Genomic DNA, 576,716 nt, shown 5'->3' with positions numbered 1-576,716 from the left:
CAATCAGAAAAGCCCCGGGACATACGTGCGCCACTGAGCTTTTTGAAAATAGGCCCGGTGGGCATAACCCCCCCTACGCGTGTAAATCCTCCCAGATTTACACACGTAGGTCTTTGAAAATCTGCCCCAATGGGTTTATTATGCAGATCTCAGATGGTAATATGTATTTATTCTAAATGGTTAGAATGAAAGTGCAGTGATAATCCCACACAAGTCGTTTTATTTACTGGAGACTGTTAATAACAAGAATACAAAATGCAGGCAGTATGTAGTGAATGTCAACACAGCTATTCATAAGAGAAGGAAGCAGTATACATACATTATTCTAGTAGTTTGTGTTTACAACTGTCAATGAATGTTTTTGAGATAACACAGAAGTCGGGTTGAAGTTCCTTCCATCATAAGTTGATCTATACGCAAGCTTCTGAACCCTATATCAGTGCAGCATAGAAATTACTCACAGTCTTTCACAGTCACCAGAGATGGTTCCAAGGAAAGGAGAAATATTCCCTAATATGTTCTGTGTGACCTTCTTAGAGGCCAGCTGCAAATCCCAGTCTAGGAGCTGCTGGATTGTGAGCTAAACTTCTTCATAACTTTGGGAGCTCACCAAGTGTTACTCCTTCAATATCCTACAGATTGTTACTGAACACAAAAACAGAGACCTCTAAAGGTCTTACGGGAACAAGGGGCCTACCACACTGTTTCACAAGGGTTTAAAGAAATGCATACCTGGTTAATAGGCATGAATGAATGTATGAATGCATGTAGATATTTTGTGCCACAGGGTTATGTCAGGACAGGTTGATCCAATCTTAGTTTTTCCTCATTGTATTTATGATTTTCTTACGATTTCCTGAGAAAAGCAAAACTATAAGTTTATGCTTGGAATGTGGTAAATCTAAGGCTGCATCATTCTGACCCAGGAAAATTGGAGCTAGTTGGCCACCCCAGCAAGTACACAAAAGTCACAGACAAGATCCTCTTTCTTTGAAGTTCCGGTCAGCTATACCAGCCCTCAGACTCTTTGGTATTATTTTTTGGGATGGCCTCATAAGAGGCTTCTCATCATTTGAAACCTTGAAGGATTAATCCAAGGCCCTTTTTGCCCCTTATGTCAATTGTTCATGCTTCCATTGGCTCCAGCATGACATAGAAAGTTGTAGAGAGAGGGATTTTGTGGTTCAAGACAGCAATGTATTTCAGCAGAGTGTGGGCTAAATTAACCATGGTAAAGTGAATTCTGTCCAGCAAAACAAATAGTGTGGTCAGTTCATAGCACCAAGGCAGTTCGCCAGTTTTATATACATTTGTCTAAGTGCTGGATGTCTTGCTGATATAGACAAAGCTCCTTGCAGAGGACCAGTAAACCTCCATAGACAATTTGTCGTGGCCCAAGATGACTGGATGCTAAGACGATGGGATGCAGCTTTGGGTAAGCTTGATTGGAACAGTGGAAGCAGACCTGGATCTGGGCTGGAGGGTTCCTCTTGAGAGTCTCTGACCTTCATTGCTTCAGCCATCTTGTGCTGCTCCATTGCTGGATGCTCTGATTGAATCACCTTCTCCACCTCAGCCTTGCTAAAGTCCAGTTCCTCCAGCAATCTAGACATATATTGTCTCTTGCTTTTCTGCTGAGATAACTGCAGGTGAAACAGCCTTCTGAAAAATGCTTGGATTTGTACAACTAAGAGTAGGAAGAGGTAAATGGATGGACAAATTGCCTTCATACATAGCAAGTTCAATATATTGTTTCTGCTAATAGCAGCATAGTAAGGTTGTTTCCACCTTTCTCTGACACACATCCATTATATCACAATAAGCACTGCTTTCCTTCCCCATTCCCATCTCAAGCCCTATGTATAAGTCCTCTGGTCTCCTTTAATTTCATGGCAGCAGAGAGAGCCACAAAATCTGCCCCTTCCCATGGAATTTGTTGATCCCTGCAGAATCAGCATGGAAAACCAGGCAGACATATCCAGCCAGGTTGAACTTAGAAGCTGAAGGGCATCTGTTGTGCAGCAGTACATTTCAACTCCTTCCACACAATCTCCTTCCTGATTTCCTCCTTCCACTGATCTTTGAAGAAAGCAGCAGTATATTAGCTCATGTCCTTCCCCCTTGCTGCCTTTTCCCAAATGTTGCTTTCAGTTAAGGGGCTGAACAGTTGCTCGTGATGTTGAAAACAGGAATCAGGCCTGAGTGGCAGGGGAGGAGGAGGATATGGCTAAATGTGCTGTCACTCTCCCCCTCCTCCTCCTCCTCCTCCTCATGTTGTGGTGAGTAGTGTCAGCAGCAGGAACCAGGAAGGAGTTTGGGGAGGAGGGCAATGTGAAAGAGGGGCTGGGAGTTGAGGGAGGTGATTGGAGGGTGAGTTTTTTTTTGAAACTGGGGATGATGGCTTGTGATAGAGAGGTTTTGGGGACAGAGAGATGGGGTGTGTAATGACGGGGCAGGGGGAATTATGTGAATTGAGGGGGTGGAGAGATATGGTGTGTGTGAGTGTGGAAAGAGGGCTTAGAAATCAGGGTGTGTGAGAAAACAGGGTTGGGGGAGGGGTGGATAGGTATGTCTTTGTATAGGACACCCAGAATAGACTAACAAAAACTGAGGTTGGAGACAGAAAAGTAGATGAGTGGGCCTGGAAGAGAGGGTAGAGACACTTCCCTCCCCTATCTCTGGATCCCCCTATCAAGATACCAGAGCCGCCATGCCCCCTCTGTATGCCACCAAGATCCCAGAACCTCCCTCTCTTTCTCTTCTCCTTCTGTCCCTATTCCTGATTTTCCTTCTCTTCCCCATCTCTCTTTCATCCTTCTGTTTTACGATTCCTGATCTCCTCCGCCCATCTCCAATCCTCTCTCTTTTTTCCTTCTCTTCCTCAATCCTGATCTTCTCACCTTCTCTTTCACCCCATCCAAAATCCTCCCTTTCTTCCCCCTCCCCCTCCCTGATGTTCCCCATCCCTGTTTCTCCCCATTCCTCATCCTTCCTCCCCCCCCCTCTTTCCCTCTACACTGCCTCTCCTCCTCCACATCAGTACCTGAAATTCCCCACCCATTAAACTCCCAAAAGAATTAAATAAAATATGCAGGCACAAAACAAGGCTGGAAGCAGACTGTATTTTTATTATTCAAAATAGGTTTACATTTTATAACATACAAAATACGTCAAATGTACACAAATGTGCAGCAGCAGCGATACAGAAATTCAGAAACGTTGCCATTGAATTTTCAGACTGTTGCTATTTAATCTACCCTGGTTTGTCGCAGGAAACCTGGGGTTCTGCCTATGTTGCAAGAAAGAAAAGAGTCCTTTCTGTGAAAAGGAAGAATTCCTTTGGAAAGAGGAGACACTGGAAAAAAATGTAATTTAGCTGTACCTCCACGGGCACATCAGTAATGGTGTCCAGTTCCCTGGTGGAGCCCTTCCTCTTTGCCCTCTGGTTAAATGAAGGCCATAACATGTTCTTTAAGTTCCATGAGAGATATGGGATGGGTCTGCCCCTGCAGTCTTCTGCTGTGCTCTTATCCATGATACCATGGAGCCAAAGCTTATGCCTTACTTCCCTAAAGCAATGTTTTACATATTCTACTAAATGTCAAAGAATGCCCAAACTGGTGATCTCTGCAATTTTACCCCATTGGAGATTCATGTGGTCTGCTTGCCGTACAGAGCATTGCAGTTTTTGTCCACCGGCTGCAATAGCATGCACTTTTCCTCATTTGATTAGTATTATTTGCACTTTGGCAGCTGTGAGGCAGCAAGAGTTTGGTGACCTATAGTCTGGTTCAGCTAGACGTTACTATCTAATATACAGTACAGTAATATCAGAGCCTTGGTCTACAAAAGAGAAAAAAAATAGAGCTATTGTGATATACATTTCAATTAGAAATAATTATTCAGTGGCTGTTTGAAGACAGGTCTTTGTAAAAATATACCATTGATCAGGTTAATCTTCTTTAACACCACTTGTGAACTAATTTTTTTTTTCAAGCATTCACTTTCTCCACAGAAAAGACAGCACATGACTAATTAAACACAACAAAAAAAATCACTGAACTATGACGACTGAGAATCAACTTTAAATCAAGGAGAGAAGGCAAGCAATGCTAAAATTTAATCTGTCCTTTGAGGCTGCAGGCAGCTTGCAGGTTATAGACAAATAGCAAATGTAGCTAAATGGCACTTGCACAAGATCACATGATTGGAGCCTAACAACTAATTAATCTCTATAAAACTGTAAGTGGAGTAGGTAAAATGTCTTGAAATCTGATTACATTATTGCATTTAAGGCATGAAAATGCAGCAGGTATTTTTCATGTTGATTTTAACCACCTGAGCCCCTAATGGTGTTTGCACCTAGCAAGAAAGTGTACAGTTCATGTTTTCCAAAATCAGAAAATAGGCTACTATTTCAGTCAAAAAGTAGTTGCAATGAATCTCATTCTCAGTTTGTAAGCTTTTACCAGTTAGAAAAAATTCCTTGATAAGGACATTCATTATAAGAAAAAGGCTCTAATCCAAGGTAACTACAAAGGAACTGAATGAGCACTGAAATGTTTTATTAGTTTATCATAGAAGAATGACTATGGGATACACTGGAATTTTTAATTATTAAGGATCTCTGTCTCTGTACTTACATTTTGAACTACTTACACAAAATACATTTGACAGAGAGAAGGAAAATAGCTAGAGATGATCACTATTTCTTAAATTTCAACGGTCATAAAAATATTCAGCATGAAAAACAAATTTTTGCCAAGGTCATAAAAAAATAATGTGCTACATAAAAGGAGGGGCTACAATAGACACCTGAATAATGTCCTCAGCTCCACCCACAGACCTGATCAGGCAAAGTATCCAATGCTTAAAACTGCCACCATATCCCACAGTTGCAATAACTTTGTATGATATTTTTACTTAATTCATTTTTTCTTTGAATTTTCAGGATAGTTTCCACTTGCACTCTTCAGACCTTTTCTTTTACTTTATCAACAGTGGTGATCTTTGACACATTGATGTACTTCCTACAATTAAAGGCATTTAATTAGAATAAGTTTGAAATTTGTGAATAGTAGGACTAAATAAGAGCATATATATAAGAGCAGAAGAACATAAGATATGCCATACTGGGTGAGACCAAGGGTCCATCAAGCACAGTGGCCAATCTAAGGGGGTCATTTATCAAAATGCGGTAAGGCGTTTTCGCATGCGATCGCACCATATTGTATGGTGCGATGCAAATTCCAAAAATAGGAGGAGTTAGGGGTGGGCTGGGTTAGCCTGCCTGTGAAGAGCTATTGCACAGCCATAATGCTGATTTTAACACCTCTTTCAGATGTGTTAGTGGCTGTGACCATGTGGTGAGATTTCATTGCTATTTGTGATGTGTCCTGTAAGGCTTATGTCAGACAATTTGGGGGGGAGGGAGAGAGAGAGAGCACCTGGCCATAATAGCATGGCCCATAGGCAGGTATTTGTATCCCTAGGGTAGGCCCACCTAGTAACTCGAGGTGGGGATTAGGTAAGTGTGTAGGGGGTTAGGGGCCACTTTGACATGCTATGTGACACCTACGAACAGAACAGTGGTCTCTTGTGAAGATTTGATGGCCTTCGGAGTGAGGAAACTCACTCCAAGATGAGATTTGGGCAAGGTTCTCTCAACCTAGCTTGATCCATCAAGCTAGGTTGAGAGATCCATCAAGCTAGGTTGAGAGAACCTTGCCCAAATCTCATCTTGCCCAAATCTCATCTTGGAGTGAGTTTCCTCACTCCGAAGGCCATCAAATCTTCACAAGAGACCACTGTTCTGTTCGTAGGTGTCACATAGCATGTCAAAGTGGCCCCTAACCCCTTACACACTTACCTAATCCCCACCTCGAGTTACTAGGTGGGCCTACCCTAGGGATACAAATACCTGCCTATGGGCCATGCTTTTATGGCCAGGTTCTCTCTCTCTCTCTCTCTCTCTCCCAGGACCATTAACAATGGTCCCCTGGTGGTTGATTGACAGAAATACAACAGGTCTGGCACTTATCACAGAATCTGAAATGGTATCACAATTTGCACTAACTTAGCTCTTCACACAGGTAATTAGCACAAATTGCAATAAATCCTATATTAGCATAAAACACACCCCTTTTGCTATCGCATGCAGTACTTACCGCATTTTGATAAATCCAGGCCTAAGTCACAAGTACCCATACATTAAATAGATCCCATGCTACTAATAGCAGCAACAAGCAGTGGCTATTCCCTATTAATTAATAGTAGTTTATGAATTTCTCCTCCAGGAACTTATCCAAACCTTTTTTTAAACCCAGCTGTACTAGCTACTTTAACCACATCCTCTGGCAATGAATTACAGAGCATAAATGTGCATTGAGTGGAAAAGAATTTACACCGATTTGTTTTAAATGTGCTACTTGCTAAACTCAAGGAGTGCCCCCTAGTCTTTGTATTATCTGAAAGAGTAAATAACCTTTCACATTTACCTGTTTAAGTCCTTTCAAGATTTTGTAGACCTCTATCTTATGCCCATCAGCCATCTCTTCTCCAAGCTGAACTGCTCTAACCTTTTTAGCCTTTTCTCATAAGGGAACCATTCCAAGACCTTTATCATTTTGGTTGCCCTTTTCCCTACTTTCTCCATTGCAACTATATCTTTTCTGAGATGCAGTGACAAGAACTGAACACAATATTCAAGGTGCGGTCTAATCATTGAGTGATTCAGAGGCATTATGACATCCTCCATTTTTTTTGTCATTCACTTTCTAATATTTCATAACATTCTGTGTGCTTTTTTGACCACCACAGCACACTTAGGGTAGGTTTTTAAAGGTCTGTGATTGCATCCATGTGTGTATGCTATCCAGTGCTTGCACATGAACATGCCGATTTTATAACCTTACCCTACTACCTCACGTTCCCTACCCTTCCCCTCTCCTCCCCACCCCCTAAATCCAAGTGTTTGTTTTTTTTTTACCTTCAGCAACTTACTTCAGCTTCCAAGCTGAAGTAAGTTGAGCGCTCTGGGACAGCGAAAAAATGGCACTGTCTAGGCCCCTCCCCTCCCAGAATACACCCCTCGGCCTGCCCCTTCCAAGAGGCCCGGCATTTGAGCACGTACCAGCCTTTACGCTGATTTTATATTGGCACACACGTGTGTCTCACTTACGCAAGGGAGGGTGATATTCTAAAGAAACATGTGGCAACATTGATCAGGCCATTCCCAGGCCATGATTAAGCCATTCCAATTAAGGAGCGGACTGGGAGGGAACTTTCCTATCCCCCTACCTACGCTTCTTCCCTTTTCCCCTCTTCTCCCTGATACCTAATCTCCCCCTAACTAACCTATTTTTTTTTGTTTTTGTTTTTGAACTTACTCTCCTGAGCCGTAGTAAGCTCTGCCTGCTGTCCAGCTGCCACTCGTGCTTTCACAGGACAGGACCTCAAGGCTGCTGTCCCAACCAGCCCCTGCCCCACCCCCATCCCACTTCTATAACAAACCCTGGCACGTCCGCATGTACCGGGAGATATGCACATGGCCGGGCCATTTAAAAAATGCACTCGGCACACGCTTGGCCTGGCCACACATATATCTACCAGTATTTGTGTACTCCATGCTGAGGAGGTGGGCCCTTGGTCCGAGGTGAAGTTGGCGCTACCTGTGAGGAAACCCCCTCGGGTCTCCATCGTCGGGAGGCAGGGCCGACTGGAGTTTCGCCAATACCAGCCCTCGATCCCCGCAGATTGAACCCATGGGTACCGGGGCCGGCTGGTATGAGGCGGGCCTCCGCGTAGTTGATCCTGGAAAGAGTGTCCAAGGCAGGGCGCCAGGAAGCAGTGGGGACACAGAGTCCGAAGGAGCAAGGTTGAAGACAAGGCCAGGTTTCAGAAGCCCGGACAGGCAGAAGCAGGCGAGCAGTTAGGAAAAAGTTACATCTGGGCTTGAGAGTAGGCAGGTGCCTAAGAAAGGCCAAGCCCAAGGCAGTCATCTGGAGACAAGGTCAGGTTCAAGCTGAAGTCAGGGCAGGCGGCTGGAGACAAGGTCAGGTTCAAGCTGAAGTCAGGACAGGTGGCTGGACACAAGGTCATGTCCAAGCAAGGGTCAAAAGCCAAGGAATCCATCCAGAGCGTGGTCAGGAACAAGCGAGAGTCAAAGCCAAGGAATCCATCCAAAGGGTAGTCAGGAAATAGGAAGCTGGAACTAGAACACAAGGACTGGAACAGGAACACGAACAATGGAACAGGAACAGGTACTGGAACAAGAACACAAAAACTGGAACAGGATCAGATACTGGAACAAGAACACAAATGAGCAGCAACTAAGCACATGACAGGAAGCGTGGAGACCAATTGCCAAGGCGAAGACTGAATGGCGGAGCCTGCCTTAAATAGTAAGGCTGAGAGATGTCATCATCTGGGGCCGCAGGAACGTTTCCCACTGCGACTCGTTTAGTGAGCGAAGGTATGCACACGCGCGCCTAAGACGTGCAGGCTAGAACTAGGAGATGGCGGCATATCCCCTCAATGCACATGGGGAGACCCGACCAGACTGGAGGAGGCCACAGAGCTGCCAGAAAAGCCTGGGAGCATAGCAGGAGCGAGAGAGCATAGGCGACTGCCTACCTCTGCCAAGGAGGAAGGGCCAGGTCTGGAACCTGGGTGTCGGGGGTAGTGGATCTGGTCGTGGGCCTGCCACAGCTTGGAAACACAACACTCCGGGCTTTAAAAATGTACCTGTTAGTCTTTCCATGATGGCCTTTTCTTCCCTAAGTGCCCCTTTAACCCCTCAATCATCTAATGGTCTGACTGACTCCCTTGCAGGTTTTCCTGCTTCACATACATTTAAAAATGTTTTTATCATGATTATTTGCCTCATCAGATCTCCAGATGCAGAAGTTCAACCGATGATGATGTCAGTTAGATCGTAGGAGATTCATTGGCTAGAGCAGTGAGATGGTAGAAAATTAACTGATGCAAAGCCCCCAGAGGTGCTATATTATGAGCTGTGATAATTTTAGACAATTCAGAAAGAGATTTGACCTATGCTAGGATAGAGATATTTCTGTAGAGAACAATGAAGAATACCTGGCGAAGCTAAAAAATAGGGAGGTTTGAAAGGGATGGCTAGTGTAATTAAACTATGAATACTTATAAGAGGTACCCAAATGGGCAGTGGCTGAGATCTTGAGAACTGGCTTTAAGTTTCACCAGAATCTAAGAAATGCCATGCCTGGTCAGACCATCTAGCCCAGCATTCTGAATATGAGAGCAGCCAGTCATGGTTGCAAGTACCCAGAAGATTCCAAAAGTAGATCACTCCCAGAGATAACAATAGTTTTCTTTAGTTTACCTGACTAATACTATTTTATGGAGTTTTCCTCCAGGAACTTGTCCAAACCTCTTTTAAACCTTGCTAAGCTAGTCACCTTGATTGTGTGCTGAGTGAAAACATTTTTTTCAATGACTTGTTTTAAATCTGCTGATTGTTAGTTTCAAGGAATGCCTCCTTATTTTAGTATTATTTGTATAGGTAAATAAGCATACTTTACCCATTCCAACCAATCGATTATTTATAAACTTCACTTGTGTATCCTCTCACCCTTCTCTTTTCCAAACTCTAACCTGCATATCACCTCATCATAGGGGAACTTCAATCCGCTTTCTCATTTTTGTGTCCCTCCTCTACATCTTTTTAGATCCACTATATCGTTTTTGTGATGGGGCAAGAAGAACTGTTCAGAATTCTCAAGATGCAGTTGCACGATGAATCAATACAGAGGCAATATGATATTTTCAATGTTTATTCTTCATTCCTTTTGGATCATTCCTAACATTCTATTTGACCTGTTGACTGACACCTCACTCTGAAGTGAGGATTTCAACATATTGTCCACAAGGACTCTAATGTCCTTGTCCTAGCTGGTGGAATCTAATAGGGGTGTGCATTAGGTCCCTACGTATTGGAAATCCGCAACGGATGTGCCAATATTCGTTGTATTCGTGGGGAAGCGAAACGTATCGCGATTCCTCACGAATACAATTAATTTTCCCCGAATTATTCGGCCGCCAATTTAAACAACCCTCCAACCCTCCTGATCCCCCCAAGACTTACCAAAACGCCCTGGTGGTCCAGCGGGGGGGTCCGGGATCCATCCCCTGCACTCACACCCTCGGTACATCTTGGGGGGGCCTCCTGACCCCCACAAGCCTTGCCAAAAGTCCAGCAGGGGTCCGGGAGCTACCTCCTGCACTCGGGCCGTATTGCTAGTATTCAAAATGGCGCCGGCTCTACCTTCACCCTCACTATGTCACAGGGGCCGACGGTCGGCCTCTGTGACATAGTGAGGGCGAAGGCTAGCGCTGGCGCCATTTTGAGTATTGGCAGCTGCTAGCCTTTGCCCTCACTATGTCACAGGGGCCGACTGACATAGTGAGGGCAAAGGTAGCGCCGGCGCCATTTTGAATACTGGCAATACGGCCCGAGAGCAGGAGGTCATTCCAGACCCCTGCTGGACTTTTGGCAAGTCTTGTGGGGGTCAGGAAGCCCCCCCCCCAAGCTGGCCAAAAGTCCCTGGGGGTCCAGCGGGGGTCCGGGAGCGATCTCCTGTACTCGTGCAGTCGGGTGCCAGGAATCAAAATGGAGCCGATAGTCTTGCCCTTACTATGTCATAGGGGCTACCGGTGCCATTGGTCAGCCCCTGTCACATGGTAGGAGCACAAGATGGTGCCAATGGCCATGTGACAGCCGCTGACCAATAGCACCGGTAGCCCCTGTGACATGGTAGGTCAAAGGCTATCGGCGCCATTTTGAAACTGGTTCGAGTGTGTGAGAGTGCAGGGAATGGATCCTGGGCCCCCCACTGGACCACCAGGGAGTTTTGGTAAGTCTTGGGAGGGTTCAGGAGGGTGGGGGGATGTAGTAAATTTAATTTTAGTCGGGTACCGAATAGGATTAGACGTAAAACCGTATCGGGGCGCCATACGGACGTATGCAACGTATTTGCCCCCCCGACGAATACATATCCCGAATGCAACGTATGGCGTCCCTCTGCACATCCCTAGAACCTAATACATATCCCGATATTATTTGCTTGTAGTTCGGATTATTATTACCAGGGCTGGTGACTTTTAAACAGGCATGCGGGCACACATACATGCATGTTCATCAGCCCATGCCCAGGGACACAGTTATTTTATAACATACATGATTATAAGCACATACATGTGCACTCAATTTTAAATGGACATGTGCGTGTGCGCGCAAATCTTGTATCTACGGCATAAGTGGGGAAATTTTATAAGGAACGCGCACCAATGCCAGTCACCATTTTCCCAGTTTGTTCCCAGTTCACCCAGTTAAGGGGTAGAACTTCAACACCCTTCTATTTTAATAGCCTCCCTTTCCCCCTGCTAGCCCCAACACTTAAAGTCCTGGTGAATTGCATACATTTTTTTATTTTTAAAACTTACAAGTCATCCATAGCAGAAGTAAAGTTACGTGGCAGGGAGCCCTGGTGCACACCAGTGCGCAAAAGTATTTACATGCTCGTCTCCTGGCCAGGCCCCAACATGCCCACGCCCTGTTCCTTTTTGTAAGCTTTTTATTTTTGTGCGCAGCCGGAGATAAGTGCGTACACACGTGGCTTATAAAATCTGCTCGGCATGCACCGGCCCGACTTGTACGTGAATCTCCCAGTTTCGGCATGCGCTGGGCTTTGAAAATTCACCTCTGTGTGCATTATGTTGCACTTTTCCGCATTAAATTTGTCTGCAGTTCAGATACCCAGTCTTCTAGTCTCGCAAGGTCTTTCTGCAGTTCCTCACAAATGGCTGTGTTTTTAATAACTTTGAATAATGTTGAGTCATTTGTAAATTTGATCACCTCACTTGTCATTCGCTTTTCCAGATCATTTATGAATATGTTAAACAGCACAGGTACCAGTTCTAATCCATGTGGTATGCCACTAATGTCTGCTCCATTTGAAAAAAAAATGATCATTTTGGCCTAGCCTCTGTTTTCTTTCTTTTAACCAGTTCCTAATCCACAGTAAAACAGTGCCTCCTACCTCATGACCTTTTATTATCCTGAGGAGACTTTCAAGGGAGACTTTCTCAAATTCCTCCTGAAAATCCAAATTCATGTATACCCTGGTCTATTTTGTCCCAGATAGTGGTTTCAGAAGCCACATCTCAAATCTCAGTGTGGAATAGGGATGTGAATCGTTTTCCATATCGTCTTAACGATAGAAATCGTGTGGCAGGGCAAGAAAATCGTCTTAGGCACAATTTTTTAGTTAAAAAATCGTTAAAAATCGTTTTTTCCGATTAGTGCGCACGAACTCGAGTTAGTGCGCACTAACAGGAGTTAGTGCGCACTAACTGGGAGTTAGTGCGCACTAACTGAAAATGATACAATTTGACACTTTTCAGGTCAGTTAAGGTCAGTTTAGGAATGAATATGTATTCCTATTGGCTGCCCTCTTATTTATTCATGTTACCAAGTTTCCTACTGACAGTATATGGGGGATGGGAAATGGAAACAGTTGGTAGCTTGACAAAACAAGTAATGTGATCAGTCAATGTGACTAGAACTTGTGCCCTAACCCTGATACCAGGGGTATTGTGATCTTCCTGCACACAGTGCCCTATCCCTATTAATACCAGGAGTGTTGTGATCTTCCTGCACACAGTGCCCTATCCCTAATACCAGGGGTGTTGTGATCTTCCTGCACACAGTGCCCTATTCCTGATACTGGGGGTGTTGTGACCTTCCTGCACACAGTGCCCTATTCCTGATACCGGGGGTGTTGTGATCTTCTTGCACACATCCCGATATCAGGGATAGGGCACTGCATGCAGGAAGATCACAACACTCCTGGTATTAATAGGGATAGGGCACTGCATGCAGGAAGATCACAACACCCCTGGTATCAGGGATAGGGCACTGTGTGCAGGAAGATCACAATACCCCGGAGGAGTGAGGGTCAGGCAGCTCCCCCCTGTCTGTGAAGCCAGCCTCTCACTAGTAATGCAGGGAGGGAGCTGTCTCAGACTTCACCATCCTCCCCCCCCCCCCCTTACCCACACACCATTCACTAGCTGGGACATGGGGGAAGTCAGGAGTGAGGGTCAGGCAGCTCCCCCCTGTCTGTGAAGCCAGCCTCTCACTAGTAATGCAGGGAGGGAGCTGTCTCAGACTTCACCATCCACCCCCCCCCCCTCACCCACACACCATTCACTAGCTGGGACATGGGGGAAGTCAGGAGTGAGGGACAGGCAGCTCCCCCCTGTCTGTGAAGCCAGCCTCTCACTAGTAATGCAGGGAGGGAGCTGTCTCAGACTTCACCATCCAACCCCCCCCCCTCACCCACACACCATTCACTAGCTGGGACATGGGGGAAGTCAGGAGTGAGGGTCAGGCAGCTCCCCCCTGTCTGTGAAGCCAGCCTCTCACTAGTAATGCAGGGAGGGAGCTGTCTCAGACTTCACCATCCTCCCCCCCCCCCCCTCACCCACACACCATTCACTAGCTGGGACATGGGGGAAGTCAGGAGTGAGGGTCAGGCAGCTCCCCCCTGGCTGCGAAGCCAGCCTCTCACTAGTAATGCAGGGAGGGAGCTGTCTCAGACTTCACCATCCTCCCCCCCCCCCCCTCACCCACACACCATTCACTAGCTGGGACATGGGGGAAGTCAGGAGTGAGGGTCAGGCAGTTCCCCCCTGTCTGTGAAGCCAGCCTCTCACTAGTAATGCAGGGAGGGAGCTGTCTCAGACTTCACCATCCACCCCCCCCCCTCTCATCCACACACCATTCACTAGCTGGGACATGGGGGAAGTCAGGAGTGAGGGACAGGCAGCTCCCCCCTGTCTGTGAAGCCAGCCTCTCATTAGTAATGCAGGGAGGGAGCTGTCTCAGACTTCACCATCCTCCCCCCCCCCCTCACCCACACACCATTCACTAGCTGGGACATGGGGGAAGTCAGGAGTGAGGGTCAGGCAGCTCCCCCCTGTCTGTGAAGCCAGCCTCTCACTAGTAATGCAGGGAGGGAGCTGTCTCAGACTTCACCATCCTCCCCCCCCCCTCACCCACACACCATTCACTAGCTGGGACATGGGGGAAGTCAGGAGTGAGGGTCAGGCAGCTCCCCCCTGTCTGCGAAGCCAGCCTCTCACTAGTAATGCAGGGAGGGAGCTGTCTCAGACTTCACCATCCTCCCCCCCCCCCCTCACCCACACACCATTCACTAGCTGGGACATGGGGGAAGTCAGGAGTGAGGGTCAGGCAGCTCCCCCCTGTCTGTGAAGCCAGCCTCTCACTAGTAATGCAGGGAGGGAGCTGTCTCAGATTTCACCATCCTCCCCCCCCCCTCACCCACACACCATTCACTAGCTGGGACATGGGGGAAGTCAGGAGTGACGGTCAGGCAGCTCCCCCCTGTCTGTGAAGCCAGCCTCTCACTAGTAATGCAGGGAGGGAGCTGTCTCAGACTTCACCATCCTCCCCCCCCCCTCACCCACACACCATTCACTAGCTGGGACATGGGGGAAGTCAGGAGTGAGGGTCAGGCAGCTCCCCCCTGTCTGTGAAGCCAGCCTCTCACTAGTAATGCAGGGAGGGAGCTGTCTCAGACTTCACCATCCTCCCCCCCCCCTCACCCACACACCATTCACTAGCTGGGACATGGGGGAAGTCAGGAGTGAGGGTCAGGCAGCTCCCCCCTGTCTGTGAAGCCAGCCTCTCACTAGTAATGCAGGGAGGGAGCTGTCTCAGACTTCACCATCCTCCCCCCCCCCTCACCCACACACCATTCACTAGCTGGGACATGGGGGAAGTCAGGAGTGAGGGTCAGGCAGCTCCCCCCTGTCTGTGAAGCCAGCCTCTCACTAGTAATGCAGGGAGGGAGCTGTCTCAGACTTCACCATCCTCCCCCCCCCCCCCTCACCCACACACCATTCACTAGCTGGGACATGGGGGAAGTCAGGAGTGAGGGTCAGGCAGCTCCCCCCTGTCTGCGAAGCCAGCCTCTCACTAGTAATGCAGGGAGGGAGCTGTCTCAGACTTCACCATCCTCCCCCCCCCCTCACCCACACACCATTCACTAGCTGGGACATGGGGGAAGTCAGGAGTGAGGGTCAGGCAGCTCCCCCCTGTCTGTGAAGCCAGCCTCTCACTAGTAATGCAGGGAGGGAGCTGTCTCAGACTTCACCATCCTCCCCCCCCCCTCACCCACACACCATTCACTAGCTGGGACATGGGGGAAGTCAGGAGTGAGGGTCAGGCAGCTCTCCCCTGTCTGTGAAGCCAGCCTCTCACTAGTAATGCAGGGAGGGAGCTGTCTCAGACTGGTATCAGGGTTAGGGCACTGTGTGCAGGAAGATCACAACACTCCTGGTATTAATAGGGATAGGGCACTGTAAGAGATGACTGTAGTAGATTGAATAAAGATCTGATGTTTCTGCTCTCCTCACACCAAACAAAAACAACACACAAGCAGAGAAGCCCTTCTTACAAAGCTGAGCTAGTGAGTTAAGTAGGAGGAAAAGTAAACATACTGGTGCCAGTGTGGCTACTTAAAAAATACACTTACCAACAATCAATTACATATATTTGAACTGTGTACAGTTCCAGCCAGGACCACCTTTCTAAAATGCACAGTGATTGGCAAATTCAACATGCACTAGCATTTCAGGTGCCTGCTAACAAAAATAATAAACAAACAAGTTCTAGTCACGTGAGTGCTGATCATTACATTACTTTTTTTGTCAAGCTTCCAACTGTTTCCATTTCACATCCCCCCAACCATATTGGTAACATCAATAGATAAGAGCACAGCCAGCCAATAGGAATATATACATACATATTCATTCCTAAGTGACCTTTACTGACCTGGGAAGTGTGAACACTTTGTTTCATTTTCTGTTGGTGTTCGTTAGTTTCCAGTTCCATTTCCCATCCCCCCAACCATCACCTCAGTGGTAACCTTGGTAATATCAATAGATAAGAGGGCAGCCAGCCAATAGGAACACATATTCATTCCTAACTGACCTTCAGTGACCTGGAAAGTGTTTATTTGTATCATTTTCAGTTAGTGCGCACTAAATCGAGTTAGTGCGCACTAACGGGGAGTTAGTGCGCACTAACTCGAGTTAGTGCGCACTAACACGATTTAACGATTTTTAACGATAAATCGTTAGAATTTCTATTGTATCGTGTTCTATAACGATTTAAGACGATATAAACATTATCGGACGATAATTTTAATCGTTGAAAAACGATTCACATCCCTAGTGTGGAACACTGCCCTTGAATTAAATTGCTTTAATCTCCAGGATTTCCTGAGTGGGGAGGAAGGTAACTATCAAGGCCCTTAGCATTGCAAAAACTTAAGTCCCAGTTCAAGGTTCTAGAATCAGTACTGTACATTGCTTTGAAAGATTTTATTGTAAAATCGGGGAAGCAATTAATAAGTTTTATAAATAAATACATCAAAGAAAATTTGAAGATAACAGCACTGATGAGTGTTAAAGTCACTAATCAGCAAGAAGCTTACTGGAAGCTAATTTGGTTTCCAACATTACTTTTATTGAGCTGTGATAAAATAGTGAATTGTCTTTTCAGCAGTTTAATTCACTTATTGATGTTACAAGTGCTTCCAAATAAATTTATGACCTTTTAAGTCTTATAAAATATATATGATGGTGAAGCCAATTAATTCAGTCTTTAGTCTGATGTTTCTCCCTATCCACTGGCATAAGGTAATTGTAATGCTTCTCTCTCAATGTAGGTGAAATATTAAATATGAAATCCAGTTTTATATGTTTCTTCAAAAAACACAATCATTTATCTCCTACCTCTTGATGCAGTTTTTCTTACACTCTTTGGTGTCTTCAAAGTATCTAGATGACATCAGTTATTCATCGCTTCTCCCTTTTATTATCAGAGATATGCTGCTGTTACTCCTCTTCTCCCCAAATATTCAATAGATACCCGGATGGGGTTCATGAAGACTGGTTTCTTCACACCTCTTTCCATCTCTCCTAAGGATGGCAAGACGTCATCCATCTCCAAAGATCCCAATGATCTCACATCCCTCTTTGGAATAGGGAACCTCTCCCATGGTAGTTAAAGTAGAGAAAAGAAAGTAACTGAGTTACTAGGTGCTCAGAATTTAAATAAATCAGCATAAAAATATAAAAATGGATAGGGAGGGTAGAAAGAAATTCCCTTCCTAGAAGACCCAAAGTCTTAATCAACAGAAAATTCAGGGGACAGCCATGGTATGCTGCCCCTGTAAAGGGAAACAGAAAATCCACACAGCAAATTGATGAGCTGGCTTTTTATACCAGAGGATCCCACCATATACTTTCTCTGACTAGGAGAAACCAAACTACCCACAATTATAGCTGTTACTATATGCCTTCCCACACAAATGGGCAAGGTTCCTGGTAGAGACTTAACAGGATCTCTACATACACTATATTAACTATCTCACTTTATCTACATTTTATTTACACCTTCAAAAATATCTAAAAGATTAGTAAGACAAGACTTTCCTTTGCTAAAATTTTGTTGATTCTTCCCTATTAAGCCATATCTATCTATATGGTCAGTGATTTTGTTTAAAGACTAGCTTCTATCATTTCTCCTGGTATTGTTTCCCAGATAACCCATGAAGCTGTTTATAAAAATCAGCATCACAGTTTTCACATTGGTCACCTTCACCTTCCATATAGTGATATGTCTGCCTGGTTAAATTCTAAGATAAAACTACATATCCCTCAGCGTAATCTAAGGTCTGCCAATAAAGCCCTTCTGACAGTTCCAATAGTAAGGTCTGCACATTTAAGAGAAGTAAGGGCCCGTGCAATTTCTATTGCTGGGCTGTCCTTCCTGAACAAACTGCCTCAAGAGCTACGGATACAAGATAATTTGAAGAGATTTAGGAAAGATCTCAAAACATGGCTTTTTAAACAAACTTTTGAAATGGTCACTGAAGCTTAATCCAGGTTTTTATATGATTTATTCTTCATCTTTTAGTCTGTTCTTATCTATTTTAATATTAATTTTAATTCTATTTTAGATAGTTTTTGATTGAATTTTATTTCTTTGGATATTTTTAAGATATATTGTTATTCTTTTTTCCTTTTTATCATGTTCTTAAAATGTGATTATTGTAAACCATAGAGATAGAACTTGTTTCTGTGCAATGGTATATAAAAATTGTATAAATAAATAAATACATACATACATACATACATATTGTGACAGTTTTAAATTACAGGTTATATATTATTAGCAGGATGTTTTCAATTTTATATTTGAGAGATATTTTTGGGACTCTGGGGAGGATGCCATCTGGTTCTAGTGATTTGCTATTTTTTAGTAGGTCAAGTTGATCTATTACATCCTCCAATATCATAGTGTTAGGAATCTCCATGTGAAGTTAGCAACCTGTTAGGAATCTCCGTGCGGTGTTAGCAATCTGTTATGTTCTGCTATCTGATGGGAGGAGCAATCAGATAGGAGTTAGCAATCTGATGTAAATCTGCTGTTAGACTGTGGAGTAGCAATCTGTTATGAATGGCTCCTAAAGAAGGAGGAGTCAGCAATTTTGTAGTGTCTCAGATATCGTCTTGCTAAGGAGTAGCAATCTGTAATGAATCTGATATAGTTGTGGGTAGATCCCTGGGCCGTTGGCAGATGACCACGCTCCCGGGAGGATATCCCAAGAGGGACCACCGGCTAGGCTTGAGTATGGCGACAGACACACATTAGTTAATTTATTAAACACGTTTTTGAAACCACCAGAGGTGGCAGTAGTGAGCTGTTATGCCCGGCAGGGCTGTAGTCCCTCAGGTACTGGAACAGCAATCCAGAATGGCTGAGCTGGAGAAACTATAGAAAGTGAATAGGCAGAGTAGGCAGAGTTCATGAACAGAACTAGATGACAAAACTCACATAAGGTCTCAAGGAAGCTCAGGAGCTGGAAAGGTTTAGGCCCTCGAGGAGCAAGTACCTGGTTCCAGGGAAAGCTCTGAGAGAGCGATGGTAACTCACAATTGTTTGTAGCAGCGATAGCTTCCAAGCAGTAGAGAATCTTCAGAGTGTCCAGGAACATGGGCCTTCGAGGAGCGAGTACCAGTTCCTATCTGTAATCTGAAAGTAAGAAAAAGAGCGAGGCCCCCGAGGAGCGGGTACCTTTGGTAAGTCCGAGGAGGCAGAGTAGCTTGGACAGCCGAAGCGAGTCCTTGCTAACTCAGGGCCTCATTTTCTAAAGTATTGCAGGCCTGTGATACTTTAGGGAGTGAGGGGCGGGGGGGCCGAAACGGGGGGGCGGGCCTCCGCTAGCCGGCAGTGATCGCACCGTGACGGTGCGATCACTGCTGGTTTTACACCCAATAGCTCCACCATAGGAGGTGTAGCTATTGGGCGTGAACTCGGATGCGAAAAGGGCCTTACCTTTTCGTCATCCGCAGCGTCTTCGCGGAAATGGCCCCGGTGACGCCCTGACTCATCCTCTTCTGGGGCCGACTCCACCCCCATTTTGGTATCGCATGCGATCCAGGTGGAAAATGAGGCCCTCAGTTTGTTAGCAATAACAGAGACCTTTAAATATTGGAAGGTCTTCAGGCAACATGGCAGATCTGCAACATCGAGCCAGTCCGGGGACACTGGAGGGGGACGGCATGGAGACGCCGCGGCTGCCAGCCGTCCATCAGACCCGGAGGGAGTCGCCAAAGAGGTAAAGAGGGAGGAATGAGGACGTCGAGCAGCGACAGTCACAACTCATAGATATTTGTTTTTCTTATTCAGAATCATCACTGTTTCTGGTGTATGTTCCCAACATCCTCAAAAAAGACTAAGGCAAAGAATTCATTCATTTTTATTTTTTACTGTTTCTTTGTCTTCCATGACCTCCCCTTTTATCCCTCAGTCATTTAGCAGCCTATGCAGCCTCACAAGCTTTTTACTTCAAATGTACTTTGAAAAGTTCAATTATTAGTTTTTCCCACTCTGTTAAACTTCTTTTAAATTCTCTCTTGACCTGTGTTACTGTTGTTTCATATCTAACGTACCAGTGCTTATGCTGTTGCCTATTTTCAAATCTGCTAATTCAACTCTTTTGTGTGTTTGCTACCATGTAGTCAACATTTACACTGATGTTTTATCACATATTTCTAAATTTTGAAATCAGTCAGCATTTAAATAGAATATGTTAATATTCCAGTTTTAGAGTTTTCTCTAAATTAAACAATTCATGGAATTGCTCCTAAAATAAAGAATTGTATAATTTCTAGATTCCAATGGATTACAAAATCTGAGGCAGAATGCATTTGACAGTTAGATTTTGTCAAATGAACCTAATAATTTATTTGATTGACCAAAGATCTGAATCAGAAGAGGGTGCTAGATAAGTAGATATACAGTACATGAATTTCATAAAGGCTTCCGAAGGCAACTTATAAATAAACTGAGTGCCTTTGTCATTGGGCCTAAAATGACTAACATGGTACTTTATTATTTATTTATTTTAAAATGCTGATATTCTGCCCATAGCAGAACCTTTCTGTGTTTTGGCAGAATACTGGTTAAATACTAGTTGAGTGGGAGGTGACAAAGGGTAGTGGTAAATACAGTTCATGCTGAGTAGAGGATCAATACTTGTGGTGTTCTGCAAGGATCAGTCCTTGACTGGTTCTTTTCAACATTTCCATAAGCAATATTGTGGAAGGACTATTGGGAAACATTTGTCTTTTGGAGGATGATACCAAAATCCACAACAAGGTAGATACCCCGGAATGTGTGTGTAAATCACGAAGAATGATACAGTGCAACATAAGAAATGTCTAGAGTCTGGCAGCTAAGATTTAATATAATAAAATACAATCATGCATTGGGGCTGTAAAAACCTAAGGGAATGGTACAATATGGGGAGTGAATTTATTTTAAGCAGAAAAGTGGGATTTGGGGATGATCATATCTGATGATCTTAAGGTGGCCAAACAATTGAATAAGGTGACAGCATAAACCAGAAAGATGCTTATGTGCATACAGAGAGGTATGGCCCCTCTACAAGTCCCTGGTGATATCTCATTTGGAATACTATGTGCAATTCTCGAGACTGCACCTTCAAAAGAATATAAACCAGATGGCATTGGTTCATAGGGTAGGTATTAAAATGATCAGTGTGGTCTTCATTCTAAACAAATGGGGACAGACTTAAATATCTAAACATGTACAGTATACCTGGGAGGAAAGATGGGATAGGGTAAATTTGACAGAGATTTTTAAATACCTCTGAGGTATCAATGCACAGGAGGTGGGCCTATTTCAAAAGAAATAAGGCCCTGGAATGAGGGGTCATGCAATGAGGTTGAAAAGGAGTAGACATAGGAGATATTTAGGAAATATTTATTTACTGAGAAGGTTGTAGAGGCATTGGAACAGTGAAGGTTGTACAGACAAGGGCAACATCCAAGTTAAAAAAAGCATGGAATAAATACAGAGAATCTGTGGAGTGGTAGGGATTGTAATGCTACATAATTGGTATGGCTTGGCAGACTAGATAGGCCATACAATCTATTTCTGCCATTACATTTCTGTTTCCATACTTCTATATTAAAAAGCACTGTCCTCCTCCCAAAGCCCTCTGTTATGTGTTGTAACCTTGCAGTATTTTGTCTTCACCTATCCCCAACTCCTTCTTTCTTTCTTTTACAATACAAGTCCCTGTGTTTCAGTCATACTTAAACCCTGACATCAAAAACTAGTCACATCTAGTTGCTAGGCCAGGGGTGGCCAACTCCGATCCTCGAGAGGCACAAACTGGCCAGGTTTTCCGTTATTCACAATGGGGTAGATTTTATAAATGTACGCACGGGCATACTTTTATTCGTGCACCAGGCGCGAACAAAAGTATGCTGGATTTTATAAGATACGCGCGTAGCCGCACGTATCTTATAAACTCCGGGGTCGGCGCGCACAAGGGGGTGCACATTTGTGCAACCTGCGCGCGCCGAGCCCAGCGCGCGCTGCCTGTTCCCTCCGAGGCCGCTCCGAAGTCGGAGCGGCCTTGGAAGGAACTTTCCTTCCGCCTCCCCTCACATTCCCCTACCTAACCCACTCCCTGTTCCCTCTGAGGCCTCTCCGAAATCGGAGCAGCCTTGGAAGGAACTTTCCTTCCGCCTCCCCTCACCTTCCCCTACCTAACCCACCCCCCCGGCCCTATCTAAACTCCCCCCCTACCTTTGGGGGTAATTTTCAAAGGAGTTACACGCATAAATGTAGCTACTATTGTAGCAATTTTCAAAAGCCATTTACTCACGTAAAGTGCACTTATGCGAATAAATCCTATGGACGATTCAATGGCATATATTGTAGCAATTTTCAAAAGCCCACTTACTCGAGTAAAGTGCATTTACATGCGTAAAACCCAGTTTTACGCATGTAAATGCTTTTTAAAATCAGACCCTTTGTTGGCAGATTTACGCCTGCGGAAAGCAGGTGTAAATCTGCGCGCGCCAGCGGGATGCTGGCGCGCCATCACCCGACCCGGGGGCTGGTTCGGAGGCCTTGACCATGCCCCCGGGCTGGTGCCATGCCCCCAGGCCCTTCCCCAAAACGCCACATCACTCGCAGCCCGCCCCCAAAACACCACGTCACTCGCGGCACGCCCCCCCGACACGACCCTCCAAGCAAGCCCCGGGACTTACGCGCGTCCCGGGGCTTGCGCGCGCCGCCGAGCCTATGCAAAATAGGCTCGGCGCGCGCAGGGGGGGTTTGGGGTAGGTTTTCGGGGGGTACGAGTGTATCGTACACACGTACCCCTTTGAAAATCTACCCCAATGAATATACATGACACAGATTTGGTATACAATGGAGACAGTGCATGCAAAACTATGTCCTGCAAACTCGTTGTGGATATCTTGAAAATATGGCCACCCCTGTGCTAGGGTTTCCCCATGGAAATGACTCTCTTGGGGTTTGCTCTGATCTCTTAATGATGCATATAGGAGGACCATATTCAGAAGCATTTGGCTGGATAATTCAGCTAAAATATGGCCAGATACATCAGGGCATTCTGGGGGCTTAACTTGATCACAGTTAACTTAGATTTTGATCAATTCAGCAAGACTAAAAACATAAGTAAAAAGTTAAATTTTTGTAGAAGCAAACATTTTAAATTGCAACAAAATAACTCAAAAAAATGTGTCTGGTTTATCCACAAATTAATGAATGTCTGGGTGGCCCGAGCATTGTAGGGCATACTGTCTAGCTTGCTGATGTGGCACTTATAGATTATTATTTATGCAAGACAAGATTATCCATAATTTATTTGATGTTGAGAGTTTACCATCATTGTTTTATTTTGAATATTGGCCCTTTGAAGTCCATAGTTAGCCACTGTGCAGCTCGGATATTTAGTCAGAGAAACTTATCCAGCTAACTTAGTGAGTCATTTTCAAAAGCAATCGCACGCGAAAATTGACTTTTCGTGTGTGATCACTAAATGGGGGCGGAGTCGGGGCGGAGTTGGCTCCAGAAGATGAGGAATCGGGGCAACACCGGGACCAACTCTATGGAGACATCGCTGGTGGTGAAAGATAAGGACCCTTATTGCTGCCAGTTTTGCACCGAATAACTACACCTGCGAAAGCCGCCAGCCATTGCACCACTGCGGTGTGCTGGCTGCCGGCTTTCGCAAGCCCGCCCCCTGCTTCGCCCGCCCCCCCCCCCCCCATTACCGCCGGATTTTCTAAGGTCTGTGCCCTTAGAAAATCCAAGCCTTAGTCTATATATTCTGTAATGTGGCCACACCATTGAATATATGTTAACTAGCTAACTTAAAGTTAGTTGATAAGTTCATCCAGCTAACTTTAGGACAGGTCTACAGGATGAACAGAATTAGCCACATAAATTATCCTGCTATCTCTGAATACCATAATTAGCTGGATAACTTATCTGGCTAATTCAGCTCTCTCAGTTAAGCCCCCAGAATGCCCTGATGTAGCTGGCCAAATTTTAGCTAAGTTATCCAGCTAAATGTTTCTGAATATGGACCTCCTTTATGTGTCATTAAAAGATTAGAACAATCCCAACAGAGTAATTTCTATGGAGAAGCCCTAAACCGTGATTTTAAAACTGAATCAGCTATATTCTAGCCAGATAACAAGTTATGAGGCTAGAATATATTTGGTTAAGTCAGGGGCATTCCAGGGGTGGGCAATAGGCATTCCCAACTTGAACGGAGTTAGCCGGTTAGGTTAACTGGATAACTCCGATATTCAGAGTTATCTGGTTAACCTTAATTAGCTAACCCTGGCCATGCTATAGGGTTGGTCTAAAATTAGCTAGAGATACATGTCAGGCTACCTTTAACATAGTCATGTATATTCAGAGGCACTGCGACCCCACTGAATATCCCAGTTAAGTTAGCCGGATATGTGTATTGGGCTAACTTTTCTATCAGCTCAGCTGCTAAATATTGGCCCCCATATTTTTACCTACTTGTACTGCGTATTTTCCATTGTTGTGCAAGATTCACAATTTTATACACTAGCAATTATCAATCATGATACACAACAAACAGCATACATTACTTTTCATTACTCATTCACAGAAAACACTCATATTTGTTTTTATAGCATAACACACATTAATATCTTGTCTATACATTTTTGTATTCATAATTTAGAAAGCAACATTCATTCACATTTATACTTTACAAAGATAGCACTATTTTAAATATTTAGGGACCTTTGTTTTTTAGAATTTATTTCTTACCATAATAAACACTGAAAATTTCCCGATAAAAATACAATAAAAACTGCATTCCACTATTTGTAAAAACAAAGTGAAATATATACACTACCTTAACTAAAGAAATCAATATTTTTATTATTGTTATTAATATTTTTAATGAATTTTCTTTTCTTTTTTTTTAGTGATGAAAAAGTGGAATAAGAAGGATACTCAATGCTATCACTTTTTCTCCTCCTGCTGCTACTAGGAATGCTGGGTTGGGTCTTTCCCTGCTCTACCTCCTTCCTCTCAGCAGGAATATGACAAATATGGGCTACAAATAAAATGAAAACTCTAATTAGTCATGACTTCCTTAACCTCACATTAAATTAACATAATAGAAAACAGTATAAACAAATAGTACACTATAGTCTATAGGGGTTTGTGAGCTGCTCCAATACTAATTTTTTAAAAATGTATAGCATAGATGATAAAACTAAGGACAACTACGGTTGTCACATAGAAAATCATCTGTGATCACAAGCAGAAAATGCTAATTTTTAAAAAATGTCTAAAAAAATAGAGCAACATCCAATGTATAGCATAGATGATAAAACTAAGGACAACTACTGTTGTCACATAGAAAATCATCTGTGATCACAAGCAGAAAATGATTACAGAAGCTGTACAATGCAATAAGTATACACGCTATATAGCATATGATGCTGCGCTTGCAGGTAATCATACACAGAGAATCATGCAAGGTTTGACAATATTGTAATTTTTTTTTTAATTTATTTATAAATATTGGGTGTATCCTTGATAAATCTGATTGGTACTTTGCCACTTTTTTATACTGGTGTCCTTCCAGGTGGTGCTGGTAAGGATTGGTACCAAGTTCACTGCCATGAAAAAGAAGCAGGATAGCTTTTTCACTCTTGTCTATCTACAGATATAGGAAGGCATTAATCATTTTCAAAGTTGAAAGAAATGTATCTGAAATGTTTTGGGCGTTGGGTGGAGGGTGCATTATATACATGCTGGCCTGTGGCCTTTTTTTTTTTCCAGTTGTTAATTATGCTTTAATAAATTAGCTATGTTGTCATAATGTTATTATGACACAAGTGGCATATTCTTTAGTGAGAGCAGGGAATAAAACCTAGGTGATTATTGGCCTAGATTCATCATTAATCATTATTTGTATTTATTTACTAGCTGTACCCGGCCACGCGTTGCTGTGGCTCAGTCTGGTTAAATGGAAAAGAAAGAAAAGAGAAAGCGCACATTTCGAATATGGTTAATTTCACAATGCTTGTGGGTATACAATATTTTTTGTTGTTCCATTGTCTGTGCAGATATAGAGATTGTCTGGTTTGCCGACTCTAGAACACGTAATATATAATTGTCCATGTGAGAAGCAATCCGTGTCTGGATGTAAACCGCATAATTCTAGAAATGAAAAAGAATGAAAAAAGAAAAATCATAAACTATACTCACTAAATGAACGGTATGGTAAACGACACAGCTCAAGTCCAACGCAATGTCACACGAAATTATTAAATCAAAATGAAAATAAATCAAAATCTATGAAAATTTAATTTAACAATACAATCGGAAACATTGAAATGGAATCGTAAAATATTTAGTCCAAGCCGTTAAGCCCGTTAAAACAGGCGAGATTTTTGTCCCCTCTCCTCCTGCGTCTTTGCTCTGCTCTGCTCCTCCCCCCCCCCCACCAGCACCACGAAGGGCCAGAGGCGGCGGCGGTGGTAGGAACTGCAGTGGTGGCCGAGGGGGATCTCGTGAGGCATAATGGTCCTGCCATCCCAACTCCCTCCCCCCTTCCCTGGTGGCGGAGGGACAGGCTCAGACCCCTTTCACTCTATCCTTACAGGCCCCAACTCCTTTGTTCTCCCATTCCCCTCTACACTGAACCCCTTCCACTGTAATCTATAAGTGGAGAGCTGGGGGGGGGGGGGTAGAGAATCTCTCTCTCATACAGCCCCCTACATAGGCATCCTCTCTCTCTCTCTCTTGCACATACACTCTCCCTCTGTCCCTCACACACGCACACCCAATCCCTCTCACACACATACACAATCCCTCATGTAGTCTCCTTCTCTGGCACTCACACTCGCCTTCAGTGCACATTACCACACTTCTCTCTCACATAATTAAAATGGGCAGATTTTTGTCCCCTCCCCACCTAAGTGTTTGCTCTGCCCTCGCAAGAGCTTGCAAAGTTCCCACGACAGTTGTGTCTGGAAGAGAGAGGAAAACACTCTGCCCCCCCCCCCCTCGCAAAGGGCAGGCAGCAGGCACTGCAACAGATTTGGGACATGTTGCCTAGCTTACTTTGCTCTTTCTGGCAGACCTGTGCCTTTAAGAAATCCGATCGGGGGCTTGAGAGGGAGGAGAGAGCAGGGCTCTGGCTTTCACTTTCATCATGGTGCTTTGCTGGCAGTGGGGGTGGAGTGATGCCCATGTAAACTCTTCGCATGGGTGGGCTGACAGCACTGCCTCCCCCCCTCCCCCCCCCCACAGTTGTGGGATATTTACTTGGCTTCTCCTTATCCGCGGGACTCAGGGGGTGGGGGAGGAGGGCGAGCTGTTCTCTGTTCAGCTCTTTGCGCTTTGGCTGCTGCAGGCTGCAGCTGCGTTGATCTCTTCACAGCCGGTTTCTACTGCATTTGCTCTGCTCCAGCTGTCCCAACTCCCCCCCACCCCCCCCCCTTCCCCAGCGGTGGACGGACTGGCTCGACGACTCTTCTATCCTTTCCTCCTCCTGTGTGTAACTGTCCGGCAGTCCCTACTCCCTTCCCTAGTGGGGGAGGAATGGGCTGAGCCATTTCTCGGAGTGGCAACTCATCTGCCCTTTCCTCCTCCCCTCTGTGACACCCAGCACGTAGCGCAGAGCTCAATGATCCGTACATGCGCGGTAGAGCTGCTCTCTACTGCGCATTTGCGGGCCGTCGGTCAGAGCCCATTTATATTGTAGATAGCGTGTGTTGCTTGTATGTCCAACAGATGGTGCTGTTTTTCCAAAAAAGCATGTTTTTACCTATCACAGGTGTGACGTCTATATAATATTGGTATACAAAAACATGCGCATATTCAAATGCAACGTTGTGTCAAAATTTCAAAATAATCGGTGAAGAACTTTCAGAGATTTAAGATTTTGAACAAACAAACATTTACATTTTTATTTATAAAGAGATAGATAGATGTATTTATTTTGATTTTTATATTCCGCTTTTTGTCATATAGCAGAATGATGAGCTGCGGTAAAAGAAGGGGCAGAAGGATGAAAGTGTGCAACTGGCCGCATGGCAATGGTGTGGTTTTACCCTCCATAGGTGCGGCCACACTGCCCAATATAGCCCCCATTGCACCACGGCAAAAGGTGGTGCTATTTCCTGTGCTACAGCCTGTGATAATGTCCAAAACATTATTACCCACAGTGGTGCCACCACCGCATTATCCTTAACCTTACCCAAACTCCTCCCTAACTTACCCCTTCCCCTAATTTAAATTTTACCTCCATGTTGCTCCCATGATCACGTGCGTTAGGGCATTACTGTGTGTGTTAACACCCCATCACATTTTAAAGATGAGATTTGTGCAATGTTCTCTCAAACTAGCTTGATGAACTCTCTACCTGATAACATTAGGCTAGGTTGAGAGAACATTGCACAAATCTCAGCTTCATCAAATCTTCACTAGAGAGCACTGTTCTGTTCATACATCTCACTTTGCGCTTTATTAAATTTAACAATTTTATGACAATACATCATCATAAGACCATATGGATATTTGATTAACACAAATTCATTCTTAATAAACATTAAAAATTAGGGATGTGAATCGTTTTACGACGATTAAAATTATCGTCCGATAATTTTAATATCGTCTTAAACCGTTATGGAACACAATACAATACAGATTCTAACGATTTATCGTTATAAATCTTAGAATCGTGAGCCGGCACACTAAAACCCCCTAAAACCCACCCCCGACCCTTTAAATTAAATCCCCCACCCTCCCGAACCCCCCCCCAAATAACTTAAATAACCTGCGGGTCCAGCGGCGGTCCGGAACGGCAGCGGTCCGGAACGGGCTCCTGCTCTGAATCTTGTCGTCTTCAGCCGGCGCCATTTTCCAAAATGGCGCCGAAAAATGGCGGCGGCCATAGACGAAAAAGATTGGACGGCAGGAGGTCCTTCCGGACCCCCGCTGGACTTTTGGCAAGTCTCGTGGGGGTCAGGAGGCCCCCCACAAGCTGGCCAAAAGTTCCTGGAGGTCCAGCGGGGGTCAGGGAGCGATTTCCCGCCGCGAATCGTTTTCGTACGGAAAATGGCGCCGGCAGGAGATCGACTGCAGGAGGTCGTTCAGCGAGGGTTCCGGCGCCTCGCTGAACGACCTCCTGCAGTCGATCTCCTGCCGGCGCCATTTTCCGTACGAAAACGATTCGCGGCGGGAAATCGCTCCCTGACCCCCGCTGGACCTCCAGGAACTTTTGGCCAGCTTGTGGGGGGCCTCCTGACCCCCACGAGACTTGCCAAAAGTCCAGCGGGGGTCCGGAAGGACCTCCTGCCGTCCAATCTTTTTCGTCTATGGCCGCCGCCATTTTTCGGCGCCATTTTGGAAAATGGCGCTGGCTGAAGACTACAAGATTCAGAGCAGGAGCCCGTTCCGGACCGCTGCCGTTCCGGACCGCCGCTGGACCCGCAGGTTATTTAAGTTATTTGGGGGGGGGTTCGGGAGGGTGGGAGATTTAATTTAAAGGGTCGGGGGTGGGTTTTAGGGGGTTTTAATGTGCCGGTTTTTCGATTTTTCGATTTTTCGATTTTTCACAATTTTTAACGATTTTTCACGATATTTTACCCCCCAAACGGCAACAATACGATTCCTTCCCCCTCCCAGCCGAAATCGATCGTTAAGACGATCGAGGACACGATTCACATCCCTATTAAAAATAGGTAATTAGATCAATTATTCTCAAACATCCATTTTTCAAAGAAATAACAAGAATCAGAATACTAATTTGAGCCTTATATAAAGAAACTTAATTATTTCAAACATAGAGGAGTACTTCATACCCAGTTATTCAATATACGAATACCCTTATTTCCTTATTCAGCTGCCATATCCCCAATCGAATTTTTTGCCTCCAGAAATTTCTTTAAATCTGTAGGCTCATAATAGATGTAATTTATATTATTTAACTTTAACATGCATTTACTCGGATAGCGGATAATCATTTGAGCTCCTATTTGATTTACCAAATGTTTCAAGGCTAAAAATTCTTTCCTTCTGTTTTGGGTAACTTTAGTAACATCGGGGTAGATCCAAACTTGTTGATCGTAATATTTAACAGTCCGGTTTCTTAAATATAATTTCAGTACTAAATCTCTATCAGAAGAAAAAATGAACTTAGCCAGAACTGTTCCTCTTCTTTCAACTGCTTCTTCGCCCGATAATTCAAGTAACTCAGTAACATTTAATGGTTCCTGTTGTTCTTCCTCTTTTTCTTTTAACTTTCTCTCATTAAGGAAATATATTTTTGCCAATGGTGGAGTAGATTCTACTGGTATTTTCAACACTTTATTCATATATTGTTTAAATTGTTCTTGAGTTGAAACACATTTAACCAAAGGGAAATTAATCACCCTTAGGTTCAGGTATCTCAACTCATTTTCAATTTTTTCCATCTTTCTCTGTTGTGATATTTCACCTTTTATTAGTCCACCTTGTATTTTCCCTATTTGCTCTACCTTCTGATCTAATTCTTTTATCCGCTCCTTTTGTTTATCAGTCTGTTGTTCCATGTTTAACATTCTATTATTCACATCTGTTACTACAGTTGTCAGAGTAGATATAGATTTTTCTAGTGACATTATCGCTGTCCAAACATTTTCAAGCGTTATTACTGCAGGCTTTTCAATCCTTTTGGGTACAATGGAAGCTAAAGTTGGAACTCCTACACTAATAAGATCTTCACTTGTGTCGGATGCTACTCCCTCTCCTTGTTTACTTGGTCTTATTCCAGACTCTCCTGGCAAGACCTTATCCCCAGATGTTTCAAGGATAATTTCTCCTACTCTAGAAGGGAATGACCCATCTCTATAGGGAGGAGAGGGGGTATTCGGAGCTCCCGGACTCAATGAGATGGCCGTGGCAGGTGATACCTCCTCTGGCTCAACGGTTGGTATCACAGCGCCTTCTACGACGGGAGCATTACTGGGATTCACGTTGAAAAAACTTTCAATTTTTTGCTGGGAAGGGTTTACTGGAGAGGATGTGGTAATTACCTCTCTCAGTTTCCCCTTCCGTTTAGTGTGAGGCATGTTGCTGCCAATCAAACAAAATAAAGAAAAGTTTGAAAGTATTCAACCTCCACTTATTAAACAAAACTGATTCTTGCTAGGAGGCAGAGGAGAGACACCCTAGAAACGTTTACAAGAAATTTTAACTTAATTTACTTACTACAGATGGAGGAGGGCTAGTAGTTCTTCACTTCTCAGTTTTTCCGGGCTAAGCAGCGCGCGCCCCTTGGGCGCGCGCGGCTTAGGCAGCGCGCCGGCGTCTGCTGCGCGCCGCAGGGGGGTTGGCTTTTGTAGGTCTTCCGTCCGGCTCCTCCCTGATGACGTCAAACCCCGGAAGTAGCTGCGAATCCGTCGAGGTGGAGGAGGAAGGACACCGGAGAGGCCCGAGTTGACAATACTAGCGCGGCTAGACCGGGGGCAGTGAAGACAGGCTGCCCCGACGGATTCGCAGCTACTTCCGGGGTTTGACGTCATCAGGGAGGAGCCGGACGGAAGACCTACAAAAGCCGACCCCTTGAGACTGGCCCGGTGAGGTGGAGGAGGAAGGACACCGGAGAGGCCCGAGTTGACAATACTAGCGCGGCTAGACCGGGGGCAGTGAAGACAGGCTGCCCCGACGGATACATCTCACTTTGAATGTCAAAGTGGCCCCTAACAACTACACTAATACATAAACCTCACCTCGAGTTACTAGGTGGGCCTCCCATAGGGATATAAATACCTAATCTAGTGGGAGGAGTGTTTTATGCAGTAGTGTAACACATGTTATAATGCCAGAAATAGCTACAATTTAATCCTATTCTCTGTTTCCTATCTTTTAACCAGTTTGTAATCCATGTAATCCTTCCTCTCCCTCTCCCTCCTCTTCCTTCCCTCCCTCCCTCCATCTCGCTTCCCTGCCCCAAATGGGATTTGTGATCACAAATCCTGTTTCAGGCATATCTCACAGCATAATGCCAGGGAAAAATGTGTAGTTATTTCTGGCATTATAACATGTGTTACACTACTGCATAAACATTAAACTCCCCTCATTTTCATAAACTCCTCCCTTTTGACTACATTTTTAAAATTTGCATATGCATCTCAGGATGAGTTTTTTATCATGGGCGTTAGGGCATTATCGTGGGCATTAGGACCCTATCATCTGTGATAATGCCCTAGCGTGATTTGATGAATGACCCTATATGTCTGTACCTGAGGCAATGGAGGGTGAAGTGACTTGTCTAAGATCACAAGGAGCAGTAGTAGGATAGTGTCAAACAGAACATTTTGTCTGGTCAAACAAAATGGAGCTCAACTGACTCAGTTTGTTTTTAAACAATTTTCTCTGGTAGTTTAGACATCTCAATTTTTCCTCAGAGGTGAGTATCAATTTCAAAGCATTCAAGAAGGATAGATCCAGCCTAGCATGGCCAAGGAAAATGGAGTTCAATCACACCTCTGCCTTTTTAATATATTACCCTTAATTGAATATCATAATCAAATTAATCTATTTAAATGTACCAGCTGAATCACTTATATCTTATCACATAGTGGGCTTTCATTTCACAATGTATACTTTGATTTTCTTATTTTCTAACAAATAATGACAGAAAGAATACCTCATGAAGGGCATAAACAAAAACAGAAGTGGGTCTCCTTCCTTTTTCTGCTAGTAATAAACAGAATACTGAGATCTCTAGGATATTCCCTCCTGGATCCTCCTTTCCATCCTTTTTCCCACTCCTCCACGACCACCAAAGGTCCCTGGGGGTCCAGCGGGGGTCCGGGAGCGATCTCCTGCGCTCGTGACGTTGGGGGACAGGAACCAAAATGGCGCCGGCGCTACCTTTGCCCTGTCATATGACAGGGCAAAGGTAGCGCCAGCGCCATTTCTATTAACACAGCCGTGGCCCGAGAGTGGAAGATCACACCGGGACCCCCCACTGGACCCCAGGTAATTTAAAACATTTTGGGGGGGTTCGGGAGGGTGGGGGATTTATTTTAAAGGGTCGGGGTGGGTTTTAGGGTTGTTTTAGTGTGCCGGTTTTCCCACCCTCCCCCTTCTCCTCCCCCTCCCCCTCCCCCGATTTACGATTTTTGATGATAAATCGGGGGAATTCCTATTGTATCGCGCCTCTAATGGTTTTTTACGATTTAAAATATATCGGACGATATTTTAAATCGTCAAAAAAATGATTCACATCCCTAGTATTTATTTACTAATTAATCTGCTAGTGTCCTACAAAGGGATGATTAAACTCTCAATAAGGGCGATGCAGTTGTATGATTTAGATAAGAGTCTGATTGATTTTTAATGAGAAAGTGTCTCTTGCCTAAAAATCAAGGGTTTTTTGATAGGGGAGGGGTGTGTAATGACAGACACTAGAATTAACTAGAATTAACAGACACACACAAACTAAGTAATATATCCCACTATTTCACCTCTCTCCAAACCTTTTTAAGTCCTAACATTTCCCAAAGCTATACTTACCAGTCCTCTTCAACCACAATTAAATTGATCTTCATTCCAAGGATTGAAAGGTTTGAGATTTGGTACATGCTTCCAGACCTCTTCTATTGCAAAGGGTTTAGGGCCTCTGGAAGCTGGGGCTGTGGAGTTCAAAGCCTGGATCACTTGCTGTGACCTCTGGAGCCCTCTCCAGTGGGATGCTGGGAGCAATATGCAGATGAGAGTTCCAGTCCTCTTCTACTGCAGGATACAATACATTTAACACATGTTGCGGTATCTCAAACAAGCCTTTTTTTATTGCAGCACTATTCATGGAAAATTTATATCAAAATGATGAATCTAGGTCATAGTGAACCCTCTGGAGACAGGAAAATTCTTACAGTATTTGAATGTAATTTGCTTTGAAAGACAGAATATAAATCAAATCAAATCAATAAATAAATAATTCTAAATGTATTAATTTCCAGAATGCAAGCTTTCCTGTTTGGATGTTTATTCTTGACTGGGTGGATAGAGGATGATAAAACCTATGCACCTACCTGCCTTACCTTCTCCCCCAAAGTTATGAAGTCACTTTTGATACAATCTATGTATACCTAGCAGTATCATTTATGCCAAAATGGATGAGCAGCATTAAATAGTAGTCAGTATGCTTCATGAATTTCTGCAATCTGTCTGCAATGTCTGGGATTTTAGGACCCAACAGACAGCACCCCTCCCAGGACAACATGTCTGTGCCCTTCAGAAGTGAGTCAACAACCACTATGGATATACATTCTTTTCACATCACTTTCAAATAGAATGAAAGAAAAATTAACAAGATTTTGAAAAAAAAGGAAAAACCTAATGCCTAGGCCTGATGCTGAGATCCAGCATGAGGCCTTGTCTAGCCAACGAAGCCAAGGCTAGATGCTGAGGCCCAGCCTGAGGCCTGGGCCAGGTGCCAGTCAAGGTCCAATGCCAGGGCTTGGCCCAAAGCCCAAAGGTCGGTCCCACTACCAAGGCTCAGTACTCCTTCCATGGCCTGGGTCTAGACCCATTCCTAATTCTGGTGCTCAAGCAGAGGCTCGGTACTGGTACTGAAGCCTTGCTCTAAGCGCAATACTGGGGTCTAGCTCAAGGCTGGTCCCAGTGCTAAGACCTAGGCCCAGCCCAAAGTCTGATTCTGATCCTGGTGCCAGGGCCTAGACCAGGCCTCCAAATTCTTAATTTTTTTAAAAATAGCTTCAGCACTGGGTCTAGGCCTCAGTGTCAGGCATAGGCTTAGACCCAGGCCCTAGCATCAGACCTAGACCTGAAAGGCAAAATTAGGCTATGGTGGGAGATTGGGAGGTTCCTGGCCCTAGCACTCTGGGATTGGATGGGAGAAAGCTCATGGGACCCTGGGAAGCCCCTGTTTCATTTTCCTTTCTGTTTTAAATTTTTTAATTTTTATTTTTTTCTACAAACTACAGAAATTATATAAACATTAAATAAAATAATACTGGGGGAACCCCCCAAAACATTAAAAAAAACAAAATAAAATGTTGTTCCCTGCACATTTGTACCATCTGTGCAGTAGCTATTGAGCTCACAGCTTTGGGGTTTGCATGTTTCAATTCCTTCTAATCTCGGAATGGTTTCTCCTCCTCTAGTTCCAGGGCTGCATATTGGTTCTTCATCTCAAGGAAAATCAGACTAATGGTGTAGGGACCAGTAGCAGTAGAAATATAGGTCCAGCTGTCATCTTGTGATTCAATTTCAACTTCCCTTCTGCTTGTGTTTTCTATCTTTGATGCCTCAATAAGCATTTCATCAATGTATTGTTCATTGACTCTGGGACCCATGACTTCTCCTTTCTGTCCCTGGGCGCTCTCCCGTCTGCTTTTCTTCTCCTTAAATTAACCACGCAAAACCACATGTTGGGTTTATTTATTGATTTATTTAACAGCTTTTCTATACCGAAATTAAAGTACACATCATATCGGTTCACATAATAGCAAAAGGTTGGAAAGTACAATTAACAGGGGAAGGGGGAAGGGGTTAAATTGGCCGCAGCTTTTTATTGACAATGTTTAACAACAAAACAACGTAACCATATCAATCTCCCCCCCCCCCCACCCGGGCCAATATAGATATATATATTGCCATACTTTCACTTCCGGGACCACGCCCCCATGCGCCGCCTGCCACGCTTCAAGCAAGGTGACCTCCGTTCTCTGGCCCCCCGCCGCATTGAAAGCAAGGGGGCCCTGCCTCCGGGCGTGGTTCCCCCTTCTTCCGGCAATCTGCTTTTGTCAGTCCCGTGGCTGATCTCTTTACCATAAGTCCTATTGGCCCGGGTACCCGCCACCGGCACTGAGCAGTGTTACACTTGCTCGGTGCCCCCCGAAACACCCAGTTGTTTAGATGCGTCCCCTGTGTTTCTCTAGCTGTGCCTCTATTGTTTCCATTATGTCATTAATAAACAGGTCGTATCCGATGTCAGACAGGTGTATGTTCTCGTACCAGTATAGTCCCTCGCACTGATCATCCACCCACTGGTGCCGCATTTGGCAGCCTCCCATGCACCCTAACCATGCCCCCAGCTGTCTGCTTTTTGCGACTCCTCCCCCATAACTTGGTTTCGGCAAATTTTATTTGTGGGATAATGTCTGACCAACATAGTAGTGCCCCCGGGAATCATGTCTGTAGCTCGCACATGTTCCTCCTCACCTGTCGCAACAACTGTCTGCAAGTCCATGTCCCTGAATCATTCCCGCCTAGGTGTACTATTAACATGTCCGGTGCTGCCAATGATTTCCTCCTAACTCGAAGTATTGGCAGGAGTTGCCCCCACCGCATTCCTCACTTTCCCATCCATGTGATGTGCACCCCCCCCGGGGGCCAACCCGAGATGCATGCCGTGCTTGTGCTGTCGTGCCCTCTGCGCTGCCCAATGGATGAATGACTGCCCCACGATCCAATCATTTTTTGGCTTAGCGGACGATTCTGTAATTAAGAATACTTATGGTTAATTATCTTTACCATGGGCGCTAACCCTGTCCAATCTCACGAATGAATTAACCACTAAGGAAAGCCACCTTCCTATTTGCTGGATGGTCTCTGTTCCTAAACCTGCCTTGCGCAAGCCTCCAAAAAACACCAGTGAAAAAGCCAGCTGAAATAACTGCGTCTCGAACTGTGATTCGCACACCTCTCGCAGCGCATACCATAGTTGTGCTAGTAACTCGTGCGTAACGGGGTGTCTGCCATCCTTCCTGGGCCCTAATTTCCTGCCTCAGCCTTTTAACATTTTTTTGAACTAGAAATCCTTTGGTAGGATCGCACCATCCCTGTGCATTTGTGAAGAAAGCCAGACCTGCTAGCTGTTTTACCACCATGCCCCTTGACAGTCCCGTCTCTTTTGCTCCTGCGATGTATGCCACTACAATGTCCTCTGCCATGGGTCTGGTTTTCCAACTGTGCTGGTTTAGGAAAGCTCATGCTCTCCCATATCCCCTGCAGTAAGCATCCCATGTAGCGGGCGCCACAGATCTCTGTAACAAGTCTATGGTGGTTGGAGACCAATTGCCCATAAGTGGTCCAGTACCGGAGTCCCTTCCTCTTTTTTGTTGGATACCTGTTTGAGAAATAGAGACCATTTAGCACGTGCTAATGCACCTGCAATGCCATTGCTGATTCCAGGCACGTGTCGCGCTCTAATCATTGTGTTTATGCGCAAACTACTCAGAACTATTTGCCTTAATAAGTTCACCACTTTCATGCATTTTGCCATCTGCCTGTTCATGACGTAAACGACAGCTCGTGCCATATGGATATGCCATTGTAGTCTCTCAAAAAGGTTTTCCAAATTGCTAGATCATCCTTTATTGATTTTGTTATTCTTATGAAATGATGCTGCTTATGGACTGATGTTGTCGCTGCCGCTAGTCTGCACAAGAAAACCCTACCCATTGGGATAACTCTGCACGCAAAATTAAATGTGCCCAGCAAAGACTGGACTTCCCACAGTGTTAGCTTCTTTGCTCGCATTGCGTTTCCCACTATGTCCCGCAGCTTCTGAAGCTTGTCCTCTGGAAGCCTGGATATCATGCTTTCAGAATCTAGTTCAATGCCCAAAAAGTGCATGTTGGTGTCGGCCCTTCTGTCTTTTTGACTGCTAAAGGTACGCCGAAATCCTTTGCCACTTCCTGGAATGTCGTCAGTAGGTGAGTTGCTGCGCCTGTCCCTTTGGGGCCGACGAAAAGAAAGTCATCCAGGTAGTGTATGATATTATCCAGTCCTGCTCTCTTTGCCGTCACCCAATGTAGAAAAGAACTGAGCACCTCGAAATAGGTGCATGATACTAAGTAGAGATGTGAATCGGAACTGGAATCAGTCCGATTCTGGGTTTGTGAACTATCAGGAAATTTTTTGCATGCGGCCCGGGTCCCCAAGGGCTCCATCCGGGGGAACCGCAGGCTTCCAGTGGTGAAGCTCCTTCTAACTTATGTCTCCTCCTGTGCTCTGCCCCCTGGGGCAGGTGCTCCCTGGGCCTGACCAGGAGCTGTCCTACACTGCTCCAGGACAAGAGTCCACCTCCAAGCACAACACTTGGTAGTAAGACAGCAGAAGTATGGCTACATCAGATTTCCAAGAAGGCTGGGGTAACCTGCACAGAATTACCATAGTTAAAACACAAACATAAAGGAGCATAGTGAGGCCAGATGTTTTGGACAATAGTCTCATTAATTTGGGAGCTGTGTGACCTATTACCAGGGAAGTGCTTTTGTTTGAAACAAAATAGGAACTCTTAACAAAAATTCCTATTCTTTTCATTTTGTTTTGAAAACAAAACAAAAATAAATGAAGTTTTTGTTTTTTATTTTATTTTTTTCAAACCCTCCCCTTCCCCACCAAAAAGGCACCTTAAAATAAAAAATCCCCTGTCCCCTCTTCCAAATTCCCTATACCCAGACTCTCCTCTTCCCCATTTCATATCCCATCCATGGTATAAAAAGGGGGCAGGCATGATCCCCAGTTGCTCCTACCCTTCTGGTATCATATTCTAAAATGGTGCTGGTTGGTCCAGCCTTGGGTCAGCCAGGGGCTATTTGTAATATGGAACAGGCAGTGCAAAGTGACTAGGGCTTTACCTGCCCCTTTTATACATCATGGGTAGGGAAAGAGGTGGATATGAGGTGGAGAAGATTGGGATAGTATCCACAGGTCTTGGATTTGCTTTTAGTGCACACTGCCTGAAGCACACTAAAATATTTTAGCATGCACTGTTGGCATGTGTTTTAGCATGTATTTAAAAACAAAAGTAAAATAAAAAGACCCCTCTACCAACAAACTGAACAAAACAAACAAAAAAAAAATACAACCACCACCCTGCACACTCCTAATTAGTACAGAACGTTTTAAGAAGACATGGAAGGGGACCTGCATAATGGTTTAACTATTGGTCTTATAAGAATATAAAAGGAAGATAAGGTTTGAGGTGGGCTGCAAGCTGAGGTGGAAGAGATCAGCACTGTGGCAGATTTTGGAAATACTTGGGTCAGATGTGGAGGATGGTTGTAGATGGAGGGTTGATAGGTCAGGTAAAAGATATAGGAGGGGGAAGAAATGCTATTGGTATATATATATGGGAAGTTTTAATCTCATTTACCTATGATGATAAAAAAAAAAAAAAAAACAGAAGGAGCTGGCAGATTGGATGGACCAGTTGTTTTTTTTCTGCCTTAATTTGGCGCACGCCAAAATCAGGAGATAAGCATGCATGTAGGACTTACACGATCCCGCCATATTTTAAAAGCTGCCTACTTGGGCGCACATTTCCCACAGTCTGCACATCTCACTTGATGTTTTAAAGGGTGTGGTTTGGGTGTGATATGGGCTGGGTTTAAGTATTACAGGGTGGAGCCAAGAGATTTATGTGCCAGGGTGCACACTCATATCCAGTGCTGCGGAAGTTTACTTCTGCTATGAAGAACATTTAACTTTACCTAAAATAACCTAGCCATTTCTGATGGGTTTAAAGAATCTGGGATAACTGGGGGAATGCAGGCTATTAAACCAGGCGGGGCTTCAAGACTGGGCGAACTGGTGGATGAAGTAGTAAAACTGGTCATGAAGTAGACATGTACCAGTTATAAAATACCCTGACATGCTGTAGAAACACAATTGCGCACACATGTACGTGCAGTCAGGCTATTTTATAACATGCGTGCACATGTGCATGCAAGAAATGAAATGGCCATGTCCCTTGACACGCGCTGATATAGACACTCATAAGTGTGCCTGTGTGCCAGTTTGAAAATTAAAGACCCTGTGAATACATGGGATTTTCAGTTTCTAGTGTTCTCAGTTCAAAACCTTATACAGACAGAAAATATTCTCTAGAAAAAAAACCCTCAACAAATTCCCTACAAATATAACAAAAATAAATGTATATAAGCTGCTATGTTGACTCCATAGCAGTTAACATGATAATGCAGTAGATATGTCTTTAGGCCTCCTGTTGGTAAATAGAGCTTCTGAGGGTCCAGCAGCTTATAGCTGATCATTATACACAGTTGCTGCTAACCAGAATTGACAGTCTCAACAAATACTTCCTTGCCAGCCATCTAGTAGCGGGAAAAAATGATATGTTCTGTATCATTGCTAGCACTAAGCTGACATGCATGGAACAGATATAAATATCACAACTTATTTTAAAAAATTAGATTTAGCTGAAATTCAAATAATAATGTTGTTTACTTAAAATATTTCATAAGTAAAGATTTGGTCCCATACTTCATTACAGATCTGTCCTTCAATGACAGTTACAGTAAATGCTTTAAGTTATTGCATGGTTTTGTTAAAATACTTATTGATTGAACTCTACTCCAGCTCACTTTTCCTAAAGCTGAAAAATGCATTTGTAATATTGCTTAAGAGTATTGGAAAGCTGATCTCTCATAAAAAAAAAAAAAGAAGTTATGTCAAATTTAATTCAACTTTATAGTTGATTTATGTATTTATTTATGTAAAGTTTTAAGTCACCATTCATAAAATAATGCATCAGTTTTCATTTAAATAATTCACAGTAAATACCTGGCTATTAGAATAAATTATGAGTGCCTAAAATTCATCTGCTCACACCTATTTATTGCATAAGTAGAATCCTCCCAGTTTCACAAAGAGCAGCTGCAAAGGCAGCTCTTATCTAGACAGAGTTAATGAAAGAAAGAACATTCCAATTATCAAAACTTTAAAGGAAAATATCTTACAAAAAAGTAGAGTATGGGTGATAATTATGCAGCTCCCTATAGCAAATTGAATTACAATGTTGGTGGTCTTTCCAAATGCCTCCAAGTATTTCAATACTTTTCTCACACATTATTGCTAAATCAATCATAAACTTTAAAAGGTGTATCTTTACACCTCTCCAAGTTGTTCTTGTTTCCTTGAAACATGGAAAATGATCAAAGAAGGCTGTTGAAATCTCACAAAATAGAACAAGAAAAAAGCAGAACAAAAATGCCACTGAGAGCAGAATGACAAAAAAAATCATCAATAAATTAATGGGCCATCATAATACATTAACTTACAACCTAGCATGGTGTGATGGCCCTTTAACTTAAAGGTATTTTCTGCTGTTCTGCAATCAATGATAAATTGGTTATTTGATTTGTTTATATCATTCTCTGTAATTTTTTGTATTGAAAATCTATTATTTGTAAAAAGATTCTATCAGAACCTTTTCCTTGTTTCATTGCCAGTATTTTAAAAATAATACATAGTAACATAGTAATGCCGGCAGAGAAAGACCATATGGTCCATCCAATCTGCCCAGCAAGCTTCCTATGGGGCCAATGCAATACAGTGTGCTCAGCTGAGCGCACTGTATAGTACCCACACTCCGACGTGGGTTAAATAGGCGCTAATTTACTCCTAATATAATAGGAGGATTAGCGCCTATTTAACCTGTGTCGGACACAGAGTGAATATAATAGCACTCATCACATGCAAATGCATATGAATGAACCTACTATTCATTCACTCCGCATGCAAAAAAATAAATGTGCGTCTCAGACGCACATTTATCGCTCAGCTATTAACGCCTGCCTAGAGGAGGCGTTAATAGCTGAGCACAGGTAAAAGAAGTACAGTAAAGCAGAAAAAACTGCTTTTCTGAACTTCTTTTTTAAAGTAAATAAATAAATAACTTGGCAGACTGCCGAATTATGAAGACCGACCATGCGCGCGTTAGGAAAGTGCCTGCTTTCTGTGATATATATTGCATCGGCCCCTATGGCAGTAAATGCCATGGAGGTTACCCCCATAATTCTGTATTGCCACATAAATTGTTTATGTGGCATTATAGCTCCATGAGAAGTTTCCATACTCACTACAGCACTTTGCAGTCTTTTTTCTATCTAGGGATCTTTGGATTTATATTTGTAACCCCCTATCTCCAAACCAAGGTACTACTGAAGTACTAGGGAAGTTTCCTTTGCTGAGCCAGCAGGAGAATCAACAATTTTATCTTGATTCATCATTGACCTCTCTTTAACCTCTCACCCATGCCACCTTATGTGGGAATGTATGAGCACAAAGGAAACCATATAACAAATATTGCATTTCCTTTTCAAAGCCTCAAAAGTGGATATTTTTACTTGTCTATTTCAAAATATTTTTTAAGAATAAATAAATTAAAAGATGCATTCAAAGCCTAACTTTGAGAAGTCTCTCTTGGTATTTGGGCTTTGCCGAAGTCTGTCTGGATACTCCAGTTCATATACCCTCCTCCAGTTCTTATACCTTACCCTTTAAATCTCTTGTCAAATTATTTCTCTCCCTTTCGAACCTCTTGTTAACTATTGCCAATGTATATATTCCATTTTTACTTATATAAGCTGTATATATATTTATTTTCTTCCTGGTCTATATGCTGAACCAAAGTTAGCATCTGACGTTTATTTTGTTTATCACTGTTTATCTCTATTTATCACTGTTTTGTGTTATATGTAAAGGATACGCCCCTTTGGCCTTCGATATAGGTTCATGTAAACCGGTACTATGTGCAAATGGCTATCGGTATATAAAAATGTTAAATAAATAAGTAAGTAAGTAAATAAATAAATAAATACTATATCTAAGTATGGGTCTTTATTTCTTGGGCCCTGCTGCATTTACCCATGTCTAGTCTGGTATGTCTATATTCCCCAACTGTCAAGTTCAGTGGACGCCTTTGTTAGTGTTTCTAAATATGTACTGGTTTCTACATTTTTAATAATCCCAAGTAGAGTAGCCTCATTTTGCAATTTATATTTACTTATTATAGATTGCTGTGCAAGGCAAGTGATTTGAATATGCTGCATATAATTTCTATTTTACTTAATTTATTTCTGTCTGACAGCTGACCTTTAGTCTGCTTGTGAACTTTTGAAGTGCAAGATATACTCTATTTGCAAGACTATAGCACAGTGCTGTACTACTTTCCAAACCATAGTGTATTATAAGGGTCTTGCAAGAAATAATTCAAATGCTAAATGTTTTTATATACTTTTAAAAGGTATTATGTCAACTTAACTCATGAGGAATTATGTTGGTTCCTTATATGGTCAATAGAAAAGGCAAACTTGAAGCCAACAAAAAAGGGAATCTCTCTGTCCCAATTTAAATTCCACGCATAATTCCGCAAGCACTGTAATTAAATCCAGACGTACTAGCATAGCATGTTCCCACACAAATCTTATTTATTTAAAAGATTTATAACCTGCACTTTTTATTGTTTAAGGCGGGAAGCAAATTTAACATATTTAAACCATACAAATTACATGACCGAGGTGCTGTTCTTTAATCAAGAGGGAAATAACTAGCCAACTGTGATCCTGGACAAAAAAATGCCATCAAATACCTTGAGCTAAATAGCCAAAATGAGAGTCTGTAGCTATGAACAAATTGTGCTTATTAATCTGAAAATGCATATTTATGTTACTTAATGATCTTTTAGTAGTAGAAAGCATTAGCTTAGTTTGGGTAGAACTTGCCTTTCTGGTTAGAAAAAGATATAATTAAAACAAAAAAACAACATTCTTTTGATCTTAGGGATTTTAGGCTTCAGATGCAATTCAGAAATGATGAGAAATAGAAAGACATAATCATGACATGATATCTGTCTCAAGTTGTATGATTAGTCAAATCTTTAGCTCATGAGAACATCCCTATGTATTGTAAGAATAAACACCATTACAATGTTGATTGGTTAATGTCTACTTCACAAAAATGATGTATTTCATTAATTAAAAACCCTCCTAACTACAAATAGCATTTTTAACAACCTTGATGAAGAACAACAAATGCAGATGCATGACAGAACTATAAAATAAATCTAATTAAAACAGCATAAGGAAAAATCCCCTGGTCTAAAAGGTACAAGACCAGGACAATCCATCCATAAAATAAACCAAAAATTACAGCTTCACAAACTTTCATGATATAGTTACATTATATCAGGTAGTAAGACCATCAAATTAGAGAGAAACCCAAAATAATAGCTATTGTGAGAGTCATTCTACTGATCTAGACAATGTCATTAATTATATTCTGCCAATAGCCTGCTTAAGCAGAAATCTATTTATTTATTTATTTGTTTAAATTCTTTTAATATACCGATGCTCAAGACAAAGTCTTATCGTACCAGTTTACAGTATAACCAGGGGAAAACAATAACCAGAAGAAAGAAAGTTACAATGAACAGGGATTACAATACAGGACAATTGAAAGAGGAAGAATTAGTTTAACAAAGCTCACCTAAGAGTAAAAGGATATAGAACACCATTGATTAGCATGGATAATTGACTGAGTGGTTCAAGCATAACAGTTCCTTTCGATAGTGGTTGGGGAGAGGATTTGTCAGGGGAAGGCTTGTGAGAACAACCAGGTTTTCAATTTCTTTCTAAAGGAGAGCAGACAATGTTCCTGGTGGAGGTCTGCAGGAAGTGTGTTCCATAGCTGCGGTCCCACGGAGGACAGTGCCCTTTTTTGGAGGGACCTGTGACAAATGGATTTATAAGGGGGCACCTGGAGAGTTCCTTTGTGTGCGGCTCTAATCGGCCTGTTGGAAGTATGGAGTTCGAGTGGGATTGTGAGTTGAAGTGAGGTATTATGATAGATGGTTTTATGGATGATGGTCAGAGTCTTGAACATTATTCTAAAGTGGATGGGAAGCCAGTGTAAGTTTTTTAGTATCGGTGTGATGTGGTCTTTACGTCGAGAATTTGTGAGGATCCTGGCTGCAGCATTTTGCAGCATCTGTAGAGGTTTGGTTGTGGAGGCGGGGAGGCCGAGCAGTAGTGTGTTGCAGTAGTCGATCTTTGAAAATAGTATGGCTTGGAGGACTGAACAGTAATCATGAAAGTGTAGGAGAGGTCTTAGCTGTTTTAGGACATGTAGCTTATAGAAGCATTCCTTTGTTTTGTTGTGAATGTCTTCACTAGCTTTGAAATGTCTTCACTAGCTTTGAAAAAGCCAAATAATCTTCACTAGAAATGTATGTTCACTAGAAATAATCTTCAATAGAAATGTCTTCACTAGCTTTGAAAAAGCCAAATAATCTTCACTAGAAATGTATGTTCACTAGAAATAATCTACACTAGACATGTCTTCACTAGCTTTGAAAAAGCCAAATAATCCTGAGTCTCGAGAATTCCATGTAAGATTTTTCTACAACTCTAGGCCTATGCATCAGAAGGTGCCCTCATCACTAGATTCAGATGCATTTCTTTCAAAGAATGTGTGGTAAATAAACACTTTCAAATGAATGCAGCAGTCAGATAGAATAACCTGGTTACCACCTGGATAACATGTTTGACAGGATGAGGCCACTCCACCAAGATATCCCACCCCTACACCCTGTTTAGATGTAAAGGTCAAACTCTAAACCTTGAGAGATAATTTTATAACAGTCCTAATTTTCAAAGCAGACTTATGCGTGCAAATCAGCAGGACCTCACGGATCTTGGCTTAATATAGGCAGACACGTTTACACCAGCTATAGAGCAGGTGTAAATATCCATGCAAATATATATGTGCATACTTTCAAAAATCAAAAGTACATGCATACATTTTCTTGCTCAAATTCTACCCCGGGAAGGTCTCATTGCAGAATGCATAAAAGTAGAAATGCAAGTGCTTCCATGCAAACTTTTTCATGTAAAACCCACAGGGTACTTTTCAAAAAGACAATTTATCCATGTAGGACTGTTTTAAGTGCCTAAATACTTTTGAAAATTACCTAAAAGCTTAAAGGGTTTCAATGTAATTGTTTTAGGTGACTTGTTTCTCAACATTTCACACCAATAATGACATGTGCCACTGCATGCATTACCAACTGAAGACAATAAATGTGATTTTTTTTGAATGGGAGCTCAATGTATATACTATTACAGTAAACCATTCACATTAAAATAAGCTGGTTCTTTGTCAAATTGGAATGGGCCTGTTGAATTAGGAGCAGAGTCATAAAACACATTTTATAGATGTACAACTTATTATCAATGATCACCCCCAGATTTCTAACCTGTGGGATCATGTATCAAAATACGCTGTGGTGTTAATGCATGCAAAAAGTATAGTATCGCGTGGCTTAAATGCAAATTTTTGAGGTGGGTGGGATTGGGGGAAGAGTTTTGGTGTGTTTTAGTTAAATTAGGGGCCATATCGCACCGTGCGGTAGCATAACTCAGCTATTGCACAGTTTTCATGCCGGAAATAACTACAGCTTTTCCCCTGGCATTAAGCTGTGTGATGTGTCTGAAATGGCCATAATGCAATTTGTGATAAACTTTTGAAATTGCATTTTGGCCATTTCTGGGCTTGGGGAGAAGTAGAGAGGGGAAGAGGAGGGGAGGGGAGTGGAGTGGAGAAAGAGAGAGAGAGAGAAAGTGAGCCTCTGGGGAGGGCATCACTGTGTGCACCTATTTATGTCTCTATAGAAAGGTCATTTGATAGGTCGAGGTGAGGTATTAGTGCTGGTTTAGGGTTTAGGGGCCTGTTTTGCTTGAACAGTGATGTACAAACAGCACAGTACACCTTGGTGAATATTTGATGTCATTTGGAGTGAGGAAAGTCTCACAAAAATGAAAATTTGTACTATGTTATCTCACCCTAGCTTGATGGTACCCTGTTATAGGGTCTATCAAGCAAGGGTGAGTGAACATAGAAATTTGGAGCAGACTGGGAGGGAACTTCCCTACCCTAACCTCCCTTCCACTCTCCTCTCCTCTCCTCTCCTCCCCACCCCTATCCCTTTCCTATCTATCCCCCGATTTTTTGTTTACCTTTTGCTCCTCATCAGGAGCAGTAGCAAATTGCACATGCCGGCAGGGTGCCGGTGCGCACTTCCCCAGCAAAGCGGCAAATGCCCACTGTCCCCGTCGCTTGCAGCCCCGTCCCTCCCTGACCCCCCCCCCCCCCCCGATCACCTCTCCCCACCCCCTAGACCACCCCTTTCCCTGGGCCCAGCATTTGTTTGCGTACCAAGGTTTACGCGCATGGTCGGGCCCATTTGAAAAAACCCTGGGATTTATGCACACCAGGTTTTTAAAATCCACCCGATACTGTATATACACACATATATGTACTCATGTCATAAGGGGTTCTACAGTAGGCAACAGGAACTCTTGATATCAAACCTGACATAGTATAAAGAGATCATACTTTAAAATCAAATGTTCTTGCTGTTTATGACAGTAAGTATTAAATAAGAATCCACAAGATTGCTAACAAGAAAGATGGCAAGGAAAACCTGATTTAATATATAATCCACTTCAACAATTAATCATTATTATAGTTAATTACCAGTGTGGTAGGATATAATTTAATTCTCCAAAATTAGATGAACTGACAGCACACATGTTTTTGAATCTGTCATATAATATCATGAGAATAAAAGGTTTATGTCATATTTGAATACGACTCATATTTACAAGTGAGGTCTACATAATCTGTTAGTTTGCTGTGTAAGTTTTGGTCTTATAAATTCTCTTTGCTTTTTGTGCTGTCTTAAAACAAAAAAAAAAAAAAAAGGCTTATGGTCATAAGGAAAATAGACCCAAAGAAGTCTGTGGCCTGAGACAAGCTCTAACACATTTCTGAGCCACAGGGTGGACTCATGGGATGCCTGCTGAGAAAATGCATGCTCAGTGAGCATGCCCAGACTATTAAAATGAATTGACATGTTAATGCTGACAGGAAAAGAGCACAAGAGAGCTTGCTAAATTACTGCTCAGTCAAGCACTAGGAGTCTGTGAGTGGCTAAGCCTTGATGAAAAAAAAAAAAAGGAAAATAAAGAAAAAAGAAAATAAACTTTATTGTCAAAAGCACCAATATAAACAAACACTAAAGGGCTGACTGTCATGTTAACCAGTGCACCTACCCATAAATCATATGGATTTTAATCATACCTGCCACCTCGGCCTGCTTGTCCCCTGAGAAATTGTTTTTCTTTTGCTCCCTCCTTCACTCACTTTCAATTATCTAGAAGCTGTTTTGTGTGTTTATTTATCTAAAGTTCATGTACAGTATGCATGCACAAATTTTCTCTGGGGGGACTAGGACCAGGCAGATCATATAAGGATGCGGTGGAGCATAGCGGCTAACATCTCAGATGAATGTATTCAGTCTCACAAAACCTTGCTCCGGACCATGATGACAACGAAAGGGGAGGACAGAAAGCAATTAGTGTGTGTACAATGATAGATTATGGCTTAATATTCAGACATTTCACCTTCTGGCTGCCATAGGTAGGCTTGCAGGATAATGAACAGAAAGTCCCCCCTGTTTGCTGATAATCCTTTCTATTTTAATAAAAAAATGATTCCTTTCCTTTGTGTAAATACCATAGGTAATTGATTTTTTTTCAACACTTATGATAAAAAAAAGATCTAAATAAATATAATATACTTAAAAAAAATTACATTAGCCTAAATGTTTGATATATCTGCTGCATGTATTTTGTAAAGACAGATACGGGTTTTCAAGAAATATGACCTGATACAACAGCCACCTTTTCCCTAAAATTTGAAACAACTGTCACAATATTCACTCCCTATGAATTCTACTAATTAGCTTCATGATAAGAAATGGATGCATTTGCATAAGGTATATTATTTTGTGGGGAGAAAAAAGCTAAATAGGAAAAAATAACAGAAAAACAGAAGGAAAATGAAAGGAAGAAACCATTATGAATCAGTATATATTATTCCAGAGTATTTCTGTATACTGCAATACATTGTGAATATCTCTTACTGAACCTGTTACTCATTTATTTATTTATTTAAAAATGTGTATATTCTGCCTAGAGTGATAAATCCTTTATCCTTAGAAATGTAGAAACAGAGGTCACCAAAGTATTATAGGAGATAAGTTTGGAAAGTAGAAACTAGTAATTAAATGTTAGATATTTTTCAATAAATATTTTTAAATGTGTATCAAAATGATACTGAGGTAATTTTCAAGAGGCTTAATGCATATAAAAGCAGCATATATCGTAGCAATCTTCAAAAGCTCAATTATGTGCAGGGATGGTAACTTTAAAACAGGTGTGTGGGTGTACATTTGTCAGCCCATGTCCTGTGACAAGGCCATTTTGTGTCATTTATTTATTATTTTTTATATACTGACATTCAATCTGAGATATCACATCAGTTTACATTCAGGTACTGTAAGTATTTCTCTATCCCCAGAGGGCTTACAATCTAAGGGGGTCATTTATCAAAATGCGATAAGGCATTTTCGCATGCGTTAATGGCTTATCGCATGCGAAAAGGCCCGTTAACGCATGCAAAAAGGTGTTTACCGCATGCGATCGCACTGTTTCGTATGGTGCGATGCAAATTCCAAAAATAGAAGGAGTGGAGAGTGGGCTGGGTTAGCCTGTCTGCAAAGAGCTATTGCACAGCCATAATGCTGTTTAACAACACCTCTTTGGATTGCATTAGGCTGTGTGATCATGCAGTAAGGTTTCATCACCATGTCAGTCTGATTTCAGAGAGAGAGAGAGAGAGAGAGAGAGAGAGAGAGACTGGCCATAATGTCATGGGCCATAATGTCATGGCCCATAGGTAGGTATTTGTATCCCTATGGTAGGCCCACCTAGTAACTCGAGGTAGGGTTTAGGTAACAGTGTAGGGGGTTAGGGACCACTTTCACATTCAATGTGAGATGTACGAACAGAACAGTGGTCTCTTGTGAAGATTTGCTGGTCTTCGGAGTGAGGAAACTCACTCCAAGATGAGATTTGGGCAAGGTTCTCTCAAGCTAGCTTGATAACCAAGCTGTGCATGTGTGCTTGGCCCATGGATTTTATAACACACTCGATCAGGGTTCCATTGCTTGAGTATAGAAGTCGCATTAGCAATAGAGACGAGCGTGCATTTCTGGTCTCTCATTGTATGGTCATTTGTTTGATGATTTATGTAGGACAAATGTGCAAAATACCTGGTCTTAGTCATAATGTAAACTGACATGAAGTGATAAACAAAATGTTTGGTATATAAAAATGTTAAATAAATAAAATAAATAATGTTAACCACGGGGAGGCAATCACAAGTTATGAAAGTTATTGGATTTTTAAATTTATCACAATTTCTCCTTTTGGCATTAATGATAAAATCAATTGGTTCTCATTCTGAAGACATTTTTATTTTTTTGGACTATTTCAGTTTAGTGATTTTCTATATTTGATTTATAGCTGACAAATGCAACAAGTGTGCAAAGCAACAGATCCACTAATAGCCCCAACTTTCACTATTCTTATTAGATTTGCACTATTGTCTGTATAAAAAACCTGCATGAAGACTCCTGCCTCTCCTATCTAGTTGCCTACTTAGCAGCTTCTTTCTTAATGCTGATAGGATATTGCATAGCACATGAAGGCTATCCATCACTTGGGTGTGCAGCACCACCCACCCTCATCCTGATGCTTACTCCCCATTAGAGCTGCTGCCTGGTATAGGTCCAGCTCCTGGCAGGCCCCAAAACTGGTCCATTTCTGAGCAGGCCCCAGCACCGGACAGTTTCTGGGCAGGTATCAGCTGGGCAAGGTGTGGGCAGACCCAGGTGCTGGGCTGGATCCAACTTTTGCCCAGGAGTGGGGAGGGGTCACAGAGGATTGTGGAAGCTCATCCAAGGCCACCCAAAGCTCTGTTTTTCTGTTTTTATTTTGGGTTTCTTCATTTTTAATGCTTTTGTTTTCAGTTTAACAAATGAACACCAATAAAATATTAAACAAACGGAAAACATGAAAAAATGAAAACATGAACCTGAATGAAAAATTTGGGCCACACATTCCTAATAGAAAGTAAAACAATCTTTCCTGAAAAGACTTCAGTTGGTATGGGAGTTTAAAATGATGTGCTATAACTTATCTGCTAAATATGGAGGCAGAGCAGGCATACCTCAAATACATTTATAAACAAGTACTACAATTTTAAATTGTATTCTGAATGAGATAGGTAATCAGTGCAATTTTTCTAAAATTAGAGAAACTGCTCCTTAGCTCTAGTTCAACTTAAGACCCTTGCAGCTGTGTTCTGAATGAATCACAATTTTACCAAATATTTCTGTGGAAGGCTTTCATATACCACATTGCAATAATGAACTTTGAAATGAACAATGTTTGCATCACTGCTGCCAAATCAAAAGTAGTTAAGAAAGGTTCTGCTGTGATAATAAATGCAATTTTTCAAAAGCAGCCCGACACACTGATTTAATTTTGAGGTCAAAGATAATTTTGAGCGAAACTGCACCCCAAAATTTCAAATTCAAGAGCTATCAGGCAATACTGCCTCATCCAAAAGCATCATTTCTGGCTACCAGAAAATACTCTGGTTTGTCACAATTTAATTTTATCTATTTAGCTTCCTATTCCAGCTACTCATTGGTTGATCACATCCATAGATTTTGAAACATAGTTTTTACTTAAAAGAAATTATACCTGGATATCATTGGCATAAATGAAGCAACAGCACTCAAAATTCTAAATGACCTTACAGATCAGTTGCAAATAAATATTAAAAAGAACAGGATAAAGTAAAGACCCTTGAGACATACCACAAGCCAAAAAAATAAGTCTGTCTGTTATTTATCCATCTGGACATAATTGCTTTTTATTATATAGAAAAGATGAAAAACATTTTAAAAGCATGCTACAAATCCCCTTAGGGCCAGATTTTCTAACCTACGCGTGGGCGTAGATTTGTGCGCGCAACCCGGCGCACACAAATCTAGGCCAGATTTTATAACATGCGCGTGCAGCCGCGTGCATGTTATAAAATCCAGGGTCAGCGTGTGCAAGGGGGTGCACACTTGTGCACCTTGCACGCGCCGAGCCCTAGGGGAGCCCCGATGGCTTTCCCCATTCCCTCCGAGGCCGCTCCAAAATTGGAGCAGCCTCGGAGGGAACTTTTCTTTCACCACCCCTCCCCCCCCCCGCACCTTCCCCTCCCTTCCCCTATCTAACCTGCCCCCCAGCCCTACCTAAATCCCCCCTACCTTTATTATTTAAGTTGTGCCTGCCTCTGTGCAGGTGTAGGTTGCCTGCGCCGGCCAAGTGCCGGCCTAGCAGGGCTTCGGAGACCTCTGGCCATGCCCCCGCCCCGCCCTGGACCGCCCACTCCCCGCTCCTTTTTTCAAGCCCCAGGAGATACGCTCATCCTGGGGCTTGCGTGCGTCGCCGAGCCTATGCAAAATAGGTTCGGCGCATGCAGGAGCAGGTTTTCGGGGTTACACGCGTAACCCTTTGAAAATCCGCCCCTTAGATTTCAACACTGTATCAGGATGTCATGATTTATATTGGTATGTAGAACAAACATTTTCGTTTAGTTTTGACTGTCATTTTATTTGGATATTTTTTCATTTTTTTAGTGTTGTTTATTTTTGTTTTTATTTTTTTTCTAATTTTGGAAAATAATGAATGCTATTTGAAAATAGTGTGCACTGGTTAGAAATATATCACACTGTTTGAAAATAGTGGGGTAGATTTTAAAAGCTTGCGCATGGGCGTGCATGTGCATGCGCTACCCGGCGGGCACACATGTACTCCCGATTTTATAACATGCATGCGCAGGCAAGCGCATGTTATAAAATCTGTGGTTGGCGCGCGCAAGGGGGTGCACAATTGTGCACCTTGCGTGCACCGAGCCCGCTCCGAGCTGCACTGCCTTCCCCCTTTCCCTCCCAGGCCTCTCCGGAATCAGAGCGGCCTCAGATGGAACTTCCCTACCCCCCACCCCACCTTCCCTTCTGTTACCTCCCCCGTCCTTTCCCCCCTACCTTTGATGATTTCTTTTTTTTTTTTTAATCACAAAACTTACTTCAGCCCTGGGGCTGAAGTAAGTTGCAGGTGCCGGCCGACTGCCGGCGCGTGATCCCTGGCACAGTGGCAAATATGGCTGCTGTGCAGGGAGCCTGACCCCAGACTGCCCCTTTTTGCAAGCCCTGGGACTTACACATGCTTTTTAAAATAGGCCCGGCGCATGTAGACCCATTTATGTGTGTAACCCTTTTAAAATCAGGCCCAGTTTGTGTCATTTCCCAATATCTAAAACAAAATGTAAAAAATCAAAAATACCTGAGTAAGATCTGGGAGGATTCTCTGATATCCCCTGTTCCACTCTCACCCTCCCCCACTGCCTAGGGGTGTGCATTCGGATTGACCGCATTAGTAAAACGCAACTCATATTTTTTTTTTACTTAAAAAATTGATTCGACATAAACGATCGGATTTCCCACATATCGAACATAGATATGTTCGATATGTGGGAAATCGCGATTGTTGAGCCAAAATAAAAATATAAACCCCCTCACCCTTCTTAATCCCCCCCCCCCCCGACTTACCACAACTCCCTGGTGATGGAGCGAGGAGTGAGGACGCCATTTCTGCAATCCTTGGCGAGAAGCATGTGACGTCGGCGGCACGTCGAGTGACGCCGGCGTCACGTGATTCCCGGCTCGTTCGCGCCGGACGGCTCGTTCGGCCCAAAAAGAACTTTTGGCCAGCTTGGGGGGGCCTCCTGACCCCCTCAAGCTGGCCAAAAGTTCTTTTTGGGCCGAACGAGCCGTCCGGCGCGAACTTGCCGGGAATCACGTGACGCCGCGTCACTCGACGTGCCACCGACGTCACATGCTTCTCGCCAAGGATTGCAGAAATGACGTCCTCACTCCTCGCTCGATCACCAGGGAGTTGTGGTAAGTCTGGGGGGGGGATTAAGGAGGGTGAGGGGGTTTAATTTTTTTTTTTGCACATATGTACATATACCCAACTCATTGGATTTTTTTTATGTCCATATTGGCCGCAAGTGGGACCCCCTTTCGGACATAAAAAATATGAACATAAAATTTTGCTCTGCACATCCCTACCACTGCCCCCAGAAGATAATATTTGGGAAAAATCTCCATTTACATGGCGTGATCCTAACTCCAACCCCTTTATCTTGTTTAAAAAATAGCCCTTCCAACTGTCAGCTCCTCCCATGCCTACCCTAGCCCATTCTCCTGCCCCTCCCTCCCCAAACTTACCAAAATTGGCCTGGTAACCAAGTGGTGTCCCGGATATGACCCCTCCATTCTGGGACCCAGCAGCCACCATGTTCCAAAATGGCACCAGATCTTTGCTCCTATCATATGATAGTGGCTGCCCAATGGCATCAGTAAAAAAATGACATGAAACAACATAGATAATGTTCTTAAAATTGTCTATGTCATTTCAAATAAATGCACATCCCTAATGATTTTTAACAGTGTTTCCCAGCACTCTCCTGGAGGCACAGCTATCCTGTCAAATTGTCAGGAATGACACAATAAATATGCATAAAATAGATTTGTATATATTGGATCTCCAAACTATGCAAATCTATGTGAAACATATTCATTGCAGAAACCTGAAAACCTGACGAGGGAGGAGTGCCTCCAGAAGAGGTTTGAGAAACATTGATTTATAGTAATAAAAGCAGTCAAAACAAAAAGTGACATATCTATTCATAAACCATTATTGAACCAATTTCTAAAATAATCTATAACAGCTACCAAATAGTACTATGATACATTCTAAAAATAGATTGACATCTGTCCAAATACACAAATTCATCTACAATATGTTGAGCTTAAAGAAACTGCTTTTCTTATTAATTTTCCTAAATATGATAAGTTAGAAATAAGATGTTAATTTGTAATCTCTGAGGGTGCTAAATATCATATTTTTTTAACAATGGTTTAACTATTGTCACTTTTAATAACTCAGGGAACTGAACTTCCTGCAATGAGGTATTTATCACTTAACCAACCAACTTTGTAAAATCCTCCTCATTCTAAAAATAGTTTTTATTTTAATTAAAGTGCTAGAATATATTTTATGAATGCATCTACTAATGTGAAATGTGCTTAAACCTAATAACTATTGTTAAAATAGAATACTTAGCCCAACTGTTGATCACTCAAAAACCAAATTGGAAATTTCAAACTTTCTCCCGATATGGCCCATGTTTCAACTGAAAACAGTCTTCTTCAGGGGAAATCGTTTTCATGAATAAAGGCAAAATATTCTCAGATCCTAAAAACAAAAGTAATTAATAAAATCAAACATACACATTCACTGAGGATCCAACTTCAAATTAATTTCATCCACTGAAACATCCTATCTCGAAACTAATTTCATGTATCTCCACAGTAACATTATATCATTATTGTACCTTAACTCCTTAAAGTATCAATTACTCATTCCACAGTTTAATGCACCACCCAGAACAAGAACAGAAACTCACCCGGACAATATTAAATGCCTCTCAAAAGATCTCAACATGGCATCTCAGTGTCAAAGTTGTCTACACAAACTCATGTTTAAATCCCCCTCCCGGTATTCGTCATGGGAAGCAGTAGTCTAGCTCATTCCCTATGGACTACACGACCCATCATGCAACACAATTTTAAAGCCTAAATCCACTCACTAACTTACATCTATTCCTCTCTCCAATCTGCCAAAAAACTAACCTGCAAACCGTTCACCACTGTCATTACTTATTATATTCAACACAACCAAGGTGATTGTTTTAAAAAAACTGACCAATCGATCTCCTTGTTCAAACCTTTTGGCAACACTGTATCAAAAAATTAAATCCACTTTTGTTCCCTTTGTAGGAGATAGTTGTCAAAATTCCTGCCTCAATTGCAAGGGCTAGGTTTTTCAATTACCGCAAATGTCAAATCTACAAATGTGTGATTTTTATCCAGACAGTGCTGTTCTAGGGGCGCTTCTAGTCTGCTTCTTACCATAGCACTCCGGTGCTCTATCATTCAGGTCTTAAGACTCTGTTTTGTTTTGTCAATATATAACAATAGGCAAGGGCACCAAAGTCCATACACCACGCCTCTAGATTCACAATTAGTAGACGCTTCCAATCTGAATTTACCATTTGCAAAAAATGGCAGTATATCTCCCTCGAACAATTGTGCACATACAGAACACTTCTTACAGGCATAATGTCCCTTCTTGATCGTATCATTATATGGTTGTCCCAATGTTTCATCAACAAAATCCAAGTGGACAATCATATCTCCTTGTTCCACCCGTAAAAACTACTAATCACAGAACCTTGAGAGACCGAGCCCTTTCAACAGCAGGCCCTCCGCTATGGAACTCTATCCCACCAGATCTCAGAAACGAACCGTGCCTCTTAACGTTTAGGAAAAGACTTAAGACATGGCTCTTCAGGCAAGCCTTCCCGAACTCCACCTAACAAGATCCATCAATAATTCCTATGCTAAGTAGCTGTATATAGTGGACTCCATATTTATTTTGTTCTCTTGTATATATAGAGGACTCCTTATTTACATTGTACACTTGTATATAATTATCCTCCTCTATCTCTTTTATTTCTTACAATCCCAGTTCATTAGCCCTTGTTAATTGTAACTGCTTCTCTTCTCCACGTTTATTTATGTTTTTGGTTATATTTTTGCACCCCTGTTTTCTGTAAACCGACATGATGAGAACGAGTTCTTGAATGCCGGTATAAAAAAAACCTTAAATAAATAAATAAATAAATAAATAAATAAAGTGTCTGAATAGATTCAGTATGACCAAATTCTCAGCTCCTAGCAATGTGAAAGCTGAATGGACACGTAGGATAGGCACAGTAGATTTCAGAATTCATATTGATACAGAGACCAAGAATAGGCATTACACCTCTTTAACTAGGAACAGCTAAGGGGCATGTCATTTTAAAACATTTGCTCCTTAAACATTGTGCTTTATAAACTCTGCTGCTGTAAGAAGTTAAACTTTATTTCTGTGCATTCAAGTGGGCTAATTTTATTTCTGTGCATTCAAGTGGACTAACACGGCAACCACACTATACTGTTAGAATGACACAAGACAGAGGATGCCCCAGTGCAGAGTAATTTACATAGAACAATCAGGAAATTGATCCATTTATGACTGACAGTTTCACTTAGGAAAAGATAAAGGAATGTGCAGTGCACCTAACAGGATCCAGCATAGTAGTTTAATCAGATTGTGACAGTGTGACTCAACTTTTAGGTTATCTGATTTCATCCAAGGATAAACTGAAATAGAGCAGCTTTTTTCCTGAGACTAAACTGGTGGGAAAATGATGACGTGAGAGTTATCCAGCAATAATGTTTACATTGTTTACACTGGGCCTGAATTTTTCCCCCATCAATACAGAATGGCAGAAAAGCCTTAAATGTTAATTTTCAGAGTTGCATGCATAAGAAATAAGCTCAAACAAGTGTAAATAGCATATACTCATGTATATACTATTTTGTAACCCTCAATATACACATTTTAGTTAGGGTAGGTGACTAAATTTGCACATTTAAAAATGGGTGGGCCAGGGACATTAAAAGGTGAGGCCAACATTCACTATTTTATAAACAATTTCCACATGTAAATTTGGCAGTTTATACATGTTTTTCCTGGATTAAGAGATCGTAAATATCTTAACAGTGATCTGAGTGGGGGATCTGAGTGAAAATGGGGGAGTTCAGGCTGAAAAGCCTGGAGGGTCTCAATGGACAGCAGATGGATTGGTAGACTGTTACGATCCTGCTTGTGGAGCCCATCCTGTGAGCAGGCCTCTTCACTTACTGCTGCTGCCCCTCCCCGCAGCCCGGCCACCATTGTTGTCCTCCTGTGCGGCTGGAGAGGTCGCTGCCACTCCAACGCCGTTCCTGGTGCGGCCCGGAGGCCGTCGTCACTTTGGCCTCTTCCCAGCACAGCCTGGAGGCTGCTGTCGATGCTCCGTCTTCACGGTGGGCAGAGCCGCTGCCACCAAGTCTTTCTATGGTGGGGAGCCGCTGCTGGTTTGCTCTCGCTTTTGGCTGGAAGGCGCCGATGTCAGGCCTTTGTTTTGTGGCCTAGTGCCGCCTCTGCCTGCCTCTGTCTTCTTTGCGGCAGGGACGTCGCTGTCCATTGTCCTGCTTCTTCCAGGGCCCTCCTCTAGGCGCCGGCGGGTGCCTCTTCTTTGTAGTTAAAGGGCCAGCAGTGGGAAAAGCCCGTGGCCCCACCGGAAGTCCTCTTCACTCCACTTACTGCTTCAGCCCTATAAAAGGGCTCAGTTCCTGATCTTCGGGGCCTTCAGATCGGAATCCATGGTCATCCATGTTCTTCTGTGCCAGTCCAGGTCCTCCGTGGTCTTCAATTGTCTTGATGGCTCTTTGTTCTGTGTTCCTGGTCTCCTCGTTCTGATGTTCCTGGTCTCTTCCTTCATCGGAGCACCTTCATCGCCTGTCCCATGTCCTGAAGTTCTGTGTCCTGATGTTCCAGATGTTCTGTGTTCCTGTTGTCTTGGTCCTGATGCCTTTGTCTTCACTTCTGCAACAAGTTCCCAGTGTCCTGCATCCACCTTTCCTGGCGTGCCACCGTCATGGTCCGTGACCAGCCCATGGGGAGCTATGTAGGGTGCTTCGTGGTACAAAGCTTTCTTCTCGTCTGCAGCGCAAGTCTCTGGAAGACACTTGTTTTTAATGTTCCGAGTTGCGAGTCTTGAATCCTGAGTCTTGAATCCTTTCCCGATCTTCGGAGTTCCTTGCCTGCTTCCGTCCATGCCCAAGACTCTGCCAGGACCTGCTCTGCTCCAGCGTGGTCCATGACCAACCACAGGCAGCTGTGTAGGGCATGCCCCGGTGCAGGCCTTTACTGAATCTTTGACATGTTCCAGTCTCAAGTTCCACTACTTCGCCTGGAGTCTGCTTCATGCTCAGCGTGGTCTGTGACCAGCCATGGGTGGCTGTGTAGGGCACGCTGCGATGCAGTTCTCACCCAGTACTTTTGCCTGACTCCTGAAACCTTGCCTGAGATCTTCTGAGTAACCTGAGTCCTTGTCCGAGTCTTCTGAGTAACCTGAATCCTTGTCTGAATCCTTCCAAGTCCCAAGTCTTCGTATGAGTCTTCCGAATAAACTAAGTCCTCGTCTGAGTCCTTCCAAGTTCCAAGTCCTCATCTGAATCCTCCCAAGTTCCAAGTCCACGTCTTGTTCCTGCCCTCAGCCTCCGTCTGGCCTCACGCAATCGTCGTTCCCAAGCGGTGGGTCCGAAAGGGCCTTTGAGTGGCCAGAGACCAGCATTGTGTTGCTGGGTCACCTTGGTGCATGTAGATCCAGCAGAGGGCTGATTCTGCTTGGTGCTTGTTCCAAATTCCTTTCTTTAGTTCAAGTCCTGCTTTGTTCCTGCTCCGCCTGTGCTTGCATGCGCTCACCTCCCACGGTGTGGCTCAGGGCTCCTCTCTGAGACGTGCCGTGGTTCAGGGGCTCACACTCTCCCATGATCTAGCGGCTATGCCCGTATTAGGACCCATAGGTCGCAGTCACAACATAGACTGGTAAATTGGTAATTTCATTGCCGCATGCATGTTAGAAAATCTCATGGCTTACATGTGTAAAAGCCGATTTACAGCGATAACTGCTACTTCTCTGGTTAAGATAGACAGCTGTATAGGTCTAAAAATTGCTACTTATTACTACCATCTGATTTAGCTGGATAAGTAGCATTGTTTAGACTTATCTGGCTATCTGGCAGCCAGATAAGTGGTGTTTTAAAATGTATCTGGCCAAATAGCGGCTTTCTTGCTACTTAGCCGGATAAAGCAGAATTTATCAGGATAAATGCCACTACTTACTTGAATATATCAGAATTTATCCGGATACGTGCAATATATATTCAGTTTATTTTTTTTTACATATTCGCACATGTTGCAGGGTGCACTTATGTGCATTTTATCACCTGCATATATTATATACACGCAGGTACTAAAATACAGGAGTAGATTTTCACGCAGCCATATACACATGTATTTATTTGCATGTGCAGTTGTTTGGAAGTTATCCTCCTTGTGAATCGGGCACTTTGTAAAGTAGTGCTAATAAAATAATTATGCTATCCTAATGGACAAAGTTAAATTGTAGCAGTTTCAACATCTAGCATGCCATCCATGTTTGTGTAAGGTAATCTGTTATATATATATGCAGTACAATGCTTTTTTAGATATTGCATGTAAACAATATAATGAAAGAATATTTATATTGAATTTATAACTATTTTATGTTATATTAAATTAGTTCTTCCCAAAATCCCGTGCTCTCATCAACCAAAAATATTCTAAATAAACTATCTTAGTTTATTTAGAATATTTTTGGTTGATGAGAGCACGGGATTTTGGGAAGACATTTATATATTTTTGATTTCTCATCACAAGCGGAGAGGGATATTGAATATTAAATTAGTTAGCATTAGGATTTATACTCAGTGTTTCTTACTGAAATCTGACCATAATATACCCTCCCTCCCTGAAACAAAAATTTGAAGGCACTCAGGCCTTAATTAAAAAACAAAAAAAACCCAAGTCTTATGATGTTGACCCCCTTCCCCCATCCCAACCACAAAACCTTAAAATATCAAAGTCCCTCCCCTGGCCTCTTTCCTGAAGAGCACCAGAGACCCATCATCTGACACCTACCACTCCTGTGATATCTTAAAGATTCCTTGTGGCCTAGTGTGCCCAGGAATGGCCAGTCTCTTGGCCAGCAGGTCACTAAATTAAAACTTCTGCCGACCAGGCCCATAATAGGAATGTTCCTATCACGCGATGGAGTATTGCTAGTATGAACGCCGCCCTAAGCCATTTTGATTTTCGGGGATGCTTCAGGCCCACTAGGCCACCAGGGATTTTTAAGGTACTACAGGAGGTCTCATGGTCATAAAAGTAGCATATATCATAGCAATTTTCAAAAACCCATTTACATGTATAAAAACTTTTTAAAAATTCAGCCCTATAGAGTGAATTTTAAAAGGAGTTACATGACTAAAAGTGGCAATTTTGAAAAGTCCATTTACATGTATAAAGCCCATTTAAACACATAAAACCCAGTTTTACATGAGTAAATCCTTTAGAAAATTGCCTCCATTGGGTTTAGTAATATCAGTTCAAGCATTAAAATTCTTGGAAAAAATATATTCCTATGATATGAAAAGTGAAGAAAATGAATAAATATAGGCCTGGATTCACCATTCTAACACAGAATGGTGAATCCAGCAAAAACAGGGGGCAGGGGGGCGAAGGAGGAGGCAGGCGTGCGAAAGCTGGCAGCCATCGCACCACTGTGATGCGCCGGCTGCCGGCTTTCGCACCGAATAGCGACACCATAAAAGGTGTAGTTATTCGGCATGCTACTGGCGACGATAACGTGTCTTACCTTATCGCCGCCAGCGAAGACATCGCAGAGTCTGCTCCGACGCCACCCCAACTCCTCCCTTCACCACCCCAACTCCGCCCCTAGCAAGCTATCACACGCGAAAAGGGACTTTTCGCTTGCGATAGCCGCTTATAGAAAATGACCCCCATAGTTAGTAATCTATGTGGTTGCAAAAATAAGAATCAACTTGCTCTTCTCTCTAGAATCTTTCTCTGCATGACCTTTACCCTATTGGTAACCACCATATATTTTCCAGTGCTTGCAACAGACAGTGGATATTCTGAGTGCATCTTATGCGAGTCACTGGTTATGAAAAGGAACAAAGGCAATTGAGAAAAGCTCTTTTATTGATTAAGCATATCATATGTCACTATTGTCTATAATCATAGGCATTGTAGCATGGAAAATGAAATCAGCAAAATGCAATCACCTAAAAGGTTTGTATATTTTATCTAAATGTATTTAACCTTCTGAAGTTCTAAATTTGGCAAAATAAGTTTCTCATCTCTTGAATCAACTTACACGAGAGACAATCAGAATGTGTGAAATCATCTGAATGAAACATTTTGCTTATGACTGAGTTTGAGTGGCGCAGTAGGAAGGGCTAGGATTCTAAACATTTAGCACTAGCACCAATATAAATCAAATTTCTTTTAAACAGTTTTGTGAAAATGTATGTTAACCTTTCACTTATAAGTCTAGAAAAAAAATCTTTCCCTCAGTTGTTTGGGGGCTATTGAAATGACACTGAGTGATTTTACAGACAGAATGACAGGGGCAGCTGTCATTGCACCTCTCATTGATTTCCTGTTTTTGTTGCCATAGAAAAAGAACAAAATGGAGGGCATACAAAAAATAACCATATTAGGTGACACTAAGGGCACACAGAAAATAAAAGACCAGCTTATTTCTAAATCAAAGAATAGTGTATCAAGTTTTTGTTTTGTAATACAATATAGCGTTCAAGCATACATTTTGACAACAAAAAATTGTTGCTTCTATAATCATAATTTGATGTATGCAATTAAAATGTATATCTATCTATATCTATATTTATCAGGTCCAAAATAAATTACATAGACATTTTCAATTTAAAATAGTAAATATTTTATGGCAAAACACTAACCTGTCCATTTTTAAATGCAAAGAAATTGTGCAGAAATGATGTGCCAATACATTTCTTGGTCAAACTAGTAACAGATCTAGTATATAGAAAGAAGTAATTGGAGTTCACTGAAGTTGTCCCTTTTGGTAGTTTCAGAAAAAATAATTCTATTGAATAAGAATAAATGGAATTGGTCACTTCTGAATTAGAGTATACTATTACACATTGTCTACATTTTGAGAACATTTTCCAAAGGCATTTACATAGGTAAACATATTTACCCTTGTAAAAATAGCTTTTTGAAACCCCTCTCCCCAGTTAGTGTGAGTAAAAGTACTTATGCTGTTTCCTGAGTTCAACAGGCAGAGAGGTCCATAATACTTGTCCAGTGGCAGCAAATATATTTTCCTGAAATTCAGCTAACTGAATAGATTGCACTGAAGGTGTTATGTGCGCCGGCCATGGCAGACCCGCGGCTCAGCCACCTCACCTCTTTCAAAGTAATCCAGCATCTGGTCCCTCGTCTCTGGCAGCTGTTGGCCGCCGGCTCCATCCTCAGGCCGCCCCTGGTGCCTCCGGCTCTGCTGCAGCTCCTGATGCTCTGCATCAGGCCTCTCCGCATGGCCAGCGGAGAGACGCCATCCCGACCAGCACCGTGCCCCTCCCTAGGTGCACGTGCACGCACAGTTAGTCTTTAAATAGGGCCCGCAGCGGGAACCTGGCCGCGACCCAAGGTGATGACGTCAGCAGAGCTCCGGTATATAAGCCGGGCTCCGCTCTCTCAAATTGCCTTTGCAACAGGTCCCCTCGCTAGTCGAGTACTCATTGCCTCTTCAGTTCCTGGTTCCCGATCCTGATTGTCTTTGTTCCTGTTTCCTTGTTCCTGTGTTCCTGTTCCTTCATCTCTCCTTCGGATTGCTGATCTGGTTTGACCTCTGCATTGCCTGACTACTCCGTTGCCTCTCTCCAGCCCCAGACCTCTGCATTGCCTGACAACTCCATTGCCTCTTTCCAGCCCTGGACCTCTGCATTGCCTGACTACTCCATTGCCTCTCTCCAGCCCCGGACCTCTGCATTGCCTGACTACTCTGTTGCCTCTCTCCAGCCACGGACCTCTGCATTGTCTGACAACACTGTTGCCTCTCTCCAGCCCCAGACCTCTGCATTGCCTGACTACTCTGTTGCCTCTCTCCAGCCCCGGACCTCTGCATCACTTGACTACACCTTTGCTTCTCTCCAGCCCTGAACTTCTGCTTCGTCTGACCATCCTTTTGACTCTCTCCTCATCTAGACCTCAGCCTTGCTTGCCACTGCTTCCAGATTGCCGCCAGCCCTGATCCCAGCTTGCTTAAAGACACCTGCTTTTGTCCTGGACATGGTTCATTCAGGCTTCGGCCTGTTCTTGCTCGGGCACCCTCTGTCAAACTGTGTTCCTATTGGCACCCGGGTTTCCAGGACATCGCCTCGTCCAGTACAGACTGATACCTACACTAGTTGCTGCCTCTGGGCTGACCTCGATCCATCCATCAATCACCACTGACGGAGGCCACCTAAGTCCAGCCGGCCCCGGCACCTAAAGGCTCAACCCACGGGGAATGAGGGCTGGTATTGGTGAAGCACCAGCCGGCCTCTGTCCATCAGCCCTCTCTGCCTACCGATGGTAGGGACCTGTAGGATCCCTCCTACGGGTAGCGTCAATACCACCTCAGCCCAAGGGTCCACCTCCAGTGCAACAGAAGGGACATTGAGGAGACAATGGCTCATTGACCTGAGATGTCTGGAGGGTTTATAGATACTCAGCAAAGAATTGATGCATCGTAGATAGTACTTACTTTATGTTTTGTATATTATGGTCAGAATTTTTCAATGTAATCCTTGACTGGACCGGAGGGATGGGATGTAATTTGTATTTTTTTTAATGAATGAAATGAATCAAACATTCCATGACATGAGATTTGTGGGGGAAAACTTCCTGAAAATGAACCAAAAAACAAACACATGTTTTTATCCCTTAATACCCTTAATACGGAGTTTCCTATCAGGTACTGTCTAGACCCCTTTTGACCAACCCAGTAATAGCTGATGCACCATGTAACTTCCCATTGGAAAACGATGACCATAGCTCTCATAGAAAATGTAAATCTATAAGAGTTTCTAATTATGGCTGCTTTGGAAAAACTTGATTTCCTATATTCTTCAATATACTGCAGCAGAAGCACATAAGATACAAGACCCCCGTTACCAGCCCTCAGAAAGCAGGAAATCCATGACCTTATTCACTCCACTCAAATATCCCACCCAGGTGGATGGAGCAAAGGATGCTTGCAGTAATCTTCATGACTCTGGGAATCAAGCCTCCATAAGAAATCTAGCACAGGACCGCCCCCTGTTTTGGCCCCCCGCCCCTCATTACCTAAAGTATCGCAGGCCTGCGATACTTTAGAAAATGAGGCCCTAAGTCTATTCCAAGCTGCTTATCCCAGGAGTAAGCAGTAGATTTTTTCAAATCTATATTAATAATGGTTTGGTAAATGCATTTTTCCTCCAGGATCTTGTCCGAACATTTTTTAAACTCAGCTACACTAATAGCTTTTACCATATCCACTGCCAATGAATTCTAGAGCTTAATTATGCATTGGGCTGGATTTTTAAACCTACGCGCGTGGGGTGATTTGTGCGCGCTACCCGGCACGCACAAATGTAAGCCCGATTTTATAACATGTGCGAGCAGTCGCTCGCATGTCATAAAATCCTGGGTCGGCGAGCGCAAGGGGGTGCACACTAGGGCACCTTGCGTGTGCCAAGCCCTAGGGGAGCCACAATGGTTTTCCCCGTTCCCTCCAAGGCTGAAATTGGGGCAGCCTTGGAGAGAACTTTCCTTCGGACCCCCACCTTCTCCTCGCTTCCCCTATATAAACCACTCCCCAGCCCTACCTAAATCTCCCCTACCTTTATTTTGTAAGTTACGCCTGCCTCTGGCAGGAATAACTTGCGCGCGCCGGCTGGCTGCCAGCATGCGATCCCCTGGCAAGGCTGCTGTACCGGAGACCTCGATACCACCCACACCCTGCCCCCAGACCACCCCTACCCCGCCCCTTTCACAAAGCCCCGGGACATACGCGCATCCCGGGGCTTGGCTCGCGTCGCCGGGCCTATGTAAAATAGGTTTGGCATGCACAGGAGTGGTTACACACGTAAATCCTGAGGATTTACACGCACAACCCTTTTAAAATCCGCCCCATTGAGTAAAAAAATATTTTCTCTTATTAGTTTTAAATATATTACCTAGTAACTTCATTGTGGGTCCACTGGTCTTTGTATTATTCAAAAAAGTAAACGACTCTTTTACGATTACTCTTTTCATTCCACTCATTATTTTATAGACCTCTATCATATCTCCCCTCAGCTGCCTCATCTCCAAGCTGAATAGTCTTAACCTCTTTACCCTTTCTTCACAGGGGAATTGTTCCATCCCCTTTATCATTTTGGTCATTTTCTCTGTACCTTTTCTAATTCTGCTATATCTTTTTTGAGATGTGTTGACCAGAACTGCACACAATACTCAAGATGAGGTCGTAACATGGAGCAATACTGAGGCAATATGATATTCTCTTTTTAATTCTCCATTACTTTGCTAATAATCCCTAGCATTCTATTTTCTTTCTTGGCTGCTGCTGCACACTCAGCAGAAGATTTCAACATATTTTCAATGCTGACACCTAGATCCTTTTCCTGAGTGTTAACTCCTTATGTGGAACCTTGCATTATGCAGCTATAATTTGGGTTACTCTTCCCTAAGTGCATCATTTTGCACTTGTCCACATTAAATTTCATTGGCTATTTGCATGTCCAATCTCCAAGTTTTGCAATGTCTTCTTAAAATTTCTCACAATCCTCTTGCAATTTAACAACTTTGAATAATTTTGCATCAGCAGCAAATTTGATCACTTCATTTGTTGTTCCCATTTCCATGTTGTTTATAAATATATTAAAAAGTAGTGGTCCCGGGGGCGCTCTCGCGCGACGCACAAGATGGCCGCCTGAGTCTTCGGCTCTGAGAGTCCCCGCTCCGTTTTTCTTCTTTGTTGTGGACCCAAGTTCTTTTTCTGGCTATTTTTAGTTTTTTTTGTATATCTCTACCATGGCTACCTCGAAATCAGGAAAAATCGAAGCGGCGTTCGCGGCCTCTGCTGGCACGAAACGTTCTAAGCCGGATCCCCCCACGCCAGAGAAAATGGGCGCTACGAAAACCATGGCCTCCGCGGAGTTAGTTTTGGCCGAATTGAAACAACTTAAAGACCTGATCCAGGTGAATATTGATACTACTACAGCGATTCGCACGGATTTGCAAATAATGACCACGCGTATGGACGGTTTTCAGAATCGACTTGATGATACTGAATCGCAGGTTGCCGCCCTTCTTATCACAACTGCGCCACTGGCTGGCTTAACGAAAGAGATGGCGCAACTCAAGTCCGATTTTGAAGATCTTTCTAACCGGAATCGACGAAATAACATTCGTATATAAGGGATCCCGGAGGGTGTGGAGGGGACGGACTGCTTACAATTTTTAGGGAAATTTATTCCTACCCTGTTACAAATCTCTTTTGATCATCCGCTGGAGATTGAGAGGGCTCATCGGATTCCGTCCCGGCCCCCCAACTCCTTGAAGTATCCGAGACCTATGATTCTGAAAGTTCTCCGTTATCCTCAAGTTCTTCAGATTTTTGCGGTGGCTCGCAGCAAGGCACCTCTCCATTATCAGGGTAATGTTATACTTTTTGTCCCGGATTTAGCAAAATCTACTGCGCTCAAACGCAAATCTATGTTGGCGCTGCGCCCCCGATTACAAGCTTTGGGGGCTAAATATGGCTTAATGTACCCTGCACAAATGAGAGTAACTTACAACAATCATACTAAGATGTTCCATACTTCTCAAGATTTGGAAGATTTTCTCCTTTCGTCAGAATCAGGGGCCGCCATGGTAACTTGAGTTCCCAGCTGATTTTGTTTGGGTTTCATTATATTTCCCTCCTAGGTTTTTCTCTCGGCTACCTTATGGGAGGTTATTGTTCGCACCGTATCAGCCGGCTTATGATTTCATAAAGTATAGACTTGGTGGCTGAAAATAAGCCTTCTATAATTTTTTCTTTCAGTTTTTGTTACATTGGGTCTACTTTTTGGCACATGTTTCATACTGGAGCGGGAGGCTTGGGGACCAACTCGCTCGCCCCGAGGCTCTTTATTTTCTTGAAGTTAGACGGCTTTGCGCTGTCCTGGCAAGGTTTGCCTCTGTGTTTTGGCTCATTGTTTTTTTTTTTCTCTTCTCCTTTTTTGTTTTTTCGTTCTTTTTCTTTCTCAGTTTCAAAAGCTATTGGATGTCACTACTAACTCAGGTCGAGTTATACATTTTTATTTTTTTTCAACTTTTCTATTCAACTTTGGAGATGATGGAAGGGCATATTAAGTCCCTAAATTTTTGTTCATTTTTCTCATGGCGTCCAAGATTTCTTCTTTTATACTGACATCGCTTAACGTCAATGGCTTCTCCCATCCAATTAAACGGAAAAAAGTGCTCGCTTACCTTAAGACTCTTCACACTGATATCGCATTCCTACAGGAGACTCACCTCTCAGCTGTGGAATCTCTTAAGCTCAAACAGGATTGGGTGGGCCAGGTGTTTTTCAGCCCTGCCGTACATAAGAAGCGAGGTACTGCTATCTTGATTAATAAACATCTTCCTGTGACGCTCCTGCGGCAATTAGCGGATGTTGATGGTCGATGGAACCTTATTCAATTCTCCTTACAGGATGAAACTTTTCTTCTTCTTAATCTCTATGCACCAAACATGGATAATCCGTCTTTTTTTCAGGATACTTTTAAACACCTGCTTCATTCGGATACGACTCAATGCCTTGTGGGAGGTGATTTTAATCAGGTATTAGATCCCGTATTGGATAAGAAATCATCAGCACGGTTTACCATCTCTAATTCTACTAAAACGCTTCGACATCTCACTGATACTTATGGCTTTGCTGATCCTTGGCGTTTACTTCATCCAACAGATAAGGACTACACCTTTTACTCCTCTCCGCATTCTTCTCACTCTCGCATTGATTTTTTTTTGGTCTCTACTTCACTAATGCCTCGAATTGATGCTGCACATATTGCACCTATATTAATCTCGGATCATGCTGCAGTGACCATTTCTTGCTCCCTACGATCCCCTATCATATCTCATCAGCAATGGCGTTTTAATGCGACCTTACTTGAGGAAGCTGAGTTCAAGTTGCTCCTTGAGCAAAAAATTGCTGAGTATTTTTCTTTCAATGATACAGAGGATATTTCATCTTCATCTTTATGGGAAGCGTTTAAGGTTACAATCCGTGGTGAAATCCTCAGTTACACAGCTCGTCGTAATAAAGTACAGAAGGAGGAATTGGCGACTCTTCACCATCGGGTTGAGGTTCTTGAACAAATGCATTGCCATCGCCCAACTTCAGTTTCCCTCACGAACTTACTCAAAGCCAAATACCAATACAATCTACTCCTCAGCTCCCGTGTACATCTTGGAATCTTCTCCTCCAAAGCTAAATATTATGCTGGGAACAATAAGTGTGGTCACCTCTTGGCTTCTTACTTAGCAAAGAAAAAGGATAAACAACGTATTACTACTATTTTGTCATCCACTAAAAAACCCTTAACTGATGCGACAGCTATTTTGCAGGAGTTTTGTTCGTTTTACTCCTCTTTATACCAATCGGAAATTTCCCCTACGCCTGCCTCATTTACTGACTTTTTCTCTTCACTGGATCACCCGGTGCTTTCGCCTGAACAGATGACGCACCTTGATGCACCTTTCACTTTGATGGAAATTGAGCAGGCCATTGCTTCCTTAACACCGAACAAGGCTCCCGGACCTGATGGCTTTAATGTTAATTTTTATTCAGCTTTTCGGCCCTTATTGGCACCTAGATTGCTTGCCTATTTTTCCTCCTTTTCTTCCTCTCAAGATGTATCTCTTTCTTTCTCACAAGCATGTATGGTGGTAATTCCAAAGCCAGGTACCGATAGTACCAACCCTGCTAATTACAGGCCTATTTCTTTATTGAATACAGATTATAAAATTTTTACAAAACTTCTTGCTACCCGACTGTCTCGTATTATACACCTATTGATCAATCCTGATCAGTCAGGTTTCATACGGAATCGCCTTATTAATAATAATACTCGTTTATTTTTTCATATCCATCAAGAGGCTTTTTCTGATCCTGATCCGATGGTGGCGGTGTCTTTAGACGCGGAAAAAGCTTTTGATTGTGTTGAGTGGCCTTTCTTATTTTATGTTCTCCAATGGTTTGGTTTGGGACCCAATTTTATACACTGGATACGTTCCTTATATACAGCTCCCACTGCATTTTTGTATATTAATCAGCAACGTTCTTCCCCCTTTTCTCTCCACCGTGGTACCCGCCAAGGTTGCCCCCTTTCGCCTTTTTTATTTAACCTGGCTTTGGAACCCTTACTCTCTGCTATTCGTCAGTCTGCTCAAATATCAGGTATTTGTATTGGTCATGATATGTTCAAACTTTCTGCATATGCTGATGACGTTCTATTATTTTTACAAAATCCTATGTCTACTCTTCCGCATTTATTTTCTCTCATTTCTCATTATTCTTCTCTTTCTGGATACAAGATTAATTGGCACAAAACTGAGCTTCTTCCCCTGAACTATGCTGCTTCCTCGTTGGATTTTGCTCACTTTTCTATTCATAAAGTTACTACTAGTTTGAAGTACCTTGGGGTACGGTTCTTTGTCGACCCCCTAGATACGATACGACATGGGGAAACCCAAATTTTGCAAACAGTGCAAGACTTAACATTACGTTGGTCTCCTTTATATTTGACTTGGTGGGGACGATTGGATACAATTAAAATGGTTATTGCTCCTAAAATAATTTACACCCTCTCTATGCTTCCTATTTTTTTTTCTGCAGAGTTTTACAAAAAAATTGACAGATTGTTAATGTCCTTTCTGTGGAAAAACAAACCACCTCGTATTGCGCTTGCTAAACTTAAATGTCCCAAGTTACAAGGGGGAGTAAATTTTCCTGATTTTTATATATATCATCAAGCGTTTATTTTACAACAAGGTTTTCATTTTTTTGATGTTGACTCCCCATCTTCAGAACCGCCTAGATGGGTCTCCATTGAACGCCATCGGTTGGCTCCCTACCCTTTGTTTTGTTTTCCTGGTATGGATCTTATTCCTGATGCGGCTCATGACCCTATTTTACGATCTTTACATAGAGCTTTTTCTGAATTTGATTCTTTATTGCCTGATACTTCCCTTCGATGGAATAACTCGGGCTTGGCTCCAATTTGGAAGAATAAAATGTTGCTGGTAGGAGGGAAGCCGCTCAGTTGGCCAATTTGGCAGCAGTGTAATATCTGGCTTTTAACATCTTTGTTGGACTCTGGGAAACTTCTGTCTTTCCATCAACTTCGCACCAGATACCGTATTCCACCGACTCAATTTTTTGCTTGGTTGCAGTTGCGTTCCTTGCTTTCTGACAGCAAGTTACGCCAATTCACCCTGACTAAAACTTCCCCGTTGTTGGAATTTTATTATTTACAAGGTCCTAGAGGTCATTTGGCTTCTGGAATCTATAAACTTATTAAAAAATTTTCTTGTCGCTCTGGTATCCGAGCTTTGTCCCTGTCCTGGTCCTCCGATTTGGGGATCGCGATTACTCCGGCTATGTGGAAACACATTTGGTCCTCTGCTATTCGGATTTCCTTGTCCGCTAGCTTAACTCAGACTTCATTTTTTATTATTCACAGAGCAGTTTGGACTCCGTGGAAGCTACATCGGGCTGGTGTAATTTCTTCCCATGATTGTTGGTCCTGCTCGGCGCCCAAAGCTACGTTTAGTCACATGCTTTTTTATTGTCCCCTGGTACACGCCTTTTGGACTCACGTTTGGCATACGGTATCTGGTATTCTGTTGCTCAATACTCCTCTTTCCTACTCCTTAATAATTCTAAAGGGCGCTGATCCGTCTCTACAGCTTCGGCAAGCTCATTGTAAGTTATTGGATTTTCTCTTAACCATAGCTCAATATAATATTATGTCTAATTGGAAACATAGCGAATTCCTATCAGAACCACTATGGTGGAATACTGTTTGTTTGTTTTCCAAATATGAAAAAGCTATGGCACGCTCCTGTGGTCGTTTAGGCAAATGGTCTCAAGTATGGAAGCCATTGGACGATTACTTGGCTTCATTATAATTTCTTCTGAGTAATGGATGCTTTTCCTTTGTCTCCTTTTAGTTCCTAGTATCTGGTATATTCTTTTTCGTTTAAGCTGCTTTGCTCCTCTGATGTCATAATTGTGGTGGATATTTTGCTATTTTGGTTTCTTTGTTAATATTTTTTCTTTCCTTTTTGTGTTGTGCTGTTTTATTTGATTATTGCTGTATTTGATGTCTTTGTTTGTGATACATCAATAAAAATTATTTCAACAAAAAAAAAAAAAAAAAAAAGTAGTGGTCCCAGAACAGATTCCTGGAGCACTCCACTACTCATCATTTTCCATGGGAAAATTTACCATTTAGCCCTACTCTCTGCTTTCTATCTTTTAACCATTTGGCAATACACAATAGGACATTGACCCCCATTCCATGACTTTTTAATTTCCTAAGAAGTCTCTCGTGAGGGGCTTTGTCAAATGCTTTCTGGAAATCCAGGTACTATATAAACTGGCACACCTTTATCCACAAGTTTATTCCCGCAAAAAAATGTAGTAAATTTGTGAGGCATGATTTCCCTTGACTAAATCCATATTGACTTTATCCCATTAAACAATGCTTATCTATTGTTCAGCAATTTTGTTTTTTATGATACATTTTGCCTGGCACAGACAAACTCAATGGTCTGTAGTTTCCTGGTTCACCCCTTGTTTAATTTTTTTAAAATTGGGGTTACATTGGCAACTCACCAGTCTTCAGGTATCATACATGATTATTAATAGTTTACACATTTCCAATAGCAGGTCTGCAATTTCATTTCTCAGTTCTTTCAAAACTCTGGGATGTATACCATCTGGTCCAGATGATTTGCTATTCTTTACTTTGTCAATTTGCCTTAGTACATCTTCCATGTTTACTAAGATTTGTTTAAGTTCTTCTGAATCATCACCTTTGAATATCATTTTGTTATGCTATCGAGGTATTTGGTGGATTCTCAGGGGCAACAGTGATGGTATCTCCCACAGGGAGAAGCCCCGTAGGGAACTGTAGCACCGGGCTAGACTCAGATGCACAAACACAGAGAATATATCTTTATTATACAGCTTGTATGGTTCACCAGAGGTGGCAGTAGAGTGTGGATTAGATAGCAAAAGTCTGTGATCCTCGGTGTAGGAGACCTGTCCCACAATGGTTGTGTAAGGCCCTAATGCAGATATCCAGTAAGGCACTGTAGGAGAGGCAGACTGGCAGATGTTATAACACACTCCCTTGTTGCTGAGTAGATATTCCCAATGAGCAGTAGAGAGAGGATAGGTATCAACAGTCTGTGATCCTCGGCAGAGGAGATCCGTTCCACAATGGTGGCGTAGGGCCCAATTCAGATGGACAGCGAGGAGCTGTAGATAGACTGTAAGAAGTAGTACTCACTCTCTGTAGCTGATAAGTAGTGTTCCAGCAGGTTGAAGAATTGGTAGCAGGCACCAGGATAGACACACAGGCCATCGAGGAGCGAGTACCTGTATTTAGGATAGGTACCTGGAAATAAGCAAAGGGCCCCCGAGGAGCAGGTACCCAGGTTAGTAGAACCCCAGAGGGTGAAGATAGCTTCCAGCAGCAGTAGAAGCAGCAGAGCAGCTTCAGACCAGAACGAATCCAATCTGTTGTTAACTCGGCGAGAGTCAGCAAATGGGCAACCTTTTGAAGAAGGAAGCAGTAATGTCACTCGAGGGGGACGCCCGTGAGATTCGTGCCAACACTGCTACAAGACATGAGGTGTCTGCGCGCCCTAGGAGGCCTCAGGTCAACATGGCGGGACGCCGCACCACAGCCACTCCAGGGAAGCCAGGGTGTGGCAAGGAGACACTACAGATGCCAGTCTCCTGAGGCTGGTGGAGAAGGCTGACGGAGTGAGAGTCACCCCGTCAAGAGTCGTATACCTCAAGTTCATCAGAGGCTCACACCTAATGGAGTTCATCCAGATTCCCAGCAAGTTGGCAGCTCTACAATGTTTCACACCCCTGAGGAAAGACTTATAGTCTGAAACACTGATCGACTGTGTCGGGACTTTTGTTGGAAATTGGACAGCGCATACCAACACCATAAAGGGAAGTCTGAACTTTACTCCATAATACCTTAAAAGTAGAGCATGTTTAGCTCTTTAAACACAGCACTGTTATGGCTTTATAATTAAGTTTTACATTCACTTCACGGAAGAGTTTACATAGGTGACAAAAACCTTTCAGAGTAAAAAAAATTGCACACAGGAGGAGGGGGTCAGTTAATGATTATACCACCACATAACCGTGGTGCCGAGACACCAATGAGTTTATATGAAACTTTCCCTCCACTCCTTAACATTTTTTTAAATTATCATATAAATTATTTATTCATACCAGTATACACTGAATATAGGGTAGGTGTCATAAAATGTTGTTAAACACTAGTTCCAACAAATAATTTATAAATCGGTATTTAAGTCTTCAATATCTTTATATTCCAGCGATCGAGCAGCTGCTCCAGATTGATTATTTGAAATAGAGGTGAGGCATGTCGGGCGAAGCCGTCTGAGACCGACAGATGCAACACATTTCTGGCGTGGTTATGTGAAGAAATGCAGTGAAGAAATATAGAAGAAACACTGTTGAGAGATAAGCACAAATTGAAGCACACAATGTTTTAACGAGTAGTTGTGGCATGTTATATGGGAAATACGGGTGGTTTTAGGGATTTTAAGGGAGGCATATTTGCACTTTATAAAAACATAACATTAATTGACAAACCTGAAGAGAGTAGGTAAATGACGTGATTAATAGTGGTGAAGTCAAGAGAGGGGCTGTAGCCCTGTAAGGGCAAGAGCTCATGAGACTGCGAATACACTTACACCTTTCTGATACCACTCTCTCAGGTGAGTCTTTTTAATTATATATTAAAAGAAACAGAAAGATATATCTGCTATTTTGCAGCACCTCAAGTTGAAACGTTTTGTTTTTGTTCTGTAGTTATATATTTGAGGTTTTTTGAGCCAGTATACATTAGTGGTTATATCTTTTACATCTTCGTCAGTGAATACCGAAGAATTCATTTAGTCTTTCTGCCATGGCTTTGTTATCTCTAAGTGCCCCTTTTATCCCTTGATCATCTAATAGTTCAACTGACTCCCTCACAGGCTTTTTACCTTGAATGTACCTGAAAAAGCTTTTATTATGAGTTTTTACTTCCATGGCAAGCTTTTTTCAAATTCTCTCTTTGCTTTCCTTATCATTGCTTTGCATCTGACTTGCTAGAACTTATTCTGTTTCCTATTTTCTTCATTTGAATCCCTTTTCCATTTCTTGAAAGATGTTCTTCTATATATTCCAGTTTCTCTCTCTCCTCATCTTTTGACCATGCTGATAGTCATTTGTCCTTCCTTCTACATTTTCTAATATATTGAATACATCTGGTCTGGGCTTCCAAGAGGGTATTTTTAAACAACATCCATGCCTGAGCTAAACTCTTACAAGTATATTTTAAAAGGTGCATGTGCCCATAAACATGCTACATTTTATATTGTGCATGCAAGTACATATGTACCATTTATAATATCTCTATTGCACCTATATGTTGGAGCCTTTATGAAAGTGAGAGTAGAGTAAGAGAGAGAATGAGATTCTTTTAAAAGGCCAATCTTACACTCTCTATATATCCCACTGTAAAAGGGGCATGTTCAACTCAGGGTGGGCTTTTTGGTGGGGACAGTATTACAAGGGTTTACGAATCTTGCACCCTCTACAGACCAATATATCTCCCCCCCCCCCAAAAAAAAAAAAAAAAAGCACATCCTGAGTTGAAAGTGCCCCTCTTACAATTGGAGCTATATAGAGAGTGTCAGATTGATCCTTTAAAAGAGTCTCTCTTTCTCTTTCTTTCTCTCTCTCAAAATCTCTAGACTTGCACCTCATCGAGACCAGTAGTAAAGTTACCTGTGTAACTTGGCACATGCCATGGTCAGCCTCGCAAACTTCAGGGGTTACACACATACATCTTGTGACCCCCATCTTGTGACCAAGAACACTCCTTATTTTTAATGTACATGCATACTTCCCAGCTTCTTAAAATTCGTGTTGCTTGCACGCAGCCCATATACGTGTGTATGGGGCCATTTTGGCACAAACAATACTTTTAAATTCTACCTGCTAACCTTTACACTTGCGCTATTCATTTTTTCCTAATATTTTTCTCATTTTAGTGTAGTCACCTTTTTTAAAGTTAAATGCTGTTGCAGTAGATTTCTTTTTTTGCAATCCCTCTAGTTATTAAGTCTAATTTGTTAATGTTGTGATCACTATTGCAAAGTGGCTCCAACACTGTTACCTCTCGCACCAAATCCTGTGTTCCACTAGGGACTTGGTCTCAAATAGTTTCCCCTCTTGTTGGTTCTTGTACCAACTGTTCCATGAAACAGTAATGCATTTCTTCTAGGAACTTTAGCTCTCTAGAATGTCCTGCTGTAACTGTAGTAATTGAAATCACCCATTATTTCTGTGCTGTTAATTTTGTTAGCTTCCCTAATTTCTTTTAGCATTTCCATCTGTTAGGGTATTCTGGACAGGTGGACAGTAAAACACCCCCACTACTATTGTATTCCATAAAGATTCAACATTGTATTTTGATTCCTGCAGAACTTTTAACCTGTTTGACTCAATGCTCTCTTTAACATATAATGCCACCCTTTCACCAATTTGATCAATCCTATCATTTTGATATATTGTGTATTTATTTATTTATTTCATTTTCTATGCCTGTATTCTGGTACAATCATGCCTTGGGATCACAGTGTCCCATTGTTTATCCTCCTCCCATCAGGTCTCTGAGATGCCAATCATATTTACTTCTTCATCCAGTGCTATAGACTCTTACTCTTCCATCCCATTTTTTAGATATCTAGCATTTGTATTAAGTCATTTCAAAAAACGGTTTAGTTTTTATTAACAACCTACTCATCAGTTGGGTATGTTGGAATCTTTCTGCACTTGGAGACTTGTGATCCATTTTGGCATTCATTGCAACCTCTATACTGGGATGTCCTATTTTCCCTGTTCTCTTAGTATCCTTCAAAGATACATCATTCTGAACCATGCACTTCTGAGTGACTATTGGCATTCTCCCATCATCTATTTTAAAAGCTGCACTATCCCCTTTTTAAAGATTAGTGCCAGCAGCCTGGTTATACTCTGTTTAAGGTGGAGTTCATTCTTTCAGAAAAGCCCCCCCCCCCTTCTCCAAAATGAAGCCCAGTTCCTAACAAACCTATAACCCACTTCCCTGCATCCTTGTCTCATCCACATTTGGAGACTCTGGAGCTCTACTTGCCTCTGGGATCCTGCATGTGGAATAGGGAATAATTCTGAGAATGCTTCCCTGGACCGTCTGGATTTCGGCTTTCTACTTAAAACCCTAAATTTGGCTTCCAGAACCTCCCTCCTGCACTTTTCCTTTGTCATTGGTATCCACATGTTCCAGGACAACTGGCTCCTCCCCAACACTATCTAAAATCCTAACTATGTGATGTGTGAGGACCATTACCTTCACACCAGGCAGGCATGATGCTTCCAGTTATATTCAACTGTCTGCAGTGCAAGACAAACTCATCCAATAAATCAAATACCAACACACATTTGGCCAACTACCTGTTAATGACATCAACAACACACTATGTTATCATTCCAAAATATCACCTTCTTATCTCACAATTGAGAACCCTAGACAAACAAAGCAAACACAATAAGAAATAATTTCAAAAAGATTATATTTTGGGTCATATCTGCATGCACCCACTTCTTAGGCCAGGTGGAAGTACACCAAGAATGCTGAAAATAAATGCCAAAACCTTTCCAGCTGCATCTGAAAATAGTTACAGGTCCCGGCTGGAAATAGATTCACACTGCCACAATGATGCCCCATTAAAGTCAATTAAAAACATTTTCATATGGCAACAACCTCCATGATCCTCTTCATGATGTGAATGTAGTGATTCCGTTTTCTAACTCCTGGCATAGCAGATGACAACCTCCTCAAAAATACTCTTCCCATGTGTATTACCTTGCAAGCAAAGTTCAGATACCTACCAAAGACTGCAATAGCTGCAAAATCAATTTCTTGCTAGGAAAAGCCACATCAACCAATTACCTTATCTTAGCAATTTTCCTTGAATCATTTTCCTTGAATCATGCTCAATATCCAGAAACACCAATTTGGTACACAGGCCCTCAGTCTCGTCCCATGCTGACCATATGCCAAATGTAGAAGCAATTTTGAAAAAAATTAAAAAACATGGTGAAGCTCAGCACAATCCCCAGATATTGTTGGACTAGCAAACAAGAAATCAGGATAATGAAATATGTTTGGCGACCCAGTTACTTGTGCTGTAACCCAATGCATGAAAGCTCTAAACTTTTCAAAGTAAGCATAGCAAACAGAACAAACCACCGGCATGCTCTTATTGAAATAACAACTCTAAAACTGAAAACCCAATAATGGAAAACTGTCAGAATACACTGTCAAGAGGTGGAAAATGGACTGAATATCCATCTTAGCAATAAGAGCATCCCTATCACAGTGACACATAGTACACAACTCCCCTTGTTACAAAGTCATTAACAGAACTTCCCTCTAGGAAAGAAAACATTGACAATCAAAAGGAACTTCCTGGATTCCTTTCTGGGAACCATTTACAATGGAGATAAAATCATCTTTCCAAAAGGATGATCAACAAATGATCCAGTAATCCTTCCCAAGTCTAGCTCTGCTTAAAGCTTCTCCTGAATTACCTTCCCTAGCCTGTGTCTTGAGTTTAGGATCTCTACCTGATTCATCTTCAGAGAAACCATTTATGGGATCTTAAAATCAAAAGAAAAATCATTATACAAAGCAACTGCTACATCCTTTTTTGAATAAATCTGTAGCAACAAATTCACAGCCATCACATTAATTAACAACAGAGTCCTATCAAACAGAATGAGGTTGATATTCAAAAGCTCAGTTCAGGAAGCTTGTGCCAGAAGTGGAACTGTTCGATGCAACAGTTCTAGATTTCTTATGGAGGCTTGATTCCCGGAGTCATGAAGATTACTGCAAGCATCATTTGCTCCATCCACCTGGGTGGGATATTTGAGTGGAGTGAATAAGGTCATGAATTTCCTGCTTTCTGAGGGCTGGTAATGGGAGAAACTTTGATAAAATGAGGAAAATAGTCAGAAAAAAACTGAAAGGTGCAGCTGCAAAGGTTAAAAGTGTTCAACAGGCTTGGACATTGTTTAAAAATACAATCCTAGAGGCACAGTCCATTTGTATTCCACGCATTAAGAAAGGTGGAAGGAAGGCAAAACGATTACCGTCATGGTTAAAAGGTGAGGTGAAAGAGGCTATTTTAGCCAAAAAATCATCCTTCAAAAATTGGAAGAAGGATCCATCTGAAGAAAATAGGATAAAACATAAGCATTGTCAAGTTAAGTGTAAAACATTGATAAAACAGGTGAAGAGAGAATTTGAAATGAAGTTGGCCATAGAGGCAAAAACTCATAATAAAAACTTTTTTAAAATATATCCAAAGCAAGAAAACTGTGAGGGAGTCGGTTGGACCATTAGATGACCGAGGGGTTATAGGGGCTCTTAGGGAAGATACGGCCATTGCAGAAAGACTAAATGAATTCTTTGCTTCTGTGTTAACTAATGAGGATGTTGGGGAGATACCAGTTCTGGAGATGGTTTTCAGGGGTGATGAGTCAGACGAACTGAACGAAATCATTGTCAACCTGGAAGATGTAGTAGGCCAGATTGACAAACTAAAGTGTAGCAAGTCACCTGGACCAGATGGTATGCATCCTAGGGTACTAAAGGAACTAAAAAATGAAATTTCTGACCTATCAGTTAAAATTTGTAACCTATCATTAAAATCATAACTATAGACCAGTGAGCCTAACTTCAGTGCCGGGAAAAATAGTGGAAACTATCCTCAAGATCAAAATTGTAGAGCATATAGAAAGACATGATTTAATGGAACCACAGTCAACATGGATTTACCCAAGGGAAGTCTTGCCTTACAAACCTTCTTCATTTTTTTGAAGGGGTTAATAAACATTTGGATAAAGGTGAACCGGTAGATGTAGTGTATTTGGATTTTCAGAAGGCGTTTGACAAAGTCCCTCATGAGAAGCTTCTATGAAAACTGAAAAGTCATGGGATAGGAAGCGATGTCCTTTCGTGGATTACAAACTGGTTAAAAGACAGGAAACAGAGAGTAGGACTAAATGGTCAACTTTCCCAGTGGAAAAGGGTAAACAGTGGAGTGCCTCAGGGATCTGTACTTGGACCGGTGCTTTTCAATATATATATATAAATGATCTGGAAAGGAATACGACGAGTGACGTTATCAAATTTGCGGATGATACAAAATTATTCAGAGTAGTTAAATCACAAGCAGACTATGATACATTACAGGAGGACCTTGCAAGACTGGAAGATTGGGCATCCAAATGGCAGATGAAATTTAATGTAGACAAGTGCAAGGTGCTGCATATAGGGAAAAATAACCGTTGCTGTAGTTACACGATGTTAGGTTCCATATTAGGAGCTACCACCCAAGAAAGAGATCAAGGCGTCATAGTAGATAACACATTGAAATTGTCGGCTCAGTGTGCTGCAGCAGTCAAAAAAAGCAAATAGAATGTTAGGAATTATTAGGAAGGGAATGGTTAATAAAATGGAAAATGTCATAATGCCTCTGTATCGCTCCATGGTGAGACCGCACCTTGAATACTGTGTACAATTCTGGTCACCACATCTCAAAAAAGATATGGATGGAGAAGGAGAAGGTACAGAAAAGGTACAGAGAAGGGATACCAAAATGATAAGGGGAATGGAACAGCTCCCCTATGAGGAAAGACTAAACAGGTTAGGACTTTTCAGCTTGGAGAAGAGACGGCTGAGGGGGGATATGATAGAGGTGTTTAAAATTATGAGAGGTCTAGAACGGGTAGATGTGAATCAGTTTTTTACTCTTTCGGATAATAGAAAGACTAGGGGGCACTCCATGAAGTTAGCATGTGGCACATTTAAAACTAATCGGAGAAAGTTCTTTTTTACTCAACGCACAATTAAACTCTGGAATTTGTTGCCAGAGGATGTGGTTAGTGCAGATAGTATAGCTGTGTTTAAAAAAGGATTGGATAAGTTCTTGGAGGAGAAGTCCATTACCTGCTATTAATTAAGTTGACTTAGAAAATAGCCCCTGCTATCACTAGCAATGGTAACATGGAATAGACTTAGTTTTTGGGTACTTGCCAGGTTCTTATGGCCTGGATTGGCCACTGTTGGAAACAGGATGCTGGGCTTAATGGACCCTTAGTCTGACCCAGTATGGCATGTTTTTATGTTCTTATGTTCTTACTGCCAACTGGAAAGGTGGATTGGTAGAAGGTCAGGTAAGTGCATAGAGGGAATAAGGACATTGGAGGGGAGAGTATCTAGTTGAGGAAAGTGCATGGGGGAAGACAGAAAGTGCATGGCTTCCCCAACTACTACCACTCCTTAACCCAGAGTACCCCTGCTCTGCTATTTCCCTGCCATCAGAGCCTCACTACTATCCAGCTATCCTTCAAATAGCCATTCCCTTGGCTCTTTGTGATTTTCAGGGAGTGTGAACTACATGGTACTCATATTCCTGTACTGATCTCTTGCAAGAACAGCTTGCTAGTACTGAAACTCCACAGCTCACGCTTACTGTGAGCCATGTAGAGTTAGAGAAGTAGCAATAGTTGGGAAGAGAGCTATACAGCGATGAGACCCCAGTATCTTTTGTTGGGTGAATTTGAGGAACATTTTCCTTGGCCTCAGAAATGGATAGCAAATACAGTCGGTATAAATACTTTCAGTTAAACTATCTTTTCTGTCAGCACTTACTCTATGTCAGGAACATCATTAAATACAAATCTGAACCAAAGGATCTTAAATCTAAGCAAATGTGTCTGTAAATATTGTATGCAAAAAATATTCATTGTTCCAGCATCTGTATAAAATAAACATACTTTGTTAAACTAGATTTTGTTTTCAAAGGGAATACAATATGTATTTTGTTATTGATATTGTATTATTTAATTGCAATAAAGTATCTTATAGTTCTACTGATATCCATAAACTGCATTAATATTATTTTGATTAGGTTGGGAGCATGCACCATGAATGTGGAAATGAGTGCACTGTTGCTTCACAAGCCAGTACCTTTGTACTCTTAATTCTCCTGGGCCTACCTATACTTATCTTTTCGTACATAAGATCACTGCTAGCAGAAGTCTGAAAAAGCATCTCCAGCAATCTTTAATTCATGTGATTAAAAATTCAAAAGAAACCCTTGTAGCAGCTGTTAAACTATGTTAGTAAGCTGTAATTCAGAGTTCAAATCCCAGCAAATTGAAGGTTAGGTTAACAGAATCATTCAGCGGAACTGCATTATATCATAGCAACTAGAACAGTAGGTGGACTGCTTTCTACATGCTGATTTGTGGAAGAAAAACTAAGGAAGATCAAACGCCTATCACTGGTAACACTTTCATTCAATTTGATTTTTTCTTTGCTATGCACAGCAGAATATGAAATATATAAATATAAAAAATCTGAGAAATGACAGGGTACTTCACAGGAAAGAAAGACAGCATGAAGTGTTGTGCTTGAGTAACTGAATTCAGAGTAGTGATTTCTATTCACTGGCCAAATCATTTAAGCACAGTTCTCTTGAAAACACAATATTTTCAATTTGAGCTTAACTCATTTACTGCACTAATCGTACAGGGAGTCTATAGTTGGTACAAAATGCAGGCAGCAATTGCAAATGTTTTGATTTCATGCATTTAGGTGGCATGTGAAATGACATACACATATCAAGTGCTGAAATTCATCAAGAAACATTCTAATTATTTATATCATACTTTTATGTAATTTTTAGTTTGAAACTGTCAGTTTGTAACTATTTTTGTACTATTTTTAGTGGTTTGTGCTTATGTATATAGGAGTAGATTTTAAAAGGTGGGCACGGGTGTACATGTGCACGCACTACCTGGCGCGCACACATGTACGCCCGATTTTATATCATGCGCGCACAGGCATGTGCATGTTATAAAATCGGGGGTCGGCCCGCACAATGGGGTGCACAATTGTACACCTTGTGCGTGCCGAGCCGCGCTACCTTCCCCCGTTCCCTTCCCCCTAGCCTGACCTTCCCACCCCTTCCCCTAACCTTCCCCCCTAGCCCTACTCTAACCCCCTCCGACCTTTGTCTTACCTTTTGCTCCTGCCTCCTGGCAGGCGCAACTTGCACGCGCCAGCAGCCTACCGGCACGCAATCCTCCGACACACTGGCAATGGCCGCTGTATTGGAAGCCTCTGGCCCCGCCCCTGCCTCGCCCCCAGACCGCCCTGCCCCTCGTCCCACCCCCGGAGTATCCCTTTAGTAAAGCCACGGGACTTACACGCGTCCTGGGGCTTTACACGCATCACCGGGCCTTTTTAAAATAGGCCTGGTGTGCATAACCCCCCCTACACGCATAAATCTTCTGGATTTATAAGCTTAGGGCTTTTAAAATCTGGCCCATAATGTTTTACATTATATGTGTGGAATAGTGAAAAGTGCCTGATGTTGCTTGGGTAAGCAGTGGAGCTGTGCCGCTGAATATCCCCAGACATCTTAAAGTTAGCCACATACTTATGCGGCTAAATCTGGCCTGCAGCGAAGGAACATCTCTGACTTATGCACATACATTCTAGGTGCACATCTCAATGTGCGTGTAGAACTTAGGTGCATATGGCGCTGAATATCCTGAGCTAGCCATTTAGATGGATGACTTTTCAATTATCCATCTAAATAACTTTTGAATTTTAACCTCAGGGTTTCCTTATTTAAATGAATCTCTTTTAGGGGTGTGCAGCCAAATTTTTTGTGTAAGTTTATGGGGGAGGGGGTTCTGCTTATTTTTGTTTCATTTTATATTATTTTTTATCTCACAATCTCACACTACATTTTTAGTGCATGTTAAAACCTACTACTGTATGTTAGTAATATAAGCCCGGATTTTGATAGGGCAACACGCATACATTTCAGGGCTTATGCATGTGGCCGGGCCTTGCGAGTGCCGCACGCATTTTACAATGGGCCCGGCCATGCACGTAAACCCTGGTATGCACAGAAGTGCCAAGTGAGTGAAAAAGAGTGAGCTGGGGTGTGGTCTGGGTGGGGAGGGGTGGAGTGGGGGTGGGCCGGGAAAGGGCCATTAGCCGCTATTTCGGGGAATTGCATTCCAGCAGCCGGCCAGTGTGTGGAGTCTACTGCTGCTCCGAAGGAGCAGTAAGGTGAAAACTTTAAAAAAAATCTAATACTTAGGTAGGGGGTAGGGGGTAGGGGTCAGGGAGGAGAGGGGAAAAGGTAGGAAGGTTAGATTGGTGTATAGGGAAGTTCCCTCCCAGTCCGCTCCTTAATTGGAGCGGACTGGGAGGGAACTGGGGAAGCCCTACTCGCGTCGCCACTTGTTGTTTTTTAAAATCTCCCATGCGTGCACGAGCTAAAATCCGGTGCACATGTGCGCATGGATATCGTACTTTATAACATGAGCGTGGCAACGCATGCATGTTATAAAATCGGCACGTCCATGTGCCCGCACCAGGAATCACACGCACATGGCCGTGCACGCGAGGGTCTTAAAATTGACCCCTTAATGCACACTCAATCAATTTTGTGTGCACTAATGTTGATTTTGTGCACATTAATAATTTTAGTGTACACTAAGAATATTAGTGTACACTAAAAAAAATTAGCACATACTAAACAAAATAAAATGCAAAAAGAAAGACACCATATTGTTAATCTTTATAACCCAAAAGATTTAGAGCCAGATATAAAGATCGAAAAAAGCAGGGCAAAAATGTACTAGAATTCTAGGAGAAGTCAGCTTGTTTCCACCATATTGAAATACAATATCTTTTGAATTAAAGCTTTAATTTCTTCCAGATTTTGGAGGAATAAAAATTCCACAAAACAGTAACACCAGTAAAATCTGTTGCACAAGGGGCTAGGACATGGTGTTTTGTTGGTCTAAAGGCCAACACATCACTGACACACCAAGACTCCCACCCAACTCTTCAGCATAAGATATCTGCAACCTGTATGGGTGGCCTTGGACATAACCCTCAGTGCCCCCCTCTCCAGACTTTGAGGGGGAAAGGGAGAATGGATGCATTATTAGATGGTGCTTAGCTAGCAGGCATAATTGCAACTGTGAATTTTTCTGTTTCTGACTGGGACAATGAGGATGAGTCATGGGGGCTGGAATCGTAACCGAGTTGCTGGCTTCCCCCACCATCTTTTCTTTGAAAGGTGAGCTTAAAGACATAATATCAATGGCAGCCAAGAACAGTAGCAAATGCAGCAGAATATGACAACAGCAGGCAGCCACAGCTGCAACATCAGAGCTGTAGAGACCATCCCTCCTTCATGGTCTTCTATCTAATATTTGACACCATATCTGATCTGCCTGGGCAGATAAAGTGCTCTGTGAACAGGCTTTTCATTCCCTCTCCTCCTCTTCTACTCCTTTACAGGTGATCACATCCCCTATTCATTTTCAGCTTTTTCAATTTAAAAAATAAATGAGAGTTCATACATTTTTAATTAGAGCTTTGGTACCTCACCATGGATCCCAAATAAGTTCCAAAAAATATCTAGCACCCTTTTATTCTTGCCATTCATAGAACTTGGCAAATTTTTCTTAACCTGGGTATACTATCATTTCTTCCCTCTTCACTAATATATCCAAAAAAGAATATCCAAAAAAAGAAAGCAAACACTTACAGTAACTTGAACACACTATATATATATATATATATATATATCAAAATCACTACATACATATTACTCAGAAAATAGTACTGGACACTTTTTTTACTGTTTTACAAAAAATAATATTAAAAAAATTATAATATATCCCTACATTACATTACATTATATCACATGAAAAAAAACACCCATAAAACAGTCCTTAAACAAACCTCTATCACAAAAATATCTATATGAAGGCAATGGTTCAATGACTTGTGGAAACAGTTTCAATATCCTAATTGTATCTTGTTTTCGGGGTAATAATGTTACCATGTTGCATTACTTAACCATGAGGCACAACTCTTCAAACAGTAGGTTGCTCAAACTACGAGATATGGCTCTTCCCAAAAGTACCTCCTTCAATGCCACTAAAGGCTACACTAGTAATGATCATTTCTGCTCTCTGATAATATTTGTCTCCACTCTCTGTCATATATATATATATATATATATATATATATATATATATATATATATATATATATATATATATATATATACTAGCTGTACCCAGCCACACGTTGCAGTGGCTAAGTCTGGTTAAATGGAAAAGAAAGAAAAGAGAAAATGCACGTTTGTAATATGTTTAATTTCACAATGCTTGTGGGTATACAATATTTTTTGTTGTTCCATTGTCTGTGCAGATATAGAGATTGACTGGTTTGCCGACTCTAGCTTTGCTGGGAGTGGGGGTGGAGCGATGCCCATGTAAACTCTTCCCGTGGTAGCTGAGACCCATGGGCGGCTTCACAGCACTGCCTTCCCCCTCCCCCCCCCCCACACACAGTTACAGGATATTTACTTGGCTTCTCCTTATCTGCGGGACTCAGGGGGCAGGGGAGGAGGGCGAGCTGTTCTCTGTTCAGCTCTTTGCGCTTTGGCTGCTGCAGGCTGAAGCTGCTTGTGATCTCTTCACAGCCGCTTTCTACTGCATTTGCTCTGCTCCGGCCATCCCAAATCCCTCCCCCCCCCCCTTCCCCAGCAGTGGACGGACTAGCTCGGTGATTCTTCTACTCTTTTCTCCTCCTGAGTGTAACTGTCCGGCAGTCCCTACTCCCTCCCCCCTTCCCCTGCGGCGGAGGAACGGGCTGAGTGGCTCAGTCAGGTTAAATGGAAAAGAAAGAAAAGAGAGAGTGCACGTTTGCAAAATGTTTAATTTCACAATGCTTGTTGGTATAGAATATTTTTTGTTGTTCCATTGTCTGTGCAGATATAGAGATTGTCTGGTTTGCCGACTCTAGCTTTGCTGGGAGTGGGGGTGGAGCGATGCCCATATAAACTCTTCCCGTGGTGGCTGATACCCACGGGCGGCTTCACAGCACTGCCTTCCCCCTCCCCCCCCCCCCGCAGTTGTGGGATATTTACTTGGCTTCTCCTTATCTGCGGGACTCAGGGGGCGGGGGAGGAGGGCGAGCTGTTCTCTGTTCAGCTCTTTGTGTTTTGGCTGCTGCAAGCTGCAGCGGCTTGTGATCTCTCCACATCAACTTTCTACTGCATTTGCTCTGCTCCGGCCATCCCAACTCCCTCCCCCCCCTTCCCCGGCGGTGGAAGGACTAGCTCGGCGATTCTTCTACCCTTTCCTCCTCCTGTGTGTAACTGTCCGGCAGTCCCTATTCCCTCCCCCATTCCCCAGTGGTGGAGGAACGGCTGAGCCGTTTCTTAGAGCGGCAACTTGTCTGCCCTTTCCTCCTCCCCTCTGTGACACGCAGCACATAGCACAGAGCTCTATGGTCCGCACACAGGCAGTAGAGATGCTCTCTACTGCGCATTTACGGTCCGGCAGTCAGAGGCCATTTATATTGTAGATAGCATGTGTTGCTTTTACATCCAACAGATAGCGCTGTTTTTCCAAAATAGCAAGTTTTTACCTGTTACAGGTGTGACATCTATATAATATAGGTACATAGAAACACATGCGTATTCGAATGCAACGTTGTGTCAAAATTTCAAAGCAATCGGTGAAGAACTTTCGGAGATTTAAGATTTTGAACAAATTAACATTTATATATATATATATATATGTATATTGATGGCTTGTGTCAGTCAGTTGGTTGATCATCATGTCACTCTCAATGTCTGCAAAGCTCTGTCTTTCACTTTCCCACACACAGAAACAGGCAAGCATAGGTGCACAAACACATAGGTATACAAGAGTCACACATAAGCTTGCACAAAAGTGCACAAGCATGTGAAAACTTATGCAAGCATGTATAAGATTGTACATTAGGGATGTGCAGAGGGATGCCATACGTTGCATTTGGGATTCGTATTCGTCGGTGGGGCAGATATGTTGCATTCAGCAAGAGGGTCCCCCGATAAATTCATGTGTTAATTCTTATTCGTTTCCTGGCTAAAATTGAATTAACTACAACCCCCAACCCTCCTGACCCCCCCAAGACTTACCAAAACTCCCTGGTGGTCCAGCGGGGGGTTTGGGAGTCATCTCCTGCACTCATGCCCTCGGCTGCCAGTATTCAAAATGGTGCTGATAGCCTTTGACCTTACTATGTCATAGGGGCTACCGGTGCCATTGGTTGGCCCCTATCAAATGGTAGGAGCAATGGATGGCCGGCGCCATCCATTGCTCACAAAAGTGCTTACAGGCTTGCACATGTCCACACACTGGTTTGCACACCCACACAGGCTCACACATGCATACAATCACACACATGTCCAGGCAGGCAAACACACATATAGACCGGAACAGTCTCCCACACACAAGCATACACATGGGCTCCCCCAAGCAAACATATATAGTCAGGTACAAGCACCCATTCAGACAGGCAGAGGCATCCCCACACTCACACAGGCACAGCCTCCCCCCCCCCCCACCCCCCCACACACAGGCACAGACCATATTCAGACAACAACCAACAAGGACTAAATTGCACAGGCTAAGTAAACAAATATGCGTGGGAGTAGCTTGCTTTTTGCAGCGGTTACTACCCCTAACCAATTAAGCTTGATACTTCACTTTTATTTATTTATTTATTTATTTATTTATTTATTTATTTATATAAGATGTTTTGTATACCGTCATTCAGTTTCACCATCATAACGGTTTACATAAACATGTAACATATTACAACATCATCATCACAGAGACTTAACATGTATGGAAGGTTAATTAATTCTACTAGTTCTTAATTGTATGCTCTTGTGAGCAGCCAGGTTTTTAACTCTTTTTTGAATGTTTTAATGCTTGGTTGATTGCTTATTCCACTTGGTATTGAGTTCCATAGTTTGGGGCTGGCGATGGATATTGTTCTCTCACAGGTTGAGTTTAGTTGAGTGCTCGTAGCGTGGGGGATTTTGAGGAGGCCTTTGTTCCTTGATCTTAAGTTCCGTTTTGGATTGTGTGTTGCAATGTATTTGCTTAGCCAATTGCTTTGTTTTCCTATGATCATTTTGTGCAGTGTTGTCAATACTTTGTATTCAATTTGGTATTTTATCGGGAGCCAGTGCAATGAGATTAGAGTTGGTGTTATGTGCTCCTGTTTTTTTGATCCAGTCAGAATTCTGGCAGCAGCGTTCTGTAATATTTGGAGTGGACGTATGGTTGAGAGAGGTAGTCCGAGGAAAAGGGCGATGCAGTAGTCAAGGCTATTTATTTATTTATTTATTTTCTATACTGATATTCAATTCGAAATATCACACCAGTTTACATACAACAGGATGTCAAAGGGCGAGACTTATGGTGACATGATACAGTATAACAAATTAACCGAGTAAATAGAAAGAAAAACTTGCTTTACATAATAACTTTACTAACAGTAAAAAAAGTTCTGAGTTTAAACTTGCTATGTACAGAGGCAGAGTGGGGGGAGCTGGCTGTGCCAGGGAAGGGGGACAAGGAGCCGGGAGTTAGTTTTCTGTAGGGAATGCTTTTCTAAAGAGCCAAGTTTTGAGACTCTTTCTGAAGGAAGGTGTAGAGGGGTCAGTTCTGAGAGGAGCCAGGAGGTTGTTCCAGGTTAGAGAAAATGAGTAGTTGAAGAACTGTTCTAAAATCTTCTTGCATGAGGAATGGTTTGAGACATCTGAGTGTCAGTAATTTGTGGTATCCTTCTTTAATCTTGTTGGTTATATGAGTTTTTAGTAAAAATTCATTGTCAATGGTAATTCCTAGATTCCGTGTGTGGGCGACAGGTGAGATTACAGTTTTTGGGTTATCTGTTATGAGTGGCTTCATGATGGCGTTGTTGTTCTTTTTGTCTAGGATGATTAATTCAGTTTTATCAATGTTTATTAGGGATGTGAATTGTTTTTTGATGATTTAAAAAAATCGTCAGATATTTTTTAAATCATCAAAAATCGTTAGAGTCGCGATACAATAGAAATTCCCCTGATTTATCGTGAAAAATCGTAAATCGGGGGGGGGAGGGTGGGAAAACTGGCACACCAAAACAACCCCTAAACCCACCCTGACCCTTTAAAACAAATCCCCCACCCTCCCAAACCCCCCCCCAAATGTTTTAAATTACCTGGTGGTCCAGTGGGGGGGTCCTGGTGCGATCTCCCGCTCTCGGGCCATCAGCGCCATTTTGGCTGCCACTAATATAAATGGTGCCGATGGCCCGATAAAAAAAAAAACCACCCGACTCTTTAAAATTACCCCTTTAGCCTCCCCCACTCTCCCGACCCCCCCCCCCCAAACTTTTTACACGCGCCCCCACTGGACCACCAGTTAATTTGAAAATGTTTTGGGGGGGGGGGGGTCGGGAGGGTGAGGGAGGCTAAGGGGTCAGTTTTAAAGGGTCAGGGTGGGTTTTTTGTTTATCGGATCAGGCATAGCCGTTTTCTCCCAGTCTTCTAGTTCTTCCTCCAGCTATGTCCCCATTTTGACAAAGACTGTGTTTTTGAAATTCAAAACTCAAGTCTTCGTGTGACTTCTCTGCATCCTATTTGTGATATCAAACCATACCTTTTGATGATCACTGGTATTCAGATGGGCACCTACCTGGACATTAGAGACATTATCCTCATTAGTGAGCACCAAGTCAAGTATAACACACTCCCTCATGGATTTCATTACCGTTTGTTTGACAAGAGCCCCTTGAAGGGCATACACTATCTCTCTACTTCTCGTAGATTCCACAGAAGGGATTCTCCTAGGGATGTGAATCATTTTTTGACGATTTAAAATATCGTCCGATATATTTTAAATTGTCAAAAATCGTTAGGGCCACGATACAATACCAATTCCCCCGATTTATCGTTAAAAAATCGTAAACCGGGGAAGGGGGAGGGCAGGAAAACCGGCACACTAAAACCCCCTAAAACCCACCCCCGACCCTTTAAATTAAATCCCCCACCCTCCCGAACCCCCCCCTCAATGCTTTAAATAACCTGGGGATCCAGCGGTGGTCCAGAACGGCGGCGGTCCGGAACGGCCCCCTCAATTGAATCCTGTTGTCTTCAGCCGGCGCCATTTTGCAAAATGGCCGCTGCAAAATGGCGGCGGCCATAGACAAAAACGATTCGACGCAGGAGGTCGTTCCGGACCCCCGCTGGACTTTTGGCAAGTCTTGTAGGGGTCAGGAGGCCCCCCCAAGCTGGCCAAAAGTTCCTGGGAGTCCAGCGGGGTTCAGGAAGCGATTTCTTGCCGCAAATCGTTTTCCGTACGGAAAATGGCGCCGGCAGGAGATCGACTGCAGGAGGTCGTTCAGCGGCGGTCCGGAACCCCCGCTGAATGACCTCCTGCAGTCGATCTCCTGCCGGCGCCATTTTCCGTACAGAAAACGATTTGCGGCAAGAAATCGCTTCCTGAACCCCGCTGGACTCCCAGGAACTTTTGGCCAGCTTGGGGGGGCCTCCTGACCCCCACAAGACTTGCCAAAAGTCCAGCGGGGGTCCGGAACGACCTCCTGCGTCGAATCGTTTTTGTCTATGGCCGCTGCCATTTTGCGGTGGCCATTTTGCAAAATGGCACCGGCTGAAGACAACAGGATTCAATTGAGGGGGCCGTTCCGGACCGCCGCCGTTCTGGACCACCGCTGGATCCCCAGGTTATTTAAAGCATTTGAGGGGGGGTTCGGGAGGGTGGAAGATTTAATTTAAAGGGTCGGGGGTGGGTTTTAGGGGGTTTTAGTGTGTCGGCTCATGATTTTAACGATTTTCACGATAGTTTACACACCCAAACGGCAACAATACGATTCCCTCCCCCTCCCAGCCGAAATCGATCGTTAAGACGATCGAGGACACGATTCACATCTCTAGATTCTCCAGTCTACATCTGGCAGATTAAAATCTCCAATGAGTGCCATTTCTCCCTTCTTTCACAACTTTTGGATGTCTTCAACCAGATCTCTGTCCAGTTCTTCCATCAGTTGGAGGCCTATAGACCACACCAATAAAAACGGAGGCACTATCATCTTTTTTTTAGAAAAGACCATAATATTTCTTTTGTGCCCCATGTCCCTTGCAGTTCAGTTGCTTGGATATAGTTTTTGTGGAATTCAAAATTCACCAGTACTTTATAGACCCATCATTATGAAACAAACAAACAAACATATAAGATCATCTTGTTCTTAAAGGATAGCCGCCCTATACTGCAAGCACTGTTTCGGTGTCTTGGAGCAATAGTGTGACTATCTTATTTGTCCTTTAACAAATGTATTTCACTCATGAAGATGTCAGCTAAATCAAACCTGCTTGATCCATTGCTTGTGCACTTCTAGGAGTGATGCAGCTCAGCACAGCACAACCAGCAAGTTGAAAGCTAACTTTCATACCAGCACTGCTGGCAGTGTCGGGCAGCTCTCCTTTAAGAACAAGAGTAGTTTTAAGTTAAGTTCTCATACTTTCTATTCTTCTTAAAAAATTGCATACAGAAAAATTCTTCAAAAAAACACAATTGTGTGACCAATGATTATAAATTAAGATAAGGTCTGGAAAAGACCACTTTTTCTACTAATAGACATTACCGTCTTTTTTATGATGGTCATATATGTTTGTCTGTTTCTTAATTAAGTACTGGTGAATTTTGAATTACACTATTGTTTGATTGATTATTCACCTTTTGGTTTCATTTCCAGTGGATATTGTTTTTGACATAATTTATATGTAGCTTTCCAAAAAACCAACATCATAAAAGGAAACATTTTTATTAATCAGGTAACAGAACAGTCCTTAGTTCACTTTCTGTCCATAGACCTTGTAGCTAATTTTCAAAAGGAAACTAAACAAGTGGTTACACTTTGAAGACTGCACACCAGATTCTTAGGTACAAAGCATCTGTGGACATTGGAGGTGCAATTTTGTACAGACAAAAAAATGACTGATAAAGAGTATGACTATAACCAGGGTCTACTTTTTCAATTTCCTCTATACATATTAGGGATGTGCAGACAAAAAGTTTATGTTCATAAGTCCATAAGTCGAAAGGGGGGGTCAATTTCGGTCAATATGGACATATGTAGAATTCCATAAGTTGAGTCTATGTCCATACGTGCACCGATTCCCTAAATAAAAATTTAAACCCCTCACCCTCCTTAATCCCCCCCCAAGACTTACCAAAACTCCCTGGTGGTCCAGCGGAGAGTCAGGATGCCATTCCTGTATTCCTTTGCGAGGAGCACGTGACGTCGGAGTCACGTCGGAGTGACGCGGACGTCACGTGATTCCCCGCGCGTTCGCTCCGGGACCCTCGTTGGACCCAACCGGAACTTTTGGCCAGCTTGGAGGGGTCAGGAGGCCCCCCCAAGCTGGCCAAAAGTTCCGGTTGGGTCCAACGAGGGTCCCGGAGCGAACGCGCGGGGAATCACGTGACGTCCGCGTCACTCCGACGTGACTCCGACGTCACGTGCTCCTCGCAAAGGAATACAGGAATGGCGTCCTGACTCTCCGCTGGACCACCAGGGAGTTTTGGTAAGTCTTGGGGGGGGATTAAGGAGGGTGAGGGGTTTAAATTTTTATTTAGGATCAGCAATCGCGATTTCCAACGTATTCAACATAGCTATGTTGAATAAGTTGGAAATCCGATCGTTTTCGCCTCATCACTTTTTTAAGTTAAAAAAAAAAAAAGTTGCGTTTTACATATGCGGTCAAAACGAATGCACACCCCTAATACATATATAATGACCACACACAGAGAAAATATACTATTAAATATACAGTAAATACATTCATTTTTATTCATATAAATATACCAATACCTATCTAGACACATAAGGCTGGATTTTCAGGGGTACGCGTGGGTGTACATTTGTGCACACAACCCAGCGCACACAAATGTATGCCCGATTTTATAACATGCGCACGCAGCCGTGCACATGTTATAAAATCCAGGGTCGGCGCACGCAAGGAAGAGCACAATTGTGCAACTTGTACGCGCTGAACCACGCAGCCTTCCTCCGTTCCCTCTGCCCCCCCATATTCCCCTCCCTTCCCCTCCCAAACCCACCCCCCAGCCCTACCTAAATCACCCCACCTACCTTTATTTTATAAGTTGTGCCTGCCTCCGGGCAGGCGTAGGTTGTGCGCGCCGGCTGAGTACTTTCACGCGACCCCCCAGCACGGCCGCTGTGCCGGAGGCCTCGGTCTCGCCCTGCCCCGCCCACTCCCCGCCCCTTTTTTCAAACCCCGGGACATACACATGTCCTGGGGCTTGCACATGTCACCGGAACTATGCAAAATAGGCTCGGCGCTCACAGGAGCGGGTTTAAAAGGGTTATGCACATATATTACACCCGTAACCCTTTTAAAATCCACCCCATAAAATCTATCTATCACACTCATACATTGTCAGCCATCCATATCCATACATTTCTTATTTAAAAACATAAAGTTCTCAATTATTAATGTTAACCATACAATTCAAAATCATCTACTCAATAATCATATAGTTATTATACAACTCAATTTGCCAAATACAATATAACTATTGCAATCAATTTCAATAATAACAATTCTTCTCAGTCTTGTCTTCTCACGTATTATTACAAATACTATGCAGTCCTGTCGCACTGTCCACTGTCCAACAAAGATCTCTGTTTCACTCTCGCTGTCAGGGCTTCTTCAGGGACTAATATTGATTATTAGTATAGAGACAATACTATCCCACTCTCAAATTATGGCATAACACTTATACTTTCCAGCCTATTTCTACAAAAATAATAAAATTCAACCAGATCAATATACCTGATCTACCTACTCAAACTTATAAATCAAATCGCAATTAGTCCATCTTACAATAACTCACCAATCCGACTGTATTTCCTGTCTTCCTTTAGCAACCCATGTCTTCTCATCGACACTCAAAGTACACCAATACCATCCATTTCAACTGGTTTGAGTAGGTGGATCAACGAAATTGCCTAATTCATCCTGGTTCGGGGACCCCGAAACCCAAATGAATTTTTCCTGCTCTAACGTTAAAATGTTAGTGCGCATTAATCCTATTAATGTGCACTAACCTGAAATTCAGGTCCCCCTGAATTTCAAAGGCTTGAAATGTGGGAGTTACGGTATTTCCCGTGGCAGGCCGAAAACGAAGCCTGAACCGAAAGGCTCGGGCTTTGCACATCCCTAATAATTAATTATTCCAAAAATAATATACTTGTTTACATTTTAAATTTCATAGTTGTGGCATTCAAGGAGTTTAGAGGCTGTTTGCCCAGCTTTTCTCTTTCATTTAAGCATGAAGTGCATGAATGATTTACTTTTACTTTTGATAGATTTTTTTTTTTTACTGTTTCATTAAATTTAATCGAATTATGAATGCTTATGAGAGATGTATAAAGGACTGTTCCTAGGTTGAAAGCTTTGATGGCACTATGATTCATAAGTTCCAAATTATGCTAATTAAAACTCTAAGAGGTCCATATTCCAAAGATTTGTCTGACTAATGTAATCCCTGCTTTGGGTACATAAAATGATGGAAGGGTTTTCTTTGTTTGTTAAGAGTCATTCCTTCCAAATGTGTTTACAGGGTTTGGTTACCTCTCTGGAACAATCCAATTATGTTCCCTCCCAATTACCTCAATTCCAGAACACGTCTACCCAGAAATGAGCTTTAAACTGTTGAACTAATTCATATACACCATATCATAATTCACATCCAAAGGGGACACTGCTATTTCTATTCTCAGAACTACTCACAACTCCTTGGTCTATGACTACCCACTTGACTTCTGTACTTCCCCCAGTCCCATAGCAGGTGGGCTTTCTCCATTGTTTCCCATGCTATGAACTACTTGGGGTACTCCTCATCTTGGACTCACCCCAACACCTTCTCTCCTCAGTCTTGTTCCTCAAGGGGAGGAATAGCAGCCACTTCAGGAAAGTTTCTTGTGAGGAGGAAGAAACCTCTCCACTCCATGGCCGCAGGCCACTCCCCTTGAAAGGAAGAGCCCAGTTAGGCCTCAATTCAACTGGGATGGTTCTTGAGCCAACAAGACAGCAGACTGGCTATTCCAGGAGGCTATATCCCTTGAGGTTCCTCTTCACAACCCATCCTGACAAGGGTGGGATCCAAAAAAAAGCAAAACCCACCAAAAAATTCTCACTTTTATACCTCCCACTAAACTTTGTTCACCCAATAAGAAAAAGCACATATTTAAGGGAACAAACACCATTTCTCCTCAAAATACATCATCACATATACAGCAATTGCTCACTCTATAAAATGGCCATTCTATGCTCATTTTGAGGTACTGCAACAGAAAACAAGTTAAATAGTTATTAGCGAACTCAAACATGATAAGTGCAAGTTCTCCCTCATCAAGAACATCCTGTACTCCTAAAGATCAAAAAGAGAGTAAATTTTGTGGTCTCCTTACACTAACTTAAAACTTTCTAAAGGACTTAAAGACCTGACTCTTCTCAATAGCATATCAAGATATCTAACAAACTACTCTCCCTATTTTACATACTTTTCAGAGGTTTTTCCAATCTTAAACCTTTTAATCCTGATATTTATGCTCTTTTAACTTTTAAATTTAATTTGCTCATTATGAATAACAATTGTATTTCTATGTTAAAATCGTATTCTATTTTCCTTTCAAATGCACAATATTTTTAATATTTTACTATCTTTACTAATTATTAAATCTATTTGAATGAATATTGATTGATGCGTTCCTTAGTTAACAGTTATGATGACTATGCCAAGCGACAGTATATAAAAACCAATAAATAAATAAAAAATAAATAAAATAATTTAAGTGTTAGCTGGACAAATCTTCATAGTTAACATTTTCCCCTCACTGAGCCGGTAAATATTATATGGGCAAATCACTTCCCATACATAATTTACCCTCATCAAAATGGTAGCTCTGGAGGCATTTCCAGGATGTGGTTAAACTTGTTTTGTCATTGCTGGCCTGCTAAGGTCACCCAGCTAAGTCTGGACAGATAAGTCACAGTTTAAAAGTTATTTAAGCAGCTTTATTCAGATAATTTTATCTGGATATATTCAGCCATATTTTTACTTGGATAACATACCTGCTTAGAAGAGTTTTGAATATGGACTTTTTTTGTGTACACAATTAGAAAGGAAGTCCTGACTGTTATATGCACAAACATTTGTCATTGACTTTAGTATGTGCTGGACTATGATATAGTAAAATTTTTACTGTTTTCCATCCTTAAGATAATTATATCTTATTTCAATATATCAGTGTAATTCAAAGGCATATCTGAATATGCCAAATTTAATGAAGTCACCACTAAGCATATTAATTCCAAGTGTATAAATGGGTGTGGTTGTAAAAAGCTTTATCACAGGAATGTTATTATCAAAGATATCAGACTCAAACAAAAAATATTTTAAACCCTCTCACACATTAGATTTAACAAAAGCCATCTGTTTACTGTATTAGTGAAGTTATTTGCAATTAAATATTTTCTGAAGTACTAATGCCATGATGGAAATGACACCTTTAATTCAATAACACAAATTATTCACCCATAGAGGCTTCTTGCTCATATTAATGATTCATGTTCTTCATGAGAGTTATTACATTATACAATAATAATGCTTCAGAATCAAGTATAAATGGATAAAACTTAAAACAGGCTTCTAAGATCTTCACCTACATCAGATCTTAGTCAATAAAGTCTTTTAGTATAAGCATAATATGAGAAAAAACATTTTTTAGTAAGGCTAATTGAATAATACTTATACATGTTTTCAACAATTCTAATACTTTACATCATTTAGTATCTGATTCACTAAGGGTTTTTCCCATTGTCACAAAATGGTAGAAAAGCTTTAATAAATCTCGCCCTTAGTACGATGAATTAGTTTCTGTACTCTGAAAAAGTTTGGGCTGCAAAATCACATGCTACATGATGAATCATAGTGTAAAATGATTTTAATTAGCACATTCATTGGATTCCTTACTAGTTATGTGTACCTTGTAGAAAGGACATAGTAGTGAGGTAGGAATAGTGGAAAGATCCATTGGCCAAAACACCAACAAAGCTGATACAATGGATCTTTCTATCAATTAGTAGAATGATCCCCTAGAGTGTTCCAGAATTAATCTGTGAGAAAAAGAGTTCAGTGGTAGGAAGATAATGACCAAGAAAGGAAGTGTCCATTGCTCCTACAATGTGACAGGGGCCGACCAATGGCACCGGTAGCCCTGTGACATGGTAAGGGCAAAGGCTATAGGCGCCATTTTGAATACCGGCAGCCGACGGCGTGAGTGTAGTAGATGGCTCCTGGACCCCCGCTGGACCACTGGGGAGTTTTGGCAAGTCTTGTGTGGGTCAGGAGGGTGGGGGGTTTTGTTTAAATCCGCTCCTTTAGACAGCCAAATAATTTGGTGATTTGTTGTATTCGTGGGAAATCGCAATACGTTTCACGACGCAACAAATACAACGAATATGGCCCTATACGTTGCGGATTGCCAATACGCTGCAAATGAATGCACACTCTTATCCCTTAGTCCTTTTATTATTAGAAAGGGTAAATATCCATTTCTTATTTACCTGCTGTACACTTTCCATGCTTTTATACATTCAATCATATCCCCCTTCTCAGTATCCTATCTAAGATGATGAGTTTTAATCTATTTAATATTTCTTCATAAGGAAGCTTTACTATTCCCTTTATCATTTTTCTTACCCTTTTCAGAACATTTTCTGGTTTTGCTATAACATTTTTGAGATGGGGTGACAAGAACTGCACATAATACTCAAAGCAAGATTGCACCATAAATCTATAAGGAAATATTTATGATATTCTCAATTTTATTCTCCATTCCTTTTCAAGTAATTACATTTCCTTTTTTTGACTGCTACCACCAACTGTGTTGATGATATCAGCATAGTGTCCACTATGACACTAAGATCTTTTTTTCTGGATGGCGATTCCTATTAAGGAATCCAGCATTGTGTACATAAGGTTAGGATTATATTTCTCTAAGTGCTTCACATTCCACTTGTCCACATTACAATTCATCTGCCATTTAGATGCCCATTTTCCCAGACTGGCAAGGTCCTTTTGCAGTTCCTTGCAGTCTCCTTGTTTTTTTAACTTTTTTGAATATTTTTGTGACATCTGCAAATTTGATCACTACACACATTGCTCCCTTTTCCAGATCATTGATGAATAAGCTAAATAACACTAGTCCCAATACAAATCCTTGAGGCATTCCACTGTTTACCTCTTTCCATTGAGCAAACTGACCATTTAATCTTAGTCTTGCACAGTTAGACATTGTCCCCTATACCATGACTTTTTAATTTCCTGATGCATCTGTCATGAGGGACTTTATCAAATGCCTTATGAAACTCCAAATACACAGGGAGGAAAGTTTTCAAAAGTCATTTACCTGGGTAAAAGGGATTTGATTTCTCACCCTGTGAGTAAATGTATGTTGTTGTACCATAATTTATCTACTTTAACCCATATTCTACTGAATGCATTCCTGAGGAAGGGTAAGTTTGGTGGGAAAAAATGAGGTCCATATTCAAAAGCATTTAGCCAGATAACACAGATGTTATTGGCTAAATTAAGATCTGAATATATCAATGCCACATGCCACATGCCACATGCGCAAAATGGCAGCGCAAAATGGCGCCGGCCGTAGACAACACGATTCGACTGCAGGAGGTCGTTCCGGACCCCCGCTGGACTTTTGGCAAGTCTTGTGGGGGTCAGGAGGCCCCCCCAAGCTGGCCAAAAGTCCCTGGGGGTCCAGTGGGGGTCCGGGAGCGATCTCCTGCGGCGAATAATTTTTCCGTACGGAAAAACGATTTGCACGCAGGAAGCGATCTCCTGCCGCGAATCGTTTTTCCGTACGGAAAAACGATGTGCATGCAGGAAGTCGTTCCTGGACCCCCACTGGACTTTTGGCAAGTCTTGTGGGGGTCAGGAGGCCCTCCCAAGCTGGCCAAAAGTTCCTGGGGGTCCAGCGGGGGTCCGGGAGCGATCTCCTATGCTCCTGACCTCGGGGGACAAAAAACAAAATGGCACCAGCGCTTTGACCTGTCATATGACAAGGCAAAGGTAGCGCCGGCGCCATTTCTACAAGCACCGGAGGTCCGAGAGTAAAAGATCACACTGGGACCCTTCCTCTGGACCCCAGGTAATTTAAGGCATTTTGGGGGGGTTCGGGAGGGTGGGGGATTTATTTTAAAGGGTCGGGGTGGGTTTTAGGGATGTTTTAGTGTGCCGGTTTTCCCACCCTCCCCCCCACTGGACCCCAGTTAATTTAAGGCATTTGGGGGGGGGGTTCGGGAGGGTGGGGGATTTATTTTAAAGGGTCGGGGTTGGTTTTAGGGATGTTTTAGTGTTCCGGTTTTCGATTTACACGATTTTCACGATTTTCACGATATTTAAAAAACCCAAACGGCGATGATCCGATTCCCTCCCCCTCCCAGCCGAAATCAATCGTTAAGATGATCGATCACATGATTCACATCTCTAGTAAAAATTATTGAAGTTTTAAAACACAATATTCGCATAGAAAGGCACAAAAAAACGGAGGAGGTTGGCGGTTCTATGATTATAACATGCCAAATGAGGCAGGGTTGCCTACACGATTATATGAGACCCTTCCAACCCCTCTACAATATATTTTGTTCTTATTATAAATTAAGATCTGGGCATTTATCCAGTGGGGGTTAACTGGGAGGAGTAGCGGGGTTAACTGGGAGGAGTAGGAGTAACAGACTTAGTTTCTGGGTATTTGCCAGGTTCTTCTGGCCTGGATTGGAAACTGTTGGAGACAGGATGCTGGGCTTGATGGACCCTTGGTCTGACCCAGAATGGCATATTCTTATGTTCTTATGTTCTTAGGATAAGTTATCTGGTTATCTCTAATATTCAGAGTTATCCAGCTAACTCTGATTGGCCCATAGACCTGCCTTAAAGTTAGCTGGACCTGCCCGTGTTGTTGAATATATTGGCTTAGTTAGCCAGATAAGTTTATCCAGCTAACTTTGCAAGGAACACAGCAGCTTAATATGGACTTCAATGTGCCTACTTTTAGCTGAATTGAGGGAAGGCAATTTTCTGACTGCCAGTTTACTCACAAACAGTCTTCAGTGGGCTATGAGCCTTCATTTGCCACCATCTGGTTATTTTTCCCATATTTTAGTAGACTAATCCTCACACTGGTCATTATACCAACTGTTGCTCTTAATTCTCCCACAGGGGCTCTGAACACGTTCTTTCAGCATCCCGAATCTGACTCAAGAGCAGAAGACCTGACTTTAGAATTAAATCAGGGACCAACCACATGGCAGAACACAACACTGCCAGTGAGCTAATGGGCTGGAGATGGGTGAATATTACTTTGAAAGTTTTTTGTGCATATTTACTCTTGACGCCTTTAATTTTTTCCTGTAACTTACAGAATTAAATTATATTTGTCTATTAGGGTTTACATCAATTTTCTTAAAGAGTGAGATAATTCTTTATAATACTATGCATTATGGGGTAGATTTAAAAGGCCCATGTGCGCGGTTCCCAGTGTGCACACATGGACTCGGCTATTTTATAATATGCACGTCGGCACGCACATGTTATAAAATGCGATTCCCGCTTGTACATACGTGCCTGATTTTAATGTCCATGCGTGCATGAGTGGGCAGGTGGCTTCCTCTTCACTTGGGGAGGAAGGGTTTTAAAGAATTGTGCGGTGACACAATCGGGCCTTTGCCCAGTTCCCTCCCAGTCTGCTCCAATAAAGGAGAGGACTGGGAAGGAACTTCCCTAACCTTAACCCTATCCTTCCTCCCTCTTCCCCTCTCCTCCCCAACCCCTAAACCTACCCTAGATATCCTCCGGAGCAGAAGTAAACTTTGTTCACCAGCCGGGCACTTCCCCAGGACAGTGTCTAATGGTGTTGTCCCCGCCTCTCCTCACTCAGGCACTTCCCTGGCCCACTCTTTTCTTCAGACTCAACACCTCTGCATGTATCAGGAGTTATACGCATGGCTGGGCCCTTTCTAAAATGCACATCATACATGTCTAGTCAATATTACAGAAAAATACTAAATAGACCATATTCTTTATAGAATCCACCTACTCTGTAGCATCAAAAATTAGTTCTTCTGCTGAGAACTACTGAAAAGTCTGGGGCAGTGATGAGGAATACTGTTACTTTTATCCTAAGTGGAAGTGGCAAAGGCATTTTGGGAGGTACAGAGGGGAAGGTGTTGCTAAATCATGTAGAGTAATAATGGAATCAAATAAGAATAAATTCATAAAGGCAACATTTACCACTGTGTCACGAAGTGGAGCCGAGACATTGGTGAGAAACATAAATTTGTTTATTTTCTGACTCAGTTGATTACTAACAAGATTGTAATTCATGACCACTTATGAGAATGCTCACAACACAAAAGTTTGTAATTGCAATAATATTCTCATAAAATGGTAATTACAATAAAATTTCACACCCCAAAGTATTACCCAAAAGCATAAGATAATATTTAACTTTGCTAGAAGCAGTAAAATGTATACAGGATAAGAGAATTACTGATATTTACAGGAGATATTTCCATGATCAGTGTTCCTCCCTTACACGATCAGCATATCTAGAAACTTCTGTCTGGAGGATGGCAGTACTGGAAAACAGTGATCTTTTGAGCAAATTCAGGATTGGTGCTCAAGCTGTGTCAAAGAATATTTCTTCCTCACATGTTTTATATCTTTTTTGCTTCACTGAAGCTTATCTGGTTTCCCAGTCATCTTATCAGTCAGGGAGCAAACAGATCCAAACACATGATTTCTTTCTTTTAAGGTATATATGTCTGTCTTACATTTATAATGGTGATAGCTGCTTTTCTTTAATCAGTTTAGGTCTCCATTTTGTATTTCTCTCTCATATTGGGGCTACCTTCTCTCTAATCCATGCTCCATCGAAATGCCTTCTGCAAATCTCTCCCTGTCCAGTAATACACACTGTTAGTGGGAGTGGTTAAAATGGTTAGAAATACAGTTGCTGTGTAATTTCAATACCATAGCATCTGTTCCAAATTTTCCCTTTACAACAGTATCTAGCTTTAACCACAAGTGGCTAGCTTCCCTTTTGCTGTGATATAAGCCATCATCTCTCCCCATCCCTTTAGTTGATGCCAATCAATGCAAATCACCAATGCCTCTCTCACTTCTGCCCTAATGTGAGCCACCACTAAATCTTTTTTAAACTGATGTGATCTGCCACCGCTCATCCTGCTAGTAGTCATATCAACTTCTCTCTTTTCAGCTGATATCTTGATTCTTTGCAAGCTTCTAATGCACCCTTCTCACTGATGGTGATGTGGCTACTGATGTATTTTCCTTCCATCTAATTTGGTTGCTATACTCCTAGTTGATGGGGATGTGAACCACAGTCTCCATCTCTATAGTAATAATAATATATTTTTTTCATTTATATTACATTTTTTGTGACACTTCAAAGTGGATTGCATTCAGGTACTGTAGTTTTTCCCTGTCCCAGAGGGCTTACAATCTAAGGAGGTCACAGAAATAATGTGCATTATTTTAAATACAGCAAATTATTTACAACCCAAAAACACAGGCAATAAAATAATGTGGCTTGCCTGAAATTGATAGCTGAGTAATTTCCTGGAGAGTTAGGTACAACTCTGGAATTGTAGCTGAATTTCATTGGGAGAATTAGGATTCTAATGTACATCCTGGTGCTCCTGGATCAGTCATATCGGCCCAACTAAGACCCTCCCCTCAGTGTTGGCAAACCCCCCAGGAGGTTCTCAAAACATCCTGTTCCATCCCCGCCACTCCATGAGGGAGTCAAATTAACCAAAATAGGTATCACATAAAATTAAGGCTTAGGTACAGGGGCAAATATAGTACTCAGGGCAGCCAACTTCATCTTGAAAAATGGTGGTGCTAGGCTCAGAAACATAAGAGAGTTCTGCATTGAAATTTTAATTATGTCTTAACGCACAATTTTCCTTTTCTTATTACATGTAAATGTTTTTTGAGAAAATTAATAAAGTATAAATAAAAAAAAAAAAAAAAAAAGAAACATAAGAGAGTTCTCTGGGACCCCACTGGATCACTATGGATGTTTCGGTAAAGACCAGGATGGTCAGAGGTTGGGCTAGGGAGTGAGGGGGGGGGGGTGAGCTTTGGGAGAGGGATTAACATGGGGACAGTTTTGGGGAGGGTCCAGGTCTGCACTTAGGGCCTTGGGGTAGATTTTCAAAAAATATGCGCGTGCGCGCACACATGGATGTGACATTTTATAACATGCATGTGATGGCGCACCCATGTTATAAAATTCCAGGTCAGCGCACGCAAGGGGGTATAATTTAGCAAATTGGAATGGCGCCTTCCCCAGTTCCATTCCAAGTCCACTCCAATTAAGGAGCGGACTGGGAGGGAACTTCCCAACCCCCTACCCTAACCTCCCTTCCCCTATCCTACCCTTCCCTTATCCCTATCCTAGCCCCTCCATTTCTTTATCTCACGTTTTGCTCCTGCAAAGGAGCAGGAGCAAGTTGCGCGTGCCGGCACCCTGCTGGTGCACGATCCCCCGGCACAGCGGCAAATGGCCAATGTACCGGGCGCATCTAGCCATACCCCACCCCACCCTCTGGCCCGCCCCTTTTAAGACCCTGGCATTTACCCGCGACCTGGGGTTTACATGAAAATTGGCCTGGCATGCATAAGGCCCAGCCATGTATGTCAACCCTAGGATTTACGTGCGCCGGGGTTTTAAAATTGGCCTTTAGTTTTGTATGAAACTCTTTTTGTTACTTTGGCCACCTTATGGTATAAAAGGGGGTGGTACAGTGGGTCTAGAGAGATGGCAAATGGTATTTCCACAATACTGGATAGTTGAGCCAATAGTGTCCTTTTGGAAGATGTTGGCCCTGGGCTATGGACCACTATCATGTGGAATTCTGGGGTTCTAGTAATTCATATACCACAGGGAAAATTACCACAGAGTTTACTAACCTGTGGTACTCAGTAGTGCATTTTGGTAAATCTCATGGTGTCTTCCCCACTCCGGGAGAAATAGTACAGCTTCATAAATGACCCCTTGTTTGTAACTGTGGCAGTAAAGGGTGATGAGACAAGGAAGGTCAGAAGGAATGTCAGCGGGATTTAAGCTTGGCTTCCCTTGTTCGCAGTCCACTGCTCTACCATGGCTACTCCTTGTATCCTCCATCAGCTCTCTGATGCTGGTGTGGGCCCTCCCACCTTCTCTAATTGCAACGTCAATGGTTTTCTTCCACTACTTTTATCACATGGCCCACAGAACAGGAGCCATAGAGAACCAGATGGGAGGCAGAAATAGCAAGATGGTGCCGTACTGAGAAAGTTGTGAAATGGTGAAGGAGGCAGGGAAGGAGTAGAAAAAAGAAGAAATGGCACAAATGAGGTAAAGAAGGAATGAGAGACATGGAGTAGGTAAAGGAAAGACTAGGGAGGAAATGGAAAGGAGAAAGAGAAAAGGGAGGGAGGGAGGTCAGATGGAGGGAGATAGGAAAGAAAACAGGGAAGAGAGATTATATATATAAATTTATTCAGCTAAAATAAATTCACAAATAGCAGGTTTAATTATATGTGTATAGTTTTACTGGGATACAGACAGAAGTTTGCTTTGAAAATTAGTGTAACTTAGGTACATAATAGCCTGCAAATTTAATATAAAATTACCCCCTTAATAACCCGTGGGAGTTGTGCATAAAGGCTGGTGTCACCAGAGCACCAAAACTGGTTCCAATTCAGCTGGAAGAAAAAGGAGAACGTAGGAAATACCAGGTCCCATCTTCTCCCCTCCCCCTCCAAAAAAAGGGTCTGCCTAGTGGCTGAATGGCAGTGCTGTGCATTGTCAGTGGGATCATTCAATTGAATTCCCAAACTTTAATTTTACTCCTTGGGTTAGCTGGGTTCAGAGATTATTCCCTCCTGGAAGAGGGAGCCTTAGTCATCACACAGTAGTGACACCTCGTACCACAGTGCAGACGTGCCGGGTTTCAGAGGAAGCTGTGCTCTGTGGCCTTTCCCTGTGATAGCTCTTCTAGAATGAAAGGCTTGAAAAAGAAAGAAAATCCACAATTACTTTCAAATGAAGGCTAAAGGCTGGCTGTGAATGAGCTGGAGCAAATATTGCTGGAACAAAACAAAAAATACTTTGAAAAGAGAAAGATGTTAAAGAATGGTAATAGAATTCTGTAACATTTAAAATAAACTTAGCCCAGTAATTGTTACAATTGCAAAAATAAATTTCTAGCATTAGTTTATATGTCCAAGTTAAGCTCGTTGTTTCATTGACCATCACAATACATTTTGTAGCAGCTGGACTTTTTTCCACCCTCTTGATATGTTTACTGCAGAGCATAACCGTGTCTCAAATGGTTATAGCTGTTACTAGCAATTTAACCGCACCCTCTACATGCATAATCTTAAACTCATTGGTGTATTCTTGTCATTATATATTTTGGAAATAAGTGAAAATGTGGCCATAGGAAAAATGTTTTAAGGGCTACTACAGGTGTTACATTTTTTTTCTCCCCTAAGCGACTTGAAACAGCTCCATTGGATTAAAACAATATATTTAGAAACAATAGTACTGAAATTGCTGAGAAAATATACTGAAGGCTGCAAAAGTCCATAATGCAAGGATTGCACAATAACCCATTAAAATAAACATTTGCAACCAGAGAGAGTTGGAGCAAAATCCCTGCTCTGATACAAATAACATCTGGATAACTTTTGTATGTATCTTCCACCATAAAACACCCCTGAGAAGAAAAAATAGAAGGGACATGCTAAAGACAAAGGACCACTAAAGATTTTATTATGCAAAGGGTGTGGTGCTATAAATCTGAGGAATTTCAGGCAACAGTTGCCAAATATGAATTTGAACAGCATGTTGTTTTTAAAAGTTGTAACATTAGTGATGAACAAGTCAGTATTCTTTACATAATTAATCCAGTGTGAAACAGTGACTGGAAGATATCCAGTGGTTTAAAAATATCGTGCTCATGTATGGGATCCATAATAAATTAGGGTTCAACATTAAGGAGCAGGAAATTGAGGCATCTGGGTACAGAGCATGCAGTTTTAATTCCACCAAAGTGGTAACAAGTCAGCCTCACTGCACAGTAACGATAAAATCCTGCAATGTAAGGCAAGAATGGCCAGCCTGCTGGTGAAGCCAATGATTATTTCTGACATTTAAAAATAACAGATATCACTTATTGGTAACCTGAAAAAAGAAAGTGCTAAATCTTAAAAATGCTATTATCTTAACTGAAGAAATTAGGAAAGTGCAAAGATGAGAAAAGCAAAAAGTACTGGGAATGTTGCAAAAACATATACCACTGTCAGGGTTTGTTTGGGGTGTGTTGCTAGATTTACGGAACATTCATGTAAATAGTAGCGTTTTCTAAGCATTTCAGTATATAGAAGAGTTATTTAGATTTCTACTCTTTTCAGCTATTTTACATTGGCAAAATGAAAACACTTTTCAATCCTAGGCATCACTAGATTCATTGCAGTTATAAAAAGTTACCCACAATAGATCATCATTTGGAAAAATTGTACTAAGTAACTGCTTTCAGTTCAGTTGTTTTTAAAATTTATTTGCATTGTCTGCAGCTATAGCTATCAAATAAAGTAAGAAAGGTAAATTCCTGGCCTTCTTTATTAAGAGTTTCATAAAGAAACAGGCTTATAATTTTAATTTTATGCAGTAAAAGTAAAATGATACAAATTATTGACTTAAAATATTATACCATTATTACTGTAAACCTATTTCCCATCACTTTATGCCGCTAAATGTAAAGGTTATTCTACAATGTGGTTCAGCAAGTGGTTTAGGTCTGGATTTATCAAAATGCACTAAATATCACATGCAATAGGAAAAGGGGTGTGTTTTATGGCAATAGGCAGTTTACTGCAATTTACACTAACACCTATGTGAAGTGCTATCTTAGCACAAATTATGATAACTTTTTCACACTTTGAGGTAAGTGCCAGAATTATAGGAGAGAGAGAGAAACTAACCATAATGCCTGCATACTAGATAGGTATTTATATCTCTATGGGAGGCCCACCTAGTCATTCGAGGTGAGGTTTAGGAATTAGTGTAGGGGTTGGGGCCACTTTGACATTCAAAGTGAAACGTACAAACAGAACAGTGCTCTCTTGTGAAGATTTGATGACCTTCAGAATGAGGAAACTCACCTAAAGATGAGATTTGTGCAATGTTCTCTCAACCTAGCTTGATGTTACCCAGGTAGAGAGTCCATCAAGCTAGGTTGAAAGAACATTGCACAAACCTCATTTTTGGGTGAGTTTCCTCACTCCAAAGGTCATCAAATCTTCACAAGAGAGCACTGTTCTGTTTGTACATCTCACTTTGAATGTCAAAGTGGCCCCTAACCCCCTACACTAATTCCTAAACCTCACCTCGAGTGCTAGGTGGGCCTCCCATAGAGATATAAATACTAGGGATGTTCAGAAGGACAGCATATGTTGCATTCGGTATTCGTATTCGTCGGGGGGCAGATACGTTGCATTCAGCAAGAGGGCCCTTGATAAGTTCATGCATTCATTCTTATTCGTTTCCCAGCTAAAATTGAATTAACTACAACCCCCCACCCTCCTGACCCCCACAAGACTTGCCAAAAGTCCCTGGCGGTCCAGCAGGGGTCCGGGAGCAAACTCCTGCACTCGGGGCGTTGGCTGCCAGTATTCGAAATGGCGCCAATAGCCTTTGCCCTTACTATGTCACAGGGGCTACCGGTGCCATTGGTCGGCCTCTGTGACATAGTGAGGGAAAAGGCTATCAGCGCCATTTTGAATACCAGCAGCCGATGGCGTGAGTGCAGGAGATGGCTCCCGGACCCCCCCCCCCCCACTGGACTACCAGGGAGTTTTGGTAAGTCTTGGGGTGTCAGGAGGGTTGGGGGTTTGTTTAAATTTGCTCCTTTAGATGGCCGAATAATTTGGTGAAGATTTGTTGTATTCATGGGGAATCGCGATACGTTTTGCTTCCCCATGAATACAACGATTAGGACCCTATACGTTGCAGATTACCAGTACGTTGGAAACAAATGCATACCCCTAATAAATACCTATCTAGTGTGAGAGGCATTCTCTCTCTCTCTCTCTCTCTCTCTCCCTCTCCCTCCCCCACACCCAAACAGCATGTGCAAAAAACATCACAACCATGATAAAGCCCTATCACATGGCTTTACACAAATGAAAAAGGTGTAGTGAATAGGGATGTAAATCGGGCTTCGGAAGATTGAAAATATCGGACGATATTTTCAAAATCGTCAGAAATCGGGGGCTCCCCCAAAACGATAGGAAACCCCCACGATATTGATCGTGGGGGTTCTCTTATCGTTTTGGGGAGGGCAGGAAAAACGGCACACAAAAATAACCCCTAAACCCACCCCGACCCTTTAAAACTAATACCTTAGCTTCCCCCACCCTCCCGACCCCCCCAAAAACTTTTTACAGGTACCTGGTGGTCCAGTGGGGGTCCCTGGAGTGATCTCCCGCTCCCGGGCTGTCGGCTGTCACTAATCAAAATGGCGCCAATTGCCCTTTGCCCTTACCATGTGTCAGGGTATCTGTGCCATTGGCCGGACCCTGTCACATGGTAGGAGCACTGGATGGCTGGTGCCATCTTGTGCTCCTACCATGTGACAGTGGCTGACCAATGGCACCGGTAGCCCCTGTGACATAGTAAGGGCAAAGGCTATCGGCCTCATTTTGATTACTGGCAGCTGACGGTCTGAGTGAAGGAGGTCGCTCCCGGACCCCCGCTGGACTTTTGGCATGTCTTGTGGGAGTCAGGAGGGTCCCCCCAAGACTTGCCAAAAGCCCCTTGTGGTCCAGTGGGGGTCCGGGAGCGATCTCCTGCACTCGGGCCATCGGCTGCCAATAATCAAAATGGCGCCGATAGCCTTTGCCCTTACTATGTCACAGGGGCGCCGGCCATCCAGTGCTCGTTCCATGTGACAGGGTCCAGCCAATGGCATGGATACCCTGTCACATTGTAAGGGCAAAGGGCCATCGGCACCATTTTGATTAGTGGCAGCCAATGGCCCGGGAGCCTGAGATCGCTCCAGGGACCCCCACTGGACCACCAGGTACCTGTAAAAAGTTTTTTGGGGGGTTAGGAGGGTGGGGGAAGCTAAGGTATTAGTTTTAAAGGGTCGGGGTGGGTTTTTTGTTTATCGGCTCGGGCACAGCCAATAAACAAAACCGCGATCGGGCCCGCAGAAAAAAAAACCACATGTGAATCGGAACCGGAATCTGAACCGATTCCGGTTCCGATTCACATCTCTAGTAGTTAATGCCATGCAAAACTGTGAGCCCACTTGGCCAAAATTTTCTCATCGCAGCAAACATTATGGTGCTTTTGCATGCGTTAAAGGTGTTTTTTTGCATGCAAAAAACCTTAAAGCATGCGAAAACGCCATATAGCACTTTGATAAATGACCTCCTTAATGACTTCGTTCACATTTAGTAATACCCTACGGTAACACCATGGGAAAGACATTCGATATAAAGAGTTCACATTCATGTACCTCAATAAAGGCAGTATATTGCAAATTACATTTGGACGATCCAAAAGTAAAATCTGATCTAAATGAGTTGATCTATTTTTTGGTTGGGTCATCTATAATAAATGGGCCTAGTCCCCCCCCAAATCTAAATCCTTTTAGGCTAATTCACTGGGTGAGTCATCAAACTGTGTTAGGGCATTATGGCACATTAAATGTGCTCTAATGCACGAAAGACACATGATGTTTATTGCAAGGCACATTAGTATTTAAATGACAATGACTATGCAAAATTTTGTGAATGAAGGACTCTTACCACATTTCGAGATATGATATTGCATATTAATACCAGATTTAATATGGGAAATAACATCATCTTTTTGATTAGTATTAGGGGCAAAAAAATATTTTATCGCGCTATAGCAGCTGTTATCACGGGTTATCATTATTTATCGCACGTGATAAAATGAAGCCTTCTCTCAGACACATCTACATAGCCCTGGTTAGCCAATAAAATACCTTTTCTTACCTGTCTTGTCTTCCTAAAACTACAAGGGGCCTTATTTTCTAAGGCTATCGCAGGCTTGCGCTAAAAGCACAAGCCTGCGATAGCTAGCGAAGGTAGAGCACGCTTGCGCTACCTACATCGGGGCGGAGTCGGCCCCAGAAGAGGAGGAGTCGGGGCATCACCGGGGCCGACTCTGCGAGGATGGCGCAGACAGCGGAAAGGTAAGGGCCTTTTCACTGCCTATTTCGCGCCTAATAACTACACCTTCTATGGTGTGGTTATTGGGAGCGATGCCGGCAGCGATCACACCGCGGAGGTGCGATCGCTGCCGGCTAGTGCAGGACCCCCCCCCCCATTTCGGCCCCCTGTCTTCATTACCACATTTTTCTAAAGTACTGCAGGCCTGCGATACTTTAGATAATGAGGCCCAATGTTAGGTGGAAGTGTACTAGTAGTGGGATACTGTCTGCTTCAGGCTACTCAAGAACATAAGAACATAAGAAAATGCCATACTGGGTCAGACCAAGGGTCCATCAAGCCCAGCATCCTGTTTCCAACAGTGGCCAATCCAGGCCCTAAGAACCTGGCAAGTACCCAAAAACTAAGTCTATTCTATGTTACCATTGCTAATGGCAGTGGCTATTCTCTAAGTGAACTTAATAGCAGGTAATGGACTTCTCCTCTAAGAACTTATCCAATCCTTTTTTAAACACAGCTATACTAACTGCACTAACCACATCCTCTGGCAACAAATTCCACAACCACTACAACAGGGAAGGGAAGTTCTAGCACCTCCTAGGGAAGTACCCACACCAGAGCCAGAGCTGTAATCCCATCAGTTGAGTGGGATGACCCCTGCCACAGTTTGCCATGCAGGAGGTCATGCAGGCGATACAGGGAGGGCATCTTTCATCCCTGTACAATATTGTGGAGATGCCTGAGGAACACATGGTTAAAAGGTATTGCCTGAGCTCTCAGGCTATCATGGAGTTATAACAAGAACTCTGAAGGAACCTGGATCTTGTCACTGAAAGGTCCCATGCTATACCAGGCCTTACCAAACTATTGTGCAACCTGCATTTTATGGCATTTTGCTCATTCCAAACAAGATTTGGGGCTATTAGGAGAATGTCACAAACATCTGGGCCAGGTCATAACAGCTATATGTGGCCGCATGTATTTTTACATCGATTCCCTCATAAAAGGCAGGACTTGCTGGACTTGACGAAACATTTTTATGCCATTAAAAACTTTCCAAGTGTTTTGGGAGCTATTGAATGCACTAACATAGCCATCATCTAGGCTCAGGGACAAAAAGCTCTTCCAATCCATCAATGTGCAAGTAGTCTGTTGTGCTCAACTGCACTTTCTCAATATGGTGGCCAGGAGCTGTGCATGATAGAAATGTGCTTCGGGTTGCTTTATCATGTTGGGCTTTGTTTTGCGCCCCCCCCCCCCCCCAAATGGGAATTTCGTTTGTACTGTTGTTCATGGTTTTTTTATTTGGAGGCCCCGATTTCCGGGTTAGTGTGTGCTAACTCCCCATTAATGCGCACTAACTCTGCCATGTTAGTGCACACTATTGGAAGTTAGCGCACACTAACCAAACACCCCCCCCCCCCCCATCAGGATATGTCTAGTGTGGGAATCGGGCAGGTGTTCCAATCTGCTGATGTTATAACCAGGTATAGAGAGAAGACAGCCAACTCTTTCAAAACCTGGTAATAAAAAGCATCATGCTGCCTATTTGATCCATAAACATTGGCAACTACCACTGTCTGCTCATAAACAGTACTTTCAACAGAAACAAATCTACCCTCTGGATCCCTGTGAACCTTGTTAACTTTAAGTGGAAGAGCTTTGTGTACCAGAATGCATACCCTTCAGCTTTTGGAGTTGTAGGAAGCATAGTAAGACTGACCCATTCACTCTCGCTTAAGCTTTTCATGTTCTCTATCAGTTAAATGTGTTTCCTGCAGCAGGGCAATCTGTGTTGAGCACACCCTCAAAAAATGCACGCCAGCATACACATGTTATAAAATTGGCAGGTCTATGTGTGCGCACCGGATAGAAGTCCACATGGACGCGCGCGTGCTTCTTTAAAAATCTACCCCTAAATATATCGTGCATTGCGGAAATTACTGATGCAGGAACAGGGAAATTATCCTAACCATGCCCCCTTTTTTATCGCAGGCACTATTTCAGCTATATTTATAGCATTTTGATGAATCTAGGCCTAAGTTAGCTGGATACGTTGCTCTTCCCCAGAATGCCCATATCCCACCCACATCTTGTCTGGCTATCTACTTAGTCAATAGCTATTTATCCTGCTATGGCAGCTGCTAAATGGGACTAGATATTCATCCACAACCACTTAGCCAAAGAAGTCTATACTTATCCAGCTAAGTAGCATAAAATATTGGTGGCCGCTGTGCAACTATGCTGTTTATTTACTGACCTAATTAAAAGTATATTGCTTTCAAAATTTAGTCCAGTAGATTTAGTGGTAGATTTTAGAATCCCAGTGTGCTTAAATCCCGGTGTTTACGCGCATGGCTGGGCCTTACGTGTGTCGGGCCAATTTTCAAACAGCCTGGTCATGCACGTAAACCCCAGGATGCATGTAAGTCCCGGGACTTGAAAATGGGGGTGTCCAGGGGTGGGGCGGGGTGGGGCTAGAGGCACCCGGCACAGCAGCCATTTGCCGCTGTGCCGGTGCACGCAACTTGCTCCTGCTCCTAGGCAAGAGCAAAAGGTAAAATATACAATTTAGGGCTAGTTATATGCATTAATTTTTTTTAGCACAGTTATATACAGACTTTCAGACTTTCAGATACTTGAAAGGTTTTAATGATCCAAAGGCAACGACAAACCTTTACCATAAGAAAAAAATCAGCAGAACCAGGGGTCACGATTTGAAGCTCCAGGGAGGAAGATTCAGAACCAATGTCAGGAAGTATTTCTTCACGGAGAGGGTGGTGGATGCCTGGAATGCCCTTCCGGAGGAAGTGGCGAAGACCAGAACTGTGAAGGACTTCAAAGGGGCGTGGGATAAACACTGTGGATCCATAAAGTCAAGAGGCCGCCAATGAAGAGTGGGTGACTCGCCAGAATGATGGCTACTGCCTGGAGACAATACCCTTATTCAATAAACATACACATGGTTACTGTGACTCCAACATCACTCTAAGCTTCAACAGCAAGAGGAAATGTGGAAAAAAGGATTTGCACTCACAAAGACAGGAGTAGCTGGCTTGTTACGGCGGTTACTACCCCAAACCAAATATCCAAATTACTACCTCCACCTTCCTCTATTCCTGATGCCTTTCAACTAGCTTGATCACTCCATTCTTATACTTCACTTCAATGCATATCCAGCATAGTTCTCTGCTTCAACAGCAGGGGAAAAGAAAAACTGTTACTTCACACATCCAGCAGAGCTCTCTGCTTAAACGGCAGGGGAGAAGAAAAAAGGATTCACACTCACAAAGCGGGGAGTAGCTGGCTTGTTACGGCGGTTACTACCCCAAACCAAATGTGCCTGATACTTCATTTTCAATGCATATCCAGCATAGCTCTCTGCTTCAACGGCAGGGGAGAAGAAAAAAACTGATACCTCACGCATATCCAGCATAGCTCCCTGCTTCAACGGCAGGGGAGAAGATAAACAACCAATAAGGGCTGTATAACATAATCTGGGTAAAAACAAATAAGCATGGGTGTAGCTTGCTTATTGCGGCGGTTACTACCCCTACTACCTCTAACTACTCAAGCTAGATATTTCACTTGGATGCAGCTCCTTCACCGCTCTCTACATTAATGGTGGGGGTGGAAGGGAATTAGAACCAAGAGCTAAGAGAAACAGATAAGTATGAGAGAAGAAATGAGGGAAGCTTGCTGGGCAGACTGGATGGGCCATTTGGTCTTCTTCTGCCGTCATTTCTATGTTTCTATGTTTCTATGTTTCTAAATGAATGAGAGTCTTTTATATAATTTACACAATATAAATCTTAATTTATTAACTTAAACAATTCCTCATAAAAAACACATATTCACACCTCATTCATACCTTAAAATCAACCATCCATATAGAAAATTACCTATACAATATGTCTCAACAATAATAATTACATATATGTGGAATAAATTTTACATACATATAAAGCATATATGTTAATTTTTTAACACAATAAATGTTTAATGTGTGTTAAAACTTTTCACATGTATTAAATGATTTTAATATGTACTAAAACATTTTATTTAGTGTTATATTTTAAAACACACTTAAATGACATAAATGGCACAAAATCAATTGAAAAATATGAAACAAAAAAATTAAAATGCATGAAACAAAACAAACAGCATTTTTTTTGTCTGCATAACTCTGTTATATGTGTCAATTCATGAACTGTTTACCAATTTGGTGAGCAACCTAATAACTAAGAAGAGATTAAAAACTAATTCAAGTACTATATCAAATAGAATTATTTAATAACACATTAAATTGTGTACATGTTTTTAAAGAAATAATTTAATATCTTTTATTATAAATCAGATTGCTTCACTTAAGAAAGCAATCTAGTTTTGTACTTCACTGAACCACATTTGTTAGAGTTGCATTCCCCATCGTCAAGTCAGATCTGTGCAGTGGTATCTAGGAAAAAAAATTAGTGATAATTGTTAGAGGTTAACCACAAATTGTAGAGGGTTATCCTGATAAAACAAGTTTCAGAACTTTGATTCTAGCTAATTATTTGAAGGAACTTAGGAATGCTTAGATGTTTTTGAAATAAAATGTATATTTAAAAAAAAAACAAAAAACTTCTTGGATAGAAGGTTTAAAAAAGCTGCCAAGTGTAATTTTTATACTATGGTTTACAGTTCTTGGATTCAATATTGTAAAATACTATTGAATCCAAGAAAATATCCTGAAATAGGTAAAAAGGTATAATTTATTCTGAGAAAAGGACATTCAAAAGAAAATAGCAACCACAGGAATCTAGCGCCACAGAGGCAACCACAGTAGATCAACAGTAGAGTTGCTTCATTATGTACTGGCATATTTTGTTAGAATGCCAGTAGTGATTACTTAAGTATGCTGTAGCTATTTTTACAAAATATAACAATCATGCCATCTATATACTATATTATATTTCAAAAGTGTACACAATGAGTAGTAGTACTGTGTAGCAATTCTAAATTTTAACATGTAATCAGGATCTTAAAAATATCTTTAAGATACTTCATGTTATTTTTTTCTGTAGCTATGATAGTTCTTCTATTAACAGATATAGTTAATTGGTTCATACATGCTGCACTTGTAGTGCTATTTATCACAATGTGACAATATTGATTAGCTGTAGGGGAAATTTTACCACATTCAGAACATAACATAGGTCTCTCCTTTGTATGATTACTGTTATGCCTGTTTTTCTTCCTTCTGACTGAGAGTATAATCAACAGAGTGTGAGAACCTGCCTGGGACTAAAGAGGGTTAGAACGAAATGGAGAAACATAATACAGGTGGAGTGGGAAAAGAAACTTTCATTTTATTTCTTTTTTTCACTTTTTTTTCTGGATCTGCCTCCCTCTCCTGCCATTTTGTATGAAAAAATCCTTGTTCAGTTTAGGTGCAGGACTGCCTTTGTTATTGCTGCTCCTAAAAAGGCTGCTAACCCTTCCTACATTCCCTCATACCTCTTTTCCTGACATGATATAATTTGTTCACGTTAGTGTACTGCCTACTGGGGGTTTAGATATATTAAAGATTTGTATTTATTTATTAGTATTGTAACTGTAACCCCATTCATAATACCATTCTACTGTATATATGGAGAACTATATGTGGACAGTACAGTATATGTGCTGTGCACTAGTGCTGTACACTAGGGATGTGAATCATTTTTCTGACGATTTGAAATATCAGTACGATATTTCAAAATTTGTCAGATATCAGAGCCCCCCTGGAACAGATAGGAAACCCCACGAATGGTTTGTGTGGTTTTCATATCTGTTTGGGGGAAGGGGAGAAAGGAAACATATCCAAACAACCCCCCCAAAACCCACCCCGACCCTTTAGATCTAATTGTTTAGCATCTCCCACCCTCCCAACCCCCCAAAAACTTTTTTAAAGTACCTGGTGGGCTAGTGAGGATCCCGGGAGTGATCTCCCACTCTCGGGCCGTCGGCTTCCAGTAAACAAAATGGCTCCGATGGCCCTTTGCCCTTACCATGTGACAGGGGCTACCTGTGCCATTGGTTGGCCCCTGTCACATGGTAGGAGCTATGGACGGCCGGCACCATCTTTAAACATGGCGCGGGCCATCCATTGCTCCTACCATGTGACAGGGGCTGGCCAATGGCACCGATAGCCCCTGTCACATGGTAAGGGCAAAGGGCCATCGGCGCCATTTTGTTTACTGGCAGCCGGCGACCCAAGAGCGGGAGATCGCTCCCGGTATCCCCGCTAGTCCCCCAGGTACTTTAAAAAAGTTTTTGGGGGGTCGGGAGGGCCGCTGGACCACCAGGTACTTAAAGAAAGTTTTGGGGGGCTTGGGAGGGTGGGGGGATTCCATAGAATCTGATTTTAGGGGTCAGGGTGAGTTTATCGGTTTTGGGATCGGTCGCAGCCAATAAAAAACATGGCTACAATTCCGATCCCAATCCCAATCACACGATTTTGATTGCGGACCCGATTGCGGACCCAGTTCACATCCCTACTGTACACTAGTCCTGACAGACTCCATACACAAAACAATTGTTAAACACCAATCAAAAAGACTGGAAGCATTATTACACTCTTCTCACCAGTATTTGAATATATGCAGTGCTCACCTCACAGGTGTCCAGACAGAGACAAAAAAAAAAAAATTACTGCTACATCTCTCCACAGTATCTCCCACTCTATAGCCCTCCCCCCTCCACAGTGAAGAGAAAAATTTAAATCAGCAGAAAGTGTCACTAGCTGACTTTCTCTGGCACAGTTAGTAAGATCACTACATCATAGAGTAGATTAGAAGTAACCCTCTACTAGTGCCAAACATCCAAAAAGTGTTTTTTATAAAGCTCTGTGAGAGCTTTCTCCTAGCACATCCTTTTCTGACCAAAGCTAGAGAAAAAATATAGACCGCTTCTTGCATGTACTCAAACTTTGTATTGGGATTGGATTAGCTTCACTTGAAACAGATAGCAGTGATAGGCTAAATTAGAAATAATTCTTCAAAGTGATTTGACTTGTGTGTCATTTCCTTGCCAGCATGCCCCGACTCAGGTCTCACAAATCTGTAAGGTCACACAGGGAAGGATTGGTTGCCATAGTTAACAATTGACTTTTTCTCTCAGTAGCATACAGCCGTAGTCATCCATAAGCCATAGGAATGAATGAGAAACATAAACTAATGGGGCAAATAATAATCATTTCATTTGTGGGAACTTTTTATTCATTTTATGACCCATGAATAAAATAAATAGGGTCTCATTTGATATGTTTAACTCATTAGTTTCAAACAAATACACATCCTTACTTCAGACTTCACAAGGATCGTCAACAACACTATTTATGTGCAAAGACTGGGCCTTGGCTAGGTAATATTAGTTGATGTTTGCAATGACAGAGAGCACAAGCCAGATAGGATTTATGCTTTTACTTCCAATGTGCTAGAAAATGGTCATACATATTTTTGTAAACCATGTCATTATCATTTCTTTATTAAAGAAATGCCTGGATACAAAAAATACCAGGTCACACAGCACAGACCTACTTGAAAACTTTCATAACAGAGAACTATGATGAGGATCTTGGAAGAACAGTATTCCAGTACTATAGATGATAATAAACCTGTTCTTTCAATGGAAGACAAACAATTCCTGTAGATAATGAATAAGGAATTCTTCAAAGAGGAGTCAAACAGCTCAGTGGCACCAGTTCCATTTTGCATGCCCAGACCTTGACTTCCCAGTAACAGAGAGCAGGCCTTCTTTTGGCTTGCTTCCTTGCATCAGACTCTGGAAAGAAAACCAGAGACACATGAAAATGTTGTGGTCTTCATGAAAAATATATTTGACAATGGTCATGCAGAGCAAGCACCATCACCAAAGGAAGGTGAAAAGTGTTTGTATCTTCCTACTTTTGGCATATACCATCCTCAGAAAATAGGTCAAAGCAGGATTGTATTTGATTCAAGTACTCAGTTTCAAGGAGTTTCTCTGAATGATATGCTACTTACTGGATCAGACTTAACAGCCTTTTAGGACTCTTGATCTGCTTCAGAAAAGAGTGTGTGGCTATAACTGCTGAGATCCATCAGATGTTCTATTGTTTTATGGTCTGAGAAGACAACAGGGATTTTTTTAAATTCCTATGATACCATAACAATAACATCAGCAGTGACATCATTGAATACCCTATGAGAGTGCATGTCTTTGGCAACAGTACATCACAGCTGTGGTTACCTTTGGACTCAGAAGAACAGCACAAGAAGGAGAAATGGAGTATGGTACAGATGCCAGAGAGTTTGTAGAAAGAGACTTTTATGTGGATGATGGATTTAAATCTATGCCTACAGAGGAAGAGGCTACAGCCCAGCCAGGCATTCCAGCTCACTACTGCCACCTCTGGTGGTTCAGTATACTGTTTAATAAAAGAACTGGTGTGTGTCTGTCTCCTAACTCTGAGCCTGACCGGTGGTCCCCCTTGGGATCTTCCCCCAGGGCGTGGTCATCTGCCACTGGTCCAAGGATCCACCCACAACTCTCCTAAATAACAACAGATTGCTAACTACCTAACAGTACTTTGGCTGAAATACTCATTAGATCATGGGCTGATTGTAAGCTTAGGCCTTAGAGCTCTGAGCCTTTTACAGACATAGGTGGGCCACTTCTCCAGCCTTTTTTTTAGGATATTTGAAGGATATAGTCAATGAGGTTCTACCTGGGGTTCGCTTCGTCTTCCCATGTCTCATGAGCTATGTCCAAGATTTCTCTCAGTCTCCTCCAATATAATAACTCAAATGGAGAAAAGTCCATTGAGCTCATGGATTGTGAACAGCACATAGGATAATATTGTGTCCAAGTTCTTGCCATCTTCATCCACAAATTTTCTCAATATTTATTTCAGCATCTGATTGAAGTTTTCAACCAGGCCATCGGACTGCGGGGATACACCGAGGACCACAGAGTTTTTATTTTGAGCAAGGTGCAGAGTTGTTTCATAACTTTGGAGATGAAAGGAGTACCCTGATCCATTAGGATCTCTTTGAGCAGCCCAAGTCATGAAAAAAACATCCTTTATGGCAGTTGCCACCATTGGGGGTCTTTATATTCCATAGTGGTACTGCCTGTACAAGGAACACTATCTTGTGGCATAGTTCAGTATGAAGAGAATGTACTTATTTTCTTGAGTCAATCCCTCTAGTGGCCCCATAAGATCCATATCCACTCTTTCAAAAGGAGTCTTGATTATAGGCATTGGTATGAGAGGTACCACCTGTATTCCTGCAAGCTTTGTAAGCTGGCAGGTAGGGTAGGACCAGCAATACAATGTAACCTGTTTATGAAGGCTCGGCCAATAGAATTGTGCCAGTATATTTTTCCATGTCTTCTCCTCCCCCAGGTGACCCCTAGAAGATGATTGTGTGTTAACTGCATGACCTGCTAATGATAAGGTTTGGGAACCAGGACTTGTTCTATCACTTCCCCTTCCACTCTTCTCTTTTGTCACTCTGTAAATCCCCTTTTTTCACAAAATAGGGAGGAACCAGGTCTGTAAGCTGCACTCTAGGAACTACCTTTCTGTCCACCCTTTCTATATGCTCCAGGACCCTCTTAAAAGATTAATCCTCCCTTTCAGCCTACTTATAGTTCCCAGATCAATCCTAGATCAACCCCGTGTTCCCACCCCAAGGGCCAGGTAAGACATTCTGGGTGGATAGTTGTTCTCACTCCGACTCCAAACCCTCCTCCCCAGCTGCCTCTAAATCAACAGCATACCGGTAGGTGTATTTATCCTGTTGGCATGTCTCTCCAGACTTAGGATTCTTAGAGTCTTTATGAAAAATATCAGGGTCCTCCAGTGGAAAAACGTCTGGTTCATCCAGCCACAACACTTCATGGTTGTGGCTGGATGAACCTGTTGACAGCTGGTTCCTGAGAGACAGTCACATCCAATGATCAAGGGGTAGAGTAGCCAAGGAAGTATTCCCATTTCAACCATTTCTTGGCTGACCAGTGTTTTTAGTCATACCCGGCTTGTTGTATATTGTCAATGGTTCCCATTAATGCATGCCAAGGTCATTTGGATTCACTTCACCAAGTCCCTCCGAATGAGCATTTTCACACTCTCAGAATCAACTAATTCATATGTTGGAACACAAACTAGCTCGACCAAGAACACAAACATAGAAAATCCCTGACTGGAGAGATTCACAAAGTTATAAAAGTGTGGGGTCACAGCATTAATGTCCATCGCCTCATCTTACCTAGAGATAATACCCTTATTCAATAAACATACACACGGTTAATGCGACTCCAACATTGCTCACACTTAACACACTTATCTTTTGAGTTCTAACTACCTGCAACACTTCATGCAGCTATACATGGGCAATATATATGTTCCTGGAATGTTTGTCATCAAACTACATTGATGTCTGTGGCTGCTTGTTCAATGAGGTATTCTGAGTCCTTTCTCGGCACAGTTTATCTATACCTGGCCACATAAAACACATCTGCAAGAGGCATATATGACACCTACTTTGTCTGAGGTATACTGACTTTGGCCCCTTGAGGGCTTAGCTGGCACTAAATGCGTGTCTGGCAAGAGACCAACACAGAAAGGCCATCAGCCATCATACCAACCAAATCAGAGCTCTGGGAGCAGTAGGCCTATACATTCAGCACTATATCCCGTGTACTATGGAGGCAGTTTGAAGGCTCCTGAAGTCATCAGCTGACAACAGTGAATCTAGCCTTAATGCTGTACACAGAGCAGATCATTGAGTGTGTAGAAGCACATCTGTCCTGCTCACCATTAACTGAAAAAGAGACTTACACCACATGAGGCACAGTGTAGAGGACAGCAGCTCTTCCTGATTCCCCACAAGCTGTGACAGGTTTGTGAATTAGTAAGGGCCTGCAACCATTAAATCATGTAAACATGTGAAGTGACGTTGGGAATGAAACTATCTGTAAGCTATTTGGCATTGGAGTGCTCAGCCTATGTGCTTTAAGGGTAGTCACAGATCACACCAGGACTGTAAGAAATACTACTTATTTGTCAAAGCAAAATACTCTGCATATTTTCTGTGTATATACATACATACAGCTGCACCATATGCCAATCAGTCATAATGGCCAAGGGCCTTGCAGCACACTGACATCTCAATATCTCTGTAAGACTAGCTGTGATGGCTGATTTGAAGGCACCTAACCATTGCCTTCTATGACGTCAGTCTTTGCTCAGTAGAGATGTGTGTGCTCTTAGAGTCATTAGAAACTAGAGATGTGGTTCGTTTATCACGAATTAGGCAGAACCCCAAAACGATTTTCCCCGAACTTCGGGGAAAATCTGTTTTTCGGGTTTGTACGGGGAGAGGGGCACATTTTATTTTTTTAAATTAAAAACCACCCCAAGCATTACAATTAACTATAATACAACCCCCCCCCCCCCCACACACACACACACACACACACACCATCCCTATCCCTCCCCAAGAATTACTAACATCCCTGGTAGTCCAGCGGGGTCCCGCAAGTGATTTGTCCCGACATGCCCGACATGCTTGCCTCTCTCAGAATGGCGCCGATAGCCTCTGAATTACTATGTCACAGGGGCTACCGATGCCATTGGTCAGCCCCTGTCACATGGCCATCGGGGCCATCTTGTGCTCCTACCATGTGACAGGGGCTGACCAATGGCACCGGTAGCCCCTGTGACATAGTATGGGCAAAGGCTATCGGCGCCATTTTGATTACTGGCAAGTCTTGGGGGGTCAGGAGGCCCCCCCCAAGCTGGCCAAAAGTCCCTGGGGGTCCAGCGGGGGTCCTGGAGCAATCTCCTGCCCTCGGGCCATTGGCTGCCAGTAACCAAAATGGCGCCGATAGCCTTTGCCCATTCTATGCCACAGGGGCTATCGTCACCATTGATCGGTTGCTCCTACCATGTGACAGGGGCTGACCAATGGCACTGGTAGTCCCTGTGACATAGTATGGGCAAAGGCTATCGGCACCATTTTGGTTACTGGCAGCCGACGGCCCGAGGGCAGGAGATCGCTCCGGGACCCCCGCTGGACCCCCAGGGCACTCACTCCTAAGCTTCTCATTTTATTCACCAGCCTCCTGTGTGGGACCGTATCAAAAGCCTTGCTGAAATCCAAGTAGATGACATCGAGCGCTCTTCTTTGATCCAATTCCCTAGTCACCCAGTCAAAAGATTTTGGCACACATCCTAGGTGTATGAGAAATGAAAATAAAGACCTAGGGGTCAATATTTAAAACATATCCAGATATCAAAGTTAACTGGATAGACGTATCTGGCTAACTTAGATGAGAAATGCAGTTGCATGGATATGCAACTGAATATCCCCATATTTGGTGCTACTTAGTAGGTATGTGCAGGGGTAAAAAGTTTGTTTTGTTTTTGGGTTCATTTCTAGGAAGTATTTTTGCCATGAATTTAAATTCATTTAATGTTTGATTCATTTCTTTTGTTTAAAAAAAATGAATGAAAGATTAAAAAAAAAGAAATAGAGCTTGTCAAGGCCTCCCAACCTCATCACCCATCCTTCCCACCCAGAAAAATGATGGGGCCAGGATTCCACGCTGGTGATTACTTATTCAGTTCAGTGGGGATCTGCTTGCAAGGCCTAAATCCAGGCCTAAGCCTCAGTTTTATGTAGGCCAGTGCCAATGTAGGTCAGTGTGACCTCATTTTAGGTGCTATACAAGGCTGAGCCTTACAGGCCTGGTTCCTACACCTTGGCCTAGAGCAACACTAGGGCCTAAGCCAGATTCCAAGACTTTCGTCTAGGCTAGAACCTGGGCCTGATGCAGAGGCCTGGTTTGGAGACTGGATCCTGATGTCTAGATAGGTGCCGGGACCAGGATTGATGTCATGGCCTAGCCCAGAGGCCCAGTCTTGACACCAAGGCCCAGTTTAGAGGCCAGGACCCAATACCTAGGCCATGGCCTGGATCTAGGCCCAACGCTAGGGCCTGAATCAGAAGACAGGTCCTGATGCCTGGGCCTCAGCCTAGGCCAGGGTCCAGACCCAGACCTGATGCTGCAGCTAAGCCCAGAGACCAAAGTGCTGATGCCAGGGCCTCGGCCTGGACTCAAGTATTACCCTGGGCTCCAACTCGGAGATTTGGTCTGATGCCTTTGCCTCAGACAAGGATAGGGCCTGGACCCAGGCTTGATGCTGTGGCCCAGCCAGGTTATCAGGATGCCAGGGCCTTGGCTCAAACCTAGGACCAACATCGGGGCCTGACCCAGATACCATGTCCCTATGCCTGGGCCTCAGCCTAGACGAGGGCCCAAACCAAGATCTGATGCCATAGCCTCAGCCTAGGATCAGGCCCAGGCTCAGAGCCCAGGCCTCAAAACTCCGATGGATGAACCTTCTTTCTTTTGTGTTCTTGAATTGATGCCATCCACTGAGGTTACACCAGAGTTAATTAATTCTGGGGCAGCCTGCAGAGCAGACAGTGCCATTTTGATGTACAGCATCAGTTGAAGAACACAGAAGAGGAAAAATTTGTCCAACGGATCTCCAAGTCTTGAGCTCCAGACCTGGGCCTGACCCTGGGCCCGGGCCTAGGCCTCCAGATCGGGTGCTGGCATCAGGTCTGGGTTCAGGCCAAGCCCCAGCATGGGGACACAGACTCTGGGCTGGTCTACAGCATTGAGCCTGGGCTTGGGTCCAGGCATAGGCTGAGGCCCAGAGTCTGGACCTAGTCTCCGACTCAAGCCCTGACATTGGGCTTGGGTCTGGGCCGAGGTTACATGCAAAATTAAACAGTAAGTGGAAGTGTTACAATTTGGACATCAGAATATAAATGTATTTATGTATCCAGATATATATTTATTTACGTCTTTATTTAAAATGCTTACATTCGGCCCATCCAGGCCAGTCATTCAGGGCAGATTACATAACAATATCATTTCTAGACAGTTATCATTTGGATTTGGATTTGTTTTATTCAAAATTCACATTCTAGAAATATTCAATTATAATATCTTAGAAATCAAGCAAGTCAATCTACCACCATATGACTATCCCATGTATTTCTCTAACTAGGACATATAATGAAAGGGGTGGATTTTAAGAGCCCTGCTCGCGTAAATCTGCCCGGATTTACGCGAGCAGGGCCCTGCGCGCCGGTGCGCCTATGTTGAATAGGCCTACCGGCGCGCGCAGAGCCCCGGGACTCGCGTAAGTCCCGGGGTTTTCCGAGGGGGGCGTGTCAGGGGCGTGTCGGGGCGGGGCCGAGTGGCGCGCCATTTTCGGGGTGGGACGCAGCTTTTCGGGGGCGGGCCCGGGGGCATGGCCGCGCCCTCCGGAACCGCCCCCGGGTTGCGTCTAGGCGCGCCAGCGGCCCACTGGCGCGCGGGGATTTACTTCTCCCTCTGGGAGGCGTAAATCCCCCAACAAAGGTAGGGGGGGTTTAGACAGGGCCGGGGGCTGGGTTAGGTAGAGGAAGGGAGGGGAAGGTGAGGTGAGGGAACGGAGGTAGGCTGCGCGGATCGGCGTGCGCCGGCTACACGAAATTGGTAGCCTTGCGCGCGCCGATCCAGGATTTTAGCGGCTACGCGCGTATCTACTAAAATCCCGCGTACTTTTGTTGGCGCCTGGAGCGCCAACAAAAGTACGCCAATGAGCCGTTTTTGAAAATCTACCCCAAAGTTAATAATCAAAATTTGTATCTTGTAAACTTTCTTTTGCAACTCATCCCATTTAGTCTGTTTCTATCTAATCCCAGCTTGAAAATCTAGTAGTTTAAAAAGACTAGTGTCTAGGGCAGGGGTGGGCAAGTCCAGTCCTCGAGGGCTGCAAACCAGTCGGATTTTCAGGATACCCCTAATGAATATGCATGAAATAGATTTGCATACAACTGAGGCAGTGTTAATGCAGGTCTCTCTCATGCATATTCATTAAGGATATCCTGAAAACCCGACTGGTTTGCAGCCCTCGAGGACTGGAATTGCCCACCCCTGGCCTAGGGTATAGGTGCTATGCATGCAACTATAGGTATCATTCCTGTGGCTAACAACATAACTTTTTTATTTTTATGGCTGAGTAAGTGCTGAACATGTAGCACTCTAAATCTTTTCCATTAACTGTAATGAATGCTGAGTCATATCTTAATATCGACTGCAATGTAAATTAGGAAAATGTGAGTTTCACATTATCAGATACCTATGTGCTCGCTGGAGGAAGAAAGAAGTTAGAACATTATCATCAAACAGAAGTGAACAAGTCAGAAAATTTGATGCATTAGCTGAGCCAGAGCCAAGCCAAGTGGATGGACCTTAGTTGAGTTACAGCAGGAGCTGAGTCAAGTCAGTTGAAGCAACACTTAAAAATATACAATCATTGATTGAAACTTCAACCAAAATGAAAACAGTATTTTTTAATTTGTTACTGACTCTAATTATCCTTTTTCCCATATTTCATTTTAGATCTGTCTCAATTTATTTTTTGTCTCTTGTTTACAATAATTTATCATCTAATTATTCTGTTTTTCTTTTCATTATAATTAATGTTAATTCTGATAAAGCTAATACTAATTTGCAAATAAATGCAAGTCTTCAGAAAAGAATTTAAAGCAATTTTAAGTGCACCTACATAAAATTCATGCAGACATACTAAGAGAAGACATCCTTTCCCATTAGCCTATATCTGTGTGTCAATTTCTGAAATGGGAGAAGGGAAAATAGAAATCTTGATATTTTCAATATTGTAACCTAAAAATTATCCCAAAGGGCGACAAATATCAAGCATACAGTTCATTGGCTCAATTAGAATACTAATGTATTTGCTTAAAAAGCTCTGTTGAACGTAAGGCTTATTCAGACATTTTTGTCTTTTTGGAAAAATACACCACTTTTTCCATCACTTTTTTATTTCACAGATTATTCTGTAGATTTTTCCCTCACAGAAATCATGGGAAATTAACTCCTGGAGCATACAATGACAAGTTTAAAAACCTTGCAAACTGGAGTCTTACTAGCATATTGTAGTACATGAACTTTTGTAGACATATAGAGGTCTAAAGTTATCCAGCCTTGGGTGGCCAGATAACCTGCTACTTAACAGGATATCTTCAAAAGATATCCAGTTAAGTAGCAATCCTTTTTAACAAAAGAAAAGCACTACGCATCTCCTTTTTTTGATTCTCAAAACCCCCCACATCACTAATTATTGCCCCCATTGCTGAAGGAACCACCACCCACAAACTCCTCCAACATGTAAAACCTGGAAAGAATGTTGTGGCCTTGCTCCCCACCCCACCCCACCCTGATATAAAACAAAAATGTTTCTCAAGCCTTCACCCAGCATGCTGCTCACTACCTTTCACCCAAGCCCTCCCATTGACCAAGTACCTTGTTCAGCACCTCATTTCACTTGCAGGTCCAAGGTGACGAAACAATGTGCTTCCTGCCTAGCTAAGGGCAGCCATGCTGGAAGCGTAAGTTATCAGCCACTGGACAATTACACTGGGCAGTTATATTGGGCAATTATGCTGATAACTTACATTTCCAGCAAGTAAGGCCAAACCTCTTACCCAGATGGATACTTACAAGGTAGTCACACTGTGTGATCCATGGGTGAAATGGAATATTGCCTTCCTGTCCAATAATCTAATATACTAGAAGATGTTAGCAGCTAGAATGTGAACATGGGACTTCCAGAAGCAAAGAGACAGTGGGATTGCACTATAGAAAAGAGTGGGCATCCCATACATTATTGTCAATATGAACAACAGCCTTTCAGCTACCACTTCTTCCCCTACCATTATCCACCACATCTAGTGGCCATTGCAGAATAGGCTTTCCTGACACAAGCTGAAACTACAAAAGTTGACAGCAGAGATTATCTCCACCTTTCTGAAAATGAGACCCAACACAAAATTCAGTTTCATGTTATCTCTCAGAGCTCATTGTGGACATGATTACTATTCCATTGGCATACTGGGTAATCAAGATCACGATCTGGCCAGCCATGGCCAAAGTAGTCCAATATTTGCTTTCTTTCTCCCAATCAGGTATCTAGAAATTGGATGTTCTTAATGACAAGGTAAATTTTAAGTCCATATCATTTACTCTATGCCTTAGAGTGTTGATGCTATTATGTTTGCTTCCTTATTCTTCACTCTATGCCTCATGATCTTCATACCAATGTGTTTCATAATGCTGCACTCCGTGCCTTGGGGTTTTGATGCCACTCTTCTTACTGCATTTCTTTGCATCTGTAGTGTGAACAGGGCTGTCTCTAGGGCAAATAGCACCCTGGGTAAAAATAGCTTCCTGCCAGCTCGTCATTTTCTTTGGTGTTCCAGACCAGCACAGTAGGAGATGCCAGCAATGCCCAGGGAACCCCTTAGCTCATGACATCCCAGGCAACAGCCCATTGTGCACCACCCAAAGACCAGCAGTGCATGAGAGGTTTTAACACCAGTACTCCTATATTTTGAACTTCTCTTGGTGCTTTGGGGTTTTTATATATGTTCCTGTTGCCTTCAAAGTCCTTTTAAAATTCCTTTATGGTACTTACTCACTATTGGTCTTGCCATGATACGATACCTTACACACTTACTGCACCTCTGGCTCTAATGGTCCTTCAGGATGTTTGTACCACTTTTCCTCTCTTTTGGTACTTGGGATTTTATTTTTTTATTATTTTTTTATTATTGACATTGGATATTATACTTATTACCATGAATAATCTCAAAGAGGATTACAATAAAATTAATGCAGGTTACAACATTATCATATCAACAGAAAATTGTGATTGATCATCAATACATTCAAAGACAGATTCATAGTTTTGATGTCAATCTTCTTTCTGCCTGGACTGGATATACTACCTGGACCTTAGGTATTGTTTTCTAACAAATGTTACTGTCTATTTGTGTGTGTGTCCATACTATTAATGTATTATAATTCTCAAAATCCTTACCTTTAGATTCATCAAAATGCTATAAATTTGCATGGATAATTCCTTTGGTAAGAAAAAGGGGTGTGTTTATGATAAAAGATTGTATTATGGGGTGTGTTAAAGTTTTTGTACCCTGTGATAATTGTATTTTACAGCCTGTGAAGTGCCCAGATAGGCTATTACAGAGAGAGAGAGAGAAAGAAAGAGAGAGAGAGAGAGAGAGAGAGAGTGAGTGTCTAGTGAGGCCGTCACAGAATTCAACTATTTATATTACTATAGGAGAGCCAGCTAATAACTCGAGGTGAGGTTTTGCAGGTGGTTTGGGGTTTTGGGGCCAGTTTGACATGCAGAGTGAGACGTACGAACAACACAGTATATCTCAGTGAAGATTTGACGTAATTTGGATTGAAGAAAGTCTCACAAAGATGAGATTTCTATAGAAATGAAACATAGAAACATAGAAATGACAGCAGAAGAAGACAAAACGGCCCATCCAGTCTGCCCAGCAAGTTTCGCACTTTTATTTTCTCATACTTATCTGTTAATCTTGGCTCTTTGAAACCTTTTGGTTCTATTTCCCTTCCACCCCCACCATTAATGTAGAGAGCAGTGTTAGAACTGCACCTGAGTGAAATATCTAGCTTAATTAGTTAGGGGTAGTAACTGCCGCAATAAGCAAGCTACACCCATGCTTATTTGTTTACCCAGACTATGTAATTCAGTCCTTGTTGGTTGTTGTCTGTATATAGATCCACTTTTCTTCATTCCCCCTGCCATTGAAGCAGAGAGTTATGCTGGATATGCATTGAAAGTATCAGACTTTCTCCCCTGCCGTTTAAGCAGAGAGATATGCTGGATATGTGTGAAGTATCAGTCTTTCTCCCCTGCTGTTGAAGCAGAGAGCAATGCTGGATATGCATTGAAAGTGAAGTTTCAGGCTTATTTGGTTTGGAGAAGTAACCTCCGTAACAAGCAAGCTACTCCCCACTTTTTTGTGAATGCAAATCCTTTTTTCCACATTTCCTCTTGCCATTGAAGCTTAGAGCAATGTTGGAGTCGCATTAACCATGTGTATATTTATTGAATAAGGGTATTACCTCCTAGGGATGTGCAGCCAAAAGGTTTTCGTTGCATTCGTGATTCGGATTTGTCGGGGCGCAAATGCGTTACATTTGGCTGTATGGCGCCCCGATGCGTTAATACGGCGAGTTAAATTCGTGTCCCAGCTAAAATTAAAATTAACTACAACCCCCCACCCTCCTGACCCCCCCAAGACTTACCAACACTCCCTGGTGGTCCAGCGGGGAGTCCAGAAGCCATCCCTGAACTCGTTTGCCGGTTTCATCATGGCGCCAATAGCCTGTGTCACAGGGGCTACCGGTGCCATTGGTCAGCCCCTGTCACAAGGTCACTGGCGCCATCTTGTGCTCCTACCACATAGTGAGGGCAAAGGCGATCGGTGCCATTTTGAGTCCCGGAGCCTCAAAATGGCGCCGATCGCCTTTGCCCTCACGATGTCACACATAGTGAGGGCAAAGGCGATCGGCACCATTTTGAGTATTGGCATCGGACGGCTGGCGTGCAGGAGGTCTCTCCCGGACCCCTGCTGGACTTTTGGCAAGTCTTGTGGGGGTCAGGAGCCCCCCCCCCAAGCTGGCCAAAAGTCCCTGTGGGTCCAATGGGGGTCCTGGAGCGACCTCCTGCATGCCAGCCGTCCGATGCCAGGACTCAAAATGGTGCCGATAGCCTTTGCCCATACTATGTCACAGGGGCTACCGGTGCCATTGGTCAGCCCCTGTCACATGGTAGGAGCACAAGATGGTGCTGGTGACCATTTGACAGGGGCTGACCAATGGCACCGGTTGCCCCTGTGACACAGGCTATCGGCGCCATGATGAAACCGGCAAACGAGTGCAGGGATGGCTTCTGGACTCTCCGCTGGACCACCAGGGAGTTTTGGTAAGTCTTGGGAGGTCAGGAGGGTGGGGGGTTTAAATTTTTATTTAGGAGGCCGAATAAAACAGAAATCTGTTAAATACGTGGGGAGTCGCGATGCGTTTCGCATCCCCACGTATTTAACAGATAGGACAAAATAAGTTGCGGATTACAAATACGTGGAAAACGGATTCACACCCCTATTACCTCCAGGTAGTAGCCGTTATTCCCGCGAGCCACCCACTCTTCATTCACGTCCTCTAGACTTTATGGATCCACAGTGTTTATCCCACGCCCCTTTGAAGTCCTTCACAGTTCTGGTCTTCACCACTTCCTCCGGAAGGGCATTCCAGGCATCCACCACCCTCTCCATGAAGAAATACTTCCTGACATTGGTTCTGAGTCTTCCTCCCTGGAGTTTCAAATCGTGACCCCTGGTTCTGTTGATTTTTTTCTGACAGAAAAGGTTTGTCGTTTTCTTTGGATCATTAAAACCTTTCAAGTATCTGAAAGTCTGTATCATATCACCTCTGCTCCTCCTTTCCTCCAGGGTGTACATATTTAGATTGTTCAATCTCTCCTCATAAGTCATTCGATGAAGACCCTCCACCTTTTTGGTTGCCCTTCTCTGGACCGCCTCCATCTTGTCTCTGTCTCTTTGGAGATATGGTCTCCAGAACTGAACACAGTACTCCAGGTGAGGCCTCACCAAGGACCTGTACAAGGGGATAATCACTTCCCTTTTCTTACTTGATATTCCTCTCTCTATGCAGCCCAGAATTCTTCTGGCTTTAGCTATCACCTTGTCACATTGTTTTGCCGACTTCAGATCATTAGACACTATCACCCCAAGGTCTCTCTCCTGCTCCATGCATATCAACCTTTCTCCCCCCATCGAATACAATTCATTCGGATTTCCACTCCCCATATGCATGCCTCTGCACTTCTTGACATTGAATCTCAGCTGCCATATCTTCGACCACTCTTCCAGTTTCTTTAAATCCCGTCTCATTCTCTCCACTCCTTCCGGCGTGTCCACTCTGTTGCAGATCTTGGTGTCATCCGCAAAAAGACAAACCTTACCTTCTATCCCATCCACAATGTCGCTCACAAAGATATTGAACAGGACCGGTCCCAACACTGATCCTTGCGGTACACCGCTTAAAACCGCTCTCATTTCAGAGAGAATTCCATTTACCATCACACATTGTCTTCTGTCTGTTAACCATGTCTACTATGATCTCTCACTCTATCTTGATGTCTTGGGGTGTGCATACCAATGTTTAGACTGATTTGACCTTAGGTTAGTGTCTTGAGATGTTTGTGCTACTTTGGTGATGTTTTCTCCCTCTCATGGTGCCTTTGGTTGTTCATGCCCCTGTGTATGCTTCTTTGCTTCTCCCACAGAGCCTTGGGGTGTTGATGCCTCTGTTTGAGCTATTTTGTCCAATCATAGTTACTTGGTCTATGGCAGTCTTGGTCTATGGCAGTCTTGGTCCTATTTTACCCTTCTCTTGGTGTCTTGGAGTTTCATTTCATCTGCTGCTGCCTACCTGGAAGTTTCACTCAACTTGGAAAGGAAACACAAAATTTAAAGCTGGAGATGATAACTTTTTAAACAGCCATGTGGGCATATATATATATATGTGTGAATGGACGAGGCCATTTTATAGCATATGTGCATATATGTTCATATGATGTAAAAATGGTTGTATGTGTACATGTGTGCACAATTTTGTAAGGATGTGCACATGTTCGTGTAAATGCCAGCTCTACTGCATAAGTAGAGGGATTTTATTTCATGCATATGTCGATGCAATTACCAGTTTTCTGAGCAAAACTGAGCAAAACAAACAAAATGAATGAATGAAAACAAAAATGTTGTCCATGCATATCCCTATATAAGACTAGAATTGATGTTTAATATTTATAGTTTTCCTTTATCGTGTATTTAAAATATTTGATATTTTATATATCAAACCAGCTATATTAAGTGGATTACAATAAAACATAAACATAATAAAATAAGCAAACTATATTCAATAAAAGACAACCGGCCATCAAAATACTGGGAACATCTTAGAGTTAGGACAGCTAACTCAACATCTAAAATTTCCTGAAGATCATGAGGTAAACTGTTTCACATTGCTAGCTCCACAATAGGCAAGACTGCTTTACAAAGAGTACCACCAACATTGATTTATTGCCAAATGCAAACATCAAGACAATTGGAGGCCCATATTCAGAAGTATTTAGACAGATAACTGAAGTTATCCATCCAGATGAATATTTGGGTATCTAGCCAGCTATATTTTAGCTGGCTAATAAGGTAACTGGCTAAAATTTAGCCGGCTAACTCCTTGATTCACCAAGGCTTTTCTCCCATTCTGTGTCTATGAGAAAATACTGTACCTTGCTGAATCAGGCCCTAAATTAGGAGCATTCCAGGTCCATGACTGAAAGGAGTTGAGTTATCTAGCTTAAGTTATCTAGCTAATTCGCAGGAGGGGGGAGGAGAGAGGGGAGTGGGAGGGAGAGTGAGGAAAGGGAGGATACCTCTCCAGAAATGAAAGTGGCACCCTCTTCTAGCAGGCAGGCAGTAGGACACCCTCATCTCAGGGCTATCAAGTTCAGATTGCAGGATAATGATATGGTCATTGCATGGGACCTGGATTATTATGCCATGCTGTTTAGCAACAAGGAGGCCAAGACCTAAAAGGCAACGAAGGGCCAGATCTGGAGCAACATAGCCCAGAGCATCTCCAGGCACAGAACAGTCCAACAAAGTGGGGAGTAGGTGGCACACATGTATCAGGATATCAAGACACAGTTGAAAGCCAAGGTAGCAGCCAGAAATAAATATATATAGCAGACCGAAGGAGAAGCCCCTTGTTCCATCATCCTCACCCCCATGGAGGAATGCCTCATGCAAAGGTTGGGACCGGATGTTTTTGTGGGCATGGATGAGTGGCTGGACACCACGATTACTGCAGCCTGTAGGTTCACCTCACCTGTAAATGGGCAGGCTGCAACAGGTATACACACCATTTGGCATAAGATGCTCACAATGCTTAAGAAACAAAGTGCACCTCTGATGCAAAATGATCAAAGGATACTTGCTGTCATGTCTTATGTTTTGTTTCCATAGCTCTCACCCACGAAGCTGCTGGTCCCAGCCAGGAAGCCCAAGGGACCAGCCAGCAAGCTCCAGGGACTAGCAGCGCAGCAGCCCTTTTGCATAGGGCCTTCCTGATGAACGACCCAGGTGAGTGAGGAGGAGGATGAGCAGCAGCAGCCACAGGCTCAGGAGGCATTGCTGATGCTGCAACCCCAGGGGTCACTCTGCCCATTCAATGTGTTCCTCAACTTCTCTGGCTTCATGGATGAACCTAGCCATCACTGGGAGCCAACAGATTCCTCACAACTTCGAGCCTGTACACTACAGTGTCAGCCTGAAGAACCACGCCTTTGGCAGGAGCAGTACCGAAGCCCCATCATGCCACATTTGGAGGTCAAAATTGCTGCACTCCATACCACCATCACAGTACCACCACCATCACTACCAGCAGCACTGACACCAGCATCAACAACATCCCCGCCACCAATAGAGAAGTCCATGCACGAGCCAATGGATCAGTTGGAAGGGAGAAATGGGGTATATCTCCAACACATACAGGCAGAGCTAGTGTGCCTCAGGGGGCTGTCATCAGGCAGAACCAGGTTCTGCGAGATCAGACTGCCGTAAACATGCAGAATGCTATGATGCTGGCCACAGCAGTCAATAGCATGACAAACATGATGACGCAGATCCTGCAAAGGACACCCGAGCAGCCAACCAAGTCTTAACCAGCATCACTGGAGTCCACACCCCACAACAGTTCCCAGGCTGACAAATGCCCAAGGTTTAGGTCCCCAAAAGACATGCCCCCGCCCCCCCACAAGGGGCATCATGACATGGCAAGGGGCCATGAAGGACCAAAGGAGGTGGCATTGAATGCCAAATAAGAAGAATTGCATCAACAAACCTGGGTGGGCCCCTCTATAGTTCCTGTGCTAGCTAGATGGTAGAAGCCTGCTGGGCTCATCCTAACTATAGAGTACCTGTATTGGCTAAATGGAAGAAGCCTGCTGGGCCCATTCTCACTACAGAGCACCTGTGCCAGCAGGATGGAAGAAGCCTGCTGGGCCCATCCTCACTACAGAGTTCCTTGCCAGCACGCAGAAGGGAACATCTACTTTCAGCCATATTGGTCCAGGAGCCTAACTCTAAAGCAATCCTTGATGCTCTGCCTGTACTCCATCATCCATGATGTAGGTTCCAGTCACAGTTCAGCTGCTGCCTCTTCTCATCATGTCTCATCTCCTGCTCCAGATGCTGGTGTCTCTTCTCAGCTCATGCTGATGATGCCTCCATCCTGCTGTGTCTTCTCCTGGGCTTCTCCATGCTGTACACTTTGGTCCTGGTCCTTCGGCCTTCTTCCTAAACTCTGCTGCCTTGGTCTTTAGGCTGTCCCCTTGAGTGCACTCTTTCAACATGAACTATCTGGGGCCTTCACTCGAACTCTGCTGCCTTGGCTCTTTGGCTGTCCCTTTGAGTACACTCTTTCAACATGGATTGTCTTGGGCTTTCACTTGAACTCTGCTGCCTTGACCCTTAGGCTATCCCTTTGAGTGCACTCTTTCAACATGGATTGTCTGGGGCCTTAGGATATGCCCTTGAGAGCATTCTTTAAACAATGACTGTCTGGGGCCTTCACTTGAACTCTGCTGCCTTGGCCCTTAGGCTGTCCCCTTGAGTATACTCTTTCAACATGGACTGACTGTCTGGGGCCTTCACTTGAACTCTTCTGATTTGGTCCTTAGGCTGTCCCCTTGAGTGTGCTCTTTCAACGTGCACTGTCTGGGGCCTTCACTTGAATTCTTCTGCCTTCATCCTTAGGCTGTCCCCTTGAGTGTGCCCTTTCAATATGGACTGTCTGGGGCCTTCACTTGAACTCTGCTGCCTTGGCCCTTAGACTGTCCCCTTGAGTGCACTCTTTCAACCTACACTGACTGGGGCCTTTTCCTAGCCATCACATAGTAGTGCTGCTATATTTATTTATTTATTTATTTATGCAACTTTATATACCGACTTTCAAATACATGTCAAGCCGGTTTACAATTATCGAAATTGCAGTAGCAAATTCAAACTAGTAATAATTGTTATAAAAACTTATCTAAGTTTACATTCTTTCAGTAATAAAATAAAATTATATTTAAAATTTAAACAATAAAACACTATTACAAACTAATAAATATAAAATAATTCTAAAATAAATGAGGCTATAGACCTCTGTTACCTACAAAAAAAGTTACCCAAACCTCCCAGATCCCTATTCCTCCAACCAATTTAATGGTAAAAACCTCGCTTCCTCACATAACCTGAATAGGTCAATTAATATGACTAAAAGCCTGCTGAAATAGCCAGGTCTTAATCTGCTTCTTGAAGTTAAGAAAGTTGTCCTCTAGGCGAATATCAACTGGAAGAGTGTTCCATAACTTGGGACCTGCCAGGGAGAGAGACCTCTCTCTGACTGATCCCAAGCGCACCAGTTTGGGAGATGGAATTGTTAATAATGCTTGCCCCAATGATCTCAAATTCCAAGATGGTACATGTAGACGTAAGGAGGGATTCAGCCAATCAGAATTGGAACTGTAGATGGCTTTATGAATAAGTGTAAAACACTTATAATGGATACGGTACTGTACCGGAAGCCAATGTAGCTTCATCAACACGGGTGAGATATGATCGCATCTATTTGAATTAGCTAAAAGACGGGCCGCAGCATTCTGCAATAATTGCAATGGGCGAATGGTAGATAATGGAACTCCAAGGAACAACGCATTGCAATAATCTATTTACGGTAGAATCAAAGCCTGTAATACAATTCTAAAGTCATTATATGTAGCAAAGGCTTCAATTTTCTTAAGACTCTTAATTTGTAAAAGCCATCTTTTATAATAGCTTTTATAGCTGCTTTCATTTTTAATTCAGAATCCAGAATGAGACCCAAATCCCTAACATCGTAGAGAATCTTATAAGTCGATGAAAAAGTGGAAATGTCTACTTTTATTTTTTCAGTAACCTTGTTAGAAATAAACAGAATTTCTGTTTTAGAATTATTTAAAACTAAGGACATATGGGTCAATAGTTGGTTTATTGACTTAAAGTAGATATCCCATAATTTTAACGTGTCTGCTAGAGAATCTTTTACGGGAATCAAAATCTGGATATCATCAGCAAACAAGTAATAAACAAGACCCAATCCTGCTAAGAATCTACATAAGGGGGCCATGTAGACATTAAACAGGGTAGGAGAAAGCGAGGAACCCTGAGGGACTCCTGAGGTGGTGCCACTTCCACTTTCTATATTCTTTGTTGTAATCATGATTGTGCAAAAAAGGATAAGATACTAAGCCTGTATATGTAATGATGCCATTTCAAACAATGTATCTACAGGTCTGCATAGAATGTACTGATCATGTAAAGTACAATGTTTTGTGCTATTTGCTATCTTGTTCTTGCAGAATGTGATTACCTAAGACATTGACTTTATTTCAAACAATGGTTCACATGTCTTTCCTAATAAGGTGTTCACTGGTTTGAAAAATGCTTCCTTTTTGGCTCCTTTCTTTGGCTTAGAGGGTTGCTGCTGCTTGTGCCCAGTGAGTCTTTCACAGACTGGCTGGCACCCCTGTACTGGAAAGACTTGGGGTTCTGTATACTAGCTATAAGTTAAGTACAACCTTACAGGTAGCATCCAGATCCAGAAGGCAGGGATGGCAGTCAGTCTATGGAAGTCTGCCTGTTCCCAAACAGCACCATATCTTTGCCTGTGGACATTTTTGTCAAGACACTGTTCCCTTACTCCTTCTTCCTAGTTGTCACACAGAAGCTGACACTCTGTTCCAACAGTCACCATATACACAGCGGTGTTGAAGGGAAAGGTTGTCTAGTGTACAAGTGAAGCGCCGAATGTGCTAAGTGAAACCTGTCCCCTAGATTCTACAGCAGATATGGGCGCACCACTTCTATGTATGCACAGGAACCCTATTGACTTACATTTGGTAGAAAGAAGGTAGCCATACCCTGCCATCATATACAGAGGACAAAGTGAGTGTCAAATGATGTGGCCTGGGTTGGCCGCCTCTATGTCTACTGTGCATGATATGATCAACAGAGAGGAGACTAAGGAGACCAGTGAATGGAAAAAGAGACTCTCAATTAGGACTTGCGCCAGGCCTTGGGCACCCGCCAACCAAACCAGCCCCTCCACACATACACACAACCCCCTGTACCAAGTATCTCACTACATGCTGCCAGTAAACCCACAACCAAACCATTCATCTGAATTAGCCCAACATCAAAACCATTAAATGGTCCTTGCCACTCCACGTTCCTGCCATCCCAGCATACCCACATTCAGTGGAGAGCTTCTTAACACCCACTTCCTCCCTCCCAATAGTGGCATGCCTCAGGGACAGCTTGAGCTCTGGGTAACCTGCACACCCCCATATAACTGGACTATTAGGCCCACTCCAAGTACTGGGTGGAAATCCTCCATGGCGGGGACTGGAGGGTGTGCATTATAGGCAAATGTCAACTAATACGCATACTTGTAAGACTATATATTTGATGTGCCACACTGTCAAGTTTCACACCTCCACCCCTTTCTCAACACTAGCTATAAACAGTAAGCACACTAGGGAAAAGTTTAGAGTACAAGGCCTGAGGCCATGCATACTGTAGCCCATATGCTCAACTGTCAGAGGTGCCCCTTCTTAAGAGTGGAAGCACTCTATCACTACTGTCCAAAAGCAGTGTGAGCAAAATGAATGCACACACAATGCCCATTCTGGGGTATGGATTGATGTGGTAAGGGAGGGACCTCCAAGTGCAACAGTACCCCCAGACATAGAGATTCACAGAGGCTAACACAGCATGTTGCTCACTGATTCACTGATTACAGGGTAGGAGCACAATATGGTGCCAGCCATCCATTGCTCCTACCATGTGACAGGGGCCGACCAATGGCACCAGAAGCCCCTGTGACATAGTAAGGGCAAAGGCTACCGGCGCCATTTTGAATACTGGAAGACGACAACCCGAGTGCAGGAGATCACTTGCGGGACCCCGCTGGACCACCAGGGACTTTTAGTAAGTCTTGGGGAAGGATCGAGATGGTGGGGGGGTGTAAGAAAGTAAAATTTAAGGGTTGGGGTGGTTTTTTTCCCGATTCGTGGATTTTTTCCCAATTCGTGTTTTTTTTTTATTCGTTTTTCCGGGTTCAGGTTCCAGTTTCGGTTTTGGCAAAAAATGATCCGTGGGAAAACGAGTTTTCCCATGAAGCTCCCGAACCGAAACCCGACCCGAGCCAGAAAAACGAAGCTTATCTTTATTGTCGACTGCCAACTGGTTAAAAGAGAAAACAGAGAGCAGAGCTAAATGGAAAATTTTCCCAATGGAAGAAGATGAATAGTGGCATGCTCCAGGGATCAGTTCTGGGATCACTTCTTTTTCTTTTAATATTTATAAACAACCTAGAAATGGGAACAAGTGAGATGATCAAATTTGCCAAGACACAACTTATTCAAAGTTGTTAAATCACAATAGGATTGTGAGAAATTGCAAGAGGACATTGAAAAAATGGGAGTCTAGGCATGCAGATTACAAATTATGTGGACAAGTGTAAAGTGATGCACCTAGAGAAGAGTAACCCAAACTATGGCTACACAATGCAAGGTTCCACATTAGGAATCACCACTCAGGAAAAAGATCTAGGTGTCATCTTTGAAAATACATTGAAATCTTCTGCTCAGTATACAGCAGCAGCCAGGAAAGCAGATAGAATGCTAAGAATTATTAGGAAAAGAATGGAGAATAAAACAAAAATTATCATAATTGCCTCTATTTCTCTCCATGATGAGACACCATCTTGATTATTGTGCTGAGTTCTGTTCACCACATATCAAGAAAGATATAGAAGAATTGGAACAGGTACAGAGAAGTGTGACCAAAATGATAAAGGGGATGTAACAATCCCCCTATAAAGAAATATTAAATGGGTTAGGATTCTTCAGCTTGGAGAAGAAACGGTTGAGGGGACATATGATAAAGGTCTATAAAATAATGTGTGGAATGGATCAAGTAAATGTTAATCAGCTGTAGGGATGTGCAGAGGGACGCCATACGTTGCATTCGTGATTCTGATTCGTCGGGGAGCAGATACGTTGCATTCGGCCGTATGGCACCCCGATGCGTTAAAACGGCGATTTCTATTCGTGTGCCGGCTAAAATTAAAATTAACTACAACCCCCACCCTACTGACCCCCCGAAGACTTACCAAAATTCCCTGGTGGTCCAGCGGGGGGTCCGGGAGCCATCCCCTGCACTCACACCCTCGGTGCCGGTTTCATCATGGCGCCGATAGCCTTTGTCACAGGTGCTACCGGTGCCATTGGTCAGCCCCTGTCACATGGCCATCAGCGCCATCTTGTGCTCCTACCATGTGACAGGGGCTGACCAATGGCACCGGTAGCCCCTGTGACATAGTATGGGCAAAGGCTATCTGCGCCATTTTGAGTAGTGGCATCGGATGGCCGAAGTGCAGGAGGTCACTCCGAGACCCCCAGGGACTTTTGGCCAGCTTGGCGGGCTTCCTGACCCCAACAAGACTTGCCAAAAGTCCAGCGGGGGTCCGGGAGCAACCTCCTGCACGCCGTCCGTCCGATGCCAGTACTCAAAATGGCCCGATCGCCTTTGCCCTCACTATGTCACAGGTACCGACGGTCGACCTCTGTGACCTAGTGAGGGCAAAAGCGATCTGCTGCCAGTATTCAAAATGGCACCAATCACCTTTGCCCTCACTATGTCACAGGGGCCGACCGTCGGTACCTGTGACATATGAGGGCAAAGGCGATCGGCGCCATTTTGAGTACTGGCATTGGACGGCCGGTGTGCAGGAGGTCGCTCGGACCCCCGCTGGACTTTTGGCAAGTCTTGTGGGGGTCAGGAGGCCCCCCCAAGCTGGCCAAAAGTCCCTGGGGATCCAACGGGGGTCCCGGAGTGACCTCCTGCACTCCGGCCGTCCGATGCCACTACTCAAAATGGCGCCGATAGCCTTTGCCCATACTATGTCACAGGGGCTACTGGTGCCATTGGTCAGCCCTTGTCACATGGTAGGAGCACAAGGTGGCACCGATGGCCATGTGACAGCGGCTGACCAATGACACCGGTAGCCCCTGTGACAAAGGCTATCGACGCCATGATGAAACCGGCACCGAGGGTGTGAGTGCAGGGGATGGTTTCCGGACCCCCCGCTGGACCACCAGGGAGTTTTGGTAAGTCTTGGGGGGGTTCAGGAGGGTGGGGGGTTTGTTTAAATTTTTATTTAGATGGCCGTATAATTCGGGGAAGATTCGTGTATTCGTGGGGAATCGCGATACGTTTCGCTTCCCCTCGAATACTACGAATAGTGCAATATATGTTGCGGATCGCCAATATGGCGAAAACGAATGCACACCCCTAATCAGCTGTTTACTCTCTTGAAAAGTACAAAGACCAGGGGACACATAATGAAGTTACTAAGTAATACATTTAAAACTAATAAGAGAAAATATTTTGTACTCCTTGCTTAATTAAGCTCTGGAATTTGTTGCCATGTGATGTGGTGAAAGTTAGCTGCGTTTTAAAAAGGTTTGGACAAGTTCCTGGAGAAAAAGTCCCATTAACCATGTTTAATGTAGATTTGCAGAAATCCACTGCTTATTCTTGGGATAAGCAGCTTGGAATCTATCTACCCCCTTGGGATCCTGCCAGGTAATAAGGATCTAGATTGACCACTGTCTGATGCAGTATGGCAAGTCTTTTGTTCTTATTTTATTATTACCTTCTCCTAATTAATTACCCTTCCTCTCCTTGTCAAAGCACTTCCTTTAACTTATTGTTTTTCTGTATTTATTCTCATCATGCACTCGCTGTTTAGTTATTAAGTATTAATCTGTAGTTCCTGTTAATCCAAGAATTTATGTATTATGCCTGCTACCATTTGTTAATTTCAGTGTTTTATGTAACGCCCGTTGCTGCATTATGTTTTATTGTAAACCAAGGTGATGTTCCAAACGTGCCTCGGTATATAAAAACCCTTAAATAAATAAATAAATAATAAATAAATAAATAAATAAATAAATAGATGAAACAAAGCTATTGTTATATCTGGGAGCAAGAGATAGGAAATGCCTACTTTTCTTAATCTGCTGGTTACTTATGATCCAGACTGGCCACTGTCAAAGAGAAGATGCTGGGCTTGAAGGATCTTGATCTGACCCAGCATGTCATTTCTTATGTTTTTAACCCCAGCTATAGTATTGTTTTTTAATTTTATTTTTATTGAAGTTTCGCAAATATAACAGAACTATATGTTCATAGAAATACAGATAACAATTCTCTTACATAGAATATTAATACAATTTTAAATAGTAGTAATACGTATCCGATAATTATAAGTAATGTAAGGGTCCAAGATTATACAAGCAGCTTTAAAGGAAATATTGCATATATAATAAAATTAACTGCATAGAGTGTACCCCATGATTATCCCTCTAATACCGAATCCCTGATGTTCCTTTCAGGAATGCGAGTCTAAGTATACTCTTAATTGTGCAGGTTAAAAAAAATGTACCTGGAACCTTTATAAATCACTATACATTTACAGGGAAAACGTAAAAACCCCAGCTATAGTATTTTACACAAATTGTAATCTGCTCAAAGCCATTTTGGGCTATTAAACTTAGATAATATTGCAGTAATCCAGCAATGATATTACTAACATAATAATCCAGCCATGATAAAGTTGGAAGAGAGTGATGGTATAGTCCTCAAGCAAAGAAAAGGAGTGATCTTGAGGTAGAAAAAGAGATTAAAACCTGTAGGAGGAGTAGCAGTCTGACAAATCTGCCATGGCCTCCTAAATACAGCAATTGGGAGAAATTATAACCTCCATAACGGGTCAGTGTTAGAGTTGTTGTGTCTTGTGCTAGAGTGAGGTTGATGCCACCTCACTCCTCACTGCCAACTGGCAGAAGATGATGCAGAGAATTTACAGGAGCTTTACCTATACCAGCCCCTTTCCCCCATGTGTTGATCATTTGGGTTCTGGGGCCCAGCAGATCTTAAGTGAGCATCTCTGTTGAAGGCTAAGAGAGTTTCCATAGTCAGGCTGTAGTTGAGACAGGTGGCAGGCAAGGAAGGTCATGTCAGAGGCTATGGTCAAGGCAGGTGGCAGACAAGGATGGTCAGGTCACAGGCTATGGTCAGTACTGGGGTCAGTCCAAGGGGAACAAGGAAAGGATGGAGATGTGGAAGGCAGGGCAAGGCTGGATGAGGCTGAAGACAAAGAGGTACAGCAAGGCTGAAGATGAAATGGCAAGACACCAACGTAGCAATTCACACTACTGGGATGGTAGTCGGCACTGAAGCAGTAGCTCAACCCATTTTTGAGGCAGTGAGGGAGAGGCAGAGAAACCCCTTTATAGGGCTAGATGTGTGATGTCATCTGAGTGTGACATGGGCCTTTTCCCACCACAGGCCCTTTAAATCTGCCCAATTTCAGCATGCGTGTGCCTAGATACATGTCAGAAGCCAGCAGGAGTGGCGGTGTCTGTTGCGACCATCGGTCTGCGGCTGCTTCGCCCCACCTACCTTACTCTTCTTGCGGCTCCTCCCGCTCACCTCGGACTACTGGTTGCCACGGCGTCTGTCTGACGACCTCTCCGGCGTCCCTGGACCGGCTTTAGTGCTGCTTCCCGCCATGCTCCTCCAAGGTACCATAGGGCGCATGTGTGCACGCCACCCTCATCTTTATTTTTTCATTGGTGCGAACCTCAGGGGCATCCCCCTGAGATGACGTCACGCTGCCTGGATATTTAAGCCTACCACTTTTGCTAGCTAATTGAGTTAACAACCGGAACTCTACGGATGGGATTCGCTCTCCGTACCGAAGCTACTCTGCCACTCCAGCATTTATCTGGAACTTTTATTGCTAACAGGGTACCCGCTCCTCGGGGGCCTCTTCTGCTTCTTTCAGGTGCTATCAGGAAACCGGTGCTTGCTCCTCAAGGGCCCATGTTCCCTGAGTCACTGCCTGCATCTACAACCTTTTCTACTTGGAAGACCTCACTAACAGTTTCCATCTGTGAGTACAACTACTATCTATTCCACAGTACTGCTTCCCTGGAACGAGGTACTCACTCCTCGAGGGCCTGCCCTCTTTTCCAGTGCCAGACCTCTCGTCTAGTGGAATCGCTGTATGAGTATAATACCACTTCGTCTCTCTACTCTAAGGGATCAGGTACTCGCTCCTTGAGGGCCTTCTTTCCCTGTCTCAGAGCTTCTCCTATTCTACCTGGGACTCTGTAAGTTTCTCACTGTGTACTGATAACTCTCAGTCTCTTTCCACTACAGCACAGCCAAGCAGAGGATTCGCTGTTCCAGCGTCCTATGGGATACTCACCCAGCCGGGCTCAACATCTACTACTCACTACTGCCACTTCTGGTGGTTTCCAAAACTGTTTAAATAAAGATTCAATCTGTGTTTGAGTGTCCAGAGTCTAGCCTGATACCGTGGTCCCTCACGGGACTGCCCCCCATGGGCGTGGTCAGCTGCCACAGTGTTCAAGGATCCACCCAAACATCAATAATCATAACAGTGTCTGGCTGTGTGTCAGCGGCAACCTGCCACACTTCAGAGAAACTGGAATGGAGGTGAGTGAGCTGGTTCATGAGGCAGCCCATGAACCAGGAAATATAACATTACCCCTCATTAAGCCCCCTCCTCAGGGTCCGAGGCTTTGGTTTTGAGGGGAATTGTCTATGGATGTCCCTTATCAGACTGAGTTTCTTGAAGGTTGGTGGCAGGTACCCAAGAGTTTTCTTCTGAGTCATAATGCTTCCAGGTGATAAGGTACTCAAGTTTGCCCCTCTGCCTATGGGAGTCCAGAATTTCTTCCACCTCAAACTGTGTGTGTTCTTCCTCAGTTATGACCATGGTAGTGGTAAGGTTTCTGGAAGGCCAGGAGAGGATTACCAGTTTCAACATGGACACATGGCATATATCATGAATTCTGAGTATTTTCAGAAGCTTTATTTGAAAAGTAACAGGGCCTACCTGTTATCAGATGGGGTACTGTCCAATGAAGCATGGCACCAGGCAGAGGGAATTAACTCTGAGACATAGGTGTTGAGTGTTTAGCCTCACCGAATCACTCTCCTGGGGTGCTGGTTGACGTTTGGTATCTGTGTATTTTTTAGCTCATGTGGCAGCCTATATTATTAATTGGGTGATCTGAGTACAGAGGGCATGGAGATCCTGAACAGTGGGAAGGGCTGCCAGGCAATCAACAGTGAGAGGTAGAGTGAGTGATACCCATGGGTGCTTCCTTTATTCGATCTGAAAGGGTGAAGAGCCGGTAGCACTATTGACATGATTACTGTGGGAGAATTCCACCCAAAGTAGTAAGGGGACCTAATCATCCTGTCTTCTGTTGATGTATCATCTGAGAAAAGTTTTGAGGCTCTGATTAGTCTTTTTGGTCTGTCTATTTCCTTGGGGGTGATAGGACATGGTGAAGTCCAAAGAGATGCCGAACTTACAGCATAGGGCCTTTCAATAATGGACAGAAAATTGAACACCTCTGTCAGAGAGGATATGTGATGGCAATTCTTGTAGCTGAAAAACATATTGTACAATGAGGTGGGATATCAAATGACTTATAGGTGAAAGGTAGAAAAGGTGATGCAAATTAAACACTACTCATTCGGGAATCATCAAGCTGAGAAAATGTGATAAGACCTCTCTCAACAGAGGTACACCAGTCCTCTCAATCGTTCTCCCATAGTCATTAGACATTAACACTATTTTTCAAAAACATTTGTTTTCATTGCATTTAAACATTTCTGATCACAGTCATTGAACCATAGTAATATTACAGTTAAATAAACAAAATTATCCCAAAGTCAGCTGACATTTCAAAGAGCCTGTATCGGGCTAACTTATCTTTGTATGTCAGTCGATCTAACTCAGATCTCCCAATCTCTGAAGTATAGAAGGCTGATGCAGGCTCTTCAAAACATCAGTTGATGTTGGGGCAATTTTATTTATTTAATATAACATTACTATGGGCCAGTGACTATGATCGGATCTGTTTTATAAATGCAATGAAAATTTTTTTTAATGAAAAATAGTTAAAGTAAAATGACTTGGTGAATGATCTAGAAGACCAGGATACTTCTGTTGAGAGAGGTATTATCCTTTCCCGGGGTGCTGACACCCAAATGAATAGTGCTTAATTTCATTATCTTTTCTCCCTTTCACCTATAAGTCATTTGATGTCTTTTTATTTGTGTGGAGTATTTGAGTCTAGGACAGCATACGGGTTTCTTAGTTTTAGAGTACAAAGAGGCTGGTCAGTTAAGGAGAAGAGGGAAGCCCAGTGAGAGGCACAAAGTGAGCCATTTTGGAGAACCGGTCTACAATAACCCATATCACCATGAGAGAGGGGAGGATCTACCACAAAGTCAGAGGATATATGGGTCCATGGCTCCCTTGGGGCTAGCAATGGCTGTGACAACCCCCAATGTCAGGCATGATCAGTTTTGTTTTGTGCACAGATCTTAAGTAGTCCTTTATATCCTGCTTGAAACATAGCCACCATTAGTGGTGCTGGAGGAGTTTGAGGGTTCTAGACACTCCTGGGAGCCCTACTACATAAGAGTCATGCATCCATTTCAACACTTTTTCCTAGATTTCTTGGGAACAACAGTCTTTTCTGCTGGAACAGAGGTGGTGGAGGCAACAAGCATCCTTGCTTGGTCAATAATATGTCACTGTGCTTCTGTGGTACCCTCGGTTTGAAGGACTAAGATAATGGATCTGCTCAGAGGTTCTTCTTGGCAGGACAGTAGAGGAACTTGAAGTCAAATTGAGAGATACCAGTGGGGTTGCCGAGGATTGAGGCATTGAGTCTGTGGGAGGTATTTAGGTTTTAATGATCAGTATAGATGATGATTTTTTGTTGAAGGCCCTCCAGGAGATGCCATAATGCTTCCAGAGTGAGTTTTATGACTAGATGTTTTCTGTCTCTGTTTTGAGAGAAGAATGAACAAGAGAGAAGTTTTCCTTCTATGCTGTGTTGATCAGGACAGCCCCAACCCAAGGGAAGAGAGATCCATCTTGAGCAGGAAAGGACAGGAAGTGTCCAAGTGCTGGAGACAGGGTCCTTGAGTGAAGGCTTGTTTAAGCTTCTGGAAGGCTTTGACTGCTTCTGCTGGCCAATTTCTGGTATTTGCATTCTGTGAGGTAATGGCCATAAGTGGAACAGCCAGGGTGTATTATACATGGATTTATTGCGGATTGTAATTGCAAAGCCAAAACATCTTTATAAAGCTAGCAACTTCACACTGCTTTGCAGGGTCCATACTGAGTCCAATACTGGAGATGATGTAATTCAAGAAGGGTTGGCTCTCTTGTTCGAAGAGACATTTTACCAACTTTGGGGTAGATTTTAAAAGAGTGCACGCGCTACCCAGCGCGCACACATGGACACGCAATTTTATAACATGCGCATGCCGGTGCATGCATGTTAGAAAATCGGGGGTTGGTGCGTGCAAGGGGGTGCACATTTGTGCCACCTGCATGTGCTGACACCCGCGGCCTTCCGCAGTTCCCTCCCAGTCCGCTCCAATTTAGGAGCGGACTGGGAGGGAACTTCCCTACCCCCTATACTAACCTTCCTACCCCTTCCCTTAACCTTCCCGCCCCCTAGCCTTATCCTAAACCCCCCCCCCCCCCAAATCTTTATCTTTCCTTTTGCGCCTGCTTCAAGGAGGAGCAAGCTGCACGTGCTGGCACCCTGCCGGCACGCGATCCCCCAGCACAGTAGCAAATGGCCGCTGTGCCAGGCGCCTCTAATCATACCCCGCCACGCCCCCCAGACCACCCCATCCCCTCCCACCCGTTTCCTGAAGCCCCGGGACTTACACACGCCCTGGGGATTTACGCACATGGCCAGGCCTTTGAAAATTGGCCAGGCATGCGTAAGCCCTGGGATTTACATGTGTAAAGTTTTGAAAATCTACCCCTTGGTGTACAGATGGTTTTTGCGTAAGTGTTGGATTACCTGTTTTACCTGGATCCTATGAGCAGAAAGAGAACAGGAAAAGATGAGGATGTCATTGAGATACACCACCATGGAAGAATACAGGAGGTCTCCGAAAATATAATTCACCATTTTTTGGAAGACTGCTGGGGCATTGCACAAACTGAAGGATGTGACTAAATATTCATAGTGCCTATCCCTTGTATTAAAGGTGATTTTCCACTAATTTGAATGCTTGATTTTAAGTGCTCTGGAGATCCAACTTGGTGAAAAATCAAGCTCCCTGTAGTCGAACAAACAGCTCAGAATTTAATGGCAAGGGTAGCGATCCTTTTTGGTGATAGCATTCAGGCCTCAGTAGTCAATAGAGGGTCACAGCATTCCATCATTTTTCATTCCAAAGAAGAACCCAGCACCAGCAGGCGAGAAACATAGGAGAATAAAGCCTATGGCAAAGGTCTCTTGTATATAGTCACTCATAGCCTTGGTCTATGGTCCCAAGAGTGGATACTCCCTGCCTAATAGAGGATACTTGCTCTAGAGAAGCTCAATTTCATAATTGTCGGAGCGATGGATAAGCAATGGCTCAGCCTGTTGTTTGGAGAACATGTCCATGTATTCCGCATATTGGGACAGTAGCTCTGTCTAGACAGCGGCAATAGTGATGGGAGTCAGAGGAACAACAGCTAAGAGGGGAATTAAAACAAGATGGTCCCCAGTGGGCCAGTTTGAGTTTGGACCAACTGATAGAAGGTTATTGCTTTTTCAGGCAAGGGAGACCCAGGACAATTGGGTTGACTTCTCGGAGTAGGCGTGGAGCATAATCGACTCAGAATGAAGTACACAGGTGTGGAGGATGAGTGGAACAGTGCACTATGTGATCCTTCCCGGGAGGAGGGGTCACCATATATGGGAGGAAACAATCAGTGGTTGCCTCAGGGAGTGTAGGTATCTGGTAGTGTTTCAGCAAGACTTGATCTATAATGTTTCCCCCAGCACCAGAGTCCAGAAACACTTGGGAGAGAAAATGGATCTAATCTTGGGTGATTGCTACAGGAACCAGGAGTTGGGGAGCAGAGGAAGTCTAACTTAGAGTTATCTCCTCAGTTAACCCTAGGCATGGGAGTTTCCATGCTTCCCTGGACAGTGAACCACCAAGTGTTCATGACTGGCACAATAGAGACACAGGCCTTGTAATCTACAGTTTTGAGTCTTCAGCTAGCTGTGGCCCAATCTCATGGGTACTTCCTGAGGCATAGTTTTGGGAGGCCGACTCACTGATGGAGAGAGAGGATGCTGAAAATGGGACACCAAAAGAGTGTGATTCAAGCTTTGTACTCCTGTGTCCTCTTCCGGAGTCTATGGTCTGTACAACCACCCAGGGTAATGAGATTTTCCAAAGAAGTGGGGAGTTCACTTGCTGTGAGCTCATCCTTAATGTGGCTGGCAAGGCCTTGTAAAAAGATGGCCATTAACTGTCCTCATTCCAGGCAAGCATCCTGAATTCAATGGAATATTCTGAGAGGGTCGGGAGCCCTGGCAGATCTATAGCATGTTGGAGGCTCTGGTGGTGTCCCTTCCTAGCTCGTTAAAGACACGTTGGAACTCTTGGAGGAAGCTTGTCAAGTATTGCAGTATGGGATCCTCATGTTCCCATAGTGGGGAAGCCCAAGCCAAAGCAGTGCTTCCTAAGAGAGAAAGGATGTCCATTATCTTTGTCAGGTCATCTGGGAACATTGCGTTCTGAAGCTAAAAGTGCATCCAGCACTGGTTTATAAAGCTTTAACATCATTTGAGATTCCCCATATGGGGTGGTGGTAGCTGAGGTAATGGTCTGGTGGTAGCAAACTGCACTTGGAGAGGTGGAGTTGTTGGTCTTGGTGTAGGTTCCTGCTTTAAAGCATCCACAGGGACAGCTAGTTTCTCCAGGGCCATGGTGACCTGATTTGGCACCTGTTGCAGCTCCTGTAGGTACTGTGCCAAGCCTGGTATTGCTTGGAGTGAAGCATAAGCTGCAGTGTCCATGGCATCAGCAAACTGTTGGAATGAGGTTGACACCACCTTCTTGGAAGGCCCAGTAGGTCCTCATTGCCAACTGGCGGAAGACGATTCAGAGTCTTAACTGGAGCTTCACTTATATCAGCCCCTTTCTCTGCCAGTAGCTCCTTTGGGTTTTGGGGGTCAGCAGGTAAAGGTTAATAGAAGTTCCATAGTCAAGCTGTGGTTGAGACAGGTTACAGGCAAGGAAGGTCATGTCACAGGCTATGATCAAGGCAGGTGACAGACAAAGTTGATCAGATCACAGGCTATGTGATCTAAGGAAGGCAAGCGGGGCAAGTCAAAGTTGGAGATGTGGAAGGTAGTGCAAGACCGAATAAGGCTGAAGTTGAACAGGCTGGGCAAAGCTGGACAATGCTGAAGACAATGAGGCTGGGCGAGGCTGAAGACAAAGAGGCAAAGCAAGGCTGGAAAAAGCTGAAGATGGAGATGCAAGGCACTAAAGAAACAGCTCAATCCGTTGCTGAGGCAGTAAGGAAGAGGCAAAGAAAGCCCTTTATAAGGCTAGGCATGTGATGTATTCTGAGTGCAATGCAGGCTTTTCCTACCGCAAGCCCTTTAAATCTGCCCAAGTTGGTCATGCGTGCGTCCCTGGGGGACATCAGAAGTTAGCAGCAGTGGTGGCAGCGTCTGGCAGCATTCTGTCATGTTTCAGAGAAACCAGTGTTGAGATGAGAGAGCCAGCTTGCGGGCAGCCCATGAGCCAGCAAACGTAACAATCAGTAATGAAGCAGATTCCTCAGAGGAAAGTCAAGTATCAATCAAAGCAAGAAGATGGAAGGAATAAGAGTTAAAAAGTTATTGAATGTAGATAAGCTTACTAGAAATAGAGCAGCAATCTGTAGAGAATATGAGAAAGGGAGAAAAAAAGGCAGAAAGAAGATAGGAATATGATTGGCGAGGGCATGGGTTAATGTACCCAGATGAAGTGACATTTGCCTTGGGGGGCCCAGATTGGGATTAAGAGGTACTGACTTTATTGCCTGCTTGTTGATGGAGCATGGGATGGAAGATGCCCAAATCCTCCATGTTAAGGGACTGTAATTGTGTTTTGGTAAATTCAAGAAATAGTAAAACCATTAAGAAAGGAGGTGGGTAGAATCAGGTAAGCAAGTTTATTTAAGGACAGGATGGGTAAGGATTGAGGTGGGAGGGTGGATGGGTAAGGATTAGGGTGGAAGGAACTTGAAGTGGCTTAGTAGAAACCTTGGCCTTTTACACTCAGTGTTTCTCTCTCCCAGAAAGTGCAGTCACCACTGTGCTGCCTGCACACTAAATCTTTCCCCATTTTATAGAAATAGCTTCTCATTTTATGTTGTCAATTTATTGACCATTGTCACACAAAAATAGCTCTATGGTTTAAGCCAAAAAATGTATTTAATTTAAAAGAAGATTTGTGAAAACTATGTAAGATCGTTTGACATCAACGTATTCCGTTGGAAAGAAATCAGTAGAACTAGGAGATACGAAATGAAAGTCCAGGGAGGACGACTCAGAACCAACATCAGGAAATATTTATTCATGGAGATGGTGGTGAATACCTGGAATGTGCTTCTGGAGGAGGTGGTGATGATGAAAATAGTGAAGGAATCCAAAGGGATGTAGGATAAACACTGTGGATCCTAAAATACCAGAGGATGGAAATGAAGAAAAGAGTGCATTGGGGTAACTTGCTGGTGCAGCGGTTACTACCCTTAGGGGTAGATTTTCAAATAGCGCGATTTGGCGTACTTTTGTTGGCGCATCAGGCGCAAACAAAAGTACGCTGGATTTTAGTAGATACGCGCGTAGCCGCTAAAATCCGGGATCGGCGCGCGCAAGACTATCGATTCCGTATAGCCGGCGGGCGCTGAGCCGCGCAGCCTACCTCCGTTCCCTCCGAGGCCGCTCCGAAATCAGAGCGGCCTCGGAGGGAACTTTCTTTTGCCCTCCCCTCACCTTCCCCTCCCTTCCCCTCCCTAACCCACCCGCCCGGCCCTGTCTAAACCCCCCCCCCCTTACCTTTGTCGGGGGATTTACGCCTCCCTCTGGGAGGCGTAAATCCCCCGCGCGCCATCGGGCCGCTAGCGCGCCGGGACGCGACCTGGGGGCGAGTCTGGAGGGCGCGGCCACGCCCCCGGGCCCGCCCCCGAAACGCTCCCGACACGCCCCGAAAACGCCACGCGGATCAGGCCCGCCCTCCGTCATACCCCCGACACGCCCCCCTCTGAAAACCCCAGGACTTACGCGAGTCCCGGGGCTCTGCACGCGCCGGTAGGCCTATGTAAAATAGGCGCACCGGCGCGCAGGGCCCTGCTCGCCTAAATCCGCCCGGATTTAGGCGGATTTAGGCGAGCAGGGCTCTTAAAATCCACCCCTTAACCAATAAGCCTTGATATTTTTAAGCAACTCCATCATTGCTCTCTGCTTCAATGGCGGGGGGGGGGGGGAGTGGAATTGGATTTAGACAGCAGCTAACGAGGGACCAGACTTTTATGCTCTGGGAAACAGAAAAGCATGGGGGTAACCTGCACAGAGCAGCAGTTACTACCTTTAGCAGAAGATATGGGATTGCTATCCTTAACCAGTAAGTCTTGATGCTTTGATGTAACTGCAACATCGCTCTCTGCTTCGACGAAGGGAGGGGGGGGTGGGGGAGGGAAAAAGAGGAATTTGGACTCAGAGACAACCAACATGAACCATGACTTTTTAAAAGTCTGGGATTCTGAATCGCAGATATTAGGAAAAAAACACAGGACTGCTTCTACTGCCAAGTCCATAAACAAAGAACATCAAGCAACACTGACTAATACATGGGGGTAACCTGCACAGCGTGACAAATACTACCATGGGAAGCTTGCTGGGCAGATTGGATGGTCCTTTTCTGCTGTCATTCCTATGTTTCTGTCAATAACTTAGTACACAAGCCTCTGCCAAAGAACTTGGCATAAACCTATTTACAACTTTTTAAATGCATTAAGGGGGGGAAAAAGCATTATTTTTACTTATTTAAAAGTGCATATGTCTATATTGTAAGCATCCAGAATACATAAAGGAAATGTAATATGTAACTGTTTTGTAAATTGGGCCCAGGGGTTTGAAGGTCAACCAAACCATAATACGAGGTCAGATATTCCAGTAATGTGTCAGTTCTGCTTGCTTCTTCTGTGAAATTCAATGCTCTCTTTTTTTAACATAACATACGCCATGATCTTGTGTTATGCAGTCCTTCACTATGAGGATTCATGCTTGACTCTGGTTTTAAAGAAGCAATAATCAGCAAAAGGGAAGCATAGCCTACAAAATTGTTACTTTTGAAAACATTTTTTAATCCTGTTTTTATACATTCCTTATGGCTCACTGCAATCTATTTCTATCAACAACATATGGAATATACTGAGATAATAAATATTTCCTCAATGCATATTCCATAGAAACATAGAAAAATGATGGCAGAAAAAGACCATTACAGCCTATCAAGACTGTCCATCCATACCAACTACATAGCTTTACAATCCCTACCACCCCCTCAGAAATCCTCTGTGTTTATCCCATGCTTTCATGAATACAAAAACTGACTTTGTCTTCACCACCTCTACAGAGAGGCCCGTTCTATGCATCCACTACCCTCTCTGTACAGAAATACTTCCTTAGATTCCTCCTGAGGCTATTCCTTTTCACCTTCATCCCATGACCCCTCATTCTACAGCCTCCTTTCCTTAGAAAAATGGAAATCTTGGAAGTATTTAAATGTCTCTATCATATCTCCCCGTCTTGCCTTTCTTCCAGAGTATACATGTTTACATCTTTAACTGTAACCGTATATGTTTTAGAACAAAGACCACTGATCATTTTAGTAACTGCTCTCTGGGCTGACTCCAACTGTTTTATATCCTTCTGAAAAATGTAGTTTCTAGAACGTTACACAGTATTCCAAATGAGGTCTCACCTCATTTTTTTCCCTTCTAACCATTCATCTCCCTTTGCATTCAGGCCATTGTTCTGGCTTTTGCCATTCCTTATCCGCCTGTTTGGAAACCTTAAGATCATCAGATACAATCACGCCCAGATCCTGTTCTTGTTTCGTGCTTTTACTTTCACCCCTTGTATTATTCCTTTCCCATGGGTTTTTGCTTTCTAAATGAATAACTCTACATTTTTTAGCATTAAATCTTAGATGCCAGACCCTAGACCATTCCTTGAGCTTTGCTAGATTTCTCCTCATGTTTTCCGTGCCTTTCTGTCTACATACCTTGTTACAAATTTTGGTATCATCAGATAAAATACCACCCTTTCCAGATAATCATTCAAAAATGTTGCTCACAAAAATATTGAGAAGACTGAATCCTGCAGCATACCACTAGTAACATACCTCTCCTCATTTATCACTCGACCAGTTTCTAACCCCATCAGTCACTTTAGGGTCCAAGGGCGTTCAATGTATTTATTTATATGTTGCCTATAAAGAACTGTGTCAATGGCTTTGCTGAATTCCAAGTACACTACATCTAGTGCTCTCCCCTGCTCCAACCCTTTGGGTCATCCAAAGAATTTGATCAGATTTGCCATGTAAGCAATTGGATTCCAAAATCTGCACTATCCTGTTTTTTTTTTGTTTGTTTTTTGGTTTTAACAGTGATTTCATTCATTTTCTCATCAGAGAGATCAGACCAATGGGTACCAACCTTTTCCTTACTTCCACAGTTGTGAATAGGAACCACATACATCTTTCTCCAGTCCTCCATAACTACTCCTGACTCTAAACAAGTATTAAAATTGTTCCCTTAAAACCATTCACTGTACCCCATCCAGTCCCACTGTTGTATTTTAAGTTTAATTAGCCACTTATAAATGCACTTTTCTGAAAATTGATTGAGATTTACTTTACTTCCAATCCTATTTGTGTTCATTTTGGGGCGGATTTTAAAACGAGCGCGAATAGCCTACTTTTGTTTGCGCTCCAGGCGCAAACAAAAGTACGCTGGATTTTAGTAGATACGCGCGGAGCCGCGCGTATCCACTAAAATCCTGGATCGGCGCGCGCAAGGCTATCAATTTTGTATAGCTGGCGCGCGCCGAGCCGCGCTGCCTACCCCCGTTCCCTCCAAGGCCGCTCCGAAATCGGAGCGGCCTCGGAGGGAACTTTCTTTTGCCCTCCCCTCACCTTCCCCTCCCTTCCCCTACCTAACCCACCCGCCCGGCCCTGTCTAAACCCCCCCCTTACCTTTGTTGGGGGATTTACGCCTCCCGGAGGGAGACGTAAATCCCCGCGCGCCAGCGGGCCGCTAGCGCGCCGGGACGCGATCTGGGGGCGGGTCCGGAGGGCGCGGCCACGCCCCCGGGCCGCCTCGGGCCGTAGCCACGCCCCCGGGCCCGCCCCTGGAACGCTCCAGACACGCCCCGAAAACGCCGCGTGGTTCGGACCCGCCCCCCGACACGCCCCCCCGACACACCCCCTCCGAAAACCCCGGGACTTACGCGAGTCCCGGGGCTCTGCGCGCGCCGGGAGGCCTATGTAAAATAGGCTTCCCGGCGAGCAGGGCTCTGAAAATCCGCCCCTTTATGTGGTCCCGCTTCTGGCCCTTCACTGTGAACATTGATCAGAAATACTTGTTAAGCAAGTTTGGTTTTTCTATCGGTCTCTACATATTACTTCCTTTCACATCTGAGTCTCACAATGCCCCTTTTGCCCTTCCTCCTATCACTAACATATCTTTAAAAAAGGCTGGCCCCCAGTATTACTATATTTGCTGTTTTTTCTTCCATTTGCATCTTTACATTCCGGATTACTTTCCTGGTTTCTTTTAGCTTTTCCAAATATTGTCACCTGGCTTCCTCTTTCTGCAATTTCTTACAGTTTATGAGCACAAACCTTTTTTTCCATACCTTTTCAGCTACTTCTTTAGAAAACTATCAGGCCAAATTTTAAAAGCATTGCTAACGCTAAAAGACACATATAAGTAGTGTGTGGGCTGCGCCTTAGGGACACGGATTTTAAAAGCCATTAATTATGTGTGTATATATGTAGACCCCATCCCCATCAAAACCCTAAAACTCATCAGAGAGATTATTGTCAAACCAATAACCTACATCATCAACTTATCCCTAGAACAAGGAATCTTCCCAGAAAAACTCAAAAACGCCATCATCAAACCAATCATCAAAAAACCTCAACTCGACAAATCCGACCCAGCAAATTACAGACCAGTCTCCAACCTCCCATTCCTAGCAAAAATCATCGAAAAAACAGTCAACAATCAACTCACAGAACACCTTGAAACCTATAATGTTCTACAGCCCGCACAACATGGTTTCAGAAAATTCTTCAGCACTGAAACCCTCCTCCTCTCTCTCACTGATACCATCCTTAGAGGACGCGACAAAGGCAAATCTTTCCTCCTGATACTTCTTGATATATCCGCCGCCTTTGACACCATCAATCACAGAACTCTCCTCACTAGACTTAAAGAAATTGGTCTCCAAGACACCACAATCAAATGGTTCAACTCCTACCTCTCAAACAGATCCTACATCGTCAAGACAAACTCATCTGAATCCTCTCAAGTGCCCCTCACTCATGGAGTCCCTCAAGGTTCTTCCCTATCCTCAACCCTATTTAAAATTTACCTCATCCCACTATGCAAATACCTTTCAGAGGCAAACCTCACCTACTTCATCTATGCAGACGACATACAAATATTACTCCCCATAAACAAGTCCATTCAACTAACCATGGAAAAATGGAACAAACTCAGCTCAAATCTATCCCACTTGCTATCTCAATTATCTCTATGCCTCAACCAAGCCAAAACAGAAATCATTCACATCCACGATGACCGACCCTCTCTTCCACTCAAGTGCACCCCCTCCGACCACCCAGGAAGCTCAACCAACCCGGGAGTGCCCCAAATCTCACCCACGCCGTACACAAGAAACCTAGGCGTAACAATCGACAGCCATCTCAACTTTAAACGACACATCTCCAATACAATCAAAGATGGATTCTTCAAACTCCAGACTCTAAAAAAACTCAAACCCCTTCTCCAAGAGCACGATTTCCGAACAGTCCTTCAATCAATTATCTTCGCAAAACTTGATTACTGTAACTCCCTCCTCCTTGGCCTACCAGAAATTCACATCAAACCCCTCCAAGTGCTACAGAACGCTGCCGCCAGAATCATCACTAACAACAAAAAATCCTCACACATCACACCCACTCTCAAAGAACTCCACTGGCTACCCATTACCCAAAGAATCCAGTATAAAACCCTCACCCTCATGCACAAAAAAATAAACAACAACAACATGAACTGGCTAAACAACGGAATACAACCTTACCCTACTCAAAGAACTCTCAGATCCACCAACACTGGCCTCCTAGCCGTACCCAATCTCAAATCTGCACACCTCAACGTCACCCGCAAACGAGCCATAACAATTGCGGGCCCCTCCTTATGGAACTCCCTCCCCACCTGTCTCAGAAATGAACCTTCATTGCAAGTCTTCAAAAAACACCTCAAAACATGGCTGTTCCTAAAAGCATTCCCACCTGACACGTAACCTACCCAAATTCAACTGCAACACACCACGCCCCCCTACACAAGCATCTCGCATCACCATCTTCCCTCCCTTGCACCACCTTCCCCCCTCCTATCCCCCCCATTCCCCCCTTCAACCCTCCCTGCCAACCTAACCTTAATATATCCTCATCAACAAGTCATTTATGTACATATGTTATATACTACATCAAATGTTCAACGTAATCCTGTTATTCCTGTTATAATTTGTATAATTTGTTATATTTATTACAATGTTACAATTTATTATTTTTATTACAATGTTATAATGTAAAATAGGGCTGTTACTACCCTATTCTTTGAGTTATCTGGAAACCGATGTGATATCTCGATCGAACGTCGGTATATAAAATAAATAAATAAATAAATAAATAAATAAATAAAAGGGGTGGGGAATGGGAGGGGCAATGGGCATTCTGTGGCGGGGCCAACAGTTATGCAAATAAATCCGTATTTTAAGACCAGAAGCTGAAGCACATGGGAGCTTGTTAGCTGTGTATATTTACTGCTCTTCCTGATGAAGAGTAAGACTGCAGAAATCCTATTTTTGGCCTAACACAATAGGGGGAAAGGTCCAAGTTGACTGAGGGGATTGCAGGATAAAGAACCAGAGGGATCTGGATGATCTTGAGATAGACTGGGCAAACTGGTAGACTACTTGATAAAACTGGGAATGGCCTTTGTGTGAGCATGTTTTTAAATCTGCTTATCTGTGCACATCAAAGCCAACAATGTCTTAAGGAAGATATGCGAAGTAGGTTTGCTTGAATAATGGCTTAAAATAAGGAGCACACTTATGTGTGGTAGGCATATTTTAAATCATACTCATGCAAGTGCACACATGATTTAAAATTTCAGAGTATATCCACTCGCACGCCCATACACGTGTTTGTATGTACTTGTATTAAAGTTACAGTCATAGTGCCCACTTTTTCCTCTTTACTAACTTTCCTAATAAATAGGTTGTTTGTCCTTATAGTTTTGCCTACTATTGTTCTACTTCCCCTAGATTTTGCCTTCCAGCTAATGAATCCTTAAGTTCCACCCTTTTAACAAAGTTAATGGTCCTGATAGGACCCTTGCCTTTGAATAAACCTGCACCATCTGCGATCTAATTCTGAACCATACTGTCTAGTTATCACAGTATTCCAGATGATCATCCACTACAATATAAGTAAGGATGTGCAGGGGGAAATTATTCATTTTTGTTATTCGGTTCATTTTCAGGAGGTTTTTTCTCCCAAATTTCAATTCGTGGATTCATTGATTCATTTCATTCGTGTGAAAACATAAATCAAGCAATAACACAAACCCCCCCATGACCAAAAAATTAAAGTGAAGCTTCCCTTCCTCCCACCCTCCTGGAAAAATGCTGGGACCAGGATGCCCCCTGGCTCCCACTTACTGGTCCAGTGCGGATCTGCTGGCTAGGTCTAGGCCAAGGCCTTGGACCTGAATAGGCTGAGGCTGCAGTAGGTCACCTTAGCCTCGGCCTACTCAAGGCTGATGCCTCGGCCTATACCTGACACCAGAACTAGGCCCAATGGCGTGGCCAGGCCCAAAGGCCAGGTTCCAATGCCAGGGTGTTGGCCTGGACCTAGGCCAATGTCGCAAACCAACCAGAGTTTGGGTCCTGATGCCTGGTCCTCAGACTTGGCCAGAGCCCAAACCCAGGCTCGACACCAAATTCCAGTCAGGAGACTGAGTCTTGACACCAGGATCTTGGCCCAAACCCAAGCCCAATGCTGCGACCTAACCCGGAGGCTGGTACCCAAGCCCAATGCCATGATATGACCTACAGGCTGGGTCCCAGCATTTGGGTCTTGGTCTAGGCTGGAGCCCAAATCCAGGCCCGATGCCATGACCCAATCTAGAGGCAGGTCCTGATGCAGGGGCTTAGGCCTAGACCCAGGCATGATGCTGTGTCTTTGGCCAGGGTCAGGCCCAGGCCTCTGTGCCCAGGCCTGGGAGCTCCTCTTCTTCGGTCCTCTTCATTCTTTGTTGAAAAGTAAAATCATGCTGTCTGCTGGGGTCACGCCAGAGTTAATTAACTTCGGCGTATTCACCTCATCAGATGCTACAAATTTTTATGTATGGCAATGCCGTACACATTTAGTAAAACCACGAGAAGTGCAGACAAATATTTTGCTGATCCAAATAAGTTTCATAAAGATTATTTATTTATTTATACGGCAACTCTACTGTTAATTATAATATTCCAATTCAAGATCAGGGTCCCCCGACACGGACCCCGTGTTTCGCCAAACTGGCTGCGTCGGGAGGGACAACACCGTTAGACCAATTATACTTGTCTTTGCAGAATAGAGTTGCCGTATAAATAAATAAAAAATCTTTATGAAACTTTTTTGGATGAACAAAATATTTGTCTGCACTTCTCGTGATTTTACTAGATGTTTAAAGTGCAGCACTAGCTCGTATACTAATGCCAATCACATTGCCATATATCAAAATGGCACCGCACGCTGGGGTGAATACACTGGAGTTAATTAACTCTGGCACATCCCTAGCGGACGGCATTAGAAGAGAAGAAGAGGACAGAAGGGAACAGCTGCGTGACCTAGGCTCTGGGCCTGGGCCTGGGCCAAAGCCATGGCCCAGGTGTTGGGACTGGTCTCCAGCCCAGGCCCCGGCATCTGACATGGGTCCATGCCGAGGTCCCAGTGTTGGGACCTGGCCTCTGGGATGGTTTGGGACATTGGGCCTGGGTCTGGCCAATGCTCTGATGTCAGGACACGGTCTCCAGGCTGGGTTGAGGTGACAGCCCTAGGTGAGTTCCAAGGCCCCAGCTTGGAACCTAGCCTCCAGATCAGGTTGCAGAATCAGGCCCTGGTCCAGGCCTGGGTCTGAGCTCCAGTCTATGTCAAGTCCCAGGCATCAGGACCCGGCCTCCAGGCCAGGTACCAGAATTGGGCCTGGGTCTGGGCTTTGCCCTAGGCCAAGACCCAGGCATCAGAACCCGGCCTCCACCCAGGTCACATTGTTATGCCTGGTTCATGGCTCCAGCCTAGATAAAGGCTCAGGCATTGGGATCCAGCCTCCGGGTCAGGTCTTGGTGTCAGGCCTGGTTACAGGCCGAAATCCAGCCTTGCCATTGGATACCTGATGAAGCAGTTAAGACTTTTTTTCAGTTCTTAGCCGAGACCCTAGCATCAACTGGGCCTAGGCCGAGACCCCAGCATCGCACTCGAGCTTAAGCCACCATCTGTACTTTGGGCCTCGGCCTATGACCTAGGTGAGGCCCTAGCTCCGGGCCTCAGCTTAGGTCAAGTTGACAGTGTTTCGCTAGGGTGTAGGCTGTGACTCTTGCTTTGGGCCTCATCCTATGCCTTAGGTGAGGCCCGATACATTCTTTTCAAACAAATGTAATGAATCGGGTTTGTTTCATTCGGGGGTGGGGGGGGAGGGGCACCAATTTGTTTTGGGGCCTCAAATGAAGCAAATTGTCCTTATTCATCATATTTTTGAATTTTATTTGAAACAAATGCACATCCCTATTAGTAACCACAAAAAAACAAATAAAGCACACTCCTTTGTAAGGGATATAATTATCATGAATATACAAAACCAGATATCACCTCAAGAACAATTTTCAAGAAATATTTCTAATATTTTGTGATAAAGAGAAAAAAATCTCTACATATTTCAAATGAATCCAATGCAATTTTTTATCCACCATAAAAGTGGAAAGAATTTTTGGGAAAGATGAAGAAGGTTTCATACAACTTCATGTCATTGCATCCAGCAATGTATAATGTTTCTAATCACAAACCAACCTCCTCCAACCTGTGAATAATTTTTATGTATTTTTAGCGTGATTTAATTTAATGAAAAAAATAATTTAAAAATATTTCTTTGGAATTTTGCTTAAAGTCCTTTGCACTCAATCGAGTTTATGCTAAAGAAATCCCAGCACAGTCTTGAATGAACGCCGAAAAAAAGTTTTTAATTTGACTCGGGGAACACCCCGCTATTCCTTTACATCTGAAGATTTTCTTAATCACAACGTGATTTTCAATGAACGGCAATCAAGCGTTCTTACAATTTTACTGGGCACCCAGCTCATCACATTTTTATGTCTGGAGACTTTCATAAAGAATTTATTTCACACTTGAGTTTTGTTGACCTCATATTTTTCAACAAAAGCAAGCAATTCTCGATAAACACCGACACTAGTTTTTTCAATTTTGCAAAGGGAAACTTCCCAGTTACTTATCTGTGCACGATCAAACTTTTGGCTCCATGTCCCTATCCCTAGGGATTTTCAATGAACGGCAATCAAGATTCATGTCCCTATCCCTAGGGATAGGGACATGGAGCCAAAAGTTTGATCGTGCACAGATAAGTAACTGGGAAGTTTCCCTTTGCAAAATTGAAAAAACTAGTGTCGGCGTTTATCGAGAATTGCTTGCTTTTGTTGAAAAATATGAGGTCAACAAAACTCAAGTGTGAAATAAATTCTTTATGAAAGTCTCCAGACATAAAAATGTGATGAGCTGGGTGCCCAGTAAAATTGTAAGAACGCTTGATCGCCGTTCATTGAAAATCACGTTGTGATTAAGAAAATCTTCAGATGTAAAGGAATAGTGGGGTGTTCCCCGAGTCAAATTCAAAAACTTTTTTTCGGCGTTCATTCAAGACTGTGCTGGGATTTCTTGAGCATAAACTCGATTGAGTGCAAAGGACTTTAAGCAAAATTCCAAAGAAATATTTTTAAATTATTTTTTTCATTAAATTAAATCACGCTAAAAATACATAAAAATTATTCACGGGTTGGAGGAGGTTGGTTTGTGATTAGAAACATTATACATTGCTGGATGCAATGACATGGAGTTGTATGAAACCTTCCTCATCTTTCCCAAAAAAGTTTTCCACTTTTATGGTGGATAAAAAATTGCATTGGATTCATTTGAAATATGTAGAGATTTTTTTCTCTTTATCACAAAATATTAGAAATATTTCTTGAGAATTGTTCTTGAGGTGATATCTGGTTTCGTACATCCCTATTAGTAAGCACCAGTTCCAGAATTGCCCCCTAGCTATTTGGGATCCATTACCAGTTGGAAGAGTTTTCCTTGCAAGGAATACACGATGTCTGTGCTTCCAGAAGACACTGCAGTCAAGATGACCCAATCAACATCCAGCAGATTGAAATCCCCTAGCAATAGCACCTCCTCTTTCATACAATTTTGTGAATATATATATACACTTGTATATAGTCCCCAAACAATAGATAAATGATTATTGGACCATCATACTAAGCAGTACGAGTTTTACAACCTTTTCCAATAATCATCGGTCTAAGTTTAGTTCCAATATTTTTGAATTTTTGTCATTTGCAGATAAAATCCTTTTAGTTTACTTTTCTTTTCCATTTGTCATTGTAATTCCATAGTCCATAATCCTGACATGAGTCTTGTTTCAAATTCAAGTCTGCATAAGGAGAATCAATTATTTCTTCCTTATTACTTAATAGAGTATAAGAAACAGAAATTCATTAAAATTTTGTGAGCTCAGCGAATAGCTGTACATACCCATTTCATTTCAGCCTTAAAGTTTAGTGCCAAGTTCAATCTTGGTTCTGGAAGTGCCCACATCTATCATTTAAACAGCAAGAGATTCCTACCAGATTTCAGTGCAACTATGAGGGTTAGTGGATTAGAAAAAAGTCAGAGATCCCTCCCAGATCTCAACAGAAGGAAAAGTAGAAACAAGAGAGAGATCATAGAGAGCTGGAGATCATACTCTGATCTTGAGTAAAGTTGGAGTCTGAGAGAAGAGAAGTAGGAGAGCTAATTGGTGATTCAGCCATAGTCTTCACTGGACAAAAGAAGAGGTTTGGACTTTTGAAGATTTTTTAATACTTGATCTGAAGGGAAGGGTGACCCCCCTGTCTCCCAAAGGATTTAGATTAAATATATATTTTTTTTGCCCATGTGACCAGACAAGCGAGGCTGGAGAGAGATTTCAGGATTTTGGAACAAAAGGACCCAGATTCTCAACTTTGGATAACTGGATTACTGTTCAAGGTTTTGGGAAATTTGGAAACCCTTTTTGATATTTTTGGATTTGGAATATTTTTCCAACAGATTGGATGATGCTAGAAGCCACACTCTAGTTATCTCACCCCTTTGGTGAGGATATTGACTAAAGATGAAGGTGCAAGAGGTAGGAAAGGAGTGAAAAAACTTTAGTATGGACAAGGACACTACCTCTTTTCTCATTCTGACCTTTTGATGTTGTTTTTGAATACTTTTATTTAAGTTACAGTAAACAATTTATGTTGAACACCGCTTCTAGACTCCTTTTGAAATTATCTTGCTGAATACAGTTCAAGGGCTTAATGGATGGCACTGGGTTGAGTCTATCTTCTACCTCTTCTTCTTATTTTATTTCATCACTCCTTTTTTTGGACAATATTGTACCTTAGCAAGATAGAGTATGACCCATGAGTATACCAGAGAGTGATTGCTCCCATGTCTTCCTCCCAATACAGACTCAAACCTTGCCCCATGGAACCCCTAGTTAAGGATAACGCATCAGATGGGAAACCCGCTACAAAAAAATGGTGCTAAGCATGGGACCTTGGGGCACAAATGGCATAAAACCATGTTAGAAGTCACTTTTGTACATCTTGTGACTTTTTCCCAAATTTTCAGAAGTTTGGGAGATTTAGAAATTTTTTCCCATAGACTTGCATTGAGCTAAAATGGCCACAAGCCTTTCCCAATGAGGAGGGGCAGAAGACAAGAACCCTCAGTGAGGTGGTTCTTAGGCCATCAGAAGAAGAAGGAGAGGAGTTGAAGCCTCCTTGTGAAGACTTTGAAGACTTCAGCATGAAAGAGAGAAGGAGGAGTTCATCAAGCTCTCCTGTAATGATGTACTTCATAAAGACTAAGATGGACTGCCTCCTCATGGGCCATATTCCAAGGAATAGAGCTCACCAGCCTCAAGGCTCTCCCCACCCTGGAGGGACTGCAAAGGACAGAGGGGATTGAGTTTGGCTAGTCTGGAGAGGAACTGCAGAGCCTAATGTTGCCTGAAGACACAGCTAGCCAGAGATGGAGCACCACGTCTTCCAGTGTGCTGAGGAAGAGACATCCATCTGGGATGCAAGAGTGGGCCTGGAGACCTGAAGAAATTAAGCAGGAGCCTGAAGATGCACTGAGGAGAATAAAGATCCTGCAAGGCCTAGCAAAAAAGGCCTGATGATAGAAGGATCCCCACCGGAGAAGGTCTCCAGCTACTCAAGCCATTTGCCTGCTCCTTGGTTTCCCCTGTGGTGGCTGAACATATGAAGCCTGTGGGGAGGGAGTCACAATAGCAAAACAGTTCAGGGCCTGATTTGGAAGGAAAGCAGGCCTGCAAAAAAATCAGAGCACCATGGGAACCTGAGCACAGAAGGTGATATCCCTTCCGATCTGGAGCTGTTGTGGCAGAGTGGTCCCTGCACAGGAGATAGCACAGGGCCAACTGGAGTTCAGCTACAGCCTGAACCATGGCTATCTCTAAGGCAGCATGAACACAAGAAGTGGCAGTATACTGTTAGTGAGTGGCAGCAGGAGTGGCCGGTCAGCTGTTCTGTGGCAGTGAGGGAGTAAAAGCGGGCCAAAGAAAGGTACCTTCAGCATGTGTGTTCAATGAGAGAGAAGCCTGTCAGGACCATGGTGTGTCCCCGTGCTGGGAATAATTTTGATACCATGTCAGAAAGAAAGCAGGGGTAGCGGTGGGAAGCTGCCATTAGAGAGGCAGTTGGGTGTCAGGAACTTACCCTGGGACTGGGCAGAGCAGCAACAAGGGAGCAGTGCTGAAACCCTAATGAAGCAAAAGGCCTGCATCAGGGTTTGCTGGCAGACTGCAGCAGCGAAAACTGAGGCTGTCAATGGGATGGGATCCCTTCTTAAATGAGCAGTGTCCCCTTTGACTGCAACTTTTCAGAAAGAGAGCAGAATCGCTCTTGATGTCAACAAGGGATGAAGAACAGTATCCTTGCTGTTTAAGGAGGAATCCCCTGCTACCCATTTGAGTTGGAGTGGCAGGGTAAATCATATCCTAGCACTGACGGAGCTATTTGGGTGACATGGACTGCCTTGATAATGTGAGTTATCTGTAAATGAAAAACAAATTCTGGTTCCAGTGTTTTAAGGAATTGGTAATGTTTCCATGTATAATGTTGGGAAAGTACTACCCCATGTAAGGAGGGTATATGTTCCTCTTTTCCTTTTTTCCAGGGACTAGTGAGGTAGCTCCAACTAACAACAGGCCCCTGGTTGTTCACATGCCAATGAATACCCGGACAAGGGCTACGAAGAGTCCCTTAAAGATTAATGGAGTTGGATTAATTGGTTGAAATGTTTAATTCGATGCTTTATGGGTGGGAATGTGTTGGCATTACACACTATTTTAATTTAAATTGTATAAATGATTGATCACAGAGAATATTTTTCTATAAATAGGAAAAAATCCAGAAAAAAGGAAAACAATTTCTTGATATTCAGTATATTAATTTATACCATTTTTCTAAAACATTTTTCTCTATGTAATATGTGTTTTGTGGATGTTTTTGCTGAAGGGCTTAATGGATGGCACTGGGTTGAGTCTATTTTCTACCTCTTCTTCTTATTTTATTTACTCACTCCATTTTTTTGACAATATTGCACCTTAGCAAGATAGAGTGTGACCCATGAGTATGCTAAACTGGTGTTTGTTAGTGGACTCTTGGGCTGAGGTAGGATTGGCAATACCTGCAGGGAGGAGCCCTGCAGGTTCCCACCATCAGCAGGCAGACCCGGATTAAGTAGAGGCCCTGTTGGAGCTTTGCTTTTACCAGCCCATATTCCCCTTGGTTTGAGCCTTTGGGTGCCAGAGCTGGCAGGTCTTAGGTGGGGGACTCTGCTGTTGACAGTGGTAGTCATTCTTGGATCTCTGGATGGAAGCAGAGAGTGGTCAGATGGTCCAAGGTCTGAGCGCTGTCCAGGGGAGGTGGCGGTCAGGTGTATTCAGTAATAAGCAGTGGTCAGTGGCAGGCTGTGTTCAGAGGTATCAAGATCAAGCCGAAGTCAAACCAGATATCATTCCAAAAGTGAATTTGGGATGGATAGGCAGGGTAGGTAGGCAAGGAACACTGAAGACAAGGCTGAAGTGAAAACAAATGTTGAATTGAAGACAAGGCTGGGCTGAAGACAAGACAGGAACTGAAGACGATGAGGCAACACGCTCTACTGCAAGTAGTGGGGCCTGTTGCTGAGGCAGAGTAATTAAGCCCTTTTACTGTGCTTTGGTGATGAACTCATCATCCAGTGCTGTGGGACCGTTCCCCCCACTGGTTCTTTAAATCATAGGAGGTTGGATGTGCACATGCCTAGAAGTGGGCATGGAAGCTGGAGTTGGTGGTGTCAGGCCATGAGAGGAGTCAGTGGCATCAGGTTGTATGAGGAGCCGGTGACACTAGGCCAGATGAGGTGTCAGTGATGTCAGATTGTGCAAGAACTAAGTGGTGTCGGGCTGGGTGAGGCATCAGCGGCTGCAGTGTAGAGCCACAGCAAAGTGCCAGAAGCAAGCAAGATGGGCCTGACCAAGAGGGTGAGTGCGCAATCTATGGGAGTAGACTGTGGACTGCCAAATATATCAAGTGGGTACCCATGGAAGGATGTAAGTGTATTTAAGCAGAATTAAGTGAGGTTTCTCGTGGAGCCCCCTGCTTCAATGAGCTGATGTGTTGAAAATGTTTGAAATGTTTGAAATATTTATGGTATTCTCTATTTAAAGGTGAATTGATGAATAAGTTACTGAACTTCCCCCAGAAGATCAATAATCAGATAATGTTAAAATGTAATATTGTGTTAAAATGGTATGTGATTGAGCTGTTAAGAAAAATAATTTTCACCATCCTCCTGGCTTAATTATGTTTTACTTGTAGCTTGGTGGGAGTGTGAGGGGGTCTTAGCCCATCACTAATATTGTTTCCCCAAAGTACATTTTCCTAAGCTGGGGTCAATGGGAGGAGTGATGGTTTTGGAATACCTCCCCTTGCTTAAACCTCACCTTATTGGGGGAAAGGCTTCTGAGGGGTTTATAATCCCTGGGAGCATTTCTAGTGAGTCAGAGGATTATGCATAGCTGAAGGAACCACTGGAAAGCTGCTAGAGATTTCTACCTGATCTCAGAGCAAATGAGAGGGTTCATGAATTAGAAAGGAGTCAGAGATCCCTCCTGAATCTCAACAGAGAGGGGAGGAGAAGAGAGAGAGAGAGAGCAAGAAGAGCTGGAGGTCACTCTCTGATCTTGAGCAAAGTTGGAGTCTGAGAGAATCGAAGTAGGAGAGCTAATTGGAGCTTCATCCAGAGTTTTTACTGGAGAAGAAGCGGTTTGGACTTTTCTGAATTTCTGACTTATTAATCTGAAGGGAAGGGTGATCCCCCTGTCTTCCAGAGTTTTGGAATTGTATATTTTTTTTGTCAAAGTGACTAGACAAGCGAGTGGAGAGAGATTTCAGGACTTTGGAACAGAAGAACCCAGAGTCTCAACTTTGGTTAATTGGATTACACTTCAAAATTATGGGAAATTTGGAATCCCTTTTTGATATTTTTGGATTGGGAATATCTTTCCAACAGATGCTTGAAGCTACATGCTAGTTGTCCCACCCTACTGGTGAGAATGACAGAACTGAGAAATGAAATTGTGAACATGCTATTGGAATTTTGTAAACTATTAATAACATCATCTATTGTACCTGAAGACTGGAAGGTTGCCCATGTAACACCAATTAAAAAAAAAAGATCAAGGGGTGATCCAGGAAATTACAGACCAGTGAGTCTGACATCTGTGCCAGCCAATATGATAGAAATTATCATAAACAACAAAATTGTTGAACATATAGATAAGCATAGTTTAATGGGACAAAGCCAACATGGATTTAGCCAAAGGAAGTCTTGCCTCACAAATTTGCTACATTTTTTTGAAGGCGTAAATAAACATGTGGATGAAGATGAGTCAGTTGATTTGGTATATCTGGATTTCCAGAAAGCGTTTGACAAAGTCCCTCATGAGAAATATCTTAGAAAATTAGAAAGTCATAGAATAGATGGCAGTGTCCTATTGTGGATTGTCAACTGGTTAAAAGATAGAAAACAGAGAGTAGAGCTAAATGGTACATTTTTCCAATGGAAAAAGATAAATAGTGGAGTGCCCCAGGGATCTGTTCTGAGACCAATGCTTTTAAATATATTTATAAATGACCTGGAAATGGGAACAACAAGTGAGCTGATCAAATTTGCCGATGACACAAAATTATTCAAAGTTGTCAAATCATAAGACGATTATGAGAAATCGCAAAAGGATATTGCAAAACTGGGAAACTGGGCATGCAAATGGCAAATGAAATTTAATGTAGACAGGGCAAAATGATTCACTTATGGAAAAGTAACCCAAATTGTAGCTACAAAATGCAAGGTTCCACATTAAGATTTACCAGTCAGGAAAAGAATCTAGGTGTCATCTTTGAAAATATGTTGAAATCTCCTGTTCAGTGTGCACCAGCAGCCAAGAAAGAAAATAAAATGCTAGGGATTATTAGGAAAGGAATAGAGAATAAAACAGAAAATATCATGCTGCCTCTGTTTTGCTCCATAGTGCAACCTTATCTTGAGTACGGTGTGCAGTTCTTTCCACCACATCTCAGTAAAGATACAGCAGAATTAGAAAAGCTACAGAGAAGGTGACCAAGAAGATAAAGGGGATGGAACACTTCCTCTAGGACTCTTCAGGTTGGAGAAGAGATGGCTGAGGGGAGATATGATAGAGGTCTATAAAATGAGTAGAATGGAATAAGTAAACATTAATCAGTTGTTTACTCTTTTGAAAAGTACAAAGAGTAATACATTTAAAACTAATACGAGAAAATATTTTTTTAATCAATGCATAATTAAGCTCTGGAATTTGTTGCCAGAGGATGTAGTGAAAGCTATTAGTATAGCTGTGTTTAAAAAAGGTTTGGACAAGTTCCTGGAGGAAAAGTCAATTAACAATTATTAAGAGAGCTGCAGAAATCCACTGCTTATACTTGGGATAAGCAGCTTGGAATCTGCCTGCCCCTTGGGATCCTGCCAGGGATTTGTGACCTGGCTTGGCCACTGTTGGAAACAGGATAATGGGTTTGATGGACCCTTGGTCTGACCCAGTATGGCAAGCCTTATGTTTTTATCCAGTGGAGGGCTGAATGGATGGACACTGGGTTGACTCTATTTTCTACCTCTTCTGCTTCTTTTGTTTTCTTGCTCCTTTTCTGGACAATATTGCAACTTAGCAAGATTTTCTACTTAAAGCATGAGCTGTGAGTATGCCAGAGAGTGACTGTATCCAATCCATGGTCCTGGAAGAGAAGTCTTCCTCCCCATCTGGACTCGAACCCAAACTCATGGCACTCTCTAGTTAAGAATAACACACCAGATGGGGGACCCGCTACATATTACTATAAACTGGAGCACTTGTCAGCGGACCAGTGGCCATATGACAGAGGGCAGAGGCCAGGGTACAAGACAAAGGGCAAACAGAAACTTAGAATATTAAAATCTCATACTATGGGCAAAGCAGACAGTGAGCCATTGGCAGATTAATAACAAAGCACTGCAGCAGTTAGTGTAAAACCACACTGCTTCTATATTGCATACTACAGAGTCTATGTACTATTGCCCTAAATTGCAGGCTTAGTGCCTCCCAAGACTGACACTAATTAAATCACATCAATCACCAATTAATAATAATACAATGATGATTAATTTGAAATCTCAATAAAGTATTAACTACTATCTCTCTCAAAAGAACAAAGAGTTATGCTGTCTCTTCAATTCACCCAAAGCAAAGCAGCAGGCAATCACAGTCCCCCTTAATATATCAGCACTCAAGAGTCAAATTAGCAAACAAATACAACCACATAATTGGCGGAATCAAAGTACACTTTCACCAGTTATTATGTACTATTAAAAAAAATGAAGCAGGACTGGGTGATTTAAAGTATGCATATCTCATAATGCCAAGGCCCTGTTCCCAAAATAAACATGAATTTGCAAATTCAAAATATGCAATTGCATTACATGCTTATGCTGACTAGAACTTGATGTTATTATTACTTGTTTGAAACTAGCCAAGTGGCTAGTTGAGATTGTCTGTTTCATTTACAATTTTCCCATTTGTTCATTAGTATTTTCATTTTCAGGAAATTTTTATTTTCATTTAGGATGTCATAACATGAATCTACTGAATTTATTTATTTAAGGCTTTTTTATACCGGTATTAGTGGCTACATCATACCGGTTTACATCAAACTGAAAGTGGAAAATACATCGAAGAGGGACAGGGGATGGGACATGAATGCATGTCTCTAGCAATTTTATACAGATGACTAGTGGCATTGGCTGAGATTTTTAATGTTATAATACACCCAGTAGTATGGACACATACATACATGCACAGAGTAGTACTTTTGCTGTGAAACAAAACACAGACTGCACTATTGTATGTGATGTGCTTGCACTAAGTGGCATACACAATGCTGAGAAAAGATAGTCCGCAGTGCTTTACTTTCAGTAGGAATAGAAAGAAACACAGAGCTCTCCTTGTATCTGCTGGAGATACTGATTCACTCTGTCTCCCCACAGCCGTCTAAGTCCTATCAATAATATAACCCTAATAGATAGATCAGTATATCTCCTATCACTAGGAGCAATAGTAGCTTAATCCTACTTTGGTCTTTCTTGAATAAATGTTTTAGAAACTTTTTTTTCATTCTCCAAAACACAAAGTTGCAGAAACTAGCTCCTCTCTCACTGAACTCCAAGAGAGAAATGATTCAGAATGGTGAATTTGCTCAAATTTCTTTCCATTTCCATTAAAAATAAATGAGCAAGTGATGTACATCCATACAGCTGCCAACTGGGATAGGCTGTTTGAAAAACTTATTTGACCATGTTGGTCCGCCTCCTTCCCTAACCTTTTCCATCCCAGGTCTTTCCTGTCTGGCTTAACTTCAGTTAGAAAATAAAAGAATGCTGTTTTGCTTTCCCCATAGACGTTTATGAATCAAAAAATGAATGAAAGGAAACATTTTTGTTGTTTTCACAGTCCCCATCCAATTATTACATTCAGAATAAAACAAACCAATAAACATCTTTTTTTAGTTCCATTTACCCATTCAATTCAAACAAGTGCACTTCCCTGTAGTGCATCTTCTGATTTTAAGAATTAAAGTGAGGTATGTCACATGGATGCTTTCTGTAAAGAGCTAACAATCTGTGAGCCCTTAGTTCAGTGACATGGTTGGCGCAGCCTAGCAAGTGAACCTGCTAGGCCCACACCAACAGCTGTGGATGCGCCCTGTGGTGGGACGGACTGGAGCTTCCCCTATACCAGCCACCACCCCTGCAGGTTGAACCCTTGGATTCTGGTGACTAGCAAGACTTAGATGGGTCTGTGGGGTAGTTACAGGGGGGAGTCCAAGGTCAGGGCAGGGAGTAGACAGGAGATACCGGAGAGAGGGCAGAGGTCGGGGCAGGCAGAAGATAGGGTGTAGTCAGATCCAAGGATAAGGTCAGGTCCAAGCAGCAAGCAAGAATGGTCAGGTCTGAATCTGAGATCCAGTCCAGGTGGCAGACAAGCAAGGTCAGGTCCAATCCAAAGCAAGAGTTCAAAACCAGGAGATCAAGCCGAGGAGGAGAAAAGGAAGGTCAAGGCAAAGCTGGACGAGGCAAGGCAGGACAAGGCAAGGATGAGGCAAGGCTGAATGAGACTTGGACATGGCAAGGCTGGAATTCAGGGACGCTGGAGCAAGATGTACTGCAAGAAATGTATATATTGCATTGTTCAATTTTCCCCCTCTTCCAGCTCCAAGTTAATTTTCCCTGTTTTATTGTAACTTTCTCACACACTGTATTGATTCACTGTATTTAAAGTTTCACAGTTTATTGGGAATATTGTTTATTATGTTACGCTATGCTTTACACACATTGTTAATTGTAAACCGGGTTGATGTGATATCTGTCATGAAACTTGGTATAACAAAAATAATAAATAAAATAAATAAAATAAATAAGAGCAGGAAGACCCGTTGCTGAAGTGTCAGCTGGAAGCGTGACTTGGGTTAAATCCCCAGCCGGGACTGACATCTTTCATTTCCTCTATCTTGTTCCTGCCAAAGGATTTTTATGATTGGATACGTGCCATGCACACGCACCTAGGAGGGACCAGCCCAGAGGAAGGCATGGTAGCATTCCAGCCATATGGAAGGCATCACGGATGATGGGGTAAGTGCAACTTTCCTATTCAAAGTTTTCAGATTTGAATGTCCTGAGTTGAAAATGTACCAAATGAAATTTCTGGAGGCAAATAAACTACATCTCAAGAAAATTTGCTAAACATATAGGATTAAATTTTCAAAAGGGTTTCACATGTAAAAATAGTCTATAAATTCATAAGAAGCATATGATCAAGTAAGCGTGCATTCTTTCATTAAGTGCATACATTTTACCAACGGAAAAAAGGGGCAGTCTAAGTTTGTTCCCTGCTATATATATTACTGATCTTATATGTACACTGTTGCACCTGGACTTATCTGCTGTCTGCAATTGGACTTATCTGCTGTTTGCAATTTTTAAGTGTTACGTCTGGGTAAACTGGTGGGGATTCAAAGTGAATTGTTAGAGGGTCTAGATAAATTGGAAATGGATTATGTGAACTGGCAGAGGTATCTGCAAACTGGTGATTTCCAAGTATGCATACAAATATTTTCAAAATGGTGTATGCACATCTATATAAATAAAAATATAAATGTCAGTTTGTTCAAAATCTTAAATCTCCGAAAGTTCTTCACCGATTGCTTTGAAATTTTGACACAACGTTGCATTTGAATACGCGCGTGTTTCTATATATCTATATTATATAGATGTCACACCTGTGACAGGTAAAAACATGCTTTTTTGGAAAAACATCACCATCTGTTGGACATACAAGCAACACATGCTATCTACAATATAAATGGGCTCTGACCCACGGCCCGCAAATGCGCAGTACAGAGCAGCTCTACCACGCATGTGCAGACCATTGAGCTCTGCGCTACGTGCTGGGTGTCACAGAGGGAAGGAGGAAAGGGCAGACGAGTCGCCGCTCCGAGAAACGGCTCAGCCCATTCCTCCCCCGCTGGGGAAGAGGAGAGGGAGTAGGGACTGCTGGACAGTTACAAACAGGAGGAGGAAAGGGTAGAAGAGACACCGAGCCAGTCCGTCCACTACCGGGCAAGGTGGGGAGGGAGTTGGGATGGCCAGAGCAGAGCTAATGCAGTAGAAAGTGGCTGTGAAGAGATCACAAGCAGCTGCAGCCAAAGCAGCCAAAGCACAAAGAGCTGAACAGAGAACAGCTCGCCCTCCTCCCCTGCCCCCTGAGTCCTGCAGATAAGGAGAAGCCAAGTAAATATCCTGCAACTGCGGGGGAGGGGGGGAGGGAGGGGGAAGGCAGTGCTGTCAGCCCGCCCGTGGGTCTCAGCCACCACTGGAAGAGTTTACATGGGCATCGCTCCACCCTAACTCCCAGCAAAGCGCCGTGACAAAAGTGAAAGCCAGAGCCCTGATCCCTCCTCTCTCTCAAGCCCCCAATCAGATTTCTTAAAGGCACAGGTATGCCAGAAAGAGCAAAGTAAGATAGGCAATGTGTCCCAAATCTGTTGCAGTGTCTGCTGCCTGCCCTTTGTGAGGGGGGGGGATGGAGTGTTTTCCTCTCTCTCCCAGACACAACTGGTGTGGGAACTTTGCAAGCTCTTGCGAGTGCAGAGCAAAGGCTTAGGTGGGGAGGGGACAAAAATCCCGCCCGTTTTAACTGTGAGAGAGAAAAGTGTGGTAATGTGCGCTGAAGGTGAGTGTGAGTGCCAGAGAGAGAGGGAGGCTGCATGAGGGATTGTGTATGTGTGTGAGAGAGATTGGGTGTGCGTGTGTGAGGGGCAGAGGGAGAGTGTATGTGCAAGAGAGAGAGAGAGGAAGCCTATGTAGGGGGCTGTATGAGAGAGAGATTCTTACCCCCCCCCCCTTCAGCTCTCCACTTATAGGTTACAGTGGAAGGGGTTCAGTGTAGAGGGGAATAGGAGAGCAAAGGAGTTGGGGCCTGTAAGGATAGAGTGAAAGCCTGTCCCTCCGCCACCAGAGAAGGGGGGGTAGTTGGGATGGCAGGACCATTACGCCTCGCGAGATCCCCCTCAGCCACCGCTGCAGCTCTTACCACCACCGCCGCCTCTGGCCCTTTGTGGTGCTGGGGGGGGGAGTGGAACAGAGCAAAGACGTAGGAGGAGAGGGAACAAAAATCTCGCCCGTTTTAACAGGCTTAACAGCTTGGACTAAATATTTTACGATTCCATTTCAATTTGTCCGATTGCATTATTAAATTGAATTTTCATAGATTTTGATTTATTTTCATTTTGATTTAATTATTTCATGTGACATTGCGTTGGACTTGAGCTGTGTCATTTACCATAACGTTCATTTAGTGAGTATAGTTTATGTTTTTTCTTTTTTCATTCGTTTTCATTTCTAGAATTATGCGGTTTACATCTAGACACGGATTGCTTCTCACATGGACAATTATATGTTGCGTGTTCTAGAGTCGGTAAACCAGACAATCTCTATATCTGCACAGACAATGGAACAACAAAAAATATTGTATACCCACAAGCATTGTGAAATTAACCATATTCGAAACGTGCACTTTCTCTTTTCTTTCTTTTCCATTTAACCAGACTGAGCCACAGCAACGCATGGCCGGGTACAGCTAGTATTTTATAAAAACCCTGCCTCCACATATGTTATAACATATATATATATTACATATTATAGTTGTTTTTGTGACTAAAATATGTAGGGTAGATTTTAAAAGAAGAGCGCATGCACATGTATGCTCGATTTTATAACATGTATGCACAGGTGCACGCATGTTATAAAATCGGGGGTCGGCGCGTGCAAGGGGTGCACAGTTATGCACCTTGCGCACGCCGAGCCGTGCTGCCTTCCCCCGTTCCCTCCCAGCCCACTCTGAAATTGGAGCAGCCTGGAAGGGAACATCCCTTCCCCCTAACCTGACCTTCCCACCCCTTCCCCTAACCTTTCCTCCCCCCTAGCCCTACTCTAACCCCCCCAAATTTTGTATTTACCTTTTGCGTGCGCCGGCCGACTGCCGTTGCGTGATCCCAAGCACAGCGGCAAATGGCCGCTGTGCCTGAAGCCTCTGACCCTGCCCCGCCCCTACCCCGTCCCCGGACCGTCCCACCCACGCCCCGTCCCCGGACTGCCCCTTTAGTAAATCCCCGGGACTTATATGCATCCTGGGAGTTTATGCATGTCTCCAGGCCTTTTGAAAATAGGCCCGGCGCATGTAACCCTTTTAAAATCCTGACCTATATGTGTATGTTTATAAAATAGGTAGAGAAAGTAAGCATTTTCTTGCATTGGAAATATTTGTATAAGTGCGTACTTTCAGAGCAGGACCACATGGTATTTTATAAATTTTGCAGTTCCCACTGCACAGTTTGTAAAATACTAGGACAAATCTCTGCACATCCACTTATATGTGCAAATGCTGTAACGCAAATAGATTCGAAAGCTAGGCTCATAATATTTCTGCCTTGCAACTATCTTGATCACTTTCAACCCTATACTGGAGAGACTTTTTCCTTTTTGAGGGTATCTTATCTATGTTTGTCTTAATAAACCTGATAACTGAATGAATAATTGCACTCTCTGAATAATATCTTGCTATACTAACTACAGGTTTGATTTACCCAGATTCTGTTTAGTCTCTGGTGGATGAACTGAGCCAAAAATCTGAATAGCAGCTATGATGAAAGCAGATATTTGGAAATATTTCTCCTAAAAGAGATATTCATTATGGCCCAAAAGAAGATATTCAACGTGTGCAAGAAGCCCAGAAACACAAACATGTCCAAAAACACTCATTCACCCAAACACATATGATTTTTATTTGCTCTAGGCACTCTCAGATCCAAATACATTTTACTCCAGCTGGATGTAAGTCTGAATTAAAATGTTGTCATACTTGCACAGTTCTAGTTACTTCCTATGGCAATTATTTTGACATTTTAAATAAATTTAATGCTTAAGGAAAATAGAAAAAAAGTTGGAATGGATTTTCTTCTTTCACACTATCAAACAAGACCATTCAAATTTTAACATTTCCAACTATTAGCTGATTTTTCTCATGCAAAAGTGACTTTTAAAGATCCAGTTTTGCTTCACTTGCCAGGAATCATATGACTTGCCTTTTAAAAAGCACTATAGCCTTCCTTCATGCATAAATAAGGATACAAAGCATATATACAAATACTTGCATCTATTCTAAGCCTCTTTACAATCACAACTTTATCCGTTCTCTCTCACACCCAATGATTAAGTGTCACACCTCATACTTATTAGAGATCTGCATTCTTTTGTAATAAAATAAGAAATAACATTTCCTATTTTGTTTCATGATGTTTTCAAAACGAAATAGAAGACAAAATAAATAAATTTCATTGGTTTACTTCAGTTTTGATTTGAAAACAAAAAAGAAAAAGCCCACTGGGGAAGACTAGAGACTTGCCCTCCCCAGGGCCAACATGGGGTCCACCAACCAGGATCCACCAACTGGGCTTGCCTACTCACCCCCCACACAAAAGGTATTGAGGGCTGAGAACCATCCCAGCCCCAACGTACTCCATTCACAAGGATCCAGAGGGGCAGGAGGGCTGTCCACTCACTTCCTGCCCCAATGTCGTCCATATCAAAAAGGATATGAAATTATGTGTGTTTAGAACATTAGAATATCAGACTTCCCATACTGGGACCGGCCAAAGGTCCATCAAGCCCAGTATCCTGATTCCAACCATGGTCAATCCAGGTTAAAAGTACCTGGCAAGATCTCATGGTGTAGATAGAGTCCATGCTACTTATCCCAAGAATAAGCAGTGGATTTTAATAATTGTTTATGGACTTTTTCCTCCAGAAACTTGTCCAACCTTTTTTTAAACACAGATACAATCATAGCTTTAACCATATCCTCTGGTAACAAATTCCAGAGGTTAATTATGCGTTGGGTAAAAAAAATATTTTCTTTTATTAGTTTTAAATGTATTACCTTGTTACTGCATTGTGTGTCCCTTAGATTTTGTACTTTTTGCAAAAGTAAACAGCCAATTAATGTTTATACTTTCCACTCCACTCATTATTTTCTAGACCTCTTTCATAATCTTGCCTCAGTCATCTCTTCTATAAGCTGAACAGCCCTAACCTCTAGCCTTTCCTCATAGAGGAATTGTTCCATCCCCTTTATCACTTTGGTTGCCCTTCTCTGTACCTTTTCTAATTCTGAAATATCTGTTTTGAGATGGGGTGACCAGAATTGCACACAATATTCAAGATGTCACACCATGGAGTGATACAGAGGCATTATTATATTCTCTCTTTTTTTTTCTCAATTTCTTTCCTAATCCTTCCTAGCATTTTATTTGCTTTCTTGGCTGCTTCTACACACTGAGCAGAAGATTTCAATGTATTATCAACAATAATGCTTAATGTGGAACCTTGCATTGTGTAGCTATAATTTGGGTTACTCTTCCCTAAATGAATAACTTTTCACTTGTCCACATTAAATTTCATTTACCATTTGATTGCTCAGTCTCCTAGTAAAGCAAGGTCCTCTTGCAATTCTCACTATCCTCTTGTGATTAAAAAACTTTTAATAATTTTGTGTTATTGGCAAATGTTATCACCTCACTCATTGTCCCCATTTCCAGTTCATTTATAAATATATTAAAAAGTACTGGTCCTAGAACAGATCCTTGTTCCACTATTCATCTTTCTCTATTGGAAAATTGTACCACTTAGCCCTACACTCTGTTATTTTTTTTAACCAGTTGGCAATCCACAAAAGGACACTGCCCCCTATTCCATGTTTTTTTTTAAATTTCCTACAAAGCCTCTCATGAGGGACTGTGTCAAATGCTTTCTGGAAAACCAGATAGACTATATCAAATGGCTCACTTTTATCCACATGTTTTTTTTAAGCCTTCAAAAAATATAGCAGGTTGGTGAGGCAAGATTTCTCTTGGATAAATCCATGTTGCCTTGGCCTATTAAACTATGCCTACCTATATGATCAGCAATTTTGATCTTTTTGCTAGTTCCTACCATTTTGCCTAGCACAAATGGCAGACTCACTGGTCTGTAGATTCATAGATCATCCCTTGATCCCTTTTTAAAAATTGGTGTTACATTTGCAACCCTCCAGTATTTAGGTACCAAAGATGATTTAATAATAGTGTTCAAATTCCTAATAGCAGGTCCACAATTTCATTTTTCAGTTCTTTCAGCAATCTGGGATGTATGCCATCTAGTCCAGGTGATTTTCTAGTCTTTAGTTTGTCAATATGCCCTAGCACATCTTCCAGGTTTACTGAGATTTGTTTCAGTTGTGCAGAATCAGCACTTTTGAGTATCAAAGATAGAAGTGTCTCTGCTATGGCTTTGTCATCATTAAGGGCTGGATTTTAAAAGGGTTTCACACACAGGGCCTATTTTAAAAAGGCCCAATGATGCACGTAAAGCCCCGGGATGCGTATAAGTCCCGGAGCTTTACTAAAGGGGCAGTCTGGGGGCAGGAGGTCCGGGGGTGGGGCGAAGGTGGGGCAAGAGGCCTCCGACAGAGCGGCCATTACCACTGTGTTGGAGGATCATGTGCCGGCAAGCTGCTGGCACACGCAAAAGGTAAGATAATAATTTTTGGGGGGTTAAAGTAGGGCTGGGAGGGAAAGGTTAGGGGAATGGGTGGGAAGGTCAGGATAGGGGGAAGGGAACGGTGGAAGGCAGCGTGGCTCGGCACGAGCAAGGTGCATAATTGTGCACACCCTTGCGTGCGCCGACCCCTGATTTTATAACATGCGCGCGTCTGCAAGTTATAAAATCAGGCATAAATGTGCACATGCCAGGTAGCGCACGCACATGTAGGCCACATACGCTTCTTTTAAAAACTACTCTGAAGTGTCCCTTTTATCCTTTGATCATCTAAAGGTCCTACTGACTCCCTCACAGACTTTTTACTTCAAATGAACCTCACAAATGGGCCATGATATTAAGTCGGAGGGTGCACCGAAAAGCAGTTTTTACTGCTTTTCTGTGCACTTTCCCAGTGCGGCTTGGTGCGGCTTGGCTGCACATTTTGCTTTCTGAATTGTGCAGGAATACCTAATAGGGCCATCAACATGCATTTGCATGTTGCGGGCGCTATTAGGTTCGGGGGTTTGGACGCACGTTTTGGACGCGCTAGCTTTACCCCTTATTCATTAAGGGGTAATATCGCGTCCAAAACGCGCGTCCAACCCCCCCAAATCTAATAGCGCCCGCAACATGCAAATGCATGTTGATGGCCCTATTAGGTATTCCTGCGCGATTCAGAAAGCAAAATGTGCAGCCAAGCCGCACATTTCACTTTCAGAAATTAGCGCTTACCCAAAGGTAGGCGATAATTTCTCCGGGCACCTGGAAAGTGCACAGAAAAGCAGTAAAAACTGCTTTTCTATGCACCCTCTGACTTAATATCATGGCGATATTAAGTCGGAGGTCTCAAAAGTTTAAAAAGGTAAAAACAAAAACAAAAAAATTTAAATGACCCACGGCTGGCGGGTCGAAAACCGGACTCTCAATTTTGCCGGCGTCCGGTTTCCGAACCAATGGCTGTCAGCGGGCTCTAGAACTGACGCTGGCAAAATTGAGCATCGGCTGTCAAACCCGCTGACAGCCGCCGCTTCCGTCTGCTCTTTACTTAAAGGCACTTGGTCCACTTTAGCATTTATTGCAAACCTTTTACAGGGATGCCCTTATTTCTCTGTTTTCATGGTATTCTTCAAAGATACATGATTCTGAGGCATGCACTTCTGAGTGACCTTCGGCTTTTCCTCATCATCTAGTTTGAAAACTAGATGATTAACTAGTTTAGAGATAATAGACTTTGCATATACAATACACAGTGCACATTCAAAACACTGTGCGGAGATAGGCGCAACTTCTAAGTTAAAGGTAAGGGGAGCAGTTTAGATAGGGCTGGGGGTGCAGGTTAAGTAAGGGAAGGGAGGGGAAGGTGGGGGGGCGGAGGGAACGGAGGAAGGCTGCGCGGTTTGGCACGCACAAGTTGCACAATTGTGCACCCCCTTGCGCGCCGACCCTGGATTTTATAACATGCGTGTGGCTCCGCGCGCATGTTATAAAATCGGGCGTAGATTTGTACGCGACGGGTTGCGTGCACAAATCCACACCCACATGTAACTCTTAATATCCGGCCCCTTGTGTTTTGTGAATTTTTAAGGAGCCCTGTTTACACACTGACAACTCAGCCTTTGTCACTTGGAACCAGTTTCTTAACAAGGGCATGTTTGACTTAATGATTCTGATCATTAAGACCAAGAAACAGATGGCACAACTCTATGGGACCTGGTTTTGGTTTACTTGGGCACTCTAAAGAATCATATTCTGATTGAGACTTTTATGTACAACTATCTTACTTAAAAAAGGATTTAGAAAAGTTCAAATCTGATCTTAAAACATCTAAGTTTTTAAAATTTCAACAGGATGAATTGGACTATTCAAAAGGATTTTTTAACCTTGGATGTCATCATCCCTCCTGCCATGAAAACATGTCACCTTTGAAAATATTTATGATGATTCATCTGGAGAAGAGTTATATTCTGCAATTTTGGGCACCACTGCTTCCACTGTATGGATTCTTCATCCTCATCATATTTTTGGGACTTATGTTAACAAGGGTCACCTGTAAAATGAGTGGGCGCTGGCAAGGGCACTTTTCATTACAACCTACCTATTTCCCAGACGTAGTGTCCAGAACTATGTACATACTGTCTGGCCCTGGCCTGGGCTTCACCTCTCTGGGAGCGTAATGATCCAATTCTCAATGATTTGACAGGATTCCTTGCTCTCTTTCATTCTGTATTTGATGACCCCGCTCGCAAGACTGTCGCTGGATCTGCACTCCTGCATCTACAACAAGGTACCAAACCTTTGACTGACTATCTTATTGATTTTAAAACCTTGTCCTCGGAGCTACATTGGGACCTGAGTTGCCTGCGGGCTATTTTCCTGGAAGGTCTTAACTCTCGCATCAAATACGAATTAGCAGCACGTGAACTCCCTGATACTCTAAACTCCCTCATTGACCTTGCGGGACGATTTGATCGTCATCAACGTGAGTGGTCACAAGAGGTAAAGGGTTCTAAAAAGATTCCACCAGGGGTTCCACGCTCTCATCCAGCGCCTGTTACTCAGACTACTCCTGCACCCAGTATCGAGGAGGAAGAACCCATGCAACTATGCCGCAGCCACCTATCAACTAAAGAGAGGCGTCACCGAAAGAGATTAGGCCTCTGCATATACTGCGGACAACCTGGCCAAGCTGTGCCCTCCTGTCCTATCTGTCATGGAAACTTGCAGACCTAGGATCTGCCAGAGGACTCCTCCTAGGTCTAACTTCTCCATCTCCTCCACTGACACTTCCAGTCTCCATTATTTTGGATGCCCTCAAATTCTACACACTATCCCTAGTGGACTCCGGTGCCAGTGGGAACTTCATACTCAGACAACTTGTAGAGTACCTATGAATCCCCACTGTTTGGATACCTACCCTACTGCTATTGTCATCTATACATGGCGAGCCATTACCTGGTGAGGTCTCCTATTCTACTCAACCTATTCATCTCCGCACGGGGTCTCTACACTTGGAGACCATTTCTTTCCTAGTCCTGGATAAGGCAATACATCTGGTGGTACTCGGGCTGCCATGGTTACAAATGCATTTACCCCAATTTGATTGGAGTACCCTAGAACTATCCCAATGGAGAAAAGCTTTCCATGGAAAATGCTTAGAGGTGGTAACTCCCATGCCTTGCCTGATCACTACCACTTCCCTACTGGGCCTACCTCAACAGTACTCTTCTTTACAAGATGTATTCTCTAAGAAAGTGGCAGACACTCTACCACCTCACTGATCCTTTGACTGTGCCATATACTTAGTGCCCAATTCCGAGCCTCCCAGAGTAAGGGTGTACCCACTTTCTCTGTCAGAGACCAAGGCTATTGTCTGCCTATATCCAAGAGAACTTGGCAAAGGGCTTCATTTGGCCTTCTAAGTCTCCTGCCGGAGCCATATTCTTTTTCATGGGTAAGAAGGACGGATCCCTTTGTCCATGTATTGAATGAGATTACCATGAAGGACTGCTATCCACTGCCATTGATCTCTGAACTCTGATAGGCTCCAAGGGGCAAAATATTCACAAAGCTGGACCTCATATGGACATATAATTTGGTCTGAATACGTCAGGGCGATGAATGGAAGACAGCATTTAATACCCGAGATGGCCATTTTGAATATTTAATCATGCCCTTTGGCCTTTGCAATGCCCCGGCTGTATTTCAAAACATGATGAATGAAATCTTCAGGGACATGCTGTGCAGCTATGTAGTAGAATATTTAAACGTACAAGGTACAAAAAAGTAATGACGCAGTGGAATATGCTGGTTTAACCATGGATTTTTGCAGTCATCGTGTGAGGGTTGACGAGATGTGTTGAAGATAAAAGCTATCAACATTAAGAAGATCGTGTTGGGTGAATTTACACATTTTGGATTTGGGATTGAAGGATTAAGAGTATTGGCCTGTGGTTTTCAGTCCCCCTGAGGAAGCAAACGAGTGAAACAAGGGCCGCTTGTAGGGGTTGACCACATCGAGACAAAGCGTCAAATTGGAAAGTGTGAAGACGAGAGGATACACAGGAGAGACTACTTGGCTTCTGAAAGGATTATGTATCATAATAATGGGGTATAGAGTGTAAGTGGAGTTTTCCACAGGGAGATATGTTTACAGAATTATAGCACAATTGGAAATACGGGTAAAGTGGATGTTATGTGTACCCTCATTGTAATGTTTTTAATGAGTATGGATGTGTGTGTTTCTTTTTATGTGGGCACATTTCTTGTTAAAAAATGTTTTGTAAACAATAAATGATTAAATTATAAACTTTCCTCTTATGAATATGTGCAGTAGAATATTTAAACAACATACTGTTTTTTCTCAAAACCTGCAGAGCCATCAATTGGATGTCGCTAATGTTCTACAAAGACTGAGATAACCAACTGTATGGAAAATTAGAGAAATGCTCATTTCATCAGGAATCTGTTCCCTTTTTAGGCTATGTGGTATCCAGCCAGGGGTTCCAGATGGATCCGCAAAAAAACAAGAGTATTCGAGACTGGCTCCAACCTAGTGGTCTTAAAGCTCTGCGAAGATTCCTTGGATTCACTAACTACTACAGATCATTCATTCATCACTATTCTACCTTGACCGCGCCTCTTACAGCCATGATGCAAAAGGGAGCCAACCTCTCTCAGTGGTCTCCAGAAGCCGTGATCGCCTTCCAGGAACTCAAAAAGGCGTTTCTTCAAGAGCCATGTCTACACCACCCAGATCCCCGATTACCTTTCATCATCAAGGTGGATGCTTCGGACGTCAGAGTTGGTGCTGTCCTTAGTCAACATAGTGACACCCACATCTTACATCCCTGTTCCTTTTTCTCTCGGTGCTTCACCCCTGCTAAGCGAAACTACAGGATTGGAGACAAGGAACTACTAGCAATCAAATTGGTGTTTGAGGAATGGCACCCATGGCTTGAGGGAGCACAACATCAGATAACGGTTTACACCGACCACAAAAACCTCGAATACTTACGTCATGTGCAACGCTTGAACCACCGAGAAGCCCACTGGTCCTAATTTTTTAATTGATTTGATTTTATCTTGAAGTATCGCCCAGCAGACAAGAACACCCGTGCGGATGCTCTCTCCCATTCCTTTTCACAGGAGGATGTCCCTGATACTCCATGCCATATAATTGACCCTGCTAGGGTACTTCTCTCAGCTACCCACATGGTTCCAGCCGGGAAGACTGTAGTTCCCCAGACACTCAAGAAGAAAATCCTCAGATGGGCCCATGACTCTCTGCTTGCCGGTCATCCTGGGCAATCTAGAATGCTGACCACCCTGCAAAGATATTACTGGTAGGCCTACATGAAAGAAGATGTATGGGCCTACGTGGAGTCATGTCCTACCTGCGAAAGACAGAAACCACCAGCTGGTCATCCCTTGGGACTTCTTCTGCCTGCTCATAGCAACCGTGGACACACATAACCACGGACTTTATTATCAATTTACCCATGTCCAATGACAATAAACCATATGGGTTACTGTTTACCGCTTTTCTAAAATGACTCATTTTGTGGCATTACCTGGGTTACCATCAGCTTCAGAATTAGAGAAGTTATTCATCCATCATGTCTTCTGTCTGCTTGGCATGCCAAAACACATCCTCTCTGACCGAGGGGTTCAATTTACAGTGAAGTTCTGGAGATCCCTCTGCAAAAAGTTTGACATATCTCTGGATCTTACTTCAGCTTACCATCCACAAGCCAACAGACAGACAGAGAGGACGAATCATATTCTAAAACAGTTTCTCTGGGCTTATGTCAATTCCAGACAAAGTGACTGGTCCCAGTTGCTCCCCTGGGCCAAATTTGCGCTGAATTCCCATCAGTCAGCTTCAACAGGATCGTCGCCTTTTCAACTCATCTAAGGACATCAACCTCTACCTCCTCTACCAATGCCTTTGTCAGTATCGTCTCCTGCAGCCCAGGCCTCGGCACAAGAACTGCATCAGCTTTCGGAACACACTTCTTCAGAAAGCTGGGCAACAGGTTAAGAAGTTCTACGATGCCCATCACAGAGCAGCTCCGCAGTTACAACCCGAAGCAAGGTATGGCTCAGTACCCGCTTCATCCGCCTAAAACTGCCTTCTGCTCAATTTGTGCCCAGGTATATAGAGCCTTTTGCAATACTCAGAAGCCTGGGTCTGGCCACCTACAGCCTGAAGTTACCATCCTCTCTTAGAATCCACAACACCTTCCACATCTCCCTTCTAAAACCACTCAACTTGTCAGAATTCTTGAGGAAGACACCTGAACCCCAACCTCTCACTGCAGAAGAGGACATCACTTATCAAGTGGAAGATATACATGATGTAAGGAAACATGGAAAATGCTGGGAGTACCTCATATCCTGGGAAGGATTTGGACCTGAGGAGAATAGTTGGGAGCCTGCAAGCAATATACTCAACAATGAGTTGATCAGACAATTTCACATGTCACATCCTAGGAAACCAAAATCCCTGGGGCGGGGCCCTAAGAAGGGGGGGTACTGTTACACCCATCGGTCGCAGATGTCTGCGACCTCTCATGCTCACCTATTTATTCCCTGCACCATCAATTCTGGGAAGAATGGCGGCCTCTGCCAACCAATGCCGACCTCCCCGGCATCCCCGGGATGGCATGGGCGCTGCCGACTGCCATCTTGTCTCCGGAATCACCTAAGGTGCACGCGCACGCACAAGGGCCTCCTTTGTACTCGTCATGGTGAGAACCTCGGGGGCGTCCCCTCCTGATGTTGTCAACTCGCTGCTGTACTTAAGCTGACCAGCCCTCTGCTACTACTAGTTAGCAAGGAGTTCCCTCATTGCTGAATCCGCTCCATTCTTGGACTTCCAGTTCCAGATTCCTCTCTTGGCATGTGGACGCTTTGGGTGCCCGCTCCTTGGGGGCCTTTCCGTGTCCCTGGCTATCCACTCCTCGGAGGGCCTTCCTGCCTTGGACTACTACCTGACCCACTTCTTGGAACTACTTTTTGTGAGTACCTTACTACAGACTTCAACGATACTAGCTTTACTGAAGCTTCTCTGCGGTGTACCCCGTGCCTCGAGCCACTACCAATTTTCTTCAGTACGAGTTGTTCCAGTATACCCTGTGCTGCCGGGTATTGCCGTACCAGCTACAAGATCCACTTCCAGGTTCCTATACCTCAGACAATATCATCATTATCATCTTCAGTATAGTCATCCTCGATGTACCCCGCTCTGTGGGCCTCTACCGGATCTGCACTTCTGAGGTAATCTCTACTCATCTGAAGGGACTTCCTGGCATACCCCACTCTGCGGGCCACTACAGGATCTTCACATCATTGGTATCACCCTGGGTATACCCCACTGCTCAGAACTGTGCTTGTTTGCATCTCCCGCTCTGTGGGCTCTGCTTTTCCTTCCTTTATAATACAGTCTCTATCATACAGATTGTGTCCTATGTCGCTGAGGCCACGCCTACCAATGGTGAGGCCCACAGGGCTCCTCACTGTGAGTGGAGACATCTCTCATCTCAGCCCAGGGTTCACATCCTTACAAAAATATAACACTGACCTTGTGGCCTGTGCACAGCCTGTCCTTCATCAACGTCTTTACCTTTAGGCATCCAAGTATTGGTAACTGCTAAAGTACTTTATGCAATTATATACCAATGCCCTTTACTTTATGTAATCAAGACCACCCATTCCTGCATTCACCTATCTAAACATATTGGGTTGACAAATCACATTTGATTTCAGATTTGAGGATTTTTGTGACTGAAGTTGCACAACCCCGCACAAAATGTTAAGAGCTGGGACTAAGCAGGACTGCGACTCAAGGAATCTGGCGGAGGAGCAAATGGTATCTTTTATATGAGGCCCAGAAACTCACAAGCACACAAAGAATTCAAGAGTAAAATAGGTCCTCTGTGCTTGGCTTAAACTGCAGATCTTCAGAATGCCTTTAACATGAAGCAGATTGAAAATGAGCCCTATGCTGAATTTGTGATCTCGCTGGATTCACACAGTCTATACATAGAAACAGTTTCTATGCTCAAGGTCTCCTGCTGGGGTCTGAGGGACTGCTCATTGCTTTAAACTCTCTGCCGAGGCAGCTGCTGAAGAACCACAACTGGCTATACTATTTATTTTTGGGAAAAGCTTTACTACTGCTGCCACCTAGCCCAGTCATAGTGTATTTGGATTTTCAGAAGGCGTTTGACAAAGTCCCTTCTAAGAAAACTAAAAAGTCATGGGATAAGAAGTGATGTCCTTTCGTGGATTATAAACTGGTTAAAAGACAGGAAACCGAGAGTAGGATTAAATAGTCAATTTTCTCAGTGGAAAAGGGTAAACAGTGGAGTGCCTCAGGGATCTGTACTTTGATCGATGCTTTTCAATATATTTATAAATGATCTGGAAAGGAATTCGACGAGCGATGATATCAAATTTGTGGATGATACAAAATTATTTAGAGTAGTTTAAATCACAAGTGGATTGTGATACATTACAGGAGGACCTTGCAAGACTGGAAGATTGAGCATCTAAATGGCAGATGAAACTTAATGTGGACAAGTGCAAGGTGTTGCATATAGGGAAAAATAACCCTTGCTGTAATTACATGATGTTAGGTTCCATATTAGGAGCTACCACCCAGAAAAAAAGATCTACGTATCATAGTGGATAATACTTTGAAATTGTCGGCTCAGTGTGCTGCAGCAGTCAAAAAAGCAAACAGAATGTTAGGCACTATTAGGAAAGGAATGGTTAATAAAATGGAAAATGTCATAATGCCTCTGTATCGCTCAATGATGAGACCGCACCTTGAATAATGTGTACAATTCTAGTCGTCGCATCTCAAGAAAGATAGTTATAGTTGCGATGGAGAAGTTACAGAGAAGGGCAACCAGAATGATAGATGGAACAGCTCCCCTATGAGGAAAGGCTGAACAGGTTAGGACTGTTCAGCTTGGAGAAGAGACGGCTGAGGGGGGATATGATAGAGGTGTTTAAGTTCTTGAGAGATCTTGAACGAGTAGATAATAGAAGGACCAGGGAGTATTCCATGAAGTTAGCAAGTGGCACATTTTAAGACTAATCAGAGAAAATTCTTTTTCACTCAGCATACAATTAAACTCTGGAATTTGTTGCCAGAAGATGTGGTTAGTGTAGCTGGGTTCAGAAAAAGGTTTTGATACGTTTTTGGAGGAGAAGTCCATTAACTGTTATTAATCAAGTTTACTTAGGGAATAGCCACTGCTATTAATTGCATCAGTAGCATGGGATCTTCTTGATGTTTGGGTACTTGCCAGGTTCTTGTGGCCTGGTTTGGCCTCTTTTGGAAACACGATGCTGGGCTTGATGGACCCTTGGTCTGACCCAGCATGGCAATTTCTTATGTTCTTATAGTAAAGCGACAATTTCTCTGAGCATTTAATATGCCAGGAACAAAAATGGTTAGCTATGCCTGCATCATATATATCTCTCGGGCAGCAAGATGTATTAGTGCCAAAATTACTCTTAGCCTGCTATGCAGAGTTTCCTGAAGGCTGTAAAGGATGGGGACCATGACCTTTTCCTCTGTGGGGAAGGTGTTATAACAAAAATATAGTATTTACACCCCAAAAGTTCCTTGATGCCAGCTATCTCTCCACCTTCTCACCTGATTCTTAGGCCCTGCATGAGATAGGAGCTCATAGCTGCTGTGGATGGATTTCTTCTTATAAAAGTGAATAAAAACACTCATAAATACATACATAAATAAATGAATAGAAGGTTGCCATAAAAAAATGAATGTTGTATACTAATTAATAATGCAGTTTTCCTATTTGTGGGAGATAAATGTGACATCCATGCTGAGCAACCATCCTGCATTCATTCTTCTGTTCAAGAGAAGTAGGTAAGATCTGGGCTGTTGTCTGTGGAGCAGGCAACAGGCATGCAAAGAAACAGCCATACTGAGGATCTAGCGTAACGAAATCCAGCAGAAGCGGAGATGGATGAGGAAAAGGATGAACAGCTGATGTCAGGATGAGCCCTTGATGTTCTTTCAGGATCTGCTCCAAGCCGCCGCTGTCGCCACTGCCGCATCAAAGAGGGGAGGCCTGCGCGATCAGCGCCCAGACCCGTTGGTGTAAGGCCTTTCTAATCCCTTCCCCCCGGCGAGCCTAAACGCTGATCACACAGCCTGCGCACCACACCATACCGACGCGCGGCCCTACGACCCACCCACCAGCGCGACCAACCAATCCCTGAGAAGAGAGGGACTTTTAAATGTTCTTAATCCTCCGGCGCCTCTCCAATCTGCTCCAAGCCGCCGCTGTCGCCGCTGCCACTGCTGCTGCCGCATCAAAGAGGGGAGGCCTGCGCGATCGGCGCCCAGACCCGTCGGGGGTAAGGCCTTTCTAATCCCTTCCCCCCGGTGAGCCTAAACGCCGATCACACAGCCTGCGCACCGCACCATACTGACGCGCGGCCCTACGACCCACTGACCAGAGCGACCAACCAATCCCTGAGAAGAGAGGGACTTTTAAATTTTCTTAATCCTCTGGTGCCACGCGCCGGCGACGTGCGCTGAAGGAGAGCGACAAAGGGGCCCGCCCCTTTGTGCGCTCCTTCGTGCAGCCACTGAGGACAGGACAGAACAGAACTGGTTGCTGCTCTCAGCACCATCGACTCCTGGGCTTCTTCTTCTCCTCACAGGAGACTGCAATTCAAGACCAGAGGGAACCAGAATCTAAATAATTGAAATAACATAAAAGGAAAATCTTTGCGGTGAATGCTATTCACTCCCTTAAAGGGCTTCTGGCCTCCTCCTCCTCTGGGCCTATCAGATGGTATCGGGAAACCCTTTAAATCTACTGCAATCTAGATCGCTTCAATCATTCTCTAGCACTTATCTAGTTCTTTATCCACCTCACCATCAGTCTCCAGCTCTAATTCAGATTCAATCAGCCATCAACATTCTTTCAGTTCACTCCAGTCAATCTCCAACACTCATCCAAACACCTTTTAGGTATAGCACCCATCCAGACAGAAGATCCAGTTTCATCTCATCATCTCATCCTTCTCCATCTCTTCGCAAACAGAGTGGATACCTTCACTACTCTTCAGAACTTCAATCAACCTTACTCCTTCAACACATCCTCAACCAGCCTAACCTAACCTTACTACCACAAATCGGCCACTTAATATCCTTCAGATGGGAACTGCCACTATCCCGGTAATTAAGTACCTCCCAAGAACTTCCTACATCAACTCCAGCTCCTCCATTCCTCACTTCATCCGTCACCAAAGACTGATTCCTATAATGATTTCTCCCGTCACTCAGCTGTTGGGGCTATCGCTCTTCACTCCTTCCCTTTTCAACGCCCAATCTCTCTCCAAAAAAACAGATATTTTCAACAACTACGTCTCAGAAGCTGGTCCTGACATCTGCGCAGTTACAGAGACATGGCTGAAACCCACAGACACTGTAATCACCAATCAACTTCTCACCTATCTTTATGACATATTTTCCATACCTAGACTTAAAAAAAGAGGTGTAGGCCTACTTCTAGCTGCAAAAAAAGGCCTAGGACTGTCGCTTCAAACCACAAACACCTACTACAACATAGAAGCCGCTTTCTGCCAATCTATTCACCTTCAAATTTGTCTTATATACGCCCCACCAGGAACCATAGATTCCAATCCCTCTCCCATCATTGAACTTATAACTAAACACATCAACGCAGCTAAACCAGCGATAATCTTAGGTGATTTTAACCTACACGTAGACACCCCCCCACCGATCCCATAACTGCGAAACCTTTCTCTCTTCACTCAACTACCTAGGTTTCACACAAATAGTGAACAGCCCTACTCACAAAGCCGGCCATACCTTAGACCTTATCTTCATCAACAATGGTATCTCTTTCACCTCAAACCCAACAACTACTCCGATCCCTTGGTCGGATCACCGACTCATAAACTCTAACCTAATGGTAAAACAACATCCTCCTCTCTCTTTCCCTAAAACCACTATACAGTTCAAAAAACCATGCTCCTCGGACCTCATTAAATCTCACCTCGAAAAAGTAATACCCCACCTTAACCTATCGGATGTAGACACGGCGATTACATCATGGATCAATATCTCCACAAAGGTCGCAGAACAAACTTGTCCAAGTTCCACTAAAATACTACGCAACCCTCCTCCTAACAGGAAACCTTGGTTCACCCCCGAACTAAAGGTATTAAAACAAAATCTTAGAAAGAAAGAAAAAATCTGGAGAAATACACCATCCTCAGCAACACAAACGGCTTACAAAACCCTCCTTTCTGCTTACAGAACTGCCATCCTCAAAACAAAAAGGGATTACATCACAAAAAAAATTCATCATTTTTTCTTCGATTCAAAAGCCTTATTTTCGTATGTCTCTACTCTTACCAAGCCATCCCCCCCTCATCCCAGATGATGCAGCACTCGACAAAGCAACAGAACTTTCAATCTTTTTAAGAAAAAAATCTCAGACCTAACCGCTACTCTCTCTGATCCTCCTACTGCTCACCCTTCCCTTACCAGCATACCTACTCCACAACTAAATTTTTCACTGGAAACGTTCGAACCTACATCAACAATTGAAATTGAAAACATCATTAAAAAGCTGAAACCAGCAATGCACCCTATTGACCCAATTCCGACTAATCTTCTTTTCAACATCCCAAACTCCATCTCTAAACCTATCTTGGATATCGTTAACCTCTCTTTAGCCCAAGGTCGAGTGCCAGACCAACTAAAGTTTGCTATTCTCAAACCCATATTAAAAAAACTGAATTTGTCCCCCTCAGATCCAGCTAATTTCCGTCCAATAGCCAACATTCCCATGAACGCTAAAATTATGGAAAAAGTGGTTAACAAACAGCTATCGGAGTACCTTGAGGATCATCATATCCTTTTCCCATCACAACATGGATTTAGGAAGTCGTTCAGCACAGAAACTCTACTGCTATCACTCGCAGACAAGATCCTTATCAACCTGGAAAGAGGTCAAAAGCACTTACTAGTACTACTAGATCTATCCTCAGCATTTGACACGTTCAACCATTCAACTCTACTGGAACGACTAGCAGAAATAGGCATCAAGGGATTAGCCTTCAGCTGGTTCAAGTCATTCCTTTCCAATAGGTACTATAAAGTCAAGATTAACAACAAAATATCTCCTGCCGTCAGCTCCAACATGGGTTTTCCCCAGGGATCCTCCCTCTCACCCATACTATTTAACATTTATTTACTCCCACTTTGCCACTTGCTTACGAAGCTAAATCTCTCATATTACCTTTATGCAGATGACGTTCAAATAATTATTCCAATTACAGATTCCTTACAAAATACTATAAATTACTTGAACAACTGTCTGCAAACAATCAATCACCTACTCGCCTCTCTCAACCTTGTGTTGAAGTCTAACAAGACTGAAATCCTCATTATCTCTTAAGATGACCCAACCTCTTCCCAACCAACCTTCACCACGATTAAACCTTCCCCATTTGTCAGAGACCTGGGGGTCATCCTCGACAACCAATTCAACCTTAGGAAGTTCGTGAACACAACCACGAAAGATTGCTTTTTCAAACTTCAAGTACTCAGAAATCTCAAGCCACTTCTGCATTTCAAAGATTTCAGACTAGTACTTCAAGCAATTATCTTGACAAAACTGGACTACTGCAACTCTCTGCTACTAGGTCTTCCAGCCATCATTTTAAAACCACTTCAGATGGTGCAGAACTCTGCAGCTAGGCTCCTCACCAATACCAAAAAGAGAGAACACATCTCCCCCACTCTTCAGAGCCTACACTGGCTTCCAGTCAAATCCAGGATCTTATTCAAGGTACTCTCGATATCCATAAAATTATCCACAACCTCACTGTCCTCAATACCTCCACTCTGCTAAAACTGCATACCTCCTACAGACCTATTAGGAGTGCCTACCAAGACACCCTATTCACTCCCCAAGCTAAAACCTCAATCAGAAAATGCGCCATCTCGACAGCTGGCCCACACCACTGGAACGCGCTACCCCACGACCTTTGACGAGAATCCTGCCCAGCTGTCTTCAAAAAGAGATTAAAAACATGGCTATTTAGCCAAGCCTTTCAGGATATTTAACTCACCTTCCATACAACTTTACTTTCTTCTAACTATATGAGTATTTCAAGTTCTCTTGTTTTGGATGAGCTTAGTATCTGACATGTTTAAATAATCTCCCTTGATCTTATAAGTCTGTGCTTAGACCAAAGTGTTACATTTCCTGTTAAATTTTTTTATTTTCTAATGTAGTTCTTTGTACCGCCTCAAGGCGAAATAGAAGTTAAATGTAAACCGGTATGATTTGTATCTCTACAAGAATATCGGTATAGAAAAAATAAAAATAAATAAAATAAAATAAATCTTTGGACTCCCCAACTGTTTGCAGATATGCAGAAAGAAGCTATCATGCAATGCACTGCTGAAGAACCAATGTAACCTTCTTTAGCCACTGCAGAGATGTTCTTGAACCACTGCTATGAAAAGATGATTAGGCAGAATAATTGAATAGCTGAACTGCTGGAGGCGGGGCTGATTTCACAGAGAGATATTCAACCCTTGCCATTTCTTTTCATGTTACACAAATATTTTAGGCAGCTTAAGGGTTATTCAGCTCTCTTCCATGGAGATGTATTCCCCTATGCAGTTTTTTCCTAGACTAGAGAGGCATGTTAATATTTTACTATAATATCAATAACTCAATCATTATCAAAAACATGTTCTAAGCATTGATGCTATGAATCCATATAATGAACCATTTACAGCTTTTGCATCTACATATAGGAAAAACACAAAATCTTTGATAAGGAAAGACCACAATTTGCAACAAAACCTATCTCAGTGGACAGTACAGGGTTAATGTATCTTAAATATTTACCAGAAAATTGAAAGTCATTTAAATCACTCAGAATATGCATACAATTATTTCATTGGAATATTTATAGTTCATATAGTCTGTTTCTACATAACATAAAGTTAAGATTAAGCTCCAAAGAAAGCACCCATTTGATAATGTTAGAACAGTAGATTTTTTTCCAAACATTAATAGATTTAGCCTTCCCTATTCATAGATATTTAAAAGTGTTATGACTTGAAGGTCAACTTGCCTATTTTACTGAAAGAGAAAGGCAAAGAAAGGAATAAAAATTGGAAAGATGAATTCTTCAAAAAGTTTTTACAAATCAAAACCCTGCAGTTTCATAGTGATAACAAATGGAGAATATTAAACACCAAAGTTTATCAAGACAAATTAGGTTCCAGTTTCAAATTTTCTTTAATCTTTTGCATCTGAACATTTTTTGCCTCTTGCTGTTTTCCCTAGTTAAATGTTAAAATGAATTGCAACCAATACCATTGACTTCCTCTCTTAAAAATATTGAGACACATAATAAAAAATTAATTACTTCTGCTAATTTCCATATGATTCTTTAAAAAGATGTAAAATTCATTCAAAGTAAGTGGTGACTTTGTCTTTGAAGATCACGACAATTAACATGGATCAAAGCTTAGGTTCTGTAATGATGATAGCTTATTAGCATAATGAAATTAACTTAGAGACAAGAATCTTTAATAGGTATAACAAAAACGATTTAATAATACTTGAAGAAAATTATGTATTTGCTAGCAGTACAACAGTTTCAGACTTTCCATCTAATTAATAAGTTGTTAATTAACTCCTTTTCCAAACAATGTGAGTTTAAAATTAACATCTGCCCATTGGATAGCACTTTCCTAGCTTTTTTGCACAAATCCTTAAAGCTGTTTTACTAGAAATATGTTAGACCATGCTGCTGTTTGGGAGTGAGAATTCCTATATTTGTAATTTTCAGTTGGTATTTCTTTCATTTATAGGAAACTTAAACTCATAAATTGGGAGATAACTAATTTTTTAATTCTATAGTTCATATTTATTAAGATATAGCCTATCAGTGTTAACAGGGTTTGAAGCCATGGTCCTGGGAGTTTCAGACTGTGAATCTGCCATAGGGATATAGTGGCTGCTAGCTCCACAAGGAGTCCTAGCATTTTTACCTTCTATACTATGGACTTCTAGATACACCACTGTAGCAGTCCGATTGAACCAGCACTGGGTGTGCTCCAAATTGACACCAACATATAAGGGACTCCCAGAAGGCAAACAGCTGCTGGTCCAACATCCTTCTTGGCATCTACCCGGTGGAACTACTATTTGTCTGGTCTAAGATCCTGAACCTGTTCCTATGTTCCTGTCTTGCTATCCAAGTTCCATTGCTCCTGCTCTATTCCTCTCTCCTGGCTCCCATCCAGCCCCGGTTGGGCTCCACCATTGTGCCTCTAGTCTAACCTCTCCAGGTACATAACTTCCATCTGGGGTGGCCCCTGATAGAAAGCCCTAATAACTTTACAGTTTGGACCAGCCCAAACCAGAGAGAAGGCTAAGACAGAGCCATCCTGAGAACTCAAGAAACTTAGCAAAAAGCTGGTCCTACCCAGTTATTTTTTTTTTTTTTGAGAATCATATATGTCATTTCCAGAAAAGATGAACCATTTGAGAAAGAATTATTATGTATTCCTTTCCATTACTCATGGCTCTAAATGAGAGCATGATCTGTGTGGAACTCAGCAATGAAGTGTCTGCTTGACTAGGCCTCTAGGATATGGTCATTAACTGTGGCGGGATGAGGAACACTTGGTCATGTACAACTCCATGCTGGTGATCAGCTTTACAAAAGGAAGTCTCGGCTCTCAGCATCAGGATTTTGTGACTCTGCTCCAGGCTGTTCCAGCTAGTATGGAGATTCCATTCTAAGCTGCTTAAATATGCCCAAAGTCTGCATTCCAGGCTGCACCAGCAAAGCCACCTACACTCTTAATTTTAAACATCCATCATAGCCATACTTTGAATTTTACATTTGGGGGAGGAGAATTAATACCACACCGTCTGGATCCACTCCCTACATCCAGTTAGCAATTTCTAGCAATTCTGTAAGCCCTTCTCTTATCCTCCTTATAGCTCCTCTATTTCTTTTTCCATTTCTTAGTTCCTCTATCAGAAGTCCTTCCCATCTCTATTGCTGCTCAGAAAGGTTCCTTTATCTCCACTGTACCTTAGGAAGCCTATCTCTCTTATATTCCTGTTGCTTTCAGATCCCTCTGCAGCCCATTGGTCAGACATTCTACAGCCAGCCAATAGAGTGCAGGGGAAGACAGGAGCAGTAACATGGAGACAAAAACATTTCATTATTGCCCTTCCCCACAGCTCCTAAGCTACAAGAGTGCAGTAGACAATATTTTGAGTGCTAAAGTACCCACAGCACCCACAGAACTGACACCTATGGCTGATACGGTGGTAGTTGACTGTACCGGGTTTGAATATCTTGCATTGATTTCGAATCTAGTTTTGCCTTATTTGTTAATTATTGCATGGTCTTGATCTTAGTTATGTAGCAGAGAGACTGATTTGGTAGATTCCAGATCATTATTTAAGGACTGGCAGGATGGGATTCCTAGGGTTCTATCAATTAAGGAATATACTTTGATCAGATCAAGGACCCATGCCTTTTCTTCTGCAGCCACTATTATGTGCAATGCCTTATATAAAATTATCAGTCTTGAGCAGAATTTTTTTAAATTTAGATGTTTGAACATAAGAACATAAGAACATGCCATACTGGGTCAGACCAAGGGTCCATCAAGCCCAGCATCCTGTTTCCAGCAGAACTATTGAAGCAAACTATTTCCGAGTACTATTTCTTAAATTCAATCCTGACTTTTATGTTTATTACTATCACTTTTTGGAAAGGAACTGAAAGAAGGTATTCTGGCTGGGGAAGAAAGAAGTAAAAAGAAGATGTAGTAAGCCAGATTGACAAACTAAAGAGTGGCAAATCACCTGGACCAGATGGTATGCATCCTAGGGTATTGAATTTACCTAGGGTATTGTATTTACTATTTATATTTATTATTTAGCTATTAACATTGTTCTATTACCACATGGTACTATTTCTCTCCTTCACCTCTAACTCTAAGTTCCTACTAAGTTAGCCATGTTATTTATACCCAATTGTTGGATGTAATTGTATATTTGTTTAATTGTTCAATCTGTTTGATGTAATTTTCTGTTCCTTGTTCCGTGTAAACCGAAGTGGTATGCACTAGTGCATGAACTCCGGTATATAAAAGCCTTTAAATAAATAAATAAATAAATAAATAAATTGAATGAACTAAAAAATGAAATTTCTGATCTATTAGTTAAAATTTGTAACCTATCATTAAAATCATCCATTGTACCTGAAGACTGGAGGGTGGCCAATGTAACCCCAATATTTAAAAAAGGCACCAGGGGCGAACCAGATAACTATAGACCAGTGAGCCTGACTTCAGTGCCAGGAAAAATAATGGAAACTATTCTCAATATCAAAATTGTAGAGCATATAGAAAGACATGGTTTAATGGAACACAGTCAACATAGATTTACCCAAGGGAAGTCTTGCCTAACAAATCTGCTTCATTTTTTTGAAGGGGTTAATAAACATGTGGATAAAGGTGAACCGGTAGATGTAGTATATTTGAATTTTCAGAAGGAGTTTGACAAAGTCCCTTAAGAGAGGCTTCTAAGAAAACTAAAAAGTCATGGGATAGGAGGTGATGTCCTTTCGTGGATTACAAACTGGTTAAAAGACAGGAAACAGAGAGTAGGATTAAATGGTCAATTTTCTCAGTGGAAAAGCATAAACAGTGGAGTGCCTCAGGGATCTGTACTTGGACCAGTGCTTTTCAATATATATATAAATGATCTGGAAAGGAATACGACAAGTGAGGTTACCAAATTTACGGATGATACAAAATTATTCAGAGTAGTTAAATCACAAGCGGATTGTGATACATTACAGGAGGACCTTGCAAGACTTGAAGATTGGGCATCCAAATGGCAGATGAAATTTAATGTGGACAAGTGCAAGGTGTTGCATATAGGGAAAAATAACCCTTGCTGTAGTTACACGATGTTAGGTTCCATATTAGGAACTATCACCTAGGAAAAAGATCTAGGCATCATAATGAATAGTACTTTATAATCTTCAGTTCAGTGAGCTACAGCAGTCAAAAAAGCAAGCAGAATGTTAGGAATTATTAGGAAAGGAATGGTTAATAAAACGGAAAATGTCATAATGCCTCTGTATCGTTCCATGGTGAGACCGCACCTTGAATACTGTGTACAATTCTGGTCGCCACATCTCAAAAAAGATATAGTTGCAATGGAGAAGGTACAGAGAAGGGCAACCAAAATGATAAAGGGGATGGACAGCTCCCTTATGAGGAAAGGCTGAAGAGGTTAGGGCTGTTTAACTTGGAGAAGAGATCGCTGAGGGGGGATATGAAAGAGGTCTTTAAGATCATGCGAGTTCTTGAACGAGTAGATGTGAATCAGTTATTTACACTTTCGAATAATAGAAGGACTAGGGGGCATTCCATGAAGTTAACAAGTAGCACATTTAAGACTAATCAGAGAAAATTATTTTTTACCCAATGCACAATAAAGCTCTGGAACTTGTTGCCAGAGGATGTGGTTAGTGCAGTTAGTGTAGCTGGGTTCAAAAAAGGTTTGGATACGTTTTTGGAGGAGAAGTCCATTAACGGCTATTAATCAAGATTACTTAGGGAATAGCCACTGCTATTAATTGCATCAGTAGCTTGAGATCTTCTTAGTGTTTGGGTAATTGCCAGGTTCTTGTGGCCTGGTTTGGCCTATGTTGGAAACAGGATGCTGGGCTTGATGGACCGTTGGTCTGACCCAGCATGCCAATTTCTTATGTTCTTATGTTCTTATTATTTATTTATTAATTAAAATGTTTTAATATTCTGCTTATAATAGAGAAACCATGCTAAACATACTTTTTCTGAGATTAATGTGATAGAGTGGAGGGGAGTATTATTTATTTTGCAGTGTTTAGATGTATTTTTATGAATTTACATTTTTATATTTTTTGTTTGAAGTTTCTTTTTGTTGTTATTTTTCTGTATTGAATTTTAACTATTATATATAGACTGTAGCCTTTGTATAGGGGATTCAGAAATGCAAATAATGAAATAAAAGAGACTATTTTAGCTAAAAGATCTTCCTTCAAAAACTGAAAAAAGGATCCAGCTGAAGAAAATAAGAAAAAACATAAAGATTGGGAAGATAAAAGTAAAACATTAATAAGACAGGCTAAAAGAGAATTTGAAATGAAGTTGGCTGTAGAGGCAATAACTCATAATAAATACCTTTTAAAATATATCTGGAGCAAGAAACCTGCAAGGGAGTCATTTGGATCTTTACATGATCAAGGGTTAAAAGGGCACTTAAGAAAGATAAGGCCATCACAGAAAGACTAAATGATTTGGTGCTTACTCAGGAGGATGTTGGGGAGATACTCATTCCAAAGAGAGTTTTCATGGGTGATAATTCAGAGGAACTGACCCAGTTCATTGTAAACCTGGAAGATGTAGTAGGCAAGATTGACAAACTGAAGAGTAGCAAATTACCGGTACTGGATGGTTTACATACCAATGTTCAGAAAGAAAAAATGAAATTTCATACTTATTACAAGTAATTTGTAACCTATCATTAAAATCATCTGTTGTACCTGAAGACTGGAAGGTGGCAAACGTAACCCTAATATATAAAAAAGGCTCCAGAGGTGATCCAGAAAACTACAGACTGGTAAGGCCGACTTCAGTGCTGGGAAAAATTGTGGAAACTTTTATAAAGAATAAAATCACAAAACATATAGATAAATATGATCTAATAGGATACAGCCAGCATGAATTTACCTAAGGGAAGTCTTGCCTCACAAATGTGCTACTTTTTTGAATGGGTAATTAAGCATATGGATAAAGGTAAACTGATAGATTTGGTGTATTTTAATTTTCTGAAGGTGTTTGACAAAGTCCCTTATGAGAGGCTTTTAAGAAAATTAAAAAGTCATGGGAAAGAAGAAGATGTGCTTTTGTGGTTTGCAAACTGATTAAAAGACAGGAAACAGAGAGTAGGTTTAAATGGTCTGTTTTCACAGTGGAAAAAGTTAAACTGTGGAGTGCTTTACGGGTCTGTTCTTGGAACAATGCTTTTCAATATCTTTATAAATTATATGGAAAGGGGTATGACGAGTGAGGTGATCAGATTTTCAGATGACACAAAATTATTCAGATTAGTTAAATCACAAGCAAAATGTGATAAATTGCAGGAGGACCTTGTGAGAATGGAAGATTGGGCATCCAAATGGCAGATGAAATTTAATGTGAACAAGTGCAAGATGATGCACATATGGAAGAATAACCCTTGCTGTTGTTAAACAATGTTGGGTTCCATATTAGGAGCTAGTACTACACAGGAAAGAGATTTAGGCATCATAGTGGATAATACATTGAAATTGTTAGCTCAGTGTGCTGTGGCAGTCAAAAAGGCAAACAGAATGTTAGGAATTATTAGGGATGGAATGGCGAATAAAACGCTGAATATCATAATGCATCTGAATCATTCCATGGTGAGTAGGGATGTGAATCATTTTAGGACGATTAAAATTATCGTCCGATAATTTTAATATCGTCTTAAACCGTTATGGAACACAATACAATAGAGATTCTAACGATTTATCGTTATAAATCGTTAGAATCGTGAGCCGGCACACTAAAACCCCCTAAAACCCACCCCCGACCCTTTAAATTAAATCCCCCACCCTCCCGAACCCCCCCCCATGACTTAAATAACCTGCGGGTCCAGCGGCGGTCCGGAACGGCAGTGGTCCGGAACGGGCTCCTGCTACTGAATCTTGTTGTCTTCAGCCGGTGCCATTTTCCAAAATGGCGCCGAAAAATGGCGGCGGCCATAGACGAACACGATTGGACGGCAGGAGGTCCTTCCGGACCCCCGCTGGACTTTTGGCAAGTCTTGTGGGGGTCAGGAGGCCCCCCCAAGCTGGCCAAAAGTTCCTGGAGGTCCAGCGGGGGTCAGGGAGCGATTTCCCGCCGCAAATCGTTTTCGTACGGAAAATGGCGCCGGCAGGAGATTGACTGCAGGAGGTCATTCAGCGAGGGTTCCGGCGCCTCGCTGAACGACCTCCTGCAGTCGATCTCCTGCCGGCGCCATTTTCCGTACGAAAACGATTTGCGGCGGGAAATCGCTCCCTGACCCCCGCTGGACCTCCAGGAACTTTTGGCCAGCTTGGGGGGGCCTCCTGACCCCCACAAGACTTGCCAAAAGTCCAGCGGGGGTCCGGAAGGACCTCCTGCCGTCCAATCGTGTTCGTCTATGGCCGCCGCCATTTTTCGGCGCCATTTTGGAAAATGGCGCCGGCTGAAGACAACAAGATTCAGTAGCAGGAGCCCGTTCCGGACCGCTGCCGTTCCGGACCGCCGCTGGACCCGCAGGTTATTTAAGTCATTTGGGGGGGGGGGTTCGGGAGGGTGGGGGATTTAATTTAAAGGGTCGGGGGTGGGTTTTAGGGGGTTTTAATGTGCCGGTTTTGCTATTTTACGTTTTTTTGATTTTTCACGATTTTTCACGATATTTTACCCCCCCAAACGGCAACAATACGATTCCCTCCCCCTCCCAGCCGAAATCGATCGTTAAGACGATCGAGGACACGATTCACATCCCTAATGGTGAGTCTGCACCTTGAATACTGTGTGCAATTCTGGTTGATGCATCTCAATAAAAGATATAGTTGCACTGGGGAAGGTACAGAGAAGGGCAACAAAATGATAAAGGGCATGGAAGGCTCCTCTGTGAAGAAAGGCTAAAGAGGTTAGGGCTGTTCAGCTTGGAGAAGAGATTGACTGAGGGGGAATATGATAGATGTCTACAAAATCATGAAGACTTGAATGGGTAAATGTGAATTGGTTATTTATTCTTTCAGATAATAGAAAGACTAGGGGACACTCCATGAATTTAGCAACTAGCACATTTAAACAAATGAGAGAAAATTATTTTTCATTTAACGTACAATTAAGCTCTGGTATTCATTGCCAGAGGATATGGTTAAGGCATTTGTTGTTGCTGGGTTTAAAAAAGGTTTGGATAAATTCTAGAGATGTGCATTCGTTTTTGCCGAATTGGAAAATTGCAACGAAATTGTCCAATTCGGCATGTTTCAGGGAGCCCGAAAAAAATCAGGATTTTCCCATTTTTTCGCAAAAATTCGTTTTTCCGATTAGTGCGCACTAACAGGAGTCAGTGCGCGCTAACTCCCCGTTAGTGCGCACTAACGGGAGTTAGTGCGCACTAACAAAAACTAACAAAAAGTAACAAAATCTAACGTTTTTTGTTAGTGCGCACTAACGGGAGTTAGTGCACACTAATGGGGAGTTAGCGCGCACTAATGGGGAGTTAGCGCGCACTAACTAAAAATTGATTTTTCGCGAAAAAAAAGACCCGAACTGAAAAAAAACGACATTTTCCATGGCGGCCGAAAAACGAAGAACGACACGAACACAAAAAACGATGCACATCTCTAATAAATTCTGGAGGAAAAGTCTATAAACTACTATTAATCAATAAGGAATGGCCACTGCTTGTTACCAACATTAGTGCCTTGGTATCTATTTTATGTTTGGCTACCTGCCAGGTACTTGTGAGTTGAATTGGCTACTGCTGGAAACAGGATATTGTAGACCCTTGGTCTGACCCAGTATGGCATATCTTATATTCTTATGTTATGTTTTTAAATAAATAGATATCTAGAGTTCTAGAAAATAGATGGGCAATTATTTTCTCACATTTTTGTTTTTCGGTTATCTCTCAACCAGGATTGCAACAGTAAAGTCAATGATTATCATGGAACAAGGTGAAAGACACAAGAAAAGAAGAAATGTTATCCATTTTCTTAATACAAGAAAAATTTGCAATGAGTCTGACTAATATAGGAATAAGGGAACACAACAAGGAGAAGTCTAACATGGTGTTGCGCGTCCAGGCCGTGTTGGCACTGCGGCCAGGCCTGCTCACCTTGCGCTTCCTTCGACCAGCTCCGGGCACACCTCCCTTGCTGCTGCAGCCAGTTCATGGCGTCCTCGGTCTCTCTGCTCACCATTCTCCTCGCAGGCCTCACAGCGGAGCTCCCATTGGGGCTCTGCGTTGTTGGCGTCCTCGGCCATGCCCCTAGGTGCTCGCGCGGCTGACCTGCAGCCCTTTAAAGGGCCCAAGGCAGGAAAACCAGCAGGGGTGCCTCCCGATGATGTCCAGTAGACTTGCTATTTATTTATTTATTTATTTATTTTTAACTTTTATATACCGATATTCCTGTATAGAATACAAATCACACCGGTTTACAATGAACAAAACATCGCCTTGGCAATCGGGTTGACACCGTTGGTGTGCTAGTTTGCCTTTGTGTTCCAAGTGTTCTCCTGTTCCACTGTCTCCTGTTCCAGTGTCTCCTGTTCCAGCATCTCCATGTTCCTGTGTCTTCCATTCCCAGTGGCTCCGTGTGTTCCTGTATCCCTCTCAGGTAATACCTCTTTGGACTGACCTTTGGTACTGACCTCTTCCTGCCTGACCATTCTCTTGTCTGCCGCCTGGAACCAACCCTTGCTTGCCTTGACTACGCCTGGCCTGATTCTGGTATTGACTCCTGCTTAGACTGACTTCTCCTGGACTGATACTCTGGCTATGACCCTTGTGCTTCACTTGGACACTCTCTTCTGGCCTACTGTGACCATTAGATTAACTTGCTTGGAAATCAACTGCAGCTTCCACTTGGCTAGACCCACAGATGCTGCCTGTCTCACCCGGAGAACCTTCCTGAACTGTTGCCTCCCTGAGGTCTCCGGAGCTTCCAGTTCAGGTCCAGTCTATCCACTCTGCATCAGCCGCACACCCTTGCTCATGGTAGGCACACCCCTCCGCTACCTCTCCGGGAGACCACCAGAGGCCCACCTAAGTCCAGGCAGTCCGGGGACCCAAGGGCTCAACCTGCAGAAACCCTGGACTGTTATTGGTGAAGCTCCAGTTAGCCTCTGTCTCCTTGTGTGCTCCGATTCCTGGTGGCAGGCACTCTCTGGGTCCGACCAGAGGGCCGTACCAATCCTGCACCAGGCCAAGGGTCCACCTCCAGTGCAACACATGGACTTGTTTCCAAAACAGAAAAAAATTATAACTATCCAAGACCCTAGACTCGGATAGTTATAATCTAGCAGGTAGAATTCTAATACCAAAGAGAGAGACTATATCTACCAGAAACATCCTTCAATTAAGTATCCTACAACTTAATAGATCACTACTTTTGGTGCCCATGAAGAAGATCTGATAAAAGATCGTGTTTTATCATGTGAAATGTGCCTGAACAATGGTGTCTTGAGAGAAGCCACAAGGTTTACCAATGCTATTACAATCCCAAGAAGACCATGGGAATGAATTTTGATTGTTTTATAGCTGAACATGCATATCTAACAAGAGCAAAAATATATACCCCAGAATAAATGTCAAAAATATCAAAGAGAGAGTGGCAGACAAAGTCACTTCAAGCAGCCTCAGTCTCATTTTCCAAATGTTAAGTCCATGGGTTATCAGACTAGAGTGAAAAATGGAGAATTAGACTTTAATGGAATGTTACTATGATCAGCATTCTCTCTCACATAAATAAATTATTTCCACCAGAATGCAGTCCAAATTTTTCAATTTTTTTTCAAAATGCAAAGGAAACTGAACATACTTGTCATACATAAAGGCACCATACAAAACATTAATCACCACAGAAACTAAATCCATGACTTCAACTGATGTTTTGGCCATTCCTGCTTCAGAGGGGTAGAAGTAATAACCCATGCACTTATCTAGAAATGAGGCTCATACTGGCAGATACTGGTTATAATGTTAGAGAAGTGCATATGAAGTAAGTTTATCTGGCACACCTTCTTTGAAAATTTTGGGCTTTTTAGTCAAACTACAACTATCAGAGAGGTATTCAATCATTCTATTGGTGGTAGGTTCATTAATAAAATGGCCAATTTTGTTACTTCAATAGAACTGTCATAAGCCTCCCAACTACATCAGTGGTGGGAAAATTAATAGAAACACTGCTGAAGGAAAAGATAATGAACTATCTATAATCTGCTGTGTTGCTGGACCCAAGGCAGCATTGATTCACCAGGGGAAGATTCTGTCAGACAAATCTGAATTATTTTTTTGATTTGGTGACTAGAGAATTGGATTGAAAAAGAACACTTGATGTGATCTACTTGGATTTCAGCAAAGCTTTTGATACAGTCCCACATAGGAGACTGTATCTCCTATGTAGATGTTATTTGTGTTACCGTTTAATCTGTTATATGTAAAGCCTGTTGCTAATTTATTGTTTCTCTGTAAACCGAGGTGATGTATAACTATACGTACTGCGGTATAAAAGAATCTATAAATACATAAATAAATAAATAAATAAAATAGGAGGCATGTGAATACAATGAGAAATTTGGGAGTGAAAACCAAGGTGGTGGACCAGTAGGAGACAGCATGTAATGGTAAATGGAACCTATTCTGAAGAGAATGTTGTGTTTAAGCAGAGTGCCTCAGGGATCAGTGTTGGGACTGGTTCTGTTCAATATCTTTGTGATCATCATTGCAGAAGGGATAGAAGATAAAGTTTGTGTATCTGAGGATGCTATTAAGATCTGAAACAGAGTGGACACACCTGAAGGAGTAGAGAGAATGAAAAGTGATTTAAGAAAGCTTGAATAATGGTTGAAGATTTGACAGCTGGGATTCAATGTCAAGAAGTGCAAAGTCATGCATCTGGGATGTGGTAATCCAAAAGAGCTGATGTGATGGGGGGGGGGTGAAAGACTGATGTGCAAGGACCAAGAGAGGGATCTTTGATTGATAGTGTCTGGGGATCTGAAGATGGTGAAGCAATGTATTAGGGATGTGAATCGTTTTCCATATCGTCTTAACGATAGAAATCGTGTGGCAGGGCAAGAAAATCGTCTTAGGCACGATTTTTTAGTTAAAAAATCGTTAAAAATCGTTTTTTCCGATTAGTGCGCACTAACGGGAGTCAGTGCGCACTAACTGGGAGTTAGTGCGCACTAACTGAAAATGATACAATTTGACACTTTTCAGGTCAGTTAAGGTCAGTTTAGGAATGAATATGTATTCCTATTGGCTGCCCTCTTATTCATTCATGTTACCAAGTTTCCTACTGACAGTATATGGGGGATGGGAAATGGAAACAGTTGGTAGCTTGACAAAACAAGTAATGTGATCAGTCAATGTGACTAGAACTTGTGCCCTAACCCTGATACCAGGGGTATTGTGATCTTCCTGCACACAGTGCCCTATCCCTATTAATACCAGGAGTGTTGTGATCTTCCTGCACACAGTGCCCTATCCCTAATACCAGGGGTGTTGTGATCTTCCTGCACACAGTGCCCTATTCCTGATACTGGGGGTGTTGTGATCTTCCTGCACACAGTGCCCTATTCCTGATACCGGGGGTGTTGTGATCTTCTTGCACACATCCCGATATCAGGGATAGGGCACTGCATGCAGGAAGATCACAACACTCCTGGTATTAATAGGGATAGGGCACTGCATGCAGGAAGATCACAACACTCCTGGTATTAATAGGGATAGGGCACTGCATGCAGGAAGATCACAACACCCCTGGTATCAGGGATAGGGCACTGTGTGCAGGAAGATCACAATACCCCGGAGGAGTGAGGGTCAGGCAGCTCCCCCCTGTCTGTGAAGCCAGCCTCTCACTAGTAATGCAGGGAGGGAGCTGTCTCAGACTTCACCATCCTCCCCCCCCCCCCCCTTACCCACACACCATTCACTAGCTGGGACATGGGGGAAGTCAGGAGTGAGGGTCAGGCAGCTCCCCCCTGTCTGTGAAGCCAGCCTCTCACTAGTAATGCAGGGAGGGAGCTGTCTCAGACTTCACCATCCACCCCCCCCCCCTCACCCACACACCATTCACTAGCTGGGACATGGGGGAAGTCAGGAGTGAGGGACAGGCAGCTCCCCCCTGTCTGTGAAGCCAGCCTCTCACTAGTAATGCAGGGAGGGAGCTGTCTCAGACTTCACCATCCTCCCCCCCCCCCCTCACCCACACACCATTCACTAGCTGGGACATGGGGGAAGTCAGGAGTGAGGGTCAGGCAGCTCCCCCCTGTCTGTGAAGCCAGCCTCTCACTAGTAATGCAGGGAGGGAGCTGTCTCAGACTTCACCATCCTCCCCCCCCCCCTCACCCACACACCATTCACTAGCTGGGACATGGGGGAAGTCAGGAGTGAGGGTCAGGCAGCTCCCCCCTGTCTGCGAAGCCAGCCTCTCACTAGTAATGCAGGGAGGGAGCTGTCTCAGACTTCACCATCCTCCCCCCCCCCCCTCACCCACACACCATTCACTAGCTGGGACATGGGGGAAGTCAGGAGTGAGGGTCAGGCAGCTCCCCCCTGTCTGTGAAGCCAGCCTCTCACTAGTAATGCAGGGAGGGAGCTGTCTCAGACTTCACCATCCCCCCCCCCCCCCCCCCTCACCCACACACCATTCACTAGCTGGGACATGGGGGAAGTCAGGAGTGAGGGTCAGGCAGCACCCCCCTGTCTGTGAAGCCAGCCTCTCACTAGTAATGCAGGGAGGGAGCTGTCTCAGACTTCACCATCCTCCCCCCCCCCCCTCACCCACACACCATTCACTAGCTGGGACATGGGGGAAGTCAGGAGTGAGGGTCAGGCAGCTCCCCCCTGTCTGTGAAGCCAGCCTCTCACTAGTAATGCAGGGAGGGAGCTGTCTCAGACTTCACAATCCACCCCCCCCCCCTCACCCACACACCATTCACTAGCTGGGACATGGGGGAAGTCAGGAGTGAGGGTCAGGCAGCTCCCCCCTGTCTGTGAAGCCAGCCTCTCACTAGTAATGCAGGGAGGGAGCTGTCTCAGACTTCACCATCCTCCCCCCCCCCCTCACCCACACACCATTCACTAGCTGGGACATGGGGGAAGTCAGGAGTGAGGGTCAGGCAGCTCCCCCCTGTCTGTGAAGCCAGCCTCTCACTAGTAATGCAGGGAGGGAGCTGTCTCAGACTTCACCATCCTCCCCCCCCCCTCACCCACACACCATTCACTAGCTGGGACATGGGGGAAGTCAGGAGTGAGGGTCAGGCAGCTCCCCCCTGTCTGTGAAGCCAGCCTCTCACTAGTAATGCAGGGAGGGAGCTGTCTCAGACTTCACCATCCTCCCCCCCCCTCACCCACACACCATTCACTAGCTGGGACATGGGGGAAGTCAGGAGTGAGGGTCAGGCAGCTCCCCCCTGTCTGTGAAGCCAGCCTCTCACTAGTAATGCAGGGAGGGAGCTGTCTCAGACTGGTATCAGGGTTAGGGCACTGTGTGCAGGAAGATCACAACACTCCTGGTATTAATAGGGATAGGGCACTGTAAGAGATGACTGTAGTAGATTGAATAAAGATCTGATGTTTCTGCTCTCCTCACACCAAACAAAAACAACACACAAGCAGAGAAGCCCTTCTTACAAAGCTGAGCTAGTGAGTTAAGTAGGAGGAAAAGTAAACATACTGGTGCCAGTGTGGCTACTTAAAAAATACACTTACCAACAATCAATTACATATATTTGAACTGTGTACAGTTCCAGCCAGGACCACCTTTCTAAAATGCACAGTGATTGGCAAATTCAACATGCACTAGCATTTCAGGTGCCTGCTAACAAAAATAATAAACAAACAAGTTCTAGTCACGTGAGTGCTGATCATTACATTACTTTTTTGTCAAGCTTCCAACTGTTTCCATTTCACATCCCCCCAACCATATTGGTAACATCAATAGATAAGAGCACAGCCAGCCAATAGGAATACATACATACATATTCATTCCTAAGTGACCTTTACTGACCTGGGAAGTGTGAACACTTTGTTTCATTTTCTGTTGGTGTTCGTTAGTTTCCAGTTCCATTTCCCATCACCCCAACCATCACCTCAGTGGTAACCTTGGTAACATCAATAGATAAGAGGGCAGCCAGCCAATAGGAACACATATTCATTCCTAACTGACCTTCAGTGACCTGGAAAGTGTTTATTTGTATCATTTTCAGTTAGTGCGCACTAAATCGAGTTAGTGCGCACTAACGGGGAGTTAGTGCGCACTAACTCGAGTTAGTGCGCACTAACACGATTTAACGATTTTTAACGATAAATCGTTAGAATTTCTATTGTATCGTGTTCTATAACGATTTAAGACGATATAAACATTATCGGACGATAATTTTAATCGTTGAAAAACGATTCACATCCCTACAATGTATCAAGATGATAGCTAAAGCAAGAAGAATTCTGGGCTACATAGAGAAAGGAATAACCAGTAAGAAAAAGGAGGTAATAATGCCCTTGTACAGGTCCTGGGTGAGGCCTCACCTGGAGTATCGTATTCAGTTCTGAAGCCCGTATCTCAAAAAGAGTAGAGACAGGATGGAGGCGGTCCAGAGTAGGGCAATTAAAATGGTGTGGGGGTCTGTATCAGAAGAGTTATGAGGAGAGGCTGAAGGATCATTATGTATACCCTGGAAGAGGGGAGGTGCAAGGGAGATTGATACAGACCTTCAGATACCCAAAGGTTTCAATGATGAATGGACTTCAAATCTTTTCCATTGGAAAGAAACCAATAAAACTAAGGGTCACAAAATCAAATTCCAGGGGGAATGACACCAAACCAATGTCAGGAAAAAAATTTTCATGGAGAGGGTGCTGGAGGCCTGGCTTGCCCTTTTGGAGGAGATGGTGAAGAAAAAAACAGTCAAAGAATTAAAAGGAGAATGGGATAAACACTGGATCTCTAAAGGCTAGAGGATGGAAATGAGATAAACATGCAGGGGCGTAACTTGCTGGTATGGCGGTTATTGCTCTTAGCAGAAGGCATGGAAATTATTAACCTTAATCAATATGCTTTGATGCTTTTAATACAACTGCAATATTGTTCCCTGCTTAAATGGTAGGGGGAAAAGAGAAATTGATTCAGATGACAACCGAGGGCCCTGACTTCCATGGTCTCAGATACTGTTATGCAGACTTAAGGGAGAAAGCACACAACTGCTTCTACGGCCAAGTACTAAAGGAAAAAAATTGTGCATGGGGGTAACTTGCTGGTGCAGTAGTTGCTACCCTTAACCAATAAGCCTTGATACTTTTGATGCAACTCCAACATTGCTCTCTGCTTCAATGGTAGGGGAAAAGAGAAATTGGATTTAGACAGCAGCCAACAAGGGCCCCGACGTTTACAGTCTGGGTAACTGATGAACATGGAGGTAATCTGCACAGAGTATTACGAGAGTGGATCCTTGGGCCGGTGGAATAGAGAACCAATGGGGAGGAGCCCCAGATAACCCTTCTGATGGCAGGTGAGGCTGTAGGAGGCCCGAGACCCCACAGGACCTTCACCACTACCAGCCCTCATTTCCCTCAGGTTGAGCCCTTGGGAACCGGGAACTGCTAGACTTACATGGGGTCTCAGGCAGGTGATGACAATCATGTCCGGCAGGCAAGGGTCTAGGCAGACGGTGTATCTGGTGGTCAGGCTGGTAAGGATCTTGGCAGGCAGCGTATCTCGTAGTCAGGCAGGCAAGGGTCTTGGCAGGTGGCGTATCTCATAGTCAGGCAGGTAAGGGTCTTGGCAGGCAGTGTATCCCGTAGTCAAGCAAGCAAGGGTCTTGGCACGGAGAAACAGAAGACAGGAATCAGGAATCAGACGACGGAGAATTCAAACAGGAACTGGAAACAGGAACTGGAACCAGGAGTAGTCAAGGCAAGGCCTGAGAAGCAGGACCTGCCTTAAATAGTTGCAGGCTTGGGAGGAGGAGTCCGGGCCCCTCCCACGATGACCCCTGAAAAGGGGTCAGGTGGCACACGCATACGCCTTGGAAACCGGGGGTCAGGAGGAAGGCCAGGATAGGAGCCGCCGGCATGCCATCCTGCACATGGAGTCGGCGTGGCGGCCCGGGAGGAAGGCCGTGGTGCGGCTCGCCGGCTGCGACCACTGGCTGATGCAAGGTTCCTGGGTCCGAGGAGGTGGAGGCGGCCATGCCAGTAGGTGGAGGAGTCTGGCTGTGGTCCCATTCGGCCAACTTTTGCAACACAGAGCAGTAGTTACTACCCTTAATATAATTCATGGGATTACTACCCTTAACCAATAAGTCTTTATACTTTTGATGCAACTGGAACATCGCTCTCTGCTTCAAAGGAAGGGGTGGAGTGGAAGGAAAGAGGAATTTGGATTCAGAGACAACCAACATGAGCCATGACTTTTTTACAGTCTGGGGTACTGAATCGCAGACATTAAGGAAAAAACACAGGACTGCTTCTGTGGCCATAAGCAAAGCATGTCAAACAAAACTGACTGATACATGGGGGTAACCTGCACAGCATGGCAGATACTACCATGGGAAACTTGTAGGCAGACTAGATGGACCATTGGCCCTTTTCTGCCATCATTTCTATGTTTCTGTGTTAACAACAAGATTATTCCTAGAAGAAGATAATTGGTGGGATTTAGGTATGGGGATATAGTATTGTGTTATGGGGAATACTTATGTGGTTTTAATATAGGGTTGTTGAATGAATGAGTGTATATGAATGATGGGTAAACGTGGGTTATTGATTTACAAAAAGCAATTACGAAAATAGTGATTTTATGATATATGGAGATAATTAATTTATGTATGTGTATGAATACTTTAAGACTATTCTAATTTGTATTAATAAATATAATAAAATGTAATTATTATATGCATGTTTGAATTGATTAATGTATTTATAATTTGGTGTAAAATGTAATGTGTAATATTGCTATTACCCCCATGTAAGGATTTATGAGTTATTATTTATGGTAGGGGTTGTAATATAGACTCTCTGTTGTATGTACCTTAGACGGGAATATGAAGAAGCCAGAGTGAATTCATCCTTTGCTCCAAGAAGGATTAGGATAATCTAGTGATCTCTCATTGGATCAGAGAAGGGTCCTTCTTGATGAACCACCATATTTAAACATGAAGCTAGCAAGGATACAGTGCTTGCACCAGAGATGAATTTAGGATTTTTGTTGCCCCTAGGCATTTTTGATGCTGTCATCCCCCTCTTCCTCTCATTAAAGCATAGATTGTTTTGCTCTGCTTTCTCTCTGCTCCAGGTAAAACTCCACCTGTCCCTGAATGACAGGAGGAAATGGCTGAATTAGGGAGCAGAATGGCTTTTCTTTGCTCCCTGCTGTGTGCCTCACCTCTCTTCTCCTGTTCCCTACACTGAACAAGAGGGGAGGATCTGCAATAGAAAGTAGAGTAGTTTTTGTTTATTCTGGGAGGAGAAAGGCTAGCAAATGGAACAGGAGGGTGTTCTCTGATGTGTGAGATTCAGTACAGCTAGGAGGAGACAACAAATCATTAGCTAGTCTGTTGCCACCCAAATGTTTCCCATCCTAGGCATAGGGCTAGTGTGTCTATGATAAATCCAGGCCTTGCTGGCACAAAAGGACACTGGAACCTCTCATCTAAAGCCATGTTCTTGTGTTCTGTGCTTGCTTCACCTGAACTAAATCCTGGACCATCATCTGGACTTTGCATAGGCCTATTCCTGAACTTGGCCTGAACCATTGCATACACTTAGTCCAGAATTTTGAGTTTCAGGATCTTGCATACCCAAACCTGGCCAAATCAATTGTGAATCACCTCACTGTCAACTGGAAGAACTTCCTGATTTCTAACAAAGTAGGCTGCCTGACAGTCATACATTCCCCCAACTTCTTCCTGATAGTTTTGGTCACTCATACTCCTGATCACACCCTAATACTAATATGCTCAACATTCTATTTTGCAGAAAATATGTAACATACAGGGTCATTCATCAAAATGCGTTATTTATTTATTTAAAAAAATGTATATACCGTCATTCGGAATTACATCACAACAGTTTACAAAAGCATAAAACAAATTCAAAGAAATACAATACCTTAACAAGGTCAAGGAGACTTTAAAATACATACAAAAAACAAATATTAAAGGAGATTTTTAAAAAGATCCATAATAAAAGTAAAGAATGCAGTGGGATTTAAGAAGTTAGTGACCTGTTTGGAGGTTATCTGAATAGGCTTCCTCGAAGAGCCAGGTCTTTAAGCCTTTCTTAAATTTTTTAGACTCTGTCTCCAGTCTTAGAAGTGCCGGCATGGTGTTCCACAAACTTGGGCCTGCGATTGAAATAACTCTGTCTCTAAGGCTAAGTGACCTGTGCTTATTGGAGGAACATGAAGAAGCCCTTTGTTAGCTGATCTCAAAGATTGGTGAGGAGTGTGCAGGCGAAATGAAAAATTTAACCAATCATTTTTTTGTCCGTAAATGGCTTTATGCAGAATACAGCATATTTTATATGCTATTCTCTGGGTTATTGGGAGCCAGTGAAGATTTATCAGAATTGGGGTGATGTGTTCACGTTTATTGCAATTGGTTAAGACTCTTGCCGCAGAGTTCTGCAGTACTTGGAGGACGTAATGATGATTGGGGCAGGCCTAATAATAAAGAATTACAATAGTCAAGTGAAGAAAATATGAGCGCTTGTAACACTGAATGGAAATCGTTGAAATCTAAAAGAGGTTTCAGCTGTCTGAGGACTAACTGTTTGTAGTACCCTTCTCATAATTTTATGGAAATATGTTTCTTAAAGTTTAATTCGCAATCAAAGATTATTCCTAAGTCTTTCACTGAATCGCCCAGATCTATCTTAATATTGTTGGACAGTGGTATTGTATTTTGACTATTGGTTTTTTGTTTCCTGTCTAGAAGTATAAACTCGTTTTTTTCCATGTTAATGACTAGTTTCATATGGCAAAGGAGTTGTTTTATTGCAGCCAGGTAAATGTTGATTAATTTCAAAGTTTGTTCAAGACTATCAGTAATAGGGATGAGTATCTGTATGTCATCGGCATAAATATAGAAGTTCAAATTAAGGCCAGCCAAGAGATGGCACACTGGTAATAAGTAGATGTTAAATAGAGTGGCCGACAAGGCAGAGCCTTGTGGTATGCCGGTGTTAAGTTCAAACTTATCTGAAAATATGTCACCTATCTTGACTTGAAATGATCTCTGGTGAAGGAAGGATGTCAACCATTTAATTGTGATGTTTGTTAATCCAATTTCTTTTAATCTCACTACTAAGATGTCATGGTTCACTGTGTCAAATGCAACGGACAAATCAAGTAACAGTAACGGTATCTGTGAGTGAAATGAGCAATGTTTCAGTGTTCATGTGTTATCTGAAACCAAATTGGTTTGGATAAAGAATATTATTTCATTCAAAACGTTCAACCAGTTGTCTATGGACAACTTTTTCTGTTATTTTAGTCAAGAATGGAAGATGGGTTATTGGCCTATAATTGGATAGAGAATCAGGGTTTAAGTTGGGTTTTTGAGGATTGGTTTGATTATGGCAGTTTTTAATATTTTTGGAATATCACCATCGAGTAGTGACAAATTAATGATCTTAGCTATAGTGGGAGCAATTAAATGTGCTGTCATTTTTACTGCCAAACTCGTAATTGGATCTAAGGGGTGATTGGCAGGATTTAACTTTTTGAATATAGATTCTATTTCAAGAGAGGAAACATCTTCAAAACTAGGCCATTCAGGAATGTCCTTTTTTATCATTCAAATTTCTTGAGTTTGAGAGTTGGGTATCGAATTAATGATGGTCTCAACCTTGTTTTTGAAAAAGAGAGCTACCTCATTACATTTTGATTCATTCAAAGGGTTCATATCTGAATTGGGGTTTTTGTTAGGTTCTTTACAAACGTATATAAGGTTCGAGGGTTATGGTTAAAACTCAATTTTTTGCTTGAAATACTCCTTTTTTGTTTCATTGATCAAGGTTTTGTATTTGTTTAACTAAGATCTATATGACCTTAGTGTTTGACTATTCTTACTTTTTCTCCATTTTTTTTTCAAATTTTCTTAATAGAGTTTTTGTTTTTTTAATTGTACTATTGAACCAAGGCTGGGATTTTTTATAGGTTTTTAAAATTTTTGTTTTGAGGGGATTAATCTGATCAGCTATTAATGCTGTCATATTAAGCCAGGAAGAAGTGGCTTTTTGACAGTCAATTGAATCTAAATTTGGTATCTTTTTTTCAAGTTCTGGGATTAGCTTGTCTATCAGAAATTTGGGACAATAGGTGATATATTGTGGTGGTTGGTTCGTCAAGTTGCTAGTTTGTTTGGCTTGCAGCTTACAGTTAATCAAATAGTGATCCGACCAGGGAACTGGTAATTGTGAGGCTTCGTGGATATCAAATTTGTTAATATTTGTTAGGACTGGATCGCGCGTGTGTCCTGCTTTATGTGTGGGCCCTTCGATAAGTTGACTATATCCTAGACTAGCTAAGGACTCCATGAAAGTGAAACAGGTGGCATCAAATGCCTTTTCATCAATATGAATATTAAAGTCACCTAAAATAATGGAAAGCTTTTCTGGCTTTAATGCAATAGTAAAAAATTATATTAAGGTGATAACGCCATAATGCTGAGATATTAATAGAATCACATTGCGTGAATGCAAATTTTTCATAGGGGTGGGATTGGGGTGGGGTTTGGATGGGATTAATGAAAATGAGGGGCAATGTTGCACTGTGCAATAGCATAATGCTTGTTTTTAATGCTGGAAAGAACTACACCTTTTTTCTTGGTGTTAAGCTGTGAAATATGCCCAAAACAACCATAACATATTTTGTGATAAAGATTGCAAATTGCATTTTGATCATTTGTGGGCTTGGGGAGGGGAGAGGGAGAGAGAGCCTCAAGGGAAACCTTCATAGTTTTCAGCTATTTATATCACTATAGGAAGACCTGCTAATAACTCAAGGTGAGGTTTTGGTGGTGGTTTAGGGTTTTGGGGCCAGTTTGACATGCAGAGAGAGATGTACAAACAGCACAGTACACCTCAGTGAATATCTGACATCATTTGGAGTGAGGAAAGTCTCACAAAGATGAGATTTCTACAATGTTCTCTCACCCTGGCTGGATAGTACCCTGTTATAGAGTCCATCAAGATAAGGCGAGAGAACATTGTAGAAATGTCATGTGAAATTGCAGGAGGATCTTATGAGACCGGAAGATTGGGCTTCCAAATGGCAGATGAAATTTAATGTGGACAAGTGCAAAGTGATCCATATAGGGAAAAATAACCCTTGTTGTAATTACACAATGTTAGATTCTATCTTAGAAGTTACCACCCAAGAAAGAGATCTAGGCATCATAGTGGATAATACATTGAAATCATCGGCTCAGTGTGCTGTGGTGATCAAAAAAGCACCTTGAATATTGTGTAAGGATATAGCTGCACTAGAGAAAATGCATAGAAGGACAACCAAAATGATAAGGGGCATGGAATGGCTGCCCTATGAGGAAAGGCTAAAGAAGTTAGGGCTGTTCAGTTTGGAGAAGAGATGAATGAGGGGAGATATGATAGAAATCTACAAAAGGACTTGAAAAAGTTAATGAATATTGGTTATTTGCTCTCTCAGATAATAGAAGGACCTGGGGGCACTCCATGAAATTAAAAGGTAGCTCATTTAAAACAAATCGAAGATAATTCTTTTTCACTCAGTGCATAGTTGTTGCGGTGGCTAGCTGCGGAGTCTCATGGCAGGCCACACTCATCCCCCAAGCCGGTCCGGGCCTCCCGAGCCACCACTGTCACTTCCCCCCAGCGCGGTGGAGAGCCGACCCTGCCATCATTGTGCTGCTGGCTTCTGCTGTTGCTAGGTGCACATGTGTGGCTCTCAATCATATTTAAAAGGGCCATGGCAGGAGAACTTCTCATGGCCCCAGATGTTGACCTCGACCCTAAAAGCTATTTAAGGCTGCCCCTACTGCCCCATTCTTGCCTCAGCAACAGGTCCCGCTTTTCTCTGAGCTGCTGGTTGCTCTTGCTCCTTTTGTTCCTGATCCAGTCCTGCTCCATGTGTTCCTGATTCAGCTCCGGTTCCATGTGTTCCTGTTCCCACTCCTGTCCCTGTTTTGGTTCCTCGTCCCCTTGGCTTGCTTTCCTGGTTCTTGTCTTGGCCCGTCCCTGGATTCTGCGTTGTCTGCTGCCTGCTCTGACCACTTGCCTGCTCACCGTCTCTTCTGCTAGCCACCTGCCCTGACCTCTGGCCCATTCCTGGATTCTCCTGTTCACTGCTGACCCCGACCACTGGTACATATAACCTTGCTTCTGTCTTCAAGATCATCTTCACCTGGAGACCTGCTCCTAAGATCTGCCGGCCCCGGCACCCAAGGACTCAACCTGTGGGGCACGAAGGCTGGTATAGGTGAAGGTATGGTTGGGTCTCCACCACCTGTGTCCACCTCCCAATGACGAGGACCTATAGGACCCCCTTTCCTATAGGTAGCACCAACCTCATCTTGGCCCAGGGGTCTACCACTCCACATAACAGTTTGCTGAGGCCAGGGACCCGGTAGATCTTTCGGGTCTCCAGGCTATTCCAGGCCTAGCTTTGAAGATTCAGCAGAAGCAGCAATTTTTGGAGATGCTGGCTGCCTCCTTACAATGCTTGAATGCCTGCCTCAATGCCTCCACAGTCACTGATAAGCCTCCAGCTTCAGCGGCACCTGCAGTATCTTCCCTCTGATTACCGTCTCCTCCTCATTATGCTGGTGACCCCAAGCAGTGCCGAGGATTTCTCAACCAGTGTTTCATGTACTTCATGCTACAGACTGCACAGTTCTCCTCGGATGCCGTAAAGACCACCGTTATCCTCTCCCTCCTCGACAGCAAGGCATTGGCCTGGGCATCCCCCCTCCCCCCCCCCATGGGAGTGAAAGAACCCATTCCTCTTGGACCTACAATGTTTTGTCCAGATCTTCAAGCATACTTTTGATGAGCCTGGTTGACTGGCCATCACTTTCTCTGACCTCCTACACCTCCACCAAGGAGCATGGCCATTGTCGGACTACGCTATAGAATTTTACACCATGGCAACTGAACTGAATTGGCTGGAAGACAGCCTGAGTAGTATCTTCATGGAGGGTCTGTCCTCCCACATCAAGGATAAGCTGGCAGCCCGGGACCTCCCGGAATCCCTGGATGCTCTCATCGACCTAGCTGGCAGGATGGATCGCTGTCTTCAGCAAAGCACCTGCGAATTGCAGGTACCCCACAGACCCATCTCTTTGGCACTGTTTTTTTCCAGACCTTTGGTGACACCACTTCCAGCATCCGGAACAACACGACAAAAGGAACCTATGCAGTTGGGGCAAAGCCCTCTGATGCCTGAAGAAAGGCAGCACCACCAAACCATGGGCCTGTGCCTGTACTGTGCAGGGAAGGGGCACTTCCTGGCCCAATCTACTGAGAAGCCTGGAAACCTCCAGGCCTAGAACCAACTGGGGAGGTGGTGCTAGGCTTCATGAATCCTGCTCCCCAACTCATGTTCCCAGTGGTTTTTCTCACGAATCAGCAAGAGTTTTCCACTGTTGCCCTTCTAGACTCGGTGCAGGAGGAAACTTTATTATGAAGAGCCTGATTGACCATCTAAATCTGTTCGCTGCTGGCCCCAACCACTGGTACGTCTGACCTCACTTTCGCCTTCTACCTTCAGAATCATCTTTGCCCGGAGACCCACTCCTAAGTCCTGCTGGCCATGGTCCACAAGGGCTCAACCTGCAGGAAATGAAGGCTGGTATAGGTGAAAGCCCGGTTGGGTCTCCACCATCTGCGTCCGCCTCCCAACAATGAGGACCTATAGGAGCCCCTCACCTATAGATGGCATCAACCTTGTCTCTATTGTTATGCGGGTCCACCACTCCGCATAACAATAGTTAAGCTCTGGGATTCATTACCAGAGGATTAGGTTACAGGTTTGAATAAATTCCTAGAGGATATATCCATAAACTGCTATGACAGTAATTAATAAGCAATAGTAGCTTGTTACCTATCTAATGTTTTGGTATTTGCCAGGTAATTGTGACTTGGATTGGCCAGTGTTGGAAACAGGATACTGGGCTTGATGAATCCTTAGTCTGAACCAGTATGACATATCTTATGTTCTTATGTTCTAAAAAAAACCAAAACACATAAACCAGTTTCAATCAAGGGAGATTAATTGTGCTACTGATTGGCTGGAAAGCACAAGGGTTCCTCGTTTCATGGAAGGAGGAGTTGAAGTAATGGTATCATTCCCTTGGGTTGGCAGTGATTTGATTCGGATTCCCCGTATGTCAGTCTCCTCAGCTGCGACTCAACAGCCCCTAACACAGAGCAAATCAGGAAGGTTAGCTATTCCTGACCAGGCAGTGTCTGTCGGGTTGGAGCTCACGGGTTACTATTCCGTGGCCCCATGCCCATTGGCATATCTAGCCAGCAGGGAGCCAGAAATTGACAGGGTTGAAGTAGGATATCTGAATTAGCTTCATTGTTGAAGTCCATCCAAAACCAATCCTACTGTAGCACCCTATAGAAGCACCAACTCCCAGTGCTTTGGAGCTGTGGCAGAAAAGATGGTGGAGAGGGTGGATGTCAGGTAAGGAGTCCAGCCTCTGAACCCACATTTGAAGGTCTACTTGATTCCATGTATTGCATGGAAGTCACTTCAAGACTTGATGGAGTGGAAGTAGCAGGACTGGAGCCACATGCATCCAGAGAGATGGTCATCAAAGAGCTCTCGATTCAGGTTGGGGGACTAACTTGGTCAGGTGCTAGAGAACAGTGTATCCCTTTATAAAGATATGCCACTGGGTCCTCAGTGGGGTGGGTTGGCACTAATGTTTGATCACCTATGGTTCATCATTCACTTAGCAAGACGTACGAGTGATGCCCCAGATCATTGTCACAAAGTCACTCTAGGTCATGCTCTGTTGGGCCCTTGAGAAATCAGGAGGAAAAGGGTGGTCCCATATCACCCATGGGAGGGTTTGGGGTAACTCAAGGACTGCATACAGTCTCCAGATCTCTGTATATGAGATAAAGGAGGAGCATGAGATCCACAAGATATGATAGGTCTGACCAGAGGTCATTTTTCACCCCACCATCTTCCCCTTCCTTCCATCCCCCCCCCCCCATTGTTACTTTTTTGTAACTATGTATAATTTATCTGTTTTTGTTTGACTTTGTAAACCGTTGTCATGGCTGAACCGAATGACGGTATATAAAAATGAATAAATAAATAAATAACAATTTCACAGATACTACGAGGAGGACTGGGGGTCCTCACATAGATATTACATGAAGGATATGCCCCCTATCAGGTGCTATGCTCACCGTGACACAGAATACTCACTGCGGAGGGAGCATTACTACTCATCTTGTTCTCACTATGTGCAGCGCTATCAATCAATCATTTCAAATAATCAAACAGCTCCTAAACCAGATGGAACTGGTAATAAACATCGACAAAACTGAATTCTTACACCTTGAATGAAAAAACATACACCCTGTACAACTGACAATCACAATAAAAAATAATCAAGCCATGGAGTTAGCAATAAAAGTACGGAATCTAGGGGTAATAATTGACCCTGAGCTAAACATGAAACAGCACGTCTCACAGAAATTAAAAGAAGGATACGTTAAACTAATGACCCTGAGAAGACTGAAACCCCTGCTAACGCTAAACAATTTTCACACAGTTCTACAGGCAATGATATTCGCAAGCACAGACTATTGTAACTAGGGATGTGAATCGTTTTAGGACGATTAAAATTATCGTCCGATAATTTTAATATCGTCTTAAACCGTTATGGAACACAATACAATACAGATTCTAACGATTTATCGTTATAAATCGTTAGAATCGTGAGCCGGCACACTAAAACCCCCTAAAACCCACCCCCGACCCTTTAAATTAAATCCCCCACCCTCCCGAACCCCCCCCAAATAACTTAAATAACCTGCGGGTCCAGCAGCGGTCCGGAACGGCAGCGGTCCGGAACGGGCTCCTGCTCCTGCATCTTGTCGTCTTCGGCCGGCGCCATTTTCCAAATGGCGCCGAAAAATGGCGGCGGCCATAGACGAAAAAGATTGGACGGCAGGAGGTCCTTCCGGACCCCCGCTGGACTTTTGGCAAGTCTCGTGGGGGTCAGGAGGCCCCCCACAAGCTGGCCAAAAGTTCCTGGAGGTCCAGCGGGGGTCAGGGAGCGATTTCCCGCCGCGAATCGTTTTCGTACGGAAAATGGCGCCGGCAGGAGATCGACTGCAGGAGGTCGTTCAGCGAGGGTTCCGGCGCCTCGCTGAACGACCTCCTGCAGTCGATCTCCTGCCGGCGCCATTTTCCGTACGGAAAATGGCGCCGGCCATACGCGTATGGCCGGCGCCATTTTCCGTACGAAAACGATTCGCGGCTTTTTCCATGCTAGCCTCATCTGAAGAACATGGCGTTTCTTCACTTAAGCTAAGTTTTGTCAATGTGACTTTGAAAAGGATAATCAGAAAGTTTTATCACTATTTTTTCACGAAAGGAAAGCATACAAAAAAATCTATACAATTGACCGATGATTATAAACGTTGGCAAATATATCCCATGCTAATTTAGCATTATTAACTATGCCAGTTTATGAGGTCTGGTGAAAAAAATATTTTTTTTTCTCTCACTTGAGGTGTTCGATGAATTTTCTTTAAAATGGTGATGTTACAGCAGTTTTTTGGGAAATTTATGTTTTGCTGTTTTCACTGCAGTTAATACTTTTGAGAGTTTTTTGAGTACATTGCCATAGGGAACATGGTGGTGCTACCTCCAGGCAGGAGCAGTCCATTGGATGAGTAAGACAGTCAGCAACTGGGAACTCTTCAGTGGTGAACGTAACAATTGGTGAATCCATTGACATGAGCAAGCATGCACTAAAAGGGCATAGGGGAAGGGGAAAGCACGTCTCACAGACATTCTTCACATTCTGAATCCAGTACTGCTTCATAGCTCATCCTGGATGTCGAGTGCTTCTCAATCCTCCTCAGTAGCTGCTGTAGCTGAGGGTTCCTCATCACAGGGACCAGCGGAAAGCATGGGAGTTGAACATGAATTGTGGAAGTCCGTCCCTAGGTCAATCCGTCGATGCATTAGGCATCAACACTATATTGACATCTTCAAGTTGTTGGAAGGGCATAGGAAAAGAGGCCAGACATGGAAAGAGAGGAAGCGTGAAGTGGAAGCGAACAGACCCTCACAAAGGGAAATCATTAACTGGATATGAGCCTTTGCTTGAATGGCCTCAGTGGTTACCCATGCAAACCCCTCCATGATACAACCCTTAATGGACTATTTGGACTCCTACAAGGAGTACAGTGGGTTTGCATGGCTTAACTATGATGAGGCATTTTGGGAAAGAATAATGGGCAAACGTTCTGTATTTTGGAGTACACATGACTGTGGTTAACCAAAATGACTCTAAAGCATATAATGCAAGAGCAAATGGGAGATTCTTTCGGAACTTGGGAGGGAGTAGGACTAATGTTAAGCAAGCTAATGTCCCCAGTGACATCTGCTAGAGATACAATAGGGGCGCTTGTACTCAGCAGAATTTTGATACACCTATGGACAGTTAGATTGATAGGGTGAGGGGGCATGTGGTGGCAACAATTATTGCCCTTTCTTTGGTTGCTGACTAAAGCCTGGGCAGGTAATGACCTTGGGAATAGTACCAGCTTGGCCTTGCTGAATGACATCAGGGATGATTTGGGTCATCTCATCAACAGTTGGACTGGCACATTTATGCTGGGTGGAGATTATTCACCGATATTGGCTGAAACCAGCTGATGGGGGTCGGTACCAGCGAAGTTCAATAGGGAAGTGACCAAATCAGTGTGCAAGAGAGGGGGGAGGCATCATATTTGCCATGTGAGCAGATGTCCAATGCAGGGACCTATACCATAAGGATGGTGTGCACTTGTCAAGCTTGGGCAATGACCTATTCTTACAAGCATTGTGGAGGGAGGTATTACAGTTGGAGGATGAGCTGCAGTCTAGTTTGGGGAGATTTTCACCTGAGGCAATTGTCTGATAATGGGACCTGCATCGGGTGAAAAGCTCCTATGATAGGTGACCGAGTCCAAAATGGTAGGTGGAGACAGGTAGCAGGGAGGATGCCTGCCAAATGGTGGTTTGGGCCACGGGCCATGGATCAACAAATAGTGGGGAGGTCCTAGTAGGCTTGCTGAGTGATGGCTTAGGAAGGTCATTTCCGGGACATTAACATCAGCAAGGCTCACGGGGATGCGAGACCTGATAGAAATCCACTAGGGAAGAGTTGAAGACTCATGGCGGTGGGCTCCTATCTTGCAGGGGCATAGATGCGCTAGCTAATCTCGGCATTTGATTAGATCTCATTGTTAGGGCATCTAATAAATGGCTGTTGCCTTTACACCCCATTCCAGAGTTCGATGGTTATTTATGTTATGTGATGTTTGTGTGGGAATGTTGGTGAGAGAAATGGGGAGAGTTTCAGGGTGGTCTCAGCTGCCCTGGTTAAATATAGGAACTTAAAAGCACCTGGGCTATGGGGAAACTAAAAAAAAAAAACCTGCCTACATTAACTAAAGACTGACTACTTCCTCTTCTTTTCTGAAAATGTTTAAGTTTAGATTTATCTTGAAATAAGTGACATCCTTTAAAATAAGAAGCAGCTGTTCACCTTTTGCATTGTCAGCAAGTCTAATTTGTAGGAGTAACATCAGTAAACAAAGTAGTGTCTGACAATGTACCTAATAATGGTATATTTTCATTTACTAGTAAAAAGACTTCAGATGTTGTCTGCAAAGAAGTAATTTTTTGTTATCAATAGATAAAACCCTGAACATCAGCTCCTATAACTAAAGGGATGAGGATGGTTGTTTGACAGTTGCATATTGATAATAGACTTCTTTGATTGTTAGTTGTGCCTTCTCATAAGAACATACACTGGCAGGAAATGCACAGATGGGTCTTTTCAGTCACAGGGCCAATGTCGGATAATGCTGTTTTTCAGGAATTGTTGATTATGTTATGTTTAGCAAGAAATTGAAAGCCTATTATTTCCAATAAGCCTTTTTAACAGGCTGACAGATGTGTATGGAGTAACCAGTGTGTTTTAAAAATGTCCTGTATCTTAAGTTATGTAGGCATGCTGTATTTGTTTTGTTTCTATGCTATGTTTTTGGGATTTATTTGAAAACATTTTATATTACACTTTTCCTAAGATAGTCTCGATTGGAGTTACAGTTATAGTTGCAATTTACTATAATAAAAGGTTAATGACCACACAGAAGGGCACATAAACAGAAATGGAGAGACAAGAAAGATTATGTGTCATTTGGATATAACAGAACATATTTCCATGTTTGTTTTTATACTTTGGTTTTTTTTAAAGCATTAAATGTTTTAACTATGTGACTCACCTAGAATGTCATGTGTCAACATAGGCAGATTATAAAAAGTTTTCAATACATTAAAACATGTATTATTTATTATAATAATAGTTATTATTGTCCAAAGATCATTTTCCTCATAGCTATGATATACTTTATATCAAACAATTATAGTTAGTTTGATATAAATTTCAAAGATCAGAGTTGTGAGGCAAGATCTGGTTTACAGAATAACTACAATGAATATTCAGGAAATCTATTTAAATACATATGAGCTAAGAACAAGATTAATTTGCATAGTTTGGTTACATTGAAAACTAGACCTGTTTGTTGTCCTTGAGGATGAAGAGTTGTGAATGTCTGGTGTAGATAAGCTAAAACAGATTAAGGCCAGATGCTATCATTAAAGTTATCCACCCAAACCAAGGGCCTGATTTATTAAAATTTTTCTCCCATTCTGTCTATGGGAAAAATGCTTAGTAAATGAGGCCCTAAGATTTGCAGTGCTAAATACATTAAATAATAATACTATTTTCATTTGAATTGCTCAGAACTAGTATTGGTTTATCAGATGTCATAACCAACTATTCCTCTAATATAAAGACTATTCCTCTAATATAAAGAGAATTTTATGACCAGTTATTTTCACTCAGCACTGCATCTGGGATCCTGAAGAAAACATACTCAATGTATTATCCTAATTGAAAATTCAGTGTCCTGAATACTCCCTGCAGAAGTCCCTTTAAAAATTATCCTCTTGAAGACTATATAGAGAACCTTGAATTGGATCCTTGCATGTATAGTGAGCCAATGCAGATTACACAAAATTGGAGTTTTATGGTCTGAACATTTTTTGTGATCATATTTTCAAAGTAGGTGTTAAATCTTGTTATTGTTATTTAACTCTTAGATTCCACATATCCAATAAATTATTCTATGTGGATTCTACAAGCATATTCATAAATCTATTAAAAAAAACACACAATAATGCATAGCCATCAATTTTGTTGTTGTTCATTCTTTCAGACTGTAAAGGTCTGTTTCTTTGATCAGAGCATATCTGGCATTGAATATACCCTAGAAATTGACTGAATATTTAGACTTTATAGTCCCGATCCTTATTTCTCATGATGCAGAATAAAAATAAGTATTCAAGTGTTGCTAAGAACTTCTAATTGTGGATTATGATATTCATATTGAAATCATTAATGCATACATATTTATAAAATTTGAATTCCAGTGCAGATAAAAATATACCGCATTGAGTTTCTGTTGACAGCAAAAAGCCTGGCATCCCTGAACTATTTAATTATTGAAATGAACTGTAACAGTACACTGGATTGTTACTGAGGTCACTGAATAGCACTGGAAGTCAAGAGGCAAGCAGCAGCTCAGAGGACCCTCCAACGCCTGAGGCTCTGTCTAAAAACCCACACACTTTTTCTCAAGCATTCAGACTCTGATAGGTAGCCTGATAGCAGAACCAATTTGCTTGTATTACAGAGGTCCAACGGTGCTTGCTTGTTTTAAGAGAAGCCAAAATATGCTCTAGTGACCACTGTGACACTGTGATTCCCATGCCCTATTGCATTCCTCTTTTCAGATCCCAGGCGGGTTTTTTTTTTCCTATGTGCAGTCCAGGATGTAGACAAATGAATTCCAAGTGACCTACGTGGAGGCGGATGTTTTAGAAACAAACAAAAAAACGATATCTCCTGTCCACACTTTTTCATTAGCTTATTCCCTAGAGTCAGTTTATGCATGGCAGTAAAATGTAAAGTTTGACCGTGAAGCTACACAATGCAACATCATTGCCACCCCCAACTTTCTAGAACATGGTATTTCAACATTTTGAAAGTGTACTGAAGAAAATACAAATTACACTTAGCAATCACTGAAGTATATTCTATGAACAAAAGTAAAATAATATGCATTCTAAGCAGGCAATTACAGATATAAAACTCTAAGGCTGAATGATGCCATATACAGTTATTTAAAAATTGATTTCCACTAGGGATAGTCTTGGTTCACATCTCAGCTCATTGTTCCTGCTATTAAGATTACTCATCAATCCTTTAAAATATACCGCACGTACACTTCAGGCTTCAAGGTCTGTAAAACCTTTTTTCTAAATATCATTCATATATTTCTAAAATACTTTTATATATGCTGTTCACAATTTAACTATGGGAATGGCTATTTTGTGTGAGTCAGTTACTTTTAAAATAGCAGACCCACTTGTGACCTCAAAGAACTGGAGTGATTCAACCCTGATACATAGGAATTTCTCAGAATTAAAAAAAAAAAAAAGCCTACAATTCTGCATTGAAACATTGAAATGTGATGGCAGAAATAGACCATAAAGTCAATCTAATCTGCTCATTTGATTTAAGTTATAGTAAGCAAATGAATTAATGTTATCTAAGGGCAGACTAAAGCTACGTTCCTGCATTTATCAGATTTATTTTTAATAAATACATTGATCTTCTTTGCAAACTAAATAAAAGTGCACACTCTGCATAATAACTTGCTCATCAGGGATTTACCAACAGTAGGTTCCTTTTTTAGAGGTAGATATTCTCTCATATATATTCAGCACTTTACAGGAAACATTCTATCAACTTCTTTTTTTTCGGAATGCTGAACTCATGTGAATGAAATAAAGGAGAAACATTGCACAACTTTCAGATTTAAATTCCACAGCAGTTTGAGAAATGCAATGTGTATATGTACTGGAGTTCAGAATGCACAACTCACTAATACCAAAGAACTAGGAGTAACTTTAGTCTTACCAGTCTCTGAACTACATTGGAATTGACTGAGACATTGGGTAAACTCTGCTCATAACTGAATGATCACACTTATCATAAGCATGCACTGGGTTACATGGGATGCCCCTATCATGGCTGATGCAGATGATGAGTATGAGTACCCTTTTCGTGTCTCCCCATGCAAGCTTCCTTTATTCTGGTTTTGTGCTGGTGGGAAGCGTAATGACTGGCCAGTCTTGAATTTTTAGACTGTATGTGATATCATCAGCCACTGGCCACATCATCAGGGTTGAAAAGAGGGTATCAAAGGCTTCAGGGGCCTCTTTTCACTACAACAGCAGCTGCTTTTTTGCTTACCTTTTCAAGAATCACTTACCCTTGACATCACCACTTTACCCTTGAAGACTCATAGTGCAGACTCACAACATTAACCCACTTTTTTATTGTTCGGCAAACACTGACCGTACATCTGCCATTACCGCAGTGATGTACTCAGTGGAGTATTGGTTCATCCAGGTGATGCATTGGAAACTGATATGCAGCGAGTGAATTTTTCTTTTACATCATTGATAGCTTCTTTATGGCCAGAATAGGGATGAATGGCAACATGCAACGCTATTCACATCTATCGAGGTCTGCATAGGTCAGGGCTTGCAGCAGCCATGGACTTGGGTGTTTGCTGATACTAATTCTATCCTTTCCAGTAAGGCATACTCCAAAATATAGATGTGAAGTTGTTGATTCTCATATTTAATAAAAATGAAAGGAACCATCAGAACAGCAGCTTGATGGTTCCTCGAGAAGCAATCCCAGGAGGTGCCCTGCTAATTGTCACCCCAGTCCGAAATCTCTCTCTTACTGTTAAGCAATGAATGCTAGTGGTAGTGGGCTTGAACATCATAACTGGATGCTGATAACCTCTACCTCAAATCGAACATTAAAAAAATAAATTAAATTTCATAAAATGAAAGAATTTTCTTTAATTCACTACTTCAGAAAAAAAAAGTAGTTATTTCAAAATGTCTTTTGTCACTGATTTCATATAACATTCTAGTAAGAAACAGGATATTGCAATCATAAATTGTGCATTAGTATTACCTTAAATATAATGATAACTTCTTTCATTTCCCTACACACTGTATTCTGTTATTTTTTTTTTCTCAGAGGCTTTAACTTGGAGAAGGAATCTGCAGTGGGAGGCCTCTGGATTAAAGGAAATAATGACCTGTGTATGTTTAGTTGTTCAAAAGAAATTAGAGCAGCCTGATTTGTATTATTCTCCACAGTTCCATATTCTCTTGTGCAATAACTTGCACTGTTCTCTAATTTACTTTTACATCATTGGAAATATACTATTCACCCCACATTCTCCTATGACCAATCAGGACTCGCTGCTGCTTAATAAGCTAGCTATCTGAACTATAGATTGCAAGGCTTATTTTTCAACAAATCAGTCAAAGACATAACATATGTGAAGTAATTTTACAGTTTAGAACTGTATTTTATAAGATGTGCAGTACAATGATACTTATCTCATGTGTACAATTTTTGGAATCATGTGGAATTCTGAAATGGAATCCCCAGTACAGCAAGGATTGCACTATTATCTCATGATGTTAAACTGTCCCCTGGAGATGTATGTACAAGTTAGTAGAACTGGTTGAGTCTATCGCCTAAGTTCCATAAATGGAGCTTCCCTTTCTTTTCTCTTCCTCTTCTCAAAAGCTGTGATGAAGGGGGAGGGCAAGTTTTGAAAGCATTTACCTGTGTAAATATGCAGTAACCCAAATAGAATGGCCTAGCTAAAATCTACTCTCCTCAAATGCTTCCCTTTGAAAATCTGCTTAAACAAAAACATGTTGAAACTGCCTGCACAGTTGGCACATTATGCTTTATTGCATAGGCCCCATAGACAGGAAAAAGAAGAGACACAAAGGCTAATGTACTAAAATGCAATAACATGGTGTTGTGTCTGTGTCTGAGGTGTGATTGGCTCTACCTGCAGGAAGGAACCCTGCGGGTTCTCATTGTAAGTAGGAGGACCCAGGCGAAGCAGAGACTGGTCAAGAACTTCACCTTTACCAGCCCATATTCCCCTCAGGTTGAGCCTTTGGGTGCCAGGGTCGTCAAGACTTATGTGAGGGTCTTTGCTGATGCCTGGAGACATTGTCCAAGGCTGAGCTAGGGTCAAAGGCAGGCAGCAATCAGACATATCAAGTATCCAGGCGTTGGTCAAAGACAGGTGGCATTCAGACATATCGAGTGTACAGACAAAGGCCAAAGGCAGGTAGCATTCAGGAATATTGAGTATCCAGGCAAAGATCAAGATCAGGTATCCATCTGAGGAGGAGGAAGATGGATGGATAAGACTGGGGTAGGCTGGAAAGGCAGGAGCAAGTAGAACAATGAAGACTCGAACAGGCTGGGCAACGAGTGGTAGCAACATGCATTACAAAGTAGCTGGATCTATTTCTGAGGCAGAGTATAGTGGGAGGTCTGCCTTTATATAGGGCAGCATGGATGATGTCATCACTAGGGGCCATGAGGGCTTTCCTGCCATTATGCCTTTAAATGGGTTGTGTTCAGGTTTACAGGGAGCTGAGACTGGTGGTGTCCTGCCCTATGGGGCCCACTGCTTGGGAAGAGCGGGTGGCCTGGCCATGCAGGTAAGGGTGGCAGTTTGTGGGATGGACCCACAGACTGCCAAATGCAGAGGTACCCCCTTTCCTAAGGCCGGAGGCTTTGTGTTTTTTGGGGGTACAGTTGATGAAATTGATGAATACAGTTGATGGGTTCCAATATGTTGGAGGATGACTCCCATGAATTTTCCTCTGGTTCATAATTCTTCCAGGAGATCAAATACTAGGGATGTGAATCGTGTGATCGATCATCTTAACGATCGATTTTGGCTGAGGGGGGGAGGGAAATCTGATCATCATGGTTTTTTGTTTTTTAAAAATCGTTAAAAATCGTAAATCGGGGGAGGGTGGGAAAACCGGCACACCAAAACAACCCTAAAACCCACCCCAACCCTTTCAAACAAATCCCCCACCCTCCCGAACCCCCCAAAATGTTTTAAATTACCTGGGGTCCAGGGGGGTCCCGGCGCAATCTCCCGCTTTCGGGCCACGGCTGCGTTAATAGAAATGGCGCCGGTGGCCCTTTCCCCTAACCATATGACAGGGCAAAGGTAGCGCCAGCACCATTTTGGTTCCTCTCACCCGACGTCACGAGTGCAAGAGATCGCTCCCGGACCCCCGCTGGACCCCCAGGGACTTTTGGCCAGCTTGGGGGGGCCTCCTGACCCCCACAAGACTTGCCAAAAGTCCAGCAGGGGTCCGGGAGCGACCTCCTGCATGCGGGCCGTATTGCCAATATTCAAAATGGCGCCGGCGTTACTTTTGCCCTCACTATGTCTCTTCACCTACCTCGGGGCCGGTCCGGGACCATAACACTACCCCTCTTCCTATGCCCTCTTCCCAGAGACTTGGGCTTAGCAGGATGGTCCAAGTGGAACTGGCGGAGCAGCCCCTTGTCCAGGATGTTAGAGCCAGTTCCCATGTATTCTCTTTGGGGCCATAGCCCTCCCAGGGAAGGAGGTACTCCCATCTACGATGGTGGAACCGTACATCCAAGACATCCTTTACTTGGTAGACCATATCCTCCTGGGCAGTGGGAGCGGAGGATGCAGGGATCCTGTTATGAAAGACGGACAAGACCAATGGCTTGAGCAACAAGACATGAAAAGCATTATGAACCCTGAGCGTAGAGGGAAGGCAAAGCCTGTAGGAGACTGCACCCACCCGTTCCGTGACAGGGAATGGGCCAATGTACCTCGGAGCCAAGCGCATCAAAGGAAGCCGCAGGTGAAGGTGTTTGGTACTTAGCCATACCTTGTACCCGGGAAGGAATGTTGGAGCTGGACATCGTAGACGGTCGGCATACCTCTTTGCCGTGACTGCCGTGTGTTGAAGTTTCTCCCGAATAGAGCCCCAGAGGCTGTGTAGCTGTTGGGCGGTGAATTGCACGGCTGGTGATGGGACAGTCAATGGCAAAGGCAAAGGAGGTTGAAGAAGTCTCCCATAGACTACCTGGAAGGGAGGCCTACCGGTGGCTGAATGCTGATGGTGGCTGTAGAAGAATTCTGTCCATGGGAGTAAAGTCACGCAATCATCTTGTAGGTCTCCCACGAAGGCTTGGAGGAAGGCTTTCAAGGTCCGGTTTGTGTGCTCTGCTTGGCCATTGCCTTGGGGATGAAAGGCAGTCGTGAAGTCCAACTGGACCCCAAATGTCTTGCAGAGTGCTCTCCAATATTTAGCCGTGAACTATGAGCCCCGGTTGGAGGCAATATGGAGAGGAAGTCCATGTAGGCGACAGATGTGCTGGGCGAAAAGACTAGCAAGCTCAGGTGCCGTTGGTAACTTAGTGAGGGGGACGAAGTGGGCCATCTTTGAAAACCTGTCTATCGTGACCCATATCACGGTTTTCCCTTTAGAAGGTGGCAAGTCCACAATGAAGTCGGTCGACAAATGAGTCCATGGCTCGGTGGGGATAGGTAATGGTTGAAGGAGCCCCCATGGGTGACCAATCAGTGTCTTCTGTCGAGCACAGGTCGGGAAGGAGCTGAAGTAAAGATGAATATCTCTCCTTACCTGAGGCCACCAGTAATATTTAGTCAGCAAATCCAAAGTCCGAGCGACCTCCGAATACCCTGCGGTCAAGGAGTCATGAGCCCATGATAACACCTTCTTGTGCAGGCGAACGAGTACAACCGTCTTACCCATAGGAACCACCTCTGAAGCTGCAAGAAGCACTTTGGCTGGATCGAGGATATAACGGGGCTGATCCGGGTTATCCTCTGTTTCAGCCGTGCGTGAGAGGGCATTTGCTCTAATGTTCTTGGAGGCTGGCCTGTACCAGAGGAGGGAATTGAACTGGCTAAAAAAGAGCGACCATCGGGCTTGTCAAGAATTAAGGCACTGGGTTCTGCACAAGGATTCCAGGAGAGAATTTTCGGGAATAATAGGAACATGGTAGGGATTTTCCTTTCGTGGTTAACTGGCTCAAGACAGCCCCTACCGCAAAATCAGATGTGTCTACCTCCATGATAAACTGACGCTGCGGATTTGCATGGTGGAGACAGACATTAAGGACAAAGGCTTCCTTCAGCCTCTGGAAAGCATCTATTGCTGTCTGGGACCAATTCTTTGCATCAGCACCCTTCCTGGTAAGGGCCGTAAGTGGTGCCACCATCCAGGAGTAATGGGGTATGAGCTGGTGATAGAAATTGGCGAAGCCCAGGAAACGTTGTTGGGCCTTGACCCCTACAAGCTGTGGCCAATCCCGAATGGCCGCCACTTTATCAGGGTCCATATGGAAGCCCATGGATGAGACTATATATCCGAGGAATGGCAAGGATTCCTGCTCAAACTGGCACTTCTCTAACTTGGCAAAGAGACGATTGTCCTGAAGTTTCTGTAGTACTTGCCGCACTTGTACATGGTGCGTGGACAAATCCTTAGAATATACCAACATGTCGTTGAGGTACACTATAACTAAGGTATGCAACATATCCCTCAAGACCTCATTCATGAGGTTTTGAAAGACCGCTGGGGTGTTGCACAAGCCAAAGAGCATGACCAAATATTCGTAGTGCCCGTCTTTGGTATTGAAGGCGGTCTTCCATTCATCGCTGGGTTGTATCCATACCAAATTATAGGCACCCCGGAGGACCAACTTGGTAAAGACCTTTGCTCCTTGCAGCTGGTCTAGTAACTCTGGAATCAGAGGCAAAGGGTACCTGTCCCGTCGCATGATGGCATTGAGGCTGCGGTATTCAATGCAGGGTCGGAGTGACCCATCGTTCTTCGCCACAAAGAAGAACCTGGCCTCAGCAGGGGAATTAGAGGGCCGAATGAAACCTCTGTCCTAAATTTTCTTGAATATACGAAGACATGGCCCGAGTTTCCAGAAGCGGCAAGGGATAAAACTGCCCCCTGGGAGGCTTAGTGCCAGCAACCAGGTTTATGGCACAGTCAAAGGGCCGGTGTTCCGGGAGAAGTTCAGCTTTCTCCTTAGAGAAGACATCTTCATAGTCTTGGTACTGTGGCGGGAATGCCATGGATGTGGTCAAGAGAGGCAGACTGGGACGAGGAATACTAGTCAGGCAGGAGTCAAAACAAGACTGGCCCCAAGATGCGATCTGATTGGTATCCTAGTTTGTGACTGGGGAGTGTTTCTGCAGCCAGGGTAAGCCCAAGATGATGGGAATGCATGGATTTCTCTAGTATAAGGAAAGAGATCTCTTCCACGTGCAGGAGGCCAGTGTGAAGAAGCAAGGGCTTGGTGCAGGTATTAATGCTCCCTGGAAGGAGAGTACCATGAATAGAAGATACCCGGATAGGAGGGATTCGGGTTGGACCCCAATCTGCAGCTGCTGGATAAGGTCTGTGAGGATGAAATTCCCTCCAGCTCCAGAGTCGACCAAAGCCAGCGTATTAAACGTGCCCCCAGGGTAGACGAGGGTAACTGGTATAGTACATGAGGAGGCGGATCATGTATTACCTAGGGTCAGCTCCCCATTGATCCCTAGGTTCTGGCATTTCCCGGCTGCTCACCACATCAGGTTAGGAAGTGCCCCTTGCCACCGCAATATAGGCTCAGATCCTGAGCACGGCGCCGTCTTCTCTCTTCCTGCAAAATTGGACCTCAACCCAACTGCATAGGCTCAACATCTTGGTTCCCGGGAGAGGCAGAGGAGGAGGGTACCGGTCAGGGAAATGTAGTCCCAGTGTTACTGGTTTTACGACCGGACCTCCCTTCACGGAAACGGCGTTGGATACGGCGGTCCACCCATCCAGCCAGATCAATCAGGCTGTTCAGGTCATCTGGGAGGTCCCTCACTGCCAGCTCGTCTTGGAGTCTTGAAGAGATACCTTCCAAGAATATGCCATGGAGGCTGTCATCCCTCCAGTCTAGCTCGGCTGCCAGGGTACAGAATTCCACATCATACTCGGCAAGGGACCGGTTGCCTTGGCATAGCTGAAGTAACTCAGAGGCAGCAGTGGGCCTGCAATAAGACTCATCGAAGATATGTCAGAAGGCAGAGACAAACTATTCCAGATTCCCTAGAAGGGGAACTTTACGTTCCCATAGTGGAGAAGCCCAGGCCAGGGGCTTCCCCTCCAACAAAGAAATAATACAACTGGTCTTAATCTGATCCATCGAAAACTGGGAAGGCAGCAGATTAAATCAGATGAAACACTAATTGAGGAATCCACAGCCATACTTCGCTTCCCCCGAGTACCGTGAGGGTGCCGGCAGCTGTGTGGGCATTGCTGGTCCAGGATCAGCCACGGCAACTGGCGCAGGAGGTACAAGTGCAGGTGTAAGAAAAGGGAAGTGATTATCACCTTGTACAGGTCCTTGGTGAGGCCTCACCTGGAGTACCATGCTCAGTTCTGGAGACTGTATCTCTGAAGGGACAGAGACAGGATGGAGGCGGTCCAGAGAAGGGCAACCAAAAAGGTGCTTGGTCTTCATCGATTGTCTTATGAGGAGAGATTGAAGAATCTAAATATGTAGACCCTGGAGGAAAGGAGGAGCAGAGGTGATATGATACAGACTTCAGATACTTTAAATGTTTTAATGATCAAAAGACAATGACAAACCTTTTCCATTGGAAAAAAATCAGCAGAACCAGGGATCACGATTTGAAGCTCCAGGGAGGAAGACTCAGAACCAATGTCAGGAAGTATTTCTTCACTGAGAGGGTGGTGGATGCCTGAAATGCCCTTCCAGAGGAAGTGGTGAAGACCAAAACTGTGACGGACTTCAAAGGGTCGTGGGATAAACACTGTGGATCCATAAAGTCTAGAGGATGTGAATGAAGAGAGGGTGGCTTGCGGGAATGACGGCTACTACCTGGAGATAATACCCTTATTCAATAAACATATACATGGTTAATGCAACTCCAACATTGCTCTATGCTTCAACGGCAAGAGGAAATGTGGAACAAAGGATTTGCATTCACAAAAAAGTGGGGGAGTAGCTTGCTTGTTGTGGCGGTTACTACCCCAAACCAAATAAGTCTAATACTTCAGTTTCATTGGATATCCAGCATAGCTCTCTACTTCAACGGCAGGGGAGAAAGAGGAAAAGAAGATTTATATTCAGGCAGCAACCAACAAGGACTGAATTACATAGTCTGGGTAAACAAATAAGTATGGGTGTAGCTTGCTTGTTATAGCGGTTACTACCCCGAATCAATTAAGCCTGATACTTCACTTAGATGCAGCTCCAGCACTGCTCTCTACATCAATGGTGGGGATGGAAGGTAACTAGAACCAAAAAGTTACTAATAAGGGCCAAGAGTAACAGATAAGTATGAGAAAAAAAATAAGTGTGAAAGCTTTCTGGGCAACATGGATGGGCCGTTTGGTCTTCTTCCTCCATCATTTCTATGTTTCTATACAAACTGGTTAAAAGATAGGAAACAGAGTAGGATTAAATGGTCTGTTTACACAGTCTAAAAATATAAACAGTGGAGTGCCTCAAGGATCTGTATTTGGACTGATGCTTTTTTATATATTTAAGAACAATCTGGAAAGGGGTACAAAAAGTGAGGTGATCAAATTTGCAGATGACACAAAATTATGCCGAGTAGTTAAACCTCAAGCGGATATTATGAGACTGGAAGATTGAGCTTCCAAATGGCAGATTAAATTTAATGTGGACAAATGCAAGGTGATGCAAAGAGGGAAAAATAACCCTTTCTGTATTTACATAGTGTTAGGTTCTATCTTAGAATTACCACCCAGGAAAGAGATCTAGGAGTCATAGTGGATAATACATTGAAATTGTCATCTGAGTGTGCTCTGTGCTGTGGAAGTCAAAAAAGCAAACAGAATGTTAGAAGTATTAGGAAAGGAATGGCGAATAAAACGGTGGATGACATAATGCCTCTATATCGCTCTGTGGTGACACCACACCATGAATAATGAGTGCAATTCTGGTCATCACATCTCAAAAAAGATATAGTTGCACTGAAGAAAGTGCAGTGAAGGGTGATCAAATGATAAGGAGCATAGAGTGTCTCCCCTTTGAGGAAAGGCTAAAAAGGTTAGAACTGTTCAGTTTGGAAAAGTGACAACTGAAGAGGGATATGATTGAGGTCAACAAAATCATGAAAGGACTTGAACAGGTTAATGTAAATCACTTGTTTATTCTCTCAGATAATCGAAGGACTCGGGAGCACTCATGAAGTTAGCAAGTAACTCATTTAAAACAAATCAAAGTAATATTATGTTTCACTCAGTGCATAGTTAAGCTCTGGAATCCATTGCCAGAGGATGTGGTTATGGCAATTAGTGTAACTGGGTTTAAAAAAGGTTTGGCTAAGTTCCTATAGGAAAAATCCATAAACTGCTATTAATCAATAAGGAATAGTAGCTTGAGATCTATTTAATGTTTGGTACTTGCCAGGTACTAGTGGCTTGGATTGGCCATTGTTGGAAACAGGATGCTGGGCTTGATGGACCCTTGCTCTGACCCAGTATGGCATACCTTATATTTTTATGTTCTTATAATGTGGTCTACCACTGTGGCCAGAAACTCCAAGGCCCTCTGTTGATCCTGAAGACTGAGCGCTATACCAGGGACGACTTGCAAATAAGTCAAGTCCATCAAATCCATGGACTCTCTAAACTGTTGTATCTGTGGATTCTTGGGCTGAGGTGAGATTGACTCTACCTGCCGGGAGGAGCCCTGCAAGTTCTCACTATCAGCAGGTAGAACCAGGCAAAGCAGAGACCAGTCAGCAACTTCACCTTTAACAACCCATGTTCCCCTTAGGTTGAGTTTTTCGATGCCGGAGCCAGCAGAAATTAGGTGAGGGTCTCTGCTGATAACTGGAGACATGTTCCAAGACTGGGCTAGTATCATAGGCAGGCAGCAATCAGGCATATCAAGTATCCAGGTGATGGTCAAAGGTATGTGGTATTGAGTGACCAGGCAAAGGCCAAAGGCAGGCAGCATTCAGGCATATTGAGTGTCCAGACAAAGGTCAAGATTAGTTATCCATTGAAGGATGATGAAGAGAGATGGATAAGTTTGAGGCAGGGAGGCTAGGCAGAAGCAGGTTGAACAATAGACTAGATCAAGCTGGGCAACGAGTGGTAGCAACATGCACTAGGAAGTAGCTGGACCTGTTGCTGAGGCAGAGTGCAGTGAAAGAGCTGCCCTCATATAGGGTCGTGTGGATGATGTCATCACTAGGGGCTGCTGGGGCTTTCTCGCCATAGTCCCTTTAAATGGGTTGTGTTAAGGCGCGTGCATGACTAAGGGGAGGCACGCAAGGACATGAGGCTGGCGGCATCCTGCCGCATGGTGCCTGCAGGCCTGCTGCTGGGGAAGGAGCCAGTAGTGTCCCACCGCATCAGGAAAATAGCAGCCCGCCTGGCCTCGCTGGTAAGGGCAGCAGTTCATGGGAGGAACCTATGGACCATTGAATGCAACACATGGGCTGTTAATGCATGTTAACTTGCATTAAGAGCCCATCTTCATTGCATGCAAATCATTTAATTTTCTTGCATTAACATTATAACATTAGTACTGAAATTAACATACAGAACAAAACTGAACTACTTCTTCCTGTGGGGAAAGTCTTTCAGTTTTACACCTGTTCCATTAACAATTTATGTGGATGGGAGAGCCTTTGACCTTGACTTGGAAGCAGAAATGCATATTATTATCTACCTGGAATGGGAGAGAGAGAAAATGAGAGACAAAAAATGATTACTTGTGGCAGTAGGACTGTGTCAAGGTCTCAGGGACTGGTGGTAAGGTCAACCAGCATAGAGTGGGAATAAGGTTTTAATGTGCTAATTGGGATATAGGAGGCACAGTACCTAGCAGGGGCAGCAGGACAGCCTGGCTACATTCAGTCACTAATGCCATGAAGGATAACCAGCTACCTTCTGCAAGGAGTAAAGTTTGTGTGGCTGAAGTTGCTAAATCTAATGTAACACAGAAAGCAGAAGTTAGGACAAAAACTAGAGCTGCATAAGTAGATGTAACTGCACAGAGTGAATGGATATATTTTAACATGTTACCATTTTCCTTTATAGCCCATGGCAGAAAGATTTGTGAAGAAAGCAATTTCTGTAAAAGTTTCAGCAAAAAACGAACAGCCTAGTTGTCACCCTTTTTTCTTTTATTGTAAATTTGTGTATGCATCTCTACTTAGATATTGGTTTACTTAGATCTATAATGTTTGCTTTAAAAATACTTTTAAATATTTATAGCTTCTAATAATAAAATAGAAATCACATAAAAGAAAAGGATCATATGTATTTGGTTTATTTTAACTGTCAATAGTATTATCTAAAATAGAGTTCCTTAGTAATATTGCAGTAAATTAGAGGGAATAATATGTAGGAAATGGGGCTCGTATCAAAGTTAAGCATCAGTGGCCACTGTTGCCAATGGTAAATATTTTTAACAATGTACTAACCAGGGCAAAAATGTTTTTGGTTTTTTTGCAGAATTTTGAAGCAATATCACATAGCATTGGATTTTTGAGTTTTCCCTGCATCTTTGTTAAGTATACAGATTAAGGAAAATGGATATTTCAACCACTAATAATTGCCTAATGGCAATATAGGGAAAAGACTAACGGCCAAATTTTTAATCGGTTACACGCATGGCCAGGCCTTGAGCATGCTGCACATTTTCAAAGGGGCCTGGCCACATGCATATCTGCCAATATGCGCAGAAGTGCTGGGCTGAAGGAAAGGGGTGGTCTGGGGGGCAGGGAGGGGCGGAGCTGGAAGAGGCCGGCACAGCGAACATTTGCCCCTGTGCAGGGGAACCGTGTTCCGGCAGTCGGCTAGCGTGCGCACATTGCTTCTGCTCCAACAAAGCAGTAAGCAACTTAACAAAAAAGTGAAAGGTAGGAAAAAGGGTTTAGGGGGTGGGAAGGACAGGGGAAGAGGGAGGGAGTGCGGACAGGGGGGTATGGAAGTTCCCTGCTAGACTTCACCTTAATAGGAGTGGACTGGGAGGGAACTGGGAAAGGCCGAGATACTTTGCCATGCGAAAATTGCATAAGTCCACCCCCCTTGTACGTGCCACCCACACGTGCACGTGCGGATTATAAAATCCGGTGTGCATGTGTGCACGGTCCCCCAGATTTTATAACATGCGTGTGCCAGTGCACACATGTTGTAAAATTCACGGAAGCACGCGCACATGGACACATGTGAGTACATTTAAAAATCTACCCCTAAGCTGGTGGGTCCTCATTTAGTGCTAGAAGTTTAGTGTTATTGAAAATCAAGCCTGCCCAGTCTATAAGAACCACCCGCAACTTGAGAACCTGCAACTTGAAAACATTTTTTTTCAAAGTTTGAAGTTGGCCTCAAAAAACTGTCCACCTGATTACATTTTGGTAGGCTTCCTTTTTTTTCTTTTTGTAAATAAAAATATTAGAGATGTGCATTTGTTTTAAACAAATTAAATAAACAATTTCAATGAAATTGTCAAATTTGTCACAGTTTGGGAGTGCTCAAAAACAAAAGAAATGTTTCCGAAATTTCAGGAAAATTCATATTTCGTGTTAGTGCGCACTAACATGAAATTCAGGAACCACGGAAATAAACCCCCAAACTGCGGAAAAAATGAAATTACTGGTAGGGGACCCAAACTGAACCACGAAACAAAAAAAAAAAAGAAACACATCTCTAAAAAATACTACCTTTTCCATCTAACTCTGACAAAACAGATCAGTTCAAATAGCACCAGTCTCTGGATCAGTTTAGGAGAGTGATTAAGCAGCACACATCCTCATGATTTTAACACAGAGCAATGCATTTATTTATTTGTTTGTTGTTTCTTTGCCTATTTTTATTATTTATTTAGAGCTAGCGCATGCCTTTTCGTTGATAGCTCATCTATTGTCAAAATATGGATCCCAGCACAGTGTGGCACTAAATAGCATTAGTACTAGCCAGAACTATGAAAGGTTAATACATAGGTACATGTGTTTATGGTGAGTGTCAAGACAAGAAATGGGAGACGAGAGTAAAATAGGTATTTGGCAAGACTATATTTTAGTTGTGGGGTAACTTAGACAAAGACATATAGGGAAGAGAAGAGAAGAGAATGGTCACTTCTCTATGAGAACTTAAAATGCTAGGTAAAACCCTAGAAAAACATGAAAATGAAGGACATCTCCAAGTTCACGCCAGATTTTCTGAAAGTAAGAAGTTATTGCAATACAACTGTCAAAATGTCTCTTTTCCCCCCAGTAGCCAACGACCACTACATTTTCCTGGTGTTTAATGTGCCCGATAACTTTTGTAGAACTTGCAATTATTCTAGATTAACCATTGTCTCCTAAGATTAGTAAAATATTTCCTTTTTAATTGATTACAGATTTTTCCCACTTCACTCCCTTTTGCAATATTTTCTACTTTAACCATTTTAATGTCATACATTGATTAATTTGGTCTTGTAGATTACCGTATATGAAAAGAGGCAATCACATTTAAAAATATATAAGATAAAGTAAGTATTAATGCCATAATTTTCATTTATGGTAACATAAATCCATAAACCATTTAATGTGTGGTAACTAAAACATTAGAGTAAATATATTCCTGTAACAGATAACCATCTTCTGAACAGCAGAATTTTTGTAATTTATCAGATTTTCTTTAATTAAAATTGCAAGTATAGTTTATGCACTGTTTGATTCAGTCAACATTTTACATGCTGGCTAAAACAGATTTTCTTGTTAGATTCATTGCATTTCTCAGTCTAGTTGATGACGTTTTCTGGATTCTGTTAATCATTACAATTACATAAGATATTTACTATTTATCTTTTTCACTTTGAACTTATGTTGGCTTCACAAAGATTCCTCTTGGAAATTACAGAAAAAATATTTGTCATGTATTGCCTAGTGAGGAAATTTAATTACGCCTGGTAAAGAGTAGCTCTTTCAGATTATAGATTCAAATACAGCTCATGAACTATCCTGTTGTGTATAAAAATGCTACTCCCATCTTCATGCAACCAGTAACACAATTCACTCCTTTGATAAGTACCAGGTATTACACTTCAGGGATTGAAATGGGGGTAGTTTAGGTTGGAGGGCAGATGTTCTGGCCAGTGGGGTAAACCAAGAACACAGGAAAACATCAAAGCCCCAGTGGATCAACGTCAAGGATAGCCTCCGAAACTTCATCTCTGAGGAGCTAGATTAGTTGAAGAACTAGTCAAAAGGGGTTGGAGAAGGAGGGAAGGAAGGAAGAATCTGAGGCTGGTAAGTGAGGGTCAGAAGAAGTGTCTGGGAGTGGGAAGGGAGAGAGGGAAGGAAGGAAGATTCTGAGGTTGGGAAGGAAGGGAGAAAGGGAGAGAAAGAAGGAAGAGTTCAAGGCTGGGGAGGGGAGGAAAGTCTGAAGCTGAGGGTGGGAAGGAAGGGAGGGTCTGAGGCTGGAGACTGGGGAGACTGATTAGGGAGGAAGGGGGAGAGGATTCAAGACTGAAGACTGGCTGAGGTCTAGCTGGGAAGGGGTAGGCTGGCTGGCTAGATGTAGTAGGGGTGAGCCAAGGCTGGATGTTGGCTAAGGGTTTCTAAGGATTTCTGGCTGGCTTTGGGAGAGGGTCAGAAGAAGCTGTGGGATGCTGTTAAAGTAGAAAATGCATCAAGCAAGGGTGAGAGTACATTGTAGAAATCTCATATTTGTGTATCTTTCCTAATTCCAAATCACATCAAATCTTCACTGATATGTACTGTGCTGTTCATACATCTGACTGTGCATGTAAAACTGCCCCCAAACCCTAGACCACCACCAAAACCTATCCTCGAGTTACTAGATGACCCTCTTTCAGTGGTATAAGTAGATGACTAATATACGAGCATTATAAAGAGTCTCATTCTCCTTCTCTCTCTCTTCTCTCTCTTTTTCTCTCTTCTCTCTCAACAGGAGCAGCCCAAAACAAGGAAATGCCTGTCTGGGCATTTCACAAGCTGCAAAGTAAAAATATTTTGGGTGCAATTAATTCAGCACACATTGCAGTATAACATCTATGTAGCATTCTATTTTAGCGCACGATGAACTAACTAAAAAATTATCCTAACCACACCCCTTTTTTTATCGCTGGTGCTATTCATGCAAAATGTATTGCGAAATTATGAATCTAGGGGTCAGTGAGCTTGGATGTTCTTTTTAATCAGGCAAGAGTTGCCCAAAAAATTAGAACTGTTTTTATATCCTTAAGGCCACATTTTCTTGGTCTCTGATTACATCTCTTGGTACTTAAATGATTTTCTCTCTCTCCATATAGAATAGTTGCTTAGTAAAGACACTTTTATTAGTAATGCTGTTTTTGCCATTTTCTCTACCACTACATTTGGTTTTCTAGCATAAATAATTATGCTCTATGATTTATTGAAGAATGTTTGAAAGAAAGAATGACTAACCCTAAATGTAAAATAAGAAACTGGCAGTGAGAGAGGGGCAGAGCTGAGGGCAGAGCTTGGTTGCCCCCCCCCCACCCCCCGCCCACCAACCAAAAATCTGTCCACTGCTCTTGACCTTGATTTAGAAATTAAAACTACTTCTTCACTCTTGCAAAGGTCTTGCCTGGCCTGCTTTCCTTGTTACACTATAACCTGAAGTAAAAGCCTAAACTTGTACCTTACCTGCTTGTCTGTCCTCAGCATCCCTCAGGCCTAACAAAGAATAACAAGGACCACAGTTAATTAATTCAGCACATTACCTTAACAAATGACATTACAATGAAACAAACCAAAGGAAGGAAGAAAGTTTAGTACGCCATCAGTATAATACTTTCTTTTAACCTAAAGCAACAACTGGTCATATCTGAAATTGTTAAATAAATATTATAGCCCTAAGGGGGTCATTTATCAAAGTGCTATATGCCATTAACACATGTTAAAGCAGCATAATGTTTGGTGCGATGCAAATGAGAGGATATTTTGGCCAAGTGGCCTGGGCTCACAGTTTTGCGAAGCTGTATCGCACGGCTTTAACTACACCTTTTTCATGTGCGATAGGGCTTTATTGCAGGTGCGATGTTTTTCGCGTATGCCGTTTTCAGCTCCTGGAGGGAGGGAGAGAGAGAGAGAGAGAGAGAGAGAGAGAGACCGCCTAGCCATAATGCCCTCACGCTAGATAGGTATTTATTAGAGATGTGAATCGGAACCGGAATCGGTTCGGATTCCGGTTCCGATTCACATGTGGGTTTTTTTTTCATCGGGCCCGATTGCGGTTTTATTTATCGGCTGCGCCCGAGCCGATAAACAAAAAACCCACCCCGACCCTTTAAAACTAATACCTTAGCTTCCCCCACCCTCCCGACCCCCCAAAAAAAACTTTTTACAGGTACCTGGTGGTCCAGTGGGGGTCCCTGGAGCGATCTCCTGCTCCCGGGCCGTCGGCTGCCACTAATCAAAATGGCGCCGATGGCCCTTTGCCCTTACCATGTGACAGGATATCTGTGCCATTGCCCGGATCCTGTCACATGGTAGGAGCACTGGATGGCCCATGCCATCTTGTGCTCCTACCATGTGACAGGGGCTGACCAATGGCACCGGTAGCCCCTGTGACATACTAAGGGCAAAGGCTATCGGCGCCATTTTGATTACTGGCAGCCGATGGCCCGAGTGCAGGAGATCGCTCCCAGACCCCCGCTGGACCACCTGGGGCTTTTGGCAAGTCTTGGGGGACCCTCCTGACCCCCACAAGGCCACCCAGTGCTCCAACCATGTGACAGGGTCCAGCCAATGGCACAGATACCCTGTCATATGGTAAGGGTAAAGGGCCATCGGCGCCATTTTGATTAGTGGCAGCCGATGGCCCGGGTGCGGGAGATACTCCAGGGACCCCCACTGGACCACCAGGTACCTGTAAAAAGTTTTTGGGGGGGTCAGGAGGATGGGGGAAGATAAGATATTAGTTTTAAAGTGTCAGAGTAGGTTTAGGGGTTATTTTTGTGTGCCGTTTTTCCCACCTTCCCCCAAAAGGATAAGAGAATCCCCACGATCAATATCATGGGGTTTTCCTATCTGACGATTTTGAAAATATCGTCCGATATTTTCAATCGTCCGAAGCCCAATTCACATCCCTAGTATTTATATCTCTAAGGGAGACCCACCTAGTCACCCGAGGTGAGATTTAGGTAATAGTGTAGGGGTTAGGGGCCACTTTGACTGTTGCGTTCGTCACTTAGATGGCTTCAACCTCTATGCCTCAACTTTCTTCCTTCTCTCTCCACAATTCTTGGGAAAATGGCTGCTTCCGCGTTATCATACCGCTCTCTCCGGCGTCCCCGGAATGGCTATGGTGACGGTGTTCACCATGTTTTTCTTGAGGGCCTCCTAGGGTGCGCGTGCGCACGCCACCCATGTCTTTATCCATGTCATGGCGGGAACCTCGGGGGCGGCCCCTCCGAGTGACTTCACGCCATCTGGGTATTTAGCCTGCCCTTCATTTGCTAACAAACTGAGGGCCTCATTTTCGAGACGGATCGCATGCGATTCCAAAATGGGGGCGGAGTCGGCCCTGGAAGAGGAGGAGTTGGGGCGTCACCAGGACCAACTCCGCGAAGACGCCATGGATGATGAAAAGGTAAGGTCCTTTTCGCGTCCTAGTTCGCGCTCATTAGCTACACCTTCTATGGTGGCTCTATTGGGTGCGAAACTGGCAGCAATCGCACCACAGCGGTGTGATCGCAGTCGGCTAGCGCAGGACCGCCCCCCGTTTCGTCCCTCCACCCCTCATTACCTAAAGTATCGCAGGCCTGCAATACTTTAGAAAATGAGGCCCTGAGTTAGCAAGGATTGGATTGCCTCCGGGGAGTTCTCTCTGCCCTCTGGGGCCATTCACCTCTAACCTTAGTACCTGCTCCTCGGGGGCCATATGCTTTCTTTCAGGTGCCTATCTGGGATATTGGGTACTCACTCCTCGAGGGTGTGCTTTCCCTGCCTTGGAGCCTGCAAACCAACTACTTCTGCCTGCCAGGATCGTCAACAAATACAGCTATCTATTCAGTAAGTAAACTAACCGTGTCAGCTTGTGTCACCTCCAGTTTCAGCGCTGAGAGTCTATATCCGGGACTCTCTCTTCTACCCAGCGCAACCTACCATCATTGGAGTGTGGGACGGGTCTCCTCTGCCGAGGACCCCTGGACTACTTTACTGGGTTACCTCACTGCTGCTACCCCCTGGGCAGTACCATCAAGCTTTATAATAAACACAAATTTTCTGTGTCTGTGTGTTTAGAGTCTAGCCTAGTAGGGATGTGCAGAGCAAAATTTTATGTTCATATTTTTTATGTCCGAAAGGGGGTCCCACTTGCGGCCAATATGGACATAAAAAAAATCCAATGAGTTGGGTATATGTACATATGTGCAAAAAAAAAAATTAAACCCCCTCACCCTCCTTAATCCCCCCCCCAGACTTACCACAACTCCCTGGTGATCGAGCGAGGAGTGAGGACGTCATTTCTGCAATCCTTGGCGAGAAGCATGTGACGTCGGTGGCACGTCGAGTGACGCGGCGTCACGTGATTCCCGGCTCGTTCGCGCCGGACGGCTCGTTCGGCCCAAAAAGAACTTTTGGCCAGCTTGGGGGGGCCTCCTGACCTGACCTGACCTGACCTGAACCTGAACGAGCCGGGAATCACGTGACGCCGGCGTCACTCGACGTGCCGCCGACGTCACATGCTTCTCGCCAAGGATTGCAGAAATGGCGTCCTCACTCCTCGCTCCATCACCAGGGAGTTGTGGTAAGTCGGGGGGGGGGGGGATTAAGGAGGGTGAGGGGGTTTATATTTTTATTTTGGCTCAACAATCGCGATTTCCCACATATCGAACATATCTATGTTCGATATGTGGGAAATCCGATCGTTTATGTCGAATCAATTTTTTAAGTAAAAAAAAAATATGAGTTGCGTTTTACTAATGCGGTCAATCCGAATGCACACCCCTATAGCCTAGTACTGTGATTTCTCATGGGGCTCCTCCCCGTGGGAGTGGACATCTCCGCAGTACCCAAGAATCCACTCAAACACCTTGAAACCATAACATTGGCATTCAAAGTGAGACATACGAACAGAACAGAGTTTTCTTGTGAAGATTTGATGACCCTCGGAGTGGGGAAACTCACCCAAAGATGAGATTTGTGCAATGTTCTCTCAATCTAGCTTGATCTTACCCAGGTAGAGAGTCCATCAAGCTAGGTTGAGAGAACATTGCATAAATCTCATCTTTGGATGAGTTTCCTCACTCCGAGGGTCATCAAATCTTCATAAGAGAGCACTGTTCTGTTTGTACTTCTCACTTTGAATGTCAAAGTGGCCCCTAACCCCTACACTAATACCTAAACCTCACATCGAGTGACTAGATGGGCCTCCCATAGAGATATAAATACCTATCTAGGGTGAGGGCATTATAGCTAGTTTCTCACTCTCTCTCTCTCTCTCTCTCTTTCTCTCTCCCATCAGTGGTTGTATGTAGGAAATACCACATTCTGGCACTTATCTGAAAGGGCACAAAAGTTATCACAATTTGTGTAACTTAGCTTACACATAGGGTATAATTGCAATAAACTGCCTATTACCATAAACACACCCCTTTTTCTATCACAGGTGACATTTACTGCATTTTGATAAATCCAGGCCTAAGTTTGCAACTTTCATATTGGACATCAGAAAAAGTGTAACAATCAAGAGCTCTGAACTTGTCAGCCACAGAATGTTGAGTAACTTAGTACATTAGGGTGTAGTCAAGTTTGGTCAGGCAGCTTCAGTATGTTTTGAAATGTGACTAAAGAAGTGCAACTGTGGTGAAATAATACTCCATGTTTCAGTCTTTTCTGTGAGCCAAGAGGTCATAGGAGAGGGAAAGAAAAATACAAATTCTAATACATTATTAAGTGTGAAAAAGGAAGTGTATGGAACATTGAAGGAGTTCATATTCTTGTAGGAAACTGAGGTGTAACTATCCTAGAAATATAAAACTGACAAGGGAGCTACAAAACAACAAAAACAAAGAAAAAGTAATTGTATATGTATCTTGTTAAGGAAACAGAATGCAATAATATGAAATGTAAACTATTGCATTTGAACTTTATGTTATTAAACTAATATTCATATTTCTTTGTAATTATTATTATTCCTTCTATAATACCTTGCATGATTAACTTTTTGGTAAAATGTTTTTGAGGATTATATTTAGTGATCACACTTTCCTTGTCAGGGATATATTTCCTATAGGAGTAGGTGGATCCTAATTTTGTGATCTGTGGATTGTAATCCCAAATTCACTAGGATGGTGGATAGATCAGTTCTCAGATCACTATCACTGCAAAAATCATGGTGATTATGATTCAAGGTTCACAACTGTTTGATCCTTCAATGATTTCCCTGGGACAGCATGAGAGAGATGGAAGCAGCAGCAGCCTTCACTTCCCCAGACACTTTTCCTTATATACTACTATGTCTTGAAAAGAGGAATTCCTTGGGCCATTTCACAGAGCTTTTTCCTGGCTAGATGATGAAGGGGTTCTGGGACAAAGGACATTTGAACCAATTGAATCCCTGTTGTTTCTTTTTAACAAATATGGGTGTGTTTGAGTGCGTGTGAGTGCATGTGTGTAATATACATTTTTCTATTTTTCTAAATTAAACCGTTCATGACTAATCTGCCACTTCAAAGTGTATTAAACTGAGGTACTAGAGGTATTTTCCTGTCCCCAGAGGGCTTACAGTGAAGGGGCATATTTATTTAGCTGTGTTAAGTGTTTACTGCATGGTACCCTAGCTTGATGGTACCCTTTTATAGAGTCCATTAAGCTAGGGTGAGAGAACATAGTAGAAATTTAATCTTTGTGTGACTTTTCTCACTCTATATTTAATCTTTATTGATTTTCAGTTTAATAAACAAGAAATTTTCAATGTTCTACATATTCCACCCAGGTTACAAAGAAAATTTTCATCCAAGCAAATAAAAATACAAGAAACAATTTTGAATGTTGCCTGGATTATGTACATTGATTTAGTATAATATAAAAGAAATACTGGGAGATCAAGGGTGATTATAGCAGATATTTAAGGAAAATAAGATTAACAAAGAAATTCACCCAATTATACTGTGAGTTACACCAACTTAATATTCCTATTTCCAACTACTTTAGGATTTTCAAGATTGCATAGGAGTATCTAAATGTTTCCGTAGTTGTTCTGGGTCTGCAAATATAAACTTTGCATCACCACGAGATATTAAACAACGGCAGGGGAAACGCAATAAAAAACGTTCTCCTCTCTCTACTACTTCGTTCCTCATTTCTAAGAATTTTTTTCGCTTAATTTGCGTGATCCTAGCTATGTCTGGGAATATACGTATTGGCTGGCCAAAGAATTTCGCATTCTGAGATCTAAAATACAATTTTAATACATTATCTCGTTCTATCCTAGAGGAAAAATGAACAATTAATGTTGCTCGTAAGGAAATGTCCATCTCAAACGACTTTTCTAAAAAGTTTGTAATGTCCAAAATTTCTTCCTCTGATACTTCACAATTTTCTTTCCGCTTTGATTTTTCCTTCTCTCGAGCTCGCTGCTCTTGATAGTATACAGTTACTATTGCTGGAATGTTCTCCAATGGTAACTTTAATATGTTGACAAAATAACTTCTCAACAAATCCAAAGGTGTTTGTAATTTCGTTTTTGGAAAGTTTAAAAGACGTAAGTTTGCTCTTTTTGATATATTTTCCTGAAATTCCAATTTACTCTGAATCATTTTCTCCGATCTTATAAAATTTCCTTGTATTTTTCTTATCTCTTCCACCTTGTCTTCCAATGTTACCACTCTTTTCTCAACCATACTCATCTTTTCTTCCACTTTGATAGTATTATTCATAGCTTCTTTCACAGTTAGCGTTAAAGCATTTATCAATTTTTGCATCACAATCAAGATGTTTTTTATTTCCTCTAATGAGGGAGCTAATGTAGAAGTAGTATTGAGGAGAGAAATGTTGCCCATTGCAACTCCTACCTCCGAAAGTCCTTCACCGCTAGACTTGAACTCTCCTGGGCCCTGCTGTTGTTGGGCCTCTTTCTCACGCTTCCTGGAGCCCGGTTCCTCCGGGCTCACCGAGGAGAAGTCCCCATCTCCTCTCTGGATAGCGTTCTCCAAGTCAGTTGTTCTCTTTGGTGGGTCTGGAATCGTTGGACATCCTGGGCTCAGAGATGTCTCGAGGGATAAGGGGCTGTGCTGCTGCTCCAACGCGGCCCCAGCGTCCAAAACATCCGGGTCCAAAGATGGCGTTTGTGCAAAAGCAGCTTCAATCCTCATTTGTCTCAAAGAATCAGGAGTAGAGGTAATTTCTCGCACCCGAGCCTTCCTCTTAGTGTGCGGCATTTTCACAAGGAGAAACGCCAAGAAATATATAATCTAAAAGAAATTTCTTAAGAGTTAGCTGGGAGGAAAACGGCAAGGAGAGAGCTACGATCTGCACACCCTCACAGTTTGGCGGCCATCTTGATTCTTTTGATTTCTCACGCTAAATGAAGTCAAATCTTCACTGCGGTGTACTGTGCGGTTTGTATGTTTCACTCTGCTTGATAAACTGGCCCCTAAACCCTAAACCACCACCATTTCTCCTCAAGCTATTAGATGACCCTCCTATAGGCATATAAATAATTGACTACTATGAAGCCTTTATAGATAATCTCTCTCTTACTCTCTCTCTCATGTGAAAATATTTTATGTGCAATAAACTTAACACACATTGCACTAAAATAGCTCATGTCCCTTTTTCGCAATTTTATATCAAAGTGATAAATCTAGGGGAGAGTTATAATCTAAGGGAGAGGTAGCCCTGAAAAATGCTCGCTAAAACAGGAGTAAAAACCTGTTCTAACATTAGTGCCTATTATTACATCAGCCAAAAAAACCCAAAAACTTGCAAACAACCACACCTTAACTGTGTGCACTGTTGAGCACACCTTATTACATCAGCCCCACAGAAATGACTAGGGATGTGAATTGTTTTTGAACGATTAAAATTATCGTCAGATAATTTTAAAATCATCCAAAATCATTAGAGTGCACGATACAATACAAATGCCCCCGATTTATCGTCAGGGGCATTTGTATTGTGTCATTAAATAGGGCGCGAGAAAACCGGCACACCAAAAAAACCCTAAAACCCACCCCGAACCTTTAAAAGAAATCCCCCACCCTCCCGAAACCCCCCAAAATGTTTTAAATTACCTGGGGTCCAGTGGGGGGGGTCCCAACGCGATCTCCCTCTCTCTCTCTGGCCACGGCTGTGTTGAGAAATGGCGCCGGTGGCCCTTTGCCCTTATCATGTGACAGGGCAAAGGTAGCGCCGGCGCCATTTTGTTTCCTGGCTCCCGACGTCACGCCTGCTGGAGATCGCCCCCGGACCCCCGCTGGACCCCCAGGGACTTTTGGCCAGCTTGGGGGGGCCTCCTGACCCCCACAAGACTTGCCAAAACTCCAGCGGGGGTCTGGGAGCGACCTCCTGCACGCGGGCCGTATTGCCAATCTTCAAAATGGCGCCGGCGCTACCTTTGCCCTCACTATATCATATGGGCGACCCCCTACCCCCCCCCCCCCCCCAAGAGCCCTGATAGCTTGGCTGGCTCTCCAGGAGCTAAGAAAATACCAACACTGACTGCTTTTATTCTTGGTCACAGCAAAGGTGTTTGCATTGTCATTCTTGTGGGCAGATTTCATTTTTAAAAGGGCAGAAAATGTCTTCATGGTCCTAAGCTTATACAAATGAGACATTATCATTAGAGATGTGAATCGTGTCCTCGATCGTCTTAACGATCGATTTCGGCTGGGAGGGGGAGGGAATCGTATTGTTGCCGTTTGGGGGGGTAAAATATCGTGAAAAAAATCGTGAAAAATCGTAAAAAATCAAAAAAATGTAAAATCGCAAAACCGGCACATTAAAACCCCCTAAAACCCACCCCCGACCCTTTAAATTAAATCCCCCACCCTCCCGAACCCCCCCCCAAATGACTTAAATAACCTGCGGGTCCAGCGGCGGTCCGGAACGGCAGCGGTCCAGAACGGGCTCCTGCTACTGAATCTTGTTGTCTTCGGCCGGCGCCATTTTCCAAAATGGCGCCGAAAAAATGGCGGCGGCCATAGACGAACACGATTGGACGGCAGGAGGTCCTTCCGGACCCCCGCTGGACTTTTGGCAAGTCTTGTGGGGGTCAGGAGGCCCCCCCCCCCAAGCTGGCCAAAAGTTCCTGGAGGTCCAGCGGGGGTCAGGGAGCGATTTCCCGCCGCGAATTGTTTTCGTACGGAAAATGGCGCCGGCAGGAGATCGACTGCAGGAGGTCGTTCAGCGAGGCGCCGGAACCCTCGCTGAACGACCTCCTGCAGTCGATCTCCTGCCGGCGCCATTTTCCGTACGAAAACGATTCGCGGCGGGAAATCACTCCCTGACCCCCGCTGGACCTCCAGGAACTTTTGGCCAGCTTGGGGGGGGCCTCCTGACCCCCACAAGACTTGCCAAAAGTCCAGCGGGGGTCCGGAAGGACCTCCTGCCGTCCAATCGTGTTTGTCTATGGCCGCCGCCATTTTTCGGCACCATTTTGGAAAATGGCGCCGGCCGAAGACAACAAGATTCAGTAGCAGGAGCCCGTTCCGGACCGCTGCCGTTCCGGACCGCCGCTGGACCCGCAGGTTATTTAAGTCATTTGGGGGGGTTTGGGAGGGTGGGGGATTTAATTTAAAGGGTCGGGGGTGGGTTTTAGGGGGTTTTAGTGTGCCGGCTCACGATTCTAACGATTTATAACGATAAATCGTTAGAATCTCTATTGTATTGTGTTCCATAACGGTTTAAGACGATATTAAAATTATCGGACGATAATTTTAATCGTCCTAAAACGATTCACATTCCTAATTATCATTAATCCTGTTGCAGTTTGCCAAGTCAATAGAAGAAACATAGATGCTGTCATCATTGTAGCTTAAAATAAAGAAGAAAAAGTGGGAAAGAAATGTTTTACTGCAAGTGATGTTCTCGTAGGACATTTCTGGAAATAACCTGAACTGAGAGAAAGATCTGAGGATGCACACTGTGGGAAACTGTGCAGGCTTGGTCAATGACCTTCTCACTGTACCTTAATCAAATAGTACACCAAAGGATACAACTGTAAAAGAGAAGGAATGAGATGGAACTCAAGAATGCCCTTCTATATCCTTCTGCTACATTATAGAATTGCAAGATAAATCTTTACTTCTGTCAGTCTTATTGTAGAATAATATAAATTACACAAGGGCTTTTGCTGTTGAAACAGTATGATAATTCCTTCTGAAAAGAGGGCCCTTTGTTGTCACTTATTTTTGTTCAAAAGAAATAATGCATTGCAAACCACTGCAGGGAAGATAAACATTAGTTGTACGGTGTTTACAAAAGGAAAGAACTTTTATAGGAGTCTTTGTAAAGAAGTACCAGATTATGAAAACTATTTAGTCTTCTTGTTTTTTTTCAGTTAAAGAATGCATTCCCTAAGTCTGTAGATAAGATTTAAGACTTAGACTTAGGGTTCAATGTGCTACAGGGTTTTTCCCTTGGATCCTACATACTAAGCATTTTTTTCCATAGACTCTATGAGGTTCATATTTAGCCATGTGGAGAGCAGGAATTTACTCAAGTAACTTTAGTCAAAAAATTCATTGTGACTTAATTCAACAGGGTTGAATATGCTCACCTAAAGTTCCCAGATAAAGTTCCCTGGATACCTTTCGTCCAATGTTTTTTCCCACTAGACTTACCCACATAAGTTCAGCAACTCAATATTGGCTCAATAGTGGTTAAAAAGTTTAGCCAGTGGAGGGATGGGAGTGGATGGGGAAATGTTCAATTATAGATTTTTGTACAGGTAACTGAAAAGTTACTCAGACAAACCTCTTTGAATGTTGATGTCTAAGGCCATTTAGTGTGCATTCTGGTGGTGAGGGATAAGGTCGACGTCCTCAAAATCTCAAGGGCCCAGGGAAGAAACCCCACGTGCTGAGGCCAGTCTGGAGGGACCTGAACACCTGATTTAATCATTTGGCTTCCTATCCCTAAGGGATAAGTACATTGTAGGAAATAGGAAAGTGGGTGGGAATGTTGGTAGGGGATGTTAGGGGTGGGGTGGTTAAAAAGGTACCCTTGTAAAATTTACAAGTGTAGTGGTTACTGACACCAAGAGTTTTTAAACTATAGAAGTGCACGGCAATGAAATTTTCTGCTGATACAATACTGCTTTAAACCTATCTTGAGGAAAGGGTATAATATCGAATGCTTGTAAATAAATAAATAAATTTAAAAAATACCTCTGGTTTCTCAGATGTTCTACTTGCCAACATTGAAGAATGAGGGTGCATCTATAGATAAGTCTGAACAGTCTCCGATATCTTCAGATAGTTTGAACTTGGTGCCCTTTTTAGAAACCTCAGGAAGAATATAGGCTACTCCAGCAACCACGACTGTTACAGCCATAAATGAAAAAGTGCCATCCTGTACAACATTCAGCAGGAATAGCATTCCAAGTTTGTATACCCAGTGCAGTGCTTGCATGCAGCGGCACTGGCCAAGGTAGAAAGGGAAAGCTTCCATTTCATTAGCAACATCTGGACCAACCAGAACATTACACATGCCTATTTTTCCCTGATGGCAAGGGCAGGCAGCAACTTGGGAGGGAGGAGTCAGAGCAGTAGGGTAAATGTGGGCTGTGCTGCACACCAGATGGATAGACAAGAACCATATCTTAGTGAATATCTTAGCAGCAATAAGGAAGATGATGGAGGTCTGGCAGCTAGAATGGAGAGATAGGACTGTTGTTCCTGATTTTATTGTTACAGACAGTGGTGCAAATATGAAAAAGTTAGTAGAAGATAGGGAGCTAAGAGAGGATCCACTGCTTTGCACAATTACTGCATTTGGAAATAAAAGATGCCCTGGCGGCCAAAGAGAAACACAGCAGCTTAATCCTGAAAGAATTGATTGAGAGGTGGAGGAAAATAGCAGGCCATTTTTACCGGAGTATGAAGAATGGGCTGCAGCTGTGTGAGAATCATACAGCAGTGAAGATTCATGTGATTCAGATTATCCAGGATGTGGGTACCAGTTGGAATTCCACTTATCTAATGCTGCAGAGATTTGTGGAACAACAGAATCCTTCAGGAGTTGGCTCTAGAAGGCAATATAGGTGTAGATCACCCTTTGGGTCATCATGATTAGCAATACATAATGCAGCTGGCATGAGTTGCAAAGCCCTTCAAGGATGTCATGGAGGATCTCAGTTCCTCAAGAGCCATCCTGGTTAAGATGATCCTCTTAGTCAACATTCTGCTTAATAAATTATTGTATTTCTGGCATGACGAGGTGGTGTTGTTTGTGAATTCCTTGCAGCAGCAGGTGCAAGATAGGCTGAAACCCCTGACACAAAATGATACATATATTAGCCATGTGTGACCTACAAGTGAAATGTATATTGCCCTCTGGTCTGACTCTCTAATTCAGTGGAATGAGATGTTATTGTGCAGGGTACAGAAACAAGAGTACCAAAAGAAAAGGGAGAGTGAGATGAAGAAAAGAAAAGTATAGCCACTCCAATGAGTTATGTCAGCCAGAACAGCACCCTGTCAGCTACCACTTTCACCCCATCTTTCTCCCCTTCCATCTCTTCCCCCCCCCCCCCCCCCCCCATGGCCACATTAGAACATTATCTTTAAACAGCCAACAGTTGGCCAACAGTTGGCAGCAGAGAAGTTTATTTAGTTTATATTGTATACTTATTTATTTGTACCATTTATCCTTTTTATTTTCTATTATATCCCTGCTTGGTTAATGTGATTTACAGGTGGTATATAAAATAAAAATAAATATATAAATACATAAATAAATAGTTAAATAATCCTCCTCTACTACAGAAGATACTAGCACAAATATCAGTTGCACTCTACCTGGCAGAGCTCATAGAGGATGAGGACACAAATCAATTGGCACATTGAAAAGACAAGGCCACGATCTGACTAGACTTAGCAAATATGGCACAGCATTTCCTAATCTTCCCACCAATCAGCATGCCTAGTAAATAGATATTCTTAATGGTAGGGACATTGTGAATTCACAACCATCATGGCTGGTGCCAGAGATGGTGGAAAATTTGGTCTTAAAATAAATCCAAGATAAAAAAAAATAACTTTTCAATGGATATGCAATAGACAAATTGAAATAAAAACTTCACTGAAAACATTACACTAATTCAAAATTCAAATTATACATAATTTAGAAGGGAGTACTTCAGAAAAACCACAGGATCTATGGCAGAAAAGCCCAGTCAATTTCTATTATCAGTAAAAAAAACCATTTTCAAATAATATTTTTCAAAAGACTTTATTTTTTTCAAAACCTTTCCAATAGTGTGAAATGTAAACAAAAATCAGCAAATATAAAACCAAAGTGACAGCATTCTTTTGCTTAAGAAAATTTATGTACTTATTTACATATCTCATATCAGAAGATCATAGCTGGTTGATATACTGCGAGACAGGTAGATGTAATGTTGAAGTCTTAATAATTCACATCTTTAGTTCCAATAGAGACTGACATGGGCCATGTTTTTGAAAATAGACCTCTTTCAGTTGAGTTTCCCAGAATTTTCATGCAAATGGCAGGAGGACTGAGTGTACTGCTGCAGAGAACCAGTGCTCATTGCTTTATTGTTGGCAGGTGCCTTTCTGGTAGCTGCTACAAAGGGAACCTGCCTGATCCTCATACCCTGCCTATTTCCTGATTTGCCTCCTTATTATTTCCTTATCCTGCTCTTGGGTCCTGCCTGGTTCTCTCACCCTGCTTTTCTCTTGCTTATACTGGGCTATGTTGACCTCAAAAAAGAAAATATATATATATATTAGAAAATAAAAAAATTGAAAGTTTCTCCTTGCACCCTGCTTCTTTCCTGGTTCTGCACCATGCTGTGTTAGTCTGCCACCATTACTGCCTGGCCTGTGCCTGGTCATCACATGGTGTCATGGAGAATTTCTTCCACTGCAGATACTGTTAGGCGCCTCTTTACATTACCTTGTGTATTCATGCCAATGTTGTTGATACCCTTTGCCCCCTCACAGTGCCTTGGGTTTTGATGTTACTGTGCTGTTTGTCAAGTCTTGCATTCTTTCTCATGTGGATTTGATGCCACTGTAATGTTTTCTATACCACACATGTTAATCTTTTGGGTTTTGAAACCACTCTGCTGTTTGCCATACTTCATATTCTATGGCTTGAGGATGCCACTGTGCATTTTCCCATACCCCATACTCTACCTTTTGGGGATTTTGATGTCACTATACTGTTTTCCATCCCTAGCACTCTAAGCCTTGGGATGCTCATTTCACTGTTGCTGCTGCTTCATTCCTATCACTTTGCCTTGAGGTATTCATGCCATTTTTGCTACTGCAGTGTTGCTTTTTAGGTACCTTGTGGTGCATATGACACTATTGTTGGTGCCCTTTACTCCTCTTTAGGTGCTTGGTTGTCTTCATGCCAGTATTGTTGTTGTCCTTTATTGTTATTTAGGTACTTTGTAATACATATGGTACTGTATTTGGACTCCCTTTGCTCCTCTTTAGGTGTCTTATGGTGCAAATGCCATTATTGTTGGGATCCTTTGCTCCATTTGGGAGCCTTGTTGGATTCATGCCACTATTGTTGATGCTGTTTGGTCCCCTTTAGGAGTCTTGTGGTGTTAATGACAATATTTTGTCCACTGTTGTTCTTTAGATGCCTTATGGTGTACATGCCTCTATTGTGTGTCCCTTTTGCTCTTCATGCCTCTCTTTGGCTAACATCCCCCTCACAGATCCTTGGACCTTTGATGCTACTCTTCTGGCTTCATTGCTCTACACCTATGGTTTGTGGTTATCCAATAATATGAAAATTCCTCCATTAATCAGAGCCATACAAACATTATTATACTATAAATAATTATCATATATTAGATTAGATTTGACCAATGATTATATCACAAGATGCCTAGTGCAGTAAACATATGTTAATACAATGGCATGTATTTATAGTCATTTATAGTTTTATAAAGTTTGCACAGTTCTGATTAGAGAAGGATTTTTCATATTTGATTTTTTTTTCCTACTCTATAGTTATTTTTCATAGTATTATTGTTTTCAATGCTAGTGCTCCTGGTGCTCTGAGCTTCTCTTGGTGTCTTTGGGGGTTCTCCTCTGCTCCAGCTATCTTCAAACTTCTTTTCAAATGTCCTTAGTTACTTAGTAGGGATGTGCAGGCAAAAAGTTTTCGTTGATACGTTGAAGGTGAGGGTCGATTCCGTTCAATATGAAAGTATGGAGAAATCCATAAGTTGTGGATCTGTCCATACGTTTCCCGGTTCCCTAAATAAAAATTTAAACCCCCCACCCTCCTTAATCCCCCCCAAGACTTACCAAAACTCCCTGGTGGTCCAGCGGGGAGTCAGGAAGCCATCCATGCACTCCTTTGCGATTTCCTCACGGCGCCGATAGCCTGTGTCACAGGGGCTGCCCCTGCCATTGGTCAGCCCTTGTCACATGGTCACGGCACCATCTTGTGCTTCTACCACGTGACAGGTAGGTCATGTGGCAGTAGGTCGCTCCGGGACCCCCGCTGGACCGAACCGGAACTTTTAGCCAGCTTGGGGGGGGTCAGAAAAGTTCCGGTTCGGTCCAGCGGGGGTCCCGGAGCGACCTCCTGCCACATGACCTATCTGTCACGTGGTAGAAGCACAAGATGGCACCGTGACATCGGCGTGACGTCAGCGTCACGTGCTCCTCCACGTCTCCGCTCCCGGACCCCCGTTGGACCCAACCGGAACTTTTGGCCAGCTTGGGGGTGTCAGGAGGCCCCCCCAAGCTGGCCAAAAGTTCCGGTTCGGTCCAGCGGGGGTCCCGGAGCGACCTCCTGCCACATGACCTACCTGTCACGTGGTAAAAGCACAAGATGGCACTGTGACCATGTGTCAGGCACTGACCAATGGCACAGGCAGCCCCTGTGACACAGGCTATCGGCGCCGTGAGGAAATCGCAAAGGAATGCAGGGATGGTTTCCTGACTCCCCGCTGGACCACCAGGGAGTTTTGGTAGGTCTTGGGGTGGTCAGGAGGGTGGGGGGTTTAAGTGTTTATTTAGGTTCAACGTATTCAACATAGCTATGTTGAATAAGTTGGAAGTCGCGATGCGTTGCGCATCAAACCTTTTTTTTCTCTTTTACAAAATATAAGTTGCGTTTTACATATGCGTTCAAAACGAATGCACACCCCTATTACTTAGTGACTATTGGTCTTGTCCTGCTAATCTGATGCTTTCCACACTTGCTGAACTAGGCAAACTAGATACACCAAGGTATCGACCCGATTGCTAAGATAAGGTTCTGGGGACAGAGCCTCACCTTATATACTGGGGCTGTGTGATGTAATCGGAATGCGTTCGAGACAGGTTTCCCACGCTTGGCCCTTTAAAGGCAGCGACGTCAGCTGTGCACGCATGCCTAGGGGCGGGACTGAGGAAATGAAAGACGTGGAGCCCCTATGGGAGCTCCTCTGAGAGGCCTGTGGCATGGAAGAGGCCGAGGATGCCTGGGGAGAGCGTCGGGGACATCGGGAGCTGGCAGCTGCAGCAAGGCCAGAACTGGTGGAGGGCAGTGTGAGGTGAGCAGGCCCTACCACGGCCAGGACGTGCAACAGTACCCCCCTTCTAGGCCTCCCTCTGGGTGTTGACGATGAAACTCCTGGAGAAGATTCTTATCAAGAATGTGGTGAGAGGGCTCCCAAGAATTCTCTTCAGGGCCAAAGCCCTCCCATGAAATGAGGTACTCCTAGTGGCTCCTATGGTGACGAACATCCAGGATTTCTTTGACCTGAAGAGTGTCTTCAGATTCCGCAGAGTCTTGTGTCAGTGGTGGAGACCTTCAGGAAGGCCAAGACAAGATCAAGGGTTTGAGTACTGACACGTGGAACGTGTTATGAATTCCCATGGAAGCTGGTAGTTTCAGCTGGTAAGTGACCGCTCCTTCTCATCGTAGGATAGGGAATGGACCCAGAAATTTGGGAGCTAGTCGTTGGGAAGGCAAACATAGCCAGATGTGCTTAGTGCTAAGCCAGACTCTTTGTCCAGGTAGGAACATGGGTGCAGCCCGACGATGAGTATCTGTGACGTGCTTGGCCCGGGCAGCTGCTTGGCAGAGTCACTCCCTTACTTGGTCCCAGAGCCAGCGAATGTTTTGTACTGTGGATTGGGCTACAGGTGATGGTACACTCAGTGGAACTGGTAGTGGTAAGCGAGGTTGACAGCCAAAAACTATGGTGAAAGGAGAAACTTCAGTGGCAGGGGCGATATGGGTGCTATGAGATAGTTATGCCCATGGCAATAGGTCAACCCAGTTATCTTTCTGGTCGTTTACATAAAATCGCAGGAAGGTTTTCAAAGACTGATTAGTCCTCTCGGCCTGGCCGTTTGCTTGTGAATGGTATGCTGACGGTAAGTTTAATGTGATATTGAACTTCTTACAGAATGACCTCCAATGTTTATCAGCAAATTGAGGGCCATGATCGGAGACAATTTCTCGTGGTAGTCCATGCAAACAAAATACATGGGTTAAGAAGAGTCGAGCTAGTTCTGGAGCTGATGGGAGTCTAGGCAAGGGGACAAATTGGGCCATTTTTGAGAAACGGTCTATTATGACCCAGATTACTGTATTCCCTTTTGAAGGAGGCAGATCCATGATGAAGTCTGTGGAAAGACTAGTCCAAAGCTCGGTGGGTGCAGGAAGTCATTGAAGCAGCCCCCACGGATGGCCGGTCATAGGATTTTGCTGTGCACAAACCGGACAGGAGTCCACATAGTCTTGGGAGTCCTTAGTCATACCAGGCCACCAATAATACCTTCCTAGCATCTCGAGAGTTCGGGCTCGAATGGGATGACTGGCCAGTTTGGAGTTGTGAGCCCAATGAAGGACACTTTAACGGAGACGGCAGGGGACCACTGTTTTCCCGGCAGGTACCATGGTGGTAACTGCAATTGATATGCAGGCTGGATTAATAATATGCATGGGGGTCTTGGGTGTGTCTTCTGGCTCAACGGAGCGAGAGAGAGCATCTGCACAAAGATATTTTGCCGCTGGGCAGTAACAGAGCTCAAAGTTGAAGAATGCAAAGAATAGAGCCCAGTGGGCATGTCTTGGTTGAGTAACTGTGCCTCTTTTAGGTGCTCCAGGTTTTTATGGTTGGTATATATCATGAACCTGTGTGGCACCCTTCAAGCCAGAGATGTTATTTCTGGAGGGCAAATTTTACTGCTAGGAATTTGCGGTCCCCTATGGTATAATTTCGTTCTGTGGGAGAGAATTTGTGTGAATAAAAGGAACATAGAACCAGGGTTCGCTAGGAGGAGTATGACTCAAGACCGCTCCTGCTCCAATGGCGGATGCATTGACTTTGACTATGAAGGGACGGTTTGGATACGGTTTGGATCCAGATGCTGATTGGGCCTTGGGAGTCCACACTCGAGGATCACATCCCTTCCTCATCATGGCGGTGAGTGGAGCGGCCAGCATGGAGTAATTGGCGATGAAGTTTCGATAGTAATTTGTAAAGCCAATGGATTTTTGTAGGTCTCGGAGACCCCCTGGTTGAAGCGAATCTCAAATACCCTGGAGTTTGTCGGGGTCCATGGTGAACCCGCAGCTAGAGAAATGAGAGACTGGGTTGTTCAAAAAGGCACTTCTCCAATTTAGCATAGAGATGGTGGTATCTGAGAAGCTGGAGGACTGTTTGAATGTGGGAATGGTGAGACTTCAGATCTTTGGAGAAGATGAGTATATCATCCAGATAGACACAACAAATGAGTACAAGAGATCCCGGAAAATCTCATTCATTAGCTGCTGGAAGACTGCAGGGGCGTTGCATAGCCTGAATGGCATTACCACGTACTCGTAGTGTCAGTCTCTTGTGTTGAAGGCAGTCTTCCAAATGTCTTCCGGTTGAATTCGTACTAGGTTATATGCTAGGGGTGTGCATTCGGATTGACCGCATTAGTAAAACGCAACTCATATTTTTTTTTTACTTAAAAAATTGATTCGACATAAACGATCGGATTTCCCACATATCGAACATAGATATGTTCGATATGTGGGAAATCGCGATTGTTGAGCCAAAATAAAAATATAAACCCCCTCACCCTCCTTAATCCCCCCCCCCTCCCCCGACTTACCACAACTCCCTGGTGATGGAGCGAGGAGTGAGGACGCCATTTCTGCAATCCTTGGCGAGAAGCATGTGACGTCGGCGGCACGTCGAGTGACGCCGGCGTCACGTGATTCCCGGCTCGTTCGCGCCGGACGGCTCGTTCGGCCCAAAAGAACTTTTGGCCAGCTTGGGGGGGGCCTCCTGACCCCCTCAAGCTGGCCAAAAGTTCTTTTTGGGCCGAACGAGCCGTCCGGCGCGAACGAGCCGGGAATCACGTGGCGCCGCGTCACTCAGACGCGACGTCACGTGATTCCCGGCAAGTTCGCGCCGGACGGCTCGTTCGGCGCGAACAAGCCGGGAATCACGTGACGCCGACGTCACGTGATTCCCGGCAAGTTCGCGCCGGACGGCTCGTTCGGCCCAAAAAGAACTTTTGGCCAGCTTGAGGGGGTCAGGAGGCCCCCCCAAGCTGGCCAAAAGTTCTTTTTGGGCCGAACGAGCCGTCCGGCGCGAACTTGCCGGGAATCACGTGACGTCGCGTCTGAGTGACGCGGCGCCACGTGATTCCCGGCTCGTTCGCGCCGGACGGCTCGTTCGGCCCAAAAAGAACTTTTGGCCAGCTTGGGGGGGTCAGGAGGCCCCCCCAAGCTGGCCAAAAGTTCTTTTTGGGCCGAACGAGCCGTCCGGCGCGAACGAGCCGGGAATCACGTGACGCCGCGTCACTCGACGTGCCACCGACGTCACATGCTTCTCGCCAAGGATTGCAGAAATGACGTCCTCACTCCTCGCTCGATCACCAGGGAGTTGTAGTAAGTCTGGGGGGGGGATTAAGGAGGGTGAGGGGGTTTAATTTTTTTTTTTGCACATATGTACATATACCCAACTCATTGGATTTTTTTTATGTCCATATTGGCCGCAAGTGGGACCCCCTTTCGGACATAAAAAATATGAACATAAAATTTTGCTCTGCACATCCCTATTATATGCCCCACGTAGGTCTAGTTTAGCAAAGATTTGCGCACTCTGCAGGCGGTCGAAGAGTTCACTGATAAGTGGCAGTGAGTGTGGGTCCTTACCGGTTACTGCATTCAAACCTCTAAAGTCTATGCATGGTCTTACTGCCATCCTTTTTCTTTACTAAGAATAACCTGGCTTCTGCCGGGGAGGTAGAGGCAAGTTAAATGTAAGACATTGATAAGACAGGCTAAGAGAGAAATTGAAAATAAGTTGGCTGTAGAGGCAAAAACTCACAGTAAAAACTTTTTAAAATATATCCAAAGCAGAAAGCCTGCGAGGGAGTTAGTTGGACCGTTAGATGATAGAGGAGTTAAAGGGGCACTTAGAGAAGATAAGGCCATCGTGGAAAGATTAAATTATTTATTTTCTTCGGTGTTTACTGAAGAGGATGTTGGGGAGGTACCCGTACTGGAGAAGGTGTTCATGGGTAATGATTCAGATGGACTGAACCAAATCACGGTGAACTAGAAGATGTGGTAGACTTGATTGACAAACTGAAGAGTAGTAAATCACCTAGACCAGATGCTATATACCCCAGAGTTCTGAAGGAACTAAAAAATGAAATTTCAGACCTATTAGTAAAAATTTGTAACCTGTCATTAAAATCATCCATTGTACCTGAAGACTGGAGGATAGCTAATATAAACCCCATATTTAAAAGGGCTCCAGGGGTGATCCTGGATACTACAGACCGGTTAGCCTGACTTCAGTGCCAGGAAAAATAGTGGAAAGTATTCTAAACATCAAAATCACAGAACACATAGAAAGACATGGTTTAATGGAACAAAGTCAGCATGGCTTTACCCAAGGCAAGTCTTGCCTTACAAATCTGCTTCACTTTTTTGATGGAGTTAATAAACATGTGGATAAAGGTGAACCTGCAGATGTAGTATACTTGGATTTTCAGAAGGCATTTGACAAAGTTCCTCATCAGTGGCTTCTAGGAAAAATAAAAAGTCATGGGATAGGTGGCGATGTCCTTTGGTGGATTACAAACTGACTAAAAGACAGGAAACAGAGAGTAGGATTGAATGGACAATTTTCTCAGTGGAAGGGTGTGGGCAGTGGAGTGCCTCAGGGATCTGTATTGGGACCCTTACTTTTCAATATATTAATAAATGATCTGGAAAGAAATATGACAAGTGAGGTAATCAAATTTGCAGATGATACAAAATTGTTCAGAGTAGCTAAATCACAAGAAGATTGTGATAAACTGCAGGAAGACTTTGTGAGGCTAGAAAATTGGGCATCAAAATGGCAGATGAAATTTAATGTTGACAAGTGCAAGGTGATGCATATAGGGAAAAATAACCCATGCTAAAGTTAAACATTGTTAGGTTCCATATTAGGTGCTACTACCCAAGAAAGCGATCTAGGCGTTATAGTGGATAACACATTGAAATCGTCGGTTCAGTGTGCTGCGGCAGTCAAAAAAAACAAACAGAATGTTGGGAATTATTAGAAAGGGAATGGTGAATAAAATGGAAAATGTCATAATGCCTCTGTATCGCTCCATGGTGAGACTGCACATTGAATACTGTGTACAATTCTTGTCGCCGCATCTCAAAAAAGATATAATTACGATGGAGAAGGTATAGAGAAGGGTGACCAAAATGATAAGGGGAATGGAACAGCTCCCCTATGAGGAAAGACTAAAGAGGTTAGGACTTTTCAGCTTGGAGAAGAGACGGCTGAGGGGGGATATGATAGAGGTGTTTAAATCATGAGAGGTCTAGAATGGGTAGATGTGAATCAGATTTTTACTCTTTTGGATAATAGAAAGACTAGGGGGCACTCCATGAAGTTAGCATGTGACATATTTAAAACTAATCGGAGAAAGTTCTTTTTCACTCAACGCACAATTAAACTCTGGAATTTGTTGCCAGAAGATGTGGTTCATGTAGTTAGTATAACTGTCTTTAAAAAAGGATGGATAAGTTCTTGGAGGAGAAGTCCATTACCTGCTATTAATTAAGTTGACTTAGATAATAACCACCGCTATTACTAGCAACGGTAACATGGAATAGACTTATTTTTTGGTTACTTGCCAGGTTCTTATGGCCTGGATTCGCCACTGTTGGAAACAGGATGCTGGGCTTGATGGACCCTTGGTTTGACCCAGTATGGCATGTTCTTATGTTCTTATGAACCCTTTGGCTAAATTTTCTTTGATCTAAGCCGACATCACTTGAGTCTCTGGGAAATAAAGAGGGTAGGTTCTGCCCTTGGGAGGCGTGGCACCAGGTAGGAGTTCTATGGGGCAGTTGAATTTCCAAAGCGGAGGCAGGATATTGGCGTTCTGTTTGGAGAATACATCTTTAAATTCCATGTTTGGAGCAGGTAACCCGGGAAGGGTTGAAGAACTTAAGGCTGAGATGGATGGAGACATTTGCAATAAACACTGGATTTGGCATCGAGGACCCGACTGGGTGAGTTGCAGGGATTTCCAGTCAAATTGGGGCGCATGTAACTGGAGCCAAGGAAGTCCAAGGACTACAGGATGTGTTGAGCGTTTCAGGATCAGGATCGTCATGGAGAGTCCTCACGGTGAGGCGGATAGCTAGGGTACAGTGTGTAAAAAAAAGGTGAAAGAATCCATCTGGAACTGAGAGGGGAGGAGCGGTGTGTGATCCTTGAGGGAGACCCGCCCCCTCTGATGTCACTGAGGACTGTGACGGATGTTAAACGGCGCCATAACACCAGGCGTCACGCGCTGAAGGGGCACTCCCCTTTGTGCTTCCCTTCGTGCATCCCGTAGTGTTAGCCATTCCCCATGTTCTTTTATATCCCTTGTTAACAATCCCCATATTTAAATGTTTAATGTATTTGACAAAGGTAACGCATAAGTTCCTGCAAATTTTGTTTAAATGTAAACCGATGTGATATGTAAAATCGAACACCGGTATATAAAAGTAAATACATACATAAATACATAATACAGTCAGGGAGAGGTTCTCCCTGAATTGAGGCAATGCGTAGTGATATTTCCAATAGTTGAACTGGTATCCAAAGGAGTGTGTTTCAATTTCATCTAAAATGACATTTCCACTCGCTCCAGTGTCCACGAGGGTGGTGGTGGCAAACGAACATGACTCCCTGAGGAGGGAGACCGGCAGCAACAGTTGAGGGCCAGAAACTGCCAATAAAGTATATTTATTTATTTATTTGTTTGTTTGTTTGTTTAAAAAGTCTTCTATACTGATATTAGTGAGTACATCATATCGGTTTACAGCGATCTAGCAGAATGGAAATTACATTGAACAAGGAAAGGGGAATAGGATACAATTAACTAGAAACAAGCGAGGAAAAGAGAGAGAACAATCGCAAGTATATATTTTCAGCAGCTTATAAAGATTGTAGACTTGAACAATTTACCAAATCTTTATTTGTGTGTAGAAACTAATACCCCATAACCAAGGGACTAAATTCATCCTGTTCTGCCTATCTGATTTGTATATTATACCTAGGATCTGTTAATAGGTGCCATTTTGATAGTATAAATTGAGAAACATATGCATAATAGGATGCTTTTACACATGGCATCTCATATTTATTTTTCTGTGTGAATGTGAAGAAAAAGCTTTACAAGTCTCTAAAAGTCAAAGCAAATACTTTCAATTAGACATATTTCTGAGCAAACATTACCTTAGGGTTTATTAATAATAGTACCTGAGAAGGAACAGCTGCTGTTTGAATATAGAAAACTGTTAGCTTCTCACTACCCTACTGCAGAGCCCCTTCTGTGACTTTGAAACCTAGAAAATTTTCTCATGCTTTACCTAAACACAGAACTTGGCAGCTGAGACTTGCTTGTAATCCTCAACAAGGGAGCTGGTGGGTGGATTTTTTTTTTTCCTATAAACTCTTGTGTAAACCACACACCATCCTCCTGTTATTTATTTTCTGTAATGTTGGAAATCATGCACAGATCCAACAGGCTGTGTTAAGGAGCACTGCAACTTCCTGAAGCTCTCTCAAACTAATCTTCATTATAAATACTGGTTCAGAAATGTAGCACTTGGGAATATTTTACAACATACAGCTCTACATTTTAATTCTCATTGTACGCATGCAGTTGTGTGCAAGCCATTCTTTGAAGAACAAAAACTTGACATGTTTGGAAAACGATCAGCTTCATGAGATTTAGTTTAGCCCACCTAAGAAAAATATTCTAAAACCTTGCAATTCTTGGGACTCCGTAAATTAGTTGAATCTTTTTTCTGATGGGATAGTTTTGATCAGTGAGATTTCTTTACCCTAGAAAATGTCCCTTTCCTTTCAACCTTAAGCAATTTCCTCTGGCTGAAATGCAGGCATCTCTGTAAGATTGCTGAACCTTTTCCAAAGGACTTCCTGCCCATGTCCTTGTGTAAGGACTCTTAGATTTGACCTTGCTGTAAGAATTTTGAAGAATAATGGAATTATTATTTCTCTTCCAGGTCTTCTGTGTAAATAGAATGTGCATATTCTGCTGACGATGTGACACAGTGGGAGCATTTTAACATGAGCAACCTAAATGGCACTTGTGGAAAGACCATCATTCTAATGCGGGGTGGGCAATTCCAGTCCTCGAGGGCCACAAACCTGTCGAGGTTTTAGGATATCCTAATGAATATGCATGGCATAGATTTGCATACAACTGAGGCAGAGTGCATGCAAATCTCTCTCATGCATATTCATTAGAATATCCTGAAAACCAGACTGGTTTGTGGCCCTCGAGGACCGGAACTGCCCACCCCTGTTCTAATGGCAAGGAATTCCCTTTTACTTGAAATCCTTCAATTGCTCAGCATATTCTGCCTAATTCAAAAAATAATGAAAGGAGTATACCGTAATCAATCCACAGTTAAAGCCAGATAAAAAATAACAGAGTAATTCTTGGCAAGGCTTCCAATTTCTGGTTCTTGAGTACACTATGTCCTTCCAGAAGAATACAAACCCCAAATCAGAGAATGCCAATATTTTTTCTCCAACACAAACTGATGAATCTACATAAGATACTTAAAGGAACATTGTTAATACCTGTCAGGCCCCAAAATGACCACTTGATTAAGCTGTAAGAAAATTGTTGAGGTGGTGCAGTCACCATGCCCAGCAGAAAGTAAAAAACATGAATATTTAAACTGAAAAACTGCCACAGCATAATGAAAACTATTGATACTTCTACAGTAAATTAAAACTTCTGCAGATAGCAAGTATTAAAATGGGTTTTCAACTTGTACCACACAGCTAATAGGGATGTACATTAGGGATGTGAATCGTTTTCCATATCGTCTTAACGATAGAAATCGTGTGGCAGGGCAAGAAAATCGTCTTAGGCACGATTTTTTAGTTAAAAAATCGTTAAAAATCGTTTTTTCCGATTAGTGCGCACTAACTCGAGTTAGTGCGCACTAACGGGAGTTAGTGCGCACTAACTGGGAGTTAGTGCGCACTAACTGAAAATGATACAATTTGACACTTTTCAGGTCAGTTAAGGTCAGTTTAGGAATGAATATGTATTCCTATTGGCTGCCCTCTTATTTATTCATGTTACCAAGTTTCCTACTGACAGTATATGGGGGATGGGAAATGGAAACAGTTGGTAGCTTGACAAAACAAGTAATGTGATCAGTCAATGTGACTAGAACTTGTGCCCTAACCCTGATACCAGGGGTATTGTGATCTTCCTGCACACAGTGCCCTATCCCTATTAATACCAGGAGTGTTGTGATCTTCCTGCACACAGTGCCCTATCCCTAATACCAGGGGTGTTGTGATCTTCCTGCACACAGTGCCCTATTCCTGATACTGGGGGTGTTGTGATCTTCCTGCACACAGTGCCCTATTCCTGATACCGGGGGTGTTGTGATCTTCTTGCACACATCCCGATATCAGGGATAGGGCACTGCATGCAGGAAGATCACAACACTCCTGGTATTAATAGGGATAGGGCACTGCATGCAGGAAGATCACAACACTCCTGGTATTAATAGGGATAGGGCACTGCATGCAGGAAGATCACAACACCCCTGGTATCAGGGATAGGGCACTGTGTGCAGGAAGATCACAATACCCCGGAGGAGTGAGGGTCAGGCAGCTCCCCCCTGTCTGTGAAGCCAGCCTCTCACTAGTAATGCAGGGAGGGAGCTGTCTCAGACTTCACCATCCTCCCCCCCCCTCACCCACACACCATTCACTAGCTGGGACATGGGGGAAGTCAGGAGTGAGGGTCAGGCAGCTCCCCCCTGTCTGTGAAGCCAGCCTCTCACTAGTAATGCAGGGAGGGAGCTGTCTCAGACTTCACCATCCTCCCCCCCCCCTCACCCACACACCATTCACTAGCTGGGACATGGGGGAAGTCAGGAGTGAGGGTCAGGCAGCTCCCCCCTGTCTGTGAAGCCAGCCTCTCACTAGTAATGCAGGGAGGGAGCTGTCTCAGACTTCACCATCCTCCCCCCCCCCCTCACCCACACACCATTCACTAGCTGGGACATGGGGGAAGTCAGGAGTGAGGGTCAGGCAGCTCCCCCCTGTCTGTGAAGCCAGCCTCTCACTAGTAATGCAGGGAGGGAGCTGTCTCAGACTTCACCATCCTCCCCCCCCCCCTCACCCACACACCATTCACTAGCTGGGACATGGGGGAAGTCAGGAGTGAGGGTCAGGCAGCTCCCCCCTGTCTGTGAAGCCAGCCTCTCACCAGTAATGCAGGGAGGGAGCTGTCTCAGACTTCACCATCCTCCCCCCCCCCTCACCCACACACCATTCACTAGCTGGGACATGGGGGAAGTCAGGAGTGAGGGTCAGGCAGCTCCCCCCTGTCTGTGAAGCCAGCCTCTCACTAGTAATGCAGGGAGGGAGCTGTCTCAGACTGGTATCAGGGTTAGGGCACTGTGTGCAGGAAGATCACAACACTCCTGGTATTAATAGGGATAGGGCACTGTAAGAGATGACTGTAGTAGATTGAATAAAGATCTGATGTTTCTGCTCTCCTCACACCAAACAAAAACAACACACAAGCAGAGAAGCCCTTCTTACAAAGCTGAGCTAGTGAGTTAAGTAGGAGGAAAAGTAAACATACTGGTGCCAGTGTGGCTACTTAAAAAAATACACTTACCAACAATCAATTACATATATTTGAACTGTGTACAGTTCCAGCCAGGACCACCTTTCTAAAATGCACAGTGATTGGCAAATTCAACATGCACTAGCATTTCAGGTGCCTGCTAACAAAAATAATAAACAAACAAGTTCTAGTCACGTGAGTGCTGATCATTACATTACTTTTTTTGTCAAGCTTCCAACTGTTTCCATTTCACATCCCCCCAACCATATTGGTAACATCAATAGATAAGAGCACAGCCAGCCAATAGGAATACATACATACATATTCATTCCTAAGTGACCTTTACTGACCTGGGAAGTGTGAACACTTTGTTTCATTTTCTGTTGGTGTTCGTTAGTTTCCAGTTCCATTTCCCATCCCCCCAACCATCACCTCAGTGGTAACCTTGGTAACATCAATAGATAAGAGGGCAGCCAGCCAATAGGAACACATATTCATTCCTAACTGACCTTCAGTGACCTGGAAAGTGTTTATTTGTATCATTTTCAGTTAGTGCGCACTAAATCGAGTTAGTGCGCACTAACGGGGAGTTAGTGCGCACTAACTCGAGTTAGTGCGCACTAACACGATTTAACGATTTTTAACGATAAATCGTTAGAATTTCTATTGTATCGTGTTCTATAACGATTTAAGACGATATAAACATTATCGGACGATAATTTTAATCGTTGAAAAACGATTCACATCCCTAATGTACATTTGTTAGTCGATTTGTTTCATTCAATCCTGCAGCATGCATGTATCTCATGAATAGAGAGTAGACACAGAAATTGATAGTATATACACCCACATGCGTGCATACCACCAGTTTTGTGCGCTTACTCTACATTCACGAGTTAAACACGTACTGCCGAAACAAATGAAAGAAATCAACCAACCAACCAATGCACAAACCTAATAGCCAAATGTTACATGAGGGAGAAGACACCAGCCTGCATTTCACTTTTTTTTCTTTCCCCCAAGTTTTTGCTGTGGTAGTTTCTGCTGACCCCCAAGCTTTCCTCAGACAGCCTGCCCAGGTGCCTCAAGCAAGCCCTTTGACCTCATTTGAGATGTATCTTTAGCCAGTTTGGTGGCCAACAAGGGTTGCTACAGTAGCAGCAAACACTCTCTCTCTCACCAGCCTGAGCACACTATGTAGGCGTGTTACCTAACCCCAGGCCAAAATAACTTTCTGATCCATTCCTGGTTTCTCTCTATGGTATGCATAGACATATAGTTCTGATTTATTTAGGGGAAATGAATTGAAATATATGAACTTCAAATCCATGTACAGGGAGGATAATTTTCAAAGCAATTCCCATAGGTAAAACAGTGCTTTATCTACCGAAATAGGCTTTTTGAAAATTACTCATCCTAGATGCCAGTAAATTTATGCACATAGAACTTCTATGCATGCAAGTTTATCTGCAATGACAAAAGACATTTCTAGGAGTGGGCTTGAGGAACTATGCTGATGAGGAAGGGAAAGACTATAAGATTACCAGTAATAGACAATATATCCAGATCTACTTCAAAATATTTAGTAGTGTTTGGAGAAAATCAGTCACAAAATAAATATAAAATCAGGCTAGAAGGAATACCATTGAAATTCCATTTAAAAACATAAGAACGTAAGAAATTGCTATGCTGGGTCAGACCAAGGGTCCATCAAGGCCAGTGTCCTGTTTCCAACAGAGGCCAAAACCAGGCCACAAGAACCTGGCAATTACCCAAACACTAAGAAGAACCCATGCTACTGATGCAATTAATAGCAGTGGCTATTCCCTAAGTATAATTGATTAATAGCCATTAATGGACTTTTCCTCCAAGAACTTATCCAAACCTTTTTTGAACCCAGCTACACTAACTGCACTAACCACCTCCTTTGGCAACAAATTCCAGAGCTTTATTGTGCGTTGAGTGAAAAAGAATTTTCTCCAATTAGTCTTAAATGTGCTACTTGCTAACTTCATGGAATGCCCCCTAGTCCTTCTATTATTCGAAAGTGTAAATAACCGAGTCACATCTACTCGTTCAAGACCTCTCATGATCTTAAAGACCTCTATCATATCCCCCCTCAGCCGTCTCTTCTCCAAGCTGAACAGCCCTAACCTCTTCAGCCTTTCCTCATAGGGGAGCTGTTCCATCCCCTTTATCATTTTGGTTGCCCTTCTCTGTACCTTCTCCATTGCAACTATATATTTTTTGTATGCATTTATAAAATAGCCTGGAGCTCATACCAGTGCGCACAATTTTAAATGGACATGCGCTTGTGTCGCTTCTACCACGTGAGTGGAGGAATTTTATAAGGGATGCACGCGAATGCCATTCGCCATTTTCCCAGTTTATTGCTAGTTCGCCAAGTTTAAGGATAGAACTTGCAACCCCCACTAATTTAATAGCCACCTTTTCCTCATTATCTCAAACCCTTAAAACCCCGCTGCCTTGCCTATATTCTTTTGTTTTACTACTTACACGCCATCCATAACAGAAGTAAATTTATGCACCAGAGCAGGGGTCCACAACCACCGGTCTGCGGACCAGGACAGGGCCGTTGGGGTTTTTTTGCCGGTCCGCGGTGCCGCCAAGCACCGGCTGGTGTGTCGCGTGCTCCCGGTCTCTCCCGCTGCTCTTCCTTCCCTGCTTCCCTGCTGCTGTTGCCGCCGGGCTATCAGCACGTTCCAGCCCAGTGGGAACCACAGCGGTGTTAGAAGAAGCTGTGGCACCTGCAGCTGGCCTTTTCTCCTTCCCGCGACTGCCCCCCCCCCCCCCCCCCGTCACCCGGAGCAGGAAGTGATACACAGAGCGGTGTGCGGGAAGGAGAAAGGCCATGTGTGTGTGTGAGAGAGAGAGAGAGAGAGAGAAAGAAATAATGTTTGCTGGCACAAGTCCAGAGATGCGACCAGAATTGTACACAGTATTAAAGGTGCAGTCTCACCATGGAGCAATACAGAGGCATTATGACATTTTCCGTTCTATTCACCATTCCCTTCCTAATAATTCCTAACATTCTATTTGCTTTTTTGACTGCTGCAGCACACTGAGCCGACGATTTTAAAGTATTATCCACTATGATGCCTAGATCTTTTTCCTGGGTGGTAGCTCCTAATATGGAACCTAACATCATGTAACTATAGCAAGGGTTATTTTTCCCTATATGCAACACCTTGCACTTGTCCACATTAAAATTCATCTGCCATTTGGATGCCCAATCTTCCAGTCTTGCAAGGTCCGCCTGTAATGTATCACAGTCTGCTTGTGATTTAACTGCTCTGAATAATTTTGTATCATCCGCAAATTTGATAACCTCACTCGTATTCCTTTCCAGATCATTTATATATATATATTGAAAAGCACCGGTCCAAGTACAGATCCCTGAGGCACTCCACTGTTTACCCTTTTCCACTGAGAAAATTGACCATTTAATCCTACTCTCTGTTTCCTGTCCTTTAACCAGTTTCTAATCCACGAAAGGACATCGCCTCCTATCCCATGACTTTTTAGTTTTCGTAGAGGCCTCTCATGAGGGACTTTGTCAAACGCCTTCTGAAAATACAAATACACTACATCTACCGGTTCACCTTTATCCACATTTAAAAATACAATACTAGAAAGAGGAGTCACAACAAAATAAGAGTGAGGCTACTCACATACAAGTACATTTTCAAAGGGCTACACACATAAATATCTAGCTTTACGCTCATGGCCTGTTCTTGAGCATATCGCGCACATTTTACAACAGACCTGGCCACACGTGTAAACCCCAGTACACGCCAAAGTGCTGGGCCTCCCAGAAGGGTAGGGTCGGGCTGCCAGTTGAGACAGCACCATTAGCTACTGTCTTGGGGAAAGCCAGAGCGCAGAGTCTACTACAACAAAAATTATTATAGCTAGGAAAAGGTTAGGGTTCAGGGAAGAGAGGAAAGGAGAGGGGAAAGGGAAGGAAGTTTAGGTGGGGAATAGGGAAGTTTCCTTGCAGTCCGCTCCTTAATTGGAGCCTACTGAGAGGGAACTGGGGAAGCCCTACTCACATCGCCGTGCGTTGTCTTTTAAAATTTCCCCACTCTGGGCATGGAGAACACCACCCGCCCACATATGCACACACGGATGTTAAAATCCACCACACATGTGCACACGGATATCACATTTTATAATGAGGGCATGTTATACAATAGCCGTGTCCATGTGCGTGCACCAGGAAGCAAGCACGCACATGGATGCGCGTCTTTTTAAAAAAAATTTGACCCCATATTTCTTAAAATTTTGCTTTAATGGATTAAGTTGATTTAATTGGGAGATTAAATAGACTTGATACTTAAAAAGCAAGGGAAAGTCAGGAAAAACAGGAACAATATACTGCAGTACAGTAGGAACTGGGCCGCTGTCTTAAAACAAAAGTGATTAGAACAAGCTGATGAAGACTATAGTCATAGACACATGGCAGTACTGGAGTCTTAACTCAGAGGAGAAAGGCATTTGGGAATACAACCATATGCATGCTAAATAGAGATGTGTATTGTACCGGCAATCATTTCCGATTTGGTTTTTGTAGAACCTCTGGAAATTATGTTTCCCGCAGTTCTGACCAGTTTTTTTTTCTGCTGTCCCGATCCGAAAAAAACAAAACACCCTGATCCTTCAGATTTAATTATTTACAATCCACCACCCTCCTGACCCCCCAAAAACTTGCCTAAAGTACATAGTGGTCCAGCGGGGGTCCTGGGAGTGATCTCCCACTCTCAGGCCATCGGCTGCCAGTAAACAAAATGGCGCTGGTGGCCCTTTGCCCTTACCATGTGACAGGGGCTATCGGTGCCATTGGCCGGCCCCTGTCACATGGTAGGAGCAATGGATGACTGGCACCATCTTAAAAAATGGCACAGGCTTCCACTAATTAGAAATTAGTGGAAGCTAGTTTTATAAATGGTAAAGGTAATGGAATGTTAACATGCTGAAGGATTCTCAATAGTTTTAATGAGAGTAGGGTAATTTGGTTTTAATTGAGGGGTGTGGATTGTTTTTAATGGTTTTATGTATTGTACAAGTTTTTTGTATATATTATTATGCTGTGAACTGCTTTGATCTGCTTGAAAAGTATGCTATGAACATTATATAAATAATAAATGAAATAATATATATACACCTACAATACACACACACACACACACACTTATGCAGCAAAATGTTTATTCCTGGCTAAGGACCAAATCATACGGTATTAATCTAAACCACTTTGAAACTGAGGGGTATCAGATTTACACAATCCATGATTGAAACAGCTGGTAAAGATCACTGGAAATGCAAGCTGCAAATTATTCTCCCTCTGTTGGTCTCCCTCTTCGATGACATACCCCGTTCATCCTTCATCCTTCATCCCCCCCCCCCCCCCCCCAACACCTGATCTCTTCATTTGCCCTGTCTAGGCCCACTGCCTTTAGCTCCTTATATTTCTAATCATTGTCATTTTCCTTAGGAAAGAAAAAAATTCAACAATTTTGAAAATATACATGCTGCACTTTTTCTTTCACTTGCTATGAAAAAACAGTGACAGTTTTTTTTAAAGTCTTTGCTTTCCTGTGCTAATCTTTCTTTAAAGTTCAAACCCTTCATTCTGCAAGAATTCATGAGCCGGATAAATGGGAATATTTAGAGGGATAGCTCATTTTATTGTTGATTTTGTATTTTATGTTGATTGTTTTGCAACTGCTTTAGGCTAGTGGTAAATCTGAAATTGAAAAAAAAATAAATATTCAGCAATTTTTCTCCTGCTACCAAAAATGATACTCAGGTATACATGAGGACTAGTCTTGTACAGATTTATTCTAGAGTTTACTGTACATGATCAAAGTTGTCACAACAGAGGCCTGCAGCAAAGGAGTTTAGAGCTACAATATAATGGGGCCTTTGCACTAAAGCCTGCAATATTTATTGTTCAAGCCTCAGAGACTTTAAAAGGCTGTCTGCAGGGAAAAGCTAGCAGCATTTATTTTATAACCTGCAGAAACCATAAAGAGTTAGCAGAAAAAGTTAGCAGCATTTAATCTGCCAAATCTGCAAAGGGAACTTGCAGAGGAAGACCCTATGTCAATCAAGAGAACTGACATAAGGAACATATTGAACTTCAGCAGCTGGGTTAGTATTGCAGGATAACTGAGAAGTGTGATTAATTGTCAGGGTATGGACTAAAGAGGAATGCAATGAGGCAAAATAGACCTGAGGAAGCACCACCATTGGTCCACCAGAGTCAACTGAACATGTTTTTTCTGGTGTATGCCAATGGCCATTGTTGCCATTGCTGTAGTTAATCTGTCTGAAGACCACTTCGGGCATTCTGAAGCTTCAGCATGAACAGCTGTCATCATGTTGCTGTTCCTAAACTACAGGGTTCTCGTAGAAGGAGGAATGGTTTAATGTCAATGTCCTCATGATTTATGCATGGCAGATTTCCCTTCTCAGTGCTAATAGGATTGATTTGACAGGCCTGGTTGAGGTTTCTTTGATGCCAGTCTTTTTCTTCATTGGCATACATCTGAGACATGATCTCTTGTTCTAGTTTTCCCTCTTTTTGTACTTTATCTCCTCCTGAGGTCCAAATATTCTCCCACTTTTGCTCTAAGCACTGTCAACCAGTCTCATGTATCAGGTTTACTTTTAAAAAGGTTTGTAGTGATAGAGCTGAGCAATGAAGAAAAGGGGACTGTGCATGATAAGTTTATTATGTACATGCAAAGATGCTATTAGTACATAGAAGTTATAGTTATACAGGTTAGCATACATGTTGGCTGTTCATTAAATATTGAGGCTATTTTTAGCATGTATGTTCAAAATGTAGTACATCACACATTAAATGATGTTATTGCATGCACATTACATTTTTTAGCACATTCATTTTTAGTGTGTGTTTTGGTACATAGGCCTCAATCTTGGAATGTGTATATGTGAGAAGTAGACTGAATAGGGTGAGGGTTCTTACCAAGCTGCACAAAATAGGCTTTTTCTTATATCAAATACATACAAACAGAGGCGGTTCTATAATGAGGCAGCTGCCTAACATTTTGGAGCGGCAAAAAGTGCCCTCCAAAACACTCCTCGGGTAGCCATTTCACCTTGCTAACAGAGTGACTGGTATGTCGGTCAAATTGGCCATATGACCTCTACATTTGTGGTTCTCCACACGCTGGTGCGCATAGAAGTATGGGTCCAGAGGAGACATTATCAGAGCCCATCCCTCAGGCTGTTGAAGAAGGAGAGGCTGTGGGCTGCCAGTGGTTGAGAAAAGGGAACAGAAACTATAGGCATCTGCCGGAGCACAGACCGGACACGGCCAAGGAAGACATCAAGAAGGGACAACCAAAAAAGGATAAAAAGCACGATTGTGAGAGAGTGAGTCTGTGTGTGTGTGTGTATGTGAGGCAGTTAGCTTGTGTGTGTGTGTGTGAGAAAGAGGCAGCCTACTTGTCTGTGTGTGTGTGTGAGCGAGAAAGAGGCAACCTTGCTTCTTTGTGTGTGTATATGTGTGTATGTGTGAGAAAAGGGGGGGGGGGAGCCTGAATTTGTGTATTAGAGAGGGAGTAAGAAGAAAGTTTGTGCACCCACCCTATCTCCAGGTAATCCACGTAATCTTAGGTTGACTGGAAATCAAACATTCCCTTGTACATAGAGAGCAGGGAATATTTTTCAACCTTACTAGTATAACTATTGGGTGGTATTTGTTGTGTATCCCAAACACCAAAAAATAATTTCAAAAGAGTAAATTTTTAAAAAAATGCATGTTGTTCATTATTGGATATTCTATTCATCTGCTATTTTTATGTATTTGTTCTTTTGTTTAGTATGGTTTTACTATTATGTTTTATATTTCTTGATTTTGTTTGATGTTTTATGAAGAATAATAATATTTCTGTTTTTTATATACAGTGTCTGGCTTGTTGTGATTTCCATTTCTGTTTATCTATATATCTCTATTTATACTTTATGGTCTATTTAATCTATATTTGAAGGTTTATTTGTGTTCTGCCTACTTCAGACTGAGGTGAGGTATTCGCTTATGGTATAGATTATATCTAGGGATATATATAACGTTTGGCTTGTGTTTTCCTAAAGGAAAGTATTGTTGTTTTAGGGCTTGGTATACTATTTGCAGTGTAGCCTTTTATGTACTGTTTGAGTGCTGGCAGTTAGTGCTGTTTGGTATGGGAGGTTTACTATATTGTTATTGTTATTTAGTTTTCTTGTGGCTTTCTGAGGGCCAAGCCCAAAACTGACAAATTTTACAATAGGCCTAATACAAAATGAGTTCCAAACTATTTTTTTACTATTTTGCAGGGTTTATATAACATGTAAATAAAGTATACATGTTATATATTTACTTCAGAAGAATGTACTTTGAATGTCCTTTTTTCATGCAAAATCTAAGTATAAATGTGTAATTGTGTGTTTGGAGTGGGACTGGAGGTTGCAAGACTGTAAGGTTTGCCTAGGATGCCTAATATCCTTGCAACACTGGCTGCACTGGCTCCATGTGGGAAAGCAGAATTCCATCTGGAGCTGTGCCAACATGAGCCAAGCTCTCCCCAGTCTTGATTGCAGCAGTGATGCATACAATCTTGGCCACAGCTTCATTTTCTTTTTCTTATATCCTTGAGAAAGCAGTATGAATCAATTTTGGTCCCCTTTCCCCAGGGGTATGTAGGCAGAGCAGAGCCCAGAGAACCGTAAAAGCAGGAGACTGTAGCACACAGTTAATGAAAATGTGCTGGAATAGGGAAGACCTTGAGAAGTGGATATAAGCTACTATAATAGAAAGAGAGGAGGTAAGCCAGAAGGAAGTACCTGTGCAGTGTTAGTGAGGCTTCTGTCTGAGGTGACTAGGCAAAGCTTTGAGAGGAGCAGCTGGCTGTGGAACCAGTGAGTATTCTGGAGAGTATGTGTGCCAAGAAGGGGAAAGAATGGGAAAGGGAGGGGTTGCTGCAGGCAGAAGAAGAGCTGGCAACAAGTTTTAAATTTTACATAATGATGTGGAAGGATTGAGGGCAAGCGGACACTCACTGAACAAGCACAAGAGAAGCAGCACAGCAGCAATTGTCTTTAAGGTAAATTTAAAAAAACCCTGGCATGCTTGAAAACCAGGAGATACGTGTGAAACTCACCTCCAAAGGGAGATGGAGGTTAAAGAACATGCTACTATTTAAGTGAACTGCAAAAGAGAAAATAAAAGAGGACAATGCAGCTATGTAACATGATTTGCCAGCCCAAGAAACCCAGAATGAGATTGAAAAGGTTTCCAGACCCCTTACTGTGAAGATGCTTAAATGACCATTGAATAGATGAGTCAGAGACTCAGGTAGGGGATTTGCATGTCACAGCCTCCTGGACTACTGTTGGTGACTTGCAATGAAATACAACTTTAAATCAAACGATAGCAGAATCTTAAATTACAGAACTATGACTGAGAAAGTCTACATTGGAGAAGTCTGAATGAGAGAAAATTATCTGAGAGAACTGTACTGAAAAAACAGTCCTAGGAAGCAAACAGATTCTCACCCTGACTAACAAGGGGAGTCAGACATTTGGGTACCCAGCTCTTAGACATCATGAAAAAAAAGGCCAGGCAGGATGGAAGGGTGTTTACACATTCTCTTTCCATGGTCCTGCCTGGGTCTTGGCCTTTTGTCTGAGAGAAGGTGATCCTTCCAGGCTGGGTAACAGAGAATGATTGGCCATGAGCTTAGCAGAGCTAAAATCACTGAAAGTTGAGACTGCAGAAGGCCTGAATCACTGAATGTTAAGTAAGTCATGAGCCTAGTGGAGCTATAAATCCAAGTCAGGAAAAGCCCTCCTACCAAGGGAGAGGAAGTGAAGGATAGTAACAGATCCAGAGGCGGAGCAGTCCCCCAGGAAGGCATGGACCCCAGCAGCATTCCAGAACATATAAGATATTGCCATGCTGGGTCAGATCAAGGGTCCATCAAGCCCAGCATCCTGTTTCCAACAGAGGCCAAACCAGGCCACAAGAACCTGGCAATTACCCAAACACTAAGAAGATCCCATGCTACTGATGCAATTAATAGCAGTGGGTATTCCCTAAGTAAACTTGATTATTAGCCGTTAATGGACTTCTCCTCCAAGAACATATCCAAACCTCTCTTGAACCCAGCTACACTAACTGCACTAACCACATCCTCTGGCAACAAATTCCAGAGCTTTATTGTGCGTTGAGTAAAAAATAATTTTCTCCGATTAGTCTTAAATGTGCTACTTGCTAACTTCATAGTCCATCTATTATTCAAAAGTGTAAATAACTGATTCACATCTACTCGTTCAAGACCTCTCATGATCTTAAAGACCTCTATCATATCCCCCCTCAGCCGTCTCTTCTCCAAGTGGAGAATTCTCCAGGAGGAGAATTTGGCTCCCTCAGGAAAGTGTGGACCCCCACAACAGACTGGGAGTCAGAGTTAGGTCCCCAGGAGTGCATGGACCCCAGTGTTGGCATGGAACTTTCAGTGGAGCAGAAGGAGCACTAAGGAGATGGCAGTGGTTTAGATACAATGGACACCCCAGGCCAACATTGTCCACAACCCAGTTGCATCTTTTCACATGGGTGAGACTTGGAAAAAAAGGGGGGAGGATAATAATGGAACTTGATTAAGCGGGAACTCAAGAGGTCCATTCTATTCTATATGGTGGTATACTGTGGGGGCCAACAACCCCAAATTGTCAAATATTAAATGTCTTGCTACCTTCTAAAAATATATATAGTTGTGTGACCTGAAACTATTAACCATGAGTAGATAAGTGTGCTGTTTGACATCCTAATAGCAATGTTTATAATCATGTAAAAATGTATATACTTCTATAGTCTAATGAACCTGTATATATTTGTACATATTGCCAGCCTTATTCACAGTCCCATTTGTTTTCCTGGGAAGAAGGGAGGGAAATCCCACCCATTAACACCTTCTTCCACAGGTGGAGGCACCAGGCACCAAGAACGTGACAAATGACGGAGTCTGCCCTGGGGGGACTCCCGCTAGGCCAGTCCTGGACCCAGGAACACCCCATGTGGTACGCAGTTAAGAGGACATTACACTCGGACAAGTTGGGCTGGCGTGCGCTGGGCGGATTTTAAAAGCCGGCTGAGCAAGCGTATACTTGCTGCTTTGCATAGAAATGAAAAATTCCTAAAAAGGGGTGGGACATGAGCGTAGACTGGGCAGGGCACGGGCATTCCTGGATTTCACATTGAAATTAGTGCACAAATACTTATGCGCACAGGTGCGCCCTGGGGTCCCCTGCTGCATAAATGTATTTCTGCTATGAATGACGTGTAAGCTGTAAAACAAAAAAATTAAGGTAGATCAGCAGGATTTTAAAGGTCGGGACTAACAGGGAAGAAGGGAGCTAGTAAACTAGGGGAGATTGGAAGTCCTATCCCTTACCTGGGTGAACTGGGAACAAACTTGGAAAACTGGTAATGTAGTTGATGCACGTGTCTATTAAAATCACTCTAATTATACGGTAGAAGCAACATTTGCACACATGGGCACACGAACACTTAAAATTGCATGCATATGTGTACGCGGTCAAGGTATTTCACAATGTGCACACATATTTGTGTATGTTATAAAATGGCCACGTCCCTTGGTGCGGGCTGACGAATGCACCCACATGTGTGTCCAAGCACCTGTTTAGAAGTTACGGTCCATGTGTGTGTGTCTGAACCACTGGCTGTCAGTGCAGTTGTCTCATTAGTTGGCAACTGGTTCAAAAGCTGATTTGTTGGCAAAAAACTAACACTATCCAGGAATTTAGGATACATGAGAGATGTAACCAAACTTGTGTGATCCCAACTGATTTGCCTGGATGGAAGGGGGACTGCAGCTCAGTTTGCTCACCTCCACTGTAGGATGTGCTCTACTTAAGTTTGTTAGGAAAAATGTGAAATTTATGTTGGAGATTTTTTCTTAGTTCTGTCAGGCTCTAGATCACATGGTGTACATTTCAAAGATTAACTCAATGTGCTTTTGGGCACAGTTAAAGTACATGTCACACAGAAACCACACGAGCGAGTCACAGATAACCCTATGGACCAGTTTTGAAAATAATCCATCCAGGCCAATATTTGCCCTCAATCTACCCCTGCCCACTTCTCCAGGGGAAAATGTTGGGGAAAAAAATGGAGGCAGGTCTTAGGGTTCCTGGGAATGTGGCAGGATTGCCAGCTTCCTAGAAACATTATGACTGACTTATCTGCCACTCCTCTGGGAACTCTGACCTCTGCTTTCCCCCCTTATGCTGCATTTGAAATCACCTAAAGGGCCAGACTACAAAGAGACTCACCTTTGCTCCTCTTGATGACTTAGCCTGTTCTGTGCTTTGGGGGTGAGGGTGGGGGAAAGCACCATCTTATCCCTTGCCACAAGAGCAGATTGGCTTGAGCCACCACTGCATGCAAATACATCTGATGAATATTTATTGGGAACATTCTGAAAATGAGCTCTGTTTGGGGCTCTGTGGATAAGAAATGAGAACTCCTGGAATAGGGATCTTCTTCTCTTGCAATGAGAGCAGCCGTATGTGATGTAACCTGCTGGGTGTGGACGGAAGACCTATAGAAATCTGGTCCAGAAAGCAGAGAGTAGTTGGAAGAAGAAAGTGGACCAGCGAAGTTTGATTGCAAGAGACTTGCAGTTATTCATGTTTCTATTCTTATTCCTATTATTTAGAAAAATACTGTATCATTCATTGTTGCTACTGCTGCTATTTCTCCTAAGAAGCATATTTACCATCAAAGATGCTGATATTCAGTGCCACTTAGTCGAATAAGTACCTAATATCTGGTTGAATATCTGGTTCCATTCAGCGTTCGGCACATAGCAGGATAAATAAATACTTAGCTGGATAAACTACTTACTTCATCCAGCTAAGTGGTGGGCACATATTCAGTTAAGTTAACTAGATAGAGCTACTCAAAAGCAGGTCTAAAATTGGAAAGATAAGACGTATATGACTGACTAGAGATTTTTTTTTTTTATCAGAAACATATCTTAGCTGGGGGTCTCAATTTAAATTATCTGTAAGGTTAAAGTTCATGGGTGCCTACCCTGTCAACAACTTCCTAGCCAAGCCTTGCCTCCTCAGTCCAGCCAAGCCTCACCTTGTTTACCCAGCTATAACCCCCATAGAAAATGGGATCCAGAAGGAAGGGGCCTTAAGGGGGATACTGTTACGATTTCAGCTGCTATGCAACCTCCCCATACCCTGACTATGATGCCTCCCAACCAGCAGAAACCTCCAGTGAGCCCTACTCAGAACTGACCTCACCATCTCTTCAATGGTCTCATGACTCAGCCTGTCTTGCAGCCTCCCCTCCACCACAGGACCTCAGCAAGCATACTTTTCCAGCTGGCCAAGCTTCTCTTCTCTGTTCTCGCCCTGCTCTGGTCTCTGCCCTATGTAATCCAGCCCTGCCAGAGCCACCTTGTCAGTTCAACGAGTTACTTTTGTCTCCTTGTCTTGGCCTCTGTCTTTCTTGCTACTTTTCCTTTCTTGCCTTGTGGCCTTCAGGCCTTCAGCTCCAAGTCTTACCTTGCCTTGTGGCCATCCAGCCTTCTCACACCTTGCCCTGCCTTTCCTTGTGGCCCTTCTCACTCCATGCTTTGCCTTGCCTTGCTTTGTGGCCATCTGGCCTTCTTGTTCCTTACCTTACCTTCAGACCTTCTGCTCATTGTCTTGTCTGTCTTGTGGCCTCTCTGGCCAAATTATGTTGTCCAATGGCCTATGGTCCATCTGCTTAGCTGCCTTTGGGCATATTTCTCCTGTGTTCTCTGTTGTGTTGCTCAGTCCTTGTTCTGTCTAGTCTTGTTCCAGTCCTGTCCTGTTTTGGTCCTACCCTGTCTTTGTCTGGTGTTGTTGTGTCCTGTCCTGTCCTGTCCCAGTCCTTGTCCTATGCTTACTCCTAGACCCAGCCTGTCCCCAGTTTTGCTGTATCTAGCCTGTCCACAGACCTGCCTGGTCCAGCCTGTCCACAACCTTGCTGGACCTAGCCTGCTCATATACTTGCCTAGCCCAGCCCAGCCTGTCTACAGCCTTACCTGGTACTGTCTGTCTACAGCTTTGCCGTATCCTGCCTGTCCTTCATGCATCCTGCCTAGCCCAGCTTGTCCACAGCCTTGCCTGGTCCAGCCTGTCTACAGCTTCGCCATATCCAGCCTGCCCTTTGTTGCATCCTGCCTGGTACAGCCTGACTACAGTTTTGCCTAACCTAGGCTATTCATTGCCTTACCTGATTCAGCCTAATCTCAGACTTCCCATGTACTGCCACCATGTTGGACTTCTACTGGTCCCTAGCACCCAAAGGCCCAACCTGCGGGGAAGAGGGCTAACAAGGGAGAAGACTGTCATATGTCCCATCTTGCCATCTTGTGCTACCCCTCGAGCGATGTTCCCTGAACAGGGAGTACATAACAAAAAGAACCAGACTTTCATTACATTTTATATTTGAAAAGTATTTTACTAATAATCATCTGTATACTTATTATTACATTACATTATAGTACCTCTATCTCCTACTGAGGCACCAGTAAAGATGATCATGAATACACAGTTTTAAGTGGCAGGATGTGAATTCTATCACCAGTGTCTCATATATAGGATATAAGAGCAGGTTCTACCAGAAATAATATAAAATATTAGAGAACTAGAACCATATGGTATCTCAGTAGCATCATTGTGTACTGATATGCAGAGAATCTAGGTTCATTTTCTGGGTTGGCTGATTCTAGGGGTACTGAGGAGGCAGCGTTAATAGGCCAAGGGGGAAAAAGTCCCAGTCTTTGTAGAACGGTAAAAACCTAGTATTTGAAATTAGTTCTAATCATTGCAAGGTCACAAAAAGAGCCTTAGTTCATGGCCCCAACTGAGGACTAAGACTGCAATAACTGGGCGATGTGAATTAGGATGAAACATAAAATATAGGGGATAAATATCCAGTTAGTTCTGACTGAAGGTTCATGGCTCCAAAACCCAAGAGAGGCCATTTCTGACTAAAGTGAAAGTTCAAAAGGAGCAATAGTAAAATAATAATAATAATACAAAACTGCCAGGTAGCTCAGTTTTTAAGTGACACTATTTCCAGTGCAGAAAATATACAAGCAAACAAGGAAACTTTTTTTATATTTAACTTCAAAGGAACATTAGGATAGATACATGGTGACATTTTTCTTTAGGTGCACCAGCCAGAAAGGTTTCTGGATCAGATAGATAGATAATAGGGTTATGAAAGGAAAAACATTTAGGGGTAGATTTTAAAAGGGTTACGCGCATAAGGTACGCGTGTAACCCTTTTAAAACGCCCCTGCGCGCGACGAGCCTATTTTGCATAGGCTTGGTGGCGCGCGCAAGCTCTGGGATGCGCGTAAGTCCCGGGGCTTCGCTAGGGGGGCGTGTCGGGGGCATGTCGGGTGGGCAGCGTGACATTCAGGGCGATCCGGGGGGCGTGTTGGGGGGCATGGTGCCGGCCCGGGTCGGGAGATGGCATGTCAGCAGCCCGCTGGCGCGCGCGAGTTACGCCTGCCAGAGGCAGGCGTAACTTTTACAACAATGGTAAGGGGGGGTTAGATAGGGCTGGGAGGGTGGGTTAGGGAGGGGAAGGGAGGGGAAGATGTGGGGGGGTGGAAGGAAAGTTCCCTCCGAGGCCGCTCCGATTTCAGAGAGGCCTCGGAGGGAACAGGGAGCGCTCCCTGTTACGCGTCTTTATACACTTCAAATTGAATATATTTAAAACCTTTTGTGCGTCCCCCCCCCCCCGATGCAGCCCCTGGCGAAACTCGGGTCCGTGTCGGGGGACCCTCTGGTTTAAGAACTTGCCGATATATACAGTGGAGTTGCCGCTATAAATATTAAATTTTTTCTTGGATTTACAAATTGTTTGGAATCTTTGGGACTGTGGAATCTTCACTTAGCTCTCACTCCTGGTGTGGATTTGATATAGAGTGCTTTGCTATGCTTGGTGGCTTGTGTACTTGAAATACCTACCATCAAAACTGCACGATTAGACCTAACACATATACGGTTTTTTACTGTGTCTGGTCCCACTTTGTGGAATGCACTACCTGAATCCATCTGTCTTACTTCTTCCTCCAAAGAATTCAAAAAAGTCCTTAAAATCCATCTATGTTCCACTGCCTTGAATAAGGTAAATAAGCCATAATTCCTGTTTAGCTCTGTCTCTCTGCCTCTTTTAATTACACCCTAATTGAACTTCTGTACCTTATTTCTCCAATTTGTATCTTTTAAACTTTTAAAATCTATTTTATTGTATTTCACTCTCTTTTATTTTAGATGTAGCTGTAAACCGCTTAGTTTACATTTTGTTTGTATAGGCGGTATACAACAATGTTCAAATAAATAAATACATAGTTACAAAAAATAATGAAATTGGACTACCCAGGACCTCCTGCTCCTCATCTCTCTTACCCCTCAAAAACTGACAGGGCCAGGAACCTCCCAGGCCCCCACTTACTTTGTCCATGAGGGGGTTCCTGACAATGTGGCCAGCCCAAGGCCTAGCTCTAGATCTGGCTCTGGGGCTGGTTTGAGGTCTGTACCATTGTTGAAGCCTAGGCCATGGACTAGGTAGCTGCTTATGTTCATCCTGAGGCCTAAGCCCAGGGTCAAAGACAGAAACTAGCCCAGAGGTCACACCTCCTCGCCAGGCCATGGCCAAGACCTTGGTCTAGACTCAGGCCTGATGCTAAGGTTTTGCATGGAGGTTGAGTCCCATCAACAAAGCCTTGGCCTAGCCCAAGCCTGACTCCAGAACCCCAGCTGAAAGTCAGGGTCTTGTCATAGAAGTTGAGGCCTAGATCTAGGTCTGAAGACAGGACCTGGACCAGAGGCTACATCCCATTTCTGAGGCTGAGTTCAAAGCCTAGATTGTAGCGCAGGCACAGGTCTATTGCCAGGGTGCATCCCAGAAGCTGGTTCATATTGCCAAGGCCTCAGATTAGACTAAGGCCTAATGCCAGAACCCAGCTCAGAGGTTGGGTCCCAATACCAGGGCCTCAGCCCAAGCCTGGCGCGATGCTGAGTCCCATCCCAGAGGCTTAGTCCAATCATCAAGATCTTGACATAGGTCTAGGCTTCATGCCGGGGCCCAGCATGGAGGCCAGATCCCATTGCCGAGGACTCAACCTAGGCTTAGGCATAGGCCTGTACATCAAAATGTCATTCTCTGCTCAGGAGGAAGGAGCCAGTGTGAAGTCAATCCAGCACATTTTCCAAGCAGAGGATGTCATTGCAACTGTATCTTGTAAGTGTAGGCCTGGTCTCTGCCCTCAGGCCTGGGGCTAGACTGAAGTGATAAGGCCCTGGACCCTGGCATTGTGCCTGGGCCTGAGCAGAGGCTCAGTTTTGTCAAGAGGACCTGGCCTAAGACTTAGGCCTCAGAGATGGGACCTGGCTTCTGGGCTGGGACCTGGAATTGGGCCTTGGTGATGGGACTCAGATTTGGGTAGAGCCTCAATGCTGGGCACGGCTTATTGAAAACCACAGTTGTCTCACTACTGCCAAATTACAAGCACCGATTATGGCTCATTGTTTAGAAAAGTCCCATAAATTTATGGATCTCAAGTGGATGGTAATTGATAAGATTCTCATGAATAGCAGGGGGGGAGATCCACAACCTCTATTAAATTTAAGGGAACAACAATGGATATTCAAATTGAACACAGTAAATCCTGCTGGTTTAAACCTAGCAATTGAATGGTATTCAATTATTTGAAACACGTGCTGATTGATTGACAGGTAGGCGCTTTAAATGCAGTTGCATAGTCCGACTTCCGGTTAACGTACACGGCATACAGAACTCACAAGCTGAAGAAATGGTTCTGCTGTAGTAAGTTAGCCACTACGTTTAATTACCACTTGCTTTTTCCTGAATGAACATTTAAAAATATTACTGCAGTAAATCACCAATTTGATCAAAAGGATCACAATTTGATATATAAGCATATTTGCAAACAATCTAAAAAATATCAATGACCTATGATTAAACATTGGCATACTTTGGAATGTGTTTCTACACAAAATGGCAATGCCCTGTATGATGGTCATGATCTCTGAATACGTGAGATAAATTTGTGGTGTGTAAGTTGATACGTTTATTGTTTTGAAGGTTCATATAATACCAGAGTCATAACTGCATTAATATTAGAAGCCCATCTAAGATCAACCTCCATTTTGGAGATTTAGAAGGCTGCAGCATAGACTGCAATTCATACATTTCCTTTTCAATATTCTTCATATTGACTCCTAATATGGCAGTATGGTTATTCTGTCCTTCAAAGTATATTCTAGTTTACGTTATAACGTCATCCTTCCTAGGACCAATTCTCATTTCAGGTTGACCTCATCTTAAAAGAAAAGACAAGGTAGATGGGGGGGGGGGGGGGGAGTTGCCCACAAATATATATTTTATCTACCCATTTACTGTCTGGTTGTTGTAACTTTCTCTCTTTTTTTTTTTTTTTTTTAGCACAAACCTAATCTAAGGATTCTCACTTGTGTGGCTGATACATTCTGCTTGTTTATGGCGAAAGCTAAGGGTTTTTTGTTGTTGTTGTTGTTGTTGTTTTTTCCTTAAATAGGTGTTTTCATGGACAGCACTATGATCAGCTACACATTCCCTCCCTCCTCTCCTTTTGGAGTCATCATGAAACTGAAGGGTCCCACAAGGGCAGTGGGCAGGCAGGGAATATCAGATAAATGCTCCCGGGCTTTCCTACACTTTTGGAGAAACATTCCATGCCAGTGCCATCAAAACGATATCTATTCTGAGGTCCATGGATTAGACTCATTATAGATAAGCAACTTAGTTTTTCCTTTCCTCAGAATGCAGAAAAGCAAGTAGCAATTTAATCCTGTTAAAAATCTTCAGTGAGTGAGTGCATTTTGCCATCACAATCCTTTCAGGATTATACCTCGCACTGGAAAACGGGTTCAGGAGGTTTTTTTACTGGCTAGCTGAGGGATGATTAGGGATGTGAATCGTTTTTCGACGATTAAAATTATCGTCCGATAATTTTAATATCGTCTTAAACCGTTATGGAACACAATACAATAGAGATTCTAACGATTTATCGTTATAAATCGTTAGAATCGTGAGCCGGCACACTAAAACCCCCTAAAACCCACCCCCGACCCTTTAAATTAAATCTCCCACCCTCCCGAACTCCCCCCAAATGACTTAAATAACCTGGGTGTCCAGCGGCGGTCCGGAACGGCAGCGGTCCGGAACGGGCTCCTGCTATTGAATCTTGTTGTCTTCAGCCGGCGCCATTTTCCAAAATGGCGCCGAAAAATGGCGGCGGCCATAGAACAACACGATTCCACGGCAGGAGGTCCTTCCGGACCCCCGCTGGACTTTTGGCAAGTCTTGTGGGGGTCAGGAGGCCCCTCCCAAGCTGGCCAAAAGTTCCTGGAGGTCCAGCGGGGGTCAGGGAGCGATTTCCCGCCGCAAATCGTTTTCCGTACGGAAAATGGCGCCGGCAGGAGATCGACTGCAGGAGGTCGTTCAGCGAGGGTTCCGGCGCCTCGCTGAACGACCTCCTGCAGTCGATCTCCTGCCGGCGCCATTTTCCATACGGAAAATGGCGCCGGCCATACGCGTATGGCCGCTGGACCTCCAGGAACTTTTGGCCAGCTTGGGAGGGGCCTCCTGACCCCCACAAGACTTGCCAAAAGTCCAGCGGGGGTCCGGAAGGACCTCCTGCCGTGGAATCGTGTTGTTCTATGGCCGCCGCCATTTTTCGGCGCCATTTTGGAAAATGGCGCCGGCTGAAGACAACAAGATTCAATAGCAGGAGCCCGTTCCGGACCGCTGCCGTTCCGGACCGCCGCTGGACACCCAGGTTATTTAAGTCATTTGGGGGGGGTTCGGGAGGGTGGGAGATTTAATTTAAAGGGTCGGGGGTGGGTTTTAGGGGGTTTTAATGTGCCGGCTCACGATTTTACGATTTTTCACGATATTTTACCCCCCCAAACGGCAACAATACGATTCCCTCCCCCTCCCAGCCGAAATCGATCGTTAAGACGATCGAGGACACGATTCACATCTCTAGGGATGATACAGAAACTGCCCTATAGCCCTGCTTGCTGCAAATATACCATTATGCAGACAGATTCTAACCTCGCTTTTCTGCTTTCAGTACCAGATGCCCTGGAGCAAACTCTGACACAAAGCAAATGCTTCATCACTCCTGACTGGTCCACACTGCTTTCAGTAGCTCTCTAAGATTCCCAGATATCAGGGTGCACCTGTCTGACTGATCAGATTCAGTGTCTGATTGACTGAACTTTAAGGGACCTGTTAGATTTCTATTTCATTCTAGCTCCTAATGCCTGCAGAATTTCTCTTGAAAAAAATGGGACCTCCTTATGGTGTTCTCTGTCACAATGATTTCTGTATAATGGCTGAAACATTTAGACCTCTGCAGTTTCTCTTTCCCCTATACTAACAGAAATTTCTTAATAAGGGGTGTCACAACAGTATAGTGGAACTCTCAATGAACTATATGTTGTTATCTTTAATACTTTTTTACCCTAAATAAAAAGTCTGGGTGTTTTCCTTATGTTTTTCCCTTAAGGGGTTATGTGTAATAGAAAATCAATATTTAATTATGGCCAAAAAGAGTAACTAGAAACACAAAATTGAGGTCACATTCAAATAGATAGCAGGGATCTCTATTATACTGTTGTTATATATATTCCCAAATTTCTCACATCAGGAATTGAGTCTATTGATAAAAAGCTGTGAATCTTCCTTATAATATTCCAGTTAAATGCAATTCAGCATCTCAGAATCAAAAGTTACGCCAGTGTGTTACTGCAGGTAAGGTTACAGTCCTAAAATAAAATACCAGATATTCTGTATCTGCCATCTTGCACATTAATCTCGATGATCCTAACTCTTTAAAGAAATCTTCCACCACTAAAGATTCTTCTTTCCCACAGCATTTATATTTCTATTGTAATAAGTCCTTTGATTGCTATGGTCCATAAAGATAACCTTTTCTCTCTAAATAATAACTATCAGTTTTGAAGGGTAAAAAATGCAATAAACCCATTTATTACAAACTCCCATTTTAGGAGCATATGTCCCAATCCTGTGCTTACAAACATCTGGAAAGAATTGATGCCTACAAAGTGTACCCTGCTATTAAGTACTATAATAGCTGAACAAAGTGCTTCCTTCTTTCCTGTTCTTAGGTTTGGTTGAGGATAGTGTTATCATACTTTTGCAATGATTCTAAGACTTTCTTCTTACACTTTCCCAGTTTTCTTTTACAAATAATATATTATCTTACCTCTTTCTACACAAAACATTACCATTTGTCTCTCACTATAGCATTATGATCTTGAAGAATACCAGGAATGAGAGAACTTTAAAAAGAGTTTTTAGGTGCTGGTGGTATGAGGTATACCTTTACTTCTTAGCTGCTCTGGGCTCGATTGTCTTTATTCTTCAGTTGTAGATTTTCAGGTCATATGGATAAGGTAGCGTGTGTTTGTCACATTAGCCCAATGTACAGAAACAAATATATGTATATGAAATATAATATAATACATATAACGTGATATCTTTTTATTTATTTTCTCTCTACAATTCCCCACTAAGTACAGGGTTACCATTAAAAGGCTAATTTCTGTTTTTCTTCAAACCTGACCATTTGGCAGAATTTGCTAAGTCACAATCTCCCCTAGCATTACCAGAAGATGTGGTAAAAGCTTTTAGTTTAGCTGCATTTAAAAATGGGTTGGACAAGTTCCCGGAGAAAAAGTCCATAAACCACTATTAAGGCGGAGTTTCAGATATCCACTGCTTATTCTTGGGATAAGCAGCTAGGGATCTGTTTACCCCTTGGGATCCTACCAGGTACTTGTGACCTGCATTGGCCACTGTTGGAAACAGGATATTGGTTTTGATGAACCCTTGGTCTGACCCAGTATAGCAAGTCTTATGTTCTTATGTTATATATGTACTTTCCAAGGAACGTTTACCCCCACAAATATCTGTTTTTCAAATAATGTATTTTCACCCTCTTGTATCTATTTCTTGAGGTCATGATCATAGATGTAAAGGCTTGTATAATATCTTGTAAATGTATATTTTCATTATGTAATTTTTTTCAGTACCTGATTCTGGCAATGCTTGTTCTGTAACTTACCTTGTAAAGTTTAATTAGTATAATAAGAGCCATTAGAGATATCACACATTTTAGTATTTCCCTTCTGTCTACCAAATTCTATACACTGTAAAATTCTTATTCAGTAATGATCATCTTGCAGCTGAGAGAATAGGATATTACTCACTTCAAAAGAAAGCTAGGTCAATCCACACTTTGTGATCTGCAGACCATGATTCATAAGCTTCTTTAAATATCTTTCTTTGAAAATCATCCTCCTACATGTAGACAACTTCCAAGATCTCTAACTTGGGCCACCTACTTTATTCTGATACTTTTTATTTTTAGTGCCATTGTTTCGTTCTTTACTATTTTAAGGAATCAAATACCATCCCCAACATAGTTCTGCTCTTCCCTCTAATTTTTTCTTCAATGTCATAATGTGAGTATTCATTTACCCAGTTTGGTATCTCATAGCTGGAAAACTTCAGACTTGCCATATGTTGCTTCTTCCTCCATACCCAGTTTCAAGCTTGTTAATGTAATTGTTTAGCACATGTTCATGCTATTGAAAGAGTATTTTGCACCCTAAGCAAACTTTGCTCATTCATCCTCACCCTCAACTTACCTAGTGGTGGCAGCTTCAACACAGTGCTCCTTCCTACCACCTCTGAGCTACATTCTGGCAGGATTTTTCCACTCCTAAAATTCTGGTGCTCTGGGTGACCACCTAGTTTACCCAGTGGAACATCATCCCTGCACATATTACCATAATTACACCAATGATATTTAATTCTGTCTTCTGTCTTCAACCATCTTCCTTCTTGCCTCTTCACTGTATCCAAAGGACTAGCAAATTATTATCTAAAATGAAATATGACTAAAACCTTTGTGCTCTCCTTTCCTGAATCCTAATCTTTTCATCAATCCTACCACTTTTTTTTCTCTCTTAAACCCTTGATTTTCATATTTAATTCTCCCACTCTACTTACAATGTTGAACTTGTCACCTGTCTTCAACCATCACATTTGATCTATCACTAATGGTTATAACTTTCACTTCATTAACTTGTTTAAATTATGACTGTTATGTTTCATCTTTTCTGCATCTTTATCAATGGATGGGAGAATGAGAGAGATGTGGATCAGCAGTGGATCAATCTAAAAGGAGCAATCACCAAGGCAACTACTCTTTATGTTAGAAATGTAAAGAAAAGCAAAAGGAAAATGAAACCTATCTGGTTCTCAAACGAGGTGGCTGACAAAATTAAAGCTAAAAGAACAGCATTCAAAAAATATAAAAGATCCCAAAGGGAGGAGCACAAAGAAGAATATTTGATTCAACTGAGGGAGATGAAGAAATTAATCAAGTTGGCAAAAAGTCAAGCGGAAGAGAGGATTGCCAAGGAGATAAAAAATGGTGACAAAACATTTTTCAGATACATCAGCGAAAAGAGAAAAGTCCATAGTGGTATAGTGAAATTGAAAGGTGGAAATGATCAATGTGTGGAGAGAGACGAAGAAATGGCAGAAATATTAAATGAATACTTCAGCTCTGTATTCACTAAAGAAGACCCTGGAGAAGGACCATTTCTACACAAGAAGCTGGAGGGTAGTGGAATAGATGAAAATCATTTTACAGTAGAAAATGTATGGGAAGAGCTAAAGAATCTGAAAGTGGACAAAGCCATGGGGCCTGATGGGATTCATCCAAGGATTCTGAGGGAGCTCAGAGATGTGCTGGCGGGTCCGCTGTGTGACCTGTTCAATAGATCCCTAGAAACGGGAGTGGTGCCGAGTGATTGGAGAAGAGCGGTGGTGGTCCCGCTTCACAAGAGTGGGAACAGAGAAGAGGCTGGTAACTACAGACCGGTTAGCCTCACTTCGGTGGTGGGAAAAGTAATGGAGTCACTGTTGAAAGAGAGAATAGTGAAATATCTACAGTCCGGAGAATTGATGGACCAGAGGCAGCATGGATTCACCAGGGGAAGATCCTGTCAGACAAATCTGATTGACTTTTTCGACTGGGTAACCAAGGAATTGGATCAAGGAAGAGCGCTAGATGTCATCTACTTGGATTTCAGCAAAGCTTTTGATACGGTTCCGCACAGGAGACTGGTGAATAAAACAAAAAGCTTGGGAGTGAGTGCCGAAGTGGTGACCTGGATTGCAAACTGGTTGACGGACAGAAGACAATGCGTGATGGTAAATGGAACTTTCTCTGAAGAGAGAGCGGTTTTAAGTGGTGTACCGCAAGGATCGGTGTTGGGACCGGTCCTGTTCAATATCTTTGTGAGCGACATTGCGGACGGGATAGAAGGTAAGGTTTGTCTTTTTGCGGACGACACTAAGATCTGCAACAGAGTGGACACGCCGGAAGGAGTGGAGAGAATGAGACGGGATTTAAGGAAGCTGGAAGAGTGGTCGAAGATATGGCAGCTGAAATTCAATGCCAAGAAGTGCAAAGTCATGCATTTGGGGAGTGGAAATCCGAATGAACTGTATTCGATGGGGGGGGAAAGGCTGATGTGCACGGAGCAGGAGAGAGACCTTGGGGTGATAGTGTCTAATGATATGAAGTCGGCGAAACAATGCGACAAGGCGATTGCAAAAGCCAGAAGAATGCTGGGATGCATAGAGAGAGGAATATCGAGTAAGAAAAGGGAAGTGATAATCCCCTTGTACAGGTCCTTGGTGAGGCCTCACCTGGAGTACTGTGTTCAGTTCTGGAGACCGTATCTACAAAGAGACAAGGACAAGTTGGAGGCGGTACAGAGAAGGGCGACCAGGAAGGTGGAGGGTCTTCATCGGTTGGCATACGAGGAGAGATTGAAGAATCTAAATATGTACACCCTGGAGGAAAGGAGGAGCAGGGGTGATATGATTCAAACTTTCAGATACTTGAAAAACTTTAACGATCCAAAGACAATGACAAACCTTTTCCAACAGAAAAAAATCAGCAGAACCAGAGGTCACGAGCTGAGGCTCCAAGGAGGAAGACTAAGAACCAATGTCAGGAAGAATTTCTTCACGGAGAGAGTGGTGGATGCCTGGAATGCCCTTCCGGAGGAAGTGGTGAAGTCCAAAACTGTGAAGCACTTCAAAGGGGCATGGGATAAATATTGTGGATCCATCAGGTCCAGAGGACGCATATAAAGAGCAGGTAGTAAAATACTGCACGGAGCGGCAGTAGCCACAGAGGCATTCACGGAGCGGGATGCCAGTGGCCAGTGGTAGGTGTCCACCTTCATGGAGCGGAAGGATGTAGAGCTGTCATCTCCCAATTAAATAAAAAACAAAAACAAAAAACAAAACAGGGATGGGATCCATCAGGTCTAGAGGACACATATAAAGAGCAGGTAGTAAAATACTGCACGGAGCGGCAGTAGCCACAGAGGCATTCACGGAGCGGGATGCCAGTGGCCAGTGGTAGGTGTCCATATAAAGAGCAGGTAGTAAAATACTGCACAGAGCGGCAGTAGCCACAGAGGCATTCACGGAGCGGGATGCCAGTGGCCAGTGGTAGGTGTCCACCTTCACGGAGCGGAAGGATGGAGGGCTGTCATCTCCCAATTAAATAAATAATAAAAAAAACCCAGGGATGGGATCCATCAGTTCTAGAGGACGCATATAAAGAGCAGGTAGTAAAACACTGCATGGAGCGGCAGTAGCCACAGAGGCATTAACGGAGCGGGATGCCAGTGGCCGGTGGTAGGTGTCCACCTTCACAGAGTAGAAGGATGAAGGGCATCCATCTCCCAATTAAAAAAAGAAAAGAAAAAAAGAAAAAAAAACAGGGATGGGTTCATGGGCTTATAGGTATTACCAATTATTAGGCTTTTCAATATTTGATGATAGTTAATGTGACTTTCAAGGCATTCTTCACTTTCGGTGCATGTCCGGCATGACTCCTTGCTTCAATGACAGGGGAAAAGAAAAACTGATACTTCACACATTTCCAGCATTGCCCTCTGCTTCATGGCAGAGAGCTATGCTGCCGCTTACCCAACTAATCAAACTTAATATTTCACTTGGAAGCAGCTCCAGCACTGCTCTCTACATTAATGGTGGGGGTGAAAAGGGAATTAGAACATAAGGTTACTAAGAGCCAAGAGAAACAGTTAAGTATGAGAACAAATGTGTGAAGCTTGCTGGGCAGACTGGATGGACCGGTTGGTCTTCTTCTGCCGTCGTTTCTATGTTTCTATGTTTCTATGATTTCAGACTATCATGACCAGATTACAGCAATATACATTTTATAATGTTTACTCACTTATGGATTGATTCTTAAATGCAACACTTTCAATCTCTATTCTAACTTTCCGCAGTTCTAAATTTCAGCTGTGTTCTTCCAGTTAAGAACATAAGCACATAAGACATTGCCATACTGGGTCAGGCCAAGGGTCCATCAAGCCCAGCATCCTGTTTCCAACAGTAGCCCCTTCAGGCTACAAGTATCTGGCAAGTACCCAAAAACTAAGGGGAAGATTTTTAAAGTTAGGCACGTGGGGTACATTTGTGCGTGCTTCACGGCGCTCCGATGGAGCGCACTGTTAGCCGGCATTTGGACGCGCATTTTCGATGCGCTAGCTTTACCCCTTATTCAGTAAGGGGTAATAGCGCGTCGAAAATGCACGTCCAACCCCCCCGAACTTAATAGTGCCCACAACATGCAAATGCATTTTGAGGGCCCTATTAGGTATTCCTGCGTGATTTAGTAAGTAAAATGTGCAGCCAAGCCACACATTTTACTTTCAGAAATTAGCGCCTACCCAAAGGTAGGCATTAATTTCTCCGGGCACCGGGAAAGTGCACAGAAAAGGAGTAAAAACTGCTTTTCTGTGCATCCTCCAACTTAATATCATGGCGATATTAAGTCGGAGGTCCCGAAAGATACAAAAAGTAAAAAAAAAAATGTTGAAATCGGCCCGTGGCTCTCGGGTAGAAAACCGGATGCTCAATTTTTCCGGCGTCCGGTTTCTGAGCCCGTGGCTGTCAGTGGGCTCGAGAACCGACACCAGCAAAATTGAGTGTCGGCTGTCAAACCCGTTGACAGCCGCTGTTCCTGTCTAAAAAGAGGCACTAGGGACGCGCTAGTGTCTAGAGATGTGAATCGGAACCGGAATCGGTTCCGATTCCGATTCACATGTGGGGTTTTTTTCATCGGGCCCGATCACGGTTTTGTTTATCGGCTGCGCCCGAGCCAATAAACAAAAAACCCACCCCGACCCTTTAAAACGAATCCCTTTGCTTCCCCCACCCTCCCAACCCCCCCGAAAAACATTTTACAGGTACCTGGTGGTCCAGTGGGGGTCCCGGGAGCGATCTCCCGCTCTCGGGCCGTCGGCTGCCACTAATAAAAATGGCGCCAATGGCCTTTGCCCTTACCATGTGACAGGGTATCCGTGCCACTTGGCCGGTCCCTGTCACATGGAGGGAGCACTGGATAGCCGGAAGCATCTTTAAAAATGCCCGCTCTCCCGCAACTTTTACTGTATCGGCCCGATAATCATTAGCAAAACATGCTGAACTCACAAGTAATCTATCTCTCATGCAAAGAGGGGTTGGGGTGACTGTGCTATTGAATCCACAGTCTATTTCTTTTGCGCCACGTCTTTGCAATCCCGGCCATTGAAGCCATCTTTCATTGGTGCTGTCGGCACATGTTTTGGCTGGGGCCTCCATTCCGTAAAAGACCGTGGACCCTGACTATCTGCTTGCTGTTCTATTGCTGCCCACAGCCGTTGAAGCGAGGGGTGGAAATTCTGCTGCCCTCACATGACGGGGGCATATCACTAATCAAGTCTAACTCGCATGGTGGACTCTCTTTGTTTTGTCCCCTTTAACCCTAACCCTGCTTGTTCTTTGACTACCTAACTGTACCTACCATATGCTGCAGCGAGGGTGGGTGGGTAAGCTGCCAGTGCATTTGATGAAAAGGGGGTTTTACCTGTAGGGGATGCCTTATATGCTGCCCAAGGCATCCAATGGTAAGAAGTTCCCCCTCCCCCTTCTCCCTTCACATGGCCTTCCCCCCAGCCTTTTCCTTATGTCACCTTTGTAACCCTCCTACCCTTCTTTTTCTTTCCCTTTCCTTCCTTTTGGCCTAGCCTGCAGTCGGTTGTCCTGCACATAATGTGCCGTGCCCCAGAAAACAGTCCGTTCAGCAGGGAACTCAATATGTGCAGATTCAAACCTCCTTTTCACCCCCTTCCCCCCCCCCCCCCCCCCATGCCCTTCTTCCCCGGGCTTCCTTACGCAATCTATATAATGAAGACGTTAGGCTTATTTGTGATATAACAGCCTTCATGTGGGTGTATTGAGGCTGCAGCACAAGCTTAACATGCTAGTAACTTATACAACCAAATATCAAACTTACATAATCGTTATCAAAACATGGTGAACTTCGCATTACATAATTGTTATCAAAACATGGTGAACTCGCAATTAGTCTATCTCTCATGCAAGGAGAGGTTGGGGGTGACCATGATGTTGAATCCGCCACCTATTTCTTTTGCTCCATGTCTTTGCAATCCCGGCTGTTGAAGCCATCATCCATTGGTGCCATCGGCACGTGTTTTGGCCAGGACCCCCATTCTGTAGAAGTCCGGGGACCCTGACTATATGCTTGCTGTTCTGTTGCTGCCCCTGGCCATTGAAGTGAGGGGTGGAAATTCTGATGCTTCCACATGCCTGCGGCTGCGGCATATCACTGCTCAAGTCTAACTTGCATGGTGAACTCTCTTTGTTTTGTCCCCTTTATCCTTTGGTCACCCCACCATGGTCTTCGGTGATGAAGCTTCAGTCACTGGGAAGACCTCCCCCTGCTTTGTGCTGCAGCCATCCCTGTCTGATATAGTTTCAAGCGTGTCTTGTAGACCAGAATTGAAGATGTCTAGGCCTATGTCAGACAGAAGTACTCTGTCCAGTCTAAAAAGGCCTGGGCACTATTCGTCGATCATTTCATGTGATATGGTGAAACCTCCGATGACTGGCATAAAGCGAGTCATCAATTTGTTTATCTTCTGCCGTGTCTTATCAATAGCTATCTGTGAACGCTCCCCTTTCCATATTTGCCTGGGAATGATGCAGGACCATATGATGCTTGTTTCCGGCAATAGTTCAGCAATGGTTATGCAGTCCTTTTGTATCTTTTGCATCAGCTCAACGCTGCAGGTGGATGTAAGGTCGTTTCTATCCAAGTGTAGGATTATTGCATGTGGAGAGGGGTGTGTATTCCTCAACTGCAGGATTGTCGGCCTCAGTTGGTCCCACATCATGCCCAGATGCCCATTCCATATTATTGCCCATTTTAGAACTGCCATACCCAGGTGTAGCCCTAATGGCCGTAATTTTGCCCTTCCCTTAGCTTGGCTGACGAAGGAATGACAGATGATCCAGACGTGTCGCAAGTGATGCACTATGCCTGGAATGTAAAATTGGTATTGGATTAGGGCAGTCAGAAATTAAAATATTCTTCTGGTCTGATATAAGACAGGTATCTCTTCAATTTCCATCTACCAATTATTTTTATGGCATCAACAGACAGACCACAGGCTGATGCTATGGTTGCAGCCCCTATTCTAAATGAGTGGGAGGTATAACCCACAGCTTGGATGCCTGCTGCATTAAGTGCGAGTTTCAGAACCCATGAGAACTGAAAATCCGTGAGGGGGCAACAATTTTCATGAATAAGTAGGGGGCCCTCGACTTTTGGGCGCAATGCTAAGAACCATTTTACATTCGTTACCGGGAAAATGCTGTTACATAACTACCATAATTGAATCTTGGAGCGATGGATGATAATTGTCACTTTATTGCATGTTATCCCCATGTCTTATATCTGTATGCCCGAGCACTCTGCCTCTTTCCAGGACCTGCAACTAGCTCGCTGATCCCTAGGGCAGCAAAAAAGGCGCAGCTAAATAGGTTTGCCTCATAGTGGTTGTGGCAGATGAGGTGTAATGTTTGCATAATTCTTTTCAAATGCTCAAAAGTGATATGCCATCTTGTATCTCATGACCTATTGGCTGCCTTTCCCCAACCTTGCATGATTCTTTGAATTGCAAATTGAGTCATTGGGTTTCCACTGTTTAATGCCTTGGAAAAAAAGACGATGCCAGCTAGGCGGAAAGCTACTGACCGGGCTAGCCTTTCTTTCTTTCATTGGATGATATATTGTGCGAGAATATTGGTGCTGATAGGCCACCTCAGGATCATGTTCTTCTTTCCCAGGAACTTCCGAAAATCTGATATGGCTGTGATGTAGCTCTTCCTCGTGTTGTCGTACAGTGAGTCCAGGATCATTCTCCAAACCTCAGAGGGCCAAGTCTCCATACTTCTGCTGGCTCTGGACTCATGATCCTTTCTGCTTCTGGTGCCAGTGACCTGAAATAAGCCCACTTCTGGCGAGAGAGAGAGTCAGTGATAGAATTTTCTACCCCTGGGATATGCACTGCACGAAAGGTGATGTTGAATTGTAGGCTTGTTAAGACAAGCTTTCGGAGGAGTGCTATCCCCCCTGGGGTTTTGGTAGATAGCCTGTTAATGGCCTCAACCACAGATATGTTGTCACATCTGAATATTATTGCAGCATTGCGCAGTTGGGCACCCCATATCAGTAAGGCAACTGGTATGGGAAACATCTCTAGGAATGTGATGTCTTTTGTGACCCCTTGTTCATGCTACTGTGTTGGTCATTGTTCTATGCACCATGCCCCCTTGAAGAAGATACCAAACCCCACCCCTCCGGATGTGTCTGTAAAGAGTTCTAGGTTGCTATTGAACCTTGGGGGTCTGGCCTAATTGATACCACTTTGTATTTTTTAAAGAATTCCTCCCATACTTTTAAGTCTTGCTCAATCACTTGTGTGACTCTAGTGTGGTGAAATTTTTGTGTAACTTCCGAAGTTGCATGGGCTAGCCTCCTTATGAAGGCCCTACCCATGGGTATGACTCTGCACAGGAAGTTCAAAAGGCCTATTAAGGATTGGAATTGCTGTAGCATGGCCTTTTTAACATGTGTCATGTGTCATAGAGATTCTCTAAGTCTTGCTATTTTGTCAACTGGGAGTCTGGATATTCGTGCTTGGGTATCCAATTCGATCCCTAGGAAGACTATCTTCTGAGATGGGCCCTTGGTTTTGCCTTGTGCCAATGGAATCCCAAATTCCTCAGCAATCTTTTGAAATGCCGAGAGAAGCCATCTGCAATCATGCTCACCCTTACCTATAAGGAGGAACTCATCTAGGAAATGCACTAGTCGCTTGGATACCACCACCTGTTCCACTACCCAATGTACGAAGAAACTAAAATTTTCAAAATAGGCACACAATATTGAACATCCCATGGGAATGCACTTATCGAAGAAGTCTGCCCCCCTGAATTTGAAACCTAATAGGTGGAATGATTTGGGGTGTACTGGGAGCAATCTGACGGTGGATTCGATATCTGCCTTTGCCAGGAAAGCCCGACTCTCCAGGCCTTGCAGAATCTTTATGGCCTGGTCTAGCAAGGCATATTTTACTGCACATATGTGTGAGTCAATCATATCATTTATTGAGCCACATGCTGGGAATGAAAGGTTGTGTATCTACCTGAATTTTCCTGGTTCTTTCTTTGGTATGATGCCAAGTAGGGGAATAAAGAAGATACAAAAAGGTGGGTCCTTAAACAGTCCCCCCACTCTGCCTAGTGCTAGTTCTTGCTTTATTTTTTTCCCATGCTACATCTTCGTGATGTTTTATAGATGAGGCATTGCAGGCTGCGTGATGCGATGGTGGCGGGTCTTCCAAGCAAGGAATTGGATAGCCTATTGTGAATCCTTATGTTATTTTGTTTGCTTGTGCACTGCATGGGTAATGCTCCAACCAAGGGGTCATTGCTTTAATGTTGATTGGGGATGTGGACAGGTCCATCACCATTGCGCTGATAAGGTAGAAGCTGACGTCTGTCTTTTGGTGATCTGCAGTGTGCTGCAGGGTGTGTCCCTCCACAATTGGCACATACGATCCTAAACTTACATCACACCCAGATGCAGTGCCCAGCATTAAACTGCCTGCACATATCATGCCTCCCTGCCTGTGTACTTAGGGACCTGTCTCTGAATGTGGAATGGTAGTAAGAGTGCTCATGACTGCTGTGATTTTGGGATATTATTTCGTCCAGCCACAGGTCGACGACTCTTTGGTGCCAAGATATGGAGCTATCCTCCGTATGACTTTTCTGAATTTGATGTCATAGTTGAGCCATGCCCAACCACCATAGCTTTTGTGTGCCTTCATGATTGGATTGAGATATTGTATGAGGTAAGGTGATTGTTTGGGCTCCCTCTCCACTATCACACTCATGAATATATGGAAAGCTGAAACCCAATTACTAAGCATTTTGGCTACTCTTGTTTTTTTGTCTTTACATAATGTACATAATAAAATGTATAATGTACATAATAAAATGTATATAGAATGTACATAATTCCTGCTTCTTGTAAATAAACCACCTTCATTCCCTCCTCTGTTCCCTGTATACCCATAAAGTTCCAAGTTACTTCCCTGCCCCTTCCCTTCCCTCCCACCCCAGTTATAATATCAGTTACAATGTAAAGCCCTGTTGGCTGAATTTGCTGTTGTCTGGAAACCGATGTGATGTCTCGTTCGAATGTCGGTATAGAAAAATGTTAAATAAATAATAAATAAATAAATACTTTCGGCAGTGTGATATCTTTCCTTGCTATCCTTCTGCTCTTCTTCTTGATCTGGTAAGAGCAGCGTGAAGATGTTGATGAATTCCCTCCTCCATATTCTCTTCTTCATTTTACTTGATACACCCCTCACTTACATGCTAACCCCACAGAGCTCGTCTTTGTGCCTTATTCTGTCTCTTTTTGTCTGAGTTGAGGTATCTACTGGTGAGGATGAGGGTTCTGGCTGCTCATTTGCGGCATACCTCCGTCTCTGACCCCAAGCCTTAGATGGAGATACCTCCTTGCAGGCCACCCTTTTCTTAAGGCTTTTTAATATGCTTTTCATTATTGTGGCCAGTGTTAGCTCTTCGTCACTGTCACTGCAGACTGATACAGAAATGGAAGATAGCAATAGCGAGGGCCTTTGTGTGTTACGACCTGTGTTGTCATTGTCTGTGCTGTGGAAGGGCATGCTGTCCTTGCCCATGTTGCTTCTAGTTCTTGTGCTCTTTTTGTAGGCCAGGCTTGGAGATCTGTCGCTGCCAGCCAACATGCATTGCCTTCACCATTCTGTGCCCCGTTCTTGTGCCTGATTTCTGATTTAAAAAATAATTGTGAACTGCTGTGGTACGATGTGTAGTTCTAAATGTAATAATACAGAAGCATCATATTTCTGAAGCCGATGTAATATAAATATTTGATGCTCATTTGTTAGAAAAACTTGGAAAACCTCATAATATATGACATTAACTCACTTTAAACCAGCCATAAAACACCACTTTTTTTAGCGATACTTTTTCACGCTTATTTTTTCCTTTTTGTGTATGTGTATTTCTGGCTTGGGTTTTTAAGGGTTAACTTGCAACCTGATTATGAAACCTGATTATGAAACTTCAGATTATGAAACACCTGTGTTTCATAATCAGGTTGCAAATCAACGCTTAAAAAACCAAGCCAGAAATACACACACACAAAAAGGAAAAAATAAGCGTAAAAAAGTATCGCTAAAAAAAGTGGTGTTTACAGCTGGTTTAAAGTGAGTTAATGTCATATATTATGAGGTTTTCCAAGTTTTTCTAACAAATGAGCATCAAAGATTAATATTATATCAGCTTCAGAAATATGGTGATTTCTGATTTCCTACATGAGCACTTCCAGTTCTCGTTGTTTTCTTGCATCTGTAGGAGCCCATCAGCGCGGTCTGTTGATGGGAGTTTGCTTGATTGCTCATGCATTTGGGGCTTGATTCTTCCTTGTGTTCCTTTGTTTGCTTTCCGGGGAGCCATCTTGTGGTTTGTACCTGTGGAATACCTTATTGCAAGGGGAAATAGTAAGTATAGTGAGTCATTAGGACTCTTGGAATGAATACTTGCCCAAATTATTTTGTGATTGCCCAACTAATTTTTTTTTTTTTATATTTATCCCAAGTTGGCCACTGCCTTGCTCATTTTTATTTTTTGCCTTCCCTAGGATGGCTGCCTCTATAATCAGACCTCTTGAAAATTGTCACCAAGTGCAACTTCCTTTTTGCCCTCTTTGAAGATGGCTGCCACCCTGCTCTGCTTCCTCTTTTTTTGTTTTTGCCCTCTCCAACATGGCTGCCTCCCTAATCAGCTTCCTCTTTCTTATCCTTATAATATGGCCACCGCATAGCTCCCTGTTTTGCTGTACTTGCCCAGCCTCTGGCTGAGATGTGCCTGTAAAAAGGCAACAGAGCCTTGAGACCACGCTTGTGCTGCACGGGAGGGCCTCTGTTGCACTGGCCCGCAACCCCCACGATGCCACAATTCTACAGCTCCTCACCCCTGATCCCTCCCTCCCCTTCCTTTTCTTTCCCTTTTCTTCCTTTTGGCCTAGCCTGCAGTTGGCTGTCCCACACATATTGTGCCCTGCCCCGGACAACAGTCTGTTTGGCAGGGAACTTTATTATTTTGGTCTTTCTTCTCTGTACCTTCTGTACTGCAGCTATGGGCCCCATTTTCTAAAGTATCGCAGGCCTGAGATACTTTAGAAGATGAGGGGTGGGGGGACGAAACGGGGGGCAGGCCTGCGCTAGCCGGCAATGATCGCACCGTCGCGGTGCGATCGCTGCCGGTTTCACACCCAATAGCGCCACCATAGGAGGTGTAGCTATTGGGAGCGAAATAGTCAGCGAAAAGGCACCTACCTTTTTGCTGTCCGCGGCGTCGGCGCAGAGTCGGCCCTGGTGACGCCCCGACTCCTCCTCTTCCGGGCCGACTGCACCCCAACTCCGCCCCCATCCTAGTAGCGCATTCGATAAGGGACTTTTCGCGTGCAAAAGGTCCCTTATCGCGTGTGAGCGGCTTGGAAAATGAGGCCCTATATCTTTCTTGAGATGCGGCGACCAGAACTGTACCCAGTATTCAAGGTGCGGTCTCACCATGGGGTTATACAAAGGCATTATGACATCCTCCATTTTATTCACCATTCCCTTCCTAATAATTCCTAACATTCTATTTGCTTTTTTGACTGCCACAGTGCACTGAACTGATGATTTCAAAGTGTTATCCACTATGATGCTTAGACCTTTTTCCTGGGTGGTAGCTCTTAATATGGAACCTAACATAATGTAACTACAGCATAGGTTATTGTTCCCTATATGCATCACCTTGCACTTATCCACCTTAAATTTCATCTGCCATTTGGATGTCCAATTTTCCAATCTCACAAGGTCCTCCTGCAATAGCATTATGGAATCAATCTCCTCTTTCAATCTACTCTGTTACTTTTGAACTTAATTTTAAAACTGCCTCTCCAATTATCTCCTTATCCTACCATTCCCTCATTGAAGTTTCCTTTACCCAAATCGTGGTTATCCTTTTTTACAGTCATTGGCCCAGTTTAATGCTGTCTTTTGGTTTGTAGTTTATTAAACATTTTTGGCCTGCTGATTCTGGAATTCAAGACATTTATGAAATTTCTTTCATTTGTTTTCTCTGCTGCACATTGTTACATTCATTGATAATAAACTTTTCTTGAATCAAATAAACTGAAAGTTAGATCTCCAATTATTTTGCAACACTAAGCTATCAATTCTAGGATTGGCAATGCTGTTGTCTTTTCACAAACATAGATTTTTACGATTTAAAATCACAAGGGAAAAATTACAGTTTCTGTTTTCTTTTCTGGAAAGCGTAATGTGATCTTTATTTTTTCCAGGCACTAGATAAAATATGTCATACAAATATTGATTTTTAATTCTAGTGAGTTATTTTCTGACTAATAATATTTTTGTTCTCTGATAAAATATAATACACAATAAAAGTTATGGGACTATTTAGTAAAAGTTGCATTAACCCCCAAGATACTTTGCAATAATTGGCTTTTTTTCTGATTTATTTTAGATGTTTACTTATATACATAAAGAGCGCCTGTCCAATTTAAATGCAACAATTGGGCAAATTATGCTAGTAAGTGTAACCCTTTATGTGGTGTTTAATGAACCAGGGGAACAAACTAATTTATGATACTTCAGGCCTGTTCCAGCCAGAATTTTTTCCTTGCATACACTGTTTCTTCCAGAGAGCCATTTGCCGCTGTGTCGGAGGATCACGTGCCGGCAGAATGCCGGCACATGCAACCTGCACCTGCCACCAGGCAGACACAAAAGGTATTACAAGAATTTGGGGGGGTTAGAGTAGGGCTGGGGAGAAAGGTTAGGGGAAGGGGTGGGAAGGTTAGGTTAGGGGGGAGGGAAGCCCACAGGCATCGGTGCGCGCAAGGCGCACTAGTGTGCACCCCCTTGCGCGCACAAACCCCCAATTTTATAACATGCGTGTGCCTATGCGTGCATGTTATAAAATTGGGCGTGCATGTGTGCATTCCGGGTAGCGCGCGCACATGTATGCCCATGCGCAGGTTTGAAAATTCACCTCATATATAACTTTTATTGTGTTTATGGAAATCACACCTATATTAAGTACATACTATGAAGCTACTTATCAAGAGATATCCCCACAGTAAAAATGGGAAATCTTTTTTGATGACTTGAGCTTTATAAAACAAAAATAAATAGGTAGCTTTGCAATATTTTAAGTGAAAAGGGGAAAGTTCAGCATGCCAGTTACTACATATTATAAACTAGGGATGTGAATCGTTTTCCATATCGTCTTAACGATAGAAATCGTGTGGCAGGGCAAGAAAATCGTCTTAGGCACGATTTTTTAGTTAAAAAATCGTTAAAAATCGTTTTTTCCGATTAGTGCGCACTAACTCGAGTTAGTGCGCACTAACGGGAGTTAGTGCACACTAACTGGGAGTTAGTGCGCACTAACTGAAAATGATACAATTTGACACTTTTCAGGTCAGTTAAGGTCAGTTTAGGAATGAATATGTATTCCTATTGGCTGCCCTCTTATTTATTCATGTTACCAAGTTTCCTACTGACAGTATATGGGGGATGGGAAATGGAAACAGTTGGTAGCTTGACAAAACAAGTAATGTGATCAGTCAATGTGACTAGAACTTGTGCCCTAACCCTGATACCAGGGGTATTGTGATCTTCCTGCACACAGTGCCCTATCCCTATTAATACCAGGAGTGTTGTGATCTTCCTGCACACAGTGCCTTATCCCTAATACCAGGGGTGTTGTGATCTTCCTGCACACAGTGCCCTATTCCTGATACTGGGGGTGTTGTGATCTTCCTGCACACAGTGCCCTATTCCTGATACCGGGGGTGTTGTGATCTTCTTGCCCACATCCCGATATCAGGGATAGGGCACTGCATGCAGGAAGATCACAACACTCCTGGTATTAATAGGGATAGGGCACTGCATGCAGGAAGATCACAACACTCCTGGTATTAATAGGGATAGGGCACTGCATGCAGGAAGATCACAACACCCCTGGTATCAGGGATAGGGCACTGTGTGCAGGAAGATCACAATACCCCGGAGGAGTGAGGGTCAGGCAGCTCCCCCCCTGTCTGTGAAGCCAGCCTCTCACTAGTAATGCAGGGAGGGAGCTGTCTCAGACTTCACCATCCACCCCCCCCCCTTACCCACACACCATTCACTAGCTGGGACATGGGGGAAGTCAGGAGTGAGGGTCAGGCAGCTCCCCCCTGTCTGTGAAGCCAGCCTCTCACTAGTAATGCAGGGAGGGAGCTGTCTCAGACTTCACCATCCACCCCCCCCCCTCACCCACACACCATTCACTAGCTGGGACATGGGGGAAGTCAGGAGTGAGGGACAGGCAGCTCCCCCCTGTCTGTGAAGCCAGCCTCTCACTAGTAATGCAGGGAGGGAGCTGTCTCAGACTTCACCATCCTCCCCCCCCCCTCACCCACACACCATTCACTAGCTGGGACATGGGGGAAGTCAGGAGTGAGGGTCAGGCAGCTCCCCCCTGTCTGCGAAGCTAGCCTCTCACTAGTAATGCAGGGAGGGAGCTGTCTCAGACTTCACCATCCTCCCCCCCCCCCTCACCCACACACCATTCACTAGCTGGGACATGGGGGAAGTCAGGAGTGAGGGTCAGGCAGCTCCCCCCTGTCTGTGAAGCCAGCCTCTCACTAGTAATGCAGGGAGGGAGCTGTCTCAGACTTCACCATCCCCCCCCCCCTCACCCACACACCATTCACTAGCTGGGACATGGGGGAAGTCAGGAGTGAGGGTCAGGCAGCTCCCCCCTGTCTGTGAAGCCAGCCTCTCACTAGTAATGCAGGGAGGGAGCTGTCTCAGACTTCACCATCCTCCCCCCCCCCCCCCCCTCACCCACACACCATTCACTAGCTGGGACATGGGGGAAGTCAGGAGTGAGGGTCAGGCAGCTCCCCCCTGTCTGCGAAGCTAGCCTCTCACTAGTAATGCAGGGAGGGAGCTGTCTCAGACTTCACCATCCTCCCCTCCCCCCCCTCACCCACACACCATTCACTAGCTGGGACATGGGGGAAGTCAGGAGTGAGGGTCAGGCAGCTCCCCCCTGTCTGTGAAGCCAGCCTCTCACTAGTAATGCAGGGAGGGAGCTGTCTCAGACTTCACCATCCCCCCCCCCCCTCACCCACACACCATTCACTAGCTGGGACATGGGGGAAGTCAGGAGTGAGGGTCAGGCAGCTCCCCCCTGTCTGTGAAGCCAGCCTCTCACTAGTAATGCAGGGAGGGAGCTGTCTCAGACTTCACCATCCTCCCCCCCCCCCCCCTCACCCACACACCATTCACTAGCTGGGACATGGGGGAAGTCAGGAGTGAGGGTCAGGCAGCTCCCCCCTGTCTGTGAAGCCAGCCTCTCACTAGTAATGCAGGGAGGGAGCTGTCTCAGACTGGTATCAGGGTTAGGGCACTGTGTGCAGGAAGATCACAACACTCCTGGTATTAATAGGGATAGGGCACTGTAAGAGATGACTGTAGTAGATTGAATAAAGATCTGATGTTTCTGCTCTCCTCACACCAAACAAAAACAACACACAAGCAGAGAAGCCCTTCTTACAAAGCTGAGCTAGTGAGTTAAGTAGGAGGAAAAGTAAACATACTGGTGCCAGTGTGGCTACTTAAAAAATACACTTACCAACAATCAATTACATATATTTGAACTGTGTACAGTTCCAGCCAGGACCACCTTTCTAAAATGCACAGTGATTGGCAAATTCAACATGCACTAGCATTTCAGGTGCCTGCTAACAAAAATAATAAACAAACAAGTTCTAGTCACGTGAGTGCTGATCATTACATTACTTTTTTTGTCAAGCTTCCAACTGTTTCCATTTCACATCCCCCCAACCATATTGGTAACATCAATAGATAAGAGCACAGCCAGCCAATAGGAATACATACATACATATTCATTCCTAAGTGACCTTTACTGACCTGGGAAGTGTGAACACTTTGTTTCATTTTCTGTTGGTGTTCGTTAGTTTCCAGTTCCATTTCCCATCCCCCCAACCATCACCTCAGTGGTAACCTTGGTAATATCAATAGATAAGAGGGCAGCCAGCCAATAGGAACACATATTCATTCCTAACTGACCTTCAGTGACCTGGAAAGTGTTTATTTGTATCATTTTCAGTTAGTGCGCACTAAATCGAGTTAGTGCGCACTAACGGGGAGTTAGTGCGCACTAACTCGAGTTAGTGCGCACTAACACGATTTAACGATTTTTAACGATAAATCGTTAGAATTTCTATTGTATCGTGTTCTATAACGATTTAAGACGATATAAACATTATCGGACGATAATTTTAATCGTTGAAAAACGATTCACATCCCTATTATAAACATATCATTAATCTGAGTTTAGTATGTTTCAAGTCATGTCTCAGTAGGTAAGTGGAAAGCCTTCAAGTAATTCAATAAAAGCTGAGCTACTACAGCATTCAAATATAATAACAAGAATGAAGGAATTTCTTAATGCACGAAAGCTAAAAACTTCATTTTAGGTACAAAAGTTACAGTATGAACGATTATGTATTGTCCCTGACAAAACACTGTTGCTTTGGATGCACAGTGTGCCTATGGTAAATTGAACTATCATTTCTAACCTTATATTTTCAACATGTAGTACAGGACAAGTTAAGCAGTTTATTTACAAGTGAATTTGCAATGTGCACTCTGATTTATGAAGGAGGCCATATAAAATAACTGTTTGGGAGGGTTGAAGTAATATTTATTAATAATTTTGGCCCAGTATTTTTCTTTGCCTCCATTGACTTTCCAGCTCAGTTGGAACAATAATTTGTTGGGCCATGACACCATTGGCATACATTTTCATCTACCCAGAGATTTTCCCCTATTTGATATTCCCTCTCAATTCACTTAGCACAGTCATTTCAGAGACTGACCTCACCCAAAGCTTCTTTTTCACCATGCAATCATGGGCCCTGAATCTAGCCACTAACTATCACCATTGATTAATAACTGGGACTCCTACTCCCGAAGGGCTATGAATGCTACTTTCCCAGTATCCCCAACTAGCTGACCTGGGGGAGCAGAAGGCCTGGCGTAGGAATCAAAACTAACTCCTCCACATAGCAGTGTGTAATACTGTGACTCTGCCACTGGGCCAGCTTCTGGACAAATAGTTTAAAAGATCTGGATGAATATTTAAAATGTTATCCCATGTTTGAAAAATCCAAGTAAAGGATGTTGAATACCAATGAATAGATCAATAATGAGCATATAATGAAGCATTTGAGGAAAATATGTCTCCAAGATATGGGAAATATAATTTTCACACAAGAAGGGTGGAGTAAATAACACATAGAAACATAGAAATGTCGGCAGAAGAAGACCAATGGTCCATCCAGTCTGCTCAGCAAGCTTTCACACTTGTTTTTTTTTTCTCAAACTTATCTGTTACTCTTGGCTGTTAGTAACCTTTTGGTTCTATTTCCCTTCCACCCCCACCATTAATGTAGAGAGCAGTGCTGGAACTGCATCTAAGTGAAGTATTTAGTTTAATTGGTTAAGGGTAGTAACTGCCGCAATAAGCAAGCTACGCCCATGCTTATTTGTTTACCCAGCCTATGCAATTCAGTCCTTGTTGGTTGTCTGAATATGAATCCACTTTTCTTCATTTCCCCCTGCCGATGAAGCAGTGAATTGTGCTGCATATGTATTTCAAGTGAAGTATCAGGCTTAATTGATTTGGGGTAGTAACCACCATAACAAGCAAGCTACACCCATGCTTATTTGTTTACCCAGACTATGTAATTCAGTCCTTGTTGGTTGTTGTCTGAATATAAATCATCTTTTATTCATTCCCCCCCTGCCGTTGAAGCAGAGAGCTACGCTGGATATGCATTGAAAGTGAAGTATCAGGCTGATTTGGTTTGGGGTAGTAACCGCCATAACAAGCAAGCTACTCCCCGCTTTTTTGTGAATGCAAATCCTTTTTTCCACATTTCCTCTTGCCATTGAAGCATAGAGCAATGTTGGAGTTGCATTAACCATGTATATGTTTATTGAATAAGGGTATTATCTCCAGGTAGTAGCCGTCATTCCCGCAAGCCAACCTCTCTTCATTCACATCCTCTAGACTTTATGGATCCACAGTGTTTATCCCACTCCCCTTTGAAGTCCGTCACAGTTTTGGTCTTCACCACTTCCTCTGGAAGGGCATTTCAGGCATCCACCACCCTCTCAGTGAAGAAATACTTCCTGACATTGGTTCTGAGTCTTCCTCCCTGGAGCTTCAAATCATGATCCCTGGTTCTGCTGATTTTTTTCCAACGGAAAAGGTTTGTCATTGTCTTTGGATCATTAAAACATTTAAAGTATCTGAAGTCTGTATCATATCACCTCTGCTCCTCCTTTCCTCCAGGGTGTACATATTTAGATTCTTCAATCTCTCCTCATAAGACAATCGATGAAGACCATCCACCTTTTTGGTTGCCCTTCTCTGGACCTCCTCCATCCTGTCTCTCTCCCTTCGGAGATACAGTCTCCAGAACTGAGCATAGTACTCCAGGTGAGGCCTCACCGAGGACCTGTACAAGGTGATAATCACTTCCCTTTTCTTACTCAATATTCCTCTCTCTATGCAGCCCAGCATTCTTCTGGCTTTAACTATCGCCTTGTCACATTGTTTCGCTGACTTCAGATCGTTAGACACTATCACCCCAAGGTCTCTCTCCTGCTCCGTGCACATCAGCCCTCCCCCCCCCCCTTCGAATACAGTTCTTTTGGATTTCCACACCCCATATGCATGACTCTGCACTTCTTGGCATTGAATCTCAGCTGCCATATCTTTGACCACTCTTCCAGCTTCCTTAAATCCCATCTCAATCTCTCCACTTCTTCCGGTGTGTCCACTCTGTTGCAGATCTTAGTGTCATCTGCAAAAAGACCGGTCCCAACACCGATCCTTGCGGTACTCCGGTTAACACCGCTCTCTCTTCAGAGTAAGTTCCATTTAACCATCACACATTCTCTTCTGTCCATCAACCAGTTTGCAATCCAGGCCACCACCTTGGCACTCACTCCTAAGCCTCTTATTTATTCACCAGCCTCCTGTGTGGGAGCATATCAAAAGCTTTGCTGAAATCCAAGTAGATGACATCGAGCGCTCTTCCTCGATCCAATTCCCTAGTCACCCAGTCAAAAAAGTCAATCAGATTTGTCTGACAGGATCTTCCCCTGGTGAATCCATGCTGCCTCTGGTCCAGCAATTCTCCCGACTGTAGATAGTTCACTATTATTTCTTTCAGCAGCGACTATATTACTTTTCCCTCCACCGAGGTGAGGCTAACCAGTCTGTAGTTACCAGCCTCCTCTCTCTTCCCACTCTTGTGAAGTGGGACCACCACCGTTCTTCTCCAATCACTCGGCACCACTTCTGTTTCTAGGGATCTATTGAACAGGTCACACAGTGGACCCGCCAGCACCTCTCTGAGCTCTCTCAGTATCCTGGGATGAACCTCATCAGGCCCCATGGCTCTGTCCACTTTCAGTTTCCCCAGCTCTTCCCATACATTCTCTACTGTAACTGGAGATACATCTACTCCACTCCCCTCCAGTTTCTTGTTAACTAGCGATGGTCCTTCTCCAGGGTCCTCTTTAGTGAACACTGAACTGAAGTATTGTTTTTAATATTTCTGCCATTTCTTTGTCTCTGTCCACACATTGATCCTTTTCACCTTTCAATTTCACTATACTACTTTGAACTTTTCTCCTTTCTCTTATGTGTCTGAAAAATGTTTTGTCACCTCGCTTTACCTCTTTGGCAATGCTTTCTTCTGCTTGACTTTTTCCCATCTTGATTACTTTCTTTGTCTTCCTCAGTTCTACCAGATATCCTTTTTGTGCTCCTCCCTTTGGGATCCTTTATATTTCTTGAATGCTGTTCTTTTAGCCTTTATTTTGTCAGCCACCTCCTTTGAGAACCAGATAAGTTTCATTTTTCTTTTGCTTTTCTTTACTTTTCTAACATATAGATTAGTTGCCTTGGTAATTGCTCCTTTTAGTTTAGTCCACTGTTGTTCCACATCTCTCTTGTTCTCCCAGCTTTCTAGTTCTTCCTCCAGGTATTTCCCCATTTCATCAAAGTCTGTGTATTTGAACTGCAAAACTCAGGCCTTCCTGCTTCTTCTCCATATCCTTTGTGTGATATGAAACCATACCATTTGATGATCTCTGGTGCTGAGGTGGTCGCCCACCTGGACATCAGAGACATTATCTCCATTAGTGAGCACTAAATCGAGTATAGCTCCCTCTCTCGTGGGTTCCATTACCATTTGTTTGAACCAAGCGCCTTGCAGGGCATCCACTGTTTCTCTACTATTGTTAGATTCTGCAGAAGGGATTCTCCAGTCTACATCCAGCAGATTAAAGTCTCCAATGATCACCACCTCCCTTCTTTCCCATCTTTTGGATGTCTTCAACTAGATCTCTGTCATGCTCTTCCTTTTGATTTGGAGGCCTGTAAACCACTCCAATATAAATGGATGTCCCAACATCTTTTTTTAGGTCGGCCCATAGTGCTTCTTCATTGCCCCATCTTCCTTGCTGCTCATATGCTTCGATATTGTTTCTGACATAAAGAGTCACTCCTCCCCTTTTCCTATCCTCTCTATCCTTCCTTAACAAGTTATAGCCCGGTATTGCCGTATCCCAATCATGAGATTCTGTGAACCATGTCGCCATGATAGCAACAAAGTCCAAGACCACCTCCACCATTAGGGCTTGCAGATCTGGGATTTTATTGCCCAAACCACGAGCATTTGTGCTCATAGCTTTCCAGCTTTTCTCGTTCAGGTTACTTCTTTTCCTGGACTCCTTTTGTGACTTTAGTTGAGTTTTGTTATCCACTTCACCCTTTCCCTTTGCATTTGTGCAAAGGAAAAGATTAGTGCCTCTGATGACACAGTCATCCATCACAATGAGCTTTTTCCTTTGGTTACTGATCTGGAATTTCTGTATGCATTGGGTTTCTTCTTTCTTTTCAGATAACACTTCAATCTTTTTCTCAAGAACGTCTTTAGTATTTAATACAGAGAATGCTTTTTGTACTTGTTGCATTTGACACAGTGTGTGTCTCTGCATCACAGGTCTAATTATACCAGATCCCACTATAATCCTGTTGTTTTTTTTTAGTTCCTTAATGCCCTGTGTGAGTGTGTGTGTGTGGGGGGGGGGGGGGGTTTAGACTTGTGGGCTGCACAGCTGTCAAGAACGGGTGTCTGTGGGTCACAGGTATTATTCTACCTGAGCCCTCTGTAAATCTCTTTTTCCTTGACTTTTGGTTTTTCTGTGGTAATGGGGAATTAATTCCTGAATAATGTAAAGTGGGTGAAACTTTCCTTATTGAAGCTAATTCAGATTTAACTTCAGCCAGCTCCTTTTTCAAGGAAGAGAGTTCTGAACAAATGGAGCAAGCCCTAAGTTTCCAGATGATTTCCCCCAGAATAAAGGCTCCACAATAGTTACATTAGATAGTCCTCATTTTGGTAATTTATTTGATGGTTAACACCTAAGGAAATATCAATTTACTAATTTATCTTGTTGCCAATTATGAATTTAGGCAGACTATATCAGAAAAACAAACCTAGGGGTGGATGGGCAGAGGGGTAGGGTGGTAGGGAGTTAAACAGTTAACCCTTGGTCAAGCTAGGTAGAGCAGGACACGTTCTGGAAGTTTATTTTGTATTTAGCTTTTAATGATCCCACAGCACTTTATGCCCCAATATTAATATCTAAACAGAGATTATTAGTGACAGTTAATTACATACATATAAAGCAAATGTGATGTGAACTGATGTGTGGCGAACATAAATATATTTTGGCAACAAAAACTGTTATTGTAAATACAATCACCACAATGGTGTACATTAGTCAAAGAATTTGTAGAGTACAGTGTTGGGGCCCTAGTTTTAACACTGTATACTATAAAATCTTTGACTAATGTACACCATTGTGGTGATTGTATTTACAATAAAACATTTGTTGCCAAGATATATTGATCAGTTCGCCACGCATCCGTTCATGTCGCAAATATAATTTTCAAACAGCCCAATTAGGTCTCCAAACTATGGTATGAAAGCTGGATGTAGCCCTTGGCTGAATTTCATCTGGGCCCTGGCAACAACAGCAGAAGGAGCTTGATCTGGCCTGCAGCAACAATAGAAGGAGTTTAATCTGTTCTGCAATGTGGTGGCAAAAGCATATTCTGCCACTAATGTCACCTCATATACTTGAAGTTGGAAATGTAAGTGGCAACATGTCACAGCAATGTAGGCAGGATATGCCAGTGTAAGGCCATCATTTATTGGCTGTATTATGCATTGCTGGTGTTGGTGCTAATCATGCAGGTGGAGCTAGGAAAAAGGCTGCAGCACAGCCTTAAGGATTTTCAGCCACTGCGGAGGGTGATGTAGGTCACTTGCAGCAGAAGAGGACTGGAAGGCTCATCTGTGGGTTCTACTCAGAAACCCCTGGGAGAGGACTCCAGAAGTCATAGCAAGCAATCCAGGCTTCGGAATCCATAGCCACAGCTTCCAGAGGTCCCGCACCACTTGCAGCAGAAGAGGACCAGAAGGTTCATCTATATATTCTACTAAGCAGACCCCAGGAGAGGACTCCAGAGGTCACGGTGAGCAATCCAGACTTTGAACTCCAAAGCCGCAGTTTCCAGAGGCTCTGCACCACTTCCAGTAAAAGAGGACTTGAAGAGTGCTCCTAATGGCATGTGCACTTCAAACTTTCTTACTATCCTATTTACCTTGCTATACCTTATCTGTTTATAGACTTTATCTGTTTTTATTTGGTTTTTCATGTTTTGATATTACACAGTAATTGTGTTTGGTAGGAATATTTTGTTGCAGGCTTTATGCACAAGTAATCTAATACAAAACAAGAGTTAATAAGTTGGGTTTCTAGGAAGATATAGGTAGATTAATTATAGTGTTTTGAGGGACATTGCCAGACAGATATAAAATAAATCCATAGACAAAAAGTACTTTAGGTTAGCTTTACATCCAATTAATAACAAATTAACAAAATTATGATGTAGGAAGTAGTTCAGCAGCAAGAGAGAGGCTTTCTGGTCTTTTGCACTAAGTACCACATCTATGATTATCTCCCAGTTGGCGACAGATCATATGTGTGTGCTAAGTGCAAAGAGCTCCAAGGCCACAGAGAATGAGTCGAATCTCTGGAAGTTAGAGTGGCAGACCCGGAGGAGCTAAGGGCAACAGAGAGGTATAGTACTTTCAGGAACATAGTAGAGAAGTCCCACCTCCAATCTGGTTGCTCTTGTGCTTCTTTGGAGAAGAAAGGTCACCTGGAAAGAAAGTATCATCTTGATGAGGCAGGAAGCATCCTGTAGCTAGGACCTGCCCTTAAGATGATGTAGCATCCTCTTGCACTGAGGACTTGTCTCCAGGGGCACATGGCCAGGAGGGAAAGGAAAGGACATCCATTATAGTTGGTGATTCACTTATTAGGAAAGCTGATTGCTGAATGGCTGGTAGAAGTGAGGATCGCTTCTTAACTTACTTGCCTGGTGCGAAGGTGGCGAACCTCATGAATCACATAGATAGGATTTAAGATAGTGCTGGAGAGGAGCCAGCTGTCTTGGCACATGTGGATACCAATGACATATAAAAGTGCAGGAAGGAGGTTCTGGAAGCCTAATTTAAGGTTTTAGATAGAAAGCTGAAATCCAGAACCATCAGGGTAACATTCTCAGAAATATTCCCCATTCCACGTGCAGGACTCTAAAGGCAGGCAGAGCTCCAAAGTCTCAATACGTGGATGAGAAGAAGGTGCAAGGAAGAGGGTTTTAGATTTGTTAGCAACTGGGTTTTATTTGGGGGAAGGGGGTGGGGCCTTTTCTGAAAGGATGGGCTCCACCTTAACTAAAGTGGAACCAGGCTGCTGGCACTAACCTTTAAAAAGGAGAAAGCACAGCTTTAAAACTAGAGGATGGGGGAAAGCCAATAGTCACTCAGAAGTGTATGGTTCAGAATGATGTATCTTTGAAGGATACTAAGAGAATAGAGAAAATAGGGAATCCCCGTAGACAGGTTGCAATAATTGCCAAAGTGGATCAGGTACCTTTAAGTAAAGTGCAAAAAGATTCCAAATTACCCCTGACAACTGACGAGCAGGTTTTAATACAAACAAGAAACATACTTTGAAATGTCTATATACAAATGCTAGAAGTCTAAAAAATAAGATGATAGTTAAGTGAATTTTAAAAGTGTTGCACACTAGAGATGTGAATCGGAACCGGAATTGGTTCAGATTCCGGTTCCGATTCACATGTGGGTTTTTTTTCATCAGGCCCGATCGCGGTTTTGTTTATCGGCTGCGCCTGATAAAAATGGCGCCGGCCATCCAGTGCTCCCTCCATGTGACAGGGGCCGGCCAATGGCACGGATACCCTGTCACATGGTAAGGGCAAAGGGCCATCGGCGCCATTTTGATTAGTGGCAGCCGACGGCCCGGGAGCGGGAGATCGCTCCCGGAACCCCCACTGGACCACCAGGTACGTGTAAAATGTTTTTGGGGGGGTCGGGGGGTGGGGGAAGCAAAGGGATTAGTTTTAAAGGGTTGGGGTGGGTTTAGGGGCTATTTTTGTGTGCCGTTTTTCCCGCCCTCCCCAAAAACAATAAGAGAACCCCACGATCAATATCGTGGGGTTTTCCTATCATTTTGGGGAGCCCCTGATTTCTGACAATTTTGAAAATATTGAGGATATTTTCAATCGTCCGAAGCCCGATTCACATCCCTACTGCAGACCATTAGATGCTGTCTCAGGGAAGCGTGCGCTGGTCAGCTGCCGGCACGCAGAATTTCCTTCTGCTCCAGAGGAGCAAAAAGTATCAAAACAAAAAAATTGGGAATAGGTAGGGTAGGTTAGGGGTCGAGGAGGAGAGGGGAACAGGGAGGAAGGATAGGGTTAGGGTACTTCCCTCCCAATCTGCTCCTTAATTAGAATGGGCTGGCAGGGAACTGGGAAGAAGGCCGATCGCGTCACCTCACGTAACTGAAAAATCTCCACCCTATGAGCGCAAATGGGCCACCCACCACACATGCACATGCCAATTATAAAATTGGGTGCACATGTGCACATGAATATCATATTTTATAACATGCTTGTGGCAAGGCTCAGATGCTTTAAAATCAGCACATCCATGTGAGCGTGCAGAAAACCACGCGCACATGAACGTGTGCGCGCGGGTTTGAAAACCGACCTCTTAGAGTGTATTAAAGGTGTGCAGTCATTTGCAACATATTGGCAATCCGCAACGTATAGGGCCATATTCGTTGTATTTGTGGGGAAGCGAAACGTACCGCGATTCTTCACGAATACAACAAATCTTCACCAAATTATTTGGCCATCTAAAGGAGCAAATTTAAACAAAACCCCCACCCTCCTGACCCCCCCCCCCCCAAGACTTACCAAAACTCCCTGGTGGTCCAGCGGGGGGTCCGGGAGCCATCTACTGCACTCACGCCATCGGCTGCCAGTATTCAAAATGGCACCGGTAGTCACAGGGGATACCAATTGGAGGTCTTGCTCCAACTCTATCTAGCTGTCATGCCCCTGATGTACCACCTTGAGGGTCTTGCTGCCATGCATTTAATGTACCACCTTGATGATTTTGCTGACACTCTGCCTAGTTGTCATGCCACTTATGTACCAAATTGGGGGTCTTTATTGCACTGTCTAGTTGCCATACCCCTGATGCTACTTCTTGGGGGTTTTTGCTGCCACTCTAACTAGCTATCATGCCCCATATGTACCTACTTGGGATCTTTTTGACACTATGCCTAGTTGCCATGTCTGAGATGTTCCTCTTTGGAATTTTTCTGAACCTCTGCCTAGCTGCCATGCCACTGACACTGTATCTTAGGGGTCTTGATGGCACTTTACCTAGCTGCTATGTTCCTGATATACCACCATGTGGATCTTGCTAAAACTCTGCCTAGCTGCCATGCCCCAAATATACCACCTTGAGGTCTTGATGGAACTCTGTCTAGCTGCCATGCCACTGATGTAACAACTTGGGGATTCTAATGACTTTATTCCTAGCTGCCATGGCCCTAGTATACCATCTTGAGGGTCTTTTTGCCACTCTGCCTTAATTCCATACCTCAGACTCTATATTTTCAGGTGCTCTGACCACTTTGGGTGCCTGCTTTGCTCTTGCCATGCTGTCTTGGAATCTTCATGCCTCTCTTTGTGCTGCTTTCTTCCACTATCCATGTTAAGGTTTTTTTCTTGTACCTTTTCAGCTTTGTTCTCACTTCATAGTGCCTTAGGATGTTCAATCTACTCTTGGTGCCACTTTACCACTCTTGTGCTACCTTTGGGGGTTCATGCCACTGTTATCACTGACCTCTTTTAAAGCCTTGAGATACCTTTGACACTCTTGCTGCTGTTTTGCTTCTCTGACTAGACCTTGGAGTACTCCTTCCATTTATGGTTTTGTTTTCCCCTATTGCTGGTCCTTGATGTTATTCATGCCACTTTTATTGCCATGTTCACATAGTCTTCATGCACTGGAGTTCTCTTCCTTCTTCTCATATTGTCTACCCACAAGTTTCATTAAAATTATTTAGAAAACCCCAATTGACTTTAATGATTAATAAAAAAACAAATGAAAGAAATAAAGTTTGTTTTTTGTTTGAAACTAATGAAATGAATGGAGAAGAACTACAAAAATGAATAAACAAACCAAAGAAAATTTTACTTCTGAACATCTGTGATGGATAGAGGAGTATCTTGAATTCAGCAGGTTACTAGATTCAAGACAGATGGAGATCATGGGAAACCAATTTATTTATTACTTATTTAAATTGGATTACATTCTTTCATTGGGTGACCAATGAATTAGATCTGGCATGAACACTGGATGTGGTGCACTTTGATTTCAGAAAAGCTTTTGACTATCTTAAATTTATTTATTTGTTTATTTAGACATTTTTATATACTGATCTTCATAAAAATTTCAAGTTGGTTAACAGTGCAATAGAATTACAATATAGAAACAACTATAAACTTTATATTTCTTCAATTTAAAACAATAAAATATACAATTAATCAATTACATATAAAATCCCTAAAACCAACACTACAGCACACTACTTAAACATAAAATCCCTAAAACCTAGACTACAATAACATTAGTTGCATGTAAAAATCAATATTAAATAATTGTTAGTTTAAAATAACTAATCTAAAATTTGTGGTGGTCATTTACTAAGGTTAATAAGGCTTAATTTTGAGAGGAGTCAGAGTACAGGTACTAGTTTACTTCTGTAAAAGCCTGTTCGAATAACCAGGTCTTTAACAGTTTTTTAAATCTCTGTATACTTGGCTCTGTTCGAATGTCGAGAGGCAATGAATTCCAAATTTTTGGACCGGCCAAAGATAATGTTCTTTCTCTGACTGAACTTAAATGGGCTATTTTTGGTGATGGTATTGTTAACAGTGCTTTCTCAAGTGATCTTAAATTACATGCTGGTGTGTGGATACGAAGGGAGGCATTTAGCCATTCAGTGTTGTTGCCATAGACTGTTTTGTGTATTAATGATAGACATTTATATTGGATTCGTGACTGGATTGGCAACCAATGTAGGTCTCACAAAACTGGGGAAATGTGGTCATATTTCTTCATGTTGGTCAGTAGGTGTGCCGCTGCGTTTTGCAGTAACTATAAAGGATGGACAGTTGAGTCTGGTACTCCCAATAATAAGGCATTGCAATAGTCAAGTTTAGGTAAAATAAGTGCCTGCAGCATGGTACAAAAATCATTAGTGTGTAAAAATGGTTTCAACTTTCTTTAAAATTTGTAGTTTAAAAAAAGCCATCTTTTGTTATGGCTTTTATTGATGCTTTCAAACTCAATTCCAAGTCAAGAATAGGGCCTAAATCTTACATAATAAGGGTTCAGCACCCTCAGCAATTCTATTCAACATTTATAAGCTCCCTCTATGGAAATTATTATATGATCTAGGACTCATCTTCTACCTATACGCCGACAACATTCGGTTCTACATTACATGCTCCAAATCCATTGAAAATAAAACACTGACTCTCGTGACACACATGGAGGGACTACAACATGAACTAACCAAGCTCAAACTAACTTCTGCATTCTCCAGTCTCCTCTGAGCTTTGCTGCTGATATCATGCTCCCAAACCTTCCCAAGGGGAGCCTAGACTATACTTCCTTTCTGTGACTGCTGGAACTGGACTACCAACTCCACCGACAGCCTCCAACTGTGGGCTTGATCCCACCCACCACATAACATTATCAAAGGGCACCTATTAAGGCACCAGCGTGTCACCGGAGACAGCCTACATTCTCCTGTCTCCACTGAGCTCTGCTGCTGATATCTTGCTCCCAAACCCTCCCATAGGGAGCCCTGGACTATACCTCCTTGCCATGACCACTGGAACTGCACTTCTGCTAACTCCACCAGCAGCCTCTGACAGCGGGCTTGATCCCGCCCACCTCATAACGACATCAAGGGGGTGCCTATTTTTTGCTTCATACCTTGTTTGACTATTATGTATGTTTGTAACCCACTTAGTTCCACTTTGTGTGTGTGTATATGCAGCATAAAAAAACATTTTAAAAAATAAATAAAATAAATAAGCTCTAAACACAAAAAAACTGAAATCATTCTGTTAAGAAGAAATCTACCTATTGCGACTTTGCAGACACTTGAATATTACACCCTCAGACCAAGTATAGGATTTAGGAGTACAGATTGATGAGAACCTAATAATGGAAAAGCATTTAAATAAATTATTCAAATCAGGATATGCTAAACTGCACTTACTACATAGACTGAAACCTTTGCTGACCCACGTTTTCTGCCGCACTGTCCTGCAAATCCTCATTGTCTCAGACTTAGACTACTATAACTCACTTCTACTCATAGTATCTGTCTGTAAAAAAACCACACTACAAAATGCCACAGCAAGACTCTTAATAGGAGCTAGAAAATGTGATCACATCTCGCACTCACTGATAGCTTTTCATTGGCTACCTATACAGGCCCGAATCAATTACAAAGTCTTAACATTAATACATTCCACCATCCATTCTAACAACTCTGGACTGGTAGGTGTAGCACTACAACCATACAAGCCTTAGAGATCATTAAGATCTTAAAAGCTTTTGATACAGTGGATCATCAAATTCTCATATCAGGTTTAAAATCTATAGGTGTTACAGGAACAGTTTTAAATTGGTTCTCATCATTCCTCTCAGATCGCCCCCAACAAGTTAACTACAATCATCACTCATCCACTCCCTACATTATTCATTCCGGTGTCCCCCAAGGTTCTTCTTTTCCCCTATTCTGTTCAATATATATTAGGGATGTGAATCGTTTTAGGACGATTAAAATTATCGTCCGATAATTTTAATATCGTCTTAAACCGTTATGGAACACAATACAATAGAGATTCTAACGATTTATCGTTATAAATCGTTAGAATCGTGAGCCGGCACACTAAAACCCCCTAAAACCCACCCCCGACCCTTTAAATTAAATCCCCCACCCTCCCGAACCCCCCCAAATGACTTAAATAACCTGCGGGTCCAGCGGCGGTCCGGAACGGCAGCGGTCCGGAACGGGCTCCTGCTCCTGAATCTTGTTGTCTTCAGCCGGCGCCATTTTCCAAAATGGCGCCGAAAAATGGCGGCGGCCATAGACGAACACGATTGGACGGCAGGAGGTCCTTCCGGACCCCCGCTGGACTTTTGGCAAGTCTCGTGGGGGTCAGGAGGCCCCCCACAAGCTGGCCAAAAGTTCCTGGAGGTCCAGCGGGGGACAGGGAGCGATTTCCCGCCGCGAATCGTTTTCGTATGGAAAATGGCGCCGGCCATACGCGTATGGCCGGCGCCATTTTCCGTACGGAAAATGGCGCCGGCAGGAGATCGACTGCAGGAGGTTGTTCAGCGAGGCGCCGGAACCCTCGCTGAACGACCTCCTGCAGTCGATCTCCTGCCGGCGCCATTTTCCGTACGAAAACGATTTGCGGCGGGAAATCGCTCCCTGACCCCCGCTGGACCTCCAGGAACTTTTGGCCAGCTTGTGGGGGGCCTCCTGACCCCCACGAGACTTGCCAAAAGTCCAGCGGGGTTCCGGAAGGACCTCCTGCCGTCCAATCGTGTTCGTCTATGGCCGCCGCCATTTTTCGGCGCCATTTTGGAAAATGGCGCCGGCTGAAGACAACAAGATTCAGGAGCAGGAGCCCGTTCCCGACCGCTGCCGTTCCGGACCGCCGCTGGACCCGCAGGTTATTTAAGTCATTTGGGGGGGGGGTTCGGGAGGGTGGGGGATTTAATTTAAAGGGTCGGGGGTGGGTTTTAGGGGGTTTTAATGTGCCGGTTTTGCGATTTTTCGATTATTAGATTTTTCACGATTTTTCACGATATTTTACCCCCCCAAACGGCAACAATACGATTCCCTCCCCCTCCCAGCCGAAATCGATCGTTAAGACGATCGAGGACACGATTCACATCCCTAATATATATCTCTTGCCACTTTGCAACATCTTATCCTCACTCAATCTTCAATTCAAAATCTATGCAGATGATATTCAGTTCTATGTTCCATATAAAACATCTTGGTCAGTAACATTATCTTTGGTTTCCCTCTATCTATCTACCATAAACTCTTGGTTTTCTCATAATCGGTTAAAACTAAACTCCTCAAAAACTGAAATTATGCATTTATCGTCTATTTCAGATACTTCAATAGGCCCACCATCACACCTGTCAATAAACAATACTACTATACCCATAACACGTCAAGCTACAAACCTAGGTATACTTATAAACTCAGATCTTTCTATGAAGCAACATATCTCCTCACTTACCAAAAAATCATTCTATAAACTACGGCTCCTAAAACATCTTCAACCACTACTCTTTTATCGTGACTATCGAACTATTCTTCAATCCCTAGTTTTCTCTGGTCTCGATTATTGTAATGCTCTTTACCTAGGGCTACCAGATTCTCACTATACCCCCTTCAACTAATTCAAAACAGTGCAGCTCGAATTTTAACAAGAACACCTTTACATCATCATATCACTCCCATCCTTCAATCTTTACATTGGCTCCCCATAAAATTCAGGATAAAATATATAATTCTTTCCACTATTCATAGCCTAATTCATAACCCAACTTCCACCTGGCTCTGCTCATTACTACGGATTTACAAACCAACAAGACACTTAAGATCACTTACCCAAAATCTTTTAGACATTCCCTCACCAAAACAAGCTAGATTAGACGTCACCAGAAAGAGAGCTTTCTCGGTAGCTGGCCCCATCCTTTGGAACTCACTCCCAAATCCTCTCCGATCTATATCAAATCCATCTCATTTCAAAAAGTCACTCAAAACACATTTGTTCCAACTCGCATTTCAAACATCCACTCAAGAACAAGTTTAATGCTCACTCATTTTCATTTCCACATCAATCAGATTCATCTCACTCCTTCCCCTTTTACCTTTTCCCTATTCCCCTCTTATTAGCTACACTTCCATTTTTTCATACCCCTCCCCCTTCCCTACCTTCCCCTGATAAGTAGTCCAAGGCAACATATTTTATTATTTTGTTTTTGAGTAATTAATTTGATTTATCTTTAAGCTAAATTTTAGCTATTAACTAATTTTTGTATATTTTAATTTATTTTAATTTGATTTTCTTTGAATAATTTTATTTTAATCATGTAAACCGTTTTGACAAAAACTCATTTTATAAAACGGTATATAAATTTTTTTAAAAAAATAAATAAATAAATTACTAGCTGTGCCATCATTACAGAATACTCATCTAATAAAAGTAAGAGACCATGTGTTCTTCATAGCAAGCCCAATACTATGGAATTCTCTACCTGAGTCTCTACAACTGACTACAGAAACAAAGAAATTCAAACATGACCTAAAAACATGATTATTTCAAAATGCCTATAACCAAATTAAAATTTTCAAAAAGCAGAGCATGTACCCACATGGACAAATTCACTATGAACCACCTTATATCCCTCCAGTACCTTGATGTAATTCCCTGCAGATATTTTTAAAAGTCTATAAGGCAGCTAGTAAGCAGAAGTTAGAGTGTTTGTATATTAAAAAAAAAAAAAAAAAAAGTAGCCAGAAGCTAGAAATAAGTTAGGAGCAGTGTATACCTAAGAAAAAGATTGAAAAGTTCAGTTCAGTTACTCACCTTGAAAAGGTATTGAGGTAGTGTGATTTGGCTTGATTAGGTACCAACATTTGTTAATCAAGAGAGCAGTGAGTCACTCTGGCTGACTAACTGAAGTTAGACTGTTTGTATTTCCCAACCCTCCCACCCCTAGCTCATCCTTTAATTTATAGGCAGGTGCCACTTAAAAAAAACAAACACCTTATTGAGAGTTTGATCATTCCCGTGAAGGCCACTACTAGACATATAGTGAATTCACTAATACATTTAAAGAACATTAATTAGACACATTCCTACTCCCATAGCAACCAAAATCTTAAATAGGAACTCAACAAACTTGAGATGAAGGCAGCAGTCCAGCAGCAAGAGGGGGGGCTTCCCAGTCTTTTGCATCGAGTGTCACATGTATGATTTTTTTACCCGCCGGTGAGAAATTGTACATGTGCATGCGATGCGAAGAACTCCTGGCTCTAAGAGAAAGAGTCCAATCTCTGGAGGCTAGTGTGGCAGACCTGGAGCAGCTAAGGCAGACAGAGAGGTATACAGATGAGCCCTTCAGGGACATAGTAGCCAACTCCCAACTTCAGACTGGCAGCCCTGGTGGTGCCTTGGAGGAAGAAGGTCTCATGATTGGAGAACATCAATCTGATGCAGTAGGAAAGGATCCTGTAGCAAGGACCTGCTCTCCAGGTGATGCATTGTCCTTTCGCACCGAGGATATCTTCCCAAGGCCTACTGCCCAGGAGGGAAGGGTTAGGTCAGCCGTCATAGTTGGTGATTTGATTATTAGGAATGTAGACAGCTGGGTGGCTGGTGGGTGTGAGGATTGCCTGGTAACATGCCTACCTGGTGCGAAGGTGGCAGACCTCACACGTCACCTAGATAGGATTTTAGACAGTGTTGGGGAGGAGTCGGCTGTCGTGGTACATGTGGGCACCAACGACATAGGAAAATGTGGGAGGGAGGTTCTGGAAGCAAAATTTAGGCTCTTAGGTAGAAAGCTTAAATCCATCCAGAACCTCCAGGGTAGCATTCTCTGAAATGCTCCCTGTTACACGTGCAGGTCACCAGAGGCAGGCAGAACTCCGGAGTTTCAATGCGTGGATGAGACAATGGTGCAAAGAAGAGGGATTCAGATTTGTTAGGAACTGGGGAAAGTTTTGGAGAAGGGGGAGTCTCTTCCGAAGGGAAGGGCTCCACCTTAACCAGGGTGGAACCAGACTGCTGGCGCTAGCTTTTAAAAAGGAGATAGAGCAAATTTTAAACTAGAACAAAGGGGAAAGCCGACAGTCACTCAGCAGCACATGGTTCAGAGAGAGGTATCTTCAAAGGATACTAATGATGCATTAGAATTAGTACGTCCTGACAGTTAGGTTCCAATTATAAGAAAAGTAGTCCAAATGCCTGTAACTAAAAACTCAGCTGAGCTAAAAAAATCCAACTTATCACAATCAATTAAAAAGCAGAATGAAAATACAAACAAAAAATAAACTTTGAAATGTTTGTAAGCTAATGCCAGAAGTCTAAGTAGTAAGATGGGAGAATTAGAATATATAGCAGTGAATGATGACATAGACTTAATTGGCATCTCAGAGACATGGTGGAAGGTGGACAACCAATGGGATAGTGCTATACCGGGATACAAATTATATCGAATGACAGACAAGGAGCTCCCGGGAGGAAGTGTGGCGCTTTATGTCCGGGATGGCATAGAGTCCAACAGGATAAACATCCTGCATGAGACTAAATGCACAATTGAATCTTTATGTGTCGGGGAAGATTATAGTGACAGGAGTATACTACCATCCACCTGGTCAAGATGGAGAGACTGACAGTGAAATGCTAAGAGAAATTAGGGAAGCTAACCAAATTGGTAGTGCGATAATAATGGGAGACTTCAATTACCGTTGCAAACACGTTGTACAAAAATTGCTTTCAAATCTTATATGTGTGTTTTAAACCAAATATAATGTAATTTTTTTCATAACTTATTAGGGACCGTCATACCACCCGTGGACTGCACGCATTTGATGCTTGTGTTTTCAGCCACGCAGACGCCAGAAAAAGGACATGGCGTGAAGTCTGGAGCACTTTGATATAGATGTGGAGTAAAAAAACTATCATCTCTAAGTATATTCACAGTCCCTGAAGCAGCATACACTGCGAAACGTACGTTGGACTTCAGTACACGGATATCGGTACACAGCGCGGCGGCGCTAGATGAATGCCAGAATGCGGCGGCGCTGCAAAACAACAAACGGGACAGACCCGTGCGGCAAAGGAGGACCCTCCGCGAACAACGCGGCAGCACCAAAGCATAGATCTGTGCGACAGCGCCAGCGAGACAGCACAGCGGCACCAGACACAGTGCGGCGAAAATAAAAACGCCGAAGAAGCAGGCAATTGGCCCGCTGAGACGTGGGGGTTGAAGATATTGGATTCATAACAGCGAGACTCCACTTCATTAAGGGAAGTACTTTTTCCACATATTATTAAAATATTGAAAAAGAAAAAAACATAAAACAAGAAACAAAAACAAAGAAATGACAAAAATGTTTTAAAGTGTGTAGGACCAATGATTAAAAAAGACCCAAAAGTGGCTGAAAACACAAGCATCAAATGCGTGCAGTCCACGGGTGGTATGACGGTCCCTAATAAGTTATGAAAAAAACTACATTATATTTGGTTTAAAACACACATATAAGATTTGAAAGCAATTTTTGTACAACGTGTTTGCAACAGTGTTTACATAGTCGTTGTATTTTTGAGGATATTTTTGGTAGACTTCAATTACCCCAATATTGACTGGGTAAATGTATCATCGGTACATGCTAGAGATATAAAGTTCCTGGATGGAATAAATGCCATTTTTATGGAGCAATTGGTTCAGGAACTGACAAGAGAGGGAGCAATTTTAGATCTAATTCTCAGTGGAGCACAGGATTTGGTGATAGAGGTAACAGTGGTGGGGCCGCTTGGCAATAGTGATCATAATATAATCAAATTTGAATTAATGACTAGAAGGGGGCCAGTAAGCAAATCCATGGCTCTCATGCTAAACTTTCAAAAGGGAAATTTTGATAAAATGAGAAAAATTGTTAGAAAAAAACTGAAAGGAGCAGCTACAATGGTAAAAAGTGTGCAAGAGCATGGTCATTGTTAAAAAATACCATCCTAGAAGCACAGTCCAGATGTATTCCACACATTAAGAAAGGTGGAAAGAAGGCAAAATGATTACCGGCATGGTTAAAAGGGGAGGTGAAAGAAGCTATTTTTGCCAAAAGATCTTCAATCAAAAATTGGAAGAAGGATCCAACAGAAGAAAATAGGATAATGCATAAACGTTGGCAAGTTAAATGTAAGACATTGATAAGACAGGCTAAGAGAGAATTTGAAAAGAAGTTGGCCGAAGAGGCAAAAACTCACAGTAAAAACTTTTTTAAATATATCCGAAGCAGAGACCCTGTAAGGGATTCAGTTGGACCCTTAGATGGTCGAGGGGTTAAAGGGGCACTTAGAGAAGATAAGGCCATCGCAGAAAGATTAAATGATTTATTTGCTTCGGTATTTAATAAAGAGTATGTTGGGGAGATACCCATTCCAGAGAAGGTTTTCATGAGTAATGATTCAGATGGACTGAACCAAATCACGGTGAACCTAGAAGATGTGGTAGGCTTGATTGATAAACTGAAGAGTAGTAAATCACCTGGACCAGATGGTATATACCCCAGAGTTCTGAAGGAACTCAAAAATGAAATTTCAGACCTATTAGTAAAAATTTGTAATCTATCATTAAAATCATCCATTATACCTGAAGACTGGAGGATAGCTAATATAACCCCAATATTTAAAAAGGGCTCCAAGGGCGATCTGGGAAATTACAGACCGGTTAGCCTGACTTCAGTACCAGGAAAAATAGTGGAAAGTATTCTAAGCATCAAAATCACAGAACATATAGAAAGACATGGTTTAATGGAACAAAGTCAGCATGGCTTTACCCAAGGCAAGTCTTGCCTCACAAATCTGCTTCACTTTTATAAGGAGTTAATAAACATGTGGATAAAGGTGAACCGGTTGATGTAGTGTACTTGGATTTTCAGAAGGCGTTTGACAAAGTTCCTCATGAGAGGCTTCTAGGAAAAGTAAAAAGTCATGGTATAGGTGGTGATGCCTTTCGTGGATTACAAACTGGCTAAAAGACAGGAAACAGAGAGTAGGATTAAATGGACAATTCTCTCAGTAGAAGGGAGTGGGCAGTGGAGTGCCTCAGGGATCTGTATTGGGACCCTTACTTTTCAATATATTTATAAATGATCTGAAAGAAATACGACGAGTGAGGTAATCAAATTTGCAGATGATACAAAATTGTTCAGAGTAGTTAAATCACAAGCAGATTGTGATAAATTGCAGGAAGTCCTTATGAAACTGGAAAATTGGGCATCGAAATGACAGATGAAATTTAATGTGGATAAGTGCAAGGTGATGCATTTAGGGAAAAATAACCCATGCTATAGTTACACAATGTTAGGTTCCATATTAGGTGCTACCACCCAAGAAAGAGATCTAGGCATCATAGTGGATAACATATTGAAATTGTCAGTTCAATGTGCTGCGGCAGTCAAAAAAGCAAACAGAATGTTGGGAATTATTAGAAAGGGAATGGTGAATAAAACGGAAAATATCATAATGCCTCTGTATCGCTCCATGGTGAGACCACACCTTGAATACTCTGTACAATTCTGGTCGCCGCATCTAAAAAAAGATTTAATTGCGATGGAGAAGGTATAGAGAAGGGCAACCAAAATGGTAAGGGGAATGGAAGAGCTCCCCTATGAGGAAAGACTAAGGAGGTTAGGACTTTTCAGCTTGGAGAAGAGACGGCTGAGGGGGGATATGATAGAGGTGTTTAAAATCATGAGAGGTCTAGAACGGGTAGATGTGAATCATTTATTTAGTCTTTCAGATAATAGAAAGACTCGTGGGCACTCCATGATGTTAGCATGGGGCACATTTAAAACTAATCAGAGAAAGTTCTTCTTCAATCACGCACAATTAAACTCTGGAATTTGTTGCCAGAGGATGTGGTTAGTGCAGTTAGTATAGCTGTGTTTAAAAAAGGATTGGATAAGTTCTTGGAGGAGAAGTCCATTACCTGCTATTAATTAAGTTGACTTAGAAAATAGCCACTGCTATTGCTAGCAATGGTATCATGAAATAGACTTAGGGGCGGATTTTAAAAGGCGCGCGAATAGCCTACTTTTGTTTGCGCTCCAGGCGCAAACAAAAGTACGCTGGATTTTAGTAGATATGCGCGGAGCCGCGCGTATCCACTAAAATCCTGGATCGGCGCGCGCAAGGCTATGAATTTTGTATAGCCGGCGCGCGCCGAGCCGCGCAGCCTACCCCGTTCCCTCCAAGGCCGCTCCGAAATCGGAGCGGCCTCGGAGGGAACTTTCCTTTGCCCTCCCCTCACCTTCCCCTCCCTTCCCCTACCTAACCCACCCGCCCGGCCCTGTCTAAACCCCCCCCTTACCTTTGTCGGGGGATTTACGCCTCCCGGAGGGAGGCGTAAATCCCCGCGCACCAGCGGGCCTCCTGCGCGCCGGGCCGCGACCTGGGGGCAGTTACGGAGGGCGCGGCCACGCCCCCGGGCCGTAGCCACGCCCCCGTACCCGCCCCCAAAACGCTGCCGACACGCCCTCGAAACGCTGCGACGACCGGGCCCGCCCCCGACACGCCCCCGACATGCCCCCCTCCGAGAACCCCAGGACTTACGCGAGTCCCGGGGCTCTGCGCGCGCCGGGAGGCCTATGTAAAATAGGCTTCCCTGCGCGCAGGGCCCTGCTCGCGTAAATCCGCCCGGTTTTGGGCGGATTTACGCGAGCAGGGCTCTGAAAATCCGCCCCTTAGTTTTTGGGTACTTGCCAGGTTCTTATGGCCTGTATTCGCCACTGTTGGAAACAGGATGCTGGGCTTGATGGACCCTTGGTCTTACCCAGTATGGCATGTTCTTATGTTCTTATGATATATTTCACCCCAATTACATTATTCTAGATAGGTCTCAATCTTTAAATGTTTGTATATACGATTATATTAAGTCAATGTACATGTTGACCTGTAATATGTATTTCATGTTGTAAACCATTGTGATCTTCATTTGGAATGACGGTATATAAATAAATAAATAAATAAAGCTTTTGACTATCTTACATAAGCTCATAAATAAATTGATCAGGTTAGGGGTGAGCCTCATTATAGTTGACTGCTTTAGACTGAATGAATGATAGACAATAGAACTAGTGAGTAATAGAGTTCATTCCAAGGAAAGAGGTTATCATTGAAGCATCATAAGGAACAGTCTTGGGGCCAGTCCTATTCTTTATTTGTATGTTATTTTACAGAGGGCCATATTTGATGAGCTAAAGTTTGCAAAAACAGTTTGACAAGATAGAGGTCAAACTTAGAGTCATGTTAGGATGGACAGGGAGAGGTATAGCCAGTACAAAAAAGAGATGATAATGTCATTGGTGACACTTTGTCTAGAGTATTATGTCCAGTTTTGGACAACATACCTCCAAAAGGATATACAGTACAGTAGTGGTTGTGCAGAAAAAGGGTACCAAATCTTAAGAACTTAATTATGATAACCTTTGAGGAGAGGGAAAAAAGGGGGGTGATATGATAGAAACATTCAAATACCTGAAGGTAAAAATAATGCACAAGAAACAAGAATCCTACAGTGGAAAGAAAGTTGTAGTACAAGAGGTCAACATATAAGATTCAAAGAGGACAAACTTGGCAAATTATAAGAACATATTGATTGGATTTCTGCTATGTCTAGGTTTTTTTTTCTTAAGCAGAATTTTAGTTGGCATTTTATTATTTTATGTGGATTGCTTTAAATTTTATCTCAGTGTACTATGTCTAATAATTATAATCCACCTTGTAAAAATGTTTAAATAAATAAATAGAAAATGAATAGAATATTTCTTTACTTATAGGAAAGTACATGCATAGAAAAACCTACCAGAAAAGGATAGGGGAAGCAAAAATTAACAATATTCAAGCAAACATAGGATACATACAGATTATTTTTAAGGAAACAATAGAAGAGTCAAAGATAAAGTCAGGTTTATATTATTGAAACAAGAAGGAAATTGAGCAGCCTATATAAGCCAAATGGTCTTTATCTGCTGTCATATATTATGCTTCTATTACTATTTCTCCCTTTTAAGCCCCCCATAGGCCTAAGTGCAGCGGTGCCAGATAGGTAATTAATATCCTATCTCTATAACTTAACTTATGCTACACAATCAAATATTATTTAGTAATCAAAAGGGGTATGATCCTACATCTATTCTCTATTGCATCTTTTTTTTTCTCTTTGGGTGGTTTGACTTGAAACTATGGTAGTAATATGGTTGCCTGAACTGAACTTGAAAGCATTTAACATTACCATTATCTAATGTCGTATAAACAACCCCATTCAAAATGTGTGCAAAGTTAGTACCAGAGTTGGTATTTTCTTAAACTCTAAAATGAACAGCAGTTGCAGAGGCAATGCAGACAGAATTATAGAAAATGGGCTTGATTTAAGAAATGAAAAGAAAACTTATAAATTTGTCATCTGTAGAGTCTGATTTTAGAACCTCTTTACCAATGATCCCGCTCCATGATTAAGAAATCATGATCTATAATATGCATCTCTTAGGGGTGTGCATTCGGATTGACCGCATTAGTAAAACGCAACTCATATTTTTTTTTTACTTAAAAAATTGATTCGACATAAACGATCGGATTTCCCACATATCGAACATAGATATGTTCGATATGTGGGAAATCGCGATTGTTGAGCCAAAATAAAAATATAAACCCCCTCACCCTCCTTAATCCCCCCCCCCCCCCGACTTACCACAACTCCCTGGTGATGGAGCGAGGAGTGAGGACGCCATTTCTGCAATCCTTGGCAAGAAGCATGTGACGTCGGCGGCACGTCGAGTGACGCCGGCATCACGTGATTCCCGGCTCGTTCGCGCCGGACGGCTCGTTCGGCCCAAAAAGAACTTTTGGCCAGCTTGGGGGGGCCTCCTGACCCCCTCAAGCTGGCCAAAAGTTCTTTTTGGGCCAAACGAGCTGTCCGGCGCGAACGAGCCGGGAATCACGTGATGCCGGCGTCACTCGACATGCCGCCGACGTCACATGCTTCTCGCCAAGGATTGCAGAAATGGCGTCCTCACTCCTCGCTCCATCACCAGGGAGTTGTGGTAAGTCGGGGGGGGGGGGGGATTAAGGAGGGTGAGGGGGTTTATATTTTTATTTTGGCTCAACAATCGCGATTTCCCACATATCGAACATATCTATGTTCGATATGTGGGAAATCCGATCGTTTATGTCGAATCAATTTTTTAAGTAAAAAAAAAATATGAGTTGCGTTTTACTAATGCGGTCAATCCGAATGCACACCCCTAAGAGATGCATATTATAGATCATGATTTCTTAATCATGGAGCGGGATCATTGGTAAAGAGGTTCTAAAATCAGACTCTACAGATGACAAATTTATAAGTTTTCTTTTCATTTCTTAAATCAAGCCCATTTTCTATAATTCTGTCTGCATTGCCTCTGCAACTGCTGTTCATTTTAGAGTTTAAGAAAATACCAACTCTGGTACTAACTTTGCACACATTTTGAATGGGGTTGTTTATACGACATTAGATAATGGTAATGTTAAATGCTTTCAAGTTCAGTTCAGGCAACCATATTACTACCATAGTTTCAAGTCAAACCACCCAAAGAGAAAAAAAAAGATGCAATAGAGAATAGATGTAGGATCATACCCCTTTTGATTACTAAATAATATTTGATTGTGTAGCATAAGTTAAGTTATAGATTTTAAGTTAAGTTATAAATTTTATGTTCATATTTTTTATGTCCGAAAGGGGGTCCCACTTGCGGCCAAAATGGACATAAAAAAAATCCAATGAGTTGGGTATATGTACATATGTGCAAAAAAAAAAATTAAACCCCCTCACCCTCCTTAATCCCCCCCCCAGACTTACCACAACTCCCTGGTGATCGAGCGAGGAGTGAGGACGTCATTTCTGCAATCCTTGGCGAGAAGCATGTGACGTCGGTGGCACGTCGAGTGACGCGGCGTCACGTGATTCCCGGCTCGTTCGCGCCTGACGGCTCGTTCGGCCCAAAAAGAACTTTTGGCCAGCTTGGGGGGGCCTCCTGACCCCCCCAAGCTGGCCAAAAGTTCTTTTTGGGCCGAACGAGCCGTCCGGCGCGAACGAGCCGGGAATCACGTGGCGCCGCGTCACTCAGACGCGACGTCACGTGATTCCCGGCAAGTTCGCGCCGGACGGCTCGTTCGGCCCAAAAAGAACTTTTGGCCAGCTTGGGGGGGCCTCCTGACCCCCTCAAGCTGGCCAAAAGTTCTTTTTGGGCCGAACGAGCCGTCCGGCGCGAACTTGCCGGGAATCACGTGACGTCGGCGTCACGTGATTCCCGGCTTGTTCGCGCCGAACGAGCCATCCGGCGTGCACTTGCCGGGAATCACGTGACGCCGACGTCACGTGATTCCCGGCAAGTTCGCGCCGGACGGCTCGTTCGGCCCAAAAAGAACTTTTGGCCAGCTTGAGGGGGTCAGGAGGCCCCCCCAAGCTGGCCAAAAGTTATTTTTGGGCCGAACGAGCCGTCCGGCGCGAACTTGCCGGGAATCACGTGACGTCGCGTCTGAGTGACGCGGCGCCACGTGATTCCCGGCTCGTTCGCGCCGGACGGCTCGTTCGGCCCAAAAAGAACTTTTGGCCAGCTTGGGGGGGTCAGGAGGCCCCCCCAAGCTGGCCAAAAGTTCTTTTTGGGCCGAACGAGCCGTCAGGCGCGAACGAGCCGGGAATCACGTGATGCCGCGTCACTCGACGTGCCACCGACGTCACATGCTTCTCGCCAAGGATTGCAGAAATGACGTCCTCACTCCTCGCTCGATCACCAGGGAGTTGTGGTAAGTCTGGGGGGGGGATTAAGGAGGGTGAGGGGGTTTAATTTTTTTTTTTGCACGTATGTACATATACCCAACTCATTGGATTTTTTTTATGTCCATATTGGCCGCAAGTGGGACCCCCTTTCGGACATAAAAAATATGAACATAAAATTTTGCTCTGCACATCCCTAGCATCTCTGGATTTCTATTTCACAGATCAAGATTTTTAGGGCCTCATTTTCCAAGGAGTTAACGTGATTTGCAAATGCAAATTTTTGTATTCAGGGGGCAGAGTAAATGTAAAGAAGGGAGGATTTATTGTGTGCCACAAAGTTAATGTGAGAGAGAGAGAGAGCGAGCGAGCAAGCACCTTGCTATAGTTCCTCCTCCCTAGACAGGTATTTGTATCCCTATGGGAGGCCCACCTAGTAACACGAGGTGAGGGTTAAGTATTAGTGTAGGGGGGTAGGGGCCACTTTGACATTCAACGTGAGATGTACGAACAGAACAGTGGTCTCTTGTGAAGATTTGCTGGCCTTCGGAGTGAGGAAACTCCTCACTCCGAAGGCCAGTTTCCTCACTCCGAAGGCCAGCAAATCTTCACAAGAGACCACTGTTCTGTTCGTACATCTCACGTTGAATGTCAAAGTGGCCCCTACCCCCCTACACTAATACTTAACCCTCACCTCGAGTTACTAGGTGGGCCTCCCATAGGGATACAAATACCTGTCTAGAGAGGCAGAACTATAGCAAGGTTCTCTCTCTCTCTCTCTCTCTCTCTCTCTCTCTCTCTCTCTCTCTCTGCCTGCAGCATACTGAAACAGGCCTGTCCAGAAACATCATGAACCACAATATGTAGCCCAAATTGGGCTAATAGTGCAACTTGCAATAACAGCCTTTCACATAGCTGATATTGCAATTTGTGATACACATGCTTATTAGCATAAGGTACACCCCTTTTTGGTATCGCATGCGATATTGGAAAATGAGGCCCTTAGTTTGTTATTCTCTTGTAGGGAGTTATCATGTGACTAATTTATTAAGTAACAAGCTTTTTAAATTCATTTATAGGAGGTAAATGGAAAAGGAAAATCAAACTACCACTAATTCTAACACTTTTTGAGTGATATTTTAATCATTTAAGAAATGCAAACTGAAATGTATTATTTATGGGTTGTTATTCATGAATCTTCTAACTACTGATCTTTGATTCATTTTGTTTTATACAATCCCACTCAGTAACTCATGGACCATAAAAATTATGTATCATGGTTCAAAAGCAAATTATGATTCATATGGAAAGACTTGACCATATTTAAGACTTGACCATGTGATGTGATATCTTGGATGAATGTCGGTATATAAAAAACAATAAATAAAATAATAAATAAAATAAAATAAATGCATCATCCCTAAAGGCAAAGTTCTGTGATTGACAACTATGGTACACTGCTGCAATTTGTACTCATTTTTAAAACTTAGACTATTCAGTGATAAGGGCACTATATACAATAGAAGAAAATGTTAAAAAAATTTGCAAAAGTGAGCACCAATAACCTTTTGACAAATCACAGCTTGTCTTGGTTTGTCCATAGGAATTTTCCCATGCGCTACCAATAATTTTTCTAGTTTTTAAATCATCATATAATTCTACTGTTGTAGTACTACGACGGCAGTTGAAAAGTAACATGGTCAAAATCCTCTCATAATTCGGTATACGTTTTAATGATTTTGCCTGTGTAGATAATGGCCTTTTCAAGGTTGTTCACATTTGCTGTGATGTGAGGAATCTTATCCCCTGCCCATCATGAAAGAGCATAATTCTTTGCTAGAAGACAGTGAGAGGGTTTCTTTCTTTTAGCAAAAACCAAGAGATTCCCTGCACCTCACATTATCCTTTTCATTTCACTGTGTGGAGGCCCAGAATAATAGCGCAATCCATGATTATGACTCATTTGGGTGATCATACTGTAAGCACAAACAAATCACACATCATTAGTCTGGTACCTTATAGATAGTAATGAATGCATCATGTTTTCTATATTGAACCGAATCTAATACTTGTACATCTCTCCTCAGTTCTCTTCTCCCCATCCAAGCCTTTTTGAACTTAAATAGCTTAGAGCTTTCAAGCAAAAAAAAGGAGGTTATGATTTCTTCAATTTTCTTTGGATTCATAGATTAAAGCACATGGCTAATGAATTCTGTCTTCCTTTTTTGGACATATGTCTGTGTATAATCATCGCTAATTTCCAGATTTTGTTTCATTGAGCAGCATCAAACCTATTTCTCTTCTTCCTTATTATCCTTTTTAGGCTGTTTGGAAAATGTCTTTATTACCATACATTTTGTTAGAATGAAGGAGCAAATGTGCTGCTGGCCCCCTTTGGTTACTTAGGTAACAGATCTGTTTGTAATCAGTTTCTGACTTTTCTTGTTGGTGACCCTTGGGTGGTCTCTTCCTGCAAACTTTAATTCTCATTGTAAGTGTTCTATTTTGTTTTTAGAGTTTAGGAGTCAGTCTATTCCTTATCTTGCTCTGTTCCCTTGGCTTATAGAAATATATGTCATTTACTTATAAGTATACAAACAAAATGTGTTTACTTCATCTATAAAAGACAATACTGATGTAACTGGATGGTCAGAAGTAAATAATGTCCTGGTTATAGGGTTCTTAATTGTCAGTGGTCAATCAGGTATTGTAAAGGATAGAAAGTGAATGTTCTACTGAAAAAAAAAATGTTTTGGATTTCAGATATTTTTCTATTACTTTGAGTACTTGCAATATAAGGGCTTGATATACAAAAGCATTTACACACTTAAAAATGGGTTTTACACGTGTAAATGAACTTTACTCATGTAAGTGGGCTTTAGAAAATTGGTACAATATATGTTGGGGAGCACTAGGAGAGCGATCCCACTTCCTGGGAGATGTGTGTCCTTGGGCCACGGCTCGACCCCAGAGGAACTCTGAAGAGGTGCCGTGGGAGGCGTGGCTTGCCCGAGCATGGGCTGGACGGAAGCAAGGCTGGAGTGACGACTGGGAAGACAGGCCCTCCTCCGGACCTGCACGCTTCGGAAGACCAACAACGCAATGTTGGTCTTGTGAACAGTCCTCTGACTATTCCCAGCCCTTTCGGACCTGCCGCAGAGTACGGCACGAAGCAGCAGGCCGGATGGAGTCCAGGGCAGCGAAGACTGGAACATTGAGATACTGACGAGACTTCAGGAACGACGTAGACTCAGGCATAGACGTGGACTCAGGAACGAGGTGCTGGATGCATAGACGTGGACTCAGGCCCAGATGTGGACTCAGGACGAGGTACTGGATGCACAGAGGTGGACTCAGGCACAGACGTGGACTCAGGACGAGGTACTGGATGCACAGAGGTGGACTCAGGAACGAAGGCTGAAGGAAGACATGGGCACTGTCCCTCAGGGCGCCCTATTCAGGCCACCCGCGGGACTGAGTCGCAGACCACCCTGTCCCATGCGCGCCCTACACAGCCCTGGAAGGCTGGTCGCGGAGCACGCTGAGAACGGGAGAGCACAGGGAAGAGGAAGCGGTGGTTTACTGCACTCCTGGCAGTCGAGGCAAGTTGCTGTACTCCTGGCAGCCGAAAGCTGGTGCTGCACTCCTGGCAGCTGAAGGCAAGTTTGCTGCACACTGGCAGCCTAAGGCAGGTTAAAGCATCAGGGTCAGGAATAAACGCTAAGGATACTGGAACGAGAGACAGACCTCGGGGCTGGAACATGGACATCTGGAACAGCAGGTAACATCAGGACTGGAACACGGATACTGGATTAAGAGACAGACCTTGGGACTGGAACAGCAGGCGGACATCAGGACTGGAACAGAAGGCGAACATCTGGACAAGACGAGGAGCTCCAACAAGTAACAGGAAACACAGGACCTTGCAGAAGTGCTGGAACACGAACGACTCCTGGAGCGAAGGATCTCAGGAGTGACCAACTCCTTGCGAAGGCAAAGTTAGACTGGATGCTGAGCCCTTTTGTAGGGCTGATGAGGACAACGCCCAGGGAGGGGTCAGTAGGGGGTCCTACCCGGCTGGCTCTTGAAGAGGAGGAGAGAGGCGCGCGCCCGCGCCCTAGGAAGCTGGAGAGAAGAGAGCTGGAAGCTGGTAGTGTCCTCAGCCACGTGGAGGGCCCAAGGAAGCCAGGCAGGCAGCGGAGCAGCCCTGCCCTGAAGCTGGAGAGGTGGCAGGCTGCTGGAGCGGCTCCCAGCTGCGAAGACTGAAGCAGGATGGCAGAAGAGAAGAAACGCTGGCTGCAGGGAGAACAGAGAGCTGCAGGCACCGGCAGGGACGGCTCCCTGCCGGGCGAGGACCCGGGCTGAAGCAGGCACCGGCAGGGACGGCCTCCCTGCCGGTTGAGGACCCCGGGATCGGGTGCAGCACGCCGGAGAGAAGCAGAAGCAGCCGCAGCTGTCCCAGCCACGTGGGAGAGCTCCCAATGGTCAGACCCTGCTGCGCAGGGCTGGAAGCAGACGGCAAGGAACCCGGAGACGGCGGCATGCCTGCCGCGGAGGCAGTCGCGTCAGCAGCCCGACTCGGCCGCGTGGAGGTAAGAGCCTGCCCGCGCTCCTCGCAGGCAGGATCGCAACAAATATGCCATTGAAATGTCCATAGGATTTACCTGCATAAGTGCACGTTATCTGGGTAAATGGCTATGAAAATTACTATAAGGGACAATAACTTTCAAAGGGGCACACGGGTGCACATTAATGTGTTTGCACCCAAGGATGCGATGGTTTTATAATGTACACGTAGATTATAAAATTGCCTGGGTGCACATATGTGTAGGCATGCCCAACCATGCACATCAGGTTTTGGCTGCATAAGTCAGGGGAACTGGAATAACTGGCGCATATTCACGCCAAGACCGGTTTCACCAGTTCATCCACCAGTTTGCCCAGTGTAGAGCTAGGTCCTCCTAACTCCCTTGATTTAATAGCCTGCACTTCCCCCAGTTATCCCAGACCCTTTAAACCCCTAAGGAATTGCTGTGTTATTTTTTTTTTTTTGGTTTGTTTTTAAAACTTACACCTCTTCCATGGCAGAAGTAAATTTATGTAGACTGGACCTGGGCATATGCCCAGGTGTGTAAGTACTTGCATGCACATCTGTTGGCCCTTCTCCAGAATGCCCATGCCCAACCCACACCATGCCCACATCATGTCCCTTTTTGATTCTGAGTAAGATTTGTGTGCAGCAGGAAATATGCAAGCATGTAAGCAGCATTAAAATATGGTGAGCACATGTAAGCCCTACCTGCGTAAACATCTCCTGATTTTTGCACGTGCCAGGCTTTTAAAAATCACCTCTAGGTAGTTACATTTAGAAATGTAAATCCTTTTGAAAATTACCTCCCATGTGCCCAACGTCTAAACTTAGTTAAAATTTATATACGTGTAGCTATCTATGAGGCCAAAATACTAAGGTGTGAATGTTTGTGCCAAGTGGGCACTGCAGGAATAAAGATGTGCAAAATGGCAGAAAAGCTCAGAAAAACTGATATTTTGGCCTTATACTTATTTTTACGGGAATAGTGCCTACTCTGGGCAATCACAAGAATGAAGTTTGCAGGCAGAAAACATACATATGTAGTCTGCTACACACAGGGGTAGATTTTAAAAAGTTGCGCGTGCTACCTGGCACGCGTACATGTACACCCAGTTTTATAATTGTGCACAGAGCCGCACAGCCTTCCCCCATTCTGAAATCGGTGCGGCTTGTGAGGGAACTTTCCTTCCCCCTAACCTGACCTTCCCACCCCTTCTCCTAACCTTTTCTCCCCCCCCCAGCCCTACTCTAACCCCCCAAAAAATTTTTGTTTTACCTTTTGCGCCTGCCGGCCGATTGCCAGCACGCGATCTCTGACACAGCGGCAAATGGCTGCTGTGCCAGGAGCCGCTGACCCCACCCCCACCCTGCCCCCCACCCTGCCCCGGACCACCCCCACCCCGCCCCCGCCCCCACCCCTTTTTGAAAGCCACGGGACTTACGTGCGTCCCGGGGCTTTACGCATGCCACCGGGCCTTTTTAAAACAGGCCCGGAGTGCGTATCCTTTTCAAAATACGGCCCACAAAATTTTAAATATGTCATTAATGACCTGCTACAAAGCAATATCATGCAAACATTTCATAAATAATGAAATTTGCAAAGACGTGCGAAAACTACTTTCAGGTCAGTTAAATAAAAGACTACTACGATGTCCAATTATTTATTTATTTATTTATTTATTTATTTATTTAACGTTTCTTTTATACCGATGACCGTTCGCACATCGCATCGGTTTACAGTGAACAAAAAACCATTGGGCGGAGCCCTTACAAATAACAGATAACATAGTAAACTAGGCAACATATAAATAATATTTGGGAGGAGCCCTTACAAGAAATACAAACATCAATGAGTAAATGCTATGGGGATATGCTATGGGATTGAACTATAACAGAAACTATATACAAGTTAGTGCACAGTACCAAATCAGCAGGCAAAAAGGCGTTCATACCAGGATATCAGAAAAACATCAGAAAAACATTTGTAGGGGGAAATTATGTGATAGGGGGTGAGATTAGAGATACATATAGAAAGATTTCCATTTTTCTTACTGCCAAACCCATCTCACTGATCATGCAGCTGGTCCAGTCATCTCCTCTTCCAGAGGAGATGACTGGACTGGACTGGATTGGCTTTGGACCGCTCTCTGTATACCGACCCCTGGACTGGCTGCGGACCGCTCTTGGACTCAGACTCCTGGACCGACTTCTGGATTACCTATGACCTGCTGGAGGCGCCAGCCGTCCGGAACCCACGACCTGCAGGAGGCGCTTGCATCTGGACCATCTTCCACCTTCAGGGAGTCGCCTAAGTCCCAGCGGCCGTGTCCCTACGGGCTCCTTCTGGGGGGACTTCGGCTTCCAGGGTGAATCTCCAAATGTCCCAGCGGCTGGACTCCTAAGGGCTCCTCCCAGGGGAGTGCCGGTCTCCAGGGTGAAGTTTCTTCTATCACCAGGATCCAACGTCGTCTGTCCTCCCAGTGGGTATTGAGTCCTTGGACGCATAGGACTCCACCGTAGTCCAGTATCTCAGCTTGCTTCAAATCTCCGAACCGCCTCCTGGTTGGGACGTTTGCTGTGGACCTCCACAGCGCTCTATCCTCTGTCCCAACCGGCCCAAGGGTCCACGAACACAACAGATTGCAAGGCCATGGACCCGGTGGACCTAGCCGGCCAAAGCCATTCCAGGTATTGCCCAGAGGCTGCAACAGCAGCAGACATGCCTCGACGCTCTGACGACAATGGTACAAAGGTTAGCTGACCGTGTTGAAGGAGCCACGGCTGCCAGCTCCACGGTACACGGAACAGGGGCCACTTCCGCCGCTATAGCTCCCATCCAGATGCCAGTACCTTTACGGTATTCAGGAGATGCGAAACTATGCCGAGGGTTCCTAAACCAGTGCTACATTCATTTTAACCTGCTTCCGCTTCAATTTCCGACGGACCGGGTGAAGACAAGCTTTATTATTTCTCTATTGGACGGGAAGCCCCTGACATGGGCCTCCAATCTTTTGAAGCATCAAGATTCTCACCTGGACAACTTGGTGCACTTTGTCTCTGCCTTCAGGCGGGTCTTTTATGAAGCCTCCCGCAAGTCCACTGCTGCCTCCGAGTTACTCCAGTTACGCCAGGGGAACCGGCCGCTGGCAGAATACGCTGTAGAGTTCCAAACTCTCGCCGCCGAACTAAACTGGGGGAGCGACAGCCTGCACGGCATTTTCCTGGAAAGCCTCTCTCCTAAGCTACAAGACGAATTGGCAGCCCGAGACCTCCCTGATGACCTAGATGCTCTGATTGACCTCGCAGGTCGTGTGGACTGTCGCATCCAGCGCTGGTTTCGAGAGAGGAAACCGACTTTTAGGCTGGGACTTGTTGGATCTACTCCTCCCCGCAGCGGGAATTCCCAGTCTGGTTCTCCAGGGGCCCAAGACATCGAGCCCATGCAGGTGGGTCGGGGACCTCTCTCCCAAGAAGAAAGAAGGAGACGTCGGTCGCTCAGCCTATGCTTGTACTGTGGTGGCAAAGGCCATTTCCTTGCTCATTGTAGTGAATGTCCGGGAAACTCTCGGACCTAGGGACAGCCGGGGAGCTAACCCTAGGTCATACCGCTTCTGACTCCCCATGTTTTGTGCCAGTGACCTTACTCCTCCCGGAGGAGGAGTTTGACACCCAAGCTCTGATCAACTCGGGAGCAGGGGGTAACTTCATTCTTCAGGAGCTGGTTCAACAACTCCAGATCGGGGTACAACCCCAAAGACCCCCCCTCCGCGTGTCCTCCATTCAGTGGAGATTACTTCCTGGAGTCATCACCACCCGCACCGAGCCTCTCATTCTTCGCACGGGCGTTCTGCACCAGGAAGAGATCTCCTTCTTCGTTTTAGAGAAGTCCATGCACCCGGTCATCTTGTGTCTACCCTGGCTTCGGAAGCACTTGCCCGTAATTGCATGGGATTCCCTTCAACTGGCGTCTTGGGGACCGGTGTGCCTTAATTCCTGCCTAGCCACGGTTACTCGACCACCGATTCCTCTCTTGACATCGACTCTGGGCCTGCCATCTCACTATCAGGATTATCTCGATGTGTTCTCCAAAGAGAAGGCCGAGATCCTTCCGGAGCATTGCCCCTTTGACTGCGCAATTAATCTTCACCCTGGCGCCACACCGCCACGAGGATGGGTCTACCCATTGTCCCTCCCGGAGACTCAAGCCATGTCAGCATATATCCAGGAGAACCTGGACCGGGGGTTCATACGACCGTCTACATCTCCAGCCGGGGTAGGTTTCTTCTTCGTGGCGAAGAAATATGGGTCCCTCCGACCCTGCATAGATTACCGGGGCTTGAATAGTATTACCTGGCGGGATCGATATCCTCTACCCTTGATCCCAGAACTCTTTGACCGACTGCAAGGGGCCAGGATATTTACCAAACTAGATCTTCGCGGAGCTTATAACCTAGTTAGAATCCGCCCAGGAGACGAGTAGAACACCACATTCAACACTAGGGACGGACATTATGAATACCGGGTCATGCCCTTCAGTCTCTGCAATTCCCCAACAGTGTTTCAAAACCTCATGAATGAGGTTCTACGAGAAATGTTACACACGTCAGCCATTGTTTACCTAGACGACGTACTAATTTACTCCAAGGATCTACAGACACATCGCCAGGACGTTCGTCGAGTGTTACAGAAGTTACGTGATAATCGGCTTTACGCAAAACTCGAGAAATGTTTATTTGAACAAGAATCATTACCCTTTTTAGGGTATATTGTATCCTCTACGGGATTTCACATGGATCCGGAGAAGGTCGCTGCCATCAAGGATTGGCCTTAACCGGTGGGGGTGAAGGCGCTGCAGAGGTTTCTTGGGTTCGCCAACTTCTACCGGCAATTTATCCCACATTACTCCCAGATGGTGGCACCCTTGACGGCCCTTACCAAGAAGGGATCAAATGCAAGGAATTGGACAATGGCCGCCCTACAGGCCTTCCAGAAACTGAAAGAGGCATTTCTCCAGGATCCATGCCTGCGACACCCCGATCCCCAACAACAGTTTATCGTGGAAGTGGATGCCTCCGACGTTGCCGTCAGGGCTGTTTTAAGTCAAGTATCCCCTAGGGGGAAGCTCCTGCCCTGTTCCTACTTCTCTCGGAAATTCTCGCCGACAGAAAAGAACTACGGAATAGGGGATAAAGAATTACTAGCCATTAAATCGACATTCGAAGAGTGGCGCCAATGGTTGGAGGGGGCTCAACAGCTGGTGATTGTTTACACAGACCATAAAAACCTGGAATACTTATGCCCCCGGCAGGCAGGTGGTCCCTCTTCTTCAGCCGCTTTGATTTCCGTCTCCGCTACTGGCTGGCGATAAGAATGTTCAAGCGGACGCTCTCTCCCATACCGCTGAAATGGAGGATGTGCCAGACCCAGTGCAGTACATCCTTGACCCAGCCAAGGTGCTCCTCGCGGTCGCCAACACGGTCCCGACAGGGAAGACTGTGGTACCCCTCAGACTGCAAAAGAAGGTTCTCTCCTGGGCACACGACTCTCTAACAGCCGGCCATCCGGGAATAGCCAGGACCCAGGAATTACTCTCGGAGTATTATTGGTGGCCCCAATTTAAGAGGGATATTTGCCTCTACGTTAACTCTTGCCCAACCTGCGCCCGACATAAGACTCCCGTCGGCTGCCCCTGGGGCCTTCTTCAGCCTCTTTCGATCCCCGCAGAACCATGGACTCACTTATCCAAGGACTTTATTGTAGATCTGCCTGCTTCAGAGGGGAAGACGGTGATTTGGGTCGTCATAGATAGATTCTCCAAGATGGCCCACTTTGTGCCCCTCCCCAAACTACCCTCAGTGCCTGAACTGGCAAATTTGTTTACGCGACATATATTTCGCCTTCATGGGCTTCCTCTCCACATTGCCTCGGATAGGGGTTCTCAGTTTACGGTGAGGTATTGGTGAGCACTGTGTGAGAAGTTCGGGGTTCAGCGTGACTTCACCACCGCCTTCCATCCCCAAGCTAACGGGCAAGTAGAACAGGTAAACCGGACCTTGAAGATGTTCCTTCGTTCTTTCGTGGGAGACCTGCAAGATGACTGGGTGGCCTTATAATCACCACAAGCACTCTTCCACCGGCAAGTCCCCCTTCTACATGGTTTACGGCAGACGCCTGCGACCCCCTTTACCGGTACCTGTAGATGTGCCATCTCCCACCGTACAAACTACCGCCTGACGGTTACGCCAGATCTGGCATTCCATCCGGAAGAGACTCCAGTGTGCAGCGGTTATTATGAAGAAAGTGGCCGATCGTTTGCGAAGGCCAGCCCCAGTGTTCCTTCCTGGTGAGAAGGTATGGCTGAGTACTAAATACCTTCATCTACGGCTTCCTTCGATGAGGTTGGCTCCTAAGTACTTTGGTCCCTTCGCAGTTAAGGACGGGATTGGGGCAGTCTCCTATCACCTTCAACTTCCACGCACGCTCAGGATCCACAATGTCTTCCACGTTTCATTGTTGAAACCCTTGGTCCTCTCTCCTTATCACAAGAAGTCACCCACACCCGCCACGCCTGAGGCACAGGAAGATGTCATCTATCAAATTAAAGACATGCTGGATGTATGGTATCATCGCAGGCGTTGGGAGTACCTTCTTTCCTGGGAGGGTTATGGTCCCGAAGAGAATTCCTGGGAGCCAGCCGTCAAAATCCTGGACAAAAGCCTCCTTCATCAGTTCCATCTGGATCACCCAAGTAAACCCAGACCTCCTGGGAGGGGGCATAGGAGAGGGGTTACTGTTACGGTCCCAGGCCATGCCCCGGTCCCTCCACCTACCTCGGGGGCAGCCCGGGCCTTTTCCAGCCTTCTTCGGGCCTGCAAGCCCTCCAGCGCATCTCTCCCTCCTCGGGAGAGACGTCGACACTCTGGCATGGCTGGCCCCGCCCCCTGATGCACGCACGCGAGGAGGAGCCCCATTTAAAGGGGTCAGCGTGGGAAAACCTCACTCTGGCTGTAGATGACGTCAGACGCCGTCAGGGTATAAGTACCCTGCAGCTAGATCACTCCAGTGCCTTGCAACAAGGTTCCTGGTCTTCGGCCTGCTGTTGCTGCGTTCCTGGTGTTCTCTTCGTCCCGCTTCTGCCTTGCCCTCCTCGCTGGATTGATTCTTCTGGACTCTGACCCCTGGACTGGCTTTGGACCGCTCTCTGGACTTCGACCTCTGGATTGGCTTTGGACCGCTCTCTGGATACCGACCCCTGGACTGGCTGCGGACCGCTCTTAGACTCCTGGACCGACTTCTGGATTACCTATGACCTGCTTGAGACGCCAGCCGTCCGGAACCCACGACCTGCAGGAGGCGCCTGCATCCGGACCATCTTCAACCTTCAGGGAGTCGCCTAAGTCCCTGCGGCCGTGTCCCTATGGGCTCCTCCTGGGGGGACTTCAGCTTCCAGGGTGAATCTCCAAAAGTCCCAGTGGCTGGACTCCTAAGGGCTCCTCCCGGGGGAGTCCCGGTCTCCAGGGTGAAGATTCTTCTATCACCAGGATCCAACGTTGTCCGTCCTCCCAGTGGGTATTGAGTCCTTGGACACATAGGACTCCACAGTAGTCCAGTATCTCAGCTTGCTCCAAGTCTCCGAACCGCCTCCTGGTTGGGACATTTGCTGTGGACCTCCACAGCACTCTATCCTCTGTCCCAACCAGCCCAAGGGTCCACGAACACAACAAAAAAATAACTTTCTCCGATTAGTTTTAAATGTGCCACATACTAACGTTATGGAGTGCCCCCTAGTCTTTCTATTATCCGAAAGAGTAAATAACCAATTCATATCTACCCATTCTAGACCTCTCATGATTTTAAACATCTCTATCATATCCCCCCCTCAGCCGTCTCTTCTCCAAGCTGAAAAGTCCTAACCTCTTTAGTCTTTCCTCATAGGGGACCTGTTCCATCCCCCTTATCATTTTGGTAGCCCTTCTCTGTACCTTCTCCATCACAATTATATCTTTTTTGAGATGTGGCAACCAGAATTGTACACAGTATTCAAGGTGTGGTCTCATCATGGAGCGATACAGAGGCATTATGATATTTTCCGCTTATTCACCATTCCCTTTCTAATAATTCCCAACATTCTGTTTGCTTTTTTGACTGCTGCAGCACACTGAACCGACGATTTCAATGTGTTATCCACTATGACGCCTAGATCTATTTCTTGGGTTGTAGCACCTAATATGGAACCCAACATTGTGTAATTATAGCATGGGTTATTTTTACCTATATGCATCACCTTGCACTTATCCACATTAAATTTCATCTGCCATTTGGATGCCCAATTTTCCAGTCTCACAAGGTCTTCCTGCAATTTATCACAATCTGCTTGTGATTTAACTACTCTGAACAATTTTGTGTCATCTGCAAATTTGATTATCTCACTCGTTGTATTTCTTTCCAGATCATTTATAAATTTATTGAAAAGTAAGGGTCCTAATACAGATCCCTGAGGCACTCCACTGACCACTCCCTTCCACTGAGAAAATTGCCCATTTAATCCTACTCTCTGTTTCCTGTCTTTTAGCCAGTTTTTCTATATATACAACTTAGGCACTTCATGCTGGTGATTAAGATGAGGGTACATTTGTCAAAGCGGATCTCCTTTTTTTGAAACCATGTGCAAGAGCGCTGATATGATAAGGGGGTTATGTCCAAAATATACTCTATCCTAAATCAGGAATTACATGATTCACTTGCACACTTTAACGCTTGGGAGCATGATTTGGTTGTGTTGTGAAATAGCATTATTGTGGAGGAAGCCCAGAATGCCCCAGGTCATGGACACAATTGCTAGGTTGGATCATATATAGAGACTTAATAGAATCATGCATGGCATATAAAAATCAGAAGTTGGGTAAATGTGAGAAAACTTGGTCCTTATATAATCATTGGAAAAAAAATTCATGCTTCAGCATAATACTGCTTCTTTGTCTTTGCTCAATTGCTCTTGATGTGTTTGTTTATGCTATGTCTCTCCTAAATATATTGGGGTAGATTTTAAAAGAAGCGCGATCAGCCTACTTTTGCTTGCGCATCAGACTCAAGCAAAAGTACGCTGGATTTTAGTAGATACGCGCGGAGCCGCGCGTATCCACTAAAATCCTGGATCGGCGCGCGCAAGGCTATCGATTTTGTATAGCCTGCGCGCGCCGAGCCGCGCTGCCTCCCCCCGTTCCCTCCAAGGCCGCTCCGAAATCGGAGCGGCCTCGGAGGGAACTTTCCTTTGCCCTCCCCTCACCTTACCCTCCCTTCCCCTACCTAACCCACCCACCCGGCCCTGTCTACACCCCCCCCTTACCGTTGTCGGGGGATTTACGCCTCCCGGAGGGAGACGTAAATCCCCGCGCGCCAGCGGGCCTGCTGCGCGCCGGGCCGCGACCTGGGGGCGGGTACGGAGGGTGCGGCCACGCCCCCGGGCCGTAGCCACGCCCCGTACCCGCCCCCAAAACGCGGCCGACACGCCCCCGAAACGCCGCGCGCTCCGGCCCCGCCCCCGACACGCCCCCCCCGACACGCCCCCCTCCGAGAACCCCGGGACGTACGTGAGTCCCGGGGCTCTGCGCGCGCCGGGAGGCCTATGTAAAATAGGCTTCCCGGCGCGCAGGGCCCTGCTCGCGTAAATCCGCCCGGTTTTGGGCGGATTTACGCGAGCAGGGCTCTGAAAATCCGCCCCTCAGTATGCTATATTTTGATCGTACCCCAAGATTATTTTGTTATTGCATTCCTGTTGAAGTTCTTATGTAAATGATGGTGCACCTTGTTTGCCTAAATATTTATGGCTTTTCTTAATAAAAAGTGAATTATATATAAAAAAAGAATAAATGCAAGCTGCAGGTTAGTTCCCTAATTTCCCACGCATAACAAAAGTAATAAGATGAGCCCCTTATACCCCTTTCTCCCCCAAACAACATTTTTTTTAAAATAGCAGCTACTAATCTGTTAAACATGTCAAATCACAAGGAAGGGACCCAGGGCAAATTAGTATAGGATTTGTACTTCATGGGTACAAAACCACCTACTAAACAAATCCATCTGTGTATTCACACAGAGGTTAGCCTGATTAGTAAGCACTTTGGCACCCATATACAAGAAAGACTTACTGCAATGCCTTAGGCTCCCACCCCAGCACACTTACTTTTTAAGTTATGTTAATGCACACCCCCGACCCCACAGAGATGATTGAAACTCATTCTAAGTACTTGTGCTGGCTTTTATTTCACACTTACCCAGCAACCAGCCTTCACCATATTTCCCTTCTGTGAAGTTCTGTGCCAGTGCTGACTGTGGCAGGATGAATGAGGAAATTTTGATACTATGCTGAATATCTTCATGTGAGCATTGCACGCTTGAATGTTCATAAAGTGATATGTTTGTGATTCCAGTATGCCATTTCTGTGCCATGAGGAGGGATGAGAGCCATATGGGTACAATCAATAACACTCATCACATTAGGCATACCGGCAATATCATAGAAAGCTCTTGTCATTTCTTGTCATGCCCAGTGCTGCTGTGGATATCTTATATACTGTCTAACTCTTTTCAACATGGCCCTCAATACCTGACTGAAATGCCTGGAGAAGGTTGATTGCTCCATCACAGCCACTACAGCCACAGTGTTCTGGAAGGAGCCAGAGGCCAGAAAATGAAGGGCTCTGAGAAGCTTCACCTGGCCTGGAATGACATGTCCACAATGGATCTATGTCCTCTCTGATCTCATCGTACAAATCCATGATAGCCCTGGAGCTCAGTCTGTAAGCCTCACCACATCCAACTCCATCTTCCCCAGCAGCGTAGTCCTGAGATGGAATATCCGCTGCCTTTGAGCTCTTCTGTGGACATCTTCAGTCAGAACAACCTGCTCCTCTCAATCCTTCCTGTCTGCCTCTTCCCCAGGGCTGGAGGAACCACTAGGTGAGCTAGGCCTCTGCCTAGGGTGCCGAGACTTAGGGGACGCCGCGGCAGGTGGCAGAATTTTGAAAGGGCAAAAAGTGCCCTTTCAAAATTCTGCCAGCCCCCGACTCGCCCTGCCTCCCTGCCCCCCCTGGTGGTCCAGCGGAGAGCCCGGGAGCGATCTGCTGCTCCCGGGGCCTCGGCTGCCACTAACCAAAATGGCACCTGTGACCTTTAGCCCCTACCGTTTGACAGGGACCAACCAATGGCACAGGTAGCCCCTGTCACTTGGTAGGGGCTGAAGGCCACCGGCGCCAGGTGCGGATTAGCCTATCAGGGGACTGGGATTCTCCCGGTGGGCCGGTCTAGCTGATCACATGGCCAAAGTCTCCAGCTATACCAATCTTCTTTCTGTGTGTGTGTGTGTTTCTGTGTGGGTGTATGTGGGGTGTGATGTGAGAAAGGAATGGAGCTTCTGTGTGGGTGTATGTGATGTGTATGTGAGAAAGGAATGGTTCTTCTGTGTGTATGTGTGTGTGTGATGTGTATGTGAGAAAGGAATGGAGCTTCTGTGTGTATGTGTGTGTGTGATGTGTATGTGAGAAAGGAATCTGCCAGTTTAAAAAAATGAAATGTGATAATACATATACCTCAATTTTTGTGCTGGTAGCGCAACTTTTGAAAAGTTGGATGAAAGATGAAATTACTGAATTTTAAACATCCCTCTTCTGGAAAATAAAATTTAACTTAGAGTGGATAGAGACAAATACTAAAGCAAAAAAAAAAAGTAAGTATTTAAAATGTTCATCTCAGCAAAATCACAAATTTAAGATACTGATGCCAGGTGGGGTTTGGGGGTTTTTTTTTTTAAGCATAATTTAAGCATGAAGACTAGAATAGTTCCAATCTGAAACGTTTTGTTTTTGTTTTTTTAGGCCTTTAGAAAATGTATATTTTTAAATGACTAAGACTGGAATCTTCCTATTTAAAAGGGAAGCTGACTAAGGATGTATTTCTGTTCCACATGAATAATCATACGACTGCTAGTTTGAAGAAAGACACTTGCTTTATTGCCTGAAAGCGTAAACCAAGAGAAGCTGTACAGTGTGGGTGGCTGACCCTTGGGAGGACAGAACCTGAAGGAAGGGTGTCATTTCACCTTCTGATTGGATTGTGGTTTTCTTATTTAATGGTTGGGAGCATCACTTTCACTTTTAGTAAAAGTGAAAAATCATGCAAGTCTGAAAGCAAGGTGCTTCTGTGAGAGTGTAATGTGTATGTGAGACAGGGAGGGTGCTTCTGTATGTGTGTGGTGTATATGTGAGTCAGGGAGGGTGCTTGTGTGTGTCAATGTGTGTGTGTGCGAGAGAGATGGAGCATGTTTTTGGCTGGCTTGTGGCTGTGAGAGAGGGCATGTGTATGATTGAGCCTGTTTGTAAGTGAGATAGAACATGTGTGTGATTGAGAGCTTGTGTGTATGTAAGAGAGAGCGAGAACATTGTGTGATTGAGAGAAACTGGCCAGAGAGGTGACTGGTATGTGTGTGCTTGGGTGTGTGTGTGTGTGTGTGTGTGTGTGTGTGTGTGTGTGTGAGAGAGAAGAGATTGGTTGTGGTCCCTAAGGAAGAGGACTGTGAGGACAGCTTCAGCAGCTACTGCTGCTTCTGGTGTGGCCTGCAAGGGAAAGGAGTAGGAGAACTGCTGGAGAGGATAAGTAAAGGTGGCTTTTTATGTTTATTTTTCTTGATTGGCTACCATTTTAATTATTGGGTAGTATGTGATGTGTCTGCTGTTCGAAATATTTTATTGGTGTTTGGTAAAGCTTTCAAAATTTGCATGAGTCTTTAATTATTGGATATTCTATTCATCAGCTGTTCTGAAATTATTTTATTTGTATGATTTTATAATTATGATTAATATCTTGATTTTATTGATTTGTTTCACAAGGAATGGTGAAATTTTTGTTTTTCCATTGTCGCATTTTACAGTTCAGTTGTTGTCTGAACATTTATTTTTATACTTTAAGTGGCTTTATTCTGTATTTGGTGAAGGTTTGTGTTCTGCATGCAAAGTCTGAGATGAAGCATTGTTTTAGCATGTGGTTTCTCTGTAGGGATCTGTATTAGCTTGGCCTGTTCTGTTTTGCTGATAGGAGGTGTATTGATATTTTCGATTCTGGTGTAATATTTGTGGTATTCTTTTTCATAGGTGGGGTGGTTATTCTTTGAGTATTGGCAAATAGTACTGTGTTGATATGGGAGGACCATGCCGAAATATATCACAATAGGTACGATGCCATATGAACTCCAAGATGCAAAGTGTTCTTGTTGGCATTACAACAGTGCCTGAAATTATCACAATAACTTGTATATTAACTTTACCTCAGAATGTCATTTTCCATGTAAAATATCTTATAAATGCATAATTTAAAATTGTGTATGGGGAGGGGGTGCCAGACTGTAATGTTTGCCTAGGGTGCCTAATATCCTGCTCTTCCCTCCTGATCTTCTCTCATCTGCCATGACTTTTGCAATCTGCCACAACCTCTGCCACTGTAATTCTTCAGCTGACCTGCAGGATATACCAAAACAAGAGTAAATGGATATAATCCATGATCATACCAGAGTTGTACAGACACACAACCACATCACACCAATGCAAACAATGGAGTAAGATGGCAATGAGTCGGCGTTTTCACTTAACTTGTGCCCTGACTCAGGCGCCAAGAAATCTACATAAAAAAAACCCCACACTAACCATTCTCTCAGCGTGGCTCCCTGCATTGCCTGTGAATAGATAAGTTTCTCTTTTACATGACATTTGCATGTACTTGCATAAAATAAGCTGTGGGTTAATAAGCAAATTTATACATGCTTTTTTTCCCATGATAAAACCCTTATTACATACCTGTCTGGAGTTTGCGTGGAAAATCGAGCATATAAACACATGCACTCACTGAAACGTGTGGCAGCATTGCTGCTGTTTATTACATAGGCCTGTATGTGTGGAGACGTAAAAGATATGTGCCATATGACACAATCAGAGACCAGGAAAATGTAGGAGATACAAAAATAGTCCCAGTTGTCTTGGACACTATCTGCCAGATTAAACATCATACAAGCGCACCTTGATATGTTGTCTATATACATATTATATATTACCCCTTTTGAGCTACAAAAAGAAGCTTTCTCTGGCACAATGCAAATATTAAGACTAGGGATGTGCATTTGTCCAAAACGAATTAGGCAATTTCAACGAAATTGCCTAATTTGCCTAATTGCCTAATTTGTCCTGGTTCGGCCACCCGAAAAATGAACCAGATTTTACCGAAATTTGGGGCGGCCAAAAAAAATCGGCCCAAACCACAGGAAAGCGAAAGGTTCAGCCAAATCACATCTCTAATTAAGACTAGCAATTTCAGTCCATCAAGAGATTAAGGCCATACTGAATATACCCTGGTTTAAGAGTGATGCTCACTCCTGTCATTGTATGCACAAAAGAAACCCACTTGTAGACCCTACCCCTGAGAGAATGCAGGCAGGGTACATCATTCAAATTTTGAACAAGCTATATAGGGTCCCTGGAGAGTCATTTCTCACTTATTTTAAACAACTCACTGCATATTCTTGAACAAGCTATTCAGAATAATTGAAATCAAATAACACTAATTCTTTTCTCAGAGATTACTTACTATGTTTTGTATTAATATGAAAATTTTCTTACATACTATTTAAATCTGAATATATTCTACATTAATCAAACAAAACTGTAAATTTTCTTTTTTAGTGTCATGGCAGCAGTTCAGTTTATTAGTGCCAGAGGCAGAGGTGGAGTCAGCCCAATTCCTGTATTTCTGTTGAATTTTGGCAGTTTAAAGAAATAGACTCATGGAATTCTCAAGAGCCATAAGTGATTTGACAAATTAAACAGAGAGGTGGGTGAACTTCTTACCCTTTATAAAAGAAAATAGAAATGAGTCAAAATACTCCATTTCAATCAGAATCTCTTTCAAACTATGATTTGCAAATTACAGCCTGTAATCTGTGAATAACAATGTGTGATAATCATTGGGTCTCAAAAAGCACAAAAGATTTCAGAAGGCTAGTCATGAGGTTTGGGGTTCACAGCACTTAGATCACAAATTTCCTAAAAGACTGAAATACCAATCAGAACAGCAATGAGTGGCATTTTGACCCTTCCACCTCATGCCTGCCATATGCATTGATTGTTTTTTGGCCTAGCAGATTCCTCCTGTTTCTGCTTCTAGCGCAATCAAAACCAAAATCTTTTGGGTTATGGTGCCATAAGCTTTTCTTCACAACTACCCAGGAATTTTTCTACTATCCTTATATCCTCTTCTAACTCACTGAGCCAAGTCAATATATTGACAGTCCTCAGCCAGAAACCATACTACAGGGCTCATTCTGGACTCCTGCAATTATGGACCATAAATCGTACCAATAGATATCTCTGTTCCACAATGACTGGGACTCCTTATCCCCAGAGACTGCTAAAGTTGTCTTCATAGTAGCTGTAGCCCCAGTTTACCAGAGAAATAGAAGACCTGATTCATAAATCAATTTCCTCTGTATGGTGGATGACAGTACTGCTACTGAAGGTCTGAGTGGGCCCAGCCATACATTTATTTTCAGGGCTGACCTTAGCAGAGTGTGGGGTCTAGGACAAATCAACTGTAGTGGGGCCTTGTCTGGCTGACAGGAAATTACAGTGTTGGGGATGGGGCTACCATGATTGTGTGGTACCCAGGGTGATTGCCTCTATTTGCCCCCTCTCCATAATAGCCTTGTCTATTTTAAGAAATCTGATAGATCTGCTATTCATCAAATTATTCACACAAAAACAGTTTGTGAATCAAGGGGTTTCATCTTTGAATCAAAAACTATGATCCTTGAATTCTGGCTTGCATGTTTTAAAACATAGCATTACACCTTAAAAAAATTGAAATGACTTATACATTACTAGTAGGAAGATGTGTTCATCACGATCATAAATTTTGTATTGGTACACCTCTAAAGGAAAGGCATGCAGTTCAGAAACAGCCATTTATCAACAATAAATGATGCTATATACCACATACATCAGGCATTTTGGCACATTCAACAATAGTGAATGTGATAGCAGGGTCTTCTTTCTTCATGCAGATAATCTGCTCCAAGGATATAGTCCAGGGATAGCCAACAAACATCTCATGACCTGCATGTGGCTCTTTGGAGCACAAACTGTGGCTTGCAAGAGAAATCCATCTTCTTTGCCTACTGTACACTGTGATCCTTTCCCTTCTCAGCAGCCAGCCAGCCCAAGAATCAGCTACTGAGAAGAGGGAAGATTGCAGCATGCAGAAGATGCCTGTCTTCATGTCCACACCCCCTCCCAAATGACAGCAAAAGATAAGGTCCTGCTAGGCCACAGTGGCTGAAGAAAAATCCTAGGCCATCATGGAGCAAATCCTACAGTGGCCAAAGTTGAAGTCTGGCTGGGCCACCATATAACTCATCCCATGGCAGGAGAAGAAGAATCTCAATAGGCTGCCACTGAGTCCATTCCATGGTGGTCTAAGATGAGGGTCCAACAGACTGCAGTGGAAGCATAATGGTAGATCACCTTGGAGTCAATCACATGGTAGCTGAAAATGGGGACCACTAGAGAGCCCGTATGTGTGTGTGAGAGAGAGAGTGCCCATATGGTGGATCCATGGTGTAATGGTTAGCACTCTTGTCCTTGAATCCAGTGATCTGAGTTCAAATCTCAGGGGAGTTTGCTGTTTAATGCTCACTTCCAGTAGATGCTTTATGATGGAGAACTGAAATTTCAAAGGCCCAAATCTGGGCAATTAGGTATGGACCTAGGTAGAATAGACTGACAGACATACATCCTTCCCCTCTCCCACCTCCATTCCTCAGAACGTGTAGCTATACTCAGTCTAGCAGCAGCAAAAAGGGTTGGGGAGCGCTCTGGAGAGGAAATGAGAAATGTGCGAGTGGTATTTTGACACATAATTATTCAGAGTAGTTAAATCACAAGCTGATTGTGATACATTACAGGAAGATCTTGCGAGACCAGAAGATTGGGCATCCAAATGGCAGATGAAATTTAATGTGGACAAGTGCAAGGTGTTGCATATAGGGAAAAATAACCCTTGCAGAAGTTTCATGATGTTAGGTTCTATAATAGGAGCTACCACCCAGGAAAAAGATCTAGGCATCATAGTGGATAATACTTTAAAATCGTCGGTTCAGTGTGCTGCAACAGTCAAAAAAGCAAATAGAATGTTAGGAAATATTAGGAAGGGAATAAAATGGAAAATATAATAATGCCTCTCTATCGCTTCATGGTGAGACTGCACCTTGAATACTGTATACAATTCTGGTCGCTGCATCTCAAAAATATATAGTTGTGATGAGAGAGGTACAGAGAAGGGCGACCAAAATGATAGAAGGGGATGGAACAACTCACCATGAGGAAAGACTGAAGAGGTTAGGGTTGTTCAGTTTGGAGAAGAGATGGCTGAGGGGGGATAGGATAGAGGTCTTTAAGATCATGAGAGGTCTTGAATGAGTAGATGTGAATCAGTTATTTACACTTTCAGATAACAGAAGGACTAGAGGGCACTCCATGAAGTTAGCAAGTAGCTCATTTAAGACTAATTGGAGAAACTTATTTTTCGCTCAACGCACAATTAAGCTCTGGAATGTGTTGCCAGAGGATGTGGTTAGTGCAGTTAGTATAGCTGGGTTTATAAAAGGTTTGGATAAGTTCTTGGAGAAGTCCATTAACTGCTATTAATCAAGTTGACTTAGGGAATGATCTCTGCTATTACTGGCATTAGTAGCATGGGATCTACTTGGTGTTTGGGTACTTGCCAGGTTCTAGTGGCCTAGTTTGACCTCAGTTGGAAACAGAATGCTGGGCTTGATGGACCCTTGGTCTGACCCAGCATGGCAATTACTTATGTTCTTTAGAGATGTGAATCGTGTCCTCGATCATCTTAACGATCGATTTCGGCTGGGAGGGGGAGGGAATCGTATTGTTGCCGTTTGGGGGGGTAAAATATCGTGAAAAATCGTGAAAAATCGTAAAAAATCGAAAAAATGTAAAATCGCAAAACCGGCACATTAAAACCCCCTAAAACCCACCCCCGACCCTTTAAATTAAATCCCCCACCCAAATGACTTAAATAACCTGCGGGTCCAGCGGCGGTCCGGAACGGCAGCGGTCCGGAACGGGCTCCTGCTACTGAATCTTGTTGTCTTCGGCCGGCGCCATTTTCCAAAATGGCGCCGAAAAATGGCGGCGGCCATAGACGAACACGATTGGACGGCAGGAGGTCCTTCCGGACCCCCGCTGGACTTTTGGCAAGTCTTGTGGGGGTCAGGAGGCCCCCCCCAAGCTGGCCAAAAGTTCCTGGAGGTCCAGCGGGGGTCAGGGAGCGATTTCCTGCCGCGAATCGTTTTCGTACGGAAAATGGCGCCGGCAGGAGATCGACTGCAGGAGGTCGTTCAGCGAGGCGCCGGAACCCTCGCTGAACGACCTCCTGCAGTCGATCTCCTGCCGGCGCCATTTTCCGTACGAAAACAATTTGCGGCGGGAAATCGCTCCCTGACCCCCGCTGGACCTCCAGGAACTTTTGGCCAGCTTGGGGGGGGCCTCCTGACCCCCACAAGACTTGCCAAAAATCCAGCGGGGGTCCGGAAGGACCTCCTGCCATCCAATCGTGTTCGTCTATGGCCGCCGCCATTTTTCGGCGCCATTTTGGAAATGGCGTCGGCCGAAGACAACAAGATTCAGTAGCAGGAGCCCGTTCCGGACCGCTGCCGTTCCGGACCGCCGCTGGACCCGCAGGTTATTTAAGTCATTTGGGGGGGGGTTCGGGAGGGTGGGGGATTTAATTTAAAGGGTCGGGGGTGGGTTTTAGGGGGTTTTAGTGTGCCGGCTCACGATTCTAACGATTTATAACGATAAATCATTAGAATCTCTATTGTATTGTGTTCCATAACGGTTTAAGACGATATTAAAATTATCGGACGATAATTTTAATCGTCCTAAAACGATTCACATCCCTAATGTTCTTATGTATATGTGTGAGAGACAGTGCCTGTATATGTGTGTGTATGTGTGTGTGTATGAGAGAGATTGCCTCTGTATGTATGTGTGTGTGTGTGAGAGAGAGATAGAAGGTGCCTAAATGTGTGTGAAAATTTGCCTGTGAATATTTGTATGTGAGAGTGAGTGTGTGTGTGTGTGTGTGTGTGTGTAAGCATGCATCTATGTGTGAGTATGAGAGGGAGTGAGCTAGGTAGTATCAGAGAGTATGTGTATGAGGGAGAGAGCCTGTGTATGTGTATGTGAGAGAGGGTGAGTATGAGTGAGAGTATGTGAGGCAATTTTAAGAGAATTAATATGTATAAGTGTGTTTATATGTGTGAGAGAGAGAGGATAAAATTTATAAGGCTCCTCTCATACCCCTAATCCACAACAATCAAAAAATCCCAGGTATGGGAAAGCTGGAGATTTTGGGCTATTATTTGATGTGTCTGCTGTTTTGAAATATTTTATTAGTTTCTGGGAAATATTGAAACAAATGTATGTGAGTTTAATTATTAGATGTTCTATTCATTGGTTGTTTTGAAATATTTATGCTTTTTATTAGTATGGTTTTACTATTCTGAATGATGATTTATATTTCTTGATTTTCTAAACAGGGTTAAAAATACTATTAACATTGTAAGATAATGCCAGGTATTACAATGTTAATAGTATTTTTAACCCTGTTTAGAGTGCCTCTGGCTGGGGTGACTGTAATCCTACGAGGAAGGCAGTAGAGTAAGAGCTGCCTGCCCAGAGATCCATTGTTTTTTAATTTGTTTTGGGAGTCCTGTTGGGCCTGGAATTATGGGAGGCTTGTGGCTAGTGGCAGTGCAAGGCTTCTTCAGCAAGATAGCAGCCTTGTCTGCAGCACTTGGTTGTGAGAGGAAGGAGGGGACCTGGTGTAGGGCCGAGGAGGCAGCACTTGAGTTGCTGGTAGTATGAGCCTGTATTTGGAGACATTCATGGAAGAAAGGAAGAGTTTTCCACTGTGTCAAAGGAGCTATTTGTTTAAGTGTGGAAGGAGGGTAGAGCGAGCAGTAAAGGCATTAGGCCGTAGTTGCTGCAGTTCTCTCCTGGTTGTGGTAGTGACAATTGGGCTGCACAGCTGTGGTTTTGTTGTCCAAGTGTGAGGAAAGTATCTGGGGGCTATTAGAAAGTCTCTGGTGCTGAAAAAGAGTATAGGCTGCAATTTTGATGATGTCATCCTGATGTCATGTCCAGGTCGTTTTCCCAAGAGAGAAGTATAAAATAAATTAAAAATAAATAAAATCAGCCAAAATAAAGTAAAATAAACCAAGGGAGCATGAGAGGAGTTGTCAGGAGCACTGCGCAGACCCCTGCCATGTGCAAAAACACTAAAAAAAGAGTACATTTACCACTAGTTCCCTGCAATGTTTTTGTTTACTAAAAACAAATAAAAGTAGGCAATGTGGGGCATGTATTGTGTTCAAAGGTAGGGTTCTCACATATGCCCTGGCAATGGAATCAAATGTAAGAGGCAGAGTAACAGTGGTGTGTGGTGACATTTTATAGCAAGGGATTCAGACCCATTCCCTCAGCTCCCTCTCTACTCCCATCCCACCTCCCTCCAAGTCACCAGGATTTCTTTTTCTCTCAATTCCCTCTCCATTTCCACATGTGATGCCCACCCGCCCTCTCCTCCCTTCTTTTCTGGAGTCCAGCAATCTCAGTCCCCAACCCCTTCTTCCCTAGAAATAAAAGACACATGGAACTCATATGATATTAGATCTATTGTAACACATAATAGATGAAGGACCAGTACAAGGGTGTTAGGCGACATAGGTAAATTTTCAACTTTGTGTCCTCCCTCTGCTGACACTAGCCTTGACCTCCTCCCCCTGGCCTATCCCCACATGAAAAGAACTTTCAAAGTACAGTCTTCTGAGGTAAAAATATCAAGGTTGATATTCAACAGCCATTTAGATGGATAACTGAAAATGTATCTGTCCGGCAATATTGAAAGCTGTATATGGTTAAATTTGTTATGCAACTAGAATTTAGCTGCATAAGTTGAGGGAATTCTTGGGGCTAGTGGGTGGCATTTCCCAGCAGAGCAGAGTTAGCTGCATAAGTTATGTGCTCTCTCTCTCACACATACTCATATTCACCCTCACTCTCTCTCACACAGAAACATGCACCCTCTATACTTTCTCACACACACACACACACACACACACACACACACGCACGCACGCACCCCATATAGGCTCCATCTCTCTCATTCAAACAAAAAACCATTTCCTCTATTTGGCTTACAGTGTCCTGATCCTGGGTTTCTTGTCTTCTACTGCATGCAAGATAGGCTCCACCTGCAGCTCTTCCGATCCCACTGGTCCTCTTTCTTCTTTGGCTGTAAGTGGAATAGTCTCCACGAATGACCCTACTGAGCCTCTCTTCTTTGGCTGTCAGCCGGATGGGTTCTGCTCATGGCCTCTCTGGGCCATATTATTTCCCTTTGGCTAAGAGCAGTTGTACTTTGCTCGCAGCACCACTTTCTTCTTTGACCGCAAGTGGGATGAGTTCCATTTGCAGCCTCTCCAGGCCTTTTTCTTCTTCTATGGCTGCAAGTGGGATGGGATCTGCTCATGGCCCTATTAAGTATTTTCCTTCTTCTTTGGCCATGAGTAGGATAGGAGCTTCTTGCAGTCTCTCTGGACCATTTCTTTGGCCTCAAGTGGGTGAGCTCTGCTCTTGGCACCACCAGGCCACTTTCTTCTACAGCCACTTTCTTCTACAGCCCAAAAAGACCCAGAGAGGCCGTGAGCCTCTCAGGGTCTTTTTCTTCTTTGGCTATGAGTGGGATGAGCTATGCTCACAGCCTCACCAGGCCTTTTTCTTCTTTGACTGCACGTGGGATGGACTCTGCTGGCAGCCTCTCCAGACTTTTTGTTCAGCCTCTAGTGGGTGTGCTCCGCTCATGGTGCTGCTGGGCCTTTATCTTCTTCTGAGGTAGTGAGCAAGATGGGATCTGCTAACAGCCCCAGTTGTTTTGGGGTGGGCAGCAACAGGAATCGTATTTATCCAAATATCATCTCCTACTGCCATCAGGCTGGTCTCATGGTAAGAGATGCGAGACTGGCCCCGCAGCAGCAGGAGATGACAAGTGGTTAAATGCAATTCCTGCTACCAGAGGGAATGGGGTTAGGTAGGGAGGCGTGTCACTGCTGTTCAGACTGGGCAAGGGTTTGGTTTATCTCTGCCTGATCCAAAGTTTAAAGCTGAGATGGCACTTGCCACCATTTAGTGAGATTGGTAGGAATAGCCAATGCTGCTGTAATGCTAAAAAGTATGTAAAAGTCAACAATGATGTTAAAAGTCACCATTGAGTTTTGTTTCTGCCTTCTGAGCTCAATTTACAAGAAATCACATGACTTACAAGAATCCAACCATAATAGCATATATGAGATAAAATTATAATTTCAACCAATTAGGAAAATGTTATGTTAACTAGTGTGATGCAGTGCAGCACTGTCGGGGGCAGGAACAGACAAAACACCATAAGGCGGCAGGTAATACCAGAGCTAGACAGCAGGGGGCCCAGGTAAAGTGGAGAAAAACTACAAATCCCAGGGTCCTAGAACCACCACCTGACCTGGGGGGAGAGCCTGGAGGCGAGCAGGTGGCAGATTTAGAGACTGAGGCAGACACAGGTGAACCTATGGAGCTAGAGGAAGAGGGCGTGCCTACATGGTGGCAATGGCCAGAAAAAGCCGGGGCCAGGAGGCAGGAGGAGGAGGAGGAGGAGGAGATGGAGGTAGGATCCGAGGGAGAGGAATCCTCCAGTTCACACATGGAAACAGAGTAGCCTGAAAGGGGAAAGGTATAGCTTATACCTTAAAGGGAAGGTGGGGCGAAGGGATCTAAGGAGCAGGGCATGTTTGCTGTTGTAATATAGATGTTTTGGGGACTTAGGAGGTGCCTATGCTATAGCACTGGTTGTAAGGAGAGCCTGAGGGCTTGGGCGGGGGCTGAGTCATTGGTTCAGACCTGGAGTTACCAGAGGGCTGGCAGAGCGGGATGGGGCTGTTGGCAGAGCAAATGTAGGATACCCGTCTATTGCTTTATAAACTGCTTTGAAGGAAATCTCTCTCTCTCTCTCTGTTATCTTTGGGGTTTGGGGCCTGTTGTACCCCAACTCCGTATGAGGCAAACCTGGAAGCCCCAGCAGAGCCAGGGCCTACTGAGACCTGAACTCAGGGAGTTATGGGCGGCTGACGGACTCCCGGGATATCGGGGACTCGCGGAAGGCCTGAACCCGAGACAATGGAACGGCACCTAGGGCAGCCGGAGCAGTGAGCCTTCACACTAGCTAACTCATTGATGTGCAAATTAGAAGTGGTGATCTATTTAACCTATTGTATCACTAACATTTTCTGAAACTTCTTCTAAATTGCCTTTGCTGGTAAATGAACTCTCCTGGTATATCTTAATAAATAACATTTCTCTTTTAGCTTCTGGTGTTGTCTTTCTATACAGCCCAAAACATCATAAAGAAATGCTGGTACACAACTCCATGAAGAGGCTGGTGTAAGAATACTAAAGTTGAGCTATGTCTAGCTTCTCTAAAGTTTCTGTGAACATCTTGAGTAATTTTAAGACTATCAAATTTTTCTGGAGACTATCTATACTAGTAGAAAGGGGAAGAGACTAGCTGTAGGTAATTTTATGGAACTTTCAGTCAGTATAGGAACTACTTTTTGACATGTCATCATTAATGCATGGATATCACCTAGCAGACAAACTGTTTTCAGTTTAGAATCTCAGGAAAACATTACTTGAACTTGTTCTGAACAGCAACTCTGAGCTCAGGCTCTGTTCAGGAGGTAAATACATTGTTTGAAAGTGTATTTCATTTGAAGAAGCAGAAAAATAAATTGAAATGAACTCAGGTATAGAGTTGAAGAAAAAATAGTAGAAAAACTGACAGTGCTCAGGAAAATTTAGGATAGCAAGTGGATCTAAGCACAAGTGAAAGCAAGTGTTTGATTTCTCTACCATCAAGACTTGTTACTACTTTAATCCAGAGTAGGGACCATTACTTATTCTTTATTTCAAAACTAGAGACTACAGTACAGCAAGCTGTTGAAGACATTCTGTTGCGCTCCTGCTTGTGGGCCTAGGCGCGAGCAGGCGCTTACCTTCACTGCTAGAGCCGCTGCCACCTGACTCCTCTTCACCGCGGCAGGAGCCGCGGACTTCAGATCCTTCTTTGCAGCAGGAGCCGCCGACGTCACTGCCGCTCCACGACCTGGAGGCTCCTTCATCCCCGGTCTTGCCGCAGCAGAAAGCCGCCCCCAGCTGTCCTCCTCCAGCCCAGATGCCACCTCCAGCGTTGGGGCCTGTCCTATGGCCCAGCTCAGCTCCTGCTCTTCTCAGCGGCAGGACGCCGCTGTCCAGGGTCCTGCCCACTTCCCTAAGGGGCGAGACCGCGCCTCTCAGCAGGATTTATAGGGCCAGTGCAGGTGTGGCCCTCCTTGGACTTCTCCCTGGGCATTTCCTGCAGAGCCCTACAAAAGGGCTCCTCGCTCATTCACTCCTCACCTTGGCAAGGAGCCAGTCCTCCTGGGAACTTCTCCATTGGACTTTGCTGCATCCTGCTCCTGCCCGGCATCTTCGTTCCACATCCTGATGTCCATGTCCTGATGTCCCAGGTCCTGAGTACCCATGCCTCTTAAGTTCCTTGTTTTTAAGTCATCCGAGCTTCCGGCTTCCAAGTTCCGAGTTTTAAAGATTGTATCCTGTTCTGACTCTGGAGGATCCAAGGGGTAATTTGTTCCTGATCTGTGTCTGTTTCCAGAGCTTGCCCGCTCCTCTTGTGGTCCGCAACCAGCTGTCCGGCTGTGTAGGCCACGTAGAGGACAGTGTGGTCTGTGACCAGCCTATGGGCTGTGTAGGGCGCCTGAGGGACCAGCTCCACGTCTTGTCTTCAGAGTTTCAAGCTCCATGTCTTGTCTCCCTGAGTTCCAAGCTCTAATCCCAGACAAGGCTTTGTCTCACCGCAAGGGCGCACACCACTTGTCCTGCTATAGGGAGCACCCCCTAGTGTCCCCCTTCCATCGCAGCGCAACACATACATGTTAGGAAACACAGTAGATGCAGGAAGAGTTTTGGTGAAAGGGAATTAGTTTTTCCTCTTTGAAAAAGTAGGAAGAAGAACTGAGGGAATATCTACATGACCAAGAGATCTAGTCACCGCTCCCAAGCCATGATCTCAAGCAACGCAAGCTAGCTGCTGAGATGATGAACTCAATTGGGGCAAGATTACCATCGCTCACAAATATCAATCTCAAACTATGAACACAAGTAACACTATTTTACAGAAGCATCCAGCTAAGTGTGCATACACCAACATATTTATGCAGGAAGGCCTAACTAGCAAGAAACATACAAAAAAAAGAATGACAGAGGAAGGGAAAGGAAAGGAAAGGAAAGAAGAAAACACAAAACATAGAGGAGAAGACACACAAACAGAAAGAGACCATAGCAAAACATACTTACCTATGAAGAAGAATTCTAAACATCAACATTCCTGAGGAACAAAGAATAACACAAATGATCAATTCCAAAGATTAACAACACAGTTAGAAATGACAGTCAGTAAGAAAAACATGTTTTTAAAAATTTTACTCATCTGATACTTGCCTTGTAAATTCTGAGGCATCTAGAAGTGGTTCTATAATTCTAAAATAATAAAAAAAACAGAAAGAGCAAATTGTTTGATTTATTAATGCAAATGTCTGTTATGAAACTCACTTTGTTTTAAAGAGAAACTTAGTACTAGTAAAAATTGTCTTGAATAAAATTGTTTTAAATAGCAAAAGCTCAAAAGGAGAATATCCTTTACTTTATCCTGGTTTCCCCTCCTAATCTGCAGAAGACATTACTGGGTGGATCCTGACCCCTTTCTTTTGTGGGAAACCCAGTTAGGGAGAGGGCATCAAGCTGTAGACTTTGTGGGATTCTTTCTGGAGACCTTGAAACATCAAAGAAATATCCAATACCCCATCACTCTCAGCCACAACAAGGAATGGTGTTGATTCCTTTTTGTCCATTGTTGTACTGCATAATACAGTCGGACTTGTTGCAGTTTCCAGTTTAATTTTTGTCTCTAAGAACATAAGAACATGCCATACTGGGTCAGACCAAGGGTCCATCAAGCCCAGCATTCTGTTTCCAACAGTGGCCAATCCAGGCCATAAGAACCCGGCAAGTACCCAAAAACTAAGTCTACATTTCTGTTTGTAATTTATGGTCTCTTTTTTTTGTTCTATATTTGGTGAGAGACTGTCTGTGCTCTGCATATGTAAGGTATTCTGCTAGTATAGTGGTGGCCAATCGGCATCTTGTGAGTTTTATGCACTGGCAGTGGCATCAGTGAGCCTCCTGGAGCAGGGGGTGGTAATGGGAAAGGGAGGAGTCTGATGCAGGCCATGGAAGGACTGGCAGCAAGCAAAAACTCTACATAGTACAGCAGTACTGGGATGGGGGGCAGTCGCTGAAAGAGTACATGAGTAGCATCACAACAGCAGAATGTTTTGGTTTTTTTTTTGCTCACAACTTATCATGAGGTTTGGCCTCTGCCTCCATCCCATACTCCATTGTATATAGTAATTTATTGTATATAATAATTTATCTTTCGTTCTCCCCCTCTTTTTTTCCTTCTCCCAGTTAAGGCAACCTTGTTATAATGTAACTTTTATGCTCCTTCTAAATGTCTCTTGTTGAATTGTTGGTTATAGTTCTGCTTAGTTCGATGTAAACCGAGTTGATTTGATCTGTATCAAGAAAGTCGGTATAAAAAAGCCTTAAATAAATAAATAAATAAATAAATAAATAAACAAACAAACAAACAAACAAACAAACTAGTGACTTGGATTTCCCACTGTTGGAAACAGGATACTGAGCTTGATGGACACTTGGTCTCACCCAGTATGGCATATGTTATATTCTTATGTTCTTATGAACTGAAGCCAAACTCTTAGGGGACAAAGATGGCCTCAAATGCCAAATCAATTGAAGCTACCCAAACACTTTTATCAAAGCAGAAATATGGGTCCAAAAGGAGAAATCCAACCAAACTCCAGATTCTGCACCACATCAGAAAAAGATCGTTATTGACGATCTATCACCAACTGAAAACCAACTTCCAAGGCTTTAAATCCTTTTAAAGGGCCGAAGATTTACCTACATTTAGTTCGCATCCCCCCACTTACACCCTTTCCTTGGTTACCAATTTAAAATATAAAAGAGAAGGAACAAGCCCATTGCCCCTGCCCTTCTACCCAGATCTTTAGAAAACGTGATGGTGATATTGACATCAACATCAAAGCAACATCACCTTGTCACTGGACTTGGATGTCATCAACACCATAATGTAAAATGACCATACATTTGCAGCCATACAAATTTATGGTGAAAACCGTACCTAAGACCAGTACCATAGTGATGTCATTTCAGCACTGATGTCAGGTTCACTGGCAACATTTTTAAATATCTGGGCAGCAGGGTAGGGGCAGAGGGCTTGCTTCTGCCCTTTTATGCTTTTAAATTGGTACCTATGACAATGGGGGTTGTAGAGAGGTGCCTGCCCATGTTCTTGGGATATGGGAAGGGCCCAGGGAGTCTCTGGCTAAGTTTGGGTCCCAAGCTAGGTGTTACGCCCGTCGGTCGCAGATGGCTGCAACCTCTATTGCTCACCTTCTTTTTTGCAGCTTTAACTCCGTGGGGAAGACTTGCGGCCTCCACCAGCTACCACCAGCCTGCCCACTATTCCCGGACTTCCCTGCACCCCGCAGATGCTGCTGACTGCCATCTTATCCTCGGAATTCCCTAGGCATATGTGCGCGCACTGGCAGTATTAAGCACGGCATGGCGGAAACTTCGGGGGTGTCCCCTCTGGATGACGTCAGTCTTCCAGGATATTTAAACTAAATGTCCCTGCCTACCGATGACTTGGCAACAAGTTCCCTCATTGCTGAATCCACTTCGCTGCTACGGACCTCCGTTCCAGTTCCTGCTCCTTTGGCGTGAGACGCTCTGGGTACCTGCTCCTCGGGGGCCCTTCCTCGTCTCTGGCTATCCTTCCTCGGAGGGCCCATTGCCTTGGACTATCTTTTGCTTCATTTCCCAGGACTCCCCTGGAACCTTTACCACTGTGAGTACCTCTGCTCTATGGACCACTACCGTACCATCCTTGTGTGGAACCCTCATCGGTGTATCCCATACTGCGGACCACTACCGTGACATCTCTAGTGAGGAACCCTCATCAGTGTACCCCTCGCTGCGGACCACTACCATGACATCTTTACAGAGGAGCCTCATCGGTGTACCCCATGCTGCGGACCACTACCATGACATCTCTTGTGAGGAACCTCATCAGTGTACCGCGCACTGCGGGCCACTACTGTGACATCTCTAAAGAGGAGCTTCACCGGTGTACCTCGCTCTGTGGATCATTGAAGTATCTTCTACAGAGGTACTCCCCTTGGGTATACCCCACCACATAGACTCTGTGATTTTCTACTACACTCCCTGCTTCACAGGCAGTGACTCTTTATTCTCTGATAAAGACTCTATTCCACAGATGTGTCTGACGTCTGCTGAGACTTCGCCTCCTGACGGTGAGGCTCACAGGGCTCCTTCCTGTGGGCAGTACCATCTTTCACCTTGGCCCAGGGCCCAGGGCCCACATACCTACTAATCCTAACACTAGGATTTAACAGATGAGAGGAGGGCCGACGGTTCCAGAGAAACCCTGTATCTGCCCAACTCAGCATAGCTGGGTATGTCTGGACCCAGGGATAATTTGAGGGGGGGGGGGAGGGGCTGGGAGATTATTCGGAGGGCCTCATGGAGGTTTTTTGTTTTTGTAAACTTTTATTGAAAACAAAAATAACAGAGAATTTTGGGACATTTTTGTGAGAGGCCATTTTTGGTTTGTTTCATTTGGAACAAATTGAAAATGGCCTCATTCATCCCATTTAACAGTTTTGTGTTAGACGAAAGCACATCCCTACTGACTAGGTTCAACTGAAAATTCCTCAAACTATCCAGCTAAAATTAACTAGTATTCTTACTCACTTAGCAAGTCTTTGAATATTGACCACTTTGTGTAAACTATACTTTACTCATCATAACAAAAGCCAGTGTCTCAGATTCTGAGGGAGCTTCATTGGTTCCTGGTAGTATGGAGAATCAAATTCAAGATCTTAATTGATTTACCAATATCTGAACCATACAGGACCATCTTCTAGAACTATTTCTCCCTTATGTACTGTAATGTGCATTATGGTCATTGCAGCAAACTTTGCTTCAAGTATCATCACTTTCACAGATTAAATTGCAGATTATTCATTGTATATCATTTATTTATTTATTTTTATTTAGCATTTGTTTATATACCGAGGTACAGCTGACATAGCCTTCACTCCGGTTTACATTATAACAAACCAGTTACATTTAAATTCATAACAGTGTAACAGAGAAATGAGTCAGAACATTAACTTAATAAAGACAATAAATATATTGAACAATACATTGAACAATAGATATGAGTGTAAGCAGCACTTGAAGTTGACGGTTGATACCGTTAATGAGAAGAAATGTTTTCTGCAAGATAGGACGAAAGACAGAAGGAGGGGATTGCTGACATAAAAAGAACTTGAAGGTGGATATGAAAAAGATTTATGTTCTGTTGTCATTGGGTGAGCAGCCATTGTAAGACTGTGAAAGTAGCCAGTCTTTAAGCTCTTTTTTAAAAGATTTAAAGTTTTCTTGCGAATTGAGGTGTTGAGGTAGTGAGTTCCATAATTTTGGGCCTACGATAGAGATGGCTCTATTTCTAGTGGAGGATAATTTGGCTTGAGGTAATGAAGGGACATCCAGCTGAACTTTATATGTAGATCTTGTTGTACGTGAAGATTTATGTAGGTAAATAATATTGTCCAAGGCAGAGTAGTCAGCTTTGTGAATTGATTTGTGTAGGATTGTGAGTACTTTGTACTCTATTCTTTTTTTAACTGGTAGCCATTGTAAGTTGTGGAGTACTGGGGATATATGGTCGGCTTTTCTTTTACCAGACAGGACTCTGGCAGCTGCATTTTGTAAAGATTTAATTCCTAATAAGATCAGTTTGTTAGAGATTAGATTAAAAAAAATTGCCCACCTTAGTGGAAGTACTGACCTTAAAATACCACATTTCCTCAAGTAAGCAAGTGTCCAAGTACATTTTTTTTATATACAAATAGTTTCTTTACAGGTCTATAAATGTAAGGAAAGCAAAGAAAATAAGGAAGGAGAGTTGGGAAGGGAAGGGAGGTGGTGTATGTGTACAAATGTTTGTGCATGTGTATGAATAACTCCTACATGCAGTTTTACCACTGTGCACCTTTGTGCGGCAGCAGCTGAAAATGAATCACTACAGAGAGCTCCATATTTTCATAACAAGACCCACCCACGCAATCCCAGTGAGGGGCCTCAGTCAAACATAAAGGAGATTTCATTTCCTGTATCTGGTAAACTGGGGGAATCTTTTTTCTTGGCTGAGCTTGAATAGAATAAAATACTGTTTCACAGTTAGGAACATCCATACATTTCAAAGGGCTAACTCTAGAAATACTGCGGCAGTGTGGTTTTGGTGATATTTTGTGTCAGGGCAATTACATTGTAGAATTATTGTAGTCTCAGTGCCTCATTAAAACAAAAAAAAAATGTTAAATCCATGTTTTGTTGAACACAAGAGATGAATAGTAAATATTGATTTAGAATGAATGCAAACATTTCCCCAGGAGTGGATAATTACAGCCTTTCTATGCAAAACACTTATATTTGAAGAAGCACTTCACTTATTTTACCATGTGGTATACATTCTTTAGTACATTTTAAATTATATGTTGTCCTGGACAGTGTCTGCTCTATAATTTCTTGTGTCTCTACACCAGAGTCAGTATGTAATTTTAAACTATAAACTTTCTGCCAAACTGAAGAGTAATCTTAACTCTTTCCCCTTGCTGCTCTTACAGTACATATTTTGCAAGAATGTAGAACATGTTTAGTAAAAGGATGAATGCTATCAGGTTTCTTAGGGAAGCCAGTTCTGTGTAACTGCACATCTACAAGACATTTTAAAGGTGCTAGAACTACATATGGTTAATAAAGAATTTTTAATTTATGGACAGAGTTCAAAGGATTCCATAATATATATTTGTAAATAAACTTATTTTGAGCAAATATAATGATTTTTGATAAGCAGTAATCTAACCTCCCCCTTCAGCAAATATTACTGATCCCTCAGCAATGTCAGCCTATACTATTTAATACACATGTAGCATGCAATCATATGTAAATCTGGCTGTTAATAAAATGTTTATCCACAAATAGGGTTTTAAATAATCCACAGATATTTGACTACCTTCTACTGTATCTATAATGTATGCTAGGGGTGGAAAGAAGAAAAAAATGTAGTTTTTATTTCCCATTACATTTTCAGGGGTTTGATTTTCCATGAGTTTAATTTTGCTAAATGTTTATTTTGTTTATTTAGTTAAAAAATAAAAATAAACATTTTAACAAAAGAAAAAAAATGTGACTCCCTGAGGCCTCCCAAGCCCCCCACCCATCCCTTCCACCTGAAAAAATGCCAGTGCCAGGATCCCCCCTGGCTCCCACTTATCCAGTGTAGAATGGATATGATGCTGAGAACTAGGCCCAGAACAAAGCCTGGACATGCATATGGTGTAGGCCAAGACCGCAGATTCCTACTGCACCAAGGCCTATGCAAGGCAAAGGCTTCAGCCTGGGCCTAAGCATCAGGATGGTTCCAATGCCTAGGCCCAAGCTGAAGCTGTGAACTTATGTAGGCCTAGGCTGAGGTAGGTCACCATGATCTCGGCCTATGCCCTACACAAGGCCCAGGCTTTAAGGCCAGGCCCTGACACCTGGGCCTCAGACTAGGCCAGGTACAATCCTCAGGGTCAATGCCATGACCTGGTCTGGAGATCAGGCCCTGAAGCTGAGACTTCAGTCTGGGCCCAGACCCAACATTGTGACCTGATCCAGAGACCATGTCCCTAAGCTGAGACCTCAGCCTGGGCCCGGGCCTGATGCCGTGACCCAATCCAGAGAACAGGTACTGACACCAGGGCCTTGGCCTGGACCCAAGCCAGATGCTGCTACATGATGCGGAGGCTGGGTCCTGATGCCTGGACTTTGACCCAGGGTCAGGCCCCAGCCTCAGAGCCTAGGCCTGGGAGTACCTCTTCTTTGAAATCTTCATCGCTTGGAAGCCAAATGACACCATTCGCTGGGTTAACACCAGATTTAACTCCCACATTTTCACCCTAGCATATAGCACCATTTAAATGCTGCACAATGTCGGACATCAAAATAGTGCTGTCCACTGGTGTGAATGTGCCAGACTTAATTAACTTCAGTGCAACCCCAATGGACAGCAACATTTGGTTTCAAGTACCAAAGAAAGATATCAAAGAAAAGCAGCTCCCTGGTTTGGGGACTGAGTCCTTGGCCTGACACTGTGCCAAGGACAAGGTGTCAGGATTCAGTCTCTGGGCTGGGTTGCAGAGTCAGGCCTGGGTCCGGGCTGAGGCCCTGGCTTTGGGTCCTGGCCTTTGGGTTGGGTCAAGGCATTGGGCCTGGGCCCAATGGATTTGTAGGCACTGATTCAATAGCATGCAAATATTCCTCATGCATATTAATTGTGAATATCTTTAAAATCAGACTGTCTAGTGGATAATCCGGGACCAACTTGAGAAAAATGACTCTAGGCAACATTTTGTTTCTGTTTATCTGTCAGCAATCTGGACCAAATCAGGGAGGACAACTTGCCACAGATAGAATATTTTTTCATAGCAATTATTATAAAAATAAGGACCCATATAAAAGTATATATATCTAATTTGATTACTTTTTGTGACTATTTTCAGTGACATGTATACTAGGGATACACAATCATTTTTAACAAATATGCAACAAATGAGGCTATTTTCAGTTCATTCCAAAGAGAATGAACAGAAAATAAATTCTTGTGAAAATACCAAAAAATATTTGGGTATTTTTCTATGCATGGCATATCTAAAAAAGAAATGGGCATCCAGAAGCCCAGGCTGGGCCTTCTTGGCTAAAAAACTACATGAGCCTGGATTGGGGCAGAGCCGGGGTCCAGCATTGAGACCAGGATTCAAAATCCCAGCACAGAATCTTGGTTATGGTATAGGATGAGGCCTAGATCTTAGCCCAGGCATCTTGACAAAGCTTCTGAGCTTTGCACCTGCATCAAGCCTGGATCTGGTCTGCGGCCCTGGAGTTGGGACCAAGCTACAGGGCCACAACATTGGGTCTGTGCTAGGCCTTATTTGAGTCCCAGGCATTAGGACCTGGCCTCTGGGCCAGGCCCCAGCATCAAGTTTGGGTCTTGGTTCAAGTCCCAGCATCAGGACAAGGCTTCTGGTCCTCATCTCAGCATTGCGCCTAGGCTGAGGCCCAGGCATCAGGACCCATATTCCATGCTTAGCCCCAGTGTCAATCCTTAACCTATCATTCGGATACCCAACAGACCAGTTAAGTGACTGGGCTCAACATCAGCCGAGGCCTAGGCCGAGACTCCAGCATCATGCTTAGACCTAGGCAGTGGTCCCTGGTCTGGGCCTTATCTATGCCCTAGGTATGGTCCATGCTTCAAGGCCTAAGCCTAGGCACCAACATCTTGCTCAGGCAAGGCCACAGCCTCAGACCTAGGTCTAGGCTCAATGTATTAATTTTAAACAAATCGAATGAATAAGGTTTGTTTCATTTGGAGGGCCTTCAATTTGTTTCGGTGCCCCCTACATTAAACAAATTGCCCTTATTCCTTGCATTTTTTAAATTTCTTTAAAGTGAATGCACATCCCTTTTCTACACATCTGTAAAATATACTGAGTGGATAGCTGATTTCCTTTGAACGTCACTTAATTAATTCATGCCCAAAGTACAATGTGGTTTCTGCAAGCATTTCACATGCAGGCAATATATAGTATAAATGTGTAACCACACATTTCCATTGCTATGAAAATCAGTGATGGCTTGTTTTTTTCAAAAAAGCTCCAGAACAGACAAAAGTTCAAAGAAGTTACTGTCCCTCATTAAGGGACCATGTTTCGCCAGGGCTGCAGCAGGAGGGACGAAATAGGAAGCAACCTTATCTGCATAAAGAAAGTTGACATACAAAGAATGAAACAGCAGCTATTACACTACCAAAGCAGGCGTGTAAAAGAAAAAACATATTGGCTTAATGGAGACAGAAACATTAAGGCAAATACTTCCTTACTTTGTATATCTATATAGAAAAACAGAGGAACAAATTAGGAGAAAAATTATATGCTCGGTCTGCTAAATGCAGATCAAAGCATATTGAAACTGGTCAAAAGGATAAGAGGTACATACCATTGTAGATAAACAGAGTACATGGCACAGCTCAATTGCTTGCAGGAACAGGAACAAAAAATTGATTATAAAACTTGAAAATAGCAAGCCAAAGATGCTGACCAATGAGAAAAAAAATCATATGACTAGATGCACCCAATTGGAAGACAGAAATTTGAGCCAATTTTCAGAAGGCGTTTGACAAAGTTCCTCATGAGAGGCTTCTAGGAAAAGTAAAAAGTCATGGGATAGATGGTGATGTCCTTTCGTGGATTGCAAACTGGTTAAAAGACAGGAAACAGAGAGTAGGATTAAATGGACAATTTTCTCAGTGGAAGGGAGTGGACAGTGGAGTGCCTCAGGCATCTGTATTGGGACCCTTACTTTTCAATATATTTATAAATGATCTGGAAAGAAATATGATGAGTGAGATAATCAAATTTGCAGATGACACAAAATTGTTCAGAGTAGTTAAATCACAAGCAGATTGTGATAAATTGCAGGAAGAGCTCGTGAGACTGGAAAATTGGGCATCCAAATGGCAGATGAAATTTAATGTGGATAAGTGCAAGGTGATGCATATAGGGAAAAATAACCCATGCTATAATTACACAATGTTGGGTTCCATATTAGGTGCTACAACCCAAGAAAGAGACCTAGGCATCATAGTGGATAACACATTGAAATTGTCGGTTCAGTGTGCTGCGGCAGTCAAAAAAAAAAACAGAATGTTGGGAATTATTAGAAAGGGAATGGTGAATAAAACAGAAAATGTCATAATGCCTCTGTATCGCTCCATGGTGAGACCGCACCTTGAATACTGTGTACAATTCTGGTTGCCGCATCTCAAAAATGATATAGTTGCGATGGAGAGGGTACAGAGAATGGTTACCAAAATGATAAGGGAAATGGAACAGCTCCCCTATGAGGAAAGACTGAAGAGGTTAGGACTTTTCAGCTTGGAGAAGAGACGGCTGAGGGGGGATATGATAGAGATGTTTAAATCATGAAAGGTCTAGAACGGGTAGATGTGAATCGGTTATTTACTCTTTCAGATAGTAGAAAGACTAGGGGGCACTCCATGAAATTAGCATGGGGCACATTTAAAACTAATCGGAGAAAGTTCTTTTTTACTCAACGCACAATTAAACTCTGGAATTAGTTGCCAGAGGATGTGGTTAGTGCAGTTAGTATAGCTGTGTTTAAAAAAGGATTGGATAAGTTCTTGGAAGAGAAGTCCATTACCTGCTATTAAGTTCACTTACGGGCGGATTTTCAAAGCCCTGCTCGCGTAAATCCGCCCGGATTTACGCGAGCAGGGCCTTGCGCGCCAGCGTGCCTATTTTCCATAGGCCGCCGGCGCGCACAGAACCCCGGGATGCGTGTAGGTCCCGGGCTTTTCGGAAGGGGGCGTGTCGGGGGCGGGGCCGAATGATGCGGCGTTTTGGGGGCTGGGGGCGGCGTTTTGGGGGCGGGCCCGGGGGCATGGTTTCGGGCCGGAGTGTTCCGGGGGCGTGGCCGCGCCCTCCGGAACCACCCCCAGGTCCGGTCTTGGCGCGCCAGCAGCCCGCTGGCGCACGTGGATTTACGTCTCCCTCCGGGAGGTGTAAATCCATGGATAAAGGTAGGGGGGGGGTTTAGATAGGGCCGGGGGGGGTGGGTTAGGTAGAGTAAGGGAGGGGAAGGTGAGGGGAGGGCGAAAGAGCGTTCCTTCCGAGGCCGCTCCGATTTCAGAGCGGCCTCGGAGGGAACGGAGACAGGCTGCGCGGCTCGGCGCGCGGCGGCTACCCAAAATCGGCAGCCTTGCGTGCGCCGATCCAAGATTTTAGAAGATACGCGCGGCTACGCGTGTATCTTATAAAATCCAGCGTACTTTTGTTTGCGCCTGCTGCGCAAACAAAAGTACGCGATCGCGCAGTTTTTCAAAATCTACCCCTTAGAGAATACCACTGCCATTAGCAATGGTAACATGGAATAGACTTAGTTTTTGGGTATTTGCCAGGTTCTTATGGCCTGGATTGGCCACTGTTGGAAACAGGATGCTGGGCTTGATGGACCCTTGGTCTGACCCAGTATGGCATTTTCTTATGTTCTTATGTTCTTAATAGGAGCAGGTTTAATAATGAGTGAAGGACCAATCAGAAGGGTTGAAAACCATCCTCTAAACTAACCGGATAGAGACGACATGGCTATTAAATAATAGGGATGCACATTCATTGACATTTGTGCATCCATTCATTTTTCCACTAAGCACTATATAATGAATGGATGAATGTGCACACATCAAATGATGTGTGCCTATGTGAGCGCATAATAGACATAAGCTCACACAATTCATTTTGTGCCCATATTCGTCCATTCATTATATACACGCTTAGTGGCAAAATGAATGAAATGAATGGACGTACACATTTCAACAAATGCACATCCCTATTAGAGAAAACATAGGAAATTGAACCAAATAGATATCAATTTGATTTCGCAGTTAAGACCAAAAGGGTTAGGGATTACAACTCAAAGATCCATCTTTGCTCTTTGCATAATTAATGAAGCATATAAAACTGAAATCTATAATTTTTACATCATATCATATACAAAACAAATCATTTACTAAAAAATCATATGTAATTTCATATCAAAATGAAATCTTTATGATAATTTATGTTTATAAGTTTAACATACATTTGAGTCCTCTCATTATTTATTTATTTATTTATTTATTTATTTATTTATTTATTTATTTAAGGCTTTTATATACTGACTTTCTTGATACAAATCAAATCAACTCGGTTTATATCGAACTAAGCAGATAACCATAACCAATTAACAAAAGACAAATTTGATGAAGCATAAAGTTACATTATAACAAGGGAGCAAAAACTGGGGATAGGAAAATAAAGGGGGGAGAACAGAGATAGTATACTATATACAGGTGAGGGTATGGGAGGGAGGCAAAGGAGCCAATGTCGTTATGACGTATTAATGTGTCTTAGTGCTTGTTTAATTACAGTGGAGATGGGAACAGTTCTGAGTCAAGCTATTGGACTAAGAACAGGGAAAGGCTCGACCGAAAAGCCCTGTCTTGAGTTTATTTTTAAAAGTTAGGAGACAGGTTTCCTACCCGAGGTCTGGGGGCATGGCGTTCCAGATGGAGGGACCTATTGTTGAGAATGCCCTGTCTCTGATATTTAAGCGGTACACCGCTTTGATTGGAGGAACGTGTAAGGATCCTTTGTAGGCTTCCCTTAAGGGTCTGGCTGTAGAGTGAAGTTTGAGAAGGTGTAGTAGATCAAGAGGCGTCTGATGGTGAATGTTTTTGTGAATGATTGTAAGTGATTTATGTAGAATCCTAAAGTTTACTGGGAGCCAATGAAGATCTTTTAATATGGGAGAGATGTGCTCTCTCCGATTAGTATTCGTCAGGATTCTCGCCGCCGCGTTTTGAAGCAGCTGGAGGGGTTTCATTGTAGTAGCAGGAAGACCTTGCAAGATGGAGTTGCATTAATCAACCTTAGAGAACAGGATGGCTAGGAGGACCAATGTGAAATCATGATTGAAGAGAAGCGGCTTGAGTTTTTTGAGTACCTGTAGCTTGTAGAAGCACTCCTTTGTAGTGTGGTTTATAAATTTCTTTAGGCTCAGGTGACTATCTATTATGACTCCTGCATGGGAAATTTGTGTGTTGGTGTATAGCTTTTGATGGAAGGGACTACCTTCTGGGGTGATGAGCAGGAGTTCTGTCTTGTTAGTGTTAAGCACCATGTTGAGGCTTGAAAGGTAGAGGTTGATCATTTGCAAGTGAGAATCCCATGTTTTGAGAGCTGAATCAAGTGAATTAGATATGAGGATTAAAATTTGAACGTCATCTGCATATATGTAGAACTTCAGATTTAATTTTGAGAGTAAATGGCAGAGAGGGAGTAGGTAGATATTGAACAGAGTGGGTGATAATGAAGAGCCTTGGGGGACTCTGAATGGGGAGTTAGTGCAAGTGGATTCTTTGTTATTGATTTTAACCTTGTAGCCTCTGTTGGTAAGGAAAGAGTCGAACCATCTGAGAGTGGGTCCTGCGACTCCTATGTCTGATAACCGGTTTATAAGGGTAGTATGATTTACGGTGTCGAAAGCCGCTGAGATGTCAAGAAGAGCTAAGAGGAAGGACTGTCCTTTGTCAATGCCAGTGTATAGCTGATCTAGGAGTGAGATGAGAGTTTCAGTGTGTTCTTTTCGGAATCCATATTGTGAAGGGTATAGAATATTATGTTCCTCCAGGTAATTTGAAAGTTGGTTATTTACGATTTTCTCCATGATCTTGGCTACAAACGGCAGATTTGATATGGGGCAGTAGTTGTTGGGATCATCCGTGTCCAGGTTCACTACATTACTATATTAACTTCTATAGAAAGATTATTCTGAGTGATTGCTGATAGTAGAAGCAGCAGCTCTGCTGGTGGGTGAGCACGACTTGTAAGTTTGTTGAGGAAATTTTATGTTTAAAGCTTTACATGCAGTAAAATGTAAACTTTGGAAACTGAAGTGCCTCTGGCAGAAATCCCATTCTTCAACTATATTGGAGGCATATTGATGTCAAATAGATAAATGCAGAACAACTATAAATAATGTAAATAAAGCAAACATTTTCCAAATAAATAAGAGAGTTAGGGAATTGCACACAGGAGTTTGTTTTAGGAAGTTGATTAGTGGATATGAACAAATTTCACCAAAACATGCAATTCTAAGTTTGGGTTGCCTCCATCCAGGTGTGATGATTTTGCACTTTGCACTTTGTTTTGAAAGTAAAATCTTGAATATCTGTATCAGATTTCATGTTAATAAGTTATCAACTGAATCTTTACATTTGGAGACCTCCTGGGAAGAGTTTTCCTTAATGTCATCATTAGAAGTGTCTCAGATTATCTAAAGTATGAACAATTTCTTCATGTCCATTGAGTCCTTGTCCTAATAATTTACTTAAAGCATTAAATGGTGAAATGCCTCCTTTTTTGACAAATGTTATTAATCTCCCACTAATTGAAGGTCTATCACCTGCTGCCTTAAAGCAGGTCTCCATGTGCCTCCTTCAGAAAAAGCCTTCCTTGAATTCAGTTATTTTTGCAAATTATAGGCTGATCTCTTACTTGAATTTTTTGGGCAAAACTAATTGAAACATAAATCACTCTGTAACGTATGTTTGTTTCAAATTATAAGATGTACCATTTATGTATTGGAGTATACAGATGGTTGTGTCATTGTACTTGGTAATGGTTCGGCAATAAACAGATAATTACAAAAAACCCCAAACTAATTGAAACTGTAGTCCTTAAACATCTCAGTTATTTCATTAATGAGCATTGAATCCTAGATCCATATCAATTTTGATTCTACAAGTCATTGAACACTGAAACCTTATTAATCTCCAGTCTTGATACAATCCATTAAAAATTTGACAGTGCTCAGCGCTGTCTGTTAGGGATGTGAATCGTTTTAGGACGATTAAAATTATCGTCCGATAATTTTAATATCGTCTTAAACCGTTATGGAACACAATACAATACAGATTCTAACGATTTATCGTTATAAATCGTTAGAATCGTGAGCCGGCACACTAAAACCCCCTAAAACCCACCCCCGACCCTTTAAATTAAATCCCCCACCCTCCCGAACCCCCCCCCAAATAACTTAAATAACCTGCGGGTCCAGCGGCGGTCCGGAACGGCAGCGGTCCGGAACGGGCTCCTGCTCCTGAATCTTGTCGTCTTCAGCCGGCGCCATTTTCCAAAATGGCGCCGAAAAATGGCGGCGGCCATAGACGAAAAAGATTGGACGGCAGGAGGTCCTTCCGGACCCCCGCTGGACTTTTGGCAAGTCTCGTGGGGGTCAGGAGGCCCCCCACAAGCTGGCCAAAAGTTCCTGGAGGTCCAGCGGGGGTCAGGGAGCGATTTCCCGCCGCGAATCGTTTTCGTACGGAAAATGGCGCCGGCAGGAGATCGACTGCAGGAGGTTGTTCAGCGAGGGTTCCGGCGCCTCGCTGAACGACCTCCTGCAGTCGATCTCCTGCCGGCGCCATTTTCCGTACGAAAACGATTTGCGGCGGGAAATCGCTCCCTGACCCCCGCTGGACCTCCAGGAACTTTTGGCCAGCTTGTGGGGGGCCTCCTGACCCCCACGAGACTTGCCAAAAGTCCAGCGGGGGTCCGGAAGGACCTCCTGCCGTCCAATCTTTTTCGTCTATGGCCGCCGCCATTTTTCGGCGCCATTTTGGAAAATGGCGCCGGCTGAAGACGACAAGATTCAGGAGCAGGAGCCCGTTCCGGACCGCTGCCGTTCCGGACCGCTGCTGGACCCGCAGGTTATTTAAGTTATTTGGGGGGGGTTCGGGAGGGTGGGGGATTTAATTTAAAGGGTCGGGGGTGGGTTTTAGGGGGTTTTAATGTGCCGGTTTTTCGATTTTTCGATTTTTAACGACCCGCAGGTTATTTAAGTTATTTGGGGGGGGGTTTGGGAGGGTGGGGGATTTAATTTAAAGGGTCGGGGGTGGGTTTTAGGGGGTTTTAATGTGCCGGTTTTTCGATTTTTCGATTTTTCGATTTTTCGATTTTTAACGATTTTTCACGATATTTTACCCCCCCAAACGGCAACAATACGATTCCCTCCCCCTCCCAGCCGAAATCGATCGTTAAGACGATCGAGGACACGATTCACATCCCTACTGTCTATGTTATGTTAGATTTATCTGCCACATTTGATACCCTTGATCATGATATACCGATTCATCATTTAGAAGAATGCAAATTATTGGTAAAGTGTTGGCTTGGGTTACATCACATATTAGAGATATGAATCGTGTCCTCGATCGTCTTAACGATCGATTTCGGCTGGGAGGGGGAGGGAATCGTATTGTTGCCGTTTGGGTGCTTAAAATATCGTGAAAAACGTTAAAATCGTGAGCCGGCACACTAAAACCCCCTAAAACCCACTCCCGACCCTTTAAATTAAATCCCCCACCCCAAATGCCTTAATACTTCATCAACTTTGGGAGGGAAGTACTTACTTGCCCTAAACCAATGGCAGGAAAACCGGCACACTAAAACCCCCTAAAACCCACCCCCGACCCTTTAAATTAAATCCCCCACCTTCCCGAACCCCCCCCCCAAATGCCTTAAATTACCTGGGGGTCCAGCGGTGGTCCGGAACGAGCTCCTGCAATTGAATTGTGTTGTCTTCAGCCGGCGCCATTTTGCAAAATGGCGGCCGCAAAATGGCGGCGGCCATAGACCAACACGATTCGATTGCAGGAGGTCGTTCCGGACCCCTGCTGGACTTTTGGCAAGTCTTGTGGGGGTCAGGAGGCCCCCCCAAGCTGGCCAAAAGTCCCTGGGGGTCCAGCGGGGGTCCAGGAGCGATCTCCTGCCGCAAATCTTTTTCTGTACGGAAAATGGCGCCGGCAGGAGATCGACTGCAGGAGGTCGTTCAGCGGGGGTTCCGGACCGCCGCTGAACGACCTCCTGCAGTCGATCTCCTGCCGGCGCCATTTTCGGTACAGAAAATGATTTGCGGCAGGAGATCGCTCCCGGACCCCCGCTGGACCCCCAGGGACTTTTGGCCAGCTTGGGGGGGCCTCCTGACCCCCACAAGACTTGCCAAAAGTCCAGCGGGGGTCCGGAATGACCTCCTGCAGTCGAATCGTGTTGGTCTATGGCCGCCGCCATTTTGCGGCCGCCATTTTGCAAAATGGCGCCGGCTGAAGACAACACAATTCAATTGCAGGAGCCTGTTCCGGACCGCCGCTGGACCCCCAGGTAATTTAAGGCATTTGGGGGGGGGGGTTGGGGAGGGTGGGGGATTTAATTTAAAGGGTCGGGGTGGGTTTTAGGGGGTTTTAGTGTGCCGGTTTTCCTGCCATTGGTTTAGGGCAAGTAAGTAGGTTCCTGCCCTCCCCCTTCCCCCGATTTACGATTTTTTAATGATAAATCAGGGGAATTGGTATTGTATCATGGCCCTAACGATTTTTGACGATTTAAAATATATCGGACGATATTTTAAATCGTCAAAAAACGATTCACATCCCTATCACATATATCTAATTGCCTGCAGCAAATTCATATTGAATCTTGTACCTCTGCTAGCTACTCTATTATTATTGGAAATCCTCAGGGATCAGCTTTTTCATTCAGTCTTACTAATATCTATTTGGCCCCAATATGTAGGGTATTATCTAGTCTCAGAGCAAGTTATCGGCTCTATGCAGATGACGTCTACTTTTTTGTTCCTATGATGTCATCATGGACTACTACATTACCAGCTGGTGTTCTTATGACTTTCAACAGTAGAGAAATGGTTGTTTCATAACAAGCTTAGTTTAAATGTGGAAAAAACCCCAGAAATTATGGTACTGGAAAGGATACCCTCTCTGGATAAGCCTTCTATGTGTCCATATGATGGGCATCTAATTCCCATTGAATCTCAAGTTAAAAGTCTTGGAGTCATTCTGGAATCTTTGTGGTTAAAGCTACCTTTTTTAAATTAAGAGTTCTATGTGTTGTTTTAAGCTTAATTTGGGGTCAATTTACTAACTTCTCCTTCCTCAGGAGTAGATTATAACAGATTGCTAACTCCGTACAGAGATTAATAATAGATTGTTAACTCCTCCCTCTTGAGGTGTCATTCACAAATAGCTTGCTCACTCCTCCCTTTCATAGGAGTATAACCATAACAGATTGCTAGCTCCTCTCTCCACAGGAGCTCTCTCTTAACAAGATCGCTAACTCCTCCTACCACAGGGGCAGATTCCTAAAAGAATGCTAACTCCCTAGCAGGTTCATAACAAGGCCCTCACCTCTTCCTAGGCCCAGGCCCCAGCATTGCAGTAGGGCATAGGTCAAGGTCCCTGTTTTAGGCTTCATCTTATTCCCTAGGCGAGGGCCCAGCTTCAGACCCAGGCCTAGGCCTGATGGATCAATTTTTTTATTTTCAAAATGAAATGTGAAAAACAATGAAATTTCATTGGCTTTTCAATAATTTCACTTTGAGAATGGAATGCAACAAAGTAGGGAATTTCATCTCATACCTTCACTGGCTGCCAATAAAATATAGAATAATGCACAAGGCCCTCACCACAATTCATAAAACCATATACAATCAGCAACAACTAGACCTCCAGATTCCTCTCAAATTATATTCATCCTCAAGACCTATAAGAGAAGCGTACAAAGGTACCCTGCAAGTTCCCCCAACAAAAGCCACGCGACTATCATACACCAAAGAACGAGCATTCTCTACGGCAGATCCAACTATCTGGAACAATATGCCCACTGACCTCAGACTAGAACCTTGCCTTCGAACTTTCCACAAAAAACTTAAGACCTGGCTCTTCCTCCAGGCCTTCCCCTAACTTTCTAAGCCATTAATTGTCAACCGGACAGGACTCTGCTTTACCGGCTAACGCCCCGCTATGTTTAGACATTATAATTAAGCCACCGTTTCTTTTGTTTCATTGCCTTTTCTAGTTCTCTTCAGTTACACTGTCCTATACCTCTGACTAGCCTAGCCTCCAAGTTAACTACCCTTGTTATATGTAACTTCCGCTTCTAGTGAATTGTTCTTGTTTAAGTTAAAGCCTTTGTTACATGTAAACCGATCTGATATGAAATTTTTTCATGAAGGTCGGTATAGAAAAGTGTTAAATAAATAAATAAATAAATAAATAAATATCCTTTTTCATTTCTCCCGAATGCCCATCTCTAGATTTTATGTAGATTATGTGTTGTTTTATCATATGTATTTGCATTGTGCACGGATTATTTTTGCATGTTTCTTATATAAACCACTTTGAACATGGCCTTGGTGTTATTTTTTAAGTAAATAAAAGAAATAATGAGTTAAACTTATTCTGTGTCTATGAACTGCGTTAAGGAAAACAATTTAAAGGTTAAAGGTATTCTCTGTATGTTAAGAGCTTTATTTATTCTGTGGGAAGATATGAGAGTTGTTCCTGGCAAGCAGGACCCTAACAGGTAATCAGTAGAGCTTGCTAATCAATAATGGGATAATGAAGGATCAGCTATGGTAGGCCAATGATGATTAGTTTGGCTGCATTGGACAACACATAAAAGGAAATATTTTCCTTGTGCAGGAACTCAGTCTGAAGGATGTGAGGTAGGGTAACTGTGGACAGCTGGCCAGAAGATGCTCCCCGTAGACTGAGGAGATACTCAGTAGTTTATCCAGGGTCACCTTGGCCAGGTTGTACTGATATACCAATGCTTATTGATGAAATTACCCCAGCACCAGAGTCCAGAAATGCCTCCATATACACTTTTGAATCATGGGAACTAATGTGAACAGGTATGAGAGGAAGAGGGTTGGAAGGTAGCCAATGTAATGCCAGTTTTTAAAATGGACCTCAAAGGTAATCCAAGAAACTATATACCATTCAGGCTGATGTTGGTGCTGAGAAAAATGATAAAAGCTATTCTTAAATACAAAATTACTGGCTATACTGTGGACATGGCTTAATAGGGAAGAACCAACACAAATTTAGCAAAGGAAAGTCTTGCTATAGTAGTCTACAAGATATTTTTGGAGGCATTTGTACTCAAGTGGATAAGGATGAGCCGATCAATATAGTGTCTCTGGATTTTCAGAAGGCATTTGAAAAAGTTCGTCATGAGAGAGTCCTCAGGAAATTAAAAAGTTATGGGATGGGATGTCCTAATTTAGATTGATAATTAGTTAAAAGATAGGTAACAGAATGGGACTAAATTGTTTCCTAATGGTGAAAAGTAAATCATGGCATGCCCAGAGTGTTGCGCTCCCGGTCGTGGGTCCACGAGGGAGACGCCGCCAACCTCTTTGCCATGGCCTCATCTATTAGGCACGCGCATGCAAGGGTGCCAAATTTAAAGGGACAGTGGTGGGAAACCTCGGCCGGCCCCCGGAATGAAGTCAGACGCCGGCAGGGTATTTAAACCCAGTCCCTGCTTCATAACTTCGCCTTGCAATGAGGTTCACTCAGGGAGAGTTACTAGTTGCAGATCCAGCTTCCGTTCCTGATCCAGCTTCCGTTCCTGCTCCAGCCTTGTTCCTGATCCTTCGGCTTGTCTTCCTGGTTCCTGATTCGGTACGTCTTCTGGATTCTCCTGTCTGCTTCCAGCCCTGACCTTCGGGCCGTCCCTCCTTGCTGCTCTTGACCACCTTGGTGGCATCTGGATTTCTTCTTGGACTTTCATCCCCAGGAGACTGCGCCTAAGCCCAAGTGGCTCATGTCCTCATAGGCTCCTCCCGGGGGGACTTCGGGCTTCCAGTGGTGAAGCTCCTGACTGGTCTCCTGGCTCTGTCCGCCTCCCGGGCACTACATCCTCTATCCATCCTTTCATCATCCGCAGGCCGGCCCAGGGGTCCACAACCCATAACACAGAGATCTGTACTGAGTCCAGTTCTGTTTAATGTATTTATAAATTATCTGGAAAAGGGAGCAATGAGTAAGGTGATCAAATTTGCAGAAGATACAAAATTATTCAAAGTTGTTAAAACACAAGCAGATTATGGGAAACTGCAGAAGGACCTTTGTAGAATAGTGCACTGCATATATCCTGCACATATGTAGTTATAGCACTATGAAGCACTGATTACTGAACTTGCCAGAGAATTATCCAGCACAGATGACATCATTCCTGGAAGGATGGAACTAAGTTTGTTATTCTAACTGATAAGAAGAGGCATGTGGCCTATAGTGAGAGCAAGCTAAAGTACACATGTTAAAATATATATCGATTGGCTATTAAAGGTAAAGGGTGTGGATTATGCAGATGACTGATAATAGCAGACCCCAGACCCTTTATAAGCTGATGCACACGTTAAGAACACTGAGCAGATTTTAAACAGACCTTGTACACCTTTGCTTGTACTAAATTCTTTCTGTATTTTTCTGCTCCTAGAGGAATTATCCGCCTTCCTCTATATAATTACCTGTATTAATAAACCCCTTTCTTTATTACCGTCTGAAGCTGGTATTTATTCTGTAATTAGACACAGGGGACGCTCTTCTTTTAACATCAAGACTGGAATGCTGGCCATCTAAATGACATTGGAAATATAATGTAGACAAATGCAAAGTGATGCACATATAGTAGGGAAAAATTCCTGACTAGAGGTATAAAATACTGGATTCCATAATAGAAGTCATCACTCAGAAAAAGGGGTAGATTTTATAAAGTTGCACGTGCGCGCGCTACCTGGCGCCCACACATGGACGCCCAATTTTATAATATGCATGCACAGGTACGCACATGTTATAAAATCGGGGGTCGGCTCGCGCAAGAGGGTGCACAATTGTGCACCCTGCACGTGCCGACGCCCACAGCCTTTACCTGTTCCCTTCCAGGCCACTCCGATTTTGGATTGGCCTGGAAGGGAACTTCCCAATCCCCTACCCTAACCTCCCTTCCCCTAACCAACCCACCCCCTATCCCTAATCTAGGCCCTCCAAAAAATTGTTTTACCTGCTGCACATGCCTAGGCAAATGGTCGCTGTGCCAGAGGCCTTTGGCCCCGCCCCATCCCCCAGACTGTCCCACCCCACCCCTTCCCCAAAGCCCTGGGAGTTCTATGCATCATGGGGCTTTACAGCATCGCTGGGCCTTTCTAAAATAGGCCCGGCACATATAGGCTTTTTAAAATCTACCCCAAAGGATCTTGAAGTCATTGTGGGCGATATATTGAAATCCTCAGTTCAATGAGCAACAATAATAAAAAAAAGCAAATATAATGTTAAGAATGATTTGGAAAGGAATATAAAATGGAGACTATCATAAGCATCTGTATCCATGTACGGTATAACCATATTTTAAGTATTCTGTGCATTTGTGGGCACCCTTTCTCAAAAAGGATAAAGCAGAATAAGAAAAGATAGAGAAGGACAACAGAAATGATAGAGGATATGGAACAGCTCCCTTATGAAAAAAGGATAGAGCACTGCAGCATAGATATGAGGCAACCGAGAGTGGATATGCTAGAGGTTTAGAAGATCACGTGTAGCCAAGATATACTTTTTATTAATCCTCCAGTATTAAAATGGCTTTTGATCATGGAAGGCAGAATACAAATTTGAAAATTAAATTAAATTAAATGTCCCTTAATTGCTTTATAACCCCTATTAATTTTAAAACCAGTATGGTGCTGTTTTGCCTTTTCCTAGCAAAACAGCACCCAGGATCATCAAGCACCCAGGATCATCAAGCCCAGTACTCTATCTCCAATGTTGGCCAGTATGGTTTACAATTGTCTGGCCCGCGCATGGGCCTGCTCACCTCCCTAGTGGCAGCTGTGAGCTCTTCCAGGCTTCGGCGTCCCGCGGCGGCAATCGCCGGGTCTTCCACTGCGCACCAGGCCTCACGTCTTCCATGGCGTTGGCCATGCCCCTGCGTGTGTGCGGACTGCCTGGCCTCTTGTAGGGCCAAGGGAGGGTCTTAGCTCCGTGGCGCGCCATGATTGATTGCCCGTACTTCCTTGCCTTGGCAATCGGGTTAGTGTTGTGCTAGATTGTCACTGCATTCTGAGCCTTGTTCCAGTCTCGTTCCAGGATCCTTCTGTTCCAGCCTTGTTCCAGTCTTGTTCCTGCATCCTTCTGTTCCAGTGTCCTCCTGTTCCTGTGTTTGTCCGTCATCTCTCCAGGTAGTACCTCTGGACTGTCTTACTGGTACTGACCTCAGCTTGTTCCTTGACCTTCCTGTCTGCTGCCTGCCTTCTGACCCCAGCTTGCTCCTTGACTACTCTGCCTGCTACCTGCCTTCTGACCTCGCCTGCCCATGACCTCATCTGACCTCAGGAACCTGACCCCTGCTTTGTTGAACTCTCCTCGGACTGACTCCCGGATTCTGACCTCTGCCTGATTGACTACGACTCCTGATTCTGGCTCTGTCCCTAGCCTTGTCATTGCCTATGCTGTTCTGGTCCTCCTTGCTCCATCTGACCTCCAGTCTCAAACCTGATCGAGCTTCTCTCCTGTCTGTGGGCACGCCTGTCTATCATCTCTCCAGGAGACCCTGCGAGGCCCACCTAAGTCCAAGTGGCCTGAGTCCCTATGGGCTCCACCCGGGGGGACCGCAGGCTTCCAGTGGTGAAGCTCATCCTAGCCTCTGTCTCCTCCAGTGCTCCGCCCCCTGGGGGCAGGTGCTTCCTGGTCCCTACCAGGGAGCCATTCTCCACTGCTCCAGGACAAGGGTCTACCCCCAAGCACAACAACAAGTACCGTTCAGTTTCCCAATAGTTGATCTATTTTTTGTATCACACTTCCTGGGATTAGAGATGTGCATTCATTTAAAATGAATAGCCTATCAGTGACAAATATACCATATTTGTTTGATTTGTTTACCCCCGAAAACATATGAGCAAGTCCCATGTGTCATTCATTTCATTTGTTTATGTTTCCCCATTGAGAGGTATTGGCTACATTAAAACAATAGACTCTGTGGCTGGCAAGGTCATGTGGGAGTTTCTATAGCAACCAGCCCTCATATCTATGATTTATGTGTGAGGTCAGCGGAGAACATGGATCTGTTTGCACAGAAACCAGATTGACAAATCAAGGGACATATCAGAAGGAAGCATTTTTCTAAATTTGCAAATCACTAAACTTTCTATCCTTTGTATTGCAATCCCTGATTGTTTCAGTTTGCAGTTGGATTCTATCCCTCACTCATAGAGGATACATCCTGCTTTGCTGTTGTTTTAGAATTCTGTAATACTATAGTCTTATGTAGGGATGTGAATCGTTTTTCAACGATTAAAATTATCGTCCGATAATGTTAATATCGTCTTAAATCGTTATAGAACACGATACAATAGAAATTCTAACGATTTATCGTTAAAAATCGTTAAATCGTGTTAGTGCGCACTAACTCGATTTAGTGCGCACTAACTGAAAATGATACAAATAAACACTTTCCAGGTCACTGAAGGTCAGTTAGGAATGAATATGTGTTCCTATTGGCTGGCTGCCCTCTTATCTATTGATGTTACCAAGGTTACCACTGAGGTGATGGTTGGGGGGATGGGAAATGGAACTGGAAACTAACGAACACCAACAGAAAATGAAACAAAGTGTTCACACTTCCCAGGTCAGTAAAGGTCACTTAGGAATGAATATGTATGTATGTATTCCTATTGGCTGGCTGTGCTCTTATCTATTGATGTTACCAAGGCTAACACTGAGGTAATGGTTGGGGGGATGTGAAATGGAAACAGTTGGAAGCTTGACAAAAAAAGTAATGTAATGATCAGCACTCACGTGACTAGAACTTGTTTGTTTATTATTTTTGTTAGCAGGCACCTGAAATGCTAGTGCATGTTGAATTTGCCAATCACTGTGCATTTTAGAAAGGTGGTCCTGGCTGGAACTGTACACAGTTCAAATATATGTAATTGATTGTTGGTAAGTGTATTTTTTAAGTAGCCACACTGGCACAAGTATGTTTACTTTTCCTCCTACTTAACTCACTAGCTCAGCTTTGTAAGAAGGGCTTCTCTGCTTGTGTGTTGTTTTTGTTTGGTGTGAGGAGAGCAGAAAACATCAGATCTTTATTCAATCTACTACAGTCATCTCTTACAGTGCCCTATCCCTATTAATACCAGGAGTGTTGTGATCTTCCTGCACACAGTGCCCTAACCCTGATACCAGTCTGAGACAGCTCCCTCCCTGCATTACTAGTGAGAGGCTGGCTTCACAGACAGGGGGGAGCTGCCTGACCCTCACTCCTGACTTCCCCCATGTCCCAGCTAGTGAATGGTGTGTGGGTGAGGGGGGGGGGGGAGGATGGTGAAGTCTGAGACAGCTCCCTCCCTGCATTACTAGTGAGAGGCTGGCTTCACAGACAGGGGGAAGCTGCCTGACCCTCACTCCTGACTTCCCCCATGTCCCAGCTAGTGAATGGTGTGTGGGTGAGGGGGGGGGGAGGATGGTGAAGTCTGAGACAGCTCCCTCCCTGCATTACTAGTGAGAGGCTGGCTTCACAGACAGGGGGGAGCTGCCTGACCCTCACTCCTGACTTCCCCCATGTCCCAGCTAGTGAATGGTGTGTGGGTGAGGGGGGGGGGGGAGGAGGATGGTGAAGTCTGAGACAGCTCCCTCCCTGCATTACTAGTGAGAGGCTGGCTTCACAGACAGGGGGGAGCTGCCTGACCCTCACTCCTGACTTCCCCCATGTCCCAGCTAGTGAATGGTGTGTGGGTGAGGGGGGGGGGGAGGATGGTGAAGTCTGAGACAGCTCCCTCCCTGCATTACTAGTGAGAGGCTGGCTTCACAGACAGGGGGGAGCTGCCTGACCCTCACTCCTGACTTCCCCCATGTCCCAGCTAGTGAATGGTGTGTGGGTAAGGGGGGGGGGGGAGGAGGATGGTGAAGTCTGAGACAGCTCCCTCCCTGCATTACTAGTGAGAGGCTGGCTTCACAGACAGGGGGGAGCTGCCTGACCCTCACTCCTGACTTCCCCATGTCCCAGCTAGTGAATGCTGTGTGGGTGAGGGGGGGGGGGGAAGGATGGTGAAGTCTGAGACAGCTCCCTCCCTGCATTACTAGTGAGAGGCTGGCTTCACAGACAGGGGGGAGCTGCCTGACCCTCACTCCTGACTTCCCCCATGTCCCAGCTAGTGAATGCTGTGTGGGTGAGGGGGGGGGGGAGGATGGTGAAGTCTGAGACAGCTCCCTCCCTGCATTACTAGTGAGAGGCTGGCTTCACAGACAGGGGGGAGCTGCCTTACCCTCACTCCTGACTTCCCCCATGTCCCAGCTAGTGAATGGTGTGTGGGTGAGGGGGGGGGGGAGGATGGTGAAGTCTGAGACAGCTCCCTCCCTGCATTACTAGTGAGAGGCTGGCTTCACAGACAGGGGGGAGCTGCCTGACCCTCACTCCTGACTTCCCCCATGTCCCAGCTAGTGAATGGTGTGTGGGTGAAGGGGGGGGGAGGATGGTGAAGTCTGAGACAGCTCCCTCCCTGCATTACTAGTGAGAGGCTGGCTTCACAGACAGGGGGGAGCTGCCTGACCCTCACTCCTGACTTCCCCCATGTCCCAGCTAGTGAATGGTGTGTGGGTGAGGGGGGGGGAGGATGGTGAAGTCTGAGACAGCTCCCTCCCTGCATTACTAGTGAGAGGCTGGCTTCACAGACAGGGGGGAGCTGCCTGACCCTCACTCCTGACTTCCCCCATGTCCCAGCTAGTGAATGGTGTGTGGGTAAGGGGGGGGGGGGGAGGAGGATGATGAAGTCTGAGACAGCTCCCTCCCTGCATTACTAGTGAGAGGCTGGCTTCACAGACAGGGGGGAGCTGCCTGACCCTCACTCCTGACTTCCCCCATGTCCCAGCTAGTGAATGCTGTGTGGGTGAGGGGGGGGGGGGGGGAGGATGGTGAAGTCTGAGACAGCTCCCTCCCTGCATTACTAGTGAGAGGCTGGCTTCACAGACAGGGGGGAGCTGCCTGACCCTCACTCCTGACTTCCCCCATGTCCCAGCTAGTGAATGCTGTGTGGGTGAGGGGGGGGGGGAGGATGGTGAAGTCTGAGACAGCTCCCTCCCTGCATTACTAGTGAGAGGCTGGCTTCACAGACAGGGGGGAGCTGCCTTACCCTCACTCCTGACTTCCCCCATGTCCCAGCTAGTGAATGGTGTGTGGGTGAGGGGGGGGGGGGGAGGATGGTGAAGTCTGTGACAGCTCCCTCCCTGCATTACTAGTGAGAGGCTGGCTTCACAGACAGGGGGGAGCTGCCTGACCCTCACTCCTGACTTCCCCCATGTCCCAGCTAGTGAATGGTGTGTGGGTGAGGGGGGGGGAGGATGGTGAAGTCTGAGACAGCTCCCTCCCTGCATTACTAGTGAGAGGCTGGCTTCACAGACAGGGGGGAGCTGCCTGACCCTCACTCCTGACTTCCCCATGTCCCAGCTAGTGAATGGTGTGTGGGTGAGGGGGGGGGGGGAGGATGGTGAAGTCTGAGACAGCTCCCTCCCTGCATTACTAGTGAGAGGCTGGCTTCACAGACAGGGGGGAGCTGCCTGACCCTCACTCAAGCAGAGAAGCCCTTCTTACAAAGCTGAGCTAGTGAGTTAAGTAGGAGGAAAAGTAAACATACTTGTGCCAGTGTGGCTACTTTAAAAATACACTTACCAACAATCAATTACATATTTTTGAACTGTGTACAGTTCCAGCCAGGACCACCTTTCTAAAATGCACAGTGATTGGCAAATTTAACATGCACGTGTCTGCTAACAAAAATAATAAACAAAGAAGTTCTAGTCACGTGAGTGCTGATCATCACATGTCAAGCTTCCAACTGTTTCCATTTCACATCCCCCCAACCATTACCTCAGTGGTAACCTTGGTAACATCAATAGATAAGAGCACAGCCAGCCAATAGGAATACATATTCATTCCTAAGTGACCTTTACTGACCTGGGAAGTGTGAACACTTTGTTTCATTTTCTGTTGGTGTTCATGAGTTTCCAGTTCCATTTCCCATCCCCCCAACCATCACCTCAGTGGTAACCTTGGTAACATCAATAGATAAGAGGGCTGCCAGCCAATAGGAACACATATTCATTCCTAACTGACCTTCAGTGACCTGGAAAGTGTCTATTTGTATCATTTTGAGTTAGTGCGCACTAACTCGAGTTAGTGCGCACTAATCGGAAAAAACGATTTTTAACGATTTTTCAACTAAATAATCGTGCCAAACACGATTTTCTTCTCCTGCCACACGATTTCTATCGTTAAGACGATATGGAAAACGATTCACATCTCTAGTCTTATGTATCAATAGTGATTTGGTAAAAGATTAGATACATTCCATCTTTTCTAATCCTGTTAGCTGTCACACTGTGTTAATTTGCACAGGTTATTTTTTTTTTTTTTAAGATCACACTGCTGTCACTGCTTCTGACTTAGAGGAAGGTTAATGTTCTCCAGAATTTCCTTCCCTTTATGGGGAAGTCACTCCAGACTGCCTAGCTGGCACTGAATATGTTGTAGTAATTTTTTAAATTTTAAACCTGTTGCTACCAGTAGAGTACCAGTACTGTAGCTGAACTCTGCCACAATATCCCACATAGAGAGGCTGTTGTAACTCTTTTTGTCTGGGTCTGGGTCTGTTAGACACATCAGCACATCCACAAAGATTGCAGTAGGTCTGTGCCAGTTACCACCACAGGTACAGCCAGCCACTTTGTAGATTATTTTATTTTGCTACTGAATTTAAATTACTAATGCATTCACTTTTACTTCTGTTTTACCAGTAGTGAGCTCACACAGTTAGTATAGAATTATATCATTCTTTGCTTTTTCTGTGTGTTGTGCACATCAGCATGCACTGTAGTCACTAGCAGAGCAAAATACTAAAATTGTTGTGCTAATGTAGTATATTCTCTCTGTGTGTTGTTCAGCCTTACACACAGAAGGATCATTGTAGTAGTTTGTCATATGAGTGTCATCAGTGTGACTAACCACTACATTTTCAGAAATAAAGATTAATTGACAACACCTTTTGTCCAGCACTGCAGCAGAAAAAAAAATCCATCATGTTAGGCAAAGGACATGGGAAGCCCGCAGTTGTTGACAGGGGATTTGCTAAATAGACATCAATGAGTCCACCAACTAAGATAAAGAGGGATTTTTTCAAATTCCAAATATCAGCAGGAGAGACAGGCATGTCAAGCCATAAGAAGTTGAGATTTGAGGAGGATATGCCAGTTGTTCCATCAGTGTCTCAGCAAGATCATGCTGTCTCAGAGGAGAGAGAAAGGGAAGGCACTAGTAGTACTAGCAACATCAGAGTACAACCCCCAGTGCCTATAGAAGTACAAGTACAAGTGGAACAGTACTGCAAACTAAAGATATGCAAAGGCCAAACCTTTGCATATCTCTAGTTTGCAGTACTGTTCCATGGTTTGGAAATAAGAAATTTCCCACGGTTCGGGCCTTTGAAATTCGAGGGATCCGTTAGTGCACATCCCTACTGCAAACCCTTAGAGCAGCAGAGGCTATAAAATTAGTTTTGTCATCCTCTTCTGATTCAGAGCCTAATGAATCTCCCTTCAAAGGATTACCTGAAGCAGAGGTGGTAGAGGCATTAGCTATAAACCCTTAATTAGGAGGTTTAATCAGGACTGTGCTAGCTTCCACTTTACTGATAGAGGAGAGAGAGAGGCAGGAGGACAAATCAAAGACAATTATTTTTCACTCAGCACATAGTTAAGCTCAGGAATTCATTGCCAGAGGATGTGGTTACAGCAGATAGTGTGACTGGGTTTAAAAAAGGTTTGGATAATTTCCTAGAGGAAAAATCCATATGGTGCTATTAATTAATAAGCAATAGTAGCCTGAGATTTATTTAATGTTTGGGTACTTGCCAGGTACTTGCCACTTGGAATGGCAACTGTTGGAAACAGGATAGTGGGCTTGATGGAACCTTGCTCTGACCCAGTATGGCAATTCTTATGTTGTTATGTTCTTATGACATGTTATTGAGGGAGAGCAGGCCACACTGACAGTACAGGAACATAGGATGAGTGACTCCTCTGCTGCAGCTCCTCAGGCTCCATCTGTGACTACCCCCACTTCACTGCCAGCAGCACCATTCACCCCAAAGGATGCAGACAGAGGCAAGGGATCACAAAATAAATCTGTGATCTGTGAAGAATATGATTGATCAGATACACAATATTAGGAAGGAAAAATACCCAGACGCCTCTGCTGTACTGTGGCCTGTCAGAGGTGAATGAACTTTGAGTGCCTTTCTGAGCATGACTTGCAGAATGTCCCTCAGATAGATCTACTGGCATCAACAAGAGAGGCCTATTCAATGGCAACATTTACTTCATAATACAAGGAAACTTGGTTCGCATGAAACCAGGATGCAAGCTTTTGTCTTACAAATGCCTATCTCAACGGACAGGAGCCAGGTGAATGAAGATGCCCCTGAGGGTACAGTTTTAATTAAGTCCTGGCTCCAGAAAACGGAATTCAGGCCTAACTCCTATTGAAGCCACAGACTTGCTATTTGTTTACACAACAAAGAAGAACAACAGGATACTAGAAGGAACAGAGTGCATCAAAGCCGTGTTGATAAAGGAACTTTTATGGTGGAAGGGTGGTTTCAGGGAAGACAAGTAAATAGTATGATTTTTACAAATGAATGGAGGATGTCCTCACAAGCATTTCCTATACATGATAGATTGTCATGACAACAGCATAATGTATCTTTGTAAATAAGTCTTTGGGTAGTCACGTAATTCATTCTGGAAACTTCGGTAGTGCTGTATTTTGATTATATAAGTCAGGGCATGTCATATATTCATTGAGATGCTAGTTATTACAGATAGAGGGCATATAGCAACTCCCAGGAACACTTGTCTTTGACTCTTCTTTAAAAAGCTGAATAAATTAAATTTAAAAACCTCTTGCTGAGTCGAAGTGTTCTTGTTGCCCTAGCTTTGAGTCCAGAAATTATTGACATTTTGGCACCCCAAATGGGACTTTAATAGCTGTTGTTATTATAAATATTATTAGCTGTAGTATTACTTTTGGTGGACAAAAGTATACTAGGTTCTTGAACGTTTAATCTGGCTTTCCGTTCAAAGATATTGAGTTTCCCAGGTGGGCTGGAGGTAATCCCGGAGTATTATGAGTTCAGAGAAGATGTGGAATGAAGTTTTAAGCTGCAGGATCCATTTTGTGAGTATGTAACGAGAAAAAAAAAAAAAAAAAGGAAAAATCTGTAAGTATCAATGTTTTTATTTTATTTGTTGTACAGGGTACATCGGGTTCAGAATATTTTTTGCAAAATGTTCTTTAATATATGGTGGAAGGGTGGTTTCAGGGAAGACAAGTAAATAGTATGATTTTTACAAATGAATGGAGGATGTCCTCACCAGCATTTCCTATATATGATAGATTGTCATGACAACAGCATAATGTATCTTTGTAAATAAGTCTTTGGGTAGTCACGTCATTCATTCTGGAAACTTCGGTAGTGCTGTATTTTGATTATATAAGTCAGGGCATGTCATATATTCATTGAGATGCTAGTTATTACAGATAGAGGGCATATAGCAACTCCCAGGAACACTTGTCTTTGACTCTTCTTTTAAAAGCTGAATAAATTAAATTTAAAAACCTCTTGCTGAGTCGAAGTGTTCTTGTTGCCCTAGCTTTGAGACCAGAAATTATTGACATCTGGAGCCATTTTCAAATGTGAGGAAACCCATGCTTTCCGCGTTGTAACTATTGTGCAAAGGATATTAGCTGAGGGAAGCAACTGGGCCACTTAAGCAATGTTTGAATGGAGCATCACCTGAAGAAGCAACATCCCCTTCAATATGCACCTGGGGTTGGTAGTAGTAGTAGTAGTAGTAGTCAAGGGGTCCCTTCTGCAAGATAGAGGACTCTAGTCTTTGAAAAGGGGACAAGTGTTCCTCAAGATCCTTCCTGGACTTTGGCTCCTTCTACCAGTCAAGAGGCAGGCCAGCAGCAGCAGTCCCTAACTATAGCTGAAAAACAACAGCCTACAATGGAGAAAATGTGGTGGTGTTTGGTGGCACTGTCACTGTGAAAGAGGCAGGTAGCATCCAAAGTGGTGACAAGGACTATTGGTTATATGATCACTTTAGAAGATCAGCACCTGCAGGTCCTAGAGAATGTGGGTCTCAGGCATTTGCTGCACCTTGTAGCACCAAACTATAAAATGCCTCCCAGGACCACTTTCAGCAGAAAGGTCATCTCCAATTTGTCAAACATTGTCATAACCGTGTGCAGGTGCTGCTGGTAAAGGCACAGGAGAGCAGTGTCCATTTCAATGGTGAAATATGGACATCCACAAACACCTCACACTCCTTCCTCTCTTTGATGGCACACTGGTGGGACCTGGCTGATGTAGGGGCAAGCAGAAGTTTCACAGGGGCTGGAGCAATAGGACACAGGTGGGCTTTGCTGCACACTCACCTTGCGGTTGGTTCCCATACCTCTCCCAATATTTTTCCAGTGTTTCGAGAAATGCTGGAGGGCTGGCAGCTGAATCAGAGAGCCAGAGGTTTCAATGCAGGGTTTTTATTAGCACTGACCAAGGCAGTATCCGAGGGTAGATATCAGGGTGTATGATGCTTCACTCACACCCTGCACCTAGCAGTGAAGGAGGTCCAGGGGCTGGGGTCCAGGCATCCAGAGTATGCGTACCTGCATGGCTTACTAGAGAAGTGCAGAAAAATAGCTGTACACTGCCACCAAAGTGTGAAGGTGGGTGACATATGTGTGAGAGAGAGAGATTGTGTGTATAAGAGAGAGGGAGAATTTGTGTGTGGGAGGAATATGTTTGTGTGAGAAATAGTGTATGTGTGGGTGAGAGAGGGAGCATTTGAAAGACAGAGTATATGTGTGAGAGAACATTTGTGTATGAGAAACTGAGAGCATGTGTTCATGAGAGAGAGGAAGTGTGTGTGTGTGTGTGAGAAAGCATGTGTAAACGAGAGAGAGTGAGCATGTTTGTGTGAATGTGTGTGAGAGAGAGAGGGAGTGTACGTGTGTGTATGTATGAGAGAGAGGAGAAAGTTTGTAAACCCTCCTCCACACCCCTACTGATTCACAGGAAACTCAAGGTAATGGAAAATCAAAAGTTCCCAGGTATGAAGAATGTGTAAAATTTAAATCTTTATTAGTTTTAATTTTTAGCTGTTTGATGTGTCTGATGTTTTGAAATATTTAAAAATAATTGATATGAGTATTATATTATTGCATGTTCTATATATCAGTTGTTTTGAAATATTTTTATTAGTATGGTTTTACTGTTATTGATATTTTATAGTTCTTGATTGTATTATTTGATGTTTTATGAAGAACTGTGATCTTTCTGTTTTTCCATTATTGCAATGTATACTAGGGATGTGAATCGTGTGATCGATCGTCTTAACGATCGATTTTGGCTGAGGGGGGTGGGAATCTGATCATCTTAGTTTTTTAGGTTAAAAAATTGTTTTATCGGGGGAGGGCGGGAAAACCGGCACACCAAAACAACCCTAAAACCCACCCCGACCCTTTAAAATAAATCCTCCACCCTCCTGAACCCCCCAAAATGTTTTAAATTACCTGGGGTCCAGTGGGGGGGGGGGGGGGGTCCCGGCGCAATCTCCCGCTCTCTGGCCACGGCCAGAGAGCGGGAGATTGCGGGAGCAACCTTCTGCACTCGGGCCATATTGCCAATATTCAAAATGGCGCCAGCGCTACCTTTGCCCTCACTATGTCGACATAGTGAGGGCAAAGATAGCGCCGGCGCCATTTTGAATATTGGCAATACGGCCCAAGTCCAGAAGGTCGCTCCCGGACCCCCGCTGGACTTTTGGCAAGTCTTGGGGGGGTCAGGAGACCCCCCCAAGCTGGCCAACATAGTGAGGGCAAAGGTAGCGCCGGCGCCATTTTGAATATTGGCAAATCGGTCCGAGTGCAGAAGGTCGCTCCTGGACCCCTGCTGGACTTTTGGCAAGTCTTGTGGGGGTCAGGAGGCCCCTCCAAGCTGGCCAAAAGTCCCTGGGGGTCCAGCGGGGGTCCGGGAGTGATCTCCTGCACTCGTGACGTCAGGTCACAGGAACCAAAATGGCGCCGGCGCTACCTTTGCCCTGTCATATGGTAAGGGCAAAGGGCCACCGGCGCCATTTCTCTTAACGCAACCGTGGCCCAAGAGTGGGAGATCGCACCGGGACCCCCCCCCACTGGACCCCAGGTAATTTAAAACATTTTGGAGGGGTTCGGGAGGGTGGGGGATTTCTTTTAAAGGGTCGGGGTGGGTTTTAGTATTGTTTTGGTGTGCCGGTTTTCCCGCCCTCCCCCCTCCCCCGATTTATGATTTTTGACGATAAATCGAGGGAATTGTTATTGTATCGTGGCTCTAACGATTTTTGACGATTTAAAATATATCTGACGATTGTTTTAAATCGTCAAAAAACGATTCACATCCCTAATGTATACAGAGTCTGGCTTCTTGCAGTTTCCAGTTCAGTTTTTGTCTACACGTTTGTATTTATGCTTTTGTTCTCTGTATTCTGTATTTGGCAAGGGTCTGTCTGTGTTCTCTGTGTGACTTAGGTGAGGTATTCTGTTAGAATGTAGTTTCCATTTAGGGATCTATAGCAGCCTGACTTTTCTGTTTTCCTTATAAAAGGTGTTGTTATAGATTTGCTAGGAAGTTAGCAATCTGTTAGAGATTCTGCTAGGGAGTAGCAATCTCTTATAAATTTGGTGTTAGTTAGACTGCGAGCTCCTGAAGAGGGAGACGTCATCAATCTTATAGTGTCTCAGATATTGTCTTGCTAAGGAGTAGCAATCTGTAATGAATCTGATATAGTAGTGGGTGGATCCTTGGGTCAATGGCAGATGACTACGCCCCCGGGAGGATACCCCGAGAGGAACCACCGGCTAGGCTTGAGTATGGAGACAGACACACATTGTTCTTTTATTAAACAGGTTATTAGAAACCACCAGAGGTGGCAGTAGTGAGCTGATATGCCCAGCAGGGCTGTAGTCCCTCAGGTACTGGAACAACGATCCCAGGATGGCTGAGCTGTTGAGAAACTGTAGAAGGTGAGTAGGCAGAGTAGGCAGAGTTCATGAATAGAACTAGATGACAAAACTCACGTAAGGTCTCAAGTAAGCTCAGGAGCTGGAAAGGATTAGGCCCTCGAGGAGCGAGTACCTGGTTCCAGGGAAAGCTCTGAGAGAGTGATGGTAACTCACATTTGTTTGTAGCAGTGATAGCTTCCAGGCAGTAGAGAATCTTCAGAGTGTTCAGGAACATGGGCCCTCGAGGAGCAAATAACAGGTTCCTATCTGTAATCTGAAAATAAAGAAAAGAGAGAGGCCCCCGAGAAGCGGGTAACTCTGGTAAGTCCGAGGAGGCAGAGTAGCTTGGGAAGCGTAGCCGAAGCAATCCCCTTCCCTTGATAACTCAGTTTGTTAGCGTTTTCAAAGACCTTTAAATATTGGAAGCAGATGATGTCATCTCAGGGGGACGCCCCTGAGGTTCACACCCTTGCTGGTACAAGAGTCGAGATGCGCGCGTGCATGCGCCCTAGGCATCAGGACAAGATGGCGGAGTTGCAGCGTCGAGACGGTCTGGGGACGCCGGAGGGAGACAGCATGGATACGCCGCGGCAGCCAGCCATCCATCAGACCCGGAGGGAGTCGCCATAGAGGTAAAGAGGGCGGAGTGAAGAAGTCGAGAAGCGACGGTCACATCAGGTGTATTTGTGATTTAGGACCTGTTGTAATATTTGCAGTGTTGCCTTTTCATAGGGAAGGTGGTTACTGTTGAGTCTGGTAGTTAGGGTATGGCAGTTTTGGTATAGATTCTGAGTACATTTTTTGCAAGATTTTGTATTATACAATGTTACTGGTAGTGGAGGGAGTTTGTGTTGCTGTTACTGAGGTGACAACCGGATTTGAATATTTTTTTTGTACTGAGTGGTAAGGGGAAATGTCCTTGTTCTGCTCTGTACCCTTTGTTGGGGGAGTTTCTGTGAATGCAGGGTATTGTAGACTGTGAGATGCAGGCTTTATATTGGGCTTTGTCCCACTCCTATATAGAAGATGTTTTGATTGATGCTCTTGAATAATTTTTACTTAGTGGTTGAAACTGGCCAGGGATATTTTTGTTACTTAGAAGGTACTTCTGTCTAGAGATGCCACTGACATGCATGCCAGGCATAATGGTGCAAAGTGTTTGTAGTAGTGTCTCTTACTTTATGTGCAGGGGGGGTATCCTGTCTCTGCATATATGGAATTTGGTAACAGGCAGGTGTGGAGAGAACCATTGGATCCCTGTCAAGATCAAACTAATAGGGTGTTTTCCCTGTCACAAGTGATTTTCTTTAAAAATACTAATAATAATTTTCAAAAATGACCACATTGGGGGGTGAGGCTGAGAGGAAAATATGTGCACCAACCCTCATTCTACATCTCCCTTTTAGTGATGTGGGGCTGTTTCAAACATCCCTCCTTTGTCCATCCCAATCATTCTCTCGCAATCCAAACTGCTTGAGCATGCCATTCATTTCCACTGATTTAACTTCCTTTTATCTCAGGCCCTTCTGGATCTGCTCCACTCTGCCTTCCATCATCTACATTCCACTAAAACTGCTCACAGCAAAGTCTCCAATATAAGACCATGGGACATTATTTATCTTCCTTCACCTATCCACTGCTTTTGACACCATTAATCACTATCTACTCCTTTATGCATTGCACTCAACAGGATTTTGAAACTCTGCTCTGTCTTGATTTTCTTCATACGCATTATATGAACTGTGTTATATTGGTTCAAGTCACATTTACTGGATTGGACATAAATTGTCTTCTGTAAAGAAGCTGTCACTTAGAATTCCACAAATGTCTATTTTGGTTCCTACACTTTTTAATGCATATCTGTCACCACTTGAGACTCATATTCAAGGTTTTTGTGCATCTTATTACTTTTTTGCTAATGACAGTCAGCTTGTGGAATATGTAAATCCTCCTCATTATGATGATTTTGCTAATTTATATAGTTGCTGAGATGCTATCCATGAAGATTAATGACTCATAAATTAAAACTTAATCCTTCAAAAACAAAGGATCTCTGGATTAGTAGGCTAAATTGTATGTCATCTAAACGCCCTTCTATTGCAGGGATTTTCATTCTACCAAAGTAACCATAAATGGCTTTAAACTTGACATAAAACCATCAATGTATAGCCGAGTATCAATGATGACAAGGAGTACTTTCTTTTATTTGAGATATTTACATTGATATCAATAGTTTTTTCATCTAAAGGACATACAATCTATAATGCATTTTATGATTACCAATTAACTTGATTACTTTAATTTTGCTTAACATTGGATGGTCAATCACAACATTAAAGATAATTCAACTACTTCAGAATACAGCAGTAAACATTTTATTTTATGCTGAGAAAATGGACATGTTATTGATAAAAGTGCACTGGTTACCAGTCATATGGAGGAAAAAGATTTAACATTAAAATTCAGTTTATTACTTTTAAATGATGACATGGGATCTTTTGGGTTACCTATTACATCTATTAATGCATATCAAGCCATTTGAGAGCCTAGTGTTCTTTATTTGATTTAACTGTTTCACCACCAGCAAAGATCAGACTTAAATGTCATTCATAGAAACATAGAAATGACGGCAGAAGAAGACCAAATGGTCCATCCAGTCTGCCCAGCAAGCTTTCACACTTTTTTTTTCATACTTTTCTGTTACTCTTGTCCCTTTAATAACTATTTTGGTTCTATTTCCCTTCCACCCCCCACCATCGTAGATAGCAGTGCTGGAGCTGCATCTAAGTGAAGTATCCAGCTAATTGGTTTGGGGTAGTAACCGCTGTAATAAGCCAGCTTCTCCCATGATTGTTTATCCAGCCTGTGAATTCAGTCTTTGTTGGTTGTTTGAATATGAATCCTCCTTTCATTCCCCCTGCCATTGAAGCAGTGGGCTGCGTTGGATATGTATTCTAAGTGAAGTATCAGGCTTGATTTGGGGTAGTAACCGCCGTAACAAGCAAGCTACACCCGTGCTTATTTTTTTTACCCAGACTATGTAATTTAGTCCTTGTTGGTATATGTCTAAATATAAAACATCTTTTCTTCATTCCCCCTGCCGTTGAAGCAGAGAGCTATCCTGGAAGGGGTAGATTTTCAAAGGGGTACGCGCATACCCCCCCGAAAACCTACCCCAACCCCCCTGCGCGCGCCGAGCCTATTTTGCATAGGCTCGGAGGCGCGCGCAAGCCACGGGACGCACATAAGTCCCGGGGCTTGCATGGAGGGGCGTGTCAGGGGCGTGTTGGGGGGGCGTGCCACAAGTGACGCGGCATTTCGGGGGCGTGCCGCGAGTGACGCGGCATTTCGGGGACGGGCCCGGGGGCGTGGTGCTGGCCCGGGGGCATGGTCGAGGCCTCCGGACCAGCCCCCGGGTCGGGTGATGGCGCGCCAGCAGCACGCTGGCACGTGCAGATTTATGCCTGCTTTCCGCAGGCGTAAATATACCAACAAAGGTATATTTCGGAGGTATATTTCGGAGCGGCCTCGGAGGGAACAGGCAGCACGCTGGGCTCGGCGCGCGCAGGTTGCACAAATGTGCACCCCGTTGCGCGTGCCGACCGCGGATTTTATAAGATACGCGCAGCTACGCGCGTATCTTATAAAATCCAGCGTACTTTTGTTCGCGCCTGGTGCACGAACAAAAGTACGCCCGTGCGTACATTTATAAAATCTACCCCGAAATGCATTGAAAGTGAAGTATCAGGCATTTTTGGTTTGGTTTCATTCATCTTTTAGTTTTGACATTCCTTTCTTGTTGAGATGTGACAGGAAAATAATTATTTGAAATTTCATAAAGGAGAAAAATATGGATATTTTCTCAATCTTTTTAATTAGTTAGGTAATGTCTTTGATTATTGCTTGTAATTCAAGATGATAGTGTTATTATCAATTTGATAGGACTTTTTAATTCAATTTAGTTTTAGCTTATAATTTTATCAATCAATATTTTGTTTTTTGTGTTATTAATAATTATTTTAATTAGATATAGTCATTATAAAAATATTTGAACATGTTTATAGGTTATTTTACTGTTTTGTACTTTGTATTTTGTGTGTTAGCAATTCTAGTTATTTTATTATATATTATTAATACTGCTAATTTTTTTAATGCTGTAAATTAATGATTTTATTGTACTCTGCTTTCATAAGTTTGGGACTTGAATTGTTTTAAATAATAAAACTAACTATACCTCTCCCATCATATTCTTACAGTATCCTCTGGTGCTTCTTAATCCATTGATATTCCACTGTTGGTCAGTGTACCTCAAGACTTTGTCATGGGATCTCTTTCCTTTTCTCTCTACACTTCTTCCCTCTTTCCATGGTTTCAGTATCATTTTTATGCTAATGATTCCTGATCTACCTCATTATACCAGAAAATTCACCAAAAATCCAGCCCCAAATTTCAGTCAGCTTGTTCGACATCACTATATGGAAATCCCATTCCAACCTGAAACTTAGCATGCCCAAAATGGAACTTCTGGATTTCCCTTCAAAACCATTTCCTCTCTTCCTTCTTTTTCTGTCTCTTGATGATTCTGTCATCCTCCTGGTTCCTTTGGCCTGTAACCTCAGATTCATATTTTATGCTTCTCTCTCTACCTCCTCCACATTTCCAAAACACTACTAAAATGCAGCGTTTCTTCCCCTACAGAGTGTTTTTCAACCCTCTCCTGGTGGCACACCTAACCACTTGGGTTTTCAGGATATCCATAATGAATATGCATGACCTAGTGCATATTCGTTGTGGCAATCCTGAAAACCTAACTGCCTAGTGTGCCTCCAGGAGAGGACTGGGAAACATTGCTCTATAGCATAGCTAAAATCCACTTCTTTCTGAGCATGCTACCAAAATGCATCCACTCTCTTATTCACTCCTGCTTAAACTACTGCAACCTGCTTCTCATGGGTTTCTTACTGAACCATCTTTCTCCACTGTAATCTATTCAATATTCAATGGAACAACTTTTCCTTCAGTGTCTTAATGACCATGTAACCCCTCTTTTCAAGTTACTGCATTGGCTCCCCATCCACTTACATATACAGGCTAATTTTAAAATGAGTGAATGTATGCTCATACATGTATTAGCGTGCAAGTGGAAAGGTGACAAGGATGTGTGGACCAGCAGGTCACAGCTGCTTGTGTTATGAATTTAAGGTTCTGTCTCTTGTATATTTTGGTACCACTCTTCACCCTCAACATTCAGGGAAAAATGTAAATGAGTATGCAAAACTAAACAAACAGCAATAAGGAATTTAAGTGGGATGGGGTGGGGTATGCAAGAAATAAAGATTTCACCCTTTCACCAGGGCAGGAAATCTCCAATCCCAATGGACACCACTTGGATTTTCAGGACAGCCTTAATGAATATGCATGAGATAAATGTGCATACAATTAAAGCAGTATGCATGCAAATCTACCTCATGCATATTCATAATGGATTTCCTAAAACAACTAAGTGCATTGGTCTCTATGGGGACTAGAAGTTGCCTACCTTTTACTTTTACTGTCCAAAGTCTTTAAGTCAGCTATTTGGAGGATTATTTTCAAGCAGCCTGCATAGGCTAAAGTCTGTGGATACTCTTTACCCATAGACTTTAGCCAGAGTTTTCAAAACGGAATTAGACATATAAATCCACTTTGAAAATCTGCATAACTTACACCGAGATACATGCACAAAGTTACAGCTGTTCAGGAGCATTTGTAGCTTATGCACGTGTATTTACATGTATGTTTTCAAAAACTGAAATTATGCACAGAAATTCTGTCCCCACCTCAGCTCCATCCCCCAAAAAGCCTCATTGTAGGGCATGTTAAAGTACATGCAAAATGGCTTTAGATGTACTTTTATGCACATAATCCCCAGGCAATTTTTAAAATCCACTTGCATGCATAAAACCAGTGTTTGCTTGCAAATCTTTTTTGAAAATTACCTTCTTGGAGTGTATGTGTGATTTTGGATATTCTAAACTGAAATAGATCAATGATCAGAAACTGCGATTATTTTGTATTACAAATTACCATTTTACTTTACTACAGAGGGGTGTTCCCCATAGAGATCGAATGAGAGAAAACTCTGACAGGTAAATTTTAAAAGGAGTGCACATGCACCCATAAACGCATTAGTTGGGCACATGCGCAAAGATACATTTAATTTTATATATTCTGTGTGCATGTATACACTAGAGATGTGAATCGTGTGATCGATCGTCTTAACGATCGATTTGGGCTGGGGGGGGGAGGGAATCGGATCGTCGCGGTTTTGTTTTTTTAAATATCGTGTAAATCGTAAATCGGGGGGGGGGGGGGGGGGGCGGGAAAACCGGCACATTAAAACAACCCTAAAACCCACCCCGACCCTTTAAAATAAATCCTCCACCCTCCCGAACCCCCCCCCCCAAAATGTCTTAAATTACCTGGGGTCCAGTGGGGAGGGGGGTTCCCGGTGTGATCTTCCACGAGTATTGCAAAATGGCGCCGGCCGTATGGCCATTTTGCAATACGGCAACACGATTCGAGTGCAGGAGGTCATTCCCGGACCCCCGCTGGACTTTTGGCAAGTCTTGTGGGGGTCAGGAGGCCCCCCCAAGCTGGCCAAAAGTCCCTGGGGGTCCAGCGGGGGTCCGGGAGCGATCTCCTACACTCGTGACGTCGGGGGACAGGAACCAAAATGGTGCCGGCGCTACCTTTGCCCTGTCATATGACAGGGCAAAGGTAGCGCCGGCGCCATTTCTATCAACGTACCCGTGGCCCGAGAGTGAAAGATCACACCGGGACCCCCCCACTGGACCCCAGGTAATTTAAGACATTTTAGGTGGGTTCGGGAGGGTGGGGGATTTATTTTAAAGGGTCGGGGTGGGTTTTAGGGTTGTTTTAGTGTGCCGGTTTTCCCGCCCTCCCCCTTCCCCTCCCCCTTCCCCTGCTTTACGATTTTTGACGATAAATCGGGGGAATTCCTATTATATATCGCCTCTAACGATTTTTGACGATTTAAAATATATCGGACGATATTTTAAATCGTCAAAAAATGATTTACATCCCTAGTATACACGTATCATTTAAAATATCCCTGTCGTGTATATATGTGCAGCTTTTACATATATACACAAACAAGTACAAATCAATTCAGGGTGGGTTTTGGGAGGGCGGTGTAACAAGGGTCTTCAGACCCTTATGCCCTAGGCAGACCAATGTAACACCCCCCCCAAAAAAAAAAACCCCAAAAAAACAAACACACCCTGAATTGAAAATGCTCCTCTTACAGTGGGAGATTGTCTCTCTCTCTCCCCCCCCCCCCCCCCCCCCCAGTGTGCCTCATCAGGACCAGTAGTAAAGTTGTGCAGGTAACATGATGCGCATAGTTCCTGGCTTCTTAAAGTTTCTGTTGCTCACGCAGAGCCCACATACGCGTGTATGAGGCTGTTTTTGCACAAGCAACAATTTTAAAATCTACCTGTTAGTAAATCAGGTTAAGCCTAAAACTACTATTTATGGATAATAGGTACACTTATATTTGCCTTCATTAATCATTACTTACCCCTACTCTGAAAATTTCAGCTAATATTGTAAATATATTTATTTTACAATATATAGTATCTCACATTCACTTAATTTGAAAACAAGAGAATATAAAGATATAGCTGTTAGGTTTAAACTGCGATGGATCAGGAAGGTCCTGTTGCTTGCAAAGAAATCTATTCTTTAGTTTTGGGTGGGCAGGGACCCACCAAATTTTACATATTGGCAAAACCAAATACATTTCTTGTGGACCAATGAAAAATATGCTGAAAAGATGGATGTGACTAGAAAATCTAAACCTTTTTTGCTTGTTTGGGACACCTATATTCAACCACTGCCACACCGAGCATGCAGCCTTATTAAAAAGCAAAACGAAAACAGTGTCAGAGATGTATACCAAGGCATCCTCTCTAGTAAAATAACTGGTTGAGGAGCAGGGCCGGTGCAAGGGGATTTGGCGCCCTAGGCGAGCCTTCTTCCTTGCGCCCCCCCCCCCCTGGTCTCGGCCCCGACTCCTACCTCATTCGCAATCACGCCCGCTGACTGGGGTTTTCTGGGTCGCGAGCAGATTGGGCACTGCTTGCGGCCCGCCAAATCTCCACTCCTCTTTGCCACCACTTGCGGCCCCATATGGCTCGCACCCAGTGGCGCACCAAGGGTCTCCGGCGCCCAGGAGCCAATGCATTTGTGTGCCACAGAAAATCAGTGGCAGCTCTAGACAGAAGAATTTGTTTTGGGTGGGGGGGAGCCAAAATGACATTTCTTCATCACACCCACCTCTATAGCATGGATCCTGCTTTAAAATTGGTTATAAAAAAAAGTGTTGTTAAAAAAAGTCCAAAGGGTCCTCTGCATTATTTTAAAAAGCTGGCCAGTTTCACACTTCTAGTAAAACTACTATAAAATTATTTGATAGCCTCATTCAACTAATTCTATATGGATTATGAGAGTGAAGTCTGGAATATATAGGAAGGGACAGAATGTCAATACAAATCCTGCACCTCCAGTTCTGTATCTCTGTGCATCCACTGAAATTCCCCCAAACAATGGAGCTTGGATGTTTCCCTTACAGCTCATCATACTAAAAGATATTTTCAAATTCTGGTGTCACCTCACAGTAACAGCAGCACAAACACCTTCCACTGCCAGACACATTGTGAACTAACACAAAGCACCGCAAAAAAGACACCCAAAATCTATACTGCAATCCCATCATAACATAACAGTAATAACACCAAGACTCAAACAACAATAACCCTACCTTTGAAAAAACAAGGGTAAATATTACACTGGGTCCTAGAATACCAATACACCACCTACTGAGGAAACAAAACAAACCCAATTGCTATAGATCTCTATACAGACACTATATGATAGCAGAATCTCTCATCATGGTCACACACCCTCACCAAATACAGAATACAAAATAAAGGAGCACAAATTAGAAAAAACTGAAATGGAAACCCCAAGAAGCCAGACTCTGTGTATTAGCAATGGAAAAACAGAACAACCATTCCTCATAAAACAAATAAAATCAAGAAACAAAGCATCAGTTATAATAGTAAAACCATACTAATAAAATATTTTAAAACTACTGATAAATAGAATTTCTATTAATTAAAATCATATACATTTTTTACAATTTCCCAAACACCAATAAAATATTTCAAAACAGTACATATATCAAATAACACACAATAATTAAAATTAATAAGGATTTTAAAAAGCCCCTGCTGTCCATACATGGGAGCTCTTAATTTCCAGTCACCCTGATATTGTCGAGGATTAGGAGGTTATCCTCTCTCTCTCACACATACTCACATATCCATTCTCTCTCACACGTACACTGTCACATACATACACATTCATGCTCTTATACCCAACCATAACCTCTCGCTCTCACAGACACTGACACACTCAGGCTCTAAGGCACTCTCTCCCCCTCCACACACACCCCCACACAAACTCTTACTCCCCTGGATTTTCTCATACACACTCATGCTCTCACTCTCACTGGCTCCCTCACATACACACAAACACACACTCCCAGGCAAGCTCCCACTCGTTCTCACACAGACACAGACACACACAGACAAGCTCCTAGTCATTCTCACACTGAACCCCAGGCAGGCTCCCATTCATTTTCACACCACTCCCTCCCCATCCCCCAGGCATGCACACATTCATTCTCACACACACAGACCCCCAGGCAGGCACCAATTTATTCTCACACACACCCATACACCACAAACAGGCAGGCACCTATTCTCACACATACAAACCCCAGGAAGACACCCATACATTCTCATTCACAGACACACCCTCAGGCAGGCACCCATGCATTCACACACATACACCCCCAGGCAGACTCCCATTCATACACATGCACACACTAAAGGCAGAGACCCCCTCTCTTTCTTTTGCCAGCAACCTCAGAGCCTCTCTCATTCTTCTGTTGCCACTGTCACTGCCGCTGTATGGCTATTGCGGAGGTGCTGGTTGCTGCTATTGGCACTGAAGCCCATTCTGCTGCCTCCTCTGTGCAGGCCCCATGGGCTTCCAGTTCCTCTATGCTGATCTCGTACATTGTGAGATCCGCATAGAGAAAGTGCTACTCTTGCACATTCCCAAAGATTACATGTTCCAATCAGTAAAAAGTAATTTATTTCTTTTTACATTTGCTGTCTGATCTTAGTTTTCTAATCGGTTGGTCCCAAGTTTTTTTTTTTCCACCTTCCCTTTCTTATTTTTTTGCCAATTCCTTTTATAACATATTTATTTTCTCTCCATCTGTCTGCTTCCCTCAAACACATGGTCAGGTTCTCATTCTCACTTGCTTTATCTCTCTCACATACACAGGCACTCATTCTCACATGCTGTCCCTCATACAATCATTTATACACAGTCTCTCTCTTGCACATGCTGTCTAACTCTCACTCCCACATGCTGTCTTGCTCAAGCACAGGTTCTCACTGTCACATGCTCTCTCTCATACAATCATTCCTACACACAGGCTCTCACTGTCACATGCTGACTCACACACACAGGCTCTCTCTCACTCCCACATGCTGTCCTGCTCAAGCACAGGCTCTCACTGTCACATGCTCTCTCTCATACAATCATTCCTACACACGGGCTCTCACTGTCACATGCTGACTCACACACACACACAGGCTCTCTCTCACTCCCACATGCTGTCTTGCTCAAGCACAGGCTCTCACTACCACATGCTGTCTCTCACACACACAAAGGCTCTCCCATGCTGTCTCTGCAAACATTCAGGTCTTCACTCCCACACACACACACACACACAGTCTCTCAACTCATCTCATACACGCACAATTACACACTGTACAAACCCTTAGTCTCTCTCTCTCACCTCTGGGCCTCCTCTTCACGGGCCACTGCAGGATGGGCTCTGCAGCGGCCCCGGTCTTCTAGAGCCGCGCTGATCCTCTTCTGAACGTGGCAGATGCTCCTCCTCCTTCCGGCACGCGGCTGATGCTCCTCCTCTTTCCTGCCCGCGCGGCTCCGGCAACATTTTTCTTCCGGGGCCGCGCGGGCAGGAAGGAGGAGAAGTTCCTGCATTGGCTGATGCTCCTCCTCCTTCCTGCCCGCGCGGCTCCGGCAACATTTTTCTTCCGGGGTCGCGCGGGCAGGAAGGAGGAGAAGTTCCTGCATTGGCTGATGCTCCTCCTCCTTGCTTCTCCTCCTCCTGCCCACACGGCTCCAGCAACATTTTTCTTCTGGGGCCGCGCGGGCACCAGCATGTTTAGACGCGATGTACCACGGCCCTGCGATCTTCTTGCTGTGTGTATCTGCCATTGGGATGACGTCCACCGGCGGCCATTGGCCGTCAGCGGCTCGGCGCCCCCTAATGCTCAGCGCCCTAGGCGATCGCCTAGTTCGCCTAGTGCTTCCGCCGGCCCTGTTGAGGAGACACAGCTATGGAAAATCCCATGCAATCAAAGATGTACACTGTGGGGCAGATTTTCAAAGGGGTACGCGCGTAAGATACGCGCATACCCCCCGAAAACCTGCCCCAAGCTCCCCTTGTGTACGCCGAGCCTATGTTGAGTAGGCTCGGCGGTGCGCGCAAGCCCCGGGACACGTGTAAGTCCTGGGGATTTCCTGGGGGTGTGTGTTGAGGGCATGTCAGGGGGGCATGCTGCGATGGCGCATCATCCAGGGGCGGGACCGTGGGCGTGGTTCCGGCCCGGGGGTGTCCCGGGAGCATAGCCGAGGCCTACGAAACTGCTCCCGGGCCAGGGAATCGCGCACCGGCGTGCACGAGTTACGCCTGCCTCGGGAAGGCGTAACTTTTCAAACAAAGGTAGGGGCGGGTTTAGATAGGGCTGGGGGGGTGGGTTAGGGAGGGGAAGGGAGGGGAAGGTGAGGGGGAGGGGTGAAAGGAAAGTTCCCTCCGAGGTCGCTCCGATTTCAGAGTGGATTCGGAGTGAACGGAGGTAGGCTGTGCGGCTCGGCGTGCGCAGGCTGCCGATTTTGCGCAGCCTTGCGCGCACCGACCCCAGATTTTAAAAGAGATGCGCGGCTACACGCATATCTATTAAAATCCAGCATACTCTTGTTTGCACCAGTCGCGCGAACAAAAGTACGCGCGGGCATACTTTTTAAAAATCTGCCCCTGTATTTCCAATCTTTTTGCTTTTATTTTTATATTCTCATAGCAACAGGACAGAGCAAAATTATAGTGTCGTGAGAAAGCTGGCAGAAATTTGAGAAATCTATCTGAAAGCTTACAAAGTGTAAATCAATATTTTTTAAGGATTTAACTTTTCTTAGTCCATAAATTTTCAAATGCATCTTATATGTCTGTCTTTGTACACCCTTAGATTTGGAATGTTTACCTGTATGTATGCCTGCCTTTGTAACTCAACCTTAGTCTATGAGTGTTAAACTTGTACACTGTTGTGATCTAGGGATTCTCACATGGAATGACAGTATATAAAACACTCAAATAAATAAATAAATCAAAGGCGGAGGTGAAGGACCACTAATTATGAAAAGAAAAACTGAAAATTCTTTCTTGAAGTAGGAAGTCCTATTAATAAGTTCTCTAAGTAAAATGTAAATACATGATTTTATTCCAAACCACGGTTTCCTCTTGGTGTGTGAAATGGAGACCGAAAGGACACTTGTATTAAAGTCTAAGGTTACACCCATTTCTTTAATTTTTTTAAACTACGGCATGCAGTAAAAATTATATACTTCAGCCCACTCAGTAACTATGCTTTCCACCACTGGTGATAGAAAATGTTTTCATACTTTCCACATTCCACCACATATAATTGTGTCAGTGCCTGTTGCTCTTCATTTTCTCAGATTTTTTGTTTGTTTGTTTTAAAACTTTCTCTGTTTAATAATAGAGCAATAAATTAAAACATCAGAAACAGGCCCGTCACACAGTGCTTCTCAACCAGTGTGCAGCATCACACTAGTGTGCACTGGAAAGCTTCTTCTTGTGCCACAGTGCTGGCAACCTTAACATGATCCTCCTCCCTCTACGTATGCCAGACTCTATTGGACAGAGTCCCAATTCTCATGCTTGCTGCTCCAGACTTTCCTTTCTGTCCCCATGACAACCAGGCTGGAGGGAAAAGACAGGAGCAAGGAGCCCATACAGCAGCACTGAATGGCAGACAAGACCCTCTGTTCCTTGCTCCAGCCCCTCCCCCACCTGTCCATTCCCCATGTGACAAGAAAAGGTGTGCTTCCAGGAGGGAGTGGGGAAACACTGCTTTAGGGTGAATACTAAACATCTGGTGCTCAATTTGACCAAAATAAATTTGGTCTCTGCATGCCAAAACATTGAAGAAAACTGAATGAAAATCCATCTTCCTCCACCACACACATACACATATTTATAATATATTTAGCACATTGGAAGCATACAGTAGACAACTGAAAAATACCATGACAACATGAAGCATGGATGATCAATGAAGGAAAATAGAGCTTTAGATTTGTAGAAAGCAGGCAAGCTTTAATTGTAAAGAAAATTGACTTCCTTGCTACTCATAAAAGAATAACAGTTTAAAGTATGCCATGCTGATGAGACTTTTATTTTACATACAGTTCATATTTTCCTTCCCCAACTTCTGGACCCCATTTTCTATTGCTTCATTATCACTTTATCTTGGGGATGTGCTATCGTTCAGAATGAATTAAGCAATTTCAACAAAATTGCCTAATTCGTCCTGGTTCAGGAATCTCAGAACCCGAACAAATTTTCCTGAAATTTTGGGAAAAATTTGGTTTTGGGTTAGTGCGCACTAATGGGCGTTAGTCCGCGCTAACTGCCGTTAGAGCGTGCTAATGTTAAAATGTTAGCGTGGACTAACGCCCGTTAGTGCACGCTAATCTGAAATTTGGGTCGTCCCCCCCCCCAATTACAAAAGCTGAAACCATGGGAAATATGATATTTTTCACCTTTTATTTCTCATTTTCTTCATTATCATTGTTTCTTATTGCATTGGAGAATGTTAGTGCTTTTGAAGAGATTCAAAAGAATCTATGTAATGAATGAAGAGTGAGCAAGCTTTTTTGATTTCATATCCTTGCCCTTCTGTTATGATGCTCAGTCGGGCCAATACATTAAAACGCGCAGGAAAGCCGGCGCTCCGAGGCTAGCGCCCACTCTCCCAACGCGCGCCCAGGCCACTCTCCTGGGTGCACGATTTACTATTCAAATGAGGGCCAGCAGTAATAAGGAGGCACTAGGGACACTAGCACATCCCTAGTGCCTCCTTATTGGCAGAAATGGCGGCTGTCAGCGGGTTTGACAGCCGACGCTTAATTTTATCGGCATTGGTTGTCAAACTCGCTGACAGCCATGGGTTCAGAAAACGGACGATGGCAAAAGTGAGCATCTGTCTTCCAACTAGGGATGTGCATCCGTTTTCCACGTATTTGTAATCCGCAACTTATTTTGTCCTATCTGTTAAATATGTGGGGAGGCGAAACGCATCGCGACTCCCCACGTATTAAACAGATTTCTGTTTTATTCGGCCTCCTAAATAAAAATTTAAACCCCCCACCCTCCTGACCCCCCCAAGACTTACCAAAACTCCCTGGTGGTCCAGCGGCGAGTCCAGAAGCCATCCCTGCATTCTCTCACCCATGTTTGCCGGTTTCATCATGACACCGATAGCCTGTGTCACAGGGGCTACCGGTGCCATTGGTCAGTCCCTGTCACATGGTCACCGGCGCCATCTTGTGCTCCTACCATGTGACACATAGTGAGGGCAAAGGCGATCGGTGCCATTTTGAGACTCAAAATTGCCGTCCAATGCCAATACTCAAAATGGCGCCGATCGCCTTTGCCCTCACTATGTGTGACATAGTGTGACATAGTGAGGGCAAAAACGATCGGCGCCATTTTGAGACTCAAAATCGCCGTCCGATGCCAATACTCAAAATGGCGCCGATCGCCTATGTCACACATAGGGGTAGATTTTTAAAAAATGCACATTTGCGTACTTTTGTTGGCGCACCAGTCGCAAACAAAAGTACGCTGGATTTTAGTAGATACGCGCGTAGCCGCGCGTATCTTCTATAATCCAGGATTGGCGCGCGGAAGGCTGCCGATTTTGGGCAGCTGGCGCGCGCCGAGCCGCGCAGCCTGCCTCCGTTCCCTCCGGGGCCGCTCCGATTCGGAGGGAACTCTCTTTCGCCCTCCCCTCACCTTCCCCTCCCTTCCTCTACCTAACCCACTCCCCCGGCCCTATCTAAACCCCCCCCCACCTTTGTCCATGGATTTACGCCTCCCGGAGGGAGACGTAAATCCACGCGCGCCAGCGAGCCGCTGGCATGCCGAGACACGACCCGGTGGCGGTTCCGGAGGGCACGGCCACGCCCCCTGGCCCGCCCCCGAAACGCCGTGTCCCGCCCCCAAAACGCTGCATCGATCGGCCCCACCTCCGACACGCCCCCGACAAAAAGCCCCGGGACTTACGCGAGTCCCGGGGCTCTGCACGCGCCGGCAGGCCTATGGAAAATAGGCGCGCCAGCGCACAAGGCCCTGCTCGCATAAATCCGGGCGGATTTACGCAAGCAGGGCTTTTAAAATCTGCCCCATAGTGAGGACAAAGGCGATCGGCGCCATTTTGAGACGCAAAGGCAAAGGGCAAAGGCAATTGCGTCTCAAAATGGCGCCGATCGCCTTTGCCCTCACTATGTGTGACATAGTGAGGGCAAAGGCGATTGGCGCCATTTTGAGTATTGGCATCGGACGGCCAGCGTGCACGAGGTCGCTCCCGGACCCCCGCTGGACTTTTGGCAAGTCTTGTGGGGGTCAGGAGGCCCCCCCAAGCTGGCCAAAAGTCCCTGTGGGTCCAACGGGGGTCCTGGAGTGACCTGCCGTCCGATGCCAGGACTCAAAATGGCGCCAAAAGCCTTTGCCCATACTATGTCACAGGGGCTACCGGTGCCATTGGTCAGCCCCTGTCACATGGTAGGAGCACAAGATGGTGCCGGTGACCATGTGACAGGGGCTGACCAATGGCACCGGTAGCCCCTGTGACAAAGGCTATCGGCGCCATGATGAAAAACCAGCACCAAGGGTGTGGTGAGTTCCCGGACCCCCCGCTGGACCACCAGGGAGTTTTGGTAAGTCTTGGGGGGTCAGGAGGGTGGGGGGTTGTAGTTAATTTTAATTTTAGCTGGGAGAGGAATTTAACTCGCCGTAGTAACGTATTGACAGATCGACAACTTATGGAATTCTCCATACTTCCGCATGAAATGGAATTGACCCCCCCACGAATACGTATCACGAATGCAACGAAAACGTTTTGGTTGCACATCCCTACTTCCAACCCGCAAGCCGCTAGCAGATTTTTTTTTTTTACGATTTTTTTTTAATTTTTGGGGCCTCCGAATTAATATCGCTATGATATTAAGTTGGAGGGTGTACAGAAAAGAAGTTTTTTCTGCTTTTCTGTACACTTTTCTGGTGCCAGCCAAAATTAACTTCTGCCTTTGGGGGCATCAGTCATGCGCCCAGAGAGTTGCCTACCCCTGCTGTCAAATCAGTTAGGGAAGCCCCCAAATCAGGTGAAACATCTGACAGGTCCCCCTCTGGTCCCATTCCCACATCATGCTGGAAAGGACAAGCTCAGTAAAAGCCAGAAATAACTCTCCCTGAGCCTCCACAAGTTAGGGGGGATGCCAGGCCGAGATGCCTGAATATGGATAGCGTCAAAATACAAAAGGATCCAGCTATGTAAAGAACTCAATGTAAACTTACTTTGCAACCGTCATACATAGCCTCAGTAGTATAATGGCTTATAGTGTCAAGCCCTTGCAACTCTGGGCTTGAATAATCATAGGTTGCTGTAAGAATTTAGGAAACAAACACTGTGTCAAAACTACAAATGTTTGCTCTTGACGTTTTCCACCAGCCAGGGGAGTAATGTCTTACTACCTGAAGTGCACGCTCCAACACGGCAGTGTTTCGGAGTGTCAGACTCCTTCCTCAGGGAACTTCAGGGAGGTGATTTGCTGGTATAATTCTGTGTGGAAATACAATAAAAGAGTTCTAAAGATGCCAACGGCTAATAGTTGGTTGAAAATCAGAAACTGTCAAAATACAAAAGGATCCAGCTATGTAAAAAACTCAATGTAAACTTACTTTGCAACCGTCATACATAGCCTCAGTAGTATAATGGCTTATAGTGTCAAGCCCTTGCAACTCTGGGCTTGAATAATCATAGGTTGCTGTAAGAATTTAGGAAACAAACACTGTGTCAAAACTACAAATGTTTGCTCTTGACGTTTTCCACCAGCCAGGGGAGTAATGTCTTACTACCTGAAGTGCACGCTCCAACACGGCAGTGTTTCGGAGTGTCAGACTCCTTCCTCAGGGAACTTCAGGGAGGTGATTTGCTGGTATAATTCTGTGTGGAAATACAATAAAAGAGTTCTAAAGATGCCAACGGCTAATAGCTGAAAATCAGAAACTGTCAAAATACAAAAGGATCCAGCTATGTAAAGAACTCAATGTAAACTTACTTTGCAACCGTCATACATGAGTTGTTTAAAAATACTATTGTCTGAATATGGATAGCAGCACAATGGTAAACATCCGCTAGTAGCTCACTTCAAAAGCATCTGACAATTGTGCGCCCAGCTGTGCACCCATAAATGTTGGACAGGGTGCCCAAAAACAAGCTCTATCCAATAAGCATACATTGTGGATGCACAAAATATAGGCACCCAATACATAGTCCAAGTAGGCACCCACTGAGCGTTCACCTAAGTGCTTATTGAGTGCACACCCGGGCGACAAGCGCGAACTGTCAGACACCATTTCACGGCAGTCTTGTGTGTAGAAACGTGTGCAAACGCCGCTGCAGCCTACCATGTGGCAGCTAAGCAAAGCCTAGGAGTGGGGCCTAGCCAAATGGCTGCTCAACCCGCCAAGCTGCCACAACTCCCCAAGCTCCCTCAGAGGCAGGAATAGACATCGGATCGGTGCGCCAGGGCTCATAGACCAGAAGCGGAATGTAAACCCTCACACCTTTTCTTTTTTTCTTTTCTTTTTACTCTTTTCCTGAGCTCAGCCCATCCTGGCTGAGTATAGAGTCAGTCTCTAGCTGCGGGGTGGAGAGGACAAATGCCTTCACCACCGTGTTTGGCTTTCTGAACCTGCTAGCCTCTCAGCTGTTTCTCTCTCTACAATTAAGTTCAAGCCAGAAAACCAGTTACCGGACCGAGGCACTCTACTGAGGGAGGGATCTGCAGATATGCCCTCAGAAAAGCTCAGTTGAGGGAGTGACTATTAGGTATCACTAAAGAAGAGCGGGGCGAATTAATTCCCTTCTTCTTTTCTCCTTTTATTTTTATTTATTTACTTATTTATTTTTAAAGCAATGCCCAGTAGGGAGATACATGATCACCATCTGCTGGAGACGGAGAATATTGGTGGGCTGTCAGTGCAGGGGTATATATACTGTGATGTCAGCTTTGCTCTGTCTCCCTCTGATGGTAGAGGTGCATAACTCACTGATGTCGATTAATCTGTCTGAATGCTAAAAAAGCTGTAATTTCTGAATGTATCCAAGAACTTGGACAATGTAGTCATCAGTTTACCAACTGGAATGTTAGAACTTCTTTAACAGAGGTTTATGAAATAATTCAACTCACATTACCTGTACAATTTTGAAATTTACTTGAATCAGTATGATGAATTTATCTTAAAGAAAATTCTCATTAAAAGTAAAATTTGCTGCAGAGCAGATTTAAACTTGTCTCCTGCTGAGCAGGAAAATTTTGTTTGGGCAAATAATTGTTTCACAGAATTTGCCCACATAAAAATAGGCACTGGATGAAGTTAGTCATGTAATCTGTCCAGATAAATCAATGTTCTAAACTTACCCAGATAACTTATACAGCTAACTTTGGCCTAGATTTTCTAATGTACTGTGGCATCGTGAATCGCGCGATACAGGGGGTGAAGCGGGGGGCGGGCCTGCGATAGCCTGCAGCAATCGCACCTCTGTGGTGTGATCTCTGCTGCTTTCACACCCAATAGTGCCATCGTAAAAGGTGATGCTATTGGGCGCGAAATTGGAAGCGAAAAGGCTCCTTACCTTTTCACCATCCATGCTGTCTTCGTGGTATCCACCCCGACTCCTCCTCTTCCGGAGCGGATGCCACCCTGACTCCGCCCCTTTTTAGCTAGCTTCAGAAAATGGCCCCCTTTATCAGCTATATTCAGTGGTATTTTTACTCAGAAAATTGCTGCTGAATATCTGGGTAAAGTTAATTGGATAAAGTAATCCAGGTAACCTCCTTGCTGAGTTTGGATATGAAGCTCTAAAACATTTTTCTCCCTCATTCTGTAACTGTAGGAAAAAACACTGATGAATCAAGTCCTAAATGGCTGTCAAAATATAAGAACCACAAAACGAAGTGGAGAAACAAAAGACACACCAAAAGGATGAATCCAATAAAAAATATTTTATTTTCAAAATATAAGACCAGAAGAATTAGGAGAGAATGAATCCACACTTGACCATTTGCAACTATTTTACCTTTTCCGAGCTAATTTTCCAACTGAAAGAATCTAGAAATTTATGCTTTAAAATATTTAAAGGTGCCATTTTTACCATTTCCTTTTCATCTTTTATAACATTTAGAAGTTAATTTTCAAACTGCCTGCATAGCAATAAGGTCTGCGTGCACTGTTGTGATTGTGCCATTTATGCATGCATAGCAGGTAAATTATTTCTAAAGGATTTAAGTCCAGATTTAAATATAGAAAACACATTTTTTCAGGCAATCTGTCAATGAGAAAAAGTGCATTTCCATCTGCTAGAATATGTACTTCTAGGTTTTATACATTTTAATATTTAGTATTATATACATGTTTCAACGTGATTGTGGTTTATATAACTTTCAGTGTTATCACTTTGTTCCCATCTTCGATCAGGCTTCCTTTTATAAACATTTCTGTGTTTTATCCATTTTTAATTCAGTTCTCTATGGGTACTTATTTCATCCTTTCATGATAAACTTGGCTCTCTCCATGTAATGTTAGCTTTTCTTATCAAGCTCTCCTACCAAGAAACATGAACATTTACTTTGATAATCTATTCATGGCTTTTGTTGAGTTTCTTAAGTTTACCCTCTCTGTGAGGAGATAGGACAAGGCAGATAGCTTTAGATTTATTAGGAACTGGGAAACATTTTGGAGAAAGGCAAGACTATTCTGAAAGGATGGAATTTATTTTATTTATTTTATTTTAAATCTTTTCTATACTGTCATTAAGATAGCTACCGTCACAACGGTTTACAATAAGGCACATAAAATTAATGATACTGAAATCTGTCAGATTACACAGGTACCATAAGGTTCGGTAACATAGGGGGTCATTTATCAAAATGCGATAAGGCATTTTCGCATGCATTAAGGGCTTATTGCATGCGAAAAGCCCCGTTAACATATGCGAAAATGTCTTTAACGCATGCAATAGCACCATATCGTATGGTGCAATGCAAATTTGAAAAAGAGGAGGAGTTAGGGGCAGGCTGGGTTTGCCTGTCTGCAAGCACAGACTTAATGCTGATTTTAACTACACCTCTTTCAGTTGCGTTAAGTTGTGCAATAGCTTGTGTTATGGGGTGGTAAGGGTTTATTGCATTGTCTCCTACAAGGTCTTTTTTTAGTTGATTTGAAACTCCTGGAGCACCAGCCAAGAGAGAGAGAAAAACATTGCACAAATCTCATCCTTGGGGGAGTTTCCTCACTCCAAAGGCCATCAAATCTTCACAAGAGACCACTGTTCTGTTCATACATCTCACGTTGAATGTCAAAGTGGTCCCTAACCCCCTACACTAATACCTAAACCTCACCTCGAGTTACTAGGTGGACCTACCATAGGTATACAAATACCTATCTAGGGAGAGGATACTATGACTAGGTGCTCTCTCTCTCTCACACTTTCTCACCCTCTCTCACACACTCTCTCTCTCTCTCCCCCTCCCCCTCCCCAGTGGTTGAATGCAGGACACTTATTGCAAAGTCTGAAATGTTATCACACTAACTTAGCTCAAAACACACCCCTTTTGCTATCACATGCAATACTTAGCGCATTTTGATAAATCCAGGCCATTGTTTGTAATCAATATCAATTGTTAAATGTGATAAATCATGTCCAGGTCTCTCTATCAGTTTAGAGTACAAAACTAGCTTTATAATTGTAACTTATCCTTTAATGATGCATTATCGATTAGGGATGTGAATCGTGTGATTGATCGTCTTAACGATCGATTTTGGCTGGGGGGGAGGGAAATCTGATCGTCATGGTTTTTTTTGTTAAAAAATCATTAAAAATCGTAAATCGGGGGAGGGCGGGAAAACCGGCACACTAAAACAACCCTAAAACCCACCCCGACCCTTTAAAACAAATCCCCCCCAAAATGTTTTAAATTACCTGGGGTCCAGTGGGGGGGTCCCGGCGCGATCTCCCGCTCTCGGGCCACGGCTGCGTTAATAGAAATGGCGCCGGTGGCCGTTTGCCCTTACCATATGACAGGGCAAAAGTAGCTCCGGCGCCATTTTGAATATTGCGCCGGCGCCATTTTGCCCTCAGGGCAAAAGTAGCGCCGGCGCCATTTTGAATATTGGCAATACGGCCCGAGTGCAGGAGGTTGCTCCCGGACCCCCGCTGGACTTTTGGCAAGTCTTGTGGGGGTCAGGAAGCCCCTCCAAGCTTGCCAAAATTCCCTGGGCATCCAGCGGGGGTCCAGGAGCGATCTCCTGCACTCGTGACTTCGGGTGACAGGAACCAAAATGGCGCCGGCGCTACCTTTGCCCTGTCATATGGTAAGGGCAAAGGGCCACCGGCGCCATTTCTATTAACGCAGCCATGGCCCGAGAGCGGGAGATCACGCCGGGACCCCCCTACTGGACCCCAGGTAATTTAAAACATTTTGGGGGGGTTCGGGAGGGTGGGGGATTTGTTTTAAAGGGTCGGGGTGGGTTTTAGGGTTGTTTTAGTGTGCCGGTTTTCCCGCCCTCCCCCGATTTACGATTTTTTGATGATAAATCGGGGGAATTGCTATTGTATTGCGGCTCTAACGATTTTTGATGATTTAAAATATATCTGATGATTGTTTTAAATCGTCAAAAAACGATTCACATCCCTATTATCGATTAAAAACTACACACTTAGTGATTACTGCTGTGTGTGAGGGTGTTCAGTTATTCATACCTTGCACTTCCCTGGTTTCTATTCTCCCTTCTCTTTTTGAAAAGCTTGTTTAAAGAACCAGGTTTTTAAATTTTTTCTAAATGTTTTTGTTTTCTCTTTGTAACCTTAACTCCAAGGGCATGGAGTTCCATGGTATGGGTCCTGCCAAGGATAGACCCTTTCTCTTACTTGTGTTAGTCTTGCTGTTTTGACTGATGGAATAGTTAGGAGTGCTTTATTGGCTGATCTTAGGTTTCTGTTAGGGACGTGTACGTGAAGGGCTGTGTTCAACCAGTCTGCTTTTGTGTACACGTATAAAACCTGGCAGCAATGTTTAAAAAGGAGACAGAGCAATTTTTAAACCAAACCATAGGGGAAAGTCAACAATTGCTCTGGAGCACATAGTTCAGAGTAAAGTATCTTCAAAGAAAATTTGTATATGGCAAAGAATATGAAAAGAGAATAATCCCAATAGAGAAGTTGGAACATTTAAATGAAAAGCGAGATACATGATTCTAAACTACCCATTTCAAACTGCTGGGCAGATTGTGAATACAATTAAAAAACATATTTTGAATTGCCTGAATGCAAATACCAGAAGTCTAAAAAATAAGATTGGGTAGTTGGAATATTGTCACTGAAAGAAGATGTAGACATAACAGGTAAGTCAGAGATCTGGAAGAAGGAGGCGAATCAATGGGGCACTGTAATGCCAGGGTACAAATTATACCAAAATAATAGGCCAGGTCAAACTGGTGCAGGGGTGGTGCCATATGGTAAGGATGGCATAGAGTAAAGTATGATAAAAACAGTTACAGGAGACAAAATACAAAGTGGAATGTCTATGGATGGAAATTCCATGTGTGATAGGGAAGAGGATAGCAGTGGTGGAATACTACCATCTGTCTGGCCAGGATGAAGACACAGTGAAATGCTAACAGAAATTAGGGAACTAACAAATTAGACAGCACAGTAATAATGGGAGATTTAAATTCATTGGATAAATGTCTCATTGGAACATGCTAGGGAGATAAAGTTTGGAGATAACATAACATATACCTAGGGCCCTTGTTTTTTAGTTATTATATTATTTCTCCCAGGAAATTATCAAGAACAAAAATTATATTTACCTGGAAAAATGAAGTCTTTTGTTCCACTGCTTCATGGAGCATCTAGTCATAATACTTACAAGAGGGGTGGAATTAGATATAATTCTCACTGTGATGTGTCGTCTGAAGCAAGAGGTAACAGTGGTGGAGCTGCTTGGCAATTGGAATCATAATGTAATCAAATTCAGTATAATCACGGATGATAAACTACTAATGTAACATTTAACATTAAAATGGGGGATGAGAAAATTAGAAAAAAAAATCTAAAAGGAGTGATTACATAGGTATGGACACTGTTTTAAAATACCATCTTCTGGACATTAAACAGTAAAAATAAGACCTAATTACTGCCAGCATGGATAGATGGAGAGGAGAAAGTGGCTATTAAAGCCAAAAGATATCTTTCAAAAACTAGATCGTGGATCCAAATAAAGAAAATAATAAAGAACATAAGTACTTGCAAGATAGATGTAAAATAATAATAAGGCAGGTTAAAAGAGAATTTGAAAAGAAACTTGCTAGAGAGACAAAAATACAAAATAAAAATAAAAAATTACAAGTATATTTGAAACAAGAAGCCTGTGAAGGAGTCATTTGGACCTCTAAATTCCTGGAGGGTAAAAGGGTTGTTCAAGGATGATAAGGCCATAGCAGAAAAAATAAATTCATTCTTTACTTCAGTCTTTTCTCAGAAAGTTGTTGGGGAGCTGCTAGAAAAATTCTTCAGTGGTGTAGATTCAGAGGAACTGAATCAAAAAATGGTGAATTGCGAAGATTAAAAAGAAAGAAATCAATGGAGCCAGATGGTGTACATCTCAATTATGAGAAAATTCAAAAATAAAACTGCAGACTTATTAGAAGTTGTTGCTAAGTTCTCATTCAAATCAGCTATGATACATAAGGTAGTCAAAATAATACTAATTTTTAAAAAGGGGTGACCTGGGAAACCTCATACTGGATCACCTCAATTTTGGTGCTGGGTAAAATGGTAGAAGCAATTCTAAAGAACAAAAGTACTTGTTATCTGGATACACAGGGGTAGATTTTCAAAGGGTTACGTGCATAATATATATGCCTAACCCTTTAAAAAAAAACCCTGCGTGTGCCGAGCCTATTTTGCATAGGCTCGGTGGCACGCACAAGCCCCGGGATGTGCATATGTCCCGGGGCTTTGAAAAAGGGGCAGGCATGGGCAGAGGCATGGGTGGGGTGCTGGTCCGGGGGCGGGACCGAGGCCTCCGGCACAGCAGCCATGCCGGAGGTTTACGCGCCGGCAGCTGGCTGGTGCGCACAAGTTACACCTACCAGAAGCGGGCGTAACTCCTTGAAATAAGGTAGGAGGGGGATTTAGGTAAGGCTGGGGGGTGGATTAGATAGGAGAAGGGAGGAGAAGGTGGGGGGAGCGGAAGAAAAGTTCCGTCCAAGGCCGCTCCGATTTCGGAGCGGCTTTGGAGGGAACAGGGAAAGCCATTGGGGCTCCCCTAGGGCTTGGCGTGCGCAAGGTGCACAAGTGTGCATCCCCTTGTGCGCGCCGACCCCGGATTTTATAACATGCGCGCGGAAGCACGCACATGTTATAAAATCGGGTGTACATTTGTGTGCGCCAGGTAGCGCGCACAAATGTACCCCGTGTACGCTTGTTTAATAATCTGCCCCACGGTGTCTAAAGGAACAGAATCAGCATGAATTTAGCAGATGGCAGTCACACAATACAATTCTATGTTAACGTATAGGGATGTGCTGGGAAAAAATTCAGTTTCTTTATTAATTTCGTTATTGGGGTGATTTTTCCATAAATTGTATTTTATTTAATGTTGATTTTATTTTTGTTGCGTCCATCGGTCTCAGACGGCTTCGACCTCTGTGCCTCACCTTTCTTTCTGCTCTCTCCACTAGCCTTGGGAAGATGGCTACCACCACATCTGCAGGCCGCTCTCTCCAGCATCCCCAGAACAGCAATGGCAAGGCTATCCGCTATGTCTCTCCTGATGGCCTCCTAGGATGCACGCGCACATGCCACAAATGTCTTTATCCACATCAGGGCGGGAACCTCGGGGGCGTCCCCCTCGAGTGACGTCACAGCATCTGGGTATTTAGCCTGCCCTTCGTTTGCTAACAAATCAAGTTAGCAAGGATTGGAATGCCTCTGGTCTGAGCTACTGTTGCGTCCGTCAGTCTCAGATGGCTTCTCCCGACATGCCTCACCTCTATTTCAGCCTTCTCCACCAGCTGTCCTGGAGTGGCTCTGGCGCGGCGTCCCACCATGTTGACCTGAGGCCTCCTAGGGCACGCGCGTGCATGCCTCATGTCTTGTAGCAGTGTTGGCGCGAACCTCGGGGGCGATCCCTCAAGTGACATCACTGCATCCACATTCAAAAGGTTGCTCATTTGCTGACTCTCGCTGAGTTAGCAACAGATTGGATTCGCTCTGGTCTGAAGCTGCTCTGCTGCTTCTACTCTGCTGGAAGCTACCTTCACTCTCCAGGGTTCTACTAACCTGGGTACCCGCTCCTCAGGGCCCTTTGCTTATTTCCAGGTGCCTATCCTAAATATAGGTACTCGCTCCTCGAGGGCCTGTATGTCTATCCTGGTGCCTGCTACCAATTCTTCAACCTGCTGTAACACTACTTATCTGCTACAGAGAGTGAGTACAGCTTCTCCCAGTCTGTCCATCTACAGATCCTTGCTGCCCATCTGCATCAGGCCCTACACCACCATTGTGGAACGGGTCTCCTCTGCTGAGGATTACAGACTGTTAATACCTAGCCTCTCTCTACTGCTCATTGGGAACTCTACTCAGCAACAAGGGAGTGTATTATAACATCTGCCAGTCTGTCTCTCCCACAGTGCCTTACTGAACATCAGCATTGAGACCTTACACCACCATTGTGGGATGGGACTCCTATGCCAAGGATCACAGACGGTTGCTACCTAGTCTACTCTCTACTGCCACCTCTGGTGGGCCACACTAGTTGTATAATAAAAGATATTAGGGATGTGAATCGTGTCCTCGATCGTCTTAACGATCGATTTCGGCTGGGAGGGGGAGGGAATCGTATTGTTGCCGTTTGGGGGGGTAAAATATCGTGAAAAATCGTTAAAAATCGAAAAATCGAAAAACCGGCACATTAAAACCCCCTAAAACCCACCCCCGACCCTTTAAATTAAATCCCCCACCCTCCCGAACCCCCCCCCCCAAATAACTTAAATAACCTGCGGGTCCAGCGGCGGTCCGGAACGGCAGCGGTCCGGAACGGGCTCCTGCTCCTGAATCTTGTCGTCTTCAGCCGGCGCCATTTTCCAAAATGGCGCCGAAAAATGGCGGCGGCCATAGACGAAAAAGATTGGACGGCAGGAGGTCCTTCCGGACCCCCGCTGGACTTTTGGCAAGTCTCGTGGGGGTCAGGAGGCCCCCCACAAGCTGGCCAAAAGTTCCTGGAGGTCCAGCGGGGGTCAGGGAGCGATTTCCCGCCACGAATCGTTTTCGTACGGAAAATGGCGCCGGCAGGAGATCGACTGCAGGAGGTCGTTCAGCGAGGCGCCGGAACCCTCGCTGAACGACCTCCTGCAGTCGATCTCCTGCCGGCGCCATTTTCCGTACGAAAACGATTCGTGGCGGGAAATCGCTCCCTGACCCCCGCTGGACCTCCAGGAACTTTTGGCCAGCTTGTGGGGGGCCTCCTGACCCCCACGAGACTTGCCAAAAGTCCAGCGGGGGTCCGGAAGGACCTCCTGCCGTCCAATCTTTTTCGTCTATGGCCGCCGCCATTTTTCGGCGCCATTTTGGAAAATGGCGCCGGCTGAAGACGACAAGATTCAGGAGCAGGAGCCCGTTCCGGACCGCTGCCGTTCCGGACCGCCGCTGGACCCGCAGGTTATTTAAGTTATTGGGGGGGGGTTCGGGAGGGTGGGGGATTTAATTTAAAGGGTCGGGGGTGGGTTTTAGGGGGTTTTAGTGTGCCGGCTCACGATTCTAACGATTTATAACGATAAATCGTTAGAATCTGTATTGTATTGTGTTCCATAACGGTTTAAGACGATATTAAAATTATCGGACGATAATTTTAATCGTCCTAAAACGATTCACATCCCTAAAAGATATAGTCTCTGTGTTTGTGCATCTGAGTCTAGCCCGGTGCTTCAGTTTCCTACGGGGCTCCTCCCCGTAGGAGATACCATCACTGTTGCCCCTGAGAATCCACCAAACACCTCGATATCATAACAGATTGCTAACTCCATGGATTCGGCTCAGCTCACCGCGTTGCAGGCCATTCCAGGCCTGGCCCAGCGAATCACCAAACAACAGAACTTGCTGGATAGCTTGACTGTGGCCTTTAATCTACTGCACTCACAGATGAACACTTCTACTACCTCAGGTAAAGAAGAATCACCATCAGAAGTGACGGTTAAAACAGTTGTACCCCTTTCCGCTCCTATTCACTTCTCTGGAGAAGCCTGGAGATGCAGGGGATTCTTCAACCAATGCTGTATGCATTTTGCACTTCAGCCTAACAATTTTCCCACAACCTATGCCAAGACTACATATATCCTCTCTTATCTGGATGGAAGAGCACTGACCTGGGCTTCTCCACTGTGGGAGCGTGAATACCCCATCCTGAAGGACCTAGCTGGGTTTTTGGAACTGTTAAAATCCATATTTGATGACCCTGCCAGGTACACAGTCACAGGACCCACATTGGTTCATTTACAACAAGGTAATAAACCTTTACCATACTTCACCATTGAGTTTAAGACTTTGGCTTCAGAGTTGAACTGGGACTCGAGATGCCTGAAGAACCTTTCCTTTGAAGGCCTGAACTCCCGACTGAAAGATGAATTGGCGGCCCGAGAAATCCCTGAGACCTTGGAGGACCTGATGAAGTTAGCCACAAGAATTGACCAACGACTTCGGGATAAGTTTCAAGAGGTTAAAGGTTCCAAGACGCCAAGCCAGGGAGAAATCCGAGTGAAGACTTTACATAAGCCTATTCAGTCTAAAGCAGTTGCTGGCGAAGAAGAACCTATGCAACTGGGCTGTAGTCACCTGACTTCCAAGGAGAGAAGAACGTGGAGAAGATTAGGCCTCTGCATGTATTGTGGTCAAGCAGGCTATGCAGTATAAGCATGCCCTATCTGTCCGGGAAACGGGCAGACCTAAGTCCTCTGGGAGGACTCTTATTAGGTCTAACTGCTCCTTTTCCTCCACTCTCTCTGCCAATCTCCTTGATAAATGGACCACTTGAATTCCAGACTCTTGCCCTATTGGACTCCGGGGCAGGAGGGAATTTTATACTGAGACGTCTAGTGGAACATCTGCAAATCCCCACAATGAACTATGAAGCCTCTGCTTCTGTTATACTGTATTCATGGGGAACCCTTACCGGGTGAAGTAACCCTACAAACGTAACTGGTCAGTCTAAGGACAGGAGCTCTTCATAAGGAATCCATTTCCTTCTTCGTGTTCGAAAAGGCTATGTACCCCTTAGTACTCGGGTTACCATGGCTACAAAAGCACATGCCTCAATTCAACTGGGCTACACTGGAGCTTTCACGTTGGGGTCTAGATTGTAATGGCAAATGCCTAAAGGAAGTTTCATCACTACCCTGTATGCCTACAATTCCGTTGATGCCTGTATTGCCACCTCAATACGCATTGTTTCAAGAAGTGTTCTCAAAAGAAGTCGCTGATATACTTCCTCCACATAGATCTTATGACTGTGCGATCAACTTGAAACCGAATACCAAACCACCCAAAGGAAGAGTATACCCCTTCTCGGTGGTGGAAAATAAAGCAATGTCGGAATACATCCAAGAGAATCTACAAAAAGATTTCATAAGGCCTTCCAAGTCTCCTGCAGGAGCAGGGTTTTTCTTTGTGGGGAAAAAGGACGGAATCCTACGTCTATGCATTGATTATCATGGTCTAAACGAGATCACAGTCGAAGACTGCTATCCCTTACCACTCATCTCTGAGCTGTTTGACCACCCTCAAGGAGCTAAGATCTTCTCCAAGCTGGATCTTAAAGGAGCATATAACCTTTTCCGCATTTGTTCAGGTGACAAATGGAAGACAGACACTTTGAGTATTTGGTGATGCCCTTCAGCTTATGCAATGCCCCAGCTGTCTTCCAAAACATGATGAACGACATCCTGCGTGACCTACTCTACCAATGTGTCATTGTCTATTTGGAAGATATCCTGATCTTCTCTCAGGATCTGAATACCCACATTATGGATGTTAAGAGTGTGTTACAAAGACTGCGGGAGAACCGTCTTTACACTAAGCTGTCCAAATGTGAATTCCACAAGGAGTCTGTGCTGTTCCTAGGGTACATCGTGTCTAACAAGGGGTTCCAGATGGACCCACAAAACCTGTTTAGCATTCAGAAATGGTCCCTACCTACTGGTCTAAAGGTTCTCAGAAGGTTTCTGGGATTCACAAATTACTATAGAACCTTCATGAAAAACTACTCCTCACTAACTGTGCCTTTAACAGCTCTGATGAAGAAAGGTGCTAATGTTGCCAATTGGTCTATAGAGGCTGTCACCGCTTTCCAAAAGCTGAAGGATGCTTTCTCCATCAAGCCATGTCTCCATCACCCGGATCCTACACGCCCCTTTATTGTCGAGGTGGATGCCTCTGATGTTGGTGTAGGGGCTGTATTAAGTCAAACCAGTCACTCCAAGATCCTGTGGCCATGTTCCTTCTTCTCCAGACGATTCACACCGGCTGAGAGGAACTATGGAATCCGAGATAAAGAATTGTTGGCAATAAAGATGGTGTTCTAAGAGTGGAGACTCTGGTTTGAGGGTGCTCAACACCAGATTACAGTTTTTACTGACCATAAAAACCTAGAATACCTTCATCACACCCAGCGCCTCAACCACTGGCAGGCGAGGTGGTTCCTGTTCTTTAACAGGTTTGATTTCATCTTAAAATACCAACCTGGAGATAAAAACATCAGAGCGGATGCCCTATCTCACTCATTCCTATCTGAAGATGTGCCTGACGCTCTGCAACACATCATTGAACCAGAGAGAGTCTTTCATGCAGCCACTCACCCAGTACCTGCGGGCAAGACGATTGTGCCTGTCAAACTCCGGAAGAAAGTACTAACATGAGCTCATGACTCTAAATTGGCTGTACATCCCGGTCAACGGAGAACCCTGGCAAAGCTGCAAAAATACTATTGGTGGCCGTCAATGAAAGAAGACGTCTTCACTTATGTAGCAGTCTGTACCAACTGTGCCAGACAAAAACCTCCACCTTGTCATCCTTGGGGCCAACTACAACCATTTCCCATACCGGAAGAGCCCTGGACGCACAACACCATGGACTTCATAAGAACATAAGAACATAAGAAAATGCCATACTGGGTCAGACCAAGGGTCCATCAAGCCCAGCATCCTATTTCCAACAGTGGCCAATCCAGGGCATAAGAACCTGGCAAGTACCCAAAAACTAAGCCTATTCCATGTTACCTTTGCTAGTAATAGCGGTGGTTATTATCTAAGTCAACTTAATAGCAGGTAATGGACTTCTCCTCCAAGAACTTATCCAATCCTTTTTTAAACACAGCTATACTAACTGCACTAACCACATCCTCTGGCAACAAATTCCAGAGTTTAATTATGCGTTGAGTAAAAAAGAACGTTCTCTGATTAGTTTTAAATGTGCCCCATGCTAACTTCATGGAGTGCCCCCTAGTCTTTCTACTATCCAAAAGAGTAAATAACCGATTCACATCTACCCGTTCTAGACCTCTCATAATTTTAAACATCTCTATCATATCCCCCCTCAGCCGTCTCTTCTCCAAGCTGAAAAGTCCTAACCTCTTTAGTCTTTCCTCATAGGGGAGTTGTTCCATTCCCCTTATCATTTTGGTAGCCCTTCTCTGTACCGTCTCCATCGCACTTATATCTTTTTGGAGATGTGGCGACCAGAATTGTACACAGTATTCAAGGTGCGGTCTCACCATGGAGCGATACAGAGGCATTATGACATTTTCCGTTTTATTCACCATTCCCTTTCTAATAATTCCCAACATTCTGTTTGATTTTTTGACTGCCGCAGCACACTGAACTGACGATTTCAACACGTTATCCACTATGACGCCTAGATCTCTTTCTTGGGTTGTAGCACCTAATATGGAACCCAACATTGTGTAATTAAAGCATGGGTTATTTTTCCCTATATGCATCACCTTGCACTTATCCACATTAAATTTCATCTGCCATTTGGATGCCCAATTTTCCAGTCTCACAAGGTCTTCCTGCAATTTATCACAATCTGCGTGTGATTTAACTACTCTGAACAATTTTGTGTCATCTGCAAATTTGATTATCTCACTCATCGTATTTCTTTCCAGATCATTTATAAATATATTAAAAAGTAAGGGTCTCAATACAGATCCCTGAGGCACTCCACTGTCCATTCCCTTCCACTGAGAAAATTGTCCATTTAATCCTACTCTCTATTTCCTGTCTTTTAGCCAGTTTGCAATCCACGAAAGGACATCGCCACTAGGGATGTGAATCGTGTCCTCGATCGTCTTAACGATCGATTTCGGCTGGGAGGGGGAGGGAATCGTATTGTTGCCGTTTGGGGGGGTAAAATATCGTGAAAAATCGTTAAAAATCGTTAAAAATCGAAAAATCGAAAAATCGAAAAACCGGCACATTAAAACCCCCTAAAACCCACCCCCGACCCTTTAAATTAAATCCCCCACCCAAATAACTTAAATAACCTGCGGGTCCAGTGGCGGTCCGGAACGGCAGCGGTCCGGAACGGGCTCCTGCTCCTGAATCTTGTCGTCTTCAGCCGGCGCCATTTTCCAAAATGGCGCCGAAAAATGGCGGCGGCCATAGACGAAAAGGATTGGACGGCAGGAGGTCCTTCCGGACCCCCGCTGGACTTTTGGCAAGTCTCGTGGGGGTCAGGAGGCCCCCCACAAGCTGGCCAAAAGTTCCTGGAGGTCCAGCGGGGTCAGGGAGCGATTTCCCGCCGCGAATCGTTTTCGTACGGAAAATGGCGCCGGCAGGAGATCGACTGCAGGAGGTCGTTCAGCGAGGCGCCGGAACCCTCGCTGAACGACCTCCTGCAGTCGATCTCCTGCCGGCGCCATTTTCCATACGAAAACGATTCGCGGCGGGAAATCGCTCCCTGACCCCCGCTGGACCTCCAGGAACTTTTGGCCAGCTTGTGGGGGGCCTCCTGACCCCCACGAGACTTGCCAAAAGTCCAGCGGGGGTCCGGAAGGACCTCCTGCCGTCCAATCTTTTTCGTCTATGGCCGCCGCCATTTTTCGGCGCCATTTTGGAAAATGGCGCCGGCTGAAGACGACAAGATTCAGGAGCAGGAGCCCGTTCCGGACCGCCGCTGGATCCGCAGGTTATTTAAGTTATTGGGGTGGGGGATTTAATTTAAAGGGTCGGGGGTGGGTTTTAGGGGGTTTTAGTGTGCCGGCTCACGATTCTAACGATTTATAATGATAAATCGTTAGAATCTGTATTGTATTGTGTTCCATAACGGTTTAAGACGATATTAAAATTATCGGACGATAATTTTAATCGTCCTAAAACGATTCACATCCCTAATCGCCACCTATCCCATGACTTTTTACTTTTCCTAGAAGCCTCTCATGAGGAACTTTGTTAAACGCCTTCTGAAAATCCAAGTATACCACATCTCAGGTTCACCTTTATCCACATGTTTATTAACTCCTTCAAAAAAGTGAAGCAGATTTGTGAGGCAAGACTTGCCCTGAGTAAAGCCATGTTGACTTTGTTCCATTAAACCATGTCTTTCTATATGTTCTGTGATTTTGATGTTTAGAACACTTTCCACTATTTTTCCTGTCACTGAAGTCAGGCTAACCGATCTGTAGTTTCCCGGATCACCCCTGGAGCCCTTTTAAAATATTGGGGTTACATTTGCTATCCTCCTTCAGGTACAATGGATGATTTTAATGATAGGTTACAAATTTTTACTAATAGGTTTGAAATTTCATTTTTTAGTTCCTTCAGAACTCTGGGGTGTATACCATCCAGTCCAGATGATTTACTACTCTTCAGTTTGTCAATCAGGCCTTCCACATCTTCTAGGCTCACCGTGATTTGATTCAGTCCATCTGAATCATTACCCATGAACACCTTCTCCAGTATGGGTACCTCCCCAACATCCTCTTCAGTAAACACTGAAGCAAAGAAATCATTTAATCTTTCCGCAATAGCCTTATCTTCTCTAAGTGCCCCTTTAACCCCTCGATCATCTAACAGTCCAACTGACTCCCTCACAGGCTTTCTACTTCGGATATATTTAAAAAAGTTTTAATCTATGTGTCTCGGCTATAAAGGTAATTAGGAATAAGGTGAGACAAAGGAAAACAAAATGGGAGTACTTATTGCGAAAGTAATTCAATATGCTGCGTGTCCGAACTTTACTAAACTATGCGCCTTCGGGATTAGATGTTGATTACAGAGGGTATAGTTATATTCCTAGCATTGATAAAGGATTTTAACTGCTCAGGAATGAAAAAGATGAAAGATTCATCCTTCGATCTGACCATGCACTTGCATGGATATCTTAATTGAAAAACATAACCCAATGTTGTTACTTGTACTTTCAACTTTAAGAATTCTCTCTGTCTCTCCTGAGTAACCCTAGTAAAGTCAGGATGAATCCTGACTTGTTGGGACAGGAAATTAATTGAGATATTTTTGAAGTATCTCTGCATAATCTGGCTTAAGTCAGCCTCATTGAAGTAAGTTACTACTAAGGTTCCACGTTTGAGGATTTCTTCAGTTGAATTTTCAAGAAACTGTGTTAAGTTTTCTAAGGCCTCTGACTGAATTTGGTTATTTCTAGAGTTAATCATTACTGGTAGGAAATTAAATTTATTTACTACAGGAATATTTCGTTCATAAAATTTTAAAACTTCCATCATATATTTTTTTAAAGTCACAAGAAAATCCTGTCCTAAGACATTGGGGAAATTAAGCATTCGTAAATTTAGTCTCCTATTATAATTTTCAAGATATTCTATCCTCCTATTCAGATAATTATAGTCTTTAATAATTTTCAAAACACAGTCCAAGTTCTTAGCTACCGAAGTTTCCACTTTCTCAATCTGTTGTTTCATTTCGATAGGTTGTTTTTCCACCTTTTCTTCCAAGAGATTAACTTTTTCTTTTAGGCGTTTTAACTCTGCTCCCTGTTTCTTATGGCACTGACTGAGGTCCACCATTAAGTCCCACAACGCGTCAAGCGTTACCACTTCAGGTTTTGAAGGTATATGATAAGACTCACCCAATTCCATTTGGGCAGTGTCTTCTCTCTCCGTTGCTGTCCCTAGGGTTCCAGCAGCCCCAGCCTGCGCTTCATAATCGCCGTCTGGTGTCGAAGTCAGGAAATCCATCCCTGCTCTTTCTCCGTTCAGCTCCTCTGAACACGGCTGTACACTGCTTGACCTGGGCAAGTCCTCTCTCTGGCCCCCACCATCCAGGATCGCACGTCCGACGTCATCTTTCGGCGTCCCGGGCAAGGGAGAGGAGCCAGGCAATCCCGGGGCCTGATGTGGTTGAAGGCACAGAGGGCTCAGAGTAACCTCCCCTGGTAATTCCCTCGCTCCCTCGGGGGAAATTACAGCGGGGATTTTGCTCTCCTCTTGGCTCGGAGTCGATCGGTAAGCTGTTATCAGTGTCTGATTTGAGGGCATGGCGGCTTCGGAGGGGTATAGGCGCACCCTGCCCTTCCTTTTTGCAGGCATCTTGAAGAAATTTTCCGTCAGTACTGAGAGCGTTCCTCCGATCGACCTCACGCAGCGGCCATCTTGCTCACCCTCCATCGCCACCTATCCAATGACTTTTTACTTTTCCTAGAAGCCTCTCATGAGGAACTTTGTTAAACGCCTTCTGAAAATCCAAGTATACCACATCTCAGGTTCACCTTTATCCACATGTTTATTAACTCCTTCAAAAAAGTGAAGCAGATTTGTGAGGCAAGACTTGCCCTGGGTAAAGCCATGTTGACTTTGTTCCATTAAACCATGTCTTTCTATATGTTCTGTGATTTTGATGTTTAGAACACTTTCCACTATTTTTCCTGGCACTGAAGTCAGGCTAACCGATCTGTAGTTTCCCGGATCACCCCTGGAGCCTTTTTTAAATATTGGGGTTACATTTGCTATCCTCCTTCAGGTACAATGGATGATTTTAATGATAGGTTACAAATTTTTACTAATAGGTTTGAAATTTCATTTTTTAGTTCCTTCAGAACTCTGGGGTGTATACCATCCAGTCCAGGTGATTTACTACTCTTCAGTTTGTCAATCAGGCCTACCACATCTTCTAGGTTCACCGTGATTTGATTCAGTCCATCTGAATCATTACCCATGAAAACCTTCTTCATTACGGGTACCTCCCCAACATCCTCTTCAGTAAACACCGAAGCAAAGAAATCATTTAATCTTTCCGCAATGGCCTTATCTTCTCTAAGTGCCCCTTTAACCCCTCGATCATCTAACAGTCCAACTGACTCCCTCACAGGCTTTCTACTTCGGATATATTTTAAAAAGTTTTTACTGTGAGTTTTTGCCTCTACAGCCAACTTCTTTTCAAATTTTCTCTTAGCCTGTCTTATCAATGTCTTACATTTAACCTGCCAATGTTTATGCTTTATCCTATTTTCTTCTGTTGGATCCTTCTTCCAATTTTTGAATGAAGAGCTTTTGGCTAAAATAGCTTCTTTCACCTCCCCTTTTAACCATGCCGGTAATCGTTTTGCCTTCTTTCCACCTTTCTTAATGTGTGGAATACATCTAGACTGTGCTTCTAGAATGGTATTTTTTAACAATGATCACGCCTCTTGGACATTTTTTACTTTTCTAGCTGTTCCTTTCAGTTTTTTTCTAACAATTTTTCTCATTTTATTAATAAAGTTTCCCTTTTGAAAGTTTAGCACGAGAGCCTTGGATTTGCACACTGTTCCTCTTCCAGTCATTAAATCAAATTGGATCATATTATGATCACTATTGCCAAGCGGCCCCACCACCGTTACCTCTCTCACCAAGTCCTGTGCTCCACTGAGAATTAGATCTAAAATTGCTCCCTCTCTCATCGGTTCCTGAACCAATTGCTCCATAAAGCTATCATTTATTCCATCCAGGAACGTTATCTCTCTAGCATGGTGGACATACCCCTCTCCAGGGGCAACAACACCATCTGGGTAACAGTGGATAGATTCTCAAAAATGGCTCACTTTGTGGCGCTTCCTGGCTTACCATCTGCCAGTGAACTTATTTATTTATTTGTTTGTTTGTTTATTTAAAAACTTGTATATACCAGTGTTTATAGGCATATCACATCAGTTTACAGATAACAGGGAGATAAAATATATCGCAACAGAAGAGGGAAGTATAAAGTTACATGTAACAGAGGTCTGGAAAAACTTGGGGGGGTTGAAGAAAATGGTCAGGTGACCTAGGCAAGAATTTTAAGAGATAGAACTATAGTTATAACAGCTCTTCATCAGCCCTATATTCCGTCTGCATGGAATACTCAAGCACATAGTCTCAGACAGAGGCATACAAATTCACAGCCAAATTCTGGAAGGCTCTTTGCAAGAAGTTCGATATCACTTTTGACATCACTTCATCTTACCATCCGCAATGCAACGGCCAAACTGAGAGGATGAACTCTACCCTCAAACAGTTCCTCAGAGCATATGTCTCTTCACGCCAGAATGACTGGGCTGAACTTCTACCATGGGAAGAGTTTACCATCAACTCTCATCCAGCAACATCTACTGGATCAACACCATTTGAAGTGGTATATGGATGACTACCTTCTCCACGTTTGCCACTTCCACTTTCAGTGTCATCCCCGGCAGCACAAGCCACTGCCAAAGAAATTCAAGATCTTTGGAAGAAGACAAAGGAGATGCTCATCAAAGCTGGAATTCAAGCATCACAGCAAGGCTCATGAACTTAAGCCTGGTGATAAGGTCTGGTTGTCTACGAAGCATCTTAGATTGAAGTTGCCATCTGCTCACTTCACTCCACGCTATGTCGGACCATTCCCTATCCTCCGACATCTGGGCAATCTCTCCTACAGTCTCAAACTTCCTCCAGCAATGAAGATCCATAACACGTTTCACGTCTCTTTACTGAAACAGCTCATACTCAACAAATTCAGCACCAAGACACCAGATCCCCCTCCTGTTGATACAGAAGAGTCCTCAAGTATAATGTAGATGTTATACTTGATGTACGGAAGAGAGGCAGAGTATGAGAATACCTCCTGTCATAGGAGGACTTTGGACCAGAAAATAACTTGTGGGTACCGATGTCTAATATTTTGGACAAAGAGTTGCTGAACCAGTATCATTGTTCACATCCTCGGAAATCAAGACCAGGTAGGGGGTCTGGAGGAGGCCCTTTGAAGGGGGGTACTGTTGCATCTGTCAGTCTCAGACGACTTCTCCCGACATGCCTAACCTCTATTTCAGCCTTCTCCACCAGCCTCAGGAGAATGGCGTCTGTAGCGTCTCCTTGCTGAACCCTCCGGCTTCCTCGGAGAAGTCTGGCACCTTCCTCCTCAGCAGAGTTTATCATTTTGATGGACAGCAGTTGGGCCTGGTCCTGGATCTGGGTGTATGGCCTGGTCCTGGGTCTAGAATGTATCCCCAGTTACTTTCTGAACAGCTCCTAACATCAGACCTGGTCTAAGCCAAGTTACCAGCATCAGAACCAGGTCTCTGGGCCAGACCTTGGTGTCAACCTGGGCCTAGGCCAGACACGGCATTTGACCTGTGCCTAGTCTTAGGAATCAGATTACTGATGGATATGGTAAGTGAGGGCCGGGAACTTTCCCAACCATGGCAACCTTTTTCAGGCCTGGGCCTTTGCTAGGTCTCAGCCAATGCACAGGCATTGGGTCTGGGCCTAGGCTGTAATCCAGGCACTGCACTTGAGCATAGGGCAGGGTCCCTACCTTGAGCTGTGGCCTATGCCTAGGTGAGGTCCCAGCCTTGGCAGTGACTTAGGCCGAGGTGCATGCTGTTGCCCCTGCTTTGGGCCTCGGTCCTGAGCCTAGGCCTGACTGGTGAATTCTTTTTTCAAAACCAACAAACAAAATTGGAAATTGTTTTCATGTTCTACTTTGTTTCTAACAAATGTACAATCCTATTAACAAATATGTGGACAAGGTTTTCCAGCTGTTATAGGGCAACTGGATTTTCAGAAAGCATTTTACTAATTCCTTCATGAGAGATACATTGGGAAATTAAAAAATCATGGGTTAGGAGGCAACATCCTATTGTGAATTGAAAACTGATTAAACAATAGGAAATAGAAATTAGGACTGAATAGTTATTTCTCTCAATGGAAAAGGTAAATAATTGAGTTCCCCAGGGAACTGTGGCTATGTAAGGTGTTTATACCTGAAATAGAAAAGGAAGTGATGAGTGAGGTATCAGATCCACAGATTAAACAAAATTATTCAAAATTGTCAGATCCCAAACCAATCGTCCACCAGTTCACCCAATTAACAGAAAGGTCCTCAATTCCCCCTGTTTAGGTGGTCTACACTCTCCCCAGTTATTCAAAATCCTTTAAACACCTTAGAAATGGCTGATCCTTTTTTTTTTTTTTTACCTTATACATAATCCATAGCAGAAATAAAGTTATGTAGCAAAGGATCCCGGTGTGCACCGGGGCATGTAAATATTTACACGCACATCTCTAGTTCATGTCTCAAAATGGCCATGCCCTACTCAGACCATGCTCAAGTCCTGCCCCGTTTTGAAATCTTTGGAGATGTGAGTATTGTGGGATATACGCACGTATCCAAGCAGCTTTTAAAATCTGCATAGTGCATGTGAGCCCAATTTATTCAAGCATACCCTAATTAATGCATGCACCGGGCTTTTATAATTCACCTCTTAGTGACCAGAACTTATTAATACTTCCCCATCCTCATGGCTATACTGCTGAATAGCCCCAAATAAATAGCAAGTTAAGCAGTTGAGTCTTATCTAGATAAATTTATACATGCTATGGAGCAGGTCTAATATCCAGTTAACATATTTTGGATAAGTTTGAATATTGTTATCTGATTAAGGGCCTGTTTTACTAAAGCTTGTCTCTTATTCTGTGTCTATGGGAAAAATGCTTAGTAAATGAGGCCCTAAGTTAGCCAGATAACTGCCTCTTCCCTGGAATGGCCATATCCCATCCACCACGTACATGGTTAAGTAACGCTGAATATGGACTTCTTGGTGTTTTCATGTCATTTTCAAACTACAGCACCTTTCCAAGAAACAATAGCTGTTCGACCTTTTTAAACATATAGATAGTGAAGTTGTATTTTAACTAACAACTATAGGCTTGGATTTATCAAAATACACTAAATATCGCATGCAATAGGAAAAGGGGCATGTTTTATGGTAATAGGCAGTTTATCGTAAAGTGTGCTATCTTAGCATAACCACTGAGGAGGAGGAGGAGGAGAGGGAGGGAGGGAGAGGGAGAGGGAGAGGGAGGGAGGGAGGGAGAGAGAGAGAGAGAGAGAGAGAGAGAGAGAGCTTAGGTGTAATGTCCTCATACTAGGTAGGTACTTATACCTCTATATGAGGTCTACCTAGTCACTTGAGGTGAGGTTCAGGTATTAGTGTCGGGGTTAGGGGCCACTTTGACATTCAAAGTGAGACGTATGAACAGAACAGTGCTCTCTTGTGAAGATTTGATGACCTTCGGAGTGAGGAAACTCACCCAAAGATGAAATATGTACAATGTTCTCTCAACCTAGCTTGATGGACTTTCTACCTGGGTAACATTTATTTATTTATTTATTTATTTGATTGAACATTTTTATATACCGGTATTCGTCGAAACATCATATCTGTTTACATGGAACTGAACATATAAAGTACAAATAACAGGGTGGATAAGAACTGGGGGGAAAAACTTGTACAGTATTAATAGGAAACGGTATATGCAGTAAGTACGAGGAGAAAGTCATAAATACTAGAGTCTGGTCATGTTATGTACAAAAGAGCAGGGCAAATCGTGGATATACAAGGGTACAGAGATACTCAGGTTATATGCTAAGGTACAGTGATGTTCATGTAAGAGTGAGTAGGGGAGGTTGAGAGAACATTGTACAAATCTCATCTTTGGGTGAGTTTCCTCACTCCAAAGGTCATCAAATCTTCACAAGAGAGCACTGTTCTGTTCGTACGTCTCACTTTGAATGTCAAAGTGGCCACTAACCCCTACACTAATACCTAAACCTCACCTCAAGTGAATAGGTAGACCTCATATAGAGGTATAACTACCTTCCTAATATGAGGGCACTATGGCTAGGTGTTCTCTCTCTCTCTCTCCCCCTCCCCACCAGTGGTTGTAGGAGAGCCCTGATAGCTAGGCTGGACATCGCAAAGTGCAATAAAGCCATGCGATATGGCTTCACAAATTATGAAGCCAGCCCACTTGGCCACAAATACCGCCCCAAACGTCTCCCATTTCTCTAATTTGCATTGCACTATGCGTTATGTCATTTTCACATGCATTAAAGGCATTTTTTGTATGCGAAAATGCTATATAGCACTTTGATAAATGACCCCCATAGATAGCAATATATGTGGTATATTTAAGATAATGAGATTTTCAAAATTCTTAATACTCTTTTTAAATGAAATCATATAAATAAGCCATCAATCTCACCTGGTGTTAGATAGAAAATACCTAGTCATTTGATTATTATGACTCAAGATGGGTATATTTCTTCTACTCCCTTTGAAAATCCTGACCCCTTTCCTGCATATGAATCCAGGTTTAGTTTAGTGAAAATCTGACGCAAATTTAGTTGGCTAATTAAAAGTCAGCTTCAATTTCATTAAAATCTGATACAGAATTTTTTGTACTCATATGAAATACATGCGGTTTTGGAAAAATACAATTATCCAAAGATAGTGCAGATCTTTGATTACCTGGAATATACATTCAAACCTGCAAATATTCACATTCATGCTGGATTAAGGATCTTAACTAGTTTAATATGGAGATCTGAGCCAAGACATGAGTGGTCTGGATTTATTCAAGTCATGCCACATATGACTTTGATTTTATCCCAGCCAATTTTCTGCCTGTGCTGTTTTATTTTTTATTATCTGAACCTCCTTGGATCAGATGGGTTTCTTATTTAGTCCAATTTGATTCTCCCACCTCTAATTATTAATAATATATATTGTCATATTTGCAATAGAGAATTGAGTTTTAGTGTATTTTTTTCTCAAAGGTCCAGGTTAATAGACATTTCCTGTCCATTAATGCTCAGTTTTCTGAAGCATTAGGAAAGTAACATCCTCATCCCAGCATTCATCCTTTGCTGCCTTAGAGTGGTAATGTGAAAATGTCATCTTATATACATTGTTTGTCTTTCTTTTTCTATTTATTGATATTGTTAATTGTATGCTAAACAATTAACACTTGAACATAAATCAAAATGAGTTCATCAAATATTTTAACCTAAATGATATCCTTTGATATTAAATATCACAAATAAAACTATAAGAATCCAAAATGAACAGCACACGATTATGGGGAGGATCCAAGTCAAATAGGAAAAGAAAGGGAAAGCAGAGGCAATCAGTCTTACCCTAATTAAAAAAAGAAGAAAAAAGCCAAAAGGCGGGAGGCAAAATGAGGTTTTATTAATACTGCTGTTTCTACCACCTCACAGATTAGTAGAGATCTAATAACTCAGAAGGTACAACAGGGATCATCTCTGAGGTCTGCTTGTTACTCAGAAATCGTGTCATTTGCAATGGTTAAAAATATATAGTTAACTTGCTAATATCCAGCATTTGCAAGGAAATTCTAATAGAAATGAGGCCCCAAGATATATTACATTTGGCCTGAATTGAAGATATAATCTCTTCTTCTGAGTGGTTTCTGTCATATCCAGGAAATGTTTTCAAATTAAGGAAAATAACCTTTTGAAGAATAATTTCAAAATCCAGTCCCCATCAGCTTCTGAGGCAATAGTATCTTTAAATGTAAGAGTTAAAACAAACATTTTTGGCATTCTCTAAAGCAGCCAGTTCCAAAAATCAAGGAATAATTGTAAAGTCTCTACTTGGGCTTGTTCTGGTGCCTCGTCTTGGGGTTGGGAAACAAATCATCCTGGAAGTCAGCTAAAGAGTCTTTCCAGGATCTTCAGTACTTCTAAAATATTATAATTAAGTATATTCAGGCATATAATAATTTTCAGACTCAGGAAGTTTGTAAACAAAAATTCTAGCATCTCACAGCATTCTGGAGATGTTCCTATTAATTAGCAGAAAAAAAAAATTGCCTTTAACTAAGGAGCCTTTAAAGTCCCACAATTGCCCTGCAGCATTTTCTTATTTTTTATTCTAATATCTTATTCATTTGAATAATCACATTCTCAGACAACGTTTGTAATTGATCAATATACGGAGTAATTTGTCCAAAGGTTTTCTCATCAATTTCCTGGATTGTCTTCCAAATCTCTAAATTGGAAACATGAGATCTTATCAGGTTTAATCCAGGTGGTACTGGGGGCATTCTTGCTTCAGCAATGGTCTCCCCATTGTTATCATTCCCATTGTGGGAATCATGGAAATAATTCTATTTCCTCCAAAAGTGTGGACATAGAGGAGGCATTCATGGTATCATCAGCTCACAGCCTGCTCTTTCTGCTCTGTGCATGGGGGGGAGGGCAACAAGATCGGGCCTCCGCCAGTTCCCTCCCAGTCCACTCCAATTAAGGAGTGGACTGGGAGGGAACTTTCCTCCCCCATTACCTACCCTCTCTCCCCCTCACCTCCCTGACCCCTTTGAAGGCTCTACCTTTTGTATATTTCTTTATTTTGGATCCTCCGGCTCCATCCTGCCCCCCTGGACCATCCCTCCCCACCCCGGGACCACCACTTGATAGAGGCCTGGCTCTTGTGCACGTAATGGGGGTTATGTGCGCAGCTGGGCCTCTTCTAAAATGTGCACACAAAGCCAGGCCGCGTGTGTAACCCCCGTTTTTTTATGCGGAGGGGGGGGGGGGGTTAAAATTAGGCCTTAAGTCTATCATTGCAGCCTGCCAGACAGACCCAGCAATGTGAGTGCCTGCAATTCTGTTAGGACTTCTAATTCTAATTATTACTGCACTGAAGTATGGCAGACATTTATTTATTTGTACACATTACAAAAACATTAGCTATTATGTCACTATTTCATCATTCTGTTCAAAATAGTCCAGAACAAAAATAATGGGGCAGATTTTCAATGCTCTACACACGTAAATCCAGGTGGATTTACGTGCGTAGGGGGGTTACGCGCGCCGGGCATATTTTCAAAAGGCCTGGCAGCACGCGTAAAGCCCCGGGATGCGTGTAAGTCCTGGGGCTCAAAAAAAAGGGGGGGGGGGAGTGGGCGGGGCAGGGCAGTCCAGGGGCGGGGCTGGAGCGTCCAGGCACAGTGGCCATTTGCCGCTGTGCCCAGGATCGTGGGCCGGCCATTGGCTGGCGTGCACAACTTGCGCTTGCCAAAGGCAGGCGTAACTAGGTAAGATATCTTTTTTATGGGGGCTTAGCTTAGGGCTGGGGGGTGGGAGACTTAGGGGAAGGGAAGGGAAGGTGGGGTGGGGAGTAAGGAAGTTCCCTCCGAGGCTGCTCCGATTTCCAATTTCGGAGCGGCCTGGGAGGGATCGGAGGAAGGCAGCGCGGCTCGGCGCACGCAAGGTGCACAATTTTGCACCCGCTAGTGCGTGCCGACCCCTGATTTTATAACATGCGCGTGGCTGTGCTCGCATGTTATAAAATCGGCATACATTTGTGCGCGCCGGGCTGCGCGCACAAATGTACACTCGCGCGCGTGTTTTAAAATCTGCCCCAATATGTTTATTAAAGACTGACAATGGAAAAAGACCCAAGATGGGCTGTCAGTTGGAGGTAGTTATTGCGGCTACTGCTCCAATTGGGTGTTTAATTTATGTCTTGCTTGTCATCATTACAAACAATTGCAGCCTTCCAGACACTTATGTATTGCTTTTCTTCATTACAAATCAATACGTTTGGAAAGTTGCAAATACAATAATAATTAGAACTAGAAGTCATAGTAGAAATTCAGACACTCATATGGCTGTGATGGTAAATTTAATTAGCAGCTGGGTCTGTCTGGCAGACTAGTACAGTAATAAATAGAAGTTCTAGTGGAAAGTCAGGCATTCAAATTTCCAGGTCTGTCTGGCAGACTATCGGGCCGCTCCGACGGAGCGCACTGTTAACCCGCCATTGGACGCGCGTTTTCAATGCGCTAGCATTACCCCTTATTCAGTAAGGGGCCGAAAACGCGCGTCCAATCCCCCGAACCTAATAGCGCCCGCAACATGCAAATGCATGTTGATGGCCCTATTAGGTGTTCCCGCGCAATTCAGATAACAAAATGTGCAGCCAAGCCGCACATTTTGCTTTCAGAAATTAGCGCCTACCTTTGGGTAGGCCAGACAGAATTTCTTCGGGTACCGGGAAAGTGCACAGAAAAGCAGTAAAAACTGCTTTTCTGTGCACCCTCCAACTTAATATCATGGCGATATTAAGTCGAAGGTCCCGAAGGGTAAAAAAAGTAAAGAAAAAAGAAAAAGAAAAAGAAAATTGAAGTCGGCCTGCGGCTGTCGGGTCGAAAACCGGACGCTCAATTTTGCCGGCATCTGGTTTCCGAGCCCGTGGCTGTCAGCGGGCTCAAGAACTGACAACGGCAAAATTGAGCGTCGGCTGTCAAACCCGCTGACAGCCGCCGCTCCGGTCCAAAAGAAGGCGCTAGGGACACGCTAGTGTCCCTAGCACCTCCTTTTGCCTGTTTTTACCGCCGGGCCTCATTTAAAATACAGAATCGCGCCAGACTGATAGAATAAATTAGCAGTTGGTTCTCTGGCAGGCTGCAATGTCAGCAAAAACTGTTCTTTCTAAGCAATTCTACCCAAATATATTACATGCAGCTTTTTTGGTACTAAAGAAAATGTCTAACAAGTTTGTTATTTTTTTCTACAGGCTATCATTGATCACTTAATATTAATTTTCTAACATGGCTGTGAACAGCATCTTTGAAAAATGGGAATCTAAATAGAGAAACATTTCCCAATGTACGTAACACAAATATAAACTGTAACTTGTGTACAGTTATAAGACCACCCCTTCAGTTAATGATTTTTATGTTAGAGAGGCATTGTATGATTCTTGGGCCTTAAATTGTGATTTTTCCCCTACCTAGTCTCCCTTTCGAAACACTTGTTTAGCTGGCTACTGTAAATTATGCCAAAAGAAGAAAGTAAAAAATGCATGCCTTTAGGTTTTCTGGAAAAGAAATAGAAATTGTTATATGGCATTATTTTAATACAATAAATCTCCTATTTAAGCTGTTTAATGGCATATTGTATTGTTTCCATGAAATATACTCCCGCTACAAAAATAAAATAAAGTGCCACACTTATGTCACCACTATTTAAGAGTTAATGAAAGATTTGCACCTGTACAGCTGCTATGGACTGAAATGAGCTCCTTGAGTGAATGCCTTTTCTGGTGGAGACAGTTGTAAATGCCTTGAGTAAAAACACTGAGTACTGCTAATGGACAGGTTTATTTTAAAGCATGCCATCTGCTATCAATCATAAGGAAGTATAGGAAGCAAATTTGGCTATGCTCCTTTCTTCTGAGCCTGACAAAGATAGGGTTCCAGTACTCTTGAACATTTGGTCCCTGGGAGAATAAAACATCAAACCTACTCAGCAGCTCCACTAACAATAATAAAAATGCCTCTGCCTAAAGGTGACATTTTGAATTTACGATTATTTGTGTCTATAAAGTGTATTCTTTGGCTCCTGACTCATTCTGCTTGTCTCACTACAAGAACAATACATTAAGCCTGACTGAAGTAAATGAAAATTCTATCCTTTTTATTATTCCAGCAGGCAGTACCTGAGATTCACCAAGGATTTCAAGGACCCGAAGACAAGTTTTCTGCTTAAAATGTTGCATCTTTTTCATTTATCTGTATTACCATTATTTTCAGCATCTCATGTCAAAAAAAAGATGTGATAAAATTTGAACTTGCAGTCTCCATTTCAACTACAGGAAATAATTAAGAAATGAAGGAATTTTATTGTGGATATTTTCTACCCTTGTAGAAGGATACACATGCTGATTCATAAAGAAACCCCCACATTCATGTTATTTAGGATTTAATCCAAACAATCATATCTCACAGAATCCCAGGTAGATTTTAAAAGTGCTGCTTGCGCAAAAATGGCCCCGTACGTGTGTAGGAGGGCCACGCGCAAGCAACGCAAATTTTAAGAAATCACGAAGTACACATGTACATACCCATGCACATGGCAAGAACAAGGGGGTGGAAAAGGGACAGGGGATGGGTGTGGTCAAGAATTACACACGTAACTCTGAATTGTAGAAAGCTGACCATGGTATGCATCAGTATATTATCCATGTAAATGTACTGCTAGTTCTGATGAGGAGCAAGTCTTGAGATCTCAGGTTTTAGGGATTTTCAAGACTGCTGAACTACCATATATACTTGGGGTGAGGGGGAGAGCACTGTAGGAGAGACAATATGCGGCAGATTTTAAAAGCTCTATGTGCGCCGGGCCTATTTTCAAAAGGCCCGATGACGCTCGTAAAGCCGCGGGATGCATCTAAGTCCTGGGGCTTTATTAAAGGGGTGGGGAGGGGAGGGGTGGGGTGGTCCAGGGGCGGGGCATGGGCGGGATCAGAGGCATCCAGAGGCCATTTGCTGATGTGCTGGGGATCGCGCACCGGCAACTTACTTCAGTACCAGGGCTGAAGTAAGTGTTAAAATAGAAGTTCAAAAAGGAAAATGGTAAGGGGGAAAGGGCGGGAGAGGTAGGGGAAGGGAAGGGAAGGTGGGGTAGGGGGAGTAGGGAAGTTCCCTTCAAGGAAACGGGAGAGGAAATGGGGGAAGGCAGCACGGCTCGGCGTGCGCAAGGTGCATAATTGTGCACCCCCCTTGTGCGTGCCAACTCCCGATTTTATAACATGCGCGTGCCTGCGCACGCATTTTATAAAATTGGACATACTTGAATATGCACTGGGTAGGATACACACAAGTACACTAGGGATGTGCAGCCCGAAAGTTTATGTTCATAAGTCCATAAGTCGAATGGGGGGCTCATTTGCGGTCAATATGGACATATGGAGAATTCCATAAGTTGAGTCTATGTCCATATGTGCAAATAAAAATTTAAATAAAAATTTAAACCCCTCACCCTCCTTAATCCCCCCCAAAACTTACCAAAATTCCCTGGTGGTCCAGCGGGGAGTCAGGAAGCCATTCCTCCCAGTGGTTTTGCGAGGAGCATGTGACGGCCGTGTCACGTCGAATAAGTTGGAAATCCGATCGTTTACGCCTCATCATTTTTTTAAGTTAAAAAAATAAAATAAGTTGCGTTTTTCATTTAAGTTCAAAACAAATGCGCACCACTAAAGTACACCCATGCACCCTTTTTAAAATCTACCCCCTATATATCTACCACTTGTAAGAGGGGCACTTTCAGCTCAGGGTGGATTTGAATCATAAGAACCTTATCCAAACCTTTTTTTACACTAACTGACATAACCATATCCTCTGGTAATGAATTCCAAAGCTTAATTATACATTGAGGGAAAAATAATTTTCTCCATTTTTTTTAAATGAGCTACTTGCTAACTTCATAGGGTACCCCTTAGTTCTTCTACTGTCTGAGAGAGTAAATAACCAATTTACATTTACCTGTTCAAGTCCTTCATTCTCTCCTCCATGGCCAGGGTGCAAGGATCTGTAGTGCACCAATGTAACACTGCACCCCCCAAACCAACCCTGAGTTGAAAAAGTGCCCCTCTTACAGTGGTAGATATTAGAGATGTGCCTCGTTAAGTCGTATCACCTTGGACTTCTTTTTGGGGCCCCCTGCAGGAAATGTCATATTTCCCGTGGTTTGGGGCTTTTCGGGGGGCCCTGATTTTTGTGTTAGTGTGCACTACCGGAGGTTAGTGCGCGCTAACTCCCTAGTGCATGTTAACTCCTGATAGTGCACACTAACGGGAATTAGCACATCCCTAGCGCCTCCTTTTTGACAGAAGTGGTGGCTCTCACTGGGTTTGACAGCCGACGCTCATTTTTTACCAGTGTCGTTTCTCGAACCCACTGACAGCCACAGATTCGGAAAACGGACGCCGGCAAAATTGAGTATCTGTCTTCCAACCCGTGGGCCACGATCAAATTTTAAATTTTTTTATTTAAATTTTTTTTTTATTTTTGGGGCCTCCGACTTAATATCACTATGATATTAAGTCGGAGGGTGTATAGAAAAGCAGTTTTTTCTGTTTTTCTGTACACTTTCCCAGTGCCGGCCGAAATTAACTTTTGTAGGTGAAATTAACTTTGGCAGGCGTTAATTTCTGAAAGTAAAATGTGCGGCTTGGCTGCACATTTTACTTTCTGTATCGCGCGAGAATAACTCATAGGCCCATCAACATGCATTTACATGTTTCAGGCACTATTATTTTCGGGGGGGGGGGGGGTTGGCTGCGCATTTTCCACACATTATTACCCCTTACTGTATAAGGGGTAAAAATATTGCGTCAAAAACGCGCGTCCAACTGGGGGCTAACAGTGCGCTCGTCCTGAGCGCACTTTACTGCATTGGCCTGTATGTTCTCAATTGTTCAATGTACTTCATTTCTACTATCCTTCCAATGTTCAAAGTGTTACGTTGCTAAAAACAGAAAGAATAGATATAGAGGGAAAGGGGACTTCTCATCCTCTTCAGATGACTCCTCTGATGAAGAGAGATCTTATCAATAAAGGGAATTTGTAAGGAAGGTTTCTTTCAATATTCCAGAAACTAAGAATAAATATGAAGAAGTTTCTGGTGAGAGGGATGAGCAATCTAACTCATTTGTGAATAAGGGTAGAGGGATTCAAGGATAATATCAACATTCAAAAAAGTCTTACCCTTCTGAGAATCTAATAATTTTCGGAAATGAGATACAGGAGAAGCCTACAAGATGGGGTAACAAGGGTAGAGTGGAATATTGTGGTTAATTTATCTTCTAGGGTATTGACACTGGATTTGTTAGAAGTATTAAATAAAAGATGATCCTTTATACCCACAAATAAACATAATGGGACAGATTTTAAAAGGTACGCTCGCGGCGTACATTTGTGCATGTTACCTGGCACGCACAAATGTACGCCCGATTTTATAACATGCTCGTACAGCCGCGTGCATGTTATAAAATCAAGGGTCGGCGTGCACAAGGGGGTGCACACTAGTGCACCTTGTGCACGCCGAGCCCTCGGGGAGACCAGCTGGCTTTCCTTTCCCCTTCCCCTCCCTTCCCCTACCTGTCCCGCCCCCCCCCCCCCAGCCCGATAAAAAATCCCCGTACCTTTATCTCACAAGTTACGTGCACTGGCCAACTGCCGGCATGCGATCCCCCAGCACAGCGGCCATGTGGAGGCCTCTGGCCATACCTATGCCCTGCCCCTGGACTGCCCCGCCCATGGTCTGCCCATGCCCTGCCCCTTTTTGCAAGCCCTCGGATTTACACACATCCCAGAGCTTTATGCGCATCGCCTGTCCTTTTGAAAATAGACCCGGTGTGTGTAAGCCTTTTAAAATCTGCTCCAATGTTTTTCAAACACTCATCGAATTAAGAAGATTTTTTAGATGGATTAGACTGAGGGATTTTTTCTGGTCCTCAAGAAACTTAAAATGATGGCACTCAATTGTTTGAATCCACTGGGTTGTATTCAACAGAACCCTCCAATCCTTTCGTTATTGCATTTGAGACTTTGGTTATTTAAGAAGTTTCTATATTGGAATCACAGAAGGAACGGATGATATATAATGTTACTAGAGATGAAAGGATAGATATTCAAACTTTGCGGGATGATGAGGATGTAATTGTTAAGGGAGCTGATAAGGGGTGTGTGGTGGTTTTATTAGATAGAGGAATGTATGAGGATGAAGGATATAGCCAGTTGAATAACATATTGTTTTATCAAAAGATTGATGTTGATCCTGGTATGGAGATACAGATGAATATTAAGACCATTTTGGATGAATCTGTATAGAGGAAGGTAATCACATCCATAAGAACATAAGAAATTGCCATGCTGGGTCAGACCAAGGGTCCATCAAGCCCAGCATCCTGTTTCCAACAGAGGCCACAACCAGGCCACAAGAACCTGGCAATTACCCAAACACTAAGAAGATCCCATGCTACTGATGCAATTAATAGCAGTGGCTATTCCCTAAGTAAAATTGATTAATAGCCATTAATGGACTTCTCCTCCAAGAACTTATCCAAACCTTTTTTGAACCCAGCTACACTAACTGCACTAACTGCACTAACCACATCCTCTGGCAACAAATTCCAGAGCTTTATTGTGCGTTGAGTGAAAAAGAATTTTCTCAGATTAGTCTTAAATGTGCCACATGCTAACTTCATGGAATGCCCCCTAATCCTTCTATTATTCGAAAGTGAAAATAACCGAGTCACATCTACTCATTCAAGACCTCTCATGATCTTAAAGACCTCTATCATATCCCCCCTTAGCCGTCTCGTCTCCAAGCTGAACAGCCCTAATCTCTTCAGCCTATCCTCATTGGGAAGCTGTTCCATCCCCTTTATCATTTTGGTTGCCCTTCTCTGTACCTTCTCCATTGCAACTATATCTTTTTTGAGATGCGGCGACCAGAATTGTACACAGTATTCAAGGTGTGGTCTCACCATGGAGCGATATAGAGGCATTATGACATTTTCTGTTCTATTAACCATTCCCTTCCTAATAATTCCTAACATTCTATTTGCTATTTGAGCTGACGATTTTAAAGTATTATCCACTATGATGCCTAGATTTTTTTCCGGGGTGGTAGTTCCTAATATGGAACCTAACATCGTGTAACCATAGCAACGGTTATTTTTCCCTATATGCAACACCTTGCACTTGTCCACATTAAATTTCATCTGCCATTTGGATGCCCAATCTTCAAGTCTTGCAAGGTCTTCCTGAAATGTATCTCAGTCTGCTTGTGATTTAACTACTCTAAATAATTTTGTATCATCTGCAAATTTGATAACCTCACTCGTCGTATTCCTTTCCAGATCATTTGTATATATATTGAAAAGCACCGGTCCAAGTACAGATCCCTGAGGCACTCCACTGTTTACCCTTTTCCATTGAGAAAATTGACCATTTAATCCTACTCTCTGTTTCCTGTCTTTTAACCAGCTTGTAATCCACGAAAGGACATCGCCTCCTATCCCATGACATTTTAGTTTACGTAGAAGCCTCTCATGAGGGACTTTGTCAAACGCCTTCTGAAAATCCAAAGAAATTACATCTCCGGTTCACCTTTATCCACATGTTTATTAACCCCTTCAAAAAATGAAGCAGATTTGTTAGTCAAGACTTCCCTTGGAAGTCTTGCCTAACAAATAAATATTTGTGGTCAGCATCTTTTTCTATCCCACACATGTATTTTGTATCGAAAATCCATAAATCTGTTACACACCTTCCTGGCAGACCGATTGTATCGAGAATTGTATCTCTTTTTGAATCCCTTCCAAAATTTATTGACATTCTATTATAGCCTTTGCTCAAAAATATAAAATCATATATTCATGATTCCATGCATTTCATTAATCTAATTAATGAGATTGGCCAAATAGAGGGGTCATTGAAATTGGTGATGGCTGACTTCACCTCCCCTTGTTCCATCAGTAGCATGCCTATATGTAGCAGCTTAGGAAGAACAATACATATATGTGTCCCCCCATTCCAATTCATACCTTTTTGGAAGAGATTTATTGATGATCTGTTTTGGTGATGGACTGGTGATGAACAGGATCTCGTGAAGTTCATTACATTAATGAACTTGTTTGACCCCAATTTGATATTTACAGTTCAGTCTAGTGATGTTCAGTTAGGGGTAGATTTAAAAAAAAAAGCGCGATCGCGTACTTTTGTTCGCGCAGCAGGCGCAAACAAAAGTACGCTGGATGTTATAAGATACGCGCATAGCCGCACGTATCTTATAAAATCCTGGATCAGCGCGCGCAAGGCTGCCGATTTTGGGCAGCCTGCGCGCGCTGAGCCGCACAGCCTGCCTCCGTTCCCTCCGAGGCCGCTCCGAAATCGGAGCGGCCTCGGAGGGAACTTTCTTTCGCCCTCCCCTCACCTTCCCCTCCCTTCCCCTACCTAACCCCCCCCCCCCGGCCCTATCTAAACCCCCCCCTTACCTTTGTCCTTCGATTTATGCCTGCTAGAATCAGACGTAAATCTATGCGTGCCAGCGGACTGCTGGTGCGCCATCATCCAACCTGGGGGCTGGTCCAGAAGCCTCGACCACTCCCACGCGCCGGCGCCACGCCCCCGGTCCCGCCCCGAAATGCCGCATCCCGCCCCCGAAATGCCACGTCATTCAGCCCCACCCCAACACGCCCCCGACACGCCCCCTTAAAAAAACCCCGGGACTTACGCACATCCCGGGGCTCTGCGCACGCCGGCGGCCTATGCAAAATAGGCGCGCCGGCGCGCGAGGGCCCTGCTCGCATAAATCCGGGCGGATTTACGCGAGCAGGGCTTTTAAAATCTGCTCGTTACCATATTTGGATGTCATGGTTTGTAAACAGCAAGATAGATTGGTCACTTCAACATATGTTAAATCCACGGATAAGAATTCCACTCTACACTTTGATAGTTTTCACCCTTGCAAGTTGAAAGATAGTATTCCAATCAGCCAGTTTTTAAGATACAAAATTTTACCTCAACTGATTATAAGATTTGTGCTAAATGTCTAATGAATAAATTTGTTGAATGTGGTTACCCTACTCACCAGGCGCGAACAAAAGTACGCCGGACTTTATAAGATACGCGTGTAGCCGCGCATATCTTATAAAATCCAGGTTCGGCGCGCAAGGGGGTGCACATTTGTGCAACTTGTGCGTGGCGAGCCCTGGGCACTGCCAGTTCCCTCTGAGGCCGCTCCGATTTCGGAGCGGCCTCAGAAGGAACTTTCCTTCTACCCCCCCCCCCCGCACCTTCCCCTCCCTTCCCCTACCTAATCTCCCCCCCCCGGCCCTATCTAACCCCCCTACCTTTGTTGGCAAAGTTACACCGGCTGGAGGCTAATGTAACTTTGAGCGTGCCAGCGGGCTGCTGGAACGCCATCACCCGACCGGGGAGCTGGTCCGGAGGCCTCGACCATGCCCCCGGGCCAGCACCACGCCCCCGACACACCCCCAGGAACGCCCCAAGAATCGCACCGCCCACCCGGCATGCCCCTGACATGCCCCCCTTGCGAAGCCCTGGGACTTACGCACGTCCCGGGGCTTGCGGACTCTGCCGAGCCTATGCAAAATAGGCTCGGCGTGCACAGGGCGCATTTAAAAGGGTTACACGCATAACTTATGGATGTTCAGTATGTGGGAATACACTTGAAATTAAATCATTTAGTACCCCCCAAATGAAATACCCTTTTATTATTAGAGGCCATTTTTCATGTCGGTCAATGGCGGTGGTACATGAAATTATTATGTCTGTGTGAGCTTGTTTATATTGACATACTAGACGTCAGATCAGGACCAGAATCATAGAGCATAAGAGTCAAATCAGTTAGGGGAAAGAGGGAGCTCCATTTGTAACCCATTGGCAAACTAGTGCTCATCATGTTGAGATTTAAGATATTTTGTTGTTCAACAGCTTTTGAATTATAATAGGAGTGAGGTGACAAAAGTATTATGGCAATTGAAGCAGAGATTTATTTTTACATGCATAACATACCATCCCCATGGGCTGAAAAATGTGTGCAACAAGCCTACAACTAGGCTTGTTGCACACGATCTCCTGCCGGCGCCATTTTCCGTACGAAAACGATTTGCGGCGAGAAATCGCTCCCGGAACCCCGCTGGACTCCCAGGAAACTTTTGGCCAGCTTGGGGGGGCCTCCTGACCCCCACAAGACTTGCCAAAAGTCCAGCGGGGGTCCGGAACGACCTCCTCCGTCGAATCGTTTTTGTCTATGGCCGCCGCCATTTTGCGGCGGCCATTTTGAAAAATGGCGCCGGCTGAAGACAACACGATTCTATTGAGGGGGCCGTTCCGGACCGCCGCTGTTCTGGACCACCGCCGGATCCCCAGGTAATTTAAAGCATTTGGGGGGGGGGTTCGGGAGGGTGGGGGATTTAATTTAAAGGGTCGGGGTGGGTTTTAGGGGGGTTTAGTGTGCCGGCTCACGATTTTAACGATTTTTCACGATAGTTTACACACCCAAATGGCAACAATATGATTCCCTCCCCCTCCCAGCAGAAATCGATCGTTAAGACGATCGAGGACACGATTCACATCTCTAATATGTAGTATGAGATATAGTATGTTTAGTGGTAAATTTATGTATTTATGAATTTATGCGATATCAGATAATAATTGGGATTTTTAAAGTTGTTTTTTCTGATTTATAGAATGGTTGAACAATTGTTGAAGAGGAGTTTCTGGGAAATTTGGTTACCTCCTCTTTGTTATTAATGACATGCGTTTGAACCATTGACTCTGATAAGAAGATGTGTGTAGAGGATGATATTTGTAGATAACAAGCATACTTGAGTCAAGTATGGTCTCTGAGTTGTATCTCCTGAAGAAGCCCTTTTTGGGTGAATTGAGGGTTGTCGTCGGGAGTATAATAGCAATGTTACAGAGGCAATATTCATAACAGGCTCTTATGTCTATCAAATGAAATGTTCCAATATATTTGACATATCTAATGTAACATTTCTATTTTTAAGTTGCATAGTAGTAAGTAAGTATGTGAATCGTGTCCTCGATCGTCTTAACGATCGATTTCGGCTGGGAGGGGGAGGGAATCGTATTGTTGCCGTTTGGGGGGGTAAAATATCGTGAAAAATCGTGAAAAAATCGTTAAAAAATCGAAAAAAATCGAAAAATCGAAAAACCGGCACATTAAAACCCCCTAAAACCCACCCCCGACCCTTTAAATTAAATCCCCCACCCCCAAATAACTTAAATAACCTGCGGGTCCAGCGGCGGTCCGGAACGGCAGCGGTCCGGAACGGGCTCCTGCTCCTGCATCTTGTCGTCTTCGGCCGGCGCCATTTTCCAAAATGGCGCCGAAAAATGGCGGCGGCCATAGACGAAAAAGATTGGACGGCAGGAGGTCCTTCCGGACCCCCGCTGGACTTTTGGCAAGTCTCGTGGGGGTCAGGAGGCCCCCCACAAGCTGGCCAAAAGTTCCTGGAGGTCCAGCGGGGGTCAGGGAGCGATTTCCCGCCGCGAATCGTTTTCGTACGGAAAATGGCGCCGGCAGGAGATCGACTGCAGGAGGTCGTTCAGCGAGGCGCCGGAACCCTCGCTGAACGACCTCCTGCAGTCGATCTCCTGCCGGCGCCATTTTCCGTACGAAAACGATTCGCGGCGGGAAATCGCTCCCTGACCCCCGCTGGACCTCCAGGAACTTTTGGCCAGCTTGTGGGGGCCTCCTGACCCCCACGAGACTTGCCAAAAGTCCAGCGGGGGTCCGGAAGGACCTCCTGCCGTCCAATCTTTTTCGTCTATGGCCGCCGCCATTTTTCGGCGCCATTTTGGAAAATGGCGCCGGCCGAAGACGACAAGATGCAGGAGCAGGAGCCCGTTCCGGACCGCTGCCGTTCCGGACCGCCGCTGGACCCGCAGGTTATTTAAGTTATTTGGGGGGGGTTCGGGGGGGGTGGGGGATTTAATTTAAAGGGTCGGGGGTGGGTTTTAGGGGGTTTTAGTGTGCCGGCTCACGATTCTAACGATTTATAACGATAAATCGTTAGAATCTGTATTGTATTGTGTTCCATAACGGTTTAAGACGATATTAAAATTATCGGACGATAATTTTAATCGTCCTAAAACGATTCACATCCCTAGTAAGTAATTGTTTGTAAGTAAAAATAGAAAGCAGTGATACCCTACATTAAATCCATTCCAAATTAAACCAATTAGGATTAAGCAATTTTTTCAAAATTTTCCTTCATTTGCAATGTGACATATATTGTGACCGTCGGGCTTTCGCAGGCCCGTCCCTTGCTTCGCCTCACCCCCCTTAACACGCGATTCAGAGAGGTGCGCGAAGATAGAAAATCCAGCCATAGTCTGGTCGTTCCTTATACCTGTCTTAAAATTAGTTGGTAAACTTATTTGTCTAACTTTAAGGTGTTTCTCAATTTTTCACAGTTTATGGCTGATACCCTGTTTGTTTACCTTCTGCCACTTTAGCTACTGAAGTTCCTGAATCTGATGATTTGTGCAGCATTTACGGAAAGTATGGTGAAAGGTGTGCAATAACTTGGAGACAGCTATGATCCTGTAGAAGAAATTAGCTGATCATCATCACACATGTGAACTTAAGCTTCAGGTTGGTGATAAGGTCTCTCTGTTTACAAAGAATCTATGTCAGAAACTCCTGTGAACTAAGCTTAGTCCAAAGTACATAGGGATATATGACATTGTTGAGAAAATCAACCTAGTAAACTTGAGGTTTCAGCTTCCCAACACACTTAAGATTCCATTCTCATTTCATGTCTCTTTGTTGAAGCCATCAATGCCATTTCCTTTCAATAGGCAAGACATGCCTCCAGTTCCAATTCTAGTTGAAGGCCAACCTGAATTGAAGGTTGAGGAGATTATGCATTCTAGTGTGTTCCAAAATAAAGTAGAATACTTGCTCAATTGGAAGAGGTCTGACCCCAGAGAAAGTTCTTGCATTGATGCATCAGACCTTGGCAAAGTGCTGGTGAACATCACCTCCACACTATGCTGCGTATATGGCAGTATGTGGCTAAGTCTGGGGAGAAAGTCATGGGACCATGGTCTCTCAGGGTCTGTCAACTGTTCTTACAGATCAAAGGGAGAGCATGGGAGGATTTGTTAACTGCACAATTAGGGCAGGACTCCACATAATGAAAAAATCATGCCTTACTCAAGGTCATCAATAGTAGTGAAGGAGTAGTTACAAAGTTTTAGCTACACAGGGTGCACCACCAGGCAGGAGTCCTGTGCCCACTGGAATACTTTGGGGACAATTGTCTTTCCCAGAGCCACTGGGACTGCTGTGTCTGCCACAATTTTCTCAGCATCAATGATGTGGTGAAGTGGTTCCTGCATAATTTCCATGTCAAAGGATTGGAATAGAGCATCTACATGCTGTTTCCTTTCTGCTGGCTGATATCAGAGCTTGAAATCAAAGCAGTTAAAAAACAAAATCCATTGGGTCTGATTAGGATTTAACCACTGGGCTTGCTGAAGGTATTGAAGATTTTTATAGTCAGTGTATATTGTGATTGGGTGTCTTGCTCCCTCCAGCAAGTAGCACCATTCCTCCTAGGCAGGTTTGATGGCCAGAATTTCTTTGCCACCGAGGGTGTAATTCCTCACTATGAGCATGAACTTCTTGGAAAAGAAGAAGCAAGCATGATACTTTTTAGTTATGCTGTGCAAAGACAGCTCCTACCCCTGTGGCAGAGGCATCTAACTCTTTGATAAAGGGCTTTGACGGGTCAGGATGTTGGAGACAAGGATCCTTGACAAATGCCTCCTTACAGTGACTGAAGGCTTGGCCTACCTCTTCTGTCATCTCCTGGTATTGGATCCTTTCTTTATGAGGGCGATGAGAGTTACTGCCAAAGTGGAATATCCATGTACAAATTGCTGGTAATAGTTGAAGTAGCCTAAAACCATTTGCAAGGCCTTGAGCTCCATCAATTGAGGCCAATTGTGGATGACCTTCACTTTTTGGGGGTCCATGTATAGGCCATGGTGAGAAATGATGAAGATTACACTATATATAGTCAATGTTATGCAGACAATATTCAAATGTACATAAATTCGAATATAACTGCTGTATATTATAAATCATTAATACTCAGAGAGAAAAATTGAAGAGTGATGTTTAAGCATATCTTATACGGACCATCATACCACCTTCTGCGAGTGTTGGACCACTTTTATTGGTTTCCCAATTTCTTCAGGTTAGGGTCTTCTTTAATCTTCAGTCTAATTGTCACTCTCAAAAAATAATTTTTTAGTAATTTTTTAAATTTAGAATAAAATTGAGATACTTCCCCCATATTAGGCACAGTCCAACGCTATATCCCATTTTGCATTCGCTGAAAGGTACAGCTGCAAAGGTTAAAAGTGTTCAGCAGGCTTGGACATTGTTTAAAAATACAATCCTAGAGGCACAGTCCATATGTATTCCATGCATTAAGAAAGGTGGAAGGAAGGCAAAACGATTACAGTCATGGTCAAAAGGTGAGGTGAAAGAGGCTATTTTAGCCAAAAAAAATCCTTCAAAAATTGGAAGAAGGATCCATCTGAAGAAAATAGGATAAAACATAAGCATTGTCAAGTTAAGTGTAAAACATTGATAAGACAGGCGAAGAGAGAATTTGAAATGAAGTTGGCCATAGAGGCAAAAACTCATAATAAAAACTTTTTAAAATATATCCAAAGCAAGAAACCTGTGAGGGAGTCAGTTGGACCATTAGATGACCGAGTGGTTAAAGGGGCTCTTAGGGAAGATAATGCCATTGCAGAAAGACTAAATGCTTCCATGTTTACTAATGAGGATGTTGGGGAGATACAAGTTCCAGAGATAGTTTTCAGTGGTGATGAGTCAGACGAAGTGAATGAAATCACTGTGAACCTGGAAGATGTACTAGGCCAGATTGACAAACTAAAGAGTAGCAAATCACCTGGACTGGATGGTATGCATCCTAGGGTACTGAAGGAACTCAAAATTGAAATTTCTGATCTGTTAGTTAAAATTTGTAACCTATCATTAAAATCATCCATTGTACCTGAAGACTAGAGGGTGACCAATGTAACCCCAATATTTAAAAAAGGCTCCAGGGGCGATCCGGGTAACTGTAGACCAGTGAGCCTGACTTCAGTGCCAGGAAAAATAGTGGAAACTATTCTCAAGATCAAAATCGTAGAGCATATAGAAAGACATGATTTAATGGAACACAGTCAACATGGATTTACCCAAGGGAAGTCTTGCCTAACAAATCTGCTTCATTTTTTTGAAGGGGTTAATAAACATGTGGATAAAGATGAACAGGTAGATGTAGTGTATTTGGATTTTCAGAAGGCATTTGACAAAGTCCCTCATGAGAAGCTTCTACGAAAACTAAAAAGTAATGGAATAGGAGGCGATGTCCTTTCGTGGATTACAAACTGGTTAAAGACATGAAACAGAGAGTAGGATTAAGTGGTCAATTTTCTCAGTAGAAAAGGGTAAACAGTGGAGTGCCTCTATTGCTCGACGCCCTCACTCCGCCCTCTTTACCTCTGTGGCGACTCCCTCCGGGTCTGATGGATGCTTAGCTGCCACGGCGTCTTCTAGCCGCCTCCCTCCGGTGTCCCCGGACTGGCACGACTCTGCGGATCCACATGCTCTGATTGATGTACCAGCAAGGGCGCGAACCTCAGGGGCGTCCCCCTCAGATGACGTCATCCGCTTCCAATATAAAAGATCTCAGTATTCGCTAACGTATTCGGTTAGCATGGGATTCATTCCAAGCTACTCTGCCTCCTCGGACTTACCAGGGGTACCTGCTCCTTGGGGGCCTTGCTCTCTTTTCTTTATTTCATATTGCAAATAGGAACCGGTACTCGCTCCTCGAGGGCCCATGTTCCTGAACACTCTCCCTGGAAGCTATCACAGATACAGACAATTATGAGTTACCATCGCTCTCTCAGAGCTTTTCCCTGGAACCAGGTACTCACTCCTCGAGGGCCTAACTCTTTCCAGCTACTGAGCTTCCTCAAGACCTTATGTGAGTTTTGTCATCTAGTTCTGGCTATGAACACAGCATACCCTGTCTACTCACTATCTATAGTTTCTCTACAGCTCAGCAACCCTGGGATCGATGTTCCAGTTCCTGAGGGACTTCAGCCCTGCCGGGCATGTCAGCTCAGTACTGCCACCTCTGGTGGTTCTACTAACCTTCTAATAAAAGAACTATCTGTGTCTGTCTCCATACCCAAGCCGAGCCGGTGGTCCCTCTCGGGATATCCTCCTGGGGGCGCAGTCATCTGCCATCAGCCCAAGCATCCACCTATCTACATTCCTCTACAGCTGAGTGCCCTCTCCTAGCACTCCGCTGGTAACAGATTGCTACTCCTTCCCCATCAGGAGCCTTCAGCAACAGATTCATTACAGACTGCAACTCCGCAGTCTATACCTTATCAGATTGTAACTACTCTCTTACAGGAGCTGAGCATATCAGATTGCTAACCCCTCCTTCTACAGGAGCAGTTCATAACAGATTACTAACTTCTCCCTCCTCAGGAGCCGATGCATAACAGGTTGCTACTCCATAGCAACATCCATAATAGATTGCTACTCCTCCCTCTACAGGAGCTGATTTGTAACTCCTCCCTTCTTGAGGAGTAGAGCACAACAGATTGCCAACTCCTCCCACCACAGGAGCCTATTCATAACAGCCTCAGGGATCTGTACTTGGACCGGTGCTTTTCTATATATATATAAATGATCTGGAAAGGAATACAACGAGTGAGGTTATCAAATTTGCGGATAATACAAAATTATTCAGAGTAATTAAATCACAAGCAGACTGTGATACATTAATGGAGGACCTTGCAAGACTGGAAGATTGAACATCCAAATGGCATATGTTAATGTGGACAAGTGCAAGGTGTTGCATATAGGGAAATGTAACCCTTGCTGTAGTTACACAATGTTAGGTTCCATATTAGGAGCTACCAACCAGGAAAAAGATCTAGGCATCATAGTGGATAATACTTTAAAATTGTCGACTCAGTGTGCTGCAGCAGTCAAAAAAGCAAACAGAATGTTAGGAATTATTAGGAAGGGAATGGTTAATAGAACAGAAAATGTCATAATGCCTCTATATCGCTCCATGGTGAGACCGCACCTTGAATACTGTGTATAATTCTAGTCGCCGCATCTCAACAAAGATACAGTTGCGATGGAGAAGGTACAGAGAAGGGCAACCAAAATGATAAAGGGGATGGAACAGCTCCCCTATGAGGAAAGGCTGAAGAGGTTAGGGCTGTTCAGCTTGGAGAAGAGACAGCTGAGGGGGGATATGATAGAGGTCTTTAAGATCATGAGAGGTCTTGAACGAGTAGATGTCAATCGGTTATTTACACTTTCGAATAATAGAAGGACTAGGGGGCATTCCATGAAGTTAGCAAGTAGCACATTTAAGACTAATTGGAGAAAGTTCTTTTTCACTCAACGCACAATAAAGCTCTGGAATTTGTTGCCAGAGGATGTGGTTAGTGCAGTTAGTGTAGCTGGGTTCAAAAAAGGTTTGGATAAGTTCTTGGAGGAGAAGTCCATTAACAACTACTAATCAAGTTTACTTAGGGGATAGCCACTGCTATTAATTTCATCACTAGCATGGGATCTTCTTAGTGTTTGGGTAATTGCCAGGTTCTTGTGGCCTGGTTTGGCACTCTGTTGGAAACAGGATGCTGGGCTTGATGGACCCTTAGTCTGACCCAGCATGGCAATTTCTTATGTTCTTATTATTCACAAGATCAGGAAATTGTATCTCTTAGTAATGGGTAATAGCTCTAATTTATTATATAAGTCTTCTAGTTTAAAGCGCTGAATAGAACTGTTCACAGCAGCTCAGTGGGGCTGGTTACACACTGTAGCAGCTGTGCTGGGAATGCTGCTGCTACCAGCTTAAGCCAGTAGACAGTGTCAGGGCTGTAATCAAAGCCCCTACATGATTATAGTTCAGGCCAAGGGGTCCTCACTGACTTGGGACAGTGATGTCAACAAGAGGCTGCTTACAAGGTGCCTGTAGAAAAATTAAACTTTAAAGTTAATAATAACCTGCCAGAAACTCAGGTTGGGGGGGGGGGGGGGGTGGTCACCAGGTGAGATCAAGGTGTTTTAAAATGGTTTATTGGTGGATTAGAAGTTTTTTTTAAAGTAGATGAGAACTATTTCTTGAAGAGAATTTAGAGGAGTATCTCTTCTGAGGCAGAGAAAGCATGAGGAAACGCTGCGTGCTTAGAGAGCTGGATGGAGCCTGAGGCAGATCTGTGTGTCTGGAGGCTGCAGGGAGAGCTGCTGTGTTAGAAATCTGAAGCAGGGCTGTGTGTTGCCTGAAAGAGTGGGTACTATGTATAGTACATTGGGCCTCCATGCTTGGAAACGCAGTGGGGGGTTGGGCCTTGTATGCACTGCCTTGCTGGTACGTGGCAGGTGGATATGAGGGTGTGGACCCAGTTAATTCCAAGCTATCAAGGTACTGGCCCAAGTACAGGTTTTGTCTTTTCATGTTGTTATGTTAAATAAAGCTGCGGCCTGATTATTTCCAATTTTAATATTGTCACGCATACTTATTTCGGGAATGGGGAGAAGGTTTCTAGCTGCCCGGCCGGATGCACATCCTGGTCGCAGATCCCAGCATCACTGTAAATAAAGGTACCTCTGTGTTGTTTCCTTAGAGGAAAAGAAAATCTTTGAAATAACTTGGAATATAGAAGTCCTACAAATTGTTCCTGACTTTAATGGCAAAATAGTGTGGAATGTGAGAGAAAGTGATTAAGTATTTTCTTTACTTTGTGAGTTCTCTCAACGCCATCATCCTTAGACAGGGTTGAAATAATTAAGTTTTAAATTTCTATTAGCAAGAACTCCAGTGTCATTTATACACACACATATAATAGCAACATTATAGACTGCGGAAGGTGGGTGGTGTGAGGCAGTCAGTCTTTTGGTTTGAGATAGAGTAGTAGGTGAACCACTGTATCCTGAGACTTCATGGTCAAGAGTGGTAGATCAGGTCCACTTCTGCGCCATCAAGCAGCGTGAGCTATTCCTTGATCACAAGCCACCAAAGCTTCACATCATTCCTGGGTTAGTGCTCTCAAAAATTATTACCCAGAAATCAAAGATAGGTGCGCACCAACGAACTGTGACAGTTTGGTAAAGTGTACTAGTGCAACACACGTAGACATTCAAGAGGTCAAAGTTATTGAGTTAAAACAGGTTAAAGATAAAAGTTGTTAACACTAGCTTGGAGATTTCCAGAATTGCCTAAAGAGCTTGTAATAACAAGTTAACACAATTTTTTGAATTAAAGTTGAAATTCAACATTTGGTCTCATTAAGAAGTAATCTTTGTACAGGAACTGGTTTCTATTCCAAACTGTGTTGAACTAGAGTGGGAGTCACATATGAAAAATTGTTTTTGTGCACCAGAAGTAATTTTTTTTTCTCATTGAGATTATTGAGATTATTGAAAGGTTTGTTTGTTCAATAATTACACTTGCTTCTAGAGGTGAAGAACCTAGGAACTTATCCATTTGCCAACAAAATAAAATCATTTAATTTAATTATAAATGTGCCTCTGAAATCATTTTTTAATTTTGATTAAATTTTGATTTATTTTATGGTGAAGACACTCTGGGTATGCAAACTATCTCCATACCATCTTTAAAAGCGAAATGCACAATAGATGTACCATCTGGCTACCCATGTGACAATGCCTGAGATAGTTTGGTGCCAAGGGTGTTTACATGTACACTTTGCAGGTGCAAGGGGTATAGAAACATAGGGAAGCACTTGCTATGATTGTGATCCAGAGGCCCCAGAGAAAGGTTTCAAGCAATGGCATTAACCTGCTCCTGCAGGCTTACCAGATGTTGATTCAGCTCTCACAAGTTCTGGTTCAGCTCTCCCAGGAGCTTACCTAGAGCTGCCAAAATACAGCCAGTTTGGTGGGATCCTTATTGGTCAGAGCTTTGTTTGACAGCTGTTGTCTGTGAGTTGCTCTAGAAATGAGCAGTCTAGCATCAGGAGAGACAAATCCAGGCCACTGACAGTAGAAGGTCTTCTGCTTATGTCAGCCACCATGCCCTTGTGTTGACCCTTCCAGTGCTGGTGGCCAGTGAGGCATGAGAAATTGGGGAAACCCCAATATGAACAAGGAGCAAGAGGCCTGGAAGAGTGTGAAGATCTGGAACACAACAGGAATCCAGAAACTAGTTGTAAAATCTACAGACAAATTCTTCAGAACACAGGAATAAAGCCAGAGTACAAGGACCAGAAGGTAGGACCAAACTCTGTTAAATGATTGATGAAACTGCCTCATTATAAGTGCAAGTCTACACAGGAAATAAGGTGGCTACCAGGGGAAGCAAAGGGCACTGAGTTGGTAGTATTGGATAGATTGTCCAAAACAGATCATAGTACCACCTGCAGGCCAGAAGAAAATTCAGCAATGGATCCTTAAGTTGCAATTAATTAATTGATTCTCAATACAGAACTCAGTATCATTTACCTGTAGATGGGTTTATTTTTCCCTATTGCATCACTTTGCACTTTTCCACATTAAATGTTATCTATCATACTTTCACAAGGTCCTTCTGCAGTTCTTGTGCTGTTTTAAAAAAATTAAATAATGTTGTGTCATCTATAAATCTGATTACCTCACTCCCCATTCCCTTTTCCAGATCATGTATAAATATGTTCAAAATTGCAGGTTCCAGTACATTATGCCTATGGTACTCCACTAACGGCATTTCTCCATTTGAAAAACTGACCATTTAATCATGGTTGCACTGGAGAAGGTACAGAGAAGGGTGACCAAAATGATAAAGAAGATGGAATGTTTCACCTATGAGGAAAGGCTAAAGATTTTAGGGCTGTTCAGTTTGGAGAAAAGAGGGCTGAAGGGGGATATGCTAGAGATATTTAAAATCATGAGAGGTCTAAAATGGGTAAATGTAAGTCAGTTATTTACTCTTTCAGAGAATAGAAGGTCTAGGGGGCACTCCATGAAATTAGTAAGTAGCAAATTTAAAACAAATTAGAGAAAAATGTTTTTTACGGAACACACAATTAAGCTATGGAGTTTGTTGCTGGAGGATGTGGTTAATGCAGTTAATGTAGCTGGGTTTAATAAACGTTTAGATAAGTTCTTGGAGCAAAAGTCCATTAATTGCTATTAATCAAGTTGACTTAGGGATTAGACACTGTTATTACTGGCATCAATAGCATGGGATCTAATTAGTGTTTGGGTTCTTATCAGGTACTTGTAGCCTGGATTGACCATTGTTGAAAACAGGATGCTGGGTTTGATGGACCCTTGGTTTGACCCAGTATGACAATTTCTTATGTTCTTACCTCTGTTTCCAGACTTTTAACTAATTACCAGTCCACAATAGGATACTGCTTCCTGACTTTAATATCCTAAGTAGTCTCTTATGTAGGACTTTATCAATTGCCTTCTGAAAATCCAAATACATTATATCAATTGGCTCAACTTTAGATACAAGTTTATTTACACCTCAACAATATCTAAAAGATATGTAAGACTTTCTCTTGCTAAAACCATGTTATTTTGTCCCCATTAAGTCATGTTTATCTATATGGCCAGTGATTATAAACCTGATTTTAAAAGGGTCACATGTGTAGAAACCGGAGGTTACGCGCAATGCGTGCATTTTACAGTGGGCCTGGCCATGCAAGTAACTCTCATTAAGCCCAGAAATGTTGGGTCCTGCGAAAGGGGTAGGTTGGGGGGCATGGTCTGGGTAGGGAAGGGTGGGGTGGAAGGTAGGCCGGGACAGCACTATTATCCATTGTCCCAGGGATGAACGCACCGGCCGGCATATGGATTTTACATCTGCTCTCAAGGAGCAGTAACTATAAAATTTTTAAAAAATGTGGAAAATTAGGGTTAGTTTAGGAAGCAGGGAGGAGAGGGGAAAAGGGAGGAAGGCTAGGGTTAGGGGTAGGAAAGTTCCCTCCCAGTCCGCTCCTTAATTGGAATGGACTGGGAAGAAACTGGGCAAAGGCCCGATTGTGTCACCACGCGTACTTTAGAATATTCCCCTCCCTGTGCGTGCGAGTCGCGGGCCACCCGCACATGCACACACAGATGTTAAAATCCAGCACCCATGTGTGCACGGATATCACATTTTATAACATGCACATGCCAACGGCACATGTTATAAAATGATCATGACCATGTGCGCGTGCCGGAAGCCACATTATATTTGATATAGTTTCCTAAATGTACTCAGAAAAAATGCTTTAATATTTTTCCAGTATACACATTTTTTTCCTATATTTATGATTCAGAGAAGGCTTTGTCAGCATTCCAGTTTTGGAACTCTATCAAGGCTACTATCAGCCATGTTCCACCCCTCTCCATGGAAAATGAGGGGGTGGTATAAATTAAAAGAAGGGGGAAGAGAGAGGCTTAGTAAATAATGGATGGGGCAGACAAAGGATCATAGGCCTGGATTTATCAAAATGCACTAAATATTGCCTGTGATAGGAAAAGGGGTGTGTTTATGGTAATAGTCTATTTATCGCAAAGTGCACTATCTTAGCACTTCGCATAGGTATTACCCAGGTAGAGAGTCCATCAAGCTAGGTTGAGAGAACATTGTACAAATCTCATCTTTGGGTGAGTTTTCCTCACTCCGAAGGACATCAAATCTTCACAAGAGTGTACTGTTCTGTTCGTACGTCTCACTCTGAATGTCAAAGTGGCCCCCAACCCCTACACTCCTACCTAAACCTCACCTTGAGTAACAAGGTGGGCCTCATTTAGAGGTATTAATACCTACTATGAGGGCCTTATAGCTAGTCTCTCTCTCTCTCTCTCTCTCTCTCTCTCTCTCTCTCTCTCTCTCTCCCCCCCCCCCAGCAGCTTAAAATAGTGAAAATGCTATTTGCAAAAATATCACAAAGTGCAATAAAGCCATATCACAGTCTTAACACAAATTAAAAAGGTGTAGTTAATTTCTGCAATATGGCTTTGCAAATTGTGAAGCCAGCCCACTTAGATAGAAATCCCACCCCAAACTCCTCCCCTTTTCCTAATTTGCATCGCATAGTGCGTTATGGTGCTTTTCGCATGCAAAAACGCCTTAACGCACGCGAAAATGCCATATAGCATTTTGATAAATGACCCCCATAGTTTCCTATTAGATCTGCCATAGGAGTGGACACGATTTCAGAACTGCCTAAAGGTAGGGCTTCAAAGTTGTAGTACTCAATTCACCAGAGTCTTCTCTAACCATCACATAAGGAGCAAACTGGATGTGAAAGGAATTTTGTTGCAGTAGAAAGTTTTCTTCTGGAAGCAGTTAGTTTCTATGAGTTGGTAGTATAGCTCTTTATTAAAAAGGCAATGCAGAGAAACATAGGGGAGTAAGTGGAAGGAAGGGTCAGCCTTGTTATTTACAGCAGGGAACAGTATGAAGAAGATCATCTGGGTGATATATATCTTGGGATGAGCTAGGCAAACTGGCAGAAAGAGTGGGCTATATGAGGGGCAGGGAAGTAGAATGGGGGGGGGGGGAGGATGTTTCAAAAGAAATACTAATTTGACAACAAATCTTTTGTGGATTTCAACTTGTCCAGACAAAAATTATTTCTCCTGCCATCTTGCTCTGCTTGTACCATTGTCCACCTATATTGTGACCATGATGTTTTGTAAGATGCTACAGATAAGGGCATCAGATAAGTAAATAAAATAAATTGTGTTCAATTCTGAAAACAAATAAATACTTAGTTCTACAGCTTGCTTACATATACCTTTTTATAACTACACAATTCCTAAATTCAGAAAAGGCATCTTTACTAATAAAGTTGTACTATGGCCAATTTAAGTGTGCAACTTAGCTGACCGCTGTGTGTAACTTAGCTGACCGATTTGAGCATTTCTTTATCTTGCTTTTGAAAATAGAGAGTATTATCATCTGTCATTTTGTACTCTATTGTATTTACTCTGCTGAATTGCTATCTTCCAGCACTTTTTGCTGTTAAATTATTTACACGTTCTTTTCTCGCCAACCCTTTCACATCTCTAGGATCCTTAGCACCTATGTATTATTAAAACAAAGTAAGAAAGGAATGCCTTCAATATTTCTCCCTTCATAATTTTCTCACCCTGCCTAGAGTATTTAATCTGGGTTCTAGTTATGAACAAAGACGGTCTGTTTAAAAATATATTTTGCCACACAGGTATCCAAAATAATGCACTCATGCACAGGTCATTTTTAAAACATTTTTATACAATTCTAGCTATACGATAAAATGTGAATACCCACGTTCCTTAAGGACTGCATTTTTATCTACTAAAGTTATATGAGAATTAAGAAATACAATAATATAAACAGTTGGGAAAATTTGGTGCCCTCCTTGATCCCCTCCCCCCATCACCCACCCCCTGAAACAATTACACATAGACAAGAGGAAGAATTCAATAAGGTTGCAGTTTATTAACTATTAATCATATAAAACTTTGCATAAGTAAAACCAGAGCCCGAACAATCATTTTCAATATTACATAAAATCCACCTGCCATGGTAACCTCTCTGCCACAGCTCGGTGGTGATGAATTAAAGCCAGCCCTGGCTTCCCACAGTAACCAGCTCATCCTGCCACCGGCCCAGATCTCCCTGCCACAACCCAGTGGTAGAGGTCCTGTGCCTTGTAGTCAGTGCCCCAACTGACCAACCAACCAACTGCAGGTAAAACTGGGCCTCTTGGCCCATCTACAGTGGCCTTGCCCATCCATGATCTATAACCCCAACTTAATATTTCAAACATCCTCCAAAAGGGCTTGAGTTACTGCCACTGCAACAGAACAATGCAAATACAACAACCAAATAAACAACAAAAGTCAGAGGGAGAGAGTGGAACATAGCTGCACACAGGTGAGTGAAGGGAGGAGTATAACCCACTAACTTACTTAAATATCATCAGCCCGACCCTCCCCCAGTCATCCACCCCTGCAGCACTGGTCAAACCTGACCAGTTTATATTTAACTTAAAAATTGTGCTGTGGATGTGAGCGGGTAGGGAAGGCCACAATTAGAGTGGAGTGGAGGGCGGATATGGAAGAAGGGTAGGGGACTTATCAGACACCAGTCTGTTGCCATATTATAAACAGCTTGGGAAAACTTACTTCCCCAGCCTATTTTACATATATTACTTATCAATTGACTAGATATATTGCATACCTAATAGGCATATCATAGAATCATTAGTTTCTTGTCAATGCTTTGCCAGTTATATTATCTTGGCAAATAAATCTAAGATATCTTCATTTATGTAATTAGCATCTGAAATTACTAAAAGATAATACAAATAGATGTAAATGGATATCAACAAAATGGTTGCCTTATTACCATTTTATAAAGCACCTGAGGACATTTGGCCAGTTAAGTTGCTCAATTTGCTGAAATGCACTTTGTCTCCAATTTTAACCAAGGTCATGCAAAAAAAATACATTTGGACTTTTTTAAACTGAAAAAATGTATCTTATTCTTCAATAACACCAGTGATTTTAATGTACAGATATTTTATGATAAATTAATATATTGTTGGAGGTTTCTTTTAATATGAATACTGTATCACTATTTTATATTTGGTTTACCAGAACCAGGTATAGAGTAATGTGATGATACACTAAAGATACATCATGAAAACCACATATTAACATATATTTTTTGCAGTTTTACCATTTGATTAATTTAGAATGCATTGATTTTATATTTTCAAATATTGAAAATTCTTAAACTTTTCTTCCTTCTCATGTTTGCTATGTGTTAGTTCTTGTTTATGGCATGGACTTTAATGAGGTAATTCCTTCTAGAAAAGAACATTGATAACATCATCCACTGGATTAATTATAGGACCTTTTACCAGTGGCTTACCATTTAGTAGGGATGTGCAGACCAAAAGTTTAAGTTCATAAGTCCATAAGTCGAAAGGGGATCCCATTTGCGGTCAATATGGACATATGGAGAATTCCATAAGTTGAGTCTATGTCCATATGTGCAAATAAAATTTAACCCCCTCACCCGCCTTAATCCCGCCCCCCCCCCCCAAGACTTACCAAAACTCCCTGGTGGTCCAGCGGGGTCAGGACGCCATTCCTGAACTCCTTTGCAAGGAGCACGTGATGTCGGCGTCACGTCGGAGTGACGCGGCGTCAGGAGGCCCCCCCAAGCTGGCCAAAAGTTCCTTTTGGGCCCAACGAGGGGTCAGGAGGCCCCCCCAAGCTGGCCCCCCCAGGAGGCCCCCCCAAGCTGGCCAAAAGTTCCTTTTGGGCCCAACGAGGGGTCCCGGAGCGAACCCGAGGGGAATCACGTGACGCCGCGTCACTCCGACGTGACGCCGACGTCACGTGATTCCCCTCGGATTCGCTCCGTGACCCCTCGTTGGGCCCAAAAGGCACTTTTGGCCAGCTTGGGGGGGTCAGGAGGCCCCTCCAAGCTGGCCAAAAGTGCCGTTTGGGTCCAACGAGGGGTCCGGGAGCGGAACCGTGATGGACCACGTGACGTCGGCGTCACGTCGGAGTGACGCCGACGTCACGTGATTCCCCACGCGTCCGCTCTCGGACTCTCACGGAACTTTTGGCCAGCTTGGGGAGTTTTGGTAAGTCTTCGGGGGGGATTAAGGAGGGTGAGGGGTTTAAATTTTTATTTAGATCAACAATCGCGATTTCCAACGTATTCAACATAGCTATGTTGAATAAGTTGGAAATCCGATCGTTTACGCCTCATCATTTTTTTAAGTTAAAAAAAAAAATAAGTTGCGTTTTCCATTTAAGTTCAAAACGAATGCACACCCCTACCATTTAGAATATGGCACTGTCTGATATTGATACAGATTGGTAGTGGCTACTTTTGTTGATGTTAAGTAGATATTCAATGACCTAAGTGAAACTGCTTGGTGATCTTAGTTCAGTTTCTTTTTTTCATATAATAACATAGTAAATTTCTCAAATTAAGACCAAAATGGTCCATCCAGTCTGCCCAGCAAGGTGTTTAGGGTCTTACCTGTGGATCAGTACAGGTTTCCCTAAGGAGAAGGAGAATCCATCCAAGCTGTAAAAGCAGGTGATGACCAGATTTCTGCCTCTCAATTTTATGTATGTATTCCTATTGCAGTGCATAGAGGAACTTCCCCAGCCCAGCGATAGATATTTTGAGCAGACTGCTCCTGCCCTATCACCATCATGAGTGAACTTGATCAAACTTTGTTGAAGTAATCAGTTAGCTCAATCATATGTTAAATGTAAGATACATTCATAAGGATACCTTGAATGCACCACTGGCTAGTTATAACTCCTGCTCTGTACACATTACCCTCATGCAGAAATGTTTAACCAAATGTTACCATAGGTCTCCCCGGTTCTTCATTTCCATCATCTAGACACTGTGGAACCTTTGTTTTTACCATCCTACCTTTCAATTTTGTTACCTTTTTTGTCATCACCACTTCTCCTGAGAGAGCATAACATCCACCACCCTTTCCATTAAAATATATTTCCTGAAATTGTTATTGAATTTACCCACTTGGAACTTCACATCATGACCCCAGTTGTACAGCTTTCTTTCTACTGGAAAGGGTTTGATTCTTGTGCATTATTAATATATTTCAGGTATTTGAAGTTTGTATCATATTTATTTTATTTATTTATTTAAAAACTTTTCTATACCATCGTTAAGTTAAATAACAATCACAACGGTTTACAGAAGGGCACGATAATGAGAAATATGGGTGGTATAGATTACAAATTAATCATGTGCCATCATAGTACGGTAACAATTTAAAATAATAAACTAAGGGGCAGATTTGAAATGCCCTGCGTGCTTAAATCCGGGCAGATTTACGCGCGCAGGGCCCTCGCGCACCGGTGCGCCTATTTTGCATAGGCTGCTGGTGCGTGCAGAACCCCGGGACGTGCGTAAGTCCCGGGGTTTTTTAAAAGGAGCGGGAGGGGGCATGTCGGGGGCATGGCCGAATGACGCGGCGTTTCAGGGGCATGACGCGGCGTTTTGGGGGCGGTGACATGGGCGTGGTTTCGGTCCGGGGGCGTTCCGGGGGCATGGCCGTGGCCTCTGGACCAGCCCCCGGGACCGGAACACGGAGCGGGGCAGCCGGCCGGCGCACGCAGATTTACGTCTGCTTTTTGCAGGTGTAAATCATGGAATAAAGGTAAGGGGGGGGGTTTAGATAGGGCCAGGGAGGTGGGTTAGGTAAGGGAAGGGAGGGGAAGGAGGGCGAAGGAAAGTTCCCTCCGAGGCCGCTCCGAAATCGGAGCGGCCTCGGAGGGAACAGGCAACGCGCGCTGGGCTCGGCGCGCGCAGGTTGCACAAATGTGCACCCCCTTGCGCGCGCCGACCCCGGATTTTATAAGATACGCGCGGCTATGCACGTATCTTATAAAATTCAGCGTACTTTTGTTTGCGCCTGGTGCGCGAACAAAAGTACGCGATCGCGCAATTTTTTAAAATCTACCCTTAAGTGTGTAAATTAATCCTGATTGTTAGGTACAAATAAGGCGGTTTGGATTTAACATTAATATGTTTTTGTAGGTTAATAATCATAACTTCAGCTTGGTGCATCCTTATCTATCAACCATTTTTCTCCTTATCTTTATCTTTATAAAATGCTTGTTTGAAAAGCCAGGTTTTCAAATTGGTTTTGAATAATTTCAAATTTCTCTGTAGCCTTATTTCAAGTGGCATGGTGTTCCATAGTACGGGACCAGCCAGTGATAGTGCTCTTTCCCTTACTTGCGTGAGATGTGCTGATTTGACAGAGGGGACAGTTAGTAGAGCTTTATTTGCAGATCTCAGGTTTCTTTGTGGTACATTCACACGCAAAGCAGTGTTAAGCTAGTCTGCTTTTTCATCATGGATTAGTTTGTAGATTATACAAAGTGCCTTATATTGTATTCTTTGCTCAATTAGAAGCTACTGAAGTTCAGCAAGTGTTCCTGTAATGTGGTCACTCTTTTTTTTGCCAGTCAAAATTCTGGCAGCGGAATTTTGCAATATTTGCCATCTCTTCTCTTCTCTAAAGTATACTAATTCAGGGCCTTAGTCCCATTTTATATGGCTTTTGGTGCAGGTCCTACACCATTTTGGTTGCCTTTCTCATGATTGATTTGACCTATCTCTCTCCTTTCTTAGATACTAGGGATGTGAATCGTTTTTGAACGATTAAAATTATCATCAGAGAATTTTAAAATCGTCCTAAATCGTTAGAGTGCACGATACAATACAAATGCCCCCGATTTATTATCAGGGGCATTTGTATTGTATCGTTAAATAGGGCACAGGAATTATTTGGGGGAGGGCGGGAAAACCGGCACACCAAAACAACCCCTTATTTATTTATTATTTATTTATTTAAAAGTATTTATATACCGCTTTTTAAAATAAAATTTTATCAAAATGGTTTACAACAGGTTAAAATAACAGGTTAACCCACCCCGACCCTTTAAAACCAATTCCTTACTCTCCCCCACCCTCCCGAACCCCCCCAAAATGTTAAGTTACCTGTTGGTCCAGGTGGGGGGGGGGGGTCCCGGCTCGATCTCCCGCTCTCGGGCCATCGGTGCCATTTTGGCTGCCACTAATTAAAATGGTGCCGATGGCCCGATAAAAACAAAACCCACCCAACCCTTTAAATCGACCCCCCTTAGCCTCCCCCACCCTCCCGACCCTTTTTTTTTTAGGGAGGCCCGCACCGCTAAAAAAAAAACCCCATCCGACCCTTTAAATCGACCCCCCCCAAACCTTTTAAAATTACCTGGTGGTCCAGGGGGGCCTCGGGGGGCCTTGGGGAGAGATCCAGGGGGGCCTCGGGGAGAGGAGAGATCCAGGGGGGCCTCGGGAAGAGATTTCCCGTTCCCAGGCATCAGCTGTTCTAAAAACAAATGGCGCCGGTGCCCCTTTGCACTTACCATGTGACAGGGTATCCGTGCCATTGGCCGGCCCCTGTCACATGGTAGGAGCACTATAATAGGGGCTGATAAGTAAAGATGGCCGCCACCATCTTTAAAGATGGCGCCGGCCATCCAGTGCTCCTACCATGTGACAGGGGCCGGCCAATGGCACGGATACCCTGTCACATTGTAAGTGCAAAGGGGCACCGGCGCCATTTTTTTTTTAGAACAGCTGATGCCTGGGAACGGGAAATCTCTTCCCGAGGCTCCCCTGGATCTTTCCCCGAGGCCCCCCTTTGGATTTCTTCACCCCAAGTGCATGACTCTGCGTATCACTATGGCCTGCCAAACATTTTGAGCCCTAATTTGCATCATAGTTCATAGAAAGATCAGGTATTAAATGGGCATAAAAAATGATGGATGTGCTATCTCCAGATTTCTTTACTATAAAGGCCCATTCTGCCATGTCTTGTGGCAACTATTCTGCAATAATATCAAAATGTTTGACCTATTGGTACCACAATATCCTATGTTTTAAAAAAGTACAAAGAGACAGCATATAACTGTTAATATGTCTACTGTACCTCTGCTCTTGGCGGTATTCTGATAATTATAACTATTAAAAATATATATAGTATATGTTTTGAAATAGTGAATGGAGAGTTTCACAAATCATTTCATTGTTAATATAATTTATCTTTGTATCAATTTGAAAACACAACCACCTAAATAAAAAAAATATATGCTTGACATCAAAAGAAGTGGTGCAATAAAGTAAGTTTTCTTGGAAAAGGAATACAAAAATAAAGCAATTTTATATGGTTTGCTTTGCATGACAGCACAAAACCCACACATCTTCACACACATTGAATCCATTTGAAAGTAACCTAGCAAAAATTTTAATTCTTAAATTGCACTTTTTATTATTTCACCACGAGAAGGCATGCATAAGGGTATACATGCAGCTTACAGTTGTGCCAACTCAGAGGATTTGCAATGCTGAATCAGACTTTTCAATCACAAAATAAAGGAGAATTATTTCATATACTTGTCAATGGTTTGATGGATTTATAGCTTTACGTATGTAAGTATGTACATTTTCAGTCCATATTACTATTTAATTCCTCAAGTGTTCCAGTAGTTCTTTCTCTCACAGCATGGTGTTAGAATGCCCTTCCTGAGATCAAACATGCTTGGAATCTGGGAAGGCTTAAGAGCAAACTAAAACAATGCTTTGCAGAAAAAAATTGTAAATGCTAACCATCTGCGATTGTTTACTATGACCAATATTCTTTTATTTTTTAATTTCAGCTTTATTTTATGAAACATTTTAATTCCTTTCACTCCAAATCTTTCAATTTATCATTAAAATTAATGGCAAGCAAATGGCTGGAAAGAATGATATTATTTGGAAGATAGTTTGTAACATAAACAGCTGTAGCATATTGTTTTAATCTCCCAATAGTTGGAAAAGTTCAAAGCATCTTGATGACTACCTGTGAGCATCCCATACTAATCAAAGAAACCAACTAGAATTGGCCAAATCCAACAAACTGTTTATATTCTGGAAAGATTTAATACAAGTTTATTCTACCCTATTGAATATGTCTATCAGATTAAAAAGAGTTGAAACAATATGAAGTTCCACAGGGATTCCTCCAAATCCTAAAAACATTTTATCTTTTCAAACATGAGAAGGTAGAGATTATCAAAAGTATTGTCATCCAAAATGCCATCTATAATCTGAATATATTCTATCATATTCTGTTAAAATTGGAGGGAAACAAAACCTCCTTAGTCAAGCTTGATGGCTGATCACTGTGCAACTTACTATGTAGACTTGGTTTGAAAGGGCCATCAAAGTCTAGGCACTTTGTGACAGTAATATGCTTTAGCTTCTGTTGGAAAGGAATAGTGCTGCCTATATGTGGCATCCTCTGCTGGTCATGAAATGGTGCTGAAAGGTCAGTTTTGAAGGAGAATTCACTTGCCCTTTCTCTGCAAGGGTAGTGGACAATGGAGTATCAAGAATGAGATAAGTGGGGCAGATGCCCTGGATACAGCCTAGAAAGGGACTATTTTTATTCTTGCTGATGCTGCCTCCCTTCTCTTTGGCATTCTTAAAACAGAAGAAAGCCTGTACGTTAGGGTGAGGCAGGACCTTTGAGCAAGCACTGGCTCAGGGCCTGTGTTCACTGACTGCTTCTGCCAATGGACCTAGGATAAGCCCCCATCAACTTCTCCCACTGCAAAGTGCGGGAGGTAGCAATGGTTGGAAAGGAGAAGAGCATGAAGGACAATGTGTGAGGAGATGGAGCCCAGAGCCCCAAGAGTTAAAATTTCTCATTATGGCACTGGTAATAGAAGTCACTAAGGCATAGTCTATGGGGAAAGAAAGTTTAAAATGGGGGGGGCAATACACATAGGGGCAGATTTTAAAAGCCCTACGCGTGTAAATCCAGCTGAATTTACACGCGAAGGGGGGTTACTCGCGCCAAGCCTATTTTGCATAGGCCCGGTGACGCGCACAATGCCCAGGATGCGCGTATGTCCCAGGGCATTAAGAATTTAAGAAAATGCCATACTGGGTCAGACCAAGGGTCCATCAAGCCCAGCATTGACTCAGCTGAATCTGAATCATTATCATTTGATTCAGCTACTGACTCCACTTCCTTCTGGGCCCTTGCTTCCCTTAGCTGCTCAAGGATCCTGGGAGTTGTAGTCTTTATTTTGTACTTGGACGCCCCCTGTTGTTCAATCCTTGTTTTGCTGTTATTCTTCTTAGTATATGTCTGCTTTTTATGCCTCCGGTCCGGTTGTACCTCATCATACTCATTACAATATCTCTAAAGACCTCACAATACCAGCAGTCACAATTTCTTTAGATGCTAAAAAGGCTTTCAACCATGTGCCATGGGATTATCAATTTGAAGTGTTGAATTTGTGTGATCAATAAGAACATAAGAACATAAGAAAATGCCATCCTGGGTCAGACCAAGGGTCCATCAAGCCCAGCATCCTGTTTCCAACAGTGGCCAATCCAGGCCATAAGAACCTGGCAAGTACCCAAAAGTAGAGATGTGAATCGTGTCCTCGATCGTCTTAACGATCGATTTCGGCTGGGAGGGGGAGGGAATCGTATTGTTGCCGTTTGGGTGTGTAAAGTATCGTGAAAATCGTTAAAATCGTGAGCCGGCACACTAAAACCCCCTAAAACCCACCCCGACCCTTTAAATTAAATCCCCCACCCTCCCGAACCCCCCCCCCCCAAATGCTTTAAATTACCTGGGGATCCAGCGGCGGTCCGGAACGGCAGCGGTCTTATTTCTTGCTCTACTTAATTTTTTCCCTAATATATTTCATTAGCATAGCTCCAGCTGAGTTTGCCCAAAGGTGGCTAACTGCACTGTTTGTGTAAGACAGGTTTATCCAACTCCCGTGTCCCGCTTCTCTTAAGGAAATCAAAGCTGCATCTGTGCTTTAAATTACCTGGGGATCCAGCGACGGTCCGGAACGGCGACGGTCCAGAACAGCCTCCTGCAATTGAATCGTGTTGTCTTCAGCCGGCGCCATTTTCCAAAATGGCGGTGCAAAATGGCGGCGGCCATAGCGGGGGTCCGGGAGTGATTTCCTGCCGCGAATCGTTTTCCGTACGGAAAATGGCGCCGGCAGGAGATCAACTGCAGGAGGTCGTTCAACGGGGGTGGGGCATGGCCAGAGGCCTCCATAGGACCTCTAGGCCGGGGGATCACGCACAACCTACGCCTGCCTGGAGGCAGGCACAACTTGCATAATAAAGGTATAGGTGGGGCTGGGGGTTGGGGAAGGGAGGGGAAGGTGCGGGAGGGAGAGGGAATAGGGAAAGCCATTGGGGCTCCCCTAGGGCTCAGCGCGCGCAAGGTGCACAAGTGTGCACCCCCATGCGCGTGCTGACCCTGGATTTTATAACATGCGCGCGGCTGCATGCGCATGTTATAAAATTGGGCGTAGATTTGTGCGCGCCAGATTGCGCGCACAAATCTACGCCCGCATGTAGGTACTAAAATCTGGCCCATAAAATATACTTTAAAAAATCTCAGATCTGGAAATAATAGAACAAATATATTCAACACAACATGTATGAAGAAATATTTTGAATGAATTTGAGGCAGAATAAGACTTCTTGGTAAGTTTAAAATTGTGTTAATACAGTTTTAAAAACTTTTAAAATCTTGCTCAAATTATCAGAATATCAGTATTAAAACAAATACAGGGCATATTTATTATTGTGATTCTTAACTAAATAGTAAATAATAAAAACATTTTGTTTGAAAAAGAGCTACATAGCTGGGTAGCAATCAAAGATGGATTTAGCTGTCTCTGACATACAACAAAAGTTATTTCTAGAGCTAGACACATAAACTGGGTGTAGTTTACGCTTCCAGTGCTACCACTGTCAAAAGCAGCTTTGGACCAGCCGGGTGAGTTTAAACCTCGTTCCCGGCTGGGTTCATTTGGGGTATCGAGGTGGGAGGGTATGGGGTTTGTCTGGACGTATTGGTTCTATGAGGGGGGAGGAGAGGGGGAAGGGAACAATTTTCATGAACTTTATGACAATGGGGAAATGATGGTGCAAGGGAGCAATTGTAACAGACTGCAAAGTTTAAAGTAATATAAGAGGGGTTTGAGGGTGGGCGATCATGACCCAGCAGGGCGATCAGCAGGGCGATCATGACCCAGCAGGGCAATCAGCAGGGCCATCAGCAGGGCGATCATGACCCAGCAGGGCAATCAGCAGGGCGACCATGACCCAGCAGGGTGATCATGACCCAGCAAGGCAATAAAAGGGTCTGTGGCCCTTTTCTCTCCCTTCCCCAGCTGACAGACCCTTTTATTGCCTTTTTTGTTTTTTACATTTTGACACAGTTATTTGATATCCATCTAAGGAGCGAGTTATCTGCTCGTACAAGGCCTGGTTAACTTTAAGCCTCCTCTGAAACATGTCTAAAGTTACCTGCCTAAATGTGGCTGGATATAGATCAAAATCTGCTAAGTTATCTGGAAAACTAAACCCCTGCCAGAAACGCCCCAGATCGCCTCCTTTTTGTTCGGCTTAATTATAGCAGGATAATGACTTATCAAGCTATAATTTTGCTGGATAAGTGGCAAAATATGACCAAACTTGCCATTTAGATGGATAACATGAGTTAGCCATCTAAGTAGCTTTTAAATATTGATCTCAATATGAACAGATCCATATTTATTTCTATTCATATGTCTTTATTCCTGCATTCATAGCAGTACCCCATAGTAACTATAATACTGCAGTGCTGTATTACCTAGCACTAATGTTTCAATTCAGCTGTGTTGAGATTTCTAAAGTTCTCTATTTTCTCTAATTTCCCCTATTGCTCTTGGGACAGCTACCCTGATAAGTGTTTAGGCCATTGAAATCTGGAATCTCACTAATTACAATTAATTGTGCTTCTCAGTCCTATCAGTATTGCCAGAAAATAAAGCACTGGCTCTGCTATACAGCATGATATCCTATCTAGCCTTATAAAAAGTGTGCCAGCATACCAATCAGTTTTGCTGGCATCTGCACCAGATTCTTTTAACCATAGTTACAGAATGCTATTTAACTGTAAGATATACTATAAATCAAAATAATTTGAAGTTAAAGCAGTCTATTTTAAAAATAATAGTAGTCATCATGGTGGATAACCAAACATTGCATTCATATCTGTGAAGATTCCCAATATACATGAACTGAAAAGAAAACTGCTCAGTTATTTTAAAACTACTACTGATTTGCATTCTTGGGGATAGAGAAAGCTATCTAGCCACATTAGAAATACATCCTGGGAAAAATGCATGGAATGACTTGACTGCTAGTAGAAACTGGCACTGTAACTTTCCAAGTGGCCAGAACATTTTGATGGGGACTCTTCTGATACCGTTTTTCAGACACAATGTATCTCCAGGGTTGTGTATTCAGAAGGGTAGGGAATAGAACTGCCACTGTTATTGGCAATTTGATCATTAAGCATGTAGATAGTGTCACAAGTCACTGTCTAGGCCCTGCCTGACCAGCTGACAGTTTCAGGTACACACTGCTCAGAGCCAGCCACTTGTAGTAAAACAACTTTATTCCTGACATCAGTGTTCACACTTTCCTGAGACATCAGGATTTCCCCAGAAAGATGCTTTGGTCAGCCAGATTTCCTAGAACCATTTAGAACCTACTTCCCAACTGTACCTTTTTGCAGATTTAAAATCTCTAACTGCATACTGTGGGCATCTCGGCTTCTGGGTCTGGGAGAGTCCTTTACCCCTAGCTCCCCACCTGGCTCTGTCTGTCTCTGAATTACAATTTTCTCTGGCTTAAGAGCCACACTAAGCTGCCTGCAGTCTCTAATTAGACTCAGCTGTATCTCCCAATTAGTAATACACCTTTCCATGGCTTCTACCATGTTCCTAATTAATTCTCTGTTAAGGATTCAAAAACTACATTTCCCAGCAGCTCTGTGTTTACTGTTGTTTCTGGCTTTCTAATCCCTTAGGCAACTCTGGTTTACTTGTTCTTTCAAGGAATAATGATCACAGTATTAACTCTTACACATCATAGATACAGAAAATCAAAAAGCAGAGAATCTAAATACTTTGTGGACCCTCGTGATAGTCTAACAGCCTTACCTGAGTTAGGTCTGCACCGAGGTTCAGCTGAGGTGGCCAAGGCACAGGATCTGTTACATAGTCCAGGTCAGAGGCAGGCAGCAATCAAGCAATCCAATAGTCAGCCCGGGTCAGAGGCCAGCGGCAGGCAAGCAATCCAATAGTCAGTCTGGGTCGGAGGCAGGTGGCAGGCAAGCAATCCAATAGTCAGTCTGGGTCAGAGGCCAGCGGCAGGCAAGCAATCCAATAGTCAGTCTGGGTCGGAGGCAGGTGGCAGGCAAGCAATCCAATAGTCAGCCCGGGTCAGAGGCCAGCGGCAGGCAAGCAATCCAATAGTCAGTCTGGGTCTCAAGAAAAAAGCAGAATCCACATGAAAAGCAACTGCACAAGCAAGCCTGTAGCTGAGGCATTGCTGGTGCTGAATCGCCAGGTTAAATAGTCATAAGAACATAAGAAAATGCCATACTGGGTCAGACCAAGGGTCCATCAAGCCCAGCATCCTGTTTCCAACAGTGGCCAATCCAGGCCATAAGAACCTGGCAAGTACCCAAGTCATTTTCCCACACTGGTGCAGGGCCATTTGGGAGACATCAGAGTGAGGGGAGGAGCCTTGCTGAGCTGATTTGCGCGCCGTGCTGCAGCGTGCAGCCATGATACCAGCAGGCAGTGAGCGCGTCGTGTCGGGAGATATCTTCCGACTGTGAGCTACGGGTCTGCGCTGCAACATACTTTTTGATTAATATACAAAATATCACAAATTCCTCAATAAATGTTTAATGCATTCAAAAACTTTTTACACAAATGTTATACAAAATTCACTATACAAGTTTATTCATTCACAAATTTAATTATCTTTATCGCTGAAACCATCCATAAAAACCCTTAAAATCCATAACACACACTAATACGCACGCAATACAAACTCAAAATCTGCCTTCTAAAGCCTATCTGAACAAAATTAAAGTTAGCTCATCTGAGACATTCCTTAAATATCACAAAGAAAACGCTCCTTATATCCCAATATACCACTGGATACTGCTCCTCAATTCAAAGTCTTTTTATAAAGAATGAGATACATTTCACATGGACCTCCCATGTGATCCTTTTCCATATATATATTCATCCTATTGTTTGAGATCCCAGCAAAGAATTCTTCATTTCGCCTGTAACACGACCGGCTTCCTCCAAGTCAACAGCACACTCCATATCAAATAAATCTACATCAGTTGGAAATTTTATAAATCTCTGTTTAATGTGAACGTATACACTATCCACTGAAATCAATCCTTCTCCCGGTCAGTGATCAATATTTAATAGAACTACTTCTCCTTAATACTTCCATATTGCACCAGGAGTATCTTTGGTCTTTAAGGAATATGGTCTGGTTTAGATGGAAGAAAGGGTAACACATCTTCTCTTTTGATGAACTGTTTTTTTATTTCTTTGTAGACTTTACTTTGGAGGAAGTTTTCTCCATCTTTCCTTTATATTTAATCATTTTTGGAAGTCTAGACTTTTTGTATTTGGCCCCGGCAACTATGTTCCCCAGGACCTACAGAATTTAGTCACTATTATAAAAAGTCTCGCCCACAGAGAGATTCAAGGACCCATCAAAGGTCAATAGAAGAAATGAATTCCCATTAATTCCTGGGAAGAGGAGAGAAATGAGAAAAAAGTGGAATTGTGGCATGTAAACCACTGAAGAACCATCAGGTTAATTAAGAAGGTTTGAAAAGGAATAGTCAACAGGATCAATATATGACCAATGAGAAATAGGGATTTGCATTCGTTTTAACCAAATATAAAAAATGAAATGAGTAAGGGCCAATTTATTTATTTCGGGGCCCCAAAATGAATTGAGAGGCCAACCAAATTAAACAAATCCTATTAATTTAATTCAGTTAAAAATATCTCCCATCAGGCTTATGCTTAGGACTGAGGCCAGGACCTCGCCTAGAGAATAGGTCGAGGTTGAAAGCAGGGGCTGTGGGGTATGAACGAGAGAGACACTGACATCTTGACCTAGGACTAGGCCCAATACCAGGGCCTCCCTTAGGCATGAACTGCAGACTCTGCTCCAGTGTGACAGTAGAATCTCAGCCTAGGGCCAGGCCAGAAGTCAAGACCTGAGTAAAGGCCTATGCACCCCCCAAAATTTTGCTGTAGTAAGGGACTTAGTCTAGGATTAAAAACTCAGCGTCTAAAAAATGTCCCCTTGAAACCGGGCTCCCGCAGGGGTCGGCCCTCTCAGCCATCCTTTTTAAGATATATTTACTACCGGTCTGCCATCTACTTACAGGACTAGGTTTGAATCTTTATATTTTCCCAGATGATATCCAATTCCTTGTCCCCATTGAAGATACTATTGAAAAGACATTTACATAATTGTAATTTATCTAAATGCGATAAAACAACTTCTCTCCCATATGAAACTAATACTAAATATGAACAAAACTAAAATTATACTATTAGAAAGGAAATACAGAAATGAAGAAATCCCCCCAATAGTATTTGTGAATAACATTAAGATAAAACCGACTGTCTTTGTGAAGACCTTGGAATAATTTTAGATTCAGATTTAAGTTTTAAAAGGCACATATCTACCAACCTGAGGGAGGGCTACTATAACCTCCTCACTCTGCGAAGGTTGAAACCACTACTCGAAAAAAATGATTTTAGGACAGTTCTTCAATCTCTGATCTTTTCTAACATCGACTATTGTAATTCCCTGTTGCTAGGACTTTCTTAGTCCACAATCTGCCCTTTACAAGTATTGCAGAATGCAGCTGCTAGAGTTTTGACAGGGAGCAAAAAATGCAACCACATTACACTGATCCTAATTTCATTGCATTGGCTGCCAATCAAATATCATTCACAATATAAAACAGCTTGCATTTTACATAAAATTATTTATGGTGAACAAACCAAATGGTTAAATGCAGTCATTCCCTTACTTACTCCCCAAAGAAACCTCAGGTCAGCAAATAAGGGTCTGCTAACAATTCCCTCAGTGAAGTCAGCACACCTTAGCCAATTGAAAGAGCGAGCAGTATCGATAGCTGGCCCCAAACCCTGGAACACATTACCAGCTGAGATAAGACTACAAGCAGACACTAAAAAATTTGTCCGAACTTAAAACATTTCTATTCCACTGTGCATAGGCAGAATCCAACTAAAAATGACCCTTTATTCCTTGCCTTTATTTTAGAAGGTTTTTTTTTGTATTGCTTTTATTTCTTCTTATTGTTCTCAATTTTACACTGTATTTGTTTTATGGTTTAAGTTTTGTACTAGTTCTTAATTATTTATTATTTTATAGTTATATAACTGTTAGTAATTTGTTTTTTATTTATTGATAATTTTTTGTATCTCATTTATTTTATATTGCAAACCGTTGTGATGGAACTTCCGATACGATGGTATATAAAACCTAATAAACCAGAAACTAGAAACTAGGTCTGATCAGAGACTAGGTTCTGATGCCAGGGCCTCAGCCTAGGCCACAGTCTTGGCCCAGAAGCTGGGTTCTGATGACTGGGCCTTGGAATATGCCCAGACCAGATGCTGAGGCCTGGCCCAGAGGCTGGGTCCTGATGACAGGGTCCAGCCCGGAAGGTAAGTCCAGATGCCTGTTCCTTGGCTTAAGCCATAATCCAGGCTCAGACCCAATGCTGGGGCCTTGGACCAATGCCAGGGCCTGTCCAAAGGCTGTCTTGATGCCTGGCCAAGGCCCGAGGCCAAAGCCCAGCCCAGAGGCTAGGACCCATTGCCGAGTCCTCAACCCAGGGTGTGGACCAAGCCTGGAAGCTGGAGCCTAGGCCTCACTGGAGTCTTCTTTCTTCTGTCTACTATCTTCTTCAAATAATGTCACATGCTGGGATTGCATCAGAGTAAATTAACTCTGATGCTATCTCCTCAGTGGAGAGCACCATTAATTGAACTGCTCTACAGCAAAATGGTACTCTCCACTGAGGAGGATGCACCAGAGTTCATTTATGCTAGGGTGTCCCCAGTGAACAGCATCATTTGAAGAAGAAAGAAGACAGAAGAAATAGAAAGAAGAAAGTAGAAAGAACGAAGAATACAATAAGGCCTGGATCTGACCCTGGACTAAGGCCCAAGCATTGGGACCCAGCCTCTGGGCCCAGGCTCTGGCCTAGGGTAAGGCAAAGGCTTCAGGACCTAGTCTCCAGGCAGGGCTCTGGCATTGGGCCTTAGCCTAGGCTGAGGACCAGGTGCCAGGACCCAGTCTCCAGAGTGGGCCCCGTTATTGGATCTGGGATCAGGCTCTGACCTAGGCAACTTTTGTCCTTAAATATCCTTACAAGTGTTTAGGTTCATACCGGGATAATGATTTGTATTTGTTGAACCTGTCCATCTTAAGTGTTTTCTTATGGATAAGACAGAGGAAAATGTAATTACTTAAATTGTTGGGACTTTGTTGTGGGATACAGATGGCCTTAAAATAATTTTACCCCCAGTCTTTCAAAATATTTTCTGTTTTATAGTGTTGAGTCTGTGAACCCTTGGGCTGAGGCAGGATTGGCACAACCTGAAGGGTGAAGCCCTGCACGTTCTCACCATTGGCAGGTGGACCCAGATTAAGCAGAGATCTAGTGGGAACTTTGTCTATACCAGACCTCATTTCCCTCAGGTTGATCCTTTGGGTACTGGGGCCGGCAGGTCTTAGGTAGGGTCTCTGTTACGGCCCCGGGCCGTACCCCGGGTCCCCTACTTACCCCGAGGCCGGCTCGGGTCGCCGAAGATCCGTCGAGGCCTGTTCAGGCCTCTGCCGCGGTTCTCCCTCCTCGAGGGAGACGCCGGCATTTTGCCACGGCTGGCCCCGCCCCCTAGGTGCGCGCGCGCAGGGGCTGGGGATTTAAAGGGGCCAGCGCAGGAAACCTCGGGGCCGTCCCAGGATGACGTCAGACGCCCAGACCTTTTAAGCCCTGCTTCCTGGTTCCTTCTTCGCCTTGCAACGAGGTTCCTCAGGTCTCCTGACTGCTAGTTGCTGCATTCCTGGGATTGCTCTTCGTCATCGACCCGGCTTGACTCTTGACTTTCCTCCATCTTGTCCCTTGGTTCCGGTATCTCCTTCTGACTTCAGGTTCTGACCCAGCTTTGCCCACGACTTCGTCTTCAGCTTCTGTCCTTGGCTTGTCATCCTCTGACCTCTGGTTCTGACCTGACTCCGTCCTCGACTCAGTCTCCTGTCTCATCCCTGGCTTGGTTCCTCCTGCGACTCTTGGCTTCCAACTCGGCTTCGTTCCTGGACTCCGACTTTGGCCATCGTTGCTCCTCTGGTTCCTGGTATTTGCCGGCCCCGAAGATTCACCTAAGTCCCAGCGGCTGGGCCCCTACGGGCTCCTCCTGGGGGGGCTCTGGCTTCCAGGGTGAATCTCCAAAAGTCCCAGCGGCTGGACTCCTAAAGGCTCCTCCCAGGGGAGTACCGGTCTCCAGGGTGAAGACTCTTCAGTCACCAGGGCCCAACGTCGTCCGTTCTTCCTCTGGCTGCTGAGTCCTTGGTCACATAGGACTCCGCCTTATTCCAGTGCCGAAGCCTTCTCCAAGTTCCCCGAACCGCCTCCCAGTTGGGACACTTGCTGTGGACTTCTACAGCGCTCCTTCCCTTGTCCCAACCAGCCCAAGGGTCCACAACCGTAACAGTCTCTGCTGATGGCAGAAGTGGAAGTCCTTGGATAGCTTGGGTCATAGGCAGGTGTAGATCAGCTGAGTCCAAGGTCTGCGTGATGGACAGAGGTAGGCAGTGGTCAAGCATATCTGAGATCAGGCTGTGGTCAGAAGCAAGCAGTGGTCAAGCGTATCCAAGGTCAAACCAGGTAGTCATCCAAGAGGAGAGGAGGGACAGATAGGCATGGCTGGCAGAATAGTAGAAGAACTGGCGGGCAATGAGAAAGGAGACAAACAATGAAGATAGGGCTGGAACTGAAAAAAAGAGACTGAAGACTAAACTCTGGTAGACAAGGAGCTGAAGAAAAGTTGCTGGAACTGAAAACAAGACTATGGAAACAGGGGGACTTGTTGCTGAGGCGATAAGGGCAGGAACGAGTATGTCTTTTATAGGTCTTTAGTGGTGACATCATCATCTGGCACCATGGTCTTTTTTGCCACTGGCCCTTTAAATTAGCAGAGGTCTGGCATGTGCACACCTAAGGAGAGATGCATCAGGGCAGGAAATGTTTTGCCACATGAGAAGTTGGCTGCATCTTGCTGCATCGAAGCACATTGAACCACCATGTGAAGCAGCAAACAAAAAGGGCTCGGCTGAGGAGGTGAGTGGGAGCAGCCTGCAGACCACCAAACATAACAGTACCCATCTCTTAAGCCCCCACCCTAAGGTTTTGGATTTCTTGGGTTATTGATGATGGAAGTCTCTCAAGAGTTTGAGATCCAAGATGTTGAAGGCTGGCTCCCAAGAGTTTTCTTCCAGGCCATAGTTATTCCATGCAATTAATTATTCAATTCTTTTCCCCTAAGGCAGGAATCCAAAACCTATTTCAACTTTATATACAGCATCTCCATCAATAGCCACATCCTGTGGTTCAGATGGCACCATGAGAGTAGCACTGGCTTGAGTAGTGACACATGAAATTCATTGGAACCTTCAACATCAGTGATAACTTTAATTGGTACGTGACGGGTCCAAGTTACCAGAGTATGGAGAAAGGTCCAACATAACGTGGAGCCAGACACATGGAAGGGAGCCACAGGCCAAGTACTCAGCCACACTTTCTCTCCAATCTTAAAACCGGGGAGCTGGTCTACTATGGGCATCTGTAGTTTTCTTAGCTCTGTCAGTGGCTTTCTCAAACAAGTGATGGATCCGTTTCCATAGCTCATGCAATTACTGCACTGAGAGTTGAGCCGCTGGTGAAGGCACTGTTATGGCAGTGGCAGAGAAGGTAGAGGTTGCTTCCCATAGAATTGTTGGAAAGGAGAAGATCCAGTGGCTGCATTGATATGAGTGATATGAGACAATTTGGCCCAAGGTAAAAGACTGAGTTGTCATTCATTGACGTATGAGTGTAGAAATTCTTGAGAGTATGATTACTGTGCTCTGCTTGTCCGTTGCCTTGCAGATCATAGGCTATAGTTTAGTCGTGTGATACCAAACTTCTTGCAGAGAAAGCACCAATATTTTGCAGTAAATAAAACTCCTTTCTCTAAAATGTGCTTTGGCAAGCCATGCAGGTGAAAGACATGGAGGGTGAAGTGATGTGCCAATTCTGATGTAGAAGGGAGGCCTGGTAGTGGGACGAAGTGTACCATCCTGGATTATCAATCTATTACCACTCAAATCACAGTGGTGCTGTCTGAGATAGGAAGGTCCATGATAGTCCATAGACAGGTAGGTCCAGGGTTCCCTGGGGGCTGGAAACAGCTGTAACAGCCCCCAAGGTTGGCCATGCAGCACTTTTGCTGTGCACAAATGGGGCATGAGTCAACATAGGCCTTGATGTCTTGCTTCGTTTGAGCCACCAGAGTATCATTGAAGTAATTCAAGGGTTCGCGGCCATCCAGGGTGACCTGCAACATGAGAGTCATTTCATTGAAATTGCCTAATTCGTCTTAAACAAATGCACATCCCTAGTGATTGCTCATTGATTCTTGAGTGCTGGGCGATACCTACATTTGAAATCCAAGTGAGCAAAGAACAAAGACCAGTGGGTTTATCTTGCTTTAAATTGCTGAGATTGATGTAGATGTTTGAGGTTCTTGTGGTTTGTATATATTTTGACAAAGTGTTGGCTCCTTTGAGTAGATGGCACCATTCCTGAACAGCTAATTTGACAGCCAAGAATCTTTGTAGAGCTCAGAGACCCTTGGGAAGGGGCCAGTCTCTGATGGCCTTTACCTTGACAGGGTTCATCCAGAATCCATCATGAGAAGCTATTATCACCAGGAAGGGTAGTTCCTCTTGTTCAAAAAGACATTTTTCTAACTTGGCATAGACTGTTCTCTCACAGATGTTGGAAGACAGTGTGGACTTCTTGGTGGTAGAAGCTTGGGATTTGAGAGAAGATCAATATACATGACCACACAGGTATAGAGTAGGTCATGAAAGATCATGTTGACCATTTTCTGAACCTAAAGGGCATGAATAAGTATTCATAATGTCCATAGTGAGTATTAATTGCAGTTTTCCATTCATTACTAGCCTTGATATGAATAAGGTTATATGGACCCCTGAGGTCCAGCTCTGTAAATATCTTGGTGCCTTGTAGGTGGTCAAGGTGTTCAGTTATTAGAGGTAATGAATAACAGTCCTTCTTAGTGATGGTGTTCAGGCCATGGTAGTCTATGCACAGCCTGAGGGAGCCATCTTTCCTCATTATAAAGTAGAACCCAGCCTCTGCTAGGAAAGAAGGGCAAATAAATCCACATTCCAAATTTTCTTGAATGTAATCATTCATGGCCTGAGTCTCAGGAGGCCTCTGTGTAAGCTCATGGACACTGTTGTCAGAGTAATTTGGCCTGGTAGAGGGTCTCTGTAGATGGAAAAGATTATCATGGGAGAGGCCCTCTGGATTATCAGAATTAGGAGTTGGTCAACGAGTTCCTTAAAATGAAGTTTCCTCCAGAGTCCATAAAGACCTGCATGAAGACGAGTATAGAACCCAACTCCAGAGTCACAAGAAGAAGTAGTTTGCAGGTTGAATAGTTATTATTATTTCCTTCTATGTGGCTTGTTATGAGATACCATTGTTTTTTCTTTTTTTTCTTTACATTTGATTATGTTGGTATCATTCACATATCTTGATTTCATTGTAAGTGAATGAATAAAGATTAAATTATTAAAAAAAAATACTCTCACAGATCCAAAGATAAGGGAACCATTACCAGAGAATGCATACAAGCATAGTTTTATTCCAAATTGACCAGTGTAAACAGAAACTGGCAGATATGGATGCCGCCTCAGTTGCACACCACCTGGAACTTTTAAAACAAGTCCACTATGTAGGGGGTAACAAGGCAGGAAAACTACTGGCACACAAATTAAAACTTAAGCAGACCCAGAATAATATTATTAAAATTAAAGATGAATCAGGGAGAATGCTGACAACTAATATAGAGATTAGACAACACTTCTTGCGATTCTGTACTGAGCTATACTGCCCTGATACTGTCATTGCCCTAAGGATTATATTGAGAATTTAAAAGGTGTTTCATTACCTCAGCTATCTTCATTCCAATGGGATCTCCTAGACAAAGAAATTAATGGTACAGAAGTATCATGGGCAATCAAAAGCTTAAAAATAGGAAAGTCGCCTGGATTAGATGGCTTCCCTGCCAGTTTCTATAAAAAATATGAAGACCAGCTAATCCCTCTTTTGGTAAAATTGTTTAAATCATTGCGGGGCAGTGCTGCCCTCTCCCCAATCGTGAACATGGTGGGAATCACCATTTTGGCAAAACCAGGAAGGGACCCAACAGTGTGCGGCTCGTACCATCCAATATCTCTAATAAACATAGATATAAAACTGATGGCCAAAATACTTGCTAATAGACTGAATAGCATCTTACTGGATGTGATACATTCAGACCAGTCCGGATTCATTCCAGGGTGTATGGCGTTGGACAATATGTACAAAACAACAGATTCTATTTGGTTGGCCCGCACTCATTGTATTCCTTTCCTGCTCCTCTTGGTGGATGCTGAAAAGACCTTTAATTACATTCACTGGCCCTTCCTATTTCAAACCCTGAGAGGAATACAATTTGGGGATTATTTCATATGCTGGTTACAAAAATTATATCAGGCTCTGGTAGCCTGCTTGAAGGTCAATGGGGGATATTCCCAAACTTTTACGGTGGATAGAGGAACCAGACAGGGTTACACATTATCATCACTACTCTTTGCTCTGTTTCTGGAACCCTTCACTCACAGAATCAGAGGAAATGCTAGAATCTAGAGATGTGAATCGTTTTTCTGATGGATGAAAATATCGTATGATATTTTCTCATCCGTCAGGTATCGGGGTGGGGGGGGGGGGGTTCCCTGAAAGCAATAAGAAAAAGTCCCCAAAATTTTCATGATGTTTTCTTCATGTTTTTTTGGGGGGGAGCCTGGAAGAAAGGGCACACAGAAAACAACCCCCAAACCCATCCTGACCCTTTAAATCAAATTATTTGAATCCCCCACCCTCCTGACCCCCCAAAACTTTTCTAATGTACCTGTGGTCTAGCGGGGATCCCAGGAATGATCTCCCACTCTCGGGCCATCGCCTGCCAGTAAACAAAATGGCGCTGATGGCCCTTTGCCCTTACCAAGTAACAGGGGCTATCGGTGCCATTGGCCAGTCCCTGTCACATGGTAGGAGCAATGGATGGTCGGAGCCATCTTAAAAATAGAGAGGGAGAGTTATCAGCTTACTCTTCTCTGATAAATACATTTCTAAAAGGGAGCATGTGTGCCTATAATGCTCAATTTTATATCATGTGTGCAATTACATGCAAACTGCACCATTTAAAATAGAGAGAGAGAGAGAGACTATTTTATAGAGAAAATCTGACACTCTGTCTATCTCCCACTGTAATATGGGCACTTTCATCTCAGGATGGGTTGGGGGGGCAGTATTGTAAGGGTCTGCAGACCTTTGAGCAATAGGAAAACCCCCACAAAACTTTCATGAGGTTTTCTTATTGTTTTGGGGGGGAGGTGGGAAGAAAGGGCACACAGAAAAACAACCCCAAACCCACCCTGACCCTTTAAATTGAATTATTTAGAATCCCCCACCCTCCCGACCCCCCCAAAAAAAACTTTTCTAAAGTACCTGGTGGTCCAGCGGGGGTCCCAGGATCGATCTCACGCTCTTGGGCCATTGGCTGCCAGTAAACAAAATGGCACTGATGGCCCTTTGCCCTTACCAAGTGACAGGGGCTATCGGTGCAATTGGCCAGCCCCTGTCACATGGTAGGAGCAATGGACGGCCGGCACCATCTTAAAAACAGAGAGGGAGAGTTATCAGCTTACTCGTCTTCTCTGATAAGTACATTTCTAAAAGGGAGCATGTGCCCCTATAATGCTCAATTTTATATCAAGTGTGCAATTATTACATGCAAACTGTACCATTTAAAAGAGAGACTATTTTTATAGAGACAATCTGACTATCTATCTCTCACTGTAATATGGGCACTTTCAACTCAGGATGAGTTGGGGTGGCGGGGCAGTATTGATTGAAAGGGTCTGCAGACCTTTGTGCCCTAGGCAAATCAATGTAACATCACCCTCCCAAAGCCTACCCTGAGTTGAATGGGATCATTTTTGCATGTTTACATGAGCAACACTTTTAAAATCTACCTGTAAAGCTCTTTTAAAGTAGAAAAATACTGAATTATGACAGCTGGGAAAAAAGCGTTCAGAACCGTGGGAAACGAAGATTTCCTGCTGTTCTACGAACCCGATACCAGAAACGATTTTGAAACTGATTCACATCGCTAATCTCTGGAGTGAAGGTGGTAGTCTTTTCCTCCAAGCTCTCCCTATTCGCAGATGATATATTATTTACAATTACAGATCCCATTATTTCCATCCCAGAAATCAGTTCAGAGATTTCAGCTTTCAGCCAAGTCTCTGGATTTAAAATAAATTGGGAAAAGTCTGAACTCTTGAATATTACGGCACCCGAGGAGACTGTGGAGCAACTTCGCACTGCGCATCCTTTTAAATGGGCTACCAAAAAGATCAAATATTTAGGGATTCATATAGGTAGCCAAAGTGATATATTCCAGCTAAATTATCCTCCCCTACTGGTGAAGATCTATAAAGATCTGGAGGAATGGGGCCGCTATCATATCTCTTGAATAGGTCGAATAGCAGTCATAAAAATGAATGTCTTACCCAGGATTCTCTATCTTTTTCAAATCAATCCATTAGCAATCCCACCAAAGACCCTTGAAAAATGGCAAAAGCATCTTCTACAATTCATCTGGAGAGGGAAACACCCTCGGGTAGCAAAAAAGATATTATTTCTATCAAAATCACAAGGAGGAATGGGAGTACCAAATCTGCACTGGTACCATGCAACGACCCATTTAAAAGCAGTTATTAAATGGCACAGCCAGCAGAAAAAGAAACTCTGGGCGATACTTGAACAGGCCATTATTGGTCCCATGCCTATAAATGCTCTGATATGGCAGCTAAAACATACTTGGCGTCCTATAACACATATCCCAGATCCTGTCCGATATTCCTTACAAATATGGTTACGTTGGAAAAGACTTCTAGTGGGACAGAGGGCTTATTTTATTAGCTCCTATTTATTTTATAATACCCTCTTCATGTGACAGCAAATCAGCTTTTCAGAGCTGGAAGGATAACGGGATTATGAAACTGGAACCCATGTGGGAACCCAGGGAAATGATCCTGTTCGCAACCCTGAGGGACAGATATCACTTGTCAGGAGATGAAGTATTTGCTTATTTGCAACTATGCCATTTCCTTTTGAAACATTGTGTGCATGCAGATTTGACAAAAGGGATATCTGCCTTTGAGAATTTATGCAGGCTAGCTGATAAATCAATTAAACTTATTTCTAAGATCTACCTAAACTTAAATAAAAACCCCAAACAAAAACATACCCACACCAAAGCTTGGGAACATGACTTGCAGGAAGAATTATCTGAAGATTATTGGAGGCATATCTGTATTACTATAAGGAAAGGGCTAATCTCTGCAGGTCTAATAGAGAATGGGTACAAAATACTGCTGATACCTTAGCCCAGAGAAACTGCATTGAATGTTCCCCGCGATGTCAAATAAATGCTGGAAGACTTGTGGTGGGATAGGAACTTTCTTCCATCTATGGTGGGAATGTCCAAAAATTCAAGCAGTTTGGGTACAGGTGTCAGAGTGAATTAGTACTATAAGTCATGTCAGGGTGGTTATCACCTCGGCACAGGCGTTATTGAATATGGAAGTTCCAATAGCAGATAAGGCACTGTGTTATAGTACCTTGCAAGAAGCACTTAGTTTCCCTAACAGTGCATACCTTTTCCCCATCAACTTCAATGTTGTTCTTTCCAGCAGAAGGGCCATTCCTCTAAGCTGGAGCTCAAGGCCTTGGATAAGTGAGGGAGAATCTTTCTTTCCAATGCTTCTTATTTGTGACTCAACTGTTGTTCATAATTCTTCTTTCATCATTCATTCACAACATAACTACCAAAGCTGACATTTTCTATACCATGGATCAGCTATAAATAAAGTAACCCTGACTAACTTAAATCCTTGAAATCTGCCTTGAAATGACTATTTGTGATAACTGCAGACAATAATTTTAACAAATTCAAATTCAAATCCTACATGCTTTTAGATTTACCCTCCCTTTAACAACTCATTCATACACAATCTTTTGTGTTTTAACTTTAGCTCTCTTTTCATAATTCAGTATTTTTCTACTTTAAAAGAGCTTTACAGGTAGATTTTAAAAGTGTTGCTCATGCAAACATGCAAAAATTATCCCATTCAACTCAGGGTAGGTTTTGGGAGGGTGATGTTACATTGATTTGCTAGGGCACAAAGGTCTGCAGACCCTTGCAATACTGCCCCCCCCAACCCATCCTGAGTTGAAAGTGCCCATATTACAGTGGGAGATAGAGTGTCAGATTGTCTCTATAAAATAGTCTCTCTCTCTCTCTCTCTTTTAAATGGTACAGTTTGAATGTACCGGTAATTGCACACATGATATCAAATTGAGCATTATAGGGGCACATGCTCCCTTTTAGAAATGTACTTATCAGAGAAGAGTAAGCTGATAACTCTCCCTCTCTGTTCACTTTGCACTCTGCCATCTTCTATGTTCTTAAACTGTCACACATTCTTTAGTGTACAAGAGATCCTTGAGCTAGTGATGATGTGTACAAAAAAAGTTCCTGTCTTGATTAAGACAATATACAAGAAACTTGAGATAAGCTTTCTTTCCCTTTTCTCACTCTTCTACTGAACAGTAAAAAAAAATTAACTACTAAAAAGATTTTTGAGTCTTTAGCAGGCTAAAAGAAATTGTACTTTGACAAATTTTCTTTTACACTACACTGTCCCTATCACAAATTGTTTTCCTCAGTGTTTTCTACCAATGCCAGAAGACTAAGAAGCAAGCTGGGAGAGTTAGAGTGCAAAGCACTGAATGAAGAGGTAGACATAATTGGAATCTCAGAGACCTGGTAAAAGGAAGATACCCAATGGGACAGTCTATATACCAGGGTACACATTATTTATTTATTTATTTAAAATTTTTGTATACCGACATTCGTTAAGCAAACATCACATCGGTTTCCACGTAACATAAACTGGCCAACAGGGCTTTACAATGAAACTGATACGGGAACTGGGTAGTGGGGAGGAGGGGGGAAAACAAAAGGAAAATACTGTGCAAATATATAAGCGTAATAAAGTGGTTTAAAGATAGGCAAAGAAAAGTTATATGCAGGTATTATATATTCGTGTATAATGAAAGATTATATACAATGTAACTTATTTACAATAAAAGTTCTGGGAAGGAGTTTGGAGGGGGAGAGTGGAATAGGAGGTATGCTTGGGGGGCTGGGGGGGGGAGATAGGTAGTAAGCTTGAGGGGCAAAGAGAGGGGTGGGGGAGGGGTGTGGGAGAAAGGGGTAGCAAGCGGGGGGGGGGGGGGGTTCATGTGTAGGCTCGTGTGAAAAGCCAAGTCTTGAGATTTTGTCTAAATTTTTAGGGGCAGGTTTCATGGCGTAGATGGGTGGGAATAGAGTTCCATAGGGATCAATTTGGGGCAGGGTGGCGCTTTATGTTCATGATGGACAGGATAAAGATTCTGCAAGAGACTAAATGCATAGTAGAAACTTTATTAGTAAAAATCCTATATCTTTTGGAGAAGAATATAGTGATAGGAGTATACTATCATCCTCCCGGTCAAAATAATAAGATGGTCAATGAAATGCTAAGAGAAATCAGGGAAGCAAACCAATTTGGCAGTGCAATAATAATGGGAGATTTCAATTACCCCAATATTGACTGTGTAAATGTAACATAAGGACATACTAGAGAGAGAAAGTTCCTGGATGGAATATATGACTGCTTAATAGAGCAATTGTTTCAGGAACCAACAAGAGAGAGAGCCATTTTTAGATCTAATTCTTAGTGGAAAGCAGGCTTTGGTGAGAGAGATAACACTGGTGCGGGCACTTTGCAATAGTGATCATAACATGATTATATTGAATTAATGACTGGAAGAGGGAGAATAAGCACAACACTTTCAAAAGGCTTTTAAAATCCGCCCCTAATTGTTCTGAATTATTCTTTTTATTGGTATGGTTTTACTAATTTTGTTTTATGAGAATGGTAACGTTTCTGTTTTTTACATTGTTGCCGTGCATACAGAATTTGACTTGTTGCAGTTTCCAGTTCAGTTTTTGTCTGTACATTTCTATTCATACTGTATGCTCTCCTTTGATATGTTGAGAAAAATAGAAAAAAACTGAAAGGTGCAGCTACAATGGTTAAGAGTGGATAATAGGAATGGACATTGTATAAAAATACCATCTTAAAAGTGCAGGCCAGATGTATTCCACACATTAAGAAAGGTAGAAGGAAGGGCAAGTGATTGCCGACATGGTTAAAAGGCAAAGTGAAAGAGGCTATTTTAGCAAAAAAGAATTAAATTCAAAAATTTAAAGGATATACGAAAACACATAAGCATTGGCAAGTTAAATGTTTCTGAAAAAGCTCAAAAATGAAATTTCAGATCTATTACTAGTAATTTGTAACCTATCATTAAAATTGTCCATTGCACCTGATGACTGAAAGATAGCCAAAGTAACTCCGATATTTAAAAAGGTCTCCAGGGTGATCCAGAAAACTATAGCCTGTGAATCTGACCTCAGTACTGAGAAAAATCATGTAAACTATTCTAATGAACAAAGTCACCGAACATATAGATAGACATGGTTTAATGGGATACAGCCACCCAGAGCTGTAGAGTGCCTGCTAGGGATGTGCAGAGCAAAATTTTATGTTCATATTTTTTATGTCCGAAAGGGGGTCCCACTTGCGGCCAATATGGACATAAAAAAAATCCAATGAGTTGGGTATATGTACATATGTGCAAAAAAAAAATTTAAACCCCCTCACCCTCCTTAATCCCCCCCCCAGACTTACCACAACTCCCTGGTGATCGAGCGAGGAGTGAGGACGTCATTTCTGCAATCCTTGGCGAGAAGCATGTGACGTCGGTGGCACGTCGAGTGACGCGGCGTCACGTGATTCCCGGCTCGTTCGCGCCGGACGGCTCGTTCGGCCCAAAAAGAACTTTTGGCCAGCTTGGGGGGGCCTCCTGACCCCCCCAAGCTGGCCAAAAGTTCTTTTTGGGCCGAACGAGCCGTCCGGCGCGAACTTGCCAGGAATCACGTGACGTCGCGTCTGAGTGACGCGGCGCCACGTGATTCCCGGCGAGTTCGCGCCGGACGGCTCGTTCGGCCCAAAAAGAACTTTTGGCCAGCTTGAGGGGGTCAGGAGGCCCCCCCAAGCTGGCCAAAAGTTCTTTTTGGGCCGAACGAGCCGTCCGGCGCGAACGAGCCGGGAATCACGTGGCGCCGGCGTCACTTGACGTTCCGCCGACGTCACATGCTTCTCGCCAAGGATTGCAGAAATGGCGTCCTCACTCCTCGCTCCATCACCAGGGAGTTGTGGTAAGTCGGGGGGGGGGGATTAAGGAGGGTGAGGGGGTTTATATTTTTATTTTGGCTCAACAATCGCGATTTCCCACATATCGAACATATCTATGTTCGATATGTGGGAAATCCGATCGTTTATGTCGAATCAATTTTTTAAGTAAAAAAAAAATATGAGTTGCGTTTTACTAATGCGGTCAATCCGAATGCACACCCCTAGTGCCTGCCAATATGGCTACATCCATAGGTGCCGCTACCAAAGGGTACTATAGTGTTGCCATGTTTCAATGAAAGCAGTGCAGCTAGTGGGTCCTCAGCAAAAGAAAAAGCAGCACGGCCCCATCAAGATTGACAGCGTGGTCAGAGCAGATTTAATAAGTGGAAGAGTAGCGCAGCCCCGCTGGCATCGCTGACTATTCTGGTGGGGCTGTGCTGTTTTTCTGCTCACTAAGTTTGTATTTACCATGCTGTCAATTTCGGCAGGGCTGCTCTGCTTTGGTGGAGAAGGAGGAGCACACCCTGTGAAAGTAGTCCAGTGCTAGAGTTATCTCAACCTTATGACCAGAAGTCATTCCATTGGCCACGGTAGCTGAAGAAGGAGACTGCTTCTGCCTGCTAAGTCATGGAGAAAGTGAGTGATAGTGAGAGAGCATGTGTGCTTGTGTGTGGGACAGTGTGAGCATATGTGCATGTGTGTGGGAGAGTGAGAGAGAGCATGTGTGTGGGAAAGTGAGAGCATGTATGTGGGAGAGTAAGAGAGAACATGTTTGCTTGTGTGTGGGAGGGTGAGAGAAAACGTGTGTGGGAGGGTGAGAGAGAGCATGTGTGTATGTATGTGGGGAAGTGAGAGGCAGCATCCATATGCACAACTACCCAAGTTACTCTCTGCCTACTAATCCATGACAATTTTAAGGCATCTGGAAATCAAATGTTCCAAGGCATGGATAACAGGGAATTTTGTAAAATCCTTATTTTAATTGTTAGATGTTATTTGATGTGTATGTTTTGAAATATTTTATTGATGTTTGACAGATTTTTATGAGTTTCTAATTATTGAATGCTTTTCTATTCATTAAGGGGTAGATTTTTAAAAAGTGCGCCTTCATGTACTTTTGTTGGCGCACCAGGCGCCAACAAACGTACGCTGGATTTTAGTAGATACACGCATAGCCGCGCATATCTGCTAAAATCCTGGATCGGCGTGCGCAAGGCTGCCGATTTTGGGCAGCCGGCGCGCGCCGAGCCGCGCAGCCTGTCTCCGTTCCCTCCGAGGCCGCTCCGAAATCGGAGCGGCCTCGGAGGGAACTCCCTTTCGCCCTCCCCTCACCTTCCCCTCCCTTCCTCTACCTAACGCACCCCCCCGGCCCTATCTAAACCCCCCCCCTACCTTTATCCCTGGATTTACGCCTCCCGGAGGGAGACGTAAATCCACGCGCGCCAGCGGGCTGCTGGCGCGCGGAGATGCGATCCGGGGGAGGTTCTGGAGGGCGCGGCCATGCCCCCGGACCGCCCCGGCCCGAAACCACGCCCACGGGCCTGCCCCCGAAATGCCGCCCCCCGCCCCCAAAACGCCGCACCGATCGGCCCCGCCCCCGACACGCCCCCTCGAAAAACCCCGGGACTTACGCGCGCCGGTAGGCCTATGGAAAATAGGCGCACCGGCGCGCAAGGCCCTGCTCGCGTAAATCCGCCCGGATTTACGCGAGCAGGGCTTTTAAAATCCGCCCCTAATTGTTCTGAATTATTCTTTTTATTGGTATGGTTTTACTAATTTTGTTTTATGAGAATGGTAATGTTTCTGTTTTTTACATTGTTGCAGTGCATACAGAATTTGACTTGTTGCAGTTTCCAGTTCAGTTTTTGTCTGTACATTTCTATTCATACTGTATGCTCTCCTTATTCTGTGTTTGAGAGTTTATCGGTGTTTTGCATGTGTGACTGAAGTGAGTTATTCAATTAAGGTCAAATTTTAAAAGCCTGGGATGTGCAAAATCTGGGAGATACGTGCGTGGCAGGGGCGTGTGCACTACAGGCACATTTTAAAAATGGCCTGGCCACGCACGTATCTCCCAATGTGCATGGAAGTGTTGGACTTGGTAACAGGGGTGGGCCATGGGTGATGTCTGGGCAGGCGGGGTGGGGCAGAGGCCAGCTGGGATAGCAGCTATTAGGCCCTATCCCAGGGAAGCATATACTGGGAACTTACTTCAACTCGTAAGATGAAGTAAGTTCCAAAATTTAAAAAAAGGTAGGCAGAGGGGTTTTAGAAGTCGAGGAGGAGAGGGAAAAAGGGAAGCAGAGTAGGTAGGGGGTTAGGGAAGTTCCCTCCCAGTCTGCTCCTTATTTGGACATACTATTTATTTATTTATTTATTTTTAACTTTTATATACCGACATTCTTGCATTAAATGCAAATCATGCCGGTTTACAGTGAAACAGAAAAAGCAGGAAAAAATTCCTTAGTCGAATACAATGAAACAGCTTAGTTAACAAAGGAAACATAAATATAAATTTTTACATATACACAAAGGTTTGCACGAAGGGGTGCACAAAGGGGAGAGCCCCTTTTCCGCGCCCCTTCGGAGCACGACGCCCGGCGCGCGACACCTGGTGTTGAGGCTGTCTTAACTGTCCGATGTTAGTGATGTCATGGGGGGGCGGGTCTAATGATCGCAGCACTTATATCGCTGCTTCTTTCCAGCTCCAGGTGAAGATCAAGCTGATTCCTTCACTTCCCCTCCCATGACTGTGGGGTGAGAAGCGCTGCAGGGTGCCCCTTGATGTTATCTGGCTTCCCACACGCGACACCTGGTGTTGAGGCTGTCTTAACTGTCTGATGTTAGTGATGTCATGGGGGAGCGGGTCTAATGATCGCACCACTTACATCTCTGCTTCTTTCCAGTTCCAGGTGAAGATCAAGCTGTTTCCTTCACTTCCCCTCCCATGACTAGAGGGAACTCAGGAAAGGTCATTCATGTCACTGCACGTTTTATTTTGAAATCACTCCCCTCGCACGCAAGTCACAACCCGCCCACACATGTACGCACAAATATAAAATTGGGTGTGCATGTGCATGTGGGTATCATATTTTATAACATGCACACAGTGATGCGCACATGTTATAAAATTGGTGCATCCTTGTGCGCATGCCGAAAACTGCGCACACATGGACGCGCACGTGCGGCTTTTAAAATCTACCTCTTAGTGTGTACTTTCTGTGAAGGGATCTATAGCAGCTTGGATTGTTGTTTTCCTAATAGGGGGTTTATTACTATTTTAGGCTTGACGTATTATTTATAGAATTAACTTGCATAGGTAGGGTTGTTTCTATTTGAGTGCTGGCAGTTAATGCTGTTTTGATATAGAAATTCTTTTCTCTTGGCTCTCTGAAGGTCATGCCCATGCCCAAGATGCATTATGTAGGCCTAATACTATTTAGGTTCCAAGGGTCTCTTACTTTCTTGCAGGATTTTCTGGTTGGCACCTCAGCAGTGCATGTAAATGTAATGTACATATTATAAATAATATTTTATCTCAGAAGGCTGTATTTTGAATGCTCTTTTTCATGTAAAATCTGTTAATGCATAATTTTTAATTGTGTTTGAGGAGGGAGTGATTGGGTGGGGATTGCAAGGCTGTAAGGTTTTCCTAGGGCACCTACTCTTGCATTGGCCAATGGGCATTGCTGTACAAACATTGAACATTGTGGTGTCATGTGTTGTGTAATGGGTGAAGGTGCAGATTTTCCCTTGACCAGAGGAGCCAAATTTCCTGATTACAGGTCTGCAGCCAGGAAGGATATATCTAGTGGAAGTTGGGCCTCACAAACCTGCTACCTTTTTTTTTAAGTAGTTAATAAAGATATGGATAAAGGTGAACCGGTAGATGTAGCGAACTTTGTATTTTTAGAAAGTGTTTTACAAAGTCCTACATGAGAGGCTTCTAGGAAAATTAAAAAGTCGTGGGATAAGAGGCAATGTACTTTTGTGTATTGCAATCTGATTAAAATACAGTAAACAGAGTGTAGGATTAAATGGTCAGTTTTCTCAGTGAAGAGAGATAAATATTGGAGTGCCTCAGGGATCTGTACTTGGACCAGTGCTTTCTAATATATTCATAAATGATCTGTAAAGGGGAACAATAAGGGAAGTGACCAAATTTACAGATGACACACAATTATTCAGTGTAGTTAAATCACACGTGGATTAGGATAAATTACAGGAGAACTTTGCAAGACCAGAAGATTGGACATTCAAATGGCAGATGAAATTTAATGTGGACAAGTGCAATGTGATGCATATAGGGACAAATAATCCATGTTATACAATGTTAGGTTTCATGTTAGGAGTTATGACCTAGGCATCATAGTGGACAATAAATTGAAATAATCAGCTCAGTGTGCTGTGGCAGTCAAAAAGGCAAACAGAATGTTAGGAATTACTAGGAAGGGAATGGTAAAATGAAGAATATCACAATGCCTCTGTATTGCTCCATGGTGAAACCATACCTTGAATGCTGTATTCAGTTCTGGTTACTGCATCTCAAAAAAGATATAGATGCACTGGAGAAGGTACAGAAAATGGCAACCAAAATGATGAAGGGATGGCTAAAGAGGTTTGGGTTGTTCAGCTTGGAGAAGAGACAGCTGAGGGTGGATATGATGGAGGTTAACAAAATCATGAAAGGAATAGAACGGGTAAATGTGAATCAATTATTGAATATTTCAGATAATAAAAGGACTATGAAGTTAGCAAGTAGCACATGTAAAAGAAATTGGAGAAAATTATTTTTCACTCCACATATAATTAAGTACTGGAATTCATTGCCAGAGGATGTAGTTAAGGCAATTGGCTTAGCTGGGTTTAAAAAAAGGTTTGAACAAGTTCCTGGAGGAGAATTAAACAGCTGTTAATGTTTGGGTACTTGTCAGGTACTTGTAGCCTGGATTGGCCACTATTGGGACAGGATGCTAAACTTGATGGATCCTCAGTCTGACCCAGTATGACAACTTCTTATGTTCTTAAGCTCCTGGGTTTCCATGGAGATGACATTGAATGTTACAGTTTTGTTTCTTGTACTGAGCTGACAATCTTACTTTTCTCCAGTTTCAATAGGGAAAAACCGAATCAGAGTATATAAAAAACATTGGAATAGAATCAAAATTCACAGTAAATTTGAACTTTAAAATTCAAAACCATTTCTACTTTTTTTCCACAGTAATAAAATACTGCTCAATAGTGTCTAATGTCATTTTGAGATCTATTTAGTACCCAAAAAAATCCAAAAGTACCCCAACAGCACCAAGGCACAAATTTCTAAATCTATAATAGCCATAACCAAAATAAACACTTAATAGGAGTTATTAATCCCTCCTTTTATGTTCTCAAGATTCAAGATTTTGAGGTATTTTATATGTTGTTGACCCTAAAAATGCTCCGTGGAAAACAGGTCAATTTTCTTTTTTTAAATTCACTTTTGAGCCAAAATAGGGGCTTATTAAAGGTTCCCAGATTCTTCCCATGTTTCCCAAATTCTTATTTTGTTTTAATTTTACTTATTTAATTAGTTTTAAATGACTCTGGCATCATTATTAAAACTCTCCAGAGCTTTGAAAATTTACTGGGGTCTTCCCTTGGGCCTCCTTATCTTGATTCGGGCTTTTCAAATTTTATTTTGATGGATTTTTGCTTTTATTTTAACTTTTTTTTTCACTCGGGCTGAGACCCACGCAACCCCAGTGACATCAGGATCGCAGCCTACTCTTGAAATCATGCTAGGTTTTTCCCTATACTTGTCGTGGTGGCACACAAGTTTTTAAAACAGCCCTGATATCAGCGAAAATGGCAGCTGTGCTGCCACTTTGGCTCCACCCCCAACAACAGTGAGCCAGTCCTTCTCTGCCATAGGGTGCTCTGCATGCTTCCCTGGCCTTCTTTATCACCATCGCAACACCCTCCAAGTCGCAGGAAGCCTTTGCATTGCTCTTGCAGCTCGGTCTCAGAGACACTTGGCTCAGAGCTGCGATTAGCAACTCCATCACTGCCCAGGCCAGGCCCCCACTGGAGCACCATGGGAGGCCTGGCCATTTCCAAATGGCAGCTCCAGAAGCTCAACCCATGTCCTCTGAGGCCCACCAGTACCAGCAGTCACGTCAGGGAACCAGATCAGTTTTATTTAATTGTATTTATTTATTAATACTAACTTGTACCATTTCACAAATACTAACTTGTACTAGTTCACAAAATTAATCCAAAGTCCTATTTCTAAATACAAGCAATTCTTAACACTTGCAAGCAAGTACCAAAACACAATAAACACAGCCAGTAACAGTTTACAATTTAAAATGTTTTTTTTTTTCTTTTTTTTATATTTTAAGTGTTCCTTCCCAGCAAGTCCAGCTTATCACCAGCAGATGAAGGTTCCTCAGTCAGCACTTCCTCGGGAATGATTTAAAAAAAAAAAAAAAAAAAAAAAGAAATTTGAGTCTCCAATTGTATCTTTCCAGTAACTTTCTGATTTCAAGTTGTTGACAGATTAAACCAGTAGTTACAAAGTTAGCCGCTGATTTGGTTCCTGTAGTTTAAAAATAATAAGGTACAGTACATTGAATGATAATTATGACCATTCGTTTTAGAATAAACTACTGTTTTCCATTCACTAATGCTGACAAGACTGAATGCCATGCCTTTACCTTGTTAATTTTATTTTCTAGTTTCAGAATAATCTCTTGCAAGAAACTGTACCTACCTCAAACTCACAAATAGTTGTGTGTGGATGTAAAAGTCATGTTTTTGCTGCAGTGACTCAGAGGCTGAACCAATTTGTGGTTACACCATGTAAAATAAATTCCCACCAAGATTTTCATACTGTTGGATATTTCCAAAAAACCTCTGGCTGTATAAAAACCTTCTGCTTCACTTGAATACACATCCTAGTAATCAATGCCAGGCCACTGGGCAGCATTGCTGCCTTGGCTACCTAATTCTAATGGGCATGAAATAAGTTCTGCTTTGGCTCAAATACAAACTGCATAATATTTTCAGAGGGGATGCTACGTGCTTTCTCTCCTTTAGCCCCTTAAGCCACATTTTAGAAGGTAGTCTCCAAACTAAAACTTTCTTAAAGAACTGAAAAATCAAGTACAGACCTTGTTAATAATTATTTAGCACCTGTGGAATTACCTAGCCCTGGATTCCTTTTATCTCAGTTTGAAATTCATATGATCTGGGCAGGCATGAGCAATGCAACACCTCTGGACTCGTGCAGTCAAGCAAAAGCTCCCATGGTGCTCTGGTCAGCCTGCCACCACAAGCAAGGCAACAACCCACATGAAGGCGACGTCCAGTCTACCAGCAAACTAGGGCCAGGTGGCCCTGAAGGCAAACAGTTCCCAGTGTCAGGGTAAAATGTACCCATGATACCGGGCACTGCCCCCCTAAACACAACAACCCCCTTCCCCTTTTTGTCTCACATACCCACCTCAAAACTGTGACAACGAAAGCACAATAACTTCCTAACAATTGCAACTCACTAGCAGCCAACAAGGTTAGGGTGGGAGAAAGGGAATATCAGTATCACACATCCTTATGACACAGGGAGCAGGAGCAAAAGGGCAAGGAAATGATGATCCTGCTTTCCTCCCTGCACCATGGTATCCACACCCCCTATCTGCATGGCTGATTCAATCACCCTGATGGCATCGAGCCAGCATCATCGGGGAAGCCCCCGGGCACCTCACCTCCCTGCTCACAGACATCAGAGTGTCACAACACCGGCTTGTTGAAGTCACTAATGTGACGTCAGCGTGCCAATGACATGCATCAGCGTGTTGTACTGACACATTCACTGACGCAACAGTGAAGAGATGCACCACTACTACTGTGCTGTGAGTGTACCACCCCCAAAAACAAGACTCTAAGTATGGCACTAGATTACTTGTGGCATCTGCACACAGAGCCCAGTACCGCCCAGTAACCTGGGCAGCCACAACAAGTCATCACAAGGTGTTGTGGCGGATGAACCAGCCCCAGACACAAGAACAATGAACACACTGAGCCAATGAGAATTTGGTGGTAAATAGGTTGCAGCTTTTATTATACATAAACTGGTTACAGTTCAAACCCAAGGACCCAAGCCAAAACAATAATAATGCACGAACAACAGGTGGGCAGTGCAATAGCTCTAGACTGTGGACTCCGGGGCTCACTGCAGCCAAGCAAAGCCCACCCTCACAAGAGGTGATCGCTCCCAAGAATGTCCAGTTGGCCCACCGAGCATGACTTTTGTGAGATGAAGTCTATGACAGATCCTCCGACCAGGTAAGATAGGTTGAGGATCAACCAAAATTTACCCGGCTCCTTCTTGGGGATTATTGCCAAGGGTGACAGCCTCATAATAGGGAACAGTGGGTGCAGGAATGGACCTGCAATCCTACCAAATTTTAAATTGGCTGCCAGCTTCTCCCTCACTACCAGAGACAGCCTGAATGCAGAAGGCACGTTCCTGCAAGGGCTGGAAACAGAGGGACTCAGGTATGGAATTCCAAAACCCTTCAAACCACCCCCCAATGCCTTGGTAGCCCATCAGTCTGAATACAGCTTTAAACTCCTTTCTAGTTGGTGCCACTGCACTAGGAAAGGGACTCTCAGCCATAGGTTATTTCCCTCTTCCAGCCTGACCCATTTTAGGGCACCTGTTGGCAGGGTGTCTTGCAGCGAAGGTAATACAAATATGCTTGTACTAGCAGTTCTGCACCTTACAGCTCCCTTTGTTGTACTGCCAGCACGCCTCTGAGATATGATTACCTGTGTGCCCCTGCCCCTGGGCATTACCATGGCCATGAAAATGCTGGATACTAGCATCTGCATCTGTGCTTTGCCCTGTCATGTTTGTGAGCCACAGCTCCACATCATGTGACCCCCAAGCCATGGCTGGAGTGTCTGCCATATGCTCTCTGAATCTCTCATCATAGTTGAGCCAAGCAAAACCCTCATATTCAGAATGCACACTGACAATGGTGTCCAGATACAACCACGTGGCCATGTGCTGTGAGGGATCGCCTCGACCAACTATTGGCGCCAGACAAGCGAAGGAGTAAACCCAGTGTTACTATTTCTAGCTACTCTCTTCCCCCCTGAATCCTTTCTGGAAGCTGTCTCCCTTCCTCCAACCCTCCAGTAGACTAAAAATTTCTTATATTGTCAATAACTAATGCACTGATGCAGAGAACAAGGTACTCCATGTCACAGCTGTTTAGTTGTGCTTAAGACTGGCAACCTGGAGCCCACTGTTGAGGAACTACCTGAGCCCTGCACCACTGAAGAGCCCTGTGAAGCAGAGGATGACACAGATAAAGAGCTATGGCTGCCAGAGGAATATGAACTCCTAGAGCAACTTCTGCCTTTGTGTCTCTTCTTGTGCCCCTGTTCCTTCAACCTTCTGGATTCCTGAGACCCCTCCCCATCCTTAACGACTGGATTCACATTGAACTCACTGCTGATGACAGGGACCTTCCTGATGGGTCCACTTCTATGACTGGGACCACACCTGTAGGCACATCTCCACCTCTGCCAGCTGATGCTCCACATGACTGAACCTGTTCAGCTCCGAGCAGTGAGTCACCACTTGGCTCTGGTGCCACTGAGTTTGGTAGTGCTGATGGGAAACAGCTTGTCTCCAGGTGCCTGGGTGACATGGTGAAAACACCTTGTGAGGATGGGTTGGAGGTCACAGACCCACAGCTTGCGGCTATGCCCACTGGGTCTGCATGAATGGCCATGGTCCCTGCGTGGCACTGCCTCCAAAGTGCCAGCTGTGTATAGCAGTTCCTGAGAAGAAACCTAGCGCACTATTAGTTGCTCATGCTTGCCATCCCAAGGGCAAACCTCATCAGGCCTCTAAAAAGAAGGCTGTCTGAGAGGCAAAGATAAAGAGTGATGGGGAGGGTCCCCAGCTGAACTCCCCTAGGCAGGTACCACCCACCCACCCCCTGGCATCAAAGGGCCATCTGAGGAAGTTGGTGGGTGATCTACAAGCATCCCCATAGTTGGCGAGAGGGACAGCTGCTGAGGGAATGGTTCTCACCCATAGCTCCTCTATTGCTGCCCTGCCTTGGTCCTACTCCCCCACTGAGCCCACCAAATCTGGCTGCACCCTACCAGTAGCCTGTGTACCCTGCATGTTCTGCCTTATGCATCCAGCAACTCCCTTTCGGCCTCTGTGCCCAAAACACTTCTCTATCCTTACAGGGTAGCCAGGGTCTGAGCTTTAGCACAGGTGGGGTGACTCAGCAAAATATCAGCTGGGCAAGAGGAATGGTGCACTTCATTATGGCATGGGGAGCAGGAGCAAAGGGGCGAGGAAATGATGATCCCTGCTCTCCTCCCAGCGCCATGGTATCCGCCCCCCCCCCCCCCCCCCCCCCCCGACCACCCCACTGATTCAAATGCCCCAATGGGCATCAAGCCAAGCTGCCGCATCATCAGGAAGCCCTCAGGTGCCCCACCAACTCAGCTGTAGACATTAGATCAACACAATGCCGGCGCGTTGATGTCACCGATGCGACGTTGGCATGCCAGTAATCTGCATTGCTGCATTGCAACGATGCCATTCATTGGAACTACAGCAAAGAGATGCTCCAACACAACCGCATAGTGAGTGAACTACCAGCACAAACTCCCAACCCCCCCAAAAACAGACTCAGAGCACTGTGCCAGGTTACCTGTGGCATCCGCACATGGGGCCCGGTGCCACCCAGCAACCTATGTAATTTTTTATTCTGTCACCTTTAAACATTTTCATTTCATAATGTTATAATTTATTAAGTAAGTTCTAGAACAAGTGGGGGGAGGGTTGATATGATGCTCTGAGAGGGCAGACCCAGAAGCAATGTCAGGAAATACATTTTAATGGAAAAGGTGGGGAGTGCATTGAGCACCCTTTCAGAGCAGATGTATAAGATATAATGTCAACAGAATTCAAGAAGATATGGGTAAGCATAGATTTTTTTTTTATTTGTGTTTTGTTTCATTTAATATTTATTTCAATGTGTGCCATTTACTAGGGATGTGAATCGTGTCCTCGATCGTCTTAACGATCGATTTCGGCTGGGAGGGGGAGGGAATCGTATTGTTGCCGTTTGGGGGGGTAAAATATCATGAAAAATCGTGAAAAATCGTGAAAAATCGAAAAATCGAAAAATCGCAAAACCGGCACATTAAAACCCCCTAAAACCCACCGCCGACCCTTTAAATTAAATCCCCCACCCTCCCGAACCCCCCCCCCCAAATGACTTAAATAACCTGCGGGTCCAGCGGCGGTCCGGAACGGCAGCGGTCCGGAACGGGCTCCTGCTCCTGAATCTTGTTGTCTTCAGCCGGCGCCATTTTCCAAAATGGCGCCGAAAAATGGCGGCGGCCATAGACGAACACGATTGGACGGCAGGAGGTCCTTCCGGACCCCCGCTGGACTTTTGGCAAGTCTCGTGGGGGTCAGGAGGCCCCCCACAAGCTGGCCAAAAGTTCCTGGAGGTCCAGCGGGGGTCAGGGAGCGATTTCCCGCCGCGAATCGTTTTCGTACGGAAAATGGCGCCGGCAGGAGATCGACTGCAGGAGGTTGTTCAGCGAGGCGCCGTACGAAAACGATTCGCGGCGGGAAATCGCTCCCTGACCCCCGCTGGACCCGCAGGTTATTTAAGTCATTGGGGGGGGGGGGTTCGGGAGGGTGGGGGATTTAATTTAAAGGGTCGGGGGTGGGTTTTAGGGGGTTTTAGTGTGCCGGCTCACGATTCTAACGATTTATAACGATAAATCGTTAGAATCTCTATTGTATTGTGTTCCATAACGGTTTAAGACGATATTAAAATTATCGGACGATAATTTTAATCGTCCTAAAACGATTCACATCCCTACCATTTACTAAACCAAAATAAACATTAAGAAGTCCATATTCAATAGGCTAGGGTGCAGCACACTTTAGCTGAATATTCAGCGACACAAATCTCCCACTGAATATACTCAACTAAAGTTTTCTGGGTTAGTTAACTCAGATAACTTTAAATCTAACTGGCTATATTCTGAATATAGCTGATTAAATTAAAAAAAAATTCTTGGGCCAGCAGCGACCCAATCCCCATTCTCATACACCCCCCCCCCCCCCCCAAGTTAAGGAAAAAATGTTGGACTATATGTTATGATTCTGAAAGGTGAACCCCTTGCCCGACGTGGAGTTGGCGCCACCTGTGGAGGAGCCCCCATAGGTCCCCACCATCGGAAGGCAAGGCCGGGATGAAGCAGAGACCCCGCAGGAGCTTCACCACTACCAGCCCATGTTCCCCTCAGGTTGAGCCCTTGGGTACCAGGGCCGGCTGGACTTACGTGGGTTCTCTGAGTGAAGAGGAGATGATGGAATGGATACCAGGCCCGGGGCCAGAAGTGGACGGAAGGCTGGAGCGAAGAGCGAGAGCCGGAGCAGACCATACCACTTGAAGCAGGAGACCAGACGAGGGTCAGGACAGGCGGCAATACTCGTAGACGAACTTCCAGGCAAAGGGTCAGGACAGGCAGCAATCTTTGGAGTCGAGGTTCCAAGTGAAAAGTCGGGATGGGCAGCAGTCTTCGGAGTCAAGGTTCCATGCGAGGGTCAGGTTCCAAGTAACGTCAGGCAGGTCCAAAAGCAGGAGATATCCTCCATGGAGGAAGAAGATACAAAACCTGGAAGCCAAGAAGGCAAGGCAAGATCTGTGGGGCAGACCTTGCCTTAAATAGAAAAAGAACTAGGTGGGGTCAGCAGGAGGGGCCATGGCAATTTACTGCCATGGTCCCTTTAAATCGCGTAGAGAGAGGCGCGCGTGGGCCTAAGGGGGAGGGGCTCACTCAGGAAGCATCTTGCGTGTCGGCAGGCCCTGAAACACAGCATAGCCACATGGCAGCTGTGAAGAGGAGTGCTGGAGGAGGCTGACTGCCATGGCCAGAGAGCCCGGCGAGGCGGCCCCGTGCCAGTAAGTGGCGGGTGCCGGTCACGGGAAGCTGCGATCGGTGGTCATAACACTATAACAGCTCTATGACCCTTTTCTGCTGAAAAATGAGAGCCACCACCATTACCCCTGCCCCACTAAACCACCAAAACCATTGATTTATACACTCAGTAGGAAGTGATGATTTCTCCTACTGTCATGTATAAACCTGATGCTGGAGGGAGCAACCAGTCCCATGGCATCTTTCTTTGCTTCCCCCCACTTTGAAAAATAAATGGCAGAATAGCCCCATCTGCTTCCTGCCTCCTGTAGCCACAGTCATGTGGTGGTACATCCCTTCTTCCCACCTGGAGTTAAAAATATTTCTGCAACCCTCCTTTTCCACCAGCTCCCAGGCAAGTGCACCTGAAATTTGGGAAAGACTATCTGGTAGTACATAAGTGTAGACCTCCTGAGTAAGCGTTCCTTATTCCACATTCATACTGATAGTGTACACTATCAGAGTTGCTGACAGAGAAAATTTAGATGCTTGGTGGGCTGTAAGCCTGGATCCCTCCAACATTTAAAGTTGCTCTGTCAGCAATGCTTTAATGACAGAACAATAAAAGACGCTTGGATGGGAGGACAGAATTGTGTCCTCCTGACTAGGCTTTTCCAGCTTTTTAGGTGGGTTTGCTTGAGAGAAAGAGGAAAGGAATCAATAGGGGGGATTGCAACCATGATTTTAACTTCAGGCAGGTTGGGAGGGGTTATCACCAAGATGCAATGGTGAGGATTCTATGTCCACACCACCTCATTTGCGCGCATATGTTAAAAAATCGAGCGTACATTTATGCGCGCCAGGTACTGCGCACAAATGTAGGCCATGCACGTACATTTTAAAATCAGCCCCACAGTGTTTGTACTTCTCATTTTCAATTAGTCCTCCCAAAATTCACCTACTTGAATACATTTCAGAAATGTGCATGGTCAGGACGCGATGCGATAAATAATGTCTGCATTATGGCATTATCACGGGTGTTAGGGTTCTAACGCATTTTGATGAATGACCCTGAATGTTAGGAATTATTAGGCAAGGAACAGAGATTAAAACAGAGAATGTCATAGTGTCTTTGTATCACTACATCTTAAGAGGCGATCAAAACTGTGGCCTCACCACAGAGACATTATGACATTCTCCGTTTTATTCCCTATTCCTTTCCTTTCTAGAGATATAGGTGCATTGGAAAAAGTACAGAGAAGAGTGACCAAAATCATAAAGGGGATGGAGTGGCTCCTCTATGAGAAAAGACTAAAGGTTAGGGCTATTCAGCTTGGAGATTTGATGGCTGAGGGGGATATGATAGAGGTCTACAAAATCATAAGTGGAATTGAAAAGCTAAATGTAAACTGGATATTTACTCTTTCAAAAAATGCAAAGACTAGAGCCACTTCAAGAAGTTGTAAACAATACATTCAGAACAAATTGGAGAAAATTATATGAAATAGCCTGCATGTGTGTACATGTGCGCACAATTTTAAATGGACGCACACAAGTGTGTGCAAATGCCGCATCTACCGCTTAAGTGGAGGAATTTTATAAGAGGAACACTAACACCAGAGCTAGTTTTCTCCATTCATTCCCAGTTCACCCAGTTTAGGGATAGGACTTCCAAACCCCCATAATTTATGAGCTTCCCTTTCCCCCTGTTGGCTCCAACCCTTAAAACCCTGCTTACTAGCCTAGAATTGTTTGATTTAGTACTTACACACCATCCCAAGTAGTAGTAAAGTTATGTGGCAGGGGACCTCAGAGCGCACCTGTGCACATCAGTATTTACATGCACATCTCTTCCCGACACACCCATGCCCTGCCCAGGCCATGCCAATTCCCCATCCCTTTTTCAAAACGTTTGACTTGTGCACATAGTGGGAGGTACACGCTTACATGGGCGGCTTATAAAATCCAATCGGTGCACACTGCACCAACTTGTGCATGTATCTCCTGGCTTTGGCATGTAGAGGACTTTTAAGATTCACTTATCAGGGAATATCCATCACTTTTCATTGTGCAATAGCAGCATGGGATCTATTTACTGTTTGGGATATCATCAGGTATTTTTTACTTGGATTGACCACTGTTGCAAACAAGTTACTGGGCTTGATAAATCCTCAGTCTAACCCAGAATGGCATATTCTTATGAAACTGGGAAGACTGGTGGGCTAAATAGTCCTTATCTGCCAGCATCTACTATGTGACTATTTTACTATGCTTATATGCTCAAGTCAGCAAGATAACGTTTACATAAATATGAGTTTACTGTAGATATGAAGAATAAATCAAATGAGAGAATGCAAATGCCAGGCCCAGAGAAAGGGGCGGTCCAGGGGGCAGGGAGCGGCGGGGCTGGAGGTGGCCGGTACAGCGGCCATTTGCCACTGTGCCAGGTAAGCGCACGCTGGCAGTCGGCTGGCGTGTGCAAGTTGCTTCTGCTCCAATGGAGCAGTAAGTAACAACACAAACAAACAAAAAAAAAAGGCCTCTCCCAGTTCCCTCTCAGTCCGCTCCTTAATTGGAGCAGACTGGGAGGGAACTGGGAGAGGCCCGATCTTGTCACTGCACATACTTTTCTAAAATTAGCACACCCCCCCCCCGCGTGTGCCACCCGAACATGCACGCATGGATTATAAAATCCGGTTTTCATGCGCTCGTGGCACATGGATTTGATAACATGCATGCATGGACTCTCTACCTGGGTAACATCAAGCTAGGTTGAGATAACATTGTACAAATCTAATCTTTGGGGAGTTTTCTCACTCCAAAGGACATCAAATGTTCACAAGAGAGCACTGTTCTGTTCGTACTCTGAATGTCAAAGTGACCCCTAACCCCTACACTAATACCTAAACCTTACCTCAGGTAACTAGGTGGGCCTCATATAGAGGTATAAATACCTACCTAGTATGAGGTCCTTATAACTAGGCGCTTTCTCTCTCTCTCTCCCCAGTGGTTATAGGTAGGAATTACAGCAGTAATGGCACTTAATGAAAAGTTATCGCACTCTGCAGTAATATCTGTGTGAAGTGCTACAATAGCACATTTTGCAATAAATAAGCTATTACCATAAAACATGCCCCTCTTCCTATCGCATGCGATAGTTTAATAAATCTAGGCCTTAGCCAGATATCTTTGTCCTATCCTGGAATGTCCTTTTTTTTATCTGGCTAAATTATAGCCAGATAACTACTTAGAATTTTGCTGAATAAGTGACTGAAAATGACACATTTGCTATTTAGATGGGTAACTTTTGAGGTATCTGTCTAAATGGCTTTTGAATAAGGGCCTCTTAATAATTTACTTATTCAAGGCATCTGAGAAGCTTAACTAAGTTCCTGAGACAGATGCTTCCTTTTCCAGCTCCTCACTATTAGAAACTAATTAGAAACACTGCTGCTAGAGAGAGCCTGCTTTAAGGACCTATTTCATCCCCTCCTAATTCACTGTAGTTAAGAAAAAAATTAAGTTGTTTAACATCGAGAAACAGGGTGTCAAAGTTTTCAAACTACAGACATAGCTTGTGGTAATAAAAAAGACTTTGCTGGAAATAGAAGAAAAGAGCTTGAAAATATGATTTCTATTATTTGTTTTCTTGTTCACTTTTCAGTCAAACTTTCACAAAAATATTGTATTTTCTTATAGTACACAACTGCCCATCAGGATTTTATACCCAGTATTTTTCTATTAAGTTCTATAAACACTAGATATTCAAAACAGCGGACGGAGGCAAGTTCTTACTCAGTATGATATCGTATGTGGAAAAAGAATTTCTGCATATCTTACACTGGGATATCTGACCCAAATTAAAGGTTAATTTTGCATGTCCACTTTTGTAGTTGGGTGATTGTTTCACTTAAACTTCTGTTTTCACTTCTTTGTGAGAGCTGTTTTTCATTTGTTGCATGCCAAATGTTGGTTGGAGCCTGCCAAGGAAAAATTACTGACAGTTTTAACAGTTTTCACTATTATGTTGAAACTAAATGCACTTACTTAATCAGTTCCTTTTAGCACGTTTTTCAAATGTTTTGTTTTTATATAAGGGATGTTTAGTTAATATGGGCCCAACATTTCAAAGTTTATTTTTCCTATGGGCACAGAATGGTGGAAAACTTTGGAAAAAAATTGGCTCAGAATGTGAGTAATTTGTAACAGCTCGCATAAATAAGATGGCAAACTCCTGACTAAGACCTAGATTTATCAAATTGCTATAAATATCATGGAAATAGTGTCTGTGATAAAAAAAAAGGGGTGTGGTTAGGGTACTTTTCCTCTGTAGAGGCAACATATAAGTTAACTATTTATACCACTGTAAGAGGGGGCACTAGTAACTTGGGGTGAGTTTTGTGGGGGTGGGGTAGGTTTTGGGGGCAGTTTTACATGCACAGTCATAGATAGGAACAGCACAGTTGCCACCAATTTATTTATTTATTTATTTATTTATTTAAACGTGTTTTGTATACCGTATATTCGGTTTTGCCATCATAACGGGTTACATTAGGAATGACAATTTTATGTGATTTGGATTAATAAAAGGTAAAAGAAGAGTAAAATTGTACAATGTACTCTCTATGTAGCTTGAATGCAGCTAGGTAGAGAGTGCAAATAGCTAGGTAGAGAGAATATGGTACAAATCTACTCTTCTTTTAACTTTCATCACTCCAAATGACAGCAAATCTTCACTGATGGCAACTGAACTGTTCGTACCTATGACTGTGCATGTAAAACTGTCCCCCAAAACCTACAGTAGCTCATTATTGTGGAATTTAAATAAACTTTTGCACATAATAGACTACATGTGAAAATTTACTATTGTGTCCAGCTTTGTACATTTTTTTCTCCAAAGGGTTTTCCGCAGAATAAAATCCCTCAAGCACCTACATGTTAGCATTTTTGTGCATGTTTCCAGGTATTCCAGTGCAATTGTTGCAGGAAAAAAGCCAGTTTGTGAACAAACTTTGCACTTGGTACTTCTGCCGTATACTTATGAAGGAGCAAAAGGGAAAGCTTCACTCATTTTTGATAAATATGTGCATAAGTCACATATTCACATAAGTTTGCCTATATATTGAGCTGGCATTTTTGTAAAAGACCATTTCTCTATTGTTTCACCTGCAGATGTCCCTTTGTATAATGATAATAAAAAGCACTGATTGCTTTTCTTTCTACTTCTAATGACTACAAACATTAACGTGAATTTGAGATTCTCCAGACTTTGCACATGTACTAGCTCTCATCAAAATTCCAAATAAAGACTAGAACACCACTACTGGGAGACAAGGGCTGCAGTTTATTGACACCAAACAACATACATAACATGAATCTAGAATAACCCCCTTGAATGCCCCACATCCCCACAAGTACCTGGGCAGCCCTACCACCATATCCCAGCAGTGGGCCACCTTCAGACCTCCTGAGCTCCAAACAGTGTCCAGCAGATCACCACTATGAAATGCGGTCTTGCTGCCAAGTCCTAGCGGTGACAGCCTGCAGGTGTACTCATCCCCAGCATCCCCACTTCCCAGTGCATCATCCTGACCCTGACCCTTCCCCCTAGTGCATCAGGATTCAACCTCCTTTAAAATATCAAACAACAAGGCAAAACCATGAAGTAACATAAACCTAAACATACCATGGCTCTAGGTCACCTGTTCCTCCCAGCTGTGGCATCATTTACATAGAGAAATAAATTCTTCCCACCCAATCCACTTTGAAGTAGCAGAAAGGTGAAATATAAATCAAATAAATAAATGTCCTACATCCAATGAATAAACAGAAATAGAAAGGGTGGGTGAGAGACTGTAAAACTCAACCTCACCCGCTCTTTTTATTCCCTACAGAAGACATGCCTTCCACTAAGTCACACCCTGTTGTCCAGCACCCTGCAATGCCCAATCAGAGTGGCTGTTAATGTTCAAACAACTGATCATCATAACATGCCATCTAGCTGTGTGTAAATCATCTTTTCTCCAATCCTCTCCAGTACACCAGAAGCCTAGTGAGTTAGAGGCTGTGCCCAGAACCAATGTTGTCCTTAATAGGCAGGATCCAGCTCTCCTAAATGTATACGTAAAGTAGATGAATTATAGTATCATAGCAAAAGTTGGCAGAAGAAGACCAAATGGTTCATCCAGTCTGTCCAACAAGTTGCACAAGGTGGCCACTGCCACTCCATGCAGAGTGCAGACCACCACCAAGCTGTCAAGCTTGGTGGTGGTCTGCACACTGCATGGAGTGGCAGTGGCCACTACCATTGCCACTCCGTTGCCACTACTGTTGCCACTACCGTGGCCAAACGGTAGTGCAGACCGGGAGTGGCTTGCATGAAACGGTAGTGCAGACCACCGGTCTGCACTACCGTTTCATGCAAGCCACTCCCATTCTGTTAGGGTAGCAACTGCCACACCAAGTAGGTCATCCCCAAACCTTATGTTAAGGGTAGTTACTGCCGCTCTGTACAGGTTTCCCCAAACCTTATGAAAAGGGCAGTAACTGCCTCTCCGTGTCAGTCTCCCCCAAGCCTTATGTTAAGGGTATTAATATTTACAATCAAAACCAAGAAACTGTCAAACCCATAATAAAATTACAGGTAGCAACATTTTTACTGTTCTAAATGAATTATAAAGCTATGAGATATTCACTAGCAAAATTAATCTAATTACTGCCACTTTGTGATATAATTACAGATTATTTTCAATAACTGGTTCCTTTGCTACCAAGATATCGACAAGGTAATATAGAACTACCAGTTTTATCCCAATATGTTCATGTACTGTCTTTAAATAACTTTCAATATATAAAAATTAAAGCTTTGCCACACACCTATTGCCTGTAATATTTGCAAGCACCAAGAATATAGAACACATGCAGCAAATCAGCATTTCCGTAAAGACTGGTATCACTGATTTTCCACTGCATCAGTAGGTGGTATCACTGAACATTCCCAGTTATGTACTTGAGGGAATCCACTTGTTAAATTATTTTGTGAAAATGGAGAATGTCTGAACAAGTACACCAGAGTTGGTGGGAGCTTCTCGATAAAAAAAAAAAAAAATAAATAAAAAAAAAAAAAATAAAAAAAAAAAAAAAAAAAAATATATATATATATATATATATATATATATATATATATATATATATATATATATTAATATGCCACAGGCCATTTCTTTCCTTTTTTTCTATTCTACATGCTTAAACAATTTAAAAGTAGGGATTGGAGACAGCAGTGGACACATTTCATTTTCAATTAGATAGCTGAACAGAAGAACATTTTTTTTTAATATTCATAGCTCTCTTTTATAATGTCCTTATGTTCATTGGAAAATCTATGAAGCAATCCATAATTCATGTATTCTGTTCCAACAAATTTGAACGATTATCTTGAAATGATCTATATGCAGGATCTCTGATTGCTAGGTAAAGACTAAAAGCCTGTGAATAAAATAAAACATAGTATTTCTGAAGAAAGTCTATAATCAAATCTGAAAACAGCACTAAAAAAGAATAAAGAATTTGTATGCTTATACTGTTCTTAAGTTCATAAAAGCTAAATTTGTTCTGAAATGTGGGCTATAACATAATTAGATTTTGTTTGCTGATTAATATTATTGGACATTATTACATATGTTTTTAAGTTGTTTGAATAGATATAAATGTGATATTGCAAAAATAAAGGTACAGTTTTAGTCATTAAAAAAAATTATTTTTTTAAGTTTTGGCCATTCTAAGGCAACTAGCCTCACTAAAGTTTTTCTTTCATATTTTACTATGATTGTCCCCAAAGGTGCTACCTCTTTTTTATCCATCTTTTCATTTTTGTAACAATTATGTTTATACATTATCAGAAATGTTAATAAAGACTAGATCTGTACATGGGCCTATTGATCCTTTTTCACACTTTTCAACCAGGGCTGAAGCAATATAGCAATTATTCAATTCATCCGTCTGTCCAACTGCCTGGGAGCACAATAACTTCAACTAAAATTCACAGATCAGGTCCTAATTTGTGGTGGGAAGGGAATTGAGTATGGACCTGTCACCTCTCTATTGAAAATTCCCTCAATTCGATAAGGGTGAAATCATTTTCAGTAGGGTCAAATTTGAAATGCAGCAGAAAATTCATGCAAAAGAATGGTTTCAACTTCCTTGCTTGTTTTGAATTGCAGATTTTTATTCATCCATTTCTTTATTTTCAAACACTTTGCATTTTGGCTTTTATGTGTGGCCTTAATTACTAAACCCAAAAAAGCCAGCATAAAGTAATTTAATTTAATAAGCAAACATACATAAATAATAGCACACAGCAAAGTAGCAGGTTATATATCTAGTCTGTAATGCTACATATATACAGCACTGATAAAGACATCAATTGAAGATTTTCTATTATATCCTAATTGTTTTCCATGTACACATAACACATGAATATTTAAATCTATGTAATGCATGTTTTTGCAAGGTATTTTTTCATGTACTTTCTGTGCTTTCAAGTTTGTACACATCTGACAAATTTAGTCTGGGCTGTCAGTGAAGAGGAAGGTCATAAAGTCTATGAGAGTGATATTCAAAGGGTTTTCCTGAGTAACTTTATGAATTATGCAGACAAAATTCGAGACTTGAATGTCTCCTCCCCTAACCCCCACCTAATTTGTCTGAGTAACTCATTACCCAGAGCAAAGTTTAGTCAAATAGAAAGAGGTTGTGCTGGAGGCATTCTGGTGGTATGTTTACGTTTTAGCCAGTGAGCGCTGATATTCAACACTATCTGGTTAAAGATAGCCAGGTAAGTCTGGTTGAAAAGCCACTTTTCCTATGATAACTTTATCCATATAACTTTAATTGGGAATATTCTGAGGATGTAGAGAGGCAAGATTTCATTTTGGTTCTTTTTCTTTTCATTTCTAGGTGTTTTTCTTTTCGGATTTGCTTTGTGTAATGTTTATTTTGATTTGATTCATTTGCCAAACCAAAATAATCATTATGTTTAAAAAAAAACAAACAGACAGAAACAGCCCTTCCCCAAGTCCCCTGCCAACAGGGCCAGTGCAAGGATATTAGGCACCCTAGATGAACATTACAGCCTTGTGCCCCCCACCCCACCCCCACACCAGTCACACCATTCCCACACACACAATTAAAACATTTTGCATTTATAATATCTTACATGAAAAAGGGCAGTCTTCTGAAGCAAAATATTACTTACTTGCACTGTTCTGGTGCCAACCCGAAAACCCTACAAAAACGATATTAGAGACCCATATGATATTAGGTATATTGTAATGCATATTGGGTGTGGGAAAGGCTCAAAGAAAGTCGTGAGTAAATTGCATTAATTACAATGTAATATACTCCCATACCAAAACAGCACTAACTGTCTGTGGTAAAACAGTAACAATTCTACCTATGAAAAATCAACACTGCAGACATCAGCGCATGTCCTAGAAGGAAACAGAACAAGCCAGGCTGCTATAGATCACTATACAGAAACTACAAGCTAGTGGAATATTTCATCTCGGATTGATATACAGAACATAGACAGACCCTCACCAAATACAGAAGAGACCATAAAGTATAAATAGAAATGCACAGACAAAAAAACCAAAAAACTGGAAACCGCAACAAGCCAAACCCTATATGCAGTACCTCAAAGGAAAAAAAAAACAAAACTGAAACATCATTTCTCATAGAACATCAAACAAAATCAAGAAATATAAAACATGTCATAATAGTAAAGCTATACTAATGAAAAGAATAAATATTTTAAAACAGGTGACAAATAATACATCCAATAATGAAAAATCATATTCAAGTTTTTTAAAACTTTCTCAAACAACAATAAAATATTTCAAATCAGCAGATATATCAAATAACACCCAATAATTAAAACTAACAAGGATTTAAAAATCAGATTAGGGGGAAAAGGGGTGGCAATTAAAAGGGGTGGGGATGTCACTGTGAACAGATTTTCTCCTTTCTCTCTCACACATATACCCACACAAATGCATGCACTGGTTCACTGTCACACTCACATGCTGTCTCTCACAGGCACACAGGTTCTCTCTCAGTTGCACACGGACACACACATGCTATCTCTCACCCACACACATGTACTCAGTCACACACGCACAGACATATGCTCTCATACACACCACATAAATGCTTTCAATCACACATATAAATGCTGTTTCCACACATGCTTTTAGTCTCACACACATGCACATGCTCTTTCACGCACTCAAATATGCTTTCAATCACACGCACACGCACATTCTTTCCCAGCTCACTCTCCCCACCCCTATGAAGCACATAAGGCAGAAACAACTTCTTTCTTCAACTCCCACAACCCAAAAAACAAGAAAATCCCGTGGGCCACAGGTTCGAATCCCAACCTCGTCGCCTTTTGTTGTAGGTTCATTCAGGGTCTGCTAGTATTTGTATTTGTCCTGTGGTCTGAACTGACTAAGAAAAATGACAAGACTCACTGGGGTCAATTTTAAGACCCGCACATGGATGCACAGATTTTATAACATGCACATGTCGGTGTGAATATGTTATAAAATATGGGTTCCGCTGGAGCTTCATGTCCGCTAGCACATGTACGGGCAGGTGGCCTACTCCGTGCGCAGGGGGGGGTGAATTTTAGAAATATATGTGCGGCGATGCAATCAGGCTCCCCCAATTACCTCCCAGCCTGCTCCTTATTTGGAGCAGACTGGAAGGGAACTTTCCTACCCCTCTTTCTTCCTCCCTCTTCCCCTCTCCTCCCCGCTCCCTAAACCTACCCTAACTATTCCCAAATTTCTTAGTTTGCTACTTACTGCTCCTCTAGAGCAGAAGTAATCTTCGCGCACCGGCCAGCTGCCAGCGCCCGCTTCCCCAGTACAGCATTGAATCGTGTTGTCCCAGCTCACCCCATACCCAGCCCCTCCCTGTCCAGACTATGCCCCCTGCTGCACCCCTTTTGGGAGGCCCAGCACTTCCGTGCCTAACGGGGGTTGCATGAGTGGCCTGGCCCTTCCGAAAATGCGAGCCTGTGCATACATGGACCAGCCATGTGCATAACCCCCAACTTTTACATGGGCACATTTTAAAATTGAACCAACTATGTCTTTTTGGGAAATAATGAAATTCTATATTTTGCTGTATAATATATGTATAAACAAAAGTAGTGCTTTTGAGAATAATAGTGAAAATACAACAAACAAATTATAATATATACGCAACTGGTGTTTATGAGAACACCTAACACAAAGTGACAAAACACAATATATATAATATATCAGTAATGCAAACGTAATTTCCCTAACTAATAAGGTATAATTTTATACAAAGCCTAGTGGAAATTTTCACCTTTATCTGTGGTGCATATCCTTACTCCCAGATGGGTGAATCAGCAAAGTGAGTTCTCTTTTTGGAGACAATATCAGCGCTGGAGATCCCCCAACCTTGGTACTCAGCAGGGAATCTTCCTGGGGTATGATGGGCTGGGGTTTTATAACTCTTGGGACTACACATGCACAGTGTTGCATTCGTCGGTCTCAGACAGCTTGAACTCTGTGCCTCACCTTTCTCTCTGCTCTCCCCGCTAGCCTTGGGAAGATGGCTACCACCACGTCTGCATGCCGCTCTCTCCGGCGTCCCCGGAACGGCGATGGCAAGGCAATTCGCCATGTTTCTCCTGAGGGCCTCCAAGGGTGCATGCACACATGCCACACACATCTTTATCCACGTTATGGCGGGAACCTCGAGGGCAGTCCCCACGAGTGGCATCACGCCATCTGGGTATTTAGCCTGCGCTTCATTTGCTAACAAATCGAGTTAGCAAGGATTGGACTTGTCCGGTCTAAGCTACTCTGCCGCTTCCCTGCTGCCGCTGGAAGCTCTCTCTGCCCTTCGGGGTAATTCTCTAACCTGGGTACCTGCTCCTCGGGGGCCCTTTGATTTCTTTCAGGTGCCTATCAGGGATCAGGTACTTGCTCCTTGAGGGCCTCGGTGCCTGTATTCAACTACTTCTGCCTGCTGGGATCTCCATCTATACAGCTACCAACTTAGTGAGTAATCTACATTGTCAGTCTGTCTCATCTACAGATCAGCACTGGGAACCTGCATCCTGCACTCCCTATACCATCATTGCGAGATGGGTCTCCTCTGCCGAGGGCCCCTGGACTGCTACCTCTGGATCACCTCACTACTGCCACCTCTGGTGGTATCATTCTGCTGTATAATAAAAGACAAATCTCTGTGTTTGCGTGTCTGGAGTCTAGCCTAGTACTGTGGTTCCTCACGGGGCTCCTCCCCGTGGGAGTGGTCATCACCACAGTACCCAAGAATCCACTCCAACACCTCAAAATCATAACACTCAGATGGGATCTTTGTTCTCTTCTTCTGAAAAATTGCCAAGCTCAGAAATTTTACTGTGTATGTACTTTTCTGATCACCATATTGTCTGCCCTGGGTAGTTGCCACAGGTGACCTTGACTAGGCCAGTGAAAGGGAAGAGTATCTGTGGGTAAAAAAGGTGGGGGAACTGTGTGTCCAGGCTACTTCTAGCAAAGAGAGTGAAGAGAGGGAGAAAGAAAAGAGCAGGGGGCCTACCGACAGCTCACAAGCTTGTGTGTTTTCTTTTGCTATGCAGTACTCCCTATTAGCTATGTGCTGGCCTGGTATACAGAAATTGAGTCTAAACTGTACTTTCTGTAACAACAAGATGGACAAAGGTGGGGGCTGGGGAAATCACACAAAGCAAGAACTGCCTCACAGTGACACAAAACTATATGCAATCATTATAAAAGCTGACAGTATTTTCTCTCAAAAAAGACAGAAACTTATTATACACTAATACAGCAATCTTTGTAACCTTTGCAGAATTACCATAAAGGGAAAATCTCCACTGTACACAGCACATCCTAAAATAACAACAAATACACTTTTGAGGCACACAGAGACCATAGTAGAAGCAAATAATTGTATGGAATACTTTTACACACAAAATCTAAACTTTCTCAGCTGGACAGTATAAGATAATCATTAAGACCATCATACCTAGGCATGTATTGCTGTAATAATCTAAACAGCTACTCTTTGCTATGTTATAATCTTAACCCTAAAATCTATTAGTATCTTTTTTATTTTAGTAGTTTTATGATCGCAAAACAATTGGTCTTGTAATTCTGTACATTCTGCACTTATCTCAAATATCTGTTATGATCTGCTATGCTGATGGGTGGAGCAAGCAGATGGGAGTAGCAATCTGTTATGAACTGCTCCTGTGGAAGGAGGAGTTAGCTATCTGTTATGAATCGTTCCTCCAGAGGGGAGGAGTTAGCAATCTGTTGAATACGTCTCCTGTGAAGGAGGAGTTAGCAAACTGTTATGCTTCGTGGGCAGAGTAAGCAATCTGTAATGGATCTGCTAGGAAGTAGCCATCTGATATGCTCAGCTCCTGTAGAGGGAGTAGATAACAATCTGTTACCAGCGGAGTGCTTGGAGAGGGCACTCAGCTGTAGTAGAATTTAGAATGGTGGATCCTTGGGCTGATGGCAGATGACAGCGCCCCCAGGAGGATATCCTGAGAGGGACCACCGGCTAGGCTTGGGTATGGAGACAGACACAGATAATTATTTTATTAGATAGGTTAGTAGAACCACCAGAGGTGGCAGTAGAGAGCTGATATGCCCAGCAGGACTGAAGTCCCTCAGGTACTGGAACCACAATCCCAGGGTTGCTGAGCTGTAGAGAAACTATAGATAGTGAGTAGACAGGGTATGTTGTATACATAGCCAGTACTTAGATGATAACTCACATAAGGTCTTGAGGAAGCTCAGTAGCTGGAAAGGGTTAGGCCCTCAAGCAGCGAGTACCTGGTTCCAGGGAAAGGTCTGAGAGAACAATGGTAACTCACAATTGTCTGTATCTGTAATGGCTTCCAGGCAGTAGAGAATCTTCAGTATATTCAGGACATGGACCCTCGAGGAGCGAGTACCGGTTCCTATCTGCAATCTGAAATAGTAATTCACAAATGTCTGTATCTGAGATAGCTTCTAGGCAATAGAGAATCTTCAGAGTGTTTAGGAACATGGGCCCTCGAGGAACGAGTACCGGTTCCTATATGCAATCTGAAATAGTAACTCACAAATGTCTGTACATGCGATAGCTTCTAGACAGTAGAGAATCTTCAGTGTTTAGGAACATGGGCCCTCGAGGATCGAGTACCGGTTCCTATCTGTAATCTGAAATAGTAACTCACAATGTCTGTATCTGTGATCGCTTCCAGTCAATAGAGCTTCTTCAGAGGGTTTAGGAACATGGGCCCTCGAGGAGCGAGTACCGGTTCCTATCTGCAATCTGAAATAAAGAAAAGAGAGCGAGGCCCTCGAGGAGCGGGTACTCCTGGTAAGTCCGAGGAGGCAGAGTAGTGTAGAGAGAAGTGGGTCCAGATGATTCCCCGCAATCAATCCTTGCTAACTCAAATCGTTAGCGAATACTGAGACCTTTTATATTAGAAGCGGATGACGTCATCTCGGGGGACACCCTTGAGCTTTGCACCCTTGCTGGTACATCAATGGGAGCGCGCGCACCCTACGTCATCAGGAACATGGCGGATCCGCAGTGTCGTGCCGGTCCGGGGATGCCGGAAGGAGACAGCATGAAGACGCTGCGGCAGCAAACATCCATCAGACCCGGAGGGAGTCGCCACAGAGGTAGAGAGGGTGGAGTGAGGGCATCGAGCAGCGACGGATGCAACAGTACCCCCCTTCAAAGGGCAATCTCCTCTTCGGGTACCAAGTTTTGGTTTCAAAAGATGCGCGAGGTGAAACTGATGAAGCACCTCTTTATCCAAGATATTGATCTGAGGTTCCCAAGTGATCAAATCGGGGCCGAAGCCTTCCCAAATCAGAAGGTATTCAAAATTCTTGCCTCTGTTATGAACATCTAGAATCTCTTTGATCTTAATTTCTATGTCGTCTTCTGCATAGATGACAGGTGGATCATGAGATGTGGAAGAATCTTGTAGAGTGTTATTGATGATATCAGCAGCAATGGGTGGAGCTGCTGTGGACATCACTGAGGAATTCAGTGGAAGTGGTGAAATAGAAAAAAGTCCAAAGTACACTTCTCAAGATGACTCTCCAGTAGATGTTGCTGAATGAGAGATGGTAGTATTTAGCAGCAATCTTTAACTGCTATAGACGCCACTGAAACTTCAATGGAAGTAGCGATGTTAGGGTACGTCCAACCCCACTTCTAAAGGTAACTCTTCAGTAAACAACAGAATGAGGTGTAGAATTCAGCAGCAATAGTGATGTCATTGACCCTTCAGTGGAAGTGGCAAAGTTAGAGTACGTCCAACCCACTTCTAAAGGTAACTCTTCAGTAAGCAACGGAATAAAGTGTAGAATTCAGCAGCAATAGCTCAGCTGCTATGACGTCAGTGAACCTCAGCAAAAGTGGCCATGTTGGTGTACTTCCAACCCCACCACTAAGGGAAATTTATTCAATCATGTAAGAACATATGAAAATGCCATACTGGGTCAGACCAAGGGTCCACAGCAATAACTCAGCTGTTAAGATGTCACTGAACCTTCAATGAAAGTGGCAATGTTGGGGTGCGTCCAACCCACTTCTAAGGTAATTCTTGAGTAGCATAACTGAATGAGGTGTTGAACTCAGCAGCAATGACTTAGCTGCAAAAACATCACTGAACCTTTAGTGGAAGTGGCGATGTTGGGGTGCATCCAACCCCACTTCTAAGGATACTTCTTCAGTAATGTAACCAGATGAAGTGTTGAATTCTGCAGCAATAGCTTAGCTGCTATGGACGTCAGTGAACTTCAACAGAAGTGGCAAAGTTGGGGTACGTCCAAAACCCACTTCTGGAAAACTCTTCCGAAGATGAACTGGAAGAGAGGTGGTGACAGTACCAGCAATACCACCAAGCTGGTAGCTGAATGGCTGTGGACGTCATTAAGATCCTCAAGAGAAGTGGTGATGTAAAGGAACATCCAAATCCCACTTCAAGTTGTGATGCAATAATGGATCTTCTAATTTGACGAAGGAACTCCTCAGGTCTTCCACAAGACGTCTGAGAATAAGGTTGCCTCCTGCCCCTGAGTCCAACAGGGCAGGGGTCCGAATTGTTGCTGGTTCAGAGGTCACAGAGACTGAACGAGAGAGCGGAGGAGATAATGCAGTATGGCTCAAGAACAGTCCTCCCATGGGACTTAGGCCCATCTGTTTCCCGGACGAATGGGGCATGTAGAGACATCAAGGCCGGACTGACCACAGTACATGCACAGGCCTCGTTTCTTCCAAAATCTTCTCTCCTTTGAGGTCAAGTGACCATGACCAAGTTGTATAGGTTCATCTTTATCAACAGCAGGAATTTCTGGACCCATCCGAGGTGCAGGGGTACTGGCCTGTTTCAACCCAGTTAACACCTTAGGCCGGAGTTCCTTCACCTTGTCTCGGAGCTGACAATCAATCCGAGTAGCTATCAATTCTTCCAGCGAGTCAGGTGTCTGGCGAGCGGCCAGCTCGTCTTTCAAGCGGGTATCCAGGCCTCTGTAGAAGAGAGTCTTGAGACATCTGGTGTCCCAGTGAAGTTCCGCTAAAAGAGTCTTGAATTCTATGGCAAATTCAGCTATTGATCTGTTTCCTTGCTTCAAGTCCACTAAAGCAAACCCGGCAACAGACATACAAGCAGGGTCATCAAAAACGGATTTAAACAATTGCCTAATTGGGGGCATGTGTACACATACTTTTAAGTTTTAATTGTCACAAATAGAAAATATATTTATTTTATTTTCGAAACTATGTGAAAATATGTGAAAATGTTTTCCCTGCTCCATCTCCACTCCCAGAAATGCCTCTTTCAATTTCCAGGTTAATTTTCAAAGAGCCCAATTATATATGTAAACTGCATTTTATGAGCATAAATGCTTTAGAAAATTGTCTATCCCCCTCCCCAAATAAAATATAAAATTTGTACTTTAGCTCATAGTACTATTATCTTAATTTTGAAATTAAATGAAAAGTTATCTATTGGTACAATTCTCACTGTCATTTTACATTTCCCAGGCTCACCTTTTAAACAAAATCATGCCTGATATGACAGATGTGAGTGAGTAACCCAGCAAGTGAGAAAGTTATACAGGTAACTTTACTCAGATAAGTTTACTCTATACTCAGCGGAACATATTCAGACAAGAGTTCTGCTGAATATACCAAAATAAAGCTAGTGCTGAATATCAGCGCTGCCTGGACAACGTGAAAGCGCGCCTAGGGAATGCACCTAGGAACAATATGCATGCAAATTGCTAGTTCAGTGTATTATTTCCTGGCCTGTAAACTTGGATCAATTTAGGTAGAGTAATGGGCTATTTTGCATGCAAAAAACAAGTAAGTCAACTCTGTACTCTAGAAATAGAATAACATGACTTGAGTCAAATTTGCAAGCTGCGTTATTTGATGGAAAGATAATTATACTTACAAAGGTGTTATCAATTTTCTTCCAAGAGCATCTAAATATTAACACATGTTCTAATACTCTCAAGATCTTCAGTTAAAGGGGACACTGGGCCCCAGAATAGGCCACCCCAGACCCAAGTAAAATCATCCCTGGCAGTTTAGTGGGATCCCCTCTCCCAGCCCCCCACTTGTGCCCTTGAGTGGATTAAAATAAAAATTTAAGTAAAGGTTCCCCATCTTCATTCCCAATAAAGATGCCCCACCTATGTGCCCCCAACCACACCCAAAGAAAACCTGCCCTACTCCCAAGTGTACTTTCAATCTTTGGTGGTCTAATGAGGGCAGAAGCACCCTACCTGCTTCCTCCTCTACCACATTCATTGTACTAGTCTACTTCAAGTACACATTCATCCCTCTCTCTCGAGGCTCAGCTGGATTTTTTGTTTGCTTTTTTCAGTTATTTATTTATTTATTTATTTTTATTTTTTATATACCGATGTTCCTGTATAATATACATATCACACTGGTTTACAAGGAACTAAAACTGTCGCCTCGGGGGCGGAATACATTGAAACCTAATAACAATAAGTAACATTAAAGATACATAAAAAGGCATAATATAACTGAGATATATATATATAACTACATTGAACATATGTTCAGGGGAGATGGGGCCTGAGGATTATAATGTCATTGTAGCAAGGCCTGGGACAGAAAGAAGGAGCAAGTACATTATCAAGCACTTGGGCTTGCAATGAGCCCAAGGTTTTGTGTTAGCACCATATTTGCTCCCTTTGGAAGGCAGAGCTCCTCTATTTGCCTTGAGAGATTGAATACAACATCCAAGCTGTTAGGTTGAGGTATGGAAGGCTTGGATAATAGACCGTTCTTTCACTCTGAGTAAACTTAAGTGTCCATCTTCAGATATATGGGGAGAATGTTGGAAAGATACATGAGATATGCAAAGCAAGTCTGAGCCCACTGAAGTTGTTAAGAATCAAACAAGCATAGTTTTGCAGCAGCTTTTGCTGTGTTCCAGCAATAAGCAATATTGGTGGAAAAGTGCATAAGGCTTGTCTCCCGATTAGAAGGAAAGCGTCCTGAGGCAGTCAGATCAGTGGGTAGACTTGCAGAAAATTGATCTAGTTTTTTGTTCTGCTCCAATGCAAATAAGTCAATTGATAGCAGATTGCATAAATCAACCAGTTCACCGACTGCTGGTTACTGGGCTATATGGTTAATACAGTTGTTACATTTAAAGTTATTTGTGCAAATATACCCTAATTACTTTAGACCTGCTCTGCACCATGACCAGACTTACCCAGCTAAAATCTGGGTATTTATTTATTTTATTTAAGAGTTTTTATATACCGTCATTAAGTTATTTACCATCATAATGGTTTACAATGTGGCACCTATATCAAAGAAAAATATAGCTCATAAATTACATGGATGGTGCCATTACTATTCGGTAACAAACAGGAGTTTATATCTAAAGACATCTACTTGGGGGGTTGAGTGTTTCATAGAAATTCATTCTGATGGTTTACTACAGTTAAAAGTAGGGTGAACTAATTCCATTAGGAGCTGGAAATTAGGCGTTGGGTGCTTTATGCCGCTTATCCTTATTTAATTGCCTGCGTCATTCTCTTTCTTGAAGGCTTGTTTGAAAAGTCAGGTTTTGAGCTGTGTTTTGAAAAGTTTATGATTGCTCTGGAGTCTAAGGTCAAGGGGCATGGAGTTCCATAATATGGGACCGGCTAGAGACAATGCACATTCCCTAACTTGGGTAAGTCTCGCTGTTTTCACAGATGGAATGGGTAGAAGTGCTCTGTTTGCTGATCTTAAATTTCTGTGTGGGACGTGTACTCTAAGTGCTGTGTTCAGCCATTCTGCTTTTTCATCATGGATAAGTTTGTGTATTAAGCACAGTGGTTTGAACTGAATTCTTTGTTCTATGGGAGGCCAATGTAGAGTGGCAAGTGTATCTGTTATGTGATCTCTTTTGCTTTTTCCAGTGAGAATTCTAGCTGCAGCATTTTGTAAAATTTGCAGTGGTCTTACTGTAGTGTTGGGTAGGCCTAGTAGCAAAGCATTACAATAGCACTTAATATTGGCTCTACCTGGCTAAGTTTAAACCAGGCCTCCAGGAGGCAGAAATACTGCCTCTTTTTTGTCTAAGTAAGTTTGAGCAGGTAATGACTTACTCATTCGGTGGTAGGAGGGGGAGTTCAAAACCTTAGAAGTACTGGGCACAGGAGCAAAAATACACTCAATCATGTGTGCAAGGACACGTGTACCATTTAAAATATCCCTACCATGTGTGTTGGAGGTTTTAAGTGCATACAAGTAATGAGAGAGAAAGAGAGAGACAATTTGACACTCTAAATATCTCCCACTGTAAGAGAGGCATTTTCAACCTAGGCTGGGTTTGGGGGGAAGACAGTATTACTTTGGTCTGCCTAGGGTGCAAGGGTCTGTCCCCTTCTAAAACACACTGTGAGCTGAAAGTGCCCCTCTTACAGTGGGAGATATATAGAGTATCATATTGTCTCTCTCTCTCATGTTCAGGATCCCTATGGCCTTCAAATCTTCAGACTTGCACCTCATCAATACCAGTAGTAAAGTTATTGTTGCGTCCGTCGCTGCTCGACACCCTCACTCCGCTCTCCTTACCACTGTGGCGACTCCCTCCGGGCCTGATGGATGGTTTGCTGCCGCGGCGTCTTCTTGCCGTCTTCCTCCAGCGTCCCCGGAGCGGCACGACGCTGTGGATATGCCATGTTCCTGATGACGTAGGGCGCGCGCGCGCACGCTCTGAATGATGTACCAGCAAGGGTGCAAATCTCAAGGGCATCCCCCTGAACTGACGTCATCCGCTTCCAATATAAAAGGTCTCAGAAATTGCTAACGGATTGAGTTAGCAAAAGGTTTCGTTACCTAAGCTACTCTGCCTCCTCGGACTTACCAGGGGTACCCGTTCCTCGGGGGCCTCACTCTCTTTTCTCTATTTCAGATTGCCGATAGGAACCGGTACTCGCTCCTCGAGGGCCCATGTTCCTGAACACTCTGAAGATTCTCTACTGCCTGGAAGCTATCACAGATACAGAAATTGTGAGTTACCATCGCTCTCGCAGAGCTTTCCCTGGAACCAGGTACTCACTCCTCGAGGACCTAACCCTTTCCAGCTACTGAGCTTTCTAAAGACCTTATGTGAGATCTGTTATCCAGTTCTGGCTATGAACACAGTATACCTGTCTACTCACTATCTATAGTTTCTCTACAGCTCAGCTACCCTGGGATAGTGGTTCCAGTATCTGAGGGACTTCAGACCTGCCGGGCGTAGCAGCTCACTACTGCCACCTCTGCTGGTTCTACTACCTGTCTAATAAAATAATTCTGTGTCTGTCTCCATACTCAAGCCTAGCTGATGGTCCCTCTCAGGATATCCTCCTGGGGGTGCTGTCATCTGCCATCGGCCCAAGGGTTCACCTATCTACATAGGTGAGTGTCCTCTCCAAGCACTCCGCTGGTAACAGATGACTACTCCTTTCCTACCAGGAGTCTTCAGCAACAGATTCATAACAGCTTGCTAACTCTACCTCCTTCTGGAGCTAGTACACAACAGATTGCTACTCCTAGCTCTACACGGAGCTTTCCTAACAAGATTGCTAACTCCTCCCCTTCATAGGAGTTTAACCAAAACAGAGTGCTAGCTCCTCCCTCCTATCCGGCATCAGATCTACTACAGTTATGTATGTGCTTGCAAAATTCAGGGGTTACTCTCATACATCTTGGCCCCACCCCTTTTCTGCATCCTTATTCTTGACACGGGTACTTCCAGGCTTCTTAACATTCTCTTTGCTTGTGTGCGGCCCACATAAGCGTATATGGGGCCATTTTTGTGCAATCAACACTTTTAAAATCTATGTGTCCAACTAAGTCCCAGACTTAGCCAAACAAACATGTTGAATACTGACCTCAAGAAGTACAAGATACAAGTCAAGCTGCTCAGATGTTTTTTACCATTTCCCACGTTTCTTTGTTTTCTTTCAGTCTTCTTTCTTGTGGTCAAGTTTTTCAGTGTTGTCAGGGTTGCAGCTAGGTTTGTGCATGGGAGGGGGAGAATCGGCATTAGGAGGACACCTGGAGGCTGCATTTATTTACAGAATCTGATTGGGGAAGCTCCTCAGGCTGATAGGCCCGGAACGTTATTGTCATCTTTTGGGGGAATTGAAGGGCATTGCAAGGAAGTTGGGGAAAGGGTTTTGGGGTGCTATGGCCCTCATTAATTTTAGTGAATGTGATGGATTGAGCCTTAAGGCCCGCAAGGGTTTTCTATAGAAAAGGAGAAAAATGATGGCAGAAAAAAAGACCATACATACTAACTAGCTTGCTCATCCACACCAACTAATTCATCTTTACAGTACCTACCACTCCCACAGAGATACCCTGTATTTATCCCACGCTTTCTTGAATTCTGCCACTGAACCAGATATGATTCAATACATGTAGTTAAGCTTGAAATTATCTAGGAATGCATATGTGGATAAATTTAAACTTAACCAGGTACGTTCAAACGAAGTTAGGTTTGGAAGTTATCGAGATAATGTTACATGGATAACTTTAGGCAGTTATATCATATGCAGTGGGATGTTTATCTCACTGAAAATCCCTAACAACTTATCCGGACAACTTTATTAGATAAGTTGACAATTTGCCACTTTTCTAAATATTGCTTCCTGTGTTATTATTTATTACATTTATCTATTTGGATTTATTACCCTCCTTTTTGAATAAAGGAATTTACCCAAGATGAGAGGCAACAAATTAGAAAGCAACAACATGTTAGAAAGCATCATAGCAGAATTATCAATGGTGCTAAACAACCGATTTCATAAGGATTTACATTTTTTCCATTATTATTTATCTGTCAATGCTTGTAGGGAGCTACTAATGCATTTCATTCCACAGGCAAAGCATCTAAACCAAAGTCAGCACTCTTGACTTGTACAAACTAGAGACTTGATTAAAGAGGCTGTACTTACAAGTACCTGACATCCTTTTCACAGGTTTATTTTGACATTAACATCTAATCAACAGGCTGGTGATTGAACAAGCTGAACTGATTTTTCACCCGAAAAAACCCCATTATATTATAAGGATGTAAAAGTACACTGATTGAGACTGCAGAAATATATAATTAAGCTAACTACGGTACCTACTTAAAATATATTTTTAAAAAGTGCAGTTATTTTATGTTTGACATTGCAAATTTTGAACACTTTGGGCCCAGTTTTGTACACTATTAAACATTGCATGTGCTTGTAATAAGTCTTTTCTAAAAAGTTTTATAGTTTTAATGTAAGCAATGTTAATTTGCATATTCAAAAGTACAAGCCCTGAAGCTTGGTCCCTATATTTAATTCTGATATAAATTGTCATGATTAATTAATTATACCTATTTTTATTGGTATATTCTTATAGTGGGTTATGGATTCAGTTCTTATTGTAAGGTTACAAAAGGACAGCATATCATTTGGTTTTTTTCCTGGATTTCATTTGTACAGATACCATTATACAAATGATGTCTCTCAACTGTATTGTTGTAAATACGATATTATTATACTGCTGTTTAGACAGCCTGCTTTAATTTATAGCAGAAAGAAAGCAGCATGCATTATCTGGATCCAGTTACACGTTTTAAAATTCACATGTTGTTCTACCACTTGCTCATCATTCTTGAAGCATATCAAGTTATACTTCATTCTCAAATCATGCAAAATTATGCACACTACAAGTGAACATAAATGCAAACACTTGTCATTTGCAGAAGGTAACAGTTTATCATCATTGTTTTCTTATTCTTGCCTCTGTGTTTCATAATTTTTCAGTTTTGAAGATTTCAGTGGGATCTTTGGCAATGTTGTAATAGTTGATTATTGTTTCCTATATAAATTACGTTCATTATGATCCTACATTTATGAAACTAGTGGCCTGATGCACTTTAGGATTTCTCCCATTTTGGGCCTGATATACAAAGGCTTTTTTTTTCCCCCCCAATCTCTATCTATTGGAGAAGGCTTACTTCAGCTGACCTTAAAAGTGCTTTACAATATAACATATACTATAGCTCTGCACAGACTCCACAGCTCAGTTTCAGCCAAATTCAGTAGAAGACCACATAAAAAAAAAAAAAAAAAGCTTGTTAAGGATGATAGAGTGAAAAAGATTGAATGAAAAATAAATTCCTTATCAGTCTGATTCAATCAAGTCTTACTGCTTACAGACTTTTTCCAATGATTCTGGGACTCTTGAATGTGGGGGAGGTAATCTGTATTTAGTGCTGTCACATAAAACGACATATCTATTACAGTTTAGGCGAGCAACAGGTGTTAGGTTCATCAGTGATGTCATTTATGGAAACTCTATATCACATATACTCTTTGAATTGTTTTAGCTACCTGTAAATTAAACAGTGCAATTTAAACATTTATGTTTAGATATGGACTGATCTAAAGTTTGTGGTTCATGATCTGGGACTTGCAGTAACAGAGTCTAATCATCACTTTCTTTGTGTAGCCTACTGTTTGTGATTAGGATGACAGATCAAAGATCATGAAAATTATACCTTTTGAGCCATATAAAAAGGTTAATCACAGTCTAATTGGAAAATTCAACTATTTTCATCCTGTTGGGCTTAAATAATAGATGTGAGGGCAGCTTGCAAAGGGATTCTCCATAGGTAAATTGGTATTTTCCCACACTGAAGGCGTCTTTGAAATCTGCCCTGGCCCTCTGCCGGTAAAAGGACTCACTCTGCACATTCCCACAGGGAAAAGGGGCATTGCTGAGGGCAGGAGGGCCATGGTGGACCAGAACAAGTAAGTAGAGGGATTTCATTTAGAAACCCCTACATTTGCCTTCCAAAAATTACCCATACATTTTTCACCAGCAAAGTCTGTAAGGTAAAAAAAAAAATCCATGGCAAGCCTGGTTCTTTGCAGATTTATAAAGGAAATCTCCACAGGGAGTTTCCCTTAGAAAATCCACTTGCAAGCACTGCAGACAAGGGGCCATCCATAAATTACATCACTCCCCCCCCCCCCTCTTTTGTCCCACTTCATCACAAATCTCCAATCCCACTTTCAACTTAGAACCCCTCTCATCACAAAAGAGGTAAACTGCCTCCCCCCCCATCTGAGGATGACATCATTTATAGACAGACCCCAATATGAAAAATGTTCTTTCCTTGTGGAAGAAAAATAAACACATTTGGAACCTTTCCACTCATACACTAAAGCACTCAAAATTATTTTTTCCATGTAATTGGGCTCATTTTCTTCAATTCTTTGTCTGTGGTAAAAGCTTGATAAATAAGGCTTCCCAAAACAGAAGTGCTATAAGGTAAAATGGTAGATATCATTAACAGTATTGCAAGCAGGGCAGATTATACTAGAAAAGGAGTGTTGCACTCGGGGGTGGACCCCTGTCCTGTTGCAGTACAGGGACTGTCCACAGGGAGCGGAGCACGGAAGGAGTCAGAGGCAGTGTAGAGCTTCACCACTGGAAGCCCGAGGTCACCCCGGGAGGAGCCCGTAGGGACCCGGGCCACTTGGACTTAGGTGGGCCTTGAAGGGTTTCCTGGGAGATTATAAGTCCAGCGTGCCCACAGACACTAGAGGAGCGCTATCGGGTTCGAGGTTGGAAACAGGTTGGAGGAGAGTGAACCAAAATAGAGATGGTAAGGACAAGGCTAGGGACAGAGCCAGAATCAAGCAAGGTCAGATGAGCAAGGTCAAAGTCCAGGAATCAGTCTGAGGAGTGGTCAACGAAGCAAGGGTCAAGATCCAGAGGTCAGGCAAGGTCGAAGAGCAGGCAGAGGTCTTGGGCAGGCAGCAGGCAGGCAGGTCTGGAACAAGCTGAGGTCTTTGGCAGGCAGCAGGCAGGTCAGGAACAAGCTGGGGTCTTTGGCAGGCGGCAGGCAGGTAGGCAGGTCAGGAATAAGCTGAGGTCTTTGGCAGGTGGCAGGCAGGCAGGCAGGCAGGTCAGGAACAAGATGAGGTCTTTGGCAGGCAGAAGTCAGGCAGGTCAGGAACAAGCTGAGGTGTTTACCAGTAAGTTAGTCCGAGGTAAGACCAGGGAGACGAACAACGAACACTGGAATAAGCAGGGCAAGGAAGCAGGTACAAGCAGGAATGGAACTGGAACAGACGGATCCTGGAACAAGACTAGGAACAAGCAGGCAGGAATACAAGCAAGGGCAATCTCAGTGACAAACCGACCCGATTGCCAAGGCAAGGAAGTGAGGCCAGGAACTTCCTTTTAACATGAGTTCAATCAGGGTGCACCGCGGAACTAGGCCCCGCCCTGGAACCTACATCAGGGCGGCTGAACCGCGCATGTGCGCATAGGGGTGTGCCTAGCTGCTGAGATGCCAAGGCCCGGAGTGAGCCCTGGTGTGCAACCGAAGGCCTGGTGACCACCGCCAAAGGACACCGGGGCCTAGCTGGACTTGCAAGGGCCATGAGGGAGACAGGATCGGTACCCGCTGTGTGACTCCGAAGGTGAGCGGTCCCTTGCGCGGGACGACCGCGGGTGGAGCGCGTAACAGGGAGTAATGGAATTCAATATTTAGCTGTAAGATATTCGAGTTACAATCATCCAAAGTTGAAATATTTTAAAACTGACACCCATTATTCAATTTTATGTTTGCTTTGAATTTACAACATGGAAGCATCTACTGGTAGATGAACATTGGTGCACTGATAAATTTGAGGCAAGGCAAGATGGCAATACCAGGAAGAGCACCAAGGACGTCATCTCCTTGGAACACTGTCAATGCAATGCCCTGTAGATATGCCTTGGCAATTTGCTCTTTGGACTTCAAATGGCTAGCTAGCTATATTTAAAGCCATATGCGAGTCAATCCTAGCTGGTGTTACACTGGTGGGCAGCAGGCGTTTCTGGGCAGGCCAAAGTTAGCTGCATAACTTATGCAGCTAACTCTGGTTGCACTGTAGGGCTGTCCTAAAATTGACTGGATATACTTATCTGGCTAACTTTAAGATAGCTGGGGATATTCAGCAGCATGGCCATGGTAACTTAACTAGCTGCTCTGCTCTGCAGCAGACTATCAGCTTCGTAATGTCTTACAATGTGTATATGCTTGTTATTAGGGATGTGAATCGTTTTTTGACGATTATAAAAAATTGTCAGATAATTTTTAAATCGTCAAAAATTGTTAGAGTCGCGATACAATAGAAATTCCCCCGATTTATCGTGAAAAATCGTAAATTGGGGGAGGGCTGGAAAACCGGCACACCAAAACAACCCCTAAACCCACCCCGACCCATAAAACAAATCCCCCACTCTCCCAACCCCCCCCCCCAAATGTTTTAAATTACCTGGTGGTCCAGTGGGGGGGGGTCCCGGCACGATCTCCCGCTCTCGGGCCATCAGTGCTATTTTGGCTGCCACTAATATAAATGGCGCTGATGGCCCGATAAAAAAAACCCCACCCGATCCTTTAAAATTACCCCCTTAGCCTCCCCTACTCTCCCGACCCCCCCCCCCAAACTTTTTACACATATCTGGTGGTCCAGGGGGACCGTGGGCAGCGATCTCCCATTCCCAGGCCATCAGCTGCGCTAAAAAAAAATGGCGCAGATGGCCCTTTGCCCGTACCATGTGACAGAGCAAAGGTAGCGCCAGCGCCATTTTGAATATTGGCAATACGCCCCGAGTACAGGAGATCGTTCCCGGACCCCCGCTGGACCCCCAGGGACTTTTGGCCAACTTGGGGGGGCCTCCTGACCCCCACAAGACTTGCCAAAAGTCCAGCGGGGATCCCGGAGCGACCTCCTGCACTCGGGCCGTATTGCCAGTATTCAAAATGGCGCCGGCGCTACCTTTGCCCTCACTATGTCATAGAGGCCGACGGTCGGCCCCTGTGACATTGTGAGGGTAATTTTAAAGGGTCGGGTGGGGTTTTTTTTTTATCGGCGCGGGCCTCACTAAAAAAAATGAGTGATGTGAATTGGAATCGGAATGTCATAAATGTGATGTGATGTTAGAGATGTGAATTGATCCCAATGCACATCTCTAACGATCAGATTTCCCCCCCCTCCCAGCCGATCCCGATTGTTAAAACGATCGGGCACACGATTCACATCCCTACTTGTTATAATACTGGAATGTAATCTGCTTTGACGTTATAGTACCTGAATGTAATCCACTTTGATGTACACTTTGAAGTGCCAAAAAGTGGAATATAAAAATCTAAATAAATACATATAGTACTACATATTGCTAAATTCCAAGTTATTTTGGTAAAAATAGGCCATAGTGTGGGAACAATCTCTATTCATTGTATTGTTCTTAAGAGACAATTGGTTTCAAGTTATGTTTCAACTTAAGATGGGGTTTTCAGGAACCATTGCCAATTGTACCTAAGTTTGAGGACTTCCTGAAATAAGAATTTAGAGACTTTCATCTATCAGAAGAGAGTCATCAGCATGAGTAATACTAGCAATCTCCTCAGTTTCATACTCATCCCTATCACTGTTTCTGCTCTCTCAATTGTCTCTCAATTATAGTCTCACTATCACTTGAATCCCAGTGATCTTTCTTTTAGCAAAAATGTCACAAGTGATTTTTATGAATACAGACTTTTCTACATTTTTAAGTACTAAAGGAACTTTCAACCATCATGAAACACATTGCTAAAATATTCTTCTAAATCAGACACTATTTTCAAGACATAAAACTTGCCATACTGGGTATGTTTCCAACATGGCCAAGCCAGGTCACATGTACCTAGCAAGATCTTAACGGGTAACAGTTCCAAGCTGCTTATCCCAAGACTAAGCAGTGGATTTCTGCAATTTACCTTAATAATGGACCTTCTCTCCAGGAACTTGTCCAATCCTTTTTTAAACACAAGTATGCTAATAGCTTTCACTACATCATCTAGCAATGAATTCCAGAGCTTAATTATGTGCTGAGTAAAAAAATATTTTCTCTTATTAGTTTTAAATGTATTACCTAGTAACTTCGTTGTGTATCCCCTGGTCTTTGTACTTTTCAAAAGAGAAAACAACTGACTAACGTTTACTAGTTCTATTCCACTCATTATTTTATAGACCTCTATCATATCTCCCCTCAGCCTTCTCTTCTCTAAGCTGAAGAGTCCTAACCTTTTTAGCCTTTTCTCATAGGGGAATCGTTCCATCCCCTTTATCATCTTGGTTGTCCTTCTATGTACCTTTTCTAATTCTGCTATATCTTTCTTGAAATGTGGTGACCAGAACTACAGAAAATACTCAAGATGAGGTCACACCATGGAGCCATGGAGGCATTATGATATTTTCTGTTTTATTCTACATTTTTTACCTAATAATCCCTAGCATTCTATTTGCTTTCTTGGCTGATACTGCATACTGAGCAGAAGATTTTCAACAATGACACCTTGATACTTTTCCTGTGTGGTGACTCATAATGTGGAACCTTGCATTAAGTAGCTATAATTTGGATTACTCTTCCCTAAGTGCATCACTTTGCACTTTTCCACATTAAATTTCATTTGCCATTTGCATGCCCAGTCTCCCAGTTTTGCAATGTCCCTCTTGAAATTTCTTACAATCCTCTTGTGATTTAACAACTTTGAACAATTTTGAGTCATCTGCATTTGATGTGGCCAAGTTAAGAAGCTAAATAGATTGGGGGAACCCGAGAGTACCTGTGATGGGACGAGGAGTTTTCCGATTCCAATGTGGGCACTTGGAGAGACACCTTGCCCCAGATGACCCCGAGGACCTGAAAAGCAAGCGTTCTGCAGTGAGTGAGGGGGAACTGGAGAGTACCTGTGCTGGGATGAGGAGGTTTACGATTCCAACATGGGCACTTGGAGAGACACCTTGCCCCAGAGGACCTGAGGACCTGAAAAGCAGGCATGCTGCAGTGGGAGAGGGGGAACCCGAGAGTACCTGGGCCGGGACGAGGAGGTTTCCGATTCCAATGTGGGTACTTGGAGAGATACCTTGCCCCAGAGGACCCAGAGGACCTGAAAAGCAGGCATGTGCAGTGAGAGAGGGGGAACCCGAGAGTACCTGTGCCAGGACAAGGAGGCTTCTGATTCCAACGTGGGCACTTGGAGAGACATCTTACCCCAGAGGACCCTGAGGACCTGAAAAGCAGGGGTGCTGCAGTGCGCCACCACTGGCATGCCGAAGCCTCATGCCAAAGAGGCACGCCCCTTCTACATTTTTTCCTTCTGGTATTATTATGGGAAGGAAAAGGAAGGGGAAGATAGTTACAACTGCGGCAACATCAAATCCAACTTCAGGTCCAATGGACATACAAGTGGTAAGAGCTAATTCAACACTGTAGGAATTGAGTATGGAATTAGCTAGGATTTCATTATCACCAGAAACGCGTTCTCCACCACCATGCCACAGGCAGCGATGGGTGTTTCTATACTTGATTTGAATGTTTCTCAAAATATCTCAAATGGGATGGGCAATAATGGTACTCAAAACTTTCAATGAATATCAACTTATGTTACTAATGACATTCTTCCAGCTGGGGAGCAAAGGAACTCAGATATTGAGTTTTCATGAGAAGTTACTCCTCATCGTATTCCACAACCTGTGATCTTTGATTGTGTAAAGGATGATTCTGTAGTGGAAGCACAAGGAGAACCGATGGAAGTGTCACTTAAGGACATTTGGAGAGTAATTACCAGGATAGATAGTGTTTTAACAAATTCTGTAAAACAGTTATCTTTATATACAGAAAAAGCATCTCTTAAATGTCTAGATCTGGAGAGGAGATCTTTAAGATTGGAAAACGAGGTTAAACTGCAATCTGGGGCAATAGCCAGCTTGCAGCAAACATATGTTTCCTCTATTAAAGATCCATTAATTATTCATCAAAAATATGAAGCTTTGGAAAATTGTTTACAATCTAACAACTATGACTTTTGAATTTCCCGGTAACTGGATTCCTTTCAGAAATTGAGTTATTTAAGAAATATGTAATTAAGAATTTGCAATTTACAAATGACAAAATATTCTTGATTTCAAATTCTTATTCTATGCCTAATAAGAAAAGTATGGTAAATAGAGAGGAGGGGTCTTTTGATGTTTTGACACCTATTAATAGCCCAAATATTTCTTCCTTTTTGCAAAATGAAGAAATACAAATTAGGGCAACTTTTGTGGTCACGTTCGTATTAGAATCAGATAAAAAGATAATCTTCTGTCAATACTTTAAGTATAAGGAGTTAAATTTTTGTGCCAGAAGATACAGATATTCCCAGATGTTTTGAGGGAAACTCAACTGAGACGAACACAGTTTCTATCCTTGAAATCTGGAGTATTAGATATAGGAGCATTTTTTTTGTTTGAAATTTCCTTGCAAATGTGTTATTTCATTTCAGAATAATAAATGTATTTTTCTTGACTCTGTAAATCTTGAGAGGTTTCTTAATGATAAGAGAAATCCTGCGTGAAGGATGTAACATGGTAGTCTCGGCACAGTAAATTTTCTTTATATTTTCAGATATATATTACCTAAGTATCCCCCCATATTTGGGCTTGTGTATGATTATCTTTTGTATCATTGTTGTTTTCCTTATATTGTTATTTCTTTGATAATGATACTTTACCAGTCATCATTGCTATAAGTATGATGTGAAAAGCTTAATAAAGAGTAAATTAAAAAAAAAAAAAGAAGCTAACTAGATTATCTTTTATTCTTTAAGCCAAGTCAATAACAATCAAACCTTTGGCTTATTAAATACATATGTGAAAGAAGAAGTTAAAAATCCTGAGGTCTTATCATTGTTGTGCATCATGATCATCCTCACCAATGTATTTTCATTATACTTGGTGATTTGCATCAATATACAGTTATTATTCATATCTAATCTGGCATAAACAACAGATATTCATGAAATAACCACAAACAAACAAGAATTTATTCATAAGTAAACATGTTCATAAAACAATTTTAAAAATAAAAATTCAACTTTTTTTTTAAGCTCCTTTTCCCAAATGAATCACTGCAGACTTTTTGTCCTGCTCTTAGTATGCAAAGTTTTCTGAGATTGCCTCATGCACCTTAACACATATGCATCTGTCATCACTGTCTTCCCAGAACAGAAAGTAGACTCTATGGAGTGAAATTGGGTTTTGAGTCAGTACTTTAACTGAGTTTACAAAAGTGAGTTTAAAAGTCATGTTGATTGGATTGGTGCCCATGGCTAGTTGATGTGATATGGAATGCAGTTTGTGTTTGTGTTGTAGTTGTCCAGTTCATAGTATGACTCTCCAATATAATGGTGTTATAAACTATTGAAGATTAAGAATGGCTTTGTTGTGTAAGATAAATTAACATCTTTTTCTCATTCCTTGGTTCCCTACTTGTGCTAGTTTGCTTTGTTTAGACAGTTCTAAACCATTAAGGAATCCTATCTTAAGAGGGGTGACGTACAAATTGAAGTTTTATAGCTGTAACAAGCAGATATATATGGTTTGTGAAAAGATTGTTCCTCCTCAATGTGCAGTACTGATATGGAAGCATAGGAATGACAAGGTGTACAGAAGAGATAGTAAGTTATGGTTTTTTTAACATTTATTTTATTCTGCATATGTGAGCTTTTCATTATTACTGCACAACACGATCTTTTGTCTCTACTAATTATGACATCATTTCTTCAACCAGGAATGAATTATATCTATTTTCCTTTCTTTCTTTTTTTCTTTTCTTATTTATTCCTATGGGTCTTTGCCCTGTAAATACTTTGGGAGTATTTAAATGGGGCAGCATAATGATTGCAGTGCGGGCAAGTGTTTTTCACTTCTTGCCCTTAGTTTCTGGTGACAACTAAGCATAAGCTTGCTTAACATATTTTCTTTGCTGAATTGTTGATGCTGATAAGTTCATGAGAGCAAAGGGATAAGATAATAAGAGTCATGTATATGATAAAGAAAGTTGCTAAAATAATATGCAATATACAGAAGGGGCTATGCTAAAAATCCACATAAAGGGAATTCATTTTTGTGCTATTTTATTGACAGAAGATATGATTATTTTTATTTGCCAAAGTTGGCAAGTAAGTTTCTGCTGGAACTGTTTCTAAATCCTGATTTGGGTGATTGACTGAAGCCCAGTGTGAACATCTGTTCAGTTCTGGAAACTAAACATTGTTGCAGATACTTAAAAAGATAATCAACCACAGAAGAAGTTATTAGTTGACTATTAGCACTAATTTAATAAATGTTTATTGTGAATTTGTTTCTGCCTCATTCATGATTCCCGTGTTTAATGGAAATTGAAATAGGAAATATGATATTATTATTTCTTATTCTTGATTTTCAACACTTAAATTTTCAAAACATTATTATTAAGGAATGCTGCTTTAGTTATACAGCATTAAAAATATTTTCTTATATTTTAGCCATTCACAAAGACTCCTAAGTTGAAGCAGTAGAGGTGAGGATTCCAGTTATATTTAAAACTAACCATTAATTCAGACAGTATTCTCTTGGGAACTGAGACAAAGAGTGGAAAAGTTATACGGTCTGACAGAAAGAAAATGGTTTGTGATCAGTTGGTAACAGCTATGTAAAATGATTGAACAAAAGAAGCTATTCTTAACTGTGAACCTGATGTATCTCCAACAGAATAGCATGTAATACAACATTCAATTTAGAGCTTAGTCAATAGTAAATCTTCCTTTCTAGGAACCATAATCTGATTTTCTCAGTTACCATATCTGAAGTACTTTCAATGGTAATAAGCTGAACAGGGATGTTACACTGAAACACAGAAAATGATGGCAGAAAAGGACCAAACAGTCCATCCAGTCTGCTCAACAAGTTTATGGTAGCATCTGCTGTACCATACAAGTCACCCTCTTATTTATAGCTAGATTTCTCAAATCACTGTAAATATTGCATGCGGTAGAAAATGGGGTGTGTTTTACGTTAATTTCCTACTTATCGCAATGTTCTCTATCCCTAACTTCATGGACTCTCTACCTAGGTAAATCAAGCTAGGCTGATAGAACATTGTACAAATCTCATCTTTGTGTGATTCGAATGACATCAAATCTTCATAAGAGTGTACTGTTTTGTTCATAATCTCACTCTGCATGTAAAGGTGGGCCCAAACCCCTACACTACCACCTAAACCTCACCTCAAGTTACTAGGTGGGCCTCCTATAGTAGCATAAAAAGCTGCTTACTATGATGTTATCCCAGAGGCTTTCTCTCTTTCTCTCTCTCCTCTCCTGCCCTCTTCCCACATCTCTGTTCCTTCCCCAGCCTAAAAATGCCCAAAACAGAATTTGCAAAAAAATAGCTAATTGCAATATGGGCATATTGCACAGCTTAACACAATTGAAAAAGGTGTAGTTATTTTCACCGTTAAAACTGTGCGATATTGTGTGTTACGGCTTCATGAAGCCAGCCCACTTTTTCAGAAATCCCACTCCGAACTCTATTTCACCTTCACCATGGGATAGGAGGCGATATCCTTTCGTGGATTACAAACTGGTTAAAAGACAGGAAACAGAGAGTAGGATTAAATGGTCAATTTGCTCAGTGGAAAAGGGTAAACAGTGGAGTGCCTTAGGGATCTGTACTTGGACCGGTGCTTTTCTGGAAAGCAATACGATGAGAGAGGTTATCAAATTTGCGGATGATGCAAAATTATTCAGAGTAGTTAAATCACAAGTGGATTGTGATACATTACAGGAAGACCATGCAAGACTGGAAGACTTGTCATCCAAATGGCAGATGAAATTTAATGTGGACAAGTGCAAGGTGTTGCATATAGGGAAAAATAACCCTTGCTGTAGTTACTTGATGTTGGGTTCCATATTAGTAGCTACCACCCAGGAAACATATCTAGTCATTATAGTGAATAATACTTTAAAATTGTCGGCACTGTTGTTTTTGCAGGGGGTTGTTTCTCCAGAGTAGGAGGATTGAGTTTGGAACGTTTTGTTCCTGTTGCCAGAGTGAAGGCCACCTCAATCTTCCCCATTTTAGGTCCTGACATCTTTACTCACCAAATGAAGAAACATTCAGGCAAAAAAGGTAGGATAGACAACTGCAATAATATTAAATTAGTGGGAGTCTTGAGAAGCTGATAGATTAGGCTGCCCTCATTTTTTAGTGCTCACTAGCATCCCGGCATGATATTTGTTAAGTTTTTATAATAGTTAGAACTGTATCCAGATGGGAGCAGAACAGAGAAAGGGTATAGTTAGCTCATCAGGGAAATAGAGGTCCCATGCAAAGACAAAAATGAAAGGGAAAGAGGAAATGATGATACTATAGCCAGGACTTGATGGGTAATGTAGTTCAAATGGGACATGAGCCATGGAAACAGGCATGGCCAACTAGGGTGCAATTTAAGCAGAAATAAGTCCTTCAGAAAAGTTGGAAAGAGGCAGTCAATGATCAGAGAATTAAAGAGCTGCCAGGTGGAGCCTGCAAGGATCAGGAGTCTACAAGAGTGGCAGAGCAGCCAATGGAATGGGGAGGAGGCAGTCGGAAGAAGATCATGGTAAGCCTAGGGTTACCTCTCTGTGTGGGCATAGATCTACAAAACTGATAGGGGCCTTTAGTTTGTCCTAGTTTATATAGTGGCAGGTTGCAGTTTTAAATGGAGTATAATGTTATTTTATAGCATTCTATAAAACACCTGCTGTACAGTTATGGAATGGTACTATTTCAAGGAAGGAACTGTGTTGTTATCTGTCAAGTAGTAGACTAAGGAAAAAAATAAAGGACACTGGTTCTGTAAGTTTTTCCATAATGTGGTTATTTTGGGCTAACAGGATTTGAGCAGCATCCTTGTCACATAGAAACATAGAAATGACAGCAGAAAAGGACAAATGTCCATCCAGTCTGCCCAGAAAGCTTATGGTAGTAACTGCTGGCCATACAAGCCACCTATATAATTATCAGTTTCCCAGACTGTCAAAGTCAGGGCCCTTGCTGGTTGCTGGTTGTGTCCAATTCCCCATTATCTCTTGCCATTGAAGCAGAGAGCAATGTTAGAATTGTATTAACAATATAAAAATCCTAGGTGTGCGTGTAGTGGGTTAAAAATTTTTTTTATATTTCTCTATGTGACCTCATATATCGCGCCTGCAGGGGTACAGACTACGAAAGCTACAGGCTCAGAGCAGAGCTTTCAGTAGTGGATGTTTTTTTAATCATTGGTCACTAAGAGATGTTTCATGGGTTGCTCCCGAGTCTGGAGCTAACACAAAAAGTACACTTATCTTGCGCAGTATGATATGAACCTTCCAGTTCAATTTATGCTGGTAAAGTCCATAAATGAAGTCCACCAGTTTAGTTGGAAGACCGGCTAGGTAAGGGTATCCGACAATGTCCGACACTCGGTGTTTCAGAGAAATCTCCTTCTTCAGGGAGTCGGATGAGGTTCTTGCTGGTACGGATGCTGTAAGTTCAAAAATAGAAAAGTGTACAAAATAACCCACATACATAGTCTAAATGAATGGCGCCGGTATTGGAGACAAACTTACATTTATGTGGTGCCTTTATGTCACTGGGACAAACATCTCAAGTTGCGCTATGAGAGATAATGTACAAAAGGAATAAAGAGTGTGATCATATTGGCATTACTATGATGATAGATACCAGAAGATATTTAGCACTCACTTATGTGATGTTGAAAAACAGTCTGCGGCTCCACTGCGTACAGTCTATCAGCAACAGCAGAATGGTCAGAAAACGCTGGCATTTAAAGTGCTAGGGCCCGCCAAAACTGCGGATCGATTGATTAACAAGTCCATATATGGATATCTGCGTCATAGGGACACCATCTTGGTTTGTACGCAAAGATGTTCGGGTAGCAGAAGATCCAAATATGGGCACCTACGTCATCAGGCGCCATCTTAGATATTGAGCTGATATGTAGGGGTCTCCAAACAATTCAAATAAAGACTTATGGTCAAAAAACACTGGCATTTAAAATGTATAGGCCCGCCGAAACCATGGACCGATTGGTAAAAACAGTCTATGTGTAGAAATCTGCGTCATCAGGACGCCAACTAGGTATATGGAAGAAAAGATTCAGTCTGCAAAAGGTCCAAATATAGGCACCTGCATCATCAGGCACCATCTTGGATGTTGGGCTGCTGTATAGGGATCTCTGCACAGTCTAAATAAGGTAAGGGGTAAGGGTAGTAACCACCACACCAGCAAGTTACCCCCATGCACTATTTTCTTCAATCCCATCTTCTAGCCTTAAGGGATCCACAGTGTTTATCCCATGCCCCTTTGAAATCTTTGACTGTTTTTGTCTTCACCATCTCCTGGGCATTCCAGGTATCCACCACCCTTTTTGTAAAGAAATATTTCTTGACGTTGGTTCTGAGTTGTCCTTCCTGTAGTTTCATTTTGTGACCCTTAGTTCTACTGATTTATTTCCAACTGAAAAGGTTTGCCGATGATTGTGCATCATTCAAAACTTTCAGGTATCTAAAGGTTTGTATCATATCTCCCCTACACCTCCTCTCCTCCAGGGTGTACATATTTAGGACCTTCAACCTTTCTTCATAAGTCATTTGATGGAGACCCACCACCATTTTGTTTGCCCTTATCCAGACTGCCTCCATCTTGTCTCTGTCCCTTTTGAGATACGGTCTCCAGAACTGAATATATTACTCCAGGTGAGGCCTCACCAAGGACCTGTACAAGGGGATTATCACCTCCTTTTTCTTACTGGTTATTCCTCTCTTTATGCAGCCCAGCATTCTTCTGGATTTTGCGATCACCTTGTAACATTGCTTATCACATTGTCACAACAGCCCTTCACCCCCCATCACATACAACTCTTTTGGATTACCACACCTCAGATGCATGACTCTGCAGCTGCCATATATTCACCCACCATTCAAGCTTCCTTAAATCTCATCTCATTTGCTCTACTCCTTCCAGCATGTCCACTCTGTTGCAGATCTTAGTATCATCTGCAAACAAATTTTACCTTCTATCACTTCAGCAATGTCGCTCACATAGATATTGAACAGAACTGTTCTCAACCCTGATCCCTGTGGCACTCCACTTACCACCATTTTCTCTTCAGTACAGGTTCCATTTACCATCACACGCTGTCTTCTATCTGTCAACCAGTTTGGTTGACAGATAGAGTTTTGGAGTTCTTTGACATTCACTCCCAGCTTCTCATTTTATTCATGTCTTCTATGTAGACTGTATTAAAAGCTTTACCTAAATCCAAGTAAATCTCATTGAACATTCTTCCCCCTGACCCAATTCTCTTGTTATCCAATCAAACAAATCAATCAGATTCATCTGATTGATGATCCATGCTGTCTCGGACCGAGCAACTCACTGGATTGGAGATAGTTCATTATCCTTTTCTTCAGCAGAGTCTCCATTAATTTTCCCACCACTGAGCTGAGACTAACTGGCCTGTAGTTTCCAGCCTCCTCTCTGCTCCCACTCTTGTGAAGCAGGACCATCATCACTCTTTTCCAATCACTCGGCACCACTCCCATTTCCAAGGATTTATTGAACAGGTCACACTGCAGACACACCAGCACATCTTTGAGCTCCCTCAGTATCCTGGGTGAACCTCATCAGGCCCCATGGCTTTATCCACTTTCAGCTTTCCAAGCTCTTCCCATACATTCTCTTCGGTAAATGGAGTTTTGTCTACTCCACCCTCTTTCACAGTCTTGTTAACTAGCGACGGTTCTTCTCCAGGGTCTTCTTTAGTGAACACCAAACTGAAGTATTTGTTTAATATTTCCACCATTTCTTCGTCTCTCTCCACACATTGATCCTGATCACCTTTCAATTTCACTATACCTCTTTGGACCTTTCTTCTTTCTCTGTTGTATCTGAAGAATGTTTTGCCACCTCACTTTACCTCTTTGGCAATCCTTTCTTCTGCCAGACTTTTTCCTTTCTTGATTACTTTTTTTGTCTCCCTAAGTTTTATCAGATATTCTTCCCTGTGTCTTCTTTTCGGGATCCTTTATAATTCTTGAATGCTGGTTTTTTGTTTTTTTGGCTTTTATTATGTCAGCCACCTCCTTTGAAAACCAGATTGATTTCTTATTTCTCTTACTTTTGTTTATTTTTCTAACTTAAAGATTTGTTGCTTTTGTAATTGTTACTTTTAGTTTGGTCCACTGTTGTTCCACCTCTCCTGGAGGTAGAAGACTGGGAGAAAATGGGAGAACTAGAAGACTGGTAAAGGCTAAAAAATTAACACCTGCCTTGGACCGGAGATTAACTTTTTAACAGGCTTGAAAGTCTTTAAATCCCCATCCAGGGAGGATTTTTTCCCTTCAGATCCCCCATATTGTGCTGATTACCTTCCCCCACAGGAATCACATAATCCATTGAGGGCATCTGCATTCTGACCTTCCTACCCTCTACACATACATAATAAAGAAGTCAGCCCTCTCCAGGGTATCCCTTTTTCACCTCCCGAACAACAATGATGTCATTCCACTAAAAGTCACCCCTTCTCCCAGACACCCTTTCCGGTACCCAAACAGCAGCTCCAATTTCTGCTACCACTAGACCCCAGATCAATAGATCTACATGCCCTGATGGCATCCGCCTTCCTCCCTAGGCAGGTTTTCCTTCCTACTCCATTTTATAATAGGTTCAGTAAAGATTTGAGCCTGAGAAAGGGAAAACTCCCTCTCACCTGTCTCCAACTTTAAAGATGGTTCAGGTAGACATCTTGGCCAAAGAGAAAATATTGGAAATACCTAGATCTCACCTCTAAGAGTTTCAGAGTTCTTTGGATGGTCACCAGGGGATGAGGTAAAATCAGCTGTATGTGAGGTGCACTGTCTTATCACCCAACATACTTATGCAATTAGTAGACAATGATCTGTGCTCAATGAAACATGTTGAGTTGATTTTGAAAATCTGAAATTTTCAGGATGACCAAAATATGGAGATTAATACAATATTCTCTTTGACACTTGGAACTGTCTTTATTTTGACAGGTTTACATACTTTTTTTTTACAGCTACGTATCTTGATCCATATATCTGTTTTCAAGCCTCATCTTTATAATGCATCTAAAATCTGAATTAAAGATAGTGAGGGTCATCTAGTTCTGCATCATTCCAAGTTGGGTCTGGAGGGAACAAGTGAATACATATCTATCCATAAAAAGTTGAAGGAGGACAAATTGGAGATAAGTAAATTTACCACACAGAATAAAAGCCTGGCTTTCATATGCAACCTCATTACCATACATGAAAATTCTCCAGATTTCACTCAGGAATGCAGAGAATGTGTATCAATTGCTGAGTTTCTGGAGAAACATTAAAAAGCCTGAGCGCTTTTGTTTATAGAACCAGCCACTTATCTTCTTCAGTAAATGTGTAGGAAACAGGAGAGGAGTGGTGAATCTGGAGCAGACACTGCAGACAGTATGTGGAGAAAAACTGGAGAGGGGCTACAACGCACACAATTCATTCTCTAGCTGTAATTCCAGGAACTGAGACTCACTCAACTGAGGGTAGAGAGCGGATGCATAAGTCAGGGAAATATGACTTAAAGGATATAGGAACAAAGAGAGTACTGGGGTCAGGCAGATACAAAGGGGAAAATTGCTGGTGTCATCCCTGTAGGGGATAAAAAGTGGTGGTCAAAGATATAGGAAAGAGAGAAAAAGTGTGAGTTAATGAGGATTGGTGGTGGAAAATAGCTGAGTTACATTATTCTTTCCCCATCCCCCTGCTAATCAACAGCAATCTCAGATTCCCCACAACTCTGCTACTCAACGATTCCCAGGTATACTAGGGGTGTGCATGAATAAAATTAATACATTTTATTTTGTTTCATTGTCCCTCCTTTTTTGGTTTTTTTTATGTTTTTTTTACATGTTTTCATATAAAGGTGAAGTTTGAAAGCTGGCTGCATGCGAAAATCGGGAGATGGGCATGCATCTAGCACATGTGTGTATCTACCCTAATTTATAAGCCACCCACATACATGCCAAGCACTGATGCGCAAATATTTCGCTTTGGGGGAAAAAAGGGGCAGAATGTGGGTGAGGCATGGGTGTTCCAAAACGGGGCGAAGAGATCTGCATGCATGTACCTTCACACCTGTGCAAATGTCCAGGTATATTCCAACATAAAGTTATCTCTGTTATGGATGAGGTGTAAGTCTGAATAACTCGATTTACAGGCATCTAGTAAGTGCTTAAGGCATCCTGGGTTACAGGAAGAAGGACAGGCTAAAGAAACAAGGGGATATAGAGGATCTAGCTATAGACTGGGCAAACTGGTGGCCAAATTGTAGAAACTGGTTATGGCTTGGGCACATGCCTGTTATAAAATTCCTTCACTTGCATACCTGAAAGCCAACATCGGGGTAGATTTTAAAAGGTGTGCGCATGGCTGGGCCTGTTTGAAAATGCAATGGTGCGCACAAGGCCCGGCCACACACATAAGCCCCATGTTTTACGCACACGGTCCTTTCAAAATGTGACCAATTACGCAGCTGTGCTTTTGCGTGCATGATATAGAATTGTAGCATATCTGGTCGCATGCCCATACACACATGTATTGAGTATGTACGCCCGCGTATCTGCTTTAAAGTTACCATCCCAGTGCACACTAATTGAGTTAGTGCACACTATTTAATTTTGTAAGAGTGCAGCTTAACATTCATAAACATTCCTGCAGGAGTAACTTTGCTTTGCTTCTGTCAAAATATTGCACCATTTTTGCTTTGCACCATTGTAAGGAATATCTATTAATATGTACATATTTATTAAAATGGTTTTCATACAAGATACAGTAAAATCAGAAAGAAAGTACACAAGAAGTTCCACTCAGAGCTAAAGGAGCAAAATCTTTGTGGGATGTGTCCATGGTCTCCACATATATGTAGATTTTTTTAAAAATCTGCCCTATAAGAGTATTATTGTCCCCTCTGATATATCTCAAAAATGCAGTATTGATAGCACACCAAATAAAAAGTTAATTATGGACACACACACAGCAATCTCATAAGCCTGCTCTTCCTTTGGAAAGCAGAGTAATAATGATTTTTTTTTTCTCAAAAGAAGAATAAATCTGCATTCATTTCAGAGGCAATATTCAAACTCCAATGGCAGTTCACAGGTCTGCAAATCCTGCTTGCATCAGACATGCAAACTAATTTTCAAAGTGAAATGCTCCACAGAGTTTCCCTTTTGAAAATTTGTGATCTGTTGGAACCACGGGTACTTTTCTACCCATGTATTATGCATCTGCTTTATAGCTGGTGCGAAGTTCATGTAGAAAACTACATGAGGGGATTTCAAAATGAAATCCCCCTGGAAACATTTTCGTTCCCTCCCTAACCCTATCAACAAGTCCTCCCCTTTCTGGCACAGACAAACGTATACATTATTTGTAGATAGATTGACTAGTATCCTGTGGGCCAGATTTTAGTAGCTACGGGCGGGAGTAGATTTGCGCGCGCAACCCGGCGTAAACAAATCTACGACCGATTTTATAACATGTGCGCACAGCCGCGCGCATGTTATAAAATCCGGGGTCGGCGCGCGCAATGGGGTGCACACCAAGCCCTAGGGGAGCCCCAATGGCTTTCCCCGTTCCCTCTGAGGCCGCTTCGAAATCGGAGCGGCCTGGGAGGGAACTTTCCTTCCGCCCCCCCCCCCCTTCCCCTACCTAACCCGACCCCAGTCCTTCCTAAATCACCCCCCTACTTTTATTTTATAAGTTGCGCCTGCCTCCGGGCAGGCGTAAGTTGCACCCGCCGGCAGAGTGCCAGCGCGCGATCCCTCAGCACGGCTGCTGTGCCGGAGGCATCGGTCCCGCCCCTGCCCCAGGACCACCCCGCCCTGCCCATTCCCAGCCCCTTTTTTCAAGCCCCGGGACATACGCGCATCCCAGGGCTTGCACACGTCGCTGGGACTATGCAAAATAGGCTCGGCGCGTGCAGGAGTGGGTTTAAAAGGGTTACGCACATATATTATGTGCGTAACCCTTTTAAAATCTGCCCCTATATTTTTTAGGTAGACATATTTGTTGGTAGATATTCTAAATCAGAGATATTCAATTTTAAATTTTGAGGGACATAATAAGTCCAGTTATCAGGATATCTACAACTAAATGTAATTGATATGTCAGCATTGATTTAGTCCAAGAACCTGGTTAATTTAAATATTTTGGTCATCTGGAAAATTAAACTTGGTTGAGAACTTTAAAGAATGGAGATTAATACCCCTGAGTGCAATATTCTCTTTGACTCTTAAAATTGGCTTTATTTTGGCAAGTTACATACTTTTTTTTTTATTTACAGCTACATATCTTATATCTATATCTGTTTTCAAGCCTCATCTTTATAATGCATAAAAACAAAGCAGAATACCTTGTAAGTCATTTTTTGACCTTTTAATATTTCTTTCATTGATTGTCAGAGTTGAAAAGCATTTTCTAGCCTAAGGTGATGGATTATTTAATTAACTGTTGACCTTTTCAGTAACATTTGTTGACAATGAGTAGTCTCCTATGAACACTGCTTGCTTTGAATATTAGTCAGTTGTATGTTATATGTTTATTTACCATGCTCTGTCATCTCTAGAATCTTGAATCTAAATATTGTAAGAGCTTGATATTCAGTGCCACTTAGCCAGCTAAGAAAGGACCTATCTGGATAAGTGGTGGCAGCTAAATATCTGGCAGTGTTTAGTAGCCATTACTTATCCAGATAAGTAGATAAGGTGGGCAGGAAATGAGCATTTCTCTGGGAAAGATGGAAGCCTAGAGAAAGAATATATACTACTGAACTTTATCTTTCAGTGTGGGTTTATAGTGACTTTCCTTTGAAGATTTTAATTCACCTGAGATTCTTGATTATTCAAGCCCCTGAGGCAGCGGCTGTTGAGCTGCGAAACTCGGCCTGAGTCTGGCATTTTAAGAATACGTCTCCACTCTAATAAATATTTGGAAAAGATTAAGGCATCTATTCCTTTTTGTTTACCTGACAGGTCTAAAGTTAGCCAGATAAGATTAATCTGGCTAACTAGCAATTTTTTCAGGGATATTCAGCATCATAGCCGTGCTGCTGAATATCCCTTGTACATTATCTGGATAAGAGTTATCCAGCTAACTTACCTAAATGTTGATCTTTGAACATCTACCTTCAAGGTATCTAGCTGCATGGCTAAATACAAAATTATACAAAGTTAGATGCATAATAAGTGAAATGGATTTTCAAACAACACTAGATGTCCTGTCTTTATCCTGAAAATTCCCCCCATTTAGATGCCTAAAGTTTTAGACATTTAAAAACAAAGGTCATTTTCAAGATATTACACATTTATATATTGAACATCTTATTAAAACAAGCTGAGAATTTTCAGGCCTGGAGGGCTGAAAACTGATCGTTATCATCATCATTATCATCATTTATTTGTGATACACTTTACTAGCCAGGGAGTTCAAAGTGAGTTACAAATATAATAGTTATATGTGATACAGTGTTGTAGATTGCAATGCCTGAGAAGTCATGAATAGATGAGAATACCAGATAAGTAGTAAGTTACAGGATATACAACAGTTCCAGCTATTTAGGACAGAGGGGGATGTAGATTGTAATTAGTCGGGAGCAATAAAGATACTAGACTTCAATACAATACAAATACCAGCTAGATTTGATCTCCTTGTCAGGGTAAAAATGTTTTCAAAATTAACTTTGTTCTCAGATTATATGCATTATAGATGTGCTGGAAAAAAATGTTGTTTCATTTTTTCTTTCCTTATTGGTGTGATTATTTTTTTCACAAATTTCATTTAATTTAATGTTTATTTTGTATTTTGAAGTTTACAAAAACAAAATAAATATTTAAAAAACACTCCAAAAACAGACTAAAAAAAGAAATGAGACCTCCTGAGGCTTCATTACCACCCATCACTCCCATCCAATAAAATGTCAAAATCAGGATCCTCCCCAACACCTACTTAAATAGACTGAGGAGATCTGAAGAAGAGGACTAGGTTCAGGCTGAAGATTTGGCCTTGTATTGGCTTAGGCCATGAGAGCACGCTGCAACCTAGGCCTAGACCCCATGAAAAAGCCTGGCTTGGAGGCATGGTCCTGATACTGAGCACAGGCCTGACCCCAAGTCTGAGGCCAGATGCTTAGGGAAAGACCTTGACCTAGAACTAGGCCAGAAGCCAGGACTTGGCCCAGAGGACAAGTCCTTATGCCTGGACCTGGGAATAGGCCAAGGCCAAGTCCCAGACACAATGCCAGGGCCTGGTCTAGAGACTTATTCCCAATGCTTGAACCTCGGCTAGACCAAGACCCAGGACCAGGTCCAGGGTCTAGGCCCAACACTGGGACCCTGCTTAGAGGAAGGCTCTCAATGCCTGGACCTCAGCATAGGCAAAAGTCTAGACCTGACACCAAAGCATGGTCTGAAAGTGGATCCTGACATCTGGGTCTTGGCCTGGGCTGAGGCTTAATACTGGGACCCAGCCCAGAGGCCAGATCCCAATACCTGGGTCTTGCCCAGGTCCAGATCCAATGCCAGGGCCAGCTTGAAGGCCTTTCCCTGATACCTGGAACTCCAGTCCAGGCCCAACACTGGGGTTCAGTCCATAGGCCATGTTCCAACATCAAGGCATCAGTACAGTCCCAGGCCCATCACTGGGGCCCGACCTGGAAGCCCAGTTCTGACACTGGGGCCTTGGCCCTGACCCAGGCCCAGGCCCTAAGGCCAGAGACTGGGCCACGTGATCCTCTTCTTTCTTCTCTTCTTCAGAAAATGACGTTGTCCACTGGGTACATGCTAGAACAACTGAACTCTGGCACTTTCTTCCTTAGCAGAAGGTGCCATTGAGATGTACTGAAGTTTAAATGAACCACTATAAATCAATATGGCACCCTCTACTGAGGAGGAAGACACTTTGGGCCGCAGCCTATGTCTAGGTGAGGCCCTGGCTTTGGGCTTTGGCCTAGTGTTGACATCATACTTAGGGCTATACCTCGGCCCCTGATTTGGCCCTTGGCCTATCCCTAGAGGAGGACTTGGCCTTGGGCATGAGCCTAGGTCTGACACTGATGTCAGAACTGGGCCTTCAGGCTAGACCCCATTGTTGGGCCTCGTCTTAGGCTGAGGCCCCAAAATCAGGAGCAGTACTCTGAAACAAGACCTGCAGTTTTGCCTGGGCATATTCCTAGGCGCTGTCAGATCCCCGATGGATGAGATAAGTTGGGGTCAGGAAGTTTCTGGTCCCCAGCAAATGTTTTTAGGCCTGGGCCTTTGCCTTGGTCTGAGAGAAGGCCCTGGCATTGTGCCAAGGCCTAGGCCAAGACCTCAACATCATCTTCAAGTATAGGCCATGGCCCCTGCTTTGACTTGCAGCCTATGTCTAGGTGAGTCACTGGACTCAGGCTTTGGCCTGGGCTGAAGTGCCCACATTGTGCTTAGGGGTATGCTCTGGCCCCTGATTTGAGCCTTGGCCTATCCCTAGATAAGGACTTGGCCTTGGGCGTGAGCCTAGGTCCGACAGGTGCTATTTTTTATTCAAAATGAAACAGAAAATACAATAAAATTTCTACAGATTTTCAATTGTTTCATTTTGAAAATGAAATGAAATAAAATTGTAAATATTGTCATTTCTATTCCATTTCTAATTAATGCACATTCCTAACATGTATGCAAATACTGTACATCTGATGATTATCCATTGTGGATATTCTGAAAACCAACCTATTTATGATCTTCACTGAAAATCCCTGATTTATACCTTTCAGTTAGCATTATTTTATGCATCTATAATGATGCTTTTACTGTATCTGACCATTTTCTAAGAAGCTCACATAACTGTTATGGGACAATTCAACTGAAATTGATTTACTGAAATTTGATGTATGCATTAAAAACAATATTTCTTTAATGTCATTCACCATTCTATACATTAATTTAAACAATATTGCAAACTATAATTATCACAAATGATACTATATTTCATATTGGTTTTAAAATGGTCAAAAAATAGTACTGAGGAATATGTTTCACCACAAGGTTGCTCTCAGTGTGACTCAAGCTTGATTTGTTCTCAGACAATTGAAATAAAATTGTTTTAAGAATAGTGATGAGATTAAATAGTTCATATAAAAAATGTCACTAATTGTAATTCATGTTTAGTAGTAAATGTCATGCTCTATCCAAGTCTGGTTTATATTGAAAAGACAATGTAAAAATTGCACATGAAGATGATGGAACACATAGCTGCATTCAGTCTCACCGTGGGTTTTCCTAGGTCTGGTGGTGTATGTACATGATAGCATATATATACCTGCTAGGCCCAATAGTGTATACTTATAAGAGTGGCAAGAAAATGGAATGGATGGAGGTGGAGGGTGGGCAACTGTTGGGATATGTATGAATCGTGTGCTAAGATGCTTGTGCATTTAATGTTAATTTTGATCTGCTTAACAATTTCCTAACAAACAGACATGCTTAACTTAAAAGTTTATTGTACTAAAAATGTTACCGTTCTATGATGGCACATGAGGTTAGGACTTTTCAGCTTGGAGAAGAGACGGCTGAAGGGGGAATTGATAGAGATGTTTAAAATCATGAGAGGTCTAGAATGGGTAGATGTGAATCAGTTATTTACTCTTTCGGATAATAGAAAGACTAGGGGGCACTCCATGAAGTTAGCATGGGGCACATTTAAAACTAATCGGAGAAAGTTCTTTTTTACTCTACGCACAATTAAACTCTGGAATTTGTTGCCAGAGGATGTGGTTAGTGCAGTTAGTATAGCGGTATTTAAAAAAGGATTGGATAAGTTCTTGAGGAGAAGTCCATTACATGCTATTAAGTTCACTTAGAGAATATCCACTGCCATTAGCAATGGTAACATGGAATTACCTTAGTTTTTGGGTACTTGCCAGGTTCTTATGGCCTGGATTGGCCACTGTTGGAAACAGGATGCTGGGCTTGATGGACCCTTGGTCTGACCCAGTATGGCATTTTCTTATGTTCTTATGTTCTTATGTTTAATTGTATTCTATACCACTCATATTTTTCTTTATTGTGCCTGTTTGTAAACCGTTGTGATGGTTATCTAACTTAATGACGGTATAGAAGAGTTTTTAAATTAAATTAAATTAAATTAAATTAAATCAATAGATAGGAATTGTCAATTCCACTTTTTAACAGAAAAGTGTTGTGATGTGCTTTGTCCATTGCAGTACTATCTTGTTAAACATGGTCCAAAACGATTGAAATAATTGTTTGCAAATTTTTCCTGAGACTGATTTCCAATTCAAGTCTAATGAACTAGGCTAGGGTAAAAGGAAATAGTGTAATACAGACTGATTCTCTTGATTTTTCAGGGTAGATACTGTCAGCAACATTGATAGCTGGAAGCAGCCAGGAGCATCATTATTGAATCCCCTGGGGTTTTAGAGGAGTTCTGGGGTAGAAAATAATTGTAGGTGGGGGGCAGAAGAGGACTCAGTGCCTTTTTAATATTTCTTGGAGGGAGGGGTGCCAGTCTCAGGTTGCTATGGCCTGCATGGGTATAGTGTCCATAGTGCACAGTGGAGCATATGCACCACCAACTCAAAAAAGAGGTGTGCCATGCACCACCAATCAGAGACAATGTTTCTGGGGCCTGAGTAGCTTTAAATTAATTGTTTGCTGCACTCAAGGTAATTCTCTGTTGACTCAGCCCACACATAAATATATTTGCTTCTCCCTTCACAGCAGCAGATTTGCCATTGGCCATCCTATCTCCCCCAAGTGTTCCCTCTAAGCTGCATGCATGTGCGCCCACACACAACTTTTCCCGTGGGCACACATGACTTTTCTCCCTCAGCTCAGTAAGGCCAGTGGGGCCATAGTGGAGCCCATCTCACCATGGGATACCAATAGATCGAACTGTGTAAAAGAGGAAAACTTCAATTGTGATACAGAATACATAGCAAAAGAATACAAAAAAATCATCAGCATATCACCAATCTAGAAATAATAGTTTAGAATTGCTTCTACTGAAGGGGATCTTAGGGTGGCCTTTTTTTCAGAAAGCATGAATCTTTAAGACCACTATTCCTTGGAGGAAACCAAGAGATACATTACTGATCAATTTCTCCTGCACACTACCCTACACTGTCTCCAGAGGTACTTACTCCAGCAGAAAGGAGTCTTGAAGGTTAGCAGTCATCCTTATGTAACTTTGGGGCTCATCACTATGAAGTCTCAGATAAGCACAACCCATACATATAAAAACAGTGGCTCATATCCAAAAGGTTCAGGACAGTTTTCTTGTCAAATGTCATCTGTGGAATGAAATATAATATAAGAAGGCCACACCTGAAATGTAACACTCTTTTCTAGATGACACTAAACTCAGCAGAAGACTGAAGACCGTGTAGCAGATTATGCCCCTAATATCAGTGTGGTGATGAAAGGTTTCCTCTTTTTTTTCTTCCAGACTTTGGTGAATGAATTGTGTATCTGCTTCAAATATCCCCTGTGTTAACCCTTTCACAGCAGCTGACATTCAGTAGACCCTGAGGGGAGGTGCAATGCTGAGGGGAGGTGCAAAATGCCAGGGTAAGTTTGATCCCTAATTTTATTAATGTGAAAGTAGTAGCTCCTGAAATTTCAAAGGAATCAGCACATCTCTTTCCTGAAACTCTGTTGTCTCTTCTATGTCATAAAAACAATTTAATCATTTTCTCATATTCTAAACATTATTCTAACTATGCATACCATTTACCATCCTTGTGAAGTAAAGCAAATACAAATGTTGGTGGAAGGCTATCAACATTAATTTGTTAGCTAGCACTATGTCAAGTAAAAACATTGTCATTGATGGCAACCTGTATATTATCTTACTATTTTCTTCTCACATAAAATGATGCTGTGCGGCTGTGCTAATTAGCTGGATATATATAATTGACTATTTAGCAGTGTATATTCAGCGGCAGAGCCACAGTGCTGAATTATACCCACTATTTTAAAGTTAGCTGTTATGTATAAACAGCTAACTTTAGGAAAGCCCTATTGCCTGACTACAATTAGCTGGAGAAGTTAACTGGCTAAATCCAAATATTGAAGCTAGCCAGTTAACATAAGAACATAAGAATTGCCATACTGGGTCAGACCAAGGGTTCAACAAGCCAGGTATCCTGTTTCCAACAGTGACCAATCCAAGTCTCAAGCACCTGGCAAGTACCCAAACATTAAATAAATCTCTAGATACTATTGCTTATTAATTAATTGCAGTTTTTGGATTTTAACTCTAGGAACTTATCCAAACCTTTTTTAAACCTAATTTCCCTAACTGCCATAATCACATCCTCTGGCAATGAATTCCAGAGCTTAACTATGCTCTGAATGAAAATTTATTTTCTTCAATTTGTTTTAAATGACCTACTTGCTAACTTCATGGAGTGTCCCCTAGTTCTTCTGTTATCTGAGTGAGTAAATAACCAATTTATATTAACGTTTTCAAGTCTCTTCATGATCTTGTAGACCTCTATCATATCCCCTCTCAGTTGTCTCTTCACCAAACTGAATAGCCCTAACTTCCTTAGCCTTACCCTCATAGGGCAGTCGTTTCATGCTCCTTATTATTTTGGTCACCCTTCTCTGTGCTCTCCAGTGCAACTATATCTTGTTTGAGATGTGGTGACCCGAATTGCATCTTGTATTCAAGATGTGGTCTCACCATTGAGCGATACAGAGGCATTATGACATCCATCATTTTATTTGCCATTCCCTTCTTAATAATTCCTAACATTCTGTTTGCTTTCTTGATCACCATAGCACACTGAGCCGATGATTTCAATGTATTATCCACTATGATGCCTAGAACTCTTTTTGGGTGATAACTCTTGATAGAATCTAACATTGTATAAACTACAGCAAGGGATATTTTCCTCTATATGCATCACATTGCACGTCCACGTTAAATTTCATCTGCTATTTGGAAGCCCAATCTTCTAGTCTTGCAAGGTCCTCCTGCAATTTATCACAATCCACTTGACTTTTACGTACTCTGCATAATTTTGTGTCATCCGCAGATTTGATCACCTCACTCACCATACCTCTTTTCAGATCATTTATAAATATATTAAAAAAAGCATTGGTCCAAGTACAGATTCCTGAGGCACTCTACTGCTTACCTTTTCCCACTGTGAAAACAGACCATTTAATCCTACTCTCTGTTTTCTGTCTTTTAACCAATTTACAATCTGTAGCAACAGCAATGAAGACACCTCAGACAGTATTCATGGTAAAGCGTGCTCTCAGCTTCTGGGAAGCCTCTTCTTTTATTGTAATGTTTACATAGCATTGCATAGGATACATATGTCACAAATTTTGCTGCTACAATATTTCCACCATAAATGTTTGTGCTGACCTTTTACTAAGTAGGCGCAAGTGGGCAGTAGGTGCAAGCGGTCAGTCTGCAGGCAGGGAGGGGGGAGGTCATTAGCTGGTCCATGAGGCAATTGTACTGAGCTATTTAGGTTGTGAAAACCACATAAAGGCAAGTAGGGCATGAGTTGTTCTGGGGCTGCAAAAGCTTGCACTAGATATGTTTACTGCCGACTGATTTCTGTGTAGCCAGTGGCAGATGAAGGCTGTTACTTGCTAAAGCTTGCTGCGGTCGGACGTGACATTTCCTATGCACTAAGCGTAGGCCCAAGGAAAAGACAGTTAGATGTGGTGATAGATTTTAGCCTCTGACGTGGCCTGCCAACTGCCAGAAGCCAAGCTCCTAATCCCCCACAACAAATCCACAAACATCGCCTCCTATCCCATGACTTTTTCGTTTTCTTAGAAATTTCTCATGCGGGACTTTGTCGAATGCCTTCTGAAATCCAATATACATCTACCGGTTCACCTTTTTTCAGGTTTATTCACCTCTTCAAAAAGAATTTGAGATTTGTGAGACAAGACTTCCTTTGGGTAAATCCATGCTGGCTGTGCCCTACTAAACCATATCTATCTACTTTTTATGGTTTTATTCTTTATAATAGTTTCATAATTGTTCCACACTGAAGTCAAGCTCACTGGTCTATAGTTTCCTGGATCACACCTGGAGCCCTTTTTAAATATCAAGGTTACATTGGCCATCTTCCAGTCTTCAGGTACAACAGATGATTTTAATGATAGGTTACAAATTAATTTAAATAGGTCTGCAATTTCATTTTTTAGTTTCTTCAGAACCATGGGCTGTATGCTATCCAGTCCAGATGATTTACTACTCTTCAGTTTGTCAACCTGGCCTACCACATGATCCAGGTTCACTGTGATTTGGTTCAGTTCATCTGAATCATCACCCTTGAAAACGGTCTCCAGAATGGTTTCTCCCCAACATCCTCTTCAGTAAATACCGAAACAAAGAAATCATTAATTTTGTTCATTATGGCCTTATGTTCACTAAGTGCCCCTTTAACCCCTTGATCATCTAATGGTCCAACCAACTCCATCGCAGGCTTTCTGATTTGGATATATTTAAAAAAGTTTTTATTGTGAGTTTTTGCCTCTACTGCCAATTTCTTTTCAAATTCTCTCTTAGCCTGTCTTACCAATATCGTACATTTAACTTTGCTTATGCTTATGCTTAATCCTGTTTTGTTCTGATGGATCCTTCTTCCAATTTTTGAATGAAGATCTTTTGTCTAAAAAAGCCTCTTTCAACTCACTTTTTAGCCATGTTGACTAACTTATCTGGCTAACTACAATCCTCCCCAGAACGCCTCTTGCCTATCCCCAGAATGCCCCCAATTTATCTGGCTAGATTCTAGATGGGTAACTAGCTACCCAGTTACCATTTTCCTGGATACAGGCTGAATTTAACTGTGTAAGCCATTTAGATGGATAACTATTATGTTATCTGTCTAACTGCCATTTAAATATGGACCTCCCAAAAAATATCTAATATGTCAGTCACTGAGTCCATTGATCTGTTTTGCTATTTTTCAAGAGTGAAAAGAGAGTTACCTTGTAGAATAGGATTCTTCTGAACCCGTAGGAAAGAACCGAGACACTGAAGAAATTGTATTACTTGCTTTCATTGGGACGGATGTGGTAAGTCCCTGCCAGACCTGGCATCATACCACCTCATGCTTGGAGATTTGTGCTGGTGGGGGTAATCTGCTCTGCTGCAGATATGAACCATGCAGAAGACTTTGGTGGCCTCTGTTTGGTTTGGGTGCCACAGATGAGTAAGGAATTGTGGGAGGGATTAGCGAGGATTAGGAAAATGGGTGACTTTGTCTTCCTGTTCTTTTCTTTCTTGTTAGTGTGAAGGTCGCATGCTTACTCACCATGGTCAGGAAAACTGAGAAACAGAAATGATCCACAGGGCTTTCAGAGGGAGGATCATGGGAGATGGAAGGTCAAGGTGTCATTGCAGTTCCTTTGGTGATGAAGGGGCCAACTTGGGTAGTTCTGCTTTGCAATGGGAGTCAGAAGCCAGTGGTACCATATTGGGGGGGGGGGAGGGGGGAGGCTTCTGGTTTGTGCACTTGTGGGTGACAATGGGAGCCATTCTACACCTGTCCAGCTATTGTCATTGAGCAGAGAAGAGAATGACATTCTAGCAGTACCATCTGTGGTTGCTGGAGGTTATAGTATGGGGGTGATTGGGAACCAGGGAGTCCCAGCAGCAGGGCAGGAGGCATGCACTTTTTGTAGCTGTTCCAATATTCCCATTCTTGAGCCAGCACTGCATGTATATGGTATAGGCTGCAGAGGTGCAATGTTATTGCACAGTGAATCAGCTGATGGAGATCTGCACTCTGATAAAGGCTGTGGGGGTATGAAATCATTGCATGGCAAGTCTGCAATTAGGCGTTCCCACGCAGAGAACACTGACTTTGTTTTCAGATGTTCCTGGTGCAGGACCTCGGGTTGTTAAGGCTGCAGATTGGCAAAGGGGTAGCAGGCAAGCTAGCATGGCACATTCTCATGGGGGTAGTTTACCTGGGAATGTTAAGCCTTATGAGTTGTTGGAGTTGTGGGAAACAGGAACTATTGTAGGGACATTAGTCAATGGTAGGGGCAAAACCTGATGGTATGGATTTGGCACATGGGATTGGCATGCCTCTGAAATAGTTTATGGGGTCTTTTCAGCCAGCATCAGGCTCTGGTATGCTGGGCCTTTATGGATTTTTAGGAGATACCAAGGTGATTTCAGGCAGTGCAGGATTCTACCAGGAGGGCCCTGGACTTTTTGGGCAGGAGGATTGAGTAGCCCAGTCTTATGGCTATAGTTATGGAGGATGGCTTATTGCTTTTGGATTGCCTGCAGGTGCTTATTACCTGGGATTTGGGAAAGAGGGAGATGGTCATATGGGATGGCAGTAGAAGATTACTGTGGTATTTGGCATGCCTAATGCTTATACTATGCTTCCTTTTGAAGCGGGGTTGAGCTATTAGGTGTTGCATGATGCACTGAATTGTCCTGGGGCTTCTTGACAGGAAGCACAGAGGAATCACCCTGTTGAAACTGAGCCAAGGTCTGAGCAGCAAAAGATTGACATGGTTGATGTCCCTCATGGTGATGGTCAAGGACTACAGCAGGTCATGAAGGTACTAGTAATTCTGTGATGAGGCAGTGACTGAGACTGTGGTGGTGGGACCAGAGTAGTAGCAGGGGTTGAAGTTTGCAAAGGCATCAATGATGGTTCACAGAAGATGCTGGGCAGACAGCTAGGAAGGAGAGGCATTAGAGAAGTCAGGTGAGGAGTGTGGCAGGCATGGGGGTGTAAAGATTTCTCTGGACCATTGATATCTATCTCCTCTTCATTCTCTACCTCTTCCACTTCTTATTTGCCACACAGATCTTCATCAGTGCCAGAGAAGCCTGATAAAGGGGGGTATAGGGATGCTTCAGCTTTAGTAGCTATTTATGAACTCTTGGAAGGCATTCCTTGTTCCTTCAGAAACAAAATCAGATGGCACAGATACATTGAAATTTTTCATTTGTTGGAAGGTCGTTGTGATAAGACAAAGGAGGCCAAGAGAAAAGAAGGTTTTCTGGTACTCAGAAAAGGGTTCCTTACATCATGTTGAATTGGGTTAGATGTTTTCTCTGTTTGGCCAGTGTACTGGGTTATCATGATCCATCTCAGTATGGGGCATTGTTGGATTATGTTCATATAATTTTGGCAGTTAACAGGGATTATGAGGGTTGGGCTTGTCTCAATTATGATGAGAACTTCAGGGACAAAATGGAGAAGAACAAGTTTATGTCCTGGACACTCAAGATGTGGGTCTTTGGTTGACCCAAATGATTAATAAGGCAGTGGGACAAGGGAATCCAGTGGAATCACTCCACTGGCCACTGCTCACTCCTTTTGTGGATCTGCCTCAGCAAATGGTGCAGTTATGATGGAAGCAGGGCCTCTCCACATCTGTTATCATTATAACTGATCTGTCTGCAGTTTCCAAGACTGCAAACTTAAGCATCTTTTCTCTCCCTCCAGGGCCAACCACCCAACTAGTAAATGCACCAAGCAGTCCAAAGAAGGTTCAGCCTGGTGGTCCAAATAATCTTACTTTCATGGATCCTGTTGCAAAATCCTTAACTCTGACTATTCGGGCTGGGTATATTTGAGGTACTAATAAGATTGCAAATTTTCTCTTTCTAAGGGATAGTCATAGGGCCCAGTTATTCTAGAGAGGCCATATCCAGGCATATTTTGAAGCTTTCTTTTTTTTATGAGGGTTCATGGGTGGGGGTTTTCTATAGAACATTTTATTTTTCGCTTATTGCTCAGTTTGCCAATCACTCATGAGGTGCCACAAAAATTGCTGAATGAAACCTTTTTTGAATGGCCTTTTTATTTGTGCTTTTCAGAGCATTTTCAATTAGTGAGTTGGTTGGTTGCTTGAGCTAGTTATGGTGGGTGAGTTAGTTAGAATTGTTTTGTGGATTCATCGTTCTAAGACTAATCAAGAGCGTAAGGCTGCTACCTTGGTTTTGAGGGCTGTGAGGGGGTTTGCACACTTGTCCTGTCTTGAACACAGGAAAATTTGTGGTCATTCACCCAGTTGGTGGGGCACATTTTATTGTGCATGCTGACTTTAAACCCTTGACAAGGTACCAGTATGAGATGGTTTTGAAGAACTTTTGAAAGCGGCAGGTTTGGATGTTGGTCAATACGAGACATTCTTTTCTTATTGGAGCTGCTACTTTGGCAGCAATGTTGAGGCTTTCTGGTGCCATTATATGGTGGATTAGTCAGTAGGATTCTGATGATTTTGAGTCCTATGTCAGACTGGGGTTGGGGGAGTATATAATGGTTATCACTCTAACATTATTTTGTATCTCTTGTAGATCATTTGAGAGGGGGACAGGAACTTGTGGATTGTAGGCATTCTTATGTCAATTGGGCTCATAAGCATGGTTGTTGATGTCCATATGGCTAAAATTTGGGTTTGACAGCATATGGTGTGCTGGAACATTGGTTTGGATGTTGAGGAATGCACTGGAACCAGTTTCTAGCTTCAATGCAGCTGTGGTTGAAGTCGAGAGTCTGGTATTAGGGTATGATGATTCATCTCAAAGGAAATGATATTGTCATGTGGTCCTCTCGCCAAGTGATTGACGTTGTTAGGAAAAATTTGATTGCAATTTTAATGTGTTTATCTTATACCATAATGTGCTGATCTGATGTCATTCCAAGGCCTTCTTTAATGGATCAGGTAATTTGGAGGCAAAGTGGGACAAAAGTTAACCAGTAAATTGGTGCTTAGCTATGTGTATTGGTTTGTACAAGGTTTATGGTATACACTTCTCCTTCACTGGTCAGGATCTGTTGAATAATATATTTCAGGAGGCCTTGGATCAGGAAATCTAAGGCGACTTCTTTGACATAGAAACACAGAAACATGACAGCAGAAAAAGAATATATGGACCATTCAGTCTGTCCTTCTGTCCAATTAATTTAGTGTTATAATTCTCATCACTTTCTTAGAGATTCCCTGTATTTACCCCATGCTTTCTTGCATTCAAATACTGTTTTTTGTCTTCACCACCTCCACTGAAAGGCTGTTTCAAGCATCCACCAATCTCTCTTTAAATAAATATATCATAAGATTACTCCTGAATCTACCCTTTTTCACCCTCATCTCATGACCTCTTGTTCTAGAGTCTCCTTTCCATTGAAAAAAGCTGATCTCCTGTGCATAACCTTTGAGATATGAATCTTCATATTCTCTATCTTGCCTTTCCTCTAGGATATACATATGTGCATATTTAAGTCTATCTCCATATATTTTAGAACAAATACCACTGACCATTTAGTAGGCACCCTCTGGACCATCTCCATCCTGCCTATATCCAGAACTGCACACAGTATTCCAAGTGAGGTCTTACCAGGGACCTATACAGGGGAAATATCACCTCCCTTTTTCTGCCTATGCAGCCAAGCATTTTTCTGGATTTTACTGTTGCTTTATCCACTTGTTTGGCCATTTTAAAAACATCAGATACAATTACCTCCAGATCCTGCTCTTCCTTTGTACTTAGAAGAATTTCACCTCCAATACTATACCTTCCCTTTGGGTTTTTGCATCCCTTTTCATGTTTTCCACTCCTTATTGGCTGTCCACCCTGTTACAGATTTTGGTATCATTGTCAACGAGACAAATCTTTCCTGACAACTCTTCTGTTATGCCACAAACAAAAATGTTGAAAAGAACTAGTCCATGGACTTATTCCTGAGGCACACCACATACCTCTCAGAGAAAACTCCATTTACCATTACCCTTTGTCTCCTCCCACTTAGCCAGTTTCTTACCCAGTCAGTGACTCTAGGATCCATACCAAGGGCACACAATTTATTTATAAGTCTGCTGTGTGGAACCATGTCAAAGGCCTTGCTAAAATCCAAATACACTAAGGGCCGGATTTTAAGATTTAGGCACGGGTGTAGATTTGTACGCGCAACCCAGCACGCACAAACCTATGCCCAATTTTATAACATGCATGTGCAGCTGCGTGCATGTTATAAAATCCAGGGTCAGCGCACACAAGGTGGTGCACACTTGTGCACCTTGCGTGCGCCAAACTGTACAGCCTTCCTCCATTCCATATATTATCACCTGTCTTCCTCTTTCTGTGATCTCTTGTATTTAATAAGAACATAAGAAATTGCCATGATGGGTCAGACCAAGGGTCCATCAAGCCCAGCATCCTGTTTCCAACAGAGGCCAAACCAGGCCACAAGAACCTGACAAGTACCCAAATCCTAAGAAGATCCCATGCTACTGATGCAATTAATAGCAGTGGGTATTCCCTAAGTAAACTTGATTATTAGCCGTTAATGGACTTCTCCTCCAAGAACATATACAAACCTCTCTTGAACCCAGATACACTAACTGTACTAACCACATCCTCTGGCAACAAATTCCAGAGCTTTATTGTGCACTGAGTAAAAAATAATTTTCTCTGATTACTCTTAAATGTGCTACTTGCTAACTTCATAGTGCTTCTATTATTCAAAAGTGTAAATAACCGATTCACATCTACTCGTTGAAGTCCTCTCATGATCTTAAAGACCTCTATCATATCCCCCCTCAGCAGTCTCTTCTCCAAGCTGAACAGCTCTAACCTCTTCAGCTTTTCCTCATAGGGGAACTATACTATCCCCTTTATCATTTTGGTTGCCCTTCTCTGTACATTCTCCATCGCAACTATATTTTTTTAGATGCGGCGACCAGAACTGTACACAGCATTCAAGGTGCGATCTTCACCATGGTGCGATACAGAGGCATTATGACATTTTCTGTTTCATTAACCTTTCCCTTCCTAATAATCCTAAAATTCTGTTTACTTTTTTCACTGCTGCAGCACACTGAGCTGACGATTTCAAAGTATTATCCACTATGATGTCTAGATCTTTTTCTTGGGTGGTAGCTCCTAATATGGAACCCAACATAAGAACATGCTATACTGGGTCAGACCAAGGGTCCATCAAGCCCAGCATCCTGTTTCCAACAGTGGCCAATCCAGGCCATAAGAACCTGGCAAGTACCCAAAAACTAAGTCTATTCCATGTTACCTTTGCTAGTAATAGCGATGGTTATTATCTAAGTCAACTTAATTAATAGCAGGTAATGGACCTCTCCTCCAAACACAGCTGTACTAACTGCACTAACCACATCCTCTGGCAACAAATTCCAGAGTTTAATTGTGCGTTGAGTGAAAAAGAACTTTCTCCGATTAGTTTTAAATGTGTCACATGCTAACTTCATGGAGTGCCCCCCTAGTCTTTCTATTATATGAAAGAGTACAAAACCGGTTCACATCTACCCATTCTAGACCTCTCATGATTTTAAACACCTCTATCATATCCCTCCTCAGCCGTCTCTTCTCCAAGCTGAAATGTCCTAACCTCTTTAGTTTCCTCATAGGGGAGCTGTTCCATTCCCTTTATCATTTTGGTCGCCATTCCCTGTACCTTCTCCATCGCAATTATATCTTTTTTGAGATGGTTGAGATGATTTAATGGAACAAAGTCAGCATGGCTTTACCCAGGGCAAGTCTTGCCTCACAAATCTGCTTCACTTTTTTGAAGGAGTTAATAAACACGTGGATAAAGGTGAACCGGTAGATGTAGTATACTTGGATTTTCAGAAGGCGTTTGACAAAGTTCCTCATGAGAGGTTCTAGGAAAAGTAAAAAGTCATGGGATAGGTGGCGATGTCCTTTCATGGATTACAAACTGGCTAAAAGACAGGAAACAGAGAGTAGGATTAAATGGGCAATTTTCTCAGTGGAAGAGAGTGGACAGTGGAGTGCCTCAGGGATCTGTATTGGGACCCTTACTTTTCAATATATTTATAAATGATCTGGAAAGAAATATGACGAGTGAGATAATCAAATTTGCAGATGACACAAAATTGTTCAGATTAGTTAAATCACAAGCAGTTTATGATAAATTGCAGGAAGACCTTGTGAGACTGGAAAATTGGGCATCCAAATGGCAGATGAAATTTAATGTGGATAAGTGCAAGGTGAAAACAAAAATGCTACAACCTTATACCGTGGAAAGATTTTTTATTGTTTCACAAAGCCCGACTCCGGCCGAGTTTCGCCAATTTAGGCTGCATCAGGGGATGATTGCTGATATCAAATAGAACTACAAAAGTAGATCCTTTTATCAAATTTCAATCTTAGTCGTGCATATAATTATCTCTGCTTCTCAGTCTATCAACGTGTCACTCTCAAAATCGTACTGAACAAATCAGACGGTATATTGATGCATCCAGATATTTTGTATCAAAAAACATCGGGACAAGTCCTCATTTAGCGAAATGGAAACAGGATGCTGGGCTTGATGGACCCTTGGTCTGACCCAGTATGGCATTTTCTTATGTTCTTATGTTCTTATGAAATGCGGCAACCAGAATTGTACACAGTATTCAAGGCGCAGTCTCACCATGGAGCAATACAGAGGAATTATGACATTTTCCGTTTTATTAACCATTCCATTTCTAATAATTCCCAAAATTCTGTTTGCTTTTTTTTCATGTAACTTCAGTAGGGGTTATTTTCCCTAAATGCAACATCTTGCACTTGTCTACATTAAATTTCATCTGCCATTTGGTTGCCGGATCTTCCAGTCTTGTAAGGTCCTCCTGTAACTTATCACAATCCGCTTGTGATTTAGCAACTCTGAATAATTTTGTATCATCCACAAATGTGATAGCCCCACTCGTCATACTCTTGTCTAGATCATTTATAAAAAAAGCACAGGTCCAAGTAGAGATCCCTGAGGCACTCCAATTAATCCTTCTCTCTGTTTCCTGTCTTTTAACCAGTTTATAATCAATGAAAGGACATCGCCTCATATCCCATGACTTTTTAGTTTTCTTAGAAGCCTCTCATGAGGGACTTTGTTAAATGCCTTCTGAAAATCCAAATACACTACATCTACCGTTCACCTTTATTCACTTGCTTATTAACCCCTTCAAAAAATGAAGCAGATCTGTTAGGCAAGTCTTCCCTTGGGTAAATCCATGTTGACTGTGTTCCATTAAACCATGTCTTTCTATATGTTCTAAGATTTTGATCTTTAGAATAGTTTCCATTATTTTTCCCGGCACTGAAGTCAGGCTCACTGGTCTATAGTTTCCCGGATCATCCCTGGAGCTCTTTTTAAATATTGGGGTTACACTAGCCACCCCCCAGTCTTCAGGTACAATGGATGATTTTAATGATAGGTTGCAAATTTTAATTAATAGATCAGCAATTTCATTTTTAAGTTCCTTCAGTACCCTAGGAATGAATGTTAACCTTTTCTCCCTGCTTCTTTGAAAAAATGTCTTTTTCCTGTTCCCTTTATTTACATTCCTAACAAAAAGATGATGCCCTTACAAAATCTACTTTTTTTTTGCCTACTGCCCTTCTACTTCAACTAGATTTTTGCATTGAGCTAATGACTCCTTGATGTACTTCCCCATTTTGAGAAAGTTAGTTTTCCTGAACTTTAGGACCCTCACCTTAGAAAGAACTTTCATCTGTAATATCTTAATTTTGAGCCACACCTTCCGGTGCTCACTAGTTCCCAGATAATCATCCTCTACAATGTCATAAATTCTGTCCCTGTTAGGGTCCAGTATCGCCCCATCCTATGTGATGTCCATTACCAGTTGACAGAACATTTCTCCTTGCAGACAATACAGGATCTTGCTGCTTCTAGATGATACTAGGGATGTAATTTGGTCAAACCTTTTGGTTCGGCCTTCGTTATTGGCTCGTCGTGGGAAACATTTTTTTCTGCAGTACGGGCCGATTTATTTTTTGCTGCCCCTAAACAAATTTTCCCAAAATTTCAGGAAAATATGCTTCGCACATCTTTATAATGCCCCCATCCTCCCAACCCCCCGAAGCCTTACCGAAAGTCCCTGGTGGTCCAGCGGGTGTCCCAGAAGTGATCTCCCCCTCTCTGGTCATTGGCTGCCAGTAATCTAAATTGCACCGGTGGCCCTTTGCCCTTACCTTGTGACAGGGGTACCGGTGCCATTGGTCAGCTCCTGTCACATGGTAGGAGCAATGGAAGGCCCGCGCCAAGTTTTAAGATCTCTATCCATCTGTATCCATCTCCTCTGTCTGTGATTGAGTTCTGAATATTATACCAATATAAATAGATGTTCCATTCCCTCTTTCAAGATTAACCCACAATGCCTCTCCTTACCTTGTAAGCCCAGCAATGCTGTTACTTTAATACAGTCCTTTATATACAATGCCACATTTCCCTCTTTCCTTCCTACCCAGTCCTTCCTGAATAAATTGTATATGGGTATAACTATATCCCAGTCATGGTTTTCTGTGTACCAGGTCTATGTGACAAATGCTATATCTAAATCAGCTTCTTCCATGATTGCCTCTAGATCTAGTACTTTCTTCACCATACTATGAGCACTAGAGTACACACCTTTACAAATATTACCTTTTTTCCCATATTTCCCATTTGTATAGTATTTGTGTTTCTTATGTTAGGGATTTGGTCACCTATTCCTAATGATTCCAGTTTAAAGCCCTCCTCAATAGGCTTAGCATTCTGGGTTGAAAGATGATTCACCCTTCTTTGTCTAGTGGATCCCATGTCTACTCATAAATCCTTGAAATATCATCCTATGATCCAGGAAGCTAAAATGCTCGTGTCAACACCATCTGTGTAGCCATGCATTTATGTCCAGAATGCAAAAACAATATCCACATTCAAGAAAGCATGTGATAAATACAGAGGATCTCTAGGGAAGTGATGAGAATTATAATGCTAAATTAATTGGATGGATGGGCAGACTGGATTGTCCATATGGTCTCTTTCTGCCATCATGTTTCTATGTTTCTATGTTTCTATGGTTATTCTTAACTGAGAGGATTGAGGAGAATATCACCTGTCCTCCTATCTGCTTTATCGTCTCTCCAAGAGCCATGAAGTCACTCTTGACACGATCTGTGTGGTACCTCGCAGTATGCCAACATGGATGAACAGCATCGGATAGTAGTTTGTAGGCTTGTGGATTCTCGACAATCTCTCCTTAATTTCTTGGATTTTGGCATCCAGCAGATAGAATATGTCCTGGGGTCACTGGATTAGTTGTTTTCTATCCCACGCCTATGGTGGGTGACCTGAACTAGGTTGTTGATGGGACAGCGGGGTTGGTTGGATGGTCAGCATTGTCAGCCCTGGGTTTCAGGAGGGTGATTGGGTACAGTTATTCCTGAAGCAGGCTTCTTGCTAGTGTCAGACATAATAATATTATGATAAATAATTCCCCTATTGACAATATTCTGCTGGAAAATGTATGTCTAACTAAAGTGCTTTTCCTTTGGGTGCACTTATGAACTGTGCTGGATTCCAACAATGTGTAACCTGCAGGAGAGTTAGCCTGTTGTGACTGGTCATTTCCCCAAACATCCAATAGTCCTTACTCCTTTTTGTGTAGTTCTGTTTAAAAATATCTAAGTTATAATAATGGAAGCACCTGTTCTTTCAATTTTTTATTTGAGCAAGTGCAGTTTGTTGTTTCTCCCCTTGTGCTTCCTTCCTTTTTCTTTCTCCCAACCTCAAGCTACCTGTATCATTAAGTAAGTTTGTTCTGACTCTTGAACAGGTATGATGTGATGATTTAACTTTCCAGTGGCTGATTAACTACACTGAGGCAGCATGGCCTGGGGATGAGTTCATTTTGATGGGGTGCGGCAGATACCACCTGGGGCTTTGTGGTTGTTATTGTATGCGGTTATTGTAATTATGATTATTTCTCTTTATTAATGAAGCTGTAACCTGTGATTACCAAGCAATGGTGTTGGCTGTTTTTTGTAGTCTGGTTTTCATAGTAAAGGGGGAGGATATGGGGAGAGTCCAGTCCTGGCTGCCCATGTTATCAGTGACATATTGTAATTTAGGTTCATGACTTAACTCTGTGTATATGTTCAGTCTTGGATGAAAGTAACAATATAAAACCTTGGAGGAATAGATATTTCCATGACTGGCTAATGTGTTTTCCTCTGCATCTGTGACTTTAACCTGTAAACTACTAGGCATGGAAGGCGCCACTCACCTTTCGTGAAAGCATGTAAAAAGCAAGGTTTAAGCCTAATACTTGTATGATGTTAAATTAATAATGTGATAGATAACTATTAATGCACACGTCACTAAGAGCTATACTTCCCAACATTTTTGACAGGGAATATTATTTCTTTGTCTGTGTCAGTACACAATAGAATCATAGGAATGAACAAATGTGACAGGAGAGGACTATGCCAATTATGGATGAAGGGATACTATCTACTCCCACTGTTTGATGTGATTTATTTGACAGTCCCTCTGCATTTATAACACAGCAGATTGTAGCTGCTTACAAAGTGACAAATAGTACTCAATGACACTGACTGACTTGTCTGATCAATTTAGCTTGTCTGAAAACTGGTAATGGATTGCTCTCCCTGTTGACTGACAGTACATATTTCTAATTCAACTTTTATATAAAAAAACCCCTTTATATAACACTCAAAGCTAAAATGGAAAGGCATATTTCCTATGTAAACAAGCAATGCTTTAGTTATGTTTATTTTGTAATGTGGTGTTATTACCATATCAATTCGCTTAGATGTATAGCAATAGAGGTCGACAAACAAGTTGAAGGTGATACTTTCTTTCTGGTATAACATTTGTAGCTAACTTTCAAGATTTATACTAACTTCATAATGTACTGATTTGAAGTGGTATAACTCTCAAAAGCCATTCACAAATCTGCTTAGTCAAAAGCATAATCAACAACATATTTGTTTGTCTTTATTTCCAAGGTAAAGGGTCAATTTACTAAGGTGTATCAAAATAGGCTATAGAAAACATCAAAAATCAGTCCAAAAACTGGATGTACTGAATAACAAATGAAACACATCAACACCCCCAAAAAAAAACGGTATTGTTTAAAAATATACAATTTTTAAGGGAATAGTCATAAACTGACTGTTTCCCAGACTGGTCAATTATAATAATGTGTCCCAGTTGAAACTTTTTTAAAACTAATTTTTTTTAATTGCACATAAAGTCATCTTCAAAATCCTTTCACAGTAAAGAGGACTTGGACTTCCTTGTACTTTCCTGTGTCATAAATCATCAGGGAAGTCCAATTCCTCTTTACTCTCAAAGGATTTGAAGATGATTTTTATGTGCAATTCACATTTTTTAAATGTAAAAATTGGGATATATGATTATAATTGGAGCAGTGGGGGATAAAATCAAGATTACACCTATTTTAAGATTGTCCCTTATAAAATGTTGTATATTTAAACAATACATTTTTTGGGGCATTGGTGTGTTTCATTTAAAATAAGCTGTAGAATGTGTTAAGGGATGATTTAAATAAGGGCCTTACCTCCTGCAAAATGCTACAATAAGAGGGTAATTTTCAATAGTGTGCATAACCAGGCACGTGCACAAATAAGTAGGTGTGTCTAATATTAGGCTTGCATTTTATAAACTGCACTACAGGAGCTTCATAGTTTATAAAACACTATATCATTACCCTGAATTTACATATGTATGTTTCAGTACACGCTCAATTTTAATGCATGGATTCTCACAATTTATATACCTATTTTACAGAAGTATGTGCATATATTTTACACGTTAAATAATTGTAACATGTAATTACCATCAGTTTATGTGCAGAAGCAGGTATTATACAAGTTGGCTAA

General features: G+C 43.3%; 1 long non-coding RNA gene across 1 annotated transcript in view; it reads left to right on the top strand.

The window, feature by feature from the left end:
- The first annotated feature begins 543,470 nt into the window (after window positions 1–543,470).
- Window positions 543,471–576,716, top strand: part of LOC115093199 — a 92,354-nt gene continuing 59,108 nt past the window's right edge. Inside the window, exons 1-2 of the long non-coding RNA XR_003857214.1 lie at window positions 543,471–543,563; window positions 560,466–560,587. This is a non-coding gene — a long non-coding RNA (uncharacterized LOC115093199). The remainder of the gene's footprint in view (window positions 543,564–560,465; window positions 560,588–576,716) is intronic.

Source organism: Rhinatrema bivittatum, chromosome 6, assembly GCF_901001135.1.
Source record: "Rhinatrema bivittatum chromosome 6, aRhiBiv1.1, whole genome shotgun sequence".
In the NCBI taxonomy this organism is placed as follows: Eukaryota; Metazoa; Chordata; class Amphibia; order Gymnophiona; family Rhinatrematidae; genus Rhinatrema; species Rhinatrema bivittatum.
Note: the sequence above shows the minus strand (reverse complement) of the source record. Positions and strands in the feature narration are given on the sequence as shown.